Source organism: Macaca nemestrina, chromosome 3 (assembly GCF_043159975.1).
Source record: "Macaca nemestrina isolate mMacNem1 chromosome 3, mMacNem.hap1, whole genome shotgun sequence".
NCBI lineage: Eukaryota > Metazoa > Chordata > Mammalia > Primates > Cercopithecidae > Macaca > Macaca nemestrina.
The window spans coordinates 128,298,550-128,875,265 of record NC_092127.1 but is presented as its reverse complement, the minus strand read 5'-3'; the positions used below and the strand labels follow the sequence as shown (position 1 = coordinate 128,875,265).

The 576,716-nt window shown below is 34.2% G+C and overlaps 1 protein-coding gene and 1 non-coding gene across 8 annotated transcripts; both read left to right on the top strand.

Moving 5' to 3' along the window:
* Positions 1–63,896: 63,896 nt before the first annotated feature.
* On the top strand, positions 63,897–64,093 carry LOC112423442 (U2 spliceosomal RNA). The gene has a single exon (XR_003013926.2). It is a non-coding gene; the product is annotated as a U2 spliceosomal RNA (small nuclear RNA).
* Positions 64,094–198,984: 134,891 nt separating this feature from the next.
* Positions 198,985–548,889, top strand: LOC105463593 (EPH receptor A5). Of its 7 annotated transcripts, none has more exons than XM_011710794.3 (18): positions 198,985–199,934; positions 226,664–226,728; positions 273,096–273,759; positions 373,706–373,861; positions 378,823–379,158; positions 449,135–449,259; positions 455,170–455,329; positions 465,186–465,288; positions 491,376–491,441; positions 500,953–501,020; positions 502,332–502,457; positions 503,222–503,407; positions 515,636–515,697; positions 517,243–517,452; positions 520,806–520,955; positions 532,390–532,583; positions 536,360–536,515; positions 544,228–548,889. In XM_011710794.3, exons 1-18 carry the CDS (start codon positions 199,754–199,756, stop codon positions 544,331–544,333), a joined length of 3,114 nt encoding a protein of 1,037 aa, XP_011709096.1. In that variant the 5' UTR covers positions 198,985–199,753; the 3' UTR covers positions 544,334–548,889. The 7 variants fall into 7 exon arrangements, with proteins under 7 accessions (XP_011709096.1, XP_011709098.1, XP_011709097.1 ...); XM_011710793.3 differs by having other exon boundaries at positions 198,986–199,934; positions 465,183–465,288; XM_011710796.3 differs by lacking the exon at positions 491,376–491,441.
* Positions 548,890–576,716: the final 27,827 nt, after the last annotated feature.

Here is a 576,716-nt window from a genome sequence, read left to right as displayed (position 1 = left end):
AGCTGCCGCGCCCGGCTTATTTAATTTTTATATTTAGAGAACAAAGTATTAAAACTATATGGAAAGTGTTCCTGGAAGCAAAGGATGAAAATCATCACTATCATGGAGTATATGCTCTATTTGTGGCTATTGTCCATACAGATAATTTTTAGTTATCCTATTTAATCGATTTAAAAGTTAATAAAGTTGTTCAAATATAATTAGGTAGAAATAAACTATAATTTAATATAAAGTATATAAACTTAAAATTTTAAATATTGTACATCTTCATGAAGTATTAATAATTTGTCTTCAGATATATTTAAAGAGCTAAAAATATTTTAGGTAGATTTGAAACTCTATAGGTTGTTTCCATTGCCGTTTTTCTTTGTAACATACCCCAGATGTGATAAACACTATCTGGAATATGGTGAGAATTTCTCTTTTTTTATCTATATACACATCTATAGGAAAAATGTAGTATCATTTGACATGTTTCTTGTTATCACATTTTGTGAACATGTAGCCTTTCTTATTTTGGCTCTATATTTTGTTTTTGAGATTCACTCCTTTATGTTATATCTACCTGTTCATTTTGAGAATTTTATATAATCCATTATATAAATGTATGACTATTTATGTACTTATTATTTTACATATACTTCAGTTGATGCTTTCTTATTGTGATGAGTGTTTTTTTTTTTTTTTGGTCAATAAATATTGTTAGCATTCTCATTTTTCCTATATTCTGGGGTTTCTCTATGGCAGTGGGGCCTGAGTGGTAAGAATCGCTTTATTTTTACTTAGTTCTTGAATGCTTTTTTATTTTATTATTTTTTTTTGAGACAGGGTCTCACCCTGTCCCTCAGGCTGGAATGCAGCGACACAATCTCAGCTCACTGCAACCTCCACTTCCCGGGATCAAGAGATTCTCAAGTCTCAGCCTCCTGAGGAGTTGGGATTACAGGCACCTGCCACCATGCCCGGCTAATTTGGGGATTTGCTAGAGACAGGGTTTCACTAAGTTGGCCAGGTTGTTCTTGAACTCCTGTCCTCGAGTGATCTACCCGGCTCGGCCTCCCAAAGTGCTGCAATTACAGTGCTGGATTTACCATGCCCAGCCAATTCTTAAATACTAACAACGTTTTCCTAGGACCCTCTCTAGAGGAGCCTGGGACAATTTTTGGTTTTGGTTTTGTTTTGTTTTACATTTTAAGCATCTGGTTTTTTGTTTTGTTTTGATTTTCTTTTTGTTTTTGAGTTCAAGGGTAGAAGTACAGGTTTGTTTCATAGGTAAACTTTTGTCATGGGGGTTTGTTGTGCAGATTATTTCTTCACCCAGATATTAAGCCTAGTACCCATTAGTTATTTTCCCCATCCTCTCTCTCCTCTCGCCCTCCAGTCCGGTAGTTCCCAGTGTCTGTTGCTGTCCCCTATGTGTTCATGTGTTCTCATCATTCGGTTCCCACTTAGAAGTGAGAACATGCAGTTTTTGTTTTTCTGTTTCTGTGTTAGTTTGTTAAGGATAATGTCTACCAGCTGCTTCTATGTCCCTGCAAAAGACATGATCTTGTTTTTATAACTGCATGGTAATCCATCGTGTATGTATAACACATTTTCTTTATCCAGTCTATCCTTGATGGGCATTTAGATTGATTCCACGTCTTTATTTTTAATTGACTACCCACAAAACTTCTAAGTCCAAGGTAGTATGGGAAATGCAGCTCTTGGCACTATTCTTACTCGTGGAATTGCTGGGCCTGTCTGACAAGACATCATCACACTGATTAGCTAAAATAAAATTTGTCTCCAAAGAGGTTGTGTTGCTTTGCAGGCCCATAAGCAGTGTACGTAAGTTTAAATTTCTTTCAATCTTGGTAACATCATACTTTATATGTGATGGTCTGTGTGTGTGTCTGTGTGTGTGTGTCTTGAATGATTATAAAATGGTTTGGATTAGCACAGTATTTATCTGGAGATTGACCATCTTCATATGCACTTCTTAAGTTGAATGCTTAGCTCATTTATTTTAATATTTCTAACATGTTTAGTATATACAGTCACCTATATATACTAAAATCTCAAGTATCTCCCTTCATTCTGTGAAGATCTGTGTTCTGAAATACTGTCCCACTCTCCAATACTACCTTTATCATAAATTTGGGTAATTTTGATATCATATAAAAGATCCTTCTTATTGAATGGTTTCTCCCTTTTTTTCCACCTCTCTCCTTTAATAAATATGTCCTGCATGATATCTCAACGTATAGATTTGACTTTACATTGCAAAAAATCTGCAGTACTTCCATGTCAAGTGTTCCATTCTTAAACTCTTGTTTCTAATATCTCTAGGACATTCTTTACAAAAAAACCTCATTTGAACAAGGTCCTGTCACCTTCTACCACATTATTTATTTTTTTATTTTTCATTACTATCATATTCTAATATTATTTTTATTCTTTTAATTTTTGTCATGAGATGTTTTCAGGTTTTTGAGGGTTAAAGTCTTATCTGGGATACCCTCTGGTCTGAGGACACCAGGAGTTTCTTACTGTCATGCTAGCAAATGCATAGTCTCCAGAAGTTCATCAAAATTACCATCTAAGTGTTCCCACCAGTTTTGGCTTCAGTGGCTTCTGCTACAAATAAGCAGATCTCAGTTGTGAATCTGACTTCATTCTGTCTCCGAATTCACACTGGTGGTTTGCCCTGCAACCTGACTTCTCTGACAGGTCTATGAAAAGTTGTTGATCTTCACTTTATTCGCATTTTTTTTTTTTTTTTTGCAAAATTGGAAGTGAGAATTTCCTAGCTTTTTACGTGTCAGAGTTGACACAAGAATATTTCAACAATGTCTGAATCCTTGAATCTGATAATCTATATCAAAGTGTATTTTTTTAATCCTGAATAAATCTCTCTCTCATGTGTATGTGTGTGTGTGTCTGTCTGTCTTTCTGTCTCTCCCTCATTTTTCTTCCCCACATCCTAAGTCTCTCTTTCTTCATCTGATAAGGTCAGCTCAAAATAATAACTGTTCTCCCTGTCTTCTAGGTAGGATTCATTTTTTTTTAAAATATCCAATACAATGACTTTGTTAGTTAATAATTAAAATACTTTACAAAATGACTATAGAAATATTATAGCAACTTCTATGTATCTAGCTTCTGCTACAATAAATTTAATAGCTGATTTAAAATTACCATCTTTTTTAATTCTTACAAAATCCAGGTATATTAATATACAGGTCCACAAGATATGTAGCATATATTTAGGTTCTGCATGAATATCCAGCCTTACAGTGTTATACACATCATCCTAAAACCCCAAGTTGCTGTGCAACATTGAGCCAATATATTGTGCTTTGATTCTGATAAATGGATACAGTTATTTATCCAAATAGACATTGAAAAAATATCTTAGTAAAATTGAGGGACAAAATATTTTATTATTTACCCCAGCATTTTCAAGTTAGTGACTGGAAGACTAAATTTTTACTGAAGATATAATTTCTTTCTTTCCTTTTTAATTCTTTTACAGTATTTTTCACAGTATTTTAATTTGTGACTAGCCTTTGAAAATTAAAATAAGTCAGATTAGTGTTTGGATTAATATCCAAATTCTTGCTTTCTCTTGAACAACAGAAAGATTTGGCAAATCTGCACCCACATTCTTTTCTGACAATAAGCAGTTGGAAATTATTTGTGGCTTATTTGGCAGGCTGTATGCACTTCAGTTCACTACAGTCTTTACCATTTCTTAGTTTAACACCCAAGTTTGCTTCAGTTGTTTCTTTAGAGGTAGATATGAAAGTTTCTGTTTTACCATTTCAGTCCTTTGAACTGAAGTTTTAATCTAAACATCCATTTTTAGTTGAGTTGTCAATCAATGTAACAATGGAAACCATACATGAAATGGGGCCAATCACTGACTTATTTGCCCCTTTCTTACTTGCTAGCAATTGGATAATCCATCATATAGCATATTTAACCTGACAAATGTGCAACTGGTCATTTTATATGGCAACTTCCCAATGCTTCAGAAGCTTTCAGAAACAAAGAAACAACAAAAACTCATGAAGTTATTCAGATTAGGGACTCTGCAGGTACCTTCTGTCACTTCACCTTCAGAATCCTTTTGCCTGTGTTATATTCTTCTCTACGCAAAATGACAGGTCATCAAAGGTGTCAAAATACTCCAAGAGGAATGTGAATGGTGAGAGCCTTAAAGTGGTCTCTCCTACCTGATATATGTTGTATTCCTTTAGTTTTGTGAGAATATTTTTAGTTAAATGTAATAAATCACTTATTTTTAAAGTTTTCTTAATTTTTAAGTGTTGAGATTGTTTCTTTATTGTGTTCCTAAACACACAAAAAAGAAAATGTAACACGACGTTGCGTAAGATTCAAGCTGAGGGAAGAAGCCTATGCTGGACAATATTTGTAGTGCCCAAGCTTATACAGAGATAGTTAAGAAAGATAAAAAAAAAATACTGCATTGTGTTGATGTGTAACCCTGGGCTCAGAGAAACTAAGTGATTTTTCCAAGACTACACAGTGGTGACAGGGAGCACCCTACAGGCTTTCGGTCATTCATGAGTTCATAGCCTGGCTCTGTTATTCATCAGTTGTGTAAACTGGACAAAGTTATCTGAATTGTCTCAGGCCTGCTCACCTCACCTGTAAAATAAAAATAGCCATACTCAGTCTGTAGGGTTGTTTTCATGAGTAAGTGAAATAAAACCTGTAAGCACTTAACCTATACAGGTCAAGCATCCCTAATATGGAAGTCCAAAATCCAAAAATCTCCCAAATTTGAAACTTTTTGAGCACCTATATTGCATCATAAGGGAAAAATTCCACACCTAACCTCTTGTGGTGGGTCACAGTCAAAATGCGGATACACAACACAGAATTCATTCCGTGTCACCAGGTAAAAGCCCTTCTCAGCTCTCTTTAGTTGTGATGTATTTTTTCTGTGCATTCCCAGATTCCCCCACACGCCCACATTCAAGCAGGCCCGCGGAGGGTAATATAATGGCAAATGTGCAGGCTGGACCTGCCCACAGCAGCTTCCCCATTATGCAAAGAGATACTTATAGGACAAAAAACGTTGTTAATGAGGCAGGTGACTCTAGAGGAAACATTTAAAAAACCACCCAGTGGAATGCCTTTTTATCGGTAGGGACCTATTTCCTGGTCCCTCAATGGCTTCTGATGCTTCCTCACCTAAAAAATTAAAATGTGCAGTACAGTAACCTTTGAATCAAAGCACAGGATCATAGGGGAAGACTGAAAGCCTGTCATTGTTTCTTGTTGCTGTGATTTAAAGCTGATACTGATATTCTATGATGCTACTGTTACACTGTATGATGCTTAGTTACACTGACACATTATTTTTTCACTGTATTAATGTTATGTTTTTTGTTTGTTTGTTTGTTTGTCTTTACTGTTAAACACTATGTGTGAATAAGTGTAAGAAAATGGTTACTTATCAGTAGCGTATAATTTCAGAGTCAGGAATAATGGTAATGCCAGACAACCACAGATTGTTCACACAGGTAGCTGAGGCAGTGACACCTTTACTTTTTAATGTTTCCATGTACACAAATTTTGCTTCATGAACAAAATTATTTAAAATATTGCATGAAGTTACCTTCGACTAGTGTATAAGGTACATACCTTGAATTATATATATATAAAACATACATGAATGTATATATATATATAAAATTATACATGAATTTAAAACATACATGAATTTTGTGTTCAGACTTGGATCCTATCTACAAGATATCTCATTACATATATGGAAATATTAAAAAATCTAAAACTCTCTGGTTCCAAGCATTTCAGAAAAGGAATACTCAATCTATAATCCCTGGTGTATGTTTAAAAAGACAAATAGATAAAAAATAGTTATTTGCTTGAATACATTTTATTTATCTAAATAAATTTGTGTTCATTAATTCACCAGTGTTTTATAATGTTATTTATTCAGGCCCATGTTTCTTAAGTAAAATAAATACTTAGGCATCATAAGAATGTATTACTTTGGATATGGTATATATAGTAGCACTTATGCAAGTGTGTATAAAATGCAAAACTAAGCTAAACTAAAACTAAAACCAAATGGACACAAGAAATCACCATTTCAAATTTATTTCTACCAAGCTAATAAAACAGCACTGAGCTCATTTGGGGACATATTGTTCAGATGCTAATATTCAGGCACCTACATAAAGCTGTTAAGTGAAAATGAGAGAAAACCTTCAAGGACCTGGTAGCTGTAGCCTCTGTCTGCTATCTTAACACAACAAATAGATGCATTAGGAAGTGCTATATTGTATGTGCCCAAATACCCATGTTAGTCTGGGAAGCACACATATATCATTACATTTCACTGTGCCACTGGCAAGAAATAATTAGTGGGAAACCGAGAAATTTCAAATTGACCATATCAATATTTTTAAAAAATACTTTATAAAATAGATAAATACATATCCAACTGTCATGATGGGAAATCAGATGAAAAACGTGGATTTGCAGTTTTCTAATTCAATTAAAGCCTGAATCAATAATTACCACTTTATAAGAGTGATATTCTATAGATTATTAAAATGAGATGCAACCCTTATTTGTAATAATTAGATGGAAAAAATAAAAAAAAACTTGCGTAAAATACAGTGAAAATATAACAGCTAAATAGTTGTTCTATTTCACATCATTTATTTGTTTAAATAATCATTGATCTATCCCTTCAATAAATATGTATTATGAACCTATTATTTGCCTGTTTAATCTCTGGGAATAAGTTAGTGAAAATAGATCCTTTGCCCAAATGGAGCTTAGATGCTGGGAGAATCATTCTGGCAATAAACAAGTAAATTTAAATATACAACATTGCCTAAGATAAATAATGTGTGATGAGCAGGGCTATTTTGATAGAGCACTTATGGAGAAGGTGATCTCTAAGCAGAGGTAAATAATGTGAGGGAGGACCAATGCAAATATCCGGAGGAAAATATTCCAGGCAGTGGAAAGAAGAAGAACACAGAGAAAGGTTGTTGTGCTTGAAGTACATTAAGCTGCTTTGAGCCATGACAGCCATGAAGGGAATATAGTATGTGATTAGGGAGTAAGGTAGGATCTAGATTGGATCCAATCATCTAGATTATGGTGGAATTGAGATATAATTCTGTGATAGGAAGCAATAGGAGGTAGTAAGCATAAAAGTGATATAAAGTAACTCATTTGAAAAATATACATCAGTAAATTATTTTGTGGGAAATGGTCTGTTGGAGGCAGCATTGGAGATCAGGATACCTTTTAAGAGGATGCAGCTAGCATCCATGTAACAAGTGGAGACTGTGGTATTCCTATACTACTCTTTCTGACATCACCGGGTTTGCATTGTTAATAATCTCTATGCCCTTGTAGAAGGCATTGCATATTTTCAAAAGTGTCATCTCATTTGAAGTTAATAGGAGTGGCATTACTGCTTCATTTTACAAATTAAGAAGCCAAGATATAAATATAACTGCCCTATTCAGGGGTAATTATGTGATAACTGTGGTGAAAGAACAAGAACATCCTCTGGCTTCCTAATCCTAAATATATGTTTAAATATATCAAATTATAGGGTGTCTACAATAACAAGCTTAAACTACTCTTAATCTAAACCCTACTATTTAATAATATTTAATTTAATACATTTCTTGAATTATATTTAAAATGATATCTGGATAGCACTACCTAATACTGTGCCCCATGTGTTCACTAAAACATTTATGAAAACAAGAACATGTCAAAAACATAATAAACCAAACTGCATTAGAGAGGTAATTAATTACAAAAATCAAAGTAGTTTGTTCTCTATCTACAACAGAATTTAATATTACAACTGGTGAATGAGGCTCCCCTGTCGTTCTAACACCCTGTTCTCACCAGGCACCCTAATTTAAGGTTCTCCCTAAGCCTTAAATTCCCAATGTGCACATTACCCAAAACAAACAAACAAACAAAAGGAAAACATGAGCACCTGTCTCTTTAGCACAATTGCTACCATTTTGATTTTCTTTTTTCTTCTATATGTTATAGTATGTACAGTTTTCATTCTAACAGTATCAAAAGTTTATTATTATGTATGCATGTGCACTCACACATACACGTAAACAATACTGCAACATGGAAAGTGAAAAGTACAGTCTTTTTTCCCAGCCTACCAAGCCATGCTGTTCAGATGTAAAAACTGTTAATCTTTTCTTGTATGTATTTCCAGAAAATGTTCCATTTGTGCATGTGCACACTTCTTCCTCAAGAAACTGAAACAACACCATATATGCTGTTGTGACTCCTGCACTATTTATGAGCATAGGTATATATCAAACTACTTTTTTATGTGTGCCATGGTGGTTTGCTGCACATATTGACCCATCTTGTAATTTGCCTCCCGTCACCCTCCACCACCCAACAGGTCCTGGTGTGTGCTATTTCCATCTCTGTGTCCATGTGTTGAACTCCCACTTATGAGTGAGAACATGTAGTGTTTGATTTTCTTTCCTGTGTTAGTTAGCTGAGGATGATGACTTCCAGCTTCATCCATGTGCCTGCAAAGGACATGATCTCATTGCTTTTTATGGCTGCATAGTATTCCATGGTGTATATGTGCCACATTTTCTTTATCCAGTCTGTCATTAATGGGCATTTGGGTTGGTTCCATATGTTTCCTATTGTAAATAGTGCTGCAATAAACATATGTGTGCATATGTCTTTATAGTAGAATGAATTATATTCCTTTGGGTACATACCCAGTAATGGGATTACTGGGTCAGGTGGTATTTCTGGTTCTAGATTCTTGAGGAATTGCAATACTGTTTTCCACAAAGGTTGAACTAATCAATATTCCCACCAGCAGTGTAAAAGCATTCCTATTTCTCCACAGCCTCAAATCTATTGTTTCCTGACTTTTTAATAATTGCCATTCTGACTGGCATGAGATGGTATCTCATTGTGATTTTGATTTGCATTTCTCTGAGGATCAGTGATTTTGAGCTTTTTTCATATTCGTTGGCCCCGTAAATGTCTTCTGTTGAGAAGTGTCTGTTCTTATCCTTTGCCCACCAAACTCTTTTTCACAACATTTTGGTATTCCATTGTCTTTTATGATTTAAATTTTTATTTAATCTCTTTTATATTAGTAAATATTCTGTTTGTGTTGAAATTTTAATTGTTAAAAATGATACAAAGAACATCATCACATGTAAGTATTAGTATTTTATTGGGTGTACTCAATGGGAAAAACTTTCTGTAAATTAATTGATGGGGCAAATTATTTTTCCATTTTCTATGTTATTAGACTTTAGACATTTTTGTACCTTTCCAAAATATTACACTACCAAAAAGAAAATGTAATAATTCCTAATTTACCTGATTGATGGGTAAAAGACATTTAAAAAAAAGAATAGATAATAAATCCAAAGGGAACATCACGCAAATACGAAAGGCCAAAAGTTTAAATTGGTACTATATTACAAGTTTATTTATTTATTTATTTATTTATTTATTTATTTATTTATTTATTTTTTTGAGACGGAGTCTCGCTCTGCCGCCCAGGCTGGAGTGCAATGGCCGGATCTCAGCTCACTGCAAGCTCCGCCTCCCGGGTTCACGCCATTCTCCTGCCTCAGCCTCCTGAGTAGCTGGGACTACAGGCGCCCGCCACCGCGCCCGGCTAGTTTTTTGTATTTTTAAGTAGAGACGGGGTTTCACCGGGATAGCCAGGATGGTCTCGATCTCCTGACCTCGTGATCCGCCCGTCTCGGCCTCCCAAAGTGCTGGGATTACAGGTTTGAGCCACCGCGCCCGGCCTCATATATTACAAGTTTAAATGGTGCCACATATATTGCTTTTCTTTGCAAATTTTAAATGTCTTTCCATATAACAATAATTTTAATTATTTTCCTGTGAAATAGTTTCTCAGACACATTGTGCAGTTTTCTGTTAGGTTTGTTTGCTTTGGCTCCTTGATTTGTGAGTTACCTTTTATATTTATAAAGTAAGAATTTGTTCTATGGTACATGATGCCTTATACTATATTATGAGGGAGGCAAATAACTATCATTTTCTTCTATTTATCTCTATTAATCCATTCAGAGATTAAAATATCTAATAAAATTAAGAAGGAAATTTAAATGACACTTCATTTTAGAGTGAAAGATTTTCACAAATAAATTTCCCTTGGTAGGAGCAAGATCAGAAAAAGCACATGCAATGTTCTGGGCAATGCAGAATTTTTTCATTTGAACAAAGCTTTAGGAAAAGCAAGCAATGTGGTAGAGTCTTGTCTATCAGGATTATACTTGATTAATATCCTCTGGGCCTAGAAATTAGCCTAAGAGCTCTGCACCTCAGCCTGCTTCCAGGCTGCAGAGCTGCCTAGAGACTTCCAAAATAAACAAGAAGATGAATCCAGACACATACATAAAACTGCACATAAATACTATATCTGTATATATCTTTCCTCATTCTAGAAAGAACAAAGAGAAGACAACTCAACTTCAAGTCTGTTGAAAAAAATAAGAAATCCTTAGACTAATCTTTCAAAACATTATTAAAATCTTTTTAAGAAAAACAAAACTGGCATCCTTAATAACATGAAAGAAATGTGTTATCTATGAAACAACAGGTAAAAGTTACTCTTTTTTTGGTTCACAAAATTATGCATAAGTGCATATAACATATCCAAGACTATTTGATTGATGGGCATCAGACTACAAAAGAGAAAAAAAAAACAGACAGGGGGATCCTGCTTTCATGGGGTTTACAAAGGAGTTTACATAGGAAGAGTAAGATTGGCAAAATCTTATGAAAATGAATTAAATTACTCAATAAATTAAAAATCAAAGTAGTATGTGGTGCTATGAGTATATGTGTATAACAGATGAATTGCTTAAGTGGATATTTTAGAGATCAATGGGCTAAAAATAAGTTGTGGAGTCTTTGAAATTAATTTTACAAATAGGATTCTATGGTTATATATGTATCTTAGAGTGAAGTGCTTCTTTTAGTGATTTTAGTACTGTCAGAGTGCAACAAACTTCAATAAGTGAGTTTGTTACTCAGAGGTGAGTAACTGAGGTGAAGCTTGAGTGATTAGTTTAGTGCAGGCACATCAGTCAAGGAATTGAGAAGCTCTTGTATTGGCTGGTTTCTTCACATAGATAATCAAATCACCTATTGTGGTGCAGAGGAAAACAAAAAGCAATTGCAAGGACTAAAAGTAACAAAGAAAAAGAGTAGGTAAAAGAGTCAGAAAGAGAGGCTCCGAAGGAACATGGTTTAGATATGGATGAATGAACGAAAGACTGGAAGCAACAATGGGAAACAAAGAGACACTACTCCTAACTTCTATACCTAAAATATGTAATATGTGAGGGAGTAAGTGCTAATCTCTTGAGAGTAGATTCTAGATCAATGTAAGCCAAGAAAGTGAATAAAGGGGGTTTGATGGTTATGGAGTACCTGTAGCAGAAGGCACGTAAGTGTCTGGGGGTTTGCAGAAGGAAGAGTTACCTATGTTAGCAGTAAGGGAAACAGTACATTGTAGGGAATGCTTAAGTGGAATAGGCTAGATGACTCTGTGTGTGTGTGTGTGTGTGTGTGTGTGTGTGTGTGTGTGTGTGTGTGTGTTGCTTATTTGTATGCGGTAATAGTTGGAAACTTGGATAAAATACAGGGTGAATTATGACAGTGAGTCTAAAAGCAAATGAAAGAAGCTCTCTTCCTTGGCAGGGATTACAGTAGATCCAGAAACTGCCAGCTACTTAGAAACAGCAATATAAGAGAAAAACAGAATACAAAAATAGAAACAAAGATAATAGACTAACCGAAAACAAGGCTGGGAAATATCGGAAGATAGGGGAGATAAGCCTAAAGCTATGGAAGACAGAGTAGAACCTTCACAAATTCTGAAGTAAGAAAAATCAAAGAGACATAAAATTTGTTTAAATCTAGTAACATATGCTAAAATTAAAGCAAGTAAAATTTCTTTGTTTAGTTACATACTTTTTAAATGTTGAAAAATAAATCAGAGTTTAAAAAAGCATGAGGAAGACATTCCCCTATTTGTAATAGCAATCCTAAGACAATCTAAGAGCTCAGTGCTATTTTAAACATAGTACAGAAAGTTACAAATCCAAAATAATTCCAATTTAAGTAGTAATTAAAAGTGTGAATTTTATCTATTAACACAGGGAGAACACATATCAAAATCTTAACAAAGCCATTTAAATTATTGGAAATGATTATTTTTACATGACTTACATATTGGTGTATTTTGAAAAATCCTGCAATCAGCTTTTAAAATAAAAAATATAATATGCATACGTGAGTATGTATGTGTGTGTATGCATAGGAAGATATTTTATACAATTTTGTGTAATACATAAATGACCAAATTCTTAATTTTAACCAGATGGTACATCTATGCAATGACAACATAAGCAATTTAAAGAGATATAAAATGGTGCATGTGGTTGTTAACACCATCTCTGAACAATGGGGCCACAGAGAAGATGAAGCAATACACATTATATTAAATATTGTTTCCTTTCCATGCCAAGGACAGTGGCAGCCAGAGTCATTCATTAGTGCTCCTCTTTTTTTTATTTAGTTTAGTTTAGTTTTGTTTTGTTTTGTTTTGTTTTGAGTTGAGGCTTGCTATGCTGACCTGGCTGGTCTCAAAGTTCTGGCCTCGAGGCATCCTTCCATCTAGGTTTTCCAAAGTGTTGTGGTTTCAGGCATGAGCCACTATGCTCAGTCCATTAGAGCTCCTTAACACAACTATCATGATCTGTCCACTGGGCTCTGGTGATTCCTAGTTAAGCAGGTCAATCAAGGTTTGCCTAAATAACAGATGGTCTCTTTTTAATGTTTGCTTGGTTAAATTGCCCAAAAAAATTTAAAAGCAGAAAGAAAATAACTATAACAGGTATCAGTCCAAGTAAATTAATATTTAGACTTGGAAAGATGTCCACAAATTCTAAGCAATTAAAGCAAGTTGCAAATGTCTATATGTGGAAATACATACATACATACATATATATTCATAGAAGATGTGTGTGCACATGTATCCATTGCATATATGCATATACATTATATATATGCACATATGTATATCTATATATACACACAATACATATGCATATGCATGCACAAGCATTTGCACTAATGTATGCGTGTGCATGTATGTGTCTACACATATGTTTCTACATACCTAAAAATGGTTGTAAAGTATGTGCAAGCCTATATTCAATTGTTATTTCTGTGTAGGGCATTTGGTACTAGAAATCAACTTCATTTTCTTTCTTATATATAATTTAATGTTTAATTGGAATTTTCCACCATGGAATCATAACACAGCTGATATGAAGTTCCAATACAAGGTGTCAGAATGTAACTATTCAAAGCAATTTTCAGTCTGGGGGTCTTTTTTTTAAAGTTCAATGGAGAGATTCTGTATGTGGTGAACTGCTGAAAACCAGCAGCAACTTCTGGAAACTTACAATTGAGGGATTCCAGCAGGGAAGCCTCTAAAGAACCCAGGAAAATGCTCATGAGAATGCTCTGCTTTCAACATCAGCCAGTCCAGGCTACAAAGATAGCTTGGGAATAAGAAGCACTTCACATAAGGAAGAACTTCATTATTCTCTGAATTCTTCTCCCTCATAGTTTTAGATAGCTGAGTACAGAATATAAGAGGTGATGAAGTAAGTGACCAGAGAAAGTAGAAGTGTTTTCAGAGGAAAGGGGAAATGTTATCCTACTGAGCAGCTTGAAATGAAAAGGAGAGACAAAAATATGTTGTGTTGTGATTACATTTAAATCAACACACACACACAAACACACAGTTGTTCAATAATTTACATTTACTTGTCTGTTTTTCAAAAACTACATTGAATATAAGCATGCATTACTTCCAAATAAAAGATACATCAAAATTAGTGAATTATTAGAGCAGATAATCCATATGAAGCAACAGTGTTTTAGGTCAATGACAAAGTTTACAGTTCAAATTCTGTGTCTAATTCTACAACAATTTCTTTCAATGTGGCAAGGTCTATTAAAGTATATTATTCACATGTACAGTCATATATCACAGAATGGTGTTTTGCTCAACAACAGGCCAGATATACAACAGTAGTCTCATGAGATTATAATAACAGTTTTTATTATTATTATACTTTAAGTTCTGGGATACATGAGCAGAGCATGCAGGTTTCTTACATAGGTATACACATGACATGACGATTTGCTGAACCCATCAACCCATCATCTACATTTGGTATATCTCCTAATAGTATCCCTCACCTAGCCCCCCACCCGCTCACAGAGCCTGGTGTATGATGACCCCACATGAACATGACCCCATGTGTTCTCATTGTTTAACTTCCACTTATGAGTGAGAACATGCGGTGTTCGGTTTTCTGTTCCTGTGATAGTTTGCTGAGAATGATGGTTTTCAGCTTCATCCATGTCCCTGCAAAGGACATGAACTTATTCTTTTTTATGGCTGCATAGTATTCCATGGTGTATATGTGCCACATTTTCTTTATCCAATGTGTATATGTGCCACATGGTGTGTATGTGCCACATTTTCTTTATCTGTGGTGTATATGTGTCACATTTTATTTATCCAATCTATCACAGATGGGGATGTGGGTCGGTTCCAAGTTTTGCTATTGTGAATAGTGCTGCAATGATCATACATATGCATGTGTCCTTATAGTAGAAGGATTTATAATCATTTGGGTATATACCCAGTAATGAGATTGCTGGATCAAATTGTATTTCTAGTTCTCGATCCTTGATGAAATGCCACACTGTCTATCACAACGGTTGAACTAATTTACACTCTCACCAACCGTGTAAAAATGTTGCTATTTCTCCACATTCTCTCCAGCATCTGTTGTTTCCTGACTTTTTAATGATTGCCATTCTAACTGGCATGAAATGTTATCTAATTGTGATTTTGATTTGCATTTCTCTAATGACCAGTGATGATGAGCTTTTTTTCATATATTTGTGGTCCACATAAATGTCTTCTTTTGAGAAGTGTCTGTTCATATTTTTTGAGGCCAGCATCATCCTGATACCAAAACCTGTCAGAGTCACAACCGAAAAAGAAAACTTCAGGCCAATATCCCTGATGAACACCGATGCAAAAATCCTCAATGAAATACTGGCAAACTGAATCTAGCAGCACATCAAAAGCTTATCCACCACGATCAAGTCAGCTTCATCCCTGAGATGCAAGGCTGGTTCAACATATGTAAATCAATAAATGTAATCCTTCACATAAACAGAACCAATGACAAAAACCACATGATTATCTCAACAGAATCAGCAAAGGCCTTCAATACAATTTAAACCCCTTCATGCTAAAACCTCTCAATAAACTAGGTATTGATGGAATGTATCTCAAAATAATAAGAGCTATTTATGACAAACCCACAGCCAATATTATACTGAATGGGCAAAAGCTGGAAGCATTCCCTTTGAAAATCGGCACAAGACAAGAATGTCCTCTCTCATCACTCCCATTCAATATAGTATTGAAAGTTCTGGCAATCAGGCAAGAGAAAAAAATATAGGATATCCAAATAGGAAGAGAGGAAGTCAAATTGTCTCTGTTTGCAGATGACATGATTGTATATTTAGAAAACCCCATTGTCACAGCTCAAAAATCTCCTTAAGCTGATAAACAACTTCAGCAAAGTCTCAAGATACAAAATCAATGTGCAAAAATCACAAGTATTCTTATACACCAACAATAAACAAACAGAGCCAAATTATAAGTGAACTTCCATTCACAATTACTACAAAGAGAATAAAACACCTAGGAATACAACTTACAAGGTATGTGAAGGACCTCTTCCAGGAGAACTGCAAACCACTGATCAAGGAGATAAGATAGGACACAAACAAATGGAAAAACATCTCATGCTCATGGATAGGAAGAATCAATATCGTGAAAATGGCCATACTGCTCAGAGTAATTTATAGATTCAGTGCTATCCCCATCAAGTTACCATTGACTTTCTCCACAGAATTAGAAAGAACTACTTTAAATTTCATATGGAACCAAAAAACAGCCTGTATAGCCAATACAATCCTAAGCAAAAAGTACAAAACTAGAGGCATCTCACTACCTGACTTCAAACTATAATATCATATGTTTAATGTACCATTTCTATGCTTAGATATCTTTAAATATACAAATTGTGTTACAATTGCTTACAATATTTTGTATAATAACGAGCTGTACAGGTTTGTAGCCTAAGAACAATAGGCTATACAATATAGCCTGAGTATGTAGTTGGCTGTACCATTTAGGATTGTGTAATTACACTCTGTGAGGTTCAAACAATGGTGAGATTTCCTCAATATGCATTTCTCGGAACATATCTCTGTCATTAAGCAACACATGCCTCTGTGTGTGTGTGTTTGTATAATATGACATATGCATATATCACATAAGAAAAATGGAATAATAAAATTATTTAAGCTAAATCTTGCCTTGAAACATGGAAAACATCATAGAAGAACTATTTGAACTGGGTGTTAACAAAATTACCCACTAACTCCAACTGGTAGATAAAAGCATTTTAGGATATATAATGATCTACGTAAAAGTACAAGAAATATCATGGTATGTTATGCAGAGAATAGCCATATTAGTGTATTTGGCATATAAAAGATGGGTGGGCAAGGAAACTGTTGGGCATGATGCTGGCCTGCTTCATTGCGAGGATATTGTGGAGTCATTCAATGTCATGTCAAAGCATGTGGATATTATTGTATTACTAACGTGGAAGTCAAGAATCATTTTAACTTGAAGTTACAAAATTGGATTAACATGACTTTTGGGTTTCTCCTCGATGCATTTATTGTGCTTTTTAATTTACCTTTACATCAAATCCCCATAGCACTCACTGTCTCTTCCACTAAACTGTGAAATTCCTGGCGTTAGAGGTTATCTATCTTCTCTAAAACAACAACAGCAGGTTTTGAAGGATTGACAAAAATAGCAAACTAAAGTTTTTACATTATTGAAAATAGGAGTGGACCTACGCAGGATAAACATTAAAATTCAGAGATGTTTTTTGGAGAGTAGTAATTATAAAATTGATACTGATGTAAAAAATTAAGTAAAATTTATCAGAAATAATATGAAAAGCAAATTGACCAAAAATGAAGGTTTGCTTTCTGTACATTTTTAAAATGTCAATAAAAAACAATATTTCAGTTTGTTTTTTAAAGAACTTAATCATGTAATTTCCTTGTCATAAGTTATAAAAAATTTCCTTCTATCATTTAGTAATTCCCAGTGTGGAAAAGTCAGTTATACTGGGAATAGTATAAATGTTGCCAGTTCGATAGATATGCGTATCCCATTTCAGCTTCAGGCTGAAGTAATACATAACAACTATGTCTACCTGGATTAGGGGTTTGACTGTAAAGATGAGGCATTTGTGCAGGGTTTGTTCCCACCCCCCCCCCCCCCTTGGTTCAAAGCGTATACACCATATGTTTAAAAAACATAAGCTTTTGGTTAAAATTGGTCATACAGTTAGAAATATCTGGGACCTCTCAGACAGTATGACCCATTTAAGATTTTTTTAAATTTGACATTCACTTTCCATCTCTGTAGCTAAAGTTAGAAGATGCCAGTCGGTATGACTATAAGAAAGGGAATGAACATACAGACTGAAGCTGCTTTTGGATGAATTGTTTTATTTATCTTCTGCAAAGATAAGAGGTAAAAATCACTCACCTGATATAGGATTCAGTGGAATCATCAACAGCCTTTACTAGATTAGAGGAGGCTGGCTATTCCCCAAGCAAGAGGATGCTAGCTGCCTGAAGTAGGTATCAACACAGCTAATTAGCATGGCCAAAAGAGACCACACCATTCTCTCTGGCATTTCCAAAGTAATATAGAATCGGGTTTGTTGCAATATACAATCAAACTCTTAAAACTATTAAACATTCTTATTTATTGTCCTACTCTTTGCATTGTTCTCCTTTAGTTATTTCTTCTTTACAGTTCTTATTTGTCTCCTTGATTTGTGACTGTAGCAACAAAAGTCATATTTACTTTTAGAAAATGTAATGCTATTTAGTTTTTATAAATGCTTTAATCTCATTATAAAATTAATTATTCCACCTTTAATCACAACATAAAACAGATAAACTATTATACACTACAGGGTAAAAATACTGTTAAAAATAAAATAAAATAAATGTCATTTTTACTTTTATCATCAAGCATTTGGATCAAATTATTTTAACTTACTTAGTATTGCTTCATGGAAATAGATGTTGTATCCTAATCAGAACTTTAAAGTATTTTCTTGAATAGGCTGAGAAATTGTTTCACATTCAAGATTTAGAGTTATTTATTTTCACTTATTTGAGGAAAATTTCTAAAATTCCCACCCGATTGAGGAAAAAATTGAAATTTTAAAATGTCATACTTTATTAGCCAGGTGTAGTGGTGCTCACATGTAATCCCATCTACTCAAGAGGCTGAGGCAGAATTGCTTGAACCCAGGAGGCAGAGGTTGCAGTGAGCCGAGATCAAACCACTGCACTCCAGCCCAGGCGGCGACACGGTGAGACTCCATCTCAAAAAAATAAAAATAAATAAATACATACATACATAAATAAATTTAAAAGTCATGATTTATTTTTAGCCCAAAACTAGAGTAAGACTGAAAACTGTCCACAAGTTCAGAGTGAAATTTCTTATCGGCAACTGGAGTAGATCTCATTTTATTCAAAGTTTGATTTCTAGGAGTTAAAAATACATATTTAAAAAAGTTTTCAGACAGGAAGAAGAAAGAAAATACCTGTACAAGTTTTCTACTGAGATATTTGTTTATCTATACTTAGAGGTAAAAAGAATCATGTTAGGAAATAGGTGAATGTAAATAAAAATGTTCTCTTAATTTTTCTGATTTTCAGTATTGCCTAGTCAACTACACTTTAGAAATTATTATTTATCTGTCTTTGGAATTATATTTTTATGCAGTGACAGATAATTGAAGGAAGATGTTAATAAGTGTTGGTTTTTATGTCGCAACATTTCCCACTTGTTTGTCCACTTTTCCAAGTGAAGGAAAGGTAAATATTAGGGGCAAATGGTGATAGAACTGTTGACACACTAACATTTTGAAACATGTTCACTGATGCCGTTGCAATGACAGGCCCATGTTAGAGTGAAGAATGGAGATGGCTCGAAGCCACCTCTCCCTTTTATCTCTTGCCTGCTTTTGTGGGTCTTTTCTAGATGCTAGGAAATAAAGTAGGGGGAAACATTAAAAGCAGACATGACATTTTCTCTTGTACTGTTGACATTTTAAAAAACATATCTAAATACTTCCTTAGTCAGAAAATCAGATGCTAAAATTAAAGCACAAAATGCCACAAAGTGACTACACAAAGAGTAGTCTGGTTTTCTTCGTATGCCAAATATCATTGAATATGGGTAAAACTTGCTGCATGCTTAGATTTTTACACTTTCTGTAAAACCATCTCCTCGAGAAAAGATGGGCTGTCCACAGTGAAATGCCTGGTTAAGTGTTTTAACTATTTTTAAGTTGTTGGTAACAAGCCTGATTTCCATTAATTTATGTTGACTGCTTTTATCTACCAGGCATTGTGCTAATTGAGGATATTTAATATATAACACCACTTGCTTTCCTCATAAAGCTAATTTTTAATATTGGGGAAAGAATGAAAATAATTTTATTAAAATGAGACAGGCATTAATTAATAGATTAGTTAGTAGGTGATTCCTTAGAGAAAATTATCACACGTCTTCATTTACTTTATTACGCTGTCGTTGTTTCAATTAGCATAGAAGGCAGCATTCTAAGATGCCCTTTCCCAGAATTCACAGGCCCTGCCAGGCACTCTTTTTCTCTTGTTTTTCAATCAGATGATAATTTAGGTACTGCTTGAAGGAATTTTGAAGATAAAAGTAATATCCCAAAACAGTTGACTTTAAGACAGGGAAATTAGCTGGGTTGGCCTGACCTAATTACATGAGCTCTTTAAAAGCAGGGAGTTTTCTCTGTCTGGTCACAGAGGAGTATGTCAAACAACTGTGCTCTGCTGTTATGAATTGCCTATAGCCACGAATGGAAGGTGGCCTCTAGGAGCTGAGAGTTGTCCCTTGTTTACAGCTGCTAAGAATATGAAAACCCATCCTACAATCACAAGGAAATCAGGAAATCATTATTCTACCAATAGTCACAAAGAATTGGTTGTTCTACCAATAACCAATAAGCTTGGTAGAGGACTTCACGTCCCAGATGACTAGAGCCTCAGCCAGCACCCTGATGTAAGTCTGATGATACCCTGAAGCCACACCTTGCCTAGATTGGTAACCTACAAAACTTTGAGATAACAAATTTGCACTGCTTTCAGAGGTTATTTTTTTTTCTTTACAATTTGATACTCAACAATAGAGAATGAATACAGTTAAATTTTAAGAAATAATACTGATGAAAATATATAGCTGGCATCAATTCTGATTTTCTTGAGGTAAAAGCGTAAATCATCCATAAAAGAGAAACTAAGTGAAATTTTGCATTATTAGCATAAACAATAAAATTTACAGAACTTATAAAGTGTCAATAACCTAAAAAGTATCTTTGTATATATCATTACACAGATAATTTTATTATGTATAGCATATTAAAGATAAATATTTGTAAAGATACAAATATTACATATAGCATATTAAAATGACAAGATATAAAATGCATCTATTTCTTTTTAAAATTGTCCAACCTGATCCTGTTTTCAAGACTACACAATCTAAGTTGGTGTAATGATGTGGACTCAGTATCTTTTCTTTCTACCACATATTTCTAATGTCAACTTTCTAATTCTCTTTGAATAAAAAATGATGTGGCCTAATTGAGCACCAAATAGATGTGTCAGCCTTTAGGCAATGGAGTTTAAGTGGAGAGGTCATGATTTTTGGTGTTAGAAACTTTGAAATTATACAAATTAAATTAATATGTGCTCCAGTTTTCTTATACTTAAAAAAAAACTTCCAGAACTATTTCTCAATTTGTTAGATAAGACAAATAATACCTGGAGTTCTGCTTGTTCGTGAATATGAGACTCAATAGATGGGATGAACATGCATGGCTAAAAAATAACATGAATTAGATTTAAAATGTAACCTCATTAAAAAAACAACAATACTAAAAAGACCCAGTATTGTGGACCCCTCTTTCTTGAATCTCACACTCATTTATGTCTGTTCATTCATACTTTTACAATCCTAATAGATAATTTATCAGCTCATATCTGCATTACTACAGCCTCCTACGTTATCTCTCTACCTCAGTTCATATCGAATATACTCTGTCCTAACCTCAGCTATAAATGTCCACACACTTCTGTATTTTAATAGGAATTTTTTGTGAAAATGTCTATAGTTATTTTGAAAAGTGTGTCTTAGCTTTCAAAAAGCTCCCAAAATCTCAATACTTGCTTAATATGAAAACTAAGCAGTGGTCAGATACGGCGGCTCACACCTGTAATACCAGAACTTTGGGAAAGCAAGGCTGGCAGATCACCTGAAGTCAGGAGTTCGAGACCAGTCTGGCAAACATGGTGAAACCCCATCTCTATTGAAAATAGAAAATTAGCTAGGCATGGTGATGCATGCCTATAATCCCAGCTACTGGGGAGGCAGAGGCAGGAGAATCGCTTGAACTCGAGAGGCAGAGGTTGCAATGAACCGAGATCGTGCCACTTCACTGCAGCCTGGGTGACAGAGCAAGACTCCATCTAAAAAAAAAAAAGAAAGAAAAAATAAAATTAATCATAAATTATTCTGTCTTATGATATTCATTATTCAATTTAGCTGATCTAAACTATTAGCAGTTCTTCATTATCAACAGGTTAAAGATATTGATTTGGCCTTCTTTATAACTTTTCTAGGACTGATCACATCCTATATTTTCTCGGGTCTCCTTTCCTGTCAGCTGGAACCATGCATGGGCTCACACCTAGTGCCCGTCCCAGTGGAACCTACTTTCAAATATTTAGCGTAGATATTTGATGCTCTTATTCAATAAATGTTTATTGATTGACTTTATGTGCCAGGCATTGCATACTAGCCTATTGCTCTTCACCTCTCTTCAGTTTGCTTCTCCATACCTACTATGTGTCTAAAGCTAAGATCTGTCTTAGGACCTTGGTGATCATAGCCATCTCATCCAGAATACTGCTCCTCTCCTCTTTACCTATTTTAATATAGTACATTTTTGAATTCAGTTCATAGTTACTTTATTTATACCTGTTCTATCACTATATAGCAAGAGTAACTTTCTCCACATTTCTAGAATATTTATAGTTAACCCTGCTTTGTACCATTAGTTGTTGTATTTCATATGCATATCTCCTGTCATAATGACACATAAACTAACTTGAACTCTGATCGTGCATATCTAGCACAATTTCATACGTATAAAAGGTACTTTGGTATTTGTAGACTTACATGAAAATAGTAAATAAAGTAAGCATTGCTTCTGTTTAATCATTGCATTTATTTAGACACAGTTTCTGTCAAAAAATAAACTATCAGCGTCCATTGTTTCCCTTTTCTTGTTTTCCTCCACCACACACAGATACATTAAGGTCAGTTTCTCCTATCTTTGTACGTTAAAATAATCAACAGGAAACCTTTCAGGCTAAACTTAATAATAAGATCCCATGAAATATAGGACAGTATTGAGAGGTGATTAACTGTAGAAACTTTGTTATAGACAACTTAAGTTTAAAGTCTATCTTTTCTACTTTCTAAGTTTTTGAGTTCTGGAAGGTTCTTATCAAGTTCGTAGTGACTTAGTTTGTTAAACTATAAAGTTAAAAAAAAGGTTCTTATATAATTAAAGTTAGTGTCTGTAATGTGGACTCTATAAACAGTAACTATTATTTATCTTTATTTATCATTCTACACATGGATATAGAATGGTTTGGATGAGTTCAGTTTTGTTTGTGAAGAGCCTCTTCTCAGACAGCACTTGGATTAAAGAACATTTTCTCCAACAGGAATAGATGTTTTGATTGCTTTCCAAACCTAGGAAGCTGAGAATTCTGAAAATAACTTTCATTATTATGACCATGAAGTGTTCTCGTTTTAGTTATTATTATACTACATATGAAAGATATTCATGATTCCCCATAATTCCTCAACACTGACAAGTTTTCTTTATTAGTTTTGGAGTATATTCAAGATTGGGGCCAGCTTGGCTTAAGTTTGAAGGAGATCTTGGAAACCGAATAGAATATACCTGATTTACTTTAATGAAATCCTTCTGACAGATTTCATTTCTAGTAGCCTTATCCACAATTATTTTTCCAGACTCTGTTTTCACAGAAATGTATAACATCTATACCTCATAAGAAGTAAGTATAACAGTTATCTGAAATGACTATGGGATTTATTTTGTAAAATATTTATCTCTATATCAACATCAATAACTCATTAAGTATTCATGTAATAAACTATATAAAAAATAATATTATTTTGAAAAATAATGGTCTTGTCATAGGTTTTCATAAAATAATTCCTTTTAGGTTAAATATTACTTCTACACAAATATTGATATAATATTTTATTTATTGTGATTCAGAAATATCTAAAAATTTAAAACTGTGAACCTCATGAGATCCATTTGTGTTGGTGTTTGAAGAACATTTTGCATGAAGAAGACAAAATTTGAATTTTTTTTTATTTTGTTTTTATTATACTTTAAATTCTAGGGTACATGTGCCCAACGTGCAGGTTTGTTACATATGTATACTTGTGCCATGTTGGTGTGCTGCACCCATCAACTCGTCAGCACCCATCAACTCGTCAGCACCCATCAACTCATCATTTACATCAGATGTAACTCCCAATGCCATCCCTCCCCCCTCCCCCCTCCCCATAATAGGCCCCGGTGTGTGATGTTGGCCTTCCGGAGTCCAAGTGATTTCATTATTCAATTCCAACCTATGAGTGAGAACATGCGGTGTTTCGTTTTCTGTTCTTGCAATAGTTTGCTGAGAATGATGGTTTCCAGCTGCATCCATGTGCCTACAAAGGACACGAACTCATCTTTTTTTATGGCTGCATAGTGTATATTCCATAGTGTATATGTGCCAGATTTTCTTAATCCAGTCTGTCACTGATGGACATTTGTGTTGATTCCAAGTCTTTGCTATTGTGAATAGTGCCACAATAAACATACGTGTGCATGTGTCTTTATAGCAGCATGATATATAATCCTTTGAGTATATACCCAGTAATGGGATGGCTGGGTCATATGATATTTCTAGTTCTAGATCCTTGAGGAATCGCCATACTGTTTTCCACAATGGTTGAACCAGTTTACAATCCCACCAATAGTGTAAAAGTGTTCCTATTTCTCCACATCCTCTCCAGCACCTGTTTTTTCCTGACTTTTTAATGATTGCCAATCTAACTGGTGTGAGATGGTATCTTATTGTGGTTTTGATTTGCATTTCTCATTTTAAAAAAATAAAAATTACCTGTCATTAAGATAGTCTTTTGATTAACAAAACTTATATTACCATTTAAATATTCTAATGGTGTTGTGCAGTTAGTTGTTTTAGGCGGTCTTCAAAGTGAAAATATGTTCAAGGAGTATAAACTTAATGATTAATGTAACATATATAGTATGTGGTGCTATTCAGATCTCAGTAGATTTAACATGATATCCTTCCATTACCCCATGCTGAATATGAGATAAATTCCCCTGTGGTTGGAGAATCACATTCATTTCTATTTCATCACATTGAATAAATTATTATCTAAAATGTACTATGTAGATACAACAGTAAAGTACTTGAGTATGCAGAATACGGGCTTATAGAAATAATTATGGTGGGAGTTATAATTCATTATCTCAACTAAATAAGACACTTCTTCTAATAACTTTTCAGAGGCCAAAGTAGACTATTGGATTTTAATTTGAACCTATCAACTTTTAAGACATAAACATGTATATGTAGAGGACTACGTGCTAGCAAACGAGATGTTCCCAATACGTCCTGCTCTTGCAAACGAAGCAGGGCATTCCGATAAGTCCTGCTCTTGCAAATGAAGGAGGGCGTTCCTGATAAGTCCTGCTCTTGCAATAAGTCCTGCTCTTGCAAACAAAGCAGGGTGTTGGGGGCTTGTTTATGTGTAAACATCTTGAAAATCCAGAAAGTCAGGGAAAGGTCAGAAAAACAATAATGTGTCTTGTAACTTGGCAACATTCCACAAACGACTGTATAAAATAAAGCAGAGCGCGCCATTGGAGGCGGCCACCATGTTTGTCTTGTCTTGTGTTGTCTTGTGTGTTCATTCCTTTGTTTAGGAAACACGCGGACCCCAATATGTACATACAGATTTTTAAAAGTAATTTTAAGGAGTTGATTGAGACTTTTTTTATGATAAAAGTTATTAGGACTCCATAAGTAATATTGCTTGATTGGTCCTTTGTGTATACCGATGTGGTTTGTTTGACCTCGCTTTCTATAATCTCATTTGCATATGACTCTTTCTTGACATGAGTGTTTGAAAGAGTAGTTCAAAGTGCTGAAATTATATCAAATTTAGACACATTTCCCTTTTTCAAATTTTGACATATTTTCCTTTTTCAAATTTCAACTAGACACTCTTTGACTATCATTTCTGCTGATACTCCACCCTTGCCAATGTTTGAAGTTGCATTAACTGAAATCAGAATGATACGTATGCATACCTAATAATTATTGCTTCATAGTTGATTAGTCTCCTATGTACATCTACTTCTCACAAGATAGTTTGGGATACAGTAAAGGTGGAGAAAACTAGTTGTTAACTAAGAAAATTATAAGACTTTCAATTCAATGCTTAAGAGACTTATTAATTAAAATCAGTGGTTTTTGACATTATTTTTTAAAATTTACTGTTCCCTGAAAAAAATTAAGTTATAAAAAGTCTATCAATGCTTATGGCAAAGTCAGGCATAAAAATAACAGTTATTTTTCCAGTGAATATCTCCCGTTCAAAATGTATCCTTAAAGTCACTCCTTCAAGATTTGATGTCAGTGAAAAGCATTTTGTCTACCGATTCACCAAAAGAAATAAAATACATACCACTATTGTTGTTAAATTGTTAAACTAAAAGAGAAAGAAAAGAGAGAAAACACAGGATCAGTAGTATTAAACATGGGGAGTGAGATATAAAGAATTAAGAGATTTGGTGTTATCTACCAAATATATCATTTCTATTAAATGCAGCTTGCTAGGAATATTGTCTATTATAAAAGAAGTGATTTTGATGCTTTAATTGTGTCATTGAGCAACAAGTGGGAAACAGCAATGAACGAGAACAGTATGTAAAACACCTAGGTAAAAACAAAGTATAGCAGTTTCTCTAAGGATTTCTTAATGACTTCAAATTTTTGTTTAGAATTGAAGACAAAAACATACAGTTAGTTTGGAAAAGGAGGAGTAGGAGACGGGGTCACTTAATGTTACCTCAGTGGAATTAGCTCTAAATGACAAGAGCACTCCAGTAAGAGACTAGAAAACATATAAGGCACTAAAACTGGCTTTATTTCTTACCATACCCTTACATATATAAGGAAAAAGATTGGGTTATATGGCAATATTTTATCAGGTTTCTAAAATATGTTTACATATTGATTCAACAGGGATGCAGTTATGATTGGCATCTTAAAACCTTGTACTAATAGGACAAAATGTTCTTCTGATTTCTAGGATGAAGGTGAGAGGAAATGAATGCTATTGAGGCAGATTGTAAAGGCAAGAGTGACACCTGGGTTGTGATGAGATTTACTATGCATATTGGCAAAGAGTGAAACAAGTGAAAGCAGCTGAGAGTTCAAGCATTCCTTTATTCATATTTCTCTTCCCTTTTCTTCCCTGGGAAAGGTCATCACAAAATGACATTTTTTTTTGTAGTGTGGAGCAGCATTGGTTTTGAATTCAAAAAAAAAAAAAAAGACAAGAATTACAGACCTCTTTTCCCTATATTTTTGTTCATTTGTAAGAAATGCATAATAGTAGTAATAACCCTCTAAAGTAATTGTGCGAACCTAATGTCTTGAGTAAGTTTTCACGGTGTTGGATCAGTTAGCGTTCACTCAGGGAAACAAAACTTCTCTTAAAATATTTAAGATAGAAATAACTTGTCATCTTGGTCGTAGAAGAGCTGTGAAACTAAACTGGAGATAATAAAGTATTAACACCAGCAGAAGACACTGCAGAATCTAAGTGTATTATAAAATATGAAGGTGGTAACACTGGCGACTAGCAAATAGATAAGCCAAAGGCTTACCCATTTAGGGTAACCACTTAGAGCTTGTTTAGTCAGAGCTGGAGCCAAGAGGGAATATAGGACCTGCCAGAGAAAAGAGGAAAAATACACTGGCTTCCCCCTTATTTCTACCCTTTAATCGCTCACTACTGCTTCCTATTGCTTTAACCCAGACACTAAGTCTGCTGCCACAGGGACCCGGCAAATGTAACCCATTGGATCAGCCTTCTGTTAAGTAGAGCCCCACATGGAGGAAGCAAAGAATGGATTCAAGAAAAAACACACATAGGACTGGTTCATGGTTCACATAATATGTGCTTCATAAATAGTGCATCTCTGATATCTTCCGTTAATTAATCTAATATCATTCACTTTTAAAGTATTTATATAATTTTTATATTTGTGGCTTTTATTGATGTCATTGTTGGAGTAGGCTACAAATAAAAATACAGACAGAAAATATCAGAATCAGGGATTAATTTTAAGCCATGTTTTGATTCAAATTCTCATTGACAGCTGTTTCAAAACAATTGACAAACGCACATAAATTGTTTCTGGAATCACCACGGACCCCAGATTGTCATATCATTGTATGGGCTTTTTCTACATAGGCAAGTTTAAGTAGAAGCTAATTCTGACATCTTATTTTCCCAGCCTCATCTCTTGCCATTTCCCGGTAATTCTCTGTAGCATTTTTATTTTTAATCTTCATCTTTGCCATTACCTAAAGGTTTCCCCTGACTCAGTGATTTTGCCTGCAGTGATCTCTTTGTTGGAATGCCCTGACTTGCCCTTTCACCTGCCACAAGCCAACTAGTGCTTCAGCTCTCAATTCAAATATCACATGCTTTGTGCAATCTGCCCAGATGTCCCTCCATGCAAAATTAATTGTTCTTTCCATTTAGTTATGATTGTACTTGCTATGTGTCTCCTATTATGCCACTTACTACATTGCATCACGGTTGGCTAGATACTTGTTTGTCTCTTCTCATATGACATAAACCCTAAAGTAAGAAATTCCTTTTTATGTTACTTGTATCCTCACTTCTTTGGGTAGTAACTGGACCTTTATATGCACTCGATGAATATTTATTAAAACAAGTTAAAGTTTGGCTGATAAAAAAATATAAAAATCAAAGATAAACATAGTTTGGAAATTACCATTATACTATATTATCTGGAAAACTGCGTGAATTATTTAATTCACATTTTATGTAAAGGCATAACCTTGATCTATACATTCTATTAAAATATTATTCCATGGGCAAACTCATTTAGCCCTCAATCTCCACTAAGCAAATTTATTATGCACCCCAATACCTCTATTTTGGTATTCATCTAACTACTTTCCCTCCTGTGTACAAATGGATAACCCTCTATTTTACCCCAAGGCATATTCAAGCTTGAAAAGGGCTGTAGTAATCCAAAAAGAGAAGTGTACACTGTTCGTTCCAGCAAACCATGACTATCAAAGAGAATGCCAAAGGGCGTTATTCATTAAAAAATGAATTAACAAGGCTTTCTGCAATGTTGCTGCAGATTTTTCTTCTACAAAAGACTAAAAGAATGCATGATGCAGTGAATTCAAAAGAAAAAAAGTGCATTCTGGCAACCATTCAAATGTAAATTTGGCTATCCTGAGTGTTCAGGTGACAGCCTGGGTGTTTATATATTGTCTATCATTGTAACAGTGAAGCACTCAGACAATCTAATTAGGTTATTAAAATTATCTGTTTGAGAGAGACTAGATTTCCCTGAAAAGCTTCTATATAAAGTTGTTTTTGAATAGCAGAGAAAGATGTACTAGGACCTTTTACGTATAAGGAAGATTCATGAAAAAATAAAAACAAACTAAAACAAATTGAAATAGACCAAGCAACAAACAAAAACAAAATACAAAGAGTCTATTAGATTAAGAATTATTCATGATTTCTGTATAATTAAATGTGAATTGAGGTTGCTTCATTTTAGCTTATGTATAATGTTTCAAATTTGTGATCGTCCCTCACAACACACAGTAGTTTGAACCATTCTTGCATCGTTGATGTGTTTGTTCTATTATGTGTGTCTTTTCTGTGTTCGCATTACATCGACTGTAATCCTCTCTGCTACAAACATCTCTAGAAATTTTAATAATGTCAGCAGAAAGTACAATTACAGTCTTGAGAGGGGGATTCACTATCTGCTGCCTGAATATATGAAAATACAAATTATGATGGATCCTTAACAAACTAATACTTTATATAGATTCTGCCTGGAGAAATATCTAATGACTTCACCCTAACATGTTGTTAAAGGAACTTCACATACGGTTTCATTTCTGGTTAGGCAGACCACTAACACAACCACTCTTAAGGAATGTCTTCTGTCTCTTGCTTATTAATATTGTTCAAACAGTATGAATGACAACAATAATCCACAAATACTTTCTATTTAATTATGATGGTTGAAATGGGTTCCCTTGTGTCCAGCACAGTCAATGTGAAAATAAACATTTGTCCACCTAATCAGGCTTAAGGAGTCAGCAATAAGTGGAATAATATGTTTACATTGGATTTAATAGAATTTGGTCAGCCACTCAGTGAATGTTTACTAAAACAACAAAATGATAATTAATATTTTCTGTTTCTTTTCTCTCACTCTTTTTGGGAAGGAAGACATGAGAGAACACATTTGGATAAGAAAATTCTATCCCCAAAGTTTCACTTTTCTGTATAAAGTTGTTGGTAATAACTTGGTCCGGTTTCATACAAAATGATAGGAACATTTGAAATGTATTGGTATGCCCAAATGTCCATCAGTGATAGACTGGATTAAGAAAATGTGGCACATATACACCATGGAATACTATGCAGCCATAAAAAAGGATGAGTTCATGTCCTTTGTAACGACATGGATGAAGCTGGAAAACATCATTCTCAGCAAACTATCACAGGGACAAAAACCAAACACCGCATATTCTCACTCATAGGTGGGAATTGAACAATGAGAGCACTTGGACACAGGAAGGGAAACATCACACCAGGGTCTGTTGTGGGGTCGGGGGAAGGGGGAAGGATAGCATTAGGAGATATACCTAATGTAAATGACGAGTTAATGGGTGCAGCACACCAACATGGCACATGTATACATATGTAACAAACCTGCACATTGTGCACATGTACCCTAGAACTGAAAGTATAATTAAAATAAATAAATAAATAGATAAATAAATAAATAAATAGATAAAATAAAATAAAAACAAATGAAGATGACTCCATGGACAAGTATGTTCTTTCAGTACCCCAATTGATTAGGGTTTTAAAAATATTTTTCTTTCTTTAATAATAAAGTAACTTTAGCTTAAAAAAAGGAAAAAAGAAATTTATTGGTATGAAAATAAGTGAAATCAGTCTTTGTCAGTTTAATGTACTTTTTAGAATAAACTGCACTCAAAGATTATTATATTTATACAAAAATCATAATTTTATTAATTCTTAGAGTATAAGGCTGACGTTTACCTTTGCACAATTCACACAGAAAATATATACATAAATAAAGCTTAAGCAACACTGATAAATATAAATATTTTACCCCTTATTAAGAAGAAATAGGCCAGGAACAGTGGCTCATGCCTGTAATCCCAGCACTTTGGGAGGCTGAGACAGGTGGATGGTTTGAGCCCAAGAGTTCAAAACGAGCTGGGGCAACATGGCCAAAACTCATCTCTCTCTACAGAAGAAATACAAAAATTGGCCAGGCATGGTGGCATGTGCCTGTAGTCCTGGCTACTCAGGAGACTGAGGTGGGAGGATTGCTTGAGCCCTGGATTGGAAGCTTTGATGAGCTGTGATTGTGCCACTGCGCTCCAGCCTGGGTGACAGATCTTGTTTTTTGGGGGTGGAGGGGGAAGAAGAAGAATGTTCTTTACCAGTAGCCAATCTCCAGACTGATCATCAAAGCAACACTGTACAATGCTGCACAATTTGTGTTTGCAAACTTATTACATTTAGAACCTTATATGTATCTCCTCTGCTTCAGTCAATCTGGAGTATTCGGAATTTCCAGGACACAACATACATTCGGTCACCTTTGCCATTTTAACATTGCCATTTTATCTACCCATAATGCCCTCTTTGCTATGCAGTAGACACCACTGGATAGTTTTATTTAAAGGCATTTCAAAATGGTATGCTTTTAGTATAAAAATAAATAAAGCTTCTGTATTTCTTGAAAATGTAAAACTACCATACACTTAACAGTGACCAGTGGAGCGAGAAGGCCAAAATATAAGGAGTTTCCATGGCTCAGAAATCCTAAGAAGACATGAACTTCCTAGTTTAATGTTAGGCTTTAGCCCAGATATTTGTATTGTTGACTGATATATCCCATTATAAGCTGAATTTGTTACCCTCTGACAATTCATATGTTGCAAACCTAACCCCTGGTGTAATGGTATGGGATTTGGGGTTTTTCACAGATAATTAGGTCATGAGGATGAAGCCCTCATTAATAGGATTTGTGCCTTTGTAGAAGGGAACTCGCAGAGCTCTCTTGCCCTCTTACTACCATGTAAGGACACAATGAGAAGTTGGCAGTCTGCAACCTGGAAGAGGACCCTCACCAGAACCCCATCATGCTAGAATCCTGGTGTCAAGTTTCTAGCCTCTAGAACTGTAAGCAATAAATATCTGTTTTTTGTAAGCCACCTAGCCTATAGTAATTTGTTACAAAAGCTCATACTAAATAAGACATATCCCAAGTACTTAAAATAGTGCCTGAAAATGATAGGCTCTCAAGTATTTGTGGAACAAATAAAAGAAGGAAGAAATCTTATTACATGAAATCCTATTCCATGATCGCACGTGTGTGTATTTATGTTTTGTTTTATATCACAGGAGGGTTTGTTATTTGTCATGGGATTTTGCCAAAGACCTAGTTCTTTCTTTGCCAAATTATGCCCTTATATACCTACCTATATAAAAAAAGTAGAAGCAATCTATGTTTCTCAGAATAGAAAATTTTTAAACATAATTTAATCATAAATTGAAATATTATATATACAGATTTATTTTTCATAAGTTAGAGTACAGGAACCAAAATGAATAAATCTCAAAATCATAATGTTGCACAAATAAAATGAAGTTATAAGTCTGTATATGCCATAAAATAGCACATTTTTTAAACCCACATAAAACAATAAAATATAGAATAGTTATGTATATGAAGACATCAAATTGAAGGATAAATTCAAATTGATGATGAAAAGTTCTGGAAAGGACAGAAGCTGGATTTCAACTTTATGTGTTGAATTTTACATCAAGTGCTACAGACATACAGAGTGAGAGAAAAGAGGGATCTCAAATAACTATAGAAGATTGTTAATATCTATGTAATCTTTTTAGTGGATTTATAGATATATTATTTCTACTACTCTGGTAGTTCAATACTGATGACAGGGTGAGTGATCTCATTCCTCAAAAAAAAGTCAACAGATATTTAGTTTTATGTCACTTTCACTATGAAAGAAGAATAGCGGTATAAATTTCCCAGGTGATGAGATATTTAGCTATTCAAGAATAGTTCGATGAAACTCTAATCTTGTATAAAGTTCATTTCTTCGCTCCTCAAATACCCAGAGAAAGATAATATCCCATGGAATTGAATACTTCAATTCTCTGACTTTCTCACTCTCTATTTAGCTGCTCAAGTTTTCCTGGTAGAATAAAGGTAACAAAATCATGAAGAATTAAGCATTGATAAAATTTGCATTTTCTTTCCAAATCATAATAAATTTTATTTTATTTCTCTATAAAGTTAATTTAATATCTAAATTTTGGACTTATTTGGCTTTAAATACAGTTAACAGATTGTCCTTATCAACCATAAATTTAACCCAGACATGATATTTAACCCTGTGTTTCTTAATTACGTAATGAGGATAATAATAGTATCTAGCTCAAAGTTTTTTATGAATATTTGTAAAGCACTTGAAAATTACCTAGCACCTAGTCAAGTCTAAGTGAGTATTTGCTAAAATGTTTGGGGATGCAGTCATGATAAGAGCACAGAGAGCCACATTGGTAATTTTTTAAAAGTGGGAAAGAAAAATAGGCCAGGTGCGGTGGTTTATGCCTGTAATCCCAACAGTTTGGGACCCCAGGTTCGGAGGATCACTTGAGTCCAGCGGTCTGAGACGAGCCTGGGGAACAGAGTGAGACTCATCTCTACAAAAAAATAAAAATATAAAACAGCCAGGCAGTGTGACTCACACATTTAGACCCAGCTCCTTGGGAAGCTGAGAAGAGAGGATCACTTGAGCCAAGGACACGAGGCTGCAGTGAGTCATGACTGTAACCATTGCACTCTAGCCTGGGCAACAGAGTGAGACTCTGCCTCCAAAAAACATTTTAATACAGTAAAAATTAAAACATTAAAAAGTTGTGCAAGAAAAATATTATATATTGTATGGCTTGGTTGAGAATAGTGTTTACATACTTATAAAATACACAAACTAAACATTAATCTGACTCCAAATTCCAGCTGTACTGTGAGAAAGGGGGAGGAGATACCAGTGTTCAGTGTTTGTGTAAATGGTGGGAGTATTAAAGAACTAAGTCAATAGATGATGCCTAAAACTGAAAAATATAAAAAATGAGCTAAAGTGAATGTGTTTGATCATTTGAAAGGTGAGAGGGAGTGATAAGTGTGTTATCAACTGTCCCACAAATGAAAGTAGCCATTTTAACTTTTTAAGTGGCATATCAGAAAACTAAAACATAGCAACATTTTCAAGGATACAATCAATGATGACTTATCAAAGATTGACAATTATTTAGTAATAATAAGAAGCAAAACTAAAATCCTCTGCCCTAGATGACCTTACAGGCAGATTAGCCAGTAGACTTAGGATACTATCATCCGAAGTTTTATTATTTAGATAGAAAGTTTCTCCATCTAGGCTTCCTTTGAAATACAAACATACCCAAGGTTAGGATTATGAATTATTTGTTCTTCTTATTAAAAAGTTTATCTGATTCTTTTATTTCATAAAATATAGGAACTGATCATCTGTAAGACATAGATGGAAGATAAAATAGAAAAAGAAATGTGCTATATGTAGAGCTTAAATTTGCTATCATTAAAAAAGTATTATTGTATCATATTTATAAGTTATATCTTTCAAAAACCCATGCAGATAAACAAGAGTGAGAAACAATATCCCAAAGTCTATGATCTATTGTTCAGTTTCCCTGGGAAAGGTCCAGGACAAACGTTGTGAGAGAAATGGTTGAGTAGGAGTCAATGCCAGACCCTGCTTCTTACCACTCACTGGCCAAATTAAGCCATTGGCAGCAATAAGCTAAATAGCTCATTTTTATTCCTCTTTTTAGAAAGTCAACCTCTAAATTAAGTTGTCTATATTAAACAGTTTCACACAAACTGATTTATGCTGAAGAAGAGGACTGTTTACAAAATTGATGTGTTAATTTGTTTTTTTATGATGTATAGAAGAATAATTTTAGCAATGAAATAAATGTGTGGCTTTGAGCACATAGAAATCCTTGTAGACTTGGTTTCTTAATACATAAAGTTAAAAGATTGGAATAAAATCTCAGGGTCTGTGAGTTTTGAAATTCCTTAATTCTGTGAGTCTTTCCTTGTTCAGCTTTTAAGGAGGGTCCGTACTGGTATTAGAAATGCTATAAAGGGTAAGGCCTTTCTTTTAAGAACTAGAGGTCACTACCACTGACATCGATGGAAACTGCCTGTGTCCTTTAGGCCTGCATTGCTCAAATATCATATCTCCTGAATTATTCCAAGAACAGAAGGAACAGTTTGAAGTGAACAAGAGGGTAAATGCTAGTGCCATAATTCTCAGATGCCTGTCACAAAAAATTGGAGACCGAGCTCATTGCAATCAGGGATGATTTCTATAAAGGAATAATAAAGAGAAAAGCTGTCAGGGAGAGTGGTTTTGAATAAAGGAGAAATCCAGAAGGAAAGAATTATTATTTTGAAATCTGACATCTTTTTTCTTTCTGAAATTCCAGTTTATATGACTGACTCTCTAGTTTACTTTGTTATATGTAGGCAGAATAATGAAAGCTATAATGTCAAGGACTAAAGAGAAATACACATAAGACTGTCACATCATCATCATCATCAATTATACTGTTGAAAGCCTACGGAGTGTATGACACTATGTTATGAATAATGAGTTATTTTCTCCCTAGCTTAGCTTGCAATGTATTTCCCTGACTGTCTCAGAGGAAAGAAAACTCAATCTATCTCCACCGTTGGTGCTCTATCCCTTCTGATGATAGGGAATATAGCCTGAAAGAGACCTACCATCTTGAGAAAGGTAAATACAGAAGTAAATTTTTTCCTCCTCCTGGGTATCCCTTTGTTTTGTGATATGTGATTTTCTTCCCTACTATGTATTCTGAGTACAAAACTGTGATCTAATGAAAATTTATATATAAAACTTTCACTCTCTTATATGTGTGTGGTCCTAAACTGACCTGGCAATGTTAAAAACCTAATTAAAGTGATAGCTAGATAGATCAATTTGCAAAATTGGTGAGAGACATGATTTATTATATTCAGAATTTAATGCCAGGCAGGATAAAAACAAGAGCTAGATATACACTAATAAAACTGTTGGGAAAAAAAAAAGTAAAGAAAATCCATTAAAATAGTCAGAAATAAAAGATTGATTGCTTATTGAGGATATAGGAAAAATATTTCTTCCATTATAGTCTCACAACACAATCAGTACAGAAAACTTCTGTGACCTTTGGCTACCAAAAAGTGTGTGGGAATTTCTCCAACACATCAACAACCAAATCAGTTCTGCCACAGAAACCAGCTGGGTGTCCTCTAATTCAATTCAATTTTAACACTATCTGCCTGGAGATAGTATCAGATAATGTCAGACTGACCCACGGTTTGAGGATCAGCCTCATAAAATTGCCCCCTGACTTCAGATGCCAGTTGCAAGTACAGGTTATTTAACCTGTGCTTTTAACCCATCTGCTATAAGTTGGGGTTCCCAATCTCTCTCCCAGCTTTGAATAATTTCCCAAACTAGCCCACAGAACTCAGTGAAACACTTACTTATGAGTATCAGTTATATTATAAAGGTTATTAGACGTGATACAGGTAAAGAGATGCATAGGGTGAGGTTATATGGGATGGGAAATGGAAATTCCATGTCCTCTCTGGGCATGCCACTGTCCAGGAATCTCCACATGTTCAGATTTCTGGAAGCTCATTTCGAACCCTGTATTTTGAGGATTTTATGGAAGCTTCATTATGTAGGCATGACTGATTAAATCATCAGTCATTCGTAATTAGCTTAACATTCAGCCCACCTCCCCTCTCTGGTTAGGCCAAAAGTCTTAACCCTCTAATGATGACTTGGCCTTTCTTTGAGCAGCCTCCATCCTGAGGTTACCTAAGAGCTGCCATTCACCAGTCATTTCATTGGCATACCAAAGACACTCTTATTACTCTGGAAGATTCTAAGGAATTTAGGAGCTATGTGTCAGTCAGGAAACAGGGATGAAGACCAAATATATATTTCACAGTATCATGCCTATAAAAAAGAGTATTTAGACTGATCTCAAACTTCTTGATACAACAATGGAAGCCAGCAATCAGTGAAATCTTTAAAAGTGTTCAAGGAAAATGACTTTAAATCTTCAAGTTGAATACTACTGAAACTTTATTTTTAAAATAATGAGTAATATTAAATAAAGTAAGTTTAAAAGAAACATAATCTATATTTACTATCAACCAATTCATGAAATAGAATACAGTCCTATAAATGATTGTATATTTAGAAAACCCTATTGTCTCATTCCAAAGTCTCCTTAAGCTGATAAGCAACTTCAGCAAAGTCTCAGTAAACAAAATCAATGTACCAAAATCACAAGCATTCCTATACACCAATAATAGACAGAAAGCCAAATCATGAGTGAACTCCTGTTCACAATGGCTACAAACAGAATTAAATACATAGGAATGCAACTTACAAGGGATGTGAAGGACCTCTTCAAGGAGAACAACAAACCACTGCTCAACAAAATAAGAGAGGACACAAATGGAACAACATTCCATCCTCATGGATAGGAAGAATCAATATCGTAAAAATGGCCATACTGCCCAAAGTAATTTATAGATTCAATGCTATCCCCATCAAGCTACCATTGACTTTCTTCACATAATTAGAAAATAAACTACTTTAAATTTCAAATGGAACCAAAACAAAGCACATATAACCAAGATAATCCTAAGCAAAAAGAACAAAGTTGGAGTCATCACACTACCTGACTTCAAACTACAAGGCTACAGTAACCAAAACAGCATGGTACTGGTACCAAAACAGATATATAGACCAATGGAACAGAGCAGAGGCCTCAGAAATAACACCACACGTCTGCAACCATCTGATCTTTGACAAACCTGACAAAAACAAGCAATGGGGAAAGGATTCCCTATTTAATAAATGGTGTTGGGAAAACTGGCTAGTCACATGCAGAATACTGAAACTGGACTCTTTCCTTACACCTTATACAGAAATTCATTCAAGATGGATTAAACACTTAAACATAAGACCTAAAACCGTAAAAACCCTAGAAGAAAAGCTAGGCATTACCATTTAGGACATAGGCATGGGCAAAGACTTCATGACTAAAACACCAAAACAGTGGCAACAAAAACCAAAACTGACAGATGGGATCTAATTAAAGAGCTTCTGTAGAGCAAAATGAACTATCAAAAGAGTGAACAGGCAACTTACAGAATGGGAGAAAATTTTTGCAATCTATACATCTGACAAAGGGGAACTATCCAGAATCTACAAATAACTTAAAACGAATTTACAATTTAAAAAAAAACAAAAAGCAAAAAAAACAAGCAAACCCATCAAAAAGTGGTGAAAGGTATGAACAAAGAAGACATTTATGTGGCCAACAAACTTATGAATAAAAGCTCATCATTACTGGTCATTAGAGAAATGCAAATCAAAACCACAATGAGATACCATCTCACGCCACTTAGAATGGTGATCATTAAAAAGTCAGAAAACAACACATACTGCAGAGGATGCAGAGAAATAAGAACTCTTTTACACTGTTCATGGGAGTGTAAATTAGTTCAACCATTGGGGAAGACAGTGTGGCAATTCCTCATGGATCTAGAACTGGAAATGCCATTTGACACAGCAATCCCATTACTGGGTATATATCCAAAGGATTATAAATCATTCTGCTATAAGGACACATGCACACTCATGTTTACTGCAGCACTGATCACAATAGCAAAGACATGGAAACATCCCAAATGCCCATCAATGATAGACTGGATAAAGAAATTGTGGCATATATACACCATGAAATGCTATGCAGCCATAAAAACGGATGAGTTCATGTCCTTTGCAGGGACATGGATGAAGCTGGAAACCATCATTCTCAGCAAACTAACACAGGAACAGGAAACCAAACACTGCGTGTTCTCACTCGTAAAGTTAAACAATGAGAACACATGGACACAGGGAGGGGAGCATCACACACTTTGGCATGTTGTGGGATGGAGGGCTAGGGGAGGGAGGGATAGCATTAGGAAAAATATCTAATGTAGATGATGGGTTGATGGGTGCAGCAAACCACTATGGCACATGTCTACCTATGTAACAAACCTGCACATTCTGCACGTGTATCCCAGAACTTAAAGTACAATTAAAAAAAAAAAAAAAAGAAAAGAAAAAAAACACGTGCTTTAATGAAACTAAAGAAGGTTTGATATGTGAGAAAATGGAGGACATTAGCATAGTGATTAACATTTCTTTTTAGGGAATCTAAATAAACATAAATTACCTACAGCAATAATAAAAAATATTAAATTTGTTGACTTCAAAAGAGTTAGATGTAATTGTACAAAATAATATCACATAAGCTGGGAAGAGGGTAAAACATTCAGAGGTAAAACACTGTAAGATCTTTGTATTGTTCATGATAAATAAGATGTTGATTGTGGGAGCCACCTTTTGCTTAGGATGTAGACTGCCAAAAATAGCATCATTTCAAATCTAACAAGAAAAAGCTCTCTGAAGCCATTTGAGAGCAGAGGTTACAGGTCAACCAAGTAACCTAAAATCTAAGACCCTCCAAGGAGAGACAGCCTGAGCTCTGGCTGATCTGTAGGAGTGCAAATAGTAGGAAAACATGCTAGAAACCACATAACAGGGTAAGGAAGGAGAATCCATCTATGTTTTTTTCTTTTCTTTTCTTTCTCCTTACAAATTTCTAGAGGCTAAATGTGGGCTAGAATGAGAATAGAGAAACTATGGAGCCAATGACATAAGGTGGAGCTTATATCAACTTTGCAGGTTCTTCTCCATTGACATACACTAAGGTCATGAGAGAGACTGGGTACAGTGTAAGAGAAAAGAAGCCTTACTTTGTTGATGTACTCATAAAGGATAAGTGCAGCCACGGATTCATAAAAGGAATAGATACCTGCCCAAAGCCATCACCCCAACAGAAGAAAAGTCTTCAGGTGTTGGGAAGGGGCGGCAAAGCATATTTTCCCCAAGGTATAGATGAAGACAGAAGACAACAGGATGACATCTTTAAAGTGGTGGAAAATAACTTAAAACTGTCAAGTCAGCAAAAATGTCTTTCAAAAATAAAATAAAGATATTTTGAAACAAAGAGTGAAGTATTCCAGCCTTGAGTGGGAATACAAGTCTTCCTTTCTTCCTGCCCAAAGAGTAATAATTCTCACTTGGATCAAAAACGCCTGATCATTATTCTCTGGGATTAGGCCTGGGAGTTCTGCTTAAAGAGGGGAGTATTTTTCTGGCTTGGCTTAGGTGTTATTTTCGAATGGGATGGTGCTTTGAAATGGTTTGTATTGCTAATCTCTTTCAGACTCATTTTCTAGTGAGGCTGTGTAGTAAGATAGCCCAATGAGTCCTTTTTACCTCTTTGAACACTAGACGCCCAAATGGAAACATGACTCACAGAAAAGGTAAACCATATAAAATATTATTTAAGTTTTGCTTTAGATTAATCTTGTTTTCAGAGACAAGAATATTTTTTATGACTTAATTGCACCTCAGACATGTTTGCCAAAGAATGGAAGTACATAGAGATTTGAGGCTAAGACCTTAGAAAATAGCAATCAACAGTTTTAACTGGAACATCTTCAGTGTAAGAAATATACCTGAGATATCTAGAAGGCTGGATGACAGTATCTAGGGATATTACTTAAATCTTATTATATCAAGTGCATAGCTAATAATTTGTATTTACTTAATTATAAAGTATTGTAAGACATATTTAGTGTTATAAGTGAGTTAGAAATAAAATGATTTAATAAATTAAAGGAAGAAGAGAGCACAACAAGTAACAAAAGTTAAAAAATGTCTACTTAAGTAATGTGTTTATCAATACTGTATTAACTGCATTGCAAATTCACTCAACGTCCTCGTCTGAAGAGACCATGTTCATATAAAGGATAACTGTATTAAAAATAATATTTCTTTGCCATGTACACATACACAGACACACACACACACACGCACACACACGCTCACTTACAACCATGTAAGCAGCTCTACTGTGCTTAACTCCTCTATGTGCAAAGAGAAAAATATGAAGAATAAGAATGATAGATGCAAAGTCAATGTTAGTGCTAATGATATAATTTGTGTCAAGTGCCCTTAGAGCTTGATATGTATTAGGACTGAACTTTTATAGTGAGAACATATGTTTATGACTCCCAATTAATTAGCACATTGTTATTCTTGCATCTCTGAAGCTTTGGAAAAGAATGGATCTAGCAGAATGGTAGAGAAAAATCATCTCCCAATCCCCTAATGCGAAAAATAATACTTTTTACTTATAAGACAGAATTATATTACCATTAATATACCCTCTAAAATAGGGCTTCTTCTAAATAGTGTTAATTTCTTATCAGTAATTGTATACCCTATAATACAAAACAGAGTACTAACAAGAATAAAATATTTTTCACTCATGAAATATTTTTGAATTAGGCATTGGCAAAAGGAAATAGTACAAACTAATAACATGATAAATGATATATTATCTCTAAAGACAATGCAATTTTTCTCTATTTTCAAGTAATCAGCATAGCTTTGCTGTTCTTTTTATTCATTTGTGGTCTCTCTACTCATTAATTAATTCTATATTATTTTCACTTTCTTCTTAAGAATATTTATTGCTGGTAAAATGGATTAAAGTAATATATTAACATGTATTATTGCTTTTAAAAGTAAATGTGGATGTGTGTAGTGGCTCATGGTTATAATCACAGCAATTTGGGAGGCCAAGGCAAGAGGATTGTTTGAGGCCAAAAGTTTGAGTTTACAGTGAGCAATGATTGCATCACTGCACAATAGCCTGGGAGACAAAGCAAGACCTTGTCTCAGAGAAAAAAAAAAAAAAAGTAAACGTGTTCATTTATTTAAATAGCTACTTTCTTTCTTATAGATATGGTTACAGACTATTGTATTGATTTAATCATTTTTTTAAAAAGATAGTCACTGAAAATGTCTATCAGTTACCCTCTTGAAATGATTATTCAATTTCACTGACATGGCTATTCTATTACACAGTTATTCATAGAACGACATTTTTAACTGTAAATAAAATAAAGCCAAGAAAATTTACCAAATGTTAAAAATGAGGGTTTTTTCCCTATATGAATGGAATTTTTTATTTACAATTACATCTGATAGGAGGTTAATTTATTACTGAGCTTGTTGATGCATAATAGAGTAACACTTAATTAAGGGCTCCTATTTCTTGAAAGATAAATCTCAAAGTATAACATTATTTCTGGAAATTAGATTTGAAGACATAAGTAACATAGAATTTTAAACAAAGATTGAAGAGATAACATATTGAATTTAAACTAAGATTAAGAAACTTATTGAACATAGGCAGTTACGCTGACTCAATTAAATACTTAAATCAGTTTTGTAGGCAAGGAAATATGCACTTGTGTAGATTGATGAGTCTTTAGGAAAATGACCTAAGATGTCAAGAGAAACGTTAGTGAGTGAAAGCCTTCCAGGAAAATGTTCTTGTGATTACTCTCACATTGAAGTACTGGCTCATCTTTATCATCTGAATCAGCTAGTGACTATTGTTGATAGGAAAAATTATGCATAAGAATTCAGAGAATTTTTTTAATGGTTACAACCATGGGAAACGGAAAATTTATGATAGATTAGGTTAGTAAACACTATCAGGGAATTTGTAGCGTACTACAATTGTTACAGTTCTTCTCCAGGTGTTTTATGTAAAAATGTATATTTTATTTCTAAAAGTAGCTTAGGTCAAAGATTTGTTTTCTTAGTCAACAAGCATTTACTGAACATACACAATGAACCAGGTATTATCCTAAATTAGAGAAGTGTTCTGTGTCAAGGAGCTAAATTACCATGCAAAAAATGATAAGTAAATACACAATTATGATACAATGTGATAAGGACCATTATTTTATAGTAAAATACTATACAAATAAAAACTTAAGTAATTGTATCAAGAAAATAAGAAAAAAAATCAATAATAATTTGTTGCATGAATGTACTCATAGTTCATAAGAATTCAATGAAATCTTAAAATATAAATAAAAGTAAGCTTAAGAAGACTAGAAGCATCTCAGAGAAAAACAAATATAAGGAAATAGGATAGTTGAGAAATATCTAATAAATAGAGATAAATAGAGAGAAAAGGGAAAGCTACAAAGAGCAAGTTTTGCATGTCCAATGTCATGTCATAGAGGCACCAGGTCACCAGTTATTCTAGTTGTTATTGTTTTTGTATGTGTGTGTGTGCAAATCCCAAGCATTTCCCACTGTGGATCCCTATTTTTCAATGTGTTTTTGATGGCAATACGAGAGAAGAGGCTATGATGCTGTATATAAACGTACATATCATATAAACGATTTGCATTTGTCTTGTAGAAAGAAGGAGCTGTTCATTATTTTTATGCAAGAGAAATGACATAACAGTTTTAAAGTCGTTGCTCTAAGCATTTAGGATAGAAGAGAATGGAGTAAAACTAAATGTTAGGAAATATGATAATGACAACCGGAGCAAGGACTTTTGATTCTTATGGAAGGCAGGCAATGAATTTATAGAGGAGCTTTGAAGGTGTTATTTCAAAATATTTGGACATCTATTGGAATTAGGAAGATCGAGCAGCAGAACATACTTTTTTCACATCTGCTTGGTTATGCTTATGTAGTTTAATCCACTTGGGAAACTCTTAACATCTAAGTTGGATCTCCTCTCTGAAGATGCTGATGACCACTTGGCTTTCAATAACAAATAAATGAGCATTTCGTTGAAAACCTTTTTTCTCTAAAGCACTTTTGCTGCTTTTCTGATTACTTTAAGTGCAGGTGTTTTGATATTTTTCAACTCTTTTTTACCATAATTTTGTATGCTGTATAGGAAATAGAATATGCTCATTTTTTTTTTCATGAGTTAAACTTATTTAACTAAGCGAAAAATGTCAAGAATGAATGACTCCAAAAAATTGAATGAGTGATGATGCTATTACTTAACATTAGTAAAATAAATAAATTGTAAGAGACAGAAGTATTTAGCTCTGCATGTAATTAATTTGTTGTAATTAGGGTCAGATATGACAAAGAAAGAGGCAGTTGAAACTCATGGAGATAGAGGGTAGAATGATGGTTAATAGAGACTAGGAAGAATAATGAAGGGAAAGGGGGTGGTGGTTAATAGATGTAAAACTATAGTTAGAAAGAATAAGAGTTAGTGTTTGGTAGCACGAAAGGGCAACGGTAGTTAACAACAATTTATTGTATATTTCAAAGTAACTAAAAGTATAGAATTTGAATGTTCAAAACACAAAGGAATGATAAATACTTAAGGTGATAGATGCCACGATTACCCTCATTTGATCGTTACACACTGTATGCTTGTATCAGAATATCACAGGTACCCCATAAATATGTACAAGGAACAATTGTTTTAAATGAATTTGTTGTAACATTAAATATTTCAAAGGAACAGCTATGAATATCACTCGGGATATCTGAAGAGTTTTGGGACAGAAGGCATAGATTTAGAAAGCACCAATTCCAAGATAATTCTTAATGCATGAGGATTCAATGTGGTAACAAAAGAACACATAAACATAGCAGAGGAGCTTTGGTCAGAACCTGTGCAAAAACAATACAATGAAATAGTTACAAGAGAAGACTAGATACTTAAAATGATAGATAGCAGTGACCAAAGACAAAGGAAGAAAATCAAAAAGAATGCTGTCATGAAAGATAAAATATTTTAAAGAGATTGAAAAAACTCAGTCTTAGGGGGCAAAAATAAAAATATTTACTTATCAAAAATCTGAGGGAGACACAAAAAAGTAGGGAATAAAGCAAGAAAAAAATAAAGCACAACAAAATTACCTAAATTTTTTAAATGGTGATAGTTAATTAGGAGGCAATAATTATTCCAATTAGGTGGGTCATAGAAGGCATGTTCAAAGATGTGTTATCAGGATTATTGTTATCAATGTTGTGCAGGTAAAGCTGGAGATCTGAAGAAGTGACAGCCCCATAAGAAAACATTACAGAATTCATTTAGGTAACCATAGGTTGTTCAGAGTAAATGGATCATAGAATCTAGGAAAGGGAGCTGGGTAGAGGTGAGACTAAACAAATTAAAGAGAAGTCATACGATGGTCATCCCTCTATTCTAGGCTAAGGAAGTTTGGTTTTGTCCTAACCGTTATAAGGAAACATGGACAGACTTTAGGCAGAAAAATTTACATGGTCAGATTTTCATTTTATATACTCCCGTATGTTGTAAATATGAGAGTTGAAAATATTGCAAGCAGGAAACATCTTTAGGAGGCTGGCCTTTCTTTTAAAGTCTCAAATTAAGAGATTCTGCACTAACATTGTCAGCATGTGGAAACAAGGCAAGTCTGTGAAATTGCAGAAGAGATGGCAAATGGAAGATTTTAGGGAGTTGTATAGGGTCTCTAGCAAGTCTCAATATGTCAGAGCTCTAGGATTTTGAGCAAAACTGTGAATTTTATGCAAATAACTATTCTATTTTTAAGAAAAATCTTTTGGCTTGTCATTGAGTCCGGGAAGGAATCTAAAATTCTGCAAACTGGACTGCTCTTTATGAACTGGGTGTTATCTGATATAGAAAGTCATAAATATGTGATGTGCCACAGCATTCCATCATTAAATGGAAGCAATATGTACAGATTGTCCTCACTTCGTATGGCTTCAATATGCACAAATTTCAGTCACCACGGTTTAGTTAAACACCAGTCACCTAAAAACACTGTTCAAATTCCAAGCACTATGGCATACTAACTTTGAGTAATTGTATGACATATAATCTTCACTGCTAGTTATTCAATCCACAAATAACTATGTAAATAAGAGATGGGCATTATGATCAGTGACCAGTTATGTCATTTTTTTCAAAGTCTGTTGATGATTGGTCAATGGAACTATTATTTAGTTCAAGTTCAGACAGGAAAGAAAATAGTTACATTGCCTCTTTACCTCTCAGTGATAGACCTATTTGGATATTAACAACAATTGATAATTAAGAGGGAATTGGCCAGCTTAGATGAAAGTGTAACAAAGGAATAAAAAGTGATATCCCTGGAAAATTGAATAAGACATCAGTAGAGCTAAAGAAGAAATATCTGAATATTGACACTACTGCCATTGGAAAGACCCTGAATATATGGAAAGAGGAATACAACAAAAGTGAATTAATTTATGCAAAAAGAAACGTGATGAAAAGTATGATGATATCCCTGGGGAAGTTTCACATTAAAAGAACTTTCAGAGGTATTCCATGACATTGAAAGTGTATAAAGCAAAATTCTGTAAGCTGAGACATACTCAAAAAGGAGTATGACAATTTACCAAGACATAGATAAGATGACCACTTTATCTCTAAATTATGCAATGAGAGGAAGGCAAGCACTGTTCAAACTGCTCTTTATGAGATTTTACAAAGAAATAAAACACTGTAATTCTCAATGTATTGAATGTTTTAAATTATGATGTATTAAACACATTATTTTTATGATTTTTTTCAGTTCCCTATGTGTTTATAAGCAAAACTGAGACCTTTTAAATGTTCTAACAAAGAAAAAAATATGGCTTCAGAATAATCATAACTTTTTAAGCTGGTGAGATCAGCCTTTAGTCACTTTCATAGTCCTGTATAGCAAAAATCACTAATGACTCAAAGCTTCAGGAATAAAAAGTCTGTGACTCCAACAGGTAATTAACCCCAAACAGCTCAAATACTGACTGAGGAAAGCAGTCACGTGGAATATCCAGTGGAAGAATGAAGCCTCAAACAACTACAGTCCGTTCAGAAATGAGCTGAAGCAACAGACACATATAGATAAACCATTAAAACCTTTCACCCTCCACTCCCTAACTTTATTTCCATAGAATCAATGTTGATGTTATCTTTAAAAATTTGCATTACAAAATATTCAGGTTGAGATTGTAAGTGAACTCAAAGGGGAATTAACATGGTCAGAGTTAATATAGAGGCTAATGACACTATGCCTATCTGCTTTGGAAGAGGGAGACAGTGTCTTATGCAAACTATAGTTGCATCATTTTAAATGGAAACATGATATCTTATTATTGCATACAATCTAGAATATAAGGAGAAACAAGTGGTGTGATTGGAAGAAGAGACATGAATAAGTGATGAGTAATAGTGAGTGATTGTGTGGGTCATATGCCTTTTTGCTCCCAACTCTTTGATCTTGGGCATTTTATAAAATGATCTGCCTGGGGTAGAATTGGAGAGTAGTATTTTACCCTGAATGACTTTATATTCTTTTTTTTTCCCCCCCTAAACTTTTCCAAGCAACCTGGATTCTACTTTCCGTACTTATCCCAAGCACTAGGGCTCTTTTCTGTTTGTAAGGGTCTGGGATCACACAAATTACATTTTTCAAGCTTTTTGCCAACTGATTTCTGGTTGTGAACTGACAATGGGAGACACTAGTAGGAGATCTGAATATGTACAAAGTAGAAGAGAAGTGACTCTTTTCTGGGTTTTGGAGGAGACTATGATATCTGTAGTCAAGGCTTCAAAGTTTCTATTAAGGCACAGGCAGCAACAGAACTGACATGGAGCACAGATTTCCACAGAGAAAACCTGAGTTGCACCATGTACCTGGACTCTGTAATTGTATTACTCTTTGTGCTTTTGCATTATTGATCCAAACAACATCTCATCCCTTCTTTTTCCTACACTTTTTTTGAATATTTTCTATTCACATTTTTTACTTGAAAATTTATACTGTGTTCTACTTTCTGATCAGATAGGACTAGTGATTCAATATTGGGCTTTGGGAATTGGAAGGAGTCGATGATTACAAAACTCTCCTACCTTAACAAGTATCTAGATGCTAAAGCATAGGTTTATAAGTGGTAATAATGTGTAATTAATATGTCAAATGTTGTCAATATTTCAAGCAGAATGAAGACTTCAAAGGAAACATTGAATTTGTAATTAGGTGCCCAGATTCAGTATATTTACCAAAATACCCTTATGGTTAGTTTAGCGTTCTTATTTTCTTAAGAGCGAATTGGATATTGAATTAGGATTTCCTTTATTTATAAAAACAAATGCAGGTAATATATTTTTAAAACCTAAACTTTAGTAGAAAAATAAGTGGTAGACCACTCTTTCAAAATGATATGATGAAGGCAAGAGATTTATAGGATAGTATCATAAAAGGTGACAGAGTTTTTTTTTTATGATAGGAGATGTGGGAAAATATGTCATATTTTAAAGCAGAAGAAAGAGAATATACAAGAGGGAGAGAATTAAAATGCCAGCAGAAGAGCAGGGAGATTAATAGCCAGTTTCTAAAGGAGAACTGAATCAACCACAAAGATGGAGTCACTAACCCTGTCAAAGCGGAGTCACTCATTTCCAGGAGACTTTATTAAAGAAGGGAAGCAGAGGTAAGATGCTGCTATGGGAATGGGGATGGACTAAGAAATTCATGCAAGATGAATTTAATATCCACACAACCAACCTTTTACATACAAAATACATCTAAAACTAATTCTCAGTGAACTGCAAGAACAAAGTAACTTGAGTTTGGCAAAGCAAACAAGAGAATAAAATTGGGAAAAAGAAACAAATATAATGATGGTAAGAAAATAGAAGCATCTAGGCCCATTAAATTAATCAGCTTTTATAACTAGTCATAGGTAAATCCGGAATCTGGTTTACATTAATTGGGGGTCGTGCTTATATCTGGACCTATGTATAACATTATATGTAATCTATAGTATCATTTAACTATTCCACCCTAAGTTAGTAGTGTTTTTAAATAGACAGAGTATAAACAGTTAAATATATATTGCTGTGTATAAACTTTTTCCAAATAGCATTTTTAATCCATACTTCTCATAAATAAATTATAAGCTATAGAATTGTATCCGTATTAGAGATATTTTGTTATGACATGATGGCACTAGATTGGTAATCCATAGATTTGAAGTATTGTGCCTGCCTATATTTATAAAGCTTTAGACTAATCATTTATTGAATTAGGTTCCTAATGCTGTTGTAACAAATAACCATAAATTGAATATTTTTAAATGACACAAATTTATTAATAGACATTTCTAGAGTTCAGAAATCTGAAGTGGATTTGACAATGCTGAAAACCAGCATATTTCCAGGGCTAATCTCCTTCTGGAAGCTCTAGAAGAGAAGTAATTCTCTTGCATTTTCTAACTTCTCTATGTTGCCCGAATTTTGTGTCTGTAAGCCCCTTTTCCATTTCCAAAGCCAGCATTGGCCAGTCAAATCTTTTTCACACTGCACTACTCCAACATAGATTCTTTTGCTCTGTTTTTCACTTATAAATACCCTTTTGATTACATTGGGTCCACCTAGGTAATCAAGGATAATTTCTCCATCTTAAGATTCTTTATGTAATCATATCTGCAAAGTCTCCTTTGCCAGGTAAGATTACATTTTCACAGGTTACAGGAATTAGGTTAAGAACAACTTTGGTAGGGATGGGTGAAGTTCGGGGTATTAGCATGTCTACAACATTTGATGCTTTCTGTGTATAATTTTTTCTCATCTGCAGAATAATAAACTTTTGAAGGCATTTGAAAAGACATTGAGAAAAATGCCGCATATACACACACTTGTGTGTTTGTGTGTATAAATGAGAGAGAGAGGATAAAATGCAATCAGGTATGAGAACATTGTTTAAAGTTAAAGCGTTCTAAATCTCTAAGTTCCTATTACATAAATTTTCTTGGCCTTTCTGGACCAAATCACTACTTACAATAATAATAAGACAAACCTGGGCATAGCTTTTAAGAACATAAGTGTAAGAAAATATGGGAAAAACACAAGATACAATGATCTCTAGACCATGAGTAATAATGTAACTTTCTCCATGATGTATATATTCTCTGAGAACATTTGAGGTTATGAGTCATATTGTTTAATTTGAATCTGCTATTCAAAGGAAGTGCAATATAACTAAGAAAGAATTTACTATTAGAGGACACAGAGGATTTTACTTTTCCCTCTTTATCTCCCCTCCCCTCCTTAAATGCTTCTAGGAAAGGAAAAACTTTTACTGTCTTTAAAGAGTCCATTTGAAAACAGTCCCTACCACAGTACATGAAGAGTTTCCAATACTACTGAAGTGTTTAGAAATTTGAAATGTTTGATGACGACCTCAAAGAAGAAAAAATGTTTTTTCTTCTGAAAATATTATTTCCTCAACTGATAGCCAACTCTGAAGTTTTCTTCAGCTGCCTAGCTACCAGCTTTGAACTCTTTTCCCATTTAATACTACTCCACTAGTACTACTACTACTGCTAATACTAGAGATCTGTTATGCTCCAATTACATAGTTTAATTAAATATTTAATTATTTGTCTTAAAAAATAAAAGGAGGAAAGAAATTTTAAAATCTATTTTTCATTTATTATATTTAAGGTGTATAACGTGATGTTTATCTATACATATACATAATAAAATAGTTACTACAAATGAGTAAATTAACATATCTATCACTTTCCATAGTTGTGTGTGTATGTATGTGTGAAAAGCTCCTAAAGTCTAATCTTTTTGCACATTTTCAATATACAATAGAATATTAATTATAGTCCTTCTGCTGTGTATGATTTTTAGGCATATTTATATTTAGATTTTAGGCATATTCATCATACATAATGGCAAGTTTCCACCCTTTAACTTACATCTCAGCATTTTCTCCCCTCCCTGTCCCCGGTAACTACCTTTCTACTCTCTCTTTCTGTGTATTGGACTTTTTCTAGATTCCACATATGGAAGTGAAATAATGCAGTATTTTTCCTACTGTGTCTGGCTTATTTCACTCGGCATAATGTCCTTCACTTTCATCCATGCTGTTGTAAATGGCAGTATTTCCTTCCTTATAAAGGCTGAATAATATTCCATTGTGTTATATTTACCAGTTTCTTTATTCATTCACCTGTGGACTGACAATTGTGTTGTTTCCATATTGTGCCTATTGTGAGTAATGCTGCAATGAATGTGGGAGTGCAAATAGCTCTACGAGCTGCTGATTTCATTTCCTTTGGCTATATATCTGCAAGTAAAGTTTCTGTATCATGTGGGAGTTCATTTTTCAGGTTTTAGAAAATTCTATACTCTTTTATATAATAAATTTGCATTTCCACCATGTGAATCAATGGCTCATTTGATTTTCATTTGTATATTTTGACATTGTGATGTTGAGCAAGTTTTCATATACCTGTTGACTAGTTACATGTTGTCTTCAAAAAACCTCAATTCAGGTTTGTTGCACAATTTTTAATCAATTTATTTATATTTTTGCTACAGAGATGGTTTGTGTTTAATATCCTTATATATTTTGGATATTAACCCCTATCAGCTGTATGGTTCACAAATATTTTCTCCCATTTCATAGGATACATTTTCATTTTGTTGGTTGTTTTGCTATGTAGAAGCTTTTTAGTTGGATATAGTTCAATTTGTTTAATTTTGCTTTTGTTTCAAGTGTTTTTTGTATGAAATACAAAAAAAAAAAAAAATTGCCAAGGCCAATGTCAAGGAGGTTTAACCTTATGTATTCTCCTAAGAGTTTTATGGTTTCAGGTCTATGCTTAGGTCTTTAACCCATGTTAGGTTGGTTTTTGTGTATAGTGTAAAAGAAGAGTCTCATTTCATTCTTTTGCATGTGGTTACATAGTTTTTCTAACACCATTTATTGGAGAGACCATCTTATCCTCATTGTCTCTTTTTGGTATTTCTTTCAAAAATTAGTTGACGGTATGTGCTTTTGTTTATTTCTGGGTGATCTATGCTGTTCCATTGGTATATGTGTCTATTTTTATGCCAATATCAAGTTGTTTTGGTTATTATAAGTTTATAGTATAATTTGAATTCAGTAACTGTGATGTTTTCACCTTCTATTTGTCTTTCTCAAGATTATTTCAGCCATTTGGAGTCATATGTGGTTATATACAAATTTTAGGATTATTTTTTCTATTTCTGAGAAAAAAATACCTTGGGCGTTCTTACAGAGTTCATTGAATCTGTTGACAACTTTGGGTAGTGTGGACATTTTAACAATATTAATTATTTCAATCAATCCATGGACATGGAATATCCTTTTATATATTTGTGTCTTCTTCAATTTATTTTATCAATGTTTAATACTTTTCAGTCTACAGATTTTTTATCTCCTTAGTTAAATTTATTTCTAAGGATTTTTATTTTTGTTGTTATTGTAAATGTGATTGCTTTCTTGGTTTGTTTTTTCAGAGTAATTGTTAGTGTATAGAAACACTACTGAGTATTGTATTTTGATTTTGTACCATCTCCAACTTTATTGTTTATTAGTTCTAACACGTTTTTTTGGTGGAGTTGTTAGAGTTTTCTATATATTAGATCATGTCGTCAGCAGAGAGACTTTAATATCTTCCTTCCTCATCTGGATGCCTTTTATTTCTTTCTCTTGCTTCACTGATCTGGCTAAAACTTCCAGCACTATGCTGAGTAGAAACAGCTAGAGAAAATAGAAATAGATAATAAAAAACAATCAAAGTTGTTTTCCAATGAGATCTTAGAGATAAAGCTATTGGGTTTTTTTGTTGTTGTTGTTACTGTTGATTATATTAGTTGTAGGGTTTTCATAAATGGCCTTTAATATGTTGAGGAAATTTCTTTCTATACATGTTTGAGAGTTTTTATCATGAAGTTGAACTTTATTAAATGCTTTTTCTGCATCTATTAAGATTATCACATGGTTTTCATCTTTCAGTCTGTTAATGTGGTTTATCACATTATTTTGGCAGGTATGTTAAACCAACCTTGCATCCCAGGGATAAATCCCACTTGGTCATAAAACTCACTCTAGTATTTCTTATAAGGCAGATCTAACAACGATAAACTCTGTCAGCTTTTGTTTATCTGAAAAAATCTTTTGCTCCCCTTAATTTCCAAAGAACAGGACTTCTGAGTATAGTCTTCTCTATTGGCATTTCTTTCTCTTTCAGCACTTTGAATATATTATTCCACTCCCTTTTGATCTGCAAGGTTTCTGCCAAAAAAATCTGCTGACAGTCTAATAGGGGCTTCTTTATCTGTAACAAGTCATTTTTCTCTTCCTACTTTCAAAATACATACTTTTTCTTTAACTTTTGACAATTTGATTATAATGTGTCTCAATGTGGATCTCACTGGATTCATCTCATTTGATATCCTCTGGGCTTCCTGGATTTTGTTTTATACTTCCTGCCCTGAGATTGAGAGTTGTCAGCCATTATTTTTTAAAACAAGCTTTCTGTCCATTTTTCCCTTTTTTCTCCTTCGATTACCTTGGTAATGCATACATTGTTACCTTGACTGTATACTGCAAATATCCCTTAATTATCTTCACTATTTTTAATTCTTTTTTAAAATTTTGCTCCTCAGATTAGATTATTTCCAATGAATTTCTCTTTGAGTTTACTGGTGTTTCTTCTGCTTTATCTAGTTTGCTGTTGAACCGTTGATGAATTTTGCAGTTCAGTTACTGTCGTCTTCAGCTCTATTATTTTGATTGGTCCAGTTTAGTATTTCTTTATGTTTGATAAAATTATCATCAGTTTGTTTATGCTTTTTTTTCTGGACCTCAGTCAGTATCTTTATGACTATTTTTTGTATTACCTGTTGGGTAAGTCACATATGTTTATTTCACTAGATTTGGTTTCTGGGGATTTATCTTGTTCTTTTATTTGGAAAATATTTCCCTGTTTCTTCATTTTGGTTGACTCTCCATGTTGGTTTACACATGTTAGATAATCACTTCTCCCAGTTTTGTCAGTTTGGCATCATGTAAGAAATAGACTTCACTAATCATCCTTGCAAGAGATCCTAGGTTACTTTCAAATTTTTGTGCTAGTTCAAATCATTGCAATTTTTCTTAGTTGCCCCAGGAGATTAGAATGTGGCAAGTCCTATCAGTGTGTGGAGACAAGCATGATAGAATCCAGTCCCTTGAGATGCAGCTGGATAAACTGGAGTGCTTTGTGTGCTCTAGTTCCTTCTATCTTCAGGAAAAAGATAACCGACAGTTAGAGTTTAATTATAACTCACTCTGCACTAACCCAGAGAGATAATCTGAAGCAAATGCCTGTTTTCTCATTCACACGACACACTCTGGGCCTGGGGAGAATAGCTATTGCAAGTGCACCCAAACCGTGCCTTTGTCTCTGTGATCTAGGAAAACTCAGGAATATAGAGCTACATCAACTCTCAGAGCTAGCTGATTCATGAGCCAGGCTTTAGCATGGGATCTGCAAAAGTTGCAAGTCTCAGTGTGTGCATACTCTTTCCAAAGAAAATCTGCAGCCCTTGATTTTTTGCTACAGCAAACCTGGGAAGAAGGTGAGGGAAGTAGCCACACTCTCATTCAGATGTATGGAGGTCTATTGTTTATCTGCCCCATTGGCTCTCAGATGTAAGCTAGCCAGAAGTTCAACCTAGGGGCAGCAGCTGGAACAGTGTGCAAGTAAAGGGAAATTGGGATCTGGGCATTCTCTCTGGACTGATCCTGAGGGAAAGAGCTGCTAGAAGAGAAGTGTTAATATACCCATTCAAAACCACCTCCTCGTTCCCTGAGGATCGAGGAAACTCACAATGCCATGTCCATTCCACTTCTAGAGATGGGTGATTTAAGAGTCAGATCCCCTGGTAAAATCCATAAAAGTTGGGGTTCTACATGTGCGGCCAAAACTCTTCACTCTTTAAGGAGAAGCTGGGAGTTGAGGATTCTTTTCCAATTGCAAGGTGCTGAGTCTGAGGTGGGTTTTGCATGCAAGCGTTTATCAGCTTTTTCTATCTTTTGCTGTGAATATTTTATCAGCTGTACTGTGTGTAGGACTCTCTCAAACTAGTCTGTGGCTTTTTCTCAGAGGGAATTGATCTGTGTGTAGATGTTTATTTACTGAGTCTGTGGGAGGAGGGAGAGTCAGGAGCCTCCTATTCTGCCATCTTACTGACATCACACTCCAACCCCTAACCTGAGAGGCACTATTACTTACATGCTAAAGAAGAAGAAATTAAAGTCCAAGAGATAAGGAAATTTGCCCAAAATTGCATACAAGTAAGTGACATAGTCAGAATTGTAACACTTGTAGTCTGGCTTCAGAGCCTTATTCTTAACAGCCTTTTTATTGTTACATGAATAGCAAGGTTAACGACGACCACACAGCATCCAATCTTAATTTTGATTTATGATTCTTATCAGATAACTCCATTACCCTATCTTGACAGCTAAATGAAGAGTGTATGGAATATTAAACATCGCTCTTTTGCATATTAGTAATACACTAAAGGATATAATTTGACTGCAAAATCTCTGGTCTTCCTCAATTGTTTAAATGACTTCAGAATAAACCAAGTACATATTGACTCACTGGAAGAGATCAATAGTAACTGTACAGTGGAGATTACACCATTAAACAGCCCATGTTACATCAATATCTGCAGAAAGAGTTAGACAATGCTGTACACTATCTCAGACTGTTCTTTTGTGATCCTAGAACTGCTCTGTAACTAAATCAGCTGGGAACATGGAGTTAGCAGAGCTGGTAAACAGTGAACACAGACTATGTCAGCAGAAGACTTCATGTCATGAGTTAATGACACAATACAATTAGGAAAATAAATATCAGCGCTAAAATACAAACTCCATGAAATTGGATTAGAAAATAAAATCCAAATAGATGCTTTGTCTGGGTACATTTGGATAATTGAACACACATGTTTATTTCTAACAGCTCTTAAAGACTTGCAGAAAGATAATTAAGGAAAATTATTTAAACACACAGGTTCAGTGAGAATAGAAGGTGAGATGACCGGAGATGAATAATACCAATGATATTTAAGGAAGGAAAGCAACAAACCATCAGTACCTGGCTTAGCAGAGCAGAGAAGCTAAAATGTAAGTGTTAATGTTGGGAGTGGTGGGAATCTTGCACAAAATTCAAGTTGCATAATCTCAGGAATACGTAACAATTGCAGTCACCAACTTCTCAAAGTGGGGCTGAGGGTGTGGAAATAAAGAAGATAAATTAGTTATATATCTTTATAAACAGCTAAGACACCACCATTTTCTCTCTCTCTCCCATAATGAAGTGGTATTTGCTCCATCTGCAGCCTATAATATATAAATTTTATAGAAAACTTGAGACAGAGAGATTAGAATCATAGGTATATTAGAAGACAGAAGTAAAGCAATATGATAAAAAGAGAGATAAAATGAAAGCTGTATAATGAAAAGGGAGATCTCTTTATTTCCTTGCCCACTACGCTCCAAAAGTATTGTTAGCTAGACTAATAAACTTCAGGCAGAAGACCGAACAATTGTTTTACTAGGAAAATTGATTAGCCAAGGAAAAAAATCTCTAGAAATAAGGACCTGGAGGCAGACAGGGTGTGATGAGGGAGGGCTGAGTGCCAATGAAATGGTAGGATTGCTAGACACTAGGTGTGGTGAAGAACGAAGAGTAAAAATTTTTGCATGTCCATGATGTGCTTCCTTAAATATTGGCAAAATTCTGAGCATTCAGATATTCTTAGGAAAACAATCTAATGTGGAAGTCTTAGACCAAAGCTTATATTATGCAAGTCTTAACAGAATAATACATTCTTATGTGTCTGTCAACTTTTAAATATATTCTTAAACAGACAACAAATATATATTTGTGTATATTTATATTGATATATAATATATATCATATACAGCAAGAATAACCTCTGTATTAGTCAGGGCTCTCTAGAGGGAGAGAACTAATAGGATAGATGTGTATATAAAGGGAGTTTATTAAGGAGTATTAACTCACATGATCACAAGATCTCACAATAGGTCATCTGCAAGCTGAGGAGCAAGGAAGCCTGTCCATGCCCCAAAGCCGAAGAACTTGGAGTCTGATGTTCAAGGGCAAAAAGTATCCAGCAGGGGAGAAAGATGTAGGCTGGGAGGCTAAGCCAGTCTCCTCTTTGCATGTTCTTCTGCCTGCTTTATATTCTGGCCACACTGGTTAGATTGTGCCTACCCCTATGAAGGGTGGTTCTGCCTTTCCAAGTCCACTGACTCAAATGTTAATCTCCTTTGGCAACACCCTCAGAGACACAGCCAGGAACAATGCTATGTATCCTTCAATCCAATCAAGTTGACACACAGTATTAACCATCACCATTCCAAACCTTGTCAATTTGAACCCATACACATCTCCTGAAATCATATATAATCTTCAAAGAAAGATAATAATAAGGTCATAATTATACCTAACATAACTATCCTTCGTACAAATGGAAACACACCAATTACCAACCCAAGTGCTATTACATAAAGTTGACCACACTTAAATGCTGATATGAAGTCAATAAATCTTATGTCACATGATAAACGAAAAAAATGAACATATTTTCTTAGTACAAATGTATACATACACAAACATGTTTTTAACAAAAGGAGGAGGAAATACTTATGGCAATTACAGTCCTTATTTCTGTAGCTGGTCTCATGGATTATAGCTGGTATTGATGACTACCTTCTTCGACTACCCGTTCTGTATTCCCTTTGCCTTTAGCAAGCACCTCAGCAGGTCGTGTTTTTTTGCTTTTGTTGTTGTTGTTGTTGTTGTTGTTGTTCCCCCCCCCCCCCGGTGGAGTGACCCAAACTTTTATTCCTAAAAGGTCTGGGCCATTTGTAGTCTTGCCTGGATTGGGCTGTTGTGGTTTCCCAATGACCTTAATCACAGGGCGTAGTAATACTAAGAGACTCCCTAATGAATCTCCTGTATTCCATACATACTCTTCCTTACCTCTGATGTCGAATAGCAGACTGATTTCATCTTTTTTTTTTTTTTTTTTTTTTTTTTTTAATAGAGTCTTGCTCTGTCACCCAGGCTGGAGTGCAGTAGCACAATCTTGACTCACTGCAACCCCTGCTTCCTGGGTTCAAGAGAACTTGTGACTCAGCCTCCCAAGTAGCTGGGATTATGGGCCCCCACCACCATGCCCAGCTAATTTTTTTGTATTTTTAGTAGAGACAGGGTTTCCCCATGTTGGCGAGGCTAGCCTCGAACTCCTGACCTCAGGTGATCTGACCGCCTTAGCCTCCAAAAATGTTGGGATTACAGGTGTGAGCCACTGTGCCAGTCTCTGATTTCATCTTGACAGTCTGTATTAATCACCCTAGCCAACACTGTAACTCCTTAGCCTGTTGGCTTAAAGTTAGGAGGAGTCCAAAGTGTCCAGGTTATATTCTTAATTTCCAGTTTAATGGAATCGTTGTTGCACCTCCTGGTGGCAGGGTTCCTCCCTACGGAATTAAGATCTCTAGGCCAGTTCCATTTCCACCCCTTCATACCTGGACCCATGAATCCTGGCCATGGAAGAAAGAGAACTATATATTGGATGCTGGTTCAGAGCATACATGGCCTTCTGAAAAACTTTACCCCAGCCCTGCAAATTATTGTCACATAGTTGGTGTTGTAATTTTGACTTCAAAAGGCCATTCCACCATTCAGCAATTCATCAATCCATTCAGCACCATTAATCAATCCAGCTCCTTCAGGATGGTGGGGAACATGGTAAACCCAGTGAATTCCATAAGCACGAGCCCACTGCTAAACTTCTTTAGCCATAAAGGGAGTGGCTTGGTCAGAGGCAATACTGCATGAAATACCATGACAGCAGATGAGGCATTCCATGAGTCCACTGATAGAAGTCTTAGCAGAAGCATTGCAGGCAGAATAGGTGAACTGATATCCCAAATAATTGTGTATCAGTGAGGACAAAGTGCTGCCTTTTCCATGTTGGAAGAGGTCCAATATAATCAACCTGCCACCAGGTAGCTGGCTGATCACCCTGAGGAATGATGCCATATCAAGGCCTCATTGTTGGTCTCTGCCACTGGTAAATTGCACACACTCACCAGTGACCATAGCCAAGTAAGCCTTGTTGAGTGGAAGACCATGTTGCAGAGCCCACGCATAACTTCCATCCCTGCCACCATGGCCACGTTGTTCATGGGCCCATTGGGCGATGACGGGGTGGCTGGGGAAAGAGGTTGAGTGGTGTTCACAGAACAGGTCATCCTATCCATTTGATTATTAAAATCCCCCTCTTCTGAGGTCACCTATTGGTGATCACTCAAATGGGATACAAATATCTTCACAGTTTTTGACCACTCAGAGAGGTCCATCCACATACCTATTCCCCAAATTTCTTTGTCAACAACTTTTCAATCATGCTTCTTCCAAGTCCCTGACCATCCAGCCAAACCATTAATTGGCTATATATAGCCCATGAATCAGTATATTATCGCACATCTGACCATTTCTTCTTCCATGCAAAGTACACAACCAGGTGCACTGCTCCAAGTTCTGCCCAAGGGCAAGATTTCCCTTCACCACTGTCCTTCAGGGATATCCTAGAAAGGGGCTACAGTGCTGCAGCTATCCACTTTTGGGGTGGGGAAGTGCCTGCATATCATGCAGAACCATCTGTGAACCAGGCCCTAGCCTTCTCTTCTTCTGTCAACTGATCATAGGAAACTCCCCATGAGGCCATCAGTGCAGGCTTGGGGAGAGAAGGCAGGATGGCAGGAGTGGAGACCATGGGCATTTGGGTCACTTCATCATGTAACTTACTTGTGCCTTCGGGACCTGCTTGAGCTCGATCATGCATATACCACTTCCATTTGATGATGGAATGCTGAGGTGCACACCCTACTTTATGGCTAGATGGGTCAGAAAGCACCCAGTTTGCGATAGGCAGATCAGGTCTCATGGTGACTTGATGACCATAGTTAAACATTCAGTTTCCACCAAAACCCAGTAATAGGCTAAAAGCTGTCTATTAAAGGAGAATAGTTATCTGCAGAAGATGGCAAGTCCTTGCTCCAAAATCCTAGAGGCCTCCACTGTAATTCACCTATGGTGGCCTGCCAAAGGCTCCAAACAACATCTCCATCTACCACTGATACTTCAAGCACCATTGTATATGCTGGGTCATATGACCCAAGTGGAAGATCACCTTGCACAGCAGCCTAGACCTGTTGCAGAGCTTTTCCTATTCTGGACCCCACTCAAAACTGGCAGCCTTTTGGGTCACTAGATAAATGGGCTGGAGTAACACACCCAAATGAGGAATGCGTTGTCTCCAAAATCCGAGTAGGGCCACTAGGCATCATGCTTCTTTCTTGGTTGTAGGAGGGGCCAAATACAGCAACTTATCTTTCACCTTAGAAGTAATATCTCAACAGGCCCCACACCACTGGAACCCTGGAAATTTACTGAGTTAGAAGTTCCCGGAATTTTAGTCAAATTTATTTCCCATCCTCTGGCACACAAATGTCTCACTAATAAGTCCAGTGTGTTTGCTACTTCTCAGTCACTGGATTCAATCTGTATAATGTCATAAATATAATGGACTAGTGTGATATCTTGTGGAAGGGAAAAATAATCAGGTCTCTCTGAAAAAGATTATGACACGAGGCTGGAGAGATAATATACCCCTGAGGTAGGACCGTAAAGGTATATTGCTGGCCTTGCCAGCTGAAGGCAAATTGCTTCTGTTGAGCCTTATGGACAGGAATGGAGAAAAGAGAATTTGCCAAATCAATGGCTGTATACTAGGTACCAGGAGATGTATTAATGTGCAATGAAACCACATTTGGTACAGCAGCTGTAATTGGAGTCACCACTTGGTTAAGCTTAGGATAATCCACTGTCATTCCTCAAGATCCATCTGTCTTCTGCATAGGCCAAGTAGGAGAGTTGAATTGGGATGTGGTGGGAATAACCACTACTGCATCTTTCAATTCCTTTATGGTCGCACTAATCTCTACAAACCCTCCAGGGATGTGATATTGTTTTTGAGTCACTATTTTTCTAGGTACAGACAACTCTAATGGCTTCCATTTGGCCTTTCCCACCATAGCAGTCCTCGCCCTACCAGTGAGGGAGTCAATTATGGGTTCTGCCAGCTGCTTAGTATGTCTATGCCAATTATGAATTATGGCACTTGGGAAGTGACCACAGGATGAGTCTAGGAACCCACTGGACCCACTGTAAGTCAGACCTAAGCTAAGACTCCATTAATTACCTGACCTCCATGAGCCCCTATTTTAACTGAAGGATCACAATGACATTTTGGGTCCCCTGGAATCAACATCAGCTCAGAGCCAGTGTCCAGTAGTCCCTGAAATGTCTGATCATTTCCCTGTGCCTATTGAAGTCATGCTGGCAAAAGGCCATAGGTCTCCTTGGGGAAAGATGAGAGAAAGAAAAACAGCATAAATTGTCAGTAGTGTAGTGAGGTTCTTTCTCAAAGGGATGCTGACCCCCCTTCATTCAAGGGAGTCTGGGTCTGTAAACTGGTTCAGGTCTGGAAATTGATGAGGGGCCATGATTCTCTGTTATTATAAATCAAATTAGTCTTTTGTGCACTCCACCTGGAAGTTTTCTGCTTATATAAATTAAATAAGAATGCAGTAGGCTCCCTATCAATTTAATCACGGTGCTTATAGGAGCACCGTGATTAATTAGCCAGTGCCAGAGTTCTGCAGGAGTCAGGCTTTTCTGATTGCTGCTTGGTCTCTGTTGTCCATTATGGTAGCTATGACCACATTGCCTTTGATGGGTGAGTGCCACCACTTGGCCCCTGCCACCTTGGGGCCCAATTATTCCCATTGCATTTAAATTGTGTAGTTGAGTAACTGCAGTTTTTATTGTAAGATCTGGCATGCAGAAAAGAGGAATCTCAGAGCTCTTCAAGGATGCAGGTGCTGCCTCACAAATATGGTTTCCAGAGTACTGATCAAGGGTATATCTTCTGGACTCTCCCAGCTGGGATGAGTAGGTCTAAAGTGACTGATCCACTCCAGCATCCCAATCTCCCTAAGCCTTTGGGTTTCTTCTTCTACATTAAACCAAGGGGAATCAGGCATTTCCAGCTTGCTCACAGTGGGCCATCTTTTAATTAATATTTAAGCTAACCAACCAAATACACTATTAGAACCTTTTTTAACTCCCCAAGCTGCAACATTAAATGGAGTATCTGTGTTTAGTGGCCCCAAATCAATAGATTCAGCTTTATCCAATTCCATGTTCCTTCAACCATTATCCCACACCCTTAATATACTTTCTCATGCCTGTTTTCCAGATTTCTGCTTATATAAATTAGAAAACTCAAGCAGTTCTTTTGGAGTGTAGCACACCTCCTTGTGGGTCAAACTCTGAACCTCATCTCTAGAGTCTTGCTGAGACTTTACTCTAGTTATAGTTCTAGAAGCAAGCCGGGTTGTTGGGGTGGGCCCTGAGGAGAATCAACATTGTCTTGCCTGGCAACTGCCTCAGGAAAAGCCATCACTGTTGACTGAGGCAGCACAGGGTTTATCTTCTCAGATAAATATAGAGCGACTGATGGCAGCATGGGTCCGGGAGGAGATGTTGCCACTACTGGGAATGTGCAAGTTGTTTCTTCTGGCAAAAAAAAAAAAAAAGGTTCATAAGAGTTTACAAGCTCTGTGTCTCCAGGTTCATCAGGGTCCTCCCGCACATCCCCATTCCAAGTTGCAGGGTCCTATTCTTTTCCAATCAATGCCCTCACTTTAACAGTAGACACCTGGTGAGCCTGTGCATGCACCTTTTGTTGCAGGTCAGCCACTCTCATGATAAGAGCTTGTGTCTGTTTTTCCACAATTTCAGCTCTTTCTCTATAGGAGATAAGACTGTCACTCAGGGAAATCTTAGTAGATTAGATTAGATTAGAAGATTTCAGGCTCTATTTCTGCTTCTGAAGCAGGGAGTTAAAATCCCTGAATTCATCATTTTCTTTCATCACTTTGTCAGTGAACTTAGGAGCAACCAACCAGGTTCATTATGGTCCTTGGTTCTCCACATGTTGTCAAAGGTATTATGCATAGAGTAAAAAAACTCCTTGCTTCTCATGAGTGGTGAACCAAGAGTGTCAAATACATTTATTTTTCATAACTCTCTGAACACTTCACACCAAGGATGATCAGTGTTCTCCGTACTATTAGAAGTAGATTCCTTAGCTTTTGGGGGTCTAATCATATTAAGCAGCCAACTCCAGAAACCTCAAAACCAATGAAAGGACTTTATCCTTAATATCATTTTCCACTAGCACCACTCTTGGTACCAAAATCTGTATTAGTCAGGGTTCTCTAGAGGGACAGAACTAATAAGATAGAGGTATATATAAAAGGGAGTTTATTAAGGAGTATTGACTCAAGCAATCACAAGGTCCCACAATCAGATGTCTGCAAGCTGAGGAGCAAACAAACCTGTTCAAGTTCCAAAGCTGAAGAACTTGCAGTCTAATGTACAAGGGCAGGAAGCATTCAGAATGGGAGAAAGATGTAGGCTGGCAGGCTAAGCCAGGCTCATATTTTCACATACTTCACCCTGCTTTGTATTCTGGCCACATTGACAGCTGATTATATTGTGTCCACCCACATTAAAGTGGATCTGTTTTTCCCAGTCTACTGACTCAAATGTTAACCTGCTTTGGCAACGCCCTCACAGATACACCCAGGAACAATACTTTGCATCCTCCAATCCAATCAAGTTGACACTCAGGGTTAACCATCATGCCCTCAGAGTATTTAGATCCACAATTGAATGTATATGAAAATAGAATTTAGAAATCAAGTAATTAAAATATGGTGAATTATAAATAAAATGGAATGTTTCTTCAATTGCTAAAATATTAAATTATGTAATATAATAGAAAATATAATAAAAAGTCAAAATACAAAAAAATAGAAAAACAAAAATTTTCAAAGGAGAGATCAAGCCAAGTATTTAACAGGTTTAACAGGTGTCTCATAATGTTTCCAAAAGAGAAGAAATAAAATAAAGAAATATTGAGGATCACTTCTTGGTCTTTTTGCTAAGATCAACTGTAGTATCTGTTTTTGTCAGTTTAATGTGTGATTCATCCCTTATCGGAGACAACATATTAAATGGACTTTTGGAACTAGGAGATGGACTAGAAAGTTGCTCCACCTACTTCATGCCTCCACACGTTGACTTGATATTGCAGTACTTCCACAAAAAAGAAAAGAAAGGAAAGATTGGGGAGAAATGTACAGTGTAAATATTTCCAGAAAATTTCTGAAATGAAGACAATTTTATTTAATGATTTGATGGTATGTTTGATATTCAGATTGACTTTGGTAATGTCAGTCTCAACTATTCAATAAAACTCTAATTTAGATATTGCTATGATAGTGTTTCAGAGATGTAAATAAAGCCCCTAATCGGTTGACATTAAGTAAGAAAGATTACGGTATTTTTTGTTATCCGGGTGGGCCTGATTGAATCAGCAAGAGAGAGAAGTAATTCCTTCAGTAGATGAGCTCATCTTTCCTATGGATTGTGAACTTAACCTATCCAGGCCCTTGAATCATAGAAATCTCTTTATATGTGTATGTAAGCATATAAATATGCATGTGCATACACACATATCTCTTTCATGCAGGTTCTCTTTGCCTTCTTGAACCACAAGTGTTATACCAATTGAATGGGCTGATTTAGAGACTTCATTAACACAATAATGAAGGGAGCATGACGTTCAAAAATTTCAGAATACCTAAAGAATTAAAGAAAAATCAAAAAAAGAAAAAAAGAAAAGATGAGGGAAATATGTTACACATATACAAGTTCCCAGGACCCAAGTAGCATTAAAACATTCAACAATGCTAAAGTATAGTCTATGATGCAAAAGTGACTTTAATCACCTGAAGTAAAATAATTTATAAACAAAAACTGTATAGTCCATTTTATGGGTTGAAATGCATCATCCTTAAAATGTATATGTTGAAGTCCTTAGTCCTAACTCCCAGTTCTTCATGACATAATCTTTTTTGGAAATAGGGTCAATGTGCACATAATTAGCACTGGAGTTCAGAAAACGATACCCCAAAAAGAAAGCATCAGCAATAGCCCGCAGAAGCAATTTTTTTCTGTAATCTTCCCTTGTCCTCCTGTCTCTCATTTCCATTCTACCAAAAGAGTAGCCACAGAAACTAGAATTTCTGTCTCCAAGGTGGGTCATAGAAACCAGAACCTCTTTTCCCAAAAGCCAGCCATGAAACCTATAAGTAGTCTATGTAAAAACTGGCCATAAAGAAATTATCTGACCTACCTGGTTTGACTATGAGAAAGGCCCTGTCCCATACCAAGAAAAAAAGAAATGCATGCTCAGACAGGCCAAGAAAAATCTAGACAGACAAGTTTTACTGGGTTTCCCGACTAAATCTATGAATCAATTAACCTATCTGTTAACATTAGATAATATCCTTTGTATGTAATCATATTTCTACATGGCTGTCCAAACATTGCTGAACACAGCATAAAAATGAACAATTTCCTCTGCATCTTCAGGTCTTTATTTTTAAGGCTACTATACATATAATGTTATTTAAATTTGTATGTCTTTTCCCATATTAATCAATCTAATTCATATCATTGTCTTTCGGTGAACCCCCAGGGACCCAAGGGTCTTGGCCACTAAATTAGTTAGGTGAGATTATAGTGAAATAGGATGGGCCTCTAGTCCAATATCATGCTCTTATAAAAAAGGGAGACTTGGACATAGACACACATATAGAGAGAACATCATAAAGAGATGAAGGCTGAGGCTAAGAGATGCTTCTATAAGCCAAGAAATACCAAAGAAGATCATCATACCACTGGAAGCTAGGCGAGAGGCATGAAGGCATTTCTTCCTTACAGCCTCTAAGACACCTGAAGTGGAACCAGTCCCCTAGACACAATGATCTTGGATTTCTAGCCTCCAAAACTGTGTGACAATCAATTTCTGCTGTTCAAACTACTCAGTTTGAGGCAGTTTGTTAAGAAGTCCTGACAAATTCACAGTCTAATAAATTAACAAACAGAAATAAGAAAGATTGCAAACACTTCCAGAGGTGCAAAATATTTAATTTCCCTGTATCCTTCCTTCCAGAAAGCTAATGCAGAATACATTTCACATAAAAAAGAAATAAATTAACGAAGCAAAAAAAGGACTAAATACAAGATAAAGACTAAAGAATTTTCCAGAATGATATTAAAAGGAAGTGTGAGTGAGGATGCCAGCTCTGCAGCTGGCAGTGTTCTAGCCACATGTATAGGAGCCAAAGGATAGAGGACTCATAGAGGAATAGCCACATGATCAAATATGGAAGGATAGATTCCATGATGCGCTTAACATTGAGAAGAGATTTAGAATTCTGTTGAAAAATTTAGGAAAAAATGGGTACTGAAAAACTTAGGCAAGGCTGGGCATGGTGGCACATGCCTATAATCCCAGCTACTGAGAGACTGAGGGAGGAGAATCACTTTAACGCGGGAGGGGGGAGCTGCAGTGAGCTGAGATGGCGCCACTGCACTCCATCCTGGCGACAAGAGCAAGACTTTGTCTCAGAAGAAAAAAAAAAAAAAACTTAAGCAAATGAAAGCAAGGCAGTCATTGGGTGCAAAAACTATTAAGAAAGGATGGAAATGAAATCATACTAGAGTATGTGGCTTCTATCTGTGAACAATAAGAACATAATCATAATTATATAAAAATGATATAAACTTAACAATATGTGAGGTATAATCACATTTGATCATGTGGGGGGAAAGAAGATATGTGTGAGCCTGGGCATAAAGAAATGAAACCTAAAATATCATTATACATCATTGAGAATGGTTCAATAATTTTAGTTTATGAAATCAAGAAATGATAGAAAAATTTCAAAAATATGATGATAGATACCTGAAGAAATAATTCAATAGTGTCTGAAGCTGGGAAATATTATACCAGCATGTAGGAATATTTTAAGTATAAGCTTTGGAATAGCATTTTATTTATAAATTTTATGCATTCATTAAACTAATGGCAAGTATTTTTCTTAATAAACTGCTTAGGACACTCTTCAAATAAGTCAAAAATGAAAAACTGTGTGATTATAACTTTTTTAAAACACTACCTTAAAAGTACATTTACTTGTAAATAAAGCAGAAATAAGATATATGAATATAAATAAACTTATATAATCTTACTCTCTGGGTAGAATTCTGTAATTCTAGAAAGGAAATGTGATAAGGAGTTCTTATGTACAATCTTCAACGCAAGATGAATTAACTGGCTGTTATATAAAGATAAAGGGGGTGTTTTGTATGCAAATTTGACTTTAGGATGATAAACAAAACCTTATGTTTCAATATTTTAATTGAGAGAATATACATATGTCACTTAAGTCACCATTTTAATGTGTACAATTCAATGGTCTTTAGTGGGTTCACAAAGTTGTCCAGATATTACCACTAATTTCAAAGCTTTTTCATCACTTCCCCCACCAAAAAAAAACCATCCCAGTTAGCACTCGCTCCCCAGTCCTTCATCTTCCTTATGTCCCACTGGATGCTGGGAGCGAATATCAACATTCTGTCTTTAGGGATTTGCTTATCTGAACATTTCATATAAACTGCATCATGCAATATATTAACTTTGTCTCTAGATGCTTTTATTTAGCACAATAGTTTCAAGCTTCATGCATATTGTAGCATGTATCAATATCATGTTCATTTTTATGACTCAATGATATTTAATTATATAGATACCTAATTTTGGTTAGCTATTCATTAGTTGATGGACATTTGATTTTTTCCCCACTTTTTAGCTTTTATGAATAATGTAATGAACATTTGTGTATAAGTTATTGTGTATAAAATATTCATTTAGTCCTTTGGAATATAAATCTATTATCATAATTACTGGGTCATATTGTAACTGGGTCAATGATTAAGTTTTTCAGAAATTGTCAAAATGTTTTCTAAAGTATCTGTACCATTTTACATTCCCACCATCAATGTATGAGTATCCCAATTTCTCAGCATCTTTGCCAACACTTATTAATGTCTGTTCTTTTATTATATTCACCAAGTGATTTATAAAGTTGAATCTTTTGTGGTATTGATTTACTTTTCTCTAGTTACTAATGATATTGAACATATTTTTATATGCTTATTGGTCATCTGCATATCTTCTTTGGAGAAATGACTATATATTCCTTTGACCATTTTAAAAATCGGTTTATTTATATTTTTATTTTAGAGATTTTTTATTCTTGTCAATATGAAAATTAAAATCTTCCTTGGAATATGTTGATTTTTACGAAGAACTGAAATGGGACAAAAATATCTTCATAATCTATAGCTACTTGAAGAGGTCTATCCACCTATGTTTTTTTCAGATCTTCTTGTTACCAGTTTCTCAACTGCCTCTTTTAAGTTACCTGATCTTTAAACCAATCTATTAAACACTTGATATTAATGAGTATGATTTTGTACCTCTAACCATCATGCCTTTTTTCTATTTGTTTTCTATATGTAATAGGTCATTTGTTTTTTTTCCCTCTGTTCTCCCTAACTGCCCACTTTTGTGATAGATATTCTCTAGTGTGCCATTTTAATTCCATTGCCAATTATATATGTGTGTATGTGTGTGTGTGTGTGTATTCACACACACACACATGCACACACACATATAATTGGTAGTTTCTAGTAGTTTCTGTCAGGATTATAATTTACGGCTGAATTGATAATGATCTAGTTTGGATTAATAGCAAATTAATTTCAATAGTATGCAAGACATTTGCCCTTACATATAACATTCTTTTCTCCCTCCTCCTTTTTGCTGATCTAGTCCTACAAATTACATCTTTATACTTTCCATTCTCTGTTAGTTTATTTTGTGTTGCTAGAAAATAAAATCTGAGACTGGATAAATTATAAGGAAAAAAAGTTAATGTAGCTCACAGTTCTAGAGGTCGAGAAGTTCAAGGGCTTCTGGCCAGGGCTTTCATGTTGCAACAAAACATGGCTGGGAAGGTCAAAGGGGAAGTGAACACATGCGAAGAGGGAAAACCTGAAGGGTGTCCTCAGGCTTTATAACAATCCACTCTCTCAGGAACTAATCCATTACTGTGAGAACAACTGCAGTCTCATGAGAGCAAGAAGTCACTCACTACCTGGAGAACAGCACATAGCCATTCCTAAGGGATACATACCTGTGACCCAAATACCTTCCTGTAGGCACCACCTGCCAGCACCACCATTTTCGGAATCAAATTTTCAACATGAACTTTTGGTCTGGACAAATAAACCATAGCCAAGCCATACCACATGCCCAAGAACACAGACTAATATTTGCTGCTTTATTCAATTGTCTCTTAAATCAAGTAGGATAAATAAGTTGTACCCAAAACATCCATTATGTTGTCTTGTATGTTTATCTGTGTCGTTATCCTTACTGGTGCTCTTCATTTCTTCATATAGATTCAAGTTACCGATCAGTTTCTTGTTATTTCAACATTTCATCCTCAGGAAATTTATCTATTTAGTATTTCTTGTAGGGATGGCTTGCTAGTTGCAAAGTTCCTCTTTTATATTGGAATATCATAATTTATTCTTAATTTTTAAAGGAAAGTTTTGCAGGGCACATAACTTCTTTAATGGTAGTGTTCTTCTTTTGGAAATTAGAATATATCAACCCACTATCAATGGTCCCTATATTTTCTGGGTCAGGATTTATAGTTTGTAAATTACAATGTTAATATTGTATTTGAATAAAAAGAGCTGGCTAAGTAGTGACTTGTTTATATGGTGAAAATCTTGAGGAATTGAAAACAGGTGTGCAGCTGAAATGATAAAATATGCTTTGGAGTTTCAAATCAGGAAAATAAATTTGCTTCCTCTTGTGTTAAGAGGATAAAGGATGTGTGTTTTGAGAGAAATGGGTAGGAAAAGAAAGAACTGTTAAATAACTATGATCTTGTTAAGTAAGTTAAGCTTGTGTGCTGTAATTGATTATAAAATAATTCAAGAAGATAAGCCAAAGGGTAACAATGACAAGAACAGCTTCTTGATTTAAAAAGTATATTTTCCAAGAGGAGGATAGGTTGTATAAATAGCATCTTGAGATTCATTTTGAGTGAGTTTGAATAAATAATACATAATGAAAGTACTTATTGAGAACAGATTATACATAATATAATATAACTGTAAAAATGTCCCATGTGGTCTGGAAAAAAAAGAATGTGAAAAAAATTACAAAACACATATATATGTATACATTAATTGTGTCTCTTTATTCTGTATTTTTGATATTTTAATATCTTGGGGACTCTGTAAGTGTGTTTTTCATATGCAAACCAACCAATCCACAGTGCATGGCCCCAACTACCTCTTTTATTGGGCTCTTACACTCTGGACTACTATCTTCCTTCCCTAATCATTCTAGGACCAGGTATTAGACAACTAGGGATGCTCAAAGTCCATGACAATTATTCAAATGAGCCAGTTCTAGGCTTGCTTACCTTATCTAGCCCATTTCTTCTCAGAGAAACTAAAATAAAGGCTCTTGCACCTGTTTTCCCTCATTTACTCTGCTACTTGAATGATCCTGGTGCTTTTCTATGTGGCCCTGTGTGGTATGGAGTATCTCCTGTCTCTAGGGACCTGTGGGGGAAAACATCTCTCCTTATGACAGTCATTTCTGTGTCTGCAGGTCTTAAAATTCTGCTTTTAAAAACATTACTGGGTACCCTAAAAATAATACACACACACACGTATAATATATACACAGATATATATGTATATGTAAGTGTATGTGTCAACATATGCATATATATACACACATATATATGTATATAAGCTATGTGTGTATAATTTGTATATAATACTATGGTCCAATAAATAAGAGGTCAAAATTGAGATCTTTAGCTTGGAGTACATCATCTGTTCGCTTTGAGTATCCAGATTGCTGCGACAGCTTTTTCTTCTTGTTTGCATTTGAAATATGTCTGTCCTGCGGGGAAAAAAAAAAATGCACATTCTCCATCAAAATGCTATTTAAAATCTGATGCTTATTGATACATATTTCTATATGACAAATATTTATGGAATATAATGGATAATACATGACTTTTAATATATCACTCAGTTGTTTATATTTAAAAAAGAAACTATGTTAATTCACTTTGCTAGAAGATCTAAGTAATAAAAAAGGTGACTGTGACAGAATCCCTACCCTTGGGAAACTCAGCAGGATGTCAGACAAGAATATAAGTTATTAAGCAGGCCATGATAAGTGCACAAAGAGAGGTATAATGTGCTAGGAGGGATCATATGCTGTCCAGCTGTGATGAATCCCAAGAGACAACAAGTAGAAAGTAATAAGATTTGAAATCAGCTTAGAATAAATAGTTAAACCTTGACAGGTAGCCCAATAGAAACAATAGCATTCAAACAGAGGCAGGAATGTGACCAATAATAAAAATAAAGAAAATATGGGCACAGGCTCATTATGCTGCTGGCTTACTAGAATGTTAGTCAATGCTAAAGGAGAATTGGACGATGATTTTTGGGACAAGTACCAAGTACAAACTGAAGAGGGCCTTGAAAGTCACAGCAAGCTGCCGGGAATGGTGGCTCACGCTTGTAATCCCAGCACTTTGGGAGGCCAAGGCGGGTGGATCATGAGGTCAGGAAATCGAGACCACGATGAAACCCTGTCTCTACTAAAAATACGAAAAAAAAAAAAAAAATTAGCCGGGGGTGGTGGCAGGCACCTGTAGTCCCAGCTACTCAAGAGTCTGAGGCAGGAGAGTGGTGTGAACCCAGGAGGCAGAGCTTGTAGTGAGCCGAGATCACACCACTGCACTCCAGCCTGGGCAACAGAGACTCCCTCTCAAAAAAAAAAAAGAAAGAAAAAAAGAAAGTCATAGCACGTTTTTGAAATTAAGAAAAATATCCTGGCTGGGCACGGTGGCTCAAACCTGTAAACCCAGTGCTTTGGAAGGTCGAGGCAGGCAGATCACTTGAGGTCAGGAGTTCAAGACCAGCCTGGCCAACATGGTGAAACCCCGTTCCTGTGAAAAATACAAAAATTTGCCAGGCTTAGTAATGGGCAACTGTAATCCCAGTTACTCAGGAGGCGAGGTAGGGAGAATTGCATGAACCCGGGAAGTGGAGGTTACAGTGAACTGAGGTCACACCACTGCAGTACAGCCTGGATGACAGAGACTCAGACCCTGTCTAAAAAAAAAACAAATAAAAAGAAAAAGAAAGAAAGAAAAAGAAAAATATCTTTATGTGGTTACTGTTTTAAGGATGATCAAATCTCACCCTGCTTAATTGTTATGATAAAATATCCTGCTTGATTTATGGCATTAAGGAGTTCACTACCTTTTTCTTGAGCCACTATGACCTTTGCCATGGGATTCTGCAGTGTGTTGCAGGTTACATTCTCTGGGAAATAGACGCTGGGGTGGAGATTAGAGCAGGAAGTGAATTAACAAATGCTCTTGGACTCAACACCTGTGGAATGTGATGACGAATATAAGTTATTAAGCGGCCATAATAAGTGCACAAAGAGAGGTATAATGTGCTTGGAGGGATCATATGGTGATCTGAAGCAGAATCAGACAGAAGGAGATGTTGAGCAGCAATGGAGTCTTCATGGAAATCTCAAATAACCTTATAGGGAGATCTGAAAATTGAATCACTTTTCAGAACTGTTCCCTGTTGGGGTTAAAGTGTCAGATTTTAATACTCCTGTGTAAACCAGTCATTAAATACTAGTTGCCCCAAGAAGGCATAATCTTTTCGAGGTGGCTGTCTTTTGCTGAGGCAACTATTAAACCAGGCTAACACTTGTGAGCTTCCTGCCAGCAGCTCTCAGAACAACTGGGATAACTTGTCCTTCACTCCTAAAGGAGGAACTAAATAGAACATGATAGCATCTACCACGCAGTGTCCTCCACTCTAACTCTAGGCCCAGCCATCTGACATGATTTGTCCAATGGAAGTTAGTAAATGTGACAAAAACACAAGTTGGAAAAGCACTTGCATGATTGAGCTTGTCCTCTTATTTCTTCTACTCTGCAATTAGTGTGAGAACAGGCCTGGGCTTGCATTCCAGAGATAAAAAGGTGACTGATCCAAGCGCTACAAACTATCTATGCTGAGATCATGCTAAATCAGCAGTCACTCAGCTGACCCCCTCAAGGCATGTGTGTGAGGCAAGAGCTGCACGGTCACTGGCATGACCTGCAGTAGATGACTGCATGTTTGTTGTGTGCCATTGGGATTTTGTGATTGTTTGTTATTCAGCATTATTATTGTAGTAAATAACGTATTAGCTAAATACAAAATATTATAATAATAAACTTTATATTTGAAAGGATTTTGATATAAATATTTCTATATGGATAATTTTATGGCTTATACGCCATTTCAAAGAGAGTCTTGTCTGAAGTAATGTACCTCAAAAATTGATCCGTGGATATTTGCTAATGGCAGATAGGAGCAAAAGGTATTACACTTGTCAACCAGGAGGTGTGCATTGCAGCATATCTGCTCTATATTTCTTCCTTAATAGAGGTCGAAGAATATATAAATCATGATACAGTCAAATGAAAAGAATAGCATGTAGGTAAACACCAAAAAGTTATTCCTTAAGTGTTCTACATTTTGTCTTGATGAGGAAACAGAAAGTTCATTTGATTAATTTAAAAGTCATCAGTTTATATTTCACATTAGATATTCCTGAATTTAAAAAAAAATAGACTTTGGGCTTCCTAGACAATTAACTCAACTATTAAGTAACAAGACTTATATTATTCCAGTTATTGTTATTCTTTTTTGTTTGTTTGTTTGTTTTTTGAGACAAAGTCTCACTCTGTTGCCCAGGTTGGAGTGCAGTGGCACGATCTCGGCTCACTGCAACCTCTACCTCCCGTGTCCAAGCAATTCTCGTGCCATAGCCTCCCTGAGTAGCTAGGATTACAGGCGCCTGCCACCACACCCACCTAATTTTTGTATTTTTAGTAGAGATGGGGTTTCACCATATTGGCCAGGCTGGTCTTAAAACTCCTGACTTCAGGTGATCCACCTGCCTTGGCTTCCCAAAAGTGTTGGGATTACAGGCATGAGCCACCGCGCCCAACCTATTCTTCTTTTAATCAGAATGTCAGATTTATTCTTTCTAGATTGGGTAAAACGCAAAACAGAACTTTGAAAAGTGTCATAGTTAGAAAGGCAATCAGAAAGCTAGTTTCAAGGACCATGTTTCTCAATTCAACTTTATCACTAAATTAAAGAAAAATCAGTCAATGCCAAAGTATCTGTCATCCCAATAGAATAGTAAATAACTATTGGATACATGTATAATTATATTACCCTTTTTTGACTCAATTTCATTAGAGAAAGGATGAGTGTATTTCTCTCCATTTCAATGCAGGATAGTCAGGAGGTAGTGGTCAAATGATTTATTTATGAGTTACTTTACAGAAACTAAAATTATATGACAATGGTCTGGTTAAATCTTTAGTTTTTATGATTTGGACTATCTAAAATTAAATTAGCTCACAGTCTTTCATTCAGATACAGAGTATTATTTAATGTTTGAAGGTATTATTTCTGTCATAAAAAAGCAGTTTATCCACATAGGATACTGAAGATTCCTTTCTAGAGTCCTAGAGCCTTTTTCCTTTCACCTAAGCCACTCAACCTCACATTAGTAGATGCAATTTCTTAAAATAGGCATGTCTATGTAAACCTCAGGCACAAATCTTAAAATATGAGAGAAAGCCAAATTTCTTTAACATAAAGACTCCATTTAGCCTCAATTTTTTTTATGTTTAATAGAGTCTAGTACTGTAAACTATTTTTTGGAACCTTTTGATGATAATGATGGTGATAATGATTATGACAATCATGATCTTTTAGCAAATCACTTCATATAATTGACAATTATACAAAATGAGAAGTTCTCATTACCCCATATAAAAAACAGAAATAGCCTATTATCATAATTTTTTTTTAAGGCCAGTTGATCAGTCACATAATGGTGTCACAAACACTTTTTTTTCTAAAGCATTGGTTTTAAAAGCTGAACACTCTAATATTTCCTAAGTAGTAATAAATATTATATAGTGTAAAAACCATCAAAGTACTGGGTTAACATTTACCAATCACATTTAAATTTGATGAGCAATTTTTCTTTCTTTGTTAAATAAAAAAGTTTGCTCCTAAAAATTATAGCCATATAAGTACTGTAGTATATTTTATTAATTATAAAATACAATAAATATACATATAAACACATATGTACATTTGTGTGTATTATGTATATATAAAAACCTTTAACTTTCATAATATTATAGGTAATTAAGAAAACAGTTACATTTTTGTAATCCGGAAGCCTTCATGTCAACGTTAGGTATTGACTATATACAACAGTGTTTTAGGGAATTCCTAAAAGAAATAGCCAATAAAAGCTGGGCACGGTAGCTCACACTTGTAATCCCAGCACTTTTGGAGGCCAAGGAGGGCAGATCATGAGGTTAGCAGTTTGAGACCAGCCTTACCGACATGGTGAAACCCTGTCTCTACTAAAAACACAAAAATTAGCCAGGCGTGGTGGCACACACCTGTAATTACAGCTACTCAAGAGGCTGAGGCAGGAGACTCGCTTGAACCCAGGAGGCAGAGGTTTCAATGAGCTGAGATGGTGCCACTGCACTCCAGCCTGGGCGACAAAGCGAGACTCCAAAAAAAAGGAAGGAAGGAAGGTGGGAAGAAGTAAGGAAGGAAGGACGGAGAGAGGGAGGGAGGGAAGAAAGAATGAAAGAAAGAGAGAGAGGAAAGAAGGAAGGAAGGAAGGAAGGAAGGAAGGAAGGAAGGAAGGAAGGAAGGAAGGAAGGAAGGAAGGAAGGAAGGAAGGAAGGAAGGAAGGAAGGAAAGAAAGAAAGAAGGGAGGGAGGGAGGGAGGGAGGGAGGGAGGGAGGGAGGGAAGGGCCAATATTAAAAGATCCAAACTTTTTAATAAAGCCCTGTATAATCTTAGTGGCATGGTTTGGCTGTGTCCCCACCCAAATCTCATCTTGAATTGTAGCTCCCATAATTTGTATATGTTGTTGGAGTGACCTGGTGGGAGATAATTGAATCATGCAGGCAGTTTTCTCCATACTGTTGTCCTAGTAATGACTAAGTCTCATAAGATCTGATGGTTTGATAAGGGGTTTCCCCTTTCACTTGGTTCTCATTCTCCTCTCTTCTCTGCCTCCATGTGAGACATGCCTTTCATCTTCTGCCATGATTGTGAGACCTCCCCAGACATGTGGAACTATGAGTCCACTAAGCCTCTTCATTTTGTAAATTGCCCAGTCTTGGGTATGTCTTTATTAGCAGCATGAATATGGACTAATGCAATAAATTGGTATCAGTAGAGAGGGGTGCTGCTGAAAAGATACCCGAATATGTGGAAGCAACTTTGGAACTGGGTAACAGGCAGAGGTTAGAACAGTTTGGAACACATGTGGGAACGTTTGGAACTCTCTAGAGACTTGTTGAATAGCTTTGACCAAAATGCTGATAATGATGATATGGACAATGAAATGTAGGCTAAGGTGGTCTCAGATGGACATGAGGAACTTGTTGGGGACTGGAGTAAAGGTGACTCCTGCTAGGTTTTAGTAAAGAGACGGGAGGCATTTTGTCCCTGCCCTAGAGATTTTTTGGACTTTGAACTTGACAGAGATGATTTAGGGCATCTTGCAGAAGCAATTTCTAAGGATCAAAACATTCAAGAGGTGACTTGGGTGTTGTTAAAGGAATCAAGTTTTAAAAGGGAAACAGAGCATAAAAGTTCAGAAAATTTTCAGCCTGACAATACAATAGAAAATTCCATTTTCTGAGGGGAAATTCAAGCCAGCTGCAGAAGTTTGCATTAGTAAAGAGGACCTGAATGTTAATCTCCAAGACGATGGAGAATATGTCTCTAGGACATGTCAGAGAACTTTGTGGCAGCCCCTCCCATCCTGGCCCAGAAGCCTAGCAGGAAAAAATAGTTTTCTGGTCTAGGTCCAGGATACCTCTGCTGAGTGCAGTCTAGGCACTTGGTGCCCTATCTCCCAGCTGTTCAGACCATTATTAAAAGGGGCTAAGGTACAGCTCAGCCTGTGACTTTGGAGGGTGCAAGCCCCAAGCCCTGGCAGCTTTCATGTGGTGTTGAGCCTACAAGTGCACAGATGTCAAGAATTGAGGTTTGGTAACCTCTGCCTAGATTTCAGAGGATTATGGAAATGCCTGCATGTCCAGGCCAAAGTTTGCTGCAGGGGTGGGGCACTCATGGACAACTTTGCTAGGGCAGTGAGGATAGGAAATGTGGGGTGGGTGCCCCCACAGAGTCCCCAATGGGGCACTGCCTAATGGAGATTTGAAAAGAGGGCCAACATCCTCTAGACTCCAGAATGGTAGACCCACTGATAGCTTGCACCATGCACCTGGGAAAGCCAAAGATATTCAATGTCTGCCTGTGAAAGCAGCCTGGAGGGGCCCTATACCCTGGAAAGCTACAGAGGCAGAACTGTGCAACACCATGGCAACTCACCTTTTTTATCAGTGTAACCTGGATGTTGGACATGGAGTCAAAGGAGATGATTTTGGAGTTTCAAGATTTGACGGCCCTGCTGGATTTTGGACTTGCATGGAGCCTGTAACCACTTTGCTTTGACCAATTTCTCCCATTTGGAATGGCTGTCTTTACCCAATGCCTGTACCTCCATTGTATCTGGGAAGTAACTGACTTGCTTTTGGTTTACAGGTTACAGGCTCGTGGGTGGAAGGGACTTGCCTTATCCTGAATGAGACTTTGGGCTGTGGACTTTTGAGTCATTTTGAAATGAGTTAAGACTTTGTGGGACTGTTGGGAAGGCATGATTGGTTTTGAAATGTGAGGACATGAGATTTGGGAGGGGCCAGGGACAGAATGATATGGCTTTGCTGTGTCCCCTCCCAAATCTCATCTTGAATTGTAGCTCCAACAATTCCCATGTGTTGAGAGAGGAACCTGGTGGGAGACAATTGAATCATGGGGCAGTTTCCCCCATACTGTTGTCATTGATAGTGACTAAGTCTCACAAGATCTGGTGGTTCGCTAAAGCATTTTCCCTTTCACTTGGCTCTCATTCTCTCCTCTTGTCTGCTGCCATGTGAGACATGTCTTTTACCTTCTCCCATGATTGTGAGGCCTCCCCAGCCATGTGGAACAGAGAGTCCTTGAAACCTCTTTCTCTTGTAAATTGCCCAGTCTCAGATATGGCTTTGTCAGCAGTGTGAAAATGGCGTAATATACTTAGCCTCCTATCTCTGCAGCCTCACTTATGCCAGCTTCACTCTAAGCCCCAGTCAAATCCTTTAGCCCACCAAACTGATTCCAATCCCTAGCCTTTCCCATGCTACATGTATAATGATCTTTCCATTCCTTGGGTTCTAGCTTGAAGTATCATCTCTTTGGAAAAGGCTTCTCTACCATCCTTATCTAAATGCTATCTTCTCCCACCTCATTTGCCAGATAGTTTGCTTATTCACAGTACTACTTACCAAAATTCTCAATTCTTTGCTTTCTATCACTTGTTTCTTCTACTAGAACTATAAATTTAGTGCTGCAATAACAGTGACAAGTATATTACTTAGTGCATAATAGATGCTCATTAAATGTTTGGAGAATGATTGGAAAATAAGAAAGAAAGGAAGGAAAAGGGGAAGGATTAAATGAAGAAATGAAAAAAAAAATAAGGTTAGATATAAAATCTCCTAGTGAAGACCTGGTGCATTGGCTTACACCTGTAATCCTAGCACTTTGGAAGGCTGAGGCTGGCGGATCACTTGAGGTCAAGAGCTTGAGACAAGACTGGCCAATAGGGCAAAATCTCATCTCTACAAAAAATATGAAAAATTAGCCAGGCATGATGACATGCATCTGTAATTCCAGCGACTCAGGAGGCTGAGGCAAGAGAATCACTTGAACCCAGGAGGCAGAGGTTGCAGTGAATTGAGATCACGTAACTGTACTCCAGCCTGGGTGACAGAGCGAGACTCTGTTTCCAAAAGCAAAAAAGAATAAAGAAAATCTCCCAGTTAACACTAAGTGAAACAATTGCAAATATTTCTTAATCTATTGTTTTCCAGAAAATAATTCATAGAAAATTAAGTGTAAGAGAAAAATGTGTATGACAATACAATAAATTTATACTCGAGTTAAAGAGAAAACATTTCAAGGACAAATTGATCTCTGAACCATGGTACTTCAGCAACCACCTTTTTGGAAAGCCTGTTGTAAACTCTTCTCCTGGACTCGGTATTCACCTATTCACCTGGTCCATTTCACCTTTTGAATGAATCAACTCAATTAATTCCTCAGTCACATCACAGCCACCAATTCACTCCCAACTATTAACTTTATCATTTTCTCTCCATAAATCAATCTACTCATGTCCTTCTGTCTCTATTTGATCAGTTTGGATTCATTGATCCATCTTTATGAACAGTGTTTGTCTACTCTACACACCTGGGAAAGGCGCACTCTACATAATGCCATGTCTCTGTTTACTCTGTGCTTGTCCTGTGTAGCTGAATACCGTTGGTGAAGAGCCACAACTATGCTGAGAATTTTGTATTTTAATTCATGGAATTTTAATATTAAATGACTTCTTAATATGGATTAGCATTGCTACAACACTTCCCCAGTACGTTTGCTTTGTCTGTTTTCCAAAAGATATTTTCCATGCCTCTTTTTCTCTCCTAAAAATTCACTGGCCACCTCCTCCTTCCTTATTCCTAAATGAAAACCTTGCTTCCTATCTTATTAAGAAAAATAATTTTAAAAAATCAAACTCAAACTCCCTTACCTTCCCTGAAATCTATTAACACATCTGAATCTGTGCCTATACTTTCTGCCTTTCCTCTTTTTCCATGGATAACTTTGAATTGATGATTTTCCACACTTCTATTAATGGCTGACCTGTTTACTTATTCTAAAGATCTCATCCCTTTTTACCCTATCTAAGCTTTGCTTCCAGAATTAATTTCTTTTTTTCACATAGCCAACTTCTCTCTCTCTCTCTCGCTCTCTCTCTCTCTCTCTTTCTCTCTCTCTCTCTCAGAATTCTGGAAACAGAGAATCAATGACACCCTATTTGTTATAATCATTATTTGACTAATTATTATCTTTAGATATCATCTAATTTCTCTGCTCCCATTCACTTTAAAAAAAAAAAAACTTATTGAAAGAGTTTTCCCTGGTTATTGTCTTTACCTTGTATCTTTAAGGGTTCAAAAAGGGAAGCAGATCTGGTAGAGAGAGAAAAAGAAAGGAACAGTGTGTGTGAGAGAGAGATGGAGGGGGAGAGTGAGAGAGACAGAGAGAGAGAGAGATGATCTGTTACAGTGACTTGACTAACTCAATTATGAAAACCAACTAGGTTGTCTCTCTAAGGCTGCTATCTCCATACTGGAACATGAAATCCGCAGGGGAGTCAATCAGGAAGAGAAGGTTATGAGCAGGGTGGAACTTAGAAGCATAAGCTAGAAACCCACAAAAACACACCGAATTCTGTGTGGTTTCTTGTTGCCTTTGTTTTTGGTGACAAGGATGAACTGCAGAAACTGGAGCCCTTTGTCACAGAGCTAAACATATACACCTGGTCCCAGAAACTGAAGAAGGATACAGGGAAAAGTGGAAAGATTTCAGGCCCAGCTGCTGCTTCAGAGCAAAGAGGTGACTCAGCAGATCTGCAATAAGTCTGTGAACTACAAAATGACCATTGTTTCTCTTCTGCCTTTCAAATCTTCCAAGAATATCCCTTGCTGATCACTCTAATGAAAACATGCAATAGAAGATATTCTGGGAAATATTAATTTCCCAGAAATTCTGGGAAACTAGGTTGACATATTGCAAAGCCATCACAATGCTCTATGTACTAATACCTTCAATTATGGTACACAGATTAGGCTCCTCACCTAGCACTACTTTGAGGCTGATTTCTGTTCTTATTTTATAAGATCTCTTAGAAGTTTTTTTGTGTAGTTATTGTTTGAAGCAATTAATTACAATTGAAATTTTGGAGGATGTGTGGGGATTAGGTTTCTTTCTGAAACTAGTAATTTCCCTCTCTATGGAAGGATAAATGACTGCCAGACAGAAATTTTCAGACAGTTGTAACAGAGTTACAATTTTCATCTAAGGCAAGCTGGAAAGCAATGTGGGCCCTTTATTATTATCTTCCCAGGAATATACTAGGATGATACACAAGTACATTCTAGAAAAGCAAAAGAATTGATATATCATACTTCCTATTGGAATTCAAATACTGGCCAATCCTGACAGCTGTTCCTAATAGACAATGGATTGTGACTAAAGCCAGAGTCATATGCTTCCCTTAAATTCAATACAAAAACAAATTGAGGCTAAAATTACTATTCAGATACTGCTAGCAGTTGGTATAAAGTTATTTATCAAAAGTTTCTTAGATAATATTTCAAAATGAGCTAAGGAAAATTATAAATATTGAAAAGAAGGGGATATATTAAATTTGTACAAGGAAGTCTTCACAGAGAAATTATAATTACAAAGGAATATCTGTTAAATGAAGGCAATGGAAAGCTAACGACTTATGGATCAAACAATACTTAACCAAGAGTGCATAAAATATTTCATATTATTTCTCTTTAATGGAAGTGTCTTTTTATATTCTTGTATATTACTTGAATTTTGAAAGTGTACATTATTTTTCACTGAAAATATTAATTTATTTCTAGACTATGTAGTTCAGAAGAAAATAGATGTAACAAAACTTAGATAAGACTAAATTTTGTGTGTGTGTGTGTGTGTTTGTGGTGTATTAATACTCACTATGGGTTATGCTGTAGCCAATAAAATACAATATATATTACTTATACTAACCTGGAAATATGCTACATCATATTTATTGCTGGCAAATATGTGTAGCATTTTCCTATTTTCTTGTAAAAGATGTATACATTAGGTCCATGTATATTAAAGTTTTAGCCGAAGTGTTAGGAATGTCAGAGAGAGATTAACTGAAAAGAACATAAGATTATGAAAGTAAATGACAAATTTATTAATTTATATAATTTATAATATAAACTTAATATCTCAAAATAACTTGTAATTATAAATTAATAAAATAAGCAATTCATTGTCTTCATTTGTAAAAAGTCGGCATTCTTTGTAAAAGATCTTGGTCTGTGTTTTCCAGTTACGTTAGACTTACATGGACCCATGGTATTTATTAACGAGCCTCCAAACTAAGCAGGAAGTGCATTCACTTGGGATTCTGGGAGAAAATCACCATCCTGAAAGAATTTGGTGGGAGTGAACTGCAGAGCCTGCAAGTCAAATTGGCTGTAGGTGCATTATGTTGCCCACCTGAACTCTCTCTTAGTTACTCCCACCATTCTCACAATCACCACATGTGAGCACCTATGTGGAGGGGCAAGGAAAAGTACCTCTATGATGTGGAATCCATCGCTGAACAAGCTGTTGATGAATATCAGGTGTGTCTAGTTATCCAGCAGGTACTTGTAGTTAGAAATTTGCTGAGGTCATCTGTAAAATTCACACCACAGCAGCTTACAATAACATACATTTATTATCTTACCGTTTTCTTTTTTCTTTTTTTTTTTTTTTTGAGACGGAGTCTCGCTGTGTCTCCCAGGCTGGAGTGCAGTGGCGTGATCTCGGCTCACTGCAAGCTCCGCCTCCCGGGTTCACGCCATTCTCCCGCCTCAGCCTCCCAAGTAGCTGAGACTACAGGCGCCCGCCACCACGCCCGGCTAGTTTTTTGTATTTTTAGTAGAGACGGGGTTTCACCATGTTAGCCAGGATAGTCTCGATCTCCTGACCTCGTGATCCACCCGCCTCGGCCTCCCAAAGTGCTGGGATTACAGGCTTGAGCCACTGCGCCCGGCCTATCTTACCGTTTTCTTAGGCTGGATTCCAGGTGCAGCTTAGATGGGTCCTTGGCTCAGAATCTCAGAGGACTGCAATCTATCAAAATTTGGCCAGGATCCATTTTTTCTGAATTTCAGGGACTTCTTCCAAGTTCATGTGGCCATCGGCAAAATTCAATTTTCTTTTAGCTGTAGGCTGAGGTCCCTGTTTTCTTGATGACTGTCATTTCCGGACCACTCTCAACTTCTAAAAGCCACTTGAAGCTCTTACTAAATGACTCTGATATTTCCACAACATGGTAGCTTAATTTTTCAAAGCCAATGGGAGAATCTCCATCAAGTCTACTAGGATACAGTCTTATAACGTGTAATAAAATCATGGGAGTGATTATTCCATCACCTTTGTCATATTCTGTTGACTAGAAACCAGTCACATGTTCTGCAGCATTCAAGGGGAGAAGATTATGCAGGGCATGGCTCACTGGGTGTCACCCTAGAGAGTGGCATGTGACTGAGATCAACAGTATTTAACGCAGCATTAGGAGGATTATAGCTAAAGCATATTATGTTTTAATTTTATGCGAGTGACAACATTTTTAGCCTCACACAAACATATCTTTCATTTTTATCCCTACACAAACATCTTACAAAATTCGCTGGTACTTATAGCAGGAAAATTACTTTCCCTGAGACAATCTGGAGAGGTCTACGTTATACTCAAGCAACATATAAAAATAATCTTGGGAATTATGGAAATGTTTGAGAGAAAATATCCAAAGCAAGACTGGACTTCATTTTATAGACATATCCCCACACACACACACACACACAAACACACACACACACACACACAAAGAATGAGACTTTGGAGAGTAGGAGTGTTCTCTCCCTTTTGCTTTATATGTGTAAGAATTAAATATTTTCAATTAATATATACTATTTCCTAATAAATTAATCATTTTTCATGTTTATCATACATCAATATTTGTTAAATCATTTTGTAGAAATGTTGGCAGTTCCTTATTCTCTGCATTTAGTGCTTTCTCCCCCTGGTTATGATAATTGTCTCTTTACTTTGCTGTTCCTTTCTTTACTTCACTGTCTTCTGAAATATATCATGAATTTTTATACCATACTCTGATAATTAATTTTATGTATAAACTTGATCGGATCAGGGGATGCTCAAATATCTGGTTAAACACTATTTCTGGGTTTATCTGTGAGGGTGTTTCTGGAAGGCATTAGTAATCAACTCAGTAGCCTCCGTAGATTGCTCTCCCCAGTGTGGGTGGGAATCATACAATCTGTTGAAGGAATGAATAGAACAAAAGTCAAACAAAAGAGAATTCTCCACACTTTTTTTTTTTTTTTTCCCTCATCAAACATTTCATCTCATCTTTTTCTGCCCTTGGACTGGGATTTAAACCATCAGCTTCCAGGTTCTCAGATCTTTGGCCTCTGACTCAACACCACCAGCTTGCAAGCAGCACATGTTAGAATTTCTCAGCCTCAATAATCACATGAGCTAATTTCTTATAATAAATCTCCTGTTATACACATATAAAGAAGATAATAGATATGTGTTCATTTTAGTGGTTCGGTTTCTCTGGAGACTCCTGACTAGTAAATACATTTACAGAGATCTACATCTCTCTCTCTCTCTCTCTTTTTTTTTTTTTTTTAAATATACTTTACGTTCTAGGGTACATGTGCACAACGTGTAGGTTTGTTACATATGTGTACATGTGCCATATAGGTGTGCTGCACCCATCAAATCATCAGTACCCATCGACTCGTCATTTACATCAGGTATAACTCCCAATGATATCCCTCCTCTCTTCCCCCACCCCACAATAGGCCCCGGTGTGTGATGTTCCCCTTTCTGTGTTCAAGTGATCTCATTGTTCAATTCTCACCTATGAGTGAGAACATGCGGTGTTTGGTTTTCTGTTCTTGCGATAGTTTGCTGAGAATGATGGTGTACAGCTGCATCCATGTCCCTACAAAGGACATGAACTCATCCTTTTTTATGGCTGCATAGTATTCCATGGTGTATATGTGCCACATTTTCTTAATCCTGTCTGTCACTGATGGACATTTGTGTTGATTCCAAGTCTTTGCTATTGTGAATAGTGCCACAATAAACATACATGTGCATGTGTCCTCACAGCAGCATGATTTATAATCCTTTGGGTATATATGCAGTAATGCGATGGCTGGGTCATATGGTATTTCTAGTTCTAGATGCTTGAGGAATCGCCATACTGTTTTCCACAATGGTTGAACTAGTTTACAATCCCACCAACCGTGCAAAAGTGTTCCTATTTCTCCACATCCTCTCCAGCACCTGTTGTTTCCTGATTTTGTAATGATTGCCATTCTAACTGGTCTAAGATGGTAGCTCATTGTGGCTTTGATTTGCATTTCTCTGATGGCCAGTGAAGATGAGAATTTTTCATGTATCTGTTCGCTGTATGAATGTCTTCTTTTGAGAAATGTCTGTTCATGCCCATTTTTTGATGGGGTTGTTTGTTTTTTTCTTGTAAATTTGAGTTCTTTGTAGGTTCTGGATATTAGCCCTTTGTCAGATGAGTAGATTGCAAAAATTGTCTCCCATTCTGTAGGTTGCCTGTTCACTCTGATGGTAGTTTCTTTTGCTGTGCAGAAGCTCTTTAGTTTAATTAGAACCCATTTGTCAATTTTGGCTTTTCTTGCCATTGCTTTTGGTGTTTTAGACATGAAGTCCTTGCCCATGCCTATGTCCTGAATGGTATTACCTAGGTTTTCTTCTGGGATTTTTATGGTTTCAGGTCTAACATTTACGTCTCTAATCCATCTTGAATTAATTTTTGTATAAGGAGTAAGGAAATAATCCAGTTTCAGCTTTCTACTTATGGCTAGCCAATTTTCCCAGCACCATTTATTAAATAGGGAATCCTATCCCCATTTCTTGTTTTTGTCAGGTTTGTCCAAGATCAGATGGCTGTAGATGTGTGGTATTATTTCAGAGTGCTCTGTTCTGTTCCATTGGTCTATATCTCTGTTTTTGTACCAGTATCATGCTGTTTTGGTTACTGTAGCCTTGTAGTATAGTTTGAAGTCAAGTAGCGTGATGTCTCCAGCTTTGTTCTTTTGACTTAGGATTCTCTTGGCAATGCAGGCTCTTTTTTGGTTCCATATGAACTTTAAAGCAGTTTTTTCCAATTCTGTGAAGAAAGTAATTGGTAGCTTGATGGGGATGGCATTGAATTTATAAATTATCTTGGACAGTATGACCATTTTCACAATATTGATTCTTCCTATCCATGAGCGTGATATGTTCTTCCATTTGCTTGTGTCCTCTTTTATTTCACTGAGCACTGGTTTGTAGCTCTCCTTGGAGAAGTCCTTTACATCCCTTGTAAGTTGGATTCCTAGGTATTTTATTCCCTTTGAAGCTATTGTGAATGGAAATTCATTCATGATTTTGCTCTCTGTTTGTCTGTTACTGGTGTATAAGAATGCTTGTGATTTTCGCACATTAATTTTGTATCCTGAGACTTTGCTGAAGTTGCTTATCAACTTAAGGAGATTTTGGGCTGAGATGATGGGCTTTTCTAAATATAAAATCATGTCATCTGCAAACAGGGACAATTTGACTTCTTTTCCTAACAGAATACCCTTGCTTTCTTTCTCTTGCTTGATTGCCCTAGCCAGAACTTCCAACACTATGTTGAATAGGAGTGGTGAGAGAGGGCATCCCTGTCTTGTGCCAGTTTTCAAAGGGAATGCTTCCCTTTGAAAGTTTTTGCCCATTCAGTATGATATTGGCTGTGGGTTTGTCATAAATAGCTCTTATTATTTTGAGAATTGTTTCATCAATACCGAATTTATTGAGAGTTTTTAGCATGAAGGGCTGTTGAATTTTGTCAAAGGCCTTTTTTGCATCTATTGAGATAATCATGTGGTTTTTGTCTTTGGTCCTGTTTATATGCTGGATTATGTTTATTGATTTGCATATGTTGAACCAGCCTTGCATCCCAGGGATGAAGCCCACTTGATCATGGTGGATAAGCTTTTTGATGTACTGCTGGATTCGGTTTACCAGTATTTTATTGAGGATTTTTGCATCGATGTTCATCAGGGATATTGGTCTAAAATTCCCTTTTTTTGTTGTATCTCTGTCAGGCTTTGGTATCAGGATGATGTTGACCTTGTAAAATGAGTTAGGGAGGATTCGCTCTTTTTCTATTGATTGGAATAGTTTCAGAAGGAATGGTACCAGCTCCACCTTGTACCTCTGGTAGAATTTGTCTGTGAACCTGTCTGGTCCTAGACTTTTTCTGATTGATAGGCTATTAATTATTGCCTCAATTTCAGAGTCTGCTAGTGTCTATTCAGGGATTCAACTTCTTCCTGGTTTAGTCTTAGGAGAGTGTAAGTGTCCAGGAAATTATCTATTTCTTCTAGATTTTCTAGTTTATTTGCATAGAGGTGTTTATAGTACTCTCTGATGGTAGTTTGTATTTCTGTGGGGTCGGTGGTGATATCCCCTTTAGCATTTTTTATTGCGTCTATTTGATTCTTCTCTCTTTTCTTCTTTATAGGTCTTGCTAGTGGTCTATCAATTTTGTTGATCTTTTCAAAAAACCAGCTCCTGGATTCATTGATTTTTTGCAGGGTTTTTTGTGTCTGTATCTCCTTCAGTTCTGCTCTGATCTTAGTTATTTCTTGCCTTCTGCTAGCTTTTGAATATGTTTTCTCTTGCTTCACTAGTTATTTTATTGTGGTGTTAGGATGTCAATTTTAGAACTTTCCAGCTTTCTCTTGTGGGCATTTAGTGCTATAAATTTCCCTCTACACACCGCTTTAAATGTGTCCCAGAGATTCTGGTATGTTGTATCTTGGTTCTCATTGGTTTCAAAGAACATATTTATTTCTGCTTTCATTTCATTATGAACCCAGTAATCAGTCAGGAGCAGGTTGTTCAGTTTCCATGTAGTTGAGCAGTTTTTTTTGTTTTTTTTTTTTTGAGACGGAGTCTCGCTCTGTCACCCAGGCTGGAGTGCAGTGGCCGTATCTCAGCTCACTTTTGATTGAGTTTCTTAGTCCTGAGTTCTAGTTTGATTGCACTGTCGTCTGAGAGAGAGTTTGTTATAATTTCTGTTCTTTTACATTTTCTGAGGTGTGCTTTACTTCCAATGATGTGGTCAATTTTGGAATAAGTGTGATGTGGTGCTGAGAAGAATATATATTCTGTTGATTTAGTGTGGAGAGTTCTGTAGATGTCTATTAGGTTCGCTTGGTGCAGAGTTGAGTTCAATTCCTGGATATCCTTGTTAACTTTCTGTCTCGTTGATCTGTCTAATGTTGACAGCGGAGTGTTGAAGTCTCCCATTATTATTGTATGGGAGTCCAAGTCTCTTTGTAAGTCTCTAAGGCCTTGCTTTATGAATCTGGATGCTCCTGTATTGCATGCATATATATTTAGGATAGTTAGCTCATCTTGTTGAATTCATCCCTTTACCATTATGTGATGGCCTTCTTTGTCTCTTTTGATCTTTTTTGATTTAAAGTCTGTTTTATCAGAGACTATGATTGCCACTCCTGCTTTCTTTTATTTTCCATTTGCTTGGTAGGTCTTTCTCCATCCCTTTTTTTTGAGCATATGTGTGAACTTGATCCTGTCATTATGATATTAGCTGGTTATTTTGCTCGTTAGTTGATGCCATTTCTTCCAAGCATTGATGGACTTTACATTTTGACATGTTTTTGCAATGGATGGTATCTGTTGTTCCTTTCCATATTTAGTGCTTCCTTCAGGATCTCTTGTAGGGCAGGCCTGATGGTGACAAAATCTCTAAGCATTTGCTTGTCTGTAAAGGATTTTATTTCTCCTTCACTTATGAAACTTAGTTTGGCTGGATATGAAATTCTGGGTTGAAAATTCTTTTCTGTAAGAATGTTGAATATTGGCCCCCACTCTCTTCTGGCTTGGAGAGTTTCTGCCGAGAGATCTACTGTTAGTCTGATGGGCTTCCCTTCGTGGATAACCCGACCTTTCTCTCTGGCTGCCCTTAACACTTTTTCCTTCATTTCAACTTTGGTGAATCTGACAATTATGTGTCTTGGAGTTGCTCTTCTCGAGGAGTATCTTTGTGGCATTCTCTGTATTTCCTGAATTTGAATGTTGGCCTGCCTTGCTAGGTTGGGGAAGTTCTCCTGGATGATATCCTGAAGAGTGTTTTCCAACTTGGTTCCATTTTCCCCCTCACTTTCAGGCACACCAATGAGATGCAGATTTTGTCTTTTCACATAATCCTATATTTCTTGGAGACTTTGTTCATTTATTTTTCCTCTTTTTTCTATAGACTTCTCTTCTCACTTCATTTCATTCATTTGATCTTCAATCATTGATATTCTTTCTTCCAGTTGATCGAGTCGGTTACTGAAGCTTGTGCATTTGTTGCGTAATTCTTGTGTCATGGTTTTCATCTCTATTAATTCATGTATGGCCTTCTCTGCATTCATTATTCTAGTTATCCATTCTTCCATTCTTTTTTCAAGATTTTTAGTTTCTTTCCGTTGGGTAAGTAGTTCCTCCTTTAGCTTTGAGAAGTTTGATCGACCGAAGCCTTCTTCTCTCAACTCCTCAAAGTCATTCTCTGTCCAGCTTTGATCTGTTGCTGGCGATGAGCTGTGTTCCTTTGGAGGGGGAGATGCGCTCTGATTTTTTGAATTTCCAGCTTTTCTGAACTGCTTTTTCCCCATCTTTGTAGTTTTATCTGCTTTGATCTTTGATGATGGTGAGGTACTAATGGGGTTTTGGTGTGGGTGTCCTTTCTGTTTGTTAGTTTTCCTTCTAACAGTCAGGACCCTCAGCTGCAGGTCTGTTGGAGTTTGCTTGAGGTCCACTCCAGACCCTGTTTGCCTGGGTATCAGCAGCGGAGGCTGCAGAAGATAGAATATTGCTGAACAGCGAGTGTTGCTGTCTGATTCTTTCTCTGGAAACTTCTTCTCAGAGGTGTGCCCAGCCGTGTGAGGTGTGAGGTGTCGGTCTGCACCTAGTGGGGGATGTCTCCCAGTTAGGTTACTCAAGGGTCAGGGACCCACTTGAGCTTGCAGTCTATCCGTTCTCAGATCTCAACCTCCATGCTGGGAGACCCACTGCTCTCTTCAAAGCTGTCAGACAGGGTCATTTACATTTGCAGAGGTTTCTGCTGCTTTTTTTTTTTTATCTATGCCCTGTCCCCAGAGGTGAAGTCTACAGAGGCAGGCAGGACTCCTTGAGCTGTGGTGGCCTCCACCCAGTTCGAGCTTCCCTGAGGCTGTTTACCTACTTAAGCCTCAGCAATGGTGGGCACCCCTCCCCTAGCCTCGCTGCTGCCTTGCAGTTTGATCTCAGACTGCTGTGCTAGCAATGAGGGAGACTCCGTGGGCATGGGACCCTCTGGGCCAGGTGTGGGATATAATCTCCTGGTGTACCATTTGCTAAGACCCTTGGTAAAGCGCAGTATTAGGGTGGGAGTTACCCGATTTTCCAGGTGTCGTGTGTCTCAGTTTCCCTTGGCTAGGAAAAGGAATTCCCTTCCCCCTTGCGCTTCCTAGGTGAGGCGATGCCTTGCTCTGCTTCAGCTCTCACTGGTCGGGCTGCACCTGCTGACCAGCACTGATTGTCCAGCATTCCCCAGTGAGATGAACCCAGTACCTCAGTTGAAAATGCAGAAATCACCTGTCTTCTGTATTGCTCGCCCTGGGAGCTAGAAGCTGGAGCTGTTCCTATTCAGCCATCTTGCTCCGGGACTACATATATCTTTTGGCTTCTAACACCACATGTATTGGAAAATGAACTAAGAGAGATTTACTTAGATATTTTATGAACTCTGAAGTTATTGGTTGGTTTCTTTGTTTTTACCTGTGAGAGAGGATGCTGGTTAAAAAATTTAAATAAAAACAAAACACTAGAGTAATGATTGAATCATATTATAACCCCAAATATATAATGTCACTCAGTGGCTTAGCTGAATTCAGCACAAATGGAAACTGACTGTCATTGTAAGACTTTATGCTAAATAATAAGAATGCATATATTACAATGTTTATGATGTGATTTGTATTTTTATTAACAATCATAATTTAGTCACCATTTATTGAGTCTATTCTATAGACAAATCACTATACTAAGCATGTACATAACCTGTATATCCTTATCCTCACAAAAGCTGTATAAAGTATCCTCCCAGTGTTTAGTAAAATGTTCTGCATTACTGGCTTAAAAACTACAGAGCCTACATTTAAACACAGGCCTCTCTTACTTTTGAATCAATTCTGAAATTTTTCCTGACTCACCGTGACCTATTAGTAAATTTATATGTGTTCTCTGTCCCTGGCTCTTGACACAGAACTCCTAAAACCCTTTTAATTTCCTAGGTGATATGGGTATAGAAATGGCAAAGAGCTCCTAAGTACTTTGAAATTTTCTGGGTAATTGGAGCATTTTTTTGTTCTAATGAAGTGGATTGCTTCAAGATGGGGGCTGGCCACCAGAAAGATCAAGCTATGATTAGAAGCTTCAAACTTTCAGCCCTACCTCAGAGTCCTGCATGGGAAAGATGGAGGGGCAAGAGCTTGAGTTAAGAATCAGTTGTGCCTACATCGTAGAAACTCCATTAAGTCCCTAAAATATTGGGATTTGACTTCCAGGTTGGTGAACATATCTTTGTGCCCGGAGTGTGCTACATTTCCACAGGGACAGAGCTCCTGTGGCCAGGACCCTTCTGAATCTTGCCCTCTGAATTTATTCATCTGGAGTCATCTGTACCCCCTGTCATATCCTTAATAATAAATCACTAAATGTAAAGAGGTGTTTTCCTTAATTGTGTGAGCCATCATAGCTCGAAAATTATTGAACCTGAGAAAGGGTGTCATAGGAACTCTCAAGCTGTAGCCAAGTCAGAGAGAAGTGTGGCTAATTTGGGGACTTATCATTTGGCGATTGGCATCTGAAGTAGGGGGCAGTCTTGTGAGACTGAGCCTTTAACCTTCAGGGTCTGCAGAAACTCTAGGTAGTTAGTGTCATAATTGAATTGTAGGACACCCAGTTGATGTCTGAAGAGTTAGATAATTGGTTTGTGTAGTTAAAACCCCATACAATTTTGTGTCATAAGTGTTGTGTGGATACAGACAAAAATAGTATTTTTTTTTATTTTCACTTACATTAATGTGCATGAGAAAATATTGAAATATTCCTATATTTTATAAACTCTAAAATACTATTTGATCCATGAGTCTCTTAGATCCTATAATATCACATTACAATAACTCAGGATATCAATATAATTAAAGAACAGGCTTCAATGAGGTTCAAACATGGTATCTACTTCCTTATTAATTAAGTAGCTTATTTGCATATGTGATAAATAATCCAGTTAAAAGGCAGTTTAAACTGAAAAAACACATTTCCCACGCTGTAATGTAACCCTCTCTACTGCAGTAAAGGTATGACCGACTTAACCTTTGGCGTTTCCTTCCTAAATATTTCTTCAGAAATCTAGGTTATATCAAGATGTAATTATTATTTGCTATTTTTGTTTTTCCTATTTTATGCACTTTATCTCCAAATTTTTAGTCATGTTCTTACACTACAATATCACATAAATAATTGTAACCTAGCTAAATACATTAAATCTCCTAACTAGTATAAATCTTAGAAATCACCTCATCTAAGTATTTTATTTTATAGAAGCAAGGGGTTATGGGAATAATAGAGTAATTTGGGAAATCATGACCACAGTGGAAAAGAACTGGGTGATTCACAGTACAAGGAGGCAATATGCCATGGTTAAGAGAACTAACTTTGAAATTGGAATGATGTGAGTTCTAGTCACAGTCCAACACTTGGCATTTGTTCAACCTGGAACAAAGAATTTTTTTCCTCATATTTCTGCCTCACTGAGTTGTAAAAGGTTTAGAATAATGCTTTGCACATAGCAGACATTCTGCTCTGGTAGCTATAGGAATGCATTATTGAAATAGTTACGGGTAATGGAAAATAAATTGTTCTAGGTAATTTCCACTTGCCACATATGTTAAGGTATACCCTCAGATATCACCATTCTCCTGGCCACTCTGACAGAATATCTTTTAATAGCTTTCAGTAACTTCCCCTTGTTTGATTTCTTATTTGCAATAATTCACCCACTCATTTTTTTTTAGTGCTTAGTGAGGAATTATTATGTATCGGGCCTTTTTTCCAGATTCTATGAATATTTATTAGGTCAAAACATTGGAACTTCTTGCTATTTAACTCTTTTCTGTCTTCAAGGAGGTAGGATTTTATAGAAAAAAGCTACAGGTTCTTTTGCCCTTTGGCTTCTGGTGGGGTTGGCCAATGAGAAGTATCAGCCACTTACCGGGAATAGCAGAGGTGAAATGTAGGGGGGTATTTTGAGAGTTTTCTTTCTGCTGAACAGCAGTTAACTGCATTTAGGCAATTACTCCCTCCAGTTAGCCTTGCAGGCTTATGCATGGTGACAGGTCCCACTGTGTTTTACTACCCCATATTGATTTTCATTAACCATGTCCACATTTTTTGTATGGTCTCTTACATAACCTATTTGAGTAGGCCATTCATATTCAGCTGAGACCTTGATGTACACACTTTAATCCTGAAAGTTGAATTCTCTTCTATGCCATGAGATCACTCTTGGGTAGGGTCCTCTGAGCATCTAGGACTCAGTGCATCAGAGCAATGACCAATATACATCCAGCTATGAGCTACTAAATGGGAAATACTAGGAACAGGAACATGCTTTATGTACCTTTATATCCCCACAGTGCTTTGTGTTTCTAAAACTTATGTGCTAAAACTTAACGTAAAACTGATTTTATAGTTGTGTTAACTTGTACCCCTCAAATTTAGCTTGCTATTTTCCCTTCCTAATGAACTTTTTATCACCAATTCTTCAGTTTCATTAAAGATTCCCCGAGTAACTCAGACAGGTTACGTTATAATAGCTTTTAGTAACATTCCCTGTTTATTAGAATAATGTATTCACTAATGTAAAGAATAATGAGCCATTCCTATGTGCTATGCAATTTTCCAGGTTCTTGGATATAAATAAGGACAAAACATGGGAGCTGTATTTTAATAGAAAGATAAACAAGTCACCAAATGCATAAACAAGATAGTTTCAGATTGCTACATAACCAAGAAGAAAAAAAACCAGTGATATGGAAGAGATAATTGTGATAATTACCATAAAATAATTCTCAATTTGATATGATAGAGAGTAAAACATTGGGTATGTGTGGAGCAGTAGTGTAGACCATTTCATAACACCACTCCATATGTATTTATATATGTATTATGGAGGGTTGTGTGCAGCCCCTCCTCCTCCAAAGTTCATATGTTGAAGTTCTAACCCCATTGCGATGGTATTAGGAGGTGGGGCCTTTAAAAAGTGGTTAGGTCTAAAATAAATCAGATGAGGAGAAGAGAGAAATTTCTCTGTCTCTCCATATGCACACGGTGAGGAGAGGCCATGTTGAGCACACAGTAAGAAGGTGGCTACCTAGAAGCCAGGAAACAGGCGCTCACCAAGACCCAAATCTGCTGACACCTTGAGCTTAGACTTTACAGCATCCAAAATGGAAAGAAATACGAGTCTGTTGTTTAAGTCACTCAGTCTATGGTATTTGATATAGTAGCCAGAATTGATTAAGATGGGAGTAGTTTAGGTAAAGTATCAGGGAGAACAACTCTAAACACGTAACATTTAAATTAACAACTAAAATGTGAGTCAGAGCCTGCCATGCAACAAAGCTAAAAAAGAGTTACATTTCATCCAAAGAGACAAATGCAAAGTCCCAGAAGAGGGGAAAAGCTTGGAATGTGCCAGAATGGAAAAAGCACCCATATATAATGGAAAAATCAACCATATACCTATATAGGTAGAACATAATAAGTGAGCCCATGAAAGGAATTATAGAACCACATGAACCAGATCATGTTGGGCTTTGTACTCCATAGTTAGAAATTCTAATTTTATTGTTAGTATAATGGTACGTCATGGATATATTTACAATGGAGAATTATATAATTTCAGCTAGGTTTTATTTTAAGCTGGTAAGAATTAGGAGGCTATTACCATTATCCATGAGAGAGGTCTAGGTGGTACTGATGAAAATGGAAAGACATAGGGAAATTAAAAATCTATTTTATGGGATTAATTATGGGAGACAAAGGAAAGGACAATATCTAAAATGATTCCTATGATTCACCTTCAGCAATTGTGAGAGTGTTGGTGGCATTAACTGTGAATGAGAAAACTGTATTATCTTGTTCTGTACATTCTATTTCTGAAATAGTCCCAACATGCACCCACCCGACAAGTCATTTCTTCAGCAATGCCCTTAATTCAAGTCTGTCCTTTAAAGACTTTGGCAAAGGTATCTTAAATATTCTTACACACAATATTCAACACACAGTTAAAGTACTTATGTTGCTGAAGGAGAGTTCTAGAAGGCCCCCCAACCCCCACCTGTACTCAGAGAAACATGAAAAGAATTCTTCTTGGCCAGAGACATAACTTCTAGGACTGAGGTTCATGGTTTCTGAAACTAACACTTCTCTAGCTTCATAATCTATTAACCTATTTTTCTTCTTCACACACTACAACACAAACAAAGTTAGTATTGTCCATTTTCACCCGGTATTTTTCTGTATCCATTCTTTTGCACCTTCTTCTTCTAAATAGAATGAATTTCCTGTCATCACCCCATCCCCATGTGCTCAAATTATTCCTATTATGTAGGGCCCAATGCAAATTTTATATTTTCTATCAAGATCTCCTGAAAGTGATTTATCTCTCCTATAAACACCCATAACCCTTTATTTGTCCCTTTTCATGCCTCTGAATTATTTCTGTCTGTATTATAATTCAGTATGATTATGGAATGTTCTATGCTATATCTATTCTATTATCAGAAAAATTCTGTTTGATTAAATTGTCTGCAACATTTACCCATACCAACTTCTCACAAAATGGTAAACACCTAAATTAATGAAAGTGTAGAATATGTTACTAAATCTAAATGTCTGTTAAATTGAAGCAAATTAACAGTGATACATATTGAATCAGTCAATAAAATGTGACCCAGACAATGTTACCATGATTTTTTTTTAATTTAAACAAAATCAAATAGAACCAACTATCTACTTTCTATTGGAAGTTCAATGAACTTGTCAACATTTCTGTGAATTTCTAAAGTCCTGTAATTAATACAGATATTTTAACTCTGAGTTCCTGCTTCTGCCAAGGACCCAATTCCTTTTGCTCATCAGCTCTTTCTAAGGCTGTCTTTTTTTCTTTTTCTTCTGTTTCACAAGTTTAGATGTGGAACTTCAGTTCTATTTTCATAATTAAAATTAAACATGACAAGAAGCACAGAATGAAATACTAAAAATAGTCAAGACTGTGTGTCTAAACCATCATTTGGGTAAGTGAGAATTTCTTTATCCAGGTTGTTGGTCTTTTTATCTAGCTCCAGATTCCTTCCCAGCTCTCAGCAGCCATTACCTCGGGAAAAGGGTTTTTCAAGGATAGTCTGGTAGACAAGGGGATAGGGAATAGGGAATGCTGTTTGGTTGGGTTGGGGATAAAATCATAGGGGGTTGAAGCTGTCTTCGTGCACTGAGTCAGTACTTGGGTGGGGGTCACGTGACCAGATGAGCCCGTTTCTTAGTATGGGTTCAGGTGGTACCAGTGGTCTATCAGAACTCAGAGTGTGGAAAATACCTCACACCAATCTTAGGTTTTACAGTGGTGATGTTATCCATAGGAGCAATTGGGAAGGTTGTAAATTTTGTGACATCTGACTATATGACTCTTGAACTTTAATTTTAACTCTGTGACTAATTTATTAGTTTTACAAAAGCAGTTTGGGTGCCCGAGTGAGGAAGAGGTGGATTTTGGGAAGCAGTTATTACTACATTTGTTTTCAAGTTAAACTATAAACTAAATCCCTTGCTAGTTAGTTGGCCTATGCCTAGAAATAAATAAGGGAAACTTGTAGGTTAGCAGGAAGGTGGAATAAGTTAGATCAGATTTATTTCACTGTCATAATTTTTCTATGTCAGATTTCTCTCACTCTTACAATTTTTGCAAAGACAGTTTCCTAATATACATTTAACTTTACATACCCTATAGAAACCTCAGTGAAAATTTGTTATATGTACTCTAATCAAGCAATTCTATTTTGAACAAATTAAGAAATGTGGGGAAAATGTTATGTTTCCCTATATATGTACCTCACCCAAATCTCATCATTCAAATATGTCCAAGTGCCCTTATTATAACACTTATCTTGCCGGGCGCAGTGGCTCACGCCTGTAATCCCAGTACTTTGGGAGGCCGAGGCAGGCAGATCATGAGGTCAGGAGATCGAGACCATCCTGGCTAACATGGTGAAACCCCATCTTTACTAAAAACACAAAACATTAGCCGGGCATGGTCGTGGGTGCCTGTAGTCTCAACTACTCTGGAGGCTGAGGCAGGAGAATGGCGTGAGCCCGGGAGGCGGAGTTTGCAGTGAGCCAAGATCACGCCACTGTACTCCAGCCTGGGCGACAGAGAGAAACTCTGTCTCAAAAAAAAAAAAAAAAAAACACTTATCTTTAGCATGATTAACTTACATTACTGCTTCTTGTAAGACAAGTTTACTGGTGACAAATTTCCTGAGCCTTTTTTTATTTTGAAAATATTTCATTTTTCATTCATTTTTGTAATATATTTTATTGGATGTACAATTATAGATAGTTTTTTGTATTTTAGAACTTTAAAATGTCTCTCATTACCCTCTTCCTTATATTTTTCTAAATATAATTGTGTTATCCAGCCGAATATAATCTTTTTTTTTTTTTCTCTAGTTCTTTTGAGTGTTTTTTTTTTCCCCCCTACCTTTGTTTTGGAAATCTTATTGTGATATGCTTACTTGTGGTCATTTTTATGTATTTCTGACTTAGGGTTCACTGTTTTTCCTGGAATCTGTGTGTCGATATTTTCATCAAAATTGAAAAATAAAAATTAGGTATTATTTCTTCAAATGTTTTTTCTGTCCCAGTCTCTCTTCTCCCCTCTAAATCTCAGATTACATGTTTGTTTTACTGCTTCATATTGTCCAAACACTGAAACTTTGATCATGGTTTTTAGAGTCCTTTTGTTCTGAGCCTCAATTTGCATTATTTTTACTTACCTGTCTTCAGGAATTTTGCTGTTTGCTATTTCTAATTATTGAATTTAGTTCTGGAAGACAGTTAAAAAATGGGGGCTCACCCTGATACTGCCGAAGTTTGTTTTTTAACATTTGACTGGATGTGTCTACAGTAGACCATACTCCTAGGATGAGATAACCACATTCATTAGGAGTAAATGTCGTGAAATTTTAAATGAGTTCTTGATGTTTCCTGTCAGTTGCATGGAGTAAAGTATTTATTTCCTCGCCCACTGCTAGATTTATGGCAAAGGCACCTACAATAAAAGACAGATTAATAAAATCCTAATTATGTATTTAATGTAAATTTTACCTGACAGGTCTCTAGAAATGAAGATTCAAAAAAAATAGGGAAATCTAGGTATCTTTATGCTTAGTTTGATGAAGTGTGAACAGTTGTAGTTAAGTACGATTGCAAGGGAGGAAAATCTAATGGTAATACATTGGGAGGAACTTGGCAAAGCGTGTTTGTTCAGATTCTATTTGACATCTCTGTTTTAGAGAATAAGATGTTTCTTTCATCTGGGTATACAGAGGACTACAATGGAATGAAGATTTTATGACCTGCTTCAGGAGTAAGGCAAGGGAAAGGTGAGAGTGACCCTCCTGCTTCTACTGTTTTTTTTCAAATGCCACGGTGTCAAATTTTGGGATAGCATGTCTTTAACGTCGTAATAATTCTCTCCATTCTGGTAGCTCAGAAATCTATCTTACAATATATGTGACCTCTAGACTTTCCATTCATCTCACAGTTCACAGGTATTTGTTTTCTGCCAGGATTAGCACAATCTTATGCTGGGCGTGTGAAACTTAATCTTTGGCTAAAGACCCCAGGGAAACTCAGAAAAACTTTACATGACCAATTCTCAGTGCAGCTGTCTCTGAACCATTACCTTTTCCTGTGAATTGCATCCATTTCAGCTGCCATGAACTTCTCTGTTTCCTCCACGCAGCAAGACCATCACATTCTGCGCTCCACTTGCCTCTCCTGTTTCAAATGTGCCCTCATACAAAAAGCAAGGTAAAGATAGTGCTCACCTAATATATTCCTCTTTTCTCAAAGACCTATACTCTCTGTTGCCCAGTACAAGAAAATATGTTTTATCCAATTCCATAGTTTACAGGATAAGGTTAATTTTGATCTGTATGATGACAAAGCCAGAAATCTCAAGCTAGTATTTTGGAAACATGTTGGCCAAATTATAAAGCCACATTTACATGTTGAAAAAGGCACACTTTTGAATGATTAAAAGAAGATGCTCATTATAAGCATTTTCACATTTAACATTTTGTCTCTTTTTATATAAATGAAGTTTTTATAAACTGTTAATTTAGTGAAATATGAATAATTTTAGGAAATTCTCCAGTTATATTTTAATGCAGATGTGTTTTGCTATTATTTAGTGACATCCTTATTATTTCAACTTGTAACAATTTTGTGCTAATAGGTAATACAATATAAATGTCACACAGATGAACACTGTCACTGCTCTCAGTACACTTACATTTATGCTTTTACATATTTTTATTGATTCTTTAAGGGTCGGGAAATTTTAAATCAATTATATATCTTATGATTTGGGTACAATCAATATTTTTGTTGTTAAATAATGTTAACCTCAATTTTGTAAAGTATATCTCTTCACTTTCATTATCCTCCTTAATATGAATTTCAGATGGAAATCTATATGAAGATAAAGAACAATGGAAAAGAAACTATTCTAGGAGACATAGAAGAGTTACTTGATAAATATCATATCCAAAATTAATTGCAAGTGTAATTCTAATAAAATTAAGCATTCATGTACCACTGTTTGATTTTAAAGTTAAGTTAAAGATCTGAGCACACTAACAAAAAATTTTCACTAATTTTAAAATGTAATTATACATTTACTTTTATTCTGTTTTTCAAATGATAGAAAATTTGTTTTTTAATTATAGAATTTAAGACAAAGCAATTATAAGATTGGATTGCTAGAAGGGGACTTACTAGTACATAACTAGTATAGCATCACCATCTTTTTATTTTTTATTTATTTATTATTATTATTATTATTATTTTGAGTTGGAGTCTCACTCTGTTGCCCAGCCTGGAGTGCAGTGGTGTGATCTTGGCTCACTGTAACCTCCACCTCCTAGGTTCAAGCAATTCTCCTGCTTCAGCCTCCCGAGTAGCTGGGATTACAGGCATACACTACCACACCCAGCTAATTTGTGTAGTTTTAGTAGAGATAGAATTTCACCATGTTGGTCAGTCTGGTTGCGAACTCCAGACCTTGTGATCTGCCCACCTCAGCTTCCCAAAGTGCTGGGATTACAGGCGTTAGCTGCAGGGGTGGGGCCCTCATGGAGAACCTGTGCTAGAGCAGTGCAGAAGGGAAATGTGGGGTTGGAACCCTCACACACAGTCCCCACTGGGGTACCACCTGGTGGAGCTGTGAGAAAAGGGTCACCATCCTCCAGACCCCAGAATGGTAGATCCACCAACAGCTTGCACCATGCACCTGGAAAAGCCACAGACACTCAATGCCAGCCCATGAAAGCAGCCTGGAGGCAGCCTGTACCCAGCAAAGCCACAAGGGCAGAGCTGCCCAAGACCATGGGAACCCACTTTTTGCATCATTGTGACCTAGATGTGGGACATGGATTCAAAGGAGGTCATTTTGGAGCTTTAAGATTTGACTGCCCTGCTGGATTTTGGACTTGTATGGGGCCTGTAGCTCCTTTGTTTTGGTCAATTTCTACCATTTGGAATGGCTGGATTTATCCAATGCTTGTACTCTCCTTGTATCTAGGAAATAACTAACTCGCTTTTTGATTTTACAGGCTCATAGGTGGAAGGGACTTGCCTTGTCTCAGATAAGACTTTGGACTGTGAACTTTTGGGTTAATGCTGAAATGAGTTAAGACTTAGTGGGACTGTTAGGAAGGCATGATTCATTTTGAAATGTGAGGACGTGAGATTTGGGAGGATCCAAGGATGGAATGATGTGCTTTGGCTTTGTCCCCACCACAATCTCACGTTGAATTATAACTCCTACAATTCCCATGAGTAATGGGGGGACCCGGTGGGAGGTAATTGAATAGGGTCAGGTCTTTCTCATGCTATTCTCATGATAGTGAATAAGTCTCATGAGATCTGATGGTTTTAAAAAGAGGAGTTCGTCTACACCAGGTCTCTCTCTCTTTGCCTGTTATCATCCATGTAAAATGTGACTTGCTCCTCCTTGCCTTCTGCCATGGTTGTTAGGCCTCCCCAGTCACATGGACTTATAAGTCCATTAAACATTTTTATTTCCTCAGTCTCAAGTATGTCTTCATCAGTAGCATGAAAACAGACTAATACAGCCTCACAATGCTTACTATAAGTGTATAAATGTATAAGCTCTATAAAAGTATTTTATCTGTTAAGAAGCATATATTTATTATAAAATATAATACATATAAAAAGGGTGCCATAAAATTGTACAGCTCAATGATTTTTCAGAACGCAAATACCTATGTAACTGCTACCTATGTTAAGATCAGTAATGGACAAAATTTCTGAAACTTCTTTCATGCCCCTTCTCCTTATCACTACTTCATCCCTCTAAAGGTAACCACTATTCTAATCTTTCTTTTAAATAGTTTTAAATTAATAACACATTTTTAAATTTTTAGCACAAGGTATTTGTTTTTAAGTATTTATTTGACAAATATATATATATTCAAGATGTGATGTGACAATGTGATGACTTACATATATATTGCATAATGATTACCATAATCAAATAAATTGACTCATCCATTACTACCCATGCTATACCAGATCGTAAGATTGTCCATCTTACAAACTGAAATCCATGTTCTTTGACCAGTTCTATTTTTTATCTAAATCACTACCATGTTTTAAAAATATTTTTACCAATAGAAAATGTTCCTAAATAATATTTTTACCTTTATGTTTAAATAAATAGAATCACAGTGAGTGTATTATTTTGTGTCTACCATATTTTGCTAAAAGATATCATTGTGAGATTTATCTATATTGTTGCATGAAGCTGCAAATTGTTATTTTATTGCAATTTATTATTCTATTTTATGAATATAACCTTATATATTTACTCTTTGATGGGGATTTGAGTTCTCTCCAGGTAGAAAAATCATGAGCTCACATCGGTATACCCAATTCTAATCTGGTAAAATAATGTTTATTCTAGTGTTCTCCCATTCTATATTTTTAACTCCCTTCTTTGATAGTAGGAAATATTGCTCTCATTATTCTTAACAAACTAGATTTTATTATCAAATCCCCTTTATGTAACTAACCTACCACCACCAACTATACCCTCCACTTCTATCCAAATGCCTACAAGACCATATGCAGATCCAGCACTCCTCACTGGTACATGCCCACACATGAAAGCCTTTGTACACCATTCAGGCTTCAACACCACATGGCAGTGGACTCTGTGTCCCAGGGGATCTCCTTCACTATGCTTGGGCTCTGATATCTTTCTTTAGGCCAGAGGCCCCTCATCTGCAGCCACCTAACTTCCTTGGCCTCATTGGCTTTTGGACAGAAAATTTCAAGAAAATAAAACGAGGATTTGAAAACAGGATAGAGAGAAAGATGGCCAACTAGACGCAGCCAGGTGGAACAGCTGCCACTGAGGGACTGAGAAGACTGGCTCACTCCTAACAAATGTTCAGAGGGAATACACTAGAGTAAACAGAGAGAAGACACAGAAGCTGGGTTGAAAGGAATTTAGCTGAGAACTCTGCACGGGGCTACAGTGCACTGGGACTCGTTCCTGGCCCCCAACAACTCTGGAGGAATGGGTGAGTTAAACTGGCAAGGAGTAACTTGCTCTTGCCATGGGAAACTGGAATCCTGGCAGAAGGAGACCCCTCGACCACCACAGACACTTGAGTTAGCAGAGAGAGTGGCTTAGAGAAATACTAGGGTCAGCATACCGACTAAAGCCCAGAGGGTTTGGTGCCAGAGTGTCTGTAGTGGAGCGTGTCCAGGGAAGAACATCCCCCAGGCTCGACTTGCTGCCATAGGAGATGCTAAACATAGGGGAACTGTTGAATCTGAACTCTGCGAACTGACTTGCCCATCAGAGGAGGCTGGTCTGACATGAGTACCCAGTGATCTTCTGGCTTCTCCAGGGGCCCCAACCTGGCCATGCGTGCTTGTAGGGCAGCCTCAGGTGATCCAGGGGAACACATCATAGCTTGTGCACTGATGGACACTGCCTGACCAGTGGGGAGCTCCTGTGGAGCAGCCCGTACAGCCATGCACCAGCCCACCTACTTCCTCCCTACACCGAAGCTTTCCCCCAGGCCCATGGGAACCCCCCACATCACTTTACCAGCATATATGTTCAGGTGGGTTTTGCGTTCCTTGCCTGACCAGTACACCTCTGTGTGTGAACTCTCCCAAGCCTTTGCTGTAGTGGGAATGCAGTCCACCCCACCCTCCGCCACACTGCCTTTGCAGTCAGAGCCTTGGCAGGCACAGAGCCAGCCAGCCCCACAGCTGCCAGTGCCCCATACCTTGTGTGCCAACACTGCCGTGGGAATGAAACTAGGCACAGAGAAATAGTGGATCCTCCCCAGCCCTGAGTGACCACCCCTGCCTTCAGTGCACAGAGAATGCATACAGACTCACATCCACCAGCATTCCACCACCATACTAACACCATCACCAGCATGACTGATTGTACAGTTGTTGGCAGGAGCCCCCTCCCTCTCAAGCCGTGCTGCCTCTGTCACTGTAGTAAATGCCCACATGGAAACAGCCCCCCTGGCCCCTTTAGCATCCTGCTGCAGCTGACAAGTTTGCACTCCACTGCACTGCTGTGGCTGCTGCTGCATGTACAGACAAAGACAGATCCCACTGGCAGCGCGCTATGAAAAGCTTTGACACCACTCATTGGAGTGTAGTGACCAGATGTCCCGGACACCTCGGCCCAATGTAGCGCAGCAGATTTGTAACCCCAGGGATCCAGAGAACAAAATATAGGCCCAATACAAATTCTTCCAAGTTAGAGCAGACAGTCCAGGAGTTGGGAGTTGAGTGTTCGCCCCCTACAATATTCCAGAAATGAAACTAGCCTGCTGAATCTACTTTATACCATAATAAACCCTTAAAGTCATTAAATAGGATCAAAGGAAAAACAAAAACTGTCCAAAGGTCAGTGACTTCCAAGACTGAAGAAAAATCATACCATAAAGATAAGAAAGAATGAACTCAAGAACTCTGACAACCAACGGCTCTGAACCAGGCTGAAATGGCTGAAATGACAGAAATAAAATTCAGAATATGTATGAATGAAGATTGTTGAGCTTCAGGAAAACATTAAAGCCAAATTCAAGGAAGCGAATAATCACAATAAAATGATACAGGAGCTGAAAGACAAAACAGCCAGTATAGAACAGAACATAAATAACCAGATAGAGCTAAAAAACACACTACAAGAATTTCATAATGCAATTAAAAGAATTAAGAGCAGAATAGACCAAGCTGAGGAAAGAATGTCAGAGCTTGAAGACAGACTTTCTGAAATAATTCTTCAGGCAAAAATAGGGAAAAAAATTATGAAAAGGAACAAACAAAATCTTCAAGAAATGTGAGATTATGTAAAGAAACCAAATCCATAGATTGGGCCTAGTTGTTGTGCCTGAACTAGATGGAAAGAGTTTAAGCAACTTGGAAAACATACTTCAAGTTATCATTCATAAGACTGCCCCCAACCTAGCTAGCATTCAGTTTGAATGAGGGCAACATTCCAATTCAGGAAAGACAGAAAACCCCATCAATGCACTTCACAAGAAGGACATCCTCAAGACACGTAATCATCAGATTCTCAGAGGTACAAATGAAAAAAAAAAATTGTTAAAGACAGCTATAGAGAAAAGTCAGGTCACCTACAAAGGAAGGCCACCAGACTTTCAGTGGACTCTCAGCAGAAACTCAGCAAGCTAGAGGACATTGGAAGCCAATATTCAATGTTTTTAAATAAAATAAATTTCCACTCGTAATTTCACATTCAGTCAAACTATGCTTCATAAGCAAAGGTGAAATAAGATCCTTTTCAGACAAGCAAATGCTGAGGGAATTCATTACTACCAGACCCACCTTATAAGAGCTACTAAAGGAAGCTCTAAATATGAAAAGGAAAGACTGTTACCAGCCACTACAAAAATACATGTAAGTACACAGACCAGTGACACTGCAAAGCAACCACATAAACAAGTCTGTATAATATCCAGCTAACATCATGAGGACAGGATCAAATCCACACATATCAATAATAACCTGGAATGCAAGTTGGCTAAGTGCCCCAATCAAAAGGCACAGAGTGGTAAGCTGGATAAAGAACCAAGACCCATAGGTAAGGGAATGGGACCAATCTCACATGCAATGACACTCATAGGCTCAAAATAAAGGGATAGAGAATAATCTACCAAGGAAATGTAAGTTAGAAAAAACAGAGGCTGCAAATCTAATCTCAGATAAAACAGACTTTAAATCAACAAAGATCAAAAAGACAAAGAAGGGTATTACATAATGGAAAGAGTTTAACAAGAATTTAGCAAGAATAACCATCTTAAACATATATGTACCCAACAAAGGGGCACCCAGCTTTATAGAGCAAGTTCTTGGAGACCTTCAAAAAGACTTAAACTCACACACAATAATAGTGAAAGACTTCAACTCCCTACTGACGGTATTAGACATATCATCAAAGCATAAAATTAACAAAGACACTCAGGACCTCAACTCAGCAATGGATCAAATGAACCTGATAGATATCTACAGGACTCTCCACTTAAAAACTACAAAATATACATTCTTCTCATTGCCATATGGCACATACTCTAAAATCAACCACATAATCAGACATAAAACACTCCTCAGCAAGTGTAAAAAAGATGAAATCATAACAACCACTCTCTCAGACCACAGTACAATTAAATTAGAAATCAAAACTGAAAAATTCACTCCAACCATATATTATATGACAACTGAATAAACTGCTCCTGAAGGGCTTTTGGGTAAATAACAAAATTGAGGCAGAAATCAATAAGTTCTTTGAAACTAATGAGCACAAAGAGACAATGTACCAGAATATCTGACACACAACTAGGGCAGAGTTAAGAAGGAAATTATACCACTAAATGCCCACATCGAAGAACTAGAAAGAACGCAATTTAACAACGTAACATCACAACTAAACAAACTGGAAAACCGAGAGAAAACCAACCCGAAAGCTAGTAGAAATCAGAGCTGAACTGAGACTGAGGCACAAAAAACATTCAAAAGATCAATTAATCTAGGAGCTTGTTTTTTGAAACAATTAACCAACTAGACTAGTAGGCAGGAGACCAGATTCAAATAAACACAATTAGAAACGACAAAGGGGATATTACCACTGATACCATAGAAATACAAATAACCACTGGAGAATATTGTGAACAACTCTATGCATATAAACTAGAAAATTTAGAAGAGATGGATAAATTCTTGGAGACATACGCCCTCCCAAGACTGAGCCAGGAATAAATTGAATCCCTGAACAGACCAATAACGAGCTCCAAACTTAAATCAGAATTAATAGCCCACCAGCCTACCAACCAAGAAAACCCCAGGACCCAAAATTGAATCAGTAATAAATAGCCTACCAACTAAAACATACTGGTATCATTCCTAATGAAATTATTCTCAAAAATTCAGGAGGGGGGACTTCTCCCTGACTCATTCTATAATGCCAGCATCATCCTGATACCAAAGTCCGGTAGAGACAAAATAAAAAGAGAAAACTAAAGGCCAATATCCTTGATGAACATTGATGCAAAACTCCTCAACAAAGTAATGGCAAACCAAATCCATCAACATACCAAGTAACTTACCCACCATGATCCAGTAGTTGATGTATAACACTACCTGGCTTTAAACTATATTACAGGATGACAGTAACCAAAATAGCATGGATTTTCATGAGGGTAAAGATTTCATGACAAAGATACCAAAATCAATTGCAACAAAAGCAAAAATAGACAAATGGGAACTATACTAAAGGGCTTCTGCATAACAAAATAAACTATCATCAGAGTAAATAGACAACCTACAGAAAATTTTTACAATCTGTTAATCTGAAAAAGGTCTAATATCCAGCATTTATAATAAACTTACACAAATTTACATGAAAAAGAAAATCTCCATTAAGAAGTGGGCAAAGGACGTGAACAGACACTTCTCAAAAGAGGATATACATGTTGCCAACAATCATATTTTAAAAAGTTCAACATCGCTGATTATTAAAGAAATGCAAATCAAAACCACAATGAGATATCATCTAACATGAGTCAGAATGGCTATTATTAAAAATCAAAAAATAACAGAACTGGCAAAGGTTGTGAAGAAAAAGGAATGCTTATACACTGTCGGTGGGAGTGTAAATTACTTCAGGCATTGTGAAACACAGTGTGGTGATTCCTCAAAGACCTAGAGACAAAAATGCCATTTGACCCAGCAATCCGTTACTGGGTATACACACAAAGGAATATCAATCATTATATTATAAATATACATACGAGACTGGGTGCGGTGGCTCACACCTGTAAGTACTTTGGGAGGCTAAGGAGAGTGGTCAGGAATTCAAGACCAACCTGGCCAACATGGTGAAACTCTGTCTTTACTAAAAATACAAAAATTAGCTGGGCGAGGTGGAGGGTACCTGTAGTCTCAGCTACCAGGGACCTGAGGCAGGAAAATTGCTTGAACCTGGGAGGCAGAGGTTGCAGTGAGCTGACATCATGCCACTGCACTCCAGCCTGGACAACAGAGCAAGACTCCATGTCAAAAATAATAATAATAATAAAGAAAAGACACATGCACATGTATGTTCATTGCAGCACTATTCACAGTAGCAAAGGAATCTACCTAAATACCAATCAACGATAAACTGAATAAAGAAAAGATGACATGTATACACCACAGAATACTATGCAGCTATAAAAAAGAATGAGATTGTGTCATTTGCAGGGGCATGGAAGCAGTGGGGGACAATTATTCTTAGCAAACTAATGCAGGGACAGAAAACCAAACACCACATGTTCTCACTTACATGTGAGAACTAAATGATGAGAACGCATCTACATATAGCAAGAAACAGCACACACTGGGGCCTACCAGAGAGTGGAGGGTGAAAAGAGAAAGAGGATAAAAAAAATAACTAATGAGTACTAAGCTTAATACCTGGGTGATGAAATAATCTGTACAACAAACCCCATGACACAAAGTTTTCCTATGTAACAATCCTGGACTTGTACCCCTGAACTTTAAAACAGTTAAAAACAAAAACAACAATGAGATACCATCTCACACCAGCAGAATGGCTACTATTAAAAAGTCAAAAAATAACAGGTGCTCTCAAGCTTAAGGAGAAAAAGGGACGCTTATACACTGTTGATAGGAGTGTAAATAAGTTCAACCATTATGGAAGACAGTGACGGTGTGGTGATTCCTCAAAGATCTAGAAACAGAAATCCCATTTGAACCCAGCAAACTCATTACTGGGAATATACTCAAGTTTTATAAATCATTCTATCATAAAGACACATGCATGCATATGTTCACTGCAGCATTGTTCACAATAACAAAGACATGGAATCAACCTAAATGTCCCATCAAGGGAGACTGGTTTATAAAATTGTGGTATATATGCACCATGGAATTGTATGCAGCCTAAAAAAGAACAAGATCACATCCTTTGGGGAACATGAATGGAGCTGGAGGTCATTATTCTCAGCAAACTAATGCAGGAACATAAAACAAAATACCACATGTTCTCACTTACAAGTGGGAGCTAAATTATAAGAATACACAGACACATAGAGGGGAACAACAGACACTGGGGCCTAACAGAGAGGAGGGAGAGATGACAACTAATGGATACCAGGCTTAATACCTGGGTGATGAAATAATCTGTACAACAAACCCCCTTGACATGAGTTTACCTATAAAACAAACCTGTACATGTACCCCTGAACTTAAAAGTTAAGAAAAAAAAGAAGATAAAGGAAGATAATTGTTTTAAAAAGGAAAAAAAAAAAAAGGAAAGAAAGAAAAAAGTCTAAGCTAGACATTTTTCTAATTTAATAGATAATGCAAGCTTTTAAAATGATTGTACCAATCTTTACTCCAACCAGAAGTTCATATAATTTATCCATATAATTTATAGTACAAAATAGGACACTTCTGAAAATGAAAAAGAGGCCCTTTTTAAAAAATATATACTGGGACAATTGGCTTTAGCCAAGATTTTCTTGAGCAAATCAGATTGGTGTTGTCCATCTATGCATCAAAGTTTCTATCTCTGTATATTCTCAGAAAAAGTCGATACTGTAATTGATTTCAAGGTTAATCCTTTTAGTTAGTGTAGTAGTGATCCCTCATTGTGATTTTAGTTTGCATTCTCTTACTTGCTAACGAGAATGGCCACATGTTAATATGCTTACTGGTTATTGGATATCTTCTTTGGGAAGAGAATATACTATTCTCATCTATTTTTGAAATGGGCTGTATTTTTAACCTTGATTCTTATGTGTTATTTTGAGATTCTGGATTGGGAGCCATTCACCTTTATTTTTCAACTCAAAATAAATTCAGTTTCAGTAAATGCAGGCAAGAAAACTGTGAAGTCCATTAACCACTTTCAGGTATGCCACATATCCAGAATTGTTAAACATGCCAGGGCTGTGGTGCCAGATATTCATTTAGCCATTGTATCCAAGTGGAGAGAATAAACTTCATAGCTCATCAATCCACTATTGATATATGATGTTACTACTGAGAGCTGGCATTCTGCATTCACACAAATACCTTTCCACACAGCTGTGATTCTTCAATGCTCCAACTTCATGCACAGACCACCAAGGTTTTCTCTTTCTATCCTCATTCTCAGATATTGTTGCCCAGAATTCAAAGCCTGGGGCAGGGGAATGGGTTTAGAAGAGCTTTCAGAATTAATTATAAGGTACACTGAAACATGTCTCCTCCATGACCTTGATCTCCTTGTTTTGAGCCTAGGTCACTACCCTATGCTAGATTCCATTTTGTATGGGTAATTTGATTATAGATGTTTCATTGTCTATCTCTTCTACTGAGACTTGGTTAAGCCCACTCTATGTCCATCCTACTGGTAGCCCCAAAGTAATGAATGCTGGCAGTGGCCACCCACATGCCTATGACCTTTCTAGGTGCTAGTGAATGCATTTCTAAATCCGAGGAAACTTTATTTCCAGAATATTGTAAAGAAGATCTGAGTGCAATCATAACACACAAGAAGTACCAGTATATTAACACCACTCTTTTCCCCGGAGACAGCCCTCAATACATGACCCCAGAAGGTGGTCTATAAATCAATAGCACAGAGACCTCATCCCTTGAGAAAGAAGAAAGGGAAAAATAAAAATCATTTAAATCAAGTGACAATAACATTTTATATGATAGAGTTTTATAATGTCAAAATATTTGATACAGATTAATCATGTAAATATAAAATAATTGAAGTTATAAGGCATGTGTAGCTTTTGCTATGTCATTTGAATATTAAAACTGAAAAATAATTTCTTTGTCTGGTGCCAACCTTACTGTAATATAATCCACTATTGTCCTTCAACTGTCATTCATTGTGGGATTTTAATTTTAATATTGTGTTTTATAGACTCTTATTATTCTCTGTTTACTTATTGAATACAGCAATTATTTATAATAATACAATTTTAGGTTAAAAATAGCTTATTGAATAACATTTAGTTAATGAATGCTAGTGTTTGCTACATGTTATGATTGGTTCTGGGGTAGAGGATCTGGATTAGGGGAAGAATTTACAATACTTCAGAAATAATGTTAAAGTTAGTGAAGCATGCTGAGAATATGATTAACTTGCCAACACCTGGCTGAAGTGATGTACAACTCAAGTTTATAAATGGAGGTGAAACATAAATTATAATTTGGTAGTTATTTTTCTTTTCAAGAAAAATGAAAATGTATTATAATGAACATCTGAAATGGGATATAGCAAGTAGTGTAACTTATATCTCTAACCTGCATACATCTTCTATTTGTGTTTGTACACATGTGCATGCATGCAAATGTAACAATATTAAAAGCTGCACCTGGCATGGGTGAAACAGAACAGAACAGAATTATATATGCTTTTCTCCCAACATAAAATAATATTTTAAAATTTTAAATGAAAATCATATGTGCCAGCATCAAATAAACAAGAGAAAAAACATAGCAAAGGATAAAATGTAGCTATCATTGAAATAAACAAAAAATTCTGGGTCAGCACCTCCAGCCAGACAGAAGTGAGGAAAGTCAGTGATTGGAATTCATCCTGAGAATTCTTACTAATACATTTCCATCTCAACGTTGATTGGGATATATGTGGATGAGTTATGAGCAAACTCCGGTGGGAAACATAGGGCAGAACAGTGAGCACAGATGGTGCTGCATACTCATGCTACCATGGAAGATATTAGAATGAAAGGCCTCTGATCATGTCATTTTTCCAGACTTTTTAGGAATGAGGAAAGTGAGCAAAAACTCGTGATACTGAAATCAGTCTGGACAGAATGATACACCCATATATACATACATAATAGCTTCTAGAGAGAAACAGGATAGAAAGAAAAGACTGGCAGGGCCATTGCATTGCATCACTACAGAAAATAGACAGTTCTGTAGAATACAGTGTGCATATCTCCCTAGAATTTTCAGAAACTACATTCAGCACAAACCAAGCTCTTCCTTTCTAAATCTCATGTGCTTTGGGTACATATGACTTAGGTTAAAGAAAATTGATATGAGAGCAACACTCAGTCCTAACACTACCCTGCTAAAAAAAGAACTGTTTTCATTTAATAATTATTTTTAAACTATTTTTAATCTGTAATAGTATTTTTAAATTTGTTCACTTATTTGTTTTCCATCTGTACATTCATCTATCCTCCCATCCCATCTATCCATCTGTCCATGTATGCATCATAAATATAGCCATATTTCTTTCTGTATAGATTCAACAGAAAAATTTCTGAAACAATATTTACTAAATGGTAAAAATATATTTACTCAGTGACATATCTGAGTTATCTTTTGCTTTATTCTGTGTCATTTTTATAATTTTAGAATTTATTTGTTATCATAAAAAATAAAATAAGAATACAGAGACAGCTGGTTCAGCTAAGTGTTACTGAGAAATAGAATTCCTGAAAATAATTCCAAAACAATTGTTTTCAAAACTTTTTAAAAGAGAGTAAGAGAGAATTGTATCTTTACTTCTAGCAGTCAACACAGCAGCAGCAAAACAGTAGGAATTTGAAAGTGGTATGAACAGAAAAAATATACTTTGTTAAGCTACTGATAGTTATCTCTGCATTTATTTATTGTTCTCACCCTCTTCTTAATCTGATTTTTTTCTTCTGGTGGTATGAAGCTGAATTTCTGATACAAATGCAGAAACAAAGGATTCCTGTTGAAATGGATATGTTGTTTGCATCCCTGCTGGTTTGTATGATTGTGTGTGTGTGTGTGTGTGTGTGTGTGTGTGTGTGTGTGTGTGTAGAGAAGGGAGAGGCAGAGAAGACACAATAAATTAAGAGATCGTTTCAAGGGGTTTGAAAACAGTAGAGATTTGCATTTGTAAATCACTGTCAGTACAATTACAGGTCACAAGAAGGAAATCACCTAGGACACATGAATTAACACTTGATTGGCTTAGATTTTTATATTAACTGTCATTCTGCATCCCTACCCATAGGCCTTAACAGCTGACGATAATGTCAATGTTATTAGATTTTATGATTTTATTATTTCCTCTTTCTCTGTGATTAACTAAATAGAAATTTATGTGTTACATCATTCCCAATTTTCTTTCAGTCTTTGAAGCTAGCCTCTAAACCAAAGTAAAGCTGGTTATCCCATGTCAGCAAGTATTTTCATTTTAATAAATATGATTCTGCAAAATGACTGTGGCCCATTCCCCAAAACAATATCTATAATATTTCCTTCTTTGAATAATAGCTTTTACATAGGTTATAATATCAAAGACAAATCATGAAATTCTAAACCAACATGCAAAATTTTAATGATTTCTTATTATCATGTAGTGCAAGAAATTACTATTTATATTTTAAAATGTGAAAAACAATTTTCAAAAAATCTCCAAATTATCTATCAAATGACATTAGTAAATAAAGTTGCCATAATACAGACTAGGACTAAAGTTATTTTTACTATTAAATTCTATAAAAGAGAAATTCAAAATATCATTAAAGACTTCAGTTGCTCAACATCTATTTAACTCTTACTGGGCTTGCTGTAGACCTTCACATAGTCCTTCAAGTATTCATATCAAGATATGAATTCTGCTTTGGTAAACCCAAATTCTATGCCTTCTTAAGACAACAACAATGACATTCCCTGGGGTCTTAAATGCTGGTTGTAGCCAGTATTTTTCTTTGAATCTGTAGTAAGAAAAAATACAATTAATTGTTAGTTGTCACTTTTGATGATCTCAACTGTCAAGAAATTTCCAATAAACAGTAAAAAGTGCCAAAAATAGTTTTGTGAATGTTTAAATGATTTACATTTCTTGAAACGATGTGCTATAACCCATCAGGCTACTGAAAAATTGTCAATGCCACAATGTTATTGCGTTAACAAACAGAACTTTAATACTGAAAAGAAAGCAGTGTTCATCTCCAATCACATTATCAGTCTTAGATTTAGGTTAAATAAGTTTGTAAACATATATAGTTAGAGTGTAGAAGACTCTTAATTTTCTCATATCATTTTTATGCTCTGCTGTCTTTCAAATTTAAATGTTTATCAAACCTTGAAAAAATTGACAATAACGTAAATTAACCTTCTATACCTCCACTCTCTTTCAAGGTATCAAACTACTGACAAGAAATAAGTGGCAGAATAAAGTTAGAACTTTGGGCTAATTGCATAGTTTTTTAGAAAGAATTCAGATTTTAAACCAAAGGACAGATTTAAGAGTAAAATAAAAAGACCTTGTAAAATATGCAACAAATTGTTTACAAATTAAATAGCACATCATTTAAGGATTTGTTTTTACAGTCTATGTGACTAAATCATATAGGTTCATGGTATATTTCCAAATAATGTTACTAAATAAATATCAAGGCTTGAGGGTCCATAAACCACATTCAATGAGAAAAAATATTTTTTTATCCACCTTGAAAAATGGTGTTAATCGCTTTGTTGCCAATTGCTTTGTGCCAAAAGTCTGTAGTTCTCAAAATTGTGAATAATCTATAGAATATTAATTATTTTGCATTATGTTTGTATATATTTACATTATGTAGTATTGATTAATTTAAAAATCTACTCTTAAAATAAGAATTCATGCATAACTGAAGGAATAAGTTAATTTTACTGTTGTTGTTCTGCTGTTAGCAAAGCCTAGATGCTTGGATATATGTTACCATTCGTTTTATCTCAGACTGTAGGTAGTTATGCAAGGCAAATAAAAATTATATTACATTGATGTCGACTTGATATTAGTAATTGAAAATTCAGGGACTTTTTAAATAAATTATCATGCTTTTCTTTCAAATTAAGACATTTTAAAATTACTGCATTTCAGAAACAGCTATTTGGCATTATAATAAAAGTGTATTCTGTGTTTAATGATTGCCACAGAACTGGGCTTTACAGACTAACATACAGTACCTTTCAGGAGAGAGTCAACTGGTAGTGTAAAAGGGTATCAATTCTCAAAATAAAGATAATGTTTCTTTCTGTAGTGTCAGATGAAGTTGGTGAGGATTTTAAAATATTTTGGTATTAAAACTACATTGATATGGCATCTATTTGTAACTATTTGGATGCTCTGTAAAATGAACGTTATTACTTCACAACAAAATGTTTTGCTCATTAAGTCTGCTTAGCATAAGCCCCCAGACAACTGGAGGTAAGCATTCATTCCCTCTTCTCACAAGAACTACTTTAGTGAAAGTCTGAGGAGCACTGTAATACCAGAATCCGAGTAGCCTTAGGGTACACGGTAAATTTTTCTCTCAAAATTGACCATCAGAAAAACCTTGCATAATACAGGAAAATTGAAAGTTGACATTAAAAATACTTTCAAACAAAATGACAACATTTCTACTAATTTTTACATTTTGTGAAAATAAAGATGGTATAAAATGAGGATAAAACAACATCTGTGATGCAAACTAGGAAAACCTGTTAGACACGCCATAACACCATAACAACGGTATTGAAAGAATACATGAAGACCAGACTTCTTACTTTTCTTATGCATTGGGCATAGGTGGAAAAGAAGGTTGAAAAGTACTGACAGCCAGTTACTTATAAAGGGAAGGAGGCTGGGTGAGTTTGTAGACACAATGCAACCAGGCTGCCCTGTCGTGAGAAAACCCTGCCACAAGGAAGGACAGATATCAGCGGTCCATGAAACTTAAGTGAATGGCCATATCAGACAAAAGGAAAGGATTCTTTACGAACGGGGGTGAACATTTTTATTGTAACCGGCTGAAAATCTGTCATCCTTCATACTTGATTGTAACCATTCTGGAATGGAAAATACGATAATCTCCAAAGCCCAGCACAATGTTGGGAAGAGTGTCCCTGCCACATTTTGGCTCAGGGGGAGGCATGCTATGACTGCTTCGCAATGTTTGCTATTGGAACAAGGGTGAGAAATTACATAAAGTGATCTATGTATTTTTTGGCTTTGTCCTAAATGATTGGATTTCTAAACTAATTATCTAGATTTAAAAGCATTTTTTCTCTTTTTTAATCTTTATTTCATTGATATAAGTTACTTAGTTTTCCTTTTGTGGCCTTTTAGAATTTTCTCTTTCTTGGTAATTTTTTGTGTTCTCTACATTGTATTATAGATTTCTTTATTATCCCTGTTTTACTTGGCACTCATCAGGGAGAGCTAATTTGAAAATTTTGATATTATATTTTGAAAAAAAATTATCAGCAGTTTTCAACTTGAATCTTGCTGCTTCTATATTATCCCTATATTTTTCTTTCTAGACACTTATTCAATTTTTTTGAGCTTCTCATTTTATCCTCCGTGCCTTTTAACTTCTCTTTCATGTTTCTGTCTTTCTGTGAGGTGCTAACAGGTTCTCCATGTTCTGCCTTCCACTACTCCAATTCTCTGCTCAACAATGGACTTAGGAGTATCTAATAGAGGTGTTGAGAGGTTTTATTTCAATGGCAATGTATTTCTATTTCTATCATTTTAACAATTAAAGACATTGTGCAATGTATACTTTGCCCTGGGAATAAGGGTCTATTTCTTAGTTGTCCTCTGATTTCTATATATATAATTCACCGAAACCAGCACAAGCTCATGATGGAGAAGTCATACACACATGCACAGGCACAGGAGCAATCTGAGCATGCAAACTAAGGTAGGTAAATTACATCTTCATGTTACAATTCGAGAATTCTGGTTTTCACATATTTAATGTGGGCAATGTATTATTACTGGCAGCAGGTCATCCTTACTTTGGTTAGGTGTTGAAAAATAACAACAGATTCTTGAGGAAATTAGTCCTTTCTGATCAATCTTCCATAAACACTGTCTACTTTGATTTTCTTTCTATACCTCTCTGTCTTCCATTTTCTCTACATTCTCTCTTATGTGCCACCTTGTAGAAAATAATAGAATTGGCTTGAGGCATACATAATATAATATAATGGGGACATAAAATTTGAATACATTCAGATGATGAGATGATGTGAAACAGTCACAGGTTTTATTTGATCAGGCCCCCAGGATTGTCTCACACAAGATACTGATTTTTTTAAATATTTTATCTAATTTTCATAAAATCCATTGGCAGCTTTTAAAAATGAAAGAAGTTCAAATTTAAACATATTTATTTGAAGATTTCCTTAAAAAATAGAAAACCTGCCAATATGGGGTTCATTATTTCATTAGGCAAAAATGTGAGTATAAAATATCACATTTTGATGAGACTCTTGATTTCCAGTTCTTATCACAATATCTGCTTCATTTATTCACACTATCTACCTGTCCCCTCTTGCGTTTGAATTTGCAACCTCTCACAAGAATTCATTGGGGAGGATCTCAGGCTCTCTTTCCTTCTTTCTGTAAGCTTTATCCCTAGGTCGTCTCACCTACTCCCATAATTTTCCATTGCCACCCATATCGAAACTACTATCTTCTCTCATTTCGTGTATTAGTTACAACAAGATAAATTATCAAACAACATCCAAAGCTCATTGGCTTGGCAAAACAAAGATATATTTCTTGCTCTCACAAAATTAGTTCTAGATTTGGACAACTCTGACAGCAACTCTACCCCATACCACAAATTCCCAATCCAGGATGTTTCAATCTTGTGTCTTCACTATCTTACTACTTCAACTTCCTCCTCGACTCACATGGTAAGAAACAGATCAAAATGGTTTAAAACTGTAAATGAAATATATCAGCCTAGAATGGATATATGCACCTCCATGAACAACACATTTTCCAGAAATAGCCAACTGTATGAGTCTGAGAATTACAGTGTTTTTTGTACGGACCCAGGAGAGGGAAAACAGATTAGTGAACAAAAATAATGTGTATGCACCTGGAAAACTGTGGCATATTCTAACTTGCCTCACTTGCCTCTTCTATAGTCTGTGCTCCTCACAGAAAGCAGAATAGTTTTTACAGTGTGCATTTTATTTCATAATCCCCAGATTAAAAATTCTTTGATGATATATCATGTTCCAGTACTTTAAACATAGATTATAAGACCTGAATGATTGATTTCAGTTTTACAACAGTTTTTCCATGGAATACTATTTTCCAGCTATTTTTACCTTCATTTAGTTTCTGAAACATAGCAAGTTCATTTCCACCTAAGAACTGCTGATTTTTTGTTTGTGTATTTTTCTAATACCAGCCTTCACTGAGTATTTTCAACATTTGATTTTATTATTTCCTTTTTATTTTTTAAAATGATTCAACAAACATTCTTGTGTATTCAGCTATTTTTGCATTTCTGCAATTTTCTGAAGTTCAAATTCTAAATTAAAAATATTTTAGGGGCAGGTACAGTGCTCACACCTGTATTCCCAACACTTTGGGAGGCTGAGGTGGGAGGATTGCTTGAGACTAGGAGTTCAAGAACAGCAGAAATAGGGAGACCTCATTTCTAAAAAAGATTTAAAAATTAGCTGGGTGTGAGGATGCATGCCTGTAGTCACAGCTACTCGGGAGGCTGAGGCAGGAGTATTGCTTGAGCCCAGCATGTTGAGGCTGCAGTGAGCTGTGATCATGCTACTATACTCCAGCCTGGGTGACAGAGTAAGACCCTGTTTCAAAATAAATAAATAAATAAAGGTATGTTAGAATCCTGCATATTTGTATGTTAATTACTTTTAATAAGGACTCTAAAATTTATCTATTTACCTCTAGCATACATTCTCATTAAATTTATTCAGTAACTTACTGTGTCAGGCAATAATATTTATCACACTCCCATTATGCACCTTTGTGAAAAATGAGTTTTCACTGAAAATAATAAAAGATTTGTTAATTTTAAAAGTTAAAAAAATCTTATTCATATTTATAATTGACTTTTTTTTTACTCTTTGTGGGTCCAAATATATTTATTCTAATACTTGGCAGCCATTGTTTATATGTTTTCATATATTTATCACTTCTATATTGAAACTTTAGAGTTTTCATTGATTACAGAAGAAAATGAGGGCTAGGAACTGATTATTGCCTTTATCAAAGTGAAGGTTATTTATGTTTTTAATGACATAAATTTTGGTAGAAGAGTGGCAGCAAAAATTGAATGGAAAATACCCCCCCCCAAAATCCACAAAAGAGTACTAAGAGGGGTATTGTGGACAAGTAGAGATTTCTATTTTATGGTCATTTGCTCTAAAGAAGCACAAGGAGATAAGATGGTGTGTGGAGGGAAGTGGAATCAACTTGCCATCCCTCCCTGCCTGTCACTACAGAGATACACACATACATGCATATCTCTATTACATATTTTATTATACATTATATACTTCTACATATTTTATGACCATATTATTTACTGACTATTACTACATGAGGTATACTTGAGATACACAATGAGTTGAGTTGCAACTTGCCTTTGCCTTGTTACAATAGAATAATTATAGATATGAAATAGAAGGAGGTGGATAAAGGAGATAAAGACCAGGGTTAAGGTTGAGCCACTCTTTTTATGGTGGTTCTGAATTTTCTGGTTTCAGATAGTTTCTTCTGGGGTGCATTTCTTAACTAACTGAACTCCAAATAGTCACTTAATTAAATTATATATATATATATATATATATATATATATACACACACACACACACATACATATATGCTACACAAGTGAATTAATCAGAGTTCAACCAGAGGAATAGAGCAGTAGGAGGTTTCATATTGAGAGATTTACTTAAGAGATAATGGTTTACACAATTTGGGGCCAACTGGCTAATTCCCAACTCCATAGCACAGGTCATCAGGAAAGGCAGGCTGGGAATCTTGGATGTGGGCTGAAGCCGTTTCCACAGGCAGAACTTCTCCATTAGAATTTCCAAGCTTCAGCTGTGCTCTTAAGGCCTTTCAACTAATTGATTCAGGCTCACCCAGATTGTTTAGGATACTCTCTCTACTTAAAGCCTTCTAATTATGAGCTTGAATCACATGTACAAAATACCTTTGCAGCAACACCTAGATTAGTGTTTGATCCAACAACTGAGGGCTGTAATCTAGTCAAGTTGACGTATCAAAAGACCATCACAGCAGGTCAGAATATATTTCGCTGATTAAGATGATACTTTCTAAGAAAATTATTTTGGGAAACCAAATCAATATCAGAAGTTTATTTCAACGATTAGGAAAGTGTTCAAAATTTGTTTTAAAAATTATTCTAATATTTGTCAGAACTAGACCATTCGTAAGGGTGACTCAGGAGAGTCTCCTTGAAACCCTGGTGAAGCCTCACTGTTATTTTCTTTATCATCATTGGCAGTTATTTATCTTCTTTTTCATCCCCCTCTTCTTTTCCTTCCCCTCATCCCTGTATCTTACTTCCCTAATCTTTTCTTTTCTTTTTTTTCTTTTCTTTTGTCTTTTCTTTTCTTTTCTCTTTTCTTTTCTTTTCCTTTTCTTTCTCTCTCTCTCTTTCTCTCTCTCTCCCTCTCTCTCTCTCTCTCTCTCTCTCTCTCTCTCTCTCTCTCTCTCTTTTTCTGACAGAGTTTTACTCTTGTTGCCCAGGTTCAAGTGCAATGGCAACATCTCGACTCACCTTAACCTCCACCTCGCTGGTTCAAGCGATTCTCCTGCCTCAGCTTCCTGAGTAGCTGGGATAATGGGCATGCGCTACCATACCCAGCTAATGGCTTTTTTTTTTTTTTTTTTTTTTTAGTAGAGACAGATTTTCTCCATGTTGGTCAGGCTGGTCTCGAACTCCTGACCTCAGGTGATCCGGCCACCTCGGCCTCCCAAAGTGTTGGTGTTGGGATTGCAGGCGCAAGCCACTCCTTCTTCTTTCTATTCATCTTCCTTTCCCTCCTTCTTTATTTTAATTTAATAAGTAAAGCATGAGTTTTCTATTATAACTTACTATATTATACTTGTTACAACAAATTGCATAAGAAATGCTTTAAAAAATATTCTTACAAATTGTCCTTCCTTGATGATGACATGAATCATGACGGGATTCTTAATGATCATTTGGAAGACATCCTAATTACATTACTAGCTTATTTATTAGAGTGAATTCTTCTGCAGATGTCTAATCCAATCCAAATTTGCCATTTCCAGTGTTTGGGTATACATTTATACAACACCTTGTGCCTTGAAGACATTTCTTAAACATATAAATATTTTGTTAAGTAAATAATTACCTCAGAACAATTTCATGCAAGACACTTTAACAAATTAGGGAAATAAATGTCATTAAGAGGCTTTTTACAAAGAAATCTTAAAGTGTTTGTTATAAAATAGGTCTCTCTACTTGCTCAATCTGGCCCTCAGGAACAATGATTAGTAATAGTATTTAATAATTAAAACTATTGAACACTTACAGTGAACTAGGTACTTTGCTAAGGGCTATACATACATCATCTCATGGAATCTTAACATCTGATATTATCATGTAAGCTAGTAATAAATAATTTCAGATAAAAAACAAAAGTCCCAACAGTATGAGGATCCACAACAAGAAAACTTCATAGAATAATGTTGACCCCAATAAAGTTTCCGAAACTGAAATGTGTTATTTTTTCCATTTGTAGAGAAAGAAAGTGAAAACTTTCCCGAGTTTGGTACATGTAGAATATGTTCAAATTAGAATATATTCTAAATGTATTAAACAGCAGATTCATATCTTCCACATTACCTAGAAGTAATCTCAACTCAAAGCAAGAAAGTATTAAATGGCTCTTGTGCCACTAACCTTGGTTCCAGTATGAAGATGACTGCTGTTAATTGAACCTGGAAACCTTGTCCTGATACCTGACTTTTATAGCCTGGATTCCACTAGAGGTATACTTTTTATCCTTTAATTCAACTTGTTTCAGTGTTCTTATAGTTTTAATTGATCCCTATTAAGCCTGAATTTGCCCAATTAAATAGATGTATATAAAAATAAAATCCATATTATGTGAAACAGGTTAGAAAACATGGAGTAGTTTCAGAATTTATAAGAACAAATAAACACATTATTTTGAACAACGAAATACAGAGTAAGGATAAATATTTGTAACATTTCTTTTCATATCACGAATCATGCATTTATCCTTTTGCCTTTAGTTTCAATGCTCATTAATGCCATCTATAAATGAGAAAATGTTGCTCATTGGTATTAATGGGTAGACGTGATCATCAAAATTGACTAAAAGGTATTTTTTTAAAAACTCTGGTTCATGAATTGCAAATATGTCAAGAAATTCAAGATAGGATAAATCAGAGTTGTACCATAAATTAATAGAAAATTAAAACAATATAAAATCCTACTTCTTATAATATGAAAATAGTTATAACTTCGAACTCTCAGGAAAACACTACAGACATAACTGAGGAAAGGTTTTAGCCCCAGTTCAGAACTTATCACTGGCTTGATCCACTGGAATCAAACAAATACTCTATAGCTAAACTAGCTCCTGGTGTTTGAGATGGGAATAGATATGACCACTAAAAAAAAAAATCTAAAAGTTTCAACAATATCCAGGTAAAATAGAGGTAAATTAGTTAAGAATTACAGAAAAAATACCAAAAATCCCAACAGATGCCTATAGCCCAACATTCAGACATCTTGACAGGGCAATACTGAGTCCAAACAAGTTTCAGAAACTAGGCATCCTATTTAAAGATAGGAAGGTCTTGTTTAACAATTTGGATACAGGAGAAGACTTCATTATTTTAGAGGATGACTCATAAGAGGAAGGTACAGTGGCTCAAGTCAAAGAGAGTTATATACATTAAATTCCAGAACTTATTCATCCCTCATAACTGAAACTTGTTATTCTTTGAGCAGCATCTATCCAGTTCCGTAATCCCCACCCTGTGGGAGCCACCATTCTATTCTGCTTTTTCACATGTAAGCGAGCTCATGCAGTATTTTTCTGTGTCTGGTTTCTTCCACTTGGAATAATGTCCCCTGGATTGTTGTATACCGTTGCAAATGACAAGATTTACCTCTTTTAAAGGGTTAAATAATATTCCTCTGTGTGTGTGTGTGTGTGTGTGTGTGTGTGTGTGTGTGTGACATTTCCTTTTCTTTCTTTTCTTTCTTTTTTTTTTTTTTTTTTTGAGACAGAATCTCACTCTGTCACTGAGGCTGTACAGTACAGTGGCACGATCTCAACTCACTGCAACCTCCGCCTCCTGGATTCAAGTGATTCTAGTGTCTCAGCCTCCCAAGTAACTGAGGTTACAAGCATACACCACCACACCCAGCCTATTCTTATAATTTCACTGGTGAGCAGGTTTTACCATGTTGGCCAGGCTGGCCTCAAACTCCTGACTTCAAGCGCTTTGCCCACCTCAGTCTCCCACAAAGTGCTGAGATTACAGGCATAAGCCATTGCGCCTGGCTGTGTATCACATTTTCTTTCATCCATTACTGGACACTTAGTCTGATTCCATATCTTGGGTATTAAAAATAAAGCTTCAAGTGGAATATTTAGTTTTGTTTATAAATCAACATAATACCACAGAAAATATTTAAAGTGTAATACAGAAAACATAGTTTTCTAAAACATAGCTACAAATAAAATGGAAAAAAGGATTAGTTTCAGGTATTGTTCCTCTCTAAAGGTAGTTTTTATTAGCTAACAATTTTGTTGGTTAATTTGAGACTGCTTCTATAAAGAGTCTCTTTAATATCTCACAGTTAAGTAGAAAAATTAGAAGAAAAGTCAACAGACAGTAATTACTATTTGTCTGAATTCTCCTTTTTCAACAAGATGATGATCCTTAAGACAACATAATTCTTTGATATGTATGCATATTTATTAAAAGGAATTTTCTATAATTAAGTACTTTTTAAAATTAGAAGATAAAATAATTAAAAGACATTTGAGAATGCCATTCACTAATATCACCTCTGAGGAACTAAAAAGGATCAGAGTGGTTCTTTCTATAATGAATAATAAAATAAATGACACTCTATCTTCAGTGACACAGCAGAGTAGTTGTCCCCCAGTGAGGCAGATAATGCTTGGTGGGAAACTAACATGGACAGGTACTTGGGAAGTGTTGAGTTTGTGTTCACAGAAACAACTCTTCACAACTACACATTGAAAATATTGTTTTGCTCCAGTGTTTCATTTTTTTTCCTCTTATACTCATAAATTAACCCATTTAGCAAGTATTTATTGATTACTTAATAAGGATACATGTCCTGTTGTAGGCATTGCAGATACAAGATGTACACTGTAAAATCAGAGACAAAAAAAAGGAGATAATTTGATGAAACATAATCTATTCTTGATCCAACTTTGCATTTAGATATACCTCCTAGTTTTATTACAATATTTAATATTTATCTTTATTTTTATATACTACAATTTTTATGCATAAGAGAAATATTCTTGAGACATGTTCTTAAGTGCTGCAGCTTCTCTGATTGAATAATGTCAAGGATTTTATTTTCCTGGTGTATGTTTCGGAACTTCTTTCTTGATTTTTCTCTAGTATGACCTATTTCATCCCAGCCTGACTCAATGGCTTATTTTGAGACGACAAGAGTTAAGTGTCCAAGACAAGGTACATGAGAGCAACTGAGCATTTGCTTTGTCTGGAGCTATGTTTCACCTTATGCAGCTTTTAACGTTTCTCCTTCCTTAAAATAGTGACAACAATACAGATTCTTCTCTAATTAGATTATTTGCAGTGGGTTGTCTAAGGCTCTTTATGTCTGTTCACACCAAATTACCTAACTTTAATGGCCTACATAGTAAAACTACTGCTCTTTATTTTCTTTGAATTTCCAGACTACTTTTATTTTTTTTTAATCTTATTTCATATGCTATAATAAGTAATAAGCCATGGAAAAATCCTACTTTTCGCACAATTTCAAAGATAGTTATAGTTAACATAGTGAATGTTGTTTATGCCATCATATCCTGAAGATTCATTTTTAAATAATTTTCCTAAGACCACTTCAGTATAGTTGATTTTACTAGAATGTGAGAGCATCTATTTATTTATTTTTTCTATGTGGGCTGATTAGCATGAAGAAGACATGACATTTATCTCAGAGATGGTTTTTTTATGGACTACATTTTATTCATGTGGGCTAGTACTCTTAAATTATGTGTCTTACTCAAGGGTCACTATAAAATGCTTCATGTAAAATTACAAAAGCACTTTTAGATCCTTGAGATTGATTGAACCATAAATATACAAGGAAATTCAGTTCATAAAACATCACTGGACTGTTAAGTTGAATCTGTATGGATGCAAACTCTAACTGTATTTGTACCACTAAGTCTGCTCATGATAACTAAATGAATTCTAACTCATTTTCTGGAGAACTGAGGATGTTTCTGCACTATAAAAGGAATAACTCAAAATATAAAATACAAGTATTTATTTAATAAATTATAGCACAATATTATTACAAATTATCTAAAATTTATTTTCTATGATTCTATAGAACATATGATCTATTTTAATTTTCACAAAAATCCTGGAATGTAGACCGGGTAGGTGTTCAGAGATGTTAAAATATTTTTCCTCCAAAATGGAATTAGCATTAAAACCTGATGACTCTTAATATAGGACTCTCTTTAATATATCAAACTTCTACTAAAATTTGATATGATGCAGTGTTAATTTATAAATAGTATAATATTACATAACAAATATAATGAAATATTATACAATTAATTATAGTACATAATAACACAAACTATTTGAAGGTTAGAATTCTTGTAGCTGAGAAAAAAAAAAAAAAACTTTCTACCACTCAGAAATGAAGAATACTAGTGATGTGACAGACACCATCGTGAAACCTATTATCTCTTCCTGTAAGCCATGGGAGCTGATGAAGCTTTCTGCCTCTGTGGGGGGGAAAAAAAAAAAGTGGGGGAAATGATGGCTTGATGATTTGGGGCAGTTTGTGGTCAGGTTTTTACAACTCTCAGGAGAAAAGATTGCTTGCTTTTTAGGTAGAAAACCTAGTCTCTAATATAGCTCTCAGGTAGTTAAAAAATATTAACGGCATTTTTATCTATCTGGCGTTCCCATGACTTGGTATACCCTATGCCCTCCCAAGTAACTTAACCTAAGTAGCACAACATAAATTCTACTATGTGAATTATATTGGCAAGTCACAAGTTGTCTGAAGGCATTTCAATGTGCATACTACTAATATGTCTACTATGTAGAGTATGCCCAGTGTCCACTAATTTTATTAAGAATGCTAAATATTTTTGCACCTGCAGTACAATCTCACAGAGTGGCTTTTGTTGTTATAATTCTATGTCCATCATTTGCTAATTTTAATATTAATATCAGTGACTGGCTGAAAAGAGGGAGAATTCCAGTGATGTTAGCCTTATATTGAAAGGAGCTAAGTGAAATTCATTAAATAGAAAAATCAAATGCGTTTATCAAAATCTCCCAAACTATATGTTTATGAGCAAAGAAGGGGATATTAGATCAATATGTCAAAATATGTGACATATATAGACATCCAAAGAAATCAAACGAATATTTTACATGCTGCTACGTAGTAGAGATGGGATAAGGAATATGGACTTGCAGTATTTTCTCAAGAGGAAGATAAATAGAGGAATATTATTCTTGGAGTCTGTCTATGCCATCAAAACAAAAACATAATGTGCTTGATGGATATATTAAATATTCTACAATGAATAATGATGAATGTCTACCAATGTATTGTTCCCCAGGAAATATTTTTGGTAGCCTAAAACAATACAACACAGTGTCTCCCTCTCTCTCTCTCTCACACACACACACACCCATATATGGGAAATACAGAAAGTTTAGGGCAGCTTGTTCTCAATTTTATTAGCTCTTAGGAAAAAATAAAAGATTGCTTGTTTTTTAGGTAAGATATATAGATAAATGAATAGATAGATGGATAGATAGATGCATATGTATATCATAGATATGTGTGTATATATTTATATATATATATTATACATATTTCTACTGAGTAAACATCAAACTAGCAACTTTTTGATGAGAAATGTTATTTCACAAAATATGACTATTTTCATATTGCTGAAGTACATATATATCATTAAATCTATACAGCTTGTATCCAATATATAAATTAGAGAATGGTATATTTGCCATTCAAAACTTAAGAAGTACAAATGTTAAAAGAAAAAGAAAACTTGTATTTTAGTATGTAGATTCCTTCATCAACTACATATATTTATTAACTAAATACATTTTTAAATACTTTAAAGTGAAAGCAATGGAATGTTTGTAAACCACAATGCAAATTTTTAAGATACTAAAAAAAAAAATATGTTTAATGTCTTGTCATAGTAAGATGCCCATGGATCAATAATTCCCAAGTTCAGCATGATAAAGAAAAACTTAGGAATACTGTTAAATTTTGAGGTCTAATATCTACAGTTAGTGACTCACAAAATCTGTAACACAGCTCAGCATCCAGAATCTCAAGTTATTCTGGTACAATTGCTCCACAGATAAAACTTTCAGGTGGGAAGATGGGGAAAAGCTGCCACTGATAATATACTTTCATGGAAAATTTTTATTTAAGTAAAAATAAATTAGGTATTAACATGCAGTTGGATGCTCCTTTCATTTTGAAATAGAAATAGAGTATTTGTGAGTTATCCCCAAGCAAAGATAATTTAAACAAAGTAGTATCCTCATCCTTTGTAACAAACTAGTTGTTACAATCACCTTAAAGGATTAGGAGCAAAGTCACAGAAATGACAAAGAAAAAAATGATGGTTTGTGTCCCCTTCCTACAAAGGAACAAATAAAAAAATGTGTCAGTAAAGAAACAAGAAAAACAAAACAAAATAAAAATACAATGAACACACAAATGCAAGATTAGCTCTTTTTTTAAAAAGTGAAAGCAAGTTTCTTAAGAAAGTAAAGCAATAGGCCGGGCGCGGTAGCTCAAGCCTGTAATCCCAGCACTTTGGGAGGCCGAGACGGGCGGATAACGAGGTCAGGAGATCGAGACCATCCTGGCTAACCCGGTGAAACCCTGTCTCTACTAAAAAATACAAAAAAAAAAAAAAAAACTAGCCGGGAGAGGTGGCGGGCGCCTGTAGTCCCAGCTACTCCTGAGGCTGAGGCAGGAGAATGGCGTAAACCCAGGAGGAGGAGCTTGCAGTGAGCTGAGATCCGGCCACTGCACCCCAGCCTGGGCAACACATTCCCAGAAGGTTAACAATGCTTAACCTTCTGGGAATGCTTCCCAGCAGGTCTCAGACTCATTTTACACAGCTCCTGTTCAAGATGGAGTCACTGGTTCAAATGCATCTGACATATATCCCCCATCCCTTTTACAAGGCTACCTATAATTGTAAGGGTTATAGTGGAATGAAGATCCATCTTCTGTAACTTAGTCAGACCGAATAGGGGTAATGATATCCCTGCATAACTTGTAAGATCTCTTGTATTCAGGGTAGATAGGATTTTAGTCAGAAAACATCAGAATAGTGGGGTGCATTCATAACTCTGAGTCCTGCCAAAAGGTGGTATCTATAAAATAAGTGTTCAATTTAAGAAAGCATTGAGTAAATTTATCTTGCATTTTTACACAGAGCACAATAGCAATATATTCCACAACAGTCAAGTAATATAAGTAAAATTATCCCAACTAAACTCAGTAATGTTTTCCATGATGTGGATAATTGTTAGAACAAAGCTGAGATGGGGTCACTATCAGGTGTACCATACTTTTTGAAACAATTTTTCTCTCATCCTCATTTTTATTAAAAACAAATGACGGTAGTTCTGATTTGTTTGCAAAACAAGTTTTAGTATTATTATATTTGGCCTGATTATTTGCATAAAATGCATCAAGAACAATTATTTGCCACATAGGCTTTTTAAAAAATTGCCTTTATTAGAACTTTTTTCTATATGGAATTTTATATTAGACATTTTAAAGTTATAAGCTCATTATAGTTTTGTGCCTGAAAATACCTGTATAAATTGGGTGAAATTGTCTCCTCTTGTGGCACAAGATCACTTGGGCTTCCCAGGCCTGTCAGCAAGTAACATTCTTTACTTACCACAGGTCAGGAATTATGCACAGGGAATATGTAGACAAGGTATGAGGCCAGTTTTCCCAAGGGGTTTTTATTGGATCTTTAAGTTAAGTTTAATTCTTTAAAGCCATTTGTTTAGATTTGAAAGCATACCATTCCAAGCAAAGCCTTGGTAAAAATTACCAGTTTTTCCAATTGTGTCCTCTTGCAAAAGAAAACAGATTCTTATTGGACTTATGCAAATAACTATATTGCTATAGGTTAAAAATACTTACAAATAGTTTCCAGTCTTTGGAGAAATTAGTTAGAAAGAAACATATCCAAATTTTGTTTACAGGGGTATACTTTACCCAATTGCTAAAAGCTGTAAAAACCTCAAAATAAGAGTTTTCTAAAGTCTGAAAAACAAAACAGGTCAGCTGCTGTTTTGTCTACAGGATTATACCTGTAATCCCAGCACTTTGGGAAGCTGAGGTGGGAGGATTGCTTGGGTTCAGGAGTTGGAGAACAGCCTAGGGAACACAGCAAAACCCTATATCTACAAACTTTGTTTGCTTATTTTGTTACTTTGTTTCTAGCAAAGGTAATAAGAATATTATTTTGGTATTTTATTAGTTCAGTCTATGCAATTAGTTCCTGTTTTGCTTGATATTTATGAACACATTAGTTGTCCAAAAGAGTCTTGAAAGTTTTTCCCCCTTTATTTTAATGGCACACTTTCCAAATTTACTTACATTTAAATATATTCGTCAGAGTTCTATAGCTGATTATAAACTCAGGTTTGAAGAGAATCAAAACAAGACAATTGTCTGTGGATGACAAAATGTCTTAGAAAAATCACAGTCAAAGACACAATTAACAAGAAAATTTGGCTACCTCTGTGGCACACAATACTTTGGCACAATAATTATCATTATTACTGATAATGTGCCATAAGTCATGTCAGACTTATAGGAGTTCCCCATAATTCTGGAACATGCACTAATAATGCATTTATACAAATACAGCCCAAGGAAAGCCAAACACCATTTGATATTTGACAATCTTTCCTGCATAATTTTAATACACAAAATAAACCAAATGTATGTCTTTTTACACTTTAGGAGATATATATAAAAGGAATTATCAAGTCAGAAAAAGACTTAATTTTGAATTAGATTTTGGAAAGTTTGTCAAATACGAAAGGTTTAAACACTTGATGTTATAAAGTACAATCTTAGGTCACCGTAAGTCATTTACTTAGTGAAAATGATAACTCAAAATATTTTAAAAGGGCAAAAAGCTTTACTCATTGATACAGGCAGGAATTAGCTTTCCAATTTGTCTCTTTTTTCCTCGCTTCTTTTCCTGTTGTTTATTTAAAAGGCAAATAAAAGTCTTTCTTTTATTTAATATTACTAGAAAATCTTGTTCAAGAGAGAAAGCCAAATTTCACCTTTGCATGTGTGTACTATTAATGTCAAACCCAATTCTTAATAAAATCTTGCTGACAAATTTATTCAATCTTTATCAGTTTGACCATAAGGTAAGATTCTCGTAAAACTTGTATAACACTTTTAAATTTTTTGGTTAAAGAATAGATCAATGCTCTAAGAAAACCCTGTTGTGCTTTTATTCCAGTGTTCAATCTATGAAAAAATTGAATAATACCCCTTTAACTTTAACCAGTATGTTCACTAACAGAATTTCTTTTACAAGATTAAGCTTTCAGAACTTGCTCAAACTTTCAGCTTTATCTTATCTAATTCAAAATAATCCTTTAACTTTCTAAACAAAGCAAAAAAACCAGCTGCCATGGCTCACACCTGTAATCTCAGCACTTTGGGAGGCTGAGGTGGAAGGATTGCTTGAGCTCTGGAGTTGGAGGCCAATCTAGGGAACACAGCAAAATCCTATCTCTATAAAAAATATAAAAAGTAGCCAGACATGGTGGTGTATGCCTGTAGTCCTAGCTACTCTGGAGGCTGAAATGGAACGATCACCTGAGCTTAGTCTTAGCTATTCTGGAGGCTGAGGTGGGAGGATCAACTGAGCACGGGAGGTTGAGGCTGTGGTGAGCTATGATCACACCACTGCACTCCAGCCTGGTGATAGAATGAGACCCTGTCATAAATGAATAAATAAATAAATAAATAAATAAATAAATAAATAAATAAAATGAAATCAAAGGAAACTTTCTCCTCCAGTGGTAAGGAGGAGGAACAATTTGATGCACCTGTCCAGTATACCACTAGTATATAATATACATTTCTTTATGCGAGTTCTAAGTGAATCAGACTGTCAAGTTACAAGTCCTCTGAAGCAATTTTAAAGGAAATTTTTCAAAAAGAGGTGTAAGAAAAATCACAATTATCTTTTTTGGGTCTACCTCAGTTAGATAAATACAATCTAACTTAAGCCTAAATTCTGTTGGCCCTATGATTGAACATGCCTAGACATGAGTAGAGTGTCGAAATCAGGTTCTAAGCCATGATATGTGATACCTTCCATGGAAAGAGCTCTTTCAAGAGAAAGGATAGTGAAGGCTCAGAAGCTTAAGGCAAAACAACCTCCCAATGCTGGGGAAGAACATGCATTGAATACCTTGAATGTATTGTGGAGTCAGATAATATTCCATGGGAGTTCCAATGGAATTCATTCAATGAAGCTCATTCATTTGTTCATGAAATTTTTATTGCATATCCTACATGTGTCAGGTATAATTATTTCTTATTAATGTAGATCCACTTATTTTTGGTATAAAATTATTTGTAATAATACTACTGCTGCTATTAATAAAAATAACAGTCAAAATTAGGCTTACCAAAGATTTTACTTATTTGAAATTACATATGTGCTTTACATGAACTTAAAAGCCATGAACATTTAAATATATGTGTGCATATATATACATGTAATATTCACATATATGTGTATATATATGTGTGTAATATACATGTATATTACTTGTTTGTATTTGCTTTTTGTATACCCATCCTTTCTTCTGTTTTTAAATTTCTTCTTGCTGATGAACATACTTTCAGTTGTTTATTCAGTGATAATCTGTGAGTAATAAGTACATTCGTCTTTGTAAATCTGAAAATTCACTCTTCCTTTCAATAAAAGTTTAGTTTATTATAGAATTCTGGGTTGATTCATTACATCTTCAGATAAATCTGGCCTTTGTTGCTCATGATAAGCTTGTAGTCAATAAGAGACTTTCCTTTTTAGGAACTCCGTGTTTACATATATACGTGTGTGTGTGTGTGTGTGTGTGTGTGTGTGTATCTTTAACGTTGATATTATGAAGATATTGAGCCATGGACTTTGGTTTTATTTTCCTTGCTTGATATTCAAGATGATTATTCAATCTGAAGTTTCAGTGTTTTCTCTACTAGAAAGTAATATTAGTCATATATTATGAAATTGTGCCTCTTTCTCTTAATGTGCTTTTTCCTTATCATTTTATAATTTTTAATCATGAGCTTATCCTCAGCAGCTATTTATTTCATAGGTATACCACAGACCCTGGGTTCTATAGGTCTTTGAGAGAGTGTTTTATGTTTGATTCTGCTGGAGTAGAATCAAACTTTAGAAATGCATCCAAGTTCAGCTGACATTTAAGTTTCTTATTCATTAGAAGTAAAACTATCTCAGCTAAGTTTATAATATTAACTGAGGTCTACTGTCTTTATTTATTTCCTTCATTATATCATGAACCTTAGTTATACAATGAATTATCTTTCACTTTTAATTTTCTATCTGTGTCTTACACATCATAGGTACTAAATATGTATAATTTTCGACTCTATTGATTACTTAGCAACTAAACAACCAATCTGCATACACAAGAAATTAATATTATGAAACTAAAGAAGTTATAAGAACCCACAGTTGATGTTGTAAATCTTATCGACTAAATAATACTCAAATAAATTTAAAATAGAAGTTCAATTTCTCCAATATTTTTAATCTGTTTTGTTTTCTTATATACAAGTAGAGAAAAAATATGAAATATGCTTGCATAAAAGCCTCAAAGTTAAGCTATTTGTCAGGTGTAATGATTTTGTTCTCTCAAGTCCTGATGCAAATATTTGTTTCCCAAGAAAGCCATTACAGCATACTACTTCTCTCTAATAACAAAATGATGGGGGCAGAGCAAGATGGCCAAATAGGAACAGCTCCAGTCTCCAACTCCCAGCGCGAGCGACACAGAAGACCGGTGATTTCTGCATTTTCAACTGAGGTACTGGGTTCATCTCACTGGGGAGTGCCGGACGATCGGTGCTGGTCAGCTGCTGCAGCCCGACCAGCGAGAGCTGAAGCAGGGCGAGGCCTTGCCTCACCTGGGAAGCACAAGGGGGAAGGGAATCCCTTTTCCTAGCCAGGGGAACTGAGACACACAACACCTGGAAAATCGGGTAACTCCCACCCCAATACTGCACTTTAAGCAAACAGGCACACCAGGAGATCATATCCCACACCTGGCCGGGAGGGTCCCACACCCACGGAGCCTCCCTCATTGCTAGCACAGCAGTCTGTGATCTACCGGCAAGGCAGCAGCGAGGCTGGGGGAGGGGCGCCCGCCATTGCTGAGGCTTAAGTAGGTAAACAAAGCTGCTGGGAAGCTCGAACTAGGTGGAGCTCACAGCAGCTCAAGGAAACCTGCCTGTCTCTGTAGACTCCACCTCTGGGGACAGGGCACAGTAAACAATAACAAATGCAGCAGACACCTCTGCAGACGCAAACGACTCTGTCTGACAGCTTTGAATAGAGCAGTGGATCTCCCAACACGGAGGTTGAGATCTGAGAACGGACAGACTCCCTGCTCAAGTGGGTCCCTGACCCCTGAGTAGCCTAACTGGGAGACATCCCCCACTAGGGGCAGTCTGACACCCCACACCTCACAGGGTGGAGTACACCCCTGAGAGGAAGCTTCCAAAACAAGAATCAGACAGGTACACTTGCTGTTCAGCAATATTCTACCTTCTGCAGCCTCTGCTGCTGATACCCAGGCAAACAGGGTCTGGAGTGGACCTCAAGCAACCTCCAACAGACCTACAGCTGAGGGTCCTGACTGTTAGAAGGAAAACTATCAAACAGGAAGGACACCTACACCAAAACCCCATCAGTACATCACCATCATCAAAGACCAGAGGCAGATAAAACCACAAAGATGGGGAAAAAGCAGGGCAGAAAAGCTGGAAATTCAAAAAATAAGAGCACATCTCCCCCAGCAAAGGAGCGCAGCTCATCTCCAGCAACGGATCAAAGCTGGACGGAGAATGACTTTGACGAGATGAGAGAAGAAGGCTTCAGTCCATCAAATTTCTCAGAGCTAAAGGAGGGAATTACGTACCCAGCGCAAAGAAACTAAAAATCTTGAAAAAAAAGTGGAAGAATTGATGGCTAGAGTAATTAATGCAGAGAAGGTCATAAACAAAATGAAAGAGATGAAAACCATGACACGAGAAATACGTGACAAATGCACAAGCTTCAGTAACCGACTCGATCAACTGGAAGAAAGAGTATCAGCGATTGAGGATCAAATGAACGAAATGAAGCGAGAAGAGAAACCAAAAGAAAAAAGAAGAAAAAGAAATGAACAAAGCCTGCAAGAAGTATGGGATTATGTAAAAAGACCAAATCTACGTCTGATTGGGGTGCCTGAAAGTGAGGGGGAAAATGGAACCAAGTTGGAAAACACTCTTCAGGATATCATCCAGGAGAACTTCCCCAACCTAGTAGGGCAGGCCAACATTCAAATCCAGGAAATACAGAGAACGCCACAAAGATACTCCTCGAGAAGAGCAACTCCAAGACACATAACTGCCAGATTCACTAAAGTTGAAATGAAGGAAAAAATCTTAAGGGCAGCCAGAGAGAAAGGTCGGGTCACCCACAAAGGGAAGCCCATCAGACTAACAGCAGATCTCTCGGCAGAAACTCTCCAAGCCAGAAGAGAGTGGGGGCCAATATTCAACATTCTTAAAGAAAAGAATTTTCAACCCAGAATTTCATATCCAGCCAAACTAAGTTTCATAAGTGAAGGAGAAATAAAATCCTTTACAGATAAGCAAATGCTTAGAGATTTTGTCACCACTAGGTCTGCCTTACAAGAGACCCTGAAGGAAGCACTAAACATGAAAAGGAACAACCGGTACCAGCCATTGCAAAAACATGCCAAAATGTAAAGACCATCGAGGCTAGGAAGAAACTGCATCAACTAACGAGCAAAATAACCAGTTAATATCATAATGGCAGGATCAAGTTCACACATAACAATCTTAACCTTAAATGTAAATGGACTAAATACTCCAATTAAAAGACACAGACTGGCAAACTGGATAAAGAGTCAAGACCCATCAGTCTGCTGTATTCAGGAGACCCATCTCACACGCAGAGACATACATAGACTCAAAATAAAGGGATGGAGGAAGATTTACCAAGCAAATGGAGAACAAAAAAAAGTGGGGGTTGCAATACTAGTCTCTGATAAAACAGACTTTAAACCATCAAAGATCAAAAGAGACAAAGAAGGCCATTACATAATGGTAAAGAGATCAATTCAACAGGAAGAGCTAACTATCCTAAATATATATGCACCCAATACAGGAGCACCCAGATTCATAAAGCAAGTCCTTAGAGACTTACAAAGAGACTTAGACTCCCATACAATAATAATGGGAGACTTACACACTCCACTGTCAACATTAGACAGATCAACAAGACAGAAAGTTAACAAGGATATCCAGGAATTGAACTCATCTCTGCAGCAAGCAGACCTAATGGACATCTATAGAACTCTCCACCCCAAATCAACAGAATATACATTCTTCTCAGCACCACATCGTACTTACTCCAAAATTGACCACGTAATTGGAAGTAAAGCAATCCTCAGCAAATGTACAAGAACAGAAATTATAACAAACTGTCTCTCAGACCACAGTGCAATCAAACTAGAACTCAGACTAAGAAACTCAATCAAAACCGCTCAACTACATGGAAACTGAACAACCTGCTCCTGAATGACTACTGGGTACATAACGAAATGAAGGCAGAAATAAAGATGTTCTTTGAAACCAATGGGAACAAAGATACAACATACCAGAATCTCTGGGACACATTTAAAGCAGTGTGTAGAGGGAAATTTATAGCACTAAATGCCCACAAGAGAAAGCAGGAAAGATCTAAAATTGACACTCTAACATCACAATTAAAAGAACTAGAGAAGCAAGAGCAAACACATTCAAAAGCTAGCAGAAGGCAAGAAATAACTAAGATCAGAGCAGAACTGAAGGAGATACAGACACAAAAAACCCTCCAAAAAATCAATGAATCTAGGAGTTGGTTTTTTGAAAAGATCAACAAAATTGACAGACCACTAGCAAGACTAATAAAGAAGAAAAGAGAGAAGAATCAAATAGACACAGTTAAAAATGATAAAGGGGATATCACCACTTACCCCACAGAAATACAAACTACCATCAGAGAATACTATAAACACCTCTACGCAAATAAACTGGGAAATCTAGAAGAAATGGATAATTTCCTGGACACTTACACTCTTCCAAGACTAAACCAGGAAGAAGTTGAATCCCTGAATAGACCAATAGCAGGCTCTGAAATTGAGGCAATAATTAATAGCCTACCAACCAAAAAAAGTCCAGGACCAGATGGATTCACAGCTGAATTCTCCCAGAGGTACAAGGAGGAGCTGGTACCATTCCTTCTGAAACTATTCCAATCAATAGAAAAAGAGGGAATCCTCCCTAACTCATTTTAGGAGGCCAACCTCATCCTGATACCAAAGCCTGGCAGAGACACAACGAAAAAAGAGAATTTTAGACCAATATCCCTGATGAACATCAATGCAAAAATCCTCAATAAAATACTGGCAAACCGGATTCAGCAACACATCAAAAAGCTTATCCACCATGATCAAGTGGGCTTCATCCCTGGGATGCAAGGCTGTTTCAACATTCACAAATCAATAAACATAATCCAGCATATAAACAGAACCAAAGACAAGAACCACATGATTATCTCAATAGATGCAGAAAAGGCTTTTGACAAAATTCAACAGCCCTTCATGCTAAAAACGCTCAATAAATTCGGTATTGATGGAACGTACCTCAAAATAATAAGAGCTATTTATGACAAACCCACAGCCAATATCATACTGAATGGGCAAAAACTGGAAAAATTCCCTTTGAAAACTGGCACAAGACAGGGATGCCCTCTCTCACCACTCCTATTCAACATAGTGTTGGAAGTTCTGGCTAGGGCAATTAGGCAAGAGAAGGAAATCAAGGGTATTCAGTTAGAAAAAGAAGAAGTCAAATTGTCCCTGTTTGCAGATGACATGATTGTATATTTAGAAAACCCCATTGTCTCAGCCGAAAATCTCCTTAAGCTTATAAGCAACTTCAGCAAAGTCTCAGGATACAAAATTAGTGTGCAAAAATCACAAGCATTCTTATACAACAGTAACAGACAAACAGAGAGCCAAATCATGAATGAACTTCCATTCACAATTGCTTCAAAGAGAATAAAATACCTAGGAATCCAACTTACAAGGGATGTAAAGGACCTCTTCAAGGAGAACTACAAACCACTGCTCAGTGAAATAAAAGAGGACACAAATGGAAGAACATACCATGCTCATGGATAGGAAGAATCAATATCGTGAAAATGGCCATACTGCCCAAGGTTATTTATAGATTCAATGCCATCCCCATCAAGCTACCAATGAGTTTCTTCACAGAATTGGAAAAAACTGCTTTAAAGTTCATATGGAACCAAAAAAGAGCCCGCATCTCCAAGACAATCCTAAGTCAAAAGAACAAAGCTGGAGGCATCACGCTACCTGACTTCAAACTATACTACAAGGCTACAGTAACCAAAACAGCATGGTACTGGTACCAAAACAGAGATATAGACCAATGGAACAGAACAGAGTCCTCAGAAATAATACCACACATCTACAGCCATCTGATCTTTGACAAACCTGAGAGAAACAAGAAATGGGGAAAGGAGTCCCTATTTAATAAATGGTGCTGGGAAAATTGGCTAGCCATAAGTAGAAAGCTGAAACTGGATCCTTTCCTTACTCCTTATATGAAAATTAATTCAAGATGAATTAGAGACTTAAATGTTAGACCTAATACCATAAAAACCCTAGAGGAAAACCTAGGTAGTACCATTCAGGACATAGGCATGGGCAAAGACTTCATGTCTAAAACACCAAAAGCAACAGCAGCAAAAGCCAAAATTGACAAATGGGATCTCATTAAACTAAAGAGCTTCTGCACAGCAAAAGAAACTACCATCAGAGCGAACAGGCAACCTACAGAATGGGAGAAAATTTTTGCAATCTACTCATCTGACAAAGGGCTAATATCCAGAACCTACAAAGAACTCAAACAAATTTACAAGAAAAAAACGAACAACCCCATCAAAAAGTGGGCAAAGGATATGAACAGACATTTCTCAAAAGAAGACATTCATACAGCCAACAGACACATGAAAAAATGCTCATCATCACTGGCCATCAGAGAAATGCAAATCAAAACCACAATGAGATACCATCTCACACCAGTTAGAATGGCGATCATTAAAAAGTCAGGAAACAACAGGTGCTGGAGAGGATGTGGAGAAATAGGAACACTTTTACACTGTTGGTGGGATTGTAAACTAGTTCAACCATTATGGAAAACAGTATGGCGATTCCTCAAGGATCTACAACTAGATGTACCATATGACCCAGCCATCCCATTACTGGGTATATACCCAAAGGATTATAAATTATGCTGCTATAAAGACACATTCACCCGTATGTTTATTGCGGCACTATTCACAATAGCAAAGACTTGGAATCAACCCAAATGTCCATCAGTGACAGATTGGATTAAGAAAATGTGGCACATATACACCATGGAATACTATGCAGCCATAAACAAGGATGAGTTTGTGTCCTTTGTAGGGACATGGATGCAGCTGGAAACCATCATTCTTAGCAAACTATCACAAGAACAGAAAACCAAACACCGCATGTTCTCACTCATAGGTGGGAACTGAACAATATGATCACTTGGACTCAGGAAGGGGAACATCACACACCGGGGCCTATCATGGGGAGGGGGGAGGGGGAGGGATTGCATTGGGAGTTATACTTGATGTAAATGACGAGTTGATGGGTGCAGCACACCAACATGGCACAAGTATACATATGTAACAAACCTGCACGTTATGCACATGTACCCTACAACTTAAAGTATAATTATAATAAATAAATTTAAAAAACAAAACAAAAGAAAACAAAATGATAAGCTTATATAGAGGAAAAAATAAAATTCCTAAAGGAGGAAGTGCATTCTAAGTACATTAATAATGAAAACAGCTTTAAATGTTAATCTATGTACAAAACAATATCCCAAAATGAACCTCCTGTTACATTTGCCCTCCAGTGAAATAATACAAGATGCTAGGAGAAAATAAAGCTGTTGGTAATCAGGCCCTGAATAAAAGATCACATTTCTATAGTTTCTATTACCAAGGAACACCTGCCATAAAATAAAGAACACAGATATATCATTAAAATATTTTATGATTGCCTATAGGAAATGTATACATGCATAAGCAGATTTTCAACCATATCATAAGATCTTTGTTGAAATTTTTAAAAGGAAATCCATAAAGATGAAAATTAATATAATAGGCATTGCTTTCTATCAGAATAAGTTGGAGTGATTAGATAATAAAATTATATTATATTGGCAACATGGAGTTTTGAAATAAGCTAGGTCTATCTTGAACCCAGTCTAAGGAAGTTTAGTTACAAAGTTACTAGATTTGACTCACAATATAGTGGGTATAACTTGGGCTCTGTAGTAATTTAATCTGAGACACCAATATATCTTTTTTAAAAAAATAATTAAAAACTGTATTCTTTGGAATATGATTAGTACAGTATTTAATTTAGAATGCAAATCTCTCAAATTCATTCTCTCTCTCCCTCCCATCTTCTGTCTTCCTTTCCTACCTTTCTCTTGCTCTCTCTCTCTCTCATTTCTTTATGTAACTAGAAATTTAATGAGTTCTTCCACGTGATAAACAGAATACATGTGCATAAGACCTGGAACCACTTCATAGCTGGAAAAAATAAATACATGCCTGTAATGTCACAGCTCAGACTCTTTGGACTGTTTGTCATCTTTTAATCCCCTGCTCACCACTCTATGCAGGACAGTTCTCCAAGTGCCCTTGGACAGACCCAATTCTCCCCACTTTCTTGCTTGTAGTTCTGAATATGCCACATCCTGAGACAGGGAGTGGCTGACCAGAAAAGCTCAGGTTCTGTTCCAGTCTCTTCTAGAAATAAGATGTATTTCAATGGTTTAAGTCAGAGTTTTCTGTTGCTCCATGATATAAAATCCAGAGAAGACTGCTTTCTGCGATCCCTCACTTGTGGTGCAAATGGGGCATATATAGACAATACTCCACCCACCCCAGGCAGCATATCTGAGCCGTGAAAGACTGGCTTTTAAAAAATCCTATACTTCTGGCCCCTTGTTACTTATCTGTATATAATAAATCCACTTCCTGTAACTTGTGTGTAGGTGTTTTATCTCACTGGAGTGCCATGTGGATAGCCAGTACACAGTGAACAAAATTGGCACTGAGAGCAGGGTGACCTCTGACAGACCATGACTTTTATTGGAAAAGCAGGAAGGGCCATACCCTTTGGTACACCTGGTCCAGGGAGAAGATGTCAGCCTGACAATGCACAGTGGCACAAGAGTCCCTGATGTTGGCCACTTATGCGGCTGCTTATTCCTAGGATCATAGACCTTGGGAAATCGGTACTCAGATAGACTCTGAGGTGTTTGAGAAGGAGTCAACACAAGTATTGCAGGTCTTTTCAGAGAGGGGGGCTCACTGTTTAAAGAACAGAAAAGAAGAAAGGCCAGAGAAGCCCTGTGCAGCCTGGACGATGTATTTCTTTGATCAAGGGACATGGCAGATCCAAATGATGAACGGAGCCGTTAAGGGAGAAGACAAGGTCTCTGGATGCTCACTGGAGGCCAGTGGTCCTAAACTTTGGTCAAGATAGAAGGGAGAAAGAGGGCAATTCAGACTTCTCTGAGGGAATTATAGGTATTGACATTTTAGCAGCTTGTAGCACAGAATATCATTACTGCTCGAAGGGGCATGCCCCTCAAAGCTAAGGATTTCAGCCACAATAAAGGGGCATATCCCCTCCTGCCTGCAACCTTAGCTATCCAAGTCCCAACAGATTATTCAGCACAAGTAGTACTGCATGCTGAGTGGAGAAATGGACACTAATTTGTTAATTTAGGACTTGGTACACATAAAAAGGTTACAGTCAACCTTGTTACAGTGTACCAGGCAGTTTGGTTGGTCAAAGGACCTTCAGGGCATGGAGACTAACAATGGACTGAATGCTAGGCTTCTGGGGTGGGAAGCCAAAGAAGTATTCCAGATACCATCAAGAAAAAAATATTATTCCCAGTGATACCCACGAATAAAAAAGAGGCCCAACAGGCTGTATGCCTCTTTGGGTACTGGATACAGGGTTTATTTTACAGAAGTGTTCTTTAGGCCCCCTTAGTTCAGGTGACCAACAAAGCCACCAACTTTAAGTGGGATCCTTTGCAACAGCATGCTGGAAAAACATTTGATAAGACATGGCCATTATACTACCTTTAAAACCTTTAATGCCAGTTAGTCTGATGGAATTACAGGTGTCTGCAACCTTCACACATGCTGACTGGAATTTGTGGCAACAGAAAACTGTCAGTGGGGTGTACCAATCTCTTGGATTTTGAACTCATAGGTTGCCTAAGGTATCCATCAGATACAACCCCTTTAAATGGTAACTCCTTGAGTGCTTTTGAGAAGTAGTGGAGACTGAGTTCTTTACAGCTGGAGTGCCACACGTGACACTGCAACATGCATTTCCCGTTCTCTCTTGGGTGCTCACAACTCCCCAGTAAAATTGAACATTCTCAACTGAGTTCAATTTTCAAGTGGAAAGGGTACATGCAAGATTAGGCCTGGCAAGGATGCCTTGGGACCAGTAGGCTCCATGAACAACTGGCTAGCTTACCAGAAGGGACCAAGCAACTTGTAGGGACCTCAAGACTTAGAAAGGAGCCTTCTTACAATATGGCATAGATTACTGACAACTCTGACAAATAACAATCAGGTGGAATCCACTGGACTGTGGCTACCATCCAGCCAGGTGATGGCCATCTTTTGACTCAGATTGAATATATTATTTTACCCAATGGATCAAACCTACATGCAGCGGCAATGGCCATGCAGGCCAGTCCTACCACCATATCTTGCTATACTGCCACTTACTTATGGGCCTATGCCAACAGCCTAGCCATCTGGTCAGGAGAATAGCAATGAAGTGACTGAACTATTAAATTATTTCCTGTGTGAAGACAAAGACATGGCAGCAGATTGCTGCCTGGAAGGGACAAGTAGATGCCACTCATGTGGACACTTGAGCCTACCATAACCATCCCTGAGCGGAGCTTGTGTCATATTTTTGGATAACCCATGGTAGGAAAGCAGTTGAGAGCCCTGTCAGCATAAGAAAATGCCAGGAGGAAAGAATAGACCATTAAAGAGGAAACAATTAAAGTCCAGATATGAAATGAAGCATTTTACTATCTTGCCAAATGAAAGGAGCATAAATGTCCAGCTTTCTTGAGGTTTTTAGGATTAAGCCCATCTTGTCTCTCTTAAATCAGCCTCTACCACCCTGAAGCCAGCCTGCCGCCCCACTCCCGGAAAACATCTTGGATCTATAACATGTTGAAAATGCAAGTAGAATTCATACTTTATACATGTATAAACAGATACACATTTTGTCTTTTTGTCATATTTTTAAGTATTTAGAAATTATTTTAGAGCACAGACTGTCAGCAGCTGTGTGTTAGAAAGTAATGGTGTAAAAATAGTAAGTTGAATTGATTGAAGTGTTCTAGTACCTGCAAAACAAAAATGATAGTAAGCTCACCTTTGCTCAAAAGACATGTGTTGAGCCCATATTGTATAAAATACTCTGAGGCTGAAGAAATGCGAAGGAGGAAAAAAGAAAATAATTTCATTCCAAATGACAAAGTATAAAAGCAACATATCAAAGGAGTAGGAAGATCCAAGGCCTGTGTCTATATCTTGACAAAAAGATTAATGTAACTAAAGACAAAATGTCTTTCAGAAAAATACAAACAACAAAAGAAAAATAATCAACAAAACAAATTTCATAAGCTGACACTGTCAATCATTGTCTAAGCATGCCACACGTGACCCTCAAAATCTTCTCCAAGGACTTCAGTATTATAGCCACCCTGGTAAGATAATCACTCCCTTGGACTACTATGAATGACACTGAATTAAGAGAGCACCTCCAAACTCCATGACTACATTTTAATTAAGCAACTTTTTGACCATGATTTGGCTTATGACATAGATTTGCCACTAAGTACAAAATGTTCTGATCTTTCAATATAGGCATATCTGTTATGTAATTTTTATATTTCTCATTTATATTTTTCATTAATAAATTGTCATTTTGTTTTTTATCAGTTCCTGGGATTGAATCATCTGAATCTATTCGGAAAGACATTTTGATTCTCACATACATCATGATATCTGGTTATGCAATATGGAGATCCATATCAGGAACCCAAGTAAATTCACCCAAGAAGTAGTCCTTTGGGAGTCTTTATAGATAGCTAGTTGGCCTCTCCAGAAGGGTCTCCACCTCAATGAAATTCTTTCCTTCCACTCTTCTCCAGATTCCCCCCGCCCCACCTTCTTGTCTCACTTTGAAAAATAGTTTTCAATATTTGAATATTAAAATTTTATCAATCATTTCAGACTTTTAAAATCATTTTAAAACTACTCACTTCTGTAAAAGTCCCTTACCTGGAAACTCTGGCAAAAATAATATTTTGTTGCTTGTAGCTCCCATAATACTTTGTATTTGTGTGTGTGTGTGTATGTATATATATGTCTACACATATGTATAATCATGTCTTATTTTCTACTTGCGTTGCATATGTCTTCTTTTTCCTAAGTGACTATAAATTACTTTAAAATAACCATGAGATATTATTATACACAATTAGAGAACTTCTGGAAATCTACTTTAAAATCCTGGAAAGTTTTGTGTCCAATTGAGCATTGCCTATAGTCACATAGAGTTCACTGTCAATAGTTACACAACTTCATTCTGGTACTATTTTTCAGAGGATAAATAACTATCAGCCTTCATATTATTTCATGTCAAATAATAGGAAAAGTAACAATACACTGTTCTAAGGAGACAAATTGCTCACTTAATAAGAATTCTCTATCTGGGAAAGATGATAAATAATCTCTTCCATATAGAAGGCAGAAATAATTTCCCCTCTGACTGTTGCTGTCTGACTCTGCCTGACTACAACATTTGCATTGCACAGAAGTCCCATTAGTATTATGCCTATAATAGGTAAGGGAAATTTCTTCTGGTCGAGCTTGGTCTTGCTTGTTTTAACTCCAGAAAACTACCATTTCACAGAAAAAGTAGATGCTATCATTGAGCATGTTTGTTCTTCTGTACTGTGGCTAAACCTGTATAGGAAGTCATTAATTCTCAGAAAGTCCTTTCAGATGTAGTAGCCCAGTTTTATACGTAGAGTTTAGCACAAAGAGGAAAACTGAATGGTCTAAGGCCACGTTAAAAGTCTGCGCCAGAACTGTCGTTAGAACTCACGAGCACGTGCCAACAAGCCTGTGCTCAAAACAGGAGCCCATGTCAGTCTTTATCGCTGTGGAGTGACACTATTAACTACAAACAGACCTTTTAACTAAAAGAATTTCTAGGCTACTACCAGTATCTGAGTCAAAGGAAAACCACATTTTCTGGTAAAAAGAAAGGCATAAATGATATGCAAAGTTAACATTTTAAGATTATTTTAGAATTGCTTTTAAAAGGATTTTGTCCAGTTCAAATTTAAAGCACAAAAAAGAAATATATTTTTCACATCAACAAGTGAGCCAATATTGTGCATTTTTCATGTTATAATTATAAATTATGAGCAAGACTTCCAGCTTGAGCCTAAGTAGTAAAAGGTATTCTAGTAATGAGTGAGGCAGGCCTAAGAGAAGTGGCTGAAAATTTTCAGGAGCACCCCTATCCATAGCAAAAAAAAAAAAAAAAAAAAAAAAAAAAAGAGTGCCAGCCACAAGAGCTAGACTCACTTCCATATGGGCAGTTTTCTCATTAACAAGCTGATGATTCTGGAATATTAGCCACTCTGATGTGCCCTCCATCACAGTGCCTATGAGTACTATGAAGATACAGATAATAAGTTAAAAAGGCAAAAGCAATTTCGCTGCAATTTTTATAGCCTGGCTTCCTCTTTGCTCTGACATGGTGTAACTCAGAGGATAGCACAGTGTTCTCTCCCAAATCCCTCCAAACCGCCTTGTTCATTTGGCACTAAGACTCATACACAAACAGAGGCACTTGGCAGAGTGACTGTAGCTTATGATAGAAATACCTAGTACCCAAGAGTAGGTACCCCGTAAAGCAGTAATACATTGATAGAGGCCCAAATAGAGAAGGTAAGAATGAGTAGAGTGGTGCCAATGCCCAGAGGGAGACGGCAGCAGTGGTGGTGGCTGTCGATGGGAGCAGACTTGTTTGTAAGAAAATGTGAGACACTCTGAAATACCAGGCAGGGGACTTTGTGGAGTGCTAACGTTTTTCCATCTGCTCTAGGGGTAAGCTGCCAGTGTATTTTTTTTTTTTTTTTTTTGAGGCAGTCTCACTCTGTTGCCAGGCTGGAGTGCAGTGGTGCGATCTCATCTCACTGCAACCTCCGCCTCCTGGATTCAAGAGATTCTCTTGCCTCAGCCTCCTGCGTAGCTGAGACTACAGGCATGTGTCACCACACCCAGTTAATTTTTGTAGTTTTAGTAGAAAAGGGGTTTCATCACGTTGGCCAGGATGGTCTCGATCTCTTGATCTCATGATCTGCCCACCTCAGCCTGCCAGTGTAATTCTTTACCTACTCCTAGGCTAGTGAAACTTAAGGAAACAAGTTAAAGATAGATTTGGTATAATAGTGTTGATTTTTTTTGTATTTACCTATTCTGTAATACTTAAAAGTTAACTGATTTTTAATATATGTGATATTCACAACTTATAACTTTAACCTCAACAAGTTCATGCTGTACGATTCCTTAGCATGACTTCAAGGTTGCAATTATAGAGCCAGACAAAACCATGTCGTAAAAAGTATGTAGAATCTAATTAAGATATAATGTAATGTATATGTTGTGATTCTGACATCTAGGAAAGTAATATATATATACACACACACACACACAGACACACACACCAATAAAGTACAGAATTCTGTCAAAAAGATCAAAGAGATAAAACACAATTACTGAGGGATTTAAGGATTCCAATGAAATGATATTAAGGATTCTCTAGGGGCAGGCAGGAAAACATTTTAAATATCTCAAGAAAGCAAAAATTTCAGGAGAACCTGACTGAATAGTTATGCCAGTAGCATATACATTTAGAAATGCCTGAAGGATTTTGCGAGTAAACAATATTGGAAAATCTGGCTGATGGTGTAACTTAAACCCGGGAATGTGGGCGAAAAGCACTGGCTTTTTAAATTTATGACATCCCCTTTTGATGCCAGTAACACAGGACGTGACATGTTCCATAGATACCTAGAGCAAAAGCTCCACACTGTGCCCACGTCAGGGGACTCTGGTGAATAACCTTAGGACACCAACTGGCTCTGAAAGGCATAATCACTTGAAATTCACCTTCATCTGTATTTTTGCATGATAGGAAGGTTACCCACTTTATGCGTCAAGAGCATTGTTACACACTCTAGACTAGAATGTTAAACAATAGAGGTGTGGAGTTTATAATCTAGAGAGATGAGGACTAATCAAATAATCACACACGTTATATATTACATTGTGTTTCATCAAACTCAAAATGTCATTAATTTCAACATAATAGGATGTGTTATTTTGTATCATTAAGAAAACAAAACAAAACAAAACAAAGTCCCATTGATATTAAAACTGTGGGGCAATGCTTTCTTTTATCGCTCAGATATTTTATCTTTTGAAAACAAAGGTTGTCTGGTTCCAGAGTCTGTCTGTGAATTTTGTGAAAATACCACTGCTTCCTTCTGGGTGGTCTTTAGCCAAGTTAGTAAACCACTATGTGGCTCAGTTTTGTCATCTAAAATATGGAGACAGAAAAGTCTACCCGTCTCACAGGATTGTTGTAAGGATTGCATAATTTGATATTTATACATTTCTTAGAATTGTATGTAACATATATTAAGCATTTGTAAGACTTTGTTTTCATTGCTATTGTATTAAATACATTTGAAATTTTTACACTAACAGAAGTTGTTATTACAAGTTAATGATTGTTATTTGTAGGTCATTGGCTCAAACTCATGTCAGTGATCTACTGAAATTTGTGGCACATAATGCTTATCGTTATTTAAGCTAAGTTATGCCTTTCTTCACCCGCAACAATCTACTACAGATTTTAAAAACCCAGAAAAACAGTTTAATAAACAGACAGGCAACTTCAGCTAGCCCTCACTTTTGACCCTAACTTCTAGAAAATGTGGTTTTACAAAAATGTTGTATCCTTTGTGTCATTATTTTTTATTTTTATTTTTTATTATACTTTAAGTTCTGGGTTACATGTGCAGAACGTGCAGTTTTGTTACATAGGTATACGTGTGCCATGGTGGTTTGTTGCACCCATAAACCCATCACCAGGTATTTCTCCTAATGTTATCCCTCCCCTAGCCCCCTAGCCCCTACAGGCCATGGTGTGTGATGTTCACCTCCCTGTGTCCATGTGTTCATATTGTTCAACTCCTACTTATGAGTGAGAACATGCAGCATTTGGTTTTCTGATCTTGTGATAGTTTGCTGAGAATGATGGTTTCCAGCTTCATCCATGTCCCCACAAAGGACATGAACTCATCCTTTTTTATGACTGTATAATATTCCATAGTGTATGTGTGCCACATTTTCTTAATCCAGTCTATTATTGATGGACATTTGGGTTAGTTTCAAGTCTTTGCTATTGTGAATAGTGTTTCAATAAACATAAATGTGCATGTGTCTTTATTGCAGAATGATTTATAATCCTTTGGGTATATACCCAGTAATGGGATGGCTGGGTCAAATGGTATTTCTAGTTCTAGATCCTTGAGGAATTGCCACACTGTCTTCCACAATGGTTGAACTAATTTACGTTCCACCAACAGTGTAAAAGCATTCATATTTTTCCACAACCTCTCCAGCATCTGTTCTTTCCTGACTTTATAATGATCACCATTATAACTGGCATGACATGGTATCTCACTGTGGTTTTGATTTGCATTTCTCTAATGACCAGTGATGGTGAGCATTTTTTCATATGTTTGCTGTCTGCATAAATGTCTTCTTTTGAGAAGTGTCTGTTCATATCCTTTGCCCATTTGTTGATGGGATTGTTTGCTTTTTCCCTGTAAATTTAAGTCATGGTAGATTCTGGACATTAGCCCTTTGTCAGATGAATAGATTTCAAAAATTTTCTCCCATTCTATAGGTTACCTGTTCACTCTGATGATAGTTTATTTTGTTGTGCAGAAGCTCTTTAGTTTAAATAAATCCCAGTTGTCAATGTTGGTTTTTGTTGCCATTGGCTTTGGTGTTTTAGACATGAAGTCTTTGCCATGCCTATGTCCTGAATGGTATAGCCCAGGTTTTCTTCTAGAATTTTTATGGTCCTAGGTCTTACATTTAAGTCCTTGATCCATCTTGAGTTGATTTTTGTATGAGGTGTAAGGAAGGGGTCCAGTTTCATTTCTTTGCATATGGATAGCCAGTTTTCCCAACACCATTTATTAAATGGGGAATATTTTCTCCATTGCTTGTTTGTGTCATGTTTGTCAAAGATTAGATGATAGTAGATGTGTGGTGTTATTTCTGAGGCCTCTGTTCTGTTCTGTTGGTCTATATATGTGTTTTTGGTACCAGTACCATGCTGTTTTGGTTACTGTAGCCTTGTAGTATAGTTTGAAGTCAGACAGCATGATGCCTCCAGCTTTGTTCTTCTTGCCTAGGATTGTCTTGGCTGTACGAGCTCTTTTTTGGTTCTATATGAAATTTAAAGTTTTTTTTTTTTTTCCCAATTCTGTGAAGAAAGTCAGTGGTAGCTTGATGAGAATAGCATTGAATCTATAGATTACTTTGAGCAGTAAGGCCATTTTAATGATATTGATTATTTCTATACCTGAGCATGGAATTTTTTTCCATTAGTTTGTGTCCTGTCTTATTTCCTTGAGCAGTGGTTTGCAGTTTTCCTTGAAGAGGTCCTTCACATCCCTTGTAAGTTGTATTTCCAAGTGTTTTATTCTCTTACTAGCAATTGTGAACGGGAGTTCACTCATGATTTGGCTCTCTGTCTGTTATTGGTGAATAGAAATGCTTGTGATTTTTGCACATGGATTTTGTATCCTGAGACTTTGCTGATGCTGCTGATCAGCTTAAGCAGAGCTGGGGCTGAGAGGATGGGGTTTTCTAAAATACAATCATATCGTCTGCAGACAGAGACAATTTGACTTCCCCTCTTCCTGTTTGAATACCATTTATTGCTTTCTCTTGCCTGATTGCCCTGGCCAGAACCTCCAATAACATGTTGAATAGCAGTGGTGAGAGAGGGCATCCTTGTCTTATGCCAGTTTTCAAAAGGAATGCTTCCAGTTTCTGCTCATTCAGTATGATATTGTTTGTGGGTTTGTCATAAATAGCTCTAATTATTTTGAGATATATTCCAACGATTCCTAGTTTATTGAGAGTTTTTAGCATGAAAGGCTGTTGAATTTTGTCAAAGGCCTTTTCTGCATCCATTGAGATAATCATTTGGTTTTGTCATTGGTTCTGTTTATGTGATGAACTACATTTATGGATTTGAGTATGTTGAACCAGCCTTGCATTCCAGGGATGAAGCTAACTTAATCATGGTGGATAAACTTTTTGATGTGCTGCTGGATTCAGTTTACCAGTATTTTATTGAGGATTTTCCCATATATGTTCATCAGGGATATCAGCCTATAATTCTTTTTGTTGTTGTTGTTGTTGTTGCGTCTCTGCCAGGATTTGGTATCAGGATGATGCTGGCCTCATAAAATGAGTTAGGGAAGAATCCCTCTTTTTCTATTGATTGGAATAGTTTCAGAAGGAAATGGTACCAGCTTCTCTATGTACCTCTGGTAGAATTCAGCTGAAAATTCATCTGGTCCTGGACGTTTTTTGGTTGGTAAGCTATTAATTATTGCCTCAATTTCAGAACCCTTTATTGGTCTATTCAGATATTCAACTTATTCCTGGTTTAGTCTTGAGAGGGTGTATGTGTCCAAGAAGTTATTAATTTCTTCTAGATTTTCTAGTTTATTTGCAAAGAGGTGTTTATAGTATTTTCTGATGGTAGTTTGTATTTCTGTGGGATCAGTGGTGATATCTCTTTTATCATTTGTATTGTGTCTATTTAATTCTTCTCTCTTTTCTTCTTTGTTAATCTTGCTATTGGCCTATCTATTTTGTTCATCTTTTCAAAAATCCAGCTCCTGGATTCATTGATTTCTTGAAGGGTGTTTTGTTTTTTTTTTTGTTTGTTTGTTTCTTTTTTCTTTTTTTTTTTTTTTTTGGCCCTATCTCCTTCAGTTCTGCTTCTAGTTCTTTCAATTATCATGTTAGGGTGTAGATTTTAGGTCTCTCCTTGCTTTCTCTTGTAGTCATTTAGTGGTATAAATTTCCCTTTACACATTGCTTTAAATGTATCCCAGAGATTCTGGTAAGTTGCGTCTTTTTTCTCATTGGTTTCAAAGAACATCTTTATTTCTGTCTTCATTTCATTATTTACCTGGTAGTCATTCAGGAGCAAGTTGTTCAATTTTCATGTAGTTGTGCAGTTTTGATTGATATTCTTAATCCTGAGTTTAATTTGATTGCACTGTGGTCTGAGAGACAGTTTGTTGTGATTTCTGTTCTTTTACATTTGCTGAGGAGTGTTTTACTTCCAATTATGTGGTCAATTTTAGAATAAGAGCGATGTGGTGCTGAGAAAAATGCATATTCTGTTGATTTGAAGTGAAGAGTTTTGTAGATGTGTATTAGGTCTGCTTGGTCCAGAGCTGAGTTCAAGTCCTGGATATTCTTGTTAATTTTCTGTCTCAGTGATCTGTCTGATATCGACAGTATGGTGTTGAAGTCTCCCATTATTACTGTATGGTACTCTAAGTCACTTTGTAGGTCTCTAAGAACTTGCTTTATGAATCTGGGTGTTCCTGTATTGGCTGCATATATATTTATGATAGTTAGCTCTTCTTGTGAGTTGACCCATTTACCATTATTGTAATGGCTTTCTTTGTCTCTTTTGATCTTTGTTGGTGTAATGTCTGTTTTATCAGAGACCACGATTGCAACCCCTGCTTTTTTTTGCTTTCAATTTGCTTGGTAGATCTTCCTTCACCCCTTTATTTTGAGCCTATGTATGTCTTTGCACATGAGATGAGTCTTTTGAATACAGCACACCTATAGGTCCTGACTCTATATAATTTACCAGTCTGTGTCTTTTACTTGGGGCAGTTAGCCCATTTACATTTAAGGTAAATATTGTTATGTGTGAATTTGACCCTCTCATTATGATACTAGCGGATTATTTTGCCCATTAATTGATGCAGTTTCTTCACAATGTCAATGGTCTTTGCAATTTGAATGTTTTATGCAGTGGCTGGTACTGGTTGTTCTTTTCCATGTTTAGTGGTTCCTTCAGGGGCTCTTGTAAGGCAGGCCTGGTGGTGACAAAATCTCTCAGCATTTGCTTGTCTGTAAACGATTTTATTTCTCCTTCACTTATTAAGCTAATTTGGCTGGGTATGAGGTTGAGGGTTGAAAATTCTTTTAATAATGTTGAATATTTGCCCCCACACCACACTCTTCTGGCTTATAGGGTTTCTGCAAAGATATTCACTGTTAGTCTGATGGGCTTCCTTTTTGGGGTAACCCGGCCTTTCTCTCTGATTGCCCTTAACATTTTTTCCTCCATTTCAACCTTGATGAATCTGACAATTTGTATCTTGGGGTTGCTCTTCTCAAGGAGTATCTTTGTGGTTTTCTCTGTATTTCCTGAATTTGAATGTTGACCTGCCTTGCTAAGTTGGGGAATTTCTTCTGGATAATATCCTGAAGAATGTTTTCTAACTTGGTTCCATACTCCCCGTCACTTTCAGGTACACCAATCAAATTTTGTCATAGTCCCATATTTCTTGGAGGTTTTCACTCTTTTTTCTCTAATTTTGTCTTCTCATTTTATTTCATTAATTTGATTCTTCAATCACCGATATCATTTCTTCCATTTGGTCCAATCGGCTATTGAAGCTTGTGTATGCTTCATGAACTTCTTGAACTGTTATTTTCAGGTCCATCAGGTCATTTAAGCTCTTCTCTACACTGGTTATTCTAGTTAGCCATTCGTCTAACCTTTTTTTTTTTCAAGGATTTTAGCTTCCTTGTGATGAGTTAGAACATGCTCCTTTAGCTCGGAGAAATTTGTTATTACTGACCTTCTGAAGCCTACTTCTGTCAACTTGACAAACTCATTCTCCATCCAGTTTTGTTTCCTTGCTGGTGAGGAGTTGTGTTCCTTTGGAGGAGAAGAGCATTCAGGTTTTTGGAATTTTCAGCCTTTCTTCTCTGGTTTCTCCCCATCTTTGTTGTTTTATATACCTTTGGTCTTTGATGTTGGTGACCTACAGATGAGGTTTTATTGTGGATATCTTTTTTGTTGATGTTGATGTTATTCCTTTCTGTTTGTTAGTTTTCCTTCTAACAGACAGGACCCTCAGCTGCAGATCTCTTGGGGTTTGCTGGAGGTCCACCCCAGGCCCTGATTGCCTTGGTATCACCAGTGGAGGCTGCAGAACAGCAAATATTGCTTCCTGATCTTTCTTCTGGAAGCTTCATCCCAGAGGGTCACCCACCTTTATGAGATGTGTGTTGGCCCCTACTGGGAGATGTCTCCCAGTCAGGCTACATGAAGGTCAGGGACCCACTTGAGGAGGCAGTCCATTATTGGAGCTAGCAGAACCACTGGTCTCCTCAGAGCTATTAGGCAGGGACGTTTAAGTCTGGGGAAGCTGTCTGCTACATTTTGTTTAGATATGCTCTGCCCCCAGAGGTGGAATCTAGAGAGGCAGTAGGCCTTGTTGAGCCCCGGTGGGCTCCACCCAGTTCGAGCTTCCCTGCCACTTGGTTTACACTGTGAGTATAGAACCACTTACTCTAGCCTCAGCAATAGCAGATGTCCCTTCCCCCATCCAAGCTCCCACATCCCAGGTTGAACTCAGACTGCTGCACTAGCAGCAAGCAAGGCTCCATGGGCTTGGGATCTGCCAAGCCTGGCCCAGGAGTGAATCCCCTGGTCTGCAGTTTGTGAAGGCAGTGGGAAAGGTGCAGTATTTGGGCAGGAGTGTAGCGCTCCTCCAGGTACAGTCACTCATGGCTTCCCTTGGCTAGGAAAGGAAAATCCCCCAACCCCTAGCACTTTCTGGGTGAAGCGACACCCCATCGTGCTTAGGCTCGCCCTCCATGGGCTGCACCCACTGTCCAACCTGTCCCAGTGAGATGAACCAGGTACCTCAGTTGGAATTACAGACTTCACCTGTCTTCTGCCTCGATCTCACTGGGATCTGTAGACCAGAGCTGTTCCCATTCGGCCATCTTGGAAGCGATCCTCTACTTTTGTGTTTTTTAAAGATGATTTTCTGATATTTTTCATATGAAAGATTGAAAATTATTATGTATTCACCTTTAATTTGCTTTGAAGGAAAGTGGAATAGCAGTAGAAGCATGCTTTTGTTATCCAATAGAGCTAAGTTTAAATGTTACCTGTGTTGACATTGAACAAGTTACTGAAATCTCATAGACTTCATTTCTTCACTCACAAAGCTAAAGTAAAAAGCACTGTCTCAGGGATTTTTTGTAAGCATTATATATGGAAATATATGTAAAATTTTCCAATAGGAAACCTAGTAAATTGTAAATACACAATAATAATAATTGGGGCTATCAGTGCTTATATTAATTGGCAATGTTTTAATAAATTCATAATGTACAGTATAACAAGGTGAAGTCTTCATTTGGTATACAGAAAGGAGTCCAATAATATACTACTGGCAAATAATAAGCACATAATACTCATGAAATAAATGAAAGTGGAAATACTTACTGTCACCACATAAAAATGTTGCAGTGGCACTCTGGAATCTAATCCATCAAATATGATGCAAAAAGAATAAAATTTGGAGGGAAACCATGTTAATGAATAATTCAAGTAAGTTTATGCATTTATTCAAATGTAATTTGAATAAAATATGGAAGACAGTGTAGCCAGTCTTTGAACACTTAGAACTAATGATAATGTCCATTGGCATCCTTCAATATGCCAGTGTATGTGTTGTTCAAATATATTAGAATCTCAGCCTGCCTTCAAATAGATTATATTAGTAATGAATGAATTAAGAATTTAATTTATGAGGTATATTACTGGGGGAGATTTGCAAAACACAAATTAATTAGATATTTTCAACTTGGATTAAAAATATCCTGAATGTTTTTCATAGCACTTATTATTATTGTATTTACCAGCCTTTTTATTCTTTCTTAGTGTAGATGTTTTTATTCATTGTTAATTTGATATTGAAAGATTATCAGTTGAAATATGAAAACAACATAAAGGTTTTACATGTTATTCCCCCACCAAAATCCTGGATGTGGCTAATACATAATAATTATATATGTAAATCATTTAAATTTACAAATTCTTTATTTTTTTAAGAATTTTGGAGAGGTAAATATTTTTTTGCTTTATTTTGCATTCCTTGATGGTTAAATGTCATTTTTCTGCCCTCTTTTTAGAATAATAGCTTACATATATTACTCTAATAACATGTGATAAAGATATTCATTAAGCTACAGATAAATGTCCAAAATGGATAATGATAAAATTTATAGCTACATTTTAAAATTAATTTTGTCAGAATATAAGTTTTTTTAACATATAGGGATATGTAATATGGGATATAAACATGGAAATCCTTTCTGAAAGTTTTTGCTTTATAGATAAGAAATTAATTTGATTTGAGGTTTGAATCAGCTTACTGACATACTGTCAGCGAAAGAGGCAAATAAATTTGACCATAATTACAGTAAATTTTAGTGTTTACAACAATTAACAAATTAACACCTTTCTGCCTACAGTATCTGTGCATGAGAACTTGAGCTTCTGTTTTCCCCATTTTACATGAAGTTTAAACTCCTGCATTTTTAATCCTCTCATGTTCTGAACAGAAGGTTCAAATAGAGTGAATTAAAAAGAGTAAACTAATTTTCTTACTTGTCTTAAATATTTTAACAGCTTTATTAAGGTAAATTGACTTATCATACATTTGACTGGATATAAGTATACAATTCAATGATTATTAGAACCCTCAGTACAATTTTGAAAAAAGGTAACAAGTGTAGACCTCTTTTTTCTTAGTCTTACAGGTAAGACAGTCTTTTACCATTAAGACTAATATGCGCTGCAGAGGTTTCATACATATCCTTTATGAGATTAATTAACTCTCTTTTACTTTCTAATTTGTTGGTGATTCATGAATGGCTATTGCATTTTGTTCAGTGTTCTTTCTAAGTCTATTGACAACGTCTTGGGTATATTACAATAATTGATTTCCAAAAGTGAAACCAACCTTGCATTTTTAGAATAAGCCTTGACTGGTCAGATTGATAATTTTTTTTGTATCACTAAACTTTATTCATGATTACTTTGTTGAGGACTTTCACATCTATATTCAGGAAAAGTACTGATCTGGTTGTTATTTTATGTTGCTTTTTAATTTTATTTAGTTATGTTTTGGTCTAGCTTTTACATTAGGGTGAAACTGTCCTTATGGAATGAGTTAGAAAATATTCCCTCTTTCTCAATACTTTGTGAAGGATTAGTCTTATTTACTTCTTAAATGTTTGATATAATTCACCAGTCAAGGCATTAGGGCCTGGGCTTATTTTGTCTGGGAAATATATATCTCTATCTATCTCTTTATATATATTTGTATATATTTTATGTATATGGATATATATATATATTTTTGGTGGGGAAATTTTTAATTAGTTGTCATAGATTGTGAGCAATTTGAGGTTACAAACAACATCTTCAAATTAAAGTCCCCTGGTAATGAGGATTGCTTGAGTCCAGGAATTTGAGACCAGTGTGAGCAACATAGAGACTGTTTCAAAAAAATAAATAAATAAAATACATCCTGTGATAATGTGTCTTTAATAAATAAACATTAGCAAAGAAATTGGAGCCTTTAAAAAGTAGTTTGAGGTATTTTTAGGATGGTGAATAAACTAGTTATTTTGAATCTAACAGAAAGTAACAGATGAGCGTTTAAAAATTCATTCAATTATGAAAATGCTCATTTTTAATTTAATTAAAACTTACAGAAAATAGCTATGATTTTATCTTCTTTTCTAACTCTAATTCTGATAGTGTCCAACACAGAAATGAAATTGCATTGGTTTTGTTTTAATGTTTTATATATTGTTCCTCATATTGTGTGGCATGTGGTGTATGTGTATATGTGCATGCTTTAAATATGAGTCACATTGCCTCTCTTTTTTATGACCATAAAGATAAGGAAAACCTAGAGTTCCTCTTCTACCTTGCAAGATACTTCATGTTCTGTTTCTCTACTCTGTTATATCTGTATTTGGTAATTGTTTAAATAATTTACTGAAATAATACAACATTATGCTTTTTGGAGTCCCATTTTGAGGAAAGTAAGGAATTGAACAGTTATAAATGCTGTGGGAATCCTAACATCTAAGGTGATGGTATTGGGAGGGAAGAGCCCTCATAAATAGTATTAGTGTCCTTATGAAAGAGAATTCAGTGGAATCCTTTGCCCCTTCCATCATGTGACATTATAGTGAGAAGATGGCTCTCTGTGAGGAAATGATCCCTCACCAGACATCGCATCTGCTGGCACCTTAATCTTGGACTTCCCAGCTCCTCGAGTTGTGAGAAATAAGTGTCCATTTTTCATAAGCCTCACTCTATAGTATCTTGTTATGACAGTCTAAGTAGACTAAGGCAACTGGGTATTGACACCTCCAAAGAAATTTAAGTTCAGGTTACTCAAATCATTATAATTTTATGTTAAGATACCTGTTTTTCATGTTGCAAAAAGTGACAAGTAATATATTTTAAGTATAGATTAGCCAAAAATGTTCCAGATATTAGAGTTTCTGTTCAAAAAAGTACGAAAAAGTATGGCTAAATAATTAATCTCATATTGCTGTGTATTTATTATAAAAGATAAAAATAAATTATATAATTTAAGATGTCACAAATTGTATCAACACATGACATAATGTTATTCTTCTCACAAATTTAAGTCTTCTTCCCAGCTTAATCCTCAATGATAGTTCAGAAGCTACCTTCCCTATGTGCTGCTTTGATAACATTACTCAAGTTTTCAGAATTGCAGCCTTCAAGATCAGAACAAATTTCTTCACACTTGGACTCCAGTTTTGCTAAATATGTTCGATCATATAAATCTCCTTAAATTACAGGTAGCTTTGCTGCTTCTGCTGTAGTTAAGCTGTGTGAGTCACTATGCTTGCAAAATTATTTATCCTGACTCCTCAGATTTAGCGCCCTAAGAACTGACAGAAAGTATATTCCTCCCTACGTATTGGTGAAGGAAAGTTTCATCTATTCAAAATCACAAATATATATCCTTGATTCTCACAGAACTGTAGGATTCAGTTTCTCAGTTGAAAACTCTTTACACAGATTAGTCTTTGATATTTCACTTTCACTCTAGACTTTGGCTAGATTACAAATAATAAAGCAGCAAAGTAAGGTTTTCTGTTGTGTTTATGTTAACAAAGAAGTGGCTTACGTTTTTAGTGCCAAATATATACAAAACATTCAAGGAATTTTATATGCAGTATTTCATCTAATCTTGCAATTTAGTTATTATATTCCTTTTATAGAGGAGGAAATAAGTTTTACCCAAAGCTGCAGAGTGATTAGTAAGAGAGCTCCAGTCTGACTATAAATGCAATTTTCTTTCCACCATGTTAATCTTATCTAACTTCAATCTTCGTTTTCGAAGACTAGAATCATATGTGGACAAATTCACATAATTTAATGCAAATTCTAATTTCTTATGGCTTCTTTAATAAAACTAGGGATACGATTGAAGGGTAATCTAGAGAATAACTACAACAACACTTCCTTTGATACGTCCTAAATTTTGTACAGTATACCACTGGTTGCAATCAGTTACAGTTGTCAAATTTTTATTGCCACCTTTTGAGGTAGAGATAATTAATCTTAGAGTCAAATATACTGAAGTTCAGAAAAATAATTGGCACAAACTAACAAAGTTAAAAAAAAGAATACAAATTTGAACCTGGGTATCCCAAATATATAAATGTATATGCTTTCTTTCTCACACTCTGATACTCCTCTTGGTTAGTATGATGTACTAAATAAAGCTAAAAATCTTGTACCCTCATTTTTTCCTAAGGTTTTCAGTTTTGTCGTCTGTAAGGTATCTTTTCTCAGCCTTGATTTTAGACAATAATTATCACTTCCACTCACTACTCCACACAAATAAACATGCTGTCCATTATGGAACTTGTATGCTCTATTCTTTTTAAACATTTTAACATAAAAAATTTCAAAGATATTCAAAGTGAACAAAAGAGTATAATGAATCCTCATACCTCTGTCGCTCAGCTCCCAAAACAATCAACATTCATGATCATCATCCTTGTTTAATTTATATTTCTACCCACTCCTCACTCTCTCACTCAAATTTTCAAACAAAATTTGCATAAATAAAATACACAGATATTAAATGTATAATTTTGGTAAATGAGCAGCATATAGCCAACATTTCCTATAAAGATATAGACTATTTTCATCACCTCAAATACTTCCTTAAATCCCTTGACAGTCACTTGCCCTTGAGCCCAGAGACAACTATAGTTCTTTTTTTTTTTTCCAAGAGACAGTTTTACATATTATAAAACTTCATGTACATGGCATCATAAAGTGTGTACTTTTTTATTTCCAGCTTAATTGCCATGAGATGATCTCTACGTTTCATCCATGTTGTTGTGTGAATGAGTAATCTATTGTGCTTTGATTTTAGGAAGGGGAGTTCTGCATAATATTGATTAATTATATCAATAAATCACACATCAATTATTCATTCTCCTGATGATTGACATATGAGTTATTTATAGCTTTGGCTGTTATGAATGAAGCTATTATGAACATTTGCACACACATCATTCTGTTGACAAAGATACTACATTTTCTTGGTTAAATACCTCGAAGTGACATTGGAGGATCAAATATTTATCTTTGTAAGAACTTCCAATCCTTAATTTTCAAAGTGATTGTATCATTTACAATCCTATCAGCAGTGAATGAGGGTTTTGGTGTCTTCACATCATCACTGACATTCAAGTGTTGTCAGCTTTCTAAGTGTATCCTTTCTGATGGGGGTCTAATAGTCTCTCATTGTGGTTTTAATTTGCATTTCTTTAATGACTGATTAGGTAAGCCATAGAAATACTCTTGTAGTGTTTCTGAAAAGAAACAAAGCTTTGTAGCTTTAGTTTTTAAAGTTAGGTTTATTATTCGCCTTGAAATAATTTGTGTATTGTGTAAAGTGGATGCTATGTTTCGTTTTGTTTTTGTATGGGTATATTCAGTGGACCCAGCACCATTGTTTAAAAGAGCTATATCAGCAAGGGTATATTTCTGGATTCTCAAATCAATGTCATTAGTTTTGCTATCTCTTCTTAGTACCATCTTCTCTTGAGCTTTTTCCCTGTACTGATTTGCATTTTTCCATGAACTAGGGGTTACAATATACCCTTTAACATATCATAGTGTATATTTAGAGTTAAAATTATTCCTTTTGCATATCACACTGTGTATAGAGAGTACATATAGAGTTACAATTACATTGTTCTGTGTGACATATAGACACCTTGCAGCAGTATAATTCTGCATTTTCTATTATGTTATTTATATCATATGTATTATGTCTATATATTTTGTGAAGCCCACAACAGTTCTATTTATGTCTGACAAATGTATTTATTTATTTATTTATACTTTTAATAGCCATATGCTTTTAAAGAAATTTAAAACTATATTCTTAGTCTTTTGTTTAAAACACCTTTATTGAGGCATAATTGACACACAACAAACTAGATATTTAAGGTGTAGAATCTGATAAGTTTTGACATATATATATATATATATATATATATATATATATATCTCCCTTGAATGATTAAACCAATGTTTCCTTTGACATCAATGTTTCCTTTGACATATATGTGTGTGTGTGTGTGTATATATATATCTCCATTGAATGATTAAACCAATGTTTCCTTTCTCTTCTTTGTAATTCTTCCCTCACATTTGTAGCTATTCCTAAACAGCCAAATATTCTGCATTTTGATTTGCATTTTGACATATTAACAGTTTTGTATCCATTTTTAAATACTGTATCAATGGATTCATATGGGATTTACTATTTTATCAAGCTTCTCCGTAAGCATAATTATTTTAACATTTATCCGTGTTTTTCCTTATATTACTTGCTTATTATTTTATATTACCAAATAGTATTCAATTGTATGGATATCTCACAAATTGTTTGTTCAACTTTTGATGGGCATTTTGGTTCTAAGATGTTTTCCAAAGTGATCATACCATTTTATATTTCTGTTAGCAATGTATGAAAGTTCCACTTGGTCTACATCTTCATTTCACTTGCTCTGCATCTTCGCTATCACTTATATTCAGTTTTTTTTTTTTTTCAATTTTAGACATTTCAGTAATTGGATAATAATATTTCATTGTGGTTTTAATTTTTATTATTTTACCAACTAATGATGCTTAGAATCTTTTCATTTGCTTATTTGCCATCTATTTCATTTCATTGGTAAAGTGTCCAAATCTTTTGGACATTTTTTAAAATTTTTGATTTGTGTTTATTTTTTTTATTGAATTTTGAGAGTACTTTACATATTCTGTGGTAAAAGCTTTATCAGATAAATGACTTGGTAATAATTTCTCACAATCTGTTTCCTTGCTTTATTCTCTTCATTTCATTTCAAAGAGCGGAATTTCTTTATTTTGTTCAAGTTCAATTTATTTTATTTTTATAAGTTAATTCTTGATTCAGTTTCTTAAAAATATCTGACAAACCCATGATCACATATTTTTCCCTGTTTAGTTCAAGAAGTTTTATAGTCATATATTTTGTATTTAGACCGGTGTTTCATTTTCAGTTACTTTTTATGCATGGCTTATAAAATATAATTTTTTGGCATACAGATATTGTATTTCCAGCATCATCTGTTAAAACACTACCTTTCTTTACTGAATTAGCTTTGCACCTTTGTTGAAAATCATTACATATTGAACACATATATTAGGGTCAATTTTTGGACTCTCTTTTTTGTTCAATTATCTATTTGCCTACCTTGTGTCAACACCATACTGCTTCGATGAACATAGCTTTATACTGAATCTGGAAGTCAGATAGTGTAAATCTTCCCAATTTGGTTTTCTTTTTCAAGGTTATTTTTGTTATTCTGGTACTTTACATTTCCATACTAATTTTAGAATCAGCTTATCAATATTTACAACAGTCACTAATGGTATTTTAATTGAGATAATGTTAACTACATAAATCCAGTAGATGAGAAATTATATCTTGGTATATTGAGTCTTCAGACTTACAAACACAATATACCTGTCCATTTATTTAGTTCTTTAACTTTTGTCAGTAGTGTTTTTAAATTTCCAAACTATGGGTTTTGAAAATATTTTTCCAGATTTGTCAATCTGTTCATATTTTGACGCTATTGTAACATTTAATTTTATCTGAATACTATTTATTCATATTAGTTAGATAAGTAATTGATTTTTGTCTTTCATCTGGTGATATTCTGCAATCTTGATAAACTGATTTATATTAGAAGCTTTTTTTTTTTTTTCTTTGAGATCTGGCCTCACTCCTATTGCTGAGGCTAGAGTGCAGTGGCACGATCTTGACTTACTGAAGCCTCCACTTCCGGTGCTAAGGTGATTCTTCCACCTTAGCTTCCGGAGTAGAGTAGCTGAGACTACAGGCACACCACCACACCCAGCTAATTTTTTGTTTTCTTATTAGAGAGGGGTTCTCGCCATGTTGTCCAGGCTGGTCTCGACTTACCTTGGCCTCCCAAAGTGCTGGGATTACAGGCATGAGTCACGTTGCCTAGCCGGAAGTTTTTTGTGTACAGTCCATAAAATTATCTCTGCAGATGATTATGTCATCTGCAAACATAGATTTACTTATTTTCTAATATGAATGCTTTTTATTTTTTTCTTATATTGCACTAATGAAAATCTCTAGTACGATGGTCAATAGAAGTGCTAACAGTGGATACACTTGGATTCTTTTTTGTCTTATTGGGAAACATTCAGTCCTTCGCTATGAAATATAATGTTAGCTTTGGTTATTGGTAGCTACCCCTTACCAAGCTGAGGAAGATTCCTTCTACTCTTACCTTGCCGAAAGTTTTTTTTTTTTTTCCTTTTTCAAAAATAGAGGTTGAATTTTATCAGACATTTTTTCCATCTGTTGAAAAGCTTGTATGTCACTGTTGCTAGTGTTTGCCTTTTAGTGTGGTGAATTATGTTGATTGATTTACAATCGTTAAATTAACCTTTCTGCGGATTATTCTTACTTACACATTATGTATTAGCCTTTTTATATTTGCTGTATTATGTTTGCTAAAATCATGTTTAAAACTTTAGCATCTGTGTTCCAAGTAACATTGATTCATGGTTTTCTTTCCTTGTGCAACATTTTTCTGATTTGTGCATCAGAGAAATGCTATTATAGTTTTACAGAACAACATAGAGTATACCATTTCTCTTAAATTTTCTGGAAAATTTATTTTAAAAAATGATATTATTTATTGCTTAATGTTTAGTAGAATTCTCCAAGCGAAAATATTGTGTATTATTCTGTGAAAGTTCTTAATTAAAAACTCAATGTCTTTCAGAGATATAGGGTTTTTCTTGGGAGAACGTTTTTTAGTTTATGTATTTTAAAGACATAAACTAAGTGGTCAAATTCACTTACCTAAAGTTGTTTATGTTGCCTTATCTCTTTATTATGTTTAGAATTTCAAGTGATAGCATCTCACTCACATCTGATACCAGCAACTTGTAATTTCTTCATTTTGGGGGCTGATCAGCCTAGCTAGATAATTATTATTTTTATTTATCTTTCATACAATCAGTTTTTGGCTTCATTTACTTATTTTTTCTAATTTTAAATATTTAATTTCTGCTCTGACCTTATTTTTTTCTGCATACTTTGGCTTTAAATTGATCTTCTTTTGTTAGTGTGTTAAAGTAGAAGCTGAAGTCTCGGATTTGAAAATTATTTATTTTCTAATTTGAGAATTCCCCCTTATTATTTCCCTCTAATTTTTTCTTTAACAGCATCCCATATGTTTTGACGTATTTCATTTACATTTTCTTTCAGCTCAAAATACTTTCTAATATTCATTTACATTTCTTCTTTGGCCCATAGATAACATATATACGTGTTGTTTGGTTTCAAAATATTTACAGATTTTCCATATATCTTTAGTATTTAGTTCAATCATTGACAGACCTTTGCTTTGTATGGCCTGAATCATTTTTATATGTATTGAGATATGTTTGCTAATACATTATGTTTTATCTTTGTAAATGTTCTATAAACACTTGAAAAGAATGTGTATTCTTTTGTAATAGGGTGGACTGTTGTATAAATGTCTATTGGGTCAAGTTGGCAGATAGTGTTCTATACTTTTTTACTGATATTATAAATGTTTTATAAACTATTGAGACAGAGTGTTAAGACCTCTAACTTTATTTGCGGATTCCTTTATTTCTCTTGGAAGTTTTTCTTTTATTAATTTTTAAGTTGGATTAGAAGTGGGAAAAAAAAAATAAGACTGTCATATCCTTCTGAGAAATTGGCCCTTTATCAATATAAAAACATGTTATTTATTCCAGGAAATTTATATATTTCATTAGAAATTTTATCACCCACATTGATAATTCCCTGATTTTTCCCTGTCTTTTTTATTCTGTATTTCATTTGTGATATTTTCTGTTGTTATGCATTAAATATCCAACTATATCATCTGCATTATTTCTAGGACTATTTTGATAGATTTTTTTTTTCTTTTAGTTACAGGCAGAATATTCTGCTTCTTGAGTGCATGGTAATTTTCTATTGGGTGATAGGTGCGTTTTGGATGTGTCCTTGCTTGGTCTAGATATTTTTTGTATTCCTATGAATAATTTTTAGCATTCTCCCAGGGCACAATTAACTTATCTGGAAATGATTTGACCATTGTGGATATTGACTTCTAACTTTAGTAGGTGGAAAGGAGTGGAGTTGTTTTTCATATTAATTTTACAAACTACTGAGGAAAACTTTTCTTAGTACTCCACCTGCAACTTCGTAAATTCAGAAGTACTCCACTTTGTCTTTTGAGAACAGGCACTATTTCTCAATCTGAGCTTTGAGGATTATTATTTCTAGTCATTTTTGGTTAATAGAAATAGATATTTTTCATACATGTATTCATTAATTAGTATTTTGCTAATCTTTTGCAGAACTCTGGAGCCCTCCATGGGGTGTGTGTTTAGGGGATGGGGAGTGTGTGCATGTGTATGCCTTTCTCTTCTCTCATACTCTGTACTATGAACCTTAGCTGCCTTGGATTACCTAAGCTCTTAGATCTATCTCCTCAACAAGATAGCTGAGTTCTGACTGAGTTACATTCTCAGACAGTAAGCAGAGGCAATTGTATAGTTCATTTTATTTTTTTACCATCTCTAAGGGATCACTTCTGCATTGCTGGATGTGATTCATTGTTTCATTTATTTCGTCTCCATTTTTGGTTGTTTCAAATGAGATTATATATCTAGTCCTTTTTATTCTATTTTACTTGAAGAAATATTAGTCTTTTATATTAACAGTTTGCACCTGTACCCCTTTATGTGTAATCAAGCTATAATCTAGTGTAATTTCCTTCATCCTGAATTACTTCCTTTAGCATTTTCTGTACATAAGTCTCAATGCAATGAATGATCTTGATTTTGGTTTGCCTAAATTGTCTCTTATTTTCCTTCTGTTTTCTCTCAGCACATTAGGGTTATGGTTCTATTGTAGTCTAACCATCATGTTTTTCCTAATGAGAAATCAGCTATTATTTGAATAGCTGTGTTTGTAATGTGCCATTTATATCTGGACCCCTTTAGGTGTTCTTTATCTTTTGATATCTACAGTTTACAAGGACATGGTTTGTTGAGGTGTTTGTATCTATAGTTTGATGCTTTTCCTCCAAATTTTTGCTTTTTTCTGTTTAATATATTCAAGTATTTTTCTGCCCCATTGTCTCTACCCTCTCCTATCAAACTCCAATTACACATATGTCAGAGCACTTAATATTTATCTCTTTATTCACATTCAATATTTTAATTGATCTGCATTCAAGTTCATTCATGTTTTTTATTTTGCTACCTCCTATCTTTTATCAATTTCATGCAATGAAATTTTCATTTCAGTTGTATTTTTAGTTTCATTGCTTTGATTTTGTTTTATTTTTAGTTCTAATCCGTTGATATTCCTCATTAGTTTATTAATCATATTTTCCATTAAGTCATGAAGTATATTTTAATAAAAACTCTGTTACTGCTGATTATAATATCTTGACAATTTTAGGAAAGTTTTCTATTGATTGCATTTTTTTTCTCTGTGCAAATGTCATATTTTGATTTTTTTCATTCTAGTGATATTGATTCAACATTACAAATTGTACATTATACAAACACTGGATTTTGTTATAATAACCTGTTTTCCCTTCGTGAGAAGCAACTAAAATCTTCACTCAGATTTTTCAGTTTTGAGCAGCTAGGTTTTGATCAGGACCCTATGCTCTTTTTCATTCATTATTAAAATTAATGTTTTATCAAGATTTGTGAACTTTTTATACATTGTGGGGGGTTTTCATCTCCTATACAACTCCTTCTTTTCCAGGTATTTCTCTATACATTTCTGACTGCTTTCCCAGTACCAAACTCTTAAGCTAATAAGGCCATGGTTTTCTACTGTAGTAACAGTACTCCATTGGAGGGTACCTTCCGACAAAAATCTGTAAATTCACATATCATACTTGTTTTAGTTTCTATTTAAGAGCAGACTCCTCTTCAGCTTCTGCTAGCTTTCATCATTCTACATGGCACCCAAAATTTTTTTAATTTCTACTTTACCATTTCTCTCTGTAAGAGGGTTATTTGAGCTAAACAACAACAGCTTAAAATCCATTGACCTTTTCAAATATTTATTTCTACGAAAAAAAATTACATAATTTTGGGAAGTTAACAGGGTAAATTAAAAAAAAAAAGTAACAATCCTAATTTGTCAGTAATATCTCACAATTCTTTTCTTATCTCCCACATCTCTTGAGTGCTCCTAATTTCAAAAATCTTGTGAAAGACATAACACCACAGGTTAATACTGGTGGTGCTAACCATCTGTCTTTTTAAAAAAACCTATATGCTATATGTATGATTTTATAGATCTATATATGTCTGCATTTAGTAGAGAAACATTTTTTGATATGGAATAGAATATTTCTGCCTAACCTCTTTGCTTGAATTAATGTCATTTACTCTTTAATACTTTATTCAGTCGATTTACTTTAGAAAATTTTCCCAAACTTTTTCACTACAACCATAAGCTGAGCTTGGGCCACCAGTTTTGTGGATTTTTAGGATATTGTATTCTTTCCTTTAGGAAATGTATCACACTTTATTGAAATAGTTGTTTTAACTTGTCTATCTTCATAATATATTGTGAATTCCTTGAAGTCAGGCATTTTAAAATTTACTTTTATATACCCAAAACTAAACACAATATCTTTCAGAAGTGCTTACATGAATTTATTCAATTAAATTGAACAGTTATCAGGAAAATTATGTCATCTGTTTTGTAATTTATTCTTATATTTTGCAAATCAGTGTGATAACTTATAAATGTATATTAGGACACTGGGTTGCTCTTGTAAATACCTTTTTTTGTGACTATTTCTTGTTTCAAAAATATGAAAGCACTATCATGTAATTTTTTACATTTTTAGCCAGTCAAGTCTCTACTTCTTTTTAGTGAAATTGTTATAAAATAATAGAGCCCACCTACACAGTTTATTTTTAAAATTGTAAGTGAATAACATCATACTCAGCCTAATCTGTCATCACATTTATTTCTTATAAGTGGATATTAATAACATTTAGTTCTTCTGAACTGTTTAATCATTAATTTCATTGATTTTCTTACTACTATAGGAAGCAATATAAAATAAATTATTTTATATTTTGATTAAAACATTTCCTTTTCCTCTCTCTTAATTGTATTAAAAGTTTAATGTTCCTTTAAGGTACAAAATGTACAATACATATAAAAATCAACCATTGAAAAGTTCATGAAGACATTTTCTACCAATAAGACATTCTAAATATATTGTTTAAACAGGGTCATTCAGTACTCTAAATATGTTGTTGAAATAAAATTATTTTTCAATATTTGTTGCTTTTATTTCTTCAGAATTTTTACATAACAACAAAATGTCATAATTGAAACAAGATTTTGGTTAAAGAAAAGAACATAATTATTATTGAGGATCACTTTCTAACTGGAAAGAAAGACCATTTGTTCACTAAAGGATAAAATACTTAGAAAGTAGTCACTATAAAATAATGCAAGAAAATGAGAATTAATTTCGGGATGGCAGATAACTGCTTCTACAAATATATATCACTAAAATAAACTGAAAGAAAAAGTAGACTAAGTAATTTAATTCAACTCTTAAAATTTACACTCTTATGTGTATAACATATACCCCAAATAAGATTTTCAATCATCCATTTCAACTCAGTGTTTAAAGATTAAAGAATAAAGGAAGAATTGTTTTTTTTTTTAAAGAAATAAAAACCATTTGTCATAGTCTTAAAGGTTTTGTTTTATTGTGAATCTTTGGAATTGCTACCATTTTGGAGGAGGCTATACTCTCTGGTGAGAACACTGCTGTTTTGTTGCCTGAAACACTGCTAGCAGGTGGTAAAGATGAGGAAAATACAGAAAATGAACATGTGCCACTTCAGAAAGAATAGTTGTTCTAGCTAGTTCTAAAAAATATTAAATGACAGTTCTACAATATGTTGTGTTAGAAAAGATAGCCAACTCTACAATTTCTTTAAAAAGTTAAAATACATTTTACCAAGAGTCTATAAATACTGCTGTTTATATTCTCTACAACACTGATCTAGTAACATTTAGTAATAATTAATGTCATTTCTAAGAGTCTTTCACTCTCAAAAGCGTATAAGCTGGCAAGGTGGATTAGTGACACATGTTTCATTTCTGTTATATTGAGACTCTTTAAAATGACATATTCAATTTCTTTTGCCTGAGTTGACTCAGCTCTTCTTTTTTAAAAATATAGGTGAAATTGCTTACTCTAATGCTTACTGAAGGTTCTTCTTTGAATGACTCTTTAAATACTCAATTGCTCTGTAATGTCCTAGAAAGATATTTTTTTCTGCTCAGGAATTCCTTCAACAGCTCTGACTAATTTCCACTCTGAGGCAGGGTTGAAAGTAGAAGCTAATCAATCTGCTACTTCATGGAGGGTGACCCTAAAATGTCTTAAGAGGGAGTGACAGGAGGAAATGAAAAATTAAATTTCTGTATTCACACTATACTGTAATGTCAGTCGTCAGGCAATAGCTCCATATCTTTGATCACCTGGATTATTTTTATAACTGTAACTCTTGAAATTAAATTTTGTAATATATAATATAATTTAATATGCTTTTGAATTAAAGTGGCAAAGGATAGTATAAAGAACTGGAAGATATTGTCTATCAGTAAAATGTTATATATAATATTATAAAAGAATAAATGCTAAAAATCCTGTAGTATTAATTTACAAACTTCTACTAGAAAAATATTTAATAGGTATCAAGTTCTAGGTACACGAGGAATGATCATTAAATATCTATTGTGTTCCAGGCACTGTTGTGTATGTATGTATGTATGTATGTGTGTGTGTGTGTGTGTGTGTGTGTGTATATATATATTCTGAGGACACAACAGCAACATTACTTTTGTCCTTAAAGTAGTTACAAAGATTCCTCTGACTAGTTCTCAACCAATTATTTTTTCCATGGAATGGCAGATTGAGCAAGTATGTTAGAGTAATATATGATGCTAGCAAGAGGTGAGATCTGAAATAAACCTTGCTGCTACGAACAAATGTGCTTAGTATGTTCTAGTAAGTTCACGGTCTTTATCCTTGTCATGAACTTTTTATTTGGATCATTTTGTATCAGTGGGGTAGAATCTAACCCTAAATTCCAACCTACCCTTTTAATCTAAGACATAAAAATCATGCCTGAATAAATGATAGCTCACTCCAAATTATGACGTCTAGGTGTCTAAATTGCCCCTGCCTAGGCAATTTGACCATCTTACTACAATGGTTTGCCCATCTTCCGGGCTCTCACTTCTATTTGAAATATAGTTCACAGTCATCTTAATTGTGTAAAGCAAGGACTGGCACACCAAGATCTGAAGGAGTCTAACACTTCCCTTGTTTTTGTAAATAAGGTTTTTGGAACACAGCCACACCATTCATTCACATATGGTCTATGGCTGTTTGCGTACTACAATGGCAGACTCGAGTAATTGCAGTGTCGACCATATGGACCACAAAGCCGGAGATATTTATTGTCTGGCTCTTTACAGAAAAGTTTGCTGAACCTCGCTTTAAAGCTTCTATTTGAACAGTTGTTGACTGTAGACATGACCCTTCTGACAAGTAGATTAGCACTTTTACTTCCAATCTAAATATTTTTATTGTTCTTCCTGCCCAATGTCTTCCTATGGTTCCAGCATATATTCCCAGAGAAGGTCACCTAACATGTAACATTAAATTATTTCTTTATCATTTACTTTATAAGGTTCCCTCATAGGTAATTTCAGGCATTTTGATGATAATAATAGTGAGACCCACAAGAGATCACTCTTGTGCATACAAGGGTTCTCTTATATTACATATAAGGATGCAAATATTCAAAAGGAAATTAAAAAACCATGGATTTTTAAAAAGAAAGAAACAAAAGCAAAGCAAAGACAGTGAAAATGTTCAGGTCAAATTGCAAACATTTGTCATGTTCCTTGGTATAATAAATAAAGCAATAATGGTGAAAGATTGCAGAGCCTTACCCATAGCCCATAAAATGGGTCTAATCTTATCTCTTTAACTTCTTTGTGAAACGTAGGGACCATCATAACTAATTAATTGCTCATATTAGATTGATAAATTCTCTAAAAAAAACTTGTGTCTTTTAGTACTCTCTCCACTTGGGTTTATATTTTATTCTCTTTTTGCTGAAGAATTGATTTGAAATGGAAGATTCTGGGATTTACAGCTAAGAAGTCACTGTTCAAGGGCTCAGTTGTTGGAAACCAATGGGACTAGGTTAAGTTCTCAGCACCACTGCTATGATCTGTAAAAGGTGATTATCCTATTGATTCTGAGGAGCATAGAAAGAATATTGTTACTTTTTCTTTATACTAATGATATTAAAAAGAAAGAAAAATATATGAGAAAATCCCAATGCCAACAGTAAATTTGTATCTATTATTGCAAAAGACCCAGTGGCATTACTTGTTTATCTCTGCCTCTGACCTTCAATATATCTTAAGAGTTTTAGAAAATATTCTTTTACTGAAAATGACTGAAACTAAAGCAGAGAATTTCAAGGAAGAGCTTGAGGCCTCAAGTGATAGGCTGTACACAGATTAGTATGACTGGAAGTTGAACAAAGGGGCAGCCACCAGCTTTCCCCTGACCTTTTCCTTTCACTCAGTGGCATTTATATGAGCTTAGACTGCAAGTATTCTAGAGATGTCAGAAAGCAGATCTGGACACAGCACAAGCTATACTCATTCTTTTTTTTTTTTTTTTTTCCGCTCCAAATCAATGTAGCAAGTTATTTTTTTCTCTCTTTTTCCCCTGATCTTTGACAAGAATAATGAGAAAAAGGAGGAGGAGGAATAGGAGGAGAGAAAGGAAGGAAGAAAGGAAGGGAGGAAGGAAGGAGGGAAGGAAAGAAGGAAGGAAGGAAGGAAGGAAGCAAGCAAGGAAGGAAGGAAGGAAGGAAAAAAGAAGGAAGGAAGGAAGGAAAAAAGAAGGAAGGAAGGAAAGGAACTGTCTCATAATAAATAAAAGACCCTAAAATACATTTTAAATTTTATATTGGTAGATTAAAATCTATTTTTTAACACTAAACTATAAGGAAATTAACTTAATATGAATTTAATCATATTCATCCTAATGGAGAGAAAATTCTCCAGAGTAGTAGAGAAAGATTTAGGAGGCACCAGAATAAAAACAGTTATGAGGAAAACTACCTTTATGTTCAGTTATGATATTTCCAATAACTCTATTTTTAAGAGTTTTCCTACAATATTGTACTTCTACAATAAGAAGAAAATGTTAATAGTCACAAAATTAGCATATCAATAGCTATTCTCATATACCACCATTTCTGTTGAACTCATTAATTTCTCAAAACTTTACTAGCAATTAATTTCATGTTTTCAAGAAATGCTTATATTAAAGCAAAATTAAAGTATACACACAAGCATGCAGAATATATATCGCACACACATGTACACACACACACTCCTGGAGTCATTTTGATGCATATCACAAAAACACAAAAGTCACTGGAGCAGACAATGTTGATGCCCCATCCCCAAATGAATTCATGAGCAATTTCATTTGACACTTGGCAGCACACTCTCAGCTGTAGCCATTCATCTCAAATCCTCATTCCCTCTTGTCTGCCTGAGGACTATTGTCAATTCAAGACTTGCTTGAATTCAAGACAGGACAAATTACAGGTTTTAGAGACTCAATGTCTTTCCCTCAGGCAATGCTAAAATCATGGAAAATGAAGTGGTCAATGAATAAGAGCAAGACCTCCATTCCTTCAGAGGGACAATTCTGAAGACTTTTCTACCTACTTTCCCAAAGGGGCCACAGAGGGTTAATCAACAATAGCCTACAGCAGTAATTTCATTAACACAAATTTTCTGCTTCACTTTCCCTACTTTCATACTTGTACGTTCTAGATCAGCATTTCCATATATTACTTGTACCCAAGTTCTCATCTCTGAGTCTGTGTTTAGGTCCACTCAAACTTGGCATAGTATAAGGCAAATATACTTTGTTCATTTCAGTTACCTCTATTGTGAAATAATCAGTGCTAGAGAGAGAAAACCTGGTAAAACTGAACGCTGACAGACGGTAAAATGACTTGCACATACTTACTGATTTTTCCTCTGAGTTTTAACAAGGAATAACCTACAAATAAAATCTAAAAATATTTACAGTGTATAATAACATATTTGGATGTATGTAGACATTGTGAAATAATTAAATGAAGCTAATCAATATATTCATTACTTCACATACTTCTCCTTTATTTGTGATGGGAACATTTAAATCTGCTTCTCTTTTTTAGGAATTTTCATGAATATAATCCATTATTATTAACTATTGTACAACATGGTTATTACAGTTAATAATATACTGACTGATTTTCAATTTGATTATTTAACATGTATAAATCAAAGTCCTCTCATAATAAATAACCCTTTATTACAACTATCTAAATGAAAATATTTAAGAAAATTGCCATTTATTTTTAATAATACAGAACATAATTTTATAATAATAAAAATACAGTAAATTTGCTTATCAATATTATAACTTTTATTTTCTCTTTTGAAGTATTTCTGCTTGGCTCAAAATTCAGTTACTTAACCATTGTCGATGAATTCTGTTCCAAGTAAGTTCTATTTGTCTTTAGTTTCTCTCTTCTTGTCATAAAGAATAAAGTGCTTCCCTAAGAGGAAACCTAACAGAAGTGATTCACGCTACCTGTCTTAAAATAAATTTGTTTTTATATCCCTTTAAATTAACTTGAAATATTTATTCTACCCATAATACATGATCACTTACAGACTATGAGAGTGAGATTGTGCATTCGGGGTTGTCCATAGCCCAGCTCATTTTGAATAATTGTAAACAGTAATACCCATACTTTTTTTTTTTTAATTGGCTAATGCTGTAAGGCGGCATCTGCCATCAGCATCCTCATATAAACTCACCATTGCCACAGCATCTGTTCCATCACATAATGTTCTATTTCTGTGTCTCGCACATTTAACTAGCAAGGAACAAATAGACTATTTTAAAATAAGTTGCCAGTGTTTCTAAATGAGAATACAAAGCATATTTGCCAGAAAGGTACGTGACAGGAATGGAATAAACTATGACTTTTGACTTAAAGGAATATAAAAAGTGAATTAGTTATTTCATTTTTATTTAGATATTAAGATTGGACAATTAAATAATTGGAAAACAGTTGTTGGATTAAAATTACTCTACTTTTAAACTCACTTTTTCTAATATACGAACACAGTTTTCATTTTGTATTTGAAGTCTATTAATATATAGCAAAAAAGTGTGATAAATATATTTGAAAGTGGGTAGATTTAGTCTAGTTAATGTTCTGTGCCAAAAACTTCTCCTGGGATATTATTAATTAGAATTAAAATATGAATTCATCCATCCATCCATCCATTCATTCATTCAATAAATATTGATTAATCACACGATGTGTCCTGGCATAGTGTGGATATGATAATTTAAAAAGCTGTGAAAAAAGTACCTGGTTTCCTGAAGCTTATGACAGAGGAGGAAGGCAGAGAGTAAGTAAATGCATAAAACACTTAAAACAAATAGGTGACCTAAGAGCTGTAAAGAGAAATAAAAAAGGCAATGGCAGAGGATGCTAGCAAGAGTGTGCTTCCTTAGAAAAGTGATCTAGGAATGGTTTCTGATTAAGTTGAAAATGCCTCGTGAAGTTAATAATTAAAATCAAAGATTAAGAAAATAGTCACTTTTTTCCTTTAAAAGGAGCTTATTAGATAACATATTGAATGGATAAAATATAGTAAGTAATACACTAGGCAAAATCCAGTTAAAGAAGCCATCCCAAAGAAAGAGTCAGAAAGAACATGATCTACACACACATTTTTCAGCTTCATCTGCAATCCAAAGGCAAAATGTAAAAGTATGCAAGAAATCTAATAGGCCAGTCCCTAAGAGGGCTCACAATTGTGTATCAGTGCAAACATTATATTTTGATACAAATCCTATACATAACTTATATGACAGTGAATAAATGACTGCATTTTTTGTTTTAGAAAAAAAATGCAGCATAAATTATTACCACGATGTTAAATTATTTTTTTTTCTGTTTTACAACATTTTGCATGAGAAAAAAGTATGTCCAAATATAAAGAAGGACACCCAATGTGTGAAAGGTAGCAGCATTTTGTGCCACATGGTGTGCCACTCAATGAAAGAAATGATGTGATAAAATTCTTTTGAGTCATTTGTGTATTCAATTAATTCATTCAAACAGTATTCACTTCAGACTAAGGAGAATTGCCAAAAAAAAAAAAAAAAGAGAGAGAGAGAGAGATTTATGGTTTTTAATGCTGTCCACCAAGCATAAAACATTACTATTATTTCATTATGTGTATATTATTTTTTAAAGCCTAGAAAATAGTACTTTATGTGTAGAACATATATTCTATATAAGCAGGAAGCCATGTTACATTTAAAGTAAGACTTTAAATGATACTACATTAAACTAGAATTTATTTTCTGAGCAAATAAATCAATAAGTAAGGAAATCAATGGAACTATTTGAGCAAATGCAACCTCCTACTATAATGTTAATATGCGGTCTTTTCTTTTAAAATATTTACAATCTAGTTATAACAATACCAAATATTAAAATATTGGTGAAACACTAAAGAGGTGATAACTAGGTATTATATTTAAGACGGAATGTACAAACTGGTGTTGTGTGCATATTGTCGTGGTAATTATACTCAGGAGTAAAAATGTATGGATTCTTACTTTGCCAATGCAGTGTTATAACAGGGTAGGGTAATTTTAAGCCTCACTGTCTACATGTTTAAAGAATGTAATATGTGAAGGAGAAATAGGGAAGGAGGGAGAGAGAGAAAGAGACTCAAATGAGGTAACAAATAGGGAAAATATCTGAAACTCTTTTGGTTTTGGTTTTCATCATCATTAACATGGTTTTTCAGAAGGGTACACTTATTGATTCATTTATCTGTTGATTAAACAGATTTTTACTGTGCCCCAATTATAGGGCAGAAACTATTTTGGACAGTGAACACATAGTGCAGAACAGACCAATCCCCTTCTCTGAGCAAGTTTACATTCTACGAAAGGGAACAGAAAATTAAATAGATATATACAATATCAGACATTTGTAAGCACTGGAAAAAAGCAAAGCACAGTAAAGAGATGCAACATAGCGGCCTGTGGGAGAACTATTTAAAAGAAGGCAATTGAAATTCTAAGAAATGGCAATAAGAAATCCGAATGACATGAGGGTGCAAACTATAAGGGGTTTTACGGTAAGAGTGTTTTAAGAAAATGGGTAAATAAGTGCTGACATCCTAAGGGAAACAACTTGGTGTGTTGGAAACAGAGCATAAAGGACAATGTGAAAGGGACAGCATGGTAGGAGATGAGATGGGGGCTTCATGTAGGGGGCCGGAAATGTAAAGAGGATGGAGATAGCCAGTAAGGGCTTAGAGAGAATATAAACTTTACTATGATCTGGAAGGAATGTTGAGATTTGTGTGTGGCGGGGTCGGGGGTCGGGGTGAGTGGGGGCGGGGAGGCTGAGAGAGAGAGAGAGAGAGAGAGAGAGAGAGAGAAGCAGCGGCTCCATGATGAGAGAAACACGAAAAATAAAATAAATAAAACAAACTTACTAAAATATCAAGGGTGGACGGGCGAGATATCTCACGCCTGCAATCCCTGCACTTTGGGAGGCCGAGGCAGGCAGAGCACTTGAGCCCAGGAGTTCGAGACCAGCCTGGGTAACATGGTGAAACCCTGTCTCTACAAAAATACAAAAATGTACCTGGCCTGATGGTGGGCGCCTGTAACCCCAGCTACTCAGGAGACTGAGGCAGGAGAATCGCTTAAATTCAGGAGGCCGAGGATGCAGTGAGCCAAGATCACACCATTGAACTCCAGCCTGGATGATACAGTGAGACTATCTCAAAAATTAATAGATAAATAATAAATAAATAATAAAAACGAAAAATAACAATGGAGTTAGGGTCATAATGTGAACTATATTAAGACTGTGAAAGATAGGAATAATTTAGAAATAAGCTGCCATTAAATGGCTGTTTGACATAAAAATTATCTTGGCAATAGTAAGAAGGATGGTTTGAAATGATGAACACCTTAGATAACCTCATCTTAACCAAGCTATGAGTCAAAAGCAGCCAGAAGATGATGTATGAGCCAGAGTAGCTAACTGATTTAACACAGAGATGACTAAATCTCACTGGATTTGTATAATTCATTTGTTTCTTGCTTACATCACAGAAGAAACAGAACCTCATGGCGATGCTGTTTCACAGGGTAATCTGGGCTTCCAGGATTCTTCCAAATTGTAGCTTCCCCTACTCTATGGCCTTGAATTCCTCCCCTTTCAGCCAAATGATGGGAAGAACATGGCTGGGAACGTTGGAGGGTGTTTATTGTGTGGTCTAGGAAGAGGAGCAGATCACTTCATATTCAATAAACTGGATTTAAGCGGTGAGGCCACACATCACTAAAAATTCCTGGAAAATGTAGTCCATTTGTGTGATCAGGAACAAACAAACAAAAAAGAGAGAAAGTACAGTCAGAGATATGCACACACATTAGATATAAGTAAGTAGCACAAAGAAAGTGTAGTCAAAACATTATAAACATTAAAAAGAATAGCATATACAAAGTAAGTGGTACAAAGAAAACATAAAATATACAATATAGACACTGTTGCTCTTATTTTAATATTTCTATTATAATAAACCATAAAAGTCATCATTATTATAAAAAACATCTTGTACATCATTGGGGAAAAGTATAATAAAAATATCTTACTTTTATTAATGTAATAACTTTTCAATTGATTTTTATATTTTCTGATTTCCTATCCTTTCATAGAGTAAATCAATGTCGATCATGACATTTGGATAATATGATTATTTTAATCACTTATTTTTTCTGTGTTCCCTAAGTGAATAATGCTGTTACATTATGTCTTCATTCTAAAATGCAATATGTGTATTCATCTGTGTAATTTTTGTTTATTGAAAAACTTTGTTTCTTACCAATTATAAGCAAAGAGAACTTAAGTTGAGAAGTCTTTTATTTTAATTTAAAGCAGAGATGTTATGAAAACAGCAATTTGGTATCTGAAACTATTTAGAAGCATCAATGAAAGCAGAATTTTTAAATATATAATAATATTCTTTCCAGATAACGTAATAGTTTTAAGTCCAGAAAGGATGTTAAAATCTCATATGGCCTTACAAATGTGACCAATGGACAGTGCTGTATAATGAACCATGAAAAACTGGTTAAATTCCCTGTGTCCTAAACATAATTCATCATAGTAGTAGCAGCAGTAATAGAGATTATAATAAAGCAATTATACTTTAAAAAATTTACTTTGATATGGAAATCTATTCTCAAACACACGATGCATTAGGTAGCAGCAATTCTTCTAATCTAGAAAACACAAGACAGAGTTACTGTTGATTACATTCAAGAATACCAGTAATTAAACCTATTCCAGTAAAATAAGTATGGGTTTTGCATCTTGTGTCATTCTCTCATATTCGTACACGCTATCTCGCTATCTCTCTCTTTCTCTCTCTCTCTCTCTCCATTACAATATACAGGTACACTATTATGTAATGTTTAAAATATGATTTCACCGTATCATTAGTAAGTTCTAATATAGATGGATGTTTTAATGATGTTAATCTAAAGCAGTGATTTTTAAAAGCATGCATTTTCCTTATATACTACCATAAAATTTAGAATAAAGTAAGTGTTCTCAAAAAGTTTCCAGGTTGATGACTAATTGTAACAGTTTAAAGTAGATAAAACATTGAAATTTTGCTTCTTTTAAACACTACTATTTAAAAATGGACATATTATGTCAGTCCTTTAATTACATGAATGGGATCTAAATATCAATGACTCGATACACAGCACAACAGATTTAAAAGAAATACATGAGTTGCATATGTTTGTCCGTCTTTAGATCAAAATTACATCCCAATTCCTCCACAGGATTTTATTTGACTGTATATAATATACTTAAATATTTTGTTTAAACTCTTTCATTGTTTCTCTGATATAAAATGTGTGTTTAAATTTAAAATCATGTTTTAAAATTTCCTAGGAGCATAAGATAGTAAAAAGTAAAGAGTTTTTAAAAAGTTATTCTAGCTTGACATGTCTTTCCTATTACATATAAAAGTAACATACAGTTGATCAAAGAGCTTCTATCATGTTTCCACAGATGAATTTTATTTATCATGAGAACAGTGCAGAGTTCAACATCCATTCCATTTCTTTATTAAAAAGTAGGTCTGAGCATGAAGAAACTATATTCATATAAGTAAATAGATAGAACAAAAGTATTTGTTATAAGCATGTAACCGAATCGTTAAACCCTGAGTTTTGTACCAAAAATTTATGCTGATTTCCCATTAAAATATATTTAATGAGCTGTCTCTGATAAGATTATTAAATCACTAAATTTGGTTCTCCTTCAATTTTGTTGAAAAGTGTGATTTAAAAAACACCTGAAAAAGCATTTGTTTTCTAGTCATCAGAATTATTCATTTTCCCAATTCTGACATCAATATCTAGTTTATCCTGTGTGCATCTGTGTATGATTGTGTGTGTATGTGTGTAAAACACTGGAAAAATTTACAGTTTGGCACAATACAAAGTAATTAGCCATAGAACAGATAAGAAGTATTCCTTTTTGGTATAAAGTGGTAATAATCTTAATTGAGAAAGAGAAGATAGGAAAGGAGTTGCTTGACTCAGAAACCTTATCAGTCTTAGAATATATACAGAAGTGAGGATTGGAAAATTAATTTCCTTAAAACCATCTGTGCTTTTATCTTATAACCCCAGGGTATGTATACCCCAGTTAGAAGACAACTGGTCTAAGGAGGCTATTTGTAAATTCTTTGGAGGGTTTGAATATACAGAAATTGGTTGTCTGCTTCGTCCCTTTTTGAGTGGTCACATGCCACAGATGGCATGCAATGTGTCCTGTGTAAAGTGTAGAAGCTCCACATCCTGGGGAAACTGACAGTGTCACGCTAAATCTTTTATTTTCCTAAGCATTTGGTGACTTCTTGAAGTTTGCATATGCATAGTTGAGTGGACTTACACACTATGATTTATAGTTTTAATTAACCAAACTCACAAACTATACAAGTTGCTTACAAATATTTCTGTCAAATAAACATGTATTAAAGATAATATAAGATTAATAATCCACATATAAGCAACCATCAAAAAATTGCAACACTGATATTTATTAACCAAATTCATTATTTTTGTAGGCCACACTATAAGAAAAAAGTGATGACAGTCTAAACTGAAAGGACAAGAGGTCAGCAAGATTTTTTTAAGTCATCAAAATGATCATTTGAAGTATAATTGCACATATTAATTAATTAAAATAATTTTCAATAATTGTTAACTCATCTGTATTTTGTGATGGATTACAATGTACGTAATCCATTAGTAAAGAAGCAGAATTACATACTTCCTAAATAAATAAACTTATGTTGAAATATTTGTCCAAAATATTTCAGTGATAGAGTGTGTTATCAAAAAACTGGGGGGCAATTGGTCTATAGAACAGGGTTGTGTTAACTTTTCCATATGATAGAAAGAACAGTAGCTCACTAATTGCCTGTCTAGAAATTTATCACATTGTATCCTCTCTATATAAGGCGCTAAATGAGAAAAGAGAAGACTCAGTGAGGTTTGGGAACAGTGTACTACCAATGATGCTTATAACAATATAATCATGCTGCCCTACATATGTCAATAGTATAGGTGATATTACAATTTTCATAATAATTTATTTGTAAATAATTAAAGAAGTGACTTTTAAAGCAACATAATATAAAGGTTGGGAAAAAGTATGTAATTAGGCACAGTTTTCTTTTAGAATGAGTGGTTTCCCAGCAACATTCTTAGTCAATGTAAATTCCAACAGAACTTCCACAGTATTTGAGTTGTTAACTGAACACATTTTTGTTTCAAGCAGGCATTCTTACCACAGAGAAGCAGAGGACAGCAGAAACAAACAAATCTTTCCCAGTTTCACAAGCTGGCCACAGATATCTTCATCAATTCATTCACAAATACAGATTTTGCATTAAAGATTTTATGTGTGTGTTCTATAGAGCTTGGTAGGCATTCTGTTTAGCAATAATACTTCCATTAATTTATATGCTTTAGGTCAATGAATATTGAACAATGAATATTTTCCTTCCACTGCAAACCAAATTGTAGACACTCAATTCCTAAAAGATCCATGACTTGAAATACTCTTGTGTTCCAATGTAATCAGTGGGCACCTAAAGTGTCTTTCAATAGTGTTCTTTATTTCAGATCTGTGAACTGCACACAGACAGAAAGGATACAAAGAAAATGCAATAGAACTCAAAGCAAAATTCACACAATTTAGAACACCTAAACAGCTGAAAAAGAACTGGAGTAAATAGATAGATTTGTCTTCACTAATTAGCATTTCGAAGCTAGGAAAGATGTGAGCACGCCGGACTATAAGGTGGAAGCTGAAACTAACTAGAAAACAATAAAACAATTCAGTTCTATAAAAAGCTATAGGAAAGAATTGTAAAAATTGTAAAAATGGCTTTTCATTAGGCATTGAGCTTTTTCAGCCACACTTGCAAACACAATTATAGCAATTTTACCAGTAGTTGTGTGCAAATTTGAATACCAATTATACATATATATGTATATGATGTATATATTATATACATATATTATATATATAAAATAGGTATACAGGTTTATTAGAAATTTAACGTATGTCTCTCCAATATATGTTAACTAAAAGCTGCTTTTTACTTAAGTAAAACAGTGAAACTGATTTGAATGACTTATAACTAAAACAAGGTTTGTGTTTTGTTTTTTAATTTAGACTTCTAAATGAAATAGACACCTAGGATGCCATCAAAACTTTTTCATTAAGCTAGAAGAAAAACTTATTCCACTCAAGAGAAAAAAACTCAACATAAACCTAGATCCAAATTTAGTCATTGATATTATAGTGACTTCCATGATTTCCTTAAGGTAACACTAAAAATATGAAGCAGTTTGTCTCAAATTATGTCTTCTTTCCCAATTTTTCTACTGTTCTAAAATAGAACCTGTTAAATAATGTTTAGTAAGAATGTGGAAAAGAGCAGAAAATGGGGAAAAATGCATTAATGTTTGTATTTATATAAATAAATAACTAAATGTATTATTTTGATATATTTTTGTGTTACTAGACTAAAAATATGTATGTCTTCTAAGTGCAAAAATAGTTAAACATCACCATTTTATTCTCAGTGTTTTGCAAGCTAATATACTATGATCTTAGACCTTGAAAATATTCTTAACACATTCAAGGATGTATGAAATAGTCATAATTCTAATATGTAGTGGTTATAACAAAATTACAAAGTGTGATAATTTATGAAAAGTTAACTGCTTATGAATTGTGAGACAGATAATATTAAAATCATTTTAGGTCAATTCATAAATATGATTTGAATACATAACATATTTCAGATTATTCTAGAAATGACACTGTCAACAAATAAGACTAGAATACGCTTTCTGCCACTAAAGACTTCATGAGGTAAAGGAAGGTCATTGGAATCACCAAGTCCAAAACTGTTCCCTTGGAAGTAATAACAATATATAAGAGTAGAGAGTCATTCATTCATTTTTTTTATTAAGGTATAATTGACAAACAAAAATTGTATATATTCATGGTGTACAATATGATATTTTGGTATGTATACATTGTGCAATGGTTAAATAAAGCTAATTAACATAACCCTCAGCACATGTTTCCTATTTTTTTATGGGGAGAACATTTAAGACCTACTCTCATAGCAATTTCCAAGTATATAATACATTATTATTAACTATAATCACAGTGCCAAACTTATTTATCCTGTGTAACTGAAACCTTGTACCCTTTGACGAACATCTCCCCTGCTCCTGACAATTCAGTCTTTAAGATTGTGGCCTATTGGTAAATACTTAAATAAGAAGTGATATTTGAGCAGATTATTGAAAAATGAGAAGAAACTCTACAGACAGAGAAGTCAAAGGATATTTCATTTTATCTCATTGTTGACACATTCATGTAGTTTTCTCTCCATCCCTTCAAACATTATCTAAATCATTAAAAAAAAATGTCTTTTAACCATCAAGTTTTGTTTGAAAGGTCATTTTCTGGGTGAGATCATGCATGAAACAACAATACTAAATAGCATTTCTTGAGTTTCTTAACTTTTTTTTTGTTTCTTTAAGTTCTGGGATACATGTGCAGAACACACAGGTTAGTTACATAGATATTCATGTGCCATGGTGGTTTGCTGCACCTGTCAACCCATCATCTAGTTTTTAAGACCTATATGTATTAGGTCTTTGTTCTCATGCTCTCTCTCCCCTTGCCCCCAACCCCACGACAGGCCCCGGTGTGTGATGTTCCCCTCCCTGTGTCCATGTGTTCTCATTCTTAAACTCCCACTTATGAGTGAGGACATGCGGTATTCGATTTTCTGTTCTTATGTTAATTTGCTGAGAATGATGGCTTCCAGCTTCATCCATGTCACTGCAAAGGACATGAGTATCTTAACTTTTAATCAAGGAATATAATAGTTTATATTTATTTCCATAACATTGTATTTGGTCCAATGTATAGTTTGATTTTATGCTTTTTTGATTCCCTTTTGTTATATCTTTTGTTTTGCTGACTTATTTCCTTCTGTAATTTTAAAAATAAGGTCCTGATTTCAATTCAACTACTTAAACATTTTGACATGTTCATTTAGAAAAGATGAGTTACATTAATATTAAAATTAAGCTCTTTAGTTATAGACTCTTTTATTCCTTTTCCTTATCTTACTTTCTTAGCATTTTTCTTAGCTCATATTTAATATATCTTCAGGTTACAAATTTCATAAAGAAATAAATTTGTCTTTCCAGATTGTTTAGACTTAAACATTCCATTTTGGAGTTATAATTACAACAGCTGTTTATTTCCACTAACATCCTATCCCTCCTCACATAAGTTAGAGCTTTCCTACATTTATATTAGTTTTTACCTGTTGAATAGCGCTCCTTAGTTGATATTTTATTCATCTCTTTGTGGTACAAAACAATTCTTCCAGAAATTTTTAAAGGAAAATATATTAGGGTTTTGTTCTTTTGAAGTTATACATGACTCTGGATGTTTTCTACACATATGAACGATATGTTTGCTAAGAATAACATTTTTGAATTACAATCATTTTTCTACAAAATCTCTATTAACTTTGACTTTGCTTCACTGTCCTCCTGCATTTATTGTGGCATAGAAAAAAAGATGAAACCCCATATACTCCTTAGAGAAAAGACACTACCAAAATTTAACAATAAAGTAAATGAAAAGTTTACTGAGAAACATTTGTCAAAGCTGAACTACTTCCTACTTTGGGAGGGGAAGGGCAACAATATTCATCTCTTGCCAAACTTGAAATATTTCTGTTGAAAGGTTTATGAGCATTTTAGGAAACAACTTGACAATATTTAGTTAAGATTAAAATGTCCCTATTTACAATACTTCAATTCAACCGTAAAAAAAAAAAAAAAAAAAAAAAAAAAAAAAAAAAAAAGATCATTAAATTGTGCATTAATTCATATGATCAGAATAGTGTAAAACTACACAAATAACCAAAAGATATACACATTTATTCACATGTATAGAAGCTGGAAATATAACACTGAGATATGGAAACCAAATTGAAGAATGTTACATATAGTATGTTAAGCAATTGCAAAATATTAAAAAACACACCATATTATTTTTTGTTTTAGTTTTACTTTTATCAATGTTATACATGCATATAAGAATGACACAATTCTATATGGTTTCTGAAACAGTGATTCATTGTCCCTAACTTTGAATGAAATATCCAAAATCAATAATTTCAAACATTTAGCTGATTATCCGTGCATATAACACTATATCTCTAAATACTATGTACATATGTTAGCATCTCTATTTCTTAAAATTTTATTTATTATCTGTTGAATTTGCAAAAATAAAAATAAGAACTTGATTTTCTTTCATTTCCCTCTACAGCCATTCATTCCCATCTGTCCATTGCTCTACTTATCAAAAGTTTTATTGCATCTACATTAACTATTCACATTATTATTACCATGTGAATGTTATTGATAGGTGAGTCAAGATCTCTTATGATTGCTTGTCATTTCCTTAAAACATTGTTTTTCCTGCATAATTTTCTGGTTCTTTCTACTTATCACTAAAAGTACCCCAAATTATATGCCAATAATCTTAGATGTTTCGCCTTGCATTAAAATGTATCAGGCATCCCATCAATTTTATCTTGTTATAGAAATATCTCCAACAGCCTCTGATCTGTTCAATTAGGACTGGTTGGTTGGACTCCATGCCTGAGGTACATATCTCATCTTGGGATCATCCTTGACCATATTCCGAGAATTCTGTTCTCTTTAACTCAAGGTTGCACATACATTTTCAGAATCCAATGTGTTGTTACTTCTTGATTTATACTCATGTTTTGATACAGCATATCAACCGGTACCTTCCTAAAAAAGGTTGAAGGAGCAATACTAAGAATATAAATGAACTCAATCTTCATACATGTTGATAATTCAGCTGGATGCAAGAGTCAAGGTTGAAACTATTTTTTTTTCCTGCATTTTGAAGACATTGCTCCATTGTGATCTATTTTCCAGTCTTACTGTAAAGTGATACTGATTCTGACTCTTTCCACATTTCCTGCTTTACTTTGTTATGTTCGTCTCTCTCTTTCTAGAAACTAATAATATCTTCTCTTTATCATTATTGTTCTGAAATGTCATGTCCATGCGCCTTTGCATAAGTTTATTTTTAACGATTCTCCTGATCACTTGGTATGGGGTATTAGCTTTCTTTACGCAAGCTTGAGCCCTTCATTTTTAGATGTTTTATTTCATTTATTTGACAATTTTATTTCTTGTATTTCTGGAACTATTTTAGAATAATAATACTTATAATACTTTGACCTTTTTACAAGTCCTCTGAATTTCTTACATTCCTTTGTTGTTTCTCAGATTTTTCCCTCATTATTTTATTTTCTAAAAGTATAGTTAAGCTTTTTTAATTTTTTCACTTCAATCATATGCATTTAATATTCAAAAGCTCTTTTCTTGTACTCTTCCATTTTTTATGGGCATCTCATGGCTTCAAAGCTGAGTAGGCATTTTCTCCTTTCTTGTTCTCTCGCCCTTTGTAACGTTTAATGTGGTTGTTTTAAAAATATTCTTGGTAATTCTGTAGTTCAGTGAGCAAAGGTCATGTGTGGTAGAGACACACTTTCTAAGATGTCCACCATAATCTCAACTTCTCATACTCTGATATTCTGGCTGACCCAATGCCTTGCTTCTAATGAATTGAAGTTGGGCCTTGAGATGACTACAGTTCCATTCAACAACTAAATTTCAGCCTGTGAGAAACCATGAGCCACAAAACTCAAGTATGCTGAGCCTAGTTTCCAGATCTACAGAAACTGTGAATAATAAATGTTGTTTTTAGCAAATAAGTGTTGGGATAATTTGTTTTACAGCAATAGGCAATTAATATAGCATATGATATTTATGAAGCTATTCTTATCTTCATTCTGCCTGATATAAACTAAAACAGAGCTTTCTGTATTACTTTTCTTAGCGAATAAAACTGCAGTTTTGAATGGAGTAAAGCAGTGGGAAATCTAGTTAAGTGACCAGATTAGTGACTAGAATCTGTAAACAGTATACTTTTAAACACACTTTCAACAAAACTGTTCTCATCCCATTATTCCACTATCAGGGTTACCTAATACCACACATTTCAGAGGTTTCTTGTGGAAAAAGTCAGGTTGCTATTTAATTTTCCTACCTGTTGATTTAGGATTTAACTTTCTTGCTCTATTAGATTATTTACCACTCATTCATTTGCTGTTCAGCTTCCAAAGTATTTTTCTGTCTTACCTTTTCCTGTTCTTTTGCCCTTTGTAATGCTGAATGTGTTTGTTTTAAAAATATTCTTGTTAATAACTTCAGTTGTAAATAACTTTAGTAAATTTTCAGGGGCCATCTAAAATGGATTCAGTCTACTATATATAAAGCAAATATTAATCAGTACATTTTAATGATTTTAAACAAATATAAATTTAGTATTTATTCATGTGGGATTAAGGATACATTGATGTGTTCATATTAATCTTTAGAAATGTTGTGTTTTTAATATTTTATTGTCAAATTTAGGTTTCAAAAATATTATTAAAATATTTGATCTAGGTAATAAGGTTCTTGGGTTTTCACAGTATAATACTTCTACATGATAATAAACTAAAATCCATGAAAAAAATCTAACAGGGGAAGATATAAGAGGACGTCAAGTAGAACTCATAATATGAAATAATTAAGATGGTTGATTTTTACTTTGTAAGTGCTTTTTCTTTTTTTCCATAAACACTTTGCACACAAATAAACATATTTCCCCACAGTATGCTTGTACAAATCAAGTCACAATCCTATGCCCACATGTGTGATGATGTTTAAAAAGAGATCTGTTTGCATTTTCTTTAGACCAGCTACCTGACATTTCAAAAGATAAGAAGTACTGCTCAGCTTGAATGAACTCAAAAATATCTCTGCAAATGTATTTGAAAACATCTTTTGAAATGTCAGTTTGGGACCAAGTGATATGAGTTACTCATTCAAATACTGGAATATAAGTGTTAGGAGTATGGAACAATTTTTAAAGAGATAGAATAAGATTGAAGATTGTATTTTGAATAAATCAATTAAGTAAAAGTTGTGTGGCTACTACTTCATTAAGATAATTATTTCTCTACTCTTAGTATGCTTAAAGTTTAAATATAGAAATATGTTACATCATTTATATACAAGGATATTCATTTGATATTTGAATTTTCCTCTTATTTTATTTATTTAATATTCCATTGACTATCTCATTTCACTGTTTCTTTATACATGTTGAATATTTTTGTGTGTTCTAATATTTTCTTTTTAAGGATATTTATTATATTATTAGATCCAATTCATCCTGTTCTTGTTGGACAAGTTGAGGGTGCAATGGGCATGGCTATAACCACATATCATCAAAAATTGATGATGAAAATTGATTTACCATACAGCCTAAAAGTTGCACTCTTGGGCATTTATGTCATAGATATGAAGACTTATTTTCACAAAGAAACTTGTACACAAATGTTCATAGCAGTTTTATTTGTAATAGCCCAAAGCTGGAAACCACCTAAATGTTCTTAAATGAGTGAATAGTTAAACATGCTGTGGTACATTCATTCTATGGAATACTAATTAGCAATAAAAAAGAATGAGCTATTATTAACTTACAAATAACTTGGATGAACCTCACAAAAATTACACCGAATGAAAAAGCCAATTTCAAAAGGATAAAAACTACATCATTCCATTTATGTAACATTTGTGAAATGGCATAACAATATAAATGAAAATCAGTTAGTGATCTCTAGGTGCTAGGGATAGAGGGCAGTGGATGTGTAGGTATAAAGAGATAACATGAGGGAATATTGTAGTAATGGTACAGTTGGGTATCCTGAGTTTCCTGGTGGTTACACAACGCTACCCACCCACAAATTTTATTTATGAAATAAAATTACATAGATTCAGGTACACAAACACACATTCACACTCACACATGAGCATATTTATAATATGTGAAATATGAATACGCTCTGCAAAATGTGCCAACGTCAATTTATTGGTTTTGATATTAATTATAAATGTGTATTAGGATAACACTGAGGGAGATTTGAGAAAGTGTACATGGAACTTCTTTATACATTTCTTTGCAATATCCAGCTAATCTATAATTATCTCAAAACAAAATGTTTACAAAAAATCACTTGATGTAAAATAATTTTGACAGGCAAAACATTAAGAGAAAATGCAATATTGCAAAAGTTTACTTTGTGGAATCTCATTGTTTTGAGGTTACTAATGTTACTTCTTCTCACCTCCCATTGGGGGCCAACGAAAGCTATTGTCCTTAGACTTGTTCACTATGGATGTCTGCAGGAATGCTTCATGTACATGCCTATGAACAAGGATTCAAAAGTGTTATTTTTCCTTTTTTTTAAATATTGAAGGGAGTATTTCCATTCTTCCCTTTGCTCTTTTTGATTATTTTTCGTAAACATAAAATGAAATTTGATGTTACAATTCAAATAACACTAAGAATACGTTTTGTAAAGGTAAAAAAGGAAAATTTTTTTTCCTAGGCTTTTGTTTTCTGGAAAATTTAGTTAATTTTTAAATATGTTTTTATAAAATAACTCATACACCATCATTTTCATAATTTATTAATTTTCATCTAATAACCAATTTCAGAATTAACAATAACAACTATTGATGGATTTCAAACCATGGTTTTGGTTTTTGATTTATGATTCATGTTGAAGCCCTTTATTAAGTCATGTATTTCCCCCTCAGTGGTCATCAGCACTGATAAGTAAATACATTTTTAATTACCAAACATAAAGAACTGATAGTATCTTTGATGCAATCAACCAGTTTTACTACAAACCATCACTTACATTTTTATATTTGCCTCACATCCTTTTATCACTTTACAAAAATTATGTATTTCTTCTATCCACCTAGCTTCTGTGTTTTTATATAATTTTATAAATTTAACAAGTAGTCAAGGAAGAAAACGTGTTATTTCAGGGGCCAGTTTAACTTTGGGCCAGTATGAATAAAGAAAGTTTCTTATGGAATTTTTGAATTATGATTTTTGATGATCTGTGGGCAGAGCCTCCATGAGAGAGATTGGGCAATATATTAGTCTATTTTCATGCTGCTGATAAAGACAAACCCAATACTGGGAAGAAAAAGAGGTTTAATGGACTTACAGTTCCACAGGACTGGGGAGGCCTCACAATCATGGCAGAAGGCAAGGAAGAGCAAGTCACGTCTTACATGAATGGCGGCAGGCAAAGAGAAGAGTGAGCTTGTGTAGGTGAACTCTTCTTTATAAAATCATCAGATCTCATGAGACTTAATTCAGGCAGAGAAGGGTTTAACCAAAGACAATGCTTTGGGAAATATTCTTCTTGGTTGAGAAGATAAGAGTTTAGGTGCTTGAGGAAAAAGAAGATAGAAAATGGTTTTTAAAGACAAAAAAAGGCAGGAAAATGGACATTAGAAAAGCATTTGATGGAAAACAAATTCTCTGTGATATATTATTAGTCTGTTATCATGCTGCTAATACATACCTGAGACTGGGTAATTCACAGAGGAAAGAGGTTTAATTGACTCACAGTTTCACATGACTGGGGAAGCCTCACAATCTCGGTGGAAGGTGAATGAAGAGAAAAGTTAGTTCTTACATGGTGACAGGAAGGAAAGAGAGCTTTTGCAGGGAAACTCCCATTTATAAAACCATCAGATCTCATGAGACTTATTCGCTACCACAGGAACAGTATAAGGGAAACTGCCCCCATGATTCAATTATCTCTACCTGGCCCCGCCATTGACACGTGGAGATTATCACAATTCAGGTGAGATTCGGGTGGGGACACAGACAAATCATATCACTCCACCCCTGGCTCCTCCCAAATCTCATGTCCTCACATTTCAAAACCAATCACGTTTTCCCAACAGTACCCAAAAGTGTTAACTCATTTCAACATTAAGTCAAAAGTCCGCAGTCCAAAGTCTCATCTGAGACAAGTCCCTTTCGCCTATGAGCCTGTAAAGTGAAAAGCAAGTTAGTTGCTTCCTAGATACAATGGGGGTACAGGCATTGGGTAACTATAACTGTGTCAAATGGGAGAAATTGGATACAGCAAAGGGGCATCAGGCCCCATGCAAGTTCAAAATCCAGTGGGGCAGTCAAATCGTAAAAGCTCCAAAATGATCTCCTTTGACTCCATGTCTCATATCCAGATCACACCGATGAAAGAGGTGGGTTCCCAGGGTCTTGGGTTATTCTACCCATGTGGCTTTGCAGAGTAGAGCCCTCATCCTGGCTGTTTTAACAGGTTGGCATTAAGTGTCTGCAGTTTTTCCGGGAACACAGTGCAAGCTGTCAATATATCTACCATTCTGGGATCTGGAGGATGGAGGTCACCTTCTCACAGTTCCACTAAGCAGTGCCCCAGTGGAGGTTCTGTATGGGGGTTCACACCCACATTTCCCTTCTTCACTGCCCTAGCAGAGGTTCTCCATGAGGGCTTCCCCTCTGCAGCACACCTCTTCCTAGACATCCAGGCATTTCCATACATCCTCTGAAATTTTGTCAGAGGTTCCCAAAACCCAATTCTTGACCTCTCTGCACCTGCAGGCCCAACACTACATGTAAGCTGCCAAGGCTTGGGCTTGCATCATCTGAAGCAGTGACCTGACCTCAAGGTTGGCCTCTTTTAGCCATGGCTGGTCTGCAGGGACCAACTCCAGAGACTGCAGAAAACAGCAAGCCCTTGGGTCTGGCACACAAAATTATTTTTTCCTCCTTGGCTTCCCAGCTTGTGATATAAGGGGCTGCCATGAAGACCTCTAACATGCCCGGTTAGAGGTGAATGTCTTGGTGATTAACATTTGACTCCTCGTTACTTATGTAAATTTCTGCAGCTGGCTTGAATTTCTCCTCAGAAAATGGGTTTTTCTTTTCTATTGCATCATCAGGCTGCAAATATTCTGAACTTTTATGTTCTACTTCCCTTTTAAACATAAGTTCCAACTCCAAATCATATATTTGTGAATACATAAAACTGAACGCTTTTAACAGTACCCAAGTCACCTCTGGAATGCTTTGCTGCTTAGAAATTTCTTCCATCAGATGCTCTAAATCATCTCTCAAGTTCAAAGTTCTACAAATCTCTAGGGCGGCAGCAAAATGCCATCAGTCTCTTTGCTTAAATTTAGCAAGAGTCATGTTTGCTCCAGTTCCCAACAAGTTCCTCTTCTCCATCTGAGACCACCTCAGCCTGGACTTTATTGTCCATATCACTATCAGCATTTTTGTCAAAGTCATTCAACAAGTCTCTAGGAAGTTATTAACATTCCCACATCTTCCTGTCTTCTTCTGAGCCCTCCAAACTGTTCCAACCTCTGCTTGTTACCTAGTTCCAGAGGCACTTCCACAATTTTGGGTATCTTTACAGAAGCACCACATTCCTGGTACCAATTTACTATATTAGTCAGTTTTTACCCCACTAATAAAAACATAATTATCCAAGACTGGGTAATTTATAAAGGAAAGAAGCTTAATTGACTTACACCTCCACATGGTTGGAGAGCCTTCACAATCATGGCTAAAGACAAATGAGGAGCAAAGTCAAATCTTACATGGTAGCAGGCAAGAGAGCTTGTGCAGGTGAACTCCCATTTATAAATATGAGATCTCATGAGACTTATTCACTACAATGAGAATAGTATGGGGGAAACCACCTCCATGATTCAATTATCTCCACGTGGCCTTGTCCTTGACACATGGAGATTACAACAATTCAAGGTGAGATTTGGGTGGGGACATAGCCAAACCACATCAGTCTCAGACCATAAAACTTCAGGAAGTGAAATTTCAATTTTTACTAATTCTGTGATATAGTCTTTTCCTCTTTTCACATATTTCAAGAAAATTAACTATTCATAATCTACACATATGAGAGCAAAGGAAGAGGAATATTACCAATTATGAAGTGAACCAGTGTAGAAAGAAAATAGAATTAGAACTGCAGTCAATAAAGTTAGTGTGCTGGAAAATTCAGTGGGAAAATGCATTGAAACATGAGGTACACAACAGAAATCATGCATGCTAGAAATTTTGGAAGAGTTGTAAACATTGTGAATACAATACAATATTTTCTGTGGACAGAAAATGATTAAGTCAAACAAGTATTGTACCTAACTCTTTTTGTAATAGGGGCAAGAGGCTAATTAAAGTAACTTTTACTTTACTATTTTTGGTAATATAAAGTAACTAATTATTACCATCTTTGTACTCTCTTCTGTCTGTCTCTTCCACCTTCTTTTTATTTTTTTTCTTCCCTGTTTTTTCTCTCTCTCTCGTATGTGTGTGTGTGTTTATGGGTGTGTACTGATGACTGCATATACATTTTCCTCTAAGATTTTGTTTTGTTTTGTTTTGTTTTTGTTTTTCAAGACGGAGTCTTGCTCTATCGCCAAGGCTGGAATGCAGTGGCGAAATATTAGCTCACTGCCACCTCCGCCTCCTGGGTTCAAGCGATTCTCCTGCTTCAGCCTCTTGAGGAACCGGGATTACAGGTGCCTACAACCACATCCAGCTAGTTTTTGGTAGAGATGGGGTTTCACCAAGTTGGCCAGGCTAGTCTTGAACTCCTGACCTCAGGTGATCCACCTGTCTCGGCCTCCCAAAGTGTTGTGATTATAGGCATTGGCCACTGCGCCTGGCTTAGGATTTTTTTTTTTACTAATGTTTTTCTATTATTATATGTTATAAATGCTAATTATTGAAAATGCAAAAATTAAAAGTATAAAAATAAATTCAACTAATCCTACCAGTCATATACAAATGTCAATAATAATGGCATATAGCTTTTCAAACTTAAAAAAGTTTGCTTTTTATTAGTTGGGCTTTATATATATATATACACATTATATATTACATATTTATATATAATATATATTATATATTATATATATATAAAGATAGTTTTAAATATCAAAGTATGAAAGTATAATAGATATATATATTCTTGTATTTAAATGATCCTACTGGGCATTGTGGCTCACGACTGTAATCACAGCATCTTGGGAGGCTGAGGTGGGAGGATGGTTTGAGGCCAGGAGTTCAAGACCTGCCTGGACAAAGTGAGATACCCATTTCTATAAAAAATAAAAAAATAAAAAAATAGCCAGGTATGGTACTGCAAACCTGTAGTGACAGCCTGGGAGCTCAAGGTTACAGTGAGGTCTGATTGCACTACTGCACTCCAGCCTGGTGACAGAGTGTCTGTCTCAATAAATAAATAAATAATCCCATGATATTCTATTACATAAATATACTATAATATATTAAGCATTTCTTATTAAAGATTAAAACACTTCTGATTTTTATCAGTTAAAAATACCACTATGTTTAATCTTTTGGCTTATCTTAATTTACTCACAACATAAAAAATGTAATTGCTAGATCTGAAACTATGCATACCTTAAAAGCACTTGATGTTATTTTGAAATGATGCTAATAAAGATGTTTCAGATTAACATCCCACTAACAGCACAAGTACATGAGATTATCACTGCTAACTTTTAGCTAGAAGCTTGTTCAACAGACAATTAACAGTGCTATCTAAAGCCCGGGCTGGACTCCCGGCTACTTTGGGAGGCTGTATTCTTGGCTACTTGAGAGCCTGACATAGGAGGATCACTTCAGGCCAGGAGTTCCAGGCTGCAGTGAGTCATGATCCAGCCATTGCACTCTATGCACTCTAGCCTGGGCAACAGAGGGAGACTCTGTCTCAAAAAAAAAAAAAAAAAAAAAAGAAAGAAAAGAAAAAAAAAAATCCTAGTTGCATATGTACCCCTTCATTATTTATGCTATGGAAAAAATTGATCAGTTTTCCCCTAGCAAAGTATAGCAATTATTTTATAAAATATGTTTTTGTATGAGTAGATTAGCTATCAATTTCAAGTCCATATATCAACTGAGATTAATAAACAGTTTTCTGAATATGAAAAATATTACAGCTTATTTTTCACATTTTTGCAAATACTTTTGGAGTCCAGAAAATAGGTTAGAACACACAGAATTTTAACTTCTTACAGTAGTGTTACTTCAATTTTCTGACTCTTATGTCCACACATTTCCTACTTTTTCAGTCCCAAAATTCTGTATTATCCCAGCATTCACATCTTCATCTGATGCCAGTTATCCGAGATGCTGGATGCAAACAACAACCAAAGAACTTCCTGGCAAGTCAATTTGGCTCATCATAAACTCCAGTAGCCTTGGCCTCACGCTATGCTGCAACATCTGCAATTCTAGCACATTGATAAAAGAATGATTAAAGAAGAAACCACCACCATCAACAACCACCATGAGTCTTTGGCTCACTGTAATTCATTTGAACACCTTATTCTTTCTTCTTTGCTACATAACTTCCTATTAATAATCATGAATAGGGTGACAGCTTTATTCTGTTCTCAATATTGATTAAGAGAGATAAAAAGAGTGCTGGCTGTGATATGGACATCTTTAATAAGTGAAATTTCTGATGAGTAATCATTTCATGCATTGTTAAGTTATAAAATACTTTCTATATTTAAATCCTCATTAATTTATTAAAATGGTATTAATGCATTATTTTTTAAAATTAAACACCCATCTGATAACTTGTTAAATTTAAATATAATTTAACCTCACCTTAATAGGTAGAAACATGAGTCGTTAGCAAAAAAGAAGAGATTCTAGGACTTCAGGAAAGAAATGCTTAAGAAATAATACTAAACAAAAAATATTTGCTGTTTTATGTCCATTAAGATACAATATATACAATTATAGATATATTACAGTATTATCTTTGTTGTAAACTTCAAGAGTATTGAATTGCTTAAATATATTTTAGTCAATATTTACCTTTGATATCAAAATAATTAACATCACCGTACATCTATCCTCTTTAGAAAACTATGAATCTGAAAAATTAACTTCTTTAGGGTATCTTATAGTTTCATTAAGGTATCATATAATTTCTCATCTAAAATCTATCATGGGTTAAAATTTTGCTTTGCTTGTATTTTTCACCAAATTCTCCCAAAGAAAGAATCTAGCTAAGTGACAAAAGCATTTAAAACAGATTTGTGAAAAATTGCTATAATTAAATAATGAGAAAAAAATGCTCTTGAATTTATGGAGTTTTATTTAAATTGTTTTAGTAAAGACTGTTGCTTATGTTTTTCACCACGGTTTAAAGGCGCTGTGTGCCATGTGTTGGGCTAATATTATCTGACCACAGACCTCAATCTTGTTGTTTTCTTGATTTGTCCATTGTCTCCACTGTACACAAACAAATCGTGTGCATGTTTTTGTGTACATGAAACAGTATTTTTCTTTAAGTAATGCTTGCTTATGATCCTTCATTTCTCGTTTTCTCCTATTCATTTATCTGACCTATACTACCTGCTTTGAAAATCGCTTTTAGACTTAAACCTTAACACTGGAATATTTTCATGTATGCATTGCTCCCATTCATGCAGAACTCTTGGGTAGTCCTCTTTTTCTGATCAACCTGGTTATCAAATTTATTCGTTACTTCTGTTACATAGGACCTTTCTCCAATAGACTCCATGCCATGGGTGAAAGTTTCCATGTCTTACTATCTGTGAGACTACTTGAGTCACCTAATCTCATTTCCTCAGTTTTCTCATCATTAACATGGGGATAATAATTACACCAACATCAGGGTTGAAGTGTCAGCGTTAAGTAACATAGTTAAGGTAAAAATGTCACATAATGCTTTACACATAGCAAATCTTCAGGAAAAACTAGCAAGGCTTTCTGTCAAAAATACTTTTCTTGAATCTTTGAATGCAGGGAAGATATATTTGGGCTTATTAATACACTGAACCTAACTATAATATTAGAACTTTTTATGAGGGTAGTAAACTTTCAAGGCACCTTATCAAGGTTACTTTGAATATCCTTCCTTCAGGAAAACTTAGTACTGAAGTCATATAAAAGCAGAGATCTTGGGAGACACTAACCACTTTCATCTTTTAAGGTCATAGTAGCCATTTCAAGCAATGAGAAATGCAAACAATAGGGCGCGGAAACCAATATTGATGGTGTGGCCTTTTGTTGTGCAAAGCAATAAGTATGAAAGAAAAATATAAACCCTATCTAGTTTTCATGCAATCCCATGGTTCAATGTAATTGTGTTTTAAAAAGAATTAACATGCCGAGACATCAACACGTGGCCAAATGTGAATCTCCTTTGAGATTGAAGCCCAAGTAAAATCACCATCACTACCTTTTCTGATTAACCCTCCTTAGACCAAAAAATTATTTTCATTGTTGTCATCAGAACTTCATGAACCTTACAGCTTCAATGAACTTTACAGCTATTCATTCTTTCAGAGATCTGTAATCAACATTATTAAACAACTGTGAGAAAGATGGCTGCAATTTAAGGAGAATACAAAGGATTTTGCTTTCTGTATTCTCAATCATGTAACTTAGTAATGTTGGGAGAAGATAACACAATTATGCCCATGCTGACCAGAGTCCCAGGTTTTCTTTGACATACCGGATTTAAATTCTGTCTTTCTTCTCTTTAGATATAGATAGACAATTTTATTCCACCTTTGATTCAGAAAATATTGGCATTTTGTTGATTTATGTAAAGCTATGACTACTTCGAGGAGGAGGACAAAGTAACTTTTTTGTTGGGAAAAGAAGAAATTAGGCTTGAGTGCCTGGCTCTCCTAGGACACTGGGTACGATTTAGATGACAGCAATTGTGTGTGTTTGTGTGTGTGTGTGTGTGTGTTGTGGTGGGGTGGGTGGAGTAAATATTTCTAGAGGGGGGATTTCTTTAGAATGGAATAAAAGGCAGAAAAATCAGAGAGGTATGAGGTAATTTAGGGCAAAATTGAGTTTAACATTGTGGTATAGAATAAAACTATATATTTAAACCATTTGTGGTAGAAGGCTTTAAATTCTAGGCTGAAAAATTTGGTTATTTTTTGGCCAAGAGTAAATAATTGAAGATAGATGAACAGAGTAGTCACATAGAAATGCAACCAACATGAAAGGAAAGAAGGCTTGAAGACTGTCTACTCCAAATTCCTCATTTTACTGATGAGGATACTGAGTCCTGTAGAAGTAAAGGAATGAGCTCAAAGATCCATTAAACTCATATTAGTTCTATTACGTATTTCTGGGGTTTAGATATCGTAGTTGATATTCTGCTTAAATATTTTTAAGTAACTCAATTATAATTGTAGGGGAGAGGGGAGCTTACATTTTGAATGGTCCTTAAATAGAAACATAAATTTTAACTTTCCATCTCACTGTGAGGCTTTTTGCCAAACTGAGAGACTGATTCACTGCTCTTCCTCTAAATTTGCTTCATCCATTTGGAGCACATTATAATAGAAAGAACCTGCTTTCAGACTTCTGGTGCCAAACATTTCGGGAAAAAAAGAAATCAAAGATGAGCTTTCACCTCTTTACAAAATTGCATCACTGCTCCTTTATTCTTTCATCTTTATGGCAAATATTTAAACAAAAAGAAATGTCACCAGCTAAAGATTGTGAGGAATTTATTGTGAAGACAAACAAGACTCTAGATATGTCAAAACTGGTGATCTGACTCATCTTTATTAGGTGTGAACGGAAGCCCAAGCTTTACAGCTGTTACTATGCATGAAATTAAATGAGATATCTTTCTTCTAAAATCAGACCTTTCTGTAGGTGCTTTCTCTGCAGCCTTTTGTTTTTTAATGCCCGTATATTAAAATTATCCTTCAAATGTATCTCTTTGAAAGAATGAATAAATCGAGGGAATATACTAAAGCAAGAAAAGACATAACAGAGGTGACGCATAAAAAGTTGATTGTCTTTTTTTTTTTTTTTTTCACTGTTTGTAAATCTCTCAATGCAATAGGGCACAATCAATTAAAATAATTAATTTTTCAAAACTCTGAATTTATTTGACCAAGGCTAATTTCTCTGGAATGTATGACATGTACCTGCATATATCGTACAATTCCTAAAATACTAAAACATTTTATCAATGAAATTAATGAATTAAATCGCCACCTATGAAAGTACCTGGCATACTACAAATCTCAATAATCAAATTCTTTGACTCCTTGAAATCTCAAACAGAGCTACTGCCTCTTTATTTACTCTACAATTTACTTCTGAAGAAAACGTTTAGTAATTCCTATTCCAGCCATCAAAGTATGGGAAGAAGAGAAAGGGTCAGCAGCGGTAAGTGGCATGGGTGTTTGAGAAACTAGCCACGGACCAGCAGAGCCTACGAATGCGCGGCGATGTGACGACAAGGTTGTTGATGCCACAGCCTGTAAGGGGCGGCAGGCAAGATGCCAAACGGAGGGACCCGCGTCTCTAAGGGCCGCCGGCTTAGCTGGGGCTGATCTGCCTTCCGCCTCCCGGGAGCCCCAGTCCTCGTCAGCGTCGTCAGGAGGATTCCTCGCCCTAATTATCCCGGGAGGAAGACGCGCCTTTCCCGGAGACCGCTAGGCAACACTCACCACGGCAGCCTCCAGATTACTTCTCTCCGTGGGTGTGTGACTTCGTCGAAGCAACTCACACTTACAGTAGATTCTCACTGGCAAGGCTGCGAGCAGCAGAGGGCGGGGGAGCTGGGAAGAGGAGGAGGGAAGGAGGGTGGGAGGCGCTGAGCCGGGAGGCAGAGGGGACGCCAGAGCTCCAGACACAGCAGGAGCGCGCCTTGGCGGTGCAGTTTCAACCTCGCCTTCGCAGCAGCGCACACACTGCCTCCTCCCCGAGCAGCGGGAACCGCAGCAGCTCCCGGGCCGCCGCAGCGCAGCTCCTCGCTCCTGCCCGCCGTCCGCCGTCAGTCCCTCCCCTCGTCAGCACTCAGCCCGCAGCTATTTCCTTCTGCCAGGCTCTTTGAACTCTGGATCTCTGCTTTTGCTCGCTGCTCTCCCGTTTTTCATTCTCCACATTTTCTCAACTACTCTTTCTTTATCCTTAGCCACCCTGCTTTTTTCCTCCTTAAAAAACAAAAATCGGGGATTTCGCCTTAAAATGATTTGTCTTCCTTACCTTCGTCCATTTCAACACTGAGACTGCAAAGAACCTTCACCTTTCCCCTAGTGGCATTTAAAAATTCTCAATCTGTAAAAAGTATTTTTAAAAGGCAAAGGAACAGGACGCGGGACCCTCTCAACACCCTTGATCCGAGTCCAGAACTGCACTAGCAACCAGAACTAATATTTCATTTAACCCTACCAAAGGGAAGGCGAGAAGAGCCAGAAGCAAACTTCAGCTGCCTCAGCGGATCCGTGGTTCCCGCATTTGGAGGAGCCGCGTGCCAGAAGGCGTAGGACCCCACGGGGAGACAAGGAGGACTCCCGAATCTCCCTTGGCGGCTCCTCGAGGCCGAAGCGGTGGACTGAGCTGCGCGGGACAGCTGCAGCGGAGGAGGCTCGGAGAAGATGCGGGGCTCGGGGCCCCGGGGTGCGGGACGCCGGCGGCCCCCAGGCGGAGGCGGCGACACCCCCATCACCCCAGCGTCCCTGGCCGGCTGCCACTCTGCACCTCGCCGGGCTCCCCTCTGGACGTGCCTTCTCCTGTGCGCCGCACTCCGGACCCTCCTGGCCAGCCCCAGCAACGAAGGTAAGAAGATGGGGGTGGGGACCGCGGCGACCTGGGGCGGAGGGGCTAGGCGGGGCCTGGGGAGTTCGGGTCTCAGCGCGCTGGACGCTGCTGCTGCAGACTAAATCGCACTCTCATCTCAAATTAATATTTGTCGTCCCCTTCCACTAGCCTTTTCCCTCCCTCTGCGGTTTTTGGTTGCATTGTTTGACATTAGCTTCGGAGTGCTGGGCAAGGAACATGCATGTGGACAGAGGCTGGTTGGGGGGCTGGGAAGGTGGAAAACCTTGGGGGAAAGGAGGTCGAGGCCCGTACCAGGGGAATGGGTGCGGCTGGGGCTCACTTAAGGCGAGTGGGGAAGTGACATTTAGGGTTTGAAGGAGTGGGAACTGTTTGAAGCTCAGCGACAAGGATCTCTGGAGCAGTGGGGCTTTTAGAAACCGTTATTTGAGGCCAGTGATGGGAAACGTTGTGGGGGTGGCTGGATGCTTTTATTTTTGGGGAAAGTGCCTGCTGGGAGCTGTTATTTAGGGCATCACCAGCTGCTATTCTGGGGTGGGTGGCAGGAGCTTTTACTTCTCATGGGAGGAGTATAGCGAAGGACAGAAGGCGCCCCACACTGTTGGGTGCCCTTCTTCTTGGGGGAGTTTATTGTCACACTCAAGCCAAGGTGGAAGAAGGCGAGAAGGTGGGATGCCGCGGGAGGAGGGGCGAGGGGGAGTGTCGCTGCTAGGAAGTTACTGCTAAAACCCAGCTGGGCATGTCTTAGAGAGGGAAAAGACCTGCTTTGGCCAGCACCTGATCCGGGAGTACCCAGTCTCACTCCCTACCCCCAATCCTGCGCTCCGGACCCAGAATACTGTCCCTGCCTTTTTCTGGGAGAGTAGGGCCGGCGTGGGAGCAACACCTGTGCCGCTCTCCGTGCTCCCGGAGCAGTGCTCAGCCCCTCTGCCCGCCTGCCTCTTGGATCTGAGCCCCCTGCCTTTGGGTCCCCTCCAGCCGCTCTCGCTCCTCTCCCACACCCGGATTGAGCTCGGGTCTCAGCCCAGGGGCGCATTACTCGCGGAGGGGCGGGAACAGCATCTCAGATCCAGATCTGTCAGCTCCACTATGAAAACAGAAAAACCTACCCCCTTTGGCTAGAACGGTGGGGTTTCGGTTTGGGATTGTGGATGCGACGCGTGAGGCTCAGAACCTTACAGAAATTCCTTCCACTCCTGGGCACGGGACACTAAACCGGAAAGATGAAGCAGCAGTGGTGGAGTCGTGTGTGTCCTCGTGACTTGCATGGGTTCAGTCCCCGCTGTAGGAGAAGGAGCTGAGCTGGTATCCCAGCAATGCCAGCTCTAAAGGAAGGGTGTGAAAGCAGGGCAGATAGAGGCTCCCTTCCTCCCGTCCCATGAACTTTCTCTTTAACCTCTAATTGTATTTTTTAAACGCTAATTAAAGACTTATTTGTATTTATCTACATTTGTCTATATACATATATAGGTAATCTCCCACGCTTAAGGCAAACAATCGAGCATTTTCTCTTTCTGATAAAGTTGAAAAAGTGTTTTTGGGAGTCGTAGACCTTTTATTAACACCTTATTTTAAATTCATTCTGTTAGACGTCTGGAGGATTATAACAGCGTTAGAGGAGGCTCTTTTCTTAACTGTCTTATTCCACCGAAAGGGGCATCCTGGTTTGAATTTGATGGGGTTTAACAGTAATATCATTCATCCTTTCGTGTTTCCGTTGGATTTCAAGTCCTCTCTCCAGGTGTGGTGGAAGAGGAGAACTTAGGTGGAGATGAAAGGGTGTCGATCTTGGTTAGAAAATTGGAAGAATTGAATTCTCAGGGAGAGTGACACTGAATGGGAACAAGAGCCAAGACTGTGCAGGGAGGAAGAGGCAGAAGCAAAGAGAAGGAAGGGGAAACAGCGCCGGTCTCCTAAGGTGTTGAAAGCAGAGCTGGAATCTTGTGGAACATAGCCTGGCTGTTGTTACAGATTTAACACCCATAGATTGTATTGTCTTACCTCATCTAGTCCGTCACACAGCAAAACTTGGACTACAGTGAGATGGGGCTTAGAGATCTAATAAAAAATGAGAGGTACCTTACCACCTGGTGCTCTGAAAAAAGCCTGCTGTTTGGGGGCACATTTTGTAATATGTCACTATTATACCTAATTGGCAATAAAATTGTATAAATATCTATGTCATTATCTAATCCATCCTATCTCAGCTGAGCACAGTTTTCCATCTTTCCACTTAGTATCCTAGACCTTTATTTCTGCTCTGTGAAATATAGCTTCTTCTCTTCTTGTTTCTCCATGCTATTGCTATAAATTGAGCAGCAGAGTGTATTAAAATACTTATTTGATAAAATGTTTGGGCTTTTTTAGAGATTCAGATTAGAGTTTTCCAATTTGTTTATTTGCTTCTGGAGGGACTTGGGAAGGTCAGGGGGCAGAAAGATTTGATGTATATGCTGAACTCATTAATCACTTGTTCTCATATAATTTGTCTTCTGCAATCTACAGATGCTTAGTGATTTCCCAAAGACTGTGTGTGTACGTGTGTGTATACATTATGAATGCTCCCATTATGTGAAAAAAAATTTTTAAACATACAGAATAAATGTGAGTGTACATTCATAGTTGCTATTCTAGTCATTTCTTAAATTTAACTTTGTTAGGTATAAGCAAGCAGAATTGAGCAGAAAAAGCCAAACATATATCTGGAATTTTGGACTTTTATGAAATGTATTTATGTGGTATGTATGAATATGTTGGATACAGACAATAAGAGGAAAATTTACCCTTTAGCCTGAATTCTAAGCAATTTATAAGTTAAATATATCATTAGTAGTTTTAGTGTATTAGTCATAAACTACGTGTGGAAGAATCCTTTGATTTACAGTATAATATTCAAAACATTTATTGTAAAAGATTTCAGAGGTATATTTAGAAACAGACTTGTCTCTGATCAAGCAGGACAAATATTAGCAAGTGTATCTGCAAGTGAAAATTTAAATAAATTTAGTAAGTAAAGGGTTCATGTCCATTGCTATGAATTTTGGAGGTGGCCCTGAACGTATTCAGTAACTGCTACTTTTTGCTGTCTGGAGATATATTTGTAAACAAGCATTATTTGACAAGTGCTTTTCACAGCAGGGATTCTTGGCCAATTACTGCTGAACAGCTCTGCATTGAAAATGATTCACCCGCAGTGAATCAAGCTTAATTCATTGAAGCTACAGTCAGTAATGTCCCAGTAAAGTGCTTCTGACAGTTGTCAGCGGTTTGGATTTGAAAAGTCCAGTTTCTTGTCTCTGAATGTTTTGTATGTTTGAGAAAGTGGGATAGAAACACATAAGGTGGGAAGAAAAGGCTAAACTGCCTGAAAAGCAATCATAAACTTGTAAATGTTTTCCTTGGAAAGATAAAAAAGGGGAAAAAAAAGTTTGTTTTAGGGTTTTTCTTGGCTTATAACAGAACCAGGCCCATAAAATAGATTGGAGGACATAATAGATTTGTAAAACTAAATGGCTTTATTCTGTGGCCTTGTCATCCCATTGTAATTCATTTCCTTTTAGATAAATCGGCAGGACCCCACAGAAAAAAGGACAGTAAAATCATTTCCTCACCAGGACATTACTGAACAAGAAAAGAGAGCTATTACCCCTATTTGAATCATAGATTGTTGAAACTACAAGGGACCATGAATAGTTTTGGCTTTTTGCTTAATAAACCATGAAAAGGGGACCTAAGTCTTGACATTTTAAGCTCCTTTTGAGGTAGACAAAGATCTTCTTGAGTGTTAGGGTGACAGGTAAGAGGATTTCATTTCCTCATATAAGACAAAGAGGACAGTGAACAATTTCTGCATTTAAAACAAAGATTTTTCTTTGATTGGAAATATTCTTCTTGTAATATTGTCATTTGGTAATACTGTTGGCTCTTTATTCAAATTCACATAAAATATAGTTGGTATGGAAATAAAGGTTCACTTTTTATACCTAGAAAAAAATATTTACTATAACATATTTATATTAGTATTCTCTATAAAATATGACTACTTAGAGTATGTGTTTTTTGTATCTTTACATGCAAATTAAAAGGAAATGATATAGGTGTGTAACAGCAAACATTTCCAAACTTTTTAATTAAATATTTTATTCAGAATTGATTGCTGCTATTGAGAAAATAACTGTGCTTTAGTTATTTCCACCACACTTTTGTTGATTGACTCTACCACTTGAATCTCCTTTGTCTGGAGTGCTTTTTTAAATGTATTTGCTTGAATGGCAATTAGTTTCTTTTTCATTTGGTAGAAAGCTTTCTACCTTTGACTGTAAAAACAGAGTATAATGTACATGATTATATTAGGTAACTATAGCTATTATCCATTTTATGAGTCAAATTTAATGTTCTTTTTTCAAAAGAAAAATACAGTGTTCATATTTCAAAGAAATAATTGCTGAACAAATCATCGATAACTCCTTAGAAATTTTTTAAATTTAAATTAGCATATATTTAATATATTCTACTTTACTAAGGAATAGTTCCAATTTAAGTTAGCAGGGATACATATTTAAAGATTATGACATCATTTAAAGCAATCTTAAAATAGCTCACATGGTTTTTATAAAGCATCAGAATTAACTGAGGTTTGAATTTCACATCTTGCTTATTAATCATTAAAAATTGATCGTAGTATTTGCTTTTTCTTTTCAGAAAGAGTGAATTGTTATTATAAAAGCAATATTAGAGTAAAAAATGTCAACTCTTACTTAGAAACTCAGAATGATTCTTACTATTATAATATCTCTAGTGAGTATATTTCAGGTGGAGAATGGCTCCTACTTCTGTGCCCTTCTGAGTAAATGCATATTTATTTTATCAAAAGTTATGTAAACCATAGGATAGATAAGGGTTTCTTCAAAAGAGTTATTATAGTCCATTGTATACATATATACCTAATGGAACAGTTAACTGATTTTAAAAATTTATCATATGTACTATCCTTGTGTAATTGGTAGATATTTCTATGGGTGTATATAAAGGTAGATAAAAAGAAAAATGAGTTCTGAAGGCTTTGTAAACACAGATTAAAATGGGTTCATATATTTTAGAAAAAAATATTAGTACCTATCTTTAATCAACAAAATGTTTATTGAGTGAGATGCATTAGCGATAGAAAATACATAAATAACAAGAGATTTTCTGATGTATTAATTACAATTTTTGAAGGCACTATATGATAGTTAGAAAACTGACAATTATTAGATGTTGAAAATCTAGTATAAATAATTGGTGCCATTGAAAATGTTTACTTCAAAATATGAATGATCTATTTTTTAAATATTTGGTTTTGAACTTCCAAAACAATTAGCATGAATTCTTAGGACAGTTTTTCTCTATTTAATATTGATTTTTAGTTTCTGACTTTCCAGACATTTGTTTGTATTCAATTAATGAGATAGATTTTAAAGTGTTCGAGCAAGGTAAAAATGGAAGCAGTGTAGCAATTTTAAATATATATTTTGAACAGCAACTTATTTTTGACAATTCATTTATTAACATATGCAAAATGTTCTTGTAATAAAGAAGCTGTTACAAAAACAGAATCTGATGTCATATAAATTGTAGTGTGAAATAGATATTTCCACATGAAGCTCCAAATAAATAGTGGTGCAGTTATTTTTGAATATTAAGACTTTATTGGAATTTGCACTTTTCTTTTGACCCTATAGAATTCCCATACAGAGGATTTATTCATTGCAATTATTCTTATCATGTAAAAGAAAGATATGGCTCTAATTTTAAAATTCCTATTATAATAACAATAAGAAATATTTAATTGAGTGGTTTAAAATGTAATTCTGATCAATTAATTTCAAGAACCAGATTTAAAAATTCCCATTTAACCTATTTTATTACCATCTTAAACAATTGTTACCTGATATAATCTGTTAGTGCAAAGAAAAATAAATAGAAAGAAAAAGTGCTATAAGATACATAAGAATTTGAATTGTGTCTGGTGAAATTTGTAGTAATTGAAGGTCTTGATTTTTTTTTTCTTTTTTCCCCAAAAGTTCAAATTTTCATCCAGTATCCCTAATGAGAATCCCAGGTGTTACAAAGTCATAAAATAAAACTAATTTAGTAGGTGTCCACTTGGAGTTCTTAAAAACTCTGTGGTTTGGTATGATGACATTTATTGTCATTTTAATGTTAGCATAACTTTGTGAAATGATTTTACATTGATAGTAATTTAAAGAAACCATAAGCGGTCACTTCTATATTTAAAAATTGCCTGAAAACCCCTTTTTGAAAAGTGTGTGTGTTTTGCCTTTAGAGTGCCATTTAATTGTATCCCAGTTTAAAAAGTCCTAGTAGGTTCTATTCATAATTAAACTTTTCTGTAGCTCTTCTTTTCCTGTAGGGTTTGCAGTCTTTAGTCTCTGATCAGCTTATGTGTTACTTTATTAATATCTCTTAAATTAATATACTATAGGCGAGCATAACAAAACTTTGTCGGACAAAAGTAGAACCTAGGGCATGCCTTCTTTCCTCTGTGTCTCTCAGTGATAAAGTGTTCATGCCTTTAATCATTGTGTATTTACCAAGCAGAGTGCTATAACTTGCCTGGGATTTTGGTGTATGTGCCAATGGATGTGTGTTGAGTATGTGGAAAGGTTGTTGGAAGGCTGGAAGAAAGGGTAGGGAGAGGGATGTCAATATGGTATCACCACAAACTTGATATTAATAACAGTTTTGAGTAATGTTTTCAACCTTATTTTTAAAAAAATATCACCCCTGCCCACACACACACTCTCACACACTCACGCATTCTAATTTTACATTTGTTTTACTATGACCCTGAAGATAAAACCCCAGCCTAATGAAAAAAGTATAAATAAATCCCTAGTTCATTCTGTTTCATAAATTTTTTTTTCCTTCTTTTTCTCTGTAAGATCTGTTTTGTTGAGTTATGCCAAACACTTGTTGTGTTGGACATCCCACAGATTAAATAATTGGGATTAAAGTGTCTGTGATAATTCTAATTATGTTTTAGTTGCTGGACTATTGCCCAGGCCATCTTCTGCATTCATCAAGCTTGTCTTCAGTTCTAAATAAGCTAGCCACACAACTCTGTTAAGTAGATGATTCTGGTAAAAAAATAAAAATAAAAAAATAAAAATAAAGAGCCAAAACCTGAGGGTTGAAATATTTTGCATATGCTTTGCAAGAACATGTTCTTACTTGGAAACATGTTTCAGGCTAAGTATTGGAAGATTTAGAGAAAATACAGTCTGTTCTTTTACTCAGAGATGCGTAATGTCTTTTTTCTCTTATATTAATTTTACACTCTTATTTTCATTTGTCATGTCTCTCTCCCTTCCTGTCTTCCTCTTTCCTCCTTTATTTTCCTCCCTCCTACCATCCCTAAGTCAAAATTATTTAAGAGGGTAAGAGCCCCAGCCTGTTTTGTTCCAACACCCTCAAGGAAGTCAAGATTTCAGATTGTGTGTTTGTTAAGAAGATAATATATAGTCTTCTTGTAAATAAATTGTGGGACTCTGCATACAGAATAGATTGTGTCAAACCCAGTTATACATTTTTTTCACTTAATTCATACTTCAGAAGTTTTTAAGACATCTCTGTCAGTTTTGCCTTTCTTATAAGACAGCTAACTTATTTACTTTGCAATGACAGCACCTTCCCTTTCCAGGATGCTTGTTAATGTCTTTTCTAAGGAAAGGCAAACTCAGGAGGCAGATCCGGCTGGCACCAGTTCAGCCCAGCAGTCCACAGCAGGAGCTTGCTTAGAGAGCCAAGTTCTAACTTTCACCCAAAGCTTTCACCATGTGTACTAGCAGAAAAGGTGAGGCTGACTGCCCAGTCTCATGGAAGATGATAATGCACTGTCATCTCACTTAAGAGTTTAGCTCTAGGCAGTGTAGTAATGCCACACTGGGCCTCCTAAGATGGGGGATACAGCCAGACTTCTGAGGTAGAAGATACATGAAAACTGCTGTATCTGAAGAATTTTAACCATGCCTAGTTTCGAACCATGATATTTGATTTCTCTAGAAGGAAGGAAGGCAACAATAACAACAACAAAATTACCTTAATCATGCAGATTTGAAGTCACTGTTTTTGATTTAAACTTGTGAAACAAAGTAGGGAAAGAATTAGTTGCAGTGGAAGTACAGAAAAATCAACAACAACATCAACAACAAAGCAAACAAACAAAAACAGTTAACCAATCTAACTGTTTTGAATTCAATAACAAACATGGTTTTAGTTTTTGTTTGTGCTAGTCTCTAACACTAATGCTAAATTATTGGCCCTCATTTATTTATTTTAAACTTCAGTTCAAGTATCTGTATCTGTATTATGGCAATAATGGTACTGCCTACTTCACATAATTGCTATGGAAAACAAATAAAACCATTTTCTAATTATTAGAGCAATACACAAATATAGGTTGTAGAGGAACAGTGGAAGCCTGGGAATGTAACCGTTTAAATGCCCTCCATGGTCTGTGTGTTACTCTTTGTTTGCTGGGTAAGGATAAGAATAAAAGATTATGTTATTTGAGGGAATTTCATTAAGAAAAGGAGTAGAAAAAGTGTAACACAAACAAGGATTTTATAAACACTTTGCTCATGCCTCAAGTGACATGGAAGTGGCCCATGTTCTTGAGGGTCCTGTAGCTTAATTTTTATTAACTTCATGATAATTATGCCTCTTTTAGAATGGGGAGATGTAGAGACCAGGAACCCAGCTCAACCATGGTCTTAGACAGTGATATGGTCTTGAACCATCCACCTCAGATTCCACATTGTTAAAATGAAGATGTAAAGGCACACCCACAAGGTTGCTGAGAAAATAAAATACTAATGTGCCTATGTAGCCTAGTACATTTCCTAAAGCCAAGTGGGTACACCAAAATGTTAGTCCCTGTGTTTTCTCCCTTTCTCCTACTACTACATATAGAATATTTGAGATATGATTTCACACTCACAGATCATAATCTTCCTTACATTGTATGATTAAAAGGAATCTAGGCTTGGAAAACAGTCTGAGAAAAGGAATTTACATGCACGTTTTCCATAGAGCTATCCAAGGTAAAAACCAACCATATGACATTATCGTGATTTTCTGTTGGTTTTCCTCATTATTTAATATTGAATATTGGAATTTGATTAGGAAATAAATAGAAAACCATCAGTATAAGGGTCATGGGTTGTAAATGTTGTATTTTACCTCATTTGCCCTCAGGTAGACTGGCAGAGGGCAGATTATTTTTTTTAAAATTTTTGCCACAAATCATACCAAGAAATATTTTCAAATATTTTGAATATTTAGTCCTATAAGAATAGTATGTTATCAGTTTCACTTTTAAATACACACACATATGTATAAAATGTCATATATATATATATAGTCTGTATAGAAATTCATTAAAAGGACATGAAAAATGCTGCTGAAAGTGGACAGTTGGAAGAATTAGATTCTTAGAAATTACTAATATTATGAGTCTGTACCTTTACTTTTAGTTTGAAATATATAGATTTCTCATCTGTTTGATTATGTGCAGAGTTAAAAATATAACCTGGAAAGACATTTAAATTTTTATATTTTCAAAGGTATTAATGTAATTTTATAAAGCTTTTCTTTTTTACTTACATGAGCGTAAACAGGCAAAATAAATTTGGAATGTATTATATTTAGATCTGCTTTTAAAATGTATGCCTGTGTTTGCAGGCTCATGAATGCACACAACTGTATAAAGTAATCATAACTAACATTTATTATTGACTTACTGTGTGGGGGACATTGTTCTAAGTGGTTTACATATGTATTAATTTATTTTCCTCAAAACAAATCTTAAAAAAATGTATGTGAAGTCTTGGAGATATTTCCTCTCATTCTTAGTCATAGCTATAATTTTTTCCCTCTCATTAAACACTTGATCAGCTGCTGGTCATCATACTCTTATACAATGATTTATCTCCTATTAGTATCTTCTCTCTTCATTGTCCAGATACTCACTAGCACAAGGGGAGATCTGCTTCCACATGTTTTCCTCTTTCCAATTCACGGCATCTATGCTTTACCTTTCCTACATATATATATATATATAAAAAAAAATATATATATATATATATATATTTTTTTTTTCTGTTACTCTAGTGTATAAACAATCCAGTTCCCAGTCTCTAGCCCAGACTAGACAGTGTATATCTCGGCTTGCATACCCGAAATCCTATTAAGATTTTGTTAAGAAGTGCTATCTATTGCTGATCACTACCTCTTGCTCTGTTAAAAATAGAGGAGGGTTTTTTAAATAGTTTTATTCTAACTCATGATAGAGTATATTATTTTAGGCAGCACTATTTTTTATAACAAGAGAGAAGACAGAAAGTTTTCCTGGAAAATGCACTCACCTTTCATCTGTCCAAGCCAACCCTTTGGGTGCTTTTCTCCTCCTTTACATACAAGGTTATATTAAATATTTTATAATCAATATTTTGTAGCATTTATTATGAAAACCGCTATTCCACATGAATCTTGTAACAAAGCCTGCAGAATAGATTAAAGAAGCTCAATGTTAATAAGGGAACTGAAACAAGAGAGTTTGATCTATTAAAAAATTAGAACTAGTATCAAAGCCAATGTCTTATTACTGCAGAATCAGTGCAACATTTTAGCGGAGGTATAGCAGAATGGTAAAAACATGGGCTCAGGAACCTGGTTCAACTATTTAGAGCTGTGTGACTTGGGCAAGCTAGTAAATCTGTCTGTGCCTATGTTTTCCTGTCTGTGAAATGGGATGATTATAACAATATGGTATATAATTGAAAAGATTGAATTATTAATAATGTGCTCCATAAAAATTCTAGCATATAGTAAATAATATATAATTATTAAGTATTACATGTGTTAAAACAGTATGGTTGGCACTCTGATATTGAGCAAGGTCTACTTTTCTACATTAGTCAGTGAGTACTGTCTAATATTCATTGCAAGTGGAAATGCCAGGAAAAAAAAAAAAAAAACACTTGACTTCAGCTCAATAGCTCAAGCAGCCTTTATTTACTCCCAGGGTAAAATCTTTCAATAGTCCTCCAGTGCCCTCAGGATAAAATCTAACTGCTTGAACCTGAGTACAGAGTTCTTAGTATTTTGTTTCTGGCCCACCTCTCCTGTCCATTCCCCTTCCCTGCACTCCCAGTTCCTGTGGTGAAGAACTGCTATGAGTGCAGTAGGATTCTGTGAGCTCAGTCAGAAATACTCACCTCTTTTCTTTACTAAATAATTTGATATTTATGCCTAGGTCTGTACAAGATTTTCCCAGGATTGTGTGCCCATTTTTATTCTAGGTGTTGCCTATCACACTGAGATGGAATTGTGTTTTTGCTTGTCTGTACATTTCTGATCTTTGATGGGAATAGAGATCCTTGTAAAAAGTAAAGGTTAACTAGAAAAAAAAAAAGTTCTCTTCTGAACTGAGAATCACCACTGAAATAGTATGATTTGCCAAAGAAAGCAAGTTAGTTCCAAAAAAGCTGGCAGTAAAATATCTTCTTTTTCTTTCTTTCTTTTTTTTTTTTTAATGTATCAATATGAAGAAAGCTTGCCTGTCTGTAAACTCATTGAGAGCCAGCTCCAATTCTTGCTATTCCATATGGAGCGTCTGTAAAGCATGTTATAATCTATACATTTGTGTTTAGTGAACAAATATTATTAAGTAACTTATTTGTTTCTTTAAAGTCACTGCTGTTAAGTACACTAAGTCTTACCTCATTACTGTGTTGCTGGTGAAGCCAACATAGCTCTTTTCATAAATCCATAACTAATAGAGTTCAGAATTTCTGGTATTGTAGTCTTTCCTAAACTGAAAAGTTACCAACTAAAAGGTTGTATGATCTGCCAACCAAAGCGAGTTAATTCCAAGAAATTTGTTAGTAGAATACTGTATTTTAGACTTACCAGAAGTATAAATGAGAAGAAGGTTCTACTGAGATTAGCAAGCTGCTAGAAAACAATTCATAGACATCCTATGCTCACTATCTCTTTGTAATTTAATCAACTACAGCTTTCTCAAGGCCCCTGCTTTCTTATGATAAATTCTCAAAATTCATGTAACTTGAACAGCTATCAGCCAACATAAAATAATTTTTTATTTTTTTATTTTTTGTTTTAAGCATTTCTTAATTTTACCTCCAGAAAAACAATTAATATAAAACATGTGTTTCTAAATGGTTTAAATTTCTTGGGGGCAGAGGGATTTACTCTTTCATTTGTTCTAGATTTCTTGGATTATTTTGACTGTCACTTATTTTATGAAGTACTTTAGATTTACAAGCTGTCAAGAATTCTTAATATCGGAGAGAAAACGGCAGAAAAATTGATGTTATCAATGATGTGAATAGAACAGCATTATAAGATAGATTTATGTGGAAGAAAGTTTAAAATGGGTGATAAAGGTTTTTTAAGTACAGTTTGGTTAGCATCTGGTGAGCGTTTTAAATTAACTATTTCTCCAGAAAAAAAAAAAAAAAAAGAAAAGAAAAACATGTTTTCATTTACTCTAAAATAATACCAAATAAATCCAAAATATCACAGGGTTAATATTAGATTCTCCTAATCTTTAACAGTTCTTTGAATTAAATTTTCCTCAAGATGGGAGGGTTAAAATTATAACTGCTATGGAGACTATTACCACACAATCACCTTTAATTTTCACAACAACCCTGTGTAATTGAAATTATTATTCTAGTTGATGGAGTAAAATTGGGTTTTGGGAAAGTTCAGTAATTTTTCACTAGATCATATAGCACATAAATTAATGGGATAGAATCAGGTGTATATGACTCTGGAGCTCTGGGTTGTACCCATTTGCTAGAGATTACATTTATCTAAATATACTTAGTATTATGATTTGTATTTTATTTATGCATACCATCTTTCAAGGAGGGAATAAGGGTGTTTTATAAAAAGGGTATGCTTCGGCCAGGCACTGTGGCTCACACCTATAATCCCAGCACTTTTAGAGGCCAAGGCAAGCATATTGCTTGAGCCCAGGAGTTTGAGACCAGCCTGGGCAACATGACATCCTGTCTCTACAAAATATACAAAAAATTAGCCAGACATGGTGGCGTGCACCTGTAGTCCCAGCTACTCAGGTGGCTGAGGTGGTAAAATAACCTGAGCCCTTGGAAGTTGAGGCTTCAGTGAACCCTCATCACTCCTCTTCACTTCATCTTGGGCAACAGAGGGAGATCCTTTCTCAAAAATTAACATACTATATATATATATAGTTTGAGAAAATAAATGAAGATAAAAATAATATAAATATATGCACGAGGAAACATGAATATGGAATGTGGAAATATGCATATGGAAAACTCATATCAAGAAAATCTCACTATCATCAATGCTAAAGCAATTATATAGAAAAGTTAAGCATAAGCTTTCAGTTACACAGTTCTCACTTCCTGATAGAAAACCTGTCAGTTCATCAGGTAACTGACATTTTTTTTTTTTTTTCAACTCTGGGGTTTGAGAGAAGTTATCATAATGGTGCTTTTGTTTGAAGGATGCCATGAATAATATTTTTAATTTTCACTGATTATCTGATGGATTCTTGTATCAGTCACTGTGGAAAACTATGGACATAAAGTTAGCAGTGGTTTCAGGGACTTTTTTTTTTTTTTTTTTTTTTTTTAAGCAGCAGCAGCAAATTCAAAAGAAATCACTGTGGAAGCTTAATACCTAAAGCAGGTAACAAAAGAATTATTGGGTTTCCTGGCTGTTTTTTGGTCTCCGCTTTCCCTCCATATGCTTGTACTTCTGAGACATCCTTTTAGAATCTCCAGGCCATTCTGAGCTCAGTTTAAAAACTACTGTGATAAAATATTAAAGGAATGCTGTATCGAAGATCAGTGTGATATAATCCTGACTTGTAACTTTCCATAAATCTACCTAAAACAGAAATTATAATATCTTGTGAAGTTTACTTTAAACCAATGGTCCTAATGCAGAGGTGCTCATTAGAACCAACCTCAGAATATTGTTAATTATGCTATGTCTGGACCCACCTAAACTTATGGAATCATAATTGATTAAAGCAAATTCTTTGGAAATTTATACTTTTGCAACCTGGCAATCTGTAGTTTCAGAACACCCATAGATAATTCTGATCTCTATCCTTGTTAAAGAACCCTTGCTTAGAACAGAAATACTTAAAGTGAGATGTGTACTGACACCGGAACCAGTCTGCAATTGTATCAATATAAAGATTGAGAGTTAGCTTTTAGAGACTGTTATTGCAATTTGACATTGCTACACAATACAGACAATACAGCTGTGTAATAGGCAGATTCACCTCATTGAGCCAAGGCATAGCTAACTCATTTCTAACTCTAATTAAGTGTGCATAAGAATTACTTGGATCGGTAGTTGTGTGGGAACTTCTAAAGTGCAGTCGCTTGCATTTTCGTCTCCACCTAATGTTCTGATTTTATAGTTTTATGAAGAGTCAATGGATATTTGGTTTCAAAAAAAGTACTTTTGGTGATTTGAATGTGGGTGATAGAAATACCACACTTCAAAAAAACTGTATATTTACTTACATGTATATATCACATATGACTAATGCTTAGAAAATGCTAAGTAAATGGTTTCTATTGTTAATAAAAGAGAATATGAAAGTGTTCTAAGGCTAAAGGGGATATAGATGATATTCAGGTAACACTATGTAGATTAAGGAAATACAAGATGTTAGCGAATTGTAAAAACAAGTATCACTGTGCAAAAGAAAAATGAATTCTAAGTGTGATTGGATGCATATTCAATCATATAATCACTGATTTGAAAAAATTGATCCTCAAGGTATATGCTTTGATGTATGTATATATGTACGTATGTATGTATATATGTATATCTCGTTCATATATGTATATGTGTATATATGTATATATGTATATGTCAAAACATATACACATACATGCACACACATATATAAATGTATATATATTATATATAAATATACATTTAAATACATATATATCTGTAAGGGTAAATGTTTATATCGTTATATCCTATCTAATTTAGGATTTATAACAGAATATAACTATCTAAATTAGATATTATAATTTAGATAGATAACTATAATTTAGATAGGTATATATAAAAATATATTTGTGGCCGGGCGCGGTGGCTCAAGCCTGTAATCCCAGCACTTTGGGAGGCCGAGACGGGCGGATCACGAGGTCAGGAGATCGAGACCATCCTGGCTAACACGGTGAAACCCCGTCTCTACTAAAAAATACAAAAATCTAGCCGGGCGAGGTGGCGGGCGCCTGTAGTCCCAGCTACTCGGGAGGCTGAGGCAGGAGAATGGCGTAAACCCGGGAGGCGGAGCTTGCAGTGAGCTGAGATCCGGCCACTGCACTCCAGCCTGGGCAACAGAGCAAGACTCCGTCTCAAAAAAAAAAAAAAATATATATATATATATTTGTATGTTTATATGTAAATATATATTAAAATAAATAAATAAAAACATATATATATTACATATGTATCTATAAATGCTAAATGTTAATTTATATAGTCATATCCTGAGAGTCTGATTTAAGAGATTCAGATGGATGACCTCACAGGTAATATAAATTCAAAGGAGTTTCTATTCTCAGGGCCAAGCTATTAGAAGACCGAATGATAATCAAGATACTTCGTGTTTTATTTACTGATGTATCCCCAAGGCTTATTACAATTCTTGGCAGTTAAGTAGCTACTCAATAAATATTTGTTTAATGAATGAACCGTCATTGTAGGTATTATATTCTATATAACTTGAACAAAATTTAAGGCAGTAAATTGGATTTTTTCGTTCATTGTGTATATATTATCTGTAGAATTACATTAGGTTATAAATAGAATAAACTATCCAACAGTGGCTTACAATTTTTTTTTTTTTTCAAGAAAGAAGTTTGAGGGTAGACGTCTGGTGGCTTGGGTTCTGTGAAGACAGAAGTCTGTGTTTTTCTTGGCCTTACTCTCTTGCTCATTGTGTTATGGTTGCAAGAATGCTAATGCATCTGCCAGTATTACAACCAATTCAGAATAAGAAAAAGGGAAAGAGAAGCACCAATAGCCATGTCAGCAGCATTATTCCTTTAGTTTAAACAACAAAACTTTCCCAGAAATTGGCAAGCAGATTGCTGTCCATATCTCATTGCCAGACCTATGTAACAAGGCTACCAGATTCAAGGGAGGCTAAGATAATAGCAACATGGTTAACATTGTTTGCTAAGACTCCTCTGATCCACGGTCTGATATGAAGCATAACACTGATATTATGATAACTAAGGAAAGGAAAAGGATATGAGTAATTAATAGGCATAAAACAATGTCTGCCACAATATCACAGAAAAATGAAAGTACTTTTATTTTACATTATTTCCTTTATTTTGTATTTTCTTTGTAACCTTTGAGAAAGGACAAATGGCCAACTACTGCAGTCATTTTGTGACCAAAAATCGATTATAGGTACTAGGTCACCTAGACAAAAGTGATTAATACTACAACAATTTTATACACTGTTAAGATATATAAACCATTGTATTTTAACAGACTAATTTTAAAATATTTTCCTGCTATCATGAATGTTAGTAGTTATTTTGAGATGGATAATTAGTTCTGGGTAGGAAAATGCTTGTGATCAGCCATCTAAAATCATTTGGCAGAGTATTTGCACTTTGTTAGTATTTTTGTCTGTATTACTTTATATTTTGACTTTTTTAAATGATAAAACGTTAACCAGATATTTAAAAAATTTAGATAAAAATCATTATGTAGGGTTTGCATTAATATTAAATTTTGACTAAATTGCAAGACTGACATGCAATAATGACAAGTTGTCAGCAAAAATTTGGGTCACTTCTCATTTTATATTAGTACTACTGGGTCATCTAATTGTCTGCTTATTTTTGGTACATGCCATCACTTTAAAATATAGTCTATGAGTTTGTGCGACTTTCTGTCTCCTGTAATCCTCATTTATCCTCCCCTGAAGTCTGGAAAGCTAATGATTATATAGGTTGTTTTGAAGTTTGGTATAATTTGCTTAATCATTAGAGGTAATTAAGGACTAAGGTAAGGATCCCTTCAAAACAAAGAATCAGCTTTGCTTACATTTTTAAATTCAATTTTAATATAGTAGTTTTTAGTGTACCTTTGTCTTTTTAGGACAAATTCATATCATATTTTGCCCCCATTAACATGCTTAAAGCAAAGTGAATAATAAAATTAAAAAATAAGAAAAGAGGGTTCGTTATTACTTTATTGCTTTCTCATTTCCTTTCTGAAATCTTGTAACTTACTTTTGAAAATTTGATACTAAAATGTGATTTTTCCAGGAAAATCGAATGTCTATTCTGTTTAGATTGATATGCCTGAAGATTTTCATCTGATATATAAGAAAATAGAGCATTATGATGATGCTGGCTTCTGTAACATACGATTTTCAGTCATTGATCTCATAAAATTCATTGATACGTAGGATTAAGTGGTTCAAAAGAGTGAACCTTTGTATTTCACAAGTCACACATTGGGCCGGGTATGATATATATACAAGAGAAAGAGCTTAGTTAGATATACTTGGATTTAGATTTCAGCTATGTGCTTATTAGTTCTGGGACCTTGGGCTCTTGCCCTATTAGTATTTTTCAACTTCCATTTCCTCATCTATAAAATGGGGAAAATAATATACTAAAAGATAATTGTTAGGATTAAGTGATATAATGTACATTAAGTACAGAAATATATAATTTTAGCTTCAGTCGTTTCAGTCACTGATGTTACAGACATGAGGATTGAGGCCCTCAAAGTAAAATTATTTCCTCAAGTCACGCAGTAGCAGAACCAGAACCAGAACCATAGAACTAATGAGTATTCTCTATGCAATGAAGCATTCACAATGAACTGTGAATGTGCACATTTATGTCAAGTAGTGAGGACAATGTTTTGTTTTTGAAGGAAACAGCCTCATATTATCTATATACATAGTAGGGTGGAATTAAGCTGCTTTATGTGAAGTAGTCTGTGATGTAAAGATTTTCAGGCTTCATATATCATCTTCATATATCATCTATCATCATATATCATCTAATTGACTTTTCTTTTTAGAATAAAAACAATATGTAAGATTATACGTGTTTGGTTACCATACCTGACAAAGTAGCCACCAAAAACCATATGGTGTTGCTCTTTTCATGCAACATTGTTCTGTGAATATAGCAGACTGTTCGTTAGTCCTAATTTAGCTGTCAGTAGACTACTGTATTAGGTCTGCCTTAACACTTCATACAGACAACCAGTGGATACTCCCTCTGAATTCTTTTCTGCCATCTCCCTGGGTTTACACTTTTTTAGGCTATTAACAATTCAAAACACTTCGTATACATTTCAGATTGATTTTTCCTTGCATCATAGTAATATGCTTTATGGTATGATTATTCTACTGCTTAATTTTTGAAGAGCAATGTCTATAATTTCTTTGTGGTGATGAAAAATACTTTGGGGTAAAATAAAGAAAGATGAAAATATTTTGAAATAAAAAATTAAAGACATTATTTGCAGCAAATAAGCATAATATTAAGATTTAAAAGGACAATAAAAATCATCTCTTTTAGGAATCATTTCAAAGATAATGTGAAAAGTTAAGTGACTAGTTTTTAAAGGGCACTAGAATTCTATGAATGCAATTTTTGGAAGTATTAACATGATGGAAGGAGAATAGACACTGGAACGGAGACATAGGTTTGCCTTCAAGATCTGCCACTTACAAGTTGTATCAGTTAATATGTCTTCCTCTTCAAATAACAGCAAATAACTTCCCCACTGGATTAAGCAACAAAATTGATTTTTCCCACATAAAAGCAATTCCTGAGAGAGGCAAGTTTCAAGTTTAGATGGATTAACAACTCTATGATATAATTTGGAACCAGATACTTCCCATCCCTTCACTCTGCCAAACTTAATCTGTAAGCTTTGCTCCCCTGCTGATTCTACTTATTTTCTCTAGATGACTGTATCAGTTCCAGGAAATGCATCCATACCCAGCATTATCCGAGGCAGTCAGGAGTTTTCTTTACTAATATTTTCTACCAAAATTCCCTTCCTTTGCAGATCTCCTTCACAGACCATTGGAGAGAACTGAATCAATAGTGGGACCACATAATTGGAATTGAAATAAGTTCATTTTTGCTGAGATGGGCAAATAGAGAGACGAACAAGCTTGAATAAAACTGGAGAGGACTTACGTTAAAATAATAAGAGAATATTACAAGATTGAAGTAAGAGAGGGGCATGATTATATTGGTGGTTTGCAAAGATCTTTCTGGAAGCAGTATTTTGAAGACATTGTTAAGGATCATACCTTTTTCTGCAGAGAAAGCAGTTAGGAGATTTTTCAAGTGAAAAATTATGGCAAGGATTTAACTGGACTGGACTGGCTATACTGTGGAATGAAACCGAGCAGGCGATTTAGAGGGTTATCATTGGCTGTGTTAGAATCAGTAGGATTTGGTCAGTGATTCAATGTGAGGCTAAAGGTGAGGAAAGGTTGACTCAGATATCTGGAGAGAACAACTAGTTTTGTTTGTTTGTTTGTTTGTTTGTTTGAGACGGAGTCTCGCTCTGTCGCACAGGCTGAAGTGCAGTGGCGCAGTCTCGGCTCACCGCAAGCTCCGCCTCCCGGGTTCTTGCCATTCTCCTGTCTCAGCCTCCCGAGGAGCTCGGACTACAGGCGCCCGCCACCACGATCGGCTAATTTATTATTATTATTATTATTATTTTTATTATTATTATTTAGTTTTAGTAGAGACGGGGTTTCACCGTGTTAACCAGGGTGGTCTCAATCTCCTGACCTGTTGATCCGTCCGCCTCGGCTTCCCAAAGTGCTGGGATTACAGGCGTGAGCCACTGCTCCTGGCCAGTACAACTAGTTATATGGCATTACACTCATTGAACTAGGGAACATGGGAACACAATTTTTATTTTTACTTCTGTATAGAGAAGATACTTTGTTCATTTAGGGACAGGCTGAATTTGGGGACGATTATATACCCTAAATGTGTTAAGAACCAGCAGTCAGTTTTACAAATTTATAGGAATTTTAGGAGAGAGAGATGGACAAAATAAATGGATTTGTGTGATAATTAACATTTAGGTTGTAACTCAAGTTCATGAGCTCCTCTGGAAGAGTCCTTACATTGGGGCATATGCCAATATCTCCTTTAAAACCAACCATACGGCAAACAGAAAGTAAACATACATATGAGCCCTTCTCTATCCTTAATAGGCTGATTCAATATGCATGGACTGGCACCAAGACTTAGTTCTTTTAAAAATCTCCTTTTAAATTTTGATGTTAAGTTTTAATCAAGAATTATTGGTGTAGTGTGAGAAGTGAAGGAAATCTACAAAAATGAGGCATTGATAAAAATCGAAGTTTGAAGGGATGGTACAGTAAGAATAGCTTATAAAGGAAAGAGGAAGAAGTAGCTAGAGAGGTAGAAGAAAACCACAGAAATCTGTAGTCACTGAAGATGAAAAGTGAGATTGTTTATCTATCATGGTCATGACCAAATGCTGCCAAAAGATAAGGCAAATTAGGAGCTTAGAGCTACACAATTATCACTAGTGAATTTAGTAACATAAATTTTGGTAGAATAATGGGGGTTGAAGTCAGATTGTAATGGATTAGGTAAGGAATGAGGAAGATGTGAGGAAATAATAGATAGGGGTGTTGATAATTCATTCAATAATCTGAGTTATGAAAAGGACAGAAATAGGACATTCACTGGATGGGAATGTGAGGTTTACTTTTGAATATATTTTAATGAAAATTTTTAGAAAATGCTTTGTGGTTAATACACAAAAGGCCTAGTTACCTAAATATAGGTTTGTCAGGTAATGTTCATGGCTCATTTGAGGTCATGGTTTACTTAGAATGAAACCAGTCTCTGGTTGTGCAGTTTTTCTAAAGCTATGTTTAGCTGCCATGGTTCATGTACAAACAAGGTAGAATCATTCTTGATTAGAGTCTTTGGATGTCTAGGGAAATAGGTGTTTGCAATGCAGTGATCTAACGTTTAGGTCTTAACTGGGGGACTGACTTGGCTGCAGGAAACAACAAGCAGTGCTCATGGTCCGTTACTAAGGTCTCAGTTACTGCTTTATGTATAAATTACCTAGTAGAGCACCTGACATAGAGTAAGCATTCCACAAGTGATTTCCGCACATTTCTTCTTCTTTATTCTAAAAAAGATTGTGCGTATGGGTTGCTCAGAATTGTAAAATAAATACTCTTCCATTCATTGTCTGAAAATACAGTTGGTTGTGGCTTCCTGCCTTTGAGTCAAGGGATGCCAGAAATCTACATAACACTTCTAAACCTATAACATAATTTTTCCCAAATTTACAAATCTAGTTTACCAATGGGAAACACATGTCCTCTTTCTCTGCACTCATTTTGTAAACTGTTCTTTGTTCCCTGCAGCAGTTGTCAAATTATAAAATTTAGCCTGAAAGTGAGAAATCACATCTGTGCTGGATGGGACCATGGAGAGAAGCTGGACAGCTGTATATCTGGGGTTTGTTCTCACAGATTAGTTAAATGTGTATTGTAATTGAATCCAGTAGCTTTTCTGATATTGTTAAATGGAAGTCAATAAGCAAGCATCCATCAGAAGTCTCTAGTATGCAATGCCACTTTGATTCAATGCCTTTAGAGAGTGAAGGCCATCTCATCTGCTACTAACCCAAATTATTCTCTTTTCATACTGTAGCGGAGGTTTAACTGACATTATAACTGTATTTGTTAATGTGAAGATAATGGCAAAAACAGATACAATATAAGTAAGAATAAGCCTTCTAATTGTCTATCTTCATGTCATCAAGGATCACATATTCTCTTAAGGCTTTGCCCACTGAAGGTGTATGGTGGGATCAAATGTCCTTGATCTATCTTTTGACTCTTCAAGGTCTGAAAACACTTTCATTCCAATGTGTCTGTTTCCTGGAGAATCTAATGCATTTTCCTGCTCATAGTGACTTAAGTTGGCAAGATGTTAAGGAGAAAGTAGTGGAGTCAAAGTGATATAGAACAAGTTAGAATATTTGAAAGTTATAATCATTGAAGAACATATTTGTATTATTAACCTAAGCTAAACTTTAATCGTTAGAATGTGTGAAGTTGAGGATTTAGGAATCTTCTTATGCATATTCCATTTTATTTATTTGCTCTTTGCTTTCCTTGAATCCCAACAAATATAATGAGTTAGCAATCTACTTTTTCTGAAAGTGAATTTTCTAAAAGCTTTTCTCTTTTCAAGAAAGCATTGAAATTGTTAATGTATAGCAATACAATTAAAGCGTACTAAAGACTATTTTGAATTAGTTTCTTTCATAATCTGTTATTTGGCTGGGCATTCAGTTAAGTGACTTTTCCTTTTTAAAAAGTTCCTGTGTTAGTATTTTTCCCCCATACATTAATGTTAGGAATTTGCAATGTAGTACATATTCATTGACCCGTTTAAAGTTATTTCTCCTGAATAATCAGCCTTCTTAATTACTGATTAAAATACCAATACCTACCAATATGTCCATCTTAATCATAATTATACAATGGCTGAGGGAAAAATCATCTTGAAATCTGTCTCTCAGTTGAATGGTATGACTCTAGTTTAAAATACAAATAATAGAATGAAAACATTTTTCATGAAATTTCTGATATCTGATTAATATCTTCTAGAGTAACTGTGGCATCAAACATTTCCTCTAATTATATTCATTAGTGGGTTCTCCTGGACAAGTTTTAATTAAGTTGTACAATAAAGATCAATACTCGTGAATTCATTGCAATTTACAACAAGCATATATACTGTTCAGAACAATTTAATTACTGTAATTATAGCACAGAAGATATTTAGTGACTATGCTCTATTACTGCCAAGCCCTCTTTTTAATAAATTTGGTAATGAAATTGGGAAATTAACTTCTGAAAATTCACATTTATATAAACCCTATATCTAAACTTCTGTTTTTTATATAGCTATATTTTGATTTTTTATTTTACTAGAAGGGAAAATGGAGGCATTAATTACAGTAATGGCAAAGTGCCTTTTCATGCATATAGTCATGAATACTGAGAAATTATGAAAGTGTGTATAATAACACATTTAATAATTATATTGGTTATGTGAAAAATAATTTAGTGATGTTATATAGTCAGATATTCTATTTTTATTTTTATAAATAAGACTAAAATTATTTTATTACTCTAATTTTCTTAAGTAGAAATATTATTTTGGTTCAAACAGAAGGTCTCCAAATATGCTAACTTCTGTTAAATTTCTACTTTCACAATTATTTATCTGGTACATCGATAGATGAACAGATCATTCTACTGATGTACCATATAAAGAATTGTGAAAATAGAAAATTTCTAGTGGCGTCAATAGGTATGTAATAGGGTTTCTCAACTTTAGTACTAGTGAAATTTTGACCAGATAATTCTTTCCTGGGGAGGCTGACGGTACATTGCAGGATGCTTCACCGCATACCTGACTTCTTCCCATTAAATGCCAGAAGCAAATATTCATCCACTAATGAACTCAGAAAATAGATAAATGCACCCAAATGTCTCCAGACATTATTATATCTCCATGTTGAGAACCACTGGTGTATGTTGATTAGCCTCACCCTCCTGATCTTCCCACTGACCACATTATTCATTCATAAGATAAACAGCTATTCAGCTTTTCTGAACTGAGACTAGATTCATAGACATCAGTCAAACACGGTGTTCTTATAAGAGAACTTTGTTCATACAATTTTTTGAAGACAGGAATTGAGTGTTCATAGAATATTGAGTAATAATGCCTAACTCAGACTTAGGAAAGGGAAGATCAGAATAGTGTCCTGAAGAAGGAATTCCTGAAATATGTTTTGAAGGATGAAGGAAACATTAGCAACTCAGAAGGTAAAAGAAAGATATGTATTTTAAAATTTACACAAAAATTTTAATTATTTTCTCTAAGAATCAAATCCCAATTTATCCTCCATTACATAAATAAAATTATAATATAATAATATGCAAATGATTGCTAAAAATGCCTAATTTTACTCTCTTTTTCTCAATTTCCATTTTAGTAATGGAATGTGTAATTACCTTTTCAGGATTGTGAATTTTATGAAATCATTTGTTTCCAGACGGACATCAATTTTAGACAGTAGTGGGAAGATACATACATGTATTTCTTGTGGATTTCCTAGTCTATATACAAAGAAAATTATTTGACCACTTCACTGTAAGATTATAGAGATTCCTAATGTAGTTATTCTCATATATTCTGCAGTATATTCCAACACTGAGAACTCTTAATAAATTGTATTAACAGCCAAGTTAGTATTTTAAGGTAATTTGTTTACTTCAACACATACATATTTTCCAGAAAAAAAAAAAAAGTAAAAATGGTAATTTAGTTTAAACCTAATTCAAGTGCAGCTAACTGAATCTTGAAAAGCTATCTGAAATTCTGTTGATAATAATGAATATTTCATATTAGTAACAGGTCTACAAGGAACGCTGTGTTTCTCACGGTAGGCTGGTTATGAATTCCTGGAATTCCTATGCACATCAGTTTGCCGCCAAAGGATTAAGTTCAATTTGATTGCCATCATGGTAGCACCCTTAGTTTGCTGATTTGCTCTACTTTATCTCATCTACAGATATGCTGCTGCTCAATATGAAAGGTGAATCAAATGAATCATTAAGATGAATAAACATAACAATTTAGGTTCTGAAACCCCTTGGTATTTAGTCATGTCTAGACACAGCCCTAGTGTCCCAGAAAAAACTAAAATGAGGGCAAGGACATTTAAGTTGAATGTAGCCTTATTCCCATGGAAACCAGAAAAGACAACAATAGAGCAAAAGGAAGAGTATGGATCTATCTGAAAAATTAGATGTAGTGAGGGGCAGGATTTGCAAGGTCAGTGGGTATTAGAGCAGTTTTTGTTTGTTTGATTTTTAAAGAATGTTTCTTCAATTAGGTCACCATTCTTTTAAGAAATTAATAATTCCACAAATTAATTATTATTCGTTAAAACCAGTATGATTTAAGTAGGTTAAAAGTGATATAAACATTATATTGTATGCATTTTTTAATAGTTGATGAGCTCAGAAAATAGATGAATAAAGTATATTTAGCAACAACATATATGTGTATGTATAGGTAATTTTTAGTATATTTGTTTTTCTACAGATTTTAAGCTATTGATTTATTTTAATGTTACTAATATTATCATATGCTTTCAATGTGGTTTATAAAATATGTATGTTCCCAAACGTGCTTTTGTCTCATTAATTTTTTCTACTGTGAAATAAATGATGCGTAATAATAGTTAAATGTACATAAATTTCTCTAAGATATAGAAAATTTCCTCAGTCATAATAATTTTATATTATCTTAAAAAGTATAAGAACACATCCCAGCGTATCAACTGTTATTTCTTTAATACTCCAGGCTTACACTTACACATAGAATCATCCTTTTAGAACTGGTGGCATTTCAAGATACTGGCTTTTGAATATAGCTTAAGGAAGCCTCGATACCTCTACATAGGAATAACTCAGGTGTTTCCCTTTCAGGTTCATATTCCAGGCTCATTCAAAGTTGTTCTGTTGCACAGCAGGCCAGGTAGAGCCATATGGGATAGGTATAATAGGTTGGAGAAATGATGATCTGTGATCCAGGGCTAAAGTATTTTGAGTAGACAGTACCCGATAAGCTACTTTGATTTCTCAGAGTCAGTATATAACACCATATGTATGATGTGTATGAGTGTGTATGTGTGTGCATGGGTGTGTATGTGTGTGTGTGTGTCTGTGTGTGTACATACTCATAAATGGCTTCCTTTTGTAATGATGGTACTCAAACTTCCATCCTGGAGTTTCTCAATATCGTAATATTCCCATATATAATGTATCCGACAGTTCTACATGAAACACTCTTTTTAGACTATGGTCATATCTAAGAAGAAGGTATCTCTGGGAATGCAATGGATTCTTAAGTATAGCAACTGTCTCAAGAACTGCAACAATTTCCTTGTCTTGGTTAAGGGTGTGTAGATTTATTTCTTAATTAAACTTGCAATTTGGATTACAGATTTCTGTTAATAACACAAAAAATGTTACAAGCTTGGGAATAGTTTATTGCTGTTTAATGTAAATTATTTGTTAATTGCTTCATAACAGCTTCCCAGAAGAAAATAAAATACATTTAGCTACAATTTTATGGCTGCAGCTTAATCTCAAAACCTGGAGCTTTTTACAAGGCAGCATGAACCTTTCATTTTTGTGGGTTTACTTTTGTTCTTTTTTTTTTCTCACGAGTTATTTTTTTTCATTTATTATTGTTTTGCAAGAAAATAAAATAGGGTAATGATTTGCTTTCAGATGATTTTGCTGTGATTGTTCTTCAAATGTTTATTTAAAATCATTTGCTCTCTTGCATCAATATATTTTCTTTAAATTATACCCATTGTATTCATCATAATGAACACTTAATTTCAGTTACGTAAACAACATGCAATTTTAATAACACTATTAAGATAGAGATACAATATCCATGATACTATACATTTCACTGAGTTTTGTATTCTTTTCTTTTCAGTGAATTTATTGGATTCACGCACTGTCATGGGGGACCTGGGATGGATTGCTTTTCCAAAAAATGGGGTAAGTTTTATGAAAGTTTTTCTAAAACTTAAACTATGCGCATAAGCATCTTGATACTTGCAACACAGGAATGAATATGTACTGGATGTATATGTTGTTGAGATAGGAGGTACTATGTGTGTGTTGGATGGGGTGGTGGGACTTCAAATAACTCTAACCAAAAAAAGGAACACTAGGGAAGGGCTTTCAGTGACTAAAGAGTAAATATACTATTTCCTCTCTGAGTATTGTTCCACAAAGAAATGTGAAGTTTCCTTCAGCATTTAGGAAAAGTTCACATGAAAACAACAAAGAAACTTTCAGAATTAGTTTATATTAAATATAAAAGTATTTGATTTGCTACTAATTTGCCATCATCCTGGCATATTGCATAGGAAATAAAATTTAACTGGTCTATGATCAGTGTGATTCAAAGCTGGGACCAATTTAATTTTGACTTCATTTACAGAATAAGGGAATAAAAATAGTATAAGAAATTCCTTTAAATTCCATTGAGATAAAAAAAATCCAAGAAACTATTATAATATCATGTACATATGCAACTGCAATTCATCTAGAAAATATCAAAGGTTTATTTTAGAGTAATCTAATATTATAACAAATTTTGTCATAATAACCTAAAGAGCCAAAATTTTCATTTTCAAATTAACGAGTAAACCAGGTGTGTGAATCAGTCCTTTACTAAGAAAGTTATTATGGAAATCGTACATTGTATTAATTATTCTAATCCATAATAATTTGTATATTAACATCCTCATCTCAGTGGGCTTTTATGTTTTTCATCAATTTTGTATTTCTCTTTAGTTGTGAAAAGTTACAGATGTATTTAAAGCCATAATATTAAAAAGGAATGCTAGTAGATTTTTAAGATATTGGAACATAAAGGTAAGGCAAAATAACAAAAAACAAACAAAAACATTGCATAACGCAAGTAGAGCCAGGCTCAAGATAATAACGTGTATACTTTCAATGTGTTCCTCTTTTATCTTTCTTATACTCTTCCTTCTTCCCTTCCTTTTTTTTCCTGAACCACCACACACTCTTTCTTTCATCTGTCATGATTCCGTACAGATAAATGTCTGGCTAACGTCTGTTTATGAGAACCTATACAGATATTTTGTATTCCTCCTTTTTTTTCATGTACCAAAAATAATCTATTGAATAAATATTTTAATTTTTTTCTTTCTGAGAGTATGGTTGATGTGTTGTGTTGAAATTAGTTTTTTAGAATCCAGAGAGAATATATGAGATATTTTCTTTGAATTTAGTTTTGTGTTTTTCTCCTGTTTCCACTCAGAAGTTATTAAAATAGAGCTTTGAAAGAGCGTATCTGTGAGAGTATAAGTACGGTGTTGTAGTTGCTGTTGCAACTATACATTTGAGGAAATTTACTCAATTTTATATATGATTTCTATATGAAGCACAATTAATAGCTTTATAAAAACATAATCCTTCTGTGTTGGAAATTGGATCTTTTAAATTATTCTAACAACTTCATGCTGTCTTTTTTTTCTATTATTATTGTTCATATAGTGGTATATTTGTTCTGTTTTTTAAACAATGAGCATCCTTTTCAAAATTCTTGTTATTATGTTGAGTAATGTTTCCTTTGACATAGTGTACCAAATGTTAATATTGAAGACAGGGAAGTTAACTTAGAGGGGCTTAATGAATGTATATTTGTTTGAGTGTGAGATATGTATGTGGGATTCAGGCGTTATGTTTTGTGTTACATCACTCAAATGCAAAATGAAGGAAAAAATGTATTATATTTAAGGAAAATGAATGTTCATGGTATATACAATGATAGTAAAAATATATACACTTTTAAAATGTTTTTAGTTAGCTGTGCCATTTGTGGTTAGATAAGCAACATAATCGTAGGTGAAATATAGATAATCAGAATGATGTCCATAAAAATTGTGGAATAATGACCACCAAATTATTTTTTCAATAATTGCCACAAGAAAACTGGAAAAAAAATGTTCGAGTCATTTTTATTGGAAATCTGGTATTCAGACATCATCTTGGAGCAATATGGGACACTTTTATTTAAGAAAAATGACTGAGTCTTTTAAAATAGCAAAGTTTGTGGCATTTTACTTGCTCCATGTCCTTCCTGCCTCTCTAGCTCTGAGGTAGTCTTGAAAAGCCAAAATTCAGCCATCATGGTGAAAACCAGTAGACTAGTAAGAACTGAAAGGGAGTAGGAGATTCTTCCCAGTCTCAATTTCAGAGAATTGTCTTTATTTGATATGTTTGAGAACTCCCTGGAAGACCGCATTGTAAGACACTCTTGATTTCACCTGACTTAGAGCTGTTGAAGTCCAAAAGCTTTTTCTCAGCTGGACATTTGTCAAAAAGACAGGCAATTGTCTGATTTTTCTTCTGTGTGAGGGGCTACCTAAAATTTGGGACAAACAATAGGCTTGTCAACCAGAAAACTTAGGGAAAGCTGGAAATTGAGATGTCCACACTGATTTTCAAATGCCTCAATGACTTATTTGGAATTTATAAGGCCATGCACATGTGTAGGGCTTTGTACATGCCCAGGGACGTATGTATGCTCAGGAAGGACCTGAGAAAGACCTAAGGTTTTACTTGCTCACAAGCAGGAAGAGAAGGTTAAGGTAGGTCTTTAATTGCTTAGCTGAATATTGAAGGAATGTCCCAACATGCACACACAGACCCTCCCCAAAGTTGAAACACTTACTGGTTTGAGATTAACAAAATATTCTGTCTAAGCAATACCTGTTATGTAAGCTAATAGAGCAATGACTTCAATGGCTACACATGGCCATTGAAAAATAGAGTATACAGAATTATTTCAGAAAAGTCATTAGAGAAACAAACATTAACACTCCCTGGAGAGTGAGGGATAATCTAATTTTCAGAGTTGTCACATTACTTTTTTAATATGCCAGATTTCCAATAACAAAATACTATGAGAAATGCAAAGAAACAAGAAAGTATTGCTGGTAAAAAGAACAAAAGCAGTTATTAGAATTTATACTGAATATGTCCAGCTGTTAAAATACGTTGAAAGAAGTAAAGGAAAATATGTGTCAAGAACTAAAAGAAAGTATAAAGTAATGTATAATTGAATTCAAAACATCAATAAAGAGATAGAACCTCTTATAAATGAAAAATAAATTGGAGTTGAAAAGTATAAAATTGAATGAAGAATTTGCAATAGGGGCAGATTTGAGCAGAGAGAATAAAGAATAAGCCGACTTGAAGATAGGACAACTGAGATAATCCAATCTGAGGAACAGAAAGAAAAATTAATGAACAGAAATAAACAGAAACTTAGAGATCAGTGGGAAGAACACAGATAAAATGGGAGTCTCAGAAGAAGGGAGGCCAAATGGGTCAGAACAAATATTTGAAGAATTAATGAACATAAAGTTCCCAAATTTGATGAGGAAACATTAATGCACACATTCAGGAAACTCAACAAACTGAAGTAGGATAAAGTTAAACACATTCACAACTAGACACATCATAGTTAAACTATCAAAAGCCAAAGAGAGAAACTTTCAAAAGTAGCTAGAGTCAAACATCTCACCTTGTATAAGCGATCCTCAGTACTTTGCACAGCTATTTCTTACTAGAAATCATGGGGTCCAGAAGGCAAAGCGATGACCTCTTCAAAATGCAAGAAGAGAAAGACTGTGGAGCTAGAATTCGATATCCAGGAAAACTGCCTTTTGAAAATGAAGAAGAAACTAACACATTCTCAAATAAGCAAAATATGTGCAACTGTAAATGATCGAAATAAATATTTTTACTACTAGAAACATATTTTTAGAAATAGGTTTTACACATATGCAACCCACATATTTTTTTCAGAGAAAACTGCATCTTTATTTTCCTTTTATTCTCCCTACTTCATTTTCTTAGAGAAACATATAAACTGATTATTTGATTTCCCTCAAGTTTGAAAAATGCATTTTAAGTAACAATAGTTAATTTTAGAATTGATTGTTTATGGTATTGTTTTATTTGAGGTCATGTTTTAATAAAAACCACACAGTAATGCTGTTTGCATTTATGCTTTCATGGATATGGCTTAAAATCATTTTATTTCAAATTCAAGTGTGATTTGCATATTAACATTGTTTTAAAGAAATCAAGTATAATTTGAATCAGTAAGTGGCCTTAAATATTTGTTGTATACAATATCTTACACCAGAGTCTGTGATTTATATAAAACTTGGGTAAGACAAGGGTCCCTGTCCTTGAGTAAGGCTCATATAACTTAACCCTATTGCTCCATTCATTCAGGAAATATTTACCTGAATATTTTTGTGTGTGTGAGATGGAGTTTCGTTCTTGTTGCCCAGGCTGGAATGCAATGGCACGATCTCAGCTCACCACAACCTCCGCCTCCCGGGTTAAAGCAATTCTCCTGCCTCAGTCTTCTGAGTAGTTGGGATTACAGGCATGTGCCACTACGCCTGGCTAATTTTGTATTTTATTAGTAGAGACAGGGTTTTTCCATGGTGGTCAGGCTTGTCCCCAACTCCTGACTTCAAGTGATCGACCAGCCTCAGTCTCCCAAAGTGCTAGGATTACAGGCATGAGCCATGGCACCCGGCCTACCTGAATATTTACATGTATCATGTAAGTTATGGATTCTGTTCTAGAGATTGTTTGGTTTTTCTCTTATGCTACCAGAAAACTTACTTGGTTTTGTATTATTTACGTAGAGTGTCTTCCTCTAAATAGAATTCCTGATTTAAAGTGAACCAATTGTACTCAGATTTTTATCCCCAGTTGTGGAGATATTGCCTGGCATATTGCCTAATACAGATGATATATTTAATAAATATATATTAAATTGAATTGGTCCTTTGAGAATTCAAAACTCCTTATAAACATTAAAAAAAGCAACTGTATGAATATTCAATTAAAAGTACTACACTTTCTTCACTTTTTTCAGAATATTCTTCTGAACTTTAGGCCTTAAGAATGGATATGTTTATTTCTTATACTGGTAAAAATGTCACCTCAAATCTGAGCTTAAGAATTTTGCAAGAATTTAAGGGAAACACTAATATTCATTCCTCATAGTCAGACATTTGTGCCATACATTTGTTAAAAACAATCATTGCACCTGTAATACTTTTCTGTATTTGTCCTCTTTATTACATTGTAACCTCATAGACTTACCATAGTTATTTCATATTTGCCACTTTACAGTGTTTCTAAAACTTGATTTAATTTCTGGCTTGTAATAGAACTTCAATAAATATTTATTGGAAGGATAACTTATTTTTTATTTATAAAATGGGGCATACATTACTTATAGTTTTCTGATGAACATGAAATAAGTAAAACCTAGCAAAGAACTTGACACAGTGTTGGCAGTCATAAACATCCTTTCCTTGACCTTCTATTGCATTTCTATTTTAATACTAAGAGATCCACCACTCCATAAGTTTTTTTGTTTGTTTTAGCATATATGTGTGTATATATACACAAAACTCATATATGTATATATATGAATTCATTTTTAACACATGAGAATTGAAGATTTCTTATAAAATCTGAATTTCAAGTTTCTGTTAATTGGATATTTCAGAAAGCCAGAGCCAGGAGCCTTTTATAGCTTGAATAGTCCAAAGCTGAGTAAAACTGCCATGTAGAAGAGTATGTAAATTCTCCTGTTTGACTTATTTACTACCCGACCGTCCTAATTCATTTAAGTTACCAATCTGTGACAACGACAGCAATGAATAGTCATTTCTCTAATATTGCAGAAGCATCCACATTTTTTTTTGTTTGTTTGTTTCTGGAGGGACCTAACTTAAAAACAAACAAACAAACAGAAAACTTCTCTATACATGCTGGCATGGTTTCTTTTTAGTCTTTGAGTACTTCCCCTTAATTAGGAAACACCATTTGAATTTTGGCATCTGCATGTATTTCTCAGCTGTTACATGTGTGATAGTATTTATTTGTGTTTGTTTGTGTGTGTGTATTTGTGTGCCTGTTGTTCTGCCTCATGGTAGTAACTTTAACTCTCCTCTTTTTTCTTCTGGACATATCTAGCAGTACTATGTAATTTGCTGCATTTATTCATTCAACAAATATTTATTGCGCTTCTAGTATATTTCCTTCAGTCTTCTAGGCACTGAGGCTATAGCAGTGAAGTAAAACACCCCAAATTCTTCACATCCTGGAGCTTAAGGGAGCGTTATGGTTCTGAGAATGAGTAATCAAGGAGAACAAGGCAGTAGATAATGCATTTTCTTGTCTTGTTCTTTCTTTTTATAGATGTGCAAAAGTGTCAGAGAGAGACGATGGTATTTGATCAAGGTCACTCAAGTAGTTTGCGACACACCTGGGAAGAGCACGTATTCTGTATTTGGCACATGCAGTGTCATATCGCTCTATCTTGCCATGAAAAAATACACTTTCAGTACATAAATATACATCAACATTTAGAACTAATAATGACAATGCACAAAGGAACACTTAATACTCTGTTTGTAGATGGAAAAAAAAAATGAGGTTTAGTATGGGTGACTTTTCCAAGGCTATGCAGTTACTTGGAGACTGAGTTCATTTCAATCTCAGGTCATCTAGCACCCTGATTATTTAAAACCAGAGATGAGCTACTCTAGGTTTTCAGAGTCATGACCAGGTTCTGGCGGGTACCCAGACTTTTAGTTTATACATACAAGAGTCCATGCTGAAGAGGGAATTCACCTCAAAGAGAATTTCAATTTTCTAATCAAATTGCTTGGTGGAATAATAGTAAACCCAATAGAGTCTGTAAAATAAATATCTCCTCACTTAAAGCTTTCCTCCTTCTTTATCTTTCTGCCCTTAAACTATCAATCTCATTATTCATAGCTTCACTAGCCTATATGTACACAACCTAAAAGTGCATTTTGTTTTTGCTTCCTTCTAATTACATTAGAGTTGTTTCAGTCACCGTCTGGAAATTTTTATATTGATTAACTTATACAGTCTAAGCCTGTATGTGAACATAATCATTCCCTGGAAATTCTTATCAAGTGTTTTCAAGGCTTATTCTTGTGAGAATAAAATTAATGGTTTAGTGTTTGCTTAGAACAGTTTGTGATTTCATGTCTTAGAAATTCCACTATTGCTCTTTTTTTCCATAAGCTGTTGTTATGTATGATCACAAGATACACCCGCCTCCTTTGCTTTGGTGGAACCAGCCTTCTCCCCACTGAGTTGTCTGCGCTTCCTCTAGCACACAATGGGGAAACTGCTGCATTCCCCTGAGCATCACCGCTCAGTTGTATTGCTAATTCTGCTTGGATTTTTGCTCTATTTTCTTCTTCCAGTCAAATAAAGAATACAAACATCATTAAAATTTTTTTTTCTAATGCTGATCTTAAGAACTTTTGGGATCATTCATAATCATTTTTTCATTTGAAGATTTCAAATTATTGACTTAAGTGGTATTTGTACTAAAATGCAGACAAAGTAAGTTGCTCTCTGCCTGGAGGAGAAAGAAAAAATAACCCTACATTGTAGATACTTCAAAACAGGAGTTTATGGCTTTTCTTGTTTTATTATTGCTTTGTTCTATTATTTCTTTGAGACTGAGAACCTTTGTGCTTACTTTTGAAGCTGGAAATAACTCAGGTTTTTACTCAAAATGGGCTGTGAATACATTGTTAGTGTTTTATGTGTTTTCTCCTGAATCAAGAAAAACTGAAACTGGATTTTCCATTCTGGTACTCAGATTTTGACAACAGTGTGAATGTTTGTGTGTGTGTGTGTGTGTGTGTGTGTGTGTGTGTGTTTTGTGTATGATTCCTTGTCCCTCAAATTAAAGGCAAGAATGAGGAGAAGTATTTGAACTCTGCTAATCTCATATTTTGTTGAGGATCACAGTGAGTTTTGCCAGAATCTTATTTTGGTTTTTCTTCCTACTGAAAGAAAGGAAAAATAATGACTAGCACAGAAGCCCACACTGAGCACGAAGGGGCTAATAAAGATTAAAGTAATGCTGAAGTGGGTAAAAAAAAGAGCACATTAGTGGATATAGAAAAGCTCTTTATTTGAACAGTGATAGAAAAGAATTCTAAAGGGAATGGATATTATAATATGTAATGCAAATGCCAATATAATGAAGAACAAGCCTGATCCAAAGTAGCTTTGTATTCAATGTTTTTAGAAAAATAAAAAGCATACCCCATCTGTAAAATAATTAAGATAAATAATTTATGAAACTCAAGATAGTTATTAAGCATACACTGAAGTATAGAAGACAAAACATTTTGCATTTAGATTTCTCACATGGAAACTTAGCAATTATGAAAAAAGTTCTTTAAAATGTCCATCTCTGCTTCTGATATAAGACAAATGTTGTATTTAGTCTTTGATATATGCAAACACTTAAAATGAACTGATAATAGTCATAGCATATTCCTGCATAGTATGATTGAGAGATACATGCATTATTTGTTCATTAGGTTCCTTAGGTATCACTGTGTTCACCCTAGTTATATATTTAAAATCAATATAAATTAATGCCAATATTTTCTTCTTTAGAAGTTCTCAAAACACTTTTCCTAATTAATAGAGAAACTCATAAATTGGAATATGACCTTTATCCACAATATCGTCTTATTAATCTCTTTTTAACCCAATTGCAATTGGCTAGCTAAATGTCCTACCCTTCAGATTTGACTTGAGTATTACTTCCTCAGGAAAGCATGACATCCAGACAGACTCTATTCTTCCTCGTTAGCAGTTCATGCGGTGAAATCCATCTCTTCTCCCCTCCATCCAAACCACTATCTGATGTTTTTACTCCAGATTACAATGTGTACAGCTATGTTATCTACACTTATCACTTTGTCTAGCTTTGCATCCAACTGTTTATTATTCTGGTTTTTTCTTCTTCAGATTGCTTTTTTCACTTGTTTGTAAAACAGGCAGGGAGCAAAAGAGTGTCAGGACATTTATAGAGTCATATACGAGTTATCGTTACCTACTTCTGTGACATGAGGTACCTGTTAACAGACTTGTACCAAATGCCTATTTCCCAGTATAATTTCCACAATCTCATATTGAGTCCAAATATTTTCCTTTTACCCATTATGTATAGAGGGATATATAGATATCTAAGTCGTTCTCTGCCAAATGATATAGCCCATGCAAAACCCAGGCCTAAAGGTATTTTTCTTTTGGAAAAAAAAAATTGATATTTGTACCAGTTTCCGTATGTGAGTATAATGATTTTTTGTTTTGTTTTTTACTTCCATCTTCCAATTTATTAATGAAAATGTTAAATAAAACTAGGCCTTGCAGAGTTCCCTGGGGATCAACCACCAGGTATTTTTCCAAGTGGTTTGATTGCTGTTTATCATGATTTTTTTTTTTAAACCATCCTTTAGCTGTTTTCAATTCCTGTGACAGTGCTCCCATGCAAGTCAATTTGAATTAATTTTGCAAGCAAATGCTTTATGGTTCTGAGTACATAATCTCCCTCTCCCACGGAGAAAAAATATACTGTAATCATCCCGCATTCCTGTTGATTATTTCCATTAAAGGCAGCAGGGGAAGAGAGACTCCTCCTGCTTTTGGAGTTTTTTGAGGCTTTTGCTATTCATTGCCTTATTCTCTTTGTTTTTTGTGTGTTGTTCAGTGCTTGCACTAATGGAGAAAATGATGGTCCAAACTGCTCAACCTGAAATTTTGGTCCTTTGGAGCGTAGCCATTGTTGTCTTTGTGATCCTATATCCCCCAATACTTTCCCTCTAATGAGCTAATTTCTTTCATCTTAACTCTACAAATGATTCATATACATTTCTACTTCTGGTGTTTTCCACAAATTTCTTGGAATACTTCTTACTCTCCATAAAATCCATCTTAATGATAATCCTTTTTTCAAGGTACAGCTCAAGTTATACAACATGAAACCTCTCATTACCACCCAGAAGTGTGGATACTTCTTTGGATGAATCAATATAGCAATTTTTGTATATTGAACACATTGAAAATGAGATACGTATAGTGTTATCGATTGTGTGAATACTATAAACTGCTCTACTGTAAAGACCTTTTTGTCTTCACCTCTAGCACATCACCCTATGTCTCAAATATAAATTCACATTACCTATATCAGTTACTGATTGATAATCAGTTACTTAAATCTTTAGGAAGTAGTGAGTGTTTGGAACCAAAAGGCTGCACATTTTTTTTTTTTTTTTTTTTTGCTGAAAATTGAATAGTGAAACAAAGATAGCAACCTTTGGATTTGGCGGTTTCTATTTATTTTGTATTGTACCAAGCTAAGCCAATAATACTTTACAACTTATTTTTACCAAAAATGCTTATGACAAGCACAGAGATTATGGTGGTAAACAGGACTCAGTTTCTGTCCTCAAGTATTAAAAAACATCAGTTTGAATGATGTCTCCTAGAGTTGTGAAATATACAACCTGCACAAACATAAACACAACAGGGGCTACTTCTCCTTTGAGTTTGATCCAGTTTACTAAAGTATATAAATATTTGCGTCCTTAGTGGCAGTAACATACTTAACATAGAGGTCTTGACGTCAGCTAATCTAGATTCCAGATATGTGTGCAAGTTAGTTAATCTCTCTGTTTCTTCATCTATACATTATGTATAATACTACCTACTGTACAAGATTGTTGAAAGGATTAGAAAGAGTCAGTGGTGCAGTGTTTAGCACAATACGTCACCCACATTGGGGACTCAGTGTGTGATGCTGCCATTATTTTTGTTCTTGTTCTTGGTTTCTGTTTTGGTTTTTGAGATATACATGTATTATTTGTTCATTATGTTCATTAGGTATCACTGTGTTCACCCTGGTTATATATTTAAAATCAATATAAATTAATGCCAATATTTTCTTCTTTAGAAGTTCTCAAAACACTTTTCCTAATTAATAGAGAAACTCATAAATTGGAAAATGACCTTTATCCATAATATCATCTTATTAATCTCTTTTTAACCCAACTGCAATTGGCTAGCTAAATGTCCTACCCTTTAGATTTGACTTAAGTATTACTTCCTCAAGAAAGTATGATGCAGCATTTAGCACAATATCTGACCCATATTGAGGACTCAGTGCATGATGTTGCCAAGTAGAGTCTGAGGCAAGTGTTAGAGCAGGAGTGGAAGTTTATTAAAAAGTTTTTTTATTCTTACCAAATGATAGGTAGTGGTTGTGATGGACTTATAAGGTCATTATGTTTTGATCATTCTCTTCAGTATGTTTGAACTATATTTTAGTTAAAACTTAAAGATGGAAGATATATTCACTTGTTAAATAAAACATCTATATAATTTATTAATAAAGCCTTGAGTGGTTTTACCAAAAGTCACTCTGGCACTTTACTTGGTATAATGTCTGTAAAGTTTCCTAAAACAATTAATTCTTTTTCACTGATATGAACAATTCAGTTTCACAAATCAAAATAGGAATGCTTACTAATTACAGCAAGAAGGGAAAATGCACAGTGAAGGCAGGGAATGTTTATCAAAAGCAGACTAAAGGATTGCAATTTTGTAGATTATTTGATGATAGGCTTACATAAATCTATGAAAACACTCTTTGAAAACCTTTTTGTATGCATCACTTTACCCTCACCAAGAACAGGGGTACAATGATGGGCATGTGCTCAATAATAAAATTGATCTTCAAAACAACTTAAGTGTTGTTCTGCTTTTCTCTTAAGTAGTCAGGATATGGAGGAAGTATTTCATCCAAAAATTATTATTAAGATAAAATATTATCCTTACAGGGACAGTTTCCAGGAAATATTCTAACCTTATGAGTTATCCATACAACTAAAGCTGATTTAGTTATTTATTATTCTGTTAGTCAAAAGTCAGTTGGTGTCATTTAATGTAAAATGACTTCAGCTAGGCAGGGGTTGCTTTCTCTCCCTGGTTCCTGCTTCTGACTGTTACCAGCGGCAAATCTGTACAGGGCTGCAGCAACCTCAATTCTTGCCTCCATAGAAGAAAGAATTTGAGGCAACATAAGGCAGAAGGAGAGCCCGAGGCAAGTGTTAGAGCAGGAGTGGAAGTTTATTCAAAAGCTTTAGAGCAGAAATGAAAGGAAATAAAGTACATGTGGAAGAGGGCCAAGCTGGAAACTTGATAGATCACTGAGAGAGTGCACTGATGACCTTAGACTTGGAGTTTTATATGTTGGCATACTTCCGGGTCTTGAATCCCTTCTGGCCTGAGTCTTCCCTTGAAGTAGGCTGTCCACATGCACTGGCCTGCTGGCACTTGACAGGGGCTGCATGCACAGTGTATTTACAGGAGTTGTACTCATGCTGACTTGAGGCATTCTTGCCTTGCCAGTGGAATGTCCCTCCAAGGTCATATACCAGTTAAACTCCATTACTCCTAGTAATGAACATGCTTGAGCCCACCCGCCCAACTCCTGAGATCTCATAGGGAAGCTGCTGATCACCAGTTTCAGGTGTTTTCTCTCTATTGAGAGACTCCCTTTCCCTGGCACTAGCTGTGACCAATGATTATTTTAGCGAGACACTTACTAACCACCTGACCATTACCTGATAGTCGCCTGACATTCCTGGTGTGTGTGTGTGTGTGTGTGTGTGTGTGTGTGTGTGTGTGTGTGTGTGAAAGAGAGAGAGAGTGTGCGGGGTGGGGGGGGGTCTTCTTCTATGTTTATGTCTGACAAGTTACCTACAGTAACTGACCAGTTATTTTTTCATTCTTCTCTGCAGACCTGATTTCTTTGCTTCACTTTGCACATGCCCTTTCTGCAATTCCAAGTTTGCCCTCCTATATTAAAGTGACTAGCTCACATTGACTGGAAATGTTCCAAATTCAACATTGAAATATTGTGATGGGCTCCACTTGGTTCACCTGTGCATCACTGATGCAAACAGCTCTAGCTGGGTAGAGGGAAGAGGATGGAATCATGTACTATACACGTTGGCGGAGATGTTGGCAGCCATCACTATAGTTAAGGAGAGCAGCTTTAGAAAAACGAAGTATCAAAAAACTCTCTGCGGTTCATCTCAATTAGTGTGTCTTAGGAATTCTGATGAGGAAGTATTTCCATAAATATAAAATTGACTTAGTTATAAAAATAGTTACCAAAGTGAAATATGTTATTCCCAAAATTTGTAGAAAAATGCATTGCTACAGCCTATAATGTCCATTATATTTATGAAGCCTGATCATACACTACATATGAATTTTATCCCACTATTTGTATATTTGGGACTTTGTGGCAGCAATTGATTGTATGTCTTTTAGTTATCATCATTCTTTTCCATAACACAAATACCTCTGTTCCTCTATGATGTTTTGATTGTATAATAATCTTATACTGCTGCCTCTACCCAGTTATTATGAGTAGGCAAAAAAAACTAATAACATCCTATTAGCTCATTGTTTCTTTAGAGTCTAAGAAAATCACCCTTGTGATTGCTGACCTGGTTCTGAAAGTCCCTGTGCTGCATCTAACATTGGCTCTAGCTTAGAAGCACGTTGTAGATGTGAAAATATAGAAACAAAAGAGGAAGACAACCTTTATTGTCTGTTTACATTGCTTTTCTTATGTGGAATTTATTTATGTTATTTTACCACTTCCAAAATGTAATTATAAATATTTAATTACATATTTTATCAATGTGAACTCATTGAGCATATATATTCCAATTCATCTTATTTCTTAGCATTTTATCTAGAACACAGATAATGGAAATGGTATGCATATACTTTAGGAACATTGAACTTAATCCTTCATGTGTTCTACTCTACAGTATATATATCAGGACAGGACAGCTGCCAAGGCTGTTAGAAAAAAAAAAAAATTAAGAGAGTTTTGTATGTTGGGCATGCACGGACTTTGGTTGATTAGAATATGCAAATGTGCGATAAGCCAATGAATCACACAGGCTCTGCTGTGATTATAAATTATTCAAATAATTCAAGATTATTCACAAATACTTCCAGTCTGCACAGTTAAAGACATAACCATGAGTATAATCCTGAAATATAGTCACTTCATTAAACAAACTTCTCTGGTTTGCTGTTTGCCTCATTATGATGCCAGATTGCATAATGAAATTTTTAAAGGTAACTAATAGTAGTGGCTGTATGCTGCATTTATCTCATCTTATAACTTTTATTTTTTACATCCTTAAAATATATAGATTAAGGTTATTATGATCAAAATAACATATATCATCTCAAGGCTAATATCAGGAAACTTAATGTGGTTGCAAAAGTGGTATTAGTATGCCATTATCCTGGAAGGTTAAAGGTAGCTATCATGTCATCAGATATTGAGAGTTTTTTCTGACTAACCAATCATCAGTAATTTTCTTGGTAGTATTATTCATACATTGAAGCTTGTTCCTGACATTTACATATATTGCATTATCCTTTGAAAGTAGAAATGGGCATGAGGATACAATATGACATAAGCAGTCAATAAAATGTTAAAATGAAGATTCCCTTGTATAGACTCCACACATTTTCAAATGGAAGATTTATGACATAGCAGTGAAAAAAAAACTACAGGATTTTATAGTGACATTCTTCATATTATTAGCCAAGTATGGTCAGTATGTTCTAATATACTTTAAAGATGTCCATTTTTTTTTCAATGAATTCAGGTGGTATAAAATTATGAAAACCACGTCATAAAAACAGCAACAGTAACAGGAGCAAATAATACTGACAACTTGAGTCCATACTTAGTTAAATGTGTGATTTATTTCAAACTTTAGCTCAGTTTATTCATCTATTTAAAAAGAACAGTTAATAAAAAGATTCTTTTTATACATATAGTTTATGCCTTTATTTTTTTGACTGATTTGAAATCTGACATAGTGGTCAATTATAACATGTACGAAGATATTAACACTGGAATTAGTTCACAGTTAGATTTTGTGTAAATCTACTGAAGAAATTACTTCTATGGTCCTAGTTGGGGTGATAAAGATGAATAATTGAAGTGTGGGTTTGGTGAAGTTTGAGAATGTAGGTGGTACTTTGCCAATTTTTATTTTTCTGAAAGAGTAACAGGGCATAATATGGTTAGACACAGAAATTGTAATGCTATAATAAGATATCTTTCTGTCTTTATCTTTCTCTCTCTTGCTCAAACTACATGTTCCATCAAGTGCATATGCTTTTACAAAACAAGAGAAACATTACAGTTGTGAATAACTAAAGAGGACTGAAGTTGCTGAATTGATACTCAGTATTTCCCAAAGTGATGTTTTACTAAAAATTATCTGAAACAGGAAGTAAATGTGTATTAAGTCAAAGGGGTTCTATACTCAAGTTGAGTCTATAAAATATCAAGTTAAATGGTATTAAGCAGATTTCTCTACTTGCAACATTATACTAAACTCTTAATGTATTAATGGACCTGCAGGTTTTTCCAAATTATTTAGTCAGGAAACATTTTACCCAGCATACTTATGAACCGCTTCATGAAAAATGTTTAGCAGAATGCAGTTTAGGAAACTTTTTTTTTTTTTTTTTTTGAGACAGAGTCTCGCTGTGTCGCCCAGGCTGGAGTGCAGTGGCCGGATCTCAGCTCACTGCAAGCTCTGCCTCCCGGGTTTTTACGCCATTCTCCTGCCTCAGCCTCCCGAGTAGCCAGGACTACAGGCGCCTGCCACCTCGCCCGGCTAGTTTTTTTGTATTTTTTAGTAGAGACGGGGTTTCACCGTGTTAGCCAGGATGGTCTCGAACTCCTGACCTCGTGATCCGCCCGTCTCGGCCTCCCAAAGTGCTGGGATTACAGGCTTGAGCCACGGCGCCCGGCGAGTTTTACTCTTCCTCATAATGATGTATGGAGAACTGCCTAAGAACTGCTTTCTATACATGTGTGGAAATTTTGTCTAAGGCACAATAATAACAACTAGCTAGCCTGCACTGGATATTATAGCCTATATATAGTGTTTGGTATGTTGGATGGCCAGATCAGGCTTGCTTCACATTCATATCACAGAGACACAGTGACCTAGACTTGCAAGCTGTGGCTAGAGAGGATTTCAAGTCTCCCTTTTTCAAGGGGGTAAATGAAATCATTTCCCTTTTAATTTACATAAATGAGAAACGAAATAATTTATTTAGCTGATATTTTAACCATACATCTATATAATCTCATCTATTGATCCATAGTAGAAAAGAGAAGGCAGCTGTGTAAAACCCCACAGAAAGTTATATTGAACAAATGTCTTCTAAAAAAATGTGTTTCCTCTAAATCTACTGCATTACATGTAAGCATGTAGATTGTCCACATACAACTTTGATTTGAAACTATACATAATGGCCATCACGGCATATAACCTTGAAATCACGATTTCGAACTTAATTTCTTGATATAGTTGTAGATTCACTCATTCATTCGTTCAGCAAATATTTATTTGTTAAACAAATATTTATCCAAGTTCTACAACTGGAGATTATATTATTGTGCAATTAAATATGTGAAACAGCATAATTCTTATAAAGGTTTACAACAAAATGAAACTTGAACTCTGAATTTAAATAAGTAATGCCTAATTATTTGATCACGATAATGAAAATAGATATTAGTAATATTTTTATAGACTCTGGGAAGCATAGTAAGCAATTCTTGTGTTCGACAATGTGTTAAGCTTCTATTACAGTACTTATAAAAACTCAAAAGTTTGAAAGTATTTTTTATGATTTCATTAAATTAATACTTTTTGTTCTTTCATTGTGATAAATTTAAATATCAAGCCATGTTTTACATAATCCATTTTGTGTAAATATAAAATTGTTACTCAAAGTGTGACTTAGCTATATATGATATTCAACTAACATTTTTTAAAAGTGCATTCTTTAAATAAATCTTAAAATTACTGCAAAAACACCTGCTTACTGGGATCTGGAAGTTGGTTGTGTTAGTTGAATGATGCCAACATTTATTTTATTTATTTTAAATTGTAAATTCAATCAATTAGTATTATGTTGTGAACTATTTCTTATCATAACTACAACCACAGTGACAAGGATATTTTTAAGTTTAGTTCATTTTTTCCGTGTTCTTTTACAAATTAGGTCAAGTAGGTCAATTACTACAACTTACTAAAGATTATAATATTGACTTCATAGAACTGAGAGAAAAATATTAAACACTCTTTAAATGTTTGATATCTTATTCTTGAATGTGATAGCTGGCATCAGTTGATGACTGGAGAAGGTGAGAATTTTCCTCTTGTATTACACACTGTATGATTGTATCTGCATATGAAAAGAGGCACATATGTTAGATGCAAAAACCTTTTCTAGACGTGTATTTCTGTATAATCATGTAAAAAGAAAAAGTAATTATTTCATTTTTTTATATGACAAACTAGCAGTTTTAAAAAATAGATCTACGAGAAACAGTAATTCTTTTCACTTGGTTTTCTCTTCTATTATCTCAGTCTATTATTCCATTCAATAGATTTGTTCTACAACATAGCTCTCTATATTTTTTATATTAAATAATTTATGTTCTACAAAGTTTAATATGTTCTATCATATGAGATAACTTAAAACGTTTAGTGTTTCCTTTATTATCTAAATCTTTTATTATTATATTATTATTATTATACTTTAAGTTCCAGGGTACATGTGCACATCGTGCAGGTTTGTTACATATATATACATGTGCCATGTTGGTGTGCTGCACCCATTTACATTAGGTATATCTCCTAATGCTATCCCTCCTCCCTCCTTCCTCCCCCCTCCCCACAATAGGCCCTGGTGTGTGATGTTCCCCTTCCTGTGTCCAAGTGATCTCATTGTTCAATTCCCACCTGTAAGAAATCTTATACATCATTAGTGCTATATTTAATAATTGTGTAGTGAACACTGAAATCTCAGGTGGTCATTTTATCTATGCCAATGACAATTTTTTCTAAAGCAGTTTTTTTTTTAAATTTTTAACACATTTATCTTTTTAACATTAGCAGTCATTTATATTTTGCGATGTGACATATGCTGTTCTAAGCACATTCATCTCTTAAATATTTCATGAGTTAGGCAAAATGATTATTTCCATTTTATTGGTAAGAAAGCTGAGCAGTGGCTAAATGACTTGTACACAGTCATAGAGCTGGAAAGTGAAGTTGTGAATAGAATACTAACAGTTTGGCTCCTGGATCAACATCAAGGCTCCTTTGCTTACACTGTGAAATTCATCCTTTCTAGTAACCAGGTAGAATCTGGGACAAGAAATCCAATAGAGCGTTTTGTAACATTCAGTCGGAGAATTGAGGGGAATGAAATAAAGCAATTTTTATTTAAATGATCATTGTGTTTATTGAATTTTAAGGTTCCTCTACTTATGAATGATTTTCAATAGTTAGTACCCTAAAAGCCTCAAATTTATTCAATATTTTGAGAGTTATAACAATGAGATTTATTTTGTGATAATTTCAAAAGAAAACTCACCCTTTAGTAACAGTAAATAAAAGTTATTGACCCTGTCTATAAGCAGCATGTCGCACATCCATCAACGTGTGGCAACCACAGTCTGCAGTGAATTTGTGAATCGCTAATATGAAAGATACTGAATAATGACAAGTATGCCTAAAAGTGTTGAATTTTAAATTTTCAAGTGTCATGGAAATTGTTTTTGTATTTAAAATAATTCATAAAATTTTTATTAAATATCATGATTATTTTATCCTCTACATTCTCTGAAGCATAGTAATTCTTTCATTTTACTATTACCTTTGTTATCATAAATCTCAAAATATAAATAACTTGGTTTTTCCATCAAGATTTTATTTTCCTATTCTCTGATCTGTATCATAATTGGTAATAGTAGAATGTGAAGTTAGCTATTAGATCATGAATTTTATATTAGTTTTTTGTCTATTATTCATTTGTTTCTCATTGTACAAATATATACATCTTTAGCATTTTCTTTTTTTTTATTATTGTTATACTTTAAGTTCTAGGGTACATGTGCATAACGTGCAGGTTTGTTACATATGTATACTTGTGCCATGTTGCTGTGCTGCACCCATCAACTCGTCAGCACCCAACTACTCGTCATTTACATCAGGTATAACTCCCAATGCAATCCCTCCCCTCTCCCGCCTCCCCATAATAGGCCCCGGTGTGTGATGCCCCCCTTCCCGAGTCCAAGTGATCTCATTGTTCAGTTCCCACCTATGAGTGAGAACATGCGGTGTTTGGTTTTCTGTTCTTGTGATAGTTTGCTAAGAATGATGGTTTCCAGCTGCATCCATGTCCCTACAAAGGACACAAACTCATCCTTTTTGATGGCTGCATAGTATTCCATGGTGTATATGTGCCACATTTTCTTAATCCAGTCTGTCACTGATGGACATTTGGGTTGATTCCAAGTCTTTGCTATTGTGAATAGTGCCGCAATGAACATACGTGTGAATGTGTCTTTATAGCAGCATGATTTATAATCCTTTGGGTATACACCCAGTAATGGGATGGCTGGGTCATATGGTACATCTAGTTGTAGATCCTTGAGGAATCGCCATACTGTTTTCCATAATGGTTGAACTAGTTTACAATCCCACCAACAGTGTAAAAGTGTTCCTATTTCTCCACATCCTCTCCAGCACCTGTTGTTTCCTGACTTTTTAATGATCGCCATTCTAACTGGTGTGAGATGGTATCTCATTGTGGTTTTGATTTGCATTTCTCTGATGGCCAGTGATGATGAGCATTTTTTCATGTGTCTGTTGGCTGTATGAATGTCTTCTTTTGAGAAATGTCTGTTCATATCCTTTGCCCACTTTTTGATGGGGTTGTTTGTTTTTTTCTTGTATATTTGTTTGAGTTCTTTGTAGGTTCTGGATATTAGCCCTTTGTCAGATGAGTAGGTTGCAAAAATTTTCTCCCATTCTGTAGGTTGCCTGTTCACTCTGATGGTAGTTTCTTTTGCTGTGCAGAAGCTCTTTAGTTTAATGAGATCCCATTTGTCAATTTTGGCTTTTGCTGCCGTTGCTTCTGGTGTTTTAGACATGAAGTTTTTGCCCATGCCTATGTCCTGAATGGTACTACCTAGGTTTTCCTCTAGGGATTTTATGGTATTAGGTCTAACATTTAAGTCTCTAATCCATCTTGAATTAATTTTCGTATAAGGAGTAAGGAAAGGATCCAGTTTCAGCTTTCTACTTATGGCTAGCCAATTTTCCCAGCACCATTTATTAAATAGGGAATCCTTTCCCCATTTCTTGTTTCTCTCAGGTTTGTCAAAGATCAGATGGCTGTAGATGTGTGGTATTATTTCTGAGGACTCTGTTCTGTTCCATTGGTCTATATCTCTGTTTTGGTACCAGTAACATGCTGTTTTGGTTACTGTAGCCTTGTAGTATAGTTTGAAGTCAGGTAGTGTGATGCCTCCAGCTTTGTTCTTTTGACTTAGGATTGTCTTGGAGATGTGGGCTCTTTTTTGATTCCATATGAACTTCAAAGCAGTTTTTTCCAATTCTGTGAAGAAACTCATTGGTAGCTTGATGGGGATGGCATTGAATCTATAAATAACCTTGGGCAGTATGGCCATTTTCACGATATTGATTCTTCCTATCCATGAGTATGGTATGTTCTTCCATTTGATTGTGTCCTCTTTTATTTCACTGGCAGTGGTTTGTAGTTCTCCTTGAAGAGATCCTTTACATCCCTTGTCAGTTGGATTCCTAGGTATTTTATTCTCTTTGAAGCAATTGTGAATGGAAGTTCATTCCTGATTTGGCTCTCTGTTTGTCTGTTACTGGTGTATAAGAATGCTTGTGATTTTTGCACATTAATTTTGTATCCTGAGACTTTGCTGAAGTTGCTTATCAGCTTAAGGAGATTTTGGGCTGAGACAATGGGGTTTTCTAAATATACAATCATGTCATCTGCAAACAGGGACAATTTGACTTCTTCTTTTCCTAATGGAATACCGTTGATTTCTTTCTCTTGCCTGATTGCCCTAGCCAGAACTTCCAACACTATGTTGAATAGAAGTGGTGAGAGAGGGCATCCCTGTCTTGTGCCAGTTTTCAAAGGGAATTTTTCCAGTTTTTGCCCATTCAGTATGATATTGGCTGTGGGTTTGTCATAAATAGCTCTTATTATTTTGAGATACGTTCCATCAATACCAAATTTATTGAGCGTTTTTAGCATGAAGGGCTGTTGAATTTTGTCAAAAGCCTTTTCTGCATCTATTGAGATAATCATGTGGTTCTTGTCTTTGGTTCTGTTTATATGCTGGATTATGTTTATTGATTTGCGAATGTTGAACCAGCCTTGCATCCCAGGGATGAAGCCCACTTGATCATGGTGGATAAGCTTTTTGATGTGCTGCTGAATCCGGTTTGCCAGTATTTTATTGAGGATTTTTGCATTGATGTTCATCAGGGATATTGGCCTAAAATTCTCTTTTTTTGTTGTGTCTCTGCCAGTCTTTGGTATCAGGATGATGTTGGCCTCATAAAATGAGTTAGGGAGGATTCCCTCTTATTCTATTGATTGGAATAGTTTCAGAAGGAATGGTACCAGCTCCTCCTTGTACCTCTGGTAGAATTCAGCTGTGAATCCATCTGGTCCTGGACTTTTTTTGGTTGGTAGGCTATTAATTATTGCCTCAATTTCAGAGCCTGCTATTGGTCTATTCAGGGATTCAACTTCTTCCTGGTTTAGTCTTGGAAGAGTGTAAGTGTCCAGGAAATTATCCATTTCTTCTAGATTTTCTAGTTTATTTGCGTAGAGGTGTTTATAGTATTCCCTGATGGTAGTTTGTATTTGTGGGGTTGGTGGTGATATCCCGTTTATCATTTTTTATTGCATCTATTTGATTCTTCTCTCTTTTCTTCTTTATTAGTCTTGCTAGTGGTCTGTCAATTTTGTTGATCTTTTCAAAAAACCAACTCCTGGATTCATTGATTTTTTGGAGGGTTTTTTGTGTCTCTATCTCCTTCAGTTCTGCTCTGATCTTAGTTATTTCTTGCCTTCTGCTAGCTTTCGAATGTGTTTGCTCTTGCTTCTCTAGTTCTTTTAATTGCGATGTTAGAGTGTCAATTTTAGATCTTTCCTGCTTTCTCTTGTGGGCATTTAGTGCTATAAATTTCCCTCTACACACTGCTTTAAATGTGTCCCAGAGATTCTGGTATGCTGTATCTTTGTTCTCATTGGTTTCGAAGAACATCTTTATTTCTGCCTTCATTTCGTTATGTACCCAGTAGTCATTCAGGAGCAGATTGTTCAGTTTCCATGTAGTTGAGCGGTTTTGATTGAGTTTCTTAGTCCTGAGTTCCAGTTTGATTGCACTGTGGTCTGAGAGACAGTTTGTTATAATTTCTGTTCTTGTACATTTGCTGAGGAGTGCTTTACTTCCAATTATGTGGTCAATTTTGGAATAAGTGTGATGTGGTGCTGAGAAGAATGTATATTCTGTTGATTTGGGGTGGAGAGTTCTATAGATGTCTATTAGGCTGCTTGCTGCAGAGATGAGTTCAATTCCTGGATATCCTTGTTAACTTTCTGTCTCGTTGATCTGTCTAATGTTGACAGTGGAGTGTTGAAGTCTCCCATTATTATTGTATGGGAGTCTAAGTCTCTTTGTAAGTCTCTAAGGACTTGCTTTATGAATCTGGGTGCTCCTTTATTGGGTGCATATATATTTAGGATAGTTAGCTCTTCCTGTTGAATTGATCCCTTTACCATTATGTAATGGCCTTCTTTGTCTCTTTTGATCTTTGATGGTTTAAAGTCTATTTTATCAGAGACTAGTATTGCAACCCCTGCTTTTTTTTGTTCTCCATTTGCTTGGTAAATCTTCCTCCATCCCTTTATTTTGAGCCTATGTATGTCTCTGCATGTGAGATGGGTCTCCTGAATACAGCAGACTGATGGATCTTGACTCTTTATCCAGTTTGCCAGTCTATGTCTTTTAATTGGAGCATTTAGTCCATTTATATTTAAGGTTAATATTGTTATGTGTGAACTTGATCCTGCCATTATGATATTAACTGGTTATTTTGCTCATTAGTTGATGCAGTTTCTTCCTAGCCTCGATGGTCTTTACATTTTGGCATGTTTTTGCAATGGCTGGTACCGGTTGTTCCTTTCCATGTTGAGTGCTTCCTTCAGGGTCTCTTGTAAGGCAGGCCTAGTGGTGACAAAATCTCTAAGCATTTGCTTATCTGTAAAGGATTTTATTTCTCCTTCACTTATGAAACTTAGTTTGGCTGGATATGAAATTCTGGTTTTAAAATTCTTTTCTTTAAGAATGTTGAATATTGGCCCCCACTCTCTTCTGGCTTGTAGAGTTTCTGCCGAGAGATCTGCTGTTAGTCTGATGGGCTTCCCTTTGTGGGTAACCCGACCTTTCTCTCTGGCTTCCATTAAGATCTTTTCCTTCATTTCAACTTTGGTGAATCTGGCAATTATGTGTCTTGGAGTTGCTCGTCTCGAGGAGTATCTTTGTGGCGTTCTCTGTATTTCCTGGATTTGAATGTTGGCCTGCCCTACTAGGTTGGGGAAGTTCTCCTGGATGATATCCTGAAGAGTGTTTTCCAACTTGGTTCCATTTTCCCCCTCACTTTCAGGCACCCCAATCAGACGTAGATTTGGTGTTTTTACATAATCCCATACTTCTTGCAGGCTTTGTTCATTTCTTTTTCTTCTTTTTTCTTTTGGTTTCTCTTCTCACTTCATTTCATTCATTTGATCCTCAATCGCTGATACTCTTTCTTCCAGTTGATCAAGTCGGTTACTGAAGCTTGTGCATTTGTCACGTATTTCTCGTGTCATGGTTTTCATCTCTTTCATTTTGTTTATGACCTTCTCTGCATTAATTACTCTAGCCATCAATTCTTCCACTATTTTTTCAAGATTTTTAGTTTCTTTGTGCTGGGTACGTAATTCCTCCTTTAGCTCTGAGAAGTTTGATGGACTGAAGCCTTCTTCTCTCATCTCGTCAAAGTCATTCTCCGTCCAGCTTTGATCCGTTGCTGGCGATGAGCTGCGCTCCTTTGCCGGGGGAGATGCGCTCTTATTTTTGGAATTTCCAGCTTTTCTGCCCTGCTTTTCCCCCATCTTTGTGGTTTTATCTGCCTCTCGTCTTTGATGATGGTGACGTACTGATGGGGTTTTGGTGTAGGTGTCCTTCCTGTTTGATAGTTTTCCTTCTAACAGTCAGGACCCTCAGCTGTAGGTCTGTTGGAGATTGCTTGAGGTCCATCCAGACCCTGTTTGCCTGGGTGTCAGCAGCAGAGGCTGCAGAAAATAGAATATTGCTGAACAGCGAGTGTACCTGTCTGATTCTTGCTTTGGAAGCTTCCTCTCAGGGGTGTATTCCACCCTGTGAGGTGTGGGGTGTCAAACTGCCCCTAGTGGGGGATGTCTCCCAGTTAGGCTACTCAGGGGTCAGGGACCCACTTGAGCAGGCAGTCTGTCCCTTCTCAGATCTCAACCTCCATGTTGGGAGATCCACTGCTCTCTTCAAAGCTGTCAGACAGAGTCGTTTGCGTCTGCAGAGGTTTCTGCTGCTTTTATTGTTATCTGTGCCCTGTCCCCAGAGGTGGAGTCTACAGAGACAGGCAGGTTTCCTTGAGCTGCTGTGAGCTCCACCCAGTTGGAGCTTCCCAGCGGCTTTGTTTACCTACTTAAGCCTCAGTAATGGCGGGCGCCCCTCCCGCAGCCTGGCTGCTGCCTTGCCGCGATATCGCAGACTGCTGTGCTAGCAATGAGGGAGGCTCTGTGGGCGTGGGACCCTCCCAGCCAGGTGTGGGATATTATCTCCAGGTGTGCCTATTTGCTTAAAGTGCAGTATTGGGGTGGGAGTTACCCGATTTTCCAGGTGTTGTGTGTCTCAGTTCCCCTGGCTAGGAAAAGGGATTCCCTTTCCCTTTGCGCTTCCTAGGTGAGGCGATGCCTCGCCCTGCTTCAGCTCTGGCTGGTCGGGCTGCAGCAGCTGACCAGCACTGATTGTCCTGCACTCCCTAGTGAGATGAACCCAGTACCTCAGTTGAAAATGCAGAAATCACCGGTCTTCTGTGTCGCTCCCGCTGGGAGTTCGAGACTGAAGCTGTTCCTATTCGGCCATCTTGCTCCGCCCCCTCTAGCATTTTCTAAAGTTTTGCTTGACATATAGTCATTTTGTCAGATAAAAACTTAAAGTTTCATTGTTAAATTTATTGTTAATGTTTGCAATAGTGTTGTCAAAACACATGGTTTATTGTTAAAACATTTAATTCCTTTATTTGCATAAATGAGATACATATCCTGTATCACTTACAATCTTTCATGTGAATTCCTCAATAATTTTTGTTTTATGACAAAAGTTTTCCGATACTCATATTAGTAGATATGAACTATTACCATTATGTGATGAGGCAAAAATACTTCCATCAGGCAGTCATTATGAAGTCACTGACTCCCATGTTTTTAATGCATCAGTCTCTGTGCAGTGGCTTTTTCTGAATATGCCTAGAATTCTAAAACTCTCAAGCCTCCTGCTTCATATACCCATCTTGCAAAGCTATAAGAGAGATATTGTATCTCCTCATAGCACTTATCACAAACCTGGTGCTATTATATTATACGTTATATTCTCACATATTGTATGCTTCTTATGATAGTATATTAGGTATAGTATGTGAAGAGTACTATTTTCTTTCTTTTTCAATATTGTGTCTCCACAGCATAGTGAGTAATCAATATAATTGTTGAATGAAAGAACAAATAAAAGGATTTGAGGTTGAGGTTGAAAGAAACATTTTCCCTCACTTACAGGAATTTGGTTTCAGGTCTCTGAGACTGTTGGAAAAGAATTATAGGCATCAGACATCCTGAAGTATAATTTTTAATGTGATGCTCATAGTAACAATATTAGATATATGAATTATATATTGTATATGTTGATAGCCTTTTGTGAGATTTATAGTCTACTAACCCATCTTTTCTTAATAAAAGTGGGACTTTTTTGGTGGTGGTATGATTTTCAAGTTTCAAATAGGTTATTAACAAGTAATATGGGACTTTTCATAAACTAAACTACCTAAACCCATGTTATCCAAATCAGTTGCTAAAAATTGTTGTATAATGACTATATGCTCTTAAAGTTGAATGTTAATACACTGTTTTAACAGTTCTCAGCCTTGATGAGTCTATTTATGACATGCCAGACCTTCTGTTCTTATTAATAATTAAAGTTAAGTGAGCCTGAGGTTATTCCACACATTTTATTCCACACACTTTACCTTGGAAGCCAGACCAAGTCCCTTCTAAGAGACAGAATTTATTCTTTGTTTTCCAAAGGTAAAGCCCAACTAGATCACCTAGAATTATACAGGAGTTATGCTCATCATCAACCATTGATTTAAGAACAAAATTCAAAGGGTACCTTAAGTCGGAATCAATAAACCATCTTCTATTATCACTGCCACATCATTAAAAATAGAATTCTAATACCAAAAATTGGCATATATTCCCCAAATAAAGAATAAGCTTAATATTAAATTGAACAAATTTGGTTTTGTGAAATATTACTACATTTTTTTTTTCAGTTTTTAAATAATTAGTGAAGACTTTGTCATAGTTCATTGGCTAACATTTGGGCATCGCATAACATTTTATCTTCATTTAAAGGCAAGAACACTTGAATTATTTTCTTTTTTTTTCAAATCTGCCATGCTGTCTATGCCTTGAGCATACTTTGGCAAACTCTCCTAGTGTCATGTGTGAAATAAGCTGAAGTGTAACTGTTTTTCAAGAAAAGCTCTTATAGTGCAATGAATTTACCGTTATTTCTAACTCAGTTTATCTATCCAGACACTAGTTGGTAAATTTAATCAAAAACTATAATAAGTTTACAGTTCACTTTGGAAGAGAACACCAAATCAAATACTGTTTAGAGTTGATTCTAAGCAACAAAACAACAAAAAAAGTTACTTTTCTAGAAAATAAAGTAAGCTGAACAAAATATAATTACATGGGAGTAATGTTAGTATTTCCAGAGCAAGTTGGGCCTAACCAAATAATTTTAAACTGAAGACACTCTTCCAAAGTTTAATCATACTACTTAAACTTCAGCCAAATAGAGTCTAAGTGAAAATTTACTCAAATAATTTAATGGACTGTAGCCTCTCTTTTGAACTCAGAGCGCTGATCTTAATGTTCATGACCAATGCACCTTCCGTTTGTTTTCAGAAATCTCCTAACATACTCAGAAACACATTCACATACAGACACACAGACATCTGTAGGCATGCAGACATATACATCCTAGTAGTAGACACCCAGAATATTCCCAGGATTAAATCCGGAAACATGCCTGAACCCCTAATACAGACAGCACATGCTAGAAACCAGTGACAGAGTTTTCTGAAAATAACCCAACATTTGGACTTGTGTCCTTGTCCATGGGAACCTGACTATATTTTTGATTCTGTATAGTGTTGTTTCTCCTGGTTTGTTATTTCTGAACACACCTTACTTTGATGTTGGTACCTTCATTTATTTGTTCTACAAAACATTTATTATAAGCGTGTTTTGTACTAAGTACTATATACATTGTAAATGGAGAGATGAAAGAAACTTTCTGCTGCTCATAATTTAACGAGAAATCAGGCTTTAACATTAATTCATAAAAATTATTATGTAGTTACTATGTGCTAATGACTATTTGCCATTGGAGAACTGAATATGGGTATCTTATCATCTCCATATTCAAAAGGATTGTAGTTTAGTGAAAGTCACACTGCCGGTACATTTGTTGGCTCCATCCCACTTCTGACCACAGTGATATATGCTGCTTCTGGGTCTAGGTATTCTCCAGGTTGGTGCATATTGTTAAAACAGGCATATGTAAAGAATGAGGCAATTTGTGTAAACAAGTGATGCTTCTCGATGTTTTTATTTCATCTTATTCTGTTTAACCTTGCTAAGAATCCCTGCAGTATTCATTATTCAAACTAGGTTTTATCTTTATTAAGGGGATAATCATTTTCCCAAGACCATATCTGAGGTTAGCAATTACTCAATTTCTTTTTTCTAATGAATTTCAATGTATCATGGAAAAAAAAATGGTGACTTCGTCTATAGAGATACATATAAATGTCTGGTTATAAACTTGGAAGTACTGAAGCATGCAACTCTTAATGTTCACTCCTCACTTGCTTTTCCTCCTATCTCTGAGAAGGAAAGGCCATCCCACTTGCAGTTTTCCACTTTTTCCCACATATGGAAAAAGCATATGGGAAATTTATGCAAATCCATTATCTGATTCTTTAAGTTACCAGATGTTTTCTGAATACATTTCTTTCCATTTTCTTTGTTCTAGAAAATCTTCATTTCTTTTCTGTTTTAGCATAAGCTTAACCAAACAAAACTTCAACCAAGACAATGATGTGCCTTTATTTCACAATAATAAATATATAACCTTTCAAGAACTGAAATATCATTTTGAACTTCTATAAAGTTGTCTTAGTGCAGATAGTTTTAGTAAATTTCTGTTTAAAGAATTTTAAAAAAAAAGAATCAACTCAATAAACATTCACTGACGACTCAATTATTTTGCTGAAAAATGTGAATATGCATATGTATATTACCCCCTTCTCTCAAATACATTTTCATTTAGTTTTAAAATTGCCACAATTCCAATATCTTAAATTCAGTGTACTATGTCATCACATTTATTGGATTGATGTTAAGACATTTTTTTTATAGGAATCTGGCTAGATGTTACACTCAACAAATAGAGTGTACATCGCAAGAAGTCAAGAGCCAGGATTCTGAAGTGAAGTTGGCAGATCAGAGCTCCAAAACTTATTAACTTGCCTAATTTTCCCATCTAAATAATAATAGCTTCTTCTTTGGACTGTTTTGGTGATAACTTGTGTTAAAACATATACAATGTTTAGGAAAGTTCTAGGCACATATTTCATTATTGATAAATTTTAAATAGTTATTACTATCATATTTAATATATGTATATATACACACCTGGGTGCAAGTATTATGTAGACCTGGTGTAGTTTGGTGTAGATTCCAAAGAATCTGCTCTTTAACACACACCAGAGATGGTTGTAATATTATTGATGATTAAACTAGTGTTTGGAAACCTCTGTTCTGGGTCATTCATATTGAGCATAGGGATGAAAAAAGGAGAAACTATAATATTAATATCAATTAAAACAAAAAATAGAAGATATACTGTTATGAATAAATGTTTTAGAAATAAATACAAGAAAAAAGATAAAAACAATAGATTTTACATGTAAAATGTCTAAGCTAGTTTTTCTGGACATGTATGTATTTTTAGGTAAGTATAATATTAAATTGAATGGAAATTCTGTGCACATAGATACTTATGAAAATATGACACATATATATAAAATAATTAATGAGACTCAGTATTTCTCTTGCTGAATGTTTAATTCTGTCAACTTTAAGTTATTTTAGCTGCAGAAGAAAATGAGTTAAGATAGTTTAAAGAGAATAAAAGTACACCAATTCTTACTCATTTTTCATTTGGTGATACTTTTTTAAAACCATGCTGCATAAATCAAATTTAATTGTTTAATTTCAATATACAGGTTTTGTATTTATATATTCCTTATGCTTACTGATTCTAATTAGAATAAAACTTTATATCCATTATTACATATCCCAAGGCTCCTCATTTAATGTCTTTCTCCTAAAAAAAGTCCATTTTTTAAAAATGCCTAAATGTATGTGTATGACTATGTATACATATCTAATACTAGTTTTGGAAAATCTGAAAAATCTTAACTTCTCAAATATAACTCATTGTCTGTTACAGATAGTTTTTCAATTATGTAAGGAATATTAAATTGTTTATTATAGATTAGTGCAAATACCTATGAAGTAATGTGTTATCAATAAGTGTACAAATGTAAACATCCAGGAGATTGTAAATGTAATTAGTTTATTTTTATTTTTTTGGATGGAGTCTCATTCTGTCTTCCAGGCTAGAGGGCAGTGCCACAATCTCTGCTCACTGCAGCCTCTGTGCTCAAGTGATTCTCTTGCCTCGGCTTCCCAAGTAGCTGGGATTACAGGCGCCTGGCACCACGCACGGCTAATTTTTGTATTTTCAGTAGAGATGGGGTTTCGCCATTTTGGCCAGGCTGGTCTCAAACTCCTGGCCTCAAATCATCCACCTGCCTCGGCCTCCCAAAGTACTGGGATTACAGGTGTGAGCCACCATGCCCGACGAATTAGTTTATTCTTTTATGGCCCTTTCTGTAACTGACTTCTCTGATGAGGACAGTGATGTGTTTTGCTCACTTATTGACTCTCTATAGTTATCAATGGAATGTCTCCAATGGGAACTAAACAGAATTATAAAAATACAATTATCTTCTAACAAATTCAGGTTTATACTTTGTTACCAAATATAAGAAAAACACAAACCAACATATTTGGGGCATGTTAGTATTACTGTAAAATTCATTGTGGAAATGAACTCTGTCAGCAATAAGGTTGTATAAAGCAATAAAGTAACTACTTAGAGGAAGATTGTCAAAAAAGGTGTTTGTGGCTTGACCATCCTATAGAGTGATCAGATCTAAATCATGGCTCTAAATTCTTGTGAAAACTAATTAATTAAAGAGACACTGATATTTTCATTTAAAGCAGAAATTTAACTATGAATATTGAGACTTGTAAAATTTTTTTCTTTATTTTTAAACATTTTCCAATAATTACATACTTTGTTACATTTTATAATAACTAAATTTCTAGTAATTTTCTTTTGATACCATGTACATGTTAAAAGGGTTGTAATTAAATATAATCAAAGAATTAATGAAATTCTATGGCTTTTCAGCTATATATTAAAGAAACTTTAATATTTAGTTTTCTAATTTACTGTATTCATTTGGAACAAGTGAACTGGCATGTGTTAGCTGGGGTTATTGGGGCTCATGTTCTCCTTCTCTGGGGGTAAGTGGAAGACAATCTGTGGCCCAGTGTTTGAACTTTACTTTTAGCCCAACTAATTAATCTTGTTCCCTGGCAAGATAGGAATTTCAGATATCATCATATAATTTTACCATTCTATTTTATATGAGGTGAATAAAAGTACTGGTTAGATCAAGCCTCAATCTCACATGATAATAAACCCTACTTTTATTTATATGAATAGCTGAAGCTTTTAAATGTTATATTGAAACATTTGTGATGATTTAATAGAATTTTATAATCTTCTGAGACCTCCATGGACTTGCCAACTGTCACTTCCTAGTGATAATTAGGAATAGAGATACACAGATAAATGAAATTCACAGTGATTCAAGTAATACCCTTTTCCAACTAGATTCAATTCTCTTCACTATAAAACATTTCCTGGAGCTGTCAACTCTTAAAAACATGTGACAGAATTGAGTTTAACCTTCTTTCTTTCCTTACTATTCTTCTAGTGGAGGTTATTATTGAGAAGAAAAAAATAGTGACCTGACCATAAGACTGGCAACATTTCAGAGTTGACATGCCATGTATTCTTTGACCAAATTACTTCTAGAAAAAGGAGGGATAAATAACTGTCATTCAAAAGGTCTTTCTGTTTCCCTGCTGTAGATCCCAGTACACCACCAGTAAAGCAATAAAAGTAAGGAAAATCGCTGTTGGTATTTTCATTAATTCATCTATTCATTCATTCTTTAATTTTTACATGCACAAATTCATTCAACAGGTATTAAATGTATCCAGTTCCCTATTCATAAAACTGGTGATGGAGAGGGCGATACACCAAAAACTGATTACAGATTTCTTTGTCATTGGGGCAGGAGAATGAATCCATTGGGGGATACAAATATGTAAATGACAATGTAACTTAAATCATGTGCAATGAAAAATATATGTAAGAGGAGTAAACAGGATTTAAGATATTATGATATGGTATTTCACTAAATGGCCACACTTAGTAGAATATGTGTGGTCTCTTAGCAGCTCTCAGCCACTATCATAACTTAGAATTTCTCCAAATATGGGGATGTACAGAAAAATGTAAATGTGTGTTAATTATCCCACAATACAAGTTTGGTAAATATTATATAAAACCAAATAGGATAATTTACTATGTAGCTTTATTGTACATATTGCATACTATGCAGATTTACTTTACAGATGTTTACAGAGTTCACAAATATTTCAACTTAATATATTGAAAATAGATAAACCGGAAAGAGCTTTATTGTTGTTTCCCTAAAGTATACTTGTTTTCCATGAAATATTTAGTGATATTATAGTTGTATAGCAAACAAATTAAGCAATATTACTTTAGTAAGTACTTAAGTTTTAATTCAAAGTATAGATAAATAAATACAGAGTAGAATTCGGGGAATAAAAAAATGAATGTGCCTTTGAAAGAATATCAAAGAGGCTTCAATTCATTAGTCTGCCTCGGAATGACTGTTTTTCCATACTCTTTATCTTATTTTGTGAAGCATCATTGTGTAGTGAGTTAAAATATGAGCTTTGAAGCCAGATAAATCTGAATTCCAATTTTTGTTTTTATTGATCATTATGTAACAACTTCTCCTGACCTTTCATCCTGTATATCTCAATTCTCCCTTCTCTTAATGCTCTTCTCTCTCTCTCTCTCTCTCTCTTTCTGTGTGTGTGTGTGTGTGTGTGTGTATGCATTAAGTCTGTACAATTCATCACCTGTGTAAGTTTGTGTAGTCACCACCTGTATGATACCAAACAGAGATAATGCCACAAGATCTTTCATGTCATCCTTTTATGACTACTCTCATATATTTCTTGTTTACTTCTCCCCTCATCCTCAGACCTAACTTTTGGTAACTACTCAGCTCTTCTCCACTTCTAAAATTTTATTTTAGAAATATTATAAAAATTAAGTCATAAAGTATATAACGTTCTGCGTGTGATTTTTTTTCACTCAGCTTAATTCCCTGGAGATTCATTAGTTGCTTCTTTTATCAATAGTTTGTTTCTTTTTATGTTGAGTCATATTCCATGATATATAATGTACTACAGTTTAACCATTTGCCCACTGAAGGTCACGTAGATTGATTCCAGTTTTGGGCTACCACAAATAAAAGTGCTATGAACATTCATGTACAGGTATTTCTGTGGACATAAGTTGTTGTTTACCCGGTATAGATGTTGAACAGTGAAATTGCTCCTTTTAATGGCAATTTCAGGTTTCATTTCATATGAAATTTCCTGTTTTCCATGTGCCTGCACCATTTTATGTTTCTACCAGCAATATATAAGTAATCCAGTTTCTTCACATTCTTATCAGCATTGATTGTTGTCACTATTAAAAACCATTTTTTATTCATTTCAAATAGGGGTATGGTGACATCTCATTGGAGCTTTAATTTGAGTTTTCCTGATGGCTAATGACATTTAGCATCATTTCATAAGCATATTTCCCATATTAATATGCTTTTCAGTATTGTATTTTCATGTATTTTCTGTACTTTCTCAGCGATTTATGTTTTGTATGTTTTACTGTGAATTTTGAGTGATGTCTCATTTTGGAAGATAGGTTTGCTAGATATAGAATTATTGGTTGATAGTATTGTTTTTCTAGCCCTTTGACTATGTCATTCTACTTTCTTCTGGCCTTCATTGTTTCCTCTGAGGTGTCAGCTTATTGTCATATTCTTGTTCCTCTCTACCTGAGTTGGCATTCTTAGAAACATCTGTTATTATAGTAATTCTCAAATAAAATATTAAAGTGCAAAAAAATATACAGATTGTTGATAGTCAAAAAAAAATCTATAAATGTTAATCAATCACTGTCTTCAGATAGTCAATCCCTGTTCTAAACTTCTATAATGTTGATCAGAATTAAATTTGCATTCAATTAATGATCAAAAAGCATAAACACTAAATATTTAGAATTGTCATTGGAGAACTATCACTAAACATTTTAAACTTCCATAAGAGAAGTATACATTTATTCAAAGACACACTTTTGGTTGATATTAACTTTTTTGGCCATACACAAGATTAACAAATTCAGGAGGAGGAATTTGCAATAGACATACAGTTGTTCATTTACTTTTATCTCAAAGAGAGAAGCACTGTATTCTTAATACATTTAAGTGGGTAAAAAAAATCTCTACAAGGAAAACTACAGAACATTGATGAAAGAAGTCACAGATGACACAAACAAATTGAAGATCATTCCATTCTCATGGATTGGAAGAATCAATACAGTTAAAATGACCATACTGCCCAAAGCAATCTTCAGATTCAATGCAATTCCTATTAAAAAAAAAATCAACACTATTTTTCACAGAATTAGACAAAAAATTACATAGTTTATATGACCTCCCAAAAGAGCCCAAATTATCAAAGGAATGCTAAGCAAAAAGAATAAAGCTGGAGGCATCACATTACCTGACTTCTAATTATACTGCAAGTACAAAATAACCAAAACAGCATGGTACTGGCATAAAAATAGACAGCTAGATCAGTGGAACAGAATAGAGTCCCAGAAACAAAGCCACAGACCTAGAGCCAACTGATCTTTGACATAGTTGACATAAACATATGCTGAGATAAGAACACCCTATTCAATAAATGGTACTGGGGAAAATGGATTGCTGTATGCAGAAAAATGAAACTGGACCCCTATTTTTCACTAGATATGAAAATGGACCCAAGATGGATTATAGATTTAACTGCATGACCTGAAACTCTAAAATTCTAAAACAAAACCAAGGAAAGCTCTTCTGGACATCGGCCTAGTTGAAGTATTCATGACTAAGACCTCAAAAGCAAATGCAACAACAACAAAAATGATGAATGGAACTTATTTAAACTAAAATGCTTCAGCACAGCAGAATAAATAAATAATCATCAGACTGAATAGACAACTTGAAGAATGGGAAAAAGACATTTGCAAATTATGTGTCTGACAAAGGAATAATATCCAGAGTCTACAAGGAACAGAAACAGCAACGACTCCAAAACAACAAAAATAACAACATTAAAAAGTGAACAGATATGAACAGATATTTTACAAAAGTAAACATACAAGTGTCCAAAAAGCTGGGAAAAATACTCAATATCACTATTTATCAGACAAATGCAAATTAAAACCATAATGAGGTTCAATCTTACACCAATCAGAATGGCTATTGTTAAAATGTCAGAATATTTTCTCCCCTTCTGTGGTTTATCTCTTCAACTTTGTTGATTGTATCCTTTGCTGTGTAGATGCTTTTTAACTAGACATGATACAGTTTGTCCATTTTTGCTTTGGTTGGCTGGGCTTGTGGTGTATTGCTTAAAAAATTTTTGCCCAGACCAGTGTCCTGGAGATTTTCTCCAATTTTTTTTTTTGTAGTAGTTGCATAGTTTGAGATCTTAGATCTGTTTTAATCCATTTTGATTTGATTTCTCTATATGAAGAGAGATAGGATCTAGTTTCATTCTTCTTCATATGGATATCCGGTTTTCTAGGCATCATTAAATAACAGGTGTTGGCAGGGATGTGGAAAAAAAAAAAGGGAATGCTTATATACTGATGGTGGGAGTGTAAATGAGTACAACCACTATGGAAAACAGTATAGAGATTTCTCAAAAAAAACAAAAAGAAACCTACCATTCTATCTAGCAATCCCACTAATGAGCTATACCCAGAGGAAAATCATTGTATCAGGAATATTCTTGTACCTGTATGTTTCTCACCGCAGTATTCACAATAGCAGATATATAGAATTAACCTAAGTGTTCATCAAAGGATGATTGGATAAAGAAAACGTGGCCTATATATTCAGTGAAATATTACTCAATAATAAAAAAAGAATGAAGTAATGTCTTTTGCAGAAACATGAATGGGACTAGAGGCCATTATCATAAGTGAAACAGTTTAGAAACAGTCAAATTCCACATGTTCCCACTTAAAAGTGGTAGCTAAATAATGTGTACTCGTGGATATAGATAGTGGAATAATAAGTTTTGTAAACTCGGCAAGGTGAGAGGGTGGGAGGGGGATGAGGGATGAGAATTTACTTAATGGGCAACAATGTTACCATTAACATTAAGAAATTAACATTAAGAAATTACTTAATGGGTAACTATTCCCGTGATAGTTACACAAAAGACCCAGACTTCACTGCTAAGCAATATATCCATGCATCAAAACTTACACCTACTAAATCTGTTTTAAAAAATTAAAAATAAAGCAGTTCTCAGTGGAAATGCCAGCTACTGACTGGACAACACCCTGACAGTAGATGGCCTCAATTTCTTTTTCTTTTTTTTCTTTTTCTTTTTTCTTTTCTTTTCTTTTTTTTTTTTTTTTTTTTTTTGAGACTGGGTCTCGCTCTGTCGCCCAGGCTGGAGTACAGTGGCGCAGCGCTATCTCGGCTCACTGTAAACTCCGCCTCCCGGGTTCACGCCATGCTCCTGGATGGCCTCAATTTCTATTGGATGTCTTTAATACTGCTTTGGCAAGTGGATGGAGTGCACTTTATTATGTATTATGACAATACAGCCACTTAAATTTGAGAAAACCAACAGCCCTAATGTGGCTGTTTTCTAACAACAACAACAAAAAATGAGATGGAAATTTGTGTTGAATAGCCACTGATTACAAGAACATGATTAATGTGAGATATAGAATTGATTTATGGGTGCTGTTGTCAAGGCCTGCATCACAAGTATAATATTATCTACTGAAAAATGAGAACTGAAAAAAGAACAGAGAACACAGGCAGCATTATATTTTCTGATGTATTTTATAGAGTGGATATATAATCAAGAGCTGCACATGGTTTACTGAAACCTTTTTTTTTTTTTTTTTTTTTTTTTTGTGCCAGAACAACAAGGGTGTAATTGTATTTATTTTGCCTGAAACATTAAGTGCACCAAAGGCTAATCTACTTTATTTTCATTAAGCTGAATCCCAAGTGAAATAGTTTATTTTCCCTCATTTACTGAAACTTTCATTCTGCTTTGAAAATAAGGCTTCCTCACAGAATTTACAGCTATCTGTAACAGGACAGTGCAATATTTATATTAAAGAGTACCAATTATGTTACTTTTCAATTTATATCTTAATGAGAATATACTGAAATATATTGAAATATGTACTGAAATATATTGAAATAACACTAACAGGACCATCTCTAATGTCTCACAATGACTGTTGTGAAGAAATTCCTAATCGTGGATGTGTGCACATGTGTGTGTATATGTGTTTGTCGTTTGAAGTCCTGAAACGTGAAATACCTTACAATCTACATGGTAAATTTGTACTCCAGCATAAGTAATATATAATTGAGATCACAATCACTCTTAAGAAATATGTAAACTCACTGACTATGTAAACTTTCATAATAGTACACAAAAGTTTATTTCTGTTGCTACAGTTACATGATATCAAATGTTGGCCTCATCATCTCTTGGCATAGCATGATGGAAAATAGACAGTGGAAGGCTACCATCACCTAAGTGTGAAGGTGTCTCCATATACAGTGGTACCATAATGGAACTAAACTAGATCAATTGTTTATAAACCTGTTTGTTATTTGCATCCAAAATTATAACTTATGGCACACATTACTGACAAATTAGATCACATGTACCATATATAATAGGGTTGATTTTTATAAAACAATAATGAGATCATTTAAGATTTTATTCATTTTATTAATTTATTAATTTCAGACATGGTTACCTACTTTGCTCCTTCTGTCTTTTAAAATTATTATTGACTGATAGGTTTGCATTTGTTCTCATTAGTAAATTTTTCAAGGAAAAGTGTCCCATTTTATTTTTTTAATTAATTAATTCATTTATTTATTTATTCTTCTATTATTATTTTAGGTTCTTGGGGCACATATGCAGATTTGTTACATGGGGAAATTGCATGTCACACAGCCTTGGTGTATGGATGATTCAGTCACTCAGATAGTTAGCCTAGTACCAGATAGGCAGCCTTCCATCCCATACCCCTCCACACACTCCTCTGTCAAGCAGCCCCCAGCGTCTATTGTTCCTATCTTTGTGTCCCTGTGCATTCAGTGTTTAAGTGAGAACTTGCAGTATTTGGATTTCTGTTTCTGTGTTAGTTAGTTCGCTTAGGATAATGGTCTCCAACTGCATCCATGTTGCTGCAAAGGACAGGATCTCATTCTTTTTAATGGCTGTGTATTAGACTATTCCATATATAGACTCTTACACTATTCCAATATAGACTATTCCATAGTCTATATTTACCACATTTTTTTTTATCCTGTTAGCCATTGATGGGCACCTTGGTTGATTCCTTGTCTTTGCTGTTGTGAATAGTGCTGCAATGAACATATGAGCTCATACGTCTTTTCGAATGCCTTATTTTAAAACTTGAAGTGTTCATGACATCTTTGATCATTTTATATAATGAGAAACTATTTAATATCTCTTATTAAAAGTAGAATAATAATACATACATAATCAGTCCTTATATATATATGTTTTTTGTTTTTCTTTTGGTTTGCATATTATGTTCATTATGATATTTAACTAAGAAATACTTCTCTTCATTAAATCATAAAGTGTTCTAATTGTGTGTGTTTTATCTGATATACTACTTTTGATTTTTCCAACCTTCTATTTAATGCTTCTGCACTTGGATAATTTTTAAAGGAATTAATGAGGAAAGGATTCATATGTTTTTGAAAAAATACAGTGACAACACTGAATGAAAAAAAAACCTGATTTTTTTCTTCCAGATTGAAAAAATAATATATAGCTTGCCATTCACATTTACTGTTGAAAATATATGCTCAATTGTCTGTGAGTTTTGCTGCAAAAAGATTAATATTAACTTGAAAGTTTTAATCTCTGTGTCTCTCAAGTGATTTCATTTGTATTATGAATCGAATTTGAGCTCATAAATATTTGTACTATTCCACAGGCAATAAAGTAATCAACTTCAGTTTTATTTCATCCACAGAAAATTAATAGAGTCATTTCTAGCAATACTGCTACATCATACTTATGAATTTTAAAGATGTTTTGAACAACTCAAACTCTTACTTGATGGAAGTCTTTTTTCTCCACTAGCACATTATTGAGGAAATGTAACAAGGTTTTGATTCAAATGATTTTTGCTGAAAGTTGATACATTTTGTCATATTTATTTTCTAAAGAATCATAGCTATTAGAGAAATTGAATTTCTAAAACAGAAACTGTGCTACATATTTTATTCTTTTTAAGCCCTATTTTTCCTTGTCGTTACGTCTAAAAATAGAGATGCTTCTGTTGCCCAATGGATTGCCCATTTTTTTCTTGATCCAAAATAAGGAAACTGAACAAGGAAGAATGGAAGCTCTAAGTCTACAACAAGGGCACATAATTTTGTCTTTTGAAAATGTAATTACCTAGTTCATTAGGTAATGAATCTTTCATTCATTAAAGTGACCTCATGTGGCCTTATATTTTATGCATAGTAATTTTAACCCCTAAAAAAGAGAAAAAAGTAATTATAATCAGAGATTTCTAATTGTGGACATTAATTTGTCTCTAATTGGGATGCCAGTTGTTTGTGGCCTCAGTTTACTCATCTGCAAAAAGATGCAGTTGTATTATGTAGTATAATTATGTCATGCTTGCATTGCGTAATGGGAAAATTGATCTAAAATATGGCTATATCTTTAAACTGTTCTTCCAGGATCACCTGTAAATTAGTACACAATGTCTTTCAAAGGATTATAACCCAAGATTAAGTTTGCACTTTTATTTGGCTTTATTGTTTGAGCATTTGGGAAGCCAGTATCTGAATTTCAAATTTTAGTGTGTAGTAAAACTGTTTCCAGGCTGGCTTTCTTCCCTTCCCTTCCCTTCCCTTCCCTTCCCTTCCCTTCCCTTCCCTTCCCTTCCCTTCCCTTCCCTTCCCTTCCCTTCCCTTCCCTTCCCTTCCCTTCCCTTCCCTTCCCTTCCCTTCCCTTCCCTTCCCTTCCCTTCCCTTCCCTTCTCTCCCCTCCCCTCCCCTTCCCTCCCCTCCCCTCCCCCTCCCCCTCCCTTCCCAGCCCCGCCCCTCTCCACCCGCCCCTCTCCTTTCCTTCACAGGGCATCTTGCTCTGTCGCCCAGGCTGGAGTGAAGTGGTGCAATCTCGGCTCACTGCAAACTCCACCTCATGGGTTCATGCCATTCTCCTGCCTCAACCTCCTGAGTAGCTGGGACTACAGGCGCCCACTACCACTCCAGGCAAATTTTTTGTATTTTAGTAGAGACAGGGTTTCACTGTGTTAGCCAGGATGGTCTTTATCTCCTGGCCTCGTGATCCACTCGCCTCAGCCTCCCAAAGTGCTGGGATTACAGGCGCCAGGCACTTTCTAAAATCATAAGGTGGTACTGCTTCTTTTTAACATATACTTTAAGATCTGGGATACTTGTGCAGAACGTGCAGGTTTGTTACACAGGTATACATGTGCCATGGTGGTTTGCTGCACCCATGAACCCATCATCTACATTAGGTATTTTTCCTAATGCTATCCCTCCCCTAGCCACTCACCCCCTGGTTTCATGCATGTCCCTGCGAAGGACAGGAACTCATCCTTTTTTATGGCTGCATAGTATTCCATGGAGTATATATGTGACAATTTCGTTATCCAGTCTATCACTGATGGGCATTTGGGATACTTCCATGTCTTTGCTATTGTGATCAGTGCTGCAGTAAACATGCGTGTGCATGTGTCTTTATAGTAGAATGATTTATAATCCTTTGGATATATACCCAATATTGGGATTGCTGGGTCAATTGGTGTTTCTGATTGTAGATCCTTGAGGAATTGCCAGTGTCTTCCACAATGGTTCAACTAATTTACAATCCCACCAACAGTGTAAAAGTGTTTCTATTTCTCCACACTCTCTCCAGCATCTCTTGTTTCCTGACTTTTTAATGATCACCATTCTAACTGGCATGCAATGGTATTTCTTTATGGTTTTGATTTGCATTTCTCTAATGACAAATGATGATGAGCTTTTTTCATATATTTGTTGGCTGCATAAATGTCCTCTTTTGAGTAGTGTCTGTTCGTATCTTTTGCCCACTTTTTGATGTTTTTTGTTTGTTTGTTTGCTTTTGTATTTTTGGGGGGGTAGATTCTGGATATTAGCTCTTTGTCAAATGGATAGATTGCAAAAATTTTCTCCCATTCTGCAGGTTGCCTGTTCACTCCGATAATAGTTTTTTTTTGTTTGTTTGTTTGTTTTTTTTTTTTTTTTTTTGCTGTGCAGAAACTCTTTAGTTTAATTACATCTCATTTGTCAATTTAGGCTTTTGTTGCCATTGATTTTGGTGTTTTAGTTATGAATCCTTTGCTCATGCCTATGTCCTGAATGGTATCGCCAGGTTTTCTTCTAGGGTTTTTATGGCTTTCGGTCTTAGGTTTACATCTTTTTAAAAAACATCAGTGAATAGTAATTTGAAATCAGGATATCTTCAGTAAAGTTAGCAAAACAGTGTATGTGAAACAAAACATACCACACACATTTGCACAATGAAAATCACAATAAATGGTATATAAAAATATTTAAATGAAATTTAAAACCTATAATTTACTTAGCTTTGAGTAACTTGAGAAGATATTATATTTAAAAAATGTGACTCAAAGCATGAAGAACAGCTTTCCATGTATGTAAAGAGGCAGTTATTTGATAAACAAGGTCTTCCAAGAAAGTTATGCTTTGGTCATGTCAGAGTAAAGCTGCAGGCAATTGATTCCTTGCCAGATTTTTATGTCGTTCTGCAAAGGAAAGTCCTAAGATGGTCCTAATATTATTCAACTGAAATATGAAATATGTCCATAGTTCCTTGAACTGATATGCTATATTTTGGGCTTTTGATTTACACAGAATGGTGAAGAAGACTATTGAGTGACAAAATAAAAACTTATTTTGAAAACATAGGCTCACAAATAAAATAAACTAAGTTATCAGTTATAATTAGTGAAATGTAATGCTAGTGAAAATCATTCAACAGGTTAATAGGTAAAACTAAGCTCATAAAAATTGTATCAATAATGGAAATAAGACACTCTCTTTAAATAAATACTTCGTGTTTTTAATTAAATATTGCCAAGCTAATTTTTTTAAAAATCTGCTTTTATAAACCTTTCTAATTTGCTCTTGTAAAATTCTGACGATTTACAAAGAAGAAAATGTATTTTCTTGCTTTAAAGATAGCGCAAAACATTTAACTATTTATTCACTATGTTTGTTTGAAGTATTTCAAATTAGTGGGATCTCTGAATTGAGAAGTCATATGTATATGTTTGATACTAATTCACTCATTTAAAAATATATATCAAGTGCCCTACTCTGCCCTGTTGCATCAGACTGTAAGATATAGTCAATGATAAGAAAATCATGCATGCCTCTCTCTCATATTGGGGTTGAGTATTAAAATATATAGCAAAAGAAAAAAAAAGACTTACTTATGGTTACATGATGTCTGGAAAAAATGATGGGTAGCAATTAATGCAATGAATCAAGGAATCCCATGCACAAATCCCCACTTTGAGGCAGAGACATGCTGACAAGAAGACAAAGGAAGATATGGGCAGAGGAGATGCCCAGGAGGTCAGCTTGGTCTTGTGTGAGCTTAAGTAAATCCTTTTTAAAATCTGGTCTTCAATTTCTTATTTCTAAAATGAACAAAAGGGCTGGCTCTTTTAAGGCCCTTTCTGATGTTCTTTATTGAATATTAGATGCCTAGGATAGAGAGTTTTCATTCTCATTACAGATTTGCATAGTTGGTATGCCAGAGATTGGATCTCAGCTTGTATATCTAGATATTATAAGAGCTGGGACTAAAACTAGGGCTTCAGGCTTGTATTTTTCTTCTATACAAGACCAATACAACGGCATTTTTTTTCAGGTGTCTACTCCAAACCTTCTTACCACTGCATCTTAGCCTCAGTAGTGACTCTCGATATAGAATCAAGATAAATAGAAACATAATCATGAAAACAGAACTAGATAATGGGCACCCCTAATAACTTGAAAGGTTAAAATTGTCTTCATTCACATGATGCTTTCTACTGTGAATTTGGGGACATAATGTAAGAGGGATTTCTGGTCCAGCCCATGTGTCATGAGTCAGTATTTTCAAGTTCTTCACGAAAAAAATGGAGGTCTGGAAATGAGAGCAATGCCAACAGAGTAGGAAGCAGTAGGAGCTTGATACCAGAAGGCCAAGGGAGCAATGAGAGGCAGGTGGGAAGAAACTAGTTCCTAACGGCTTGGGTAGGAAAAATTTGTAACTCCATGATACACATATGGTTATGAAAGTAAGTTCTTTCCTCCCCTGACCCTTCTCTGATGAATGTGGCTGATGTGAGATGCCTGGCCAGCAATGGGTTTAGAATGCAACTGAAGTGGAATTTTCAGAGCCCTGAGGGAAAAGGAGTAACCCTAGGAATCTGGGAGATAAATCAAGTGAACCCAAGCTGTGTAACCAGTTGTTTATTCTTAACGGGAAAGAGTGGGCAATAAGGAGGAAATAAACATAGAGAAATGCATGGGCTCAGGGGATGGCGTTGAATAACTGCTAGACCTAAGGAGCAGAGCTACAGCCATCATATCGCATTCAGCAATCCATGCTTCCAAAATGTCCAGGCTCACCACTTCCAGTAATCAAAGGATCAGCAAATATTTTTATTAAATCATGAAGTCATGGAAAATCCAAGAAAAATGAGCAGAAAATATTGATTCCTATCAGTGCCTTTTATTAAGTTACTGTAATATCCTGTACATGACATTTGTAAAAGTGTCTAGGAATACATCTGCCACATTCTAAAGTTCTTGGTGAGTGTTACTTCTTTCTCTTCATCCTCTTGTTTTTTTTTTATACTTGATTTTTGCTGAGGACAGCAAGATATTCTCTTCATATTAAAGGGTAAAGAAAGCTTAGAAAAATTCAAAGTTTTATTTCAAATAGCCAGCCTAAAATAAATAAAATATTTCTGTCCATTTCTTAGTATATGTGTCTCAATGACAGCAGATATTAGAGATGGATATATTACTCGTGTGATTCTTTGAATGACTTATGGCCATAATTATTTAAATTAAACTCATTCTATTTGCTCACGAGAAATGTAAAATGTGAGCCATCATTTATATTTTGGGTACTTGAAAAGAAAAATAAATAAAATCTCACCATGACAGTTTCTGAATTCAAAGAAAATTATAATTTCCCTCTTCTTAATTGAGAATATTCAGAGAAGCAAGATGCTTATGCACATACTTCGAAATTATCACCTGAAGCAGTAACTATTAAGCTGTCTTGTCAAGTGTTGCTTGGCTTGCATTTTTAATAATATTTGTGGTACCCTGGACTTTGTACAGACAAAGGCTGAATTGCTTGGCTTATCATCTTGAAAGATCCTGTTATTCTGCTTGCTTTTACTTGCTAGGAGGATCCTACTAGAATATATTGTCCAGAAATAGGTCATCAATAAGTGATTCAAGACAAAATATATATACACACACACACACACACACACACACAAATATATACACATATATATGTGTGTTTTGTATTGGAAGATTATCATAAAACAAACATTTAAAACAGAAATAAGGTAGCATTTTTATTTTCTTTTTATAGAGAAGAGATTTTTGATATTATCTTTCATTTTACTAATTCAAAAAATATATATTTAGTTAATCTTGTTACAGTAAATTGATACTTCTTACCATTTTATTTGATTCATTGACATATTCTTTTGTATGAAATATTGATCATAATATTTGGTGCCATTTATAATATAAAGAGATTGATACTTAAATCACATTGGAAATAAAATGTAAGTAGTTTAATGATGGAGTGCTGCAATAGAAAGCTGGTTTAGAAAATCAGGAGCTAAGTAGAGTTTATATACATTTTGAGAGAGGACAAAAATGAAATTGAGTGAAAGAACTGAGTCTTTAGGTAATAACATAATATGGAAATTGTTTGGCAAGATAAAATCTTCATGTCTCTCTCTTATGAATTTAAGGAGCTCAACAGTTTTACCTCATTAGCACCTTTTGCTTATGTCTGTCTGATGTGGCAGCTAGATTTCAAGAGGAGCCATCTGATGTATAAGATTTATTTGCGTCCTTTGTGCCTCTGCATTTTTCACATCTTTGCCTTTAGAACAGAATCAAGAAATAATGCTATATTTAATTTCACGTCTAAGAAATGAGTGTCTATATAGTTTTTTTTTTTTAATCTACAATACTTAATGTCTGAAATCACACATTCTGGATTTTTTTGAAAGTCAGTATGGTTTCATTGTACTTTGTGTTTCAGTGGTATTTAAAGATTTAAAATTAGATATCGTTTTTGTACACACAAATTTTTTACAGGTTTCAGAAATTCCTTAAATTATAATTACATCTTTATTGAAAAATAAAAATTTGGCTCTGTACTGTTCAGGAAATGGTTATGGTACATCGAGATTCTCAAAACTGGAGTATTTTACTAGGAAAGAGATAGGTTTAGAACTCTTCTTTGGCCAAATAATATTTTGGAAGCTATGTAAATTGTACTTAATTTTTTTTTTTTTTACATCCTGTAAATCTTCAGAACTCTTAAGGCCACTGTGGATAAAATAATGCCTCGGTAAGAAAGAATTAATGGGGTCCCAACATATCACAAGAAGTTAGTTTTATTTAAAATGACAAGGTTATCCATATTCTTAATCTGTAATTTTTAATCTTTCTTTCATATCTGTCTCGATGTTTGTATATGTAGATGAATCTATGAATTAATATTTAGCTAGCCAATTTGTGAGAGTCCTGAATATATGGGTTCAGTGAAATAAAGATCTATTATTAATTTTAAACTAATGGATTTTCTTTCAACTTTTATTCCATTGATGTGTTATTTGTGACATGACAGATTTAAATAAATTACTATGTTTTTATGTTACATTTTTCTCCCTTCTTTTTCAAATTTGTGGTCCTTTTTTCCCTTATTTCATTTTTTTAATTGCATTTCTTGTATTCCTCTTAAATTTTTTCTACTCTCTTTATGTATATGCTGAACTTTATTCAAAATATACATATTTTTCTTTCTTTGCTTCATTTTGTTAACCTCACCCACATTTAAATTTCTTTTATGTGACTCCTCCCCCCTGCCCTGGGGCATATTCATATGTGTTCGTCTTGGAGTTATGATGGAAACGAAGAATGATAATTTCTTAATTTACTTTTAATTTAAAAATGACAATAAAAACTTTGTGATTCTCTTCTCCCAATACTTTATATCCAGTTCCTTCTGTAAATACCACATACTGAGGATACGAAATTTCTGTATCTCAATTAGTTTTCTTTTACAATTTTTTGCTATAGTTCCTGGTTATTTTCTATTTTTTGAATTTTTTTATCTTTCTGTTTCATATTGTACAGTGGGAAGAGATTGGTGAAGTGGATGAAAATTATGCCCCTATCCACACATACCAAGTATGCAAAGTGATGGAACAGAATCAGAATAACTGGCTTTTGACCAGTTGGATCTCCAATGAAGGTGCTTCCAGAATCTTCATAGAACTCAAATTTACCCTGCGAGACTGCAACAGCCTTCCTGGAGGACTGGGGACCTGTAAGGAAACCTTTAACATGTATTACTTTGAGTCAGATGATCAGAATGGGAGAAACATCAAGGAAAACCAGTACATCAAAATTGATACCATTGCTGCCGATGAGAGCTTTACAGAACTTGATCTTGGTGACCGTGTTATGAAACTGAATACAGAGGTCAGAGATGTAGGACCTCTAAGCAAAAAGGGATTTTATCTTGCTTTTCAAGATGTTGGTGCTTGCATTGCTCTGGTTTCTGTGCGTGTATACTATAAAAAATGCCCTTCTGTGGTACGACACTTGGCTGTCTTCCCTGACACCATCACTGGAGCCGATTCTTCCCAATTGCTCGAAGTGTCAGGCTCCTGTGTCAACCATTCCGTGACCGATGAACCTCCCAAAATGCACTGCAGCGCCGAAGGGGAGTGGCTGGTGCCCATCGGGAAATGCATGTGCAAGGCAGGATATGAAGAGAAAAATGGCACCTGTCAAGGTAAGAGTTTGCCTCCGGATCTGCAGGGGCTGTCTGCTTCAGTTGGATCATGTATATGTATTTCCTCCAATGATTATGAGCAAATGACCTTTTACTTTGCTAATTTATGGAGATTATTTCTCTCAAGTTTGATTTTTCTCTTTTCAGAATTTTGAAATTTCTGGCAACCGTGAAAGATTTAATGTAATATTTTATTGGATATACATAATTAACACTCAGAGGGTGTCTGACTTGCAGTGTAATATTTCATATTCACTTTGCTTTTAGAAATTTTATTTTTGAAAAACTCAAACCAAGGGACTAGTAATCTTCATTGTATAATTATTGTCTGCTACTTCTATTTTCTCTCCATGAACCTGTCTTCTACTCTTTATTTGCTGTATCAAATTTAAATGCAAAATCTTTGATTAGACTTGTTTGGGCATGTTTTTAACTGCCTTTTAAAAATTCTTCAGAAAAAAAGTTCAGCCATATGAACTTTACAGCAAAACATTTGTAAACTGAGAGGATTAGTGTACTGTGCTGTTTACATATGATTGCAATTACGTGCTTGCTTTTTAAAAATTACAGATATTTTTAAATGCATAATAAGCAGTGCCCCACAAAAATAACTATTTGAAGATAAAACCGATACAAAAGGTCATTTTAAAGCAATTTGCCCTTGGGGATTGTTTTTTTCTGTTTTTATTTTTCTTTTAAATTGAAACTTGATCATGCATGCTTCTGTCTTCATTTGAAAATGCCCTCATTTTGCCCACAGTGTGGTGAGTTAGCCATTTAAACTGGAAATTTGTCAATGGCTTTCTGGAACAAGGGAGTATTTTATATCAAAGCGAAGAGCAGTTTATGGGAAAGAAAGCAAGCATTTTTCTAATTTAAATTATTCGCCCTCATGATCCTGAACTTGTTTTCATCATGATGTGAGTGTACTAAATAGGTAATGAAAGTTAATGAGTATTAACTGAGGGAACTTTGGATGCTGAGCAGCCCCTTGGTCCTACCTGGTAGTTTCAGGTGCATTTATTTTCCCTAAGTCCACTCTATTAGATGAATCAGACTTCCTCATTTATTGATGCTTGACTGTAGATTGATTATCGATCCAGGGAAACAAAACTAGGGAAATTACCTGTAAATTATGATAACTTTGGTTAATTAATTATCTCCAGAAGCACATTGTACTTCACTTGAAATTCCTTTTTCAGCACCAGTTTCTATTTTGTATCTTTGAAATACCATCTACTATTAATTCTGTTGTTTTTCCATGCAAGCTACAACTTTCTACACTTGATTTTATATCTACACAAGCACATCTGAAAGTTTTGTTAAATCAAAATTATGTTTCTAAAATAAGCATAAGCTTATTGGGGAAATGAATCATAATTTCTTCAGGATTGGAATTAAAGAAATATTTGAATATTAGTTTTTTTTTATTTTTGAGCAATCTTATTGGTTTAAAGTGAGGTTTTATGTAATTAATTAAAGGATCAAAAGCAGGAGTTATAAGCAATCCACTGAACATATTTCTATCTAAAATATTGTAAATATAAATCTTATTAATTATTTCTAAAAATTTGTTTATTAGTATTACAAACCAACATACTCTATTTGGTTGTTCGTTTCTATCATTTTAGAGAATATGTGATCACTTAGTTCAGACCACCATGACCTTTGTCTTTATTTTGATTGGCAGATAATATGAGAGCCCTCTCTCCATCTTTTGAGGATGCATTTTGATTGTTGATGAGATTAAAACATTCTGCTGGTGATAGTCACAAAAGTCTTGGGAAGCAGCGTTCTGACAGAATGCAATGCTGTCTTAGCGCAAGTGTTAGCATACATCTTTTCTTTCTCCTTTCATGTTCTTCTCTTAATAATTGAAAAGTAGACCCTTAATTGAGGGACAGTGGATTAACTGGAGACATTTCATTGTAGAAAACTTTACTTAACTGGACTCTGTCTTAATTCATGCATTTATCTTCCTCCCCTGGTAGTAGGAGCAGTGGTTTGCAGAGTTGATGCAAAAAGTTTACTACACAGCCCAGAGAATGTTTCACTCATGCATCTGTATGATTAATGCCTGTTGGTATTTTACTGTGTACAAATGGTATGTGATGGCACTCTAGGAAGAATTTCAAGTGTTTATTCTATACATAACTTATATGATTTAATGACTCATTGAATGAATAAATAAATCTTGAGGGTTTGCTTTGGAGAACTAAAGCATCATAGATATTGTTGAGACATTTCTATGTATACACAATAAGTACATGTAAGTGTGTGTGTGTGTGTGTGTGTGTGTGTATGTGCTATAAAATGCCACCATGACTCTAGCTCATTTTACAATGTTAACCTGCTAGTCTCAAACCTCTGAGTGGGGATCTTGGTGATTTGGAACCATCCTTCTAAATAAGCCAGAAATTTAGGGATCATTTTTCTCATCTCTTTCCTACTCTCTATCCAGTTCCAATCCATCACAAAGTGTTTATAGAAATTACCAGTCAACTTTCTCTTTAAATTATCTACTTCTCTCTATTTCCTTTTCCTTTCAATATAGAGGTAAACCTTGTTGAAACTGTGCTTTCAAATTTAATGAATGACTTTATATATAGTTTTGGTTTTTTAACCATATGAATATATCACCTATAACAAATGCAAAAATTTGTTTCTTACACCCATCCCACCCCTGGAACCTCCCCTCTGCACACACACACACACACACACACACACACACACACACACTCTTTATACACTTCAGTGGTCTCCTTTAAGACAAAGCTTTTTCATTAAGAGGCTGTATGGTTTTGCTCCAGTTATCTTTCATGACTCATCTTAAATTTTGCTTTCTCTCCTTCCCTGTGCAATAGCCAAACTAGCTTTTTCCAGTTTCTCAAAGACAATTTGCTCATTTTCACTACTTGTTGTTTTAAGAGTATGTTCTCTTCCATGAATTATTCTTGTATCTAACATACACTAATCCTTCAGATGTGTGCTCCAGTATCCCTTCTACAGAGAAGATGCCCCAATCAATCAAGGCTAAATCAAGCATCACTGTTTACTCATATATCTGTCCTTCATAGAACCATTTAGAACTATTATTTTACATCTATTTGCATACTTGTAATCTGTTTAATTATTTTTTCTGCTCCTGTTAGTCTACATACTCCTTGATGGCAGGAATAGCAGGGGACTGTGTACTCCTTAATCTAAGGGATGAGAAAGAAGTCAAAAAGCAAAAGAGAAGGACAATTAATTCAAAAGAGTAAAGAAAAATTGCAAAGGTATAAAAGAATACTGTGTTATTCTGTGTTAAATACCACATTGTGTTGATTCATTTAACCTTTGTATTATCTGTAAAATATCTCCTTTGTCTGAAAATTGATGGATATGTCTTTTAACTTAATCATTTCTTAGTTCTCTCAGGCCAAATTTCACATTCAAGGTATTAAGTCATATGTGATTGGTACTTCACATATTGACTATTAGAGAAGACAATTTATTGAACTTTACAGAGCACAGAATATCACATATTTAAATATAATATGGCCATGTTACATGATGACATTTAATTATTGTTTCTTAGTAACCAAACTATATTAGAATTTAATTAAAAATAATTATATTATTGAGAAGCTAAAGTTTGAATATGTCTGTGGCAATGATTTCCATATGTTAATATTTCTTAGTCTGTGCTGGCAGGTGACTGAGTACTTGCTGTCATATCATGCTTATGTGACTTGTTATATGTGCTTTACGTGATGGAGTTGACACACGGCCTTTTACAAACTAAACTTTCAAGATTCAGAATGCTAGGCAGCTCATTAACATATGGCCTCAATCCGGATGACCAAGCAGTGAGTCTGGAGTCCTGGTCAATTTGGCAATTTATGATCTGTCATCTTCATATAATTTCCTCTCGTTTAACTTTCTTTAAGAGAAATAGACTACCTCACCCATAATAATCTGGTTTTGACGAGGTAACAAAATACTCATTTCTATTGTATGAACTTAAAATATAGTGTACATTTATTTTTGTAAGTCTTACTTATATGCCTAAATTTTCTATAATAAACCGATTTAAGTCTACAGATTTATTACTTGGAAGTCTTTTTTTTTTTATTTTCAGAAACAAATAATGTCTCAAATCCATTTATCCCAGTATGTTTCCCCACTTGTTATTTATTATTATTTCTGATGAAATTCATGCTATTTTTTCCCCTTAAGACTCATGTGAGACTTTTTTTTAAGTAAAAAAATGGTTAGCAAAAACACATTTTAGAAGTTTCTGCCTTTTATTGAAGCGAATGTTTTTGACAGAAGTAATTGAGTTCACATGAATCAAATGTTGCCTGCTGAGTGCTCTTGTGATTATGTTGCTGACTTACTCAGATGCAAGGCAAGACCACTAATCTTCATCAGTTGCTAGTGGAATGAAATGGTAATTTGAAATTAGCCCTAGATAATTATAGTTTCACTTATATCAAATGGAGGAAAGAGATTCAGGTTGTGGGTCACTGCCAAAACCAGTCAGAGTGAAGAAGGTATATAGTACATGCTAAAATACAGGATAAGGAGGGTTACACGTCAAGGGCTGTGGAGAAAAAGTACTTATTAATTGTCCAACTGGGAGATGATTGCACAGCAAGGAAAATGTAGTGAAAATACCCAATTCAAGAAAGAGCCTTGATTCAGAAAGAGTACAGTTACAGCGGGGAGTAGAATGCTGATCATTCATACTTCTGGTGCATATTTATGATTGAAACAAAATTGGCTGGAAATATAGTATATTAGGTGTTCATGTAATTATGCATTAGAGAGCCTAGTTATTTTTAATTAGGCACATTACCAAAAAACATCAAAGGGGTTGAACTTATCGTTCTATTTAGTATGTTATTATATGTAACAAAAGGAAACTATTTTAGTTTCAAAATTTGAACAAATGATGGCAATTATGGAAGTACAGAATATCAACGGTGCCCGTGTGAGATGTGTCGGTGAGTGTGTGTGTGTGTGTGTGTGTGTGTGTGTGTGTGTGTGTTCTGCTTTGGTGAGGAACAACCAAGACAATTAAGTAGTCAAATCATTTCACCCACTTACAAACATTACATAAGAGAATAATTCAAATAGTCTTTTTTTCCCCCTATTTTAACTGCTCCCTGGCCTACTTTTAGATTAGTTCTAATAAAATTTTAGAGAGTACTCTGCAATTTTTGTTGTTGTTGTTTGTTTGTTTTTGTTTGTTTGTTTTCTCTAAATCGAGGTTTTCCAACACTGAAGCTATTGATATTTTGGGCCAGATAATTTTTGCTGGTGGGGAGGGGGATGTAGTCTTGTTTGTTGTAGACTATTTAGCAGCTTTCTTGGGTTCTATCCTCTAGATGCAGTAGGACACCCCACTCCCCAGTTTGACAGTCAAAAATGTGTCTAGATATTGCCAAATATTCCCTGGGGGCAAAATCACTCCCATTGGAGAACCACTAACCCAAATACTTCTTCCCTCCCCAAATGAACACACATGCTACTAACACAAAATATGTTTATAAATATGTTTACGGACTGGATATCTTTGCAAAATTGAACATTTTTCTTTAAATTTGGGAGAATGAAGGAGATGTACATGTTTAAATGTGACTAATTGAATTTGAATATGGTGGGAAACATACTGCTTGTAAGAGGCAGCATACCCTAGTAGTTTAAACACATGAATTCTGAGTAAAAATGAATAGAATCTTATTCCACCTTTTCCATCTATCAACACTATATCCCCATGCAAATTGCCAAATCTCTCTGTTCTTTGCTTTCCTCATCTCTAACTAGCTCGTAAAAATCTTGTGAGATATTATATAAAAATTACTTGGCACACTACCTAGCACACTATATTTATTCAATTAAGATTATTTATTTTAGCTCTCATTAAAAATAAAATGTATTTATAGGCATATGTGTCTTCTTTATAAAATAAAGTATAGCTACAGGTTATAAAATTATCTAGTTTTCTCTAAGTACGTAGTATATTCCTGAGCAATTTAATTTATCAAATAATAATACTACATTTTTTCCATTGGGTAAATAAAACTATCTAAGTTTTATAGAACTTCCTTTATAAAATTTTTGTTAGAAGTGCAAAACTGAAAAATTTGCTATCTGGGTAGACATTATCACTCATTCTATAAGTTGTTATTATAGTAGGCACTCTATCCAGCCTTTACAATTCCTGTATCCTAGGAATGCTGACATATATGCATACAAACATGCATATAGACTCACATCTACAGTTAAAATTTATGAAATTTTCTAATAGCGGTGTGGGTGAAGTGTGGTATTTTAGATAGGGAAATAAGAAAATGTTTTGTTTTGTTTTCTGAAATGGTGGCATTTAACCTAGAAATGAGGGGGAAAAAAACTGTGAAAAGTATGGGAAACAGTGCAGCTAACAGATGGAGCTTCCAATGCAGAAATCTATTTTAATACATTAATTTTATGTATTTATCATTTCTTTCTAAAATTACACTTTCAAAAATGTATTTGCTTATTAAAATCTGAGAAGTAGAAAACCTGATGATTCCTGAACTTACCAGCTAAAATATGATGTTTTTACACATTTATTATTATCTTAAAGACAGAAAACTCCTAATAAATATCTAGGGTCAAATGCATGCATATCAAACATGAAGCAATCCAGTTTATTTATGCGTGGTGTTGGTGGATGATTATTTGTAAATTATTATACCCGTTGAAAGTATAAAACCCATTTTTTTTTCTTAAAGACCTCGTTTCATTGGTTTGACAATGGTTAATGACTAGTGACTCTTCTGCTACATGTGGATGGACAAATACGGGGACTTGGCAATGAAAGAAAAGACATAGAACCACCAAAAACCTTGTGATTTCTTTCTGGTCAAACTTTTAAATCTGGTTTGCACTCCTACTTTCTCACTCATAAAATAAATTATACTAGTGAAAGTCTTGAGGTTGTATATATTTTTAGTTTAGAATAAATGTAACAGGCAAATGCTATACCTCATATTTACAGTAACAGTAATAACTACTTTGTAAATTTCACTTTGGGCAGGTTTTTAGGATGTTTTATATGATGATGACATGTTCCATATTGTTACTGTGCAAATGAATCTTAACATTAATGGACTTGAGTTTCATCATGGTTATATGGATGGAGAATTAATGATTACATTTTATGTTGAAATGTCTCATACTTGTGTAAACACCTCTTAATAATAAACATTTATTAAAATAATATGCACTGGATAAGCTCCTTTTATTATAATGCATTTTTATAAAATGATAACTATCAGGAAAAGATTTTAATGATAAAGACCTCACAAAAAGCTTTATATATTTAAAATTCACAACATTTAAATGTTCCAGGACACCAAAAAATAGTCTCTTTGTTTTATTGTTTGCTTATTTTCTTGTTATTCAGATACCAGCAAAAGAACTTACATAAAGTCTGATAACATAAAACAGAACCGCTCTCTTGGGAAAAGTGTGTACAGAGAAATTCGATGGTGAAAACTCAGAGTGTGATTTAGCAAATATTTCAGTATCAGTTCTCAAATTCTTGAGAACTAATAGTTCAAAAAAATGAATGCAAATTATAAGAAACAAAGTAGCCAACACTTGCATAAAATCATTCAATAGACTCCAAACATTACAATTGATCTCTGAAAGCATCAGGAAGTATTTGTGTGCATAGCAGATTAACGGCATAGGACTTAAAAGTGATGCCGGCCTCAGCTCAAATCTCACTCTAGCATTTGGTAAATACGTAACTGTGGTCAAGTTACAAAACCAGATTGAGTCCTGCTTTCTTCCTCTGTGAAATATTAAATGTTATAATCTTCACCTGTAAAGTGTTCATGTAGCTTCAAGTAATGTCTGCCTATTTAGAAATGGTAGATGGACCGGCAGCATTGACATCACCTGGGAATTTTTTAGAAAGGAAGAATCTCAGCCTTACCCTAGAATGTCAAATCTGAATCTACATTTTAGCACATTCCTTGGTGATTTTTATGTACACTCAAGTTTAAGAAGCACTTTTGCAGTGAATGTGTTTTTCTTTTTTATTTCACAGATTGGGACACTTAGGTACAGATAAATTAGGACCATGTTAGTATATAAGGTCAAGAACAGTAATTTATTTATCTTAATCCCTTGTATATATGTAATAATAGTACAGTATCAATGTTTTTAGAGCCATTGTGCATTAGTTAAATGTTTATTTCCCCCTCAAAATGTTCCTTAATATATTTTATCATATATATGGTAATTATTTAATTTTTGATAGTATTAGAACTAATAACACTTCCTTCTGATAACTGCATTATGACTTAAGAGTTACGTATTTACTATCATTTCTCTATCCCATTATCATAAATAGGCAATATTTAGCCAATTAGAGGAAAAGTCAAACAACAGAAAAGTAGAGAAAAAAGTAGAGATGCATCCATATTCTAATGAGTTCAATTTATAAATTAGCTGTTTGTTTATTTTGCTCCCTTTTGGGATGCTTGTCTTTTTCTTACTGACCTAGAGGGGTTTCTCACATGATTTAGCATTTCCTCTTACTGAAGTACATTATGGGGACCAAATTTTATCTAATTCTTCTGTGCTCAACATTTAAAGTGCAACACAATCATTTTAAACCTCATTGTTGTTGACCATACCAAGGAGAAATTCTGATATCAGGGTATGGTGCTAGCCAGAGGTTCAATATTTTTAAAAATGTTTCTTAGTTGATTATTACATGAAACCAGGGTTGACATGTGTTGTAACATTTGAAATTCATGTGTGTTTGGCTTTTGGTGACTAATATGAATTTGCACCCCAAAACCTCACCCGGGGAAGGCCACTGATTTTGATTCTTGAAGGAAGGTTGTGCTTTCTTCTTCCCATTTGAAGGTTATCAGATAACAGCCTCTTTGTGCTTTCCTTGTGCACATGGGCACTTTTCTTCTCTTTTCTTTTCTTTTCTTTTCTTTTCTTTTCTTTTCTTTTCTTTTCCTTTCTTCTTTTCTTTTTTCTTTCTTTCTTTTATTTATTTTTTTTGTTTTTATTTTTTGACTCAGAGTCCTCTTAAAGATGTAGCCAGCTTTTCAAAGTTTCAGATTTTCTGGAGGTCTCCCCACTTGGTACAAGGCTATGGCCTTTTCTCTTGGATTCTGGGACATTAAAATTCAAGTTGTCTTGTTTCCCAGAGCCTGCCTCATGCCACTGAGCTTGCAGGGCCGCCTAGGATATGCTCTGGCACTCACGGCTCCAGGCTTTGGCTTCCCTTTGTTTCTGCCCTGTGTGGATTGCCATTGCCGACATTTTTAATTTATTAGTTTTAATGGAATTTGTGTTAAAACGAAACATAACAGGAACCTAAAACTGTTATACTTAGTTCAGGATTTTTTTTGGTGCTTGTACCTGAAGCATTTTCAGGTTTTCTTAGACCTTCACATGGTTGGTACTGAATGCCTCCTGAGAACTCACAAACTCTAAATTTTATAGCTCCCCAGGTATACCATGCCAAATACAAAATGTTTAATTAAAAAAAAATTACTGTGGACTGATAGGAAGATAAAATTTGTGAAATTACTTGACCCCCTCAATACTAAATTCACAGTTTTTTATTAGGCAAAAAATGAAGAATGTTTATGTTTTCCAAAGATACATTTAAGTTTTACTCAAAACTCATGTTATTTTACTAAATAGTTAATATCTGAAAACATATTAGTTAGGCTGTCTGAAAAATTTGGCAAGTAAAGTAACTTTCCTTTGTTAATAAGCATTGTCATTTTAACATTGTAATGAACAGAAGAAAAGCTGTGATTTTTCTTTTCCTCCTTCTGTAAGTAACGTTAGAATTAAAGTGATTTACATGATTTAGGAAAAACAATTCCCTCTCCGTCCTTACTTTTTTTTTCATCTTTTCTGATCACAATCTCTGAAGCTTTTCTAAAAAAAATAAAATTGAAATGAATTCAGGCAAAGTCTTTTCTTTGAATCTTTGAGAAAGGAATATGAAATAAAGATATGAGTGAAACTTGGGAACAGAAAACTATTTTTTAAAAATAGTTTTAGCATAAAGACTCCTAAATGATATGATAAAGTTAAATTTGATTTCACCAGTCAACTCAGTAATTATAATTAATTCATGTCATCTGTATAAAGAAAACAAAAGGCATGAATTTAGAGGTGTTAATACTAGTTACTGCAATAAGATTAATCATATTTCTTCATAGTACTAAAAATGAAGATATAATACAGACATAAATATTGGTCTATTTCGTAATCTCTTCATTACAAAACGTAAGTGCAACACAATGATCCTTCCATGTGGAAAAAGGAAAACTTTTATTTTAGACAGGATAATAATATATTTACTTTTTTAGCACAACTTGCTTCATTACCTTAATAAAAATGTAACATATGAGTTGAAAATTTTATGAAGGTCAGTAAGCTAATAAGGAAAATGAGGTCTCGAGTGGGAAGTTGGAGAAGGGATTAACCTGTCTGATATCACACAACTACCATATTTTAATTTTAGCCTTAAAATAATATATTTTACTTCAGACTCTTTGTTTTACTTTTTGACTTTGTACAGTGTAAAACCACACTCCATCACAATGATTGATTTGTAGTTTTAATTGTATATTGAATCAATGATAAACCTGAATAAAAAGTACTGCTACTTCCTAGGTCCATATCTAGGATTAATATGTTAAATATTTTGTGCTTTACCTCTATAGATTTATTTAATGTACCCCCTGGATGGATTAACCTTGAGAAATCTACTTACCCACTATAAAGGGTTGCATAGAAAACTATCTAACTAATAGCAAGTGTAGCTTAATTTGTATCTCTGTCTCTCTCTCCAATTTATGCTACTCATAGAAAAGTATGCCTTTTACTGAAATTGTGCAATTATTGCCTTTAAATTTAACTCATCTCTTAGTCTAGAAAGACGTGACAATTATTATAAGTCAGGAAAGCATGGAATTACCAACCCTGGCATAGTTCTTTTTAGGAAGTGTGTAATTCGCAATAACAGTAAAAAAGTGAATTCTAAGCTATACATGATCTCATAACTGGTTTTATTACATGAAAATGCTTTTATATCCTTTATTATTTCTTGTCATGCGTGTAGATCACATCTTATCTTTAAATATTTGATTCTCTTTGGTGCTTAAATGCTTTGTCTGCATTTACGGCTGACCAGTAGTGTTTCATCTATAAGAACCAAAGTGATTTGTTGATATGCTTTCATCTTTACTGAGCTTGAAGATATCATGCTCATTTGAGCACTGTAAAGGTGTAGTTTATAAAAGAAAAGGTAAGGAAAGAAAGAAGAACCACAGTTTGGAGGAAGTAACAATTAGAGCAAATGATAATTTGACTGATGGATAACTCCATTTCTTTGATGGAATTGTTAGCAGGAATCAGACGTGGAGAATGAATGCTGGAAATTTCCTGCTGTGTGATTGTAAAAGAGAATCGTAATACACTACTCCATATGCATAAGAGCTTTTCCTCTGATGAATTCAAAGTATTTTGAAAGGATTCCATTAGAACATATCTAAAATAAAATTTAAAAAAATGAGACTATCAAAGTTTTATTTTCCATTCTGTGGGTTGGAAAAGTCATGTGATGTGATTTCACCAGAGTTTCCCATGTTACCCTTAGGCTTCCTTTTCCCACACTACTTTTATGCCTCACAATCTGAAAGCAACATAATTACTTTGTCCTGTGAATGATTTTTAAATATTCACCTATTCCCAATATTATCCAATGCTAAAAGCTTCTTTTTTTTAGAACGAGACTGACCTGTATTACTTATTTATTTTAAATTCTCTTTAGAAGGTTCTGTGTGTCATCTGTGTTTGCTCTCTTGGTTCAAGCATGATTTAATATGTCAACACCGGTTTGTTTAACTGCATTTGATTGTCTTCCATACTTCACTTAGAGCTAGGCAAGTCGCCTTTCAAGAATGTTGCTGCCCAGATAAATGAAATGTCACAACAGTGAAGACTCCTTGTTTTGTGACAGCAGTGGCTTTCTTTGGCACAGTCAGTGGTTGGAGAGGGAGGTGGGGAGGGAACCTAAACAGTAATAATAGAGCCCATTTAAGTCAGGTTGTGCTCCTCAAGGCCCACACAGACCAGTAGCAATAGAATAATGTAGTTAAATTTGGGGGGAGCTTCAGTCTTTATTCAGGTGAAAATGAATTTAAATCCAGAATACTATTATGAACAAAGGTGAAAAAAAAGTCTGTTAGCAGTTTAACCAAATAACACTGAAAGAAATCAAGTTTTAGTTGGATTTCTTTCATACTTCATTACCAGGCCCTGAATGGTTATTGCTCTCAGTACATAATGTTAGAAACCAATTCATGCTAAAAAATGTTTACACTGTCTCCCACAATAAACATACTGATTATGATTTCAAAACCTGGATTAGATTTTAAATATTGGAGGCTCATAAAGCTTAGTACTTGGCACAAAGAAAATCCTCAATACTTGCTAGTTAGATTAAAAGTTTAAAGCAATTTCAAATTTCAATGAGAGATAATCCTAGATAATGTGGTGGGGTCTTTTGTTTGCTTCTGTTTTTGTTTTTGTAGTAGCATTTGTTGATATTGCTGCCACCACCCTGGCCATTGGAGCACTGGAAGATAGGAGCACGCTCAACCTGGTACTGTGGTAGTGTCCAACCAGGCCAGCTACTCATGGCAAACCCTTTAAAGACTTAGAAGCTTTCTAAGAGTTGTTGGTATCAGTGCAAGTGTGAACATTTTCATTTCAATTTGAAAGAGAAATAAACCAGACCAACCAGGCATGTTGTTAATGATTGAATATATGTTACAGGAATAGAGAGACTATAAATAAAACGCCTTGATCAGGAACTAAGGGTATAAGAAATTAAGCATTCAGGAAGCACAGAATTGGGTGAAAAATCTAACTTCTGGTAAAAATCTGATGAAGGGGAAAGTCTTAGCCGAGGGCAACCTGTCATCATCAAGGGAAAGACCAGCCAGAGTGTTCCCCTGAGCAGACCTCAGGAGAGCATAGTTATTTTCATCAGCACTTACAGGGAATGGAACGAAAGCTGAGGGGAAAAGGAGCTTGTTCCTAGAAAATACAAAAGTAGGCCAAAGGGAATAGTTTGACTTTCAAGTGCAGTGTAAAAAGCAATAATATACTAGAAATAATAGCGATACCAAGAAATAAGATCTAAGATTCTGAATATCAGAATTGTCAGGATATTTTAACTGGAATGGTAAAACAAGAAGGGTTGACACATTTGCAAAAAGCTGCTATGTGCCTGTACTGTTAAATGTTTTATTCATATTCACTCTTTTAAGCTTGACAACATCCTGCGAGCCACCGTTTCAGGGGCAGCTGAAAACTCAGAAGGTTAATTTTACTAAGATCACACAAACTAAAACTAGAAAGTGGCAAATTGACATTTGAACCCAGTGTGTTTGTTTCAAAGTCTACCTTTTTACTACATGTTCTGCAATAAAATGCATTTGAAATTCATTTAATGATGTCACCTCAACTTAGATCACCTGTAAGCTTAATCCATTGTTTGTAGGAGCTGCACTAGAGTGCACATGAGAGGGCGGCACCCCAGAAAGACACAGGAGCCACCAGAGTTGTCGTTACAGAAGAGAGATTCGGATCCTATTTTCAGACCTCAGACTGAGGAAAAGGAAAAGTAGCTAGAAAGGAAGAAAATGTAGTAGCAGGAAGATGGAACAAATAAGCAAAGCAAGACTGAGTGAGCAAAGCAAAGAATGCATAAGAACGTCTAGGATTCTGAAGCTCTTATCTGAGACAATAGAGGCCCTATAATTAGGCTCTATGAATAGTCAGGAACCGAACTAGACTTTTTAACATATTTCCTATGGGAACATCCAGATGGGGGTCAGGGCACCTTTTGGCATAAGCTCAACATACATGTTGTAGTTGAGGGAGAGATCGTGTCCATGGGTTAAAAGTTCTCAATCCATTTCTGAACTTTTGGTTTGTACATTCTCGGACACATAAGCTGCTTTGTGTTACTTGTCTGCTCCTGTAAATAGTACAGGATTTTTTTTAAACATGTTTTGGCCTTTGGAGTATTAATTGTCATTTGTATTCAAGTTTTGTTTTGTTTGTTGTTTTTGTTTTGTTTGGAGGTATGGTATGGAAGCAGTAAAACAAAACTGTACTGTATGAAATAAGGGAGGAGACTTTGTCAGGATTCTGAGGTGGGAGCATCCTTTGTACCTCATGGACCTAGTTGGATCTTTAGATTTTTCGTTTCCACAATAAAGAAGCTAAAGGATTCTTCATTTCCCCACCAACTCTGAAATTACACATTTAGCAGGTACAAGGTTTCTGACTGGAGGAGACTTTCAGTTTGAAGTGTTTTCCTGTCATTCTTGATGGTGGGAAGTTGAAAAGAAGCAGAACACAAAACAAAACAAAGACAATTAAAAGCAAAAGCAGAAATAAAAAAAATATCTTTATAAGCAAAATAGTACAATGAAAATAATTGCTACTTCTCTGATGATTGATCTAAATGAATCCATCATGATGATAATGAAGACAAATGTCCTTGTGTTCTAATGGATACAACAGAACTGTTTTGGAAAAAAGAAAATTCACATCCATGCATTATCTCACCCAGCTGCATGCCAGGTCTGTAGAAAAGAATTTAATCCTCACAATAACTTTACCAGATATATACTGTTGTTTTTATTCTATAATTGGAAATAAATGAGGTTAATGTAGATTACATATGATTTCCAAGAACCCTGAGTTAGTAGTTAGCTTCAAATACAGCTTTAGCTTTGAAGGAAAAAAAAAAAAAAAAAACTCACTGGGATTTCTAACATTTTAGAATATAACACATATTAGTTTTTAATTTAAAAAGTAGGTAAGCTTAATTACTACAATGACAGGTGAAGAAATGTATAGTAAAAGGGCAAGTATATAGAGTATTGTAGCACTGACATGAAGAAAAATAATAACTGCTACCTGTTTTGAAAAATCAAAATCAAAGACAACTATTTGCTAATAATTGTATGAAAAGAAGATATAAAAAGAACTAATTCTACTCATATGACTATGTATATTTATATATGGCATCAGTAATACGAAAATAAATCACAATGGACTGAAGATTATCTAATTATTGCGTAACTTGAATATGTGACTAAATTTTAGTGGGGAAAGTTTTATTAAATTGAGTATAGTTAAGAGATTGCTAATATATGATCAATTTGAAGTAGAAAAGATGGTTTCATATTATTCAAAATAACATATATGCAATCAAATGCTGTTAATATTTACTGAGACTTTCTCATTACTTATTTAATTAAATAATTCAATAATTAAGGAGAATTTCACTGCAAATCCAATTTCCCTAAGTGTGCTCTCTCTCTTCCTCTTCCTTATTTCTTTCCCTCATTTTCCTTTTCTCCTATTTTCCTTTTTTTCTTTATTTTTAGAAGACATTCCAAAAATGATTACTTTTGTATTTCTCAGTGTATTTGATCTAGAAAACAAGTAAAGCTGCAGGTATTTTTTTCCAGTTTTATATTATAAATATTACTAATTTTATAATAAGTCTTGAAAAGGAGTAAATGTCCATACTGCTGTAGAAAAATATATGCTCCTTTTCTTTCTTTTGTGTAAATTGTTTCTATTTCATCATTTAAAATGCTTCTTAGAGCTCATAGATTTATAAGCACTGATTACAACAGCAGTTTCATGTTTTCTCTATATAGAAATACACAGCTAAATGTAACTGTAATCTCCAATAATCTTCAGATTTTCTTGTTTTGTTTAATTTTGTTTTGTTTTTCCTAAATAAGTCTTCTTGCTTTGTTCTTGGAAACAAAAAGATGTTGTTTTATTTGTATCCTGCCATTTCAGCTTGTCTACTAATAAAGTTAACATATCCTGTTTCAACTCTCAAAAGCACTAACTACTTTAGCTCTTAAGGTCAATTAAAACGGTAGTGTTGGATCCTGAAAACCTCTGAGTTTCAACTCCTAGGTAAGATTTAAAACCTGGTTGTTTCTGATTTTTTTTCTTTTCTTCAATTCTTACTACTTTTTTCTAAAGTTACTTTATTTTGTGTTGTTTTGATTTCTTCTACTTACACGCTGTTTTAATCTGCTTTTTTTCTCCTCCCTTATAAATTTTCTGTAACATAAATTCATTCAATTTGTTTATAGCAAAGTCTATATATCACACACTATTCTAAGCAATCATATTTATTATGTAACTGGATCCAGACACACAGACACAGACACACACATACACACACAAACACGCACACACACACACACATATACATGCATGCATGCAGGTAGTGAAAAACAGAGAGGTAATGAAGATAACAGTTAGTAAGTACTGGAGCTGGAGGAAAGCCTAGGCCATGTCTTCCAGGGTCTCTCTGCTCTTCACTACTACGTCATTCTGGTCATAGAGAGAACAGCCTGTCCTCTCGCCTAATTTTTTCTCAATTTTCTCACCAAGGCATTTAAAAAAAAAACAGTTAAAAATAAAAAAGAAGGCTGTATATATAATAATTATACGAGTGACAAATGAATAATTAAATAGGAAGATTTTTAAAAATATTTTCATAAGTTCTTTTGATTAAAAATCTCAAGAACACTTAGGCACTTGATCCTTTAATCTTGTAAAAAGAGACTGATTCAAATACAAAATATTTCCATTAAAAATTTACATGTACACAAACTCTAAAAGTTAACAAAAATTGTTATGTACTAAAATAGTAACATTGTCATTTAAAATGTGTTAATATTAAAGGTATTAGAGACACTTTTCTAATAGGTATTCAATTTTTGTTCATACTGATTCCTCTTGTTTGCTGTGCTATTTTTAAATATGTCATAAAGGAAAAGTTGATATGTTTAGGTTATGCTTTGTCACATTGGAGTATTTTTGGGGGTTGAGGGGGCTGTGTCATGCCACTCAAAAAATCCAAAAAGGTCTTTATTGTCAAGTTCGTTCAAGAGAATTTTGGAAAAGAAATTTGAAATATTATTTTGTATTTTAAAAATATATTAAATTATAATTTGAATTCCAAAGTTAAGACATTAAAGATTGGCATTTTCAATTAAGATATATTTTCTCAGACATCAGTATTACTGTCCATCCAACAGTGATTTAGTCACAGAAGAGGAGCACATTATAGTTTGAAGAAATTGATGAGTTTCTGTTTGAAGGAAATATTTTCATTGCAGGTTTTGTTGATACCTTATCCATATTATTGATTTTATTATTTTAAGGAAAAGAGTAACTCTTAGGTATATGAATGGAAAAATTGGATATAAATTGAAGAGATTTATAAGTCTAGTAGAATTGATCATGTGTTAAAAGTTTTAGCTAACTTTTTTCAAATTGGTTATTAAAATATATTATTTTACAATTTATTTATACTTAGCATACTACATATATATTACATATATAGTTTGTAAACATATTTTAAATAAATTTAATTTAATGTTTAATAATTTAATGAACCAGTATATACATTTGCAAATAAGAATATATAAACCTATTTTATGTATACATTTAGTCTACTTTTTGGGAAACGAATAATGTCAAACAATAGAATTTCTTTTTCATGATTTTATGTGAAAAACAATAACAAAGGTATCTTTCTTTTTTAACAAAATCAAATTTTACGTGTTCTGAAGGGTGATAACCACAAGCCATAGGGAAAAGTACCAGACTACATTCAAATTAGCCTTATTGTTCTGTAATATCTTCTTAGAGTACAAGGTTAATTAGTACCATAGGCGATATGCATTATTCATCATTGCAATCAGTCTTTTATTCTGTGGGGTCTTTATCAACTACAAATTGTTGTGTTTCTTGTAACAGAACCTTGATAAACTATTGTCATATTTAATTTTACTGAATTTTATTGGTGATATATAAATTAATTCGTGTACTTTAAATATTCCGAAGATGCCATTCCAATCTAGAAAACTACACAGTAAGATTAAAGATGAAAGTCCTCCTCTTTGGTAGGAAAACATGAATTTTCAAGGTAATGAACATAGATTATTTAATAATGTTTGTGTTCAGTGTCAAGAGTTTCTCATTAAATGTTGATTTTAAAATTTTCTTTCTATATTATTAATTTTCTCTCTCCTTAGAATATAAACTCTCTGAGAGCAGGAATTTTATATATTTTGTCCGTGATTTATCAGAGCAGATAGACCAGGTTTATACTTTAAACATATTATTAAATGAATTTAATGAACAACTATGTACATTTGCAAGTAAGAATATATACCTATTGCCTAACAGTTTAGTAAGACTTCAATTGTAGATTAAAACAAAAAAAAACTTGTCTCAATTCTAGTTTTTGTATTTCTCCTCCTCTTATTTAAAAGAGACAAAGATATAAGAAAGCAAATGTGGAGGTAATGTCAAAGGCAATACAGAAATGATTATCTATTGTGTAATTCTAAGTTGTAGAATCAAATGATAGCCAACCAGCAAGAATTCCAATGATCATTTTCCTTTATTTTATACCTTTGCAGACTTTTGAGTAAATACATGTAAATTGGCAAATTTCTTCTTTACCTCTTTTTTCCAGAAATCACATAATTAAAATTGCACACACACAACACAGCTGCAAGTAAGTTGCAAGAGATATTGGAATTCAATTTTTTTTCCTCTTTCCTCAGAGAATATACAAGTTACTTTCATAGACATCTGTAACCTTCACTCATCTGGAGAAGAGTTATCAGAAAATTTCAACTTTAGGAAAGCACTTCAGTTTATTTCTTTTTGATAATTTGACCTTATTTTTTTCATAGAGTAAGGTAAGGAATACTTCATGGTTTTTTTTTTTTTTTTTTTTTTTTTTTCCAATTGTTAGTCCATTTTGGTGTCCAAGCAAAAATGATTGAGTCTTTGCCATCCAGAGGAAAAGAAGGTATTTTATGAGCAAAGAATACCTGACTTTGCTTATGTGATGCACAGTTTCCTTTTTCATAGTTCAGATCTAAAATTTAAAATGGAATGTTATACAAGGTATAGTTAAAAATACCTACTCCCTTGTCTCAGTCTAAGAATGGAATTGTGGTATCTGGAAAATTAGTCACAAATTGTTTGTCAAATGGAAATTTTTATACGCTTCTATGGTATCACAGTAACAGTGCTGGTTTCAAGCTATTAAATTATTTTTTTCCTTCAGAACATACTGAGGAGTTCCTTTTATTTATTTATTTTTTCCTAAAATATCCAGACATGTTTATTACAACCCAGTTTTTGAGGGATTGAGGAGGAGGGCCATTTCTATGAGCTTCATAGTGTCTACAGCAAAACAAGCAAACCAACAAAAACAAAAGATGTTGAAAGGTGCTCACACACATAGAAATGTTCACATTATTAAAACATGAATACTTCCTGCCTTTTCAGTTAAACTTTGTTAACATAAATTAATTTACTAGAATTCCAAATGTCTATGTGTAAAGAATTACAAATAAAACATAATTAAAACTCTTGAACAGTTACCTCATGACTTTAGCATATAAATCCAGTTATTGCCCATTTAGAAACCTTCCATTAAATTGGTACTAAAGAGTTTTCATGTCAATAAGTTAACTAGTTCAAGGCTATATTTTATTTAAGGAAGTAAAGTGCACTGAAGACGTTTCTAACTCAAAACTTGGTAACTGTTAAGATAAAACAAGAATTTAAAATGTCCCTATGGCTGGTATATTTTAAGATTCATTACCTTTAGTTAACATAATCTATATGAAATTGTCGAGTGAAAAAATATTAGGTTAAGTTTCAAAGAACCCAGATTGATAAATAAGGACCTATGTTTCAAATACCACCTCTACCAGAAATAGACCACTTTGGGTAAATCACTTTGCTTGCTAAGACTTCAGTAGGTTAGTCTTTAAAATAAGAGATTGACTTTGTAGGAGATGTAAAAATAATTTACCCTCTAATCTTTTGAGTTCTTAGCTGAGACCCTTGTAACAAAAGACAGATTAACAAGAAGAAAAAAGCAAACAGAAGTTTATTAACATGTTACGTGAAAGATACACAAGAAAAAAACTGAGTAAATCTAAAAGAGATGCTTAAAACTCTGGCATATAGAGCATCTTCAACAAAGAACAATATGCTTTTAGAGAAGTGACAAGACAAAGGAAAAGCACCCGAATAACTAGAGGAGCAAATTGTCATAGGCTAAATGAATGGGGGAACAAATGATAGATAAAGGCTAGTTAGTAAAGTGTGTTATTTAGATTCCTTTGGTGCCATGTCCAGGCTGATAAGGGTCTGAAGTCTTTTATGCTCAACTTTTGTGGTCTTTGGGGACAGGGGAGGAGGGACATCTTTGTAAATTTAAGTCCTAATTTTAGTCAAATAGGGGAAGAGCAGAGGGCTTATGTTTTATTTTATTTGATATGTGTTTCATATTATTTACCTTCAACACAAAATAATCGTTATGCCAAAGTGGCATAGTTTTTCATGAAATATTCTACTATCCTTGAATTTAGTATCATGTTTTTCAAAATGGATTTTCAGAACATAGTCTTCAGTCACTGAAGATCATCATTGGAGGGACTGCATTTTATGTTTTAACTTCCACAAAAATTTAAAAGTAATATATTTTATATCTGAGTACTAGACAAATACACAGTTTCTTTAGATCTGCTCTTGCTTTGTTTCTTCCAAGTAACACTTTATTCAGATTCCGTTAGCTTAAATACTATCTATTCAGAGTAAAGTTAAAGTAATGGAGTCAGATAATTTGTAAACGATGGACAACCAAGTGAAACCCAAATGAAAATAAGCCTCATTGATTGAATAACAGTTTCACAGCCTTTTCAATATAGAAAAATTGCAAGAGAATTAAATCATTACTTTATGTTAAACTTGAAAATTTCCCATGTAATGTCAGACAGTACAATTTAAAGTATCATTTTAGTTTCAGCAAAATAACATGAATTATCACATTAATTAGTATTGTTAATTTGAATGTTATTGGCTCTGTAGGTTTCTTTGTATTAATTCTGTAAGATTGTTTGGTTCTGTAGTTACAGCAGCTATAACCTAATAATTTTATTTTTAAGTTTATATTTGCATATTTTAATGAGCCCTTAAACATTTTTAAAGTTTTAAGCGAATACTGAAAGTGAATCTTTTTTTCTTTTAAAAAGCGACTAAACATTATTCAACCTTTAGAACTCTGTTCTAAAATGATCTCTAAGTCTCATTCTTGAAAATGAAGTCATTGGATTATTATCAGGCTTAGTACTGTGTTTTATGCATATTTACTATCAGCTTTATATTCTTTAGGACGTTTTCTCAAATATTAAGAAAGATTTAAATTTGTCATGATAGAAGCAGTATTAATATTTGTTATATAATCAGCATTTTCATTAACTTACTTGCTTTTTAAATGAGAGTCATTGGAAAATTATTTTTAGCACTTACAGATGTGTATGTTTACATCGATCAGCTAACTCAGGAGGCTCTATTATTGTTGGTTTGAAATTACTATGCTCAGAAAAAACAGAATGTATCATTTCAGCTGTCTTGATTGTCATGTGTTGGTTGGAGATCCACTTTCTAAAACACGAGAATATTCATCTTTAAATCACAGACTCAAGCAGTTAGTCAATGGTGTATTTTATTCAACAAATCTGAAGATTATTTAATAAAACATGGAAATAACAAATACAATGATAAATGATTAGTAATTATTCTCATAATTTTATAATTAGGAAATATTTTGAAAATGTTATGCAGCATTTATTATATATAGCAAAACATTCCAAATGCAATTAGGTTCATGTTTTGCCATATTCAGGCACTTCACATTAAAACTTTATTTAATCTACACTGCCACAATCCTGAAATGACAAACTGAGATGGCAGTTTAGAATAAATATATATATATACACACAAACACACATACACACACACACACATACACACACATATGCACACACACACACACACACACACACATATGCAGGTTATTCCCCACCCAATTACATCTCTTTTCTGTCTTCGAGTTATTCAGTCATACTTAGGCAGAACAACACTGATAACATAACTAAAGTGATGAGACAGTAGAAATTTTATATTCTCATGGCAAATTGCTTATTTAGTTATTTTGTAGTTGAAGAAAATATAATTTCCATAAGCCTTTTTGAATAATATTTAAACATTTTTACAATCTGAAGAAAGTACCCTTCCTGCTGGCTATAAAAATAACCTTTATATAGCTATTTTTATTTTAGATTAACACTTTGAAACACCAAAAAAAGATAATTCTTTCCCACATTAGGCTACCTTTTCTAGTTCAAAGTCTAATTGAAGTTTAAGTTACCATAGTACTACATTATTTTCAAAAATGTAGTCTTAACATTTTTTAATAGCAGGCTTTAGCATTTTATACCGATATGGAATTCTCTGTACTATAAATTTATAATTATAGGCTCTAGAAGCATGTTAGATTGAATTATAGTCAGCATTAAGAGTTTCTTTATTTAGTTATTCTCTCATATTTTCTTTAGCTTGTTGCCTATTATTGCAAAATCTTTATATTAAATATTGTCCATGTATTTGTTGGGAAACCTCAAAGACATGTTTTCTAAAGTATACTTTTGGTACCCTTGTTCTTTTAAAAATCAAATAATATACACATTTTTAATTGCAGAAATTAAAAGGTTTTTTTTTATAAAACTTTAATTTACCTACATTCTTTACATAGTAGAAGTCTTCACAAGTTTACAACAAATTGATTACTGTCAACATTCTACACTGCTCATATATTAGTGTCTCAGACCGTTTAGAACATGTGCAGTTGGAGCAGTTGTCTGTGTGTTTGTCCCTCTGGTGACTAAGATGGTCCAGGCCCACCACACCCTGGCTCCCTGAGAGTGCCTGTCCTATATCCTTTTCCTCCACCCACAGCGTCTGTTACTGACCTTTCTGTAGAAGGACGCGAAGATGGAAAAACCATAACCATCATTTTTTTTAGCATAAAACTATAGGAAGAAGTTTGGAAGTAGCAAAGCCTACTGTTATGTCTTGTATGTATGTATCCCCCGCCCCCCCCACAAAAAAGAAAAAGACTAGGGATGGGGGTGGAGTACAATTGGGAAGGTGTTAGATGAGAAACTCAGAAAATAATCTGCCAGGACTTGAATTACACATTCGGGGAGGGTGTGGTGATTGAATAGAAATAGACTAGATGTTGATACAGGTATACTGATATATAGATAGAGGTATCCCAAGAAGTAGCTTATTTTTATGCATTGAAATTATTTATAATTAACTTGTATTCACTTATTCAGAAAATATTAATTGAGGATAATTGAGTGCTATAAATTCTAGGAATTTCTGGTGATGCAGAAGTGAACAAAAAACAAAAGATTCCTGAGTTCATGGAGACAATTTCTAGTCTAATTGGTCACATACCAATCTGATGAGAGAAATGTACAGGATTTGTAAAGGCACCTTAGTTTTGATGCTAAGTACATACTTTCCCTCTGACTTTTTTCTCTTTAACATGATTTTTAGAAATTGTGACTGGGTATCTACTGATATTTTAGAATCCAGGTCACTGGTGGCATTTCTGCATGTATTAATATTTCTGTATAAAATTGAGTGTTAGTAGTAAGTTACCTAGTCTATTTCAAATTAAAATATGAATAATAGTATATATGCAAAATTTGCTTAAAATGTTATTATAGACTAAGAAATAGTAAGTAAATTGGATTTAAATTATAATTATGTAAGTGAACTGACTTGGAATGGTTTTTCCTATGTTCGCTTCTAAAAACCCTATCAGTCACTTATGAGCCTCAACAAATTCATAGTAACTTACTACATAAGCTACTGTTATATTACACATAATAAAGCAAATTTTAAAAATCTCATTAAAAGGATGCAATTGTCACTAATTTTTAAGTGCTTTTATAATGCAATGCCTAATAATCACATGAAAAACATAGATAAAAGTATTAATTAAAGAGGAAAACTGCAAATACTGAGGTTCAATAGGTAAAAAAGACCTTTTAAAAACATATTTTCAAACAAATTTTGACATGCAGTATATATTCAGTTAATATAAAGTGTACTCATAAGCAAATCAATAAAAATAATAGTGACAGCAAATTAAATGTAATTCTGTTTCCAAAGATTAAAATAATAATAATTAACAAACATACAAACAAATAAAAACCTTACTTTCAAGAATGATTCTTAGCTAATGCTTCTTTCTTTGGTTGGAAGTAAAGTGCACATGCAAACATTCTATCAGCAACAGTGTTAGAAAGTTTTGTACCTGTTCAAGAACACTGGGACTTGTTTTCCCATTTCTATAGAGTGTAAAATTCACCTTTCTCTGTGTGGAGAGAAAATGTCACTCAAACTGATGGACACGGAAAGAGGTACCAAGGGATTGAGCATTTGCATCAGGTATGAAGTCAAGGTCAGAACTCCCTGTAGTGCTACAAGTGCCCACCTGTCCTAACTTGTTGAACTTTTCATATGTGTCTAGGGTGAGAGATTTCCCAAGTGAGTAGAGTTATATGGTAAGTGACAATCCATAGCAGCAAAGAAGGAAAATATGACAAAGTCTGTGATAAATAACAGAAACTCTTAGTTCCTAATTTTTATGTCTTACCCTCAAATATATACATAACTGGAGGATGACATTTAACCACTGGAGCACAAATCTGCCTTATTTGGATAATTCAGTGATTGGTCTGTGTACAGGCACTATCCATTCTAAAGTTCTCTAATATGTCACTATTTACACACTAGCTTTTTGAGGCAAAACAGATTTTTTTATGTGTTTGTGTTCGAAAACTATGTTGTGCTACCTTTTGCAGAACATACCATTCTTTCCCCTACCACCTGCTTCCTATATGCCCGATATATCAAATGAACCAAAGTTAAGAAAAATGACTATAAAAATGCTGTACTTCTTCAGATGAATGATATTTGCACATTCCACCTACTGCATACCTTGAGCTTGTTTAATTATTATACTTTTTTCTCCACATCACATGGATGCAGAGTTCCATACTGGGCATGTTTCTAGAAACCAAAGGTTTGGAACAAAATTGGCAAATGTCATGCATACCCTTGATTAATTTTCTGCAGTTTCCTTCCTTCCTTCCTTCCTTCCTTCCTTCCTTCCTTCCTTCCTTCCTTCCTTCCTTCCTTCCTTCCTTCTTTCCTTCCTTCCTTCTCTCTTTCTCTCTCTCTCTTTCTCTCTCTCTCTCTTTCCCTTCCCTCCCTTCCTTCCTTCCTTCCTTCCTTCCTTCCTTCCTTCCTTCCTTCCTTCCTTCCTTCCTTCCTTCCTTCCTTCTCTCTTTCTCTCTCTCTCTCTTTCCCTTCCCTTCCTTCCTTCCTTCCTTCCTTCCTTCCTTCCTTCCTTCCTTCCTTCCTTCCTTCCTTCCTTCCTTCCTTCCTTCCTTCCTTCCTTCCTTCCTTCCTTCTTTCTTTCTTTCTTTCTTTCTTTCTTTCTTTCTTTCTTTCTTTCTTTCTTTCTTTCTTTCTTTCTTTCTTTCTCTTTCTTTCTTTCTTTCTTTCTCTCTCTCTCTTCTTTCTTTCTTTCTTTCTTTCTTTCTTTCTTTCTTTCTTTCTTTCTTTCTTTCTTTCTTTCTTTCTTTCTTTCTTTCTTTCTTTCTTTCTGTTTTGATGGAATCTCTCTTTGTCACTCAGGCTGCAGTGCAGTGACATGATCCTGGCTCACTGCATCCTCCGCCTCCCAGTTTCAAGCAATTCTCCTGCCTCAGCTTCCGAAGTAGCCGGGATTACAGGCGCCCACCACTACACCTGGCTAATTTTTGTATTTTTGGTAGAGACAAACATGGATTTCACCATGTTGGCCAGGCTGGGCTGGTCTCAAACTCTTGACCTCAGGCCATTCACCTGCCTTGGCCTCCCAAAATAATGGTTTTATAGGCATAAGCCACCAGGCGTGGCCTTCTGTAGTTATTTCTAATAGAGTTCTCAGTACCTTAGAATGATGGAGGTGAGCTTGCTATTAGGCTTATTAATGATCTTTTGAAAAATCTTATTTAAGACTTATCTTATTGTAAGCTCAATTGCTTCATAGGATAAAGGAAGGCAAAATGGCAAAATTTATGTGAGTAAATAAGTCATTATAATGGTTCCATCCCTTTGCAGAGTGTTAGCAGAAAACATTGAGACCTGAACAGATAGTCTCACTAGGCAGTAAAGTATTCAGGTAAGCTAATATTTCCATCTTGAGTTACAAAAGTAGTAGGTAGAGAGAACAGAGTATTCCTATACCACACACTTGCTAGGGAGTGGGGTTTGGACATCAAGTGAAGAAGGTACATGGAAGCACTCAGTTTTTGGGAGCCCACCGGTTTGGATAGCTGACCGTCCAAGGTTGTGAACAGTAGAAATGCTATAAAATGTAGTCCGTCAACTTTCAGTGGGCCAGAATGATTGCCAGGATTCATTTTGGACTTTTCTGTCTGATCTGCTAACTCATTCCAGTTTGTGTATTCTTTCTGTTGATTGCTGTCCTCTAAGATTGCTCAATTGTTTATATTGTTTCCCTAGATTTATTCTTGTCCATACCTAGCAACATTCTTTTCCTCATTTAAAGCTTACTTCATTGCCTGCAAGTGTTTATCTAAAGTACACACCTGTACCAGCCTCCTCACTGTATCATTAGAAAGGAAACACTGTTCAATAAAACAAGTTATTTCATGTATCATAGGTTCTCTAGCTCCAATCCTTAAACTGAAACTGAGATGCCAGAGAGCCCACTTGAAGTTGCAGGGGTTTTATAAGAACATTTTATTAGTGATGGAATTTTTGCAAAACAGTATCACTAGAGCAATTCTGCTATAGTATTCAATGCTCTGAGAAAATTACTATGTGTGTCTATATATATATATAATATATATATAATTATATATATTATTAAATATATATATTATTAAATATATATATATAATTAAATATATATTATAAATATATATTATTAAATATATTATTAAATATATATATAATATATATATTACATATAATATATATAGACACACACACATATTTATTCTGGAAATTTATTTAATAATTGTTCCATTGGTGGATATTTAGACTACTTTATGTGGAATTACATTTTAATCAATTTTTACTTGCACAAATATTTAACTACATTTATAATTATTTTCTTAACATAGAGCCATAAGAGCATGAATACATGTATTAGAATATTTTCAAAGCTTTTGAAAACTATTCAAACATAACTTCCAGAATTATTGTGATAATTACTTTTATTATTGTTTTGTTTCTTTTCTTTTTTTCCCGCTTTTTTTTTTTTTTTTTTTTAGAAGAGTCTCACTCTGTTGCCCAGGCTGGAGGGCAATGGTGTGATCTTGGCTCACTGCAACCTCCGCCTCCTGGGTTCAAGTGATTCTCCTGCCTAAGCCTCCTGAGTAGCTGAGAATACAAGCGTGCACCACCACCCTCGGCTGATGTTTGTATTTTTAGTAGAGACGGGGTTTCACTGTGTTGGCTAGGCTGCTCTTGAACTCCAGACCTCAGGTGATCCGCCTGCCTCGGCCTCCCAAAGGGCTGGGATTATAGGCGTGAGTCACCGCACCGAGCTTGTGATAATTATTATTACACAAATAACAAATAAGTAAAGGACACACTCTCTTAATTTTATTTTTTTCTATTTCTAGTTGTCTGTACACAAATACTTGTCATATTCCATACATATAACATGAAACTATTGGCAGATAAATAGGTTTACAGTCACAATTTTTATACAAACTTTTCAGCTAGCATATGGCTCATTATGCTACTTAAGGTGACAAAAGTTGATAAGTGTGTCTTTTGCACTAAGTATCTAAATGCTTTCCATTTATTTTGTAGATGACTGGGATGATTCACGCTTTTAAGCATTTAGAAACAATTAGGGCCTAAGTTTAAATATCAAGACTTGATTCTGTTTCAAGTCCATATGCTCATCACTGGAATGCCTGTGTTTGAGAGTGAGTGATATATTAAGTGATATATTAAGGGGATAAAATAACTGAAATCAGTATGGTGATATTGTCATACATAATAAAATTCTTAAAAGTAGTACATATACTTGAAAACTAATTTCAGAATAATTAAATTACTTTCTTTCTAAAAATTTATTTTCCTCGGAGTGCTATAGGAAATAATAATTCAGCTCATGAGAAAATGACTCATTTAATAATTTTATTGCTATGTGGAATTCACCAAAATCTTCATTATGATATGTTATTTCTGAAGATATTTTAAGTTGTAAGACTAGAAAAAGAATAGAGAAAAAAGAATATCTTAACCCCTTCATATTAATATTTGCTTCAATTACAGTATTTTCATTAATTCAAAAATTACTTTAAAATAATTAGGAAGGGAGTTGATGTAAAAAGTAAAAAAAATAATAATAATTTTGGAGAGTTACATTTCTAACAGGAAATATATAGCTATATATAACAGGTTTTGGAAAGCATGTTCTAATTTGTTGATTTAACAATATAGAAATGATATTTGGAAATGTAATTGGACTTTGGCCCCAAATACTGAGATGCTATTATGCAACTCTAAGAACAAGAATTTTGACTAAATAGATAGACTAAGCCAAAGCAAAAGTCTAAATAAAAACCCACAAAAATAAGCCCCTTGTGACAAAAATACATATTTTTATTGAAAAGTAAAATATACATAAGACCTAAGAATCAACTTAAGTTAAAAATAAGTTATTGTGTATGCCACAGTAAAAACTAGAAAAAAGTCAGGGAAAAGATGAATAGAAATTATAATACTGTTTAGGAAGCAAACCTCTTTTCTTTCAATCTTTTGAACTTACTAATTGTTCAGTCATATTTAAGATTGGTGCTTAAGAAGAAAACGTTAAAGAATTGATACATAGACAGTTTCATTCATCTTCTCAAGCAGTTTGATTTTAAAAATGATACTAGTGTAGTCCTCTTTTAAATTTTGTAATACTCTACTAAATCTACTCTAACGCTTATTGATTTAGACACTTAGGGAATGCAAATTTTTGATCCTTTTTTTTTTTAATTGTAAACAAGCCATATTGCTATTTTACTAGTGAGTGGGCCATATTGTGCATTTTAATTAATAAGCGTTCCTTTTTAAGGTAAATTTAAGAAATAGTCTCCCCTACTCACATTTTTCCCATTCCATTACTACCATAAATCTTTCTATTTTGTTCTGTTTGTTTCTTATCATTTTCTCACACGAAGAAATGTTTTGAAAATAACTTTTCTATTTTCTGAGTTTGGAGAAGGAGTGGATGAGGGAGGGAAAAAGAAAGAGGAAAGTTAGAAGAGAAGGGAGGAAGAGGAAGAAGGAGAGAGGGGTCAGAGGAAGGGAGAGAATGAAATCAATGATTGCTATGATCTTTCTTGTTTGTTCTGGTCATATTATGTCCAGTCTTTCCAGAATCCATGACATTATATCACCACTTGTTTGTTTCATCTTCATTGCTATCTTCCAAATGTATCTCAAACTTAAATTTATTATTAAAATATGATAAATTAACTGTATATTAAGATTTTTACTGGTTTTAACTGGAGAAACTATTGTATAGTCACAGACTGAAAGTAAAAATCATGCCAATGGTTAGAAATATACAGAGGTAATGAAATTCTGCTTAGAATACTACGACTTTTTTCGGAGATGGACAATTATGGAACACTCATACATAACTATATTTCCCACCTGAAAGAGTGATCTCTCTCTACTTTGACTGTTCTTCATTGTATAATCATGAACTTTTTTTTTATCCCAGAGTAACAAAACTTTGATGGTTGATAAGGGCTATTCTGGAAAGAAAAGCTAAGGTATTAAATCAATTTCAAGGCCAAAAAAGAGAATTATAACATTTCATGAGTATCTGTATGAGGGTAGAGTGGAGGGAGGTGAAAAATAATAAATAAATAAAACACCAAGTCCATCACACTAAAGAGCTTTAACCAACCATAGCAAAAACTAAAACTTTATAAATAGATTCAGAAAGAAGATGTTACCTCTTAACTTGAAATAGTGCCTTGAATTCATTAATGCTTCTCTGAGGTTGAAGAAAATAGCTTGATAATATCTTATTTTAAAGCTTTCTTGATTATAATACAGTATTAATTACCTCAGGCAGTGACCCTGATGTAGTTTGGAATTAAGAGTGAGTGTACTTAGGGGTACAGTTCTATCATCTTCTTTTTAGGAATGAAGAGTATCTTAGGAGTGGGAATAACTTCTCTGAACTCATAAAGCATTGAAATTACTCAGTTGCCCAGTGGTCTAGCTTCTTTTCTGTTCTATAATATATAATTATGGGCCTTCTCACATAGTGAATTACACACACACATGCACACACACATTCATTTAGTAAATTTGTTGTTGCTAACTTAAAATTTGGGACTATAAATATTTTGTTGCTTACAGTGGGCATCATCTATAGCAAGGAGATTTTAAACTTTTGTTATATATTTGACTGACGCTAGATGACTTTTATTTCTAGAAGTGGAGGATGAGGAATGCAAAAACCAGGACTGGGAATCATTGTTTTAGGCACTATACCCTTAACTAAGTTCCAGATACTTCATTTTGAGGTGAAATGACAAAGATTCTGCCCATATTAAATATAAAAACTTTAAAATTTTTCACTTGTCTATTTTTATAAAAATGAATGATTGATGGTCACATTTTGTTTTTGTTTTCATGTGTGAAACTATATTCTAATTTTTCATGCATGTTTCAAGTAAAAGAGAATTACTGTATATCTTTAATTAGCAGAATCATCTTCTTTTAATGTCTTTTAATTTATCTGGTCCAGATTCAAGTTGACTCAGAAATATTTGTATTGTCTAAGGAAATAAATTTGAAAACTCAAATAAAACATTATTTTAATTACTTGAGGGTAGGGGAAATATAGTGTTATTCTATTCTCATACTGATATTTCTGTTTTATGATCCTCAACTATGCTAACTAGCTTACAATGACACATTTTTCCTCTTAAGTTTAAACATTCTTTTAAAAGAACACTTGGGAAATAATTGGACTAATTAAGATTAAGCAAAAATAGCCATTTAAGTTGATAAAATGCCATTCACCCTTAGTAAACACTATTTACTGCATTTGGCTTTCTAGATATTTTATTTGGGGTTAAACATCTTAAAAAGCATTTATTCAAGTGTAATGAGCCTAACCTAATTTTTTTTGTGTCTTTTAGTATTGTGATAGCTCACTATCTATTAATATATCTTCAAAATAGATATTTTAAATGTATAATTTTTGCAATGGCATGTTTGCATACACAAGTACATTATTCTCTGAAATAAAATAGTGAGCTAAATGTTACTTTTCAATCATTTCAGCATTTTCTCTGTTATTATGCTTTAAAACTTAAACTAAATTATTGTTTAAAAATCTACGATAAAGGAAAATATTGGTCACACTGAGTTTTAGCATATATACTGATTCTTATTTGTTAAAACAATAAATTAAAATTAAAGATCACTAGAGAAACACTTTGAATGCCCTTAAAAATAATACAATGTTGACAAAGTTGGAAAATTCATTGAAGATAGATTTATTTTGTTTTATTATTTGTAAGAAACTGTTTCTGTAAGTCACTTAATCAGTTATGGTTTGAAAAAGTGTATATAAATTATGTAAGATATTATTTCTATTGATATGAGATTTTTGCCTTTCAAGACAAGTACTTTCCTAAAATAATTTCTTCTCTGAAAATGAGATGATAGTAATTTCACAACATTTGCTGGCTTATCCTTTAATGTAAAATAAAACACAATCAATATCGGAGAATGAAGATTATATATTTTTTAAAAAGATGGGGTGCTTTGTTATTACTTATTAACAAAAATGCTTAATATTGTGTTGTACATTTGTTTATAATTGATATTTAAAAGCAAATTATAGTCCAAATATATGATTGTTTGATATTTTTTAACAAATTGTGAGTAAATCTGAGTAAATCTAATTTTTTATATCACAGGACTGAGTTTTTGATTATTTGAAATAGTTTATTCAAATGCAACAATATTTTGAGAGATAGAATTTTGTTAGGTGTCCAGAAAGACCTGCATATTTAATTCTCATACTTACTATTCAATTCTCCTTCAACAATTATTATTGGAATCACATTTTAAAGAGTGTACTTTGCTTCCTCAATGAGCTGTCCACCTCTAACAAAAATTAAAAGTTGTTTGAAAAATATAGCTGTCATCTGAGGTAACAGACACATTTTCTCTAGAGCAGACAAAATGATATGGAGTCATGGTTGCAAATTTTACCCAAAGCAAAAGAGACAGCCTTTACATGAAGTTAAACATGGTTTTGAGTGAAAATGAAAACACTTTTTCAATGTCTGTTATTCTTGAATATATCTCCATTTTTTTTCTGCACCAACATTTTGAGTATGAAAACTAGCCAATAATTTATTGCCTCTAAGGAAAAAAAAATCAAAGAATAGTATTAGTTTATCAGCCGGCAGAATTTCAAACAGGAGGATGAGAGTAAAGGATGAATATAAGTCTGAAAATATAGGCCAATGTCAATTAAAAGAGAAAATCAATTATAAAAGACTTTTCCAAACTCCCACAGTAGAAAGATCCACTGATACATATTTTGAATTTCACTATTTTGAGTGGAACATACTACTCAAGCACTTTGGTTAATAGGTGCAGTCATATTCTATATTTAGTGCTCTTTGCAAAATGTGTTTTAGACATACGCACTTAGATGTTATGTGTTGAATTTCTGTATAAATCACTTTAAAGAGTATGGCATTTTTATTCCATTTCATTTTCAATAACAGAATGTTATATACTGACAGTCTGGCTATCACCAACTTGTACTTGAACATTTACTTTTCTTATTTGTCAGAGCCCTTCTCTTAAGCTGTCTCTTTTTCTTAATAGGTAGAATACTCAGAATGCCAAATTCCGAAGTTATGGATATGAACTTACATACACCAATATGTCACCAGTACATAGTATATGTTTTTGTAATGATGGGGATTATCGGTTTGACATATTATGGGCATTTCAAGACCAAGTATTAAAACTTAGAAGAGAATTTAAGTGCTCTGATGAAACCTTGTTGAAGGATGGAAGAGAGGGGTTTACTAAGAAGTTCATTTATAGAAGTAAATTATCTACCAAGTTTGCTGATTTATGCATTGTATAGAAAAATAACTTAAAAAACAAACTTTTCAAGACATAAAAAGAAATTCGTCTTATAAAGATCTATGAACTTAAAGATTGTTTTTTGGTTTGTGTTTTGCTTTCATAACACTTCAGAAATATTTTTAAGTTTCTGTTCATCCTCAGAGTTTGATGAATGCACAAATAAAAGTGTGGAGTGTTTGTATATGGGTGTGTGTAGTCAAATAGTGTGTTTTTTTATATTAAGTATATAAGACCTATAAGAGGTTGACCATGCATAAATATACATTCCCACTATTTACCCTCAAAAAACAAGCCTCCATTATAAAAAATATATATAAAAAATCATCAAAAAATAAAGAAATGTAACAAATGTCAATTTACTAAAACAACCATTATATATTTTAAATCACCTTTAGTGATGTTACAGTTTGGGTGAGAAAAAAATATAATAATTAGCATGCTGTCAATTGCATTTTACTTCTGTTAAACATATGAGTGATATAATACAGACAAGTCTTGCAACTGACAGGAAGAGGCATTGCTAACCAGCAGATGTTTCTAACCACCTTAGAGCTTAAAGCTCATACGCTCAGTGCCTCTACTGTGAATTAAATCGGAGTAGCACTTTGCTGCCTCTCTAGATTTCCATCAAAAAAATAAAATAAATAAGGAAGAAAAGAAAGGAAGAATAAAGAAGATGGGTGGGTGGAATTGAAGAAAGGGCATGAAATTGATTTAGCAAATGGTTCACCATTGGTATTGCAGTTTATTTCTTGAAAAAGTTTGATATGGAAAGTTATTTCAGAAGAATCTTAGTTTCATAGAGTGGATTTTTAAAGGAACTTTGTGAGGTGTCAATTTGTGCGATGCAACTGCATATGAAAAATATTAAGTGGTTTTCTACAAAATATCTTTACACATCTGCCAGAGAGAATTGTGTGTTTGATACACATTGCAATTTAATCCATTTAGACTGTTATTATATTGTGACATGTACACTGAATGAACATCTTTGTTGCATGAATGGAATTGCTAAACAGAAAGAGGAGACCCCATTGTTTTTCATGTTACACAGTCATGAGAAAATGGGAGCAGAAAGCTCTTAATTACCATATTTTCATGTTGTAGATGTAGGGCCCCCACAGAGGTCTCTTTGTAATGCCAAGGATAGTGGAATTATGAAAGACAAGTTTGAAAGTATATTTTGAAGGAACTGGAGAATTCAAGGTTATAACCCATGAATTGACTAAATAAAACATCATAGCATTTCTAACATACTGAATTTGAAGAAAAGATCAACAGGGAGAAAAAATTGAGATAGAAATATTCTCCAAGTTATGTCTTCAAAGTAGAATAGGAAATAAAAAGTGTTTTTTTCAAAATCATAAACTTAGAAACAGTTTTAATTTAAATTAATATTTCATTTATATTCTGTTCAATTATTTTTATAATACAACATTGTAATATTTTTATTGTTTTTTTAACTGCCACATATATATTTCCCATAAAATGTATTAGCTAGAGTTTGGCATCCTCCTAGCTTTACAGATTATCTTGATTTTTTAATAGTTATTGTTGTCTGCTCTTCTTTCTTTTGCCTCATATATATTCAAATTTTCTAAATTTGCTGAAAGCAGAATATTATTTGAAGTATTGTTTATAAAAATAAGGTAACAAATAGAATCTTATATTTTTATGAATATATTTTGATTACCCAAAATACTGAAGTACAATAAAATAAATTGGAGTACAAGCAAAATAAAACTTACTTCAGGCCTTATTGGAAATCTCTTATTAAATTTTACTGAAAAACGTTCATATGACTTTTCTAATTATATGTTTGCGAGTTCCTTTCTCATGTAAGAGTAGAAGTTTCAAAATTAAATACTTTGTGAGGCTTAAAAAGAGTTATTGAAATGAAATTGGATTGAATATATTGGGCACCAAAATTAAAGTGCTCTTTTGAAAAGATTGCATAATTATATGAAATTTAGTCTGCTAAAGTTCTATTAACTCTGATCCATTTAGCAAATGGGTCACCATTGACATTGAATCTTATTTCCTGGAAAAGTTGGTTATGGAAAGGAGATTTGGGAATAGTCATAGTCTTTAAAGTGAATTTTTAAGGAACCCTCTGAGGTGTCATTACATTGCAATTGAATATGAAGAGTGTTAAGTGACTGCTGCAAAATATCTATATACTTCTGCCAGCCTCTATCTATTTTTAATTAACTGTATAATATTTATTAATAGATTATATGTAATGAATAAGGGGAAATTATAGACTACTATAAGATTTGTTTCTGGATGCAACTATGTAAAATTGGGTCATAAATCAACAGTGAATGTATTTTGAAATTTATTTCCATAGAGAACACTTTGTATTAGAAATACCAGTAATGAGAAATAGAAGCCACTGTTAAGTAATACTGTGTCCTTGCATTATTAATTGTTTCTGTAAATGTATATGTGTATCACCCTAAATACATATATATTGCTTAATTCTAGTAATACTTCTTTTTTTATTTTCCATTACAAGAGATATTTATCTACTCTTGTAATGTTGGGAACTTCACAAAATGTCTAAAACATTGCAGAACATAAGCCACTCTACTGTGAGATTTTTAAATAGCTTGGTACATGTAGCTAAGAAGAGCTTAAAGTTGACAGTAATAGAATTGGTAAAAATAGGGACTGAGCTTGGTTAACACACACATATGCTTATAAAATGATACAATAAAAACAAAGTCAAAATATATTCATGGTCAGGTCACTAGAAAGCAAAATGCATGGCAGTTAATTGTGGATTCACAAAAACCAAAACCATATGAAAATGAGGAAGAAAAGAGATAAGTAATTTCGATAATCTCCTAATGTAATATTTACATTTCTAGCAATTAGGACCCCAGCAATTACCTACAATTTAATAGGAAGTATTATTTAGAAATTTATTTGTTGAAATGGTTGTAGCATTTTAGTCAAAACTTCTTTTGGGTTGAGAATTCCTGTGGGTACTTTGATTTAGAAACTAATGTTGGTGTCTATGTGGTGTTCCCAGGAGCACCTTCAACTAATATGCAAGAAAAATGATTATCCTGAGTTATTTGTGATACAGAAATACAGGGTGAAATATGTATGTAAAAGTAAAATCACGCCTCAAAAAAAACATTTTTTGTTTGTTCGTTGAAAACTGTGTGAAGCATAGCAAAGAGTAAGTTGGCTGAATAACATATGATAATTTTGTTCAACACTTAACACTAAATCCTTTGACAAAGGATAGTTGGCAAAAAATAGTTTGAGAGGAAAATTTCTAGTATTTGTGAAAATGTTATAGTACTTGTTTTGATTTATCAGCCTTTGATATTTTTTAAACAGATGGATGATTTCTGAACACATACTATTGATGTCATTTAGCTCCTACAACTTTGCATATAAAAATCTCTTTCATTACTCATCAGACTTTTCAACAGGACAGAAATGTGAGAAATAGCTTTATTTTCCTCCATTTACAGGATAATCATGTTTTCATGCGCTAATTTCCAAATATTTTCATCAAAAGAGTGCTTGCTTCAAGCTTTCAATTTTCACACTGATTTAGAACAGGATATGTGGATTTAGTACTTTCTGCTACACATGATTTCTGCTGATTCTTTGGTATCTTCCCATTAGAATAATATCTGGAGAATTTTGCCAATAAATCTGCCAACTAAGTATTTAATTTTTAAAGTTCTAACTCCACTCTACTTCTAAAAGCTAACCATTATGTAATTTCTTGTTACCTGCTCTTTTAGACAAATAATTATATTCCTTCATATAATTATGTTAGAATTGGAAGCTACTTGTGTGCTGTGATTGAAGGATGCTGAAATATTTTTGTTTCTCTAAATAATTTTGAATGCTTTCTTTCTTGAATCTTTGAGTGAAGGAACTAAAGACTTCTCTTAAAATGTAAATATTATCTGATAAGTGATCAGTTTTGCTTTCATCAGCCATCAACGCCTTAGCAGCACCTGAGAAATAAAATTCAGCAACTTTTGAACAAGGGACAGGTCTGCCAAATGGGGACCTAAAGTAAGTTTCAGCCAAATAGCTCCTCAGAACCACATGTGGCTAAAACAATAGGAACAGTAGGAGGGTGAAAATAGTGAGGGAAAAAAAAAAAAAAAAAAAAAAAAAAAAAAAAAAAAAAAAAAAAAGATTTTGTATCTACTTGATCTACTTGAAAGTATATTTTATCATGATCACAAGGTTTTAAATAAAGCAAAGATTTTACATATAGTGTATATATTTTATTCTTGTTTTATTTATTTATTTATTTTTTAAGAGACTGGGTCTTGTTCTGTCACCCAAGCTGGAATACAGTGGCATAATCAAAGCCCATTGCAGCCTTAAACCCCTGGTTTCTAGCAATCCTCTTGCCTCAGCTTACCAAGTAACTATAGGCATGTACCACCACACCCGAATAATTTTTTAAAATATTATATTTAATTAATCAGCATCTTCAGTATCTTGAAGACTTTTGAGATTTTCTTAAAAACAGAATATTTTTAAAAAATGAGAAGAAACTCTATACAATAATCTTGGCTTTTGAGAATTGTAACGTAGTAGAAAAAGTCACTAACTTTCAGAATGTCAAGAATGTTTTGGTAAGCATCTTCTCTGTGACCCCCTTGCATAATGAACCATATGTCTTCCACATGCATGGATATACAGTTGCAAAAATTGTCTTATGAATTTTTATATGAGCTACTTCTGAAAACAACTTCAACTATCTAAATTTTTTATTTTTCTTATGTTAATATAAAATTTAGTTTCAAGAAGAGCCAAATGCATCTTTTTTTCCCTAAAATATTAGGGGGGTTAAGCTTACCTAAAGGTCTACAAGTATTTATGGCCATGTTGGAGAACCCTAAATGTCTCCAAAGTGTGCAAAAGAAACAATTCAGAAGCATGGTCTTAAAAGTTAAAAATCTAAACTTTGGTTACTTAGTGTCAATAAAATTTTATACAAAAATATCCCTCAGTAGTAGAGGAAATTTATAACTGATTCATATTAATTTAATTATGGATCTTCAAGTTTACTTGGATTGCGGTTGAGAAATGCAACCCGATTGTGTCTGTAGCATAAATAATATGCCAAGCAAGCCAAATTCTTAAAGAACATGATAGCCAGTGACCTTCAATCTTGACTCAAAATCCCAAATAATCAAAAGAATCAAGAGCTCTGTGATATTCAGTTGAAGGTAACTGACTTTCTGATAATCAGGATTATCTAGATTTCAGACATTTATCAGGTTAATTCTGAATATTTTCAGAGTGGATGATCACTAGAAATGTCTCAATGTATAGCATTAGAACTCAATGAGAGTCTAGACAAATTCTTCTGTATTGAGAGCTGCAAAGAAATTTTTATAGGCACTTATGTTTCTCTTTAATTTTCTGGTGTATCAATCTTACTTAAAAATTATTTCCTAGAATGGTTTCCCCTTCTGCAACCTTTTGTGGTTCATTCCACCCTATTGTTTCCAAGAAATATACCACAGATCAATACATGTATTTGGCTTTTAGTATAATGGAGGTGCATGGACTTGGTGATGAGTCCAGGCATTGAAAGATTTAAATCAATACAACATGTCTTAATTTCTGGAGCTTAATGTTCATGTTGCTCTCACTTTCTGCTTTTTACTCAATCCATGCATTTATATACTCGTAAGAAATTAGGAAGTGAACATGTGATCAATGGACCACTGTGAACAGTCTAAATCTAGAAACACAGCTGCCAGATAAGCTGTTATGCCTCAGCACATTGCACTCAATCTACTCCCTGCCTATGAATGATGCCCATGCTTATGAATGATGAATCTGAACAGAGGGACAATGAGAGACTACCCTGGATACCCTATATGCCTATGACTGTGAATAACATCAGTATTTTGTACTTGCTTCTGACAGATTGTTTAATAAAGTGTTTGGCATTCCAGTGATGCTGCTGTCATGAGTACAGGCATTTGATAGGTATTTCCATTCTTAGATAAAGAGATAAAGAACATCTTACAAAACCCATTTATTTTTAAGAACAAGGGTATTGAAAAGTCTTTTTTTTTAATGTATGTATTTTTTGTCCCTTAACAATATTATAGTTGGTACTGAGGAAATTTTTTTTCCATTTTGTCAAACCTTTCTAGCCTATCTGGGATAGAAAAAGTGTGAATTCCTATACTTAATTGGTACCAATAAATGCCTTGTACTTACTAATGGAAGTGATTTAAAGTTACGTTTTACTCGTTATGAGATTTTTATTCTAGTCAAGAGTTTATGAATTAGTGATTTAAAGACTCTACATGAATGGACAGAGAATCCTCAAAAGTTACTTGAACATTCAACATGGAGTCATTTAACAAAAACCAAATCACAGCATTTTACCTAGAAATAATTTTTCAAAGGACTGAAAACATAAAATCTATATTCTGTATTAGTTTATCCTCAGAGTATTATTTGAGTCATTTAACAGACAGGAATTATGTCTAGAATGTTTATGTGAACATAAACATTCAGGGTTGAGCTAGGGACTTTTGTATTACCTTTGTCATTTCTCAATTCCAGTGACTTAAAATGCAACTTTGAACTTAGGGATGAACAAAGAAAACTGATAGTGAGTAGAAATCAAAAGAAATGGCACTGGCTTCCCCTATCTCTCCTAGAGTGGGCTGGGCAAATGGAATATAAGGATAAGCGAGTTTATCCTATCAATGATAAACATTGCCATGTAATGTGTTCATTATTCATGTCATCAGGAGAAGATGTCATATTTTTCAGAATAAAATAATTTGAAAAGATCTTCAGAACAATACAGAGAAGGAAAAAAAATCTGTTTCTTATGGAGAAAAATTAAGCTGTGATACAGGACGATGGCTATGCATTCTTTTATCTAGGGAACCCAAGTTTCAGAAAATAACAATAGTAAATGTTTTATAGAAAACAGGCTATAGACACACAAAACAGGTATCTGGATTAGTGTGTCAATTGTCCTTCAGAAATTCCTTATTTGAAAAATCTTATGTGAATATATCTATTGTCAAATTATCATTTTTCATCTCTTGAAAGTTTTGGGGGATAACTGCTGTAAATAATCAACTTCATTCAAAAGAATGAGCTGTAGGTTCCAGGGTTCAATAAATTATAATTCTTCCCACCAGACCAACATACCACAGTCATACAAAATCAGGCTTTCTCACTAAACTGCATACCTTTAATTGTGAATGAGAGATTATATATCCCATTGATTGTTTATGGATTTGGGTAATATCCTTATGCACCAGCTGTGGAACTGTCAGCACGTCTACTTTTGTAAATATACATAAGAAATTTTAAAAATAATATCCTCATGCAAAAAATACACTTTTTCAGCCATTGAGACATTTTATTCTGTCCGAAATCAACCCTGTAAAAGAAAACTTGCCAGCAATGACAAAATCAGTAAAGAAATGTTGCTTTCCATCTATAAGATATTAATTAATTCAGCCTAAGAGTCCCTGAAGTTGCTGGCATTATTATTTTTATTTTCTGGAAGTCATTCTAATACCCATGGTATCTTCACATACCCATAGGGATTTTCATATAAGCTCGTGGGCCTTTGCATATGCACATCACATTAAGGGATGCTACTTAATGAGCCTGCTGGCTAATATTTATTAAAAAGAAAGAGCCTGTGAAATGTCCATGGTTACACTGTTTTGTGGAGATGTCACAGAGACGTCTCAAGGTTGCTGCTGGGAGAGGAAATTCAGGAACTTTTCCTGAAGCAAATGATTTCCTGCCCAAGAGGAGCCACCTCACTTGCAGAGTGCACCCTCAGATGGGAATGGGGAGCGTTCTGTGCCCACCGCTGGTGTGACAGCTGTTGGAATTGACAATTTAAGTGCTTTCATTCAAATCCTTATGTGCTTACTTTGAAATGATTGTCAAATGTTTGAAAAGGATCCCTTTATTTTGTGTGTGCTTTAGATACCTTATGAATGAGTATAGTAACTCAGCAGATTTTAAATTTAAAAATTATTATTGAACAATAAATAAATTTTAAAAAGCAGTTGGATAAAAATAAATTCTAAATGGGGACATTTACCACAAAATATTTACCATAGAGAAAGTTTATTTTAAAAAGAGAGAAAATAAATTTATGTGAGATAATTATTTACTTTTCTTAATTTTTATTTTTTCCTAATTTCACCTTTTATTTTAGATTCAGGGGGTAAACATGCAGGTTTGTTACATGGATATATTGTGTGCTGCTAGGGTTTGGGATAAGGTTGAATAACTATCTGTTGGGTACTGTGCTCACTATTACTGTTTTAAAATATCACTTTAAAAATCACTGTTTTAAAAATAATTCTTATCTTTTGTTTTTAAGAATTTTTTAAATGATAAATTTGTTTTGGGCGAGCATTGGCATCTTGAATAAAATGCCAGGTCCTCAAGCAGAAAACCTGGATTTAAATTTCAGCAACAAACCTTCTATAATTATTTTATTTCTTTTTTTTTGTAAAATGAAAATAGAATAGATTTTTGAAATGATTAAATTTACTTGCAAGAAATTCTATACTACTGTGCTTAGTGAATAAAGGTATTCACTAATTACTATACACACATGCACATTCACACATATACACATATCTCAAATGAAGACCAATAAAATGATCAACTGAAAGACATGACATAAATGAAATATCCTAATGATACTCTATTTTATTACTTCTGAACAACTCGAGCATGCATTTTAGGTTTAGTTTTTATGATTGAAGTGTGAAAATTTATATATTAAATGTAACTTGATGCAGGTGTGATCTGTTACCATTACCAATAATGATAAATGCATGTATAACTATGCTTACACGCACTTAATGGAGAAATCTGGAAATACATTTTCTGAGTACTGCAGATTAAGAATTTTGGGCCAGGTGTGGTGCCTCGCACCTGTAATCCCAACACTTTGGGAGGCTGAGGTGGGCGGATCACCTGAGGTTAGGAGTTTGAGACCAGCCTGGCCAACATGGTGAATCCCCGTCTCTACTAAACATACAAAAATTAGCTGGGTGTGGTGGCGCACGCCTGTAATCCCAGCTACTTGGGAGGCTTAGGCATGAGAATCGCTTGAACCCAGGTGGCGGAGGTTGCACTGAGCCGAGTTCACTGCACTCCAGCCTGGGTGACAGAGTGAGACTCCGTCTAAAATAAATAAATAAATTAATTAATAATAATAATAATAATAATTTTAGCTTGGAATCCACAGAATTATTTCAGTGACCAATCATTAATGTTGGGAACATTGCTACTGTTTTGCTTTTTCGTTTTTGAACTCATATTACACTAGCCCTTTACAGCTCCTTCCCTTGTTCATCCACCTCTGAAGCCTCAGATGGTTGCCAGAATCTTGCTGCATCTATGCCTTCTTATTCCTTGAAGTGTACTTGGCTCCCTCTTTATCTCACTTCCTCATAAGATCTTACTTTTTACAAGTTTCCCAGGGTTTTGACACATACACATTTCTCTAATCTCTCTGCTTTATTAGATTAATGACTTAGTGAGATAATCTTCATGGATTAATTTGGCGATTTGTGTATCTTACCTTTACTGGTGTGGTTTCAGTGCCTATATCAAAGATTATCACATAAATACCCTATAAATATTTTCTGAATCAGTAGTGATAATAATTATAAAAACAATATTTGTTAAATTATTGTGGATGAGAGTTGGAAAAAGTATTTAGCTAACTTTAATTTTTTAATACATTAGTTACAGATTATACTTTCTGCTTCATAAAGAATCCCAATGTATATATGCCCAAACGTTAATAAGATGGAGTGTTAATAACAAAGTGTGAAATATATATATATATATATATCCCATTATAAATGATGTACAAAACACATTCAGCCACAACCACTCTAACCATGACCCTTCCCCAAATCTGTTTTCATCTTTAGTCCCAATAATCAAGCCTAGAATATTCCATATAAATTATAATGCTGTTAGAAATCAGTCCTATTTAAAATCTATTTCTAAACTTTATTACACTTTCATCAAAGAAGAAACTAGAGAAAGTGAGTCCTGTAATTATCCGAATAAAGGACAAACATAATTTTATAATCGTTAATGATATTTTGAGAGAGGAAGTGAAGGAAAACCCATTCCATGATTTTGCAACACTCCATGAATTTAGAACACAGTATTGAATGTTTTTTAGACCACGAAAAGCTGAATTTTTACTAACACTAATAGTTGGGATAGCTTAGCCAATGAAAAGGAGCAAGTTGTTTTCCTGGATCATAACATATCATAGAGCAATTATACATGGTTCAAGTAAAATCAAGCTAAGTGCTGAAGCTAATGCTTTATTTGCTATATTTTAAACATACCCTGAAAATAGCATTAGAGTAAAAACAATTAACAATTAATATTACTATAGTAATCATAAAATCCTTAGAATCCTCTGAATTATATGAAATTGTTCAACATGTGACTTGGATCACTATGAACCTGATCCCATTGGAGAAATCAGTTTTACTAAATACAAATATATTGTTAGTCATAGAAACATAACTTAATGCTTTTAATTCCATATATCTCTTTCCCTATACTTGTTACATGTTTATTTTCATGGAGAGGAGAAATTATATCAGTCATGCAGAGGCTATTACTAATCTTGCTGTGCACTCTTCTCAGTGTTCCCAGCATGTGGCTGAACTTCCACTAGTGAGAAGGTGAATTGTCCCTTGCTAAGCCCTGACACTCATGAAACAACATTTTATTGACATCACAGCAGTTCTTGCAAAGTCTCTTGAGGCTGTACTTTTTAATTCAACTGGTGGTGAAATAAACATATCCACACTTGCCGTCAAATTGGCTTTATGCTTTTTCAGAAATGATATGTCAATAGAAAGATGTGTGTCAATACCAGAGCTGGCTACTGATATTTTATCTAGGGTATAGATCTTTCTCGTGTTATAAAATATCAATAAGAACTGATGAATTCTGCACACATTCATCAGCATCGGAATATTCTTTAAATTCCATTTAAAAATAGAGTCGGAATTGAATAAAGAAAGGCTATTATTTGGAAAAATAAATTTCTGAACATTTGGAAAGCTGTTATATGTTTTCCATAGTCTTTTTCGTTTTAGATTATGTGGAAACAACTTGTAAGAAAATAAAAAAGAGCTTCTAAATAAATACAGGCTGAAAACTGCCAAATTGAAAATATTATCTCCGGAATGTTATCCTTGTATTCCTACTTGACAGTCTGAATATAGTATATATATCTCCTTGTAGCACTAGTTTGGCCTCATGATTTTTAACATAAAAATTCACACTAATCAATTACTGTCACTTGTCACAATATTCCAGTGGTCTCTTAAGAGCTTGATGGAGTAGCCCAGCTTTGAAAAATGTGTTCAAATATGTAATATGTGAAGTTCAAAATAAAACAAAACTAATTACTTTGAAGAAAACAGAAGATGGAGTTCTCTTTTAAGAACTTTTATGTTCAGGGGTACATGTGCAGGATTGTTACATAGGTAAACTTGTGTCATGGGTGTTTGTTGTACAGATTATTTCATCATCCAGGTATTAAGATTAGTGCCCATTAGTTACTTTTTGTTTTGATCCGATAGTCATAGTCAGATAGTTGGGCATTTTCTTGTAAGGCAAATTTAGGATTTGAAATCAGGCTATATATTTAAAATCACGATTTTCGAATGAATGAAAGTTTCATTCATGGTAGGGTGTCCAAATATAGCCCTCAGGTATTTCTTCCCAGTGAATTTCAAGCTTCCATAACCTTTTCTTGTTCATTTCTTATCTGCTAAACCTGAACACACATATCCATTGCTACTGAGGACACACATAGGAGTAAAATGGTGGGGGATAGAACATGTTCAGCATTTTAGAATGCCACTAAAAAAACGAGACAGCCTTGGCATACTGGAAGTGAATTCATATTGAAACATAGATATGCAAAAGATTAAAATAACCTGTATAGAAGACAAAACCTTCTTAAAACTGCCAAAAACATGTACTTTTTTGTTGTTGTATAGGGGTGAAGTGATAACATTTTATACCTAGAAGTGAATTCTCCCCATCTCTGAAACGTTACATTATGTGGTAGCACAGAAACATTTTATGGATTATGAATAATGGAGTCTGAGAACCAAGAATGTTTATCTCTCAATTACATACACAGGCCTTAAAATAATTGTTGACATAGGATAAATTCTCATTAAATATTTACTTTATGAAAAATAATTCACCAATTCATATCACAGTACTTAGATAACATTTTATAGAGTAAAAACACTTAACATCAAAAGATGTTTAATGATGAAGATATTCATTGGCCACACACAGGGGAATAGTTTATTAATAAAATATAAACTAAGTGTTAGCATTACCTAGAAAATGTTGTAAGAATAGAAATACAATAGAAATAAAATCCACATTATACATTTATTACTATTTATAGTTTTGTTTTTAAAACCTTTTTTCCTCAACTATCAGATTTTAGTCAATTACTCTCATTTCTTACTTGTAACTAAAGTAGCACATTATTCACATTTAATGAAAATTAATTTTGTACATTCTTAATAATCATTATTTGATTAATCAAATGTAGCTGAATAGTATTTATATTTCAAATAGAGTAGCCAAGATTATAGCCAAGTACATAATAAAGCCCCATGTAATTAATAAAATCAAAACAATATAAAATGGAAAAGATGATATATTTTAAATATATGTAACATACAAGTCTATATATTATAAGTTATTCATGTTTTATATATAAGCTTTCAAGTGAAAATGTGGAACGCTGAGATTTGCAGAAGTACTAGTTTCTCAGATTTTTTTTTCTTACTTGCTTGGACTCTTCAAAAGTTATGTGAAATAGGAAACACAAGGGTAAAATAATAGTACATTTTGAAATGAACATTGAAATTTGTAGATACATAATAATTTTTATTTTATACCAGAGACAATATATTTTGCTAAGAGATATTCTTCATGAAAGTGTAATAAAATGTGGAGACTTATTTTTTTTAATATATGTTTGCTTTGTACAGCTGCTCAGAAATGTAGCCAATATAAAAAATGAAATCGAACTTCACTAGTGTTTTCTATTAGGATGCTGCCTGTTGCCATATTACTGAAAGTTCTTTCATTTTGTGGAAAAATAAGTTATTTAAATTTTTAGGCAACTGTGAATCTCTCCATATATAATTTATTTCAAAACATTTGAGGTCCTACATCTGAAAATGTAATATATGCACTGCAATATTTATACAGCCAGAGAGATTAAGGGAGATGGCCCAATATTTCACAAATATTTATTTAGCACTTTGTACAGCTACTGTGATCCACGTTTCTTAACACGTAACACTTTAGAAATGAATGTCTGCTTGTTCTTTTACCAGATATTTGACTTGAGCCCTGAATTGACTGGAAACAAATCAGAAACTAAATTTACCAAAAGAGAAATTGAGGACAACCATGTATTCTTTTTGAAGTAGCTGGAACTTCAGTGATATAAAATATGATGCAAAGGTAATTACTTGAAATGCAATTATTGAGTAACAGAAGTTTAGAAAAAAAAAAAACAGGTAGAGAAAACATAAAGTGACAATCACTTTAAGCCATGTTGTCCTTCAAGGTATCATTCTCCTTCCAAGTTTCTGTATTTAAATCAACCTTCCAGGGTTGAACAGGATTTTGAAGGCAAGGAGATGACTTAAATGACACATTGATCCATTTGCACATTCAAATTCACATAGTATATCCAATTGAGTTTCTTCTTTCTATGAGTTTAATGTAAATTTGCATAGGAGCAGATAGATTTCAAAAACCCAACTTATCCCTAAACTCATCATTGAGATTGTAAACCTACCCTATTCAAAGAAGTATTAATTTTATTAATATGTCTGGGAGACATTAATTTTGAGGTACTTGCCAACTATGATTTTCATTGTCTCCAACTACAGCTCTTCTATCGAAAATGGATAAGTGTCCCCCAAAGTAGGTAATAGTGGGAAATTATGCAGTCCAGCAACTAAGCATTCCATTTCTAAATAATAAAGCAATTTACCTTAAGTGAATATATCCTGAGAAATGTATTTATATTGATGTCATATTGCTTATTTACTAAAAAAGTAGAATTTTTCCCATTAATTATGGATTACATTTAATTAGGTAAAAATAAATTTGGTTTGTGCTTTGTGCTTTACGATTTAACACACCTAGAAATATAATTTGTAAGGAAAACAAAACATGCAGAGAAAAACCCTTGAACATGATTGGTATTTTTTAAAGAATCTTAAATAATGTTGTGACCTGACACTAAGAGACTCTTTATACATTTACAAGTATTTTTGTCTCACAGTGTGAATTAATGACTAATTACCTTTATGTGAGGAGCTGAAATTGGTCTTTTCTTCCTCATCACTGCCCAAGACATCTCACCTCCCACTTCTTAAAGAGGTCAGGGCTCAGGCCTCTCCTTGAATCCTAAATGAGATTTGTCAGTCAAGCGTAGCAAAATCTAATGTCATCCGAAGAAAAAGAAGAAAACAGACCAGAAAATTATCTGATTTTCCGATTTCATGGCCCAGGTTACCCTGGGAAGTGATGAAAGTGGCATTTAAAGCCCGTAACTAAGGTGGTATGCCAAACTTAGCAGTAATAACGGATAAACCGTGTGGAAAGATATCGCTTTAACAATTTTACAGTTGCTAAGTGTGAAAATTGTAATGTGGTCAAGCTCCAGGAATCCATGGCAGTTGGTTCAAAGAACTGGAACAATGCTCAACTAGAAAACATTCTCAGCTCCTGTAACTCTTAAATACTGATGAAGTCAGCATCTGCTTTGGCTGTTCTGACATCAGGCCACAGGACCGGACAGCTTTATTAGCGATGCTGGTTCCTTTTCCGCTCCCTGCTCTGAATGAAAACATGCTATCACCTGAGGAAACAGGTAGAAATGACTCAAGACCTAAATCATTGCTCAGCTTGTTTAAGGTGAGCATCATTTACAGTGTTTTGTATTGTAGTGCCACTAGTTTGCAGGAGGAAAAAAATTACCAAAATATACCTGCAAAGACAGACTTGACAAATATTTTACTAAAATTTTTAACATGTAATTTATTAACCATTATTAACGTCTGATGATTTAAATAATTTAACTACCTATATGATAATATGCACAGTATTGGAGTCTGAAATTAAAATCAGGCTTAATAAACTTTATGTGTTATAAATATTGAGTGGTATAACACATGACTAAACAGGAGGAAAGCTACTTTAGATATTTAGTTTGAAAATTGACACTGTTAGGCAATAAAAATGTTACAAAATTTTCAAACATATTACCGTGTTACTTAGGAACTAGGTCACAACACATACTTGACATACAATACAAATGTAAGTGCTCTATATGATATGCACACATTCAGTGGTTAAAAAACTAGTGATTATTCACTATAAATAGACTTCCACCAATAGCAACTTGGAAAGGAGGAAGTATGTTGCTTATCTTGTTCTTTTTCCTACAATATTCTCCTTTGATAAAGGAAAGTCAATTTCTATTTACATAGGTTAGACATACATTCTGGTTTTACTGGAACCATTCTGTTTTACACTATTCCCTTAGGGTAATTATGAAAACTGATTCCTTTCACTCTCAAACATAAATAGGTTTAGATAATGATATGTTCACTCGATATATATACACACATATATAAATATATACACTCCATATATTTAAACATATATACACATATATGTCATGAACATATCATTTATTATCCAGACCTATGTATATTTGGATAATAAATGATACGCTCATTTATCATCATTTATATATGTATGTAAATATATGTGAATATATTTCATATATACACATATATACTTACATGCGTATATGTACACATATGTAAATACACATTTATTAATATGTGTAAATATACATATATGTGTGTATGCATATATATAACACACAAATACATAGCAGTTGCTTTTTCTAAGAATAAATATAATGTGCTCTGTAACCTAGTAGGAATCTCCAAATCATGGCATATTGTTTTGACATTGATTCATCAAGTTTCTATTCAGGAGTTTTTAGTAGTTGTTTTTTGTTTTTGCTTTTGTTTTTGTTTTTGTTTTGAGAAGGAGTCTCGCTCTGTTGTCCATGCTGGAGTGCGGTGGCACCATGTCAGTTCTATGCAATCTCCACCTCCCGAATTCAAGGGATTCTCCTGCCTCAGCCTCTCAATTAGCTGGGACTACAGGCACGTGCCACCATGCCTGGCTAATTTTCTGTATTTTTAGTAGAGACACGGTTTCACCGTGTTAGCCAGGATGATTTCGATCTCCTGGCCTCGTGATCCACCCGCCTGGGCCTACCAAAGGGCTGGGATTACAGACGTGAGCCACTGCGCTAGTCTGTAGTTTTTTCTTTTAATAAATGCTTAAAATCTACTGGATATGAGTGCCAGAAAAATAAAAGCTACTGGGTATGAGTGTCAGAAAAATAACACTTTGATCATTATGGTTTACAGAATATCTATTAAGGGTGTTCAAAAATTAGAAATATTAGTAAAATACACATCAAATAAAATATTCATTTTAACATGACAAAATGGATAAATATCAGCTATTTGTAATGGTTCAATATATTTTTACATTGGTTTAATAACTAGCATCAAGAGAAATATGGGCACCCCTCCACCACCATACATGAAACAACAGTTTTAAAGAATTAGTAGCTTACACCTAAATGTAATCTTTACTTAATTTTATTGTTTCTTTTTCCTTATGGTTGACTTAGTTGAGTAAAGAAAAAAAAATTCATTGTCATAATTATTATTACTATTATTATTTAACAAATAATGTATTCTCTTTTTATGCTTTGAAACAAAAAAAATCCTAAGGATTGTTGTGGGTATGTTTCAAATGTCAAATGTTTTAACATGATGACATTTACAAAATAATATTAATTTGTAGTAATATAGAGGATTCTAAAATATTTCAATATATTTAGTTTCGTAAACAAATGTAAAGTGAGCTTTTGGGCCTTCTGAGCACCATTAATCAAAGATAGTTTGGGAGACTATTATCAATCTTAGCATGACAGGGACTTGTTTTAATTTTACTTTGTCTACAGGAAATTTTACTGCATATCAAAGCTTGAGCATGTGCAACTTTCTTTAAACTTTAACAGAAATTTTCTGTGTGAAGATGAATAAAAATAATCTATAACCCTCTAGTTTAAGCTTCTGAGTCTCTTCTATATCAAGAAGTATTTGAAGTAAGGATTTTAATTAAATTTTTTGTCTTCTTTTCTCCTGTCAGTAAATAGCAGTTGTTTTTGTTGTTGTTGAGACAGAGTCTCGCTCTGTCGCCCAGGCTGGAGTGCAGTGGCTCAATACCGGCTCACGGCAAGCTCTGCCTCCCGGGTTCACGCCATTCTCCTGCCTCAGCCTCCCGAGTAGTAGCTGGGACTAACTGAGCCCGCCACCACACCCGGCTAATATCTATCTATCTAGCTAGCTATCTGTGTGTGTGTGTATATGTGTGTGTGTGTGTGTGTGTGTGTGTGTGTGTATATATATTTTTTTTTTTTTAAGTAGATATGGGGTTTCACCATGTTAGCCAGGATGGTCTCGATCTCCTGACCTCGTGATCCACTGGCCTCGGCCTCCCAAAGTGCTGGGATTATAGACATGAGCCACCGCGCCCGGCCAGTAAATACCAGTTTTTTAAGGGTTACCCTACTGATTATAGAATGCATCCCTTTCATATTAAAAATGTTATTTTTTACTTTAACCCTCTTTCTAGAAAAAGATCAACTTAGAACACTTAATATCACGAATTCTTTCCCAACCCAAATGTCATTGCTTTCTTTTATTTTAATTAACTCTATATTTCAAACAAATATATATTATCATTGTTGTATAAATATTGATTATAATTTTGGCACATGCTTACATTTTTGTTATTATTCATCATTCTTGCATCTAGGCCCTTCCATTTATAATCATTTACTTGTCGGAATACCTTTTAGAATTCCTTCATTCTGTATCTTCCAGTAATAAATTTTCGTAGATTTGTTTGAATCTTAAGGGTGCTTTTGATCAGCTCTATGTTGCCAGTTATTTTCTTTCAGCACTTAATGATGTCATTCCATTATCTTCTGGCCATAGACATCATGGAAATTTAGCTGTAATCTACTTTTTTCTTATTTCATTGTAATCTGACAGTTTTCTCTTCCTGATTTTTACATTTATGTTGTTCTTTGGTTTTGGCCACTTTTATTGAGTGTATATGTCAAAAACTGTCAAAGAAAGATCTGCAATTTTCACTGTACTTGAAAACTAATACAGTTAGCGTTCTTTAATTCATGAATTCTGCAGAAGACAGGATACTGTTAGGTTAGAGGCAAAGAGCTTTATTTTTCACAGCATTAGTGCTAGCCAGACAATTAACATTTGTCCAAGTTCCCTAAGTCCCAATTTCCACATAGTTATGAATGGAGTGCTGTGTGACACCTGAACACTCAGCGAGCTACATTTCAAACGAGAGACCTTGAGTTTAGGGAGCATGAGAGTTTATAGTTTTACCTTTGTTATACTGAGGCAGACAGAAACGTACTCTATGCTCTAGAGTAGAGGTAATTATCCATCACACTAGGCTAAGTGCTATATGGACATCTGTGTAAAAATAGTCCAGAACAAAGCCAATCAGTGCCTCTGCTTGTAAGTCATGCAGAAACATGAAACATTTCCCAAAGTGTATTGCTTTATATTTTACTGCTTTGGATCAGAATTTCTTGAATTTGTGGTTTCACATCTTTCATTGTGTTTGAAAATTTCTCAGCCATTACTTTATTAAGCATTAATTCTGACTTATTTTACCTATCCTTTCTGTGACAACAATTAGAGGTATATTAGTACTTAGTGGGTTATCTTTGTCTCATATATTAATCTCTTTTTCTATATTTTGATCTGGAATTTTTTTCCTCTTACTTATATTTCAATGGACTAACTCTTCTACTTTATCTAATCTGCTGTTATCCAAGCAGATTGAGTGCTTAATTTTGTTATACTTTTGCATTTTAAAATAGGTTTTTCAAATTTCTGAAAAATCTTACTCTTGCATTTTTCTTATTAAACACATATTTTATAGATTTACTTCAAAATAGTTTATGTATGGTTATTTAATATCCATTTTGATAGCTCCAATATCATAGTCACAGAGATCAGTTGATATTGCTCACTGTTAGGGGCTGGTTTTTATTCATATTGTTCTATTTTATGGTACTGATTATATTTATGTGTCATATATTTGATTTGCAAAACTATGTCATTATTTGATGTAGAGGAATATTTTCTTCTACAGAAAATATTTTCTTTTAATTCAGGACCTGTAGTATTAGTAATCTTGAATCATCTCAATCCAGTTTCAGGAATTCTGATAATCTGAAGCTGAGCAGAATTCTATATAAGATTACCTTCTGGCTTTATCTAGACTGCAGCCTTTCAGAGTCACTTTCTAATGCAAATAATATTTAACTGTGACCCACCAGCCCCTGTCATTGGGTGGCCCTAGATTCTAATCTCTCTTTCCCTGACCCTAGGAGATTGTCAAAAGGGCCAATTAACCTTGCATTTTGAGACTCAACAAATACCCCTAGGGAAAGTTTCCCAAAACATCAAGCATTTAAATGTTTCCAATTTTCCTGTTTTACCAATTTTCCTTGGAGGAAAAGTTAACCTGAATTACCTATTTCATTGTAATAAAAAGAGGAAGTCTAATCTATTTTTCTTATATGAAAGATACCAGAAATGACTTAATCTTAACATCAATGTATATTGACTGACCTTTTTTAAAACAGTTTCCTTATCTCATTTGCTCATTTTTATTAACTGCTTTCTTCTGTTCTCATCGTAAGAGTGATAGTAGTAAAGTCATTCTAGTTTCTTTCTTTTTTTTCCAGTTGACTTTGAATCTTCATTAGCTTGTCCATTTAATGTATAGGCAACTGCAGGTAGCAAGGAAGTCCACAGGGTGTAAAAAGTCAAACTTATCCCAGAATCCCCTGTCATTGCCATCTGTTTACTCTGTGTTTGTAACACATTTCACACAAACACCTACGCAGACCTCTTTCTTTCCTTCTTTCTCTGCATTGATTCATCACACCAGACATTTGTGAGCATCTGTTATTACAGTTTTCACAGTGGTGAACACTGCATTTAAGGTTGCAGTGACACTTCCATTACAGAATTTTTGCTTCCAGTCACATGTGGACTTAGGAATGATTATTCTGTTAGGGAAGAGGTTGAAATTTTCAATGAATGTATTATGCATACAGGTGTCTTTTCAAGTTGGGCTGGAAATGGATTTAGTTGTCTTGAATTAGAAAAATAAAAAAAAAAAAAAGGAACTACCTTTTAGAAAAGAACTTTTTTTTTTAATGATTAATGGGAACTCAATGGTTATTTAAAATAATAATGCCAACCTTTTTTTTTTTTTTTTTTTTTTTTTTTAGAATTAGACTTCAGGGACCTTAAAGTTTGCAGACGTTGTAATTTGCTCTTAATACTTGATGAAATGTTGAAAGTCATTACTATTAATGTGACTTTAATGTCATAGACCTAGAATTTTAATTGTTAACTTTGAGCAAAATTAGCTGGAATTATAAATCACGTGAAAAATCAGTGGACAGTTGCTAAAACATTTGCAAATATGTCTCACTCAGAACATAGTGAACTACAGAAAAAAGTATTTGAGAAAGAAACAAGAACCATTAGAAAAATAGGTTGTTAACAGGCAGAAATTCAGAAAGAAAAAAAAGTATTTCCAATGTGAAATAAACTGTATTGCTTTATAAGCAATACTGACAACATCCACCATTTAACGCCTCTCAAATATTAACATATTTTTTGGACACCTTATATTATGTCCAAAAGAGAGGAAAATGTTACTGAGAAGGCACATAAACGTAATATCCAATATATTTGCAACTTGATTATTAAATTCTCTAAGTGTCTCTACCATGAATTTTGTGTGTGAAATATTACAAGAATTGAGCATCTCAGTGCTACCAGGCTCTCACTGCCTTACCGTGAACTCAGAAAATAAAAAAATTAAAATGCAATAAGTTAAGATGTTCACCAAAGTATGGTTCTTTGGAACAGAGGTCATCCAATGCAAGCACATGTGTCAAATACATCCTAGAGATCATTTATTTACATATTGTTTATTACTGTTTTCAAGGTACTATTCAGAGTGGAATAGTTGTGATGGAGACCTTATGGCCTTGAAATCTGTCACTTCTATAGGGTACCACTTCTATAGGTTACCACTGAGTATAGTGAATGGGACATTTCATCATTCTAGTCTTGTTTTAAAATAGACTCATGCAAATGTATCAAATTGATCCTAATGACCAATCATCATTGGACTGCTGATTTATTGTTGACAACAGGGTTTCCTTCTAGACCTTGTAAGTTGTTCTTTCAGTTGGATCATTGGTGCAACATGGAACCTCTTGCTCGATTTAAAGAGTGATACTTTACATGGGCGGCATATATAATAGCTTTACCACTTAGAGTATCACCTAGTGTTCAAAATATTTTGCTCTTTCCATTTTTATCTTGTTCTCTATTCATATTCAGTTAGGCTGAACTCTAGAATTCTTTGTTTTATGTTTTTTATTTCATCTGTGTCCTACTATGTCAATTCATTGTACTAGTAGTTCTATAAGTGTGTTTTCTCTTTTGCACCTTTTGGTCTGGAAAAAAAATAACTATAACAATTTTCTTTCTCTTTTATAAGCACTATCCAAACCTTGGCATCACAAATTGCTTTACGTTTTCTACTTTGAGATATGTGTTAGTCAAGACATCAATGTATGATCTTCACAGATACCTCATCGGGAATGATGGGTTACTTTGGAAAATGGAGAATCCATCTGTTTGGAAGTTACTAAAATTATGGGGGTTACTTTTAGTATGTGATTCTGTCCACACTATATAAGCAGGGAAAAGAGAAATGAGACAAATTAAGTGAAGGGAAGATAGCAAAAAATATGCTTATTAAAGAATCATAGTTGCTGATTCTCCGACATCATATTATTTTCAGTTAGCAGTACAAGTTACTATAGCAGAAATAATGAGACTGCATACATTTGTGCATTTTAATGGCAAATATTTTAACAAGAACAATAGCCCCCATGGTAGTTTACTGACCACAAAGTTGTTTCCATCATGAATATACTTTCTATCCTTTTTTGCTGAAACATAGTTTAGAGAAGGAACATAGGTTTGAAATGTAAAAGAAAAACATGGAATGCCTTTTTCTTTTTCTTTTTCTTTTTTTTTTTTTTTTTTTTTTTTTTTTCTAGCTTCATCCATGTCCCTGAAAGGACATGATCTCATTCCTTGTTGTGACTGCATAGTATTCCATGGTGTATATGTACCACATTTTCTTTATCCAGTCTGTGATTGATGGGCATTTGGGTTGGTTACATGTCTTTGCTATTGTGAACAGTGCTGCCATTAACATACATGTGCATGTGTCTTTATAGTGGAATTATATATTCCTTTGGGTATATACCCAGTAATGGGATTGCTGGGTCAAATGGCATTTCTTGTTCTAGATCCTTGAGGAATTGCCACACTGTCTTCCACAATGGTTGAACTAATTTGCATTCCTGCCAACAAAGTAAAAGTGTTGCTATTTCTCCATAGCCTTGCCAGCATCTGCTACTTCTTGACTTTTTAATAATTACCATTCTGACTGGAATGAGATGGTATCTCATTGTGGCTTTGATTTGCATTTCTCTAATTATAAGTGTTGTTGAGCTTTTTTTCATATGTTTGTTGGGCACATAAATGTCTTCTTTTGAGAAGTGTCTGTTCATATCCTATGCCCACTTTTTATTGGGCTGTTTGTTTGTTTCTTGTAAATTTGTTTAAATTCCTTTTAAATCTGGATATTAGACTTTTGTCAGATGCGTGGATTGCAAAAATTTTCTCCTATGCTCTAGGTTGCCTGTTCACACTGATCATTTCTTTTGCTGTGCAGAAGCTCTTTAGTTTAATTGGATCCCATTTGTCAATTTTGGCTTTTGTTGCAATTGCTTTCAGCATTTTCATCATGCAGTTTTTGCCTATGCCTATGTTCTGAATGGTATTGCCTAGGGTTTGTTTCTAGTGTTTTTATGGTTTTTGGTTTTATACTTAAGTATTTAATCCATCTTGAGTTAATTTTTGTATAAGGTGTATAAAGAAGGGGTCCAGTTTCAGTTTTCTGTGTATGACTAGCCAGTTTTCCCAGCACCATTTATTAAATAGGGAATCCTTTCCCCATTGCTTGTGTTTGTCAGATATGTCGAAGATTAGATGGTTGTGGACGTGTGGTGCTATTTCTGAGGTGTCTGTTCTGTTCCACTGGTCTATATATCTGTTTTGGTACCAGTAACATACTGTTTTGGTTACTGTAGCCTTGTAGTATAGTTTAAAGTCAGGTAGTGTGATATCTCTGTCTTTGTTCTTTTTGCTCAGAATTGCCTTGTCTGTGTAGGCTCTTTTTTGTTCCATATGAATTTTAAAGTTGTTTTTTTCTGTAATTCTGTGAAGAATGTAATAGCGGTAGCAGAATGAGAATAGCATTGAATCTATAAATTACTTTGGGCAGTTTGGCCATTTTCATGATATTTATTCTTCCTATCCATGAGGATGGAACATTTTCCATTTGTTTGTGTCCTTTCTTATTTTCTTGAGATGGTTTGTAGTTTCCCTTGAAGAGGTCCTTCACATCCCTTGTTAGTTGTATTCCTAAGTATTTTACTCTATTTGTAGCAATTGTTAACAGGAGTTCTTTTGTGATTTGACTCTCTACTTGTCTATTGTTGGTGTATAGGAATGCTTGTGATTTTTGCATATTGATTTTTTTTTTTTTTTTTTTTTTTTTGTATCCTGAGAGTTTGCTGAAGTTGCTTATTAGATTAAGGAATTTTGGGGCTGAGATGATGGGGTTTTCTAAATATAGGATCATGTCATCTGCAAACAGAGATGATTTGACTCCCTTTCTTCCTATTTGAGTACACTTTATTTCTTCCTCTTGCCTGATTGCCCTGGCCCGAATTTCCAATACTATGTTGAATAGCAGGGGTGAGAGAGGGCATCCTTGTCTTGTGTTAGTTTTTAAAGAGAATGCTTCCAGCTTTTGCCTATTCAGTACGATATTGGCTATATGTTTGTAATAAATAGCTCTCATTATTTTGAGATGTATTCCATCAATACATAGTTTATTGAGAGGTTTTACCTTAAAGGGATTTTTAATTTTATCAAAGGCTTTTTCTGCATCTATGGAGATAATCATGTGGTTTTATAATTGGTTCTGCTTATGTGATGGATTATGTTTATTGACTTGCATATGTTGAACCAGCCTTGCACCCCAGGGCTGAAACCAGCATGATCGTAGTGATCTTTTTCATGTGCTGCTGAATTTGGTTTACCAGTATTTTATTGAGGATTTTCATATCAATATTCATCAGCGATTGATTGGTCTGAAGTTTATTTTTTTCTTTCTTGTGTTTCTGCCAGGTTTTGGTATCAGGATGATGCTGGCCTCATAAAATGAGTTAGGGAGAAGTCCCTTATTTTCAATTGTTTGCAATAGCTTTTGAAGGAATGGTGCCAGTTCCTCTTGTACCTCTGGTAAATTTTGGCTGTGAATTCTTCAGGTTCTGGACTTTTTTTGGTTGGTAGGCTACTTATTATTGCCTCAATTTCAGAACTTGTTATTTATATACCCAGGGATTTTACTTCTTTGTGGTTTAGTCTTGGGAGGGTGTATGTGTCCTGGAATTTGTCCATTTCTTCTAGATTTTCTAATGATTTGAATAGAAGTGTTATAGTATTCCCTGATAGTAGTTTGTATTTCTGTGGGGTCAGTGGTGATAGCCCTTTATCATTTTTTATTGTGTCTGTTTGATTATTCCACTAGCTAGTGGATTATCTATTTTATTAATTTTTTCAAAAACCAGCTCCTGGATTTATTGATTTTTTTGACGTTTTTTGTTGTGTCTTTATCTTCTTCAGTTCCACTCTGATCTCAGTTACTTCTTATCTTCTGCTAGCTTTTGTATTTGTTTGCTCTGGCTTCTTTAGTTCATTTAATTGTTAGAGTGTTGATTTGAGATATTTCTAACTTTCTGATGTGAACCTTTTAATGATGTAAGTTTCCCTCTTAACACTGCCTTAGCTGTGTCCCAGAGACACATTATGTCTTTGTTTTCATTGTTTTCAAAGAACTTGATTTCTGCCTTAATTTAATTATTTACCCAGGAGTCATTTAGGAGCAGGTTGTTCAATTTCCATGTAGTTGTATGGTTTTGAGTTTCTTAACCCTGAGTTCTAATTTCATTGCATTGTGGTCTGAGAGACTGTTTGTTATGATTTCAGTTCTTTTGAATTTGCTGAGAGTGTTTTGCTTCCAATAATGTCGGTTTTAAGATAAGTGCCATGTGGTACTGAGAAGAATGTATATTCTGTTGCTTTGGGGTGGAGGGTTCTATTGATAAATCCACTTGATCCAAAGCTGAGTTCAAGTCCTGAATATTCTTGTTAATTTTCAGTCTGATCGATCTGTCCAATATTGACTGTGGGGTGTTAAATTCCTCCATGTGGGAGGAATGTTATCATGTGGGAATCTAAGTCTCTTTGTAGATCTCTGAGAACTTGTTTTATAAATCTGGATGCTCCTGTGTTGGATGAATATATCTTTAGGATAGTTAGCTCTTCCTTCTTCCTGTTGAATTGTTTCCTTTACCATTATGTAATGCCCTTCTTTGTCTTTTTTTTTTTTTTTTTTTTTTTTTTTTTTGAGAGAGAGAGAGTCTCACTCTTCTGTCACCCAGGCTGGAGTGCAGTGGCAGGATCTAGGCTCACTGCAAGCTCCGCCTCCCAGGTTCACGCCATTCTCCTGCCTCAGCCTCCCGAGTAGCTGGGACTACAGGCGCCCACCACCACGCCTGGCTAATTTTTTGTATTTTTAATAGAGACGGGGTTTCACCGTGTTAGCCAGGATGGTCTTGATCTCCTGACCTCGTGGTCCGCCTGTCTCGGCCTCCCAAAGTGCTGGGATTACAGGCATGAGTCACCGCGCCCCGCCTGTCTCTTTTGAGCCTTGTTGGTTTAAAGTCTGTTTTGTCAGAGACTAGGACTGCAGTTCCTGCTTTTTTTCTGCTTTCCATTTGCTTGGCAAATTTTCCTCCACCCTTTATTTTGAGCCTATGTGTGTCTTTGCACATGAGATGGGTCTCTTGAATACTGCACACTGAAGGGTCTTGACTCTATCCAATTTGTCAGTCTGTATCTTTTAATTGGGACCTTTAGCCCATTTACATTTAAGGTTAATATTGTTATGTGTGAGTTTTATCCTATCTTCCTAATGCTATCTACTCATTTTGCACAGTAGTTGATACTATTTCTTCATAGTATCAATTATCTTTACATTTTCATGTGTTTTGCAGTGGCTAATATCAGTTTTCCCTTTCCATATTTAGTGCTTGTATTTTTTTCTTAAAGGTAGAAAAATTAGAGATGAGAAAGGGGAAGGAGGGAAAGAGGTGCAGACAGAGAGAGAGCAAGAGAGAGAGATTATGGCTGTATTTTCATCATTGTCAGAGGTTCAGTCATCTTTATGATCTTTTCTTTGTCCAAAAGCATTCCTTTCTTATTAAATAGAAGTTAGCTGCCAGATCTGCCAAACACTTCAGAAATGATTTTTTTTTTTTTTAAATAAAATTCACTGCTATGTTATTCTGAGGTAGAGGTGGGAATGGGATCTCTGAAACTCATACCATTAAAGAGAAGGGATGAGGGAAGAGATAAAGAAGAAAAAAAAATCGGGAAATAAAACTCAGTTGAATACACTTGATTTTCCAGTACCTTACAATCTAAGAGCCTAGGTAAAACCAGCCAGGGGTTCAATAAATTCCTACAGTATTTTAATAATTGTTTGATTAGTGGTATAATGCGAACCTGCCATCTTAAATTCATGTTTATGAGAATCTTTTGAAATGCTTTGGGAATCTTTTAAAATGCTTCTCTCCTTCACTATATAAAAAGAGTTCTCCTATGCTTTTTGGGGGGTTTACTATAATTTTTCAGATTGTCAACATATAAATTATTTTTCAAACAATTATTGAAAAGACATCCTCTGGGCACCAAACTTAAGGGATAATAATAGTTCAGAGAGGGAGAAAAAATGGTTGCTTATTGAACTGTAGTGTTGCCAGTGACAGAGTTAGGCTGGTATCAGATCCCGTTGTTCATATAAAGCATGCAATACAAAAGACAACTTGATTATTTTGAAAAGAAATAAGTTTTCATGCGCATATTTCTTCCACTTGAAAAATATTACTTTTCAAAATACTATTCAAGCTTTAGGAATATCTCCTTTGGTCTGTACAATTAGCATTACATTTATTGTTGCTATTAGTTTGTTTATGACATTTATGATAAGCTTTTGTACATTCTTGACATTTGTTTCTGTGTGATTAATTTCATGCATGGTGCTGACTTTGTCGGTATCTTCTTCCTTGTCAGTAGAACATCCTTGTAGAAGAATCATGGTACATGATTACCTATTTTTTGTAAATTTCAAACTAAACAAATGCCTCTTCAGAATAGCTTTCCAAAATCATTTATTACGGAAATAATATAGTGATAACATATGTGCATAATATGATAATAATATAGGTGCATTAGAATTTTATTGTAAAATATATTTCTGTGATATTTAACTTATTACATAGTTTATTATATGATTTTAAAACAGAAATAAGGTGACATCAACACTAATATTACTCATAGTAACAGCAATAAGAATGACAGTGACAAATAATGCAGCATTCTCTGAATTATCCAGGTTTTCGAAACCGTATGCTTTTAAGAAAATTTCTTCATGCCTAATTTAAAGCTTCTTGTTTTTCCAAAAACTATTCTCTGATATACAATTTGAAGGTTTCTTTGAGTGAGGAAGCAATATCTCTATTGATCAAACTGCAGATTTTGGTGCAACTAGTGGACGATATCCTTCACTTGTTGGGTTTGCAGTATAATTTCAACAAAATTTACAATTCAGCATGGATAGACTACATTTCTATTTCACACCTGCTTAAAAGCAATTAAAGAAGGATCATTTTGCCATCCGTAGACATTCTTTCTCCTTTAGGCTGACACATAGAAGCCCTATCTTCATTTCCTAAATATTGTATTTAAACAACTTCTTTTTCTCTTCCTCCTCCTTCCTCTTGGTTTTATCTGCCCATCTTTTAAGAATTTTAATCATCTTAATAAATGTCTTCTAACTTGTCTTCTTGATCCACTCTTGGAAAACTCGTCAAAGTTTCCATAGCTCGTTTATGGGACATCTCAGTTCCAAGGCAGTCAGTTTGTTTTCAGAACCTTTTTTTCCCCATTTTATTATAATGCCTCTCCACCTATAGTTGGCTTATTTTAAATCATAGCATTAAGCTAATGCCACTTAGCCTCTGTATTAGATAGGGTGCAGGCTACTTTCTGTAACAAGGAGATCATAAGACACAGCAGCTCAAACAGAGAACAATTTACTTCTCTGTTAGCAGTCCGGAGTAGGTTAGACAGGCTACTCTTCCTGTTACTATAAAGAGATCTTTGCTGGCAAAATGTCCCTAAATCACCAACTTGAGTGTTGTATCTAAAGTAACTGCTACATTTCTTACCATCTTTACGTCAGAGGCAAGAGGGCAAAAAAAGTCCAGAGCAGTGGCTTTAGCTTTATGGAGATATCTGTGAAGTTATATGAGTCATTTCCTCATATCCAATCTGCCCCAGTATAATCCAATGGTCACATCTACTAGAAAGTCATGCTGAAAAATATCATCTCTACCTGGATCGGTATGTGCGTAGCTAAAACGCAGGAAGTCCTATTATGAAGAATGAAGACTACATCTAGGAGTCAGTTAAACTGTCTGTCTCTGCTCTTGACTCCCTCTGTTAATCTTTTTATTTTTCTTTACAAATTCCAGAGTGTATATTTTATTGACTAAAGACTAGCCAATGCATTAGCTTTCCCATACAGGGTGACTTCTAGATGATATATTAATAGGCCAATGGGCAAGGCACAATGATTTTTGGAAACAATTACAAGTATTAGTTCTACATTCAGGGATATTGCTTGGATTATGAAGGGAATGAAGTGTGGGGGCATTGTATATTAAATGTGCATCTGTAACATTTAACACAATCAATTTTTGATTACTCTAAACATTTTTGCTGAATTGGTGCTCCCAGAACTATTTTCGCTGATTTATATTTAAATTTTCTAATATTTTAATATTAGCAAGTTAACAAAAGTTTTGATGCTTGTGAAATACTTATTTAAGCTATTTGGCAATTTGATATATATCTGTACCCTAGACCTCCCTTGTACTTTTGTTTCCCATGGTGCCCTGCGTACTTTTTGTTTGTTTAAAGACAAGGAAACTAAATGATCAGCTGAGCAATAATGAATTCAATTCAGGTCCTTCTGACAAATATGTCTTCCCTCCTTTAGGGAATGTTGTTTTGTTTTTCTAAAATGAGAAAAGTGTTAGATGAGAACAGTATTTTAATAAGCCACTCCAATATAGGTGACTTTATGTGTTCATGGATATGATTATCATGTGATACTCTTCATTTGGAGGTTTCTAAACAACAGAATTATTATTATTATTATTTTTAATTTATTTATTATTATTATACTTTAAGTTCTAGGGTACATGTGCATAACGTGCAGGTTTGTTACATATGTATACTTGTGCCATGTTGGTGTGCTGCACCCATCAACTCGTCATTTACATCTGGTATTGGGAGTTACAACAGAATTATTTTGTGATGATTATTGTCAGTGTCTAAATGTGTATTACTGTAGGTGTCACTTTTGTGCCTTTAGATATACGAAATATGCAGAAACGTTCATGTTTAATAGGATAAAAACAGGAAATGGTTCTAAACTAAAAGATATTTTGGGCCTATGTTAAACTGTTGACTTTACCCCGTTTTATAGATATGTACTTTGGGTCATTTTGTTTATTTTGGAATAAATTCTGTAGGGTAGGTAAGCATTCTCTGGCAGGTATTGCTACAGTGGCAGGGGTTAGTGGCACAATAGCAAGATACTGTTTAATTTTGCTATCTGAAAAACTTGAATTTTTCTGTGTTGTATATTTCTTTACAAAATATCTCTCACATACCACGTAGTTATATAGTAACTACAACACTTAGTGATGCACATTAGTTTTGTTCCTTGACTTTAAGACAATAGTGTTCCAATTTAGATGTAAAGACAAGCTCAGTTGAGTTACAGAGAATCTATTGGAAAATAAGTGGCCCATATCCTATTTTCTTATAACTGAAAATGAATTTTGGTTCAGTAACTTCTTTTATTTCTACCATAGGGAAAATACAGATATTCACTATTTCTCTCCTGTGAGAAATGTGTTCTAATTTTTGGATCCCAAGGGTTTTATGGAAAATTTGTCCCTCTAAGTCATAGTCTGACCCAATTAGAATGTGAAAATGATTAATTCATCTACCATTTAAAGGATGTAAAACTGGGTTGTCATCATGGTAACACCATTCTAAGAGACACACAAATTCCACAAATCAGGAATACAATATTTGAAACTAAACTTTATTAATTTTAATTTACATCTCCCTTAAGGTACCATGGATCACTATTAAACTGAGATCTAAATGTAAAGATTTTTATAATTTTATTCTTCCCAAACCTATCTTTTAGGAACAGTGATTTTTTTAAATATATGTTTTAGATTTATTTTTACTCAAATTCAAAGAGTACAATTGTCTCATTTTGTGTGGATTAAACTGCTGAATTATTGCAAGCTTTGGGATTGCCTGCAATTTGATGCAAAGTATGATTTAATTTATTTCAACAATATCTTTTAAAAATGTATTTAGAATTCATCAGTCTTGCAAAGTTTTAGGAATAATTTATGTCTCAAGGAGTATAGTAAAATTGACTTCTCAAATAGCTGTTGGATTAAGATTTGAGAGAGTGTAAAAAAACTGTATTTTATTTCACACAATTAATAAAAAATACGTATGGTTTCACTTATACCCTAGACCAGAAGCAGCAGAATCTCTCTGTTAAGAAAATGAGAATTTGCTTTCCTATAACACCTTGTTAAATGCAGTGATTTTTAAAAATGTTTCAATAAAGGAACAATTACTAGAGATTTTGATGCCTGTCATACTTGAAGTAAGGTTAATGAACTGAAAGAAGTCCTATCACAGTAATAAATTACTACCTGTTTCAAAAGAGATTAGGATGGAACAATTGTCTGCTCAAAGCACTGTGGGGAAGCGATAGATCCACCCATTCAAAGTAATAGGAAGTATATTATGTTCAACTAAAGAGTCATTAAATGCAAACAATAATTTATACACTAATACATTGATCAATATAAAGTATGTTAAAAACATAAAACAGTAATATCTTATTTCTATCACAAATATTACTTCATATTATTATTTTTAAAGTTCTTATAAAGCATGTCTCTTCAAACTTTCAATGTACATAAAAAATGTAGAAAGACAAAATAGATTTTCTTTTAGAAAATGCTTTATTGTAAAACCATAATACCAAAATGGGTAATTTACTCCCCAGATAAATAATAATATTAATTAGACTTATTTCTAATTACATTGTATCCCTGTGAGATCCCTTGCAAAAGTTAAGCCTCCACTTCCAATTCAGTTTTTCCCAAACCAATACTACGGTTTCCTTCACTGGACCCATATTATTCTCTCTTGTATATCATGCACATTTTAATAATATGGTGCTATTTTTCATCACCTTCAACTCAATATTAAACAGTGGTATAGTTAGCACACTTCTTAACATTTTATATGTACTGATTTTTTTCTAAAACTTTGCAAAGCAGCATCTTAATAATGTGAACAAATAATATAATAACTAAGAGTAATAAATTGCCTGCCCTAAAAAATGTATAATACTAACCTTGATGGGATGGGAAATTGGATGAATACGTATGTTCTTATATAGATAAGACGAAAAAGTGAATTTATCTGCTTTTTTAACATTTGACATTGAATGCAGTCAGAAACTCTGATTTAAGAGTTACATGTCCCCAAAATTGTTCAACTGTGTGCAGGCAGTCACCCTTCTGTTCTATAATGCCTTTCACTTTGCTGCTTCATTCTTCTGTGTCTTGTGATTCAGCATTTTCTCTCATGTCTCCATCCTGCCACAGACAATGGGGATCGTTAATCATGACAAGGGTAACAGAGCAAGTTATCCAAGATTACAGTGGTCTCATTAGCAATTAAATGATATTAATAGATTAGAAGAAAATCCCATGGTGAATTATAAAGAAAAATGATTAAAAAATTAATTATTTGATTTTACTTCACGTGCAGAAATTCGTACTTACTAATGTGATTTACCTGGAGACTATTTGTAGCATGTGGACTCTGTTCAACAACAAGGACAAGCTATTTATTTGCATTGAAAAAATAATCATGAGTGAGGAAATTTAGGATTTCAGAAATTTTCAAAGTATCTCATGAGAAATACGGTAACATATTTTACCTGCCTCTCCATTTCCACTGAAAGATAAGCCAGAACTATGGACAAACTTTTTTTACAAAAATAAAAATGTTTATTTGCAGGTTGTTTCACATAATGGCCACTTTTCAGCGAATATAATATATCCATTTAAGAATGTTTTGTTATATTTGATGCGGTGTTTCTCTCATTTAGAATAATCTAAACTCAAAGATATGAACACTGCATCTGTAATAGAAACATGATGAGCTACATACCTCTCCCAGGCTGAGTCAACTTGTATGATTTATCTGAGATCAGGTTTCAGATCTTTGCAGAAAATTATGGTAAATGCTATGCATGTATGTGTAATATCATTGATATGTCTACTTTTGATGGCATCTTTATCTGCTCAATTACTTTAGGATGTGTGAATGATTTGAAAGTGTTAGAAGGAAGAAATGTTATATGCTTGAGTTGCATTTTTTCTTTTATAAGTTGAAAAGTATTTCCTAAGGTAAAAGGATACCTCCTTATTTTGGTTTTGTTTTACTAGTATGCTATTGCAGATTCAATAGAAACAGGAAATCCTCTAAATTAACATTATGTAAACAATTTCTCCCACATATTCTTAATTTATTTGTGTAAACAAATTATTTCACAAATCTCAGGCATGAGGGCAATAATAATGTTATTTTGATTGTTTATTATTGAGTTTTTGCTTTATTTATAAAAAATCTAAATAATTAAAACTTTATAAGTGTCAATAAAATTTAGTTTTCAAGAACACAATTACTTTTATAGAATGTTACATAAGTACTTGAAAAGTATGATCCACAGTTGGACACTTAAGTCATTCATAAATTGTCCCGTAAATTAAATATGTTTGGGCACAGATATTTTGTGCTAATTATCTTAGTTTTATTAGTGAGTTTTCCAGAGACGATTTTAAACACAGTAATGCAGAGTATCTGATGATTCATTCTTTGTCAGCTAAACTCATCTCTTTTCTTTTTCCTCCCTCCCTCCCTCCCTCCCTCCTTCCTTCCCTCCTTCCCTCCTTCCCTCCTTCCCTCCTTCCTTCTTTCCTTCCTTCCTTCCTTCCTTCCTTCCTTCCTTCCTTCCTTCCTTCCTTCTTTCCTTTCCTTCCTTTCCTTTCCTTCCTTCCCTTCCTTCCCCTCCTTCCCCTCCTTCCTTCCTTCCTTCCTTCCTTCCTTCCTTCCTTCCTTCCTTCCTTCCTTCCTTCCTTCTTTCCTTTCCTTCCTTTCCTTTCCTTCCTTCCCTTCCTTCCCCTCCTTCCCCTCCTTCCTTCCTTCCTTCCTTCCTTCCTTCCTTCCTTCCTTCCTTCCTTCCTTCCTTCCTTCCTTCCTTCTTCTTTCTTTCTTTCTTTCTTTCTTTCTTTCTTTCTTTCTTTCTTTCTTTCTTTCTTTCTTTCTTTCTTTCCTTCCTTCCTTCCTTCCTTTCTTTCTTCCTTTCTTTCTTCCTTTCTTTCTTCTTTTTTCTTTTTTCTTTTTTTTTGACAGACTTTCACTCTGTCACCCAGGCTGGAGTGCAATGGGGGATCTCATCTCACTGCAACTTCTGCCTCCTGGATTCAAGGGATTCTCCAGCCTCAGCCTCCTGAGTAGCTGGGATTACAGGTTCTCACCACCACACCCAGCCAATTTCAGTATTTTTAGTAGAGATAGGGTTTTACCATGTTGGCCAGACTGGTCTCAAACTCCTGACCTCAGGTGATCTGCCCACCTGGGCCTCCCAAAGTGCTGGGATTACAGTTGTGAGCCACTGTGCCCAGCCCTCATCTCTCTTTCGATAAGTAAAGGACTTGTGTGGTGGAAAAACCTCTTGATCATTCAATTTTAAAGTTGATATTCACAATTTTAGTTATAATGTTCTGACCTCATGGGATAATAAAAGAAGATACTAGATAATATATACTTTTCTTATCAGACAATTAAATAGAAATGACACAAACCTGAGTTCTAATTCAGACACTTCCATTTTTGTGTGTCACGTTAAACCAAATGTTAAATTGTGCCAACCCTGAGTTTCCAAATATTAAAATAAGAATAATAATATTTATCCTGCTTAGCTTATTTAGTCATGGCACAAGAAAAGATTTTATAAATTTCAGCATTCTCTGTAGAAGTAAAAATATAGCAAAAATATTTCAAATGGAAAACAATATATATAATGATTAAATTTATTTTTTAACATTCCTTAAGCCTAAGCAGCAAGCCTACCAAGGAGAAGGAGTACACAAATTGTCTTAGTTAGGTTTACAGAATAACTTATTTCAACATTGATTTGGTAGTTAGAATGAGGGCCTGAATTAGAATAATTGAAATTGAAGTGGGAAATAGGTGATGTTACTGAAAAAAATACATAAATGGAAAGTTTGACTGAGTGTGTGACACAGGCAAGGAAGAGTCAAAATGTACTGTTTTGTTTTGAGTTTGGAGGGATGGAATCAAGGTTGTGCTACTGATCAAAATAAATAGAAAGAAAGAAAAGACAATTGAAAATTGGAGAGAATGAACTGTGTATGACAAATGACTGTTTAGATGCTGGCAATGATGGCCATAAAATGTTACTCTTAAAGAGTCCATTAAAAACTATGCCTGTAGCTGGAAAATACTTGAGATCTGAAAGTATAATTTTGGAAACCAGGTGTGTAGAGGTTATATTGTTTTATGCACTAGAAGATTTATTAGACAGAGAGTATAAAAAAATAGAGGTTAAAAAAGGAGTTAAACAAAACAAAACTGTAACCAATACAACTGGTGATAGATTCAAAGAAAGTCTGGGAGGTTGAAGTAAAAAAAAAGAGCCATTGGAAAAATAATAAATGATTTTGAAAGAGTAAGACAGGATCCAGGAAACAGGAATAATAAAGGAATTTCAAAAATAATGAAGTTAATGGAAAGCATATAACTACAAAATAATGTGAAGCTATGTAAGATTGGTCTATTATTTTACTGAAATAGATTGAAATCACAGTTAATAAAACCTGGTACATGAATTTTATGTATCTGAACTAGAGATGATAATATTACTAAAATATCATTAGTTTAATAAAATATTTAAATAATTTTCTTTCAAATAGAGAATGATGATAGTTAAGTATCAAACTACGAGCTTTCTTTACTTCATGGGAGATATTAAAAGTCACATTAAATTCCATTACTAATTGATAACCAATTGAAAATAAAGGGAAGCTTTTCTACTTTTTAAAGTGTACTCATTGTGAAAAATGGTATTTAATTTATGCAGGATTTTTAAGGAAAAATGGATAGCTTTCTACACCAACCCTGAGTTTCCAAGTAGTAAGATAAGGATAATCATATTTATCCTGCCTAGCGTATTTAATTATGGCACAATAAGATAGTTTTTATAAGTTCTAATACTTTATTCATATTTATAACTGATGAAAAGAATATATTATGTATTCTTTAAGCATATTAAGTCTCATATAGACATGGCCGTATTTAATACAACAATCTTTTGAGATAGGCTTATGTATTAATTAGAACTAACTTTTGCTTAATACAAGTGAAAGCCCAAAGACCTAAGTAAGTGAAATTTATTTATTTTTTCATGTAAAAGAAGCCTGAGGGTTACTAAGCACAAGACTGATATAGTACTTCTTTATCATCAGATTCCTTCATCATTGTCATTCTTCAAAGACGTCCTCAATATATAGCTTTCATTCTTAAAGAGCCTCCTGGTCTAGCCCCACATGACTTCTGGATTACCAAACATCAACTCCACATTCCAGGGAGGAAAGAGGAAAGGGTAAAAAGGAAAAAAAAAAATCCATTCAGCCAAATCAGCACTCTAAAGCAAATTTCTTGAAGCAACATACAACTATTTTACTTTCACTTATATCTCATTGAATTCTCCCCACCTTGATTCTGCAAGGAGAGATGATAAATGTCAGCTTATTGTTGGACACACTGTTACATCTAATATAGAGATTCTTTTCCTAAGCAAAAATGAAAGAACGGGTGGTGGGATAGGCATCTGGCTGTATTCACCATAGTACTATTATCCCTTTCAATTCATAATATATATTAAGAAGCTGAGGCTTAGGAGAGGTCAGGCTAGTTTTATAAAATCAGAAACAAGAAAATTATCAGAGGTCTGTCATTCAGAAATTGCCTTACAACCATTTTCTTCTCTATTCAAATAAGCTATGATGCTAACATAGTTTCTCGATTTATGCTGGATTTCTACAATTTATTCAACAATTTCTATAATTTACACTGAGTTTCTAACTGACCATATATTCAAAGAGTCCTTAGTTCTCTGTTGACCATATTATTCCTTTGTGCTCCTGTGCAAACACACACAACAAATGCATCATAAACACACACACACACAAATGTACACCTGTTTACATACACATATATAATAGCTTAATATTTTTTTGCCAATTGGATTTTAAATTTATTTGCCTTGTTTTTAAAGTCTTTAATCTTTATATTCAGAATCAACTGCTCATAGTAACAACCAATAAATCTATGCTCTGATAATCTCTTTATTTCACCTGAGCCAAGATTATGCTTTTCTACTACTGGGGATAGCTCTAATCCCAGTAGTTCCATACATTTTTTCTATGTAAGTTGTTCCTGAGTTTCCTCCCCAAAACAGTTTGAACTAAGTGTAATAATCCTATTTTTTAAAAATCTGTGATAGATTTTTCCCCAGCTAGATTATAATAATTTTCAAAACTTATATTATCTCTGTATTCACCTCCTGTCACAACAAAGGATACATAGTTTTGCCTTTTAAAATTGTTGATAGATATTTTCATCGTTTTCTCAAGTAATTTATTTGTATATATTAGTATAACCTTGGGTATCAATGTTTCCAATGTGTATAATTTCAATATCATTTTGAATTAGAAAATATTGCTTTCTAATGGCCAATAATAACACCTACCAGAACTTTGTAAGATTGGATCACTGAGTTATTTGTAAAGTATTAATGATAATTACAATTGTATCAATTTAATATATTGAGTAATACCTAGGTATATAGTAATAGAGCAAGAGTTATATATGTCCGCGTCATTGTTCCAGTTTCATATACGCAAGCACACTTATGTGATTCAGGGTTGAAAACTGAAACCATGACATTTATAAATAAGCAATTGTGTACATTTATTGTGTGTCTACCATATGCATAATGAAAATTATATGAGTATGTGTGGTGAAACTTCCAGGGGTTTTTACAATCTTTCTGTCTCTCCCTCTTGTTCTTTCTTTCTTTTTTTTTTTTTTCTTTCTCTCTCTGAAGGATCTACATAACTGAATATGTTGTATTTATGCGTGTGCATATGCATGCATGATATGCACATGTATACACACAGATATATACATAGGTATACATATATGAGCTTCAAAGGAAGCAATAAATTTATTTATATTAAGATTAGTAAATCAGCATAATTATTAATTTCTATAACTTGATGATGCAAAACTTACGCTTTAAGAAGCCATTCCAAACATTAGACCACTGTTTGGGGATTTGGAAGATTGTGGATTTTTGCAAATATGCTTGTATTCTTTTATTTTTATCATAAAAGCTTATTGAGCACCAATTGTGTGTCAGACATTCTTTGAGTTGCTTTTATTATGTCATTTACTATGACTGTTTTAAAAGAAAAAAATTATTACATTCACTATACAACCAATTTTTGAAATTGTGAGATGTTTTAATTGAACATAGTTTTTAAACACTAGACAACCTCAGAAATAACTTTTGTATTACTTCAGTGCTTTCCTAGACCATCACTTGCATGGCTGTTTATCACTGACATTGTGGGCAGAGGGTTAATTGTAATTGCATGGTCACCTGGACTATCCTATAATTTGAAGTAGAGTCCTTCTGCTGTGTCGGCCTCGACAGTATATTATTTCCAAGCATTAATGCCAGAATGCTCTTTAAATTGGTTATGGAACAGGGAAAGAAGTGATTTACGTGCTCTATTTAGTGCACTCCTCTTGCTGTCCGCTTCAGGCCACTTTCCTAGGAATGGCAGAATGTGAGCAGAATTAAAATTCAGATTTAACCAAAGTCGGAAAAAAATAACATGAAACAAAGGGAAATGTAATCCCAACTCTATCTATTTGTTGACAAGTACATAGTATGCAAATCACTGGATATCCTGAACTACTTATTTACCTCTTGGAAATTCGTGAATTAAACATTAAAAGGTGGATTTTAATAAATAAGGGTCTGTACACATTGAAATCTCTACAGAGTTTTTTAAGCAACAGGGAAAACTAAAGACATGTTTTTTCTCTTAAGGATAGGAGGAGGACGGAGGAAGAAGCAAATTAAATATACTTCTAAATAGGAAATTGCTCGGCCATTAACTTATCTTATTTTACACCCTGTCTAATATTCTAAACCTATGAAATAAAAAATCTCTGATAAAACACAAGAAATAAACTATTTTGAGACCATGATAATTCAATGAAATCAAACTTTAAAAATTTTTTAAAGACAGATTTAAATTTTATCATGAACCTAACATATAGCCTTTTGTATATGAGGCTGGAACATTTTCATACAATATTTTGCACCTCTTGCAATTTAATTATAGCTGACATAAAAGGATTGTAGACCCTGCACTATTTGTGATTGGATACTCTGTCTTGTTGCTCTTTGGGCTCCTGGTATTTGGCATAGTCATGTTATGTCAATCATATGTCCTGAAAAGTCTGGGACAATTATAGTCCTTTCCCTTTATATCTATGCAGTATTAATAGTGACCTTTTTTACTATTAGAATTTCCCCAATACTGACATCAATTTATCTGATTTGATAAATGAAACACTGAAAACAATGTTGGATATATGCAAAACAGTAACACCTCTCGTCAATTGAATACCACGTGCCAGATATTGGGCTAAATACTGATATGATTTATTTCAATCATAAAATGAAATCGACAGCAAGGTAACTGTTATTCAGAGAGTATAATTTGGCTAAGTAACTGACAGAATCATTAAAGGAAATGTTCATCTCTTTATAATCAGTGCCTGAGACGGTGACCCTTACCAAAAGATTTTTAAAAGTCTTTGTTCGTTGTTTGAGAAACAGAAAAACAGATTCTGAAAAAATCCCATGGTACTTGTTTGAAGGAAAGAAGTAAAAAAATTTGATAAGCTATAAATTGTATTATTCTTATACCACTCCTAGATCTGTGCATTCATGGTTTATTCATGTCAAGGGGCTTTTCTTTGAGAAAATGATGAGTCTTTGTTTTCAGTAAGGTTCTTGTGTTTTTATTTCTTTATGTTTTTCATTTGAGAAAGTCTGTTGGTTTAAATGTGAACACTTTAAAGCAGAAATCACTGCTCTTTTGAGTATAGTAAATAGCTTTCCAATGGTTCCAATGGGTGCAGTAGGTTACTTAAATGGGCCACAGATGTGTATCTGTACAATTTAAGAGCAGAAAGAGACTAGTAGCAAACATTGAGCCCCACTGTAGACATGGGAAAAAAATACGTTGTATGAAAATGTTCCAACCTTATATATAAAAGGCTATATATTAGGTTCATGATAAAATTTAAATCTTTCTTTAAAAAATTGTATTATCATTTCATAGTCCTGGGACAAAATAATTAAAGACTTGTGAATGAATGAATGAAATTATATTAAATTGCTTCTCTTTTACAGCAACAGTCATAGAGGGAGCTTTAAAAATAAATTATAGTATTTCCTGACAAATGTCACTCCTTTAATATAGCTGTTAATATTATTAACAAGCGATAACTTGTTAATAGTTAATAGTCTTAAGAATCATAAGTTTTAATATATCTTTTATTATCTTCAAATATAGGGTTTTCTTAAGGCATGAGATGTATACCATAGGACTATACATGAAATTTAAAAGATGATAGAATATAATAGATATTTCTAAGAAAGGAAAAAAAAATCAGACACTGACTCACAAAAAGATGTGACTTTTTGATTATACATGTCATTATGGAATAGAGCAGATCTTTCTTTGAAGGATGAGATACTTGTAAATAAAAATCTCAGGAGCCCATTCTTTGGTTTGTAGAAACAACTACTAGATCTGCCATATTTACATATACACTTGAGTTTCAGCTGCCTTGCAATCTACTCTTTTTCTTGGAAAAATATTGGTGTCAATACTCTAAAAACCTCTTCATTCATATGGGAAATGTCTAGGATTTTGTTCAAAATTTAAACGTACTGGAATGGCACAGTTTTAAAAAATCATAAAGTGTGCTATGTATGAACCTACAAATATTTAACTTCCTCTATCAAGGAGCTCTTTAATAATACATCCTTTTTCTAGGAGTTATTTAATAATACTTCATTTGACTAATTTAAGTGATATTTCTCTGTTTCTAAACAAGGATGTTGGAATACCACCCAACATTAATCTGGTCTTCTAGGAGCTTATAGTTTGGAGATAGAAAACATAGACAGAAAATTAATAAGAAGTAAACAATGTGATATGTAAGTTGGTATGTAAATGTACAGATTATGAAGAGCATAAGAATGCATGTTTGTTAGAGTATAAAAGCATAAGGCAAAAATAAAGGATATTATATGAACAATTTGGAAGAAACACATTTTTGTCTACATAGTCATATCTGGCTAGTTAAACAAAGCACAATATCCTTTTTACCTTCCAGACTTTGTCTATAGACTTATTCTCCCTTTATTCAGTCACTTTGAAACAGTATACCTTTAAAAAAATTGTACCCATAGGTGTTTATATTACAGTGCTCTAAATTCTCTGTAAAAATCCCATTCAAATTGTTTGATTACTTAATAACTATAGCCAATCAGAAATATAGTAAAAGAAAAAATATATATAATGGAGTATATGGTGAAGCAATGATGACATTAGTAAAATTTTTATATATATTTTCAACTACTTGGAAGGAGAGACCAAGTCATTCTTCTAGTCCATTGTTTTTAATTTTTTTTAGGATTTTCATAGTTTGGTGTTTATATCCAAGCTTTCAAAGAGCTTTTATGAACCTGGCTTAATAACCTTCACTCTTGTGATATGAAAGTGGAGTATCTATCATTTCTTCACTTCTTTGTTCTAAGTTAGAAAAAGAAATCCTTTGAACCTGAAACCCTGCCTTTAGGCATTCTGTTTTCAAATCTCTTAGTCAGTAGTCTTTTACTCAGGAGATGCTAGAAGCAACTAAAAAAAAATCAAGAGGACTCTGAAAATTCACCAAAGCTATTTAAAACGTACTTTTTATTATCTGTGTAAAGTCTGTCTTCTTCACTGATGGTTCCTGGTTTCTGATATGTGAAAGATCCTATAAAGGAAAATACCATAGAACATCACATTTGCAAATCAATTTAAAACTGTCTTCCACTTTGCATGTTTGGTTATAAAATGTTTTTCATCAAGTGGCAAAGCAACAGTCTTCCTCTCAGAACCTGTCTTTTATACCAGTTAACTGGATATTTTGTCATATTCAGTTTACCATGACTGATAGCCAAAGAACTACGGAAAAATTAAGCAGATTCTCCTCATTACATTAGCAAAGAGAGATGAAATATCAAACGTAATGAAAAAGTACTAATCTTTGTTGTTATACTCTTCTGCTTCAAAGCCAAAGCACAAAGTAAGCATTAGAAATCACTTTACTTAAAGAAGCACAAAGCAAAGGAAAAATACTCAAAGTTGTTTTATACGATATTTATTACTGTCATGAGCTTCTGGCAATATGTAATAGAATATGCTGTGCTAGATTTTAACTAAATGTTAAAATATATATGATATAGCATATTAAACATACATTAAATAATGTATATCATTTTGATCTAACCACCAGTGCTATGTGACTATTAAGAATGGAGAAAATAGAGCATGAAAAAATTAATTCCACTGACTGATCCTATATTAGCAGCCACTTGACGATGATTTTTCTTTGTACCTTTTACCAGCTCTATTTTGTTGATCAGGCTTTTTAGACTCCCTTGATAACATTCTCAATTCCCACGGTATCACTTATAGTGAGTGAGTGAGTGATTTAAAATAAAATGTGTAATATGAGACCATCACATTTGGACTGTTGTATAAGTGATATTGAATCATTTTAACTGTAGTAAATTGGACGAATAGGAAATAGAAGTGAAGAGCTCATGAAGGACAGATCACAAATGAATGCCCAGCCTTCCGAGTAGATGGTGATGGGGTGATATGAACAGCTATAAATCAATCATGAATTAAATAGCTCCTCTGCTGTTTCTGTTACACTAACTAAAAATCTGTCATTCATGCATTTATGCTAAGAAAGCACAGAGATCTCTGCAGTGTAAGTATTGTATGAGCTGGGTGACACTATAAACCTGTTCCTCACTACTGACCACAGACTTCAGATTGTATGTTAATAAGCAATCACCTTGTAAGTCTCAGTACTCCAGATAACTAATGGTGTGGCAGACTAGGTTTGAAGAAAAGTCAGGATTGCTTTTTAATTATATGTGAGTGCACAAAAGTCTTTTCCTTGCCAGTATGAAAGATAGATGAAAATGAGAAAAGCCCAAGATGTTGACTTTGAGTAAGTCAGGTGCAACTATTGATTACATATATATACATATTTATAAAGTTCATTTGCAATGATCAATTACCTAAAAGAATTCAACAGACTAGGGAAGAAGCAGGAAATCCCCATCTTGTAATCTTAAAGAATTAGGACACAAAAGACCCAGAGCCTCCTTGAAAGATACAAAATACATACAGGCCATGTCAGGACAGACCTTAGGCTTTCCAATACTCCTAGCATATTTTAATCAGTGAGATCTTAGTTTCTTTTTCTGTTGGCTTAAGATCCAAAGATGGGTTTTTGAGTGTTATCACTGTATGTTAACTATAAAGAATTTTTAGATAGACTATGAAATGTAAAGTGAAGGGAAAAGTTAAGTTACATAATGATTTTCAGAATCAAAGCTTAACAAATCAGGCTCTGGCAGTTCTAAATCTGGGAATCACAGACAGTGGGCTGAACAGCTGCTGCTGAACTTGCTGCAGGCGCCTACTTTATAACATGTTTATGTCAGGCAATGGGAAATGGATTTGTCAGGGTGGGAATGGTAGCTGGATTACACAAAGAAAAAGAAAGGAAATGCTTGCTTTTGCTTCCTTATTGGGCAAATTTCAGCAACACTGACTCTCAAATGATTAGGACCAGAGTAGTTTAGGTATGCCATTTCTATAATGCTTACTTTCCAAGCTCAGCATACTTTAATTCTAATAGAAATATAAACACCCCCAAAATTAAAAAGCAGATGTAAATATTAGAAAAAAAAGTATAGTAGGAACTAAAATATAAAATAAAAACTTTTATGTAACAGATTTTATCTTTTGCTTTTATTTTCAAAAATACCTGAAACGTATCTCCTCTCCAGAAGCTTTGCCACCTTACCTACGTAAAGGGTACATTTCCTGTCCTAGGGCACATCTGACATAAGAACATAATGATAAATTTCATCTATGCGTGTCAAACTAAGCTAGTTAAAATCAGATTTTGCCTTTTTGTTTTTGTTATATTCAGAGATTGTTTAGTGTTTGTTTACATTGCCAAATTTGGATTTAGTTGGTGATTGCAAAGTTTGGAGATTAAAGTACTAAATTTGAAACAGGAATATGGAAATATAGAGGCTGTGTGTGCATGTGTGTGTCAATACAAATACATGTATTTACAAACAAACCAAAATATGGCAAAATGAAACATAAAAGCTAATACATTTGTGATTTGTGGGCTCTTTCAGTAATTTATGCATTATAAGATAATACATAAAACATCTTAAAATCATCTTAATCGTATAGAAAGAGATAATAAAGAAAAAGACAATAAAAGTAAGAAAAAATTTAAATTTCAACAAATATGAATTTACTGTCCTTACATAATAAATGGCACTTATATCATGGTCAACAAAGTCAAATATTAAGTTTGAAATGTCACAGCTTTTCAAAGGTGAAATAATTTATTCTTCAAACTTTTGAATAAAGCTAATGTAAAATGTCCTTTATGTTCTTTTGTCTGATTCGTAAGACAGAAAATTAACTCTCACTTAACTTTGTAACAGGATATTATTTCTAAAACTCAAAAATTAATCTTCTAGTATGAGTTTGATTACAAATCATATTATTTTGAGGTGTTAAATATTTTAATGTAAATTTAGTAGATGTAATACTAAAAGTAGAATATCTAATGTTGTTTATAAATTATATAGAACATTGTCTAGTTTTAAATACATTGTATGTCAAACTTTGAAAAACGTTTTTGGAAAAGGCTACATTTTTGTCTCATTGCTAGTACAAAATTATAGCTTCAACTTGAATAAATATGAGGTATGGACAAAAAGAAAATGTTTTCCAAATGAAGAATAGCGTATCAGTAATTTTCTAAATGCCAGCTAAAGTAAAAAGAAGAGCTAAAAAGACAAGATTAAAGCTGAATATGAAAATTATTCAGTAATCCAAAATAAAGCCCAGGAAAGGAGGAATAAAGGGCAAAGAAACAGAGGGTGAAAAACCAGATAATATAATGGTAAATTTAAATGCAACTGTATCAATAATTACATTAAGCAATAACTGACTTAATTCTACAATTAAAAGGTACAGATCATTACAGTACAGTAAAATATCAAAACTCAAATTTATTCCGAATAAAAGTAATTCAAAATAAATGAATATTCTGAATAAGTTAATACAATTCTGTTTATAAGAAACATATTTTAAATATAAAGACACAGATGAGTTGAAAACAAAAAAAATGAATGAAAACATGCCAAGCAAAAAAGGAAGCAAGCGTAAGAAGGTTCTGGTGGCAATTATTAATATTGGATAAAGATAGACTACAAAACAAGGAGTATCAGTTAAAATCAAGTGGTATGTTTCAAAGTGATAAAATAGTTAACTCCTCAGAAAGGCATTAGCAGTTATAAATATGTACATTTAAAAAGCCCCTAAATACTTGAAGTAAAATTTGACAGAATTAATGAAAAAATAGATGAATTTACAATCATAATAGGAAAAATTTAACACACTTCTCTAAGTAATTCATACAAGTAAACAGGAAATCAGTACAAATATAGGTCTGAACAATACTATAAGCTAATGGGACCTAATTGACATTTATAAAATAACACACAAACAGTACACATTCTTTACAAGTGTAGATCAAAATAGACCACATGCTGTGCTATATGGTTAGTCTCAATAAATTATTAACAATTGTTGTCATACTCAGTAACTTCTGACCACAATGGGATTAAGTTTGAAATCAGCAATACCACTTCTAGTCAACATTGTATGGAGTCTAAAAGACATTGTAATAAGGCAAGAAAGAGAAATAAAAGGCAAATAGATTTAAAAGGAAGAACATTTTCTTTTTTTAAGTTTACATCTTACAGAATACATATGAAAAAGAATGACCAAAATTAATAACTGACTTTGATAAGTGTATTATTCAGGGTTCTCCAGAAAAACAGAACCAATAGGAAACACAGAACACAGACATGCACACGCGTGTGCGTGCACACACACACACACAGTTGACCCTTGGACAAGGGTTTTGAAAGCACAGATACATTTATACTCAGAGCTTCTACTGCTTCTGCTGTTCCTAAAAGAGCCAGTCAACATTCTCTTCTTCCTCCACTTCCTCCTTCTCAGCCTACTTGACATGAAAAGAGCAAGGATGAAACTCTCTGATGATCCACTTCCATTTAATGAACAGTAAATTCCTTATGATTTTAATAACATTTTCATTTCTCTAGCTTACACTACTGTAAAAATCGAGTATATAATACATATAACATACAAAATATGTGTTAATCAACTATTTGTGTTATTGGTAAGGCTTCCAGTGAATAGTAGATTGTTAGGAGTTAAGTTATGGGGGAGTCAAAACGTATAAGTGGATTTTAGACTGTATGCTGGTCGATGTCCCCAACCCCACATTGTTCAAGGATCAATTACTTATGTGTGTTATATAATGGGAATATCTCATGTGACGTTGAAGGCTGAGAAGTCCCAGGATCTGCTGTCTGCACGCTGGAGAACCAGGAAGCCAGTAGTATAATTCAGTCCTCCAAGTCCAAAGGCCTGAGAACAAAGAGCTCTGATGTCCAAGGACAGGAGAAGATGGATGTCCTAGCTCAAGAAGAGATATTGAATTCTCCCTTTCTCCTACTTTTTGTTCTATTCAGAGCCTCAATGGACTGGATGATGTCTACGCACATTGGCAAGGGTGATACTCTTTTCTCAGTCTGCCTATTCAGATGCTAATCTCTTCTGGAAACACCCGCACAGACACACTCATAAATAACATTCTACCAGCTATCTCAGCATCCCTTAGCCCAGTTAAATTGACAAGTGAAATTAACCATCACAAGTTTGCAAATATGAGGATAATATAACAAAATAGATTGTGTTTCTACATACTAACTGCAAGTTATTAGAAGATAATTTTTTTAAAAATCCTATTAATTTCATGAAAAAAACATAAAATACTTAGGTACAAGTTTAACAAAAGATGTGTAAGATCTTGTCACTGGAAACTACAGAATATTGTTGAGAGAAATAAAATAGTATCTTCTTAATGGATTGCAAGATTCATTTTAAGATACTTGATGTCCTGAAATATATACATAGGTATAATACAGCCACAGTTAAAATTTCAACAGACTTCATTTGTAGAACTGGTAAGCTGGTTTTACAATTCAAACGGAAATGCAAATGAACGAGTTGAGCCAAAGCAGTGTTGTTGTTTTTCAAAAAGAAAACAGCAATGTAGAAGGATTTCTACTACCTAAATACAAGATTTGTTTAAAGCTAGTAACTATAGCTTTAAGTAATAAAGTGACAGAGGTTTAAAAACAGTTGAATATGTTTAATCAAGTCTATTAGCATGGAAAAGAACAGTGTAAAGTTGGCAGAATAAATGGATTTTAGGGAACATGGAGAGTTGAGAAGTTGGTAGAGTCAGGGCACTAGAAGAAGTAACAGAGGATTATAAATACGTGGAAGTTGGAGAATGGGATGTCTAAAATTGAGCTTGTGGGGTTTGCAGCTATTAATAATCACAACATTTGATTTGATTAAAGGAATTATTGATTAATTATGGGAAATAATGGCTGAGGTAGGTAAGGGATAGGATTATTATTGCAGATGAGGTCAAGGGCCTGGGGCTTGTGGAAGACTTGTGTTCGTGCATACTTTAATTACCAAGAATTATTGCAGGAATAGCCAAGAGTTAAAATATTCGAGGAGTGAAGGGGAGTATCAAGGAACTGAATTGGTTATATAGTTTGATGGCATGAGATTTGATGATGAGCATTTTAGGGAGAAAAATGGGAGTGTTCTGTTATTATTGCTGTATAACAAACCTTTAAAAATGCAGTTGATGAAAACCACTGCACTCAGTAATTTTGCTTACAAATCTATTTAGACAAGACCTAGGTTGAAAAGCTCATTTCTGTTCCACAAGGTGTCAGCTGAGGCAACTCAAAGTCTAGAGGCTGGAATACTCTCAAGATTCACTAACATGTCTATAGGTTCATTCTAATTGTTGGTCAGGGCCTTAGCTGGTGGTGTAGGCTGTCAGCTAAAATACCTACATGTAGCCTCTTCATGTGGCCTCTTGAGTATCTTCAGGATGCTGATGAACAAGTCACAAGAAATTTAGGCAGGAATTGTATTACTTTTTACACCTAGCATGGAGTTGCATACTCTCAATTCTGCTCTAATCACAAGCATTCAGGGGACAGAGACATGGATCTCACCCAATGACGAGAAGAATGTCAACATCAGATTGCAAGGAAAGAATGTGGAATGGAACATCTGTGGCAGCCACAGTGGGAAATAAAATCTACTACCAGGAGCATGGTCTGGAAAGTGCAATGAAGAGCAAAGGGGAGACCTACCCTATGCAGAACCCCATTATAACAAGCATGGGAGAGAACAGCTACTACTGGACAGTTAGTGTCATCGGGAAAAAGCCATATGTTTGTTAGTGCAAAAAGGTAAAGAGAATATTACAAAAAGATTATAGATAAAGAAGAGTTTACTGATAGCTTTAAGTAGAAGAACAATCACTAGAGTAGGTTTTTAGCAGTTTTAGAAGTGAGAAAGACAGGTGGATTCAAAAACAAAGGAATGTACACAGTTATACAGAGAGGAAGATTCAATAGGTAAGGGATAAAATGGGAGGTGAAGTGTGAAAATGTTAAAAAGCACTAGGACAAGGCTGGCATATAATAGACAATAAATTTCAAGTATTGACTTTTTTAATATGGTTATATATTAAAAATGGTAGAACTTCAGATACCTTTAAAAACACAAAAAAGTGAAAGATTTAGAGTACTTAGATATCTTTTGAGGCTGGGTGTAGTGCTCACACCTCTAATCCCCACACTTTGGGAGACCGAGGCGGGGGGATAACGAGGTCAAGAGTTTGAGACCAGCCTGGCCAACATGGTGAAACCCTCTCTCTACTGAGAACACAAAAATTAGCCGGTCGCGGTGGCACGTGACTGTAATCCCAGCTACTCAGGAGGTTGAGGCAGTAGAGTCGCTTGAAACTGGGAGGCAGAGGTTGCAGTGAGCCGAGATCGCGCCACTGCACTCCAGCCGGATGACAGAGTGAGACTCCTACTCAGAAAACAAACAAACAAACAAACAAAACAACAACAACAACAACAAAATTTTTTTAAATACTACACTATAAAAATACGATTCATCAGAATTAGGAATAATCTTCAGCTTTAAACACTCAATAGAGCTAAGGAACAATATATAAAAAACAAAAACTTGCTATTATACTACCTGCGTGCTTACATAAATGAAAATCTATCAAGAATATTTAGTTGCTTCTTAAGAACCACATTTATGGCTGGGCGTGGTGGTTCATGCCTGTAATCCCAGCACTTTGGGAGGCCGAGGCGGGCAGATCACGAGGTCAGGAGATCGAGACCATCCTGGCTAACATGGTGAAACCCCGTCTCTACTTAAAAACAAACAAACAAAAAAATTAGCCGGGCGTGGTGGTGGGTGCATGTACTCCCAGCTACTCGGGAGGCTGAGGCAAGAGAATGGCCTGAACTCGGGAGGTGGAGCTTGCAGTGAGTCGAGATGGTGCCACTGCACTCCAGCCTGGGTGACAGAGCAAGACCCAGTCTCAAAAAAACAAAAAACAAAAAACAAAACAAAACAAACACACAAAAAAAACACACCACATTTATAACTTTTTATTACTTTAAGGTCCTAAAATATGGGTAGAGCAGATACAAATAACATAAATTATCAGAGTAACTTCTCCCAAATGCCGTATTTCCTAACCACAAGTTACTTCAGTTGTCCAAACCACATAATAATTTGATATTCCCTCTTTCTCTACAGGCTCAGAGCCAAATCTGCATGGCTTGCTTAATCTTAGGACAACAGATTTTCAATTCTAGTAAAGCCATCACACATCTGGCTTTTAAAAGTTTTTGTTTGTTTGTTTGTTTGTTTTTTCTTTTTTTTCCAAATTTTGCCAGCAGATTAATTTTTAATGTTGGCATGTATAACAGATATTTTAACAGTTAGATGTATTCGTTTACATTTCATGTTCATGATATCTTGGTGTTTAATGGTTCACCATGAGATCAGTATGAAACACAACAGCCTTTGTATTTAAAATGTTGTATTAGTCACTCTCGTACTTCTATAACAACTGAGACTGGGTAATTTACAAAAGAAAGAGGCTTAATTGACTCATTGTTCTGCAAGTTTTACAGGAAGCCTAGTGGCTTCTGTTTGGCCTCTGGGGGTCCTCAGAAAACTTACCATCATGGTAGACCGCGAAGGAGAAGTCGGCACTTCAGATGACCATAGCAGCAAGAGAGACAGAGCAGGGAGGTACTATAGACTTTTGAACAACCAGATCTTGTGAGATCTCTGTCACAGAAACAGTACCAAAAGTATGATGGTTCACCATTCATGAAGGATGCACCCCCATCATCCAATCGCCTCCCACCAGGCCCTACCTCCAACATTGGGGATTAAAATTGAACATGAGATTTGAATGGGGACACAGATCCAAACCATATCAAATGTCTATTATAATTAATACATTTCCTGACATAATTATTCCTTTATTTTTATCTTTTCTGTACTCTCACTAACCATTAGCAATGTCATGCTTAGTGCCGTGTTAAATATTTTTAATAATAACTACTGTTAATGATGAGTTTGGTGCATTTTTACCCAACCTGCCTAGACTTCATCTGTAAGTGATAGCGTTTTCCCTCATATTTCAACAAATATATCACTTCATTCAGGCAGACTATGACCCTCTTTTCATTCCCCACAATTGGGTATTCCTTTTACTTATTCTCTTAAACACCTCTTATAACACCTATCAAACATGTCTTTTTCACTCTTACACATAACCCTGAATAGCACATGCCTAGCACATAGCACTCAATAAACTTTGGAATTTTTTTTTTCAGTTATTGTGACATGTTTTCACTTGACTATTGGTTATTTTCCAGGACACCTCTCTTTTACTCTGTATTTCAGCCAAGTGTACATATGCACATGGAAACCTACCACATGTTTTGTTTTCTAGGATTTGGAAGTAAATTATCTTATACAAATAAGTTTTAGCCTAGCAGGCATTGCTTAAAAACCAAAGTATTAGTATGAGATACTAAAGATGTTCCACGAAATTAGAATAACTGATTGCCTAAAAAAAGTTGTGTAAATTACCCACATTGTGAACTAAGATTTACAAAACTTTTCTTAGTGCGTTTGAAATTGTTACCTCTTTCTGTAAGTTTTATAGAATTAGGGTTATAGAGTAAACACATATCAAAGGATTCAGAGTGTCAAATTGAAACATACATACATATATACACATATACACTGTATGTTACAGTATAAGGTAAAATCTTCATAAGTTAATGTTTACAAAATATATTTGATGTAGTCCCATTGATGAAATCTTAAAACTATTATATGTATATTTTGAAGATATAAAAACTGATCATTACAACTAGTCCTCACACACAGAAAATCTTTCATTTATTTTTTAAACACTACTGATCAGTTAGTCCACGCTTACAAAGTGTTCTTAACATATTATTGAAAGTTCAAGGATCTCTTATAAAGAAATTTTTTTTAAAGACATAACTTAATCGGTAACATACCAAACAGACACCCTACTTACCACATCCCCACACTGTACTGTGTTGAGTAATGCAAAATTAATCAGCTTGGGTTGCCATAACCACAAGCTGGGTGGCTTGAGCAGCAGAAATTTATTTCTGACAGTTCTGGAGGCTAGAAAGTCCAAGATCAAGAAGCCAGTCATTCATTTATTGGTGTGGGCTCTCTTCCTGGCTTGCAGACAGCTGCTTTCTCACTGTGTCCTCACCTGGCCATTCTTCAGTGATACAGGTAGAGAGACAAAGAGAGAGACTGATTGATTGATTGACTGATTTAGAGATCATCCTCTTCTTATAAGGCACAAGGGCCCACTCTCATGATCTAATCTGATTATAATTACCTCTCTAAGGACCCATCTTCAAATGCCACCAAGTTGGGGGATACAGCTTTAACATTTGTATTTGGGGAAGACACAAATGTTTTGTCTAGTCCATGACAAATATTCTTTCTTTATTATCAATGTGATATGTTTCATGCTGTAAAATATAAGTCAATCAGGTAGGCTTATGTTGTAAAAATGTTTGAACAAAAGAGAAACAATAAACTTGAGGTTCTATAGCTTACTTGCATGTGTTTTCATTAGCCTTTTTTATTTTTAATTTTAAATCAGTCATTTCATATTATTTGAATGAATAAATTGAAATTATTTCATAGAAGAAATTATTTTTCTAATATTGTGATATTATGCTACAAACTTACAAAAGAATTTATATATCCTGCATCCCTCTGAAGCTCACAAAGACAAAGAAAATTAATGTTTTGGATATTTTATATCTGAGGAGGGAAAAATTATCATAGGTCAAATATTAGCCTCATAAAAGTTTGTGCTGATTTTTACTAAAAAGATAAGTCTTATTTCTTATTTTTAGTAAGGTAGTCTCTTCAAGTATTAATTTCTTTTTTTTTTTTTTTTTTTTTTGAGACGGAGTCTCGCTCTGTCGCCCAGGCTGGAGTGCAGTGGCGCGATCTCGGCTCACTGCAAGCTCCGCCTCCCGGGTTCACGCCATTCTCCTGCCTCAGCCTCCCGAGTAGCTGGGACTACAGGCGCCTGCCACTTCGCCCGGCTAATTTTTTGTATTTTTAGTAGAGACGGGGTTTCACCGTGGTCTCGATCTCCTGACCTTGTGATCCGCCCGCCTCGGCCTCCCAAAGTGCTGGGATTACAGGCGTGAGCCACCGAGCCCGGCTCAAGTATTAATTTCTAATAAAGTAAACATTCTGAATTTATTTATAAGAATTCTAGTGTTAATTTTAGACATGTCCTTAGTGTGAGTCTGGAGTGGATGACATTGAAAAACACTATTCTCAGATATTTGAGAAACAGTATTAGTGGAAGAGGTAAAGGAACAATTAAAAAGAAGATATACAAAAAAAAAAAAATCCTTCAATGGCATATGGTTCTCCAAGGTTTATTTTTGTCTAAAAAAATGAATTATTATCATTTTGGAAATAGTTTCATGATGCATTTTACAGAGTATAGTATTGGAATCAGGGGCCAAAATTCTAGTCTTGAGTGTCCATGTGACCTTAGGCAGTTTATTTCATTTCTTTCTTGATTTAATAAATAAAAGTTCTAAAATTCCTTTCTTAATTCATATTTTTATTGTATATTTATAAAACCTTATTTTGCATTCTGACTTAAATGTTAGTATGACCTCTCAATGGGAAAACAAAGGGGGATGGGAGGAATTACCTGTACTTGAGCATCATATACAAGTCTAGCATGTTTGTGGATTATGTCAGGCATATGTCAGTGGCCTCAACAGTTATTTTCAGTTCTACAGTGATTATTGTGAGACATCAGTTTTGGATTGAAGTGGACAGATACCAAGGCAGCTAAAACCCAGTGACCATTGCCAAATCAATCATAGTAACCATCCTAATGTTTTTAAAGAGCTGTTCAGTGCTTAGTTTCTGCTGCCAGCAATTATACTCACACAGATACACATTCTGATTAAACCCTTTCAGAAATTCCATAAGACTGTTGCTATTTTATGATAAGGAAATGTCAAAGGTCATATAGAAACAATGTAAACTTATTAACATTGAATTCAAGTCTATGTGACCTCTAAGTTCACAACCAAAAGAGAAGATATTGTGTGGTTACATGGACTGGAAGAGCTAGAAACAGGCACATGAGAATATAGTAATTAAGAAAAACTAGTGAATTAAAGTCTTGCTAATAGAAGTGTGTATCTGCCGGGTGCAGTGTCTCACGCTTGTAATCCCAGCACTTTGGGAGGCAGAGGTGGGCTGATCACCTGAAGTCAGGAGTTCGAGACCAGCCTGACCAAAATGAAGAAACCCTGTCTCTACTTAAAAAAAAAAAAAAATTAGCCAGGCGTAGCGGCACATGCCTGTAATCCCAGCTACTCGGGAGGCTGAGGCAGGAGAATCACTTGAACTCGGGAGGAAGAGGTTGCAGTTAGTGCAGATCGCGCCATTACACTCCAGACTGGGCAACGAGAGCAAAACTCCCTCTCGAAAAAATAAAAAAGAAGTATGTGTCATCTGAAATTGCACAGGATAGGCTTGAAATGTCTTCTACTATGGATAGAATATTTGTGAGAAGGCTTAGCTGTGTTACCAGGTCTATCTGTACTGAACTCTCAGATTCTTCACTTAGTGATTCTTCACTTAGTATTTTTAAGAATTTGGACATATTGTCTAGCATTGTACCTATAAAATAGAAATTTACTACTCACTTCATATGATGGTTATGCTAATGAAATGATCTGAATCTGTGTAGAATTTTACTCACTGTCTGGCACTAGTGAACATGCTGAATAAATGTCAGTTTGCTTTATTAATGTGGCTACTGGTATTATTATCGCTTTGTCAGAGGGTTGCAAAAGTGGGAATGTTCTGATAAATGGTGGCAGATTAGTAATCATAAAATAACAATGGAAAAGGAATATCCTTTACAATATGATCTAATTTGGGTTAAGATATAACTGTAAAGTTTAAGTTCTCATCTTACAAAATCAGGACACTGTTTTCTAACCATCCCTATAATCAGCCTTTTAGAGTTATTGTTTTCCTGGCTTCCTTTTTCTTCCCTCTCTGGCTTCTGCAAAAATCCAAGACCCATTTGGGTTTTGAAATTGATATCCCCAAATAGTTAGGACATGAGTATAGACTCTGGGAGTGATTGAATATTTTTGTAGTAATAATTGTTTTAAACAGGTCAAATAGTTAACTACATGTGGATAAATAATATATAATACAATGAAATATATTCAAGAGTTTACCTGGTTGAAGCTTTTAGAAATAAGGTATGTTATTAAAGGACAGTCTTTGCCAAGTTATTTTGAGCATGAATTTTCTATTCTGTAAGTAAAGAAGTATGTCTCTAAATGTTGACATCTGAAATTGTTTAATTTAAGACCCAGTAGGACACTTGCCACTGAAAATTAGGGGCAAATCGATGACTGCTTTTACCAAATGAACTTCATTAGCCAGTTGGTTTTGCTAATTTACAGATTTTGAATTCAAAAGAGGAACATTTTATAGATTTGCACTGAACATTTGCAAAATGGCTTGATTCATTTTAATTCTCAGCATATAGTTTGAAGAAAAGTAGTTTAGAGCAACTATATGCCCAATGTGTCCTCTATACTTCCTGTACTATACTTATATTCATAGATACAGATACACTACTCCAAGAAGACTTTCTCACAATCAGGGATAGTTGTTGTTGTTGTTGTTTTTCTAACATTTCTTTTTTTTTTTTTAAGTAAAATTACAGAGTGAAAACCTTTATCTATATCTAGCTATGTATGTGTAAAACAAAACAAAACAAAACAAAACAAAAAAACTGCATTGTTATTGTTTTGATTAAATTATACACAACCTGGACAATGATTATCTAACTTAACTGGGGAATAAGTTTTCTTTTGTTATATTGTTATTTGATTTTAAAGGAAAAAAAATGTAATCATGAATGCCTTTTATACTACATGTAATGGTTTTATTCTTTATTCCAAAATAGCACATAGTTAATTTTCCTTTTTTATTTTATGAAAGGGAATATAATTTTGTCAAATACATAGGATTTTCTTCTGAGTTAATGAACTAAGATATAATGCCCAATAGCACAAGGAGAGATATTCATGACTGAAAACATTATTTCTATCTTAGCAATCAAGGCCAAGACCTTGCACATCCTTTTATAATAAATGTGTTGGTTGCTTTTGTCCCTAAATGGAAGTTTTATTGCATTAACCACAACATATTCACTTAATGATTCATAGCTAGACTTATTTTATGACCATACAGGCATGAATTAATCAAAGCAGATCTCACTACTTGAGTCTAAAATAATGTATACTTCAAATGAAATACACAGGACATTAAGCTTTTCTTTCAATTGCAGAATAAATCATACAGCTTATATTTAAACTGTGCACCCTACCTATCAAGGCAGTAAACATTCATGTTAACACAAAGATTGTTCACGAAAGCACATGCACTAAGGAAGAACTAAAGGCTGATATAAGGTCACTTCCTGAGTATTTAGTTCATATTTTCCATCATATTAATATGAAACATAGTAAAAAAGCCTAAAGGTCATGACATTGAATCAACTTGTAAACAAAAATTATGTTTGCCTATGCTGAGTAAAAATTATAAGTGGGGAACTTGGAGTGGTATCTATTAATTTAGATAAAATAATATATGTTGTATTATCAGTAAGCAAATGCTAATATTTTTGTCATGGTTTCAAGTGAGACAGTATTCATCCACAGATTTTCCTTTTTAAACAAATTCCCATGGCTAAATCACTCTCAAAAACATAGTTTTCTGGCTTTTCTCTAAACCTACAAAATAATTACAAATGGTAATTTTGCTTGAGAAGATGGAAAAGAGGTATAAATTCGGGCTTGCCAATTAACCCATGAAAATATGTTGAAAAATTTGCAAGATACGGTGCTACATTTAGGTGCTGTAAAAACTTACGTGAGAGTGCATTTTCTCAATATTTTGTGAACAAAGCATCCCTTGACATTTTTGGCTTTACACTTTCACTAGTTGAAGGCATGGTAAAATAAGGTGCTAGAAGCGTTATCACTTAAACTTTAAAAGTCATTTAATTTAATTCAATTTTCTGCTTTTCGAAAGTACAAATTCACAAGAAACTGGATTTATTAAACTCATTTGACAGTGGATGCTTCTTGTTTTCTTGAAGAATTTAAATGCTCACGCCTGTAATCCTAGCACTTTGGGAGGCCGAGGTGGGCGGAACACGAGGTCAGGAGATCCAGACCATCCTGGCTAACACGGTGAAACCCTGTCTGTACTAAAAATACATAAAAATTAGCCGGGCGTGGTGGCGGGCGCCTGTAGTCCCAGCTACTCTGGAGGCTGAGGCAGGAGAATGGCGTGAACCCGGGAGGCGGACCTTGCAGTGAGCCAAGATCGCACCACTGCACTCCAGCCTGGGCAACAGAGCGAGACTCTATCTCAAGAACAAACAAACAAACAAACAAAAACATACGAAACAAAACAAAACAAGAAACTATTGAAAAGTAGCATTTGTTCGTAAGATCAAAATGACACAATAAAACAAGCATTGATAGTATGTTTGTGTCAAGATGAACTTTCATTCAGATAGATATCTTTTATTTGTCTATGAAGTAGAAGAAATAAAGGTTTAAGAGTAGAGAAGGCATAATGCTTAATTCAAACATAGCTTATTCTAACTTTTCCTAGTCTTTTAGTGTGTTCTTTCCAAGTCTGTTCATTTTGACAGCAGAAATACTTCTTTCCAATTCTCAACTCTTTATCTAATTAAAATTTTTGATGAAGTGGGAAATATGTAACCAAATACTTAAAATGTTTTGCACATAGACAAGTTTACATTTTTATATATACCCTTATACACACTATTATTGAAGTACTGTTTCTGAACTAATTCACATTTATTTGTTTGGGATAGAAGAACTGCTTAGCATCTTAAGTAAAATAAAAATGTAAATGTATCTAAAACAACCTAGTACTGTAGAGGAATCAATGATTAAGGGGAAATCAATTCTGCTTTGAAAGATACCTGAGTTATATTATTTATGATAAATATTTATATTATACAAATTGTTCCTAGAAATCTTTGAAGAATTTCTGAAATCGTGTGGCATTTATTTCAGTGGAGGTTCAATTAGATAAACAAAAAGTCATATTGTGATTTATGAGAGTCTATAGTCAAAAAGCCATGTGTAAGTTCATTCTAGGCCAAAATGAGCTTCATGTTTAGCTACTATATGTCAAGCACATCCTCATTGTCGAGATGGAGACATACAACATCACATCACTGCAGAATGTCTTCCCATACTTTTCTGTACCCTTGGCATTCAGACTTGTAAAACTGACTTCGTTCAGCTTAACTATTTCATCTTAGGAGGCCAAATTATTTGTCCGTGAATAGTTTAGAAATGCATAACAGTCAAATAAATGTACTTCACTTGAGCATGACAAACTTTCTGTCCTAGATTATTTGGTGAATTTGTTCTATCTATATATATATTTTTCAACATGTTTTAAAATTTTCTAACTTTGCTGGTAATGAAGTATAGAAGTTATCATTTTAAAAATAAAACAGGAAGTGATATCTGGTACATAATACTTTTTACCAAATTTAAAAGTATTTTGCCATTTTTGAAATGCTAAATGAGGTAATAATCTCTCTGAATTATGGGAAGGAAATTAGTATTAGAATTAATCATTGATACTATGTGATAAAACCCTTCTATAAAAGATATAGACTTAGCAATATAAAAAGTGAAAGTAATATAATCCTAATCAATTTCTAATACTTTACACAACTTTATTTTATTTATAATTTTATGTATATGTACAAACACTACAATTTATATTATATATATACACATTACAATATATGAATATATCTGTTACTGATGGTCCACAATTTGGTTAAAAATATATATATTTAATACACATATATTTAATATATATTAATTTAATATATTTATTATATTTATATATTAATATAAATAATACATAATATATAAATGTAATATATATTGACATATTTAAATATATATTTAATTTATATATATGTATCACACACATGAATGCTGTAATTGTCTTGAATGACTTTTTAAAATATCTATGTTAATATTAAACACCATTAAACAATTAGTGCATTTCTAAATATGTGACAGATAATGTATAAGTGATTGCCACACAACTCAGTTATTTAATGGCACAATGGCAATAAAAATGTCTTAATTATATTTGTATATTCCATACAAATATACAAAGTACAAATTACAGTTCATGGCAGGAATTCTGATTTATTACATATTGTAGATGAATGAATATGTACCAAATTTATTTTATGTTTCATTTATAAATATTATATCATCTTTGAATTTCTGCCAATATTTGGTGAGCATAAATTAAAAATACATGATAGAGAGAGATTTAATATATTTATCAATAGTATTCCTGTCCTTTTCTCATGCAATATTCTAATGTTAGTATTAGCCTTATTGTTTTCAATTATTTAAACTTATATTCTAGTTAGCCAGTTAGCGCTAGATTCTCAAGTAAGATCTGTTTCTTGTTGCCATTTGATATTACTCAAGAGATGTTGCCGAATTTTAGAGCTCCTACTTTAAATTTATTTTAATTGTATCAATGTTTTAATACAATACCGGTTTTCATACTGAGAAGACATTTTAAAAAAATAATTTAAAATTGTCTTTTAGATTCAGGGGTTACATGCACAGGTTTGTTACATGGGTATATTACGTGATGGTGAGATTTGGGATACCATGATCCCATCACTCAGGTAGTGAATATAGCACCCAACAGTTAGTTTTTCATCCCTGACTCAATTTCCTTCCTCCTTCTCCCCTCTAGTAGTGCCTAGGGTCTGTTGTTGCCATCTTTATGTTCATGAGTACACAAAGTTTAGCTCCCACTTTTAAGTGAGAATATGTGGTATTTGGTTTTCTGTTCTTGCATTAGTTCACTTAAGATAATAGCTTCCAGTTGCGTCCATGTTGCTGCAAAGGACATGATTTTGTTCTTTTTTATGGTTGTGTAGTATTCCATGGTATATTTGTATATCTTCTTTATCCAGTCCACCATTGATGGGAAACTAGGCTGATTCATGCCTTTGCTATTTAATACCGCACCTTGGCTATTGATTAGTACTGCACTGATCATATGAGCTCATACATTATTTTGTCAGAACGACTTATTTTCTTTTGGATATACCCAGTAATAGAATTACTAGGTTAAGTAGTAGTTCTGTTTTCAGTTATTTGAGAAATCTCCAAACTGCTTTCCATAGTGCTGAACTAATTACATTCCAACCAACAGTGTATAAGCGTTCCCTTTTCTCCACAGCCTCACCATCATCTGTTGTTTTCTGACTTTTAAATAATCTCCATTATGACTATTGTGAGATGGTGCCTCATTGTGGTTTTGATTTGCATCTCTCTGATGATTGGTGAGGTAAAATATTTTTTTTTCATGTTTATTGCCTGTATCTTTTCTTTTGAGAAGTGTTTATCCTTGTATTTTGCCTGCTTTTTAATGGGGTTATTATTATTATGTTTTTGCTTCTTTAATTGTTTAAGTTCCTTAGGGAGTCTGGATATTACATCTTTGTCAGATGCCTAGTTTGCAATTTTTTTTTTTCATTCTGCAGGTTGTCTGTTTACTCTGTTAATAGTTTTTCTTGCTGTGCAGAAGCTCTTTAGTTTACTTAGATCTTGCTTTTTATTTTTGTTTTTGTTACAATTGCTTGTAAAGACTTAGTCATACATTCTTTTTTTCAAGGTCAGTGTCTAGAAAGGTGTTTCCTAAGGTTTTCTTCAAGGATTTTTATAGTTTCAGACGTGAAATTTAAGTCTTTAATTCATCTTGAGTTAATTTTTGTACATAGTAAAATGTAGGGGTCTAGTTTCATTCTTCTGCATATAGCTAGCCAGCTATCCCAGCACCATTTATTGAATGGGAAGTTTTTCCCCTATTTCATATTTTTGTTGACTTTGTAAAAGATCAGAAGGCTGTAGATGTGCAGTTTTATTTCTGGATTCTCTATTATGTTCCATTCATTTATGAGTCTATTTTTGTACCAGTAACCTGCTGTTTCTCTTACTGGAACCTTATACTGTATTTTGAAGTTGGGTAATCTAATGCCTCTTGCTTTGTTCCTTTTGGTTTAAGATTACTTCTGCTATTTGGGTTCATTTTGTTTCCATATGAATTTTGTAATAGTTTTGTCTAATCTGTACATTGGTTTGGGCAGCATGGCATTTTAATGATATTGATTCCTCCGATCCATAAGTCTGGAAGGTTTTTCCATTTGTTTGTGTCATCTATGATTTATTTCAGTAGTGTTTTGTAGTTATTGCATATGTCTTTCACCTCCTTGGTTCAACGTATTCCTAGGTATTTTATTCTTTTCATGACTATTGTGAATGGGGCTTTCTTGATTTGGCGCTGAGCTTGAATATTACGGGTATATAGAAATGCTACTGATTTTTATACATTGATTTTGCATCCTGACGGTTTACTGATGTCATTTATCAGATCCAGGAGCCTTTTGGTGAAGTTTCTAGGGTTTTCAAAGTACAGAATCACATTGTCAGTGAAGAGAAGTAGTTTGACTTCTTTTCCTATTTGGATGCCTTTTATTTGTTTCTCTTGCCTAATTGCTCTGGCTACACTTCCAATGTGTTAAATACGAAGATAAAATGCTCTCACTGTTAAATTTTGGTGTAATAATATTTGTATGATTTAAAATATTATGTTTTGAGTTTTAATTTCCTTGTAGCATTTTGTGTTATGCTGTTTTTCTTAGTAAACACATATTTTAAACCCACACTAAACTATCTTCTGAGTACCTTATTTTGAAAAATGTATTAAATAAATATAATTCACTTAGCTTAGCTTATATTCTCTGATAATTCACATATGATAGAGCTATGAAAATAAATCTTGTTCTTAGTGATTTTCTGTGTTTCTCAATAAAACACTTAGATAAGGCCAGCAATGCTTTTGAAAGTTAATTATATCTTGAACACTGCAAACAACGCTAGCCTGTGCATTTTTAACTCAATTTCCTTTATATGTATAGTATGCATATATACACACACACATATGGCTGTTTATTTTAATTCTAATGGAGAGAAGTATAGTATTTTAAAGTATTAAAACATTAATTATTATATGTATTAATATTTTTTTAAAATTTTCTGGGTGGGCCGTATTTCTGGAGTATTGACTTTGAATTATGAAGTGAATATACTTAGTTATCCCAAGGTTAATAGGTCTTTAAGGGTAAAATATATTGGAGACATTAAAAGTAATTTAATTTAAAATATTATGAAAAATCAATACAATTTTCCAGTTTAATTTTTTTTGGTAATTTTGAGGACCTTTAAACAATTTCTCATAAGATTGTACAGCAAATTTCTAAATAGGTGCTAAATAGATGGCTCAAAGGCTTAAAGGATAAGTAGGGAAAGAACATGTATTCCTGCAGATTAGCATATATACTATGGAAATGGTTGCATTTAAAAAATGAGCCTTCAAGCATGGTTAGAAATAATTATTAAACATGATTTTCTGTCCCCCAGGAGGTTGCCACAATAGTCTCATAAAACATGTCAACACAGGGTGCATTATTTTGTCTTCTACTCTTTGCTCAACTTAAATGACTGGCACAGTGTTTTCTAAATGATATTTAGGTAATGTATAGTCATCGTATGAAACAACTTTGCTTCGGAAACTTCATTTGTGTTTAATAAACCATATTGGGTTGGTATTTAAATAAATTTTACTACTTCTCTAGATAATTATTTCTTAAATATTGTCATGATTAAAATGTAAAATGTCAATTTTGCCTCCATCATTGTTTATTATTATTAATTTTTATTCCACCCATGAAATACACTGTAGCTTCATGGGTGTGAAGAACATTTTTTTTTCCTCACACAGTCTAAACATGTTTTGTCACAGTTCTTGACAGAACGTGTGCACTCAAAAATCAAATTATATCTTCAGTGTCTTCCAAATGCTTTCAGATTACATTCAAATCTCTTATTGTGGACTACAAGCTTTTTCAAAAAGAAAGAAAAGAAGATTATACATGTATTTATTTACGTGTCTTGTCTTTTGGCCCAGAATGCTTTTCCTGCAGTGTTCAGAGGCAGAGAAGAAGAGTTTCTCAAATACAGGAAATAAGTAGACTGGTATGGATGGAGACAATGAGTATGGTGGGAGACTGCCTTTAAAGAGTTTTTAAATATTACTTGGAAACTTGTAGACTATCCTATCATTTTCTACTGAAAATATCTGGAGTTTCCTAAAAGGGGACATGTCAAATATTGCTGAGAAGTGAGTATGGCAAGAAAGTAACTGCAATCTTAACAAAAGTAGTTTTCATTGAGAGGTGCCAATGGAGTGGAGTGAGTCATCCTGTGATTTAGAATGAGAAATGACAGATGTATGTATGGACAATAATTTAAGAAATCATATCCTGAAAGTGGAACAAAACTGGGAAAATTGGTATCATGTGAGGTTGATAGTTTTGTTGTTTGTTTTGTTCTGCTTTGTTTTTGAGCATCTCAAAAGAATTGTAGCTACTCGGAAGCTTCATCTCAAAGAGCAGAGTGGGAGTTCCTAATTCAAATACAGATATTTTCATTTGATATGAACACGGATACATTTTATTTTATTTTGATAGAAATAAATGTAGAGAAGATGGGTATCATGACATATAGGTTTGGAGATTTGGTGGTAGGAGAATGAGTAAGTTTCTTTCTGACAACTTTTATTTTCTCAAGACAAATGACTACATCAGCAGATAGTAACAGAAACAGAGCTCATAAGGAGTTTGAAGTAAGAGGAGACGTTACGAGAAAATCCTGTTGATGCTGGAAATGAAGTTAACTAAGGGAATAACATAACTTTGTCTAGAAGGGTTCTATGACCCCTTGGAATTTAGGGTCACGATTTGAAGGTGATAAATAATTACAGTTTATGATATTTTTCTTGGATAATATTGAACCACACATTTTTTTTCTCTCTCTAAAAATCGATTTGCATTACTTCAACCACCTCAAATTAAATAATGCCTTAGATATTACTCATTATCTTCTCCAACACATTTCATGTCCTGTTCTCTGAGAAAATGGCACCAGTATTTTCTGTGAAGTTTAAGTCAAATGCCTTACAGTCACTCTTACAATTTTCCGCTAAGTCATCTAACCCATTAAATACATCATGAAATCTAGTTGATTTTACCCCATTCTCATTTATTGAATTCACCCTGTTTTATTGATCAATACTGGAACCACTCTGGTTAAGTGATATTGTCTCTTTCTGGACCAATGCAATAGAAACAAAAGAGCTATTTGCCTCTGTTCTTGCTTTTTTACCCAGGCTGCTGTGTAATGATCTCATAAACACTACTTTGATCTCATTATTCCCTGGCTTAATAACTTTGCAGTTACTCTGAATATATAGAATTTTCATTTGTCAGTTAAACCTTAATAAAGCTGGGGTGAGGGGAATTTTCCAATAACCTCCCTTTGCCTATAAAATAAAGTACCAAATATCTAATAAAGTATATAAGGTTTTTGTGTCCTGGTGCCCTCTGTCCTGTATAAACTTGACTCTTCCACTTTATTCCGACTATCTTCCTGATCAATTCTTTAGTATCTTCCATTTCCCTATTTGTTCTCCACCAGATGTAGTCCTTTGCAAGGATTTCTCCCTTTAAGGTACTGATACACTCTAACTCAAATTAAATAATTTTCATAATCATTCAAATATAAGCAGAAACTCAGCTTCCTGAGGGAAGTCTCTATAAATAATCCAGATTAAATTGGGTATCTATGTTTACTGCTATAGCTCTTTTTTCTTTTTCTAGTGTAGTAATATTTATAATATTTATGGAATACTTTTAAGATTCATAAAGGCAAGGCCATGTCTATCTCATTTACCTCTGAAGCCAGTCCAAGTAGAGTTACTGGCCCACTATACCTGTCGAAAACATCTTATTGAACTGAACAGAAAGATACATTTATCTACTTTTTACTTTGATTTTTATTACTTTATATTTCCAAAGCTCCCTTGGGGGTTTGAACAGCAGTGTTATATGTGATATAATATAAAGTGTTTACGTTAAGAGACATTCATTAAAAAGAAGAGAAATGACTTTTGTTTCATGAATGGTAAATGAATTCCAAATACTTAGAACATATGAATTGACACTTCATGTCTTTGAAGCAAATAGTGTTTAAAGTGAGAATGGTTTTACTAAAAGGATAAAAGAAGAAAAATTGAATAACTTAGCTAAGTATGGTATAGGCTGCTACAGCAATCCTATTATAAGAAAAATAATATTTTAAATCTTCTCCTAATCATTTACTACAAGAATGTCCCTAATACTATCAAAAAGCTCTTCTTATCTTTCAAATACCTTCACATTCTCTCAGAATTTATAAGAGCATTAAGGCTTTACTATCACTATAATTAGATCTACTGAAAAGAGTATCTTCTCAATTTTGCCAGTTTCTGATTATTCATGGTGATGGCAGAGAGCCTTAGCATGGATTACTAAAACATGAAATCATTTATAGCATATGAAAGTTGGTCCCAATTCATTATATCTATCAGAAATTTCTACTGAAATACAAGTTCACCTTTGAGCTTCAGCAAATGTATACGCTACTGCAGTATATGTAGTGAGCTTTGAAAACAGAAAAACATAGTTGATTAACTTTATGTAAAGTAAGCTACACAAAGCATTCAGACCATCAGTTTGGTAGTCTTCAAGTGACCCATACTGAGCAATTAGCATATTAAAGTTTGGCTTTTTAGCCATTGAGAAATAAGAATAATATGAACATGTAGAAAATCCACAGAATAAAAAGATTTACTGCACATTTACCTCATGATAAGCTTAGAAATGCTCACAGAAATATCAGAAAACACTTTCTTTATGCGATTTTAAATAGTTCAGTTATAACATTTATGCCACTCCATTCATTCATTCACACATTTCATAGAACTCTTTGAACGCTTTTTGTGGTCAAACACTGGAAAAAAGTAAGTGCAAAAGTGAATAAGACATAATGTTTGCGCTTAAGAAATCATTATAATTTGTATAGTAAATAAGCCTGTCTGATATTAGAATGGATAAATGTTGAATCAGTAGGTGTCTCAAAGAAAAGTTCTAAAAAGAAGTAAATTAAAAAAAAAAAAAGTCAAAAATTTGACTCCCCTGAAATCAAAATAATATAGTTGATATATCAGGTCATCTATGCATTTTCCCCAATCTAACAGAATTTATGAGGCATTTAGCACATACTAATTAATTTATTATTCAATAACATAATGTTGCGTGCCTACTTTGTATCACACCATTTTAGCAGTACCTGGAATAATATTTACTTCTTCAACATAGTTGTAGTAATGATAGAGTCAGTGAAAATCATACACAAAGCACTGTTTTAAATACATATAAGTATTTGCCTTTTATCAATATAATTCCTTATAAGCTCCTGTAGCATAAAAATCATTACAAGTATGTACATTCCATAAATGTTTAAGTACTTTAAATAAATGTTTGATTATTTGAATGAATGGCCTGGTATTTATTATCCAGAAGCTTATGAAAAATTCTTGAAATTGATGCAAAGATTGTGTTATCTGTAATCTGCGTATGCTAGTCAAAATAATGACATTATTCACAAAACAAACACTGCATCTGTTCCAGGCAAAAGCTTAGTCTCTTATTTCTTTTGACAGTGTGCAGACCTGGGTTCTTCAAAGCCTCACCTCACATCCAGAGCTGCGGCAAATGTCCACCTCACAGTTATACCCATGAGGAAGCTTCAACCTCTTGTGTCTGTGAAAAGGATTATTTCAGGAGAGAGTCTGATCCACCCACAATGGCATGCACAAGTAAGGAAACCCATGGATATTTAGTGATGCTAACTTTCACCAGTTTTGAGGAAACAGCACGATGGAGCCTGTTATATTCTAGCAACATTTCCCCCTAAAACAGGCATAATGTTTAATCTTCTCTATACAGTTTTCATCAATTTTCAATCTCCTTGAATAAGAACTGAAAAGTTTGATTCTCTTTTATCACTCATTGTTAGAAGCATCCATTTTCCCTAACTTCAAATTCAACAGCTGAGACACAGATATAGAATTTTTTCTTTCATTTTGTGGCTTATTTCAGTGTTCATGCTAGCTAAACATAACAACATAACTTTGATAATCTACTTCCCAGTTTACATTAAAATTTCTTCTTCCTTCATCCTTCCCTCCTTCTTCTTCTTCTTTTTCCTCTTCTCCTCCTCCTTCTTCTCCTCCTCCTTCTTCTCCTCCTCCTCCTCCTCCTTCTCCTCCTCCTTCTTCTTCTTCTTCTTCTTCTTCTTCTTCTTCTTCTTCTTCTTCTTCTTCTTCTTCTTCTTCTTCTTCTTCTTCTTCTACTCCTCCTCTTCCTCCTCCTCCTCTTCCCCCTCCTCCTCCTCCTCCTTCTCTTCTTCTTCTTCTTCTTCTTCTTCTTCTTCTTCTTCTTCTTCTTCTTCTTCTTCTTCTTCTTCTTCTTCTTCTTCTTCTTCTTCTTCTCCTTCCTCCTTCCTCCTTCCTCCTTCCTCTTCTTCCTCTGCCAGTTTTCTCATCACAAAATTATGTAGCTAATGGAGCCTTCACCAACTTGTTCTAAACTGCCCCAATAAGTCACTGAGAAAGTAATTTATGAAAGAACACAGGAAATATTTCAAAGCATAGAGAACTGGGAGTGGCAAATCAGATTTAGATCAGAGTCATATATACACCAATTTTTTTTTTGCTAGGGTTCTCAAGCAATGGTCATGTTTCTTGTCAGTGAGTGTCCTTAACTATTATTTAATATATTTGGTGATCTTAAGTAGAGTAGATGAATAGTAAACATTTAATTCCAACATTTGCAGTAGATGTAGCCACATCTTTCAACATTTTTTTGTTTTCTATATATTTGGTTTTCCATATATTTCTGAGAATATAACACATTTACGCATTTACTTGCTTGATGACAGTACTTTCAGTTTTTCCACAAGCAAAGTCTCTGTAGGGAATCAAGCAAAAACAGAAAATTAAAGAGAAGGAGAGTGAATCCCTCCCTCCTCATATCGTTTAATTTCCATGAACTGCCTGGATTTACTATTTTAGGTTCCAGGAAGTTGTAGCTGCTTTCAAAGATGTTCACAAAAGTTTGAAATGTTAGTATCCATCTCTAAATTTAAAGAAGCAGTGCAGATTTTTTATGTTATCAAATAATCACAAATTGAAATTTTATCTGAATTTCGTGGTGTCTAAATTTCATAATGTCATTGAAACACATTTTTGGATTTCCTTAAATCATTGCTAGTAATTAGCTTTACATTCTGAAGACCATTCTTTTTATCCTAAGGTTGATGATTTTACAGGTTAGATGATTACTAGTGAAAAGTAATTTCCTCTTCAAATGAATAAATACCATTTTTATATATGTGCTTTTGTAAGGATACATATGAATGGAGAAGATATAAGCTATGATTGAATGTGATGCATTTTGGTTGCAGTGGAGATTTAAATAATTATTTTGCTTATGAGAGCAAATGAATGCCCAAATAAGGAAAATGTTGTCTAGACAACAGAGTGGTAAATTAAAGAGAAAAACCATGTTTTGAATTGTCTTTCAAATTTTATTAATTTTCTAATTAGTATTTTATTTAAGTGGCCTACCCTTGATCTTTCCATTTTTTAGCATAAATGTGAACCTCCCTTTCTGTAAATTTGTTAGGTTTGGAAATGGGGTTGGGGTATGAAGGGGGAAACTGCTTTGGTGGCAAGGACTGCTTAGCACTCTTTTAGGACCAAAGCCCACAGTCAGGCTTCATATTTCTCAGTTTCCGGGTGTGTGAATTTCTAATACTGTGTTGTCAAATGAGCACTAATTTGTATTCATTTCTAAAAAAAAAAAAAAAAAAAAAGGACTCATGTACAAGATCTTTATAATACATAATCTATGAGTGTGTGTGTATGTTTTTAGTTGCATTCATAATACCACAATTACTGCATATGATTTCCTTATCACTTGATAGATGTTCAGATGAAGATCTTGAGCTTCAGTTTGCCTTTGGCTCTTTGGAATTGAATTTATATCTCCAACTTCAATTTTTTTAAGTAGAATATACAAAGTTTTAAAATCTATACAATAACATTTTATAAGCCTACAGAAAAAAATCAAACGAAAGTAAAGCCAAAAATTCTGATGAATCTGCTTAAATTAAGGGTTCGTCTCAGTTCTACTTTGGTTCACACATCATATCTATGATTAGGGCAGTGGAATGTTATCACATGTTTTTTGTAGGTGCATGTTAGTTTGAGCTTCCACTATTTACCTCTACTTTAGGGTCTCACTTGAGTTTGAGTTTCCTTTCTACTTTAAAGTTGTTTTTGCCCCCATCCTAGCTGTTAGTAGAAGAGTCAGAAGAAAAGGAGGATTCAGCTGCTGATTCATTTTTATAGATTTAGAGGAAACGTGTTAAATGCAAGGATTTTTCAGTTGATAGAAATTTAAAAAAAAACACACACACACAGAAGTTAGACATTGTTCTAACTTAGAGATATTTCTCAGAGGTTAATCCTGTAATTTTTTATCTTAAATTTCATTTTGTGTATAACTTTGTACTATTAAATAAGCTAAAGTGTGTAGTAAACAAGAACACGTGTATTTCCAGAAATACCATTTAACCCAGCAATCCCCTTACTGGGTATATACCCAAAGGATTATAAATCATTCTACTATAAAGACACATGCACAAGTATGTGTATTGCAGCACTGTTTACAATAGTAAAGCAAAGCAAATACAATCCAAATGCCCATCAATGATAGACTGGATATTTCCATCTTAAGAAATTATTTCAACTTAAAGGGTACTGTTTTATATTAAAGTATATGAGATGACAAGTATGACAAAATTCATAGGATTCAACCTTAAATATGGTCAAGGTAGGGTTTTTTTTTTTTTTTTTTTTTTTTTTTTTTTCCAAAGATGTCAAGTTTTTAGTTAAGGGGTTCTTTCATTTCAATGACATTTTGGCCTGGTGCGGTGGCTCACGCCTGTAATCCCTGCACTGTGGGAGGCCCAGGCAGGTGGATCACTTGAGGCCAGGAGTTAGAGACCAGCCTGGCCAACATGGTGAAATCCCATCTCTATTAAAAATGCAAAAATTAACCAGGCATGGTGGGGTGCCCCTGTAATCCCAGCTACTCAGGAGGCTGAGGCAGGAGAGTCATTTGAACCCAGGAGGTGGAGGTTGCAATGAGCCAAGATCACTCCACTGCACTTCAGCTTGGGCGACAGAGAGAGACTCTGCCTCTAAATAAATAAATAATTAATTAAATGACATTTTATCCAGCTAAATCTTAAATACCAGTTAGCTTTGTATCACTTTTAAAACAATCCCTCAAAAGTCATGACTTAATAAATGTTAGTTAAAAATGGTTAATTTTGATATTTAGAACAGACAATGCATATTAGGATAACAGATCATCCTAAGTAGCTTAATTTATGCTTATGAACCATTCAACTACCACCATACTCCATTTTTTTCTCTGTATAAGGAGAGGTGTCTAAATTGCCTCTGGAACAAGCATAAATGTATTTTCTCTTTGAGATTATCCAATAATATAACATTAACAGCTGATTGAAGTTTTAACTAAATATCTAAACATTGACTATAGTGTTAGAAATTACCTAATTAATTTTTGATCTCTCTATTATGCTAATCAAGTTCAGGAATAATTAAAATAATATACAAATAAGATATGTTTACCCTTAATATATGAAATTTGTAAAGCAATTCTGATCATGGATTTCATTACTCATATTTTAGTGGAAATATTCCATCTTATTGAAATAAGAGGATTCTGAACATAAAATATATTTTAAAAGCTACACCCAGTTTCCATTAAGCTATATACAAAAAATAAAGTGTACAAGAAATACTTCATGAAGTTAGGAAAGTTTCACTCCTAATATCTGTTAGTAGCTAACGTGCTATGAGTCTATGAAAATATTTGTGTTAAATGTATTTCTTTTCTAATTTTGGTAGGTTATTGGAAGTTGAAATTTGTTCTATTGATCCTTCAAAACCTGAACACTTTTATTCATCCTATTGTAGTCCTTTTGAGGGTTATTTTTAAAATAAATTTTATATTTTCAATTAAGTAAAATAACTTGCAGAACTGTAATACAAAAACAACATCAAAGTAAAATATGTTTCATTGCAAATTATAATTTTGAACATTTACTTAAATTCTAATGCCTTTTTGATATACAGTAGGGGGTTTCAAATTCTGTTGGTGATTTAGCAAGTCGATATGCAATCTATTTTGAAGCAAGCTAAGGTTTTTTTTTTTTTTTCCTTACAAAATTTGTAGTCAGGAGCTACGCTGAAAATTCTGTATTTTCCTATGCTTATTTCTAAGTAGATACTTCGTGTTTACTTTGTAGGTTGCAAGGGTTAGCATCAATGAGGAAACATTCAGTTCAATACCCAAGAAACTCACCAGTTTTTAAATATATAATTTTATCTAATAGTAGTTGTGCATACATCATTTTACTCCATAATTGATTACATATACATGAAGCAACACATTCTTCTTTTACTGAACTACCGTTATAACAATGCCAAAATAAGTCATTTCCATAGGGAATAAAACCCACTATTGTTCCTACAAAATTGTGAAAACAAAACTACAAATTACGACTTAAAGGATTTATTGCAAATCTATTTTTTCCTTCAGACCAGGAATTGGTGTGGTAAATAATGCCTAATTAATATCATCTTAAAATATGTTTTTCTTACTTTACTTTGCAAACCAGGACCCCCATCCGCTCCTCGGAATGCCATCTCAAATATTAATGAAACTAGTGTCTTTCTGGAATGGATTCCGCCTGCTGACACTGGTGGAAGGAAAGATGTGTCATATTATATTGCATGCAAGAAGTGCAACTCCCATGCAGGTGTGTGTGAGGAGTGTGGCGGTCATGTCAGGTACCTTCCCCGGCAAAGCGGCCTGAAAAACACCTCTGTCATGATGGTGGATCTACTCGCTCACACAAACTATACCTTTGAGATTGAGGCAGTGAATGGAGTATCCGACTTGAGTCCAGGAGCCCGGCAGTATGTGTCTGTAAATGTAACCACAAATCAAGCAGGTAAGTGCCGTGCCCAACCAAGTTGTGTATGTTAGGCCTAGTTCTGTCAATTATTTCCATAGCTGAGGGCCAAGTTGACTGAAATCTGTATGAGAACTTTCCATTAACCGGAAGGTCAGGACTTAAAGTATAACACATCAAAAATGCTTTTGCAGTTTTAAACAAATAAAAGCTAAAGATTTGTTAGAAATCCCATTTACAGAAAAAAAAAAAAAAATTTAAATTGAATTTTTTCATTAGAAATACATTTCTGTATCAAATCCATTTGAAGCAAAATTTATCTCATATAATTTCATAGCAGTCATTTTTATAGCTCAAATCTATTTTTTTGTTTCCTTGAATTTTTAAAAACTCATTAATTTAGCATCTGATCAGGCAGGTTTTATTTGCTTGTTTATTTGCTTGCTTGGCAACACAGATGAATTTTCCTTGCAGATCATAAATCTTTTCATATTATTTCAACTATTGTAGCAAAAATGCCTGCAATGAAATTTTCTTTGCTAAATTCATTTATCAAAATTAGAATAACTATGAACTATTACGCAACCACCTGAAAACACTTCTATATTCCATATGGAAATTTTGGAATGAGTAGGAAGTAATTATTAGGGAGTAGGGAATACAGTCCTGTTTGAGCTGCTGATTTCCCTATATTTTACCCTCAAATGTTCACTTTTAAGCAAATTAACATGGAAGACTTCTTTCCTAGCAAGATAAAAACCAAAGATAAACTACAGCTAATTTAATAATTCAACCCACCTTGTGGCAAGAGTCCTTTTAAACCTAAGAGTAATTTGTAGCATGTTTTGTCCATCAACGGGTATCTGGGAGGGGAAGAAAAAGGCATTAAAAGCCAAAATTTGTACCTTTCCTTTATCAATTGGCTGCAACTCTCAGTCCAAAGTGTAGTAACCTCGTCATCTCCTTAGAACTTCAGGTGGGCTTTGGTCAGTGAGCACATCCTTGCCACCAGTACTCACAAAGAAATAGGACATGTTTGTCTGAATGAAATCAGGCTGACTTTATATAATATTAGTATAAGTTTGTAGGTCGTGGAATGCTAACCTTAATGAGGGAATGCTGTTGGTTACAAAGTCTCAGCAAAAATAATTAATTTGAATTGTTGGATACCTCAAGTAAATCAAATGGTTATATTCCAAAACTAAGAAAATGCATGCAGCTGAGTTCATAGTTGCTACTGATTGATAAAGCTGAGGGAAACATTCAAAATTAGCCCGGATTGTGTGAAGCATGTGATTAATGTAATAGGAATTATTCTATACTCTGCATGTTCTTAGCCACATTGAATACTTGTCTACAGCGTTTTTTTTTTCATTAGAAAATATAACGCACACATATAAGCCACTTTCCCCAGTGAATCGTTTATATTTTTTACCATTTACTACCTAACCTAAGGTGAAACTAATAGAAGTGCTAAAGAGCTGGACAGGAATAGTGAAAATCAATTTTTCCCTCAGCATAGGCTCAGTTGCAGGCAATGCTAGCATGTGTTGACTTTTCATCACCGTATCTAGACATCAGGAGTGTTCAGTAAATGCAAACTCTCTTCCCATTTTAGAAAAAATATTGGCTTGAAACCTTTGACTTTAGCTTTCTTATGCAACATCTTTCAACTTTACTTGATTCTATGTACGAATCTTCCACCAACATATTGTAAGCATATTGAACAATCACTAAGAGTTGTGTCCCTTCAGAAGAATGTTTTCCCGCTTGTATACCCTTAACTTCCTTGAAAGGTATTCTTTTGATAAACTAGATAGAGGAAATAACTGTTGATTTTTTAATGATGTACTCAACAAATATTTGCTATAGTTGTCTTCAACTTGCTGGACTCTTCAGCCTCCAAAGTATATTATTTGAAACTTCAATACCTTAAATACCAAAAAAGATCAATTTTTATCCAGGTGTTCAATTCATAGGTGTCTTGTAAAACACATTTTTATATTCAGAGCAGACAATTTTCTTGACTTTTGGTTGCTATTCATTCGCGTTCTCACAGTATACTCTAACATTATGAAAACCTACCCAAAACATCAAAATAAGATTCTTCTCAGTATCAGCATTCTAGAACCACTAAGTCTCACTTTATACAAAAATTATGAAAACTTCTAATTGTAACCACCCAATGGGTTCTTCTTGCCCACTCCCCAGAGAGAGTCAGTTGATCAAGACAGGTAAATTGCAACAGAAAAAGAGTTTAATACACGTAGAGCCAGCTAAGCAGGAAACCAGAGTTTTATTATTACTCATATCAGCTCCCCCAAAAGTCAGAAGCTAGAGTTTTTTAAAGATATTTTGGTGGGCAGGGGTCTAGGGAATGGGGAATGCTGATTTGTTGGGTCAGGGATGAAATCAGAAGAAGCTGAATCTGTCCTCCTGCAGATTCAGTTCCTGGGTGACGGCTACAAGACCAAATGAGCCAGTTTAAGTTTTCTGTATGATGCCAACTGATCCATCAGAATGCTACAAGGTCTGAAAAATATCTTGAACACCAATCAAAGGTCTTAAAATAGCAATGTTAGCCATGGGAGCCACTGGGGAGGTTAGGAATCCTGTGGATTCTGACTGCATGACACCTGAGCCATACTTTTTAATTTTGTGGCTAATTTGTTAGTTTTTCAAAGGTTATCTGGTCCCTAAGCAAGGAGAGGATTTGTTTCAGAGAGGAGTTATTATCACTTTTGTTTAAAAGCTAAATCATAAACTAAATTCCCCTCAAAGTTATTTTGGTCTATCCCCAGGAATGAAAGAGGGCAGCCTGGAGGTTAAAGGAAAGATGGAGTCAATTAAGTAAGATCTCTTTAACTGTCATAATTTTCTCACTGTTTGTATTAGTCTTCTTCCACTGCTATAAATACCTGAGACTGGGTAATTTATGAAGAAAAGAGGTTTAATTGGCTCATGGTTCTGCAGACTGTACAAGAAGCACAGCAGCTTCTGTCTCTTGTGAGGCACCAGGAGGCTTCCAATTACAGCAGAAAGCAAAGGAGTGAGTCATCTCACATGGCGAGAGCAGGAGTACAAGAGAGGGGGAAGGTGCTGCACACTTTAAACAACCAGACCTCTTGAAAACCTACTCTCTATCATGAGAAAGCACCAAGGATATGATGCTAAACCATTCACAAGAAACTGCCCCCATGATCCAATCACCTCCCAGGAGGCCCCACCTCCAACACCGGAAATTACATTGAACATGAGATTTGGGCAGGGACACAGGCCCAAGTCATATAACTGTTATCATCTCTGCAAAGTGATTTCAGAATAACTCCTAAAATGTCTTAAGCTTAATGCTACCACGGCAAAACACTTTTCAAGTACCCAAATTGCAGAAAGTGGATTGTAGTAGGTTTTAATGCCTAAATATCTTTTAAGAACTAAATTGAATAAAGTTATCTTCACCATATGTGGTTGTTATGTAAAACTTCCTTAAGCAGATTTTAAATTTAGTTTTGAGATTCTCTAAAGATTGTTTTCAGAGAAATATGTTTCTTTCTTAAATAATTTATTTCAAATTTATAATTAGCCTCAACAGTTGTGTTGGTATTTTCTGATTGATTTTGTAGGGGCACAAGAAATGCATCCCTTTTGCCCTTTCTGTAAGTTTGCTGAGATGACTGAAAATAGACAGCTTAATAGGGAAAAACATCCATAATAAATTCATTAAATGCACACAGATGTGGTATCCCACAAATATAAGACTCAAAGAATGGCCAGATGGTTGACGCTTAAATACCTTCTTCATATAGGGAGGGGAATAGCGGGGGGTATAAATGCGGAAATGAACCATCTCAATGAACTATGAACTGGGACAAATTTTCTCTGACTTCTGGGGGAACCAGTAATGAGAAGATGAGGGGAGGAACTTCAAACTTCACTGTGAACAAAGATTTTCTTATTATGCAAATAAAGTCTCCCAGGTAATCTCTGGGAGGTGTCCTTAGAATAATAAACAAAAGTCTGTCTGGGCATGGTGATGACTTTTAGTCTCTTCTCTTTTCTTTTCTGGTGGTTAATGTTTCCTGATTATTTGATGAGATTTCCAGGAAGGATGCTTTAAGACAATCACATTTTTTTTGAAATGGAGTTTCCCTTAGTCAAATAAGGAAATTTCAGTGAGTCCCTCCCTGCAATTGTGAGATGTAGGGGACAGGGAAGAAATGAGAGGTTATAAAGTTTTTGCTTCTGAGGTAACACCTAAGGCCTTCCGATTTCTTTTAATTCAAAGTGCTCATCATACCAAAGCACAATTCTTTGTGATATTTCTCTCTGCACTCCAGCAATATATTTCTGTGCATGTAATAGCAATCAATGTCCAGATTCAAAATTGGATTAAAAAGGTATAAGGAAAAATAGTGTATGTTCAAGTTGAAAATTTTGCATTAGGCTGATAGTCCATAGAAGTGATTAAATGATTTATAAATGTATACATAGTATTTAAATATTTTCCAAACAATTATATCATTATGGAGTCTAGGAACTTGCTTTTAGGGGAAGCTATCTGGATTAAAACAATACTTTTTTGCATGTAATAATCAAGCTACAAAATGTAAAGGAAAAGCCAAATCCTAGAATTGGTTCAAATTTACAATTCTTGTAAAATGTGGTTATAATAATTTTATTGACCAGAAAGAATTACAAAATTGTGAGAATTTTCCTGGTAAAGAAAAATAAGCAAATGTAAAGGGGGAGAAAAGCAAGAAAATAGTAGATGTTACATAATATAAAGAAATAGTGGCTATGATGAAGGGAAAAATAAGAAAATAAAATGTGAATATGTTAGTTATATAAAGAAATCTTTAATCAAATACAAAGGGAATAAAATATAAATAGCAGATAAAAAATTAGAGGATAAAATAGTGGATATGCAAGTAGTGGATATACAAATTAGAGGATAAAACAGTGGATATGTATAGTGTTCATTATTAAGCTATTAATCTTATAAAATGAATAAAATTATTGAGTTCCTCAAGTTTTTTAATGAGTATTTCATATATAATACATTCTTACACAAAATTGATTTACACAAGATAATCTTTCTTTGCCAAATAATATTTAGATTTATTTACATAACAACACTTCTCTTGTTCTGTTCTATTCTTTTAGGACTTCCGAAATGTATCTATCCATACAGATAGATAAGACACATATCAACACATAGAGTAAAATTTTAAAATTCTGTTAAAAGCAGTTACTTTGGAAGTTTCTTTATCTTTTTGCAAAATAGTGTGTATTTATGTTTTTCTATAAATATATTTGTTTTTATTTTAAATTAATTTTACACTAGGCATTTCTAAGCTTAAGCTTAAAGCTCTTTTAATATATATACATGTATATTTTGTCCCAACATAAAATAAGCTCATTCTAACCACAAAGCCAAAATTACAAATAATTTACATGCCAAGGTACAGAATTCTAATTCTTGACCGAAGCAGACAAATTTTAATTGGTTTGAATGTAGGCTCAGACTCTTGGAACCTTTTTCCAGAGGGCTATTTGACATGCTATGGATACCAAAATGCAGCAAACTTACACCTTACCTTGGAGGGCATGTTTCAAGCTCTCCCAGACTATCAGAAATATCACCAAGGTAGGTGTTACCTATATTTTCATGGGTTTTATTTCTTGGTTCTTGCACAAATATCTGGAGGACATTATAATCCCAGTTCACTGTGTCTTTTCAATTTGATGCCATCCTTGTAGTTGATGAGCATGGTGTCTCATAAAATGTTGAAATGATCGGTGTTCCCAAAGACTTAATCTGGCTGTAAAACCGGAAATTTCAGAGAATATTAGAACAATATGGTGAAAGCATTACTGTTGTTTATGCAAAAAAGCAGCAAATACTTGTTGGCAATCTCTGTTTACTGAGACGTGAACTTCTAAAAAGAGAAAAAATGGTCAGCTGTTAGACTATTATTATAATATTGAATGCCAGGGTCTTTGTTGATTTTCTTTAGTGGAGAAACCACATTGCCTGTACTTGAACCACCACCTAATTAAAGGTATTTTTGTTTTACAAGATTAATTTGTCTTCCATGTAGACTGAATAAGTAAGTTAAACCTGCCCATGTTTTCAAAAGCGCCAGCCTTTTTTCTTCCTTGTTCTTTATGATGGCTCTAGTTGAAACATTCTCCCAGGGATCTATGTTTACTGTTTTTGTAGGACAGAGTTGCTTAGCGATCTTTAGTTTGGCCATTAGTAGAGTTTGACAGCAGCTTTGACTTCAGGGGCTACTGCGATAAAAAGACATTTCTTCCAGTTACAGTGTAAATCTTCCAAATACACACCAAAGATCTGGTAAAACAATCAAAAGCTGAAATGGAAGTATTACTGTATCAACTGTAATATGAACCCAAGACAAAATCCCATTCATCACATGACCCTAAAAACCTCTACTTACGCAAATTTTTTTTAGTGATAATCTGAATCCACCAAGATCAATGTTAGCTTGAAGGCAGTATTCAATCATCTGTGAAAGGACTGGGCATTTGCACCCACCTCCTTTCCTCCCTAATGTATTTAGAAATGGTAGGAGATGTCTTTCAGGAAAGCTAGAAGGAAGATGTGCAATACTAACATATGATGCTATTGCAGAGTCCTTCTTCAAGAGTAACCACATTTTCTCTTCACTTAAGTGGCCATGGGGTAAGTAAACTAATTCAAGTGTGAAAACCATTGACAGGTCATGACTAATTAGGTCACTAAATTTATATTTTTACTTCTCAGACCTTGATGTCATTGCCAAGGATCAGATGACTCATTAATTTGGTGTCTGCATGCTACAGTACTGTATTTTTTACCATTCATATCCTGCTACCTATTATGAGATCCATGTCCACCCTCATTCCAGTGGTAAGGTACCCCTAAACCCTAAAGAAATGAAATCATTTGAGTGTAGCTTCAATGTCTGTGTTCCCCAGTATAGAAAACATAAATTATAGAGGTTTTTTGTTTTTCTTTTTTCTTTTTTTTTAAGATAACATTGTTGTGCTCATCATTCTTTTTTATTGTTATGGTGAAGAAAGTATCTTCTGAGCTCTTTCTGAAAATTTAATCAGTGGGTGATTTCACAGGTTTTTGTTCTGTTTTGTTTTGCTCTCATCACCCAGGCTAGAGTGCGATGGCACAATTTTGGCTCACTGCAACCTCCGCCACCTAGGTTCAAGCACTTCTCCTGCCTCAGCCTCCTGAGTAGGTGGGATTGTAAGTGCCCACCACCACACCCAGCTAATATTTGTATTTTTAATAGAGACAGGGTTTCTTCATTTTGGCCAGGCTGGTCTCGAACTCCTGACCTCAGGTGATCCACCTGCCTTGTCCTCCCAAAGTGCTGGGATTACAAGCATGAGCCACCACACCCAGCCCATTTAACAGGCTTTGAACAATAAATCCACCTTAACTTTCATAGTTCAGTAGGTCATTGAATTCCTTGTACATTAAAAGGAGGAACTACAAGTATCTGAAATTTATTTAACTTAGCCTGTTTTTCAGTCCAGATTTTGGTCAACTAATTGAAGAAGCATTTAGCACCTAAACCAGCTACCAGAAGTAGCACATTGAATCTAGCATCTCTAATCAGATATTTATACCAGCTAGAATTAAAATTCTTTTTTGGTTCTATATCAGGAACACGTAAAATCCATTTTCACACATATTCCCCCATGCATTTTCAAATTTAGCTATAAAATCTTGCAAGTCTCATATTCAAGAAGCTTCCAGTCCTCAGCATTAACCAGATAATTGGCTCCCAAGAGGATACTGGAATTTTGAGTTCAAATGGAATAATAGATTTGGTCAGAAAGAATATTTCTTTCCTCCATCAGTTAACCACCTTAAATAAGGTATGGACTTGATATTGAAGAAATGAAGGAGCAGCTTCCTCAGTCATGTGTTGGACAGCTGAATCTGCTAGCAAGAAGGACTCAATAAGTTTTAGCAGAAGAGAAAATTTTCAGTCACCTGAATCCTCCTATTTATCCAAATATTCCAATGCTCATGATTTAACTTTTTTCCTCAGTCAATGGTCTAATTTTCTCAAAAGGCAAAACAATAAAGTAAATCACCTTTGTAATTCAGGAATTCACGGAAAAAGACTTGAGTTTTGATGTATAGCTATGTCATCCTTTCCACTATAAGAGACAAGAGGTGCCCTGATCATTTCAATGTGATTTAAACTAAGAATTTAATCTTGGAGATGGTTATTTTATTTCTTTAAACTCAAGATGGTTATTTTATTTCTTTAAACTATGAAGTGCATTTAGACACAGCTGACCTTTGTTGAATTTCTTAAATTTCTCATGACTTTATAGTGGAATCTGTACCACCAAAAGTATAATCTTCAATATTATTTTAGGTGAGCACAAGCAATGAGTTGCATGCCCCTATATGCCAGAAGTTGTCAGATTTCCATTCTTTAACACTGAATGGATCCTTGTTACACTGAAACACAGCAGTTTGATCACTGGTCCTATATTCCCATTTCCTTAATAGACTTACCTACAACACTCCTCTTCTGGGAATTTTTATTATTATTTTTTATTATTATTAATGTTTGTATTCTTAGTTGCAAACAAAATATTCTCTGGTTAGTTGAAACAGAAAAGAGCATTAATAAAGGATATGAAGTGGCTCATAGACTCATTGAGAATAGATTCAAAGATTAGAATATAAATTTAGAGGAACAATGCCTGAAACTATCACAGATCTGGCCTGATGAAGCTGAACATTGCGTGGCAGCTGTCGAGCAATGGATGGCAAGATTTTGATTTTATTGCAATTGCTATTGCCACAAGTAGCATTGCTGCTTCTGTATCTCAAACTTCAAAACTAAAGAGAAAGCATCAATATTTCTACCAGCAACATCTTCATGTTTTTTCTTTCACTTTCATCAGCAGAAAGCCAAAAAAGAGAACTTCATGAAGAACACGGTTTCTTAATTTGCCTATTTGAATCAAGATCTTGCCTGGGCCAGTTGGTTTGATGTATCTGAAGCCATACACCTTTATCCAAGGAGAAAGAGAAACTGGGTTTTTTGAATTCTGATATTTGTGTTGGAAAGACAGGCTTCACTACCAGAGCTTTTAAAAATATAAATTGCCATTGGAAAGATAATGCATTCTAATGAATTTGGCAAATTTCACTGTATATTTATTCAAATTTTAATGAAAATTTCTACATATAATTTATTAAACAAGTCATCTGAAATATTTTGAGAAAATCTGGTTTTACAATTAGTTAAGGTTTGTTCATCCTCTCTCTCTGTTATCCTTTCTCTCTTCCTTTCCTTCCCTCCTTTCCTTCTTTCCTTGTCTCCTTTCTTTATTGTTATTTTTCCTGTGTTTTTGTGTTTTTTGTTTGTTTGTTTGTATCTCATACGCTCAAGGATGAGTTAATAACATGCCTCAATTCACGGCGCATTTCCATCTTGAACCAAACAGGACCCTCTCTTGGGTTATATATTTTCTTATGTACCTACTTTCATTTTTACCCCAAATCTACTTGCCGTTTATCTACACTAAAGAGCAACCATTTTAATATGTTATTTGTTTTTCATAAAGTATTATTATGAATATATTTATTTAAAATCATATGCATATGTTTTTTATTTAATGGTAGTATGGCTTGTTGTATATAATTTTTCAACATAATCATAATATTTTATAAATCCATACATGTTGCTTATGGCCATTAAATGTGCATCATATATCCATGTCCACTGCACTTTTCATATCAACTCACCCAGTAATGGAGACCCAGGTTCTCTTACTGCCTAATTTGAGGATATTCTGTATTCATTGTGAAGCCCTAATACAGTCATTTTAATTGAGTATGCACGATGTTTCATTTCTAAAATATGAGGAGAGAAACAAAAGCAATAACACTAGTTTCATTATATTTTTAGTCCTTTCCCCATTTCCCTACACAAGGTACCTAATATAGTTCTATTTTCTTCACAAATAAATGTACAGAGAAGAAATTCTGTTCGCTTGCATCTAGTTCATAGAACGGCAGATTAGTATATTGGTTAAAGGTCTGGACTGATGAGCTAGACTTTCTGGTTCCTACTAACTAGCTTTTTAATTTGAGTAAATTACTTACATTTACTGATCACAGTAAATACTTAAGTCATTAAGTATTTAATTACTTAAATAAACCTGATCACAGGCTTCAGGTTTTTCACATGTAAAGTGGAAATAAATGGTATCTGTGACATACAATGATTACAACAGTTGAATGAGCTAAATCTACAAAACAATTAGTGTAATGCTTGGCATGTAGTAAGATGTAAATAAATATTACTATAGTATTATTTAAGAAACTCTTCAATGATCTGCTAAGTAGCATGAATCCATGGAATAAACTATGGAAAAAATAGGTTTTAGACTTCATGAGTGTAATATGGACAGACTCATTGGTAAAGTAAAATGGAAAGAAGATAAATATTTAAAAGCAAAAAATAATGTGTAGGACCATGATTCTACAGACAACAAAAGACAACCGCTTCAAGCTTGCAGGAGTAAACCAATAAAATTCCTTTTCTAATCGGAAATATATGTTTAATGATTTCTTAAAATATTGAGCTTATATTAATCTTGAAGTTCTTCTAATTTTGATAAAATATCCAGAACAATAACGTAAAGAAACAATAGGATAACAGGGTCAAGGCCAGGTTCCTTGGCTCACGCCTACAATCCCAGCACTTTGGGAGGCCGAGGTGGGCAGAACACTTGAGGACAGGAGTTTGAGACCAGTCTGGCCAGCATAGTGAAACCTCATCTCTACTAAAACTACAAAAATTAGTTGGACGTGGTGGTGCACACCTGTAATCCCTGCTACTCGGGAGGCTGAGGCATGAGAATCACTCAAACTCAGGAGGGGGAAGTTGCAGTGAGCTAAAATTGTGCCACTGCATTCTAGCCTGTACAACAGAGGAAGACATTGTCTTAGAAAAAAAATAAAAATAAAATAACAGTATTAAACTAACAGCAAATGGAGGGAAATACATTGTATATAGAAAATAGATTTGTAATTTGGTTTTCATCAAAATATATTTCGAAAAGTTACAAATTTTGTTAACTCATCATTTTCATGTGTGGACGGATATTAATTTGATAAATCATTGAAGTTTCTAAGGACAAATATGAGACAAATGTTTTGTTTAATTACATGTTATGAATATATCTATATTAGCCTCACACTGATGCTTTTGTGACCAGATTAGTGTTCTGATTATGGCTACCAATGAAAATCTTTTCATTTTGCCAATTAAAGTTGCCGTCTATGTTGAAATATTGAAATTTGTCTTCAGGAACACTCAAGTTTTGTGCTTGTTACCATGTGCGTTTGCTGTTTGGACAACAGTTCAAAGATGGGATTCTAATCCAAGGAATATGTCTATAATTCATCTCTGATTTATTCAATAATGACTATGGATGGTGTAGAATATTTTTAGAAGTCGTCAAAATTCATATTTTGTTCAATGACTTTAGAGTCTTGCCAGAGACTCACCTCATTTCCGAAAAAGCACGTCAGGATCTTCTGTTCCTTCTCTTTTTCCCTTCTCTCTGTAATGATGTCAAAGACATGATGGCTAGCAGATTTCAGCACTAATTGTGTGCACATTCCTATGCAAAGAACTTTATTTGAATTTCCTTATTTGATACTAGCAATATCCTCTTGACAAAATATTATTCCCATTTTTAGGATGAAGGAACTGAATTTTAAAAACATGAAGTAGGCCGGGAATTGCGGCTCACTCCTGTAATCCCAGCACTTTGGGAGGCTGAGGTGGGGGTGACCATGAGGTCAAGACATCGAAACCATTCTGGCCAAGATAGTGAAACCCCGACTCTACTAAAAATACAAAAATTAGCTGAGCGTGGTGGTGCACACCTGTAGTCCCAGCTACTCGGGAGGCTGAGGCAGGAGAATCACTTGAATCCGGGAGGCAGAGGTTGCAGTGAGCCAAGATCTCGCCACTGCACTCCAGTCTGGGCCACAGAGCGAGACTCCGTCTCAAAAAACAAACAAACAAACAAACAAAAAACGGGAGGTGATTCCCCAAAGTCACAGATCTAGTATGTGAGGGAATAGAAATCTGAACCAACTCTTACACTAGAGCCAGAATGCTCTGAATCATGACAAAAAATTGCACTTGCTATTTTCTCACCTGAAACTTATTTTCTTATTGTCCTAGATAGCTCAGTTTTCAAATTCACTTAAATTGCTGCTTTCTTGAGAAAGCTTTCTCTGCTCTCCAGTTTGAACATGCCTTTCTAAGGTAACTCTAAGCATGGGTGCTATAACAATTTGTTCTGTTCTCTATTTTTTTGGAATCTTTTCTTGGGGAGCACAGTAGTTCTTACCACTTGTGATTGTTAAAATAGTTCATAAATGGATGAGTTCAGTGGTTTTTCTATCTTCAAATCAATGTTATAATTTCAATGTCTAGTAGTGATGACATATAATATATTAAACATTTTGGAAATTTTTCAAATAATTTTACATGAATTTTTTGTTTGTTTATGCTTGATGTTTTCTTTATTATTAAGGATCCAGAAACAGTACACTAATTGTAATTAATAGATAGGTTCAGATTTTTTCCAGAACCCTGAAATAAGGCATTATAGCTTAAGGTTATCTGCTTAGCTGGCTTTAGCCTACTTAGTTCATCTTTCTTCTTTAGACACTATATTTTAAAATTAATTAATTAATTAATTATTGCTCCATGGGTAGATTGCATGAGGTTGAGGTTTGGGATATGAATCATCCTGTCACTGAGATAGTGAGCATAGTACCTAAAAGTTATTTTTTCATCCCTTTATCCCTCCTCTTGCTCCGTGTTCTATTAGACTCCAGTGCCTATTGTTTGCTGTCTTTATGTCAATGAGTTCCCAGTGTTTGGCTCCCTCTTATAACTGAGAATATGGGTATTAGGTTTTCTGTTCTGCTTTAATTTGCTTAGGATAATGGCCTCCAGCTACATTCATATTGCTGCAAAAGACTTTTTTTTTTTTTTTTTTTTTTTTTGGCTGTGTAGTGCTCCATGGGAGACACTAAAATCATGACAAAGTATCCACTGAAAGTGACTGAACCCATTCTAGAGATAAATTTTGTGTATTGGGTTATTTAATAGCAATTCACAATATTTTCAATCTTTAGTGGGTTTAAGAATTACCTGTTTATGTTTGTTACAATGCATTTTCATGGACTCCATATCCCAAGTTAATGATTTAGTATATACAAGTAGAGGCCAGTAATCTGCATATTTTAACACACACACACACAGACACACACACTCACTCAATGATTTTGATGCAGGGGTGTTTGTCTCACATTCTGAAAGAAAATTACATTTGTAGGAGGTTCTGATATTTATTTTATATCTCTTTTCTCTAGGGAAATGGTGACACTCTTAATCAGGATTGTTTGATGTCAGTTTGCCCAAATGCTCTGTACAAAATACCTATTGATTTTGTTAATACTATCTTCTTTATGTCTCACCTGTGAACTCTATTCTGCCCACTGCTCACCTGGAAACTGGTTTTAAACTCTATTATTTCGTGTCAAATCTGGTTGCAAACAGATTTGCTATTTAATATAAACATGGTCAACAATCTATTAACTGAGGAAATCATCAAACATTCTTGTGACTTAGCTCATAATCAGAGCAGCTCAGTTATTGATCTGTTCAATCATTTTTCTCATTGGCATACATGCTATGCATTTATTTGTTAAAAATGCATATTGTAAATTGATATGCATAGATTATCAATTTTCTTAAAACCTCATGCTGAGGTTTCACTACCCTTTATTACTGTTCCTAGGGAACACAGTTCTTAAAGCCTTCCCAGAGGTTGAAATCATATACATCTTCTTAGTGTGTTGTGTAGATGTAGTATAATACTGAACCCAAAGAGGCAAAGTCTGTTTAAATCAAGCATATGCATTAGTCTTTTATTAGATTCTAAACAAAGTTCACTTAGAAGAGAGAAGCATTTTTTATGCAGCATGTTGAAATAACTTGTTCATGTGATTTCATGAAATTGATTGCCATGCATTCACACACGAATTATATATTCAGCACCTTCTGCATTCGTTATACTCAATTGAACATTTTGAAAGATATTAAGCTGGTTAAAAGCATGCTTCATCTTCAGAGGATTATATTCCCCCTCTGAAGAATTAAAAAATTGAATAATAAGGCTAATGAAATAAAACAGAAAAGAAAGAATGGCAATTGGGCATTGAACTCAATAGTAATAGCATCAAATCCATTGCCTTTGAGTGACAATATAGATTGACTTGTTTACGCTATCATTTTTAGTCTCTATTTTGCCTCCTTTATCACATGTGCACATCTGTGAAAGCATTTACTCAAATCCACTTAGTCATGGTATAGAGATGCAATTATTAAAAATAGATGACAAACCATTTTGCAACAGCTCTTATGTCTATTTAAAAGGTCGTGAGTTGTTTGGGGAGTCTCAATGCCAGCATAATCGATTTTTATTGATGAAGACCTATTGTTAAATGACGTATTAACACAAAATGAAATGAGTAAAGAAATATTTTAAGATTGACTTTTGGGAGCATTTTTATTTATTCCATTTGATTTTATTAATAATTGACAGCTCATTTGATACATTACTGAAATAGTCAAAGCAACTTAGCTATTTTGTAGTTTGGTTGCAAAACACCACTATCTTCTTTATCAGAACAAGCATCTAGTTTGAGGAGGTTTTTTGAAGATGTGAAATGTTTTTCATTAGACAAAATATACTTTGAACGCTGGCTTTTTGATCTTACTTTTTCAAATTTTCCTCCATTAGTAAGAAAATAGAGGATAGTTTATTGACTCTTCAAGCCCTAGAAGGCCTGAGGATATGACCGGTACTGCAAACTGATGCTTACATTATAACTCAATAAATAGTTTCCTCTAGACTTGTGGTATGAACAAAATATAAATATAACATTATTCTAACAGTGAATTTTATTTGCTTTGGTTGTATCTGCCTATTTAAAGTATATGATTTATAGAGCTTATATTTATTTTTTAAATACTCTATTTATTCACTAATAAAATAAATAATGTTTGAAGATGAAAACTCTCATTATCTAATGAATTATTAATCTGTCAGTTATTTTTTCTGTCAACAACAGCATATTCAAATTAAAAAGAATTCATTTCTTATTACATGCACTTAATCCTCAATATGCTATAGATATTAAAGGAAATATTTCTATTTCAGACATAAGAAAAGCCCTTATAAAACATTGAAAGAGTAATGAGGACTACTAATGGGGGAAGGGAGAAACGGGTTTCAAAAACTACCTATTTGGTAGTATAATCACTATTTGGGTGATGTTTGTCCACTACCGGATCATTTGTACCCTAAACCTCAGCATTACACAATATAAGTGATATGGTTTGCTCCGTGTTCCCACTTAAATCTCATCTTCAATTGTAATCCCCATAATCCCCACGTGTCAAGGGAGAGACCAGGTGGGAGGTGATTGTATCATGGGGCCAGTTTCCCCCATGCTGTTCTTGTGATATTGAGTTCTCATAAGATCCGATGGTTTTATCAGGCAGTTTTTCCTGCTCTTGCCCTCTCTCTCTGTTTTGCCTGCCACCATTTAAGATGTGCCTGTTTCTTCTTCTGCCAAAACTGTAACTTTCCTGAGGCCTCCCAGCTATAAAGAACTGTGAGTCAATTAAACCTCTTTTGTTTATACATTACCCACTCTCGGGTAGTATCTTTATAGAAGTATGAGAATAGTTTAATACAGGAAATTGATACTGCAGAGAGTGGGGTACCTCTATAAAGATACCTGAAAATGTGAAAGTAACTTTGAACCTGGGTAACAGGCAGAGGTTGGAATAGTTTGAAGGGCTTAGAAGACGAAGGGAAGATGTAGGAAAGTTTGGAACTTCCTAGAGACTTGAATGGTTTTTGACCAAAATGCTGTTAGTGATATGGACAATGAAGTCCAGTCTGAGGTGGTTACAGATGGAGATGAGGACCTTGTTGGGAACTGGAGCAAAGGTCATTCTTGCCATGCTTTAGCAAAGAGATTGGTGGCATTTTGTCTTTGCCCTAGATATCTGTGGAACTTTGAACTTGAGAGAGATGATCTGAAACTGGAACTTATTTTTAAAAGGGAAGTAGAGCATAAAAGTTTGGAAAATTTGCAGCCTGATGATGTGATAGAAAAGAAAAACCCATTTTCTGGGGAGAAATTCAAGCCGGCTGCAGAAATTTGCATAGTAACGAGGAACTGGACGTTAATTTCAAGGACAATAGGGAAAATGTGTCCAGGGCCTGTCAGAGATTTTGGTGGCAGCCCCTCTCTTCACAAGTTCAGGAGACTTAGGAGAGAAAAATGGTTTTGTGGGCCAGGCCCAGGGGCCCTTATCTGTGCAACTGTGGCACTTGCTGTCCTATGTCCCAACTGCTTCAGCTCCAGCTGTGGCTAAAAGGTGCCGAGGTACAGCTTGGACTATTGCTTCAGAGAGTGCAAGTCCCAAGCCTTAGTGGCTTCCACGTGCTGGTGGGCCTGCAGGTGCACAGAAGTAAAGAATTGAAGTTTGGGAACCTCCCTCTAGATTTCAGAGTATGTATGGAAACTTCTAGATATCCAGGCAGAAGCCTTACAGTCTGCTGTAAGGGCAGAACCCTCAAGGAAAACCTCAGAAGGGAAATGTGGGGCTTGAGCACCCACACAGTGTCACCACTGGGGAACTGGCTAGTACATCTGTGAGAAGAGGGTCACTTCAGACCCCAGAATGGTAGATCCACCAACAGTTTGCACCCTGTACCTGGAAAAGCCAGAGGCACTCAATACCAGCCCATGAAGGAGCATCTCCAAGGTGTGAGAGCCCACCTTTGGCATCAGTGTGCCCCAGATGTGAGACAGGGATTCAAAGAAAATGATTTTGTACCTTTAAGATTTCATGACTGCCCTGTTGGATTTCAGACATGCCTGGGGTCTGTGACCCCTTTGTTTGGTCAATTTCTCCCATTTGGAATGAGAGCATGTATCCAACACCTGTACCCCCATTGTATCTTGGGAGGAACTAACTAGGTTTTGATTTTACAGTCTCCTAGGTGGAAGGATTTGCCTTGTCTCAGATGAGACTTTGGACTATGCACTTTTGGATTATTGCTGGGTAATTTGGGGTAATGAGTTAAGATTTGGGAGGACTGCTGGGAAGGCATGATGGTGTTTTGAAAAGTGAGGACATTAGATTTGGGAGGGGCCAGGGGAGGAATGATATCGTTTGGCTCTGTGTTCCCACCCAAATCTCATCTTCATTTATAATCCCCATAATCCCCATATGTCAAAGAAGGGACCAGGTGGAAGGTGATTGGATTATGGAGGCAGTTTCCCCTGAGATTTCTTGTGATAGTGAGTGATAAAAAAAGATCATGAGATCTGTTGGTTTTATAAGCTGTTTTCCCTGCTCTTGCTCTAACTCTCTGTCACCTGCCACCATGCAAGACAAACCTGCTTCCCTTTACACTATGATTTTAAGTTTCCTGAGACCTCCCCAGCCATGTGGAACTGCGAGTCAGTTAAGCCTCTTTTGTTTGTAAATTACCCTGTCTCGGGTAGTATCTTTATAGAAGTGTAAAAACTGACTAATACAACACCTATGCAACAAACCTGAACATACACCCCATGAACCTAAATAAAAGTTGAAATAAAAATAATTAAGATTTTCAAGTTGTTAGTGATAACGACGGTAACAGTGGTTTATTTTTGTTTTCATCCATTTTAGACAATTAAATTTTATGAAAATAAATGGCTTCAAAGACTGAATGACTAATTTTAAATATTTCCCAATGTGATGTTGGCATTGGTACCATCAGAGAGAAAGTAGATATGCCTTTGTTTATGAGATTTGTGTCAGTTTTTCTAGGAATTAGAACTGTTAAAAGAAAAAACTTCATCCAAATTAAATTTAAAGGAGTTTAATTGAGTAATGACCAATTTGCAAATCGGGCAGCCCCCAGAATCGCAGCAGATTCAGAGGGACTCCAAGGATGCCACATGGTCAGAACAAATTTATAGATGGAGAAAGGAAGTGATGTATAGATATTGTACATGAGGTACAGAAACAGCTGGATTGGTTCAGCTCAGTGTTTGTCTTATTTGAACACAGTTTGAACACAGCAGTGTATGGCTGCTGGGACTGGCCAAGTCTCAGATATTATTATAGGCACATACTCCTAAATTAGGGCTTCAGTATTGTCTACCTATTAATTTAGGTTGCAGTTCATCCACAAGGACTCAAATATAGAAGTACACAGTCCTTCTCAGGCCTTGTTTAGTTTGCTTTAACAGGACTGAAAACATTAGTGGCTTGTTCCTCAAAACTATGAAGTTGAATATGTAACATAATTGTTAGTGACCTTAAATTTCATGTAGCCTTACTGTAGTCTTTGCTTCCTAAATAATTTGTCATCTTATTTTGCTTCGTCACTCTTTCCAGCCTTACCATTACTTTACCACCTTTAAATAAATACATCCAACTGTATATGTCACTGTGCTGTCTTTGAGAGAGATCATATTCATGCACATGTTTATTACCAGACAGTAGAGAAAATACATGTTCTACTATTATATATTTAAGAAACTCTTCACCAGGTGTGGTGGCTCACACCTGTAATGCCAGTACTTTGGGTGACTGAGGCAGGTGGATCACTTGAGGTCAGGAGTTTGAGACTAGCCTGGGCAACATGGTAAAATCCTGTCTCTGTTAAAAATATAAAAATTAGCCAGGCATGGTGGCACACACCTGTAATCCCAGCTACTCGGGAGGCTGAGGCAGGATAATCACTTGAACCTGGAGGCAGAAGTTGCAGAGGTCAAGATCATGCCATTGCACTCCAGCCTGGGTGACAGAGACTCTGTCTCAAGAAAGAAAGAAAGAAAGAAAGAAAGAAAGAAAGAAAGAAAGAAAGAAAGAAAGAAAGAAAGAAAGAAAGAAAGAAAGAAAGAGAGAGAGAGAGAGAGAGAGAAAGAAGAGAAAGAAGGAAGGAAGGAAGGAAGGAAGGAAGGAAGGAAGGAAGGAAGGAAGGAAGGAAGGAAGGAAGGAAGGAAGGAAGGAAGGAAGGAAAGGAAGGAAGGAAGGAAGGAGAAAGAGAGAAAGAAAGAAAGAAAGAAAAGAAAGAAAGAAAGAAAGAAAGAAAGAAAGAAAGAAAGAAAGAAAGAAAGAAAGAAAGAAAGAAAGGAAGGAAGGAAGGAAGGAAGGAAGGAAGGAAGGAAGGAAGGAAGGAAGGAAGGAAGGAAGGAAGGAAGGAAGAAAGGAAGGAGGGAAGGAAGGAAGGAAGAATTCTTCACAGACTTCTTCAGTTACTGCCACATGAGATGAAGTTCCTGGGCTCAACATTGTATCAACTTTTATAAAGACTAACAGTGAATATCATGAAAAACAATTCTTGTTTATTTTGTTAGGGTATCACATTAATGGTTCAACTAGACTCCGGTTTAATAGCAATCTACTCTCCTTTGATTTTCTTTTCTTTTTTTAAAGCCTAATGGCTATTTTGGCTTTTTCTGGGGGCAGTGACTATAAACTTTTATTTTATTTTATTTTATTTTTCTTCTAACAATTTTTATGGGCACACAGTAGGTGTATACATGTTTTTTCTTACTAAGTGAGCAGATTTTTAAAATATTTAATCCTAATTAACCTCAAAATTCTTATGTGTTCTTTAAATTTGTTTTAAAGATGCTGATAATGATGATAATTATATCAAAAAAAATGTATTAAAACATGCCAGATTGTTCTAAATTTTATATGGATATGTTAAGTAAATTTCTTAACTAAATATCTATTTGTGTGTGTGTGTGTGTGTGTGAAATTAGAAACAGAGACAGAATCTGTGTTTTTCTTCTGAATCTGGTCCCCTTTCCAAGAAGCTATTAAGTGGCCCTTATACTCCTCACTGGCATCCAACTCTGGCCTTTTGCTCTGAGATGCTCTGAAATGTCTGAGCTTTCTTTTACTTTGAACATTGCTTTTGTTTTTAATTGCCCTATATAAATCACCTTTTACATAATAATTTCTAAAATACCAACAATAAAGAGCATTACTCATTATTTTACTCCTCATACTAATTATTTGAAATATATAAGTTGTATCCCTATTTCACACCCTAGTTAATAGGCCAGAGATTTAAATTCATAGTTTTCTGACCCTACAGCAGTCTAGAAGCTGCGAGTAGCATAAATTTAACTAGAATGTACTTAAACAATACGAGAATATATTTCATCATTGAAAACCACCAATTCCAGGAACACTTTGATTATGGGTCTGGCTTCATTTCTGAAATTTGCAGAACTTGACCTTCTTCTTCACCAACTTTGCCTCAAGCTGAAGTTCTACCATAATAGCAAAATGACTGCAGCAATTCCAGACCTCATATACGCATACCACATCATCCGGAAGAAAAGAAAACTACTTTTCCTCCATTCATCAGCTAAAAGACCTAGACTTCACACTCAAGGGCCCGTTTAAGATAGTGCTTACCACTGAACCTACCACAGTGATGAAGCTGGCTGCTTCCCCACAGACTTCCCCATGGAACTTCACAGGGCCCCAGATGTAGAGTCAATCCCATCAGAACTCTGTAACTGTGACAAAATGGAGGGTAAATGGAATGGATTTGGGGATTAAATCTCAGCATATTTTCTTGCCCACGTGCAGTATTTTTTGTTTTAATTCGTAAGCATTTTGTGAAATGTTGTCTATTAGTACTTAAAATATCTTCATGAGTCATAACCTTTGCTTCTGGAACATTCAATCTTTGTTTTATGTATATATAGATCATATATATACATAAAACAAGGTGTGTGTCTGTATATATGTGTATGTGTGTGGTGTGTATATACTATATGCGTGTGATATATATATATCCCCCTCTGGCTACTTTTTCAGTTTATTTTATACATTATTTTATAGTTCTCATCAATTTATATATTTCTATTACTCATAGTTCTGCCCTAGAATCTTTCTCACTTTGAAAAAATATATATTATGATATCTCATTCCAAAAGCATGCTTGGCTATGTGATATGTAACAAACCATCTCAAAAGTTCAGTGACATAAAACAATAACCATTTATTTTTGCTCGTATGTCTATATATCTATTAGGTGGTGCATCTTTCCTCAGCTTGCTTACTTAGATATATATGTATATACAGTCAGATGCAGGTTGGATAGGTAACTACATTTATCCCCTATGACTGCTGTAACAAATTACCATACACTTTGTGGCTTAAACATGAATTTATTTTCATAAATTCTATAAGTCAGAAGTATAGTAATGTCTTCTCTGGCTAAAAACAAGGGGTCAGCAAGAATGTGTTTCCCTTGGGAGGTTCTAGCAAATAATTCATTTCCTGGTCCTTCCAGCTTCTAGAGGAAAGCTGCATTTTGCTGCTGGTCCTCTTCTTCCACCTTCAAAGCTAGTGATGATGGCTCAGATCTTTATGTTGCTTTGCCCTGACCTCATCTTCAGCCCCCCTCTTCACTTCTGTTTACCCTTGTTATTACATTGGGACCACCCAGATAATTCAGGATAATTTTCCTGTCTACTAATTAACAAACTTTATTGTATCCGCAACTTTAATTCCCATTTGTCATGTAACGTAACATATCCAGATGTTCTGTGAATTAGTAAACAGACATCTTTGGAGGGCCATTATTATGCCTACAACAATGGCTCTTGTGGAAGTGATCTGGACTCTCAAACGCATCTGAAGATCAGCACACTGACTGATTTAGGATGGCTTTCATTGAGATAACTGAGCATATCTCCTTATGGTCTTTCAACCTGCAGCAGGCTGGCTCAGGACTGTCTCTTGTAAAGTCAAGTTACCAAGAGAAATAGCGTGTTGTTATATGCATTACTTTCTACTGGCTATAATTAGTCAAAAGATCAATTCAGACTCAAATGGTGGGAAATCCAAGTATTCCACCCTTAATGGGAGAAGCTACAAAATCATATGACAAATGGCCTAGAAATTGACAGGGGTGGAGAATTGGGTCCAGTTTTGCAATAAATCTACCACTGTGGAATACCCTTAATCATCACAATGACTGGTTTATTTTCGGAGCAGACAAACTCTCTTTTGCTTTCTGGTCTTTATATATGTCATTCTGACTGGCTAGCACCCTATCTTTTTTCCTTGCTCATTCCGCTAAGTCAAGGACAAAGTAATCTCTTTGTACTTTGTTTTGCTATGGGGATGGTCCCCTGGCAAACAAATAAGAGAGTCAAGTTTCATTATGCTTTATTGCCATCTTTCTTGTGTATTTTATTTTATTTTATTTTATTTTATTTTATTTTATTTTATTTTATTTTATTTTTTTGAGACAGAGTCTCGCTCTGTCGCCCGGGCTGGAGTGCAGTGGCCGGATCTCAGCTCACTGCAAGCTCCGCCTCCCGGGTTCACGCCATTCTCCTGCCTCAGCCTCCCGAGTAGCTGGGACTACAGGCGCCCACCACCGCGCCCGGCTAATTTTTTGTATTTTTTAGTAGAGACGGGGTTTCACCGTGTTAACCAGGATGGTCTCGATCTCCTGACCTCGTGATCCGCCCGTCTCGGCCTCCCAAAGTGCTGGGATTACAGGCTTGAGCCACCGCGCCCGGCCTTTCTTGTGTATTTTAAAATAACCACTTCTTTTGTCCTAATGGTAATTAATGGGCTATCACGTTTTTGGTGTCTCGTTTCTTGCTTTCTGTTCCCAGATGTGGGAAATTCATGTGGGACAACTATATGCTCAAGTGCACTGGGGTGGCTTGCCTAGAATGAAAAGGAAATGCTACAGAAGGGATGCCTCCATCCTAAGTATCTGACTTTAATAACAGGACTTTTGGCCTATAAAAACTTAATGAAAAGGAGCCACGTGGATGAGGAGTCTATGCTTACAATCAGATATTCCCAGGTAATGTTTAAGAGTTTCAGTAATCTTGGAAACACTTTTGATGCTTTTTCTCCTCACATCCCACATCTAATCATCCGGTGAATTCTAACTACTCCACACCTAAATATAGCTGGAACTCAGTAATTTATCATCCATTCTATTGCTAACACCTTGATCCAAACCACCATTATGTCATAACTACATTGCAACAGTCTCCTGGTGAATGTCCTTATTTTCTCTCTTGGATCTCTACAGTTTATTTTTAATACAGCAGCCACAGGGATCTCTTAAAAATGTGTCAAATGATGATACTTCCCTCCTCAAAACCCTCTAATGACTCGCCATCTTACTCAGAATGAGAGACATAGTCCTACAGGATCTGGAACTTTATCATTTATTCGGCTGACTTCATCTCCCAGTACTTTCTCACTCACTCACTTTACCAGGTACACTTGCCTTTTTTTAATCATTGAACTTTCCAGGCCTGTTTCAATTTCAGGAATTTAATGCTTACTTTTACGTCTGCCATTTCTCCCTACTTTGTCATTATCGTTACCTTTCACTCAAACATTCTCAAAAGTGTTTTCAGACCATCCTATTTAAAGTTATGTGCCTATGTGTACACACATGGGCACACATACCCACACACATGCACACACACAACCTCTCTCACCCTAATCTTTCCTATCCCATTTAACGATATTCTTTTCACAGCACATATTACCCTCTAACACTGTATGATTTACTTAATTTTTATGTCTTTTTTTGTTTGTCCTTGAAATGGTGAGAATGTAAGTTCTATTAGGGCTGGATAGTACAATTTGTTTACTGAAGTACCTTCAAATGCCAAGAAGTATGTGTGCACACAGAAAATACTTGATATTTTGACAACATGAGTGAATGAGTGGATGTATGACATTATAGATTCTGTATCATTTTACAAATGGATATTTTTCTTAGGAAATTCCAAGTTATATTTTGCTCTTTTATGGAGCTAAGCAGGGACCATTTCCTCATTCTCAAATTATCCGCCGATCTATTGAAAGCTGCTACTACATAGTCCAACAGCATGGGAACCCATATGGGCAACATCTCTCTTATTCCTATTATTTCCACGTTTTGTTTGGTGAACTCCTACTCAATTTCTTTCTTTCTTTTTTGGGGGGTGTGGGGGGCGGGTGCAGATGGAGTCTCACCCTGTCACCCAGGCTGGAGTGCAACGGCACAATCTCGGCTCATTGCAACTTCCGCCTCCGAGATTCAAGTGATTCTCCTGCCTAATAGCTGGGATTATAGGTGCCCACCACCACGCCCAGCTAATATTTTGTATTGTTAGTAGAGATGGGGTTTCACTATTTTGTCAGGCTGGTCTCGAACTCCTGACCTCGTGACCCACCTGCTTCTGCCTCCCAAAGTGCTAGGATTACATGCGTGAGCCACTGCTCCTGACTTCTCTTACTCAATTTCTATTACCATCTACTATGACTCCTTCTAGGAAGCTGTCTTTGAATAATTAAATCTGAGATAGGTGCCTCATTTCAATTTTCTGGAAATTTCATGACTCTTAAACAACTATGTTGTAATGTTCTTATTTGTCTTTTCTGCTATGCTATAAGCTCCTTGAGAACAGAAATTATGCATATTTTGTTAATGACTGAATTGTTAGTGATTAGTACAGTTTTAACATATAATAGGTATTTATAAATATTTTAAATGAACAAACAAATGAATGTAATTCATTTAAATGTTATTAATTCCAAAACTAGAAAAAACTTCAGTATCTAATCTAATAGCCAAATTCCTATTTTTAACTTTATTAATGGCAACAGATTTATTCTAAATACTAATACTAATTATTTCTGACATTTCAGTCACCCTAAAGCAACTTTGTTTTCCAGATGGAATTATTAAAATTTTGTCAACATTCCCCCTTGGTCATTATGTCTACGTTTTAAATAGTCCTGTTTAATTTATTTTTAAATGATTTTAATAAATGTGCTTTATGATGTGTACATTATTCAATCTTACCAGTAATTATTTCAGAAGTTGTTACATCAAAATCATTGTTAGGCAAAACTATCACAGCATTTGATTTTTCAGTTCTTTATAAGATTGTGTAAATTATTACCTATATATTAGAGTAGGTTAATTGAGTGCCTTAAAATAAAAGTGCCTGCTTCTTCTTTGTGTTGCTTTATCAATCTCCTGAGCCAGGTATCACATATCTTTTTCTTTTTGTTGTTTTATTCAAATCTTCTAAGCATATCAATAATTTTAAAGTGGTTCCAAATAGAAAAAAATACTTTGTAGAAAATAACCTACATATGGGAACTTTGATGAATTTGGAAGCCTAGTTATTTATAACGAGTAAAATTGAGTGTCAGTTGTAATTTGTGAACTCCTACACTTCCCATTTATAAAAAGGTATTACTTTATTTTGTATATGCTTGGAGTTTCTTTTATATATTTCATGTCACTCTGGTACTGCAGTTTTTTTGTTCTTCTTTGAATGGATGAAAGACAAGGCTTTAAAGTCTCCAAAAAAACATTTACTGTTGTTGTAGTCTTAATATTTATTTATTATTTATTTATTTATTTATTTATTTATTTATTTATTTATTTTTAGTGTAGGATAAACAGAAGAAATGCTAAGTCTTAATTAGTGAAAATAAAATTTTTAGATAGATTTTTAGAGTCAGGACACATTTTTACCATTTTGCTAAATCAGTTTTGAGGTCTACACTAGAGTTTTGACTACAGTTTTAAAAAAATTATTTCCCTATCTCAGGATCTCTATGTATATAAGCATTCATTTTCTGACAAAACATTAAATGTCAAACGTATTCCCAGTCATGGCAAGAGAAATAGTGTGCAAAAAAAAAATAATAATAATAACTAAATGACAAGAGAAAAACTTCATAGAGATTTCTGTATGACTCACCTTGAAGACAATAATTTTTTTGAAATGTGAATGAACTTATACTTAAGTGAGGACAGTAGAAAATGAGGTACTTGTCAGGAGATCGAGACCATCCTGGCTAACACGGTGAAATCCCGTCTCTACTAAAAAATACAGAAAAACTAGCCGGGCAAGGTGGCGGGCGCCTGTAGTCCCAACTACTCGGAGGCTGAGACAGGAGAATGGGGTAAACCTGGGAGGCGGAGCTTGCAGTGAGCTGAGATCCGGCCACCGCACTCCACTCCAGCCTGGGCGACAGAGCGAGACTCCGTCTCAAAAAAAAAAAAAAAAAAAAAAAAGAGAGAAAATGAGGTACTTGTCAAAGGCAACATAATCACTGCAATGTGCAATACTGCAATAGAGTGGTTTGGAATCCCTATTTAGTGATCTTCGGATTTTACTTTGTTGATTTCTTTGGGGTTATTCTCTTATAATAGTACAATGCTGATTTAAAGAGTTTTCTATTACTTTGAAGAGTCTGTATTAACAGCAGTGATCTTTCTCAGAACTTTTGTAGAATCATTTTCTAAAACACATGACTGGAACATTTTAATTAACTAAAATCCAGTTTGAACAAAATGATTTACTTCACTGATATCATAGAAACCATAAATCCCATGCCTAATATAACCTTATAAGAGATATACTTCATAAGATTTTACCTTGTGAATGTCACTATTAAATACCCAATTAAAGAGTTATCTGTGTTGAGTGGCTTTGCAAATAGAAAGCCAGTTTGGATATGAAGTGAACAAACTTGCATCACACAGGAACACATACATTGTAAGTGGCAAAGTAGTAGAGAGAGAGTTTCCTCATTAAAAAAATATGTTATTGATACAGTTTTAATATGGAGCAATACTTACGTCAGTATACACATACTTACCTCTTTGAAAAATACTTTAAAAACAATTTATAGATCATGACCATTAAGTTATATTCTGAATATTGCATTTGTTAATCATACATTTCTTTAGAGACCTACATAAAGAGTTTATGTCATTCTGTTTTTATTCAGAGATAGGGATTTCTGTTTAAGTATCCAGTTCCCAGAACAAAAATAATGCATATAGTAGGGCATAAAAATATGGCCACATACCTTTAAATGTCTTTCATGATGAGGTTAGAGTCTGTTTCTCCAACCCCTGAATCTGGGCTAGTCTTGTCACTTTCTTTGTTTAATGGAGTGTTGTAGAAGGGATGCGTAAATGCTCTTGCTAATGCCTCTAAAGATCTGTGGCTTCCTCTTCCACCCTCTTGGAACCTTGAGACCACCACTCTCTGAAAAAGTCTCCTCTGGCTTCCTAGAGGATGTAAGAGCACGTGAAGAGAGGGAGTGCCCTGACCAGGCCATCTGGTCACTCTAGCCTCCCCCGCTGAAGCCCCAGACACCTGAAGGAGACTATCTTAGGCAAACTTAGTGCCCAGCTAGTCTTTGAGATGCTTACAGACCCGTGAGTGGATCTAGTCAAGACCAGGAGAAGACCCCCCATCAATGTTTAGAATTGTGAGAAGTAGTAAACAGTGGTTTTTCTAAGTCATCAAATTTGGGAGCAGTTTCATTACAGCAGTTGGTAAATAGTTAATATTATGGTATACTTGCAAAATGCCTAGAAATACTTGGAGAATAAAATAAAAATTATTCTATCATTAAGTTTATAATTGCTTGTCTTACTGAGGGGAAAGGCAATATATAAATAAGCTAAGTAATTTGTATTTAGCTCGTAGGTAAAGAATTGAGAATTTGAACCCAAGGAGCACCATATTAGTGCTCAAAAGATGATAATTCGGAAATCAACACAGATTATTCCTAAAATGTAAAAGACTACACTTCTCCAAAAGCCCTATATTAATTATGTATTAATATTCTATTCTATCTGCCTATCAATCTACTATCTCTTTATAATCTAATGTGTGCATATGCTTGATTTCTCCAGTAGACGGCATGTTCTGCTTGGCTAACTGCATAATTATTCAATATCAATTATATTCTGTTACTGTGTATCTCTGTAGGCTTGACCTGGGTTTCTTTTGTGATAATATTTCCTCATTAGCTTTTGTTCTCATTTTGCTTCTCTTTATGTTTCACAATATTTTCATGTCCATATTTCAAAGCTTAAGAAACAGCTCTCTGGATACATCATGTTTTAAAATGTGCTCCATTTTTGTAGCTGTTAATGAAGTTTTGCTGTACCCATTAAATGTGTCATTTTACTTCTGAGGTTGCAAGGTTTATATATCTTTTATGAAAGTCATGACTTACAGCTTTATAAGCTAGACAGTTTGATTAATAGTCTTTCTTTTCTATGTCCTCCATTAATCTGCTCTTTTGTGATATGTTTCAATGGAATTTTTGTATGAAGAGTATAGTAAAAGAAATACTTTCTAAAATAGCAAAAGATAATGCTGAGAAAATTATTAGTTTACCTGTTATATGGTAGTAAATTTGTATATCAAAAATATGTTACAGCAAATTAAAAGTCCTTTAAGAGAAAGGCAACATTACATATTTAAATTTACAGTAATATAAACTTTCTGTGTTTTTTAGTGATTTACAGTGACTCCCTTTTAATACATGTGAATAAACCTCATAAAAGTAAAACAAACAAAAACATCAAGATTGTATAGCCAAATGGAAATATAATACTAAATCAGATAGTGACTGGATCTGTTCTTCACTTAAAGTCTTCATCACAAGCAAGTCTAGTTGTTAGAATTTAAGTTTATTCTTGGTTGCTATGTGTACATTTACAGTAACTCTCTTATTGCTAATTACTGATTTGTTGTTAGGTGAAGACAAATTTCAAAATGTTAAAATTTGGTGATAAGGTATGTCATTATGAGGATATTTATAATTTAAATGAAAGTGTAGTGATCATGTGGAATATTTATAGTACATTTTTATTTATTTCCAGTGTTCATGGTTATTTTATCACACATACAATCCATGACACTAATAACAAAATGATGATTAACAAGATTAAATTATTGTACAGTGATTAAATATAAAATCTGTAAGAAACATCATTAAAATAGTATCTATAATAAAAATCACTGTAGTGTAAAAGAATTCTTTATCTCCCCTCATTCACCTCAAACACACACGTACATGGAAGCATGCACCAGCACACACGCATGTGCATTCACACACATACACATCCTTTTCACCATTACAATTACAATGAGAGAAACACTTCTTTAGGCTAATTCCCAAATGTCAAATACATACAAATGAATTGAAAAAGCTACTGTGAACACTTAGAAACCTCTAATTTTTATCTACCTACCTATCTACTAAGATAATGAGTAATATTGTTATATTTTAAATGCCTATATGTTATATAAAATATTTAAATATACTTTTGACGTTTTTTACTTTTAATGAATATTAGCCTTAAAAAGTCATTACTCATAAATAGTAGTTACTGAATATTTAGTATATTCCAGGCACAAAGCTAAGTTATCTACATTAATTTCTCATTTAATTATCCAGTATTCCTATGTAGAGTCTTCATTTGAAGCTAAAAAAACTGAGACATAAGGAAACTAAATAATGTTTTAGTAGTATAGTTGAAGGTGAAGTTGAGATTCAAACCATGGCTAGCTATCTTCAGTCAGAGAGTTAAATTCACATTTAGAAATATGAATATATAGTAATATAAATATGGATTTGAAATTTGAGAATATATAATATTAAAATTCTACATACATTAACATAATTCTGTTTCCTATATATATTTAATTTTCCTATATATATTTCATCAGCAGAATATATGTACATATATGTGGATATATAATTTTAAAATAAAAATGTCCTTATTTATCTTTACATCAGATTACAACAGAAATCAAATTGGAAAGAAAGGTCAAGAATGCATTATTTTCCAATTTCTCACATTGAGATTCAAAGATAATTTAATATTAAGGGTAGATTGTTTCAAAATACGGTTTAATAGGGTTCCCTATACACAGCATTAGTGCTAGTACAAATTTTTCTCCTTTTTAATATATTAATCAGTTATAGGATAACTTACTATTTTAGAATCAATCAATATATTTTTTTCATTAGCTTTTCTTTGATTTGCTGATTTGTAACTACCTTCCTTTTTAGATTTCCTTTATAAAAATTACTGTCTCCCATATTGGCTTATTGGCTTTAGTGTTTCATTTCCATTCTAACAAAAGAGAGACTGAAATGCATAAATATAAAAATTTAGGTTTTATTTTATTGTTTCTATGTTTGGAAAATTTTGTAATGGTAAATAGCTTTAATAAACACATGTATATTATTACACTATATATGTTCTTGCTGTGAGTTTCAGTATGTGAGAAAAGACAAGAAAAACTGATCATAATCATGCCTTAGAAGTAAATCTGTGTATGTCAAGTTACAGTTCAGACTACTGATACAATAAAAGGGATAGCCTTTTATTCAACTTATCATTCCTACTTTCCTTGTGCAATAGTAAATGAAAATATTTACATATATAGTAAGATACATTAAAATCCTCAAAAAGAACAGTGATTTGTGCATTATTTATATCAACTGAAATAAATTGTGACAAATAATGGAAAAGTAGTTTCCCATAAAGCTGAATTAACTTTTCAAATTGTTGTTTTGTTTTCCTTTAGTTTCCATGTTATTGATGGGACACAATAATTTGCCAGTTCCAGATCAGAAAATTTTAACTGAAGCCCATTATTAAGATGTGTTACTTACCTTATTTCTATATCTGATCTGAATTAGGAATTAAATTAATTATTGAGTATGGTCATTATACTCCTTAAATGTCTGTAGCACAAATTGGCCCCTGTTTATTCTTCAGAGGAAAGAAACATAATAATTCAGATTTCTGCTTATGCATTTCTTGCTTATCTTGTTTGCAGGTGTTAGAATGTGAAAATGCAATTGATTCTTGCTCTCTTAAAAAATAACAGGTGTGAAAATTCACATGCATCATCACTGTGTGACTAAGCACTTAAAATTAATAAAAGAGAAAGATATTTTGATTTATATTAATGAATATGTTAACTTGCCTTCTTAATGATGATATTCATCTCAAATTCTAAATGGAGCCAAATGGAGAATAGATAAATCTTATAAATGCATGGTTCACTAAATTATTGAACAAATTAATAACAGGTAATATTTACTTTAGGCTTGTTTCTATTTATACATCTACTATACAATAATTTTGAATACCTACTATTAGAAAGGTACTGTTGTAGGTAATACTTGAAAAACAGAAATGAATCAAAATTTCTGTCTTCAGTGAGTGTACACTTTAATATGAGAATTACATATGGATACAAGTAACTCTAAGATAAAGTTAAAAGTAGGTTTATTAAGAAGATTAATAAATTAATGTGGACATTAAGAAGAAAGAGTGATTATTTCCAGATGAGACAAAAGATTTCATTAAGGAGACAGTTGAATAAGGTCATCAGTTGTGTGTAGGATTTGGACATGCTAAGATGGAAAAGAGCATGTTGGGCTATGGAAACATATTGAGTAAAGGCAGAGGGCATTATCAAAGATGCATAAAAGATTTAGAATGGTCTAGTTCATGCTGTCTAGGGGATGATATGTTTGGAAACGTAAATTGATACAAGAGTTTGGAGGGCTTCAATACTAGAATAGAAAGATTTCATTTAATTCTCTATGCATTGAAGAGCCATTACAATTTCTTTGAATTAAACTAAATTTTGCTTCACACATTTCTGAGATAAAATAATTGAAAAGAATAATTTGAAATGAAAAAACAATCTTACAGTGAATATTAATATTGTCAATTATCTTAGTATAAAAACTTCCTTCAAAAAGGTTACTCTTAATCTATCTTTAAAAATAAATCTAAGTAGCATACATTTACATGTTATATTGGCATTTCAAAATCAGCCACCCGATATAACAGATACAGCATTAGCCATAATATCTATACTTCAAATAATTGTACTTGTTAATTCTGATGTAGTAGGTGCTTAGCTATGCTAGACAACTACTGTGTTAGGCTACATGACTCTTCATTGACCAGAAAATAATAATTTAGAAAAATATAATGCACATAGAAAAAATATATGTAGAAAAAGTATTGATTTCAGATTTTGAGTTCTTGACTCTTCATCTGATATGTACATTTTTAAGCAATTCTTAGCAAATACTAGTTCACATAAATATAATATATTCTCAAATTAAAGAGAAATATGTTTCCATAGTGGAAGAATAGGGGAAAAGGAATTACTTATTTAATGTATAACTTATAGTCTGCTTATTATATGGTTTTTATCAAGCAAATCATTCAATGCTTATAATGATCCTATGATGTAGGCATAGTTTCTCCCCACTTAACAGGTAAGGACACCGAGTTTAGGTAACTTGCTAAAGTCACAGAAGTCACTAGAAGCCTAAGTAGAAGACTGTAAACCCAGCCAGCCTTGATTGAACTAAATACCATTAACAAAAACAGTATGCAGTCTCTTCCTGTGCAGCTCAATGTTCCTTTTCTCCCACTCACTCTTACTAAAGAAATTAATGTAGTATGTTTATTTCAGTTCACAATTGAAAGTATGTGTAGCTTATCAAAAAGTCTTATTTTTTTTTCCCTTCTTTTAAGTATAAGCAGCTCAGTTCTCAGGTTATCATTTCTTTCTGTCCTTTTAGTTATACTGATTTATGTTATACCCTAATAAAACAATGATATTTATAATGCATATGATATTCATTGCTACAATGAGGTAACAAATAAACTCTTGGGGTTGTGAATTTTCAGGGACTGAGCAGTTTAATTAGATAGAAAGGAAGGGATGAATTCAAGTATATCGCCTTACTTCCATGGATTGAAATAGAAAGAAAATTTTCATATATTACTAATCACCTCTGGGAAAGTGGATAGGTGACATATTACAAATCAGCTAATAGCAGTGTGTATGTGTGTGTGTGTATATGTTTATTTTGTATGATTTTTCCACTTATAACTGATATCCTTTGATAGATTCATATTTCACTAAAATAATTGTGTTCTCATGCACCTTTTATGTTGATTAGAAATTTAATTAAACATTTCCAAGATTCATTAATTAACTGGCTTCCTTCAAGCACTCCTATCATAAATTAAGCAGCATGCGAGATTGGTTAAAAATACGACAGTCTTGTTGTGACACACTAATCAGCATTAACATTTCATCAATGATTCTGGCCGGGCGCGGTGGCTCAAGCCTGTAATCCCAGCACTTTGGGAGGCCGAGACGGGCGGATCACTAGGTCAGGAGATCGAGACCATCCTGGCTAACACGGTGAAACCCCGTCTCTACTAAAAAATACAAAAAACTAGCCGGGCGAGGTGGCGGGCGCCTTAGTCCCAGCTACTCAGGAGGCTGAGACAGGAGAATGGCCCGAACCCGGGAGGCGGAGCTTGCAGTGAGCTGAGATCCGGCCACTGCACTCCAGCCTGGGCGACAGAGCGAGACTCCGTCTCAAAAAAAAAACAAAAAACAAAAAACATTTCATCAATGATTCTAAAACAAAGTGCATAGTTTTTCTTCTTATTGGTCTTTAACAAATTGGAGACAATAGATCAGCTTCTACATCATACTTGGAATGCTTAGAATATAGCAGATGATGCTACTATTTCCTTTTCTTCCACTCCTCTGAGGGGAAAAAAAAAAAAAAAATCGAAGAACAGAGTAAAGAAGGGTTCAGAAATAAAACTGCAGAAATTAATGCTGTGAAATTGGCCAAGGAAGGCAAATACAGTAGAGATCTGCCTCTGGGATAGAAATTCCTTTTTCTTTCAGTGACAGGCTAGCAGAGCAGTTAGGGCATTCATTCTGATTGCACCCATTTTCACGCAAATTTGCATACTAGTTATTCATACGGATTCATGGTTCTTTTAACAAGTTTCTCCCTCCCCACAACTTTCCTTTTGGGATCCTCTACTGTCCATTTAAGTAGAAAAAATAATGTACTTGTGAATGGCTTCTGAAATCTGATCTTTACTTGAAAAGAAGGGGAAAAATATCTTTCAAATTTAGTTAATAAGAATAAAGATGTACAACTATAAAACGTGTAAGAAACGAGTTTGGGACTCAGTTTTTAGTTCCTACTATGGGCATAATGTTTTAACAATGTTAATAACTCTTCAGAATTTAAGAAAACCGATCCTATGTGTTCAAGACATTTGTATTTAAATTCATTCTAATCAAGTCTGGGCAAATGAAGGTTAGATTGAGCAGTGATTGTTAAGAGTTAAATGTCAATGACAATGCACTAAAGTGCACCATCTGCTTTTTTTCTTTATGTGTGTTACATTTGTCATTACACAGTAATGTTACTGAAATAAAATTATTTTCTAATAAGTTAAAAAAGGAAATAGAAACAAGATTCAGAATATTGTTTACTGTTTCTCTTGCATGCATCAATGATTTTATTAATGCATTGATATGGCTTCCTCACAGTGTTAAAATAAATCTACACTAATTACCTGAGTTGTAAGCAGATCAGTGTTCCTTATGAGAAGTTACTTCCAGCAACCACTAAGAGATGATCAATATTTATGACAAGTATTCTCAAGAACTAGAGAGAAAATCTAGCAAGGAATAAGAAAGGACAGGCCTGATATACAGCTATTTGCTTGTGTTCACTCTACCAAATTGATGAGGAAACTAAAATTTAGGTGATTTTCCACTAACAAGAAGAAAGAAATATAATTTTCATAAAATGCGTATTTGTATGAGAGAGAAAGAAAGAGTGTCAGAGGTAACAAAGGGAAAAGGACTAACACAGGCATCTCTCTACTAAAAATAAGTTAATTTCTGAAAGGCTATTCATAACCCATTTCTTCAGCATGACTAAGAAAGGATCAAGTTTGCAATTTTCAATGAGCTTCCACTAAATAGTACTTGTGGTCTGTGCTTTAAAGTTTTAAACTGAACTTTTGCTGTTCTTTCAGGACAATTTAAGTTATAATAGGCATTAATTTCCAAAACATACTGGTTTCATCCACTTTGAAATTTGTGGAAGCAGATGGACTCTTTCTCGAAAAACACTAAGTGTCAGGATGCAATTTTGAGCAGTTACATTATCTGATAGACTCACATGTATAATGTGTACATTCTAGAAGCTGTTGAATCTATGGAAATCTCTGTGGCAAAGTTACCTTACAGCATTTACACTATTCTTTTCCTTTAAATAGAACAAGTCATAGCCTTTTTCATGAATTGACATTTATCTAGTAGGCATCTGACTCTGATCTATACTTTTTGTACACAACTAAAAAGATTTTTCATTGGATAAATTACCTCTCTTCCATATTTGCATAGGACCAACACTGTTCATATTATCATTATATTTATTACTATTATTATTATTATTATTATTATTATTTTGAGAGGGAGTTTTGCTCTTGTCACCCAGGCTGGAGTGCAATGGCACGATCTCGGCTCACTGCAACCTCTGCATCCCAAGTTCAAGCGATTGTTCTGCCTCAGCCTCCAGAGTAGCTGGGATTACAGGCATGCGCCACCATGCCAAGCTAATTTTGTATTTTTAGTAGAGATGGGGTTTCTCCATTTTGGTCAGACTGGTTTCGAACTTCCAACCTCAGGTAATCCACCCGCCTCGGCCTCCCAAAGTGCTGGGACTACAGGCGTGAACCACAGCACCTGGCCCACTATTCATATTACTAGTGGCAACAAATCCGTAGGGGTCGGCAGCAAACTCACTTTTTGCCTTCTCAGAAGAAAGAATTCAACCGAGGCAGCATAAGGCGGAAGGAGAGACCTAGGCAAGATTTAGGGCAGAAATGAAAGAAAGTAAAGTACACTTGGAAGAGGGAAAAGCTGGTGACTTGACAGATCAACTTCCCGGTTTGACATTTGACTTAGGGTTTTATATGTTAGTATGTTTCCAGGGTCTTGCATCCCTTCTCCCCTGATTCTTCCCTTGGGGTGGGCTGTCTGCACGCCCAGTGTACTACTAGCACTTGGGAGGGGAGCATGTGCATGTGCGGTGTGTTTACTGGAGTCGTACACATGCTTACTTGAGGCATTCTTCCCTTATCAGCTGAATGTCCCTAGAAGGTCATATGCCAGATAAACTCTGCTACTCTTCTCCTCCTCCTCCTCCTCCCCTCCCCCTCCTCTTTCTCTTCCCCTCCCCTCCCCCTCCCCTCCCCTCTCCCACCCCTTCTCCTCCCCCTCCCCCTCCCCCTTCACTGCCCCCACCCCTCCCCCTCCCCTCCCCCTCCCCCCTCCCCCTCCTCCTCCTTCTTTTTTTTTTTTTTTTTTTTTTTTTTTCTGAGACGGGAGTCTTGCTCTTTCACCCAGGCTGGAATGCAGTGGCGCAATCTCGGCTCACGGGAAGCTCCGCCTCCCGGGTTCACGCCATTCTCCTTCCTCAGCCTCCTGAGCAGCAGGGACTACAACAGGCGCCCACCACGCCCGGCTAATATATATATATATATATATATATATATATATATATATATTTGTATTTTTAGTAGAGATGGAGTTTCACCGTGTTAGCCAGGATGGTCTGGGTCTGGGTCTCCTGACCTCGTGATCCGCCCGTCTCGGCCTTCTTAATGAACATGCTTGAGTCCACTCACCCAGTTCCTGAGATCTTATCAGGAAGCGGCTAATCACCGCTTTCAGGTGTTTCTGTTTATTGGGAGAGTGCCTTTCCTTGGTTCTCTCTGTGACCGATTATTGTTTTAGAGCAAACTGGTCCAACCTGTGGCCCACGGCAGTTTCACTGACCTAAAGAGTTGGAGAAAGAAAAATCTTAACCTTAATTTGTTTTCACATATCTTGGAAAAAAAGACGTGATAGATTATAAAAACATGTTTAAAAACTGTATTGCTTAGTGGAATATTTAGTGATTTATGTAGATTTGTGTTAATTTTGCATTATAATTTCTACACATAAACGATTTAAGAGCGTATTATCTTTATTGAATATTTTAATTAGGATTTTTAAGTAAGTATAACTTTTTATGTGTGCTGGTATAGTAAAATTCGAGAGAAAACAGCTTACATTATGAGTATCAAAAAAATGATTATCCATGGAAGAAAATATTGCAAAACTGTGTGCATCTAACTTATAATAATCGTATGGAATGCAAAAGGATTTGAAAGGAAAACTTATTTTTTCATTGTAAGTCAAAAAATCATGATCATTTATTACCATGAACGTTCTCTTTTTAAATTTTTCTGAGTCACTAAAACCATTGTTTACATGGACAAAGACTGAAGAAAGAGGTTCTTAGAAACATTTGCTCAGTGAAAATGGAAACCATAGGAAAGAAAAAGAATGCTGATCAAGTCAGCAAAATTTCTTCTTTTTGGAGGATTTTTCTTCATCTTCTTCTTTTTTCAGTTAAGTTTAGATTATTGTATTTGAAGTGTAAATTTTCTAAATAGAATACATATTTAATACAGTGCACAAACTGTTTTTAACTATGAATCTTTTGAATTTCCTTATTTCTGCTTTAGTTCTTTCAAATTTAAAGACAAACATTACTCATTTTAGTTTATTTGCTTGCATTCACGGAAACTGACACTATGCTTTAAGTGAATGTTTACACATTTACTGATTTTTTAATTTATTAATAATTAAAATTAATAATTCCAACAGCCATAGGATGTTTATCTTTCTTATTGTATTTTAGCTGAGCTAGCTTATTTATTTATTTATTTATTTATTTATTTATTTATTAGCAATAATCAGTCTCCATCACAAATTTACTTAGAATAACTAGCCTTCACTGCCCTTCGCTGGAGTGTATGTTTATGTAACATAAAGAACACTACAAAATAAGTTTTCTAACATATCTCAGCATTTAAAATAACATTTTTATATGAATTACCTTCTCAATTATGTTAGGAATAGGTGTGTTAATCTATTTGACATTTGTTGTAAATGTTAAATGTCTCATGGGAAAAGAAATGTGTTAATCTCTATGCATTAAAAGAATTGTGCAGAAATTGAAATTCGTTATAAATTTTAACTCTCGCCACACCAAATAGCAATCACTGAAGTGGTTAAATACAACTTACCAGTAAAATGTACAGGTATGATCAATAGCATTTTGAAGAAAAGCTAAAAGTCCATGAAACTTTTCAATGGAATTAATTTTATTCTTGTTGATTTATTCTCTATTGTTGATCTTCTGATGATTTAAAAATATTTACTGGATAGATTTCCCCACCTGCCCAAACTTCACCATCACCCACAAAATAATTTTACAGAGATGAAACATTAACTTTAACTAACAAGATAATACTACTTTTTTTGGATATTTAAACAATAAAATGTTAAAAATTGAACTAGTAGGAAGAAAAGTTCCTTCTGGCAGCAGACAGTCACCTCAATAGCCCATGTCTGATTTTTCCTACAGGCTTTCACAGACTCCTCTCATTTGTGGTCACATTCATCTTTCCTCTTAATTGGCAACACGCAATCATTCATAAATATCACTTATAGCTCTTTTATACGTATATGAATATCTGACCACAACATTAGGCCTATTCAGGTTATTGTAGGAATCTTGCCTTGTCAGTGCTATTATATAGAAAGTTAAAAAAAAAGAAATCTAGTTTTAATAGCACCTGACTATAGTTATAAAAACTTGTTATAACTGCACTAACTTTGATAAAACAGCTTTACCATGCTCAGGGACATATTTGACTCATATTATATGTTGTTTAATTGTTATAAAAGTATAATTATATCCTTTGAATGTCATACTTAGTTGCCATAACTAGGTTTATTAATTCTATTTTTTATATAACTTTGAATCTATACACCTACAGCCTACTATAATCAATGGCTAGGTAAAAGGAATGTGCTTATTTTGGTATGTAATTGGGATTGTCAAATGTGGTAAAAATGTAGTAGAATAGTATTTAAATATTCAATCCAAAACAATTTAAAATGTCTTGTATCAAAAAAGATTATTTGAAGATACTTGAAAACATATTATAAGAACAAATATGGTTACTGCCTTTTTCATTTCTTTTTTCCATGAAAAAATAAAAAGCTGGTATTTCTTTTTGACTAATGTATGTGATGCAAGATATCTCACAGAAAGAAGCTACTTATCCAAAAGTGATTGAAGCCACCTGTCGTGTGAGGCGGGCTTTATCATGTAACAATGGGCACTTCTCAACAGTCTCTAGGGTGCTTTGTAAGTCTTTGAAGTATCATTAGAAGGTCTGTATTGAAGAATAAGGTTTCGCTGTTCATGTTCCAAGAATTAGTCAAAATGGGAAAGATGTTTCCTCTTGTTCGTGAAAACCCTTTTGAGATTGTATAATGTTTTACTTAAAGAGGCAAAGTACTACTCATGTTTCCATTTTAAGTTAGAGGGCATAAAAGAGAAAAGCAATTTAGGATTTGTACTGATGAATTAGTTGCCACAATTATTTTGAGGTTCTTTAGGGATATTGTACTTTGTTCTGAGATTAGATTGTGAACAAATTAATCATTTGGGAGATTAAATGGGAAAGTCAATGCATAGGTGACTTCATTCTGTCAAAAAAAATGAACTGAGCTGCAAGTATGTCACTTTCGTTTTTTAATCCAAACATTGGGCTGGTATTATAATTATCTCTAACTTGAATTACTTGATATGATTAATAATTAGAGAAAAGATATTTATAGTATTTCACATTATCACATATTATTTGCCACTATGCTTTGGAATTGAAAATGAAACAAGTGTCTACCAGATTTTACATTGGTCTGGATCTGTGCCCCTCAGCATAATGGTCATGGGTGGCTTTGCATGTGAAATGCTGACATATGGGTCCGGGTCCATTGGACGTTAAAATATAGAGTCACATGTGGTCTCTGTGTCTCACTTTTAATTATAATATTTTTAATGATGAAACAAAAGCTTACATAAAATGATCTAATGTACTTATCAGTAGGCTGAAACATAAGAAATATTTCCACTCATTTGCTTAAATGCTTTTGTTTTCTAAGTGAGATATAACAATTTCTATAAATTCTGACTTCAATTTCTTCTCTCTCACTCTCTCTCCATAATATACTATCATCCTTAAGTGGGTGTATCTTGTTTGCGTATGTGTTTCAGTAGTTTCACGGCAAATGTAGACATTAGTAAAAAAAGTATTTAAAAATTTAATATTCATGACTCTTTTGCATTTTTCTTTTTAATCCTTTAAAGACTTATCTATATTGATACCTGTATTCATTTGTTAAAGTTAACATAACAAAGGACCACAAACTGAGTGGCTTAACCAACAGAAATTTATTGTCTCATGATTCTGAAGGCTGGAAATTCAAAATCAAGATGTAGACAGGGCCCTGATCTCTCTGAAAGTACTAGAGAAGGACCTGTTTCAGGCTTCCCTCCTAGGTTCTGGTGTTTCTTGGCTGGTGGCAGCATAGCCCCAATGTCCACAAGGCATTCTTGTGGAATAAGGGTACCTGTGTGATACCTGTGTGTTAGTGTCCAAATCTCTCCTTTGTATAAGGACACAGTCATATCAGAGTAGGCTTCACCCCAGTGATCTCATTTTAATGTGATCCTGCAAAGCCCCTGTTTTTGCAAAGATCAACTTCCCGAGTAGTGGGATTTGGGACTTCAACTACTTTTGGGGAAACACTGTTCAAGCCGTAACAATACTTAGATATTAACTTCACTATATAATTGTTTTATGAATATACGACAGTATGTCCATTCTTCCACTAAAAGACAGTTTGATATTGACAACTTTTTGTTCTATGACAACCTTTGTAATTATCCCTTTCTGCTTATGTTCTTGGGTTTTGTTGTGGCAGATACATAGAATTCAATTTCTTCTATGGCAGAAGTTTTCAAGTTTCCCACCAAACTGTACAAATGTGTACTATAAAAAATGTAAGTCAGTGCTAAAGACTCTTTTTTAAACTCTCATTAATGCTTGCTTTTATCAGATTTTTGAATTTAAGGTGCTAAATGTATCCCATTTTGTTTTATTTGCATTTTCCTGATTCTTGAAAAGGGTTTTAAACTTTTCATATAATTTTGGGTATTTGAGTTTATTCTACAAATTGCCTGGTCATAGTTAAACAATCTTTTACGTGGGAATGATCCTTTTTAAAATTTATGTTCATTAGGTAGTAATTTTTATTGCTTTTAACCCAATGCATTTTTTTTTTTTGCTTAATATGTAGTTTTTAAATAAATTTTTGTTACATGTTATTTCTTACTTTGACAAGTACAAAACTGTCAATCTGTTCTGTGTGATTTGTACTTTCTTGTCAATTTTTTAAAAAATTATTTCTTGAAGTGTGATGTAAAGATATCATCATATATACCCATCTAAAATTAAATTTGGATTTTCACATACAGATCTCTAATTTCTCTATGATTTATTAGGTATTATGATGTCAGGGTCATTTTAGTATGAATAATTTGCTTCTCAATGCCACTTGTTAAATTTTTTATTATTTTCTTATGGGTAATGACAACTCTGTAATATATAATACACTCTATACGCATGGGTCTTTTTCTAGTTTCTCCATTGTGTGCTTTGTTTATTCAAAATCACTGTAAGTACAACCTCGGTTTTTTCGTTGTTGTTTCTTTGTTTTTGAGATGGAGTCTGGCTCTGTCACTCAGGCTGGAGTGCAATGGCATGATCTCAGCTCATGGCAACCTCTGCCTCCTGCATTCAAGCGATTCTCCTGCCTCAGCTTCCCAAGTAGCTGGGACTACAGGCATGTGCCGCCCCGCCTGGCTAATTTGTGTATTTTTAATAGAGGCCGAGTTTTGCCATGTTGGCCACGCTACTCTGGAACTCCTGACTTTAAGTGATCTGTTCGCTTTGGCCTCACAAAGTGCTGGTGATTACAGGCATGAGCCACCACGCCCAGCCCTACAATGTATTTTTGTTTATTTATAGTAAATATAATAATTATAATGTCATATTTATTATAAAATTACAATATGTCTGTGATTTTTTCTGTCCTTTTTTTTTTTTACTTTTGGTGTGACAGATTTTGACTATTCTTTGTTTTTTTAATAGCTTGATGATTTTTTTTTTCATTTCTCATGGCATACTTTTAACTGTCCTCTAAAAGAGCTTATCATCAGTGTAAACCATAGTTTATACATCATCTTACTTTCTTCTCTGTTGTCTCTTAATTTTTTTATTGTCTTTATGATTTTTACAGTTTTCATATAACACTAAAGATATTGATATTATTTTCACTTATAGGTTTTGGAAATCATTATGATTGTTGAATATGAAGTTATATCTATCACTTTCATCTAGTTTAGAATTTGCTCATTGTTGTGTCTTTAAATCATATGTTCTTGTTCTTTCTACTTTATTCTTTTGACACTTTTGTTAGATAAATGCTGGGTTTTCTCATGATATCTTTCATGTATTTTCCCTCTTATTAGGTTATTTAAAAATATTTGTCAATTTGTTATAATTTCTTCAAATCATTTTTTTTTTGTCAGATAAGGGTAAATTTATTCAAGTAATACCAGAAATTCTCAATTTTTTTTTTCTTCCTGTCCAATGAATGTACTTTTCACAAGTCAATAGATTCATCTATGGCAAATAACTTAACATTTTAAGCCATATGTGTTGGCAAGGAATAGGATATGAATGCATATTGTTGATTTAATGTTGTCTAAGCAAAAATAGTAGTAAGATTTAGAGGTCTTCCAGTTTTTGTCAATTTTTGCTTAAAGAAAAACCAACAAAATTTTACCACTCAAGTCTAGGCTTCAGAATTAAGAAAATATATATATATTATATATAATTTTAAATATATATATGTGTGTGTGTGTATATATATATATGCATTTCTAATATATGACAGATAAATATTTCTCATAGTTCTCTGGCCCCAAATCCTCTTCTCAGAGTAGCAACTGTGACAAAGGAGCAATAATTTTGTTAGACATCAACCATAATGGTGGTCATAGTATACTGAATGCAGTAACATTATTGTGCAGAGGTATGTGGAATATCTAAGTGAATATCATGGTCTCCACCCAATAGCAAATATCTACTTAGGAACTACTGCCATATTCTAACTGTTTTATTTACAACCTTACCCCTCCATCAATCTATTTTTTTCAATGTAGACAGAACAACAATAAGTAAAAATTAGCCAGGTGTGGTGGCGCACAAGTGTAGTCCTAGCTACTTAGGAGACTGAGGTGGGAGGATTGCTTGAGTCCAGGAGTTGAGGGTCACAGCGAGCTATGATCATGCTACTGCACTGCAGCCTAAGTGACAGAACAAGACCCTGTCTCAAGGAACAACAACAACAAAATTGAGCTTTTAAAAATGCAGACTTGGTAATAGCAGCCTTTAATTCTAACTATTGAATATAACCAGTTGGTCTTAAAATGAATTATTCATACTCTTTAATATGGTCTATTGGTACTATGTTATTTGTCCCTGCTTTTGTTATTACTTCATATCTTATTCTCCAACTTCACCATTTGTGTCATAGCCATATTGAAACATATTTAAATATTTCAATATCATACAATGACCCCCAATCCCTCCACATATACACACATATAGTGTTCTTTCTGTCCATACATGCACCCCATGTCCATACATGAGCATCCCTACACTCTTTTATGTGACTATTTCTGTACATTATTCATATCTTAAGTTATAATTCATTTCCTTTAGTAGACTTGCCTGATTCTTCAGGTCCGGAAGAGGTGTTTTACATAGGTGTTCCCATAGTACACTATCCTACTACTATAGTTATTTCCACAGTGTAATGGCCTCTTTTACTTGTCTGTATCCCTCACTAGAAGCTAAGTTCTACAAGAATAATGCTTGTGGCCTTCACAGTGTTCTTGTTTTCCTTTTCCTGTAGTGTCACAGTATTTATCAATGTTTTTAATAAAATATTCAGGAAAAAATATATTTATTAAGTAAAGTAATGATTAAATGAACAAATAAGTAGTTTTCTGACTGATTATGATAGGATTTTATTCCAAATATACCTAATTCTAATCATTATATAAAGTTATTCATACTAAGAGAATAAAGCTAAGATAATACTAAGTTTTAAAAATAATAAACAATTGGTACAACTGAATTAAGCAAACATCTACATTTATTGAAGGAATTGTAACCCATTTTGAAACATTTGTTATTATATTAAAAATATCATGAGAGTGAAGCAGATGATTGACATGATCTAACTTTTGTTTTACAAAGATCGCTTTGACAGCTGTGTAGCTAATAGCGATGTGGCCAGAGTGGAAGAAAGCACACCAGATAGGATGTTATTGCAGGATTCAGGAGAGATAGTGGTGGTCCAGATAACACTGGGACAAAGGAGATGGTATATTTTGAATGTTCAATTTCAGAATGAACTCAGTATTTAAGAAGCATTTCATCCCTAATTGGAAATATTTCCATTCCTTGAGCTACTAGAGGAGATAAAAGAAGAAATTGTTAGCTTTGCTCCTGAAGCTTTATCTGTATGTGGATTTGAAGTAGTTTGAAGTATAGTTATTTGAACCAAAATTAATATTTTTGTACAAGAACATTAAACTTTTTGTTTAATGAATGTAGTAAGTGTAATCTGTCAAAGAGAAGGTCACCAAGTAAAGGCATGGAACACCAACCTATAGGAAAAAAGGGCTAAAATTTTAGATGGCAACCGATTTCTTTCAAGCTTGCAAGTTAAGACTGGAGTACACAGATATTATATTTAATGTGAATTTTCTTGATGATAATTTTTCTTTAGAATGCTCACAGTCCTGTTGGCATCTTCATTACTAGGAAACTATATGATCGATTAACTTTTCTCATAAAGTAGCAATATTTGAAGGTTTCCGGCTATTCATCACTTGTTCTAAACTAGCTTCTTTCATCTCTGATTATCAATGTTCTTAAACACTGACAAATAAGTCAATTAAATGATATTTTGTTTCAAAATGTAATATTTTTGTTCAATCAGTCATAAACTCCATAGTCACATACTGAATTAAAGGAAATCTAAATTATTTGAACAATTTGTATGCAAATTTAAAATGTACATATAACAAAATTTAAATCATGAACTCAAACACTAAATTTCAAGGTTTTTAAAGTATAGATTGATTTAAAGCTACCATAGCCCTCGGTTTATGGATATCCTATAAAAATGTATATCCAAAACATGAATAAAAAATAAGAAACATTTTTAGACTAGAAAAAGAAGTATATTATTTTTAGAAGTGCAGGATAAAACATAAATCATAGTAATATTTCTGAATTCAACTCTTCTAACCTCCATTACTATTTATTTCTTTGCTATATTTTCTGTATTGTTTAAACAAAATAAAAATGTGTTAAGTGACTAATTCAATGAAAAACTGTGAAAAATATCAATCTTTTTAGGCACCTAGGAATATGAGGAAATATCTAGGAATAAAAGAATTTAAGTTGTTGAGGGGGAAAATACAATTACCCCTAAAAGCAACCAAGCAAAATGCATCAGAATTTTTAGGGTTTTTATCTTTTTCAATAAATAGTGATTAAGTGGTAATATAATACAGCAGGACTACCAAAATAAAAGAAGGTAAATATTGGTTACAGCAGTAAAAAATTAAAACAAATAAAATGTTTCTGATCTGAAATAAATCCACACTTTACACACTAAGCATTTTAGCTAAACTCATGGCAATAAAAGCACACTGGCTGTAAATGTCAACGCTGGGCAGAACTGAGCCAATCACTTCACCTGTTTAAACTTAATTTCTTTCTGTTGGAAAAACAAGACAATGTATATATACAAGATAGCTCCTATAAAAATCCTTCCATCAGTGTACTGTGCATAATAACATTCAATAAATGGATCTTTGATTTACTCTTTTCTCCTGAGATTTTATAAAGATTAAAAAAGATTGTTCAAATGAAAATGACGTGTATCTACAATAATATTATACTAGGCAATACTATATAATAGATGCTGGCTAGATTATATATGTATGTATATCATATCCTTAATCTTTTAGAACAACTTCAGGATAGATATTATCTTTAGAACAACTTCAGATAGATAGATAAAAGGAGCTTCAACATGGGTAAGGGATTTTCCCTAAATTACTCAGCTAGAAAGTGGCAGAACTGGAATTTAAGTTCACATTTGCGCTATTATAAAATAAAACTGTTTTAGTGAAAACATACAGCCTAATTACTTGGTAGCAACATTAGTAAAATTATTATGTAAGTACACAGGTCCACTATGTCTGACTTTCAAATAAGAATCAGCTTCTTAGTAATAGATGTTTCCTGTTACAGTACAAGTCAAATCTACAGGAAGCTTGCACACATACATGTGTACCCGCAGTGTGTGCGTGTGCACACGCGCGTGCGCGCACACACACACAGACACCTGCAAGTGTAAGCTATTTTTTTTTTTCAGGGAAATAGGTCATCCTACTATAGGCTACTTTGCTATTGCTAGTGTTGAGACCCAGCAAACATGTTTCTCCTTTGCCCAATGGCTTTCTGTAGGAGTTCACCAATAGAAGGGAATGCAAAGGAGACTAGAAAGCAGATAGAGTTTGGAAAGGAAATTGCCCTTCCTATTAGCTTGCCATTCTAGGTATTACTGCTCTAGTAATTGCTTTTTACCTTTACAGAAACAGGAGAGTCTAGCCTCGGTCTTCTTTAGGCATTGCTAGAACCAGCCTCATTGCACCCCTTCAAAGGCCCTCGCCCAGGCTTCTAAGGTACCAGCTTTAGCCAGGCTTCTTGGTTCTTATATGCCTTAAATTTTTCCTGTCTTAGACCTTAGCTGCCTCTTTCAGTGATTGTCATTGTGTTACCTCAATATTTCCTTTCCATCTAATTTAGTATTGCAGTAACAGTGTAAACAACTCTCTGTATTAAATGCCCTCTGTTGAAATATCTAGTATGTTTACTATTTTTCTAACAAGATTCCATCTCATACAATTACAGGTTTTGTGCAGCTAAAATTCACCTACATATTAGAAAAACTTGGATAGCTTTATGTAATTCAGATAGGGAAAAGTTATATCTGGATAAACTTTTTTAAAAAGTAATGAAAAGCAGAAACATCTGTGAGGTACAATGCCTCAGTCTAGACAAGTTGTAAATAACTAGGGCAAACCCCAGGATACTACAGCTGGACCTTCTCATCTACTATACCTGACATTTTAGATTTGCTCTTCTAAAAGGCAAGTCTCCAAGGTGTTTTAGGTTTCTAGCATTGTTCTTTGAAAAGAACTGTTGGAGAATATATAGTTTGTTCAAATAGGGACTTTAAAGGGTTTCTAACTTCAGAAGTTCACTGTATAAATGATCATGATCTGGTGAACTTAGTAAAGATCTGAGACTTTAGAGTTGTCATCTCAAGTGTTAGGCAGTGACTCTGACTGCTGCAAGTCACTTACCCTCCTCTGCATTTCAGTTTCTTCTCACCTTATGGGGCACTGTCAATTCATAGTGACTATTCTTATCATTACAGACAACATAAAGTGTCTACAAAAATGTTTTGTTACTAGCTCTAAGGAAAAATATGGTTATAGTGGGCATTTGTAATTTTATTCTGCTTTACTATTTATAGAAACTCAGAGATTTAATAATGCAACATATTCATATGAAATATGTAAAAATCATTGTGTGGATGCCTGAGTGTGTGTACTTACATGTCTGGATGCCCAGTTTCTACACACATACAAGTACACAGAATGGCACTGATACATAGATTTGTGGAGTCAGTATAAAGAGTAAATCTTTGTAGGCAGACTGTGTTTTAGACAGCTAGAGATGCCATAGACTGGTTGACATAAACAACAGAAATTAATTTCCTCACAATTCTGAGGACTGGGAAGGTCAATGTGTTGTCCAATTCATTTTTGGTGAGAGCCCCCTTCCTAGCTGTCACACAGTTGCCTTCTGCTATAATTTCACATGGCTTTTCCTTGGTGCATACGTGTGGAGAGAGAAAGAAAGATCTCTTTAATGTTTCCTCTTCTTATAAGTGCTCTTTTCATGGAGGCCCCACCCTAATGACCTCACTGAAGCCTAATTACCTCCCAAAGGTCTCCTTTTAAATTCCATTGCATTAGTGGTTAGGGCTTCAATATACAAATTTGGGTGGGGTCGGGAGCGACACAAATATTCAGGTCATAACAGACTACATGGAACCTCTTCTTATAAACTGAATGACACTGGACATTTTATTTAGAAAATTATACATAGTCTGTTTATGTATATATTAAATAGAATCATAGTATCATCCAAATCATTTGGTTATTTGGAATATTAAGTGATGAAATCTTTGTCGAACACCTGGCATAGTACTGGCACATAGTGAACACTCTGTATATGTTAGAATAAAAAGATTATAGGCATACACTTACAATAAAGATATAATCAATAAGTGCATTTGATTTGGCTAGCTAGGAGATTTTCTTGATAATTATTCTATTTAACTTAGATTATATTTCTTAATTAAAAATAACTTATTTTCTGATACCTTGAATTTCCAAATATTCCAAACTATTTTTTTCTTAATATGTTTTACAGAGTCAGTGCAAGTCAGTAGTTCTTTGTAACAGTTATTTTGTAAGAAAAGCAGAAACATCTATAGTTATAGTGTATTGCATGGAATGGATATACCATAATTTCCATAATTTGTTCTTCTAAGTCACTCTAATTGCTCTTTTTTCCTCTTTCTTACTTCATCTCTTCCTCCCTCCCTTTTTTCCTTTCTTCCATCCTGCCTTTTTAAAAAAAAAAAATTCCTATTATAAGTAATACCAGAGTGAGCATTTTTAAAGATATATTTAACCAGTGGTAAAGATAAATTATTCTAGATCTGTACATTTCAAATTTAAGTAAATACTATAAACGTACTTTGCAATAGCATGTGTTTTTTCAAATAAAGTATGGAAATACTGGTTTTCTCAAACCCTCAATAGTATATGTTTTCAGATTATTTTTAATTTTGCCAGTTGGATAGTTAACACTTTAATTCACATGAAGCTAATCATTTTTGTTTTTTCATGTTTACAGGTCATTTGCATTCTTCTTCAATTAATTACTTTATATGACCAACTTTTATATTACGTTATTAAAGGTGCTGATGTTACTAGAAAATTAATATAGTATATTGACAGGGATTATCCATGTTAAAATTGTTAACCTTTTGTCTATTATGTAGTAAATTTATTTTAGATAGTTTATTTGTGGAGAAATAAGTTTGGAAACAATAAATTACTGACGGCAAAATGACATCTGGTTGAAACATTAACACAGACCTAGGGCAGACAACTACAGACAGAAATCTTAGCCCTACTTACTCATACTACGCTTGGTAAGTTGCACCCAAAGCAGCCTGCTCAATTCCTTTGCTCTTCCTCCCCAAACTACCACCTCTGAAGACACCCATAGGGAGATGGGCCACTAAAAATGGCTCTGGAGACAAGGCTTTTCCTTTTCTTTCTCCTTCTCTCCCTTTTCCCAGACATCAGAGAACCCTCCTCAAGGTGGTATCCCTCCTCCCCAAAGACCTCCCCTTGCTTTGCATATACCTGAATGAATAATAAATCTTTGAATTGCTTATGATTACTAGACCTGATGCTATGTGTTTTGACATCCAATGCCTTTAAAAGTGAGGGATAACATATACATTGAACTACAACAAAATTAGCTTATTTAATTCAAGTGTATTTATTTTATGAAGTAATAGAAAATAACTTTACATTATTTCTGATAAGATTAGAAAATTCCTCAGTGTGTGTGTGTGTGTGTGTGTGTGTTTAAGATTTAGGAAAAGTATAATTTGAATAAAAACAAAATATTTATATATTTTCCTTAATCTTGCTATTTCTGTATGATTATTACTAAACTTTTGCACACCTAATACTAAATTTAATATGTATCCATATCTCCAACTCTGTTCTGGAGTGTTCTGTTTTATCACAATGTTCCCTTCTTAGTGTATTACTTATATATTTATTGAAGAAAGTTTTTAATGAATTAATAAATGCCAGAGAATACCTTTATTTATTTTGTTTAATAACATCTATGTAAAATATTTTAATAGTATTCATACTGATTATGTCTATGACAATGTTAACGCCAATATTTCTGAAGTTAGAAATAACATATTTTCAAATATATTATTAAGAGACAAAGAAATCTATTTTGGTTTCAATAAGTATATTATTAAATATTTACAGTGGCATTCACAAAGACCTCATGTCAGAACATCTCATAATATTTGTGGCAAGTATTTATGAAGGGAAATATTATTTATTTTCTGATAATTAGTATATAAGCATCTAGTGCAAACTACTGCAAAAAGGTAAGTAAAATACTATATAATTAACATCATTGCTACAAACATGACGAATCTTTCATAATGCAAACAAATTTTTTTTTTTTTACTTTTTAAAAACACCAAAGGAATTAGTTATCTAAACCAATTAAACGCAGAAACCCTAAGCATTTGACTTTCTTTTGGTAAATGCAAATATGAAAAGAAAATAGAAGAAATATAGGCACATTGTGTACAGAATAAAATATCCTACTGAAATTACTAAAATAAACCAGAGTAGTTTTTGACAGAGATCATTAATTCTCAGTTCAAACTCCTAAGAAGACAAATCAAAATACCCTGTCATCTGTCTTTATACTTACTTAATTGTTGATTCACATACGTTTTCTTCTTAATTCAAATGCTTTTATGTCAGCATCTTGTAATTCTACTCAGGTTTAGGGAAGAATTTTCAACCAGCACTTGCAAGATATGAACTCTTGGACTATCAAGAGTTTTAAAGAGTGATTGATTCTGATACTTGGTATACCAAAGCAGGGTATGGTGCGGGGCGGTGGTGCAGAACAAAACTACTTAGTTGAGCAAAGATTGTGCAACTTTTATGTTAGGAATTAAACATAAATAGAACAAACTTTAACCTAACATGTACAATAAATCTAAGCAGTACCAAAGTGTTAAATATCTGGATTTCCCTTATAAAGTCATTTTTACATATATGAATGTATTCAAGTATTCCAAGTTTCCTCGCCTCTTCTAGGATATAACTCCTATTATATAGTATGGTGGTATCAATGGTTAGACATATGGACTCTGAATCCAGACTTCCTGGATTTTATCAACTGCACTGCTAGTTATAGTTTTTCCTTACCTCTGTATCTTCATCTGTAAAATGGGCATAATGACAGTATCTACTTCATAGGATTGTTGAGACGTTTATGTGAATTGGTGTATGTAAGAGTTTAGTATATTTTAGCTAATTCGTTGTGTAAAGTGTTAGCTGTTACAGCTATTTTAAAATATAAACTGCCTCAAGCCTTATATTTTATTTACCTTCTCAACTGTAGTTCTGAGTTGTCACTCCTTTTTCATAATTACACATTACACTATCTTATAGTTACAACTTAAAACCTTCAATGTCCTTTCCTTTTATGTGGTTTCCTCCTTTTGAGTTGACATTCTTGCTATTTTTTTTTCCAAATAAAACCACTAACCATCTTGTAGCTAGCTCTAAAAATTAGTTTTCAGTTTCATTCTGCTTGATGTCCCTATGTTGTATTTCTCTACTGTTCATTTCCACACTTTTAAAATGTCTTTGTCCAATGGAAGAGTTTAATTTTAAGTTTCAGCTCACATTTTTTTTTTATTTAAATCCTTTCATAATTCTCCTCAGCTCCATTTGTTTCTTCACGGTCTACTTTGTGTTTCTATAGCCTTCTGCTCATATTTTATAAGTTGAATGTGGGAAGGTCTTTCAAAGATGAAAACATATGAAAATTTATACATGAATGTGTATATATATATGGATACATATGTACACGTATGTGTGCATATATTTAAATTTACATTTACATTAATGTCCATATTTATATATATATTTCCAAGAATTAAATGTTAATTAATTGGTAACTAATTATTTAACTGATACCGGGAATTCATATCAGGAGAAATAAGGTGAAAAATCAAATATGAGGCTTTTGCAACAATCTTGACTTCAATTGTGCATTTTGAGTATTGTTATGATTATTCTTGACGGTCTTTTAGTCATTAAATGAATGAGTTTATAGATAAATCAATAGTATTTTGAATGCAAATGTCAAGAAAGTATGGGCCTTGTTCTTGTTTACTGCTGTTTTCCCAGCAATTAAAATTATGCCTGGCACATGATAGGCTACCTGCAAGTATTTAATTAAATAAAAGAATGATCCTACTATGATGCTGTATAAGCAGGTAAATACTGTTTTCTGAAAGCAGAGGATTTCATTTCTGAAATATTTTTAAAAGGCTGCAGTATGAGGCTTATGAGATCTGATAAGACACCAGAGGACAGGGGAAAAAAATGATGCTTATATTTTAACTATGTAAATTCATGATTTTCTTTTTAAATTTTGAACATAGAAATTTTATTATTTTAATTATTTCAAAATTAAATTTAATATGGTATTAAATCCCTATGACCTTGTGAATTAGGTAAAACAGATATAACCCCAATTTTACAAATGACTATATTGAGGCACTGGTAGGATTCCTGATTTTTACTGCATTTTGGCAGAACTTAAGTTAGGCTCTAGATTCACTCTGAATCCAATATGCAATCCAGTTGCATAATTGGAAGTGACATGGTTAAAATCTTATGAATAACTTTCTGGTCAGGAATTGGTAACTTTGTATCAGAAATGTTGGTCATTCCCTAATGATTATAGATTTCAAGATAATGCATTATTTCTGTATAATTCTAAGAAGATATGGTTAATTGTATATTATTATCTAATAAAAAGCAAAGTCTTTTATTACTATTTGTGACATGTTCCAAAATTTGGTATATCATTTTTAATTAACTAAAGAAACAAATGCCTAACTTTAATGTAGGGTGATGGACATCATTAAGGCCTATTTGGGAAGTTGTCCCAGCTTCCCAAAGTAAGAAGGATAGTCACTGAATACAGTAAGAAATAGGCTCTGATTGGCAGGAAGCCAGAGTTGCTTTGTGAAAACTTATAAACTCAGTAGGATGGCTCTGCCTTCTTTGCAATATTGCAAGCTGAGATTCTGGAATAAGTTTGACAAAAATGCCTTCGTTACACATGGGTAAAGTGGGGAAATAAAAATAAAATGATATTGTAAATAACTTATAATAGTGTTAACACTTCATTTTTTCTATTAGAAATTATTGTTTGTTTTTACATTTTAATCTTGTTTACATATTCTTCAAATAACCCTTTCATCCTCTTTAGGCACACTTACAAAAATTAGCACATCATTCATAAATTCCTGGCAGTGAACGCTATAAAAAGAGGATCCTTTTCTTCCCTACTATGTTATTATGATGAAAATATGTACATCAAAAGCTTGGTATTGTTTTCTAAAGAGGGCATAAAAAAAACAAATGAGTGCTAAATAAAGGGGGGGGGAACTTTTGGCATTATGTAATTGATCAGAGAGTCATTAAACTGTCCTAATGCCACTAGGTGCAAGTTAGTTATGGATAGGTGATCTCATGTGTAAATAGTCAAAGTCAGTTATCGTTCCTGTAATCTTATGTTTATTTGATCTTATGCTGATTTAACTGTTTCAAACATGTAGATTTCAAAATATATACTACATTGTTCATCTAAGGATATTTTACCGAATTTTGCACATATTCAGAAGTAAAAACATTGAATCAAATTAGTCAACTTTTCCTGCGCATGTGGTACCAATTAGTTTTTGTTTTATCTGTCTCTGAATTGTTCCATCAATACTTACATTGAGTTATTGGGGGTGATTTAATGATAGGAGATATAATCGTCTTATCCTCTAAGTAACCAGGAATATAAAATATGATGGATGGAATTTTTATTTAACATGAGTGTCTCGAGAAATCATGGATTAATAGATGTTAGTTACATTTTGTGTGTGTGTGTGTGTGTGTGTGTGTGTGTGTGTGTGTTTATAGCACTATTTTAGTAGACCTTGATAGTAGTTCATTAGGAAATATAGAAATATTTCTCCAAAGTGTTAAATACTGTCTGAAGAATACAAATCATCCATTTGTAAGAATTTATATAATGGCTTCTGATTCCCCAAGTTCTATTTTATCAGAACAACTCTGTGTCAAAAGATGAATATGTCCAAACGGACCTAACTCCTACAAATATAAGTCAAATTAAGCAGCTGTCATCAGTAACAGCTTAGCCTACCTCACAGAAAAGAACTTGATCTTATTTATAGTTATTTCATTACTAAGGGTAGTTATTATTCATTGAGAACATTATAGTATTTACAATCACTGAGAAAAAGTTTGTAATTTAACTCTAACGTTATAATAAATGCTTAAAATCAAAGGGTAGAAAAAATCATACTGAAATTTTATATAATAGTTACATTTTATTAATGCAGGTATTTAATTGGAGATGCTCAATATGCAGTCAGAAAATTGAATCCACCAATTGTGGATGGATTTTTTTTTCCAGTGCTTCATTTCTATGCTTGCAGAATGTTTTTAATCATCAGAGAGAAACTAGCGAAAATGGTTTGCATTAACACCCTAATTTTACATATAAAAAGGCTCAACTATTTGCCCCTAATGCTAAGATAGTGACAGAACTAGAATGGAAGCTCTTCCTCAACTCTAGATCTGGGATTTCCAGCAGCCACAGTGATTTTTCAGATAACAAGTGTAAAAAGAAGAAAACAGTGCAACATCTAGACAAGTACTTTGTTTATAAACTCTTAATTTATCTAGGAATATTTCAAGAATATGTCAATCTAATTTGATATCCCAATTCTCCCCTTGTCCTTGTGGCTATGAGAATCAGCATCAAGGTTTGTAATAAATATTTTGATTTCTTAGTGTCTTCTACACTTAAAAGAATCCTTTGAAGATTTAAAAAAAAACCATACAAATACCATTATGAATATTTTGTATGCCTTCAAGAACACTTAATCTAGATTCTGCAAATATTATTCTTAGCCCATATGTGTAGACTCATCAATTAAAATGCTTCCACTCTGTGCCAAGAAACCTAACAGTGGATACAAACCATGGACTGATCCAAGACGCCTATTACACGAATCTAAAATTTTCAGTGACAGGGAGTTGAAATTTAATGTATAGCAATAAAACTTTCATGAACTTGCCCAGGGTGTATATATAGTTTATGACCAGTGTTAAAATGTGGATAATATAGGTGATTCTATTTTTCTTGTGTGTGATTTGTATATGTAATATTGACAGTTAATGGCATATTCCTATCCCTATGTATACCATAATTTGCACATAGAGACGGCAATGGGGAAATTACAAGGACCTATATTTCTGTGGTGTCTCCTATGTATACTTGATATGAGTCACTGTATCTTAAACAAGACATTGTCTGGCTGTGTTTTTCATTTTTGGAACAGGCTGGAAAAATCACATAAAAGTCTTCCTAAATAGAGTGTCCTGGTTGGGTATTTCGTGGTCTTAAAAAAAAAACAGTCAGTGTTTTGATTGCAACGTAACAATTTAGTAGGGAGATGGCCTACAACATTATGCGAAGCAGCAATCTTGATTCAATAGGGAATTTTCTGCCTATTCCATTGGAATTTTGAAACATTTGATGGAAAGTTGCATTAATTTATGTAAAAGGCAAGTGATGAATAGAGAAGTGCTTTGGAAGAGCAAAGGGAGATGATGCATTTAAAAAATATTTAGTGATATTTCAAATAAGATTAGATCAATTTCCAAAAAAAACCCTCCATAAATGAATACAAATAAGATATTAATTTGCTAACTATGTTTAAGTAGCCCTATGGAAAGTGTTTGGGTATGTATACCTAAAATATAATTTTATAGGTACATTTAACAAATCCGTAATAAAGATATGATTATAAAACTTTTGTCTTGGCCTAGAATGTAAACATGCAAAGCCTATAAAATGATATAGATTAGACACAAATATGGCAAAAACCCGGATATATATAGGTGTGGTAGGCTGAATAATGATGCCCTTCTAAAAAAAAATCCACAACCTATTCCTTAGGATCTCGAAATATGTTACTTTAAATGAAAAAAGGAATTTTGCTGCTGTGATTAGATTAAGAATCTTAAGATTGGTAGGTCATCCTGTATAGGGAGATTATCCTAAACCACTGTAGTCTAAGGGGGTTTATATTAATATAAGAGAGACAATAGAGTTAGATAAAAAGGAGATGTGATTACTGAACCAGAGGCTAGAGTGAGAGGTTTTTTTGTTTGTTTGTTTGTTTGTTTTTTTTTTTCTGAGATGGAGTCTCACCTTTAGGCCCTGGCTGAAGTGCAGTGCACTGGCACGATTTTGGCTCACTGCAACTTCCACCTTCCTGGTTCAAGTGATTCTCCTTCATCAGCCACCTGAGTAGAGTACCTGGGATTACAGGCGCCCCCCACCATGCCTGGCTAATTTTTGTATTTTTAGTAGAGACGGGATTACTCCATGTTGGCCAGGCTGGTCTCGAATTCCTGTCCTCAGGTGATCCAGCCCCCCTCGGCCTCCCAAAGTGCTGGAATTACAGGCATGAGCCACTGCGCCCAGCGGAGTGAACGTGCTTTGAACATGAAGGAAGAGGCTGGAGCCAAGGAATTCCAGTAGTCTTTAGAGGATAGAAAAGACGTGGAAATGGATTTTCTTCTGAAACCTCCAGAAGAAACACAGCCCTGCCAACACCTTGAGTTTTAGACTTGTGACCTCTAGAACTGTAAGATAATAAATCTGTGTTGTTTTATGCCACTAGTTTTTTGGTAATTTGTTGTAGCAGCAATAGGAAACTTATATGATAGGATACTTTGGCCAGGCTTTGTTAAAACATATCTGAGTATCTGGAGGAATAGAATCAAGAGTCCCATATTCTATGACCAACATTACGTTTTAACTATGCATGTTCTGGCCAACATAATGTTATCACTATACATTCTAAGGGAATATAAAATATGTTGGTGTGGTCTTACAGCTTTGTTCCACTGAAGACAGAGAGGTCTAGTAATTTGAATGGACATTAGAATATTTTGTTTTATATTTATGTGTATTTTAATATGGAACCTTCCCAAATTCTTACCTAAATTGAGTTTAGATTCTATATTCACTGCACAACAAAAGTGTTTATATTATGGAAGTCATTTTTAAGTTATATAAAGAACTATGTCAAAAACAAATACCCTACAGTGTTTTTAATGAACTAAGAAGAATCTGCTTCAGTACTCAAAAATTTTATTTTGTTCTGGTTGGCATACTTAATAACCTGTATGTAATGATTTGCATTAGTGGGTGTTTTGCATAGATCACTATGCTACATCTCTCTTTGAATTAGCTTTACTAAACACCACATTATATCATTATATTTAGAAGCATCACGTTAAGTACCTTTAGAATCATAAACGTGTTTAAATCCCAAATCCTCTATTTATGAGCTGTTGGTGCTTAAATCATAGAGGCACTAAATATATTTACAAATGTATTTATATATGTAATATATATAATTTATTAATTTATGTGCAAAATTTATTTATCTACTTCAAATAAAAATAAGATACAGTCTACTCTAGGCGGCTATGACAGCAGTGGTAGAGAGTGATAACTGATGAACTAATGGCAATGAAAAAATGAAAAAGGATTAATAGATTGAAACAGGATTAAATAAATAAATAAGTAAATAAGTAAATAAATAAATAAATAAACTAGTCAGGTATAGCGTTGCCCACCTATATTCCAGGGTACTTGGGAAGCTGAAGCGGGAAGACCTCCTGAGCCCAGGATTTCAAGGCTGCAGTAAGCCAAGACTGCACCACTGCACTCCAGACTGGGTGACAGAGTAAGACTCCATATCAAAAAACAAAACAAAACCAAAAACATAAACAAAAACAAAAACAAAACAGAACAACAAAAAGGAACTCAACATAGAAGTCTAAAGCTAGTTAGATGATTTTCAACAAAGGTTTCAAACATATTCTGACCTTTTTCCGTTAAATAACTATAGACTTTCTCTATAAAGTATTGTTAATCAACCTTGTTTCCAGTATTTTTAATAGATTTTATTGGATCGCAGATTGCTCTTACCTATTTCACTTCTATATCTATGGCAAGTTTCTACATTTGCAAACATTATATTATAGCAGTCAATTATATGTAGCCGTTACTTCAAAAAGCGTATTAAAATGATATTGATTGCACTGCTTAGCAATTTTCACTTGCCCCAGTTCCTCCTTGAATTTACAAGAATTGGTTATTTTTTGTATCATTTTTGCTCATAAAATATGTAGTTAATCATTAAACTTGAGCTAGAATCAGACTTGTAATATAATGTCATAAAGGTTTTTTTCAAGTTTACTCAATTCTGTTTTTTTAAATAAAATTTCATCTACAAGTAAACTGACATTTGTCAGTTTTATCCATAAATTTTCAGAAAGTAATATTCTATTATGTTTTTAATGATGATGTTACATCTTCACTACGTGTCAGAAATATCTTATATCACTTTCCTGTTTCATTGACTTCCTGATGGATTGGATCTTTTTTTTTTTATTGAACACATACCACATGCTTGTTCTTTTTCTAGCTATAGAGGATACAAAGATAAATGAGGCCACTCTCTGTGCTCAAGAGTTGTATAATCTGAAATGCAGGTATATAGATTTTCAGAGGAACGATCTTACTTTCTATATCTGTGATATATAATACTTTCTCCAAACAATTTATTTTTAATATTCCTAGTTGTATGGTCACTGGCCAGGACACATGGAATTGTTGATTACAATAGCCCAACTCACTAGTGCTTGGCACACAGTAGTTTTTCAGTAATATTAGGGAAAAAAGGAAAGGAGAGAGGACGAGAAGAGTTGCCAACAGCACTTTTTCTTTCAGTGGAGAGACCTATTAAAAGCCCATGAGATGGAGAGAGAGATGTCTTGAGTTTTGAGGGAAGGAATGTGCTGAGACAAAAAGGAAGAGACTTATATATGAGTCCTTCAGATCTCTCCTGTGTTACTCCACATGAATGTTTTATGTTACTTTTTACAAGTTATTATTTATTGATCATGACGTATCAAAGTTTGTGAAATATATACATACATAATTTTAAATATATATAAACTAGAGGATATTTATGGCTATCTGTATCATAATATTTGCTTCAAAGTGTTTACATGTGTATTCCTGAATAGTAGAAAAAATTGAATTTGCATTTAGCATGCAGGATATTTCTCAAAATCCACAGTTCATCTGAATAGTGTGCAGAATATGAATATGGTGCAGCATGCAGAGAGCAATCATTATGTGTGTACTGTTAATCATTGTGAGGATTTATCTTGGCTTATTTTCAGAAGACAATTTTCCAGTTTCACCAGTATAGAAATATGTAGAGATATTTCTTATATATTTGAATGCTGTCATATCAATGTATCACGGTAGATCAAAAATAGTTGTAAAACTTTGTTTTAAGTAATACAACTAAGAGTTGATACAATTTCATGTCACAGAATGTGCAATAAACAGTTGCTTAATTTTTTTTCAGAGACAGTTGTTTCTCCTACTGCTTTTTATAATCAGCTTTGCAAAGCACTAAGGAAACAGCAAAAATTAAGACATTTATATACTCAAAGAAGAAATTAGATAATCTGAATAATCTTTAAAATAATTTTATGTGAGATGACATTAAACGTAACACTCTATTTAGAGCTATTCTTTCATTATTTTATGGAATAATACTCAAGAATACAATCTCCGAAGAAAGACTGCTAAGGTCTGCCAATTCCTGGTGGACTGAACTTGGATAATTAACTTCTGTGCATCAAAAAGGGACGATAATAGTTTCTACTTCCTAATGATGTTAGGAAGATTGAATGAGTTAATGTATGTAAAGTGCTTAAACTATAAACTGACACATAATGTTTCTTATAAATGTAACATATTATGTACTCTTATGGTACAGCAATTACAATAGCCTCTTACTCTATGTATACATACGTATATTTGTTCATTCACTTAGCCGATAATGGTTAAACAATTCTCAAAGTAAAATTTGGACTTAGTTCTTTCTAATAACTGAAATTTATTCAAAATACATCTTGGGCACTTTGCAGCCAGTTATTATTTACATTTCATTTACTTTTTAAAATAAATAGAAATCTAGACTACTGTTCCAGTGGAACAAAAAATGTGGGTTTTATGCCATTTAAACTTATGATGATAGATATATAATGATATGTTTTGTCAGCATTAGAAATTTCTCTACGTGATCTGTTGGAGTGAAACATGGCCTTACATGTGACTTCAGCAGCAGATATTTCCCACAACTGAAGAATGTGTGGTTTGATTCACTAACATTAGTCCCATGGCTTAAAAATTAAATATCTGGTAACATTACTAGTGTGGAGCAGAATGCTGTGATTTGGCTTTTTTTCTGGACTTTAAAAGGTTGACCAGCTGCAATCATTAATCCTGTATTTTTTCTAGTTCCAGCCTGTCATGTTGCTGTTAGAAATGATGCTATTTAAAGATATTGTGATTGGGATGTTTATGAGAGCTGCTGATAAACACTACTCAGGTCTCCCAGTCATTCTGTAGCCAGAAAGTTTATTTTTTTGTGTCTACTGGCATAATTTCAGATACTGAAGAAATCATGTCAGATGGTCTCAGCGAGAATATATTTAGGCAGAGAACATGTGGTGGTCCTGAATTTTAATAGTATAATAGAAATTCAATCCGTTTCTTTAAACAATTGATAGATAAATAATTTATTATCACAATTCCTAGTGAATTAAATGATTCCTGTTGTTCATTTGGCTATACAAGACAAAGATCAATGAGAAGTGAGAAAGGAAAATGAGTAGGTTCTCTACATGTATGATGTGTTTGTTTTGCTTTTAAAAATGCTTGGTGAGATTGGTTTAAATTGTGAAAATTTTGAAATAATTAGCAATTGAATTAGAGTTTGCACTTTACAGCCTTGTTACCATTAATGACTTAATCTGTGGTTACCAAAACCCTATTTAATACGTATTTATAAGAGGAGACTAAGTTTTTATTGTTAAATATAAGCTATAAAAAGTTGTTTCTGAGCTAATTATGACTTAATTTCCTGTAAAACAAACTGCAGTATTCCATAATGGAAGTTTAATACCAATAAAACATTATTGAAAATTGCATATGGGACTATATTATCTTGAATATAGTATAACTGAGTAATAGTGAGTTGATCAAAGTTTTCCAAATACACCATGCTATCTGCTAGATATAGCCTCATTTTATTCTAATACAATACTGTAAAAATTATTTAAATTCTGTTTCTCATACAATGGGGATTGTGGTTATTAAGATCAAATAATCATTGACACTTAAGTCTCTGTGTATTAAGAATTCTATTATAGGGTAATAACAAGTAATGAATGGAAAACAAATTCTATGATAATTTATTTTGTGTGAGATTAATTTTGCTATTCAGAAGGAGGCATATTGTCATTATACACCTTGTTGCATTTAATATTTGTTTTTGTAATTTGCAGTGTTATTTTAGAGAACACTGACTATGAATGCCAGTGATGTAGTTTTCTATTTTTATTATTGTCATTTTCTTTTCAAATTAACATCAATGCGAATGTGACTTCAAAACAATATTTAAAGAATATGCTTTGAACTATAAAGTATAATCACATCAGAAATTATTTCTTAGCAATTAAGTTATTTTCATTTCCTGCTGGAAGCAACTAATTTTTAATATTTTCTGATTTTCAAGTATTTGAAAAAAACAAACTCTACTGAATGGTACATTTTAGTTTATAAATTATTTTTATTAAAATAAATATCCTTTCGCTAGAACTACTGTCATTTAAGGCCAGGTTTTGGTAAAATGGTCGTTTCAAAACTTCACTGAGGTCATATATCAAAAGATCCAGTTGCAGGCTTTTAAGATGGAGTGATTGTAGGTTTTTGTCTGAGTGAGCAGATTGAATTTTTATTTGAGAAAGAAACCTTTAAAATACCTTCTTTCTTTAGTACAGAAAATGGTTGGTACTAAGTGTGTTGAGAATGCACTGTTAGTTTCTTTTCCTGGTCCAATAGTATCAAATGACAACACAGTAAGAAGGATATACTAAGTATGTAAGTATATAAAATTTATATTGTGTATTATAAAAATATAAAGTGTATAATATTACACATTTGTGAGTGTGTATGTTATAATATATCTGTCTTACTTTTTTGTTAATAATTTTGAATAAGTTTATAATTCAATAACTGCAATTCTCGTTTACTTTAGGAAATCTAGTTACTCATTTCCTTACATTCAAATGCTAATATGTATCCCAAAACAAAGATAGTAAAGTAATCACTATATGTAGCTTTATTAAACCAGCTGCAAAAGATGTACATGATTTCTCTTAGAGATGTTTGTATATGTATGTGGTGTGTATATATGTATATATAAAATAAAATATGGATTTATCTACATCTGCATTTCATTTAAAAATATATACATACATATATATGTAGTCTGTGGGAGGCAGTTAATTTAAATTGTCACATGATCATATACATAGTAAGGATAAATACTGAAAGACAGTGTTATACTGAAATTCAGTATAGACAGTATTATACTATTATTCAGATAAATACTGAAAGACAGCCATAAAAATAAAAGATGCATTCACTATGCTAATGCCAATACTATTTCATCTTAGAAAATATAAACTAAAGATAAATTCATTGGCTGTAGGTTTTGTAATTTTCCATGTTTCTCTGGAAATACTATAACTATAGCTTAGGTTTTTAGATTAGCTAGGGCTTGTCTTCCTATTTTTCCCTCTTCCCTTTTCCACCTTTGTGAAGAAGTGAAAGAATGGAAAATCTTATGAAGAGAGTCATAAGACACATAGATTTAAAACCATACTTCATCTTTCATCATTTCAAAAGTCTGTTCTTTGCTGAAAGAATACATTTTATCTTAAAAATACACTCAAGTCAGGTGCAGTGACTCACGCCTGTAATCCCAGCACTTTGGGTGGCCGAGGTGGGTGGATCATGAGGTCAGGAGTCGAGACCAGCCTGGCCAAGATGATGAAACCCCATCTCTACTAAAAATACAAAAATTAGCCGGCACAGTGGCGGGCACCTGTAACCCCAGCTACTCGGGAGGCTGAGGCAGGAGAATCGCTTGAACCCGGGAGGCAGAGATTGCAGTGAGCGGAGATCTCACCACTGTACTCTAGCCTGGGAGACATAGCAAGACTTCATGTGAAAAAAAAAAAAAAGAATACATTCAAGTTTTATAATTATTAAACATACATATACATATAATTGCCTACATAAATATGAAGTTGTGTGTGGGTATATGTATATATATATTCTTTGACTTTTTTTTCCAGTAGCTCTTATTTTATACAAATAGTTAGGGGTGGTAGTCACTTGACTTCTAATTCTTTATTTATTCTTTGCTCCAGAAGTCTCTAGATTTCCTTGAAATTCTTTAATAATATTGTTTATTCATTTTACTATTCCTTGTCATATTTATATGTCAGATACATATTCAATATATACTAGATTCAAATATAGTTCTGCCTATACTGTGCTGTGCCAAAAACAAATAAAAAATGTATTGCTTTGAAGACATTTATACTGAAATTAAACAATTAAGTAACTGGATGACAGGTGGTGAGAGCCACTCTTGGAGCAGGAGGTTACAGATAAGTAAAGTGAGGAGACTAGAATGATCCATGTGATAATTGATTCAACTTAACAACTATAAAGTAGGACCATGTGCTATATATTCTTTATTAGCTTTAAATCCCAGAAAAATAAGTTATGCATATTAGAAATATTAAATGCCATTCTATGTTCCAGGAATTTTAAAGGCACATGAGATATATAAATAAATAAGACAGTAAAAGTATTTCCCATCATAGAGGCTATATTCCTGTAGAATCTAAGACAATTCACAAGTAAAGAAATAAGCATATAATTTCAAGCAGTGCCATTATAAAGAAAAATAAGAAATTAATGAATGGTCAATCAGTCAGGAAGTGAATTCTGGAAATATGACATTTTTTAAAGACCTAAATAAAGTGAAGAGCAATTTAGATGAAGATAAGGAAGGACATTCTAAACTAAAAGAAATGCAAGTGTAAAGGGTCTGAGGCAGGACGAATTTAGAGTGCTCAAGAAACATGTAGAAGGTCATATCCGTGAAAGGGAACAAGAGATAGTGGAGTTGATGACTAGAAATTTAGGCAGAGGATAGAGCATGTGTGACCTAGTAATCCATAAGGCAGGGCTTATGTGACGTGACCAAATTATAACATGAACAATAACACACTGGCTCTTCTTAGAAAAACTCCCTGAAGTTCAGGAAGGTATAAAGAAGTAATCCAACTAGGAGAAAAATCATGGTGTCTTCAACGAGGGTGGATGCAGTTGTATATTTTACGAAGTTGTCAGAAAAGTCTTCTAAGGACTAAGCAAACAACAGTGAACCAGACATAAGATTTTTCTAATTTTATAGATTATCAGCAGACTAAACCAAATTATGCATGAATGAGAAAACAAATCAAATTACCAAGAAATACCTAATGGTCAGGAAAATACCAAATATAAGCAGAAATAATCCTCAGAGAAAGGCAAAGTTGCTAACAAAGATTAGGATAACAGGCAATAATGAGCCACAGATTCAAGACAGCAGCAGTTCAGTAAACCTCAATACTGATCCAACTTCCAGCCTCAGCTTTCCAAGTTTAATTTTTTATAAAAGAAGCATTAATAATAATTCTTTTTAAAATAGTAATAATAATAATTTTTAAAAAGAAGAATTAATCCTAGTATGGTTTGCCTTAATTATTTCCTGAAATTTACTGACAAAATGATTCCACCAGAGTCTTTACTGAATATACAGAATCCTTCGTCTCACTTTGACCTACAGAGTCAGAATTTTCTGGAGAGAAGCCTAATACTCTGTGTTGTTTTGGAATACTGTAGTGGCCTAGACCTGCTTCATTAATAAGAAGTACTTTAATATGATAAAGTGTGCATAGCAGTGAGAAGTAGGGGCTTCCAGCTGTCAGATACTGACAGTTCATTTGGCCAAATTTTAATCTATAGAATCAAATGTAAAACACGTGTATTTTTAAATCTTGTGTTTAAATGAACTAATGCATTACTGATGTGTAGGGACTTCTGGTGGAAAGTTTAAAAATTGTCATCTGATGAAGTTTTTAACCCATTCATGGCCTGTCATAGACTGAAAAGATTTCAATATTGTTTTATTTACCTCTCTCTAGTCTTTAAGACTTAATATGGGTATATACATCAAATACATAGAGTTTTATTTATTTATTGTTTTAAATACAAGTAACCAATACTTGATTCTATTTGTAATTTACTGCCTACACAAAAAGTATTGGCTATAGGGATGCATGAATGGTATTTTCTTATTCCATTTGACACAAATGAGGTTCATGTTTTCATCATGTTCACTTTGTTTTAAAGAATAAGGAAGACGGCCGGGCGCGGTGGCTCACGCCTGTAATCCCAGCACTTTGGGAGGCCGAGGCGGGCGGATCACAAGGTCAGGAGATCGAGACCACGGTGAAACCCCGTCTCTACTAAAAATACAAAAATCAGCCGGGCGCGGTTGTGGGCGCCTGTAGTCCCAGCTACTCGGGAGGCTGAGGCAGGAGAATGGCGTGAACCCGGGAGGCGGAGCTTGCAGTGAGCCGAGATCGCGCCACTGCACTCCAGCCTGGGCGACAGAGCCAGACTCCGTCTCAAAAAAAAAAAAAAAAAAAAAAAAAAAAGAATAAGGAAGACATTGTTCTATACTAAGTGTAACTACCGATGTTTTAATCAGCATTTGAAAGCGTGGCATTTTAATTAATAAAATGAATAAAATCAATCAAATTTACTCATAACCTTTTATTAATGTAGAGTCATGACAGCCTTGGATGCAGAAAACAAAGCATCTTATCTGTGTAAGCACTTTGCCTTTGGATCTCATCAAACATTTAAAGCAGTGCCAAGTTCAGTGAAGAAGCTACAAATAATTTTGACTGATAAAGGAAGAAACAGTTAAAGAATTGTGGAAAGTTCATCATTGAAATCTTCTTAAACAATTTTCTAATATTTTACAGCTGATATTATTACAAATAGTATTTATTTGGCACCCACCCTGTACCTGACATTGTACCTGAAGAATAAGATGTCAACCTTAAAAAATATGAATTTATATTATTGTTCCTATTATAAAGATTGAAAGTACATTTATAAAAGTTAACTAACAGAATTACATAGAAATGGCTGGCTGCCAAAATACTTGAAGTCAATTCTATCAGACTTCAAGCTATCTGTGCCATGGCATGCCTTTCCATCTTGGAACGCTGTGCCTTAAACTAGATTTCTATATCTGAAAAGTAAGGAAGATACATTGTTTTATACAACCGATGGCAGGATTTTGTATATCACTGTTTGTGTCATTGGGATATTAGAGGTTTCTACATTATATCATTATCGATAAGTCAAACAGACACAGATGAACAATTCAGTACATACTAGACATAGGTGCTGGAACTGAATAATCAAGTTCAGTTGGATGGCTGATGGTGGGACCCGCCATTAGAGTGGGAGTTTACAGATAAGTAAGATGTGGAAGCTAGAATTATTTATGTAATAATTATTAGAGTTGGCAACATCAGTATATATGTATCTTTAGGTTAATATAGATATAGGTAGTTATGTATAGGAATATGTATAGATATACACAAGTTAATATACACATTTATGTCCTTGTCCTTTCAGTAAGAGGGCTTAAAAGCAATGGCATCTCAGTGGCAAGAAACACACTCAACACCCATTTCTTGGTTCCTAATGCCTTTTCTAATAAAGGAAACCAGTGCTCCTTACAGAAATGAATGACTCTAGGACTGGAGCAGTGAATAAGCAAGATGAGCATAGAGTATCTGGTCTTTTAGTCCCAGAAGGTAAGAAAATATTGTAGAAATAACAAACAGACAAATCCATAATGATAGGGGTATATCAAAGAGACATAGGAGCTCTGAAAGAGCTTCCAATGGCCAAAGCATTAGCAAATTCAGTAATAAAATAAAGTATACAATTATATACAAAGGAGTAAAAATATCCATGTCATACTGATGCAAATAATTACATAAATTTAAAAATGAAGAAAAATAGACAAATTTCTCCTGCAGAAGAATTTCTAATGATTTAAGTAGATATTCCACTATCAAGAAAGTGAATCATAAATTCCCACTCCTTTAATGTGGGCTGCAAATAGTGACTTTCTTCCAAAAAGTACAATATTGAATGCTGGGGAGAAAACAATGTTATAGTGGAGAAACAGTAAACACTACGTCACTCAGGAAATCAAGGTTAACATAATGGCGATGATACGTTGGTAGTGTGTACCCTCAATATAATGTAATAGGATTGGCAATTTACTTTCGTGGTCATCCCCCAAAAACCCCATAACACTGTTTTAATCATGAAAAAATATTAATCCCAACTGAGAGACAGTTTACAAAATACCTGACCAGTGTGCTCTAAAAGTGTCAAGGTCATCAAATCAAGGAAACTTTGAAAAACTGCTATAACAAAGAGGAGCCTAAGAAAACATGATAACTAAATTAATATGGTTTGCTGGATGGAATCCCAGGACAGAAAAAGGACATTAATTAAAGACTATGGGAATCTGAATAAACTGTGGACTTTAATTAATAATAATCTATCAGTATTGGTTCATTAATTGTGACAGATATAATGTATTAATATGGTATGTTTCTAATAGGCGACACTAAATGTAAGTTATGTGGAAACTCTGTTATCTTATTTTTCTATAAAAATTTCTATATAAATTTAAAACTTTAAAAATTTGAAACAGACAAAACAATTAGCTCATAATGGGAACTGTAGTAGCCTAAAGAATCTCCATCTTGCATATCATACTAGTATACAAAGTTAGCTCTAACACAGACGCTACAATATGGGAAGAATTTGGAATATTTCCACATATCTGAAAGCTACAACTCAGAAGTTTTAGAAATTATTTTGTACCCTTCACAGCTTGATTTCTTTGGTATTTTTTTTTCTATCCTTATACAGGGACAGTGATAGTTTTATGATTTGACATCACCCATAAAAATTTTACAAGCATAAATGCTCTAAGTCATCGTTCTCATTTGATACCAGACTTAAAAGGTTGAGCAGGCAGAGAATGAGCAAAAGGTATCAGCGAGGGAGACAAATAAGATAAATTGAGCATGCTCCTTGATGATGACAAACCTGGTTACAGTTATTTTAATGTGCATGATACTTGCAGTGGTGTAGGATTGCTGCCATTCACAATTTGTGCATCATCATTATGTCCCCAGGAGCTGTCATCAGCTTTACCCAGAAGATGCAAAGATGCTCTTGTCACAAAGAAAATTATCCCTGACCTACTCTGAGCTCAGAAATGGTCTTCTCCCCTCATTCTAAACCAGTATTTTAAAGCACATTCTTAGCCACTGAACTACACTGGCATTTGTTAACTTAAGTGTTTGAAAGTGAAATAGTTTATGCTTTACTTTGATGAATGCAAGTAAATAACAAAGTATTGCACTTTAGGCTGATTGTGTCTGTGTTGGTATTTATTTGTTGTCTTTACCCACAAATGATTATTTTATTGAAGAACTGATTAAGTTTTAAAATTAAGTGCACATTTCAAACTAATATTATCCTATGATGAGATAAATTCAGGTTTGAATGATATTTAATTATATATGTATTTGCCATTCATTCATCCATCCATCAATTCAATCAACAAATATTCATTAAATTTCTATATGCTAAACAATTTTCTCATCTTGGAAATGTAGCAGTGAACTAAACTAAACCAATTATTGCCTTCATGGAGCATATTATTAAACAATTTATGAATAGCAAGGTGGTAATACCATCAATTCATTAAGTAAAAACTGACAGCTATCTACGAGAAATAATTAAATATAAAAAAATGATTTCACTATAGTAAAGTGAGTGAAGAACTCTGAAGACTTAGTCTTTCTTTAGGTTTTTTACTGTTGTGTTATGCAATACATATGTAGTGATACTGGGAAATTGAGTTTAATTCATGATTCAAGATAATTCATACAGATATTCACTATTGAACAAAATATATTCAAAAATTCACTGTCTTCCTTAATCGTCTGTTGTTTCTATTTCAGTAGTGTTAGCACTTTTCAATAAACACTACAGTGAACTGGGGAGCCCATATCTTACTCTTTTATGTTGCCATGTCTTTTAGACATGTTATCTATACAAATGTCAGCAGATTGATAAAAAGAATTTTGACTCAAATATTCAGATGTTTTTCAAACTCAAAATATCCAGACATATTCGAAAGAACAGATATATAAGTCCTATTTTCATTAGACAAGTAGTGGTTTCATAGACAGTATATCAAATTGTGATGATCACCAGAAGTGATTATGATTCTAAGGAAATATTTGAGAAAAATGAAAATTAAAAAAAGTTTATTTTATTTGCTATTATTTTAAAGTGTACCATATCTTTGGTGGCATGTTTCTTAAGGAACCTGTCCATGTTTAATATATACATTTATTAATGATTTTAGGATTCATGTAATTTCAAAAGTAATAAATTATAAAAGAGAGTTTGTGTTGTACAAATGCGGTAATATAATCATGTATCTATTAGCATAATGGGATATGTCATACAGAGCTCATACATTTTAGAAATGTAGAAGATATGTAAAATAATCAGGAGTATCTTTATTCTATAAAATATAAAATAAAATAATTTATGTTTCGAAACTACTTAGAAAAAATATGGACTACAGCTTTATCATGAAAAAATCCTGAGGATATTTAGCTGATTTATATTTGTAAAAAATCTTCACAATCTTTAAACATTATATAGAGAAACTAAAATTTAATTGGGTTTTTTTTATAGTGCTACATTCTCAAAATGCAATATATGTAATACACATAACAGGCTTACTTTTAGGGCCTCATTAATCACACTGCTCCTTATTTAAACTATTTTGCAGCTCCATCTCCAGTTACCAATGTGAAAAAAGGGAAGATTGCAAAAAACAGCATCTCTTTGTCTTGGCAAGAGCCAGATCGCCCCAATGGAATCATCCTGGAGTATGAAATCAAGTATTTTGAAAAGGTAAGACTAACAGAATAAAAAAAATGTCTTCAGTTTCTTTTTTTTTTTTCCCTTTAGCAACTGCAATTATCCAATTTGTAGAAGAGTATGTTGCAATTTTATGTATAAATCAATGACAATTGATTCTGCAGTCATAATTATGGACGCTAGAAGTGTACAGGGAGCTCTCTATTCATGTTCTGCTGCTGCCAAATAGTTTACACAGCTTAGATACTGCCATATAGTCTAATATTAGCTTAACTGAGTTGAACAGCATTAAAAGATGAAGTCATAGGACATTTGAAAGTGTTACAAAGACTTAAGCTATAGATTTTCAGTAGTGACTGCAGTGTGCTAACAGAGAAATCATATGTGCTTATGGCTAGTAACTCAACATAACACCTATACTATTAAGGTAATATGAAAAAGATAAGACACATATATCACATACAGTTTTTAGATTCTTAGCAAACATTTGGCACTGTAGTATAAAATTTATGTTTAAATTTCAGGTTAAAAAATAAAAACATATGTGCATCACATTCCCCATATTTTCTTGATTTCCTCTTGTTCTATGAGTCTCTTAGAGATACTTTTAAACATTTTGCCATAATAGCTATTGAGGTCAGGTCTCAAGGTTGTAATAAACTCTTTTCCTCTTTTCTGAATTCACAAGCAAGTGAGTTATCAATGAAAGAGTCATACAGATGGAAGCTGAAAAAGCTTGTAATTTCTAAAACTGGGCTGGAATATGTGGCTTACATATGTAGCCACCATGAGTCTTCCTGCTACTTCCGCCTCATTCATCTGTGATTTTTCTACTGGCTGGATCTGAATGTCATACACACCTTAGGACAACCTGAGTTCTTAAAGAGGAGATAAAGATAGATGGGAACCCAAACCAGCCTCTGAGAACTGGGTTGGAGACCCTGACCCAGAAATGTTGGTCCTATGGATGTAGGGATAGAAATGAACATGTAAAAAATGCAGGCCTGAAGATCCCAAAAAAGAAGAGAAGGACTGAGCCACACGACTTACTCAATGGCTTTTCCAAACTCACAGACATCACTCCTTTTTTTCTGGAAGAGTAAAAGATATGGTAGGAAGTACAAAATCTTACTTTACAATACCTAAGAACTTGCCCAAGCTAGGGCACTGGAAAAGAGAGGGAGAATAAATGGTTCTCCTCACCATATATATATGCATAGATAAAAGAGTTTAGGGCCGGGCGCGGTGGCTCACGCCTGTAATTCCAGCACTTTGGAAGGCTGAGGTGGGTGGGTTGCCTGAGGTCAGTAGTTCGAGATCAGCCTGCCCAACATAGTGAAACCTCGCCTATACTAAAAATACAAAAAAAAAAAAAATCAGCTGGGTGTGGTGGTGGGCACCTGTAATCCCAGCTATTCGGGAGGCTGAGGGCAGAAGAATCGCTTGAACCCAGGAAGCGGAAGTTGCAGTGAGCCGAGATCGCACCATTGCACTCCAGGCTGGGCAACAAGAGCAAAACTCAGTCTCAAAGGGGGAAAAAAAAAAGAGTTTAGGTAAGTGTATTGAATATTAATTTGTCACAGTATAGAAAATTTAAAAATAAATTTTCTTCTTTCATTCATTGATTCAACAATTGCCTGTGTAAAAATACAACAAAGGATAAAACAATGGGGAGTGATGGAGAAAGGCCATCTACATATTTACAGGTTTTTGTTGTTTCTACAATGTTCATGTATTGATTATACCAGTAGATAAATAAATGATCAACCATTTTTGAAATAGTCATCTTTCTAGGAATGACTTACTGGTAGTATTATATACAACTATCAGATCATTAGGAAACATAAATGGTGACACATATTTCAAAAATAGGTTATCAAATACATTATTCACCAAGAATGCTCTTAGAGAATACCTCTGAGACAAAATTATGTTGGGATATGGTTAACATTGTTTAATGTCAACAAAACTGTAGTTAATCAAGTGGAATATAGTGACATTAAAATTTCTCACTGATTACTGTTCTCGTGAGATTAGTAGTAAAAAACAGCATTGCAAATTCCAGAGGTCTACAATTTAAACATAGGCTATGTCAAAAAACAATTTGTAAAATTAAGGTTTATATTTCTTATTCAAGTTTTTGTAACCTTTGTTACTTTATATTGATGCAAAGCCATGTAGAGTTATATAAATATATATTAACACATGCTGAATTCTGTTGTGAACATTGTTTCTCAATTTTCATTGTGATTAAAGTTGATTTCAAAAGAAGATAAAATGCAAAATAGAATTCAAAAACTGTATATTTGACTATCTTAGATGCAATAAGGGTTAACAGCAGGGAGACTAAAAGTTTAACAAGTACTTACATTTTCTTTTATCTCTGAATCAACTAGCTCGATTAATGACTGGCTTTCTTTTTTGTTCTTGAGGAAAGCATCCTATTTTTTTCCCCTTATGAATAACCTTTGATTGTTTTCATGACCACTTCCCAGCATATGCATTACTTTCATTATATGTGTAATATTCAATATTAATGAGAATTTATCTTTTCTTAAAAAGTTGCTGCTTCTGTTAGAACAAAGTTATTCAACAAGTGGTAATGAGGAGTTTCTATTAAATATTTCTTCTACTGAGTTTTATCCATATTGTGATATTATTTTCTTTATAGTTCAATTTCTTTTTGAGTTACATTTATTTCAGTATGATTTGGTCTTATATTTAATAATTCAAATTTAATGCTTCAGTATTCCATTATATGATCTGTATAACTCAAATAAAGAAAAAAATGACTTGGGAAAAAGTTTCTAAACATATTTCCAATAAATTAATAATAAGTTGCTTGTTTACATTAATTAAAAGCAGCAAAATCTTTATATGATATATTGGTGGAAGTGATTATTTTGGTCAGTGTTTTCCTTTTTAAAATAAAGGTATTAATTCCTGGACCATTGTGCGTGAGCCAAACATTTGAGCATATCTATATTATACCTATAAAGTTTTTATAAGACTTTCATTTATAAAAAATGGATTATGAGCTTTTATACCATGTATTGAGGTAGGGATCCTGATAGGTTTTCAGAGCTGATTTTGAGCTTTCAGAATAACATCACCATTTTATTGGATGGCTTTTGGCCAGACACAGGTGGCAGAGCTTTCCAGGGCACATGCATTTGCCAGCTGGCATTTCTGCCTCTGATTGCCCTGCTCTAATAGAGGTCATTGGGCTTCTCTGCTCCCGTGTGAGGATGGGCCCATTGCCATCTCTTAATTAAAGGCAGAGGCAAAGGGAAGCTGCCCCTTGGCAGGGTGTTTGCCAGCTGGCTCCTTCTGCTGAAGCCCTCCCCTCACTGCATGTGAACAGTGTTTGCTAAGCAGCTGGGGAATGTAGCTCATTTGCTCAGCTGGGGCACGAAGGCAGCAAAAGGCACTGCCCTGACCAAGGACTTGGCAGCCAGGCAATTGTGGGTGTTGACAATCTTTACATAAAGTTTGTGATATGTAGAAAATTACAATATGAGAGAGATTTAAAAGAATGAAACAGAATTAAATTTTGGAAGACGCTTACACGATTCACCATGTGTATTCATTGGTTTTGATCCACTAGATACATGCTTTGCTAAATTCTCTTCGATAACTTATGTATGGCTAACTCAGAGAGACAATGTACAATTAAACTCTAGCTAAGGAACAACTGAGACATACATAACGTTAATTGTTAAATCAAACAGAATGTTGTGCAATTGATATTAGATCATGCATTATTTCAAGGAGCAGCAGTCCAGTTTCCTGGTAAATTTTTCCTTTTTGGCAAAAAGTATCAATTTCTAATATTTTTATAAAATGTATTCATTGTACCTTCAATAGTTAGAGTTTACAACTATGGAAGCTTTTAAAAGTTGTTTTGTTTTTTACTTATCAATGGGACAACTTACCATCATGCTATAGAGTTAAGAGTAATCCATTCTACGTAGAACCTATTTTGTAGCGATTGTGCTTGGTGGTATATGTTTTATTTTTATCTCTGTCTCCTTCCAATATTCTTGGTAAATAATTTTATCTCCATTTTAAGGAAGAAAAAAACTGAGGTAAAGAGTTGTTTACCCACATTTTCTCATCTACTTAATAATATGGCTGGAAATCTAATGCTGTCATTGATGCCTTCTTCTAATGTTTTATATTATAAATGTTAATCCTTTATGTAAAAATGATAATTACGTAAAGTTTATCAGAATTGTATACTTAAATTTTGACTAGATTTTTTCTTTAAGTTAAATTTTCTTTAAACAAATATCAGCAAACAGACATTTAACTTACTTAGTGAGTTGTAGCCAAACTGAAAAGCAGAATATTATTGAGAAATATTCCTTTTAAATAATATGGGAAAATAATATTTTTCAATAATATGGAGAAATAATAAATGATATTATCAGGTTTATTCCATCAAGAACCTGTGCATTCTCAGAAAAATTGGTAACTATCATAGTTTATAGAAACTGTTTACAGTTGTTAAAAGGAACACATTAAGAAATTGTTTGCTTTTTACTGCTATGATCCTACCATACAGAAGGAGTAATAGAGTGGATAATAGAAGAGCAATACATGTTTGTCAATGAAGAAATTTACTGGTATTATTAGGTAACATTTTATAAGACTTAATTACCTTTGCTCAACTTTAATAAAATTTCCTAAATACATTAAAGTTTAGATAATTAAATTAATCTGCAGTTTAAAAAATTAAAGATCAATCATTTGCCTATGATGATCAGAAAGTGTGCTATTGGGTTTATAAATTACACCATACCTATTTAGAGATAATTTTGGACCTACTTAACTCTAAGATAATTTTGTATGTTTAAACATATTACAAGAGGAATGATAAATTGCTTTAAAAGAAAAATGTTATATAGATTGTATATTTTAGATAGTATTAGTGGTAGTCAACTTTGACATGTCATATTAGAAAGAGTTACAAATATTTAAAATAATTATGAAAATTAAAACATCTATTACAGTTTATTAACTGCTTTCACATACATTACCTGTTTCATTTTTACAACATGTCTGTGAGGAAACCCAGGCAAGTCTCTACTCCAATTTTACTGATAAGGAAACTGAATATAAAAGCAAAAATGTCCCTGCTATATTTCAGCCTGTGATTTCAGTATCCATGGTAAAGTTGGTGTGGTAACTTCAGAGAGATAATGAGGAGTTATGGATGGTTAGTCTAAACTTTTGTTAGCATCAAAATAGAAACAGTTCCTCTTTGTTTCAGTTCCCAAAATTATCTTTCCAGTAATTATTTTTCCTGCTCCATCTCCATTAACTACTACCTAGCTCCTCCAAATGAGGACATTTTCAAAAATAAATAAAAATGCTTTGCTTATCTGCATTTTTCTTTAATGCTTTCTATCTAGGCTTAGAGAATTGAAATTAAATTTCACCAGTGAAGTACTAATTTCTTACCTTAAGACCTAAGTACAATTATAAATTGAATTCACTAATGAGTTAAAGCATAAGTCTTACCTCACAGAATGGGACATATTGTTAACTTTCTGTATGAATAGGCAGTATGTTAGATATGCTCCAATTAACTATATTGGAGGAAAAAAGTATACAAATAACAATACTAAAATAGAGTCTGTAAAATAATCAATCTCCTACAACATTATGTTTTCAAAATTTTAGAAATGTATTACTGCCAAAGACAAGTATTCTGGATAGGTGGACACAATGTCACCCACCACCCTGAGTTCTAGAAAAGACTAATATTCTATGTCAATAGCACACCTAGGATGTGTAGGATTTTTTTCTAAAGTATTATATTTGTACTAATAGAGTCCATTGGTTTCTGATTCATTCTCTGATCTATGGTTCTAAATTTTGTTGTCATTATTAATTTATATGCTGCCTTTTTTACTGTATGTGCATGCGCATCCCAAGGACCAAGAGACCAGCTACACAATTATCAAATCCAAAGAGACAACTATTACTGCAGAGGGCTTGAAACCAGCTTCAGTTTATGTCTTCCAAATTCGAGCACGTACAGCAGCAGGCTATGGTGTCTTCAGTCGAAGATTTGAGTTTGAAACCACCCCAGTGTGTAAGTCATTTTAATTACTGTCAACTCATGTCTCAGTAATGGTTACCAGAAAAGAGTCAGTGGATCAATACCCTCCCTGGGCACTCTGTCAGTCTCACTCTCCCTCTCTCTCTCCCAGGCATGACCCCTTCAGGTAGGAAGCATCTGTCATGCTATTATGGTAGGTCGGCAGGTTAACACGTTGGTCCCTGCTCCTCATTGCATTCAGTCTTCTGGGAGATGGTACTTCAGGAGATACTTTAAAAATGTTTAAACTTGCTTTTAAAGACTTTCTTTCCACTGCTGCCATACTTTATTGAATTATTGCCATTTACTTTTTTAGTTGTTTTATTGAACTAGGCTACTAGGCTTAGTCTTTCTTTGAAAATTCCACAGGGAGTTTTCTTTAGCATTGAGATTGGCAAGAAAATGGTGCTCTCAGGAACCAATCTGATCTCATAAAAAGTATTAAATCTCTGGCACTGTCTTTAACGGGAGAATCTGGGAATATTTTTTGGAACAGCCTTTTTGAATCACTTTTTTCCCCATAAAATAGCGTAAAATATTTTCCTTTAATTTCAAAAAAATATTTATGTTACTTACTTGTCCTAAACACATTGAAAGAATTTAAGATAGTAATAGACACTGTTAAAACTTTTTGTGAAGAAATACACAGTACTGTGAAATGTCAGAAGTGTATATGTGTGTCAGTGTGTATGTGTATTTGCTTTAAGCCGAGTTACATAAAAATTAGTAATTTTAAAATAAATAAATTGCATATTTCCTTTTTACAAAAATCAACAAAATGATAATTTAGTTATGAATTTACTTTGTAAGAATCAGAAGAGCTATTAAATTAAAATGTGAATAAAACTATATTATACATCCCCTTTGAAAATCAAGATCTTCTTTTTAAAGTATATTTAACTGATTTATTTAAAAATAATTTTTATTCTGTAAAAATAACTTTCTAAGTGTTGTTTCACTGAATTTTATACAGAAAAGGGTGCCATTGTAAAAAATTATAAATTTGTTTTCTACACAAAGGAAAATCTGTGAGTGAAGTTTAATTGAAGCTACTGAAATTTGAACTTCTAATGCTATTCAGAAAATTTTCTTTTCTTACTACATTGAATAGGAACATGTGATATTAGTCTGAAAATTCTCATAATATTAGCAATGGATTATTTAATCCTGCCCCTTTAAACTAAAAGGGATTTAGGAAAAAAAGGCATGCTGTATAAGCTAGCCATCTTAACAAGACTTGATTCTGTTTCGGTATAATTAGTAATAAATATTGCTTATGTGGTCTACCAACTCTGGGAACAAAGCCATAAATGAAATCTCAAACTATGCTTGAGTGCTTTGATAACTATACAAATGAAAAATCCCATTAAAAAAAAAAAACGGTAAATTCTACTCAGTTCTAGGATGTTGGCACATTGAGCAACTGGTTTTTCTTCAGGCTTTTCAATATTCTATCATTTACATATGTATTAAATAGTAGCTGCCAAGCACACAAAAACTCAATCAGATGACTTAGAGGACTAATATTTCATCATTTCCTGTGTATACTTTTACAAAGGTTTACCTGAAGTAAGCTACCTTTAACATTTTCTATATAATTTCTAGAGAAAAAAAAATATCACCCACTATTTTTTTTATTGCCGAAGTAGATTATAGCATTATTTTTAATAGCAAATGAAAATACTTCGATATCATACTGCCTCGTAGCTATGAGAGTAAAATCTTTTTTTTTACTCGTATGTGTACATGTATGTACAAGCTTTTTACAGAATGAATTTATTATTTGTAGAGAGTATATTAGATATTAATTCCTTTTTGACCTTTATGTATAATATTTTCTGAATATAACTCAACAACAAGAATATATTGAACACCTATAACATATTAGGCTTTGCTAGGCCCTGAAGAAATCAACGTGAGTACACATAGAAACTTCTCTCCAGACAAAACGAATATACTGTGTTCAATTCTAAAATATAGAATATTTGTTTCAAAAAGCATTTTAGAGTAATAGTTTTGCTTATTTATTTATTTATATTGAGAAAGTCTCACTCCATTGCCCAGACTGGAGTGTATTGGAGCGATCTTGGCTCACCACAACTTCCACCTCCTGAGTTCAAATGATCCTCCTGACTCAGCTTCCCAAGTAGCTGGGATCACAGGCGTGAACCACCATGCCTGATTAATTTTGCATTTTTAGTAGAGATGAGGTTTCTCCATGTTGGTCAGAAGATCTCAAACTCCTGACCTTAGGTGATCTGCCCACCTTGGTCTCCAAAGTGCTGGGATTACAGGCGTCAGTCACCACTCTCGGCCTAATTTTGCTTATTATTTTAAAATTGATTTTATTCAATTTCTAGCCATCAAAGGGTTTCTTTTTAGCTCAAAGATGCTATAAATGACTCAAATAATTCTAAGGAATAATACCTTCTTTCTCAAGGCCTATTGTCTAATAAAGAATCAGAGAAGATACGCAATGACAATTAAAATAATACTTTTTTTCAGAACATTTATTTTTGTAGTATTTTCTGAAATCCATATTCATTATTTCACTGGGCAATTATTTACTTTATATCATAATTTCAGTCTTAATTTACATTTATTATTTCCCCAATAAGGTCTTCAAGTACTTTGATGCAGTAATTACGGTAAACATACAATAAACATATTTGTGTTTTTCCTCGTTAAGCTTTCAGTGATTTTTATTTGGTAAGTGATAGTTAAAGAGTTCTGACTTTAATGAGCCATCTGTACTAAGAAAAATCTACTTTATCAGTCAGGTATGTAATAGGAAGTTATTTTAAAATTTCCGTGAGTATATTTTTTAAAAAGAATTTTCCAATTGCCTGTTCAATTCATAATGATGATACAAATAATGAAAAGTTGACACTTTTTTATGACTTGTGTTTTTATAGAATTTATTATTACTAATTTATATTACATTTCAGTCATTTGTTAACAAAAAGTTAAAATGTTATGAGCGCTTTTATTTTTCATTGACATTGTCTTGTAAGTCAAAAGATAACTCTAAAGAGAAATGCAAATAGTAGTACAAACAGGAACGCAAAACAATTTTTTTTAGAAAAGCTATTTAATATGAAGATTTGGGTAGAAAATCTCCAATTATTCTTCCTCTGCCAAGTTTAGTTTATGTCTTATAACTGTTAACTTCTTCATTTTAATATTGATATGCATAAAAATAATATATTTAAAATTGATTTTTTACCCTACCCCCATTCTCAACAGCAGTGACTATATATATGTGTATATATATATATATATCAACAAAGAAACTTACCGTGAGTAAACCCATTCAGCCAAACTCATTAGACCCTTTCCTGGTTTCTTTTAACATAATTTATCTTGAAGCTTTCAGACTGTAACTGAATCTATCTTAACATCTACATGCCCACGATTCATCAATCACATTTGTGATTCTTTTAATTTTTAAAAATGGATCACTTCCTTTTATCCAGCTATACCTATTTGTCTCAAATCTGTGCAGCCTAAATGAGGAAATAATGGTATTGTGTTTTTTATTAAAAGTTGTACTGAGGTAATTGTGGATTTGCATGCAATTTTAACAGCAATACAGACCACTCTTATACACTTTACTTAGTTTTCCCCATGGTAATATTTTGCAGAACCATAGTATAATATCACAACCAGAACACTGATATTGATGCAATCAATCCACAGATTTAATCCTATTCTCTTGTATTCCTCTTTAAATGTGTATGTGGACATATATCTGTGTTAGATTCTATGCCATTTGGTCACTTGTACAAGTTTGTGTATCTACCACCAACCTCAAGTTACCAAACAATCCCAATACTGTAAAGATCCCTTGTGTTTCTTTTTTATAACCACACCCACTACCTTTTTTTTTTTTTTTTTTTTTTTTTGAGACGGAGTCTCGCTCTGTCACCCAGGCTGGAGTGCAGTGGCCGGATCTCAGCTCACTGCAAGCTCCGCCTCCCGGGTTCACGCCATTCTCCTGCCTCAGCCTCCCGAGTAGCTGGGACTACAGGCGCCGCCACCTCGCCCGGCTAAGTTTTTGTATTTTTAGTAGAGACGGGGTTTCACTGTGTTAGCCAGGATGGTCTCGATCTCCTGACCTCGTGATCCGCCCGTCTCGGCCTCCCAAAGTGCTGGGATTACAGGCTTGAGCCACCACGCCCGGCCCCCACTACCTTTAAGAAGAAATGTTGTGGGCCGGGTGCGGTGGCTCAAGCCTGTAATCCCAGCACTTTGGGAGGCCAAGACGGGCGGATCACGAGGTCAGGAGATCGAGACCATCCTGGCTAACACAGTGAAACCCCGTCTCTACTAAAATATACAAAAAAAAAAAAAAAAAAAAAAAAACTAGCCGGGCGAGGTGACGGGTGCCTGTAGTCCCAGCTACTCGGGAGACTGAGGCAGGAGAATGGTGTGAACCCGGGAGGCGGAGCTTGCAGTGAGCTGAGATCCGGCCACTGCATTCCAACCTGGGCGACAGAGCGAGACTCCGTCTCAAAAAAAAAAAACAAATGTTGTGGCATCACTAAGCCCTGGAAACCATTCATCTGCCATTCATGCATGACATTTTCACATTTCAAAAATGTTTCATAAATAGAAACATGCAGTATGTGCCTTTTAATTTGGAATTGGCTTTTTTTTCACTTAGCATAATTTCCTGCAGATTCATCCAGATTGGGTGTGTATCAAGTTTCTTTATTTTTATTACTGAATAATAATCCTTAATATGTATGTACCACAATTTGTTTAACCTCCATTAATTTGTTGAAGGATATCAGGGCTGATTACAGTTTTTGCTATCACAAATAAAGATACTGTAAACATTTGTATACAGATTTTTGTGTCATGTAGGTTTTTATTTCCCTAGGATGAATTTCCAAAAGTACAACACTGGATTGTACAGTAATTGTATATCTAATTTTGTAAGAAACTGCCAACATGTTTTCCAAAATGGCTGTATCATTTTCCATTTCCACCAGCAATGGGTGATTGATCTGGTCTCTTTATATCCTTGTCAGCATTTGGAATTGTCATTATTTATTTACTTATTTGTTAGTCATTTTGAATAAGTGGGTAGTGATATCTCACTATTTTGAAAATCACTGTTAGTTAATTATGTTCAACATCCTTTCATGTGCCTATTTGCCTACCATATTGTTTTTAATGTTTCCACTAATTCCTATGTACTTATATTACTTATTAAAAATTATGCCCTTGATTAAGTTACCCTGATTAAGAAAGTTTATAGATACCTATTGCTGTGAGAGAAAGTTCCCAAATTCTCAGTCTGACCTGTAGACTTATAATCTGGCTCTTACAATTATTTTAACCTTCAATGATGAACTCTTCACATATATAGCTGAGGCAATAAAGTCTAGAGAATATCCACGTAATATTTGTATACAACCAGGAGTGTGGGAAGCAAGGTGAGGTAAAAAATGTGACTTCTAAGTATATGCTGCCTTAGAATTTCCAGGCATGATGCAAATGTGTAATGATTTTTTTAAAAGAAACATTATTATTTACAAAGAATATTAATTTTTATAATTGGTGATCTTTCTCCATAGTGTGTTATATTGCTTCAACATTTTCTTTTAAGTCTTCCCATGATATTTCCCAGCTATTTTGCCAAAACGACATCATTAATAAACTAATTTTTAGTAAACATAAGAAAATGAGAGACATGCATAACTAAAGGTATATATCTTAAGGATTAAAATTTTAACAGTATGTTAACATGATTACCATATCTCCTACTTGACCTAAATATTTTTGTCTCACTCCTAAACAAATCAACAAGCATGAATGCATTGATGATAACCTGTAAATTGTTTATTTTCATCTGAATTAATATAATTAATGATATCATTAATGCCCTCAGGACAAACGAAAGAATAAACAATTTAAAAATCTTGATGAATCATTTCTTATTAGAAATTGCTCACAAATTAATTATTGCATGTGAAACAGTGAATAGTTAAAACCTGAGTTTATGGTGGGTGAATTGCTTGAGCTCAGAAGTTTCAGACTAGCCTGGGCTAAATGGTGAAACCCCTTCTCAACAACAACAACAACAACAAAATACAAACATTAGCTGTACATGGTGGCGCACGCTTGTAGTCCCAACTACTCGAAGGCTGAGATTGGAGGGTGACATGAACCCTGATGGCAGAGGTTGCAGTGAGCCAAGATCGTGCCACTGTACTCCAGCCTGGATGACAGAGTGAGACCCTGTCTACACACACACACATGCACACAAGAAAATTTTAAACCCATCAAGGACCTTAGAAAATATTGCAAATTTAAAATAATAATAAAACTATATAAATAAATTAAACTAAAATAATCCTAAACAAAAATATATTCTGTAAATTCTTCCTCACAAAATGGTCTCTAATTGCTTTTTATACAAAAATGATCTGATTTCAGAGGACGTTAGATAAATACAGAGAATATTAATGTTTGTGATTTGATGTTACTTATAAACTATATTCATAAAATGTATCAACTTAGCATATTAATCTTTTGAATGCCATTAGTAATTATTTTAATGCAATATATTTTTCTATAAAGATCTGCGCATCAGATCTTTGTTGGTCGTGGAAATTACTCAAAATGAAGAATTTGACACTACCAAAATTTTATACTTCTTCTCAAATTTAATACTGTGGCCAGTGTGAAGTTACTCTGTTTTTACCCTTATTTCTGAGTAATTGTGCACTCTTCCTCCAAAACTATATCTGTGAGAGTTCCCAAACTGGCACATTAAGAGTGGGAATAATTGTTAGACTCAGATTAGAAGGGCTTTTGAAAACTAGACTTAGCATTTGACAATTTTCTTCCAAAGGTAGTAGGACTTTCTAAAGGTTTTGATCAGAGAAACATAAAAATGATATTTTTGATATTTAATATGAGTACATAGAAGGCAGAGAGAACAGTTAAAATGCTATGAACAATATTCCACCATTTTGATTATACAGATTTGAATCAAATAGGTTAATGTTGGATTAAAATAAGTGATGTATGGGGAGAAACATCAAAGAAACACAAAAGTATTTGATAATGAATGAACAAGCAGAAGTTAAGAAGGATTTAGTAATAGTTCAAAGAAACCAGAAAGAGATCAAACCAGTTTGATTTTTTGGTTTGATTAATGATATGTTTATTTGTTGATATATGTTTTCGTTAATGCCTTTGGGGGTAGATGTGGTATAAAGGACAATTTTAAACATGTTAATTTTTATGTAAGAATAAAATCCAAACAAAGGGCTAAACAGTTTGTTATAAAAAATGGAAGGGTTCTTTGGAGAGAAATAAGGGTAGGAGATATAAATTTGTCATCCTGATAGTTATTAATTGATACCATGAAGGAAGAAGTATCAGAGAGAGGGAGAAAGAAAGGGAGGATGTGAAAAAAAAAGACAGAAAGAAATGGAGAGAAGTGAGAAGGATAAGAAATGAGAAGGATCAGGAGTGAGCATTCATGGAGAGTCGTTCATACATCACTGTGGGAAGAGAATATGAAGCCATCAGAACTGACAAAGTAGTGTTTCATAGAGAGGGACAGAGTACAACAGCTTGTCTGATGCCATAGAAACCAAGAGGAGGAGAGTTTCAAGTTTAAGGTATACGTTCAGCTAAGTCAAACTCCTAATCATGGTGGAGGATAAGTTAAATAAAGAAGTACACATTGAATGTTGCAAATGTCATCATCCATGGAATTCAAAGGCAGAAGAATAAAATAATTTCAGAGATAATTTTAAAATGTTGGTTCTTAGATATGGTTGGTTTCAGATGCCTCTGTCAAGATGCTGACAAATAGGAAATATAAGAATGGCAAATAAACAGGAGATAATAAGTATAAGTGATACTTTACTATTTATTTAAGGCTGTCAGTAGTTGAAACTCTATGCTAAGTGTATTATATGTATTATCTTTAATCTTAACAGAAATATAATGATCCAAGGAAATTATCCCTATTTGGAGATTATGCAAATGGGACTTTAAAGGTTTAAGTAATTTTCTTGACGCATATATGTAGTAAATGCTGGACCTATTTTGCAATTTGGATTGAACTAATCCTACTAAGTTTAGATATAAAGATTTACTTCTCCCTAAAGGTGATATCTGCTCAGGCTTGTAAGCAGCACAATAGTTTATAAAGCAGCAAAACTGTCTTCCAGAGGGAGATCTTTGAAAGTTTAGCATTTCTCAAATGTGGGAAGTGGGAATGTATTAATACACGGAGCATATGAAGATGGCTCATTATGGGGATGATTTTACTAGGAAATTAACAATAGAGAATTAAGGCATTCAAGCAGCAGTTGCAGCTTACTCAAATAACATTGAGTTTCTGAGTGAAGTTTCTCTAGAAACAGTGCCCTCTGCCAAAAAAGAAAGAGAAAAGAGAAAAAAAAGTAGCAGTAGAAATAATCTGAGTTTAGAGATCAATAAAGCAGACTTTGGGGAAAGGGTATTAGCAATTCTGGGGGTAGGTTTTTCCTGCCTCATTTATACTATAGCCTATAACTAAATTTCCTGCCACCGACCTTAGCGTCAGAGACTAGGAGAAAACAGGGCAAGACTCTTGTACATATTATGCAAAAAGGGAGAAGGTAAGAGCACTGACTTATATTGAAAATAATAGTTTTACTCAAACCAGCTGTTAATAATAATGGGATCTAAATACTGGTCTAAAATAGTTGAAAGCGAATCAGTGCAAGAGGGTCATCAGCAAATCACTTAGTTTTGATTAGAAAGAATCAAGAACAATGTGACTAAAATAGAAAGGGAGGTGTTTGCAGATCCAAAACTCTTGGTAGGCCAAGATCTGGTATGGGGTTGTGAAAAAGAAAACACAGATTGTTACTAATTTCTGTGACAATATTTGTTACCATGGAGCTGAACTAGTGCTACTTTGAAGTTATCAAATTGATCATATCATTAAACAAGAAACATGCTACATATTCTATGGAGGGATTCTTAAGAACATTAGTACAATTTATTTTGCCCTATGGGTGTTTTGTTTTAATCCAGATTAGCACAAAAATAAAATTTATTTGCTTATTTAAGTACAACTGCTTAATCATGTTCATATTCCTCTTATGAAGGGAATTTTATACTAAAATATAAAACATTTCATCTAAATCTATGTATATAAAAAGTAGGTGATGTAAATATATCCAATTTTAAGATAGATTTCTACACCTCTAAATGTTTGCCTTGATATTTTTCAAAAAGTGAATTTACTTATGAAATATACTTACTGGTTATATTGTGCTTTACATTGTGTTTTTGTAGTAATATTCAGAATACTGATATTATATTTTACTTCAATGAGGTCATAGTCACATTATTTTTGTCTTCAATGTCTCCAATGTCTATGAGGAAAAAAGTCCTACCTGGGTTCATCAGATTTTTTTTCTAGAGAACAGCAGAATACAAACTCTAAAAATATCAAATCTTATATACCTGGCACCTCCTATTTAGATTAAGGTGTTTGAAGTCAATAAAGAAGTTCCATTTTAATTCGCAGACCTAAGGCCCCTAGATGAATACTATGCAAACAACATGCATTCATTTTTTATGATGACAAGGAAATAATCAGTGACTTAGTGATGCTCTCAAATCTCTATTTGGAAAGTAAATATTTTCTATTAAAGATGACTTTTCAATTACACACTTTTAAGAAACGATATTAGGGGAAATCTCAGCCAAGTGTGGGTAAATTGCTTAAATCATGAATTGATTACTGTCTATTAAGCAGCTTTTATTTTGAATGCATGTGATCACTTTAACCACAAGCTCCATTTTCTGTATCTCCTATCAGCAGTTGCAGCATCCAGCGATCAAAGCCAGATTCCTATAATTGCTGTGTCTGTGACAGTGGGAGTCATTTTGTTGGCAGTGGTTATCGGCTTCCTCCTCAGTGGAAGGTAAGAGAGGAAGCTGTGATTCTGAAGTTTTGCAGCTGATCTCTTCCTCACCTTGATCTGACCATTTGGCTGTTAAGCACATCCAAAAACAAATCAGGCAAGCAATATATCAGCAGATAATCTCAATACATGATGCAATTCCTAAGCCTTATCTTGTTCCTATTACTGATGATTTTTAAGCCCACAATTTCTCTTTTTAGGTATGCTCTCTTCATAAGAGCTGCGTTGATGTGTTATTGTTTATTCGGTTCATATAGCTATATCTCTTTATATGACACAGGTTTCTTAATCTGAAATTTTTTGTCCCTCAAAAGTGTATATGGTTGTCTGCTTCAATATTAATTAGTGTTTGGGAAAAGTTATCTCTGTGCCAAGTATATTTTTGAGGAATAAGACATGATTCTATTTAGCCAGTATTCTATCCTAACAGGGTGGTGTATCCAAAGCAGATATTATGGCAAACAAGCTCCTTAGAAAATGACCAAACATTTTCACTGACTGCTTTTATTTTCAGCTTCTAAGTGATTTCAACCTGAATATTTCAATTATGGTGTATACTGATTTGAAGTGAATTGTATTAAATATTATTGAAATAGATACATGAATATATAATATATTATGCATCTACATTTTTTCATTTTATACAAAAAAGAGGTTGAGTCTTAAGAAGAGCTGTTCTAGGTGTTTTCTGATATTGAGCTGAGCATAATCAACAATAAAAAATAAAATAAAATAAAGTAGAATAAAACAAAGTGAAGTAAATAAAACACGAGTATGCTATTTTCCTACAATAAACATAGTTTCACATATTTTTTAAATCCAGGCCATTATTAGAAGGGATATGTAGTAATGGGAGCTGTCCATTTGAAAATATATTTTGGTGTTAGACCATTATAGAAAACTTAATGAAAGTCTTCATGGAAATATTTATTTCTCAGAAAAAAAGTGAAAATGTACCATAAGGTCCCCCCAAAAAGCCAGGAAATCAATGTTCATATTGATTTTGTTACTGTTCTACTCATTTACTGTTGACTCTTCAGCACCTATTCAACTCATAAATATACAGAATTGGGCACTTTTCAAAGTACTGCATATTGTGTTCTGAAAAGATTTATGACTACATCCTTAAATTACAGAAGTAACAGTTTATTTTTATAAAATATCACAAAATCTTTTGAACATTCCCTCATTGTATCTGAAAATCCTATTACTTCTGGTTCTTATTTATTTGTTTGAAGTTTTCTTAAAAATATATGCAGTAATTCATTGCTTACTTTTAATGTTAGATTGGCATTTATGTATTTCTAGAATTTCTAGCTAGGGGATAGTTTGTGTTCTGTTGAGGACAATCAAGCCCATCCCAGGCAGGGGGATGGCTATCTAGTGCCCCACTGATTTCATCTCTCTGAAGTCACCTGGGGAGAATGCACAACCTGTATCCCTGCTTTCTGGAAGATAAGCTGATTTCACTAGACTTGTCAGATTTTGACACAATAGTATAATGAAGTTGCATGAATTGTAACTACTAAGAAAGCTACCACGTGACAATGTGTCTTTTCCACCCCAAATTATAGATGATGCCTTTGCAGAGCTGGTTTGTAATGCCATTTCTTTATTTCAGACTGAGATAAGAGTTAGTGGTTTCCTTTCTAATAAGTTCAATAAACATTAGTTATATTTATGGACGTGGAGGTTATAAGAAGATTCTGTATTTGTTGTGTGCACACTTAGGAGAAATGAATAAAAATGGAAAAAAGAACCAAGGTCTAGAATCCAATAAATCTGTGTTTTTGAGAGTTTATTAAAGGATACACATCAATTATCAGAAATATGTTGTTGTAGACTTCGCACAGTGAATTTACAGGTGACAGTTTGCTACGGATTCTTGCTCACCCTTATGTGGTATTTTTAGCATTAGACAACAAAATATTTGAAAGAACTTTCAATCTACTTACTATTTGGTAACTGAAGGGTAGTATCATTGTAGTGCATACACGCACACATTCATACAAAGTCACCCATACACTCTGTATTGGTTCTCACACTGCTATGGAGAACTGTTCAAGACTGGGTAGTTTATAAAGAAAAGATGTTTAATTGATTCACAGTTCCATATGGCAGGGGGTGATCTCAGGAAACTCACAATCATGGAGGAAGACACCTGTTCACAAGGCGACAGGAAGGAGAAGTGCTGAAGGGGGGAAGAGCCAAGGGGGCGGAGCCCCTCATGAAACCATTAGATCTCCTGAGAACAAATTTACTCTCATGAGAACAGCGTTTGGAAAACTGCCCGCATAATCCGATTACCTCCACCTGGTCTCTCCCTTGATATGTGGGGATTATGCGGATTACAATGCAAGATAAAATCTGGGTGGAGACACAAAGCCTAACCCTCTCTCTCTCTCTATCTCACACACACACACACACACACACACACACACACGCACACACACACACAAATTCTATATATACCTGAAATTGCTGTTCAAGAAAAATGAAATTTTAGTATAATGTCTCATTTGTACTAGAATCAGGTCTATGCCCAAAACACATAGCTTAATTTTCTGCCAAATCCAAGGCTTGGTAAAACATTTTTGAACATTTTGTCTAATGAAAGTGTAATTACTTTTAAAAACAGCAACATCTAAGCAATTAGTACATTGTTCATTCATATTAAAATTCTCTTCTAATCCAATTTAATTTTGCAACACAGTTTAAGATGCTGACACTAGGAATTTGCAGTTGAAAAGACAGCACATTTCGCCAAAAACAAATCTGAGGCTTATAGTTTTTTAGAAGCCAATTTTCTGCATGAAATTTTAATTACTTTATTTTCTTGGATGTATTTTCTTGGCTATCAGGGAGCATTTGTCATATGATAGAAACGTCCTTGGCCATTGTATTGTACTCTTCATGGACAAACTATTTTATATTTTATTATATAAGTATAACTATTCAAAAGCTAAATGATATGATTCTTGAAAGACTTTTTCTATCTCACTTAAGACAATGAACTTTGTAATTTTTGTTTGGACCAATTAAATCTAACTCACCCTGCAGTACCTAGATTGTCCTGAATTAACCCAGTAAAGATTTGTTAAATAACTGGAAAATTAAATGAAGAAATGTGGCCAAAACCTAACATAAATTTGGGAAACTATATTTGAATAATAGCAAATTATTTTAAAAAGCTTGAGCTAGGAAAGATGTAAAGATATAGGATTAGATACGTTTCTCCCTTCTCTCTGTGCCAAAATATGAATGATTCTCTCTCTCACTCTCACAGACACACACACACACACACACACACACACACACACAACATTTAGACTACCATCTCACTTTGAGCTTACCCTTATTACTATCTAATATCTGGAATATGATATGATAACCCAGATATTTGCTCCTAGATAACATCATTTAACTAAAAATAATTGGACTCATCATTGGTTAAATAAGTTCATTTATTTTGATATATTGCAAAATATTAATATTGCTTACATGTAATATTCATTGGCAATTTATTTTATGATTTGGGCCCAAGAGGAAATATATCTTGAAGATCCATATTCACTAAAAATTTGTGTTTTTACTTAGACAAAAAAAAAAACGTGCAAATGATGACACACTAGGTATTATGACACTAATCTCTTTCAAAGAAAAAAGGTTAACTTTTAAAATTCTAAAATACACTCAAGGATGAAAAATAAATCAAATATAGAGACTTTTTAATATTTTCAGGCTTAAGTTGATTATGCAGAAATATTTTGTAATATTCCTACCCAGACAAAATTTAAAATAATGTAAAGTATCCATCTTGAAGGAAAAATCCTATTTAACAAAATGGCATAGAAGTATAACATATTAGAATTCTTGACAATTTTAGAATGTGTGTGATCTTCCTTTTTAAATATGTTAAGTAATCTATGGGGTATTTTCTGCAGGGTTCAGACTCTCTCCACTGTTTCCCATTAACCTTTAAATGTTTTTTACAGGATTATAAAACAATATACATGCCTTCCACAAACTATGAGCTAATCATCTTAGGATGGAAATGAATTAAGCCTCTTTATATGCACAGCATATTGAAATTGCTCTTTAATCTTTCTCTTTTATCACTAATGACATTGGGCATTGATAACTTTCTTTTGTCCCAATTTTGCGGAGTTTATCTCTTATATTTACTATTTTACAGATTTTTAAATGTTTAATTAACCAGTCTTTCATCAATGAATATTTTCACTGTTTTCCAGTTAAATGTTTAAGAAAGTTTTTCACTTTATTTTTTCCTCTTTTTAATCCTTTAAATATGATTAGTGTTATAAAGTTGACTTTTTTATTTATCTATGTCCTTATTTCAAACAGTCTAAATTCTGAAAATTAACTTCTGAATAGTTCAGAGGGTGATGAAAAGCTTAAAGTAACAAGATTTAGGGGTATAGACATACAAAGGAAAACATCTTTTAGTTTACAGAAGCAATTCTTTTTTGAATCTTTCTAAATACAACCTTCGTTATGGAATTAAAGAACATTTTTTAATACTATGTTTCTGATCACTTATTATGTGATCCTGAATTTAATTAAATTTCAAGCATGCAGAGCTTCACTTTTTATTTTAAATTAAGTCCACATACACAATTAGAAGTAAAAACTTAGACATTGCACACATGTACTCTTCCACCCTTGTTTGCACATGTTCTTGCATGTAAGCCAAACACTTAAAGCTTTTTGCTAACTTTAGAAGCAGGAAACAAAAAAGCCAAAAATGTCTCCTGAAGAGGAAGAAGAATTCTGTTATGCTGCTTGGCCTTATATATGATTTTGTCACAGGATTTTTAGGGTGTTGCTTTTCCAGCCAGAAGCCTCTGTGGCCAGGGGAACCTTTGCCTGAGTTTTGCTCAGGCCTCTTAGACTCCTTCTGCCCACTCGCCTTGGCAGGCTGCACTCTTCTCGTGTTACCAGCCCAAATCCCACAATTGCAAAGGGCACGCCAGGCATGGAGCAGTGAGGGGTGCATGAGTGAGCGAGCACAGGGTCTGGCCACTGAGCACAGCCAGGCATGCTGACTGCTGTGGAGGGGTGGATTGCTCCTGGTACCAGCACAAGTACTTGATCAGTGCAAGCCTGCAGATGAATCAGATGCATCACAAGTAGCTTTCACTGTGGGCATCATGTCTGGTTGAGGGGAATGTGGTGGTGCCTGGAAACTTGGAGAGACCAGAAACTGCAAAGCCCCAAAGAGGGTGTCAAATTCCTGACTCGGAGCAACCCTAGGTCTGGGCTCCCCAAAGGGTTGCCGCTCTTTTCTTCTCTCACTAGCAATATGGTGAGTGTAGAGGAGGGATGTGTTTTAGCCCTGCTTGTATTACAGCTCTTCCACTCTCACCACTCAGTGGGTCGTAAATTCTCATCTCATGTTCAGGAAGAATGAGGTACATGGACAACTGTAGAATGAGCAAGGTGAAGAGGTGCTTTATTGAGTAACCAGTACAGCCTAAGGAGACCCAAAGTGGGTAGCCCCTTTCTGCAGGTAGATCATCCCAATGAGTGCAGCTCACAGTGGAGAGGAGACACAGAGTGCGTAGCTCCTATCTTCAGGCATGTTTTTCCAAGTCTGGAGCCCCTAGTGGAGAACAGACCCACAGTGGGTAGCTCCTATCTGTACACAGGGAATCCTGTTGTCTCTCCAGTCTGGCTGAGTCCAGGGTTTTTATGGGCTTCAGCAGGAAGAAAGTGTGTGTTGATTGGACTATGAGCAGCCATAGGCAGGCTGGAGAAAGCACCATAACTTCTCACTCCGGACCAAAGAAGTGATAGCTTATCCCCCAGACTTCAAGCCATCCCTGACTTGAAGGTGGGAGCCCTTGCCTTCTGTCCAGAATCCTGTCTGCTTCCTGCCACCATCAACATGCTGTCCACAGCACCCAGGCTGTTCATGCTGAGGGGTTCCTGCAGGCCCATGCTGAGCCAATCTCAGATTTCCCTCAGGCTCTCCCCTGTGCTCATTGGTGCCCAAAGTTCAGAGGGGCCAAGGTGGCAGGGGACTGTTGTGTCAGTGCCACCCCAAGTTTGTACACATATGCCTGGGTCACAACAGCACCCAGGCTCATCCTCAACTTTGCTCCAAAATCAGAGTGGGCACCAGGAGTGGGGAGAGGCCAGGCAGTGGGAGCAGAGACTTCTGAGCCTGCAGGGGCAGGAGCCTTCTCAGGCCCCTGAGAGCGCAAGAATGCTTGGGTCCTCAGCTGTGGCTGGGTGTCTGTAGGAGCAGCTTCATGTAGGAGGGCGGGGCTCCTCCCCTGCCAACTTGGAAGGGGGTCGGTGAGGCTTCTACCTTTTTTCCTGTCTCCTACTCATTTCACGGAGCACACAACCCAAGCCATGCCTCCCCAATTACAACCAGCTTCTTTGCAGCTGCTGCTCCAGATGGGTCACCACTGCCATCAATTCCCCCTGTGAAGAGGTACTTCTAACTGCCATTAGGATAGGGACAGTGACTACTCTTAACTGTTTCAAACTGATAGGGGGCATTGTTTGGGGGAAAACAGCAGTCAGATCTCTCTCAGAGGCCTATCTAAGGGTGCCCGGGAAGAAAGGAGCCATCATCTGAGGCTCCCGTTGCATGACCACTTGGAGTTTGATGGCCTCTAGACAAGAAGAAACACATTTTACAAGGAGATTAAGTGTGCTTAGATCAAGTGTGATTATTATACAAAGAGGAGCTAAAAGGAAAAAACAATCTAAGAGTAGACTATTTTGAAAAATAATGTTGTGACTAGAGCTGTTTCATCTTGGTCAAAAAAATTAAACCTTGTATGGAGGCAGTTAAACTTTAAAGGAGAAATAACTCTTTAGGGGGGTAGATAATCCCTTGGGAGTTCAGGATTAAGGAGTCTTTGACAAAAATATTTTAGGTGAGGAACAGAACAAAGGTGAGAACAGTAAGCAAGAGGTCTCTACAACTAAGGGTTTGGGAAAAATCTTGGGTTAAATGTGTTCCTGAGATGCCCTCCCCACTCCACGATCTTGCTAAGACAGGAGAGGGGAGTTGTATTGGAGAGAACTGAAAGACCTGCTCCAGTGTCCGGGAGGAAGTCTACTTTTCTCCATTTGACTTCTGAACCACCAGAGCCAGGGAGAAGTGACCCAGGGCCCATCAGTTCTGCTGGACCATTTGGGCTGGACCTAGTGACCTGTCTCCAAGGACAGTCTGTTCTTCAGTGGTCCCCACTGCAAATTGGACAGGGCCAAAGTGGCCTTCTCCTGCTGTCCAGACAGTCCTTCCTAAAGTGCCAATGGCTTGCCACATTTGTAGCAGTTAACAGGTCCATCCAAGGGATTTTGGGATTTGTGAGCCTGCAAGGCAGCTATTAGAGCCTCTGCCTTTTTCTTGTGTCTCTTTTCCCTCTCTTGGGCCTCCTCCTGATTCCTATTGTAAAAGACTGAAGTGGCCACTTTTAGGAGGTTCTCTAAAGTACTATCTGGTCCCACGGCCTGTTTCTGAAGCTTCCTCTTGATGCCAGGGGATGCTTGAATATGAACTTATCCTTCAGGGTCAGTTGTCCCTCAACTGAATCAGGAGTTAGAGATGTGTGCTTTACCAAGGACCCTCTTAGCCTTTCCAGGAAGGCCGTGGGATTTTCATCTAATCCCTGTTCTATCAGGAATAGCTTGGACTAACTGAGAGGCTTAGTCCTAGTCCTTCATAATCCCTCCAGGATACACACATGATAATTCTTCCTCTTTCATTCTTCCATTTAATCATTGCAGTCACATTTAGGGTCCTCCAGTGGTATTTCTGTTCTTCCAATGGGATAAGGCTCATCCCCTTCCCTGGAACTATATGAGATACAAAGCTCATCCCAAAACTTCTGTACTGCTTGCAGGGTGACCTGCTTTTCAGTGGTAGTCAGAGTCTGACTCAAAAGTAACATAACGTCCTTCCAGGTGAGTTCAAATACTTGAGTTAAATTCTGGAAAGCTTCTACGTAACTGTGAGGTCATCTGAAAACTTTACAATATTCCCCTTAATTAGCCTTAAGTTCTGTAGAGCAAAGGGAACTTGAACCCTAATCAATACCTAGGTAGCAGGGGGTTTGTGTGTTAGCACTGCCCCGAATGCACACACACTGGCAAGGTTTTAACAGTGCCCAGGCTTATCCTCAACTTTGCTTTGAAATCAGAGCTGGCCCCAGTAGCAAGGAGAGGCCAGGCAGCAGGAGCAGGCATGTCTGAGCCTGCAGGGTCAGGGAGTCTTTTGGGATTCCCGAAAGCACAGGGATGCCAAGATCTATAGCCGCAGTTGGGTGGCTGCAGCTGTGCCTAGAAGAGCAGGGCTCCTGCCCTGTCAATTTGGAAGCGGGTGGGCTTCCATCAATTCCCATCTTCTGTTGGCTCCACAGAGCGCGTAACCTCGGCCTCACCTCCCCCTCTGCAGTTGTTGCCTTTGCAGTGGTCACTCCAGACAGGCCGCCACTGCCATCAATTTTAAGACTATTCATATGTGAGTTTAATGCTATGATGTTCCTTAGATGATAAATTTAATTAAGGAAATGGCTGAATGCCTGTTAAGAGTTATATTTTCTGGCCAAACAATCTTCCATTTGATTGTCATGGTCATGTTCAAATCTTGTACCTAGACATAAAACTACTCAATACTGTTTCTCTTTGTGTTCTATTCAACAGTTGAAACTCAATCCATTTGAAATGTCACAGTTTTCTGAAGCAAAAATTCTTTAGACATCAGCCAATACTATAATAGAGGCTATCATAATTACAGTCATCAGACCGTGCTAGAAATTAGAGAAACAAGTAAATTTATATAAAACAGTAGGTTTTATTGTTTCAAGAAAATAATATTAAAATTTAGCCTTTTGTACTTACTTTTAAGTCCCTTGAAGTAAGATAGGTTGTAAATGACATCTTCACAATTATCCATTACAAACACTTTTGGACACTTATTGCACATAAACACAAAGGTAAGTCCAGGACATGTGATATAAGAAAACAGTGTCCTTTCTATAAATGTTCTTACTCTTACTTAGTAGGCTGGTAAGGAGACAAAATTTTATAAAACAGAATTACAATAGTTAGGCATAGAAGAAGAAGAGTTTACAATAGAATTGGAATTTTTCTCTTCATGGTAACTTTTCAGTTAGTCTGAATCATTAATTCAAGAAATATTTGAGTTCTTGCTACATGCCTGGCACGGTTCTTATGTTAGTCAAAGCAATGGCTAGAGGGTAAAATCCTTTGAACTTAGAAAATTTTCTTCAAGCTCATTTGGAGCCAAATAAAATATTTATGCCAGAGTTTTGAATGCAGCTACTTAATTTAGACACATGAATGAGCTCTGACTACATCTGATATCAAAGCATCATAGTTTCTTGAATGAGTACTTTGTGAAAAGTATATTCATGAAGGGTATGCTCTAAAACCTGCAGAGAAGCCTCTTTGCCTAATGGAAGTAACATGGTAATAGTAATGAAAAGTATAACATTATCTAACATTAATTACATAGCATTTACTACTAGGCAATGTTCTAAAGTTTTGCAAGTACTATCTCACACCACCATGTCTCAATACTAGATCTATATCTAATTTATAGCTGATAAAATTATCTTCTTGCTGTTTCTTAAAAATTGTAAGAAAGGTCCTGCCTTTGTTCTTTTGCATTGGCTCTTCTTACTGTCCAAAACTTCCTTGACACAGAGAACCTTATAGCTTTTTTCTTATTTCTTTCCAATCTTTGCTCAATCTTGTTCTCTCAATTAAGCATACTAAAAAGATGACATGATTATTTCCTCTGCACACCATGCATCATTTTTAGTCTGTCTGTCCTACTAGAGAAGGATACAAAATGATAGGGATTTTTATCTGTGCCTTTTTTCCTCTTGGAAAGTGTCCAGAACATAAATTATTGTATACAACTAGTCAGTAAGGGCCTGGAGCTTGAACCCAGCTCTGATGTCACGGCTTTTGCTCTTTAGGATATAACTTCCCCAAGACTTGTGATTATTCAACTTTTGAACTTTTGTATGGGAAGCCTCTGTTTTTCTGCTGCTAAAAATAATGGAATTTACATTTTAAAACTTTAGAAACTATCAGAAATATGAATAAAACACCTCTTAAAAATTAATGTTAGTTTTAGCTTGACACTAAAAAATACATTGAATTTCAGTAGATTCTCCTCCCTTCATGGGACAATTATACCCAGTAAATTGTATTTATTCTAAACTCACACAAATTAAATGTCACCAACTCCATGGTCATACCTGAATTTGTGAACCCTGATTAATTCCATTTCTGTCTACCCTTAAAATTTTATTTTCTCACTGAAGTAGTTTTAGTTCACCATTTAATGTATCTATCACCCCAGTAGATATGTGATCTTGAATATAAGGATTATAATGTAGGTCCTGGGTAAATATCTAATGAAAGTATTACTGGAGGAGTGCAGCTGGAGTTTAAGACCCTTAAAAATGTACTTCAAATTACCTTTCCAGAATTATCACCATGTGTTGTTGTCTTGGATTTCTTTGCTTGCAAATGATAGAAGCCATAATTTATAGTGGCTTAATCTAAAAGAAAATTATTGATCTTCCAGCTGAAAAATTCCCAGAGATTAAAACATTTAGTCTAAAGGACAGGCACTGATAGATCCAGGTGTTTAAAATCATATCTGTTATGCAATTGAGACATAATTCAAGAATGTTGTTGAACAAATATGGTATTTAAAGACATTGATTAAAATGAAGTTATTGGATAAAACCCTGGGACACTGATATTGAAAGGTAGGATGGAAGAATAAGATCCAGCCACAGTGGCCTAAGAAGGAGAGGCCCATGAGGTAGGAAAAGATCAGGCAACCTTTGGATCACTAAGGGGAAATGGTCACTGTGTTGAACACAGATTTGACTTTAGGGCTCTCACCTTTCACTCTCAGAGCTGAAATGGCACAGGCTGTGACAGAAACTTGATACCTAGCTCCACAGAGTAAGTCAATCAGTAGTATTGGGACCTTAACTAAGAAGAGTATGGAGAAGTTACACTTTGTGACCGACACCATAGGAACTCACACCTGAAACTGAAAATAGGATCAGTTTTATACAAAGCACATGGAGTGAGACAGAGGAAACAGAATCTCTCGCTCTACACTCTTTTTCACATCTTCCATTTGCTTGGAACAAACTCTATATTATCCCTCAATATTTAAGCCTTACCAACATGTGAAGACTTGTATCAAACTTTCTATCATGAATAGAGGAAAAAGAAAGTCCCTCAATCCCTTTAGCCAAAGTATTATCTCCTTTGAACAATATATCAAAACAATATATCAGTATTCTCATAGAATTTAACACTTTAAACTACAAATTATAGGGCATTGTGTAAATGTCTTCTCTCTTCTGTCAACCAGTAAGTAGTTAGAGAATAAAGGCTTCTGTGGCTCTCCTGTGTAACTTAATTAAATAACTCATAAGCTATTGAATTAAAGATAAGCTGTGCATCAATCTCCATTTGAAGTGGTTTGTCCATTTTTTTCCCATTAATATTGACATTTTAGAAAATGAAAAACTTTAATATCTCTAAAATAAACACAATGAAATGCACAACCCATAAATACACCTTTAAATAAATAAATAATAAACCTTTTGATCCCATCACAAAATAAATGCAATGATTTCAAGAAGTAGTACATAGGAGTTAATAAATCTTCACTAGCTTATGATTTTATTTCTTTGACATCTGGACATGCTTATACCATTGTCATGATGTTCCTGGTGACATCAAGCAACAATAACTCTTATAAATTGATATATTTGACATCTATAACATGATTAGGCTTATGTAGTTTCAGAATTTAATAAGTTCTGAGACGAACAATAAATTTTATGAAAACATTTTAATCTTATAAATATTATATTTTAAAATAATAACCAAACATTTGTAATCATATATACAATCACAGATTTTAGATAAAAGCTCATTAAAAGTAAATCTCAGAAACGTATGAGTTAGCAATAGATGTGACTTTGCACAACTATAAAAAATCCAGACATGAGTATTGATTTAATATCTGAGGGTTGTTATCTCTTCTATTTTCTCATGATTACATGCTTTTTTCTTCAAAGGCTCTGAATCAAAATAATTAGAGAGCAGATCATAATTTATTAATAAGTGACAAATGGGGATTAGGGCAGAGTAATGCCAGGAAGACAAGGAACATAGCAACAACTAATTGTCCACTGTGGGAAGCAAACAGTCCTAGGAAACAGAACTTAAGAGGGTTACTGGCTCGATTGCTCAACACTATTGAACATCCCACAGATCAAACATGTAAACATCACTGCAATGCTCAGGAAGTTATATTGAGGCAAACATTTGAAAGAAAAACTCAGTTTATGGTACTAGAAACAAGAGGTTAATATCACTCACTTGCAAAGATACAAATTATTTTAGTAAAGAATCAAATGACTTAGATTTCACCTAGTATGAAGCAAAGGGCAGGTCAAAAGCCTAACCACAAGAGCAAAATACACTTTCTGTCTAAAGCTCCATTTGCTCAAAGCTCCATTTTTTTAAGAATGTGATCCTCATCTGAAAGAGTACAGACTGGCACTCCAGAAGATGCTGGGCTCTGGCGGAAGACCCTCCTAGGTTTCTGGGAATTTTACACATCTCTCAGAACCCACAATAACACAGGCTTTCACAGACACCTGATACCCAGCTCCACAGTGAAAATCAATAGCAATGCCCTATGCCAAAGGCTAGAACATCTATTCAACAAAAAAAATCAGTTAATATCCTGAGCCATGTCTGGAAGTATACTCATTGTTGAAAAATGAATCAAAGTGTCCCAGATGATTTTAAACATCAGCTAAAAGCCACATTTGTTCAAGATCTGTGCTTTATAAGGTCTTACATGAACCAGGAAAAAACAGAAACTGTTTCTAATAGATTAGCAACTCAGTCTCAAACAACTGAATTCTTTATTATGCCATTTGGAAGGACCGACTTTGTATACTCCTGATGGCTGTGATAGTTATAATGCTAAAAAGCATATTATATTTCAATTGATATGGTTAGGCTTTGTGTCCCTACTCAAATCTCATCTTGAATTATAATCCCCATAATCACCTCATGTCAAAGGAGAGACTAGGTGGAGGTAATTGAATCATGGGGGCGGTTTCCGCTGTGTTGTTCTCAGGATCGTGAGTGAGTTCTTACAAGAACTAATGGTTTTATAAGGTGCTCTTCCCACTTTGCCTGGCACTTCTCCTCCCCGCTGCCTTATGAAAAAGGCCCCTTGCTTCCCCTTCCACAACGATTCAGGATTGTAAGTTTCCTGAGGCCTCCCCTCCCACTTTCTGTTACGAATTACCCAGTCTCCAGCAGTTCTTTATAGCAGTATGAAAACAAATATACCAATTATTTTGCTTACCAAAATTCCCTTACTGTCTCTCACTCCTTGTTTCTCTCATTACTTTTTTACGCCTCTAATATTTTAATCTCACAGAAAAATGGCATACTTTTATATATGAAATATTAGTTATGTCTGCTCTCATTGTCACACTGTGTTTTAGCCACCACTATTATAGATAACAATCTCAGTTGACTTTGTTGTTATTTTTGGGACTCTTCCTTGTTTTTGTTTTAAATAACATATTATCATTTCTTCCTATTTGCAAGATTTGGCATTGGAATCTGCATACCCGTGATGGTTGCTGTTCGTTGAGTTCTTGCCCTGTGTTTTTCTAAGTGATGGTTAGTCAGGTATGACCACAAGAAGAAACACAGAAGAGGCATAGGAAAACAAAGTTTATTATATTCACAGGTCCTAGAAACAGAAAGTATGGCATGTCATGCAGGACCATCAGAGAAACACCAGATTTTGGTCAGGAGGAAGAAGACAGGCGTGAGGGGAAAGTCTAGGAATGAGCTTTTGTTGGCATTTCTATGTGAACGTACACTGGCTAGTTTGAATAATTCTGGCTAACTTTGGGCTTACAGAAGAGGTCTCTAGTTTCCTGGAACCTGGGCCTGGGGTTATTAAGGCAGTGTAATATTGCCTCCTGAAGTTAAGGGGAGGTTAGAAGAGGTATTGCTCCAGATTGGTTAGTTTGCATCTCAAATACATGCTGTAGGCTAAGTACGTTGCTACTTCCAGGAACTGGTTAGCCATGAGAGGGGCAATCTTTCCCCAGGCAGAGAGGTTTCTAAGATGTCAAAATATCATAATATACAGACAGAAAAAAAATATATAAAAATTGGAGTACTCTTGGACCAGGATAGATTGATAGATTGAAAAGCAATGAAAACCAAGAAATACAGTTGAAATTTTAGTGTAGTTTTTTTTTTTTTTTTTTTTTTCTTCCTTACTATACCCCTACTTCCATCCAGAAGGCAAGATCTCATCAAGTTGGTAAGGTTTGACTTCCCTGTGGAAATTAATTGCAGAAATCTGTTTCCCAAGTTTTTTTCTAGGCTGTGTTTAGACCAACTTTGTGATTCCTCTTTAGTGTCCCTCCAGACAGACGATTCCATAGATTCAAATAGTTCCATGTATCTCATAAGTACCTAATGCCTACCTCCAATAGTTCTCAATGCCTCTGATATTGGAGAATCCTAGTGCTTCTCTGATATTGCTATGCCTATCCCCCTTGATTTTTTCTGAAGCAAATTAAGTTGCCTTTGGTTAAACTGATCCTCTCCATAGATAATGCACAGATCCTGCCAACATTAAAATACAAATAAACTATTGTCCATGTTGAGTTTCAATTGAAGTTATGTAGCTTTGATCGTTTAATCATTGAATTCAATTGTTTAATACATTTATTAGTATCCTTACTGTATAATACAAAGAGAAACTGTTTCAAGATATGGAGGAGTATTACACATACAATGTAAAAGATAATCATAATGTGCAATTACAGAGAAAAGAGTTGAATCTTCAGAAACATTAAAGAATATAAGATGAAATCAAATACTTTTTACATTAATATTAATTGTTCCCAGATATACTGGAATTTTACCAAAAATCTGCAAAGCTAATGTTGTTCAAGAGATTTTTGGATATGCCAGCACCACGATGCTATTATTTTTAAGGATGCAAAGTTCAGTATAACTATTTAAGCAATATACACATTAAACCTTCACAAATCTTCTGATTTCTGTAATTTGTTGCAAGGAAAAATATAAGGAATTGCCAATTTAGTTGTCCAGTCTTCCTCAGAAAACTTTTAAGATGAAATTCAGTCACTTAAATCATACCAAAGATGATCTAAAAGTCAAACAAGGCATCATCAAATTAGCATGAATTCAATATTTACATAAGTGAATTAAAATTATTTACATAGGAATTTAGATGGATAAATATGTAATAAACCAATATTCTACATTTGTATGACTTTCATGCTTTTTGTAATACATAGGAACCTCTTGATGATTTATTGTGTTGTTGATATCTGACTTTTCCTGACCTATCCCTGTTCTTCATGTTCCAAATGTACATATTGTAGTCTTTTGGATTTGTCTCTTCTCTAGTAATTTGGGAAGCAGTGGGCCAGGATAAGGCTTTCTTTTAATCCTTAATGATAAATTATTAATCCTTTCAAACCTGTGCTGGTGTATACTGTTGCTTTTCAGCCCCAACAGGGAAAAAGCTACTTTAAAATATAAGCAGATGTGCATTTTACCACCCTGTATCTTTCTACCTATGCCTTGGGGCTTCTAAATCTTCATCCAAAAAATTGAAATGAGAAGGAACTTCTGTATATCTCAAATATCTGAATGGAGCTTGTGCAGTTTAGCCCATTTGTTCCTATCAGTTTCCAAAGTCAGGGTGACTGGATCCTGCTCCAGTGTCTCCAAGCCTTTGGACAGCACCCCCGGCTCCAAGGAGAACTCTGAAATAATCCACCTTGGAAGTCTATTAGGGGACCATCTCAGTATATACCAAATGTCCTAAGGTGAAAATCATTATGAATCCTCCTTCCACACATTGTGCCTCCATAGATCCCAAGTACTCAGATTTCACCTGGACTACTTTAGCTATGTTCCAACATATTCTTAGAGGTTAGATAAATGGCCACGTCCTTAAATGAATGCCCTTATTTGCTGACATTACCAAGACATCTTGCTTCTTCCCTTTCCCATAAATTTCAGCCTTTTTTTTTTTTTTTTTTTTTACATTGCAGGTTACAAAGTTGGCAGAGTTAAGTCAATTGCCCTAATTTCTTACTAAGCCGCTATTTTTATTTAGGTGTGCATTTCCTAATTCCTATTTAAAATTACAAAGAACATAAAAGACAAAATTCAGAAAGTTAATCTACACCACCAGAAGCAAACAGTATTAATATTTTGCCATATATATTTAAAATATCTTTTGTACAGTTGAATTTTTAATTTGTAGTTTTGTGGGGTTTTTTTACTTAACAATATAAAATTTATTTGAGCAATTAAAATATTTTAAAAGCAAAAATTTAATGTCTGTTAGGTATGCTAATGTCTGATCTTTGTCATGAATGTTTTGCTGTGTGTGTGTGTAATTGTTGTTTGAGAGAAAGATTTTGTGTGTCTCTGTGTGTGCTTGTTTTGTATTTTACTATAACTGTCATTAATGTCCTTAGATCACATTCATAAAATTCAAAGTAAGGGTCAATGTATACGAATATTTTTAAGATTGCTTATACATATTGACAAATGACCCTTCTGAACTACTGTACTAATTAGCATTCCCCTCAATAGTACATGATATTGGTAGTTCACAACCTAGAACATCGTTGCTTATTTAATAGGAGAAAAATAACTGTGCATTTATAATTAAATTTATTTTTATTTTTAGATTTAATAGGGTCATTCACTTATAAGCAAAAAGTATAGTCATTAGCGGTTTTAACATCTGTTTTGTAAATTGCATGAACAGGTTCTTTACCCATTAAAGTTAGTGGGATTGTAGCACTTCACAGAGCAGAGCTATATTATTGGAAGTGTCAAATTTTGTTTGTGTTTTAGTCATGTTTATTTTGCATGGGTTGTAAAAATCTTTAAAATGTTAATTTTGTGTACGTGGGGATTTAAATTGATATTTTCCAAAGACTTATGTGAGTACCCAGCAGTGGTTTTCGCTATTACTATCCCCAAAAAATCTTGTAAGATTCTACATGTAGTATGTACTAAATAAGCATCTACATGGGTATTATTTTGTCTATGCTGGCTCTGGGCTATGAAAGCCATTCTATTAATCTGTCTGATTTTTATCAGGATTACACAGATATTATAATATTAAAGTATTTTTCAATGTTTGGTAAATTCCTGTTGGAGATCATATATAGTCACAATTACAAATATTTTATAAGGGTACATTTTTGTGAATATAATCACACACATGCATTTATACACAATTCAATGTATAAAGCAATTGTAACCATAATTAATCACTATGTTACATATACAATGTATTAAATATTTCACATTTATCTCCAGCACAATATTTAATTTTAAATAATTATGGCAACTATTATAATATGTGATTTTAATGCTACTGATCAATGCTAATAAAAAACAGAATGTAGTTGCATGGAATTTGAATATTGTGATATGAAAATGTGACATTTAGCTTCCTCTTAAGTCATTCTAGAGTATGTTCAATTATCATAAAATGTTTATCACAAAATACATACATTTCTTGAGTTTTGGTAATTTCAGTATATTGCCACAATTACTTTTATTATTTGAGAGAGACATAAGTAAATGGAAAGCTTAGTCTTTCTGACTTTTCCACCTTAAAAGTTTCATGCTGATAGATGTGATTCAATTTTAGAAAAATACTAAACAGACATAATGGAGGGAGCTAAAAAATGTATATATTTGACTTTTTCCTTTTACTCATATTCTTCTTTTTTTGAACTCACTCATAGTTTTAATTGATGGTATTTTTTCACTCATAGTTTTAATTGATGGTATTTTTTCATTAAATGAGTATTTAAAACAGTAATTTCAAAGCTGTGTTTATAAATGTTATTTATTTGAACGGACAAAAACAGCATCACTTATTTACCACTTTATCTGCTTTCAATTTTTCTCTCTACTTTTCTCAAAATAATTTAAAACCTAAAATAGCTGAGCACAAATAGGTTCATCATGATAATCCTACGTTCTTTTCTAAGAGGCCCCTGAGTCAGACGTGTTTCAGCTGTGAGATGACTGGGAGAGCAAGAGCTCAGTGGAAGAAGCTTAGCAAATTTAGGCTTCTAGAAATGGAGGTAATTGATGTTTGCTCAGTGTAGGCATCGTTCTGCAGGAGTAAGAAACATGATTCAGTATGTTGTATATCAACACTATTATTATGCTAGAACAGAAATAAGATGGTTGTTGATTGCAAAGATGAATCCATATATTTTCCTTTTATTGAACTAGTAAAGATTATCTCTTTTGTGGAAATAAGCTGAAATCACCCAGATGAGAACAAACACAGAGTATTTTTTCACAGCTTACTACAGAAGAGGATCAGCCAAAATCACATGCATTTGGTTGAGACCCAAAGGCAGGCAGGATAATGTAACAATGGGGAAAAGGGGAAGGCTTCGATTAGGCCCAGATTTGGAGGTTGCTGGCATAGTGAAGCTGGAATTGGCTACCTAAAATCAGGGCATCCTAGGTGATTTGGCTTCCTTTGTTTGATCTTAAATTGGAAATAGGGACCAAAAATTAAGGAAGTTTGCAGTTATTAAGTTCTGACTATTTGGTCTGATTGCTACAGAGGTTATGGTTTGACTTCTTGGACCAGTTGCTATAGATTGTAAGTATTTGGAACAAATTGAGAAGAAATCAGTGTGAGAATAGAAGATACAATTATCTCTGCTTAAGTGAGTACAGAAATATTGTTAGAGGAGTGGTAGATTTGAACTGCACCTTGAGGGTGAAGATAAATTTTACCAGAGATGGCTGAGAGAGTATGATGGAAAAAGGCACATAGGTATGAGTGCATATGGCATGTCTGGTTTCCTGTGACTCCTTAGCCCAGTCTATTTGGCCTTTCACAGCCTCTCCTGTGTCCCTGCACAATCTCGTCTTCCATTCCTTTCTGACTCATTAATGGCAGAAACTTTCTTGTATACAAACCGATTTTTGAAAAATAAGGAAGGTAATTTTTACATGCAGATGCACATCATACACGTGCAAGACTTTCTTTGTAAAAAATTATATTTTTCCAGAACATGATAGTGTTTAATATTGTTTATTTGTGGCTCCAAATGGGAATATGGCTTACATGATTTATATCATATATATTTTTTATGTTATAAATCACTGAGAAGGCAATCAAAACTTTTAAAACCACACCTTCCTTCCTACTTCCCTGCACCCCTTTTCTTACTTTTAAACAAATATTAGAAGAGACATACAAGTGTCTGCATCTGTCCAAGTGTCTGAGATCTCCAAGTGTCTGATTTATAATAAGTTGGTAGGCAGATACCATTACTTCTTCAGATTGGGAAATATTATGACCAGGGCATTATTGAAGTCTTCTAAAATAGGGTATGCACTCTACAGTGAGCTCAATAAAATCCATCATCCCAAAATATCAGAGGGAACTCCACAATAGTCATAGTTCCATGCTGTTTTTTTTTTCCTATAATAATCTTGCCAAAGATAAAAATAGCATTTCTTAATATTTCTTTTCTTGCTTTGTTTTTACTGGTAGCAGTGAAAGTGATAATGGTGGTAGCAGTGGTGATTGTGGTTTTGTTCTTGAAGAAACACAGGAAAGATTTTTAGGAGTGGACATAACTCTTTCTAACCGGTTATTGTTGCCACTAATATCATGTCCAGGCCTTTCATAATTATTGGAAATATTAATTGGGAAGGCAAAGAAGAAACCACATCTGAGTTTAAATTTCTTAATGGAATTCCACCTGATTAATGTGTGTGTATGTATTATATGTATATTTGATAAACACATCATATTATATATGATACATCATATATGATATATACATCATATATACAATACATCATATATATGATATAAACACACATTAATGATATATATCATATATGATATATATGTTTTAATACTTTATATGCATATTATTTTTATATATACATTTTGTACATAATTTACATAGATAGGATGTGTATATAAATTATATGTTTATATATTCTCTCTCTATATATATATATACATTCTTACCAAAGAACAGATTATTTTTAAACACCTCCAGGTGCTTTTGAAGTTTCTACTTACATGCAGGCCATTAATATGCTAATTACAAGTCTTTCCCTTTTATTAAGTAAATTCCCAAAGAACTATTATAATACACATCAATTCAATACAATACATATTTATTGAGTACCTCTTGGATCAGTGTTTCTCAACCTAGAGAAAATTTAGAATCAACTTACAGATTTTGAAAAAATGATGTTTGAGTTCCACAATCAAGATGTTCTGATTTAATTATTTCAAGGTAAGGCCTGGGCTTTCGTTTTTAAGCTTCCTTGTTGATTCTAATCTGTAGCCAGGTTTGGAACCACTGTATTACACATGAATAGAGAGCTGTTGTTATATAATTTCTTCACTCTTAAAGAATAGCATATAGATTCTCAGTAAATGTTTACTAATAATGAGAATGACTGTATCTTCTACTGCAGCAAAAAGTTTAAGAAAGGTGGTTAATATTTGATACAATTTATTTTGAGTTCAAATATATTTTGGAATAAGCAAATTGTATCTAACGTGTTTAATAACATTTGCTAATTGAATCCGTTCCTTTACCTGTGGCATTCATGGAGGAATAACCTAATGTTTTATAATGATCTCTGGCCCATTAGAATAATGAAATGAAGTAAAAACACAGAGTCATTATTAATATAGCTTAAAAAAATAATTGAAGTGTTTTCTAAATATATCTCACCTCAAGTTTTTTTTTTTTTTGCTTTCATTTAGTTTGATATTTCTAGGTCCTAATAGGTTTATTTTAGAGTAAGAAATAAGGAGAGTGTCTGATTACAGTGTTAATGTGAATTAGTTTTTGTTTGTTTATGTTTTTGACTTTTTCCTTAGCATGAATGGCTATACATGAGACCCTTATATTTGTACAATTTGGGGGATTTTTCAAAGAAATTCATGATAAGTGCATCATTTATTTAAGGTGCACCTCAGTCATTTATATGATTTAATCTCTATTTAAAACATGGATTTAAATAATGTGGTAGAGTTTGAGTCACCAAGTATTTTTAAGGCCTTGATCTTTTAATGTTGAAGGTGCTTGCCTCTTTGATTCCTAGTGAGGGCTCGCTTACCACCTTGCAGAAGGTTGCCTTCTTGCTGTGTGCTCATATGGAGGGAAGGGGCAAGGGAATTCCCTCAAACCTGTTTGATAGGAAAACTGACCTCATTCAAGAGGACTGGGCACTCATGATCTTATCAACTTCCAAATGCCCTACCTCTTAAAATCATTGCTTTTGAGGTCAATACTTCAACATATAAATTTGGTGGAAACATATTTAGTACCATGCAGTTTTGCATCCTGAAATATTTTAAGAAATGTATAAAACAATTAACATTCTAGTGTTAATTACAAGTGAACAATTTATTCAGTGTTATTTGGTTAATATTAGTTATGTGTTTAAATTCTTTTTACTCATTTAAAAACTCATGGCCTTTAATGACAATATATGGCAATAAGTATCATAATTAGATTTGTTTAAGTCTTTTTTGAAATTCTGAAATACAACTTTAAAAAATGAAATCAGAGTGAACTAAAAATATTTCTATAATGCAATTAATGTAACATTTCAGCACAATATCTCTTACAGGTTTGACATATGCCTATGCCATCATTTTAGTTTTCTTCACACTGATTTTTACCTAATTTTTAAAAATTTAATATTACACCTTATTTACATTAATTGCTTCATAGACTTCACATATATACTCTGGTTTACCCAACAAATATTTTATCATTTAGTTGCTTTAAAATCTATGCTCAGCCTTATGTATATTACAAATAATGTACACGATAATAATATAGCTTGCACTTTGCCCTAAGACTGTCTTATAGTAATATCACTTAAAACCTTTCTAAGTGCTGACTGTGAGCTCCAGACAGTACAGAGAGCTTGACATATATGATCAACCTCAAACCCTACGTGGTGTAGATTTTATTATCTCATTTCATCAGTGATTAGATTATCCAAAGCTATGCATCTAGTAATGGATATATTCAAGACTGCTCCTAGTTTGACTACAAACCCCATGATCTAACTATTTTGTGAAATAGGGCCAAAGCATGAGAATATTTTATTGCTCTTTGACAGGTTTAGAGTATTGTTTTCTAAAGGATTGGTGCCACTTTTCAGTGTCACTTGCCACACATTAGAACACTAGGTCCATTCTGTTTTCTCTAGCACTGAATGTCATTGCTTGTTGTTAATTTAATTTAAAATAGGAAAATGGTGCAGTCCTTTAGCTTTCTTCCTTTGTTACAACTAAAATAAAAATATTTCATATGTAATTCAAGTACTTCTTTTGTGAAATTACTTTTCTTGTTTTTTTCTCATTTATCTATTGACAACTTAGTGTTTTTCTTATCCAATTCTATGATCGCTTGTTTAATAATTTAAGTCATAATTTATCCATAGCCTGCAGTCTTGCTTCTCTGTTCCAGCATCTTTGATAATTCCTTTCCTAGAGGAATAATCACCTTGCTTCCATAGGAGGGAGGTTATCGTACTTACATAGACACACTTCTTACCTGTATTGATCAACTCTGTGTAAGAGCTGGCTAAAGTAATTTTATTTGAATCTTCTTTGGGTCTGAAAAGATTATGCTATCATATTTTAATCTGATGAAGGACAAATGGAAATATCTTGTTAAAACAAAGATCACCAGTTTTTTTTTATTATTATTATTAGTATTACAAGTCAAAGGGAGCTAAGCTATTTTAAACTTGGATTAAAACAATCTTGTTATAGCTGCATGCAGTTATGTACAGAGTTCTAGGTACTAAACACCGATGGGAATACAGATATAGACTATGTTGAATCAGAGCTCACAGATAAGATTCCTTGCTATTTCTAGCACATTTTGGTTTCTATTTTGAAATCATCTCTGAGGCTTGTAAGCATTAACCTGTACTTATCTGAGTATTCATTGGCTGAGGGAAAAATATGTTTTTTCTACCACCTGATGTCAAGCTATTACTGTGAAAGTGTCTTCAGATATTATTTTAAAAGGTTATTAGGGGGTCATTATCAAACTTCTGATGTTCATAGAAAAGTAACTTCAGCCTTAGTTTTGTTAATAACATATTAATGAGCAGTATTATATAATCACCAAATCCTTAGAAAACATATTTTGTGGAAATGATTTTTTTTAATTACATTGGCCATTATGTATTTATATTAGTTAATCTGAATGTAATTTTTATTTAGTTCTATTATGGATAAAAATATTTAGTCTAATAATGTCATATCAATTATGAAAAATATAAATTATTCTGAGATAATGAGAATCTATTCTGTCACATCGATTATGATAAAATTAAGAGTAATAGCTAACACTTTTCCTTCAAAATATTTGATATGCCAGACACTGATCAAAGTAAAATATATGTATTCTCTCACTTTATTTTTACAAAACATCTGAGAAAAAATACATATATTTGTCACTATTTTATAGCTGTCAACCCAAATAAGGAAGGTTTACCAAATTATGTAAAGCAATTTTTATGCCACCTTAAAGCAAATACAATAAAAGTATAAATATTTAATTTTATATGGTTCTAGGTTTTTTTAATCACATTTTATTGAAATAATAAAGTAGAATTCTAATGATATGTAAGTTGATTTAAATTATTGGATTTGGTGTTATAGTGAATTCTGTGTGAGTGTATGTCTGTGTATGTGCATGACACAAAGCTTATTTTTAAATTAAGATAACTTTATAAAATTTTATTATTTTTAGAATTGTTTATGTGTTTCTTGACACAGTTCACTTACCAAGAGTTAGACAAATTCTGTTAGATAATAGCCAATCACGATGCAGTTATTGTTTTCCCATGCGCAATTCTATATGAATTTATAAACTGTGCACACTTTCAACTAGAAGGATATTTGTACTTTATTAGGAAATGGCATCATTTTTTTCTCATTAACAAACAATTGGATACATTTGTTAACAACCAATAATTGCACATTTTTTGTTGAGTTGAAACTGCTGTTTGAAATGAACTCATATATGCAGGCTTTCTATTTTAGTAGATATCAGTAAATTGAGATAATTTTATTATTAGTTAATACCAATTATGGTAAAACATTGACTGCTTAGGAGTGTCATTCATTGTGTTTAAACCATGAAGAAAAAAAAAAGAGAAAACAAGCAAGAGCAGTCATTCTCATCTCCAAAAACTAGCAGTCTAACAAAGGAGGGCAAACAGTTTTTAAAGGGCCAGATATTTGATTTAGGCTTTGTAAGCCATACATTCTCTGCCCCAACTCCTCAACTCTGCCACAGCAGCACTAAAGAAGCCATAAACAACAAGCAGTGAGTGTTCCAAGAAAACTGTATTTGCAAAAACAAGTAGTAAACTGGATTTGGCCCTTTCTCTGTAGTTTGCTAACCCCTAATCTGAGTGCTGCAATGAGGCAGGAGTGGTAGGAAAGTTAACTTATATAAAATTGTAGTAATTGTTGGAGACATTAATGCAACAGGTGTTACTGTAAAGTAGTATATCAAGATCTGCCAAAATGCTCTACAGATGTCTTAACTACTCTTAGATTGTTTTAATATTCTGATATACTGTAGCTCTGACTCTCAGTATCTCCACAGTGAAAATAATGATTTGGCATACTATTTAAAATGTATTCTAATAAATAGACAAAGTGGAAATAAATGTTATGTAGCAATTTTTTAAATCAGAATTTCATTTTAGTGACAGTAAAATTCTCAGACATTTAGTAGTACTGTAAGTTAAAATATTGTCAGTGCTACAAAGAAAATATATTAAAATTGTCTACTTTTTCTTTGAAAAGATCCATTGGAATTTTATTTGGAAATAATCATCTATCTTCATTAGTGTTTGCAAACTTATTGGAAATTTATGTTTTGTTTATTCTTTTTGATATAAAATAGAGTAGATACACTTCTAGAAATGAAAGTTCAAAACAGACAGATTTTAAATGAAAGCCTAGACATGCTGGTATATTATATCGTTACTGAGCTCACATTATAGTTCTGTTGAGATCACTGTAAATGCTATTCGTTTAAAAATACCTAGAAATGAATGCATTGAAGCACTAAGTAACTTATGTCTTTTATTCTGCCATCAGTTTACATGTTTTCTGTCAATAAAGTGCATTTTATAAAATAGTTTACTTTGTATTTCCTGGATTTATTACTATGAATATGTAGAAAAATTACAAGAATCTTGAGTGTTGCAATATCTGGAAAAATGTGTGTATTCTGTATAGTTTGCTTTTTTATATAGCAAGTGCTCTGGAAATATATATTTGGAAATACAATTTTTTAATCTGGAAATGTAAAATTAAATTGGTAGGCCTAAGTAAATGATTTGGGAAGTTATATATGCCTAACATTTTCAATAGGCTATGATAAGTAATATCACAAGCATAAGAAATCAGTGGGTCACACAAGAAAGTCTTTATACTCTTTCCAAGTTTGTAGGCTATGTGCAAAACATGTATTTAAAGGGCTATTTAGGATTTCTTCTGATGTAAATTTTGAGGGAATTTCTGAGGCGAGATATGTTAAAATGGGCTTACATCTTTATTTATGTCTATATTAATTGCATACAATTAATTCAAATATATTGGCTCATGACATTTCTTACTGATAACCACTTTAAGCAAAATAAAAATAACAATTTACTACAACTCTATATTTCTTAAATCCATAAAACGCTTCTTAATTTGAAAGGCACTGTGGAAAAAAATTAATTGTATGCATTTAGAGATTTTTGATTTTGAAAAGGAAAGCAGACACCTGAGTAAATTCATAGTGTCTTTATGCTATATTTGAGGGAGTGGGATCTCTTCCTTATCTTGGGCTCTCTTGTTTGCTTTTCAGTTGCTGCGAATGTGGCTGTGGGAGGGCTTCTTCCCTGTGCGCTGTTGCCCATCCAAGCCTAATATGGTTAGTGTTCCCTCCCACCTTCACTCCTATGTGATGTCCACCTATATGTATTACCGTCGGCATTTCTTTTCTTTCTCCATTTGTGTACATTTGAGTAGAATAAAGCTGGCTCCCCAAATTGAATCCTAACAAGTGATTTCACAATGGATTATTTCAAATAAATATTATACATATGGCACATCATCCCTATGTCAAGCATTCATACGTCTCTTCTGAGGCTTTTACTGTGGTCCTGATTTAAACTAGGGAGTTGTGAGATTACAGTTATATGTTCCACATTTAACATGCCACCGTTTTCGTTGTTCCATTAAGTAAAAACCATGTCACACATGAAAGTAGAATGCTACTTCTGTCAAGGCAAAATCACCTTTTCTGTCTCCCAAAACCGTGGAATGACCACAGTATAACTTTGATCTTCTATTGTCATATCGTTGTGAATACATGTGGCACTGGAAAACAAAGCAACATGTAATTTCAAATGGTTTACCTAATTTTATTAAGCTTAAATTATTACAGATATTAGAAGTGATATTCTCACTTTGATACCAGTGAAGTAGAAAATATGCACATTTTTCAATCAGTGTCCAAATGGCATACTCTTAATTATTTATAAGTACAAATCCTAAATATACATCTGGGGGTTATGACTATTCACAGATGCATTGGAACTCCTACACAATGGGAGCTACTTTGTGAAAAGTGAAATACTCCAGATAATTTCTTTCTAGACTAAATAGCCTAAATCCTTGCACTACTGTACCCAGTTGTCATTTGTAGTCAGAATTTGCCAAGGGATATGCTTTCTAATGCATATTAGAAAGCTATAGAGTTTCCTAGGGGCTTTTAAAATTGTTAGATATATTCTCTAGGTATAAAGTAATATTTGTTGCTTGAAAAATTGTGTGTGAATGAGGGTATACAGATGTGCAAATGTGAGAAATGGTGGAATGAATGCCAATGATCTGAGAACGAGAGAGTGAACGAACATAGAATGTTGTAATTTAGAAATATGTTTATCAATTTTTAAAAATTTTTGAATTTGGAGAAAGTTTTAAAGTTTAATATGAAGGTAAAGATTTGTTCCAAATAACTTACACAGGAAATTCTTATGAGCATGGGGCTTCAGTGTCAAACTAAATACAAACTAAAATCTGGCAAAAGCTATAGTATAAAGTTTGGTTTTAATGTGTGTGTGTGTGTGGGTGTGTGTGGTGTGTTTTTGTGCTATGAAAAACTAAAAATGGTCATTGAATTGTCTATTCCACTTTAGTGTCAATTATAGTTGTTAACATAGATAAATCATCTCTGAAGCAGAATAAGCATAATTTACAACTTAGAAAAGAACATTGATATTTATGCCTTACCTTGAACTACATCTCAAAAATATTTCAGTGGAAGTGTGAACATTTATCAGTCTGTTGCTTTGAAAGCATTAGAAAAGGCTAGCTTTAGCCAGATTGAAATTCTTGATTTAAAAAAAAAAATAGTATCTTTTTCTAGTGTATTGTTGGCTTCAGGTGGTTTATAAAATGAATAGAAGAAAAGAAGGAAAATAGGAAAGCAAAACTCTTATTTTTTTAAAAAAAACACATCAGTAAACTGAAGATGACAATATATTTCTTCCAATAATGTTAAAAATTGTGAAGGCAATGAGTTTGTTTGTATACGTGCATGTGTATTTGCCTGTGGGTGTGTTTGTGAAAAAAAAAATAAAGATTTAGCCACATATGCATTTAGGCACTCAGTAAAATGCTACCAGTCTTCATGGAAAGACTCCTGGAAAAGCTGAAAATATTAAAAAATATATTCTTGGTAAAATAAAACAAATTAAAGCCAAAGAAACAAACTTTAACTGAGCTTATGTAAACAATAAAAAATTTGTCTAATTTTTTACTGGGTAGGAATCAGAACTAAAAATGCTTTATTGCTATATTTTGTTAAGTTTCATTTTGTAATTTCATGTTACTACACATTTTCTGTTAAGGATGGTATTTGTTTAGATTAAAGCACTAGGAAGAAAACAACCTTATATAATAAAAATTAAGAGCTGAGAAGAACCACTTATCTAGGAGAGTCAGTAAAATACTAAGAAATCTGAAATCCTGTCACCTAATTTTGCATGTGTCATCATGCCAGCATTTCCAATAACCACGTCATTCATTTTCAAAATTCTATCATCATCATTTGTGAACAGACACATTTGCAGTTATAGAACAGAAATTTGTAGACTTTTTAATCTTAGAATTCCATTGTTTTTTGTGTCTTGAAAGATCACTCATGAATCCATATGTGGTTAGTTTTGACCTTAATATAATATGATACATGTACATTAAAACTGTCCATTGTAAATGCATTGACTCTTAGAAATATCCTGAGATAACTTGTGTAAATTTAGGGTTCCAAAGAACATTGTTTCAAAACTATTCATATAGATTCTTGGCTCAGCAATTCCAATGTGTTGACACTCTCGCAAGGATCTGAGATTCTGATTTTTAATCTATCAAATTTCCCACCAGGAAACCACATCTATCATTTAAAAAATACATGATGCACCATTTATAAGATGATATTTATAATTACATGTTGCCTTTTTAAATCCTTTTATCTCAAATTATTTTCATCAGTATAGTTACCTGCTTGCTTTGTTGTGACATTCATAAACATAATGTTAATATTCCAAACGTTCTCCCTGCTTTAACTGAAATCTACCCAATGATAAAAGCCATTTCTGTACTATTTCTGAATGAAACTCAGATGCCTAAAGTTTAAGCACCATATCCCCAAAGCTTCCCACATTTTTAGCAAAGGTATTGTTTAAGTTGCCGTGGCCTTTATTGTCATCTCAACCAGTTCAACTTTCTAATCATGGTTTTACTTCTCAAAAAAAAAAAAAAAAAAAAAATCTATTTTTACAAACAACCATTTTTGAATTGATGGTTTTAATATAATAATGTCTCTACTTTCTAATGTTACCCCTTATCCCCGAATATTCATCTGTGTTTGTGCTTACAGAAACCAATGTATATTTATAGCATACTATTTATTATAAATCAATCTAAAATATCCCATAGTCCCAAAGTAGCCATTTCTTGCGTTTTTTAAATTCAAATGAGTCAAATTATTTTCTTCATTCATTCACGCTTTTTGCTGTCTTCATATTTTTTACCACATCCTTTGAGGGATTTAAGTGGCAAGGGAAAAGCAGTCACTATTTTGAAAATAGAGATATTAAATTCTTATTTTATTCATTTACCTATTATGTGATCTGTAGATAATAAGCTTCACTTTTTAAATACTTTTTATAATTCTAAAAGTATTTTAAATCAGAGACATAATAAATGAACTCTAGTATATCTCAGAATTCAGACATACAATGAAGAGATTAAAAACAAAATCCAAACAAAACAAATTTCTCTGGCCAAATGATCATCATAATAGGATAACTATTATCCTAATTTTTCAATACATTTTTCTTTCTCTATATTAGCTCTGTTTCTTGAAATGTGTAATGAGAAAATTTTTATTTTCATACACACTTTACATTAATTATTTTATTCATCTTTATAAGATATCTGCCGGGGGGAGGGTGAAAGTACTCTTCCCTTTTATATAGCATGAAAGTGGCATAAAGAAGAAAACCATCCCTTTGTAATAATTCTAGAACTCCATTTAAAGTGCTTTGTGGTAGGCAGATGGGAGTGTTGTTTGACATGTATATAGAGTATATTAAATTTCAGTTGAAGGCCTGCTAAGCAAAATACAATCACGAACTGCTCCAAACTATCCATTTTTAAAAGTAACAGTGAAACTTCAGACTACAGGAGATATTAAATGGACCTTCTCAGATTGAGAAATCCAATAGTGGCATCCATGAAACACTTAAAAATTAATAGGAAGTTATGTACTCTAGAATAAGAATAAAACTTTTTAAAAACAGAGAGATTTAATTGTCATAGATAGTGTTATATCAAAATTCTGTCAATTACAACTGAATTCAACATAGAGAATAGTCTTTAATTTATCTTTGTATATTTTGAAGAATTTGAAATTGTGCAGGTTTTCCTATTATAGCTAATTTTAAAAGAATTTGAATAATTTATTGAGAGATTTACAATTTCATGTGTATAATATTTTAGGAGATTTATTCTAAGAGTTTTAAAATTCTTTGTTTTATATAATATGAAGATACAAAGTGATATATAAAGCATCAAGTAAGATGTAATTTAGCTTCTCACATGGCATTAATCATAGGGCTGTTAGCACTCTTGATCAAATGTGCGATAAGAACTCAGAAAATTGTTTTCTCATTTTGTGTAGTATAATTTTACATAATTCCCATATCCATTGAAGTATGTTTTTCTAAATAAGTGAATTCCTTTTAATCAGTATATCTGAAAATATTTAGTAAATAAAAATAAATTAGCTGCACTTTTTGTCTGACTTAAATCTATCTATGAAGAACTCAAAATGTCAATATTCTGGTAGTATAAATGAGGAAAATATAAATGACTCACACAGTTTTACTAGCAGGACTGCCTAAATATCCAATGCCCCATTTCAGTACATATTCATTTACATTCCTATTGAAGAATACTGGCTCATAAAACAAAATTTAATCCATGTTCAGTTTTTATTAGATACATTAATAACTTAATGTTCATATGTTTATGTATTTTATGAGGATAAGTTAGCTGACTTTAATTAAACCTTTGTCTAATTGGAGAAAAATCCCAAAGTGAAAAATTCAAAGTATTTTCTAAAAACCAGTATTATTCCTTTCAAGTTTCCAGCAGTGAAATTCTCTATATACTATCATTTATATACAATATTATGCAATGGTTGAGGTCCTTGTTATGTCAGAATACAGGAGTGTGCATATATGAAGAAATGTGACTTTAAACGAGGCTCAATTAAGAGTTTTTATTTTTTCTCATCTCATATAGATATTATTGTTCACTGTAATTTGTTGCTTTTTGAATATTTTTGCTTCAGTTTATAGGAAAAGCATCTCTTAATCTGGAAAACAGAGGAACAATACAGGAGTATCAATTTCTGAGCTAGACACTGCATGTGCTTACTCTTTTAAATAAATAAAGTGCAAAACCACTTCTTCCCCTATTGTATCCCGCTCTACTTTATTTAGATTAAGCTGAAAAAAATTATTTAGATCATATTTCTGTAGGCTAAAGCAATGGAAAGATCTGATAGTATGAAGGCTATTGTTTTGCAAGGATTTCCACTCCGTTTTCTATTCTGTTCACTTGTCCTTTCCTCATTGGTCACAAGAGTGCCATTTATAAAGTACTGCTTGTGTACATTACTTGGTACTCTGAAATTCTTGACATTCATATCCCAAATTCATTATCAAGTCCCAAATTTGTACTCAGAAACTAAGTTATTCATTGGCTGTCCATCTCTACACAATTTTTTTATATATTACAGAACTCTTAAATATCTAAATGTAGATATTATAACTGCAACCAAATTTTTAAGATCAGCATTAAGAGTATCAAAAATGTATTATCCAAATCCTTAGAAAAAGCATGGGAGAAAATGGATTGATTTCTAAATAAATGATAAGGTCATTGCTATATTTATATATCTAGCATCTCTCTAGGACATTTAAATAAATATTAATTAATGTGTCTGAGTATGAGTTATGCCTATGAATAATTTCTCCTGCCCATCTCTATTACTAAACAGCAAAATCACATTGTTTTCTAAAAGAACATGAGTATAAATGATTAGAGGATGTAATTCCTTTAAATACAGACACTGCAGATGTTTTTGGTATAATAATTTCAAAGCTCACATTAAAATTGTGATGAAAGTAAAATTTTTAAAAAATGTTTCTTTTCCATTCAGAAAAAAAAAAAAAAAAAAACATCATTTCCAGAAAGGAGGAGGTACAATTTACATACAGAATAACATATTTATTGACTATTTTCTGATTGGTTAAAATTATGCATCTGGAGCAGGTACAGAACATGATACTGAATGAATATGCTTTCTGAAACGCTTTTTCAATGAGACTGAACTGCTGCCTGAGTACCAGTCTCTGCCAGCTGCACTTTTACTTGCTGTTTCTTGTTGAGGCTTGTTTTAACGATGCTTCGGGGGATTCCAGAACTTAATTTTACATGTTAATGCGATATGCAGCCGTATATGTTATAGAGCTCCAGAGATGCCCATAGTCAAACATAACTCCTTTCAATTGCGCTGCTGACTCTCACCCTAGGTAATGCAATGTTAACTGCTCCTCACCAAGGTATTCCCAAGTCATTTTGTTATGAGATCCAAAGTTTTATTTCCATTTTCATACCAGGAATTTTTATGCAGTATAAATATCCATGAGGTTTATTTAATGATAAAGGCTACTTGAGGATACAATTTTGAAAGCTTATCATTTATTTTTTTGAAGGTGGGAGAGTTGAAGGTGGATTAATAGATATTTGTTTTCTAACGTAAATTGTAAGAACATGTATAGCTTTTAGGTCCCTGTAGAGTTCGTCTAACAAAGTTGTTATTGTCAGTATTATTTAAATAACACAAATCTCTGGATAATTTTGCACAATTGTATTTAGAATGTTATTAAAAAGAAATATTAATAACTGTTTTCTCTAGAGGCACATATATTAAAGGCTAAAAGAATAATTTTATATCTAGCGAAATTATGAACAATGTATTAAAATAACTTAAAACTTAGCTTAAATAGACCAAATATAATTTCAGTGTGGTTTAATGTATTTGTTTCTTCCCTCCTTTTCATTTTGGTGAGGAGATTTAAGATGTCTTAAGGACCCTGGAATGACAAATGTATTTAAGTGTTATGAATAAAATTTGAAGCCTTGTGATCCCTGTTGTGTATTTTTCCTCACCCAAGAAGATTATATGTAATATATATATTTACTAGTGTTACTTTACTAATAAGTTGCCAGTTTTTTTTAATATGAGAAAGATAACTGTATCTTTTCTTTTCTTTCCTTCTTTTTTTTTTTTTTTTTTTTTTGAGATGAAGTCTAGCTTTGTGGCCCAGGCTGGAGTGCTGTGGCAAGATCTTGGCTCACTGTAACCTCCGGCTCCTGGGTTCAAGCGATTCTTCTGCCTCAATCTTCCAAGCAACTGGGATTACAGGTGCCTGCCACCACACCTAGCTAATTTTTGTATTTTTAGTAGATACTGGGTTTCACTATGTTGGCCAGGCTGGTCTCGAACTCCTGACCTCGTGATCTGCCCACCTCAGCCTCCCAAAGTGCTGGGATTACTAGCGTGAGCCACCACACCCGGCCAGATAACTGTATTTTTTTCCAAAAATGACAAAAGATGGATTGTGTTGACCATTTTTGTAATATATATGTCGTTACACATTGTAAAATGACAAAATATATTCCCTTATCAAAATATACATATATTTTAAATATATCCTAGAATATGTAATCAAAGGACAGTCTCTGTTAGTGCATGTGTAATAGACACTTCATATATGTCACACAGTAGTTCTCAACCAATTTTGTAATGAAAATATTTTATCAGTCTGTCATTTGGCTGTCTTTTCTTAATGCATAAATCAACGGAAATTTTGTTTTTAGTAAACTGAATGTTGTGCTGGGAGCTTATGAATAGTAAAATCACTTCTTTAGAGTTTCACTAAAAATAATTTAAATATTTTCATTTTAGCCAGTTGTTTAATGTTGTACGCGTAATCATCAATTCAGTGTTAATTCAGCACATTCCCTCTCCAAACACCTGTCATTGTGTAGACATAATCAAAATATCATTCTCTCGTTCATTTATTCATTCATCAATGTGACAAATATTTTTAGTGCCAACTCTGAGTCAGGTGCCAGGTCACTGCATGAATTTACAGATGAATAAAATTTATTGCCATTCAAGAAGCTAAAAAGTAGTAAGGAAACCAACAAGGATACTCAAATGACTATGCTGCAGCATAGACTGGAAATCACAAGACAGGGTAGAGAAAGCTATTGTGCTCCAAAGGGAAAATACTACATTAAGTTTGAGTATCGAGAAAAATGTGAAGAAGGAAAAAAATGGAACTGAACTTTGACAGTTGGAAATTGTTACGAAGAAAATCCTCAGTGAAGGAACCAATATGTGCAAACGTATGAAAGCATGGAGAAATATCCTGGAGATTTCAAGAGAAAGTTTAGTACAAGTGAAGATGAAAAGTTGGAGTTGATTCCGGAAGTGTATGTTAGGGCTACATTTAGGAATCTTTATCTTATTATTTCATTAAATATTTTGCAGTAGATAGCTAATGCAATAGAAAGGCATCTTATATACTGTAATTTGGCCATAGCCATGTATAGTATAGTTTAGGAAAGGAGCTATAGAGTGGAGGAGCATCATTTTGAAGGCACTCATAGGAATGCGGAGGAAAAATATTAGGGACTTAATTGAGGAAATGTTAGAGCTAATGAAAAGAAAGAGATGAGTCGTAGTTCCTGGGATTTGGCTCTAATTTGTTATGAAGAACACAAGAATAAGTCTTTGCTTTTAAGGGACCAAGGCCATAGTGTTATTAACAGGAAAAGAAGGCAGACTATTGTTGAAAGAAGTAAAGAAAAATACACCGATTTCATTTTCAGGTCCATTGAGTTTGAATGTTTGTGGGATACCCCTATAAAATAAATCTACCAGAAATAAAAACATAACTCTCAAAAGAAATTAAACCAGTGAGATAGAGGTATTAATTAACTTGATAGAAATAGATGGATTGAGAGGAGAGAACCAGAGATGTTCACATGGAGGCCCTATGAAAATGTCCATCCATCAATGTAGAGATGAGTGAAAAGAATCAGAAAAGTAGTTAGGGATTTCAATCCATCAGGAATAATGAAAAACCAAGATTGTATTTAGAAGTTAAGATGTCATTTGTGAATCTTAGGAAGAGAGATTTTTTTTTTCCAGTAATAAGAGAAATTTGCAAAGACTTGAAAATTTGTGGATAATTGAGAAAACAAAGAGAGATAAAAGTTTGAAAGGTGAAGCTGAGAGGCTTTGCAAGTTGTGATGAGTTTCATAGTTTTCTGGGTGGATGTGAGCAGAAAATAGTCAGTGGAGCAACTGAGGATTCCAAAACAGTAGAGAGAAAAACAAAAATCAAAACCCTATTGTGCAGGGTGATGAAGGCAAGAAACTATTATTTTTTGGGAAGTTCATTCAGAAAGAGGCAGTGGCCTTTGAACTGCCAAAAAATAAAAATAAAATAAAGTAAAAGAGGAAAAGAGAACAACAATGGCTAGTATATAGTATTTGGTGAAGGGAAGTTTAAAAACAGGTTTGAATGGCTTCAGGCTTCTCAGTGAAATCTACGCAAGATTATTTTCTTAGTGAGGAACACTGGCTAGGGATATAGGTCTCATCCAAACTACTAGTATGAAAATCAGTTTAGGGTTGCAATAATTTCAATTGCGCTTCATGCTTCTGGGCTTGATGTGATTGATTCACCACTTTCAGATGTGGCTAATTCTAGCTTACTTTGTTCCAGGCGGTGTGGCTACAGCAAAGCAAAACAAGATCCAGAAGAGGAAAAGATGCATTTTCATAATGGGCACAGTAAGCAAATTGCGAAAAATAAAAACAGAATAAAATAAGGGATACTTTGTTGTTATTTAAGTTTCTTTTCAGGCTAGAAGATTTATAATAACTGACCAAAATAGTGTTTTGTTTTGTTTTTTTAATAAGTGTTCTATTTGTTACTTTCCTGTAAAGAATATGGACTTGCGTATTTCTGGCATGCTTTAGGCAGTAGCTGAATGCTTTATTCAATTATTTAAATAATACTTTCATTATAATCAAAATAAAAACTTTTTGCTTAATATAAAGAGCTATTATATTTCAAATGAAATTTTCTGGCCTATTCTAATTCCTAGCAACACAATGAGTAGAAATCTATCATTAAGTAACATCACCAGGTTAAATAAATAAATTTCTCAGGTTTTTTTCTTCTTCTTCTTCTAGCATTTTAGTGGGAATTTACCTGAAGAGATCCTGTGGCAGCAATCTTGGTTCAAATAACTTAAAAAGACCATGTTTTAAAAAATAATGCAGAAAATCATGTTTTAATAAAGAGATTTAACAATTAATCTAAATAAGTTGAATTTTGATGTTTTATTATTTTTCCTTAAATGGTGCAATGTGAGTTGATTTGCCAAGTGAGTGACAAATATACATATATTTTTTCCTCTCTGCCATCTTAAATGTCAAAATCATTAAAGCTATAACTCATGCTGCAAAGCATTGAGTTCATCTCCTAATCCTATCTTATTTAATATTATTTATTTCCAAAAATCTTGATGAGGTGATATTAGCAACCGTTAAAGGTGATAAAACTGGAACTCATAGAGCATAAGTCTTGTCTAATGTCATACAGTGACAGAAATACAGTGAGAAGCAGAATACTTTCTTTTGACTTATATGTCAGCCTTTTTGTACCATACCACCAGAAAAGTTACTTGAAATCATTTTGTATAAAATTAAAATTAATAATAATGTGATTATATTGAATATCATCCATATTAAATATAGAAAAATAAACCAGCAAATTAAGCACTTGTATTGTATTGTCAGGTTCGGTGAATAACATTGTCTTATTTTGCCTCAGAGACTTTCTAAGTATTATCATTGAGAGGTGTGTTTTCTCAGATATGTCATCACTTTTGCATTTCTTGTGTCTGTAAACAGATTTCTAAAATTATAAAACTGATATAGTTGTACAACTAACTGTAACTCAGGAGAGGGCTGGTCCTTGCAGTTTGGCTACTTCTAGGAATTAGGGATTTAAGTCATACTTGCATGTTAATAAAGTTCATAATTTTGCTCATCCATCACAATTACTTCTATTTTAATGCCAATTTACTTTTACAGTTAAACTGCCAGGAGTAAGAACTTATATTGATCCACATACCTATGAGGATCCCAATCAAGCTGTCCATGAATTTGCCAAGGAGATAGAAGCATCATGTATCACCATTGAGAGAGTTATTGGAGCAGGTACAACAGTGTGTTTGACTTTGACTTTTAACTTTTGTTTGTATTCTAGAATGTAATATATCAGTGTCCTGATCTAACAGAGAATGTTTTTAATCTTTTGTAATTGGCTTGCATTCAAAGTGATATGTAATTGATCACATTTTAAGACAACCTTCTGTGTAACTCATGCTTAAACCAGCAAATATCTGGTTTATAAAACTTAAAAACAGCAAAAAAAATTTAAATAGATGTTTCACTATTTTATATACATATAATATACATATATATTATATATATATATAGAGAGAGAGAGAGAGAGAGAGACAGAGAGAGAGAATTTATAATACCCAAAAGTATGTATGTAATTCAGTTTATATCTGTCTTAAAATTGTTTCCTTTTTTTCTAGCTATAACCTGGTTGACTTTTATCTTCTTATTACTACTACAGTAGACAGAAAAAGAAGAAAAAGTGATTTTTAGTTAGTTGCTTTTAATTTCATTGTACCTTTTTTTTTTAAAGGCTTTTGTAGGTGAGATGGAGGAAGCTAATAGTCCCTAAAGTGTTTTAAGATCATCTGTTATGGTTTGCTCCAATGTACTATTTATTTTCATTACTATCAATAGCTTAGTGTAGACTACCTTTTTCTGACTGTTTTTTGTTTGTTTGTTTGTTTGTTTGATTTTCATTTTTTCGTCTAAGCCTTAGGAGTCTAGGAGGGCATTCAAGTATTAATGGACTAAGAATTTCAAATGTGTTTTTGCATTTTTTTCATCTTTATCACAAGGTGAATTTGGTGAAGTTTGTAGTGGACGTTTGAAACTACCAGGAAAAAGAGAATTACCTGTGGCTATCAAAACCCTTAAAGTAGGTTACACTGAAAAGCAACGCAGAGATTTCCTAGGTGAAGCAAGTATCATGGGACAGTTTGATCATCCTAACATCATCCATTTAGAAGGTGTGGTGACCAAAAGTAAGTATGATGGCAAATTATACATGTGTGTGCATATCATCAATATCTCTTTAGATCATTATTAATTTTAGGGTAAAGAGAAACCAACATTGTAATATATTAATTACTCTAATATTAATGTTTATCATGTATTTTAGATTTTTGTTAAAGCTAATCTTCAATGAACTTGAATTTTCATCTATCTTTTAAAATATATATTTTAACTCATTTGCTATGAATTCAATGCCAGACAAAAATATATCCAGATAAAAGAAGCAGTAAATATATCAACTTTTTTTTTTTTTAACTGTTGGCTCTTCTACTTTTTATCCTAATGAAATATTAACTTCAAAGTTTTGATTAAGGCATTGAAGTTTAACATTCAATAGGATTGCTATAACCATAGCAATGCCATGTTTTAAGCAGTTCTTTATAGTCAGGTTCATTTTGTTTATTCTTTTTTTTAAAGATATGTTAATAGTTCTAGCGAAAGCAACAACCACAGAAGACAGGGAAGCTCCTTTTAACGAATTTTTTTTGTTGTGAAAGCAAATCTAGTTGTTGTTTTTTTTTTCTCTCAAAAATACCGAGAATTTTACGTCTCTTTTAATTTGTGTTAATGTTTTTTAAACGTGTTCGTGTGGTGAGCCTTGCAATACAAGGATTTTAAATCATTTTCAATCAACAAATAATGTATTTTTGCGGCACATACATTGGCCTTCATTTTCTTTGTATTCATTGTTTCTTTATGATTCCTATGTGCTCTGATGCCTTCCTTTATTCGTGACACCCTACACATCAGTTACCAAAATCCATATCTTAAAGAGGTACACATCTCCAGGAAGCATGCTCAGAGAGGAATGCAGGAAAAGAATAAAATAACCTACAGATGTGGGTTTCTTCAAATCTTGGATTTTCTTCCTGCAGTTGAGTATATACCCACACATTATTCTTTACTTGATGGAAACCCAGACAGGGCATTTCTGGAGCAAGAAGGCAATCCTGAAGTCTTATCAGAAAAGTGTAAAATTGCTAAAGAAAGGCAGGAGGCAGGATCAAGAGAGAGGCAGTCAGAGGAAACAGCACATTTTTTTAAATGGAATAAAACAAAAATATTTTATAACGAGGATATTCTTTAATGGATGTGTGTAAATATGTGAAATAAGAATATAATATAAAAATATGGTCACAGATGCAATAAAATTAAATTAGAATTTGAATGTGGCTATATTCTATCTGAGGGGAAGGACTTCGAAAGAAGATCTGTGATAGCAAGTGGCGATTCTGTAGAAGCAAGAATCATAACAACGGAGATTAAGTAAAATTATTTGCTATGTAGAAATGGTATTATCTAATATAAAACATAGTTCTTAATGATGGTACCAGTAATAATAGTAAGCAAATATTTGATAATTTCCATCTTTGTTGCCTCATTCACATGGCTGACAAATTTAACTTTCTGAAAATAAACTCTCACTATCACGTCCCGTTACCCCAGGGTGAATGCAAACTCCATAGGCAGCCAATCTACCCTTCATAATGAATTAAGATGTAATATTTAGAACAATGCCAGATTACTGTTATTATCATGGAAGACCAGGTTGCATAATAGTCAAGAACATGGTCTTTGCATCTAGTGACGCAATTTGAATTTTAATTCTAATATAAACATTTATGTGGTTTTGCACATCATAAACATTTGGAACCGTAGTTTCCACATTAATACTATGGGGTGAGAATATCTTGTAGCATTATTGTGAAGATGACACGAATTAATATGGATGAAGTTTAGAATGGGCAAGGCACAAAGTAAGTATGTATTTAGTACATAGTTATTACTTCTCCACTTACCTCTCTTCCTATGCTCTGAACTTCTCCATATCCATTTTATGCTTAGTCCATTTTAAACTACCTCATATTTTGCCCTGCCTTCATTGCCTCTTTCTGTGAAATTTACACCCTCATGTTCACTACTTTCTCAAGTTCATTGAAAATTTACTCAAAGTCTACCAGCTCTGTGACATAATCCCTTCCACTTTGCCCTGAAGTAATTTCTTCTTTTGAACACTCTGCATACATGATAATTTTTGCAAGTCTATAATGTTTCTTCATTTGGTTCAAAAGTGTTATTTAAATCTTACTTTTTTTTTGTCTCTGTTGCTTATATGTTTCAGCTCTCTAGCTAAAAGATGTATGTTCCTTGAAGACAAAGATCGTATCCTAAATATTTATGTAAACATATGGTATTTTACAGATCTTTATTTATTTTTTATTTATTTATTTATTTATTTATTTATTTTTTGAGACGGAGTCTCGCTCTGTCACCCAGGCTGGAGTGCAGTGGCCGGATCTCAGCTCACTGCAAGCTCTGCCTCCCGGGTTTACGCCATTCTCCTGCCTCAGCCTCCCGAGTAGCTGGGACTACAGGCGCCCGCGACCTCGCCCGGCTAGTTTTTTGTATTTTTTAGTAGAGACGGGGGTTTCACCGTGTTAGCCAGGATGGTCTGGATCTCCTGACCTCGTGATCCGCCCGTCTCGGCCTCCCAAAGTGCTGGGATTACAGGCTTGAGCCACCGCGCCCGGCCTTTACAGATCTTTATTACAAAACTTGTTTATTTGACTGGGTCCTGACTGAGATAAATTAAGACAACTTCTTGTAATAATACAAACAAGTTTCTCATATATTGTATATGCACTTTTAGGAGCTAGTTTCAATATCAACAAATGATCATATCTAGATTCTATGAACTCTATTCTAAAAATGTTACTGTGGTTAAAAAGGCAGTTTTAAATTTCTATATCTTAATCAAATGTTCTGCTGGATGTTGCTACTCACCATGAGGCTACACATATATGTAAAGAAAAATGTAAATACTTACAATATTTATTTGCTTTTACTTCTTATTCTGTATGTTTAATTTATTCTATACGTTTATTCTATACATTTATTGAAACAATATTTCTCCTTTATAAATTTGGCTCTTGATGTTCAACTTAGGAAGTCTTCAACTTGTTTTTAATTTACCATGTTGCAACTCACTTTATTTGTGTCCTTAATTTCATGCTCTCTGATCTGATGCTAATTTATTCAGCAATTATTCTCAACCTGCAGCACACAGATAATGAGACATAAGTGCAACTAAATCTTGTGATTTTTCTTATTGAAGCTGAGGTAGGGAGTCTGAAGTAGCCCTTCTATGGGTGTTGTCATTGTGAGCCTTCATCTTTGCAGTATCACGTGCCGGAAGCTTGAGCCCCCATTCAAATCCCTTCTATGATTTATTGTGAAACAGAAACCATCATAAATAGATACATATATTCTAAAGCTCTTTCATGACAAATGACATTAAAAAGAAACCCACAGGTCCTGGCTTAATTGACTCATTTGAAATGCAAGGCACTTTAGTGTAATAGACACAGTGCCAGCTTTTACTATTTAATGAGATTCGGGAAAAAGATAAAAAGGAGACAAAAGTTATAACTTTTTCACTGCAGCATCCTTAGTTCCTGGAGATTTCGTCTACCATCAGTGGAAAATTATTATCCAAACTGACTAAAGGAATATCTATTCAGTCTTAGGATTAGTTATAATTTTATTTCTTAATTTAGAATCAGGTATGAATAACCTTAGTTCTGTAAAATTAATAAATTTAAACAAAACATTACAGAAAAATTAGAGGAATTTCTCTTTCTCTTTATTTCTATATCTGCAGAGATAGAACATACAATTACATTGATTGCCTAAACTGCTAGACAGTTTTGACTTATTGTGTAAATTTATAATTATCTTTCAAATACGTTACTTCAGTCTGTCTAGTAAGATCATTTTCTCTATACAGGCTCTTATTATATATTAACTAACATTATTCCAACAGTCGTCCACTACTCTTCCCATTTTGTCACTTTCCACTTTAGTCCACTCCATACACATTGCCCTCAAATCACTGCTTTCCTGTCATGCTTCATCAGCAGTCAAGCAAACAAATCAACCAAAATGCATAGACTTTCATACTTACTCTGATACATATTTCCATAGTTCACTATTTTCTTTCTGGAAAACTCTACCTTATTCTTGCTCTGCCCCCTTGAGATACTTCAGTGAGGCCTAAAATGTCCTCTCTTCTCTCTTCTTTACTTTCAAGTTTAATTCAAATGTGACCTCTATGAGATCAGTGTCATTTATCTTCATTTTTCCTTCAATCTTGAGTGCCTGCCTGGCATAAAGTGGCCTTCAATTATGTTGAATAGCTGAGTAAAGGAAAACTTCCCAGTTCTACATTAGAGTACAAGTTTCAAAATATGAACTTTGAAGGGCAAAGATTTTTGTTTTGCTCACTTGTGTGTTCCTAGATCCAAGCCCAACATGTGTAGCACTTTATATATGTGTTGAATGAATGAATTATCAGTCAGAAGTAATTGTCTAAATACCAGTGGCATTTCTATATACTCTGTCATGCTATATGCTTTTTCATAATTAAATCTGCAAATGTTTTATCACCCGTCTTATGCATGAACTCATTGAAACCAGCATAGGTTTATCACCCCCTTTGTGTCTAGCGAAGGGCCAGATACATTAGGTAATAAAAAAAAAAGGAGGAAATTAAAATAGTGAATGAATAAATTGTGGCTATGTAAAGATCATAGGCTAGTTAGAATGATATGGTTTATGTTTTAAATTTTAAAACTTTATTATATAAAACCATGGGCTTTTATGAAAAATAATAATAAAATTAATAGAAAGGAAATTGTCTGAAAATCAGTCTTGCATACACCACTATTAATTATTATTAACATTGCATTAAGAATTTACTAAGCTTAGTTTTCTTTATATGTTATCTCTTTTAATCTGCACAATATGCTATGCTATAGATATTAGTATTTGTTTTCATTTTACAGAGGGGAAAAATTAGCATTAAAAAAGTTAAATACCTTATCCAATATCATAAAACTAGTGTGGGAATAATGGCAGATTTTAAAACAGTTCTCTCTGATTCCAAAATCCAAACTCTTAAACAGTGGATATAACCAATCTCATATTTCATCATTCTGTACATACTTGACAAGAAACATTTATTTATTCAAAAAAACTAGTTGATCACCTAATATAGATATATTCTTACTAATCAGTGGGGCTATAGCAGAGATTAAACCGACTGAATTTCTGCCTTTATAGGGTTTACCTTTGGGCGATGGAGACAGAAAATAAATGAACAAATAACTTAAGATAATCATGTTAAATGGAGAAAATCAAGCTGGGAAAGAAGATTAGGGGTTGCTTCTGTTGAGAGTGGGTGCTTTCTATTTTACTTAGATAAGGCTTGAACAAATTAAAATTTGGGGCCTTACAGGCGTTTGGAGGTAGACTGTTACAGGAAGAGGGACCAGCAATGCTCTAAGGAAACTTGCCTGGAAGGTTCAAGAAACAGCAAGAAGGCCATTGTTGCTGCAGTGGAATGATTGAGAGGAGTCTTTGGTAAGAATTTAAATTAACAATGTAGTAGGAGAATAAACAATGTAAAAACTCTTTGCTGCCTGCAAAGACCATCTCTTAATCTGAACTTTGAAGCTGTAGAGCTAACATGGCATAGAATTTGATTTACACATTAACAGGACCCTACTGGGTTAAGAAGAGGTGGTAGGACCCAGTGTTGAAGCAAGGAGGCACTGGAAGCTAATTTACATTGTTCACAGATCATTATGGATTAGGTCAGTGAAATGACCTAACATGGTGGAGGGTAGTGGTTGGATTTTGTAGATATTTTGATGGCAATCACAGTAAACCTTCTTGTGAATTTGATGTGAAGTGTGAGAAAAAGAGAAGAGTCAATGATAAATATAAATTATTTGTCCTGAGTACCTCAAAAAAAGGAGTTGCAATTTATGGGGACAAGTTTGGGAGGAACAAGATTATGCTTGGTAATCAGTAGTTCAGTTGTGGACATGTTAACTTTGAGATAACTATTAGCATACAATTACAGATGTTGTGCATAAAGTTGGATTTAACTTTAGTCCCAATAAGTAAAAAGAAAAATGTCTGAAGTATGAGTGAACTTTAATTTTATGTCTTCCACTTCACAAGAGGAAATAAAATTATATGAACCAGTTATAAACAATGATATAAATAAACAACTTTAAAACTGAATTAGAAACAGAACCAAGCTCATTAATTTGGTACTTGCTTTTCTTTGTTAAGGCAGATACAGGTGTTTAGTAAATACACATATACTAAAAATGAGATATTTACAAGTGCTGTCTCTTAAAGAATCTAAATCTCAATCATCTGAAAAACATATAGGTTTATAGAAAGAAATTTACTGACTTGCAGATTGACTGTTAATAAATGAAACTGTGTTTTAAAGTTATTTTCATGATTAATACAACCAAGTTGTCAGATTTGATCATTTTTAGATTCTCCATCTCTTCTGAAAAGCCTATAATTTCTGATTCCATAATTAATTACTGTATTAATCACTTTCATGAATGTAAGAACAATACTAGTTTGTTTTCAATTTGAGAAATGAACATCTATTGAGAAAGTTTACATCAATGTAAACAATCTGAAATAAAGAGGATATTTCAGAAAGCTTGGAATTTCTACCCATAGAGACATTTTGCATTTCCATGCCCCTGTCTCAGGTGAGGTATTCAAACTTTTGATTTTGTCTTATTTTCCCAATCTGAAGTTATATAATTTTACAAAGGACTTGTCCCAACACGTTAGCCAGCAAATAAGAACCATAATAAAATTAAAATATCTGAGTACATTTCTAAGTTCTACTCATAGTTTGTTTTTATTTTTGTTGTTTTGTTTTTTTCCACTTTTAATAAGCATTATGTATTCCTACCCCAAGTACAAGATCTTATTTTCTGGTTGACCATTATCAATTAATAATTGATTCACCATATTTGTGTTATCCCAAGTTTCCTTTGGGGTAAGAATAAAAAAAATTTGAAACAGCTGCAAGCATAAGTATACTAAATAAAAAACAATGCAAATAAGATGGCATAATGAAATCATACTATAGGTATATAAGTATAAGCAGAGGCTTACTTTCAATCATTTACAAATCTTAAAATATATTTCTAAGAGAAATGCAGTGACAATAATTTTCCAGTGAATTATGAGGCTTCTAAATGAAATGCTCACTGATAGCCCTAAGTGGTATCATGTGTTTATTGATGAGCTAATGGTTTTGGAAAGGAAGATGGTATGAATGCAAATAAAATAATAAGCCTATATTTAGCAGCAACTCTTATGATGTGGCCTAGTTTAGTGTTTCAAAAAATGTAATGTGCCTCTGGGGATATTGCTAAATTGCAGAATCTGTTTCAATAGATCTGATTGGGGAATGGCATTTTACATTTCTAATTAAGTTCCCAGGCCATGTCTATGATGCTTGTCAGATGCCATACTCTGAGAAACAAGGACTAGATCAACATTCCCCAATTTTTTTCAACTAACTTTGAGATATCTTATGGCAAAGGATTGTATTATCAGGAAGGGTATATTCTCTTCTCTTTTGGAGATTTGTGATGGACGTTAGCACCAAAAAGTCACATAATAAGTAAAAACAAAACAAACAAACAAAAACTTAATTTTTTTTGTAATTGTAGAAAAAACATACACACACACCTTGAGCTATACACCCTTAAATTTTTTCAAGTGCACAATACAGTATTATTACCCTTACACACACTGTTGTACAGCAGATCTTTAGTACTTTTTCATCTTGCATATTGTAATTTTGTACACATTGAACAGCAACCCTCCACTTCCCTGTCCCCACAGCTCCTGGAAACTGCCTTTCTACTTTCTGCTTCTGTGGGTTTAACTACTTTAAGTGTCTCTTGAGAATGTAATCCAAGATTGTTCACAATACACTGCTTGGATCATATGTGGATAATGAGCATATATAAAAATAGAATATTTATTGAAGGTGAATTCCTGAATTAGATCTGCCATCAATAGTTGAATAATTAGTTATGGCGTATTTGTGATTCCCAAGTTTGTATTAACACACAAAAAATGAATATTTGTCAGTTTTTAAAATGAAATGAAAGTAAATATTTTGAATTGGCAGACATCACAGTATGGGAGAAAGGAAAACAGCCTCAATATTCAGATAGATATAAATTTGATTCTCAACTTTACTCCTTATATAACTTGCTCTAGGCAACCCAAGTAATATATTGAACCTTTCTGAGCCTTACTTGCCTTCACTGAAAAAGTCTATTATAATATCACAGTTACAGAATTTTAATATCAATAATATTGCCTTATAAAGAGTAGATGCTCAATAAATTTGAGCTCTTTTATAGTTATCAATAATAAAGGTAAATTTCTCAAGTAATGTATTTCTGTTACTTCATGTACTCTCCCTGGGCTGGGCCTTCAGTAAATAATAGAAAGTAATATAAAAACTCTCCTCTGTGATTAAAATCATGTTTTGACATGCTTTATGAGCTCTTTTTATATGGATTTTTGATAACCTGCTTTCAAAATTATTGGCAGATCTACTCTTTGTCTGTACTTCAAGCTGGATAATGGAAAATGATTTATACACTTTTATTGAATTTACAAGGGTTAGAGTAAGCCATGTTAATTATTGCTATGTCATTTTTGCAGGCTAGCAGGAACTGAGACAAAACATAAGCCAAATTAAATATAATTACCATTAAAATGACTCAAGCATGAAAAATAATCGAATGGGTACTGAAGTGTCTTATTCCTGTCAACAAAAGATCATACTTGTTTGCAAACATTCATTTTAATTGCTTTTCCCCCATCATGTGAAATATAAGAGGTGTTTTAGGTCCTTATCATCTTTCTCAAATAATGTTTTTGTTTTTCACATCACAACCTACACTGTCATAAATAATTAATCTGCCTTTTAAAATTAGGTGACACTAGCTGAAAAATCTTACAAGATGAATACCAGGTGCCCATCTCTCTTTTTCTCCCCCAAATGTATATTATACAGTGCGAACACGTTGTCTGATCAGTGCATTCTCTTTAGAGTATAAATTCTGTCTTCTAAGTTCAATGAATTTGGTTTGAATTTAAGATGAAGATTTTCCAAGAAAGAGATCATTTTTTATGAGCATTCCATCCAAATTCTACTTTCTAGATCTTGGGTGAGCAGTGATCGTATTTACCACTGACCCACAACTCTAAAAATAAAGCCTAAAATATAAAAAGATAGGCAGAAAGAAGAAATTCTAGAAAGGAAAGAAGAAAGAAACTGAAAGTGCTGTAAGTAGAAATACAGGAAAAGCCCTGCAAACATAAAGGACATGGGGTAAAGTAGATAATGATAATATAGATTAGTGGAGCACAGCGTCTGTTCATGTGATATGAGCTGAGAGGTGCCATGCAGGAAAAGCTGAGACTATATTCTCTAGATGTCTACTGGAATTCAGGTCTTTCCATTCATTATAATGTGATAACCCCCTCAATAGATTTCTGTAAATGAGGGGCGAGATCAGGCAGAATCCAAGTAAAAGAGGCACACAGGGAGGATTTCTGGAATTACAGGCTGATTCCAGAAAATCTAGGCCTCCTTTTAGTTAGATTAGGGCTGATCTTCGTCAGGTACATGCTGTTGTGGCTCTATTCATTGTAAATTGATTGAAATCTTTCTATACTGTGGATAACAACTGATGCTGGAGATTCCCATGTGTCCCCTTTATATGAGTAACAGTTTCTTCGCTGAGTACTTTCAAATTCCTGAAACTGGGCAAATGATGGGATAATGCCTGATATCACAGGGTGATCCAGGATATTTCAGCATTATCGCTGGTATAAATTCTGACATATAGGTACCCGTGCTCAAACAGTGGGGCTATCACTCCTGGGAGAGGTATATTACTTTTGTTTCCTTGAAAGAAAAGGACTTCAGATGAATATAAAAGGTTGAAATGGACTCTGAGATGTGAGAATGGGACAAAAAGAGTCCAAAGCAGAATTGTGTCTATTTTAGAATTTGCCTGAGGTCCTTCAGAAAGAGTCTGACAATATAATTAAAATAAAGTTTAAGTTGTAAGCATTTTCTATTCATGAGTGTAGATTACAATTATACGAATGATAAAAATTTCATTATCAATTTTTTCCTATTGTGTTCTCGAGCCATTTACAAATACAATCTAAAGAATTATGTTTCTACTAAGAAATTTCATTTCTATCTAGTTTTAAGGTTGGTATTTTTCACCTCATCTCCTGTGACTTTATGATTTAAGAAAAGAAAAAATTCCAAGCTCTGACTATATTTGAACTTGATGGGATCTTTCTCGGCAATATGCATAGACATGTGCCACCTCTCTTCCTGGAACTCTGGTCACCTTCTATTACACCAGTGAGTCCTTCACTCTTCAAGGTGCAGATTAAATTACATCCAAAATGCACTCTCTCTGCATATGTGATCTCTCACCTAACATAGGCGTCTACAAACCTGTGTCAAATAAAATATTTTAGACGAATATTTTTTACAACTTTTATAAACTTTAGAGGATGAGGAAATGTGGTTGCGTTTTCAATACACTCATCGCATTCCATTTAAAGAAATATTGTCTCTGGATATTTTATGAGAAGATAGTTAAGTGAGAATTAGACTCACTTTTCCTACATTATTATTATAAACAGTGAGTTTTAAGTGATCTGGGAATAAAAACATCTTTTTTCTTCCCACTTATTTCCTTTTCATATGTAATAGTCACATATTCTACATCTGTATTTGTACTTCTGGATAATATGATGTGTGTAAATATGCAAGTTGTCATTCTATGACCTGAGTCAATCAACTATCCAGTAAAATACAGACGCTCTTCTGAAGAATGCCATTAAATTAATTATAATGCATTTCACAATTATATAGTATTTATTTCTCTTCATAAATTAAAAAGTTAATTAATGGACATATATGGTAATTTTATTGTCATAGGTCTCCTTTTTCTTAATTCAAAATATTTTAAATTAAAACAAGTTTTATGTCATGTGTTTCTATTAATGAGTGAAGGGGCATGTCTTAAAATATAGTGAAAATGTGGAGTGATAAAACTAGCAACTGTTTTCTAGATATTTTCTTGTATAGCGAGAATTTTTTATCTTGCAATTTTCATCTTGTATTACAGACATACTATGTATGAAATGTCATAATTTTATATGGAATAAGGTGATCTATTCTCTTGGTCGACTTACATCTAGCAAGGAAGCTAACACACAGATACGACGTTGATAAAATTTATTTTTAAAATGTTAAATCCTTGCATAGCAAATTCTGAGTAATAGGAACTATTTTAAGTGCCTTGGATAACCATGTGACTTAGTGGATACTCACAACAACCCTATGAGGTAGATGCCATTGCTATCTTTATTTTATAGATGAGAAAACTGAGGCACTGAGATAAGAATTGACTTGCCTGGGAGCACATACTAGTGAGTGACTGCTCTGTGATTAAAATCCCAGAAGTATGGCTCTAGAGTCTGTCCAACTAACCTCTAGGCTACGTGCCAATGTCAGATACGAAAGGAGAAGAACACTTTTCATCATAATTAATGATTGCTAAGGAAATCTTTCACATAACAATTAGAATGGGGCTTTAAAAAATGAAAAGTGGGGTTAATCAAGATTTTAAGTGTGTGGCAGAGAGAGGAAGGGCAGGTAGCCCTAAGGAAAAGAGTTACAGAAACATAGGGGTAAAGGAAGGAAAATGCAATATACATTAAAGGGATCATAAACAGGGCAGTTAGACAGGATGGAGTTTTTATTTAGAATTGTGAGAGTTAGAAAGATGAATATGTTCCAAGTGTTTCACTGAATATTATTGGATGCATTATATCATTACTTCTATTAAAATAAAGTTTATCCTAAAACTCATAGAATTATTCTTAAACACATTTTCTACATAAATTAGTGATGATATTGGCAAGGCTGTGTGTGTGTGTGTGTGTGTGTGTGTGTGTGTGTGTGAATCTTAAATGTCAATCTGTTATTAACTTCATGATACATTTTTCTCACTGACTCACCCATAGCACTAAGATATCATCATATCAGGAATTAGCTTATTTCTTAAAGAAGACATTTTAAATGAATATATATACACACACATACACACACACACATTATATATATACATTATATATGTATATATACACAAAATTTGGACACTTATAAAAACATCTGGGTAAGCTTTTGCCAGATGAGAATGCAAAATCGAAGCACAGCAGGTTATATCACTCTGTTTTCTTTTCAGGTAAACCAGTGATGATAGTGACAGAGTATATGGAGAATGGCTCTTTAGATACATTTTTAAAGGTAGGATTTGGAATAATTTAGTTATTCAAGGTGTTATTTATATATTGGCTGTGATGTTCAAGTTGAAATTGGGCCACTTTAAAGCTTAAGTTTTTAATAGAATAGAAATATTTGGAGCCACAATAATTATACTTCAAAATTAACATTGGTTTGTTTCAGAAAACTCACACAAATCCAAATTATATGCCCCTAAAGTGTTAATTAAGTACGTTTTAATTTGCGAAAAAAAAAATGCAGTGAAGTGAAAGGCAATAAGGGAGGAAAAGAAAAATTTTAAAAAAGAAATGTAAAAAGGGAAAAAAGGAAAAAATAAGGTGTTACAAGTGTTCGATTTTCTCATAGTTTATCAGGTAGAGTGAGAAACCGTGTAAATAGTCCAGGCAAGTCATTAATAAAGGGGTCAAGTTGGAGCCTATAAGTGCTCCTAATCTACCTAAAGACCAGTCACTACTTGCACCAGCAGAGGTCATATAGTAATTGACAATAGCTAATATTATCAGATCACCAGCGTTTCAGGGGAGGGTTTTTTCTTTTGTGTACAAATCTCTACATTTTAAATATCGGCAACCCACTTTATTAGTAAATAGCTTGTGTTAGACAATGTAACATATTTGCAGGCCTGATTAAACATATAGGTTGGCAGTTTGTAATATTAATATAGTGCTCATTGCCATTGGTAGGAAAAAGTGATAGCACAATGGCATTGATAACAATTGTAAGAGGAACCTATGCCATGAATTTGATAATGGCCCACTGAAAAGCCAAATTTTTCTTCCTATTGGCAGACCCTGCCAAATTATTTTATCAAATTTTCTAACCATACCTTTAAGTACTCCGTTCTCTTAGAGTCACATCATTCCTTTATTTTAAAATAGCCATCCGTTGAGCCTTATGAGTTTATATAACTGAAATAATTTCAGTGCCCTTGACAAAGATGACAAACTTCCAAAAATTGCTAATATTGCCCTGATCACTGCTCAGTCACCTGTCTCCCATCTGCTGTTGCAGAAACTCCCTTATCTCCTCTGTCCATTTATTCTTTACCTTAATATGTCTATCCAGCTAGCTTCTTTTAAGTCACCTCAAAACAGTACAGTGTTGACCCAAGCTAGATACTAGGTTGGAGTGTGAACAAACTCTTCTGATGACTGAGAATAAAGGAGTTATGATGCAGAAAAAGGCAACTACATAAGTATACATACGAAACAAACCTGCACGTTATGCACATGTACCCTAGAACTTAAAGTACAATAATAATAAAAAATAAAAAAATAAAAATAAAATAAAATAAAATTTGTAATTAAAAAAAAAAAGATTTTTGGCCAGGGTTTTCAAAACCTTTATCTGCTTTATCCAAACAGAGGAAAAATAAACATTACCAAGTTAAGCATATACTTCCTACCATTTTCCACTCTCCTTCAGATAGAAATCACATATGAATTTTAGTGATTGATATTATCAATTTGGGGGATTGAATACAGACCTCTCATATTTTCCCCAAGTGATTGGTGTTGCTAAACTAATATTTCTACATTGTCTTTACAGAAAAACGATGGGCAGTTCACTGTGATTCAGCTTGTTGGCATGCTGAGAGGTATTGCTGCAGGAATGAAGTACCTTTCTGACATGGGTTATGTGCATAGAGACCTTGCTGCTAGAAACATCTTAATCAACAGTAACCTTGTGTGCAAAGTGTCTGACTTTGGACTTTCCCGGGTACTGGAAGATGATCCCGAGGCAGCCTACACCACGAGGGTAAGATCTAATAGAGTACATTTCTGAAACAGTAGACCAGAGCCATTTAATTTTTAAAGATTCTAAAAGAAATATCTAAAAGAGCATTCCTGCAACAGAGAGAGAGAGAGAGAGACAGACAGAGAGAGAGAGAGAGAGAGAGAGAGAGATAGGGAGAGGGAGAGAGAAAATCAAAAGTCAAAAAATTCTTCCTTTTATGTATCAGCTGATTTAAATATTAACTTTAGAATATCTGAGTCTCAATAATTCATTTTTTTCTGAAGATACTAAAAACAAAAAATCTTACTTCAAAATGGATACAGTATGCAAGAATAATCATCTTAAATTTAAAAGTAAAGAGTTAAACACAGAATCTCCTACATTAAAGGTTTTACATATATAGTGCGTGTATGTCTGTATACACACGTATATATGAATATGTAAACATGTATAATATTATTGCATATTGTAAGCTCTCTGCATTATACTGTCTTTACTTGTAAAATCAATACAGAAATATCTAGTTCCCACCTTTTAAGGATTTACATTGTGGTGAAAAAAGAGCTATTCCTTCAAAAAGTTTTGATTTCCTGGAGGTATTGTAATACCTAGTTAAAAACTGTTAAGTCTACACTATGGAAAATTGATCACTAACTCATATTGTCACATTTCATGTAAGTCAACCCTCTTTTCTATCAAAGTAATTGCTTGCTGTATTGATATGGTATATAATTGCCTTTTTTTTTTCTGTGAAAAACTGTGGATATTGCTACAACAGAATCTTATGGGTGATCTATAATGTCATACTTCTTGATTTTGAATTCCTTATGATAAACAGTATTTGCTTAATTATAAATATGTTCAGTGTCTTCAAGTTGGTTATCCTCAATGTCTAAGACCCTTGTGAAGATAGAGATTTGTCATTGTTTCCTTTTCTCTATACAATTTGATATATCTCATTCTCAAAGTAATATACATGTTTTCTTATTTAATTCAACTTTTAAAAATTACATCCACTGGTAGTCTAACAATAAGTTCTTTTCAGATTATAAGGGTTTTATAAAAACCTTTTTGCTTTGTGATTCATGGGGATTTGTACTTTGCTGAAGGGCAAAAGTAACTTGTCAAAGCAAACAAAGACTTCCAGTGGTCAGCTTAATCAATAAAGTATTTGGGGGGATATCTTTCCTCTTCCAGACCTATCATTGTCATTATTTGTATTACATGAAACCTTGATTAAGAATTATCTTGGGAATAGAGTTACCTTTAATAAATTTGGCCGGAGCAAGATTGAGGTTATACAAATATCCATTGCCAGTGGGATTGGTTGTTGTCTTAGTTAAGTGCAAAAAGTAGATTTTTCAAGATTTGTGTTAGTGTGTTATGCTAAAGAGTAAAGTGAGAGATGGAGAACCTGAAACCTTCAAGGCTTATTCCTCTGAAATGGGGTATAGTGGCAACCTGTGGAAAATCTATATACCGAGAGATGAGAAGATAAGGAACTTCAGATTTATTGATGACACCAAGGATGATCAGAGGACCAGGAGAAAAAGTATGGGCTAAGGTTTAATATAATCAACAAATGACAATTATAAAAGAATATTAATAAGACATTATAGAATATCTCTGCATAGCTAGGACTCATAATGCTATCTTGCTTATGAATATTTAATGAATAAGAATAAGTTTCAGGTAAGTCTTCTCAAAAAGATGTTACCATATATCTAAAGAGCAAATAATTCAAACCTAACTTCAATTCCCAAAATAATTTTTAGTATGATCCCAAACTGTTATTTCCTTATATATATATTGAAACTTTGGTTCATAAACATCAATTTAAGCCCTATTTTTTTCCTTTGCAGTATAAATTAAATCTTTCCCTTCCTGCAAAATGGGAAGGCATATGTTAGTCTTTTTACAATAAAATATTGAAAAATTTCACCTATTTCTCTTTCATTACATATTTGATGGTAGATGAAATGTATGGGGTCGGGCACGGTGACTCAGGCCTGTAATCCCAGCACTTTGGGAGGCTCAGGTGGGCGGATCACGAGGTCAGGAGATCGAGACAATCCTGGCTAACATGGTGAAACTCCGTCTCTACGAAAAATACAAAAAAATAAATAAAAAATAAAAAATTATCCGGGCGTGATGGCGGGCACCTGTAGTCCCAGCTAGTTGGGAGGCTGAGGCAGGAGAATGGCATGAATCCGGGAGGCAGAGCTTGCAGTGAGCTGAGATCGTGCCATAGCACTCCAGCCTGGGTGACAGAATGAGACTCCGTTTCAAAAAAAAAAAAAGTTAAGAAAATAATAATTTCACCCTGAAAGAGGCATGATATAAAAGTGGTTATTGTATGAACTAAGCGTAAGTCTACCAAATCAATTTTTATGCAAAAAAATAAAAAATAAAAAAACTTGATAATGTGGTAAGATTTTCCCCCAATCCAATTTCAATAATTTTTAATTTGGTTGAGTCAAACAAGGCACCCTCCTCTTAAACAGTTGAACCAAAGAAAAACAAAAATAAGACAACAAAGAAAAAGAGAAAAGCAAGTCTAAGAGAAATAACACAACATCAAGGGAACGTGTAACTTTGTTTCAATATATCCAATGTTAGGCTGGGCCCACTAGCTCATGCCTGTAATCCCAGCACTTTGGGAGACTGAGGTGGGTGAATCGCTCGAGGTCAGGAGTTCGAGAGTAGCCTAGCCAACATGGCGAAACCCTGTATCTATTAAAAATACAAAAATTAGCCAGGCATGATAGCGTATGCCTGTAGTCCCAGCTACTCAGGAGGCTGAGGTATGAGAATCACTTGAATCTGGGAGGTGGGGTTTGCAGTGAGTGGAGATCTCACCACTGCACTCCAGCCTAGGAGACAGAGCGAGACCCTGTCTCAAAAACAAAATATCTCCAGTGTTCATGCTTGTCTTATTAACTGCTAAACAGCTCAGGGTCACATTCATGAACCTGTAATTTCCACTTACAATTTCTGTATTAAAGAAACAAAGCACCCAGGGAATTTGAGTCCTTTACTCTCTGTTAGGAAGTCATGAGAGTATACCTTATTGGTTTGTTTGACTGCCTCTTTCCCTTACTTAGAGCTGCCATACTGAGGACTGTAATTGAGATGTGGTTTCTGTACGTAATTCAGTAGTCACACAGAATTTAAACTAGAAACCTTCCAGACAGCCAATTAGTAGTTAGTCTACAACTGCGTATGGGCTGAGAGATGTGAAAAGAGACTGTGTGCTGTCAAACAGATTCACTTAAAAATGCTACATCTCTGTCTAGATCTTTTCAGTGAGGCAACACTGTCCCTAGATACATTTGAAGTATGTAGGAAGTTTTTAAAATCATTTTCAATTTTAGGGAGGAAAAATTCCAATCAGATGGACTGCCCCAGAAGCAATAGCTTTCCGAAAGTTTACTTCTGCCAGTGATGTCTGGAGTTATGGAATAGTAATGTGGGAAGTTGTGTCTTATGGAGAGAGACCCTACTGGGAGATGACCAATCAAGATGTGAGTATGGAACTACTCTTTCTCAACTTGACAATGAAATGCTTTGTTCTCTGAGTCAAGACACTTACAATGTTTTTCATTTCTGAAAGTGACAGTTGCTTAAGAAAATGAAATACTTTGCTTACTCTCTGATCTGTTTTGTGTCGTTGAAATATCCTTTATGCAGGAGCTCAAAATGAGTTAGTACAAGGGAAAGTAAGTTACAGTTATATAAAAACTCAGTCCCTTGCCAGTCAGTTTTAGCTGTACTGTAGTGATGTTTCACTCAATCCATGTCAGTATCATTTTCAAAGATAAAGAAAGAGCCATCAAAGAATGAATACTGACAGGCAAGTTTTTATGATTTGCATTTGATAAAGGCAGCTAATACTCCAAGCCAAAACGATGAATGATATTGATTTAATAGTGGATGCTCTTAGAGGATAAAAAGGAATAGTCTACATTTCTTTAAATTAAAAAAAAATGTAAGAAGAGTTGTATTGTTTATTTAACTTGAAAGAAAAACCAGATTTTCCCTACAATGGAAAAATAATTCATACTTACAATAATAGAATCCTAAAATTAAAGGAACTGTGAAAGAATCTTCTGTTCAAATTCACAACGTTTATTATGTGATGCCTGATACATGGCTCTTTAATCTTTCCCTTTGTAATTTTCCATCATTACTATTCAATACAGCCCTTTCTGTTTTGGATCATATGGAAATTTCATATTTTTTCTTTTGAGGAACAACAATTATAAAAGTAGCTAACATTTATTAAGCCCTTACCATGTGACATACACTGTCTTAAGTGCTTTACCAACTATTTTATTACTTCTTTGTAAAGCTGGTATATTGAATAGTTTTAATTTAATAATGTGCTTATTTGAAACACTTTTTTTCCCTCCCATTATTTCTGTCATCCATGCTCCATAAAACCTCCCTCTCGCATGCCTTCAGGGTTGGTTAGACAGATACTATATAGCTCTCCAGCTGAATTTTGTTGAAACAACAATGCCGGTAATTAACACTGACTTTCCAGCCCAAAAATTCTAATCCAACCAAAAAGTGAATCCCATATTCATTTCAAAGTGTTTTCCACAACTGGAGGCCTAGCCTAACCATAGGTACCTACAGTGTTAAACAAATATGGTCAGATATTTGCCCCTCCTCCTCTGCCAAAGTCTGTATCAGGATTCTTCAGGATTGGTCTGGGTGGAAAGGTAGAAAAGAAGGGGAATAAATGTCTTCTTTTGGGAAGCATCTGTTCATATCCTTTGCCCACTTTTTGATGGGGTTGATTTTTTTCTTGTAAATTTGTTTGAGTTCTTTGTAGATTCTGGATATTAGCCCTTTGTCAGATGGGTAGATTGCAAAATTTTTCTCCCATTCTATAGGTTACCTGTTCACTCTGATGGTAGTTTCTTTTGCTGTGTAGAAGCTCTTTAGTTTAATTAGATCCCATTTGTCTATTTTGGCTTTTGTTGCCATTGCTTTTAGTGTCTTAGTCATGAAGTCCTAGAACTTAAAGTATAATAATAATAAAAAAAAGAAAATGAAACCACAACTTCACACCATGTATATATAAAATATTGGAATATTGAAATGTCAAAATGTCAAAATCAGAATACAAAATGATAGAAGAAAAAAGTTGATTATATTTAGCTTTTCTTTAAAAACATGAAAAATCCTTGAGCCATTTAAGAAAAGAGTTGGATAGCTTTCACTAACAAAATTATAAATTTCTGTGTTGAAAAATGCACAACAAAAATAAGAAATACAAATTTAGACTGAGAAAATATTTTCAATATGGCATTATAAACAAAAATGTAGTGTACTTATACAATGAGACTTAATAAAGCATTAAGAAAAATAGAAACAATAGGCAAAGCATAAGATTTGGCGAGATTCATTGGATGGAATGCAGATGGCCAATAAATGTATGAAAAAATGTTTAACTTTTTCAATGAAAGAAACACAAATTAGAAAAAAGAAAAAGAAAGAAAGAAAAGAAGGGGCATGATTGCTACTATAATGTGAGGATATTGATGCCTCCTGTGAGACAAATTGCCCAGGCATCAGTTCTCAAGTGAGTTATCTGTCTGAGTTCTTCCAAAGACCCTTGATGAAGCCCTTTTGTCTGCAAGGTCCCTAGAGGAGGAGGATGTCCTCCGACTTTCCATAGTTCTTTTCACTTGCTGTCTGTTCCTCACCTCACAGTCTCTTACTGTTCCGGCTCTGTGTCCACGTTACTGGGGAGAAAAATATTCTTATTGGATGCACTAGCAGTGCCTTCTCTTTGCAGACATCTATTGCAGGCTGCTCCAGTCAGCCTTCTTCAAATTTCTGCAGAAGAAAAGCCAGGGTCACACATCAGCTTTACCATGAATGATTTCATAGCATTCTTCTTTGATCGAAACAGCAAATTGGAGTTATGGATTTCTGCTTCTCAGCAAGCAAACCAGATGGCAATGAGTCTCCCCTTCTTATAGTCACTTAAAATTGCTAACGTTTGTTTTCTTTATGCACTGCTTACTTGGCTTGGGGAGGGAAGCACTGACTGGCATTTCTCTAAATCTGAGAAAATGGTATATATTGTCTTCAGCTTTATGATTTTAGGGACAGGACCATGGCAAAACAATATCATTAAATCCCTATTACATGTATTTATACTTATATTTAACAACCTTGTGTCAGAAGGATGCTATTATTATTACTGTTTTATAATTAAGAAACTGAAGCTTGGAGATGTTAAATGACTTATTTATCGTCACAGAAATAATGAAAGTGATACCAGAAATTTCAATCTAGTTCTAAAAAATTTGTGTATCTAAGCACCACACTGTCTCCAGTTGAATCAATGTCTCCTACCTCCCTTTCATTTCTAACCAATAGTCCTACATCAGCTTTCTAATTTAATATAAAATATAAAATGTTCAATTCAATATATGATTACTCTGGATTGATCTTGATCTTAGTCTAGACTAAGACCAGACCCATTTACTCCTTTCTATTCTTCAGATAAATGCCAAATGCTAACATGTCCTGCAGAACACTACGTGGTTTCATTTCTAACTTATCTAAAGCTCATTGCAATGCCATTCTTCCCTTTAATTTTTGTGAAAGTATTTTAATCCATCCTGGCAGCGAGCCTCGATATGCTGGTTTCTACCATGTGTCTACTTCACTCAAGGGAAACATTCATCCCTTATTTGCCTGGTTAACTTCTTCTCACACTTGAGATATTTTGAATTCTGATCCTGTCACTCAGAATGATTAGTCTTTCCCAGTTGTGCAGCAGAACATCCACGTTATCAGGAATTATGCCTAATACAGTTGTATCTGTCACAGACACAATTATACACCGGTGCAAACACTGGTGCTAGGTGAATGTTCATAACTGTGCTGATCTTAACTAGGCTTTCTTATGTTCCTGGGGGCCGGTGGGTTATTATGCCTTGGCCCTCCTCCACAAGTCTCTTATTTTCCTCCTGAGACCAGCAGCTAGCCCAAACATAATTTCATTTGAAAAATGGCTGAAGGGTAAGAAGGAGCCCAATTACATCTCAGCCTGCAACGTGTCTACTAAAATCTCACTGGCCAATCCCATAATCAAAGTGCTGAGTCAATGACACTACTCTTTGTGGGTGGGCACTATAAAGTTGCATAGATAAGTGAATAAAAGTTCATTTATCTAATGCTTAATCTCTTCTTTAACATTATAGTATCATCTATTTTTACTCTCTTAGTGTTTTCTTTGTGATTTTTATTTTTCCTTTTGCCTTTCATTTTTTTTTCCTGATTTCAGCTATTTGAGTGTCTTGATACTCTTTCAGATAACTTTATTTCAAATTATTTAGAAAAATACAAGAAATTGCTTATGTAACGTTTCAGGAAGTTTTAAGAAAGAAAAAAAAACCCTAATATTTTGGTTTCTACTTGGTTTTCTCAGGATTTAAATGAGGTTTACAGAAAATGATCATACAAATAAACATCTTTCTAAAATATCTGTCTATATACAATGTCTAATACATGCATTGTTACTTTCTCAGCTAGTTCATCAGTGGCATTTCAGTTTTCAGATACAGCACTAAATTTCCTATGCTCTAATTTCTGTCCAAATTTTGTATCCAAGAAACAGGACAAATCAACTATATTTAATGATCACGATCACTAAATTTTTTTTGGAGAAAAATTCTCAAAAAACAAAGTAGAAGTACTGATTTGGAAATTTCAAATGATATATTCCATAATCTCCACATTCTAGATGCTGTCTGATTCTTAAAGGGCTTTGCCACCATGAAAATGTTACATTACCAAGACATGCAGGATAATCTAAATCTCACAGAGGAGAACTTCCTCTGTGTCAGGAGGACAAAATGCAGCAGGATTCTTTTGATTTAGGATTGCCTCTTCCATCACGAAGAAAACCTGTAATAACGATAATAAAAATAAACTAGAACGACTAAGGTGATTTTAGGTAAATACCAGACCATGAACTCTGATTCATGCTCGGAAGCTAAGATAATATGATGTAGTCAGTAGAAGCCTATTTATTGATAGTAAATACTTTAAATGTCAACATTTTTCAGAAGCTAAAATAAAAACTAAAGATTTCATTTTGTAGCATTTTTTATTTTTAATGACAAGGTCTTTCTCTTATATTTATTTCAGAGTGTATGACTGTATAGATTCTACTAAGTACATAGATTTCACAATATTTTAAAAAATAATTTAATTAATCTGTTTTTCAGTCTTTTTGTATTAGAAGTATTTTTGTCCTTTTTGGTTTTAGGAAGTTAGGTTCCATGCTTTCTTTTTCTGACCAGTTTTAACCCAGTTGTTTTATTGCTACTTCTGTTGGACCAGATCTTACTTGTAAAGCAGAAAGACTATTTGACTCCAGAAAAGATCAACTAGCTTTGTGCTGGGTGTGCCTCTCTTCCTCCTTCTATTCTTTATTTCTTTTCTGATGTGCCAGATACACATATATCTGCAGTATAAATGATATGTGTATAAGCAATATACATAAACATATAAGGAATATGTATATTATTGGCATATTTCTTGCTAAAACAAAGAGTCAGCATGTTGTAATTAACTAAAGAAGGGGTATGAGGAATATAGTTCCTATCTAAATACTGCAAATTACTAAGATTTTACAGTAAGTAAATTATTCAACTCCTTAGCCTCATTGCTATATAATCTAAAATGAGTGTCTTTGACCAAAGAACGTTCATCTTTTAAGGATAATGCTGCCCTCGGATGTAAGTAATTATTTTAGGAACTAGTATCCTCATGAAAATTGTTATACTTTTGAAAAAGTGACACATAAAAAGTTATCAGTTCTTCAGCTCAAAATTTCTGTAACTGGCTGTTTAACAACAACAACAACAACAACAAATCTTGAACTTAAAGCCAGTAATCTTGGATTCTACAACTCTTGGTCAGTTTCAATGATTGTAAAGGGCTTCAATTGAAGATTTCTAAGATAATAGGCTTCAACAGAAGATTTCTAAGATGTCTTTAATCTCTGGAAGTCTACTAATCTAAGATTGATGCACTAAGGAAAAAACATACTCAATATATCTTTAATAACTTGAAAACGGAAAGAAATCTTAGAATAAAACTGATATATCTGAAACTATTTCTATGTTATCTTGGTTTACTTCCAGAAATAAATTTGTAAACACTAGTCATTTGCAGGGAGCTTTATATCTCGTAGTAACAGCTCCTATATGTGAGATTTCAAGTAAATGCCTAGCAACATAGGTACTCAAGCCCTAGATAGAACTTAATTCATGGAAACACACAGCTAATGCTTGAATTCTCCCTATAATCTTCCTAATCTTCCTGCCACTCAGTCAGTTTTCAAGCCTACATTTTCACATCTCCTGTGATGAAGAATGCACTATCTTCCAAAATAGCTCATTTTAATTCTGGAGAGAGATATATATAGCATATATACACACAATAATTTAAATAAATGTAAATATATATAATATGTAAATATATATCTATGGTGCAAATAAATATGATTCTATAGGGTGACATTCATATGTATATTTATTTATGATGCAAATAAATATGATTCTATAGGGTGACATGCATACCTCTCTCAAATTATTTTATTTGGTGTGTGTTGAAGTGTAGTGATGATAATTTCTAATTTCAGTGGTGTGACTCAGCATCAAGATGAAAGACCACAGATTTCTATGAGAAAAATACTTAATTTGTGAATCCTGCCACCCCCACTTCTTAGCTGTTAAAGATGAGCAATTTCTTAAACCTTCTAATTATTTGAAACCTGAGGTGTTTCATCTGTGAAATGTGTATAATAATTTTTATCTCATAGATTTGTAATAAGAATTAATTTAGATAATCACAAACAGTCTGCATGGCTATGACTGACATAATCCATAGGCTAATCCAGGCCCTCCAAGAAGCCTATGTCAAAAGGAAATAACTAGATATTAAGAAAAATGTTTCTAAGAAAAATCGAGGAGAGATGAAGGGAAGCTGGGAGAGATGTCAGACAGTGACACAGGTATGTCCCTAGGTATAGTAGAGATGGAAGGAAGGAAGGATAATTGGGTGCAAGCAACGGAGGAGAAATGCCGTTTTAAAGGAGTCTTATTATCCCTGCCATGCTCCATAATTGCCTGGAAGCAATGTGCATAAAGTAAGCTTTATGCAGTGTACATGTGATGAAGGGCTTTAGAGCACAGCAGCTAGAGTTGTTGGCCAGTTACTATCTCTGCAGGTGAAGAGCCTAGAGACAAATGTTTACGGTCGCCATGCTCTATTCTCTTACCATGACACACCTACTTCACACAGGTTCAGAGAGCATCTGTTTCCTGGTTCTGTGGGCACTTTCTCCTAAGAAAGAATTCAGAAGAGGCAGGTTACTAGAGGAACTGCAGCCTGTAGCTATAGTTGATCATAGGACCTCACCTGGTCCCTATCCTCCCCCTCCTCCGCTATCCGGTCTGAATTCCCCTCACTATGATCTTGGCAGGTCATGGTGGCTTAACTGGTGATCTGATCTAATTCCTCATTCTTGGGGGTTTCACACATATTTCTCCCTGCCCCAACTGTGAGAAAGAAGTCCAACTTTTTCCTGATGCTCGATATCAATTATCCTTGCCATTATGGTGACTCCTCTTTTGATCTCTTTGCATGAGTAATTCATAACTATTAGTTCGATAGAGCCTTGTTGTGTTTTCTGGCAAGAGTCACTGGGAATGGAGCACAACATAGAAGTCTCGGACAATATATACACTGCAACTTGAAGAATGTCACCCATACTTTCAGAATCTTGTCTCCATGTTGGTGTTTAAGCTGTGTCTTGTTGCCTCTGGATGATGAGCTATGTGTGCTGGTGTGCTCCAACAAGTTTGTACCAGGTAGCATATTTTTAGAATATTTCTACTTGGATGAGACCATGTTAGTAGATTACAATTGGCATGGAGAGAGTGTTTACACCATGTCATGATGCAAATATTACAAATTTGTCCTCCCCCAGGGAGAGTGAGTTGTTACAAATTTATCAGCACTTCATGAAGTACAAAAGTACCTGGAATAACATCATTTTGTTCAACATCACTTTGTTATAATATTGATAAGAAAAACAAATATAACAACACACAGCCAGGGCCACTGTCTGTGTGGAGCATGCAGGTTCTCCCCATGTCTGTGTGGGTTTCCTTCCATAATCAAAGATATGGAAGGTGAATTGGTGTGTCTACATGGTCCCCATCCAAGTGAGTGTGGGTGTGAGTGTGAATGTGAGTGTGAGTGTGTCCTGCAAAGAGATGGTGTCTGGGTCAAGATTGGTTCCCACCTTGTTCTCTGAGCTGCTGGGATAGGCTCTAGCCACCTGTGGCCCGAAACTGGAATAAGCAAATAAGTAATTATCTTACTTGCTTTTGTCACTTTTTCTTAAATGTATGTATAGCTCACATTTATTTCCAAGTTTAATATTAGAGGTGTTTTGGGTCTTTATTAGAAGTTTAGTTATGTTTTTGTAACCAGAAATATGCCCTAGGAACTTAACTCATGTTTATATCAAGTAGCTTATAGTAAAATTGGTTTCATTATACTTTGTTTCACTGAAAGTCAGTTTCCAGAACGTATCCATGATAGTAGGTGAGGACTTAACTATTTGTGATACTCTCATACATTCTTTATTGCAAAAGGCATACTCCGGTTGGGTGATATACTATGTGGGATTCTGTTTTTGTGAATAAAGCCTTTCAGAACTCCTATTGCTGGCTGAGGATCTGTGGGCAGGAAAAGCAACCATGCCCACAATAGGTATATACACCTAAAAATGGAAACCCAATGACACTTATGTGATAGAAGGAGCTCAGAGAGCCACCCTGCTATCAGATGAATAATACCATATAGGGGGATGAGTTATGTTTTTAGGAATTGGAAAGAGAGGCAGCATTGTGTTCAGACTATCAATTTACATGTTAATGCCAAGAAAATGCATAGTATATTATACTATTTCAGATATAGCACATCTGAAATATACTATTTCAGATATAGCACATCTGAAATGGTGCCAGCTTGCCTGTAAAAATTCTAATTGTCTTTACTTTGTTCATCTCAGCCACCTGTATCAACAAATCTAATAGTAATGAGGAAGTCCATCGAGATTAGAACTCATTTGGTTATATGTTCTAAGTTGTATGGGAAAATGAACACCTAATTGCACTGTGGTCAATTTTGGTAGATTTCCATCATTTTGCAACCTACCAGAGTAATAATGATATCTATTTCACCCTAAACCTGTAAAAAACAAACATTAAAAATAATAAAAAAGGAAACTTCTAAATATAAAATGTGAAGTTATAGTTCCAAATCTATTTTTAAAATAAATTCTAACAATTAATTTAGAATTACATTTGATGACCCAATTTACCTGGACCCAGTTCTAAGTTGAGAATTATATTTCTAAATATAAATTTACCCAAAAATAACACTGATTAAGAAATAAATTCTAGAAATAACTTCACAGGTCAAATAACTTATTAAGGTGTTTAAACTAAACATCTGCATTGTTGTGCTTAGTGGAGGAAGGATTATTTAAAAAAAAAAATAGGTGCCAAAGAAAAAAATCAAATTAATTGGTAACAGCTTTGGAGAAAGTGCAAATTATGAAATAAATCATGTTTTGAGTAAATAAGAATTACTATTCTCACTGCATAGCAAATATATTACATGACTTAAGCTATTTATATTAGGATGCTTTATTTTGATACATATATGCTGTTAAAGGGAGTAAAAACCATCCTTATCAGCAATGGAAAATCTTATAATCAGCAAACAAATAAATAAACTTCTATCAATCTGCGTACAAATGATAATTTTTAAAAATATTCCTTTATTTGATCACCAGTCAGACTAAATATTTTTTCAAGACTTATTTAGCACTTTTATTTATTTCTTAAATTTTTCGCTAGTATGTTTCTCATTTATCTGTTTTATTATTTTATTTCTCAATATGTATAAATTTTAATAAGCTATGTTAATCATATGTTATAATTACTGAAAACATTATCTCCTGGAGTTTGTCTTATAGTTACTAAATTGTTTTTGAGGTAAATTAACTAAGGTAGTAGGCTGCTCTTAGGTCTTTTGCTCAAAGTTATTAAATTTATCTGACCACTTAATTTTGGAGTCCTTGAGTACTTTTTATTTCTTTGCCTGCACTTAACTTTTGGTATTTCTCGGAACCTTTACTATATGCTTTTCCAGAGGGGATATAAACTACATCGACTTCAAGCTGTGGCCAAGTGCTGATGACCCTTACTTTTATATTATCAGTCCGGCTATCTCCTATGCTCTAGCCAGATTCCTGCAAATTGCCATCTGGGTGTTCCCTACTCACTTCAAATGAAAGAAGTCTCAAATTATATCTGACAGCATTTTCTACCCTCAGAAATGTGCTTGCCTAAAGTTAACAGAAATTACCATCCAACGTGATAGGCTTGAATTTGCTTGGTTTTAACTACATTCCTCTCCTCTCTACTCCTATGTCTTTTAAATCTACCATTTAATCTTCTTTCCATCTGACACTGCACTGGGTCAGGTGCCATTTTCTTTATCATAAGGAGCATGTTTTCTTTCCAATGCTTAAAAATTGTCTTTGAAAACGAAATAAGCGTATGGAAGTAGAAGAGTAGAATGTGGATATCAGACGCCAGGAAGGGGAAGGGGAAGGGAGGAGACGGAGATGCTGGTTAAGGGATACGAAATAACAGCCAGGTAGAAGGAATGAGTTCATGTGTTCTGCAGCACTGGGGATGAATACGGTTATCAATAACTTCTTGTGTATTTTCCACAAGCTTAGTAGAGAGGATTTTGAATGTTCACAACACAGGTGATAAATGTTTGAAGTAATCGGTATGCTCATTGCCATGATTCGATCATTATATATTTTATACATGTGTTGAAAGATCATTCTGTATTCCATAAATATGTACAATTAATATGTGCCAACAAAAAAAAATTAAAATCATCTTTGTAAAGTTCCCATTCTAATCATTTTTTCAATTTATCAAATCAATTCTGAATTCTTTGTGAGAAAATGTACTTAAGACTAATTGTTAAATATGCAAAATAAGATATTAAGAAATATGTTCATTAATATTTGTTTTAGGATCACTCAAATATTTGAATTTTAGTAATAAAGTAAACCTGTATTTCTGTGTTTGGTAGCATAAACAAATTTCTTCTTAAGTTAGGTATTTTGATGGGGGCAGCAACATCACAAATGTTTTTGATAAAATGACCTCACAATTAGGCTGATACTCTTATGTGTGGTTACATTTAAAATCAAGGATATTTATAACCCTTGTGCTACTAGACAGTCATTCCAGATTCCTGACAGAAATCAGCAGATGATAATAAACAGTCAGACCTTGACATTATTAAATGATACATGAGACAGTTATGCTAATTTAGCCTTTGACTTATCCATCATTTACCATCCAAAAGTCTCTTTTGAAGTAAAATTGCAGTTCTATTACTTTAAAAATGTGGCTGTGCACATATTTTTTCATTAAAAAGACATTAACTTTTCAGAAAAATCACTAGAAAATTTAATCTCTATTTGATTCTGGAGTTCAAGGATAAATAAAACATGAACTGTATATTTTACGTCAATTAATTTTACAAATCACCCTTCACCAAGATTTTAAGAAAAATGATTACTATTTATTTTATTTATAATATGTGAAGAAAGCCTATCTTTTTAATATTATCATAGTATATTTGTTTTATGTTGAATTTTGTAGCAATTGGAAATAGCCGTGGATTTTAAAGACAGTAATGCTAGTTATCATTGCAATAGTAAGGATAAAAGTTGGACAGTGGGACATTTTTTAAGCTATTCTATACTAAATTTGTGGTGTTGGGGGACTGATTCTGTTTTGCTTTATACAGGTGATTAAAGCAGTAGAGGAAGGCTATCGTCTGCCAAGCCCCATGGATTGTCCTGCTGCTCTCTACCAATTAATGCTGGATTGCTGGCAGAAAGACCGAAATAGCAGGCCCAAGTTTGATGAAATAGTCAACATGTTGGACAAGCTGATACGTAACCCAAGTAGTTTGAAGACACTGGTTAATGCATCATGCAGGTACAAGGCCAGATCCAAATGATTTTCCAGAATGTAGCTAATACAGATTGATGTCACAAATATTTTATCAATTAAATCATTCTTGTATAGACATTACTCTATGAATCTATATGACACTAATTTATTTGGATATATTTTTTTTCATGTTACTCTCTTACAGTGAAGAAATATGTTACTAAATTATACTTAAAATCACCTATACCTAATCTAATAGTATAAAATGCCAGGTTTCAGTAAAATGAACTGTAGCCATGTTCAGTTAGCATTAAAATAAATAAATAAATAAATAAAAACTTAAATGTGTGTATTTTCATGCACTTTGGAGGATAGGTGAGGATGAGGAATATAAGATTATAACATAAGAAAAAGTCAATTAAGCACTGATATATTTTAAACCTGAGATATCTAACAATAATTACTCTGATTTCTTTAGAATATATTTTAGTGTTCATATTTTAGAAACATTGACAATTTTAGGGACCCTTTTGCTCTTATCCAGTTGCAGACAGATTTTTGGTTAATTATTTAGTGTGTAGTTTGAATGAGATTTAAAACTGATAAAGGAGTAATCTCTTGGAGAAAATTTATGTGAGTAAATGAGCATATTTTTTACTTTTCTGAATAGCACATGAATGCATTTAAATAATGTTTCATATTTGTAAAGCATGCCTTTTTCTTTATCTGAAAAACAGAATTATCTTCTCAAAAAATAAATCAGTTTGATTCTGTACTAGAAAATTTACCAGATTGTTATTTTCACTATGATTGAGGCAGTTGTCTATTTTTACAAGAAAGTGTTATGTTAGTAACTAAATTGGCTGCCTATTAGCATGCACTAAATGAGAAACAATGTGTTAAAAAAGTTAGAAAAGTTCTATGATTCCGACATAACATTTGTTTACTAGATGAAAAGTCATTTTAAATACAAATGATGAATGAATTTTCAAACTCTGTTCAAGCATCATTAACTTCCTGTGGTAACAAATGGAGAATGTATCTTCTTAGCAGTTATTCCGTATGTTGTTCCCTAAATATCTGCTTTTCAATTGCTTATTGTCACATAAAATACTAAGACTTTCTCTCATCTACCTGTTTGAATTATATTACATTGTCAGAAATGGACACATGAAAGGAGTAAATACTTAATGTTCTAAATTATTTAATTTAGATAGGCATCATTATTATAGCTTGAGAGCATTTAAAATTTTCTAAATAATTTTATTTCATTATATGCAATATAAAGGATTCAGCTTTCTAGGTTTTGTTTAAACAGGTTTTGTTTTAAGACCAAATTTACCACTCACTGCCTTTCCTTTATTCAATCTTCTGCATATCCTGACTCTAGAAATTGTTAGTTCCTGGTCCATTGTCTCGCCCTTTCTCCATCCCTACTTATGTCACAAGATTTGATGACTTCAGTAACCATGTAGATGATATTCCAGTATCTCTAAATGTCTTGAATTTTTCTCCTTCAATGATTTTATTCTCAAGTCTACCTTGTACTCTCCTTTCCATGCTGATATTCTAGACCTTGCTATTATCAAAATTGCAATTCTTTCATCATTTCAACTTCAAGATCTTACTCTCCAACTGTTTCTTTCTGCAGTTCTCTAACAATTCATGCCTAATGGCTAAAAATCACTATAACGTATTCGTTTATTCATCCAACATCTATTTACCTTTATACTCTGTGTCATGCTGTGGGCTAGGTGCCAAGGATACAACATTAAGCATATAGACCTAAGTATTTGCCTTTATGAAGCCAATGCACTGTTGGGAGAGAGACGCTGAACAAAATAAAAACTTCAAAACCAATTGTGTGTTTGGTTTTGGAGTGGAGAGTGAGAATTAAATTCAAGATGAATACTAGAAGGTTAGATTGATTGTGCAGGTGAGATATGATGATATCTTGAAATAAGGTGGTATTAATATTGAATGGGAGAGAAGTGGTTGGCTGTACAATACATTGGAAGTTGAATAGATGGTATGCACAATGATAGGTTTTGAGAAAAATGAGGACAGAGAAGAGGTGGACTGTCGCATCATACTATAATGGGGAGGACTTCAGGAGCACACAGATGTGTAGAAGATGAGAAGTGTGGTCTTGGACCTGGGGCCGTATTTCTCTGAGAAATATGGAGGCACAAAATAGGCATATGGATACAGAAGAATCTTAGTCTGAAAATAAAAATATTTAAAAAACAGATACTTTTTAAAGACATGAAAGTGAGTAAAATTATCTATAGTGGAGTTATAGCCTAAGTAGAAAAATATAGGGCCACGTCTTGACTCCCTTCGAGTTTTAAAGTCAGGAAAACAACAACAACAACAACAAAAGACTAGCAGGCAAAGGAGATTGAGGAGAATCCAGCAGCGCACACACACATGCGCGCACACACACACGCACAGAATTGTGATTTAAACAATGTTGAGACAGAATAGGATTTCAAGAGTGAGGTGGGAGGTGGTAGTGGTGTTGGCTGAATGTTTCCAAGAGGTCAGTCCTTTTGTACTTTGGAAAATGCTCACAGATTTTGGCAAAAGAGAGATCTTTGCCCATCTCAACTAGAGTAATTTTTATAAAATTGGTTTTGAAGAAACTACATGCAAGTGTAAATGGAATGTGAGAAAGTGGAGAGAACCTAAGTAGAGAGAAAAGTATTTGTGTTCTTTTTCTTATAGTTGCAATTTTCTTAAGTAAATTTCACATGTAAATGATGTAAATTTACCTGATGGGTATGTAGATTATTTTTAATATTTAGTTCCCTTTTGTCATTTTTTCTGATTATTTCCTTAAGATACATTTCTAAAAGTCATCATCATCATTATATCATTATTATTATTGGCAAAAGAGTGTGAATGTAGTGTCATTAAAAGTGTCTATTGATTTAGTTGATTCTATTAAGTTTTGTTTTGTATTTGGGGTTACATTTTGTTTTTCATGTTCTACCACTCCTAGGTGAATTAAGAAGCACTCTATTTAAGAGTATAAAATAAAGAATAAATAGTTCCTTAACTTCCAGATAAATTTACTTAAATGAGCGTAAGTTCCTCTAGCACGTCTATAATCGATTGGCTTTGCACAAATTATCCCACTTTTCTATAGTGGGTAGCATTTTTCTTATCTTCATAAACAAAGAGTAGTATATCTAAATCACTACATGGCAAGTTTTTAGTAGAAAGATTTTTAGAGGAATATTATGTTTACAGCAAAATTGAGTGGAAGGTGCAGAGATCTCCCACGTACCCGTTACGCTACACATTATGTAGCCTTCCCCCACCCTATTACCAGCATCAACCACCAGAACGATACATTTACTACCATTGATGAATCTGTTTTTCCACATAATTATCAGCCAAGGCCCATAGTTTACATTAGAGTTCACTGTTGGTGTTGTACGTTTTACAGATTTAGACAAATCTGTCCACCATCATACCATTATACAGAGTGGTTTTATTATCCTAAAAATTCTCTAGGTTCATCTATTAGTACTCAATAAAATTTTTAGCTATTGTGTTGTCTTACGTAAAATTTACTTATTAGTAAGTCCTCATCTTAAGTCATCATTAATTATGGATAAAATAATCTCAGTAGACTGATTTTGTGTTCTCCTGTATTTTAAATTATTTTCTTCCATGTTAGCATTTACGTATTTCTCCTCTATAAATATACTTACAGACTCAAAGATCCATTGAATATAAGTTAACATTATAGTAAACTTTGTTATGAAAGAATTAAATTGTTACTATTAATATTTATGTTTTATGTGTTTTAGAGTATCTAATTTATTGGCAGAACATAGCCCACTAGGATCTGGGGCCTACAGATCAGTAGGTGAATGGCTAGAGGCAATCAAGATGGGCCGGTATACAGAGATTTTCATGGAAAATGGATACAGTTCAATGGACGCTGTGGCTCAGGTGACCTTGGAGTGAGTAATTTTTCTGATAATTTTTACATAATTGTTGGGGCAAGAAAAGTTGTTCAAAAACCAATTTGGATGAGGTCAAGGGAAATCAGTTAACCTTTGTGGATGTGTGGCAGCTCTCAAAGAAGCCTCATCATCTTTAGCCTGTATTGTTAACAACTGCATGGTTAATGCTACGTGTGACCGGTATCTTTGCTTGTTTGCTTCAAACAAATAACATTGGCATACTTGAATAATTGGAATAACAGCTCCTTGGCAAAATACTGGTGTTTTGTGTTGTGGAAAAGATGTTTTCTTGACAAGTTTTTTTATACTGGTATCTATGTTATATGAATGTAAATACCAAACAAAATTAACTGTAAGCACAATTGGTGTGGCTAGTCCTACATAAGGACCAAACATATTTGTACATTTTGGCTCTCTACGATGAATACCAAGGTAACAACAGCTTAAACAAAGCTTCCCTGGCAGGATCTCATTTAATTTCTAAGTGGTGCACCTTACATTCTTGCAATCTAAGGATGTATCAGATCCTGCCTCTGATTTGTTATTTGGTACAATCTCAGTGGAACCAATTGTGCCGTTTTCTGTTTGCACGTTTAAGATAAAATTTATCAAATCTTATTAAATAAAAATCACTAAAGTTAAATATTAAATTCTTTAAGGTTGTAAGTTGTTTGTATTTTATTATATACTCTGTACATGTGGTTGTTTTAGCCTAATTGTTATTTGTGAATAAATGTCTTTATGGTGGTTCCATCTAGATTACATTAACATTAATGTTTTAGCCTGTGAATACAATGATAACTTACTTCAAATTACCTGCCAATTCAAAGGTTAAAATATTGTAAGGTTTAGAAAATGGTAGAATATTGTGAAGCACTAAACCATAATTGTTATTTCATTTCGACACATGATATGAACATTGAGCAGTTCTCATTCACCATCTCTATTATTCTGGCATTCTTTGATTCATTGAATTCACTGCTCCTCCCCACAAAAGGTAACAGGGTACCACCATTTATCACCAATTAATTTCTCATTCTCAGCATTCTCTTTCTTCATACCGATAACTAAAAGGACCTGAAACCAGCCACTCAGCTTGCTTTCTTAATTTACTGAATCTCATTCTCATGGTCCGCCAAATCATATCTACTTGATGACACATATGCTTTGTCCATTATTTCTTTGGACACTCAAGGAACTCATTTGTGCTATATTTAAAGTAGTATACTGAAAAATTTGCTGATAATTTAAAACTATTTTTACATGATTGCTATTTAATTTTTTAGTAAAAATGGTCATTTTAATTTATTAAAGTCATTTGTCATTTTATATTAAAATGATATTGTAGGTATTTCTTCTACCCAATGTCAGATTACTTGTAAATATATAATAAAATGATTTGCATTAAACAATGTCTCCTTTTTATTAAAATAGCACATTTTCTGTACATAGATACATCTACTACATTTTTGCTTCTTCCTTCAAAAAATAGTTATAATCACAAATTATACTTTTTGCATTAGTTACTTGTGTTTTACTTATATCTTTGGGGTCCCAAAATACTATAAATATGTCGAATATTTTAGCATTACAGTTTCACATTTTTCTTATTCCTTTTTTTTTTCTGTTTCTTTCCTATCTGCTCCTCTATCCCCAAATGCTCTTTAGTTTTTATTTTCTTTCAAGCACTAATAACCTCTTATGTCTTATCATAATGATTCTTCTCCAGCTTATTTCTTCTTGCTGTATTGCCTTTATTCAAACATTTTGTCTTTTAATTCATTTACTCTGCCCAGAAGAGTAAAGTTACATTGGGAGACTTACCAGCATTTTCCCATTCAGAAAGTATTGGTCTCACTGTGGTAACTGCTCCAAATTCTCAGGGGTCATAATCATTAATACATTTCTTACCAGGAATTGGGCCCACAGATCCTAACTCCAAGAAAGCTGTTTTTTTGGGGAGAGTCCAGGCACTTTAAATTTAACTGCATGCCCCCTTGTTTTCTCTGCTTTCAACTATATGTTTTTCAACTCTAAAAACATTTATCAAGACATTAAGTCACTCAAGTAATCAGTTACTTGTTTGGTCAAAAATTTTTTTAAAAAAAGTTCATCTGTTCATTTTGCCTACTCTCTTCCAAAAAAAAAGTCAGTCATTGCTAAGGACTAGTGGCAAAGGAGATGGGATTATCAGCAAAAGAAAAAGATCAGTTCTCAAAACACCTTGATACTGATTTTTCACACATAGTGTTTACCCCATATTAATTTTATGAAGGTTGTATAATAAAATAATAAAATATAATTTTTAGAGTTATTGTCAAAAGATAATAGAAGTTGAGAATGGAAGAATACATTCATAGCTGTTGTAAATACTTAGGAAAAATGTGAAAATCAATTCATATAAAGCAAATAGTCCAACTTCCATATTTAAAAACTACATTGTAATTTGTGACATCAAATTTGTTTTCAAAGTGTGCTTAGAAGAAAGCAATAAATATACAATTTTCAGAACTACATACTTTTGTTAAAAATCTCCATCACTTCACTTGTATATGGATTGTTGCCAGTACGTGCATGTATAGCTAAATATTGAAAGGTAATGAAGAAATTAGAGGTCTTAGAGTCAAAGCATATTCATGAAAATGGCTTTCAATCTTAGATGTGTTTGTCTGCTACTCTTTGTGCCTAAACCTTGCTATACTGTGTTCAGTATTCGTATGAAAACAATTGTGGCAGTAATGGTGCAAACTATCTCATCTTGTATAAGTGCAGTGGATTATTGTCGATAGGGATAATTGTGAGCGTGAGGTGAGTTGAAAATTGAATCCAAACATTTCAGTTAAGGACAGAATCACAGCTACTTTTTAAACTTCTTTTCAGCTCAGTACTGTCAACCTTTGGTTATTCAGAAAAGGAGCAAAATCCAATAAATTTAAATATTACACCAATTGTATGTCAGCTGAAGAGGTTCCTGTTATCAGCAGTTACTGGAATACAGTCTTAAACTAATAAAATGAAAGTTTTCAAAATCCAGAGCCAAAATCTTTACAGATTAATACAAATAGATTTATTCAGTTATCAATAAGTCATTACGCATGATTTATTATACACTTAAAGTACACATAGGAGTACCTACTGTCCTCTGTATTCTAGCCTCACAATGTCTCATCCATTGAAAACCATTAACAGACCATGATTAGATCTCTTCCTGCCAGATGTAATATATCTATCTTGTACAATATCTATATCATTGATTGCTAGGGTTCTGCAAAGTTAACAAAAAGAAAAGGACAAACATACAACTGCATGATAAAACTCTGACAAAAGCAATAAATATTGAAGTTTAGGGAATATTCATTAATCTATCTTCTCCCTTCTCCTATTCAGCCAATGTTGGTTGGGGCTAAGTACCAGTGATATGGCTGATACGGCTAAAAGGCGTGTAAAATAGAAGGGAGAAGAATGAGCAAGAGAATGAATCATCTGTAAATAGATTAATTTAAGCCTGAATAATTAAGAGTTGATTCTAACATGAACTATATACTTTTGGTTATTCTATTTTCATTCTGCCATTTTAGCATCATTAATATCAGTGTTTTTCCATTGTTTAATACTATTGAATAATGTTTGAAAAAATACTGAAATGTAAACCCAACAATGACAGTTCATAACATTTGGAGCTTTTCTAAAAGTAATCAATTTTGTCAACAAAATCCAAACTATCTTTTATGTAACAATGCCAGTCTCATCATGTTTAGATTCATAAGCCTTTATCAAAATGTAATTCGGTATCGCTAGAATTGATCTTCAGTATTACTTAAGATTATACATGATCATGATAAAATTTGTGTAATACTTATAATGGGAACACACTTAAGACATTGTGTAGCTATAACATTTTCTATTTAGAAAAAATGAAATTTAAAAATGCATATCTTGTACCATTTCCAAATTATTTTTCAAAAATTATTGTATATAGGGTAGCGATATCATTACTTTTATTTCCATGAAATTTATGTAATTAATGCTAAGTTGAGCATTTAATATGTGATTTAGGCAGTAAAATGGGAATTATTGGAAATAAAAAATGTGAGATTTAACTACTTAAAAGAAACTACCTTAAAGTATTTAGCAATATTTGAACAGTTATTTAACCTTTAAACATCTAATATGGTGTTAATTCTCATCTGTAGTGTTATTAACAGATATTAAGATGCATTTCAAAGAAACTACTTAGTTGCTGAGAATAATTTTAACTTGCATAAATAATCTTATCTCTCCACGTTTTCACTGAAAATCACATTGTATAAAGGTATATGTACGTTGCATGCATTATTATAGTTATCCTGTCCTCTAAATCTCTGCACCTACCTTAGTTTGACAGTTTTTCAAATAACACGTCAGATTTAGAGAAAAACAACAGAATGTCATGAGAGAAGACATTATTTATTCAGTATGCAAAATTCAGTGTTTTGTTTCTATAATTCTATTTCTCCCCTGGGGAGATAGGGTTTAGGATGAGATGTAAAGGAAAGACAGAGAAGTAAAAAGAAGAGGAGAAAGTGCCCTTTGACATTCATCTCAAGGGATAATCAGATAATAAATTGTTCTTGAAATAAAATTTTGTCCTTAGTTCACTGTTAAAATTCAAACAAACTTAACTTGAAATCTGTAAGTATGAAATGTTCTGACAAAATAAAAATTTTAATTTTCTATAAACACAAACGATACCCACATTTATTAATCAAATAAAATTCCTCACAATTCTTTAGTATGATATAGTTATCATGAAAAATTTAAACTGCCAAAACATTGAGCGAGCTACAGTCTTTCTTGTTCTCAAGTCATATCCAGAAGATGAAATTATATTGTTATCTAATGTACAGCAAGTTAAGACACTAGAAATAAAAATAAGTTACTAGTGATTTGATATCCTTTAGACAAAACCAAGATTTGGAATATGGAAACACATACACACTTCAAATTTAAATTTTGTGATTGTATGTATAAATTCCATGTTTGAAGGAGAACTTATAAATTCTTTCAAGTCATTCAGAATAAACAGTAGTGGTTATTTTCAAAGGCTCATTCTTAATAATTCCTAATAATTAGCATAGCAATCATGAATTACGCATTTTAAGCCTATATATTATTACAACCTTATTTCCAAATCTGGATTCATTAGTATTTCTTATGCCTTTATAAAACATATGATAAAACACATGTTTTAAAACTTTGTTTCTAGTCCTAATTAAATTGTCCAGCAGAGACGGTTTTTAGGTTAAGAAAAAATGTTCATCCTTTTTCTCTTGGCTGTGATCCAGTTTGCTAGTGAACACCCATGAATACCCAAATCTACGTAATTCTTTATAATTAATAATTTACTTGTGGAAACATGAGAATATTAGTGCATAACAGAAACTACCATAGTCATATTTGGTGACCATAGCCTCAGGCAAAGTATGTGTTTCGTTCCCTTCATTAGATATTTTCTTTTAGAATTTTGAATATTTTAAATTACATTTACAGAGTTCTCATTTTACAGATGAATAAATTATTGCATATAGTTTGAAGTACTTTACTCAAAATCATCTCTTAGAAGTATGATGAATCAAAAGTATAGACTTGGGTGTTAGGTACTTGATATTAGCCCTAACTTGATTATGCATTTGGCTGTGTTATATAGCTAAGTAATTCAAATTATCTAAGCCTTTGTTTCTTCATCCATAAAAGGAAATTTAAAAATCTGTATCATACAGTTATTGATATCTCTAGCATACGGGACATATGTCTATTAAGTGTCACAAATATATATGTGTCTAAATTGGTGTGTGAATATGGTTATAAAATGTCACCAATTTATATGTGTGGAATAAAACCATATATATATATATATATATATATATATATATATATATATATATATATATATGATTCTCAACCAGGGGAGATTTTGCCACTCAGGGTAAATTGTCAATGACAATTTATCTTGTCAAAATGAAGGCCTGGTCGTGGTGCAGTGCTTCTGGTATATAGTGGGCAGAGGCCAAGGATGTAGCCGAATATTCTACAATGCATGAGACAGCACCTCTACAACAAAGAATTATCCAGCCTATAACGTTAACAGGTTCAAGGCTGAGAAACTCTGGTTTAGTTGAAAAGAGACAAGATTAAACTCGTGTCTCTTATATTCCTCGTTTGGTCTGTAATTAGCTACTTTGTAGTCTATTCCATTATTAATAATAATGATTTTGTTTCAAAGCTAATTTTACTAATTTGTAAGTTTCCCTGAGGATTATCTTCCATGCGATCTCTACTGCTATTATTATTTTTATGTTCCAATCTGGTATATTTTAGTTGTAATAATTTTTAAGCTTACTGTTGAATATTCACATTCTAAAAATCAAATATGTTTCCATCACAAATATCAATAGCATTTTTTTTTTGGTGGGGGTAGCTACTTGCCATTTCCTAAAACTCTCATAACAAATAAATAAACCATAAAGGGAAAAGAAAACTAAAATATTATTTTCAAAAAAATATTTCCAATACTAGTATGCACAGAGACTTGGCATCCTTTAATTTCTATTCTCTGATAATTACGAGTTTTCGTTGAATTCAAAGAACAATTAAAACTATTCAGTTTCTACCTGTAATGATTCTAATGTCTAATGCAATTAATTCAATAGAACTCTAAGAAAATCTGAAATTAAAACACACACTGAATGGAAAAAGGTTCCACTTTTCACATAATGTGTTCAATAAGGTAATTACCTAGAGAAATCTAACATGGAAAACATCTTTGTCATTTAGGATTTTGAATTTTTGATGCTTATTTTTTCATGTAATTAATGCTTATCATTTGCCAAACATACCTGACAAATACATACTTTAGGGGAACAGCATTCCTCAATATCCTGTAAAAGAATGTTGAAAAACCATGGCTACTTGTCTTGAGCTCCATAATATGTTGTTAGTTTAGAAATCTAAATATTTGTAATTTAATTTTGAATAATAGGCATTTTGAAAAAATAGCACAGAAGTATCTTGATTGAAAAGTGTTCTGAAAGTGTGTAATCTTCAGCATGCTGTAAATGCCAGGAGAGCTTGGATATTGTTTGATTTCAAAAAAAAAAAAAGTTCTGGTACTTTTAGTATAAAGTAAAAAACAAAAACAAAAACAAAAAACATAAAACATTGTTATAAAAGCAGTGTAGTGGTGATTATCTCCAAAAGATATCTATTATATAAAATGACTGTATAGAATGAGTCGTTTTATGACTTTGGTTTTCAACTGCTTAGCTATAAAATATTGAAAGTCTATTTTAAGCTTCTCTTAGCAAAAAAAGTGCTAATGCATATTGTAGAGCTGGAGTTTCAAAACTTTTCAGTGAAATTGTACCTGTTAACTCTTTATTGGCAACAATGTGCAAATTTGTGTTATCACCACTCTGCACCACTAAAATAGTGATGTCCACAAATGAGAGCAAATATGTATTATATCATTCCTCACTATAAATATTTTTTGACTACTAACAGATTTTGGAGGTAAAATTTTAGAGCCTAACCTTTAAAAATTAGACTCTGTATGTCTGAATTAGGACTGTAATCTAACTAGTGTCTGCACTGTTTGCCCCTTTGCCAACATGAAATATTGAGGTGTGCTGCAAATTGAATCAATACATCCAATGTGTGCTTTCTTCATGCAGGGATTTGAGACGGCTTGGAGTGACTCTTGTCGGTCACCAGAAGAAGATCATGAACAGCCTTCAAGAAATGAAGGTGCAGCTGGTAAATGGAATGGTGCCATTGTAACTTCATGTAAATGTCACTTCTTCAAGTGAATGATTCTGCACTTTGTAAACAGTCCTGAGATTTATTTTAACAAAAAAAGGGGGAAAAGGGAAAACATTGATTTCTAAACCTTAGAAAATATTTGCCTCGGCCACAGAATTTGTAATCATGGTTTTTACTAAAATCTCCAGTTCTTGGTCCTTAGTCTTCATTTTTCATGAAGCAAACATATCTTGCATTGAAAGGGACATGAGGATAAATGTCATCTTAAGTTACAACAACAGAATCCTTCCCACTACTTCTACAAAATTTTGTACCTGAAATACATAAATATATAGCACTTTTATAGACTGAATTAAGGCAACCCCTTTCAAAACTTCCAGGGATCTACTTGAAAGGAAATGTTTTATAGCCATTTGTGAGCTAACAAAAGCTACAGTTTACTGAAGTTTGCTTCAAGTCTTAATTGTCTACGAAAGTGTATTGAAGAGCAATATGATTAGATTATTTCTTGATAGATATCTTCTTTTGTAATTTTAAAATGCTGTTACACAGCGTTAAGTTATAGAAACTAGTGTAAAAACATGTTGCTTCATCAAGAAAAAGTACAATACAGGGTGTATATTTATTTTTTGTGTTATAAAATTTACTTTTAGTTGCTCTTCTAGAGATTATTAAGTAATAAATGTGTATATACTGTATAATTTGCAATATACCCAGGAACTGATTTAAGACGGAGTTGTGTGTGTGTTTGCTTGCACATGTGTGTGTTACCATTCTGCTTGCATTTCTAATAGTGTTTTAATTTTAGCAACATAAAGGAGCAAGTGTTCCAGAATGTAATATGAATAGGAGAAATAGGGAAGCAGTAAAACAAAATTTAACACAAGCTTGTGTCTCTTTTCCTCTCATGTGTCCAAAAGCTAATCTCTTTATTCACTAAAAGGAAATGTGTATAAGACTAAATCCCCTTTGGCTTTTTAAAAACACTTTGTGATATCAGTGACAATGCAGTTCTTGTAGCCATTAATCTTGTACCCCTGTAAGAAATTTCACCTTTCTGAGTCCTAAAAAGTATCTTGTCAAGCAAAGTTGACACCGAAGGGCACATTTTCAGCAGGATGTAGAAGGATTTAACTGTGCAGGCTTCTGTTAATGTTGTTAAATCCAGGCACATAGCATGAAGCATCACCCTTAAGTGTTAATCCTTTGTAACCATTCCCATTTTGACTCAGTTCTAGGAATTTTGACTCTAAGGCAGCAATGGACTTATGACAAATATATACATATATATGTACACACACATAAATATATATATATATATGCTTCTTTCCCTTCAGAATTTTATTTCAAGAATTGACAAGTTTTATTTGTGATGTATGTTTATTCATTTGTTAATTTCATTTTATATTCAGTTACATAGCATTGAGTTTATTTTAATGAAACAATCCAAGGTATTATGTAATTAGACTTATTAAGGAATATAACATATCTTCTATATATGCTCTATATACAACACATGATGAAGACTTATATTGGTGATACAAATTATGCAGTGTATTAGAAATTGTACAAAATTGAGCTCCTGAGATAACCAACATTTTTGTATTATTACACTTTATAAAAATTATGGAATGTCATGTGATTATTCAAAAAGCAGAGCATTTAAATAAAATACAGCCTACTCATGATTATCAATGTTATTAGTACAGTAGATCAGAGAAGCCTGGATTAATGGAATTTCTCAGAAATACAGTCACATTATATTAATGATAGTCTGTTTTCCAAGCACTTGTTTTACTTGAATGTTAGCATATATAAGAATAAATTTTTGGGAAATAACTCCTTCCTATTCTGCCCACCTTTTACTTAAGCAGTAAAGTACCTCTTTTATAAAGAACCAGGAAGCATCAAAACAACAACAAAAATCTAAACAATTTTCAAATGATATATTCAGTTCTCATTATAATAAGGGCTATATACCATGGGTCCACACAAACTGTGCTGCAAACATATAATCTATTAGTTTAGTGAAATTTCCAGAGATGTGAATTTAATATTTTCTTGATAAAATCATAAATAGGCATCACCATTATTAAAGATGCATTTGTTCATTTCAATAAACAGAAAATTAATGAAACAAATTACTTTTGTACAAAATAAATGGAGATTGTGTTGCACTTTATTGAATTTTATAGAAATATTCAAATCTAAGTGATAAAGTAACAATTGAGAAACTTCAAAATGAAAGCCTTATTGATTCAAAAGGAAAATTACCATATCCTTTAGGGCTGATGAATTTGCCACAATTGCTTAGACATAACAAAGATATTTTCTACGTTGTTTTCCAACTTTATATGCTGAAAGATAATTGTGAGGTCAGGGTGGAGTATATCTAAATGACTAGAACTTTAAGTTACAATATAGATTTTCTCTTTTTAACAAAAGAAGAATATAAATTAATTTGGATCAAATTTATTTGTCTTCTTTGCAATCTTGGTGATCATTTTGGAAAGTAAATTGAAAGGAAATTTAAATAGCCACATAGTTTTCTTTTGCATCTCAATTTGGTTGAGAATTTCTAAGGAAGGTTAATATGACTTTAGAATGAATAAAGAGACTGTCAAACAAAAAGTACTTTCCCTAAAAAAGAGGAAAGAGTGTCTTTCTAAAATATTTGTTTTCTATTTTATATGTCACCAATTGGAAAATGCCAATCTCATCTTCAAATGTGAGAAAGGGAACAAGGAGAGGAGCAACTCTAGTAAAATGTAATGAGACCATAATCCAAGGCAAAGTTTAACAAATCTTGATTGTGCGATTTCTTATTCTGTTGCTTCATTTTGTCACCCACCAGACTACCAAAAATAAAGCACAGACATGACAATTTTAGTACATACAATAGATTTTGCAAATAATACATAATGATATTATAACTGCCAGTAGCAACATCTTAAGGGACATAACTCTTTCACAGTATTGGCCTTTGAAAAATCGGTACAGGGAGTAATTTTCAACGGACATTGATACTTGAAGTCACTCAGTTACTACTTTGACCAATCATAATTTGTTTCTAATCTTGTCATTTGCTCATGTATATTATTAATATAATCAGTTGCTATTGTCATAATGTATTATTTCTATGTAAAAATGTAAAGATTTTGATTTTCCCATTTTTTTTTAAATTATAATGTGCATGATCTTTCATTTCTTGCATTTTAATTACCAAGTCAGTATTCTAAGGTTGTAAGATTACTGTAAAAATTATATTCCAATATTTTGTCTAAACTTAAGTGTGGCCAGCATTACTGGTTTCAGAGTTGCCTAAACAGTACAGAATACCCTTAATTCAGTTTGTAAAAGAGTTTTGACCAGTGTGAAAAAGTGAAGACACAGTTTCATGGTTCAAGTTCAAAATGGAAAATTAATATCTTTTGAGTACTTATGTGTTTGCATGTCTGCTACTTAATCTCTATCTGAAAGTATAATATTTTTAACACCATTATTTATGCCATGTAAAGTGGGCTCTCAGAAGCACAAGCACAGATATTTACCTTTGGAAGACATTTTTGGCTATAAAGGTGCATTGAATGACAAACACTATTTGAGTTAGGTGTTAGAAATTTACCAGATGTATTATATTACATAGTAGAATAAGGTTCTTTTCTCATTTTGTTCTTCCTAAAAATAAGAAAAAAAAGAAAGATAAGTGTGATAGTAAACTGTCTTTTACTAACGTCCTGCCAGATGTTTAACTTCAAAGTAAGTAAAAAGTAGATACAATATGATGATGATCCTGATGATGATGATGATGAATAACTTGAATCAAAATACTAGCTTTATTTGACATTAATAAGTAGAATAAGTCATCATTTTTTCAACTCTGTAGTACAGCTGGTTTCATTGAATAATTTTCTCTGTTATGCTGTTAATTATATAATAGTGTATCAAAAGAGAAATAGATAAGAACTTTCTTTTTCTTTCTCATTAATTTATGAAGAAATCTTTTCACACACAAATGATTGAATGTTCTTGTTCAGAATGACCACATAATCATTGCTTAGAAGCAGACACCAATTATTTAAAAGAAAAAAAGTCTGTTTATAATAATCAGAATCAAATGTTCTTTGTTTCTTCTAAACCTTAATGGGGAAAATTGAATGTGGCAAAATGTCATGTTTATTCGGGCTGAGAACTGTATTAACAGTAGAAGTTTCAGGGGTCAGCATATCTATGGCTCTTTAGGCTGCTGTAGTTTTATAGCCAATTATTAAAAAGTATGTAAATTGCATTTATAAAAGTCTGATAATACTTACACTCAGTCATTTGTTAGTATTTTTATCAAAATCTCTTAGTTTCAGTCATGTCAAAAGCAGCTCTATAGCATATCTTACTCTGTGATATACATCAGGTTATCTCAAGTCCCTGCCTCACAGTTAATTTAAAGAAGGATTAGGATTTCTGTATTTTTTCTCATTTGAATCTTTAAGTGCATTTGGTTTGTGTACATGTTTTTTGTAGTGTAAGATATGAAATTTTATATTTTTTCAGAAAATAAAAAAAAACATTTGAATACAGTTACATCCGATTGTCATGCTTGACCCTCTCCGGAGAGTTTAAACTTATAGCCTTTGTGTAATGATTTCAGTTACTTCTAATAAAAATTTTCAACTGATTATGCTAAATATTTTAAAGGCCATCAGCATCCATTTTCTTCAAAAACATACTCATGAGCCTGCATTTAAATAATTTTTGCATATGGAGATTGACACTGAGATTGTAGAACAGGTGCATTACCATGTGAAAATCTAATTAGAAGTTGATTAGTGACAGTGTAATATATTATTTGGAAAAAACAGAAAACTATGCACACTATCCTGGAAACAAACAAACAAAAAGAGACTTTCACTGAGCAGCATCAGACCAAGACTTTCTCATCACCATACATGTGCTTACAGCAAAGAGCGGAAGAGTTTCATTGTCACAGGAAGAGGTGTCATTTAATACAAACACCTCCCACTTTTTGTGTAAATGTTGTATCATACTGGTCTCTTTTTGTAAAAAGCATAGCAAACAATTCACTGTATTCAAGGAAATAAATATTTGTAGTTGTTTGCATTTATATCACAATATGTGACATCACCATGCCTATGGAAATAATCCACAACTCCTTTGCATATGTATAAAATAACTACTACAAATGATATTATTTAACATTTTAGTATATATTGTATGTAAATAATTCTGAGTTCTTTGTCACTAGGTAGACTATTATTTTTGCCTCTGCTTTTCTTCAGAAGTAAAGATTATATGACCAGGTAGAAAGGATGAAGTGGTAGTGAACACGTTAGCATTTAATGAGAATACACCATTCTGTATTTGAATTTTCCACTTTTACCTTTGAGAGACATATTATTGACTCCACTTTAATGATGAAGGAAAAACAGCTTAAAGCTGTCGAAAATTTGCCCAAGGCCTGACTGCTCTTCAAAGGCTGGATGAAATCCACATTTATTTGAGAGTAAAACTATGAACTTCCCATCACACAATTCTGATTCCACGCTGTTGCCCATGCTATTGAGATGATAATATCATTTATTCCAACGTTCTGGCTTAATTGACACAAGGACTGAGAGTCATCGGGAAACAATGAATTGCACGTTTACAACAAGCAAAGTATCAACATTGGGTAGAAACCAGGGTCTGACTGAATACACCTCTAACATGTTCAGCTTTTGGAATAAGTCAAACTTTGGTAATCAAAAATAGTTTTCCTTATTTATCATTCTGCCACTGAGTAGCAACACGATCTAATTCAGGATTTTTTTTAATATAGGTCATAGTGTCTGCAACTACAAGCTCAGGAAATTGCAAATAATATTTGTCGGTTATTTTCAGCTATAATACCTGAATTTCACTTACAGAACCTTGACATCTACAAGAGATTGTCTACCAAGTTCTTGCTACATCCAACATAAAATAAATAATTTTGTCTTTATGAAAACCCACAGTAGCTATTTAAATCAGGCAGAGTTGTATATAACATATTATATGTAATTTTCCTTTAATTTAGCAGGTTAAAAAATAATAAGTCAGATGAAGCTGACAGAAATGCTAATATATGGATAAATGTTTTTACAAAGAAAGAGTTATTTGTTCCTACATTTTATTCCTTACTTTTTAAAATTATTGATTATGAAAAATATTAAGATGTGTGATGTGATGATTATTTTCAGTTTGACATTTCCAAGTGATCTATGTTTCCAGAAAGTAGAAATTAGTTAAGAATCCAATTTTGTGATATTGAATTTTTAAACAAAAAGAAAAAATTCTCTATTAATTAGCATTTTTATTATGATCATAAAATTCAACAACAAATCTCATGTTAAAGTTGACTCTCTAAAATGAGTAATAAAAAAAGACTTTTTAAAATTAAACACTGCTTATATGTGGCAGGTTACTTCAAGAGATAAAATACACTCACCACAGGTAAACAATTTTAGTTACCATAACTTATAAATGCAAAGAGATTTTGCAGGTGTTCAGAGTTTGGTCTAGGCCTCTTTCCTCAATTAGATGACAAGTAGAAATTTGATTGTGTTTTTCCAAAAAATCATGGTTTCTTACACTGCTCCCAACAAAAACCATTCTTCAGGCTGTACAGGAAGAATGAAGCTAGCATCTACTTGACTTCTGGGGAGGCCTCAGGAAGCTCAGTCATAGCCGAAGGTGAAGGGAAAGCAAGCAGGACTTACATGACAGGTGCAGAAGCAAGGCTGTGGGGAGGTGCCACATAATTTTAAACAATCAGATCTCAGGACAACTTAATACCATGAGGGCAGCACCAAATGGGGATGGTGTTAAACCATGAGAAATCACCCCCATGATCCAATCACCTCCCACCAGGCCCTACCTCCAGCATTGGGGATTACATTTCAACATGAGATTTTGGTGGGGACACACATCCAAACGCTATTCCCACCTAAACAGGGCTCTAAACATTTATCTATAAATGTGTTTTATAATTTATAGATAACTTTAAAAATCAGTCAGGAGATTATGATTTTATTTTTTTTTACTTTCCCTTATTTCTAAAATATGTACTTTAATATTATTTATATGGTTCATAGTATTGGTTCACATGATAAATGTCTCAAACCATGCTGATAAGAAACACTTATCATGAACAACAAGCATTTTCATCCATGTATTTAACTCATGTAATCAATCAATCAATCTTTAAAACTCACACACTCAAAAAAGAGTAAGTCGATATCTTCGACGAGAAGCACCAGGTTTCTTTATTCAGCAATGTAAATATGATCTCAACACAGGTACAGCCAGTGTGAGCTATTAATACTTTCAAGTTCATAGTATGAGATAATTTATCCATTAGGAGAACATGATCTCTTTGCTAGAACTGAGAAGTTAAGTTTCAGTTCCGATGTGGTTTACATGTTCTAAATTCATTGAAGAGTTTCTGTTTTAGGAGGTATGTATGAAAGATCCTTCTTAGACCCTAGCCTCTAAGTGAAGGTCAGAGACTTTCTATCTACCTTAAGGTACCAAGAAATGATATCCTTGATTGGACTCTGTTCTCTGGAATTGAACATAATTCCATCTATTGCTATAGTTGCTGATGTACACAAATCTACTTCTGGGCTTGATTTATATCTCTTCCTCAGATTGAGACCTCAAAAAAGGTCTCAGATTGACCTTTTTTTTGTCACAATACTTTCTAAGAAAAAAAAAGAATATATTACTTTAAATTAATATGAGAAGATAAAATGGAATAAAGTATGCCATTATCTTTTCTTTCTTCACCAGCCAGTCCATAGACTTCAGTGTCCAAATTCTGTTTCTCTGGAGAAAATTCTGTTTCTTTGGAGAAAAGCCTGATAAAGGTAAATCAGATGTCTGTATGCAATACAAGAGATTCTAACCAAGTAACTATGATATGGCCTGTTTCTGAGTGAGCTTTATAAATCTTTGTAGATTTGGCTTTGGTATGTGCAAAAAAATAGGAAAAATATAAACTTCTGATATTTTCTATTATGGGGGCTAGGCAGATCTGGCAATACCTATTTATTTAATTTTAAATGGTATAGAATTGGAAGCAAGCCCCATTTTTTGGCTAGGAGTTCACTTAAAAATTTTTCACAAACTCACCAAAAAAACTTGGGACTTCCAAAAAAGTGATCACACAATGTTTATAGGGAAGACTATAGTTAGTCCATCCTCTTCCTACATAAATTTCAGTGGCTTTATCTTAGGCTCCAGAGGAAAAAATAAATAAATAAAAATCTTTTTCCAATGAATATATAGCTTCAAGGTGAACTCTTTTACACTTTTTTCTAAATAAATTTGTACACTTAAGACTCCCAAATAAAATATTCTAAGCTGTTACTATATGTTTGAAATTAGAAATATTATAGATTAAGTGGGAAACAAATAAACTGACAATTTAAAATTAGTTCTTGGACTGTTCTGCAAGAATAAGTCAACATGGAAGTATGAGGATCTTTTATATCCTGGAGCCATTGGGCATTCTAATTATCTTGATATAATTCCACCCCATCTGAGTATTAGATAGTGAATATCCTATAAAAAATCATGTAGTGGGCTTGCCATGAATTTCCATGTCATAACATGCAGACATCTTCCATCACGTCTTTGATGCTAGAGATGAGATGACGTTTTTGGCAACAAGTGTTCATGTGCTCTGGGAAGACAAAAATTGATATGTATACAAATGCAGAAAAAGTATCAAGAAAGAAGCTTGCTCCTCCTTAAAAAATAAAAACACCCTGGGCTAACAACTGGAGATCTATTGTCTTTATCTTAGCTCTGTTTGTTTGAATATTGAGACTTTGGAAGAAGTTCATAAAATTCTTAACATTTCTTCAAATATCTTCTGATTTAATTTTTAAAGGGATTCTGTGTATTAAACAGGACCAGGATTACTATCTTCTTTTTGTGAATGAGGAAACTCTGGAAGTTCAATAGTGTTGACAATTAAAATCACGGATCTCGTCAGTTGACAGTCTTTAGCAACTCCAAGACTTATAAATGTGTTCCTGTAATCTAGTGACTAAGGCATATAATGCAAATGGTGAGGACTATAACAATAATACAAATATCTGTTAAAGGCCCACAACTTCCCAGAAAATGTATTGAATACTCACATATATTTTCGTTTAATTCTCATGACAGTTCTTGAACTGAGATTTCTTCTGTTTTTGTTTTGAACAAAAGTAGAAAAGAGACTATGCAATGGCTAAGTGACTTTCCTCAGATCACGTAGTTCAGTACTGTATCTCAGCTGCTCTTTCAAATAACCCTTCTCCCTCTAAGTTCCAGATGATTCCAGCTTTCTTGCTTCAGAAACTATTCCATTAGTTATTCCTATTCTTGAATATCCGCGTCAGTCACTCCCCATGATTCCCTTCACCATATCCTCTGTGTCATAGTGAGGGAGTAAGGCATCCTGGTTCTCTGGGGACAGCATGCCAAATTCTGTTTTGTCGCTTAGTAATTGTGTGAATTCAGGCAAGCCATTTAGGCACTTAGCCCTGAGGTATCTCATCTATTAAATGAGAACATAACTAGCAAAAATCTATGAATATATTCATAGAGGAATTGAAAATAGTATCCAGCACATAATAATTCTTTAGTAAATGTTATTTTTATATACCCTACTCTATAATTTCTGCAGTATCAAAACATATAAAAGAGTTACCTTCACTTTTTATGTCTTCTTCTCATTTATTTCACTGCAATCTTTTCTCTCATTCTATTTTTGCTTTCACGTAATGTTACTGAAAATTTTAAACACATATAAAACTTGATAAACTTTTAAAAAATTTCCTTGAACATAAAACCCAGCTTCAATAATTATCAACTCAATGTCAATCTTATTATGTTAACAACTCTACCGACTGTCTCTTCTCCATGATGAACTGAACAAAAATCCCAGGTATCTAATTCTTTTATAAGTCATTATTTCAGATGTATCTCTAACGCAGAAAGGTTATTTTAAAACTAATTATAATACCATTACACACCTAAAAATGTGCAATATTTTAAAATTATCTTCAGATATCCAATCAGCATTCCCCTGCTTTGTTTTTTTTTTTTTTTTTTTTTTTTTGAGACGGAGTCTCACGCTGTTGCCCAGGCTGGAGTGCAGTGGCGCGATCTCGGCTCACTGCAAGCTCCGCCTCCCGGGTTCACGCCATTCTCCTGCCTCAGCCTCCTGAGTAGCTGGGACTACAGGCGCCCGCCACCGCGCCCGGCTAATTTTTTGTATTTTTAGTAGAGACGGGGTTTCACTGTGGTCTCGATCTCCTGACCTTGTGATCCGCCCGCCTCGGCCTCCCAAAGTGCTGGGATTACAGGCTTTCCCCTGCTTTGTTATACATCTTTTTTTTTTTCACAGAATTTAGTATCAGTATTCAAATAAAGTTTCTGTTAATTTATAATCTTTCTTCCTTCCTCCTGTTTCTTCTATTTTATTTTTTGAAAATGCCCCAAATTTTATCAGTTACTTTACTATTTACTCATTTAATGTGTTTTTATATTCCCTTCATTTCTGGTAAATTAGTAGTCGGGTCTGCAAGTTCAGTCAGATTCAGGGTTGAGGGTTTTAAGAAAACATCATAGGTAGTTTTGTATACTTCCATCAGGCCACACTTAAAGCCAAACTGACTTCTTGTGATGTTAAGAGTAATTGATGATCATTGCCAAATCATTATTCATTAATAATTTCACAATGCTGATTTTTTCGCTATTCATTTTCATTTAATTACCACACTATCTTAATAAAGACTGATTTTCCCTCATCAGTTACTTAATTATGATGAGACAGAGTTTATATAGAGAAAGCACAAATTGATTGGTGAGTTTGTATGTGTGTGCTATCATTATTTAAAAGCAAGCAAAGGCTCAATTTGTCTCATCTGTGGCCCTTTGGCTTGATGACACACTATATTGACCTTTCCTCAATTCCCTTTTCTTGGCATCCAATAACCCATTTTCTGATTTGCCTACTTTTCTGGTTGTTTATTCTCAATCATTTACGCTTAAAAAATATTATTCTGCCTTCCTTTTAAATGCTGATATCATAAAGATCATATATTTTATACTCTTCCCATCTCACACAGTATGCTTTCCCTAGGAAATAGAAGTTAGTAAGTCTTCAATTTTAATGAATAATATTCAGTGTGGCACTGCATACTAAATCGCCAGTCCTGGTCTTTTTTGTAACATATAGCTTCTTATATATAACTTTTTACTAAACATCTCTTATCAGCTGTGCTGTAGGCATTTTAAAAGTAGAATACCCAAACTGACCTCCTTACCTTGGGAACAACTTATATCTCTTCCCATACTTTCTAACCAATAAAAGACATTACTTTACATATGGTAAACAAAAGTAGGTATCAAAAATTTGTATTTTAAACTTTATTTAACCTCAATCAACTACACTAAAACTTATCGTAGCATTTTATTAATTTCATGTCAAATATGTTTCTCAGATATATTACTTGCAAATGTACAAAAGCAAGAACAAAATAAAGGTACCACTGAATGGAAAACAGCCTAGAAAATTAAATGTATCAACCAGAACCAAAAAGACACTCTTGCTTGATAACACATTATTTTAAGTATTTTTATAGTGGGGAATTAACACAAATCTTATAACACTAAGAAATATATTATATGCATTAAACAATATGTTTGTATCCAAAATTTTGCCAACTAGTGTATTTTTATCATGAAAGTAGAAGCGAGAAAGCATATGGTTAACTGATTGTCCAAATAAAGATATGGCCTATATATAAGGTGCTCTGAGCCATGTTAGCAAATAAATTCCCATAAATTATGCTGAAGATTAAAAATAAAATAAAATAAAACTCTTGTTATAGACATTTTAAACGATAACACTTGAAGGGTTTCCAATCTGATATAAGAATAAAGGAAAATGATCTATTGCGCATTCTGTAGAGTAGTAACAGCACTAACCATATTAGATATGGAGGTGAGACAAAACAACTGGATTTCAATCATCCTATGATCTACAATATAAAAAATAAAAAATTATATTCATTATAAAAGAAAACATGTCACAAATGTGAAGCCTAAGTTTTTTTTCTCAGGACAAGTGGGTTGCAGATTTCTCAGTCCTTTGCTTGACTGATGCTCTGGAAGAAGTGAAAAATTATGTTCTAATTATGTGATTAATCCCAGGTCTTGCAATTTGCTGCATATTCCCCATGTTTAATCATGTGCTTCCCCTTTATGGCCTGTTAAAGCACATGGCCCTGATTATCCATAATGTAGAAGAATGTCCCTCCCTACCAAAAAAATTAATATCCTTACTCTTTTTAGAAGAAGGTCTCCAAAAAGTAAATGTCCCTTGTTCTTTAAGAAAAATTGTTCCAAAGTCAAAGTCAAAGTGGTTTTAAAACCCTCTATATCTCATTCTCTTTAGAGCATCACAAAAAATCCTACAAATAAAAAGGCTCAAGTAAGTTTAGTTCAATGATTCCCCAAGTGTTTAACCACAGAACCCTGTTAGTTAGTAACAAGTATTGCCACTACGACAAGGCAATTCTAAGAGTGGAGTGTCATCCACGTGAACACTTCTCAAATTAACCATAAGAATGTCTTATTTTTTTCAATCAGTGTCACTCTGGGGGAACACTGATAAAAAGAAACCCACTCAGAGATGCATCTGTTTTATTGCAATATATCTGCGTAACAGTTCATCCATACTCATGCCTAATTTTCCTGGGGACTAGTACAATAGCACAAGTATGATGAATCTGGATGGAGTTGGATGGGCCCTAAAAAATACAAAACTAGTTAATTAAATGTACCCACTCTGGAACATGAATTGTGTTTCATTAATTTCTGATATTAAGAAATTTCGTCTTAAAAAACTTTTAAATTAAAAATAAAATATTATATAACAATTGAACCATGATGTTGAATTTATTATCCTTGTTATTTTGGTGAATGTGTCACTTGATATGAAAGTTATATAAAACACAAATATTTTAAGCCAGTAGACTTGGGGGAAGGAGGAAAAGAACAATGAAACTCATGTGAAAGAACAGAAACATGTAACAAAGAACTGATGATAGAGTAAGTATCTCAGAGGAAATGAGTGCATCACAACACTGCATCCTTTCTGAGGGACTAAGGAAAAAGCCTAGGAGCTAGATATAAGACTAAAAATCAATAAAGTGTTTTAGATATGTGTATATACTACATGTGTATGTACACATATAAATATATACATGCATACACATACATAAACATGTTTTTAGACCTTAATATAAGGCTATGTGTAATGTGAAAAAAGAGAAAGATGTATAAAATAAAAGTATATGAAACTCAAAAAAACATATATATGAAGCTCAAAAAGCTGAGAATGAATGAAATAATTAAAATATGCATGTCAATTTCTCAAGGATATTTCTAGAGAAATGACCTAGAACCTAAAGCATTAAAGCTGGTATTATTAAATTTAGTTAACCAACATCTACATCAGTGGATGATAGCCTTAGGGAACTGAAGATCCCTGTAAATCTTCATAATTTCTGTACATATATTTTGGAAGGAAATGACTCACAGCCTTCATTAAATTCACAAAAGGCTACCTGACAATCAAATGTCACAAATCATTGGCTTAAAGTAATCTTTGGATGTCCTCTAGCCAGTGACATCTTATATCTGTAGGTAAACAATTTGTAATAAGACTCTCCTACTACTTTGACTTATTTTTTCAAGGTCTAATCTAAGTCCTGGAGAATCTTTCTGAGATATCACTCCTGAGAGATTAACTTCATTGTAGCTCTTTCCAGTAGATCAAAGATCTTGATCATAATAGTTACAGATGGTAAAAGACATTGATAATAATAATACAGTGGGACCTAGAGATAGCATAATCTGACACATATTTTTTCTTTTTTTTTTTTTTTGCGATGTGTATGTCTTTTTTTTTAAATTATACTTTAAGTTCTAGGGTACATGTGCATAACGTGCAGGTTTGTTACATATGTATACTTGTGCCATGTTGCTGTGCTGCACCCATCAACTCGTCAGCACCCATCAACTCGTCATTTACATCAGGTATAACTCCCAATGCAATCCCTCCCCCCTCCCCCCTCCCCGTGATAGGCCCCGGTGTGTGATGTTCCCCTTCCTGAGTCCAAGTGATTTCATTGTTCAGTTCCCACCTATGAGTGAGAACATGCAGTGTTTGGTTTTCTGTTCTTGTGATAGTTTGCTGAGAATGATGGTTTCCAGCTGCATCCATGTCCCTACAAAGGACACAAACTCATCCTTTTTGTGGCTGCATAGTGTTCCATGGTGTGTATGTGCCACATTTTCTTAATCCAGTCTGTCACTGATGGACATTTGGGTTGATTCCAAGTCTTTGCTATTGTGAATAGTGCTGCAATAAACATACGTGTGCATGTGTCTTTATAGCAGCATGATTTATAATCCTTTGGGTATATACCCAGTAAAGGGACGGCTGGGTCATATGATACTTCTAGTTCTAGATCCTTGAGGAATCGCCATACTGTTTTTCATAATGGTTGAACTAGTTTACAATCCCACCAACAGTGTAAAAGTTTCCTATTTCTCCACATCCTCTCCAGCACCTGTTGTTTCCTGACTTTTTAACGATCGCCATTCTAACTGGTGTGAGACAGTATCTCATTGTGGTTTTGATTTGCATTTCTCTGATGGCCAGTGATAATGAGTATTTTTTCATGTGTCTGTTGGCTGCTGTATGAATGTCCTCTTTTGAGAAATGTCTATTCATATCCTTTGCCCACTTTTTGATGGGGTTGTTTGTTTTTTTCTTGTAAATTTGTTTGAGTTCTTTGTAGGTTCTGGATATTAGCCCTTTGTCTGATGAGTAGATTGCAAAAATTTTCTCCCATTCTGTAGGTTGCCTGTTCACTCTGATGGTAGTTTCTTTTGCTGTGCAGAAGCTCTTTAGTTTATTAGATCCCATTTGTCAATTTTGGCTTTTGTTGCCGTTGCTTTTGGTGTTTTAGACGTGAAGTCCTTGCCCATGCCTATGTCCTGAATGGTATTACCTAGGTTTTCTTCTAGGGTTTTATGGGATTAGGTCTAACATTTAAGTCTCTAATCCATCGGAAAGGATTCCCTATTTAATAAATGGTGCTGGGATAATTGGCTATCCATAAGTAGAAAGCTGAAACTGGATCCTTTCCTTACTCCTTATATGAAAATTAATTCAAGATGGATTAGAGACTTAAATGTTAGACCTAATAGCACATTTTTTCATGAACTAAGTGGAAAACTAGATTAAACACTAAACAAATTCTACTATATAGCTAAAGCAATGATATTATCTTAGAAAACAATTTTTAAAATAGTAAGAAGTCACTTAACTACTATATTAAGTGGCTGTCAAAATCGAAGGGTGTCGAATCTTTATGTCCCCAAAGCTTATCCTCAGGCAGCATTATAAACGTGTATTACTTTAGTGGTTATAATTAACAAGACCTTTTGGCTTAAATAAAGTCCCCTTTGTAAGACTAGTACCGATATTTTCTCTGACCAGATCAGTTTTAATAGTCTATATAGATTTATTTTCAAACAGGTATTTAATTATCTTTTCATTCATTTAGGAACCTTTTATGTTAGATGCTCACTATCAAGTCATGGACTCTGAGTCCAATAGATGTGATTCAAATTCCGCCTTTGCCACTCACTAGCTGTGTGACCTTGGCAAGTCAGTTTATACCTCTATGATCAACCTCCTCATCTGCAGTATGGGCAATAAGAAGTTTACTCCAGACTGTCACTTAGCATGGATTTTCATGCTACTATCTACCTGAGGTCATTGGATCTGTTGTTTTATTTAGTGGGGAACACTCCTCTCCCAGAACTTTCTATAGCTTGTTATTCTTATTCTTAAGGTCTCTGATTATTCTTAGTGGGTAACTGGGGTTACCCACTAAGCTTGTCTAAAAGTATCCCATCACATCCTATCTTTTTTCATCATAGCACTTTATTTTCTTCAAAACACCTTACAAATATGTATTTATTTTGTTTGCCTATCTTATTGTAAGTTTATTAACTGTCTTTACCTCTGTAATATTAAGCTCCATAAAAGCAGAAAACAGGTTTGTTTTGCAGACTGCCATCTCTCTATCACCTAGCATAGTTCTTAGAGCAGCATAGACATCAACATACATCATTTGAATAAAGAAGGGATAAAGTATCCAATGTTTTATGACACAAAGTAAGTCTGAAATTAAATGTTAGCAATTATTAATCTTGGAGAACATAAAATACCAAACACACATAAATTTTCCTTCTGGGTTTTAACCAGTGGAGACAAGATACAAGAAATCAATGTGTCAAATCACAATTAAATAAAGCACTTATGACCCCTAAAGTATAGAGCTTCTTGGTATTACTGAACTGAAGCAGCAGCTTGAATTTGGGAGCAAATTGGAGCCTTATCTTTTCTACTCCCTCCACCCCTACCCAGTCAAGATGTTGGAATTCACCTAAAGTTAGGTATACAAAGGTGACTTCGAATACATTTACTCTTCATATAGAAGATTGTGGCTTACCTCACAAACATAGTTTCTGTCATAATAGAAAGTAGAATAGTCAGTCTCTAGTCCCCAAGGATTTTTCTAAAAGACTGCTTCTATTTCTTGGTTACCAATCTTTGAGGCAAAGTAATACCACATACTATATATTTTTTTTTTTTTTTAGACGGAGTTTCACTGTTGTTGCCCAAGCTGGAGTGCAAGGGTATGATCTCGGCTCACCGCAACCTCTGCCTCCCGGGTTCAAGAGATTCTCCTGCCTCAGCCTCCCGAGTAGCTGGGATTACAGACGTGCACCACCATGCCCGGCTAATTTTGTATTTTTAGTGGAGACAGGGTTTCTCCATGTTCATCTGACTGGTCTTGAACTCTCGACCTCAGGTGATCGGCCTGCCTCAGCCTCCCAAAGTGTTGGGATTACAGGTGTGAGCCACTGTGCCCGGCCTTCACATACTACTAATAGTACATATGATGTGATCCAGTGAATGTTAGAAGTTTTGCAATCAGAGTCCATAATCTTCCCCCAATAAAGAATAGCAAGTACATGATGGAGGAAAAGAAAAGGGCAGCAGGAACACAGAGCAGATGAATGGTCATTCTATCCACTTATATTTCTCGAGATTATTGTTATTGCTGTACTCAGGATATGACCTTGCCCTCAAGAAGCTATAACCTAGCAGAATGAGTTCTATCAGTAAAGCAATTAAGTACAGTAAAGCAATGTGGTCATGCGATTTTAAGAGCAACTCAGAACAGTCAATCTCCAGTGGCTAAGAAAGAATCTCTTCATGGAGTTTACATTCCACAGTTGTACTGTTCAATGTGGTAGCCCCAGTCATATGTTTCTATTTAACTTGAAATTTAAATTAGTTGAAATTAAATAAACTAAAATTCAATTATTTAATCTCACTAGCCAAATTTCAAGTACTCAATAGTCACAGGTGACTAGTAGCTATTCTACTGAAGATCACAGATATAGAATCCATCCATCACAGCAGGGAGTTCTACTAGACAACACTGATCCAGGTAACTGACAGCCTGACATTTTAATCTGTGTGGGGATGTCAGACAGAGCAAGAATAGAGTTATGAAGACCAATTAGAATAGAAGTATAGTGAGTAATGTAGATGAGAAATGCTTAAAGTAAAGAAATAGTAGTGGAGTGGGAGGAAATAGAAAGAAGGGAACTGTTTTTTAAAAAAATTAGAGGCAGCATCAAAGGACACATAGATGGGTTAATGACATTTTATTAGGATAAGAGAAGGATTGAGTGCAAAGTTTCTGTCTCAGGTGGCTAAGACATCAATTAAAGTGATTAAAATATAAACGAGATTAATATTTGAACCAGCGTGAGCTTCAACAAACCTAGCTCAGTTCTTGTAATAGTAATTTTTCTGGCCAGTGACAAAGATCAAGCTACACATCTTGTCTGCAGTTCCCTGGAACTCAGTTCTGGCCCCAGTGACTATTCAAATATGAAAACATTCATGTCCACACAAATAAACATCAGCATGCAGCACAGTGCAGTTACAATCTATATCTGGAAAAGAAACATTTCTCCCAAAGAGAGCAACACAATTTTTATTGACAAAGCTGTGACTCAAAAAGTCATGAACATCAATCTATATTATTGAAAGAACACTGAGCTTAGAAGTTTAAATCTCCATTACTATCTCAAAGTTTTCATCCTAAATAATGGTTTGTTTATTTGACCTATACATCTGAAATTAAAAGAATAATTCTGGAGACTCTCCCAGAATACCAAAATAAAACAGAAAAAAAAATCCAAAAAGTGTCATGGAGGGGTAGTTTAAGATCCCCACATTTTTTGGAAGAAAGGACATTGTTTACAGCTTTGAAGTGATGATTTTATTTCCCCTGTATCCAGAAGTCTCATAAATATTTGGGAATTTCATTCAGCACTCTACAATTCACATAATCAAATTGCTAGGAATTATTGTGAAGGTACTGGGGAATGACTGAAGAATATAGTTGGAAAAAAAGAAGTGATGACACTAGCTACTCATTCTCCCTCACCCATGTCTTAATTTGCATCCCCTGAAATCAGTGTCTGAGGCAAAGACTTGGGTGCAGGAGATTCATCTGGGAGGTGACCACAGAAAGCAAGAATAAAGAAAGGGAAAGGAGGAAAAGTCAATATGACAATGGTGTGGAAATCAAGGATTCCATTGTCACAAAGATCTCTGGAAAACATGGAGAATGCCACTCAGAAATGAGCCTCCAGAGTTTTCCAGACGGTGCATTTGTCCACCAGCTCCCAGCCCGCATGACTTCAGGGGCTTTACCACCTGCAAACTTTCATGCCAAACTGTGCATGGGCTCTACATATTCCTTTGTCTTCAGGAATGATCCTGAAGTGGAAGTGATACTGAAATACAAAAGTGGAGATAGGCAATAGACAATCAAGCTATGTGCTGTACCACTAGTCAGAACTATCAACCATAACTGCAGATAAAATCAGAGACATGTCAAAATAGTGTAATTCAAGACACAAGTGTTTGCTGCAGTTCAACTCTTGAACCACTCAGATCCAATCAGGCCTTATATTCAGTCCAGTCTTAAAGGTAGAGGTAGGCTCACTGACCCGTGGCCTGTGCAGTTTTACAGAGTCCATGCTCAGTAGGGCTTGACCTGTAAGGTTCAATGCTCTGCAGTTGCTGCCTTAAAAATTTATTTTTGATTTTGTATTTTGTAAATGAAATCTAATAGATCAACGAAGCATATGGGAGTTGCGGGGGAGGGGAGAAGGGAACTAGGAATCTTTACTTTTACTATCCCACCTCCCACCACCTCTTTTGGCAGAGCTCTGGGCTGCTTGCTTCCCAAGCATTAGCACTGCTGGTGCCTGACTCTCCCTACCTGCCCTGGCCCTTAGACCACTGCTGCCAAACTGCCCTTCTCCTGTCGGGATAACGTCACATTAACGGAGGGAGATCTGTGTACTATCATCCACTCTTGCCCGCAACAGCATTATGGGCACAGGTGCAGGGAGAGTTGTTGGGTCATATGCCCCACAGTGTCTCAGAGTAGGGCATAACAATCCTAGTCCTAGCTGGCAGCATCATGGCAGGCACCTAGTCAGGGATGAATCTTTTGCTTACTCGAAACCCAGATACCAAGTACTTCCCATTGCAGAGGTGGCAATCCCCGGGCGTCACCCATCCTCTGTGGCTGGAGCTAAAAGCCTTTGAAAAAGAGAAACTGACCACTTTACAATCTCCTCCTGACATCAGGGTGTATTGGTCCTGCAGCTGGCAGCAGGGCAAACCCGACAACCTGTAAGTCTCTCACACACATGCTGTGTTATGGGGAAATCCCTGACACCTGCGAATGTCCGTACTTGCCCTGGGATTCCCTCTTACTAGAAGGAGCACAACTTTAAATAGGGACTTTAAAACACCCTGAGCAGTCAGGAGAGAGATAAGAAGAAAGAGGGGGAAAGTTTATACAATATTTTAGTATTTGTAATTTTCTTTCTGCTTTTTGAATGCAGGGCCCCACATTTACAATTTACATTGGACCCCACAAATCACGTAGCCAACTCTATTACAAGAGAGTGGTTCTCTATAATTTCTAAAAAAGGATAAATACAGAAGAAACAGGCTGCTGTAACCACCCCCAGAGCTATAAATGATATTAATTTTCTCCCTTGTTCATTTCCATTCTAGATTCCCTTTGCTTTCAGCCAAAGTTGTAGCCAGTCTAGTTTGCTTGCCTGATTGGCGAACACACTTTCAAACCTGAGTGGCCTGTGCTCTTGATTGCCTTGGCTTTCTCACACTCTGGTTGCTGCAATTGCCTATTCAATTAGCATGGAAGCCTGGAGAAATGCCCCAGTGACTTCCCCAACTTTCAGACGTATTTCTTTTTGCCCACATTATGTAAAAGCAATCCTGGCTCCTCATAATAACCAGGGTCAATTACTCCTGTCAATGTAATAATTCATTTACTACATGTAGTAATTAATTTGTCTGTTAGTTCAGTAGTCAAGACTCTCAGGTTCAGTAAAACATTTTCTTTCAGTCCCAAATCAGCACATTCAGTACAGCAGAGACCAAAATGCAGAAACAGAAACACAAATTTCGCAGCCAGGCGCGGTGGCTGGTGCCTGTAATCCCAACACTTTGGGAGGCCGAGGCTGGCAGATCACGAGGTCAGGAGATGGAGACCATCCTGGCTAACACAGTGAAACCACATCTCTACTAAAAATGCAAAAAAATTAGCCGGGCATGGTGGTGGGCACCTGTAGTCCCAGCTACTTGGGAGGCTAAGGCAGGAGAATGGCATGAACCTGGGAGGCGGAGCTTGCAGTGAGCTGAGATCAAGCCACTGCACTCCAGCCTGGGTGAAAAAAGAAACTCCATCTCAAAAAAAAAAAAAAAAAAAAATACAAGTTTTGCAAGCTGGTCATCGTATTAGTTTGCTAGGGCTGTCATAACAATGTCCCACAGACCGCATGGCTTAAACAGTAGACATTTATTTTCTTATGATTTTGAAGACCAGATGTTCGAGACCAAGGGATCCCAGGTTTCTTCTGGGGCCTCTCTCCCTGGCATGCAGATGGTTGTTTTGTCCCCTCTGTGTCTTCACATGGTCTTCCCTCTGTGCATGTTCTGCATCCTAATCTCTTTTCATAAGGACACCAGTTCCTATTGGATTACGGCCCACTATAATGACTTCATTTCAATTTTACCTCTTTAGAGACCATATCTCCAAATATAGTTCATTTATGAAGGACTGGGATTTGGGATTTTACCACCACTAACACTATGTGTTAGAAAATGTTTTATGTCCTTTGTGTATATTATGTATTTAAATCTTCACTGGAATCTGACAATTTAGTTAATACTATTCCCACATTAGAGATGAAGAAACAAGGCACAAAGAACCTGAGTAACTAGGAGACAACGTACATTTAGTGGTAAAGCCAGGATACAAACTCTGCTCTGAAAAGAAATTTTCATCTTCATAATCTAATTATAATCTTCTATTACCTCAAGATATTGCTTACCCAGCAGCCCTATCAAAGGGTGAATGAGTTTACACTTCCTGCTTACGGAGAGGAGTCCTCTATGCTTTCTGTAACTGCTTTCAGGTCATAATTACTCCTTTCCCTTTCTAAAATCTCAATCCTTTTGTAACATATGCCAGTAGAATGTACTGCCTAATAGTTTCCCCTTATCTGCAGGGGACAAATTCCAAGATCCCAGTAGATAGTGGATGCCTAAAGCTTCATAATGTACTAAACCCTAAATGCAATATGCAATATACATACATATATATATGTGTGTGTGTGTGTGTGTGTGTGTATATATATATATATATTTTTTTTTTTTTTTTCCTGTACTTGCTTACCTCTGATAAAGTTTAATTTATAGACCGGGCACGGTGGCTCATGCTTGTCATCCCAGAACTTTGGGAGGCCAAGGCGGACAGATCACGAGGTCAGGAGTTTGAGACCAGCCTGGCCAGTATGGTGAAACCCTGTCTCTACTAAAAATACAAACATTTGCTGCATGTGGTGGCAGGCACCTGTAATCCCAGCTACTTGGGAGGCTGAGGCAGAAGAATCGCTTGAACACAGGAGGCAGAGGTTGCAGCGAGCCGAGATTGCACCACTGCACTCCAGCCAGGGCAACAGAGTGAGACTCCATCTCAAAACAAAACAAAAAATGTTTAATTTATAAATTATGCACAGTAAGATATATTATTAAGGAATATATTACTAATGAATATGTGTCAACGGATATTAACAATAACTAATAATAAAATTGAATAATTGTAACAATATACTATAATAAAAGTTATGTAAATGTGATCTTCCTACCAGTGGAAGGTAACTGAGTTACTGGCAGCAAATCTGTATGGATCTGTAGCAACCTCAATTCTTCCTTCCCCAGAAGAAAGAAATTGGCTGAGGGACATAAGGCAGAAAAAGAAACCAAGGCAAGTTTTAGAGCAGGAGTGGAAGTTTACTTAAAAAGGAGCAGGGTGTGGTGATTCATGCCTGTAATCCTAGCACTTTGGAAGTCCGAGGCGGGTGAATCATGAGGTCAGGAGTTGGAGACCAACCTGGCCAAAATGGCGAAACCCTGCCTCTACTAAAAATACAACAAATTAGCTAGGCGTAATGGTGGACACATGTAATCCCAGCTACTTGGGAGGCTGAGGCGATAGAATTGCCTGAGTGCAGGAGGCAGAGGTTGCAGTGAGCCAAGATTCTGCCACCGCACTCCAGCCCAGGCGACTGAGTGAGACTCCGTCTCAAAAACAAAAACAAAAACAAAAACAAAAACTTTATACTAGGAAAGAAAGGAAGGTATGCTTGGAAGAGACTCGAGCAGGCATACGAAGGTTAAATGTGATATTTTAACTGTGATCCTGGGTCTTTATAGGCTCTCCTCTTTCCCAGGATTATTTTCTCAGGGTGGGCTGCCTGTAGGCTCAGTGCCCTACTTACCCTTGGGAGGCGACCATGCACAGTGTGTTTAGGAAGTGGTACACATGCTCATCTGAGGCTTTCTTCCTTTTTCTGGTGGATTGTCCCCAGAAGGGGACAGTAAAATACTCCGTCATTTTATCTCTTAGTGCACTTGACTGGGAAGTTGCCTCTCCCTGGAATCTGCATTCAATAAGCACTTTAGTGCAACAGGTGCGGACCATCAGAAAATGGTTTCTCTCTGGCACGGGCTGCCAATTTATCACTTTCAGAGAGGCAATGTGATAATTGTCAAACCATCATCTGGCATTTTTAGTGGTCAGAGGAGAGTCCCCTCCTGCCCCTCTCATGACTGTCTATCTGTAACAATCTCCCTCTCCCTCACAGTATTGTATTGTACTGTACTCACCTTTCCTTTTTGTTATGATGTGAGATGATAAAATGCCCACTTGATGAGATACCATGACGGTTCATCTGATAACCGAGACAGCTACTAAGTAACTCAGGAACAGACAGCGTAGACAGCATGGATACACTTGACTGAGGGATGACTGACATGCTAGGAAGAAGTGGTACAGCACATTTTATCACTTATGGTACTTAGAATAGTATGAAATTTAAAACATTAATTATTTCTAGAATTTTCCACTTAACACTTTCAGACCTCAGTTGACTGTAGGTAACTAAAGCCATGGAAAGTAAAACCATAGATAGAGGAGGACTACTGCACTCTTTTGTGCTGTGGTAATGTACATACCTTCTTGGCAGTCATCATTCATTGGAACTTTAACACCCTAACCTACAGGTTTTGTAATTTCAAACCAGAGCATATTTTTTTCAAATTATTTAAAAATGTCCCTCTGTGTGTGTGAACTTAAATAAAGGCATTTCCCAAGGGCAGATCAATTCAAAAGGGGTCCCTTCCTCTATACTGAGATGAGCCTGTTTCCCGGGCCAATGACTGGAAGTAGAACTTGTGTAGCGTTTAGCCAATGAATCTGTTGGTTTGTGGAACAGCCCAAGCAAATGATTCCTCCAATTCCTTTTTCTTTTAAATTATTTTTTTTTCATCATTGTCAATGACTTTACCTCTACTCTCTCTCTGCCACTAACACCCAGGCTTATACTATAACTCCTACCATAAGTAACTGAATAACTTCCAAAATGTAATTAAAGTCAGACCAAATTGAATCACTTAATATTCAGTCTCATAAATTTCAAGTGAACTTGTAGCATCACCTAGTAATCATTGCATTTATCTTGTCCAGACACCCTATCATTCCCCACATCTATTTAAGGATCTTTTTTTTTTTTCCTCCAAGAAATAAACTCTTCTCTCCACAACATCATCAATGTTATCATCTCTATTAGGTCATTCTCATCAGCATACAAACACATGGTCATATACTCCATCCTAAAATGACCATTCTTGGATCCCTCAGCTCACTCCTGTTACCACTCATTGTCTATATCATTATGGAGAAAATTTTTTTTTAAATTTTTTTTTTTTTTTTACCATAACTGCTGTTTCTCAACTCATATGCTTTCCTTAAACCACTCCAATTACTCTTCTTCTGTCAAGTTCTTTAACAGTGTTGACCAGTGTTGACTAACAAATGCAATAGTCAGTTCTTAGTCATCCTCTTAGCCTCTAAAATTACCAAGTGTTCTTTCCTGAAACATTTTGTTCACTTAGCCTCTAGAGCAGACACATAATTCTGGGTATTCTGGGTCTCATTTATGCTAATCCTTATCCATACCCAAACTATGCTCAATCCACACCCAATTTTAAAACTGTAAATAATTTTTTACAGTATCACCCATGCTAATATCGGCAAAACTTCTGCCTTCAGAACGAACATGATTTCAGCTGCTGACACATATTTGACTGCCTTCCTGATAGCTTCATTTGGATGTCTAAAAGGCATCATGAATTTGACAGGTCCAATTTGTGAGGTTGGGTGCTACAAAACCTGCTCCTCACTTATTATTTTCCATTTCCATAAAAGGATCAACTATTTATTCAGTTGCTCAGGCAGAAACTCTAGAAGTCACTACTTTTTTCTGTACCTAAATCCCATACAAACTTTTTACAAGATATATGGGCTCTATATTCAAAATATATTCCAAATTTGACCATTTCTCATCACATCCATTTCTTTCATATGTAACCAAAAAAGATCCCGCATTGCCAAGACAATCCTAAGTCAAAAGAACAAAGCTGGAGGCATCACGCTACCTGACTTCAAACTATACTACAAGGCTACAGTAACCAAAACAGCATGGTACTGGTACCAAAACAGAGATATAGACCAATGGAACAGAACCGAGTCCTCAGAAATAATACCACACATCTACAGCCATCTGATCTTTGACAAACCTGAGAGAAACAAGAAATGGGGAAAGGATTCCCTATTTAATAAATGGTGCTGGGAAAATTGGCTAGCCATAAGTAGAAAGCTGAAACTGGATCCTTTCCTTACTCCTTATACGAAAATTAATTCAAGATGGATTAGAGACTTAAATGTTAGACCTAATACCATAAAAACCCTAGAGGAAAACCTAGGTAGTACCATTCAAGACATAGGCATGGGCAAAGACTTCATGTCTAAAACACCAAAAGCAACGGCAGCAAAAGCCAAAATTGACAAATGAGATCTCATTAAACTAAAGAGCTTCTGCACAGCAAAAGAAACTACCATCAGAGTGAACAGGCAACCTACAGAATGGGAGAAAATTTTTGCAATCTACTCATCAGACAAAGGGCTAATATCCAGAACCTACAAAGAACTCAAACAAATTTACAAGAAAAAAACAAACAACCCCATCAAAAAGTGGGCAAAGGATATGAACAGACATTTCTCAAAAGAAGACATTCATACAGCCAACAGACACATGAAAAAATGCTCATCATCACTGGCCATCAGAGAAATGCAAATCAAAACCACAATGAGATACCATCTCACACCAGTTAGAATGGCGATCATTAAAAAGTCAGGAAACAACAGGTGCTGGAGAGGATGTGGAGAAATAGGAACACTTCTACACTGTTGGTGGGATTGTAAACTAGTTCAACCATTATGGAAAACAGTATGGCGATTCCTCAAGGATCTAGAACTAGGTGTACCATATGACCCAGCCATCCCATTACTGGGTATATACCCAAAGGATTATAAATCATGCTGCTACAAAGACACATGCACACGTATGTTTATTGCGGCACTATTCACAATAGCAAAGACTTGGAATCAACCCTAATGTCCATCAGTGACAGACTGGATTAAGAAAATGTGGCACATATACAACATGGAATACTATGCAGCCATCAAAAAGGATGAGTTTGTGTCCTTTGTAGGGACATGGATGCAGCTGGAAACCATCACTCTTAGCAAACTATCACAAGAACAGAAAACCAAACACCGCATGTTCTCACTCATAGGTGGGAACTGAACAATGAGATCACTTGGACTCAGGAAGGGGAACATCACACACCGGGGCCTATCACGGGGAGGGGGGAGGGGGGAGGGATTGCATTGGGAGTTATACCTGATGTAAATGACGAGTTGATGGGTGCTGATGAGTTGATGGGTGCAGCACAGCAACATGGCACAAGTATACATATGTAACAAACCTGCAAATTATGCACATGTACCCTAGAACTTAAAGTATAATAATAATAATAATAAATAAATTTTTAAAAAAATCCAAATTTGACCATTTCTCATCACATCCATTTCTTTTGCATAAACTACCTCTTAACTGATTTCTTGCTTCTGTTTTTATTTCTCTACGCAAATATTTTATAAAGTGACCAGTATTATCTTTTAAAAATTAAATTGGATCATATTAACCTGCTCTCAAACTGTATAACAGTTTCCTGTTCTAAAATCTAACTTTTAAACATGTCTAACAGAACTCTAGTTGGACTATATCTTGAAACAAATAAATATATATGTCTCTTTTACTTAATCATAGTTACATTGCTTGGTCTTATTACTGTATCTCAAGCATACAAGTTTCTTTCATTTTCTGTTCTCTCTTCTTGGAGAACTCATTCTCCAGATATTTCCATGATACTCCTTATTTCATTGAATTTCTGCTCAGATTTCACCTTTCATCCTCTCTCTGCATGACTTTTTAAAATTTTGCTTTATTTATCATAACAGAACTTATTATCTCAATTCATTTATATTTTTGTTTATTGTCTGTTTCCACTAGGAAAATGTAATGTGAGAACAATGATTGTATCTGCTTTCCTTATTGCCATTATTTTTATGTCTAGATGAATAACTGACGTACAAGTGTTTGTTCAGTGAGAGAGAAAGTTGATTAAGAAGTCATTATTGAAGAAGAAGGGGCATAATTTAGATTGTATTGTATCATGCACAAGTAAAACAGACTAAAAATTAAGATGACAATTTGGTAACAGGAATTATAGTATTTACATTTGCCAGACTGTACTGTAATCACATAGTTAATTATCTATCTGTCCTTCTGGATTATAATGTCCAGAGGGCATCAAGTAATATTTGTTTTTACCATTGCATCTCAGTTGTATAACACTATGCCTAAAGGAAAAATTAGCTGCCCTGTAAATACTTGTTGAGTGAATAAATTTTAAACGTAGCCCTGGTTCAGAATAGACTTTTTAAAAATAGCCTTGAGATTCAACCAGTTTAAGAAGGAAGCATAGTCATTAGGATATACCCAAGAATGAAATCAGTATATTTTAACTATGCAGTAACCCTCTTAATACCATCTGAGGAAAGTCAATACCATTTCCCATAAATTTTCACTATAATGGTGATGAAAGTATTTCCCCGTTCATGAAAGAACTAAGGAAAATTTGAATGAAGTGAGGGATGTAAGGGACTTTGAATTAATTTAATATATAATCAACAATTTCTAAATGCTTTTTACTGCAAAACAATTAATAGTAGGAAAAAGGCTAAAATCCATTTTATGAACATCCAGTAATATAGTGAAATAAATGCTTTATGCGTTACTCAATACTTTATGTACATGATTAACAGAGCAGTAACAATTTATATGTTTTGGAGGTTTATTTCTATAAGCAACTGAAACAAACTTTTCTATTATATACAACATTTTCTAAAAATTTAGTCAGAAATTTGAAACTAAGAATACAATCACATGTCCACAATAGACAGGAAAATAGAATAGAAATAAAAGGGTAAAATATACAGAACACAGAACTCTTAAAGAGCTTTGTTTTCCCTGCATGCATCTACTCAAATGACCATGTACCCAACCCTCTAATGTTTTAGTACCTTACTAAAATCCAGCAATATTTATCATTTTGTCAGTTAGTGAATGTTTAAGCAGCAGCTTTTAATAATTTATTATTTAGATGCCTGGGTTTGCTAAAGAAACACAATATTCATGTAGCATCTTCATTTCCTTCTTTGCTCTAGTATTAGCTATTTGTAGCTTCTTCTTTTCTTTTTTTTTATTTTTATATAATACTTTAATTAAAAATCACTTTGAAAGCTTCAATGGTACATAAAATGAGTTGAAGTTATATTTACAAATCATTCTCAGTGAGAATTAAAAATGTCGGCTAGAACTGATCACTTGACTCATATAAACCTATTAGAAACAATAAAAACTATTCAAAATCTAGTGTTGATTCTTGCATTGGCTCATTTCATTTCTACATTTGGGATTTCTAGCTTCAATGGAATGGAAATTATAAGCATGCTTTTCTTTTCCTCTGAGTATGCAAAACTCTTTTAAAATAATGTGGTAAAAGTTGTGCTCATCGTTGAATTTGTGCCAACCCCCTCTGAACAATTCCTGGTCCTCAAGACTAGAGATGCACATTTTAGTGCCTAAAAAGAAGTCCGCAAAGTTAACTCTCCAGTCTGATTTTTTTGTTGTTGTTGTTTGTTTGTTGTTTTTTGAGACGGAGTTTTGCTCTTGTCAGCCAGGCTGGAGTGTAATGGTGTGATCTCAGCTCACTGCAACCTCTGCCTCCCAGGTTCAAGTAATTCTTCTGCCTCAGTCTCCCAAGTAGCTAGGATTACAGGCACCTGCCACCATGCCCCCCTAATTTTTGTATTTTTAGTAGAGACAAGGTTTCATCATGTTGGTCAGGCTGGTCTCGAACTCCTGACCTCTGGTGATCCACCCGCCTCGGCCTCCCAAAGTGCTGGGATTACAGGTGTGAGCCACCATGCCTGGCCTCAGTCTGATTTCTTTACCCTACTCCTAATTTTGACAGCTCTCAGGAAGAGAATACCCACTTAGTTTCTGCTCTTTCTGTGCTTTCTCTCAGTCCTTTTCTTTCTTTCTCTACTTTGCTTACTCAAAAAGACAAGTTGTCTTTATTAAACTGAATAGCCTCTATAAAAGTGGCTGCCCGACTTTCCAGCAAATAGGCTGGATCCATTTCTGAGTTAATTTGAAGAGTTTTGCTGCTTCTTTTCTTGCTCTCCCCATCCCTGCTCTCTTGCATCATCTGTCTCTCTTTGTCTCCCTTTTCTTCCCTTTATTTCTTTTATTTAAGAAAGCATGTGGTTATTAGTAGGTAATATGAATTGGAAATAGATTTGTATAAATAAATTATTGCTATTGTTTCATTCATGTTTTTAAATCAAGTAACCATACAAATGCAATGGCTTACATAATGGTATATTTTTTTAAGTGGAAATAACTAAAAACACTGTACAAATGGAAACTGCTTAATCATTGTCTCATGAGCTTTGTATATGATACTGTATTTTACTTGCATCTCCATTTAGTGACATTCTATAGTCATTCAGAATTGTTAATAGATTAAAAGTGATGATATTACAACATGGTTAATACATTATAAGAAAGTTATTGTCTTTTCTTTGAAAATAGCTTTATTCTTTGAAAGTACTGTCTTTTTATATGATTTTGGAAAATTGGCTATGACGAAATGCATTCTCTCTAGAAAATTGATTTTTAGTAACAAAAATATATCCTCCAGCTTTTAAAATCAGCAAAAAAAAAAAAAATAAATATATATATATATATATATATATATATATACATAATTCTCAGCAAACTATCACAAGAACAGGAAACAAAATACTGCATGTTCTCACTCACAGGTTGGAATTGAATAATGAGAACACTTGGACACAGGAAGGGGAACATCACACACAAGGGCCTGGTGTGGGATGAGGGGAGGGGAGAGGGATAGCATTAGGAGATAAGCTTAATGTAAATGACGAGTTAATGGCTGCAGCACAACAACATGGTACATGTATACATATGTAACAAACCTGCAGGTTGTGCACATGTACCCTAGAACTGAAAGTATAATAATTAAAAAAAATTAAAATAAAAACTAAATAAATAAATAAACAAACTTAATTTTGTTAGACCAGAGCTATTCCACTATTGATAGACAACTCAGCCTTAAACAGTAAGTAGAGAACATAGTGTTTTTCACAATTCTGTACTTTTATAAAGAAGAGGTATTTATGGAAAGAATACTATTTGTGGTAAAAAAAATAAAAACAAATAATTTAAAATGATTTATCTGTACTTAAAAACACACAAAAAAATGATGCTTTATATTTTCATAAGAATATTATTTTAGCCACATATATATTATCATAATCTAATAATCTTAAAAGAAAATGCTTTGGCAAGTCTTTACATATACCTCCTGATACACAGAGACAATAATATGAATTAGAATATAAATCTGGAATAAAAATGATGCTAGAAGAAAGAGCTTCCTTAAAATTATGTTTTCAAAATAGACAGCTTTGGTTTCTGCCTGTAATACAGGAAAGGAACTGAAATGTTTTGTAATAAATGACATGAAATTCAAGTCAGAGAAATTAAACTTGGATGAGATATAAAGAACAGAAAAAAGGCAAAGAACACAGTAGTACAAAATGTATCTTCATGACTCAGTGACAACTAGTTATCTTTTCCTCGTACTACATGATATGGTTTGGCAGTGTCCCCACTCAAATCTCATCTTGAATTGTACTTCCCATAATCCCCACATGTCATAGGAGGAACCAGGTGGAGGTCATTGAAGCATGAGGGTGGCTTCCCCCATCCTGTTGCCATGATGGTGAGTTCTCACGAGATCTGATGGTTCCATAAGGGGATTCCCCCTTTGCTCAGCACTTATTCTTTCCCCTGCAGCTTTGTGAAGATGTGCCTTCAGTCATGATTGTAAGTTTTCTGAGGCCTCCCCAGCTATTTGGAACTGTAAGTCAAACAAATGTCTTTCCTTTATAAATGACCCAGTCTCGGGTACTACTTTATAGTAATGTGAGAACAGACTAATGCACCACATAAAACTCATCTTCTGTGTATAAAATTGAGCAAATATATAAGACTTTGAACATCTAAATTAAAATTGGGTACTAGAGTTTGTAATTACATTTACATATATATATATATATATATATATATATATATATTTATTTATTTATTTTACCGGAGACATTAGAAAATAGTATAAAATAGGAGCACTTGGAGGGTGTTCAGCAACATAGACTTAGATATTGATTTTATTATAATTATAAATGTAAAAGTTTCTAAGAAAATGTAACTTTTACAGAAATTCTTGGAGTTATCCACACAAACCAATTAAGAGATGCTCATACTGGGTGTGTTATATACAATCATTATTTTTCATTACTAATTCTGCTTTTTAAAGACCTAAAGGATAATAATTTAGTAATAAAGTAAGTTTTGATTATTATTAACTGCCAGGTGTTCTTCTAAACATTTGTATTAGGGGCTTTGTAACAGCTGTTGGAATCAGTTACTTTTGTAGGTACGAAAAAAGGCATTGTGAAAAATAATTTGCCCGAGAACACTTGGTGGTTGAGCTAGTATTTGAATCTAGTGAGCCCAACTCCCAAACTCATCCTTTAAACCTCTTCTTCTAATGTCCAGTTCAGTTTGGTTTTATTCTATTTTTGTCCATCTTTCTCTATTACCCTGAATAGAGTCTTTTTTTTTTCCTATCACGTCCCCTTTACTTGCCCAATTTCCACAGAAGATCTGAAGGATCATGCAAAGGAGCAGGTGTAGGAAAGAGTCACTCTGCAGGCTCCTATCTCTGAGACTGTTCTTCCATTTATTTTTCTTTTTGGTCATTGAATTTATTATTGTATTTTTTTCTTTCTTTCAAAAAAATCATTCTGTGTATTTTACTTATTTTACATTGAATCAAATATTTATTCAAAATCTTCCCAGATACTATATGGTGTGACAGAATAATCACTCAATTCAATCTTGTGTCTTAATGGTAATATGATTCACAAAATATTATGTACTGGTTATCTAGCAAAAAATGAAAAATTAT

Bases quoted from the DNA above. Each gene is read 5' to 3' on its own strand.
- LOC105463593 (XM_011710793.3), top strand. From the start codon at position 199,754: ATGCGGGGCTCGGGGCCCCGGGGTGCGGGACGCCGGCGGCCCCCAGGC. The intron at 199,935-226,663 runs GTAAGAAGATGG...TTTTCTTTTCAG, and splicing joins GGCCAGCCCCAGCAACGAAG to TGAATTTATTGGATTCACGC. The intron at 536,516-544,227 runs GTGAGTAATTTT...TTCTTCATGCAG, and splicing joins GTGGCTCAGGTGACCTTGGA to GGATTTGAGACGGCTTGGAG.